Consider the following 430,933-nt stretch of genomic DNA (forward strand, 5'->3'; position numbering starts at 1 on the left):
TATTGAATATGATGGTGCTATATAAAACAAAAAATAGATTTTATATATATATTTACAGTATCTCACAAAAGTGAATACACCCCTCACATTTTTGTAAATATTTTATTATATCTTTTCATGTGACAACACTGAAGAAATGACACTCTGCTACAATGTAAAGTAGTGAGTGTACAGTGTAAATTTGCTGTCCCCTCAAAATAACACAACACACAGCCATTAATGTCTAAACCTTGGCAACAAAAGTGAGTACACTCCTAATTGAAAATGTCCGAATTTGGCCCAAAGTGTCTATTTTGTGCGGCCACCATTATTTTCCAGCATTGCCTTCTTCTTGGGCATGGAGTTCACAGAGTTTCACAGGTTGCGACTGAAGTCCTCTTCCACTCCTCCATGACGACATCACAAAGCTGGTGGATGTTAGAGACCTTGCACTCCCCCACCTTGCGTTTGAGGATGCCCCACAGATGCTCAATAGGGTTTAGGTCTGGAGACATGCTTGGCCAGTCCATTACCTTTACCCTCAGCTTCTTTAGCAAGGCAGTGGTTGTCTTGGAGGTGTGTTTGGGGTCGTTATCATGTTGGAATACGGTCCTGCGGCCCAGTCTCCGAAGGGAGGGGATCATTCTCTGCTTCAGTATGTCACAGTACATGTTGGCATTCATGGTTCCCTCAATGAACTATAGCTCCCCAGTGCCAGCAGCACTCATGCAGGCCCAGACCATGACACTCCCACCACCATGCTTTACTGTAGGCAAGACACACTTGTCTATGTACTCCTCACCTGGTTGCCGCCATACACGCTTGACACCACCTGAACCAAATAAATGTATCGGACCACAGGACATGGTTCCAGTAATCCATGTCCTTAGTCTGCTTGTCTTCAGGAAACTGTTTGCGGGCTTTCTTGTGCATCATCTTTAGAAGAGGCTTCCTTCTGGGATGACAGCCATGCAGATCAATTTGATGCAGTGTGCGGCGTATGGTCTGAGCGCTGACAGGCTGACCCCCCACCCCTTCAACCTCTGCAGCAATGCTGGCAGCACTCATACGTCTATTTCCAAAAGACAACCTCTGGATATGGCTCTGAGTACTTGCACTCAACTTCTTTGGTCGACCATGGAACCTGTCCTGTGAAACTGGTGTATGGTCTTGCCCACCGTGCTGCAGCTCAGTTTCAGGGTCATGGCAATCTTCTTATAGCCTAGACCATCTTTACGTAGAGCAACAATTCTTTTTTTCAGATCCTCAGACAGTTCTTTGCCATGAGGTGCCATGTTGAACTTCCAGTGACGAATGAGAGAGTGTAAGAGCGATAACATCAAATGTTATGTTTCACCTAGCATTGCTTATAGTGAACTTAGCCTTTAAGTTGAATCAGGTGAATAACACATTGCTCCTATTTAAACTGTATCCACCCAAGCCTCCATGCACTTTCAATGTGTTAAGTTAACCTGCGGTTAGCTGTTTTGTCTCCTCCAGGTGAGATTCCAAGGCCTTTCGAAGCTGCTTCCACTGTCAAGGAGACCAGCCTCTCTCCTCCGTCCTAAACCGGCTGGCTATCTGAGACTGACTCTCCGCTTCCTCCCGTTCCTGTCTGAGTTCCAACAAACCACCATTTTCGTCCTCCTGTGACCTACTTACCTTCTCTTGATCCACGGCTTCTCTGGCTCCCTCTAGGACGTTGTCGGTCTGACTGTTTCAAACAAAGTATGATTTCTGCTACTGCTGCAAAAACCAGGAACTATGTTGCATACAGTTAAACAGACTGTTTCTTGATTCTCAGTTGTCTGACTGCTTCAAATTCAGGATAGGATACCGTATTTTCCGGCGTATAAGACGACTGGGCGTATAAGACAACCCCCAACTTTTCCAGTTAAAATATAGAGTTTGGGCTATACCCCTCTACCCAGTATACAACAACCAGCCAATCACGGCAAGCGATGTACCTTACCGGTGATTGGCTGGTTGTTGTATACAAAGCCTGCTTGGATTGGGTGGGTCAGCTCTCCCTAACACACATGTATAGACATACACTGCCCTCACACACCCCTTCCTTTACACATACACACCAGCTTACAAACACACATATACACATACACTGCCCTTACACACACCTGTCCATACACATACACTGCCCATACACAGACATATACATAAATACACTGCCATTACACACACACATATATATATCTACACATACTAACATACGCCTGTCCATACATACACATTTATACACTGCCCTCACCACACACCCCTGCCTTTACTGCTTTACTGCTCCCTCATCACTATGCGCCGGCAATCCCCGCACTCGACATCAATAGCCGGCGCGTAGTGATTAGGGAGCACGGAAGCCGAGGTCTGAAGTTTCAAGCTCCCTAATGTTGGGCTAGTTAGAGGGAGGTCGTGATCTCCCCAACCCGCCCTGCTCATCGGGCGCCCGCTGATCAGGGCTAGTTGGGGAGATCACGATCTTGTACCTACCTCGGCCCGGCCCTGAAGACCGGCCCAGGGGAGGCGGCTTCTCCGCTCGCCCCTCCCCTAGAGATACGCTACGTTTTAGGGGCTTCGCGTGGAATCGTGATTCTCCAATCCGGCTCGGTAAGTAAGTATACCCGGCGTATAAGACGACCCTCGACTTTTGAGAAGATTTTCATGGGTTAAAAAGTCGTCTTATACAAAAATACGGTACTTTCTTTTTGTTATATTTACATTGTTGCAACAATCAAGTTACAAGGTATGATTTCTGCATATGCTGCTTATACCAGGGGATAATTGTAGCTTTGTATTTGGACATTCATAAATCAATCTAAAACTGACTTTGATATTGTTTGATTGTCCACAGTTAAGGTAACATACAAGAAACCATAACACCAAATTTAACACACCTGCTCCCCCTTCACACATGAGACCTAACACTAATGAGTCACATGACACTGGGGAGGAGAAATACCTAATTGGGCCCAATTTGGATATTTCCACTGGGGTGTACTCACTTTTATTGCCAAGGTTTAGAGATTAATGGCTGTGTGTTTAGTTAATTTGAGGGGACAGCAAATGTACACTGTTATACAGGCTGTACACTCACTACTTTACATTGTAGCACAGTGTACTTTCTTCAGTGTTGTCACATGAAAAGATATAATAAAATATTAACAAAAATGTGAGGGGTGTACTTACTTTTGTGAGATACTTTGTATAATATATATATATATATATATATATATATATATAAACACTAATATTCAAATGTTTGGGTCACATAGCTGTTTTCATAGAAACAAGCCCATTTATAGCTATGCTAACATAATAAAAAATCAGTCCTTTCCAACTACAATAGCTATTTACAACAATAATAACGTCTACACGCTATTTCTTATCCGCTTGATGTAATTTTAATAGAAGTAATTTGCTTTTCTTTCCAAAATAAGGACATTTCTAATTGATCAGTACTCATCTGGCAAGACATGACATCCAGGTTTTCGTGATGTTCCTTCCAGTTTTTTGAAATGTTGTAATTTCTAGTTTCATGACATTCATAAGAGATAGGATACAAATACATATTAAAAATCCTTCCCACAATTCATTTCACATAGCATTAAAGAGGAAGAATTGTAAGTTAAAAACCACAAATATGCATAATAAGTAGTAAACACAGAATTGTTTATATCAAGAATTAAAATGTACATAATAGAAATGTACAGATACCGTTTTATGATTTTTGTATTCTATAGTTATTTGATACAACAGAACTATAGAAAGTTATTATAAAAAGTTAAAAAGATCAAAATCTATACTAGATTTTGATCTTATTCAATTTAAAAGCCCATACCATTTCGTGACTTCCTATCTGTTTAATGTTGTCTCCTCCCCTCCAGTGTTTATTAACTCTACAGATGGCACTTAATTTTAGAGCTGCAGGAATTGTTTTTTTTTTTTAAAGCGAAAGAGAGAGAAAGGGGCCGCTCTCTCTCTCCTCTGCGGCGAGTCTCCCTGTTCGGTCTCGGTGCCAGCTTGTAATGCTGAGTGCCGGAAGATTACCTCATTTCCGGCACTCAGCATTACAAGCCGGCACCGAGACTGAACAGGGAGACTCGCCGCAGGACTGCTGAAAGGTAAGTACAAGGGGGGGTAAGGGAAGATAATAGGGAGGGAGGAGGGAGGGAGGAGAGGAAGGGTAGATAATGGCAGGGGGCGGCAGGGACGGAGGGAGAGGAAGGGTAGATAAGGGGGGGGGCGACATTTTAAAATTCGCCCCGGGTGGCATTTTGCCTTGGGCCCGCCCTGTCAACAGCTTCAACACATCATCAGAACCAGATCAACTCATCCCCACCCACGCAGTCCTCTCCTGTTGTCTCACTTCCCCCTTAACCACTGACTAGATTGTAAGCTCGCAAGAGCAGAGCCCTCTTCTCCTTTGTACCAGTTTGGTATTGTGTTATTCTAAATTGTTCTACTGATTGTTACAGTGCTGTGGAATCTGCTGTCGCTTTATAAATAAATGTAATGTAAAGTGCTTTGATACTGAGTGTTTTCAAATTTTTTAGAGATTTTCTAATATGTTTTTTTTTTTTTATATTTCTAATAGTCCTCTCTGCATATTGAAGTCTACAGGGGCATTTAAGTAAATTACTTTTGAGGAAACACAGTATAGGGGTAGTTTAATGGAGTATGATTTTTTAGTGATGTTAGACATGTAAGCTGGGTAACCTTTTGTTTATCACATTTAGCAACACCCAGAGTTAGTTTTAAGAGGTAAGTATTTACAGTTGGATTTGATTATATTGTTGACTATATTGTTGTTTTAATTTAGGGGCACCTTGGAATACTATCCCTGGAACATCATAAGAATGAGACTTCAGGATCTCATCATTTTGTAATATACCGTAATGCTGTTTTAATAATTTTATTAATAAAACTGTAGTTTTATTATTAAAATTGAAAATTATTGGAAGATAAAATTGTGTTTTTTGTTTATATTTTATGATATCTGTTTTATTAAGATCCCTCAGATTTGCGTGAATGGTATTTTTCTGTCAATTTGTGTTTGAGTATCCCAGCCTGTTCTTCTCAGACATCCTTATCTGGGCAGTTTCTTTATTTTGGGAATGCCATCCATCCAAGGGGCATAGTGACAACGTTTCTTCTATATAAAGCTATTGCAGTAGACTTTTTTGAAAAATGCTTTTGTTTTTACTAGGTTTCCATCTTGAAAAAAAATATCTAGATCTAAAAAGTTGACCCTTTCTTTGTCACAGTAAGTAGCGAGTATTATACCGTCTATTCAAATTCAGGTAAGCAAGGATTTGTAGCTTCTCTTTTCCAAATAAGCAATAGATTGTCTATGTATCTAATGTAGTGGACCGGGTTTGCCTCCCAGCTGTGCGAGATCCAGACATTTCAGTCACCCCACTCTGCCATAAACAGGTTCGCAAAGCTGGGGCAAAGCTGATCCCCCATAGCAGTACCTCTTTTTCTGAAGAAAAGATTTCTCACAAAACAAGAAAAAAATGTATTTTGATATGCTATTTATACCTTCTAAGATAAATTCAACTTGAAGAGGAATTAAAATTCCTTTAGCTTCTAGGAGATGAGCAATTATAGTGTAGAGAGAAGATACATCGCTAGTCATTAAAATGTAAATGCCTTCCCACTTTACTCTGGCTAATATTCTGAGAACATCAGAGTGTCTTTAAAATATGCCCTAGTTTCCTTCCCATGTGGTTGGAGCTGCAGATATTCTGATAAATTTTAAAATAAAGATTTAATACTGGACAATATTGGAAATCCTGGGGGATTTTTTTATGGATTATATTGAGGTAGTCAAATTCATATTTGGATAGAATCCCTGTCTGAAGGCCTTTGTCCAGATGTTTATTCAGGACTTTCTTATATTGTAATGTTGGATCAGATTCCAGAAATATTTTTGTATAGCTCCAGATTAAGAAAATTATTGTAAACTTTTTTTTAAATATTGTTCACCGGGTATCAGGCAGCCTCAATCCGGGACAATGCATTGTCCCGGAATGAGGAGTCTGAGTGAAGGAGGTCTCAGCCAATCAGGAGAGACTTCTCAACTCTCCTGATTGCCTGAGTGTTCAGAAGCCTCTCCCGATAGGAGTCCCTCCTTCACACCAACTCAGTGTAAGCTGCTGCCGGCACCATTACATTTCATTACATTTATTTATAAAGCGCCGGCCGATTCTGCAGCGCTGTTACATCAATAGAACAATTTATAAACACATACAATAACACAGAATTATCCATAAGCATTTGCCCCTTTCACCACATCCCAGCTATTTTCTGTGCAGAAGAGTTGTTCGGCTGAACACATCTCACTGCAACCGATACTGCGTATGTGAGGAAAACGCCAACTGATTGCCGCAGATAATAACCCAAACAATAAAAATTTGAAATTTTATACTGATTGGTTATGTAAAGAAATATAAAAACAAACATACAGCATCAAACAGATGATGTCCAGGGTATGTGTACTTTTACTTCACACAGTGATTACACTATGTCCTGCTGTTAACACTAGAAAATAGGATAAAATTGAGAATAAAGAGCACAGTTCTATGAAGTAAATAAAAAGACCTCTTTCTTAAATGTGTAAACACAGACAAATGATACAAAAGCTCAGCACTATAGCAAAGGCTTTAAAATACTCTGGAGATCCAATTAAGAAACCTGCAACAGAAAGGAAAGTTATTTATTGTCATAAACATTCGTTACACAGCTCTGCATCAAAAGCATTGGTAAAATGCTATCACAAAAGCCATTGATTATACTGCAGAACACTGCAATAAAACAACCATGCCACGTTCAAAGTCACTTAAATCTCCTTTCTTCCCCATTCTGATTCTTGTTTTTTGAACTTCAGCATGTTGTCTTGACCACGTCTACATTGAGTTGCTGCCATGTGATTGGCTGATTAGCTATTCGTGTTTACAAGCAATTGAACAGGTGTACCCAATAAACTGGCCAGTAAGTGTATGTGTGAGTGGTGTGAGAGGAAAGAGTAGGTGTGTTGGAACAAGTGTGTACATATGTGTTAGTGTGTGTGTTAGCATGTGTAAATTTGTGTAAGTATGTTTACATATGTGTGCCACAGTGTATGTTACAGGGGGCAAGGGACAATGATGGCACATACAAGCTGTTTGGGGAAAAGATGGCACAGATAAGCTGTTTGGGGCACTGAAAAGCTGGAGCAAAGATGGCACAGAAAGCTTGCTTGTGGCAAAAGTGGCACTCACAAGCTGTTTGGGGTAAAGAAGGTACTCACAAGCTGGTTGGGGGCAAAGGTGGCACTGTGGGGCATGTTGCTTGGTGAGGTTGGAGGCTCTGGGGCAAAGTTCTCACTGGGGCACTGGCGTTTCTAGTTATGCCCCTGGCGACAGCATACAAATACATTTCAGATAATGTATTGCATTCCAAAATCATGTGGAAAGCCTTCCCAGAAAGAGTGGAGGCTGTTATAGCGACAAAGGAGGTCCAACACCATATGAATGTCAGTGGTTTTGGAATGTGATGTCCAACAAGCTCATATAGGTGTGGTGGTCAGATATCTACATACTGGTCATGTAGTGTATTTCTATATCTATTACATATATTGGAACTATACTTGTCTATTCTTATATGTATATATATATATATATATATATATATATATATATATATATATATATATATATACATTAGACATGCATTTTTAACTATATAATATGTACATATGTCTTTGAAGTAAAGACTAAGATTGAAATATGACTTCAAAATAACAACCGAACTGTGCAGTTTCTTTAATATTAGCCCCTGCTGCCAATATATATATATATATATATATATATATATATATATATATATATATATATATATATATATATATATATATATATATATAAATATTAGCCCCTGCTGTCAATATGTATCAATATTAGATCCTGCTGCCCATATATATATATATATATATATATAAATAACTATTAGACCCTGCTGCCAATACATTTTATAGTGAAAAAATTGGACCCTACGCAAGCATTTCCTTGGGCCCCACTTCACGCTCCTTAGCATGCAATCACTCCCTTCGCTCCAGCACCACAAAATAGGTATAGATCAAATAAACACATAAAACAGCACATTCATGTATAGATCAACTGAATAAGACACAAACCTACATAACTACATACATAAATAATGTATGGAAACATTGCATAGCAGGGATAGATCAACACATTAACACACGAAACCCAGGTTTGCATGTACAGATCAATTGAAATTCGCATGTGAACTCAGCACTGATCCTGTATTTGCAGGTATACAATAATAATGTATGGAAACATAGCACTGCAGGTATAGATCAACCGGAAATCACATGTAAGCTCAGCACTGATGATATAGATCAAATAAACACACAAACTCAGCTTTGCAGGTATAGATCGGAATTGGAATTTGCATAAAAACTCAGGAATAAAGGTAAAACCCCCTTTTTACAGGCACAGATCACAGGTTGCACACCAAAAAGCCAGCCCTGGCGTCCACACAGAACCTGACAAGCACCCAGATAACACACATAGGACCTGCCATCTTTGTCCCCAAACAGCCCAGTGCCATCTTCCACAAATCCATCTACGATACACTTTTACAATCACTCACTAATTCACACTTTCATTCACATAATCATTTATTCTCTCACTCACACAAATCATTTACACATATTAATTAATGCATTCTAACAAATTAATTTATCTCCCTCATTCAGACAATTCATCCACACATTAATTCATACTCCCTCATTCAGACAATTCATCCACACACTAATTCATGTATTCTCTCACTCAATCTCACTCTTTATTCTAGGGCTGCAACTAACGATTATTTTAATAATCGATTAGTTGGCCGATTATTTTTTCGATTAATCGATTAATCGGATAAAAAATGCTATTTTTTTTAATTTAAAATAATGTAATAAAAAACGTACAATTTACACTTTCATCTCTTTATTGTAATGGCCTCTCTCTCTCTATTCACCTTCTTATTTTACTGACATAATAATAAAAGCTACAAGAACCCAAACACACTGTTTCTCAAACTAGGTTTTAATACAAAGTTATTAGTAAATATTAATTCATATGTTAACTATTTTTCATATAAAAACTGAGAAAAAAGCCTTGTTTATATTTTCTTTTATTTACCAAACTGCCCCCAGTTATGCACATCTTACCCCCAGCTTGCCACTCTGCCCCATATATGCCTTATACCTTGACAACGATTTTCATTATCGATTATTATCGATTTTATCGATTAGTTGTTTCAGCCCTACTTTATTCATTTCAATATATTTCAATATAATCTACCCCCCTCTCCCTCCCTTCTCATCTACCCCTCTCCCTTCCAAACTTCTCACAATCTACCCCCATCCCTATTATCTACCACCTCCCTCCCTATTATCTACCCCCCCTTTTACTTCACTTACCTTCCAGCAGTCCTGCGGCGAGAGTCTCCATGCTCTGCCGCGGTGCGCGCTGCTTCACTGCTGAGCGCCGGAAATTACATCATATTCGGGCGCACAGCATTACAAGCCGGCACCGAGATCAAGCTAGAGGGTTCGCAGAGGAGAGAGAGGGGCGCCGAAGGTGTAGGGAAAACTTGATAAGTGAAAACCACTCGACGCCCCTCTCTCTCCTCCGCTTAAAAAAAACAAAAAACGCTTGGGGCGGCAAAATACTGCCTCTTCAAAAGTGCCCCCTGGGGCAATTGCCCCACTCTGCTCCATGGTAGGGCCGGCCCTGACCATACCTGGGAACTTCTCGGCTCCGGCTACCTGGAGCCTTCCCTTGTGGGACGCGGCCAGGACTGCACACTGACGTCAGCGGGCAGTCCCGCTGACGCTGGTGGGCAGTCCCGCTGATGCAGGTGGGTGGTCCTGCTGATGTCGGTGGGCGGTCCCACTGACGTTGGTGGGTGGTCCCGCTGACGTTGGAGGGTGGTCCCGCTGACGTCGGCCTTAAACAGTATTGCTGTAATGTCTCAATGTTGCGTCACTGGTTCTTAAGTGGTTAAGCATATTGTGTTTGTCTATACTTGTGACTTAGCTGTAGATCAGATCACAGTTTATGAACAATTAATGCAGAAAACCAGGTATTTCCAAAAGGTTTGCTTAATTTTCGTTGCCACTGTATTTTACTTTAAAACCTGCAGTGTTATTGGACAAAAGGGAATGGTCGTGCTGATCCACAAATACTATTTTGAATAATGTTTAGCACCAAACCGAGGACAAGGACCCAAGGACTTTGATCATCATAATTAAATAAAGCTTAACCTTATTAAGCATTTCACAGAGAAATGCCATCATTTTTTATAGTATTTATTCTAATTATTATTTCACCATATGCCACCTTATTTCACTTTACCAAACCCTGCTCCTAGAAAAAGAAAAGGATAAGAATATTATACTATAGAGTTTAAACTCAGGCTGTTACCTATTTAAATAAGGAGAATTTTTTTCATTTTTTATTCAAACAAAGCTGCAAGGCAAATCCTGGCCCTTGGTGATTCTGGCATGTGCAAAACTGGTAAGTGTGGAGTTATTTGTAGACTTGTGCATTCGTCTTCAGGCGAACATGAAAACGAGCACGAAGAGTCCGTTTTTTTTGTTCGTTCCGAAGGAACGTAGAACAGAATACAGTGCCGGCAAAACGTAGGCGAAGACTCACAACCACGAAGAATCGAAGATTCGCCGCGCAACCGCCAAAATTTCGAACAGGAGTGAGCTGATCCTCGTCTGTCCAATCAGCTCGCTCTTGTGACGTCACGCTAAGGTTCTCGTGCTGCTGTTTTGTGAATTCTGAAACTGCCTTTATAAAACCAGAGCTTGCCTGAGAGATCCATTCATTTTTCGCTGTGACTGCTTTGGCAACACTGCTGTGCTGCATCCGAGCGTTACAGAGAGAGATAGTTCTGTTCTGTGTGAGACTGGTAAGCCTCAGCGTGCCATTTCTCACAGTGTACTCTTCCTCACTTCAGTTCTACTGAATTAATAATTTTATTAATTTAGTCATTTTTTTTATTTAATTTTTTTCAGTGCTTCTGTCTGTCATCAACTGTGTAGTGCTGTTGAGTTGACAGTGCACCCAGTGCCTCACTGGCACTGGGGTGCCCTTGCCCTGGGCTGCCTGTCCTGTCTTCACTTAGATAAATTAAATAATAGAATTTATAAATAATAATTTAATAGAATATATAATAATTTAATACATTATAAAATTATATATATATTTGTCAGTCATATATATATACTATAGTTACAGTTAGTATACTAGTGTAGAGTGTACTGTAGACATTCAAGACTACTAGTGTCTAATCTAAAATCAGTAATATTATAAAATTCATTTTAGCTAGCTTAATAATTAATTATCTATAAATAAAATTAATTACTACTAGCTTATAGTTCAGCTAATCTTATTAGTACTGGTGCTGCAGCTCTTTAGTTTGTGCTTTGTTTTTGACCAAGTCAATTTTTCTTAACTAACAATATTTAATTTTATTTCATTTGTTTTGCTCACCTCAGTCCATCAGTGAAGTGAACTTGTTGGGCTAATGAGTGCAGCCATATAAGTGCTGTGTTCTTTTTTGATCAGCAAGCAGTGACGTTAACTGTTTTGCAAAGATTTTCTCATTTTACATTTTATTTTAATTTTATTAAAAGTACCCTTATTGTTTTGCTCACCTCAGTCCATCAGTAAAGTGAAATTGTTGGGATAGTGAGTGCAGCCGCATAAGTGCTGTGTGTTTTTGTTCAGCAAGCAGTGAAGCTAACTGTTTTGCTGTGACATTTTATTTTCTAATTTATTTTCAAGAAAGATTGACTGTGTGACGACAACAACTGTACTAAGCAAAGCTTCAAGGTACTAGCTGTAGTACTAAAATAATTCTAATCTTTAATCTTAATCTATAATTTATTATATAACATAATATAATATAAATTCTAATTCATAATCCATAATATAAGTAATTCTTCTAATATATATTATATAACATAATATAATAAATTCTAATTCATAATCTATAATATTTATATAAGTAATTCTAATTCATAATCTATATTCTATCTATAATCCATAATATAAGTAATTCTAATCTATTAATAATATTATATAACTTAAAATGAATTAATAAATCATATACTGAATCTGATTTAACCTCACTTTAGCTTAGTGGGCTTGAGATCGTCTGCCTAGAGTTAGAATAGCAAGGAATATAGCTTTAGGTTTAGCATAGTAGTAGGCTAGGCTCTTAGGCCCGTGTAAATTCAAATTAAAAATAAAATACTGCTAGTTAATATAAATAGTTAATCTTGAGTTAATAATTTAAATAACTTGAGCACTTTGGCAGATTGCACACAACAGCACAGTGCAGTTGTGCATAGTTTTACTTTTTCAGCAGTAGCACTGAAGAGAACTTCCTCTACTTTTTTTGTCTTTAATTTTTTTTTCCTTTTTAATTTATTTATTTTTTTTATAGTTTTTTTAAACACTACACTACACACACAACACAACATTTGAAATGGATCCTCCTTTTGAGACTAAGGAGGGACAAGCTCCATCTACCACCCCTACCAGCACCACTACCAGTTCTAAGATGCAGCCTTTGCGTCAGTCTAGTCGGCCAAATAGGCCAAGCTCTCGCTTATCATTTGGGGAAGCATTGCTTGAAGGATCATTAAGTAAAGGAAAGGCACCAAAAGCAGGTAGTAGTAGTGCTGCTAGGCCCACAAGCTCTATGTTTTTTTACTGAAAGCCTAAAGCACCAGAAGCACGTTCAAAGTTAAAGGGTAGCACAACTAGTACTTCTACTAGCCCAGTGAGTAAAAAGAAGTGCCTTTTGCCCCAAGAAGCATCTTCCCCATCCACAAGCAGCATGCAAGGTACCAAGCAGAGCCAAATTAGCAGCAAGACTCAGAGGGGTTTTCCCAAACCAAAGCGATCTCATTCCTTCGTAGGGAAAACCACCACCACCACCTCTACCGCCTCTACCACCACTAGTGCTGCGCCTACTGTTCCCACCGGTACCGCCACGCCATGTCCTCCTAGTACCTCTAGCAAGCCACCAAGTCCTTACAATATTTTTGTAAAGACAGAAAGAAGGCTACACATAGTGGAACTCCACCTAGCGAGGTACCAGAGGAGCCTGAGACTGAGAGGCCAAGTGCAGAGTCTGTTCTTCCTGCTCGCACTACTACTAGTCACGATATCAGTCTTAGCTCCAGCCTAGCAGGAATTCCATTTGATCTGGCTTATGAAGAACTAGACTATGAGCCAGAGGAAGTAGAGGAGATGAGTGATCAGGAATCAGATTCCTCAGGGAGCAGTGTACAAATGACTAGTGCACAATTTTCCCCTGAGCCTCCACCTTCTCCACTACGATCATCACCACCACCAGCAGCAAAACCTACCAAATCTGGTAGAGTTAAAACAATTAGCAGTCCCACTATGGCCAGTACTGGTAGTACCACCAGTGCCACCACCACTAGTTCTGCCGCTGTTCATCCACCCCGAGCAGTAGAAGCAGCACCCAAGGCACACTCCAAGGCTATGTGCGCCCCAATTTGGGAGCACTTTGAAAATGTTGAAGAAGGGCGCTATGGAAAGTGCAAACATTGTGGGAAGCTAATAAGCAGAGGGAAAGTGTCTGGCTATTTTACCAGTGCTAGCATGAAGCATCACCTCCGCACTCAACACAACGCTGTGCTATTGGGGAAAGATGCAGAAGTAAAACGTAGTGCAGGCAGCATAGCTGGTGGCCGTGGTACTACAACAACTAGTACCATCTCCAACTGTGGCTCCACAATACACAGTTCCGTCACGTTCCACTTTCAGTAGGAACATTGTCCCCTCATTGTATCGGTCCTGTGTTTCAGCAGTGAAAGAGGAGCTTTCCAAGGCTGCTGGTCAGTCTGTTCATTTCACAACATATTTGTGGAGTGCACCTAGTGGGCAGCATGCCTTTCTTTCTTTGACAGCACACTGGTGGCAGCCCGGTGTGCCCAAGGAAGCTGCTGCAGCAGGATACCGATCATTCCTTCTCCATGCAGAAGTGATGGATGAAAAGCACACTTCCCAAAATATTCTGCATGCAATGAGGAAAATGTTAAGCCTTTGGGTGGGAGCAGAGGCGGGCACCAATGTTGAAGTTGGTTTTGTGGTAACTGAGGAAGGTGCCAATATGGTGAAAGCGCTGCGAGATGGTCATATTGTTGGTGTGCGCTGTGCAGCCCACATCATCCATCTTGTAGTGAAGGCAGCAATGTCAGAAGGAACTAATGTAGCAGCAGTAGTTCTGTCCCGCTGCAGAAAGATCGCTGGGCACTTTCACCATAGTGTTAAGGCTAGCCAACTTTAGGTCTTCCCCTACACTGCCTACGACAGGATGTCATTACGCGGTGGAACTCCACTTTAGAGATGCTGGAGAGGACTTTGGAGCAGCAGAGGGCAATCCATAATCTTGCCTCAGAGCATAATATTGGGATTACATCTCCATTGAATAGGGAGGATTGGACAGTGATCGCCCAGCTAGTGGCAGTCCTTAAACCATTCAGGGATGCCACTAAAAGTTTAAGCTCAAACACTGCCAGTCTGACCCAGGTAATCCCAGTGTTCTCCCATCTAGGCAGCAAGATGGATGTGTTCCTTGAAAACCGTGAAGCTGTTCAAGGTGGCACTCTACATCCTGACGTAGCAGCCATAGTCAGGAAGCTGAAGGATCTGCTAAAAGTACACCTTTGCAAACGCATGGAAGAGAGTCCCGAAATGATGCTAGTGTGCCTTTGCGATCCAAGAACTAAGGGAAAGCTAGCAATGAAATTCAATGTTCTCAGCAGCTACCGGGAGCAATTGGTTAACAAGGTGCATGACTGGAAGCGTAAAATGGGAGGAGGAGGATGAGATGATGTTGTCTGCTACTCCTAGCAGCAGCATCAGCAGCAGTGCCACAAGCAGCACAACACAGCTGAGTGGAGCAGCTGCATTTTGGGAAGAGGCACTTGGGAGTATAGTTGGACCATCTGACAGAGCTAGCAGCAGAAAGGAGAGTAGTGCTGCTGAAATGGTCAAATTTTACCTCTGTGATGTTCCTTCTGCGCCTAATGTTGATCCTCTAAGCTACTGGGATGAAAAGAAGAGTGTGTGGCCTGCACTCTCATGGGTTGCGCAGCAGCTACTATCATGTCCGCCAACCACTGTTCAAAGTGAGCACGTGTTTTCTATGACTGGAAACATAGTCCACAGCGCTCACGCTTGGCACCTCATCTGATGGAGCAGATTGCCTTTCATAAATTCAATCTGCCCAAGTTGGGTTACGCAGCTCTTGAAAAGTTAATTTTCTTTCTCTAATGTTCAACGTAGTTTCTCCCCCTGGTTGCACGTGTTTGCGGTGTGGCAACGTCTGCTACCTCCGCCGGGGTAGCCAATTTATGCTAGGGCCTAGTGTCTGAGCTCTGGAAGTCCGCTCCCAAACGCCTAGGACAGGGGCGTCCAACATGCGGCCCGCGAGGTCTCGAGGTGCGGCCCGCGTAAGATCGGCAGCCAGGGCAACCGATCTTACGTGAGCCGCACCTCAAGCCCTGCTACTTACTTGTGGGAGGGTCTTCTGGACTGCACAGAGGAAGCGGAGTTCACGTGACATCCTACTTCCTCTGTGCTTTAGCAGAGAAGGCAGAGGGAGGCTGCGCCCCCTGCTGAAGTCTGTGAGCGGCATCGAGGAGCTGCAGTGCAGGTAAGGGGGTGGGGAGGGTGTTTGAATGAGTGCGTGTGATTGAGGGAATGAATCTGTGAATTAATGATTATATGAATAAATGAGTGTGTGTGTGTGTGTGTGATAGCATGGATGTGTAAGTGCTGGAACCTAGGCATGATGGGACTGTGATTGCTGTTAGCAATCACACTCCTATCATGCCAAGTCAGCCAGTACATGCTGAAACCTGGCCAGCTGCCCCCCTTTGTGTAGTGATGCTGCCAGCAGTATGGGGTCTGCACTTACAGCCACCCTGTACCAGCATGTACTGGCTGACTTGGCATGATAGGAGTGTGATTGCTAACAGCAATCACAGTCCCATAATGCCTAGGTTCCAACATTTACTGGATGGATGTGTAAGTGCTGGAACCTAGGCATGATGGGACTGTGATTGCTGTTAGCAATCACACTCCTATCATGCCAAGTCAGCCAGTAGATGCTGAAACCTGGCTAGCTGCCCCCCTTGTGTATTGATGCTGCCAGCAGTATGGGGTCTGCACATCACTTACAGCCACCCTGTACCAGCGTGTATTGGCTGACTTGGCATGATAGGAGTGTGATTGCTAACAGCAATCACAGTCCCATCATGCCTAGGTTCCAGCATTTACTGGATGGATGTGTAAGTGCTGGAACCTAGGCATGATGGGACTGTGACTACTGTTAGCAATCACACTCCTATCATGCCAAGTCAGCCAGTACATGCTGAAACCTAGCTAGCTGCCCCCCTTGTGTAGTGATGCTGCCAGCAGTATGGGGTCTGCACATCACTTACAGCCACCCTGTACCAGCATGTACTGGCTGACTTGGCATGATAGGAGTGTGATTGCTAACAGCGAGCACAGTCCCATCATGCCTAGGTACCAGCATTTACTGGTTGCCTGGGTATGATAGGAGTGTGATTGCTGTTAGCAATCACACTCCTATCATACCAAGTCATATTGCTAATTTTGTCCAATTGTGTGTTACCTTCTTTTATTAAACATGTGAGTTTTTATTATTATTTTTAAAGGTGGGGGGGTCATTTTCGGTTTTGGCTAAGTGAACCCTGAATGTTTTGGTCCAGAATTTTCATTTTAGTTCATCCCTAGAATAAATCTAGGGAATCCTGAATTTGTAGTCGCAAAACTTTCAAGGCCCAGAAATCAGTGAGAGGAAGAGTAAAGGTTTTGTGTTATTTACTTTATTTTAATCTGCATATTTTATTAAAGGCCATATTTTTTGTCACAGTGAAAAATGAGTGCGGCCCGCGCACGTATACAATTCTGATGAAGTGGCCCACTGCAGAAAAAACTTGGACACCCCTGGCCTAGGACTAACAGTCTTTGGATGCTTTGCTCTGGGGTGAAACAGATGAGCGGGTCGTCAATTGCCCACTCATTCACCTTTCCCAATGCTGCTGCTGGTGGTGGTGGTGGTGCCAGCATCTTTTGCCAGTTCGCTTCCTGGCTAAAGTCATGCCTCAAATGTCCAAAATGTTCAAGGTAGTTTCTCCCCCTGGTTGCACTTGTTTGCGGTGTGGCAACGCCTGCTACCTCCGCCGGTGTAGCTAATTTACGCTAAGGCCTAGTGTCTGAGTTCTGGAAGTCCGCTCCCAAACGCCAAGGACTGACAGTTATTTGGATGCTTTGCTCTGGGGTGAAACAGGCGAGCGGGTCACCAATTGCCCACTCATTCGCCTTTCCCAATGCTGCTGCTGCTGCTGCTGGTGGTGGTGGTGCCAGCGTCTCTTCTCTGCCAGTTCGCTTCCTGGCTAGTGTCATGCCCAAAATGTCCCTAACGGTCAAGGTAGTTTCTCCCCCTTGGCTGCGTCTGCTTGCGGTGTGGCAACGCCTGCTACCTCCGCCAGTGTAGCCAGCTTGCGCTAGGGCCTTGATACACAACCTACCAAACATAACACATAACACATATAACACAGTGACATAACACATAACACACATAACGCACACACGTACAATTCACAAATCACAAGGACCTTTCCTCCTGTTATTTGCCCTGGCCTTCATTTCTACACTCACTAGCATTAATGCTATAACTCATACTTCACCCTATAACATTTTTTCATCCACATACCTGCCAACAGACCCAACTTTTTCAGGGACAGTCCTGCTTTTTTCCTGTCCCATCAAATTTAGCTAAGCTGGGTAGGGTAGCACTACAACATTAAATAAATATAATAAAGTAAATAATAAATATAATTTTAAAATAAACATTTTAAACATTTTTTCCATTCGCATACCTGCCAACACACCCAACATTTTCTTGGACAGTCCTGCTTTTTTCCAGTCCTGTCCAGTAAAAGTTGGGTTGTTGCAAAGTATGCCATTATAAATAGGTAGCAAATGTTAGGTATGTATTTAAAAGTGGTCCAAAATCGATTTAAAAATGTAAAATAATCACTATTCTTTTATTAAACATCTGTGGATGTGTGACTGTTTATGATAAAAAGGAGGCCAAGTTCCTTGGAGCATTTGTCTAGGTCTCAGACAAGACAACTGCTCGGAGGAACTTGGCCCTCAGTTTCGGGCAATGTGTATTGTGTACACCTCGGATAGCACCATGAAGGTACGTGTGTGCAACTCTATTGGTCGTTTCGGCAGGGGGCTCGCCTACCATCAACGAATGAAGTGCATTCTGCAGTTCTACAATTCATTTGTTGATGCCAGACCAGCCCCCTTCCGGCGACCAATAGAGTCGCACACACGTACCTTCATGGCGCGAACGCATCTGCTGCTGCTGCTGCTCCGATGTGTTCTTAACCCCGTATTAACCCCTGTTACGCAGCCGAAAACGAAGATGAAAGGAGCACGAAGAATGTCCACGAATATTCGCCCGAAAAGAAGACAGGAACGGGCGAATATTCGCGGAATACGAAGATTCCCCCCCCCCCCCCGAAGACGAGCATGAAGACGAACACGAAGAACCCCCTGGTGCCCAAGTCTAGTTATTTGCCAGGGAGGAGTTGAACGACATTAGGAGGGGAGAAGTATAAGTTACACACTTGAACTTTTATCTAAATTGTTTTGTAGCATAAGGGATACCATGTTGGGAAATGCCACTAAGTGCACATCTTTTCACATGTATGCACTCATGGACATACCGGGAAAGTCGCCGTGTTTGACCTGAAGAACTCCGGGTAACTCCGGGTGAAGCACCACTTCTCTGGTTCTCTGGTCAACACCCAAGTCCACCTTGCTCCCCGCCCATCTCCCCTTTAAATGTGGGCGTTTCCCGCAATGTCAGGGGGAACGTTCCGAGGTCATCGTGATTGCCCATCGATATCATCGTGACTGCCCACTGACGGCGTCAGGACTGCCCACTGACAGCATTGGGACCGCTTGCTGATGTCCAGGCCGTGTCCCGCAAGGGAAGACTCCTGGTAGCCGGAGCTAAGAAGTTCCCAGGTAAGCTCATGGAGTAAGTGTGTTGTTTGAAGAGTGAGCATGTAACCTATTTGGAATCCAAGATATTGAATCTAAGAGAGCAACTGGCAACACTGAGGGACATTGATAATATGGAGAGGAGCCTACTCCTTACTGAGCAAGCACTGGCTGGAGTCAATGCTGGTGACGGTAGAAATGGGACAGAGGAGGTGTCTAGAGCACACAGTAAGTTGCAAGAGGGCTAATCTGTTTAGGGAGGCTAGTTCTTGACTCTAGGAAGGCTAGTCACATTGTGGTGTTAGGGGACTCCATTATTAGGAAAGAATTTAGAGTAATCTGCTGCCAAGACCCTGAAAGCTGATCCAGTGGTCGTTATTCCGTGTTGGTACTAATGAAAGTCTTTAGGGCACTATGTGACAAACTTAGGGAAAGGGCAGGGCATTGGGGGACAGTTCTATCCTAGTATAAAGACAATGAGAGGAATGGTGTTTGCTTCATGTCACTGACACATTTACATTGTATTAGTCCAGAGTGCTATATTGAGAAGGTCATCTAACCTTTTCATATTAATTGCCAGAACAAACATCTGTAAAGTTTCCAAAGTGTTAAAGATCTACTTGGTTTTGTATTGTTTAGTCCTTTGTGGTACCAAAAAAACCCCTAGGTAGCTGGGAGAGTAGAGCAACAACCCTCAGGAGGAGAGGCAGAGACTAGTAGACTAAAGATGAAAGTAGGGTGAATATGGAAATAGGACCAGAATCAAAATGTAGGACCTAAGGCTCAGAAGTGAGTAGTTGGTCTTGGGTGTCCTGGGGCAGGAAGCAACAGCTCAGACCATGTGGAATCCAATGAAGGAACTTTCTGAATAAACCACATTCTGTTCTACTCTATTCCACTGGAAGGCCATATGGCATTGTCAGTATCTCTAAATATTAGATATTATCAGGTTTTTTTTTATGGTAATCAAAATTAGTAATATTTGGTTTTTCTGCCCCTCTTATTTTGCTTTAACGAGATTCCCTACATTTTTAGACTTTTCTTTTTTCTTGTGATATATTGCTGGAACACATTCCAGGCAAAACTCAACAAGGAAGAGTTATACCGCTTGTAATAAAATATATAGGGCCAAACACAAACTTCGTATCAGGAACAACACATAAATATGTGCGTCAAAAATAGGCAGAGTCACTTAGATGCAAACAAAGGTAAAACATTTAATACGAACAAAAATAGAAGAAGAATATTAAAAGTAGATAACAAAAATAATACAAAACGAGTCTTACAAAACCTTGGAGAGGAATTTTAGTTCATGACATCTGTCCTATGCATTCCTGAGGATGGAGGGAGGGAGTGTTGGGACGTGAAGAGTACATGGATGGCAAGTACATCTCCCCTCTACCTCTCCTCCTATGCTTCTCCAAGGCCTTAACTTATATACACAGTTTGAATAATGATGTCAGTCTTGTCAGTCTATTGGTCTTCACCTAATTGGGTAAACATGCTCACTAAGATCTTTACACGTCGAGACCCTATTTTAGGTGGTGGCTGTACGCATACTGTAATGCCCTTTTAGAGTTACAACTATACCCTGCATTAGCAAGTTACTATCCTATCTATAGAATGCCTGTTCAGCAAATCCTTCATTCCATATCTTAAGGTCAAGGAAACCTTGAAGCCTATCATTGAACTATTGCCTATACCAATAATTATATATGGTCCATTTCTTAATTGAGGTTTATTAGAATCTTTTACAATTCCCCCTGATGATAGGATAATATCCTTATCATATATTTTCAAATACACACATTTACTCACCATTCGTATCACATTCGTATCACATTTATACTACAATCACATCACACTTTACCTGGGACCATATGATAATCATTAGCATGAGACACCCTTTTCTCTACATTTGTTATGGAATGAGAGGATTGTGCTCTTTTTATCATTTCCCTTAATATTCCATCTCCCTTATCTACTTCATACTTAACATGTTTATATATCTTACTTATTCTACACATAAGAAAACTTTGATAAACAATACATAATAAAACAAGTATAGCTATAATAACAATTGGATTTAACAATATATTCCCAGCTGCGGATTTTACCGAAGATTGTGACCACATATTTACTGATTTTTTAAAATTTGACCACCAATTAACTCCAGACATATCATTCCATTGATGTTGAATTTGTTCTAATTCACCTTGTTTATGTTGGAAAACAATTTCTGCATCTTTCAATTGTTGCTTTAACATGGCCAATAATCCCTTATCTTTCTTTATTTCCTCTGTCCATGTTTTCCAAGGAAAATGGTCTATCTGTGTCAGATTAAATTGCTGAGGTAGTGTTCTTAAACGCTCTGTACCTATAGTGGAGACATTAAACTTTTTCCCATCTATCTCCAACTTTTTCAAATCACCTTCTATGCAATATAATCCTCTGTGAAGAGTTTCATTATGCATACAATTTGAAAAGAATGCTCTGACCAATGACTCCTCCTTCATTACTTGAAAACAAACTTTCCCTATCTTTACTTGAGTCATTAATTCATGCATAGATGTAACACTTTCAATCCTGGCCTCACATGATGAATGATTGTGAAAACAAGAATGATAGACAACCTTTTCTTGCCCTGGAAGACATATTACTTTAGAAACAAAATGAAGACAAGCTGAAACATCTAATTGTTCCAGATTTTCCCCATCAAATACAAAATCTGTATACCTTAAATTATAATGAATCAATTGTGTGTCACTGACTGGAATTCCTAAAACTGTTACTGGTACCACTACTTGTTCAACTCCTGCCACTGGGATTAAAGATGTTTTCCCTTTTGACCAAACGAGTGATGCTTCCTGGGGTAATAGTAACCTTGTCCCACATTGTAGTTCTATAGGTTCCAATTCCTCTTGGCTTTTCACACTATGGGGATTAACTCTAACTTCAGGTGCTATAGAATTAGTTACCGTAAATACAAAAGATACTTTGACTATAGCTATTTCTCTTTCCACCTGAAAGTTCCAAACCCTAGTCCAATCATCATCCCCTGCTGATATAGAAAGCAGTGAAGGATCCAAGATTTTACCATAAGACTGAGTCTTATACCAAATCTCTGTCTTTGATCTTCCCATTTTCCCTGATGTTAACATCTCATTGGTAACATCACCTGTCCATTGTGCATGTTCTTCTCCCTTAATTGTTATAAACCACCACATGGACTCAGTAGGATGACATTCCCAAACACCTGTCTGATTATTATGGGTATAATTCCCCTGTGACTGTGTGAATTTGGCTTTTGGTCCTACTTTTGCATGAACCGTGATCTCTGAGGTATGCTCAAAAAATATAGTCAAACAAGGTTGATCTCTGGAGCCATAACCGAATCTAATTTGTCCAACAATGTCTCTTGATGTATCAATGTCTGATGTCAGGAGTCGATCCACTTGAACTTCTCTTATCTTATGTGATAACAATGTCTCCTGTGGTAAATCCTTTGTCGGATCATCAATTCCAATTGGCTTCTGGTATAGATCAAACAACACAGCAATCAAAAAACTCAGCACCAACAACCATGGAAGTAATATGTAGCACGCTATCTTGATGTCACGCTTCTTGTATTGCTGTTTCTTTGGAGGTTCTTTGTCCAATAGTAAACAGTTTTGTTCCTCCATTTTCTTGCAGAACTGTGTTCCTGCAAGAACAGAATTTAGTTAGAAACATATAATTTACACTGGTCAACATGTACCCACAGCTTCTGCTGCCTACGGGTATTTTTCACAGTCTTTTCTGTCCTTTGAACAAGGATCATAACTTGACCCATAGTGTCGATTATTTCAAACGGTCCTTCCCAATTACTTTCCCACGGTCCCGCCTTCCTAAAAGTCTTGATCATTACTGATGCTCCTTTCACAAATTTAGAAGAGTGAGGCGGTACCATACGCTGCATTCTAGACGCTGCGTGTGGAAGGATTGCTTTTAAATTATCCTGAAGTACCTGTAACCACTTAGTTCTTGCAATGGCATCTTTCTGTGGAGTAGACAAAAACGGTTCATGAGGAAAGATCAATGGCATTTTCCTCCCTGTCATTAATTCAAAAGGTGTATACTGGGTAGTTGAGGAACTTGTTCCCCTAATACTCATCAATACCAGAGGTACTGCATCAACCCAAGTATTTCCTTTATCGAGTAACATTTTTGCAATTCTAGACTTAATCGTTCTGTTCATTCTTTCTACAATACCTGCGGACTGAGGATGGTATGGAACATGGAATTGTTGACGTACCCCCAGGATTGCGCAAACAGCCTGCATGACTTTGCCAGTAAAATGGCTCCCCCTGTCAGATGAAATCATCCTTGGGATTCCCCAAGTACAAAAAACATGATTCACCAATGCTTTTGCCGTAGACAAAGCATCATCTTTCCTGACAGGTAACAGTTCTACCCACTTAGAAAATACATCTACCACAACCAATGCGTACCTGAGACCTTGTTTACCTGAAGGTAGGGGACCTACGTAGTCAATCTGCAATGTAGACCATGGACCGTCTGCAGGTGCAATTCTTAGAAGTGGAGGCTTTTGTCCTTTAGGCCTGGGGTTTACTTGAGCACAAATGAGACATGACTGAACAACATTTTGTACAGAGTCCTCCATTTTGTCCCAATAAAACTTCTCTTTGAGAATTTCCAGCAACTTTTGCTGACCCACATGACCTAAACTTTCATGATTATAGCGGGTGAATTCCGTCTGCAAGTGTTTAGGCACAACTGGAAGTAAATTACCTTGCATTTCATAACAAATCACTCCATTTTCACAAACAAAAGGAGGTGTTATTTTATTCTTACATTCCACAATGAACGGATCTTTCATCTGTTCATCACTAAATGAAGGTAAATTTGCTTCCTTACTCTTTACTGGTAGTACTTCCAACGGTTCTAGTTCCATCACTATCTCTCCTATCAAAGCTGCTTCCTTGGCTAGAGAATCTGCTTTCTCATTTCCCAAAGCTAAATCACTAGTTCCTCTGCTATGGCCAGGTACTTTGACAATAGCATATCGGTTAGGATTTTTAGAAGCTAGCTCAAAGATAGTCTGCAATGTATCAACATGACTTAAGATTTTGTTAGATGAATCCACAAAACCTCGTTTTTTCCACACAGGTAAGTAGTCTGTTAGTGAACGTACAACATATGAACTATCACTATAGATTACCAAAGGATCATTATTTTCTTTCTCATTAATTTCCAATACTGTTTTAACAGCTTCAATTTCTGCTCTCTGTGCAGAAAAATGTCCTGGTAGTCTGTGCTGAATAGCTCGGCCTTTCTTTGGAAACCAAATGGCATATCCGGTATAATATTGTCCTTTCAAACAAAATCTAGAACCATCTACAAATACTGGTTCATCAGTTTCCTCTACTTCTTTTCTAAAAAGAGATGGAAAATCCCCCTGAAATGTCTCAACACACTCATGTGATTCACCCTCATATTGCATTAGTTGAGGGAGCACATATTTAGCTTTATGATCCACTTCAATCTGTTTTGGAGATAAAGACAACAACCAATGTGCAAATCTTTGATGTGACACTCCTGGGATACTTTTTTCAAGAAGCAATTTCAAGGTGGAGTGAGGGGTCTGCAGAATTAGTTTGTTAAACCCAACAATATGTTCAGTCGCCTTGACTGCAAAGTGTACACCCACCAGATGTCTTGCACACGTTTCAAACCCTTTTTCCACAGGTGAAAGGAGTTTGGAAAAATAGCCAACTATTCTCCATTCCTTTCCCTGTAGCTGCAGTAAAACTGCCGAGACAGCCGTCTCCGAGGTATGAACTTGTAAAGCAAAAGGCTTAGATGGATACACAGTTGTCAAAGCTGGTGCTCTCTGTAAATCAAGTTTTAGTTGTTCAAACGCTTTCTGCTGCTCATCTCCCCATGGACCAAACAAATTGTCATCATCAGTACTTTTTAGTAAGTCATATAAGGGTTTAGCTTTTTCAGCAAAGCCCTCTATGAAGTCTCTAGAAAAATTTACAAGTCCCAGGAATTGTCTTAAAGCTTTGAAAGTTGTAGGTACAGGCAAAGCTGCTACTGTTGCTACTCTTTCCTGCAAAGGACGTCTCTGGCCTGGACTTATCAAAACTCCCAAGTACTGAACCTCTTGTTTCAGTAATTGGACCTTCCTTGGATTTAATTTCAATCCTGACTCGTACAACAGATTAAACAATTCTGCTAGCAAGGTGAGGTGTTCCTCTCTACTCTCTGTTGCCAACAAGATATCATCCACATACTGTAGAATACAATCTTGCCTTGAGAATTTTGATAACACTTTTGCCAATGCCTGATGAAACAGACTAGGTGACATGTGCGCCCCTTGTGGTAATCTGCAAAATACATATTGCTCATTCAGAAAAGTAAAAGCAAATTTGTATTGACAACTCCTCTCTATCTGAATACTGAAAAAACCATTACTGATATCCAGTACCGAAAAAAACTTTGCCTTAGCATTCAATCGAGACATGATGTCGGGGGTATCTGCTACAATTGGCGCCACATTTGGGGTACATTTATTAAACATACGCAGATCTAGAAGCATTCTATAAGAATTATCTGGTTTCTTAACTGCCCATAACGGATAGTTTGTCACCGAATTCGATTTGCGTATGACGCCTTGTTGAAGTAGTTCTTCAATAATTTTGGACAAAGGCTCAATTGAATCTGGAGGCAATCGGTACTGTTTCTGAGCTATGGGATCTGTTCCTTCCACTTTGACAACAACATCTTTCATCGTCCCTACCTCATTCTTAGATTGAGCCCATAACGAGGGATGTTTCTGTACAATTTCTACAAGAGTCAAGTCATTACAATCCATTTGTGGCCATACATGATTTGGGGATACCGCCTCAATTAAATTGATGACGGCCACTACACTGTAGTCACTTGGATCAATTACTACAGGCCCTTTAAGGTTATTACTTCTCCAAATCACTTGATTCCCTAAGTCAATGACCCAGCCTCGTTCTCTCATTACATCAGCCCCTAAGATATTTTCTGAGCTAGGACAATGCCAGATATCAATTTCAGTACACAAATAGCCAGGAATCTCAAACAAAACACCAGTAACCAAAGTTGCTGAAGTATTACCTTTACCACTAAAACCTACAATCGTGCAAACAGGTGAGTTAGATGTTATAGGTAAAGCTTGATTAGTCACACTTAATTGAGCTCCTGTATCAATTAGGAATGTAATCTCTTTTCCCTGTAATTTTCCCTTGACATATGGTCTGCCACAGTTGTCAGTTGACACTGGAGCTACATAGGTCAACTTACAGAGTGATTGATTCTTATCTAGTCACTGAGAGGGCGTCAGACCCCCCCTGACATTCTTTCCTGTTACATTAGTAGCAGTACTATTTGTTGTGAGCTCTTGCACCTGTCTTATTAGTGGAGTGTATGGGGACGTTGACTTAAATTGTTCACCAGTAGGTGGGGCTGTTGGCACCAGCCCATTCTCTTTCCCAAAATTTTGTGTTCTAGGGACAAATTTTCTATTTTTAAGAAATTGTTTACACTGCCACTTCAAATGTCCTCTTTGACCACAATGATAACAACTAACATTTGGTCTGAATATCTTTTGGTTAGTATTATCAAATCGTTCAAAATTAGTAGGATTAGTTTGTGGCTTGTGACAGTCATTCTGAGTTAATTCTCGCCGTTTGTCAATTAGTTCCTGTACTGTAGATACTTTTACCTTTACAGTTGACATTTTCATTGCTCTTCTAATACGATCAATGAATATGGCTGCTTCTTGCAAACTAGGTTTTTCAGAGGCAAGCTGAACTGATACAGGATCTAGATATTTAAATTTCCTTACAAATGCTATAATCATTGCCTGTGGTTCATCTCCATCATCAACTCCCATTACCATTCTATAGGCTTTCTCAAATTTCAACAAAAATGCAAAGGGATCATCTTGCAGATTTACTTTTAGAGATTCAATTAAGTCAAGAGATGGAGATGAGTCACCAGTTGTAAACAGAATTAATTGCTTCAATCTATCCATATCATTTGCATGCACTAATTGACCTAATGCATCCTCTGTAGGTGTGTCCTGTAACCTTTTGGACATATGTGAAGGTATCCATAGCCTAAAAATGGTGTTTCTTTGATTGTTATTTAATTGGAATTTGTCTGTATTTGTTTCAAATACATCAATATTATGGAATGCATCCATCTTATCGTCATATTTAGGAATATCTTTGGCAATTTTTATTAATTGATCATTAATTTTTAAAGTCAATTTTGTTGCACTGTCTCTGAGCTTTTGTCTCTCAACTCCTCCTACGTCAAGTTCCTCATCAGAATCTATTGTTGAGGTACCAGATATTTCAGGGACAAAAGATACGCCCTTCTTACCTTCTTGTCTTGTGATAACTGACACCTTCTTATTTTCTAAACATAGTTTAGACAGTAACTGAGCTTGTCTGTCCCTAGCCCTCTCCAAGTTCTCTAATTGCTGAGCTAAAACAAAACAGTCGGGACAGCTGTTAAAGTCGTCAGTACTGTCATCAGGGTTAGATTCTGGTACAACTTTGTTAATCATGCAAATACTTTGTCTAGGTTGTAAATCCTCCACAATCAAGTCATTAAACGTTTTAAACATGCTTAGGACATTTTGCAGTTTCTTCTTAAGTTTATCAATACATAACAATTTCTTATCTATCTTCATATTTTCTAGCTCACATTGTTTGTACATACTAGCCCATAACTGTGCATTAGTAGGACAATTATCAAATTGAAAAGTTATTTTACTTTTGTTAGCATAAGTTTTTATAAAATCCATGACTTACCCTTCTTAATGAACTCTCCTTGAATGGCTGTTGTATCACGCTGTATGGCTTTCTTGCGTCTGCCGTCAATAGCGTCTCTTAGCACTTGTTGTTCCAATAAAATCTGGAAGTCTGTATCCTCAAAGGTTCTTTTCTTAATTATCTCCCGACAGTTTGCAAAAAGTGTACAGATATATCCGCCCTTCCCCCTGAGCAAGCTGGAGGGCAAAGGCCAGGAAAAAATACGCAGGGCTGGCACGCCAGATATGTAATAAAATATATAGGGCCAAACACAAACTTCGTATCAGGAACAACACATAAATATGTGCGTCAAAAATAGGCAGAGTCACTTAGATGCAAACAAAGGTAAAACATTTAATACGAACAAAAATAGAAGAAGAATATTAAAAGTAGATAACAAAAATAATACAAAACGAGTCTTACAAAACCTTGGAGAGGAATTTTAGTTCATGACATCTGTCCTATGCATTCCTGAGGATGGAGGGAGGGAGTGTTGGGACGTGAAGAGTACATGGATGGCAAGTACATCTCCCCTCTACCTCTCCTCCTATGCTTCTCCAAGGCCTTAACTTATATACACAGTTTGAATAATGATGTCAGTCTTGTCAGTCTATTGGTCTTCACCTAATTGGGTAAACATGCTCACTAAGATCTTTACACGTCGAGACCCTATTTTAGGTGGTGGCTGTACGCATACTGTAATGCCCTTTTAGAGTTACAACTATACCCTGCATTAGCAAGTTACTATCCTATCTATAGAATGCCTGTTCAGCAAATCCTTCATTCCATATCTTAAGGTCAAGGAAACCTTGAAGCCTATCATTGAACTATTGCCTATACCAATAATTATATATGGTCCATTTCTTAATTGAGGTTTATTAGAATCTTTTACACCGCTTAAGCTTTTATGTTGGTTAGTAAAATGGTTTCAATAATTAAGCATGTATAAAAATCAACTTGATTAATAAAAGATAAATTTGGGTTAAAGTCATAAAATATACTTTAAGAATCTTATTTAAAAGAGTTATGGTCAGGGTGGCATAATTCACCTTGAAGAGTTTTGAAGAGGAAAAAAACTCAATTTGAGAAAGTTACATATGTCTAAATGTAAACTTATGCAGGACGGTAGATGATAAAAGGAACATTCTGTTACAAGAATGGGGCTGTGTTTTAGACGTACGTCTATAAAACATTTAGTGGAGAGTTAATACAGGATCTACGATGTTAAGTGAATATAGGATTGTATCTATTAAAGCACAGAGTTATGAGTGTGCTCATTCCATGTTCCCATGCCAGCCCATATTAATAATTTATTTGGATTCATTTTGAAATTTTGTTAAAAGGATGTAAAGATATTTTCATTTAAATACTGATGCATCAATACATTATTATGATGAAGTATTGAAATAGCTTAAATTTCTCCTTTATGGGTATAAAATCATTGTTAGAATTTATGTGTTTGATTTGTGCACTTGCAAAAAAAAATCACAAAGTTTGCTGAAAATTGGTTTTAGCACTAAAAAGCTTTGCTTAAGATCTCTAAAAGTGACATTTATGACCCTCAGTTTACAGGGTTTATCACATCATCTGTTCCACATTTTTTGCCTCCTTCTTATATGTCACACTAATTGTCAGAAATTGGCATTTTAAAATATATCTGCCAGTTTAACTGCCTGTTTAATACTCAGGTGAATTGTATTTGCCTACATATTACATTTCCACCCTATCCAAAAGACATATGTAATCAAAGTTTGCTTTTAAACAAACAGCCATGATATGGCGGTGGCCATGATATAAGCAGGATTGTTCTAGGTATCGGAAGCAACTGAGCTGGAGCTATTTACAGTGAATACAAAAAACAAAAACTGTCGGCGCTTCTTACCCTAATAAAGTTGGCAACAAATATATAAACATAATATAAATAAGAGGTTTTGGTTATATGAATTGGCCAAAGCATAATTAAGCTCACCCGCCACGTCAAGGCACACTCTCAATAGGGTGAGAACCTACGCTCACCTCCTACATAGTGGGCACACAAAGCAGTTTATACTGCTACCAAAACCTTATTAATGTGTTGGGGGAGGTGCAATTAAACCTCCTCCCTATTAACCCCTGGACAGCAAGCTGCAACCAGACTAATGAGGAGCCAACAACCTGAGGAAGCCAGTATAGCACTGGCGAAACGCGTTGAGAGAGCTGATATTACCCTGAGAGACTATCCCATACAGTGGATCCGGGACTTTGGTTCACCTGCGCTTTTGCACACTATGATATAGTTGTGCCTGTAATAACTGTAAGTGTATCCAGACAAGATACTGCACCATTTGTGGTCTTTTTCTATTCTTATAGATTTTAGAAGATATTAAATTCTGCTACTACTGAACCTTGATGAGCCTGATTTATTCAGCAAGTTTGTGAGTGGATCTTACACCCCTTTTTTATATTTTATTTTTTATTTTTGTATACATATCACACTATTGGTGTTGTTTTTGCTTTCTCCCCATGTATATGCGCTCCTTGGTTGCCATATCATCTATAAAAGCTAATGAAAAAACATTTTAAATAGATTCTACTATTTGTCCTGAGTTTCAAAATCCCCTATGTTTTTTTGCTTTTTTCTGCACGTTCTGCAATAATTACAAGTAGCGTTTTGGTATTTCAAAACTATTTTTTCAAAATCTGGTCATCCTGCCCCCATCTGCTCTTTGAAGCCGGCCAATGCAATTTACCCCATCAAACCATATATTTTTGAAGACTAAACACCCCAGTGATACCACCCATTCATGGGTTTGCCTGGCTGTTTGGGGGCAAAAGGGTCACATTTGAGGTATGCACATTTTTCATCCTGCCCCCTGTGTTAATTGGGACATTGTTGAACATGGCCAATCCAATTTACCCCATCAAATCATACACTTTTTTCAACTAGACATCCCATGGGCATTTACCATACCAGTATTTTAACTCTTTTCATGTGAGAATTGTTTGAAGATATAGCACTAATTTTAAGACTTGTAATGGTAGGTTTAGTTGAACAGTGAGAGACAGAATAACAACAAAATAATCCAGAATAACGCATTTCAAATAAATTGTCAATTGATTTACATTTTACTCAGTGAAATAAGTATTTAATCCCCTATCAATTAGCAAAATGTCTGGCTGCCAGGTGTCTTTAAGGGAGTGCTCCTAATCTCAGCTTGTTACCTGTAAAAAAAGACACCTGTCCACAGAAGCAATCAATCAGATTCCAAACTCCCTACCATGGCCAAGACCAAAGAGCTGTCCAATGATGTCAGGGACAAGATTGTAGGGCTACACAAGGCTGGAATGGGCTCTCTTGGTGAACCTGTTACACTTACTAAAGAAGTAATTAACCTTCCAAATGTATGAGCTGCTCCCTCTGAAAATGTAAACATGAGTTAACTGGCATATGTAGTCAAATGCAAACTAATGGTCAACTTTCTCTGAGGAGCAGTAATAGAAATACAAAATATGTCTAGTGTTTACTTTCATGTGAAGTAGTGTTGCAATCTGGATATAATCCTTATCGCCATAGGGTAATGTGCTAGCAGTGATAACGAGAAGTCACCAAAGGTCACTGTATGCTTTATATAATTTATAATATATATTTATCAGCGATCATATCATGCTAAACAGGCACACAACTTAGCTGATTTGATAGACGTAGGGTTATTTGCTGAAAGAGTGATTTCATTATTTATTTTTCATTGAAGTGAAGAATACACACTACATGACATTTTATAATCCACCATCATGTTTTCTAATGTATTTGTACAGTTGATGCCCTCTCAGTTGTGGATAGGGAACACCTTACCCTGCATCCTAGGGGCAACCCTTCGAGCCCGTTGAGAGACATTATTTGCGACTTCACAGATTTTCACATTAAGGAAGCTATCATGGCCCGGGCACGAGAAGTTTGTACATGGTCGCTTAATGGTCACCTTGTCTCTTTTTATTACAACCTCTCTGACCTCACCCTTCAAGCATGATGGGCACTGAGACCTTTGACGTTAGAGCTGCAGAGGCTCCGAATTCCCTACCGCTGGGGTCATCCATTTGCATTGATGAATCATCACAATAACACATACCTGGCCCTACGACATCATCATGAACTTCCACACCTCGTACAGGAGTTGGGGCTCCCCTATATTTCCCTCGTGGATTGGACTTTGCTGGGCCTTGATTTGGATGATGTGCCCTTGCGGCCTCCCCTCCCACGGCGGGACCGTAGACGTGTCCCTGAGCGGCGGGATATGAGATCGCCTGTTGCCTGAAGCAATCACACAGACATTCTTTTAAACCTACATAATCTGAGCTCTATCATAAATTAATTAATCCATGCACTTTTACAGAAAGAAAGCAAGGCTTTTTAACTCCTATACTGACATCCTTGTTCAACAGTTGCTCTCAAAGTAGTTATCCGCATTGCTGTTTAACTTGACTTTAGGTCCCCTGCTTTGAGTACTCGAATCCCCTCCTATTTGTTGGGTATTCTGGTTGGCAAATGTAAGTTAAGAACAACAGCCTTAACAAGGCACCTCTAGGCATCAAATATTCATACCTGCTATACTGGAAATGGTGGAAGCTTTTGGTGGAATAACAGGATTTACCATAAACTTGAGAAACTTTGCATTATTGGTTAGGTGACATCACACCACCCTTATCACTTTTCCATACAAAACTTTCCTCTTTCACATGGATTGGCTACCTCCAATAGTAAAGAAAGAAACACCACGCCATTTGTTCCAAATCTTGAAAGGATACATAAATAACCTTTATGCCGACACCAAAAGCTTGATAAAGGAAATGTCTCAACATATATCTGTTCAGTAGGGTGACAAAGCCTGAGCACACCACTCAATAAGAGTAAAAAAAAGGTGACAAACCACTTCTAGGGAGGAAGAGAACTATTTTACCCTGGTTTATTGCATATTTCCAGAATGTTATATTATACAGTATGTTACTGGAAAATGTGAACACTGTTTCTATTTGTCTTGGTTTTGTCCTACGCTGGTATTTTAGTTATTCTGAAGACACTCAACATAGTTTTTCCACTATGTTTGTCACCCTGCCAAGAGAGAATCCCATCCAGAACATAAGAAAAGCTTTTACTACTTCTAATTAATATGACACTCAGATTTGTTTATGTTGAAAATCAATGAAAATGTTCCAGCATAAAATAATTATATACCAAACAATGCCAGATATTTCCTTTTTTCCCATAGGAAATGGTTCAATTAAAATCATGCAATGTATATGTCTGATGGGTTGCCCCCTTTGTAATTCAGATGCTTTATCAATATACTGGCCTTCTTTGGGCATTCTGTCATGGGACATCTATTTGTAGGTTTTTATGGAGCACTGGTAATTTTTGCTTTTGCACTTAGTATAATCAGTACTCAGATTAAAAATATTTCTGCTAATGAAGTTTCTGTATGAATTTTGGGCACCTCACCCATCTCCATATAACCATTACTTCCCACTTTTAGGTAACAGCTCAGCATTAAGATGCAAACCACTGCTTTTATTATTATTATTATTATTATTATTATTATTATTTTTACTCTTAAACAGGTGTTCACATGTTATTATGCCCAGCAGGGATAATAAGGATTATTTTAGCTTTTGTTAATTACAATGTTTTTACTATTTGGTTGTCTGGTCACCACAATCTTATTTAATTAATTCTAGGCATTTCTATTCCACAGGGCACCGCAGGGGAGGGGAAGTAAGTTCTGCTAAATGTCTTGGTCCAGCCAAGAAGCCCAATAATAAAGCAGTCAGATAAATACTTGGTAGGCAATGCCGAAACTGAAACAAAATGCAGAGAAAAATATATTAAAAAAATCTGCCGTCGAAATCCCTTTTTAATCAGAGAAACTCATGGGGTATTTGCCCCCATTGGTAGTCACCGCCAGGAATATCATATTTAGTGGATATATGAAATAAAATTATTAAAGCTGTGTGATGTCATTTGTTGCCAGACCAGTGAGTGCCTTGTGACCCTTTGTGTGTACAGCTAAACACTGTAACAGAAGAAACGTGATTCATATTAATCCTTTTCTTGTATTGTTGTTTGACACTGTGTGGCTTTATAACAACATATGATTAAAGAGGAAAAGGGCTATCTAGACATTTCTGTCTGTATAAGTAGTCATATGTTGCTTATAATCATTGTTTTAATCATTTCGATTCCTGCAATCTAATTCCACCATCTACTAACAGACATCGGTGGCTAAGCTCCAAAAATATTCTATGGCTTTTTGCAGATGTTTCAAATCATTTTAGAATTTGCTTCCAGGTGGCAGGGCCATAATTATATTTTCTGCTAAGTTTGTAATTTTATAAATATCCAGCACTTACTGAAATCCGCTAGAGTTTTAGAATACATGGTATAAACACAAAGTTCATAATAAAACGCACACATTTTTGGCATGACCAGTAATAGAAAAAAGTCAGTCCTTTCTTTTTCAAAATACATTTTATGCAAATTATTTAAGTAGAAATTCTTAGGCTTTTATAAGATGTTAATAGAAGAATAAATCATGCCTTTTGACACCTGTGACAAAAAAACTGTCATGTTAATTGGTATCACAAAGCTAACAAAAAATAAAAGCGGAAAACAAATTGAACTCCATTGACAGGGGTGTTTCCAATTGTCAGATGGATACATATTGTAAATGCTTTCTTTTCTTCTGCTGTAATAAAATATGCAATCACAAAACTCAATAGCTACTAGGGATTTCTTATTGCAAAGCTAAACAGGTTTAATTATACTTGCACTTTTATAACAAAGAAATGTTTATAAATGTCCCTTTTCTCATACTTTGACATAAATCACACATGTAGAGATTTTTTGTACATATGCAAATAAACCTTAGTAGTTCTGTCATGTTTGTCTTTCCATTGAAGGTTTAAAAAAACAAATCATGTTAAAGGGCATTCCATCTTCTACGGAAACTCATCAGTACTGGCTTTTGTGTCATATGACAATTAAGTTTTGAATAAGACAAAATTTTACATGATTTCAAAACAATGTCTGGAAAAAGTGTACTAAAAACAGGGATGTATTTACTTTGGGAACGCCCCTAGGCCTGACCCAGGGAAGCACCCCCAGCCTACCCCTTTGTGGCCTTAAAGGTGTGCAATATCTTTTTTCTTCTTACTATGAAGGTTGTGCCCAGGCTAACAGTATAAATAGGCTAGCCCACTGAACTGAGGCACACCAGGGGAACTGATCATCTTCTGGACCTGCCGGCCTAGGCCAAAATATGTTTCTAATTCAGATTGATGTTTCTAAAACTGCATTTAGTTACAGAAGTGCTAAATTCAATAGAGTATGTGGAACACTGCCTTTAAGACAGCATGTGTTTTAAGAACATTATATAAAAAATACAGAGTGCGTGAATTCACAGGAGAGGAAATCACAGCCTAGAATGTCAAGAGGAGCCAGCCATGGTTAAAACCAACAACAAAACAAGCACATGGTAAAAATGGAAAAAATGCTCCGGTGTTCGGAATAGGAAAAACTCATGTTCTTCAAAGTGTTAAAGGCGGTCACTTTTTTTTTCTTCCACAAGGTTTTAGTTGTCATGTGGAGGCATGTGTGCTTAATTTTACCTTTGTAGTAAATTGCTACTCTGACAGAGCACAGATTGAAAAATGACCTGGTGAGATAGAAAGTACAAATGACATAAAAATTGTATTCCCATCATCTGGAACTCCTTTTGGCTGTTCAGAGATCGTTTAAAAACGCTTAATTCCTAAGCTCTGGACTACTTTGTGTTATTTAATCACTATAGCAGGAGAGCAGTTTTAACCCGCCAATTTCATACTGCGCATTATAAAGGGCCAACATCAGTGAGGTTCACCCGCAAGAAGGACTGATGAGCTAACCTTTATAATGCCTAGGTAAACTGGTAAACAAAGACAGCTTTATGTTTTTAGGGACCCTAAACAAAGTGGTTTTGGTTTCCCTTTTAGATTGATGTAAACTATTGAAAAGAACTGTCACAACTTTGACTATAAATACAAACCCATAAAAAAGAGCCTGGTATGCTCTTGTCACGCAGAGCAGGCATTCTAGAGGTAAGTGTGGGATCAGTAAGTTAGGTCTGTTCAAAGATAGTATAAGTCTTGGCCTAAATAAACCTGTGTTGAACTGGACACTCAAGTGTAATGCTCTTTTTCATGTTTAGTGGCAATGGCTGACCTTTACATATTTAATATTATCCCAGCTGTTGCTTCATTAGACAAACTTACATCTTTAGAAACTAAGTAACACTTGGAGAAATATCTTGCCAGTCAAGAAAGAATTAGGGAGACTTTTAGCCTTGTTAATATTCTCTTGTCACCCTTGACATTTTACATTTCATATATTTTCAAATGGAGAACTAAGCTACCAGACAACTAGATCTATCGGTTGCCTTGTACTAGATCACCATACATAATTTGCATGGGTGCAGAATTGTAACATTTATTTTGATGCTACTGTGTTTAATTCATGTTTAATGTTATTAAAAATAATGTTGACTTTTGAAGTATTAACTATTTAATGACATTAGTATAACACAAGTATTTCCACTGGGAAAAAGGGTTATATCAATAAAATCATCTTATTAAAACAAAAGCCTTCAGACACAGATGCAATTAAGTTCTGCTTATTTAATCAAGAACATAGATGATACAATGAAAAGATATCTCATTTTTTCCCCAAGGTGTTTTCTAGACACTTTCTTGAGGGAGCAACTTTTCCAATTATAACACTTCTGATATAACACGCAGCAATTTAATTAACAGCAAAAAAATATGAATCAGTAGGCAGTAGTGATACTTATATTTTGACTGTATCTACAAGTTATATCAGCACAAATAAATGTAAGCCAATTCCACCAGAAATACTTTAGGGCAATAAGTCTATTAGATATGCTAGTTTTACCTACTTTAGACATAGAGTTCTGCATTTCAAAGGTTAAAATAAAAAAAACAATTACACTTATGGGAAAACACAAACTATAGACTATATAAAAGGTTTTTGTGGAAATGTATTTATATTCATTATTGTATTAAGTCATATTTACAATAATTTCATTTTTAGTATGTACACTTTGGTGTCATTCTAAATTATTCACCATTATTAATTGCAGTGGAATATCAGTTTCACAAATATGTACAACTTAGAGAATATCTCTGATTGTACAGAAAAAAAGAAATGTATTGAAAAGCTGTATGGCTCTCCATGAACATGTGTATGTTGCTTAATAGAACGCTCCCCTGTCCTTTGTTATTATAGAACACCTGACTTCTGTGCCATACTTTGTGAATAACGTTACTTAAGGTAAGTCTGAACACTGTGCATCTTCCCTTAGAATACATATAACAAATTATAAGATGAACCCCAGTGAGAAACAAAGCACAAGATGGCCGCTGGTCCCACACTCGGCCATACATAAGATGACACAAAAGCCAGCATGGAAGCAGGGTTCACCAAGAATGGCCAAGCTAGAAACAGGAATAGCAGGGCACTGGATGACCACAAACTGGGCTACGGGACAACCACCATATAGTATTGGTGGCAGGTGCTATGCAACAGGTACAAGCAATATTGGGACTAGTATAGGCTGATTCTGGTGATGTAGAGTTTGTGGGAGTAGATGGTTCTGGTAAAATGAATCTAGAATGTCTGGATAAGTCGAATCAGGAGACTGAAACCATCTCACTAGAACATGAACAAGGACAGTGGCAGGGTGAGCTCTCAGCATTTAAATACCAAAATCCCATCAGGAAACAAAGTCATATAAGCTCAAAAGGGGCTGACTGAAGCTTAAGAGTGAAGAGTTAATGGCACGTTTCTCACTAGCATGCATCCAGACCACACAGAGGTGAGGTCTGACAGCACCCCTCCTAGAGGAGGAGCATGTACATCAGAAACTGGAATCCAAGAAAGTTCTTCTGGACCATACTCTGTCTAATAAACTAAGTACTATGGGGAACCAGTATGGAATTTGACATCCATACATTCTCTGAATTTCATCTTCAGCATCAGTGCTTACAGGTCCAAGATTAGAAGAAATCTTTGTGAAACAATTACATAAAGGTTTTGAGTAGGGAAACATGAAACATTCTAGAAATTAACAATTATTGGGTGTATGCACCTCACAATACACTAGGGACCAATAAATCTAGGAGCTAGTTTCATGGGGGACTTGTAGACAGATATCTTGACTAGACAGTTATAATTATAACACTTCTGATATATCACACAGCAATTTAATTAACAGCAAAAAAATATGAATCAGTGTAAGAAGTAGGCAGTAGTGATACTTATATTTAGACTGTATCTACAAGTTATATCAGCCCAAATAAATGTAAGCCAATTCCACCAGAAATACTTTAGGGTCTATTAGATATGCTAGTTTTACCTACTTTAGACATAGATTTCTAAATTTCAAAGGTTAAAATGCAAAAAACTATTACACAGACAGTTAGTTAGTTAGTTAGTTAGTTGGTTAGTAAATCAGTACATTAGTACAGAGGTAAAATGGGGACCCTTATCAGAGACAATCTCAGTAGGTAGACCATGTCAGCACACCACCCCCTATTGAAAATGAGTGGGACTAGATGAATAATTTTGCAGAAAGGTGAGTATGGTAGTACTATGATCAGAGGGTGGCAGGTCTACCAAGAATCCCATGGCTATGTAAGACCATGGACGTTTAGGAATCCGGAGAGGTTGCAAAAGAGCATAATGTAGTGACAAGCCAAGGCAAAGTCAGAGATGCTTTTCCTCCATGTGGGCCACCAAAATTTCTGCGCGATTGAAGAATGAGTTTTAGTGATCCCAGGGTGACCTTTTGTTTGGAAGGAGGAACAAATAACCTCATGACAGGCAAGTTAGCTGAAGCAAAAGTGTTAGAATTCCTAATATGGTCTATGATTAGAGAAGTTAGAGTGGTAGGAACTATAGAAACTATATGGACACGAGGAACTTTCTTTAGGCCATCCGCCTTCATGACAGAAAATGTACGGGACAAAGCTTAAGCCTTGGTCTTCTTGGAATCAAGCTCATAGGAAATTATATGATTAAAACTTATGAGAAAAAGTGCCCATCGGAAGTTGTGAATTTGGGTTCAAAAAATTAAAGTTTACTCTCCAATAGTCACAACCCCAGGGACATATTTAAAATTACAGAGGTTCCTAGGTTTTGCAAACTAGTACCGCATGTGTACTCTGGACATTTCTAAAGCAGTGACATCTTTGGTGCTTGAGCAGTACTCTCTCAAGTTACGATGGACCCTTACATGTTTGCTGTTTCATTTCTAAGAACTTATCTCCTGTGGACAGGAATTATGACGTGGGTAATCAAGAATTACAAGCCGTTATTCTAGCCCTGGAAGAAGGGAGACACTTGCTGGAAGGATCCAAGTCCTTCTCTCAATTCTTACAAATCACAGCAATCTTCAGACTTGGCATATGTATGTTATCTCTCAAATACTACAACATCTTTTTTACTCATGTTCACGATGAGTAGGAATATGAGGAGAATGAATCAAAATATTGTCCAGATAGAAAACAAATTGTTGTAGGTAATTCCTGAAACAATCATTAACAAATTCTTGGAAGACAGCTGGTGTATTACAGAGCCCATACGCTGATGGGATTATTACATAGTGATGGGAGCGTTCATCCCCTTCCTTCTGTTACACTATAAGCAGTTGTGTGAATAAATATGTATATGGGCATGTGTATGCGGGTGTATGGATGTACATGTGTGTAGATATGCATATGTAGGTATGTGTATGTGTGTATATATATATATATATATCATGGTTTCTGTTAATACTAGTTAAATCAAGATGCATGGGAGGTGGCCGGGAATGATAAATATTTGGGAAACCTTTTATCTTAGTTTAGATAAAACTGATATGCGTGATGAAGGGTGTGTGGAAGAAAGACAGGTTTTCTCATGAAATAGATTGAATCAGGTCAGGAGATCTTTGGGTTTTACTGGCCCATGATTGTAAAGACCCCAGGGTGTGGTGTTGGCCAAAGGGAATAACTTCAAAGGGTAACTACGGCAACCACAGGGTCCAATCAGGGATCTCCCAGTAGACTTAATTGGGACCCTCTAGTATATCAAGGGACAGGTAGTGAAAGAAGGGAAGAGGAGAGAAAGTAAAGAGACAAAGGAACATCACTAACCTGGAGCTCTCAGGGAAGGTAACTATGAACATGCATGTTTGAATATTGTAAATAGGAACTTATATATATGTATTTGTTGTGAGTGTGTCAATTAATGTAGGGATTATTGTTATTGTACTGTTATTTGTATTGTTTTATATTTGGAACGTTCTAGTAAAAGTTTGTATTGTTGTATCATAGCCGCATTGTGGATTCTTGGATATCCTGTTGTTGTTTCCAAAATATTCTGTTGCATTCTGGAAGAAGCGAAAGTTTTCAGTTCAAACCTTAAAAGTTAGAAGAGATAGAACAGGGATTGTTTAACTTAATAAGCCAGTGGGTGGGTTTATCGGTGCATATTTCATAAGTGTATCCATACACCCATTCCCCTGGATAAGTGTAGTTATTGTAGCTAGAAAACACATTAGCCTTCAGGAGATATATCCGAATACATATTGTGATTTCATTGATATGTGTTTGGATGTATCTGTTATTGGATCAGTTGTAATCTGTCAGGGTCCACTCTCTGCTCCCTGAACCATGGCTGAATCATACATCCAGCTAATACATCTGCTACCACTAGTGGCCACCCTCCTCCCTCTGGAGTGAGCTGAACCTGATTATCAGGTACAGCTGCGCCTCATGAACTGAGTGAAGCTTGCCTTTATAAGACCTGCCCTGCCCATCAGTCAGGGCCTTGGCATTGATGTTAAAGGACTGCCTTTGCTCTGAGCCGCTACCTGTACCTGAGCTTGCTCCTGTGCCTGAACCCGTGCCTGTGCCTGAACCCGTGCCTGTGCCTGAACCCGTGCCTGTGCCTGAACCCGTGCCTGTGCCTGAACCCGTGCCTGAGCCTGAACCCGTGCCTGAGCCTGAACCCGTGCCTGAGCCTGAACCCGTGCCTGAGCCCGTTCCTGTACCCGTGCCTGAGCCGGTACTCGTGCATGATCCAGTACCCGAGCGTAAGTCCGTACCCGTGCATGAACCTGTACACGTGCCTGGCCCGGTAGTACTCCGTTCCCGTCCGCCCTGCTAGTGGGCCTCCGTTCCCGTCCGCCCTGCCAGTGGGCCTCCGTTCCTGGCCGCCCTGCAAGTGGGCCTCCGTTCCCGTCCGCCTTGCCAGTGGGCCTCACCTGTACCTGTACCTGTGCCTGAAACTGCCTGTGGGCTTACCTGCCAGTGGGCCCGCACCCGAGCCTGTACCTGTGCCTGAACCTGCCTGTGGGCTTACCTGCCAGTGGGCCCGCACCTGAGCCTGTACTTGTGCCTGAACCTGCCTGTGGGCTTACCTGCCAGTGGGCCCGCACCCGAGCCTGTACCTGCACCTGCACCTGCACCTGCACCTGCACCTGCACCCGAACCTGTGCCTGCACCTGCGCCTGCACCTGTGCCTGCACCTGCACCTGCACCTGCACCCGAACCTGTGCCTGCACCTGCACCCGAGCCTGTGCCTGCACCTGCACCCGAGCCTGTGCCTGCACCTGCACCCGAGCCTGTGCCTGCACCTGCACCCGAGCCTGTGCCTGCACCTGCACCCGAGCCTGTGCCTGCACCTGCACCCGAGCCGGTACCTGCACCTGCACCCGAGCCTGTACCTGCCTCAGCTCCCGTCTCTCTGCCTCAGCTCCCGAGCCTGCACCTTCCTCTGCTCCCGTCTCTGTGCCTCAGCTCCCGTCCTTTCCAGTTCTGCTACTCTGTCTGTACCTATCTCTCTGTCACCATGCATAAAGGAGTACAGACAGAGTCCCCCGTATCCCCTGCACATGGACTCCTACCAGACCTGCTCGCCCGGGTCCTGACAGAATGCCAAGGCCATACCAAGGAGTCCGCGGGGATGACTGCAGTTCTGGAATTACTGGCGGAATGTCTTTTGCAGCTGTGTAAATCCGTACGGTCTGTGTTGGAATGTGAAAGCACCAAACAAAAGCCTATGACTGTGACCAAAGGCAAGAAAGCACCACAGAAGAGTGTTAAGCGTGAGCCTCTCACCAAAGAAGAGAAACAAAAACGGCGAGAGGACAACTTGTGTTATTATTGTGGTGAGACCGGTCATAGGATCACGTATTGTCCGTGGAAACCTGCTAAGTCACCTGCAACCCACACTGACCAACCCTGTGCCCAGGAACCTGCATATGACACCAGCAACCTGTCACAGCGGGAGCACACCCCGTCTCTTCCTCAGCCTGGTGAACCAGAGGCTTCTCATGTCACGGCACCAGGAGAACCTACGCCATCTGAAGCCATGTCAGAGGATCTCCAGACCATGTCGGACGACCCTGACTGGTCTGACATGGATTATGCTTCGTCTGAGGCTGATATGGCATACTCACCCGAGAACAAAGACACCAAGGCTGTTTGTGCGGTTGGGATCACCACTCCCATCACTCACAAAAGGGTACATAGGAAACCCCAGACCGCTAGACACTCCCTTGGGGCTCCCGGTAACGTCCTGGCGTCCGATGGGACAATCGTGCACAGGAAAGACCTAAACCGCTACGAGCAACTGCTGCGCGATCAGAGGTCTGGTACACCCTCCTACGTTCTAGCCTCCACCCAGTCCAGTCCTGGTGTTATCCAACGCCAGGTAGAGGGACTCTGTGTACAGGGGGAATTCCTAACCCCTGACGAATGCAGAAGTCGGACAAGACAATTGCTTCCCGGAACCATCGCCTCTGCGCATCCAGCGGCTAAGGCCCATACCACCCAGGCCAGCGCACCTAAGGCCATGTCATCAGAATGTGTGGTGGCATCTAATGGGACTGTCGTACGTCGAGGTGACCTGCAGGTTTTCGAAAACGCTCTACGTGTGAGAAAAGCTTTCAGCACCATTGGCTACTGCCACACCACTGCCGTCCTAGGAACGCCCGGAGGACGCTCCTTGAGGGGGGGGTACTGTCAGGGTCCACTCTCTGCTCCCTGAACCATGGCTGAATCATACATCAAGCTAATACATCTGCTACCACTAGTGGCCACCCTCCTCCCTCTGGAGTGAGCTGAACCTGATTATCAGGTACAGCTGCGCCTCATGAACTGAGTGAAGCCTGCCTTTATAAGACCTGCCCTGCCCATCAGTCAGGGCCTTGGCATTGATGTTAAAGGACTGCCTTTGCTCTGAGCCGCTACCTGTACCTGAGCTTGCTCCTGTACCTGAGCTTGCTCCTGTGCCTGAGCCTGAACCCGTGCCTGAGCCTGAACCCGTGCCTGAGCCGGTACTCGTGCATGATCCAGTACCCGAGCGTAAGTCCGTACCCGTGCATGAACCTGTACACGTGCCTGGCCCGGTAGTACTCCGTTCCCGTCCGCCCTGCCAGTGGGCCTCCGTTCCCGTCCGCCCTGCCAGTGGGCCTCCGTTCCCGGCCGCCCTGCCAGTGGGCCTCCGTTCCCATCCGCCTTGCCAGTGGGCCTCACCTGTACCTGTACCTGTGCCTGAACCTGCCTGTGGGCTTACCTGCCAGTGGGCCCGCACCCGAGCCTGTACCTGTGCCTGAACCTGCCTGTGGGCTTACCTGCCAGTGGGCCCGCACCCGAGCCTGTACTTGTGCCTGAACCTGCCTGTGGGCTTACCTGCCAGTGGGCCCGCACCCGAGCCTGCACCTGCACCCGAGCCTGTGCCTGCACCTGCACCCGAGCCTGTGCCTGCACCTGCACCCGAGCCTGTGCCTGCACCTGCACCCGAGCCTGTGCCTGCACCTGCACCCGAGCCGGTACCTGCACCTGCACCCGAGCCTGTACCTGCCTCAGCTCCCGTCTCTCTGCCTCAGCTCCCGAGCCTGCACCTTCCTCTGCTCCCGTCTCTGTGCCTCAGCTCCCGTCCTTTCCAGTTCTGCTACTCTGTCTGTACCTATCTCTCTGTCACCATGCATAAAGGAGTACAGACAGAGTCCCCCGTATCCCCTGCACATGGACTCCTACCAGACCTGCTCGCCCGGGTCCTGACATAATCTTAAACACATAACACATTCATAAGTCTTTTAGATGGTATGCTGTAGATAAAGCATTAATCCATCTGATTGATATTTTAATAACACAATTCCCTAGTTCCCTCAAAAGAAAACTTAACACTTCCTTACCAGACTGTATGCACCTCTAAGGTCTAAATTAATGAATATTAATACTTTGGAAATATACGGAAAATGGTGTTCTTAAAAGTAATGAGGTTTAAACCCAATAATTTAAACATGTTCATAGGGTATTATTCTTCTTAGTCACAAAACAAATTTGAAACCCTTTTCCTATTTTTTATTGATGTAATGGTGCATGGCGGCAATTTTTTTTATCAAGTAGATGGTATACTCTTACATTGGCTCTGCCCCTTAAACATTTTCAAATATACCTGCATTTAAAATCATGTTCAAAATTTAGATGCTATTATTTTTGTACAGTTTAAATCTTATATATTGACATCGACTAGCCTATGGGGGAATCAGTATCTTTTGCAGCTGTTTCTGACATCTGGTTCATTAAAATGCAAATAAAAAATTACACACTGGCATTGTATTATATTGTGATGTACAATGGTTACTGGCATCTTGAAAATATTTATAAAACTGTAATGCAATAAATTTGACACTAGCTATGTCAAAATAAAGAAATAATGAAGACAAGACTATCCTTTAAATTGAAAAAGCAAAATATAAGTCAATTGAAGTGTGATGAGTGTAAAAGCCTCTTATGATGCAAATGGGTTCATTTGTTGTATTATTCCATAGATTCCTTCATTTCCCCACTGTTTTTATGCTTACTTATCCTTATTCATACTTATTTATTTTGTTTATATACTATGTTTTTTAATAATACATGGATGTTCTCCCTCAAAACTCAACCTTTAAAATTTTTATGGCCACTATGGGTATACAAATGAACATAATGCATGGAACATTAGTATTTTGGCCAGTAGAACCTGCTACAATTTCTATGTAACATCACAACTTCATCCAGCAAATACTATATAGAATAGTGGCTATTTTAGTCAAACTGATCATTGATTAACTTTTATGTATTTACAAAACTAAATATTTCATATCTTTCTCGAAATCTCATGTGAGCCAATGCTTGGAGACGGCTGGTGGTTAGTATGTCACACATATGCACTTGGAAGCAGGAAATGTATTTGGCTAAAGACATGTCCTGCAAGCAAAGGAGCAGGAGGGCAGGGGATCTGTACTAAAGCATGGGCGTAATTCTGAGTAATCCCCCAATGGGCTTGCAAGTAAAAAAATTATAAATTTAAAAAGGACACTCAGTTCTCATACGTATTACAGTACATATGATGGCTGGAGAGTCCCTCTAACCATGTGTGCTTTTGCTTCAGTAGTTATTTTTACAAAATTATTTTTAGCATGTAAACATCTGTCCTTGTACACTATGACATTTTATGATATATTTTATGAATGGCAGTTACATAATTGCAAATATTAATCATCCTGCAACCACATTTATCATTGCCATGTTCTTGTTCAAGATCAAGTCACTTTTCATGGCTTTACTTTACTTTTCAGAATTAAACAGCTCCAGTCATTTTTGTGATGCAATGGCTATTTGTGGGAAAATAATAATAAAACAAGTAATGTGCATTTCATAATGAATACACATTTATAATTTTTTCAGCATGTACCCTGCACTTAAAATAATGGTGTAGCATGTAGGTTTAAATGTGGTTTATAGGTATACACAGATTCTCTCTGTAAATACTTATTCAGAGGAATATATATAATCCTGAACATAGGGTAATAGGACAAGATCTCAATTGTAACTGTCAATTGATCAACAGCACACTGCTTCACCCTCTTTTTTGGCGTAGGGGACGCCGCTCCTCCTGGGCGGGCTAAAGTCAGTTCTAACAGCAATAGGTACTATATAATGGTTTATATAGTGTACTATCATTTGAAATAGTTCCTTGAGTGTTTATTTTCCCACAGCATTTTAAGCCAAATGTATTTTTACCTTAATGATTTTTGTCTAGTTAACATATTTAAGTGAAAAAAAAAATTGGCATTATTTCTGAAGTTTGCCCTTTTGACATTTTATTTCTACAAGAACAAAATATATTATGAGAACACAATATATTCTCATAAATTGATCGTTTAAAAGTGTCAGTGACCTTTACATTCAGAGCATAGCAGAAAGTGACTCTACCAATAAATAATTCCCGTATTTCTTTTTGAAACATAGATGTAAATGCTAAAGTGCACAGAGATAAGTTCATGCAGGCAATAGGAATATTGAGTTAATACATTAAAAGTCAATATAATTATTTAACTTCCCATACTGCATGTGATCTGTAATATCTATTGTCAAAATAATTAAGTAGCGTTAATATAACAAAGTCATACATTTAATGTGTTTAGTCTCTGTTTTGATATGATAATGCTTTCATACAGTTTATAGACATTTTATTAAAAGGCTATCGACTATACCAGTTACTCTAATTCATTTGTGCATGTGTTCATGTGTTTGACTTTGGAATAATATATTTAAACCTGTAAATCACCCACATCCAATTATACAAGCAGTGCTCTCAAAAGCCTTCTGAAAACTGAGCTTAAAATTGCTAGATTGCAACCTCTTAGTTTTTTCTTACTATATCTCATATAGAAATTATGCAGCATGACAAAAAATGCGTTTTTATGATTATTAATGTTACTAATAATTTTGAGAAACAGTGAGTTAATTACCAGGAAGCCGTGTTTTAAAGATTAAGACAACCCATTAAAGAATGTCTGAATGTTAGTTATAAAATCGGTAAAGTAGCAGATGTTTTGTGTAAGGGTAAAATTAATTTGCATGTATCTTTTTATGTTAAGCCAATAAAAAAAACATTACAAAATATATATTTGAATTCATTTATTGAAACAAATTTAATTGTATTCATTACATAATATAGCCCTGCAAGTAACTTCCTATCAACCATGCTTGCTATTCAAATAATTTATAAATGTGACGAATCACATAGTTTACAAAGATCATTTGTCTGTGTTGCCGAGTAATTAATGTCAAAGTGACGGCATGTGATAATTAATGCTATTATATATGCAGAAAGTAGCTAAGCACGTAAATCAGCTTTCAGTAGCCTGCAGAGTATTAAAAGCTAACATCTTTTAATGAAAAAGGTTTTTTTCTACAAGCACAAAAAGAAACAGAATTCTATTTTTTGCGACAGCACTACGAAGCAGCTAAGAAATGTTCTAGACTGAAATATAAAATTAACTATTGTCTGCACATTTACCATTCATATGTTGTTGTGAGGCCAAAAGTGTTCCAATTTATTTAGACAAATCCCCTGGCTGTTGGAGAGGTCTTCAAATCTCATTAGTTGCAGCACATGTACTGTGACATTTTGACTTATCAAATGGTGCTGATGTCCTTACCTCCCATTTATATGCAAATGAGAGTTCAAGTGCATTAATAGGAACCCTGTGATTACTCGGGCTGTACTCATCACGCTTCCTTGTGATTGGCTGTATTGACACATAATCATGGTGAAATAGTCTTGGTGACCCTTGCCAATTTTCAAAGTGTAATCTTAGGAATGACCCAGAATTTCTGTTGTCTGTATTATTTTTTTATCATGATTGCATTCTCTAGCCAATTAATCTATCCACACTGTGACATACTGTGATTAGAATCATATTTAACATAATCTTTGTTACCTAATCTTCACTTTAGTGTTCAAGATACTAGTCAGGATCCATGCTTGATCTATCATGGTTAGTGTAGGCTTTTAATATCTGATGCCTTGGTACTTCTTAGAGGCAAAATCTTATAAATTTGAATGGGAAAACAAAAGAAATTAAAAAAAAATTGTTTTTGCAAGAATTTATAGATGAATTTCATTTTACTTGTGCGAATGGATTCCTATGGACTTTATAACAAAATGTGATAATTTTGTGCGTTTGTACAAATCTGCAAATAATGAGATAAATGAACGGCAAAATTTCTTTAAGATCCGTTCATTAGTTTGTGCCATTGCAACACGCTTTTGATGAGGTAAAGTTGGAAGACACCGTGTGTAGGATGCTACATTTAAATGATTAGTAGGTTGGTAGAAGTAGGCAAAAAGGAGGAATGGTCTTATTGATGGTTATAATTTTAGATTTTCCTAGCTTTGCCTATGAAAATGTAGATTTTATTAAAGACAGGAGGCGAATATTATGCATTAAATCCTTCTTTACTACTCCCAGCAGCAAATAGTTAACAGAGAAAGAAAAAACGGTTGAACAAGAAATCTATAACACAGGTGTGCAATCAAGGTGAACACAGGTAACCAATCAATAAACAGCAGGTAGTATAAGAGCAAGGTCCCCCCATATATCATCCTCTTTCACGCTGCGAACTGGAAAAAATCTTGTAACCGGAACCGAAAGGCGATGAACAGGAGATCACTAGCTGTGCTGTAGTCTTTATGCTAAAACGGTATAAAAAACAGGGTTGGGTTAATAGGGTGGGATAATATTCGCCTCCTGTCTTTAATAAAATCTACATTTTCATATGCATCAAAAGTTGCAGTACAATATTAACATCCCATGTGCAGGTGTATTTAGGTTGAGGGGGGCGTTTGAACCGAATACCTCGCATAAGTTTACAAATCAGGGGAAGTTGACCAGTAGGTAGAGAGTCAATCGAGGTGTGTTTGGCAGAAATGGCTGATCGATATACATTTAGCGTGCGATATGCCTTACCCATATCAAATTGAAAGGAAAGGAAATTAAGTATGTGGGCTATAGTGGCATGTATGGGATCCACGTGTCTCTCCAAGCACCAAAGAACCCAACGTTTCTAGGCTGATCCGTAATTGATACGGGTACCCGGAGCCCAGGCGTCTGATAGGATGTTCTTAGTCGAGTCCGAAAGGTCTCGATTAGATGAGATTGACCCCAAATCAAGCATGCCATCAGATGTAGATGCTTGGATAGAATCAGTGGATGGGGTCTCCCGCAAGGGTCGTGGAGGATGTGGTCGTGTGACGGGAGCAATCTGGGTACGTCTATCATCATGCTGAGCAATTGGGGAAACCATGGTTGCATTGGCCAGAGAGGTACTATGATGGCTATGGTCGCTCTCTGGGATTTCGTGTGAAGGAGAACTCGGGGAATCATAGCGAATGGAGGGAAAGCATAATTGGTTCCCTCCGACCACGAGTGGAGGAAGGCATCTTGGCCCCTTGCCTCGGGATCTGGCCGCCAGCTGAAAAAGATTTCGAGTTGGCGATTCAGTCTCGACGCAAAGAGATCTATGCTGAATGGGCCCCACAGGGAAGATATGCGATGGAAAATGTTTGGGTCCAACATCCAATCGCTGAGGTCCAAGAGGAAACGAGAGTTCCAGTCGGCTATGGTGTTTGATAAACCGGGTAGGTACTCGGCCCGAAGGACGATGTGTCTGTCTAAACAGAAATGCCAGAATTCTTTGGCAATATCCGCTAATGCTTTGGACTTGGTACCTCCCAATCGGTTTATGTACTGCACCGCGGAGATGTTGTCTAGTTTGAGAAGGACACAACAATGGGTCCTGTCCTTCACAAAGCTTTTGACGGAGAAAAATCCGGCTAACAATTCCAAACAATTTATGTGAAGAAGAAGTTCGTGTGGTGACCATTTCCCTCCGGTAGACATGGCGCCACAACGGGCTCCCCATCCCAGTCGACTGGCGTCTGATTCTATGACCAAATCTGGAAAAGAACTGAAAATTGATTTCCCGTTCCATTTGCAGATGTGGTGAAGCCACCACAAGAGTTCTTCTCGTGTTTCTGTCGTCAGAGGGATCTCGTCTGAATATCCCAGGCCCTCTCCTAGATGTTGGGCCTTCAGGCGTTGAAGGGCCCGGTAATGTAGCGGGGCCGGGAAAACAGCCTGAATGGATGCTGAGAGGAGACCACAATGCAAGCTAGATTGTGTAGAGAAATTAAATGTTTGTTGAGTACTGAACGTATCTCTTTGTGAATAGTTTTTAGTTTCCGAGGAGGAAGACTGAGTGTGGCAGAATGAGAGTCGACCAGGAAACCTAAGAATTCCATTTCCCGAGAAGGAATCAAAACTGATTTCTTCTCGTTGATGAAACCCAGGTCCGTAAGTAGAGAAATGGTCCACCCCATATGAGTGCGTAGTGTATGACAGTCTTGGGACATGATGAGGATATCGTCTAGATAAATTATAAGTCGTATGCCCTGCTCCTCAATAGAGCAACTACTGGTTTGAGTAGTTTCGTGAAGCATCATGATGCTAAAGATAAACCAAATGGTAAACATGTAAATTGCCATTTCTGGCATTTCCAAATGAATTGGAGGAAGTGTTGGTGTGAGGGATGGATGGGGACCGTCAGGTAAGCATCCTTTAGTTCTATCTTGATAAACCAATCTTTGAAAATTAACAAATCGCAGAGAAAATGTATTCCCTCCATTTTGAAATGTTGGTATTTGACATAATTGTTTAGATGTTTTAAATTTATGACAGGTCTGTAGCCTGCATCCTTCTTTTTTACTAAGAAGATATTGCTCACAAAGCCTGGAGTGGCAAGAGGGACTTGAATAATGGCCTGTTTGGATGCCAGATCGGTAATCTCGTTGTCGACTAATAATTGGTCGTGTGTGGAGAAATGAATGGGACCAGTGGGTGGGTTCGGTTACGAATTCTATCAGGTAACTTTTGATGGTGTTTAAAACCCATGGATCGTATGTGATCTGTTCCCATATATGGAAAAAATGACCCAGTCTGCCTCCCAAGTTTACTAGGGAAGAAAGGGGACGTGTTATTCGACGTTTTGGATCGTGATGCCCCTCGGTATCCTCGGGACTGCCAAGGTTGGCTTCTTTGAGGAAAGAAGGGTGAGATTTCGGAGGTCTCCTTGTACTGTTGGTACGATGAGGATCGAGAGCCTCTGGAGCCGTATCTCTGAGATGAACGGCTGGGGAAGTGGCCCCTGCCTTTCCCAGCCTTCCCAAAAACCTTTAGGTTGAATACTTTTTTAATAGAACTTTGGGCTTTATCGAGGGATGTAAAAATATTCACATATTTCCCGATATCTTTTATGAAAGAGTCCCCGAATAGGAGACCTTCCGCAGAGGGGCCCGGTTCATTTTCAGCCACATGTGTGAGTTGTTGGTCAATCTTCATGAGGATTGAGCGCCTACGCTCGACTGATAGTGAGGAGTTTGCGTTGCCTAGGAAACAAATAGCCCTTTGGAGCCATCCTTTGATAACGCTGTTGTCAACAGATGTATCTGTCCTCTCTGCTTCCTCAACTAATTCAAACATTTTTGCCAGCGGGCCTGTTATGTCCAACACCTTGTCCTGGCATGATTTAAAAGACCTGTCCAGGTTCTTTCCTGATTTGGACAGGAAACAGATCATAGTAGGATCCAATTCAGGGGTCTGCACGACTTTATTAGGTAAGGTAGGGCTGGGGCATTCAGCCCTTAACTTGTTACGTGTTGCCTTATCTAGAGGCTTTCTTAGCCAGGTCGTGAAATATTTGGAAATATGAGTGTTCGGAATCCACTCTGCTGAGCGAGGGTGAGCAATTAACTCTGGGTCAAACAATGGTTGCCCTTTTGAATCCAGTAAAACTGGTGCATTTTTATCTTCCCCATTACAAGGGGTCAGTCGCTTGAGCCTCCGAGTCTGATGAAGTGGGAGGCTTGTATTCCGAATCGTCTGAATCTGAGTTAGAATCAGAGGAATCGGTAGATGAAGAGGTGAAATAGGAGTCAGGTTTGCTCCTTAAAGCAGCCTTGCGTGCCCGTTTATATTCCTAACGGGTAGAGGGTCGTGTGAAGGGTTGTTTGACACCTTCGGTAGTTTTACGCTCGGAGCATAAGGTCTGTTCATCATCTTTAGATTGTCCCCTACGCTTTTTAGGCGATTCTTGGGGTACGTCAATAAAACAATGACGTCTTTTCTGGATGGCCTTCCCAGACCTCTTCATGCCAGTGGCTAGCTGGCGTACAGACTCCTCAGCTGACCAGAAATGTCAGAGGGGGTCCTGTGGTGTGAAGTATGTGAGGTACTAGGTGTACCTGCAGTAGAATGGGCAATGGCCAATGCCACAGATTGGGCAATGGAATCCTGCATAGAGGCCATGGCAGAGGCAATTGCTGAAGAAACAGTTTTATTAACTGTTGAGTCTAAAATCCTCTGGAAGTGTTCCTCATTTACAAAATGGAGAGGGGTTAATGTCCTCAGAAGGCATATTAGAGCAATCTTTGGACATGAGGGAAACAGAATGGCTGAGTAGGGAGAAAGAATGACTAAATCCTGAGGTAATCCCAAAACTCTGACTGTGTACTGTGAGGGAAAACAAAACGAGCGGGAGAACAGCTGACAACCAGCTGGGGAAGGGGGGGCGGGTCCGCAACGCTCGTGAGTACGAGGGGGCGGAACCAGGTGTGTTGCAGTCATGTATTGCAGGGAAACCAAAATACAGACCGCAAAGAGGTATAACAGTCTGGGGGGTCAGCCCGGTCAGTATGTGGAAGAGAAGGAAATGTGAATATGTATTTCACAAACTAGTAGATGTAGGTGAAAAATTATATAATTAGGAAATGCCAAAATAGTAATCTAGTAAATGTGCTGGATACTTATCTGTTCCAGGGAGCAGCAAAGAAAGAGGATGATATATAGGGGGACCTTGCTCTTATACTACCTGCTGTTTATTGATTGGTTACCTGTGTTCACCTTGATTGCACACCTGTGTTATAGATTTCTTGTTCAACCGTTTTTTCTTTCTCTGTTAACTATTTGCTGCTGGGAGTAGTAAAGAAGGATTTAATGCATAATATGAAGCCTCCTGTCTGTTTTAAAATGTGATTAATGTGCCCAACAGCCTGTAGTTTTTTTGTACCTTACTTTGTTCTTTTATGATTTTGTACCTGCTCCGTGTCTGCTGCTGTCGCTCAATGTTCTTGCTTACTCTGTGGGATCCATTCTTGTGCATTGTGTACCATATGGTTTGATGTGTCTGCCTGCCCATGTCTGCCTTGGCCTTGTCCTTCCTCTGCTGCTGCAGCTCAGCCGCCTTCCTTACTCTGAGGGTTTATTTCTTTCTTTTAATATTTAATATTTTTGGGAAAAATTAGTTCAGTGCAATCGGAATGTGTCTGTTTTGCAGAGCTTGTTCTGTGCCTTACTCTGCTGCAGTGGATTAGTCTCCTTCATAATGCTGTAGGATCGATTCTTTATCTTTTTTCTAATATTGGGGAAAATGTAGTCCTGTACAATGTTGATGTGACTGTCTGCAGGTGTCTGCCCTGTAACCTGCCTCTACTGTTCAATGTCCTTGGTGGATCAATTCTTGTTCTTTTTTCTAATATTGGGGAGAATCTTGCACAATATGTCTAGATGTGTCTGTCCATGCCTGCACTTTGCCCTGTCCTACTGTGCTGTGGCTCAATTTCTTCCCTTACTATGATGGATCTTTTAAAATATGTTTCTAATTTTCAGGGAAATGTTGCTGTAAGTAAAAACCCCAAGAGTCCAGAAGCTGGCAGGGACCGAATCGTCTGAACTCAACAGTGGGAAAACTAAAATTGTTGATTCAAAAACTCTCTAGTTCTTAGTGAGAAAATTGAGGTCTGTCATTCTGTTTTTTCTTATTAAGGGTTTATCATATACAAACGACACAGTAACCTTTAAGAAGCTTTTGCAGTTTATATGGCAACAAGATATTAGTGCATGCTTTCTGTCAATAAGTGGCCCATGCAAGTTTGTTCCTGCAAACTCACCTTGCTTGACTGACTAGACATACCTGCAACTTTAAATGTTGTGAATTACAGGTGAGGACATGCAAGGGCATGGTTCACTTTCTCTCTCTCATGATCTCTAAACATTTTCTTACCTCATTCTATACCCCAATCCTCCAATCAAGGTAGAGGATGTCAGTGAAAGTGCAATCATTTTGGGGGAAGTTTCCACCAGTTTATGTCAGCAGAGATGTAGACAAAGAGAAAAGACAAATGAGATAAGATGAAAGAAAGAACAAGAAAGTGCGGAAGCAGAAGTGGTCAGCAGAAGCGGAAGTGGTAGGCAAAGACGGTAGCGTGTCACGGACCGGGTGATCAGGTCTTATAGGAGCCCAGGTGCAGGGGATACGAGGGGCTGTGTCTGTACCCCACGATGCATGATGGCTTGGGGTTGTTACAGACAGGTGCAGGAAATAAATCACAGACAGAAGATGCTGATAATAGTTGTATTGCAGATGATGGTACAACATATAACTAAGGAAAGTCTCTTGGCTGGAAGCCCTCTGGATGGGGCACACATGGCGGGAAGCCCTCTGGATGGGGCACACACGACAGGAAGCCCTCTGGATGGGGCACACACGGCAGGAAGCCCTCTGGATGGGGCACACACGGCAGGAAGCCCTCTGGATGGGGCACACACGACTGGAAGCCCTCTGGATGGGGCACACACGACTGGAAGCCCTCTGGATGGGGCACACACGACTGGAAGCCCTCTGGATGGGGCACGCACGATCAGGAACCAAAGCAGGAACAGATCAGGAACCAAAGCAGGAACAGATCAGGAACCAAACAGGCAGTCCTAAAACATCAATGTCAAGGCCCAGACTGAAGGGCTGGGCAGGTTTATATAGGTTGTGATAACATGGACATGGCAATCAGGTCTAAGTGCAGCTGGACATGATAATTACTGATTATTAATGATAAGTGCTTCAGAGTGACAAGGGTGGCCACTAGTGGTTGGAAACGGGAAATGAGCAGCACAAAGTTTAAACAAGTCCAGACAGCGAAGGGTGAAACGTTACATAGGGAAACATTTAAAGGGATTGAGAGAGAAAGTGAACCAGAGAGTCAACGAGTGAGGACCTATGGATTTTGGATGAGATTTTTTGCTTCATTTTCATCCTCTTTTGGCTTCATACTAAATCACCAAATGTGCAAAAATTTTGTAAATTTGCAGTTTGTACTAATCTGAATGCACAAATCTGGTGGGTGTATGATTTTATTCAAGGGTTTCAGAATCAACTTCAAGTACTTTTTTGGAATGTGCTTACTTTGTAATGTGCTTGTTGTTAGACTAGCAATTGCTGCAGACTTCAAATGTAATAATAATAAAAATATTAGAACAAGTTTCATATTGAGTGTTTTAATTTTAGGAAATCTGTGAATGTAGAAAGCAGAATGGGATTAAACAAATATTTATTCCATGGAAAATGTATGTGGCACATTAGAACTGCAAATTAATCTGCGTTAATTGTTTTGATATGTATGTTCCTTAATGTTGCAAACAGCTGTGTTTTGTCCTACATATCTGTTTATTCTCTCCCTCTTAAGAATTTTTTTAAAATTGTAATGCAAACATAGAGGTTGAAAATGGTTCTTGGTCATTGAATGAAACTTTAAAATGCTTTCAAATTATTTTTTCTCTTGTTCTCTGAAGACTTCAAAACACATCAAAAGGTGTCAAGCCTGGGAATTCAAGGGTCCTTTGGGTGAGCTTCTCACTTTTAAATTGCATTCCCTCTTGATAAAAGTAGGTGATGGTTGACTAGGTTTTTAGGAACGTGTGCTCATTTTTATGACAATGTGTCTTTTCAGAACATCTGTGGCTACACAAGTATGAAAAGATATCCTCATTATGATATGTGCACTTATCGCGATGTTTTACTATTTTAATAATCTGTAATGAGTATTCCAGAATTTTCGCTGTCAAAATATCTTACATTTGTATTTGACATGTTTTGTTCCGTGATAGGGTTCCTAAATTACATGTATATAAGAGAATAACAAAATACACCAATAGGTACTGGGACAAGATACTGATGCTCAAGAAGCAACTGCTGATGTGAGCCATGCCTCACAAAAACAAAATCTTACAACACAAACGATCTAAAATTGTTGACTTGCATAATTGGCACAATGCAAAATGTTCAATGGAGGTAAAAAAATAACCATAACGTAAGATCTAAGGGCTTAAAGGAATCATTGGAACTGGTTATGCAAAATAATGAACAGGCATGGAGTCATGGCTGCTCTTCAAAAAAACAAATTGCTGCACACCTGAAGTTTGCCAAAGAGCACCTTGACACTTTATGACACTACTGTGAAAATGTTCTGTGGACTGATGCAAGTAAGGTTGAATGGTTTCGGAAGAACATGCAGCACTACATATGGTGTATATGGTGTACACATTATCCTAAATGATACCTTAATTTACTGACCCCTTGATGCATCTTAATGCAGAATGATACATCCTCCCTGCAGTGAATGTTTTGGAATTTTGGATTAACAACAAAACAAAAGAAAGAAAATCAACATGTTTATGGTACACATAGTACTTAGAATTATTAGAAGTACTTAGCAAATAATAAGCATTTGAATTTTTTACGCGTCAAGGCTATACTGTTTAGAGAGGTCACCAAAGTAAATGTGTTTCACAGAGATTAATACAATTTGTCAACAGAAAATATTTTAAAAACATTTTATATTTTATAAAACAGATTAGCATGCTATTATTAATATTATTATTTGACTTTCATATTAACCAGTTAAGAAGACAGTTTTCAATAATAGAAAATAGTCATAATCTTGGATTTGCTTTCCATTTTGTATTAATTTAACCAAACAGAAAGAGATACAGCTTGGATGTTGTTTTATATTACCTTCCATTATAATACAGTGTAAATAGGTTGATTTTTGTTTCATCAATAAAATTGATTCTTTTTTTTGTGAAAGGTAAATTTATTTTACTCTAGAGTACTGAATAACTTCTGCTAGTCTGCTGTTAATAAAATTATGATGACAATGTTTACCTATTAAGTAAAATAATCGATTTCAAGGTTAAGGACATCTGGTGTTAATGTGTTCTCATTCCTACACCTTCTGCTTATAACAATTACTTTAAAGCATGGGTTTGTTCACAGAGCTGAAAAGGGAGCAAATAAATAATAAAGTTTCTTGGACAAATAGGCACTGGCTGAGTAAAGAATCATCAGGTCTCAGGTGTACATCAGAATATCATCAGGTCCCAGGTGTACAACAGGATATCACAATATCACAACATAGGTCCCCTATCATTTTCTGCCAGTATGTGTGTTCGTGTTATTGTTAATTGTGCATTGTCAAATATAATAATGCTACAGAATCTGCTGGCACTCTACAAATTAGGCGTCATGTGAAAACAAATTGTCAGACATGCAGCCAGGAATGGAAATGTTTAAAATAATAAAGTGCCTTGCATAATTGGCACAATGCAAAATGTTCAATGGAGGTAAAAAAATAACCATAACGTAAGATCTAAGGGCTTAAAGGAATCATTGGAACTGGTTATGCAAAATAATGAACAGGCATGGAGTCATGGCTGCTCTTCAAAAAAACAAATTGCTGCACACCTGAAGTTTGCCAAAGAGCACCTTGACACTTTATGACACTACTGTGAAAATGTTCTGTGGACTGATGCAAGTAAGGTTGAATGGTTTCGGAAGAACATGCAGCACTACATATGGTGTATATGGTGTACACATTATCCTAAATGATACCTTAATTTACTGACCCCTTGATGATGGCATGCTGTCCAGGCCACATTGCAGCAAAGCACCCCTAGATCATGATGCTCCGTTAACCATTGGAATGATATTTCCATGTGGCTATTCAGGGCACTTCAGGATGTTCAACAGGTGAAGCTCAGTAGAAGTTGGGTGTAGCAGGATAATAACCCTAAATATTGAAGTCAATCTATTACAGAATTGGTTATAAAAAGAAAATGTTCCTTTTGGAGTGGCCCAGACCTTAACCCATTAGAGATGCTGTGGTAGACCACTCAAGAGATCTGTTCACACTAGACATCCTAAGAATAAAGCTGAGCTTAAGCAGTTCATGTATTGTCTAACAGAAATGTTGAGGTGTATGTTAGAACATCATAACAGGACACAACATTCAAGTATTACACAATGTGACTGGGCACACAGGGACATGCACTGATGCAAATATGCTACTCGCCAAATTAACTAGTGTGCAAATATTCCCATTAGAGTTCTTTACTAAAGACCAAAACATTAGGTCCCTGCGTGTGTGTTTGCCTTCTCCTTTTTTAACAAACTAAAACAAAAAAGTGCTAAAAGTTCTGTAATAAGTACAAAAATAGAGGAATCAGCATCGACAAGTAAAAATGTCAAAGTCTTCCTTGGGTTTGTAAATTGCCAATTATCCAACCAACCTTCACAGGAGAAATTCATATTCAACTACTAATTTCTTAAATTTACTTAGAGTGGGATCTTAATGCAGAATGATACATCCTCCCTGCAGTGAATGTTTTGGAATTTTGGATTAACAACAAAACAAAAGAAAGAAAATCAACATGTTTATGGTACACATAGTACTTAGAATTATTAGAAGTACTTAGCAAATAATAAGCATTTGAATTTTTTACACGTCAAGGCTATACTGTTTAGAGAGGTCACCAAAGTAAATGTGTTTCACAGAGATTAATACAATTTGTCAACAGAAAATATTTTAAAAACATTTTATATTTTATAAAACAGATTAGCATGCTATTATTAATATTATTATTTGACTTTCATATTAACCAGTTAAGAAGACAGTTTTCAATAATAGAAAATAGTCATAATCTTGGATTTGCTTTCCATTTTGTATTAATTTAACCAAACAGAAAGAGATACAGCTTGGATGTTGTTTTATATTACCTTCCATTATAATACAGTGTAAATAGGTTGATTTTTGTTTCATCAATAAAATTGATTCTTTTTTTTGTGAAAGGTAACTTTATTTTACTCTAGAGTACTGAATAACTTCTGCTAGTCTGCTGTTAATAAAATTATGATGACAATGTTTACCTATTAACCCCTTAAGGACCAGGCTGTGTTTTACCTATTGTACCATTGGGACCGAGGCTGTTTTAATACTTTTGCGGTGTTCGTGTTTAGATGTAATTTTCTCTTCACTCATTTAGTGAACCCACACAAATTATATGTTGTTTTTTTCAGGACAAGAAGGGCTTTCTTCAGATACCATTGTTTTAATCATATTATCTAATTTCCCATAAAAAAAATAATAAAATATGATGAAAAATGTAAAAAAACCCACATTTTCTGACTTTTACCCCAAAAATCTTTTACTCATCCAAAAAAGCTAATGAAAAAACCTACTAAATATATTCTACTATTTGTCCTGAGTTTAGAAATACCCAATGTTTTTATGTTTTTTTGCTTTTTTCTGCACGTTATGGAGCATTAAGTACAGGTAGCGTTTTGCTATTTCAAAACCATTTTTTCCAAATCTGGTAATTCTTCCCCCCATGTGCCATTTCGGGTATCTTTGAAGCCGGCCAATGCAATTTACCCCATCAAATCATATATTTTTGAAAACTAGACACCCCAAGGTATTTCAAATGCTAGTACTTTAACCCTTTCCATGCATAAGATTCTACCACCAGCCTTTGCCACACTTTGTGTTAGTATTTTTTTGGTATTTTTTTTACACAAATTGTACTTTGGGTATACATTTATAGCTCCAGGTATACGTCACTATCAAACAACACCCTAATATGTGTTCAATAACATCTCTCGAGTACAGTGATACCACCCATGCATGGGTTTGACTGCTGTTTGGGGTTAAAAGGCCACATTTGGGAAGTGCGCTTTTTTTCCCCTATTTTGGTCAGTCTGTGCCTATGCCCTATCTTTGAGCCTGGCCACTACAATTTACCTCATAAAACCATATATTTTTGAAAACTAGACACCCCAAGGTACTTAAAATGGTAGTATTTAACCCTTTCCATGCATCAGATTCTACCACCAGCCTTTGCCACACTTTGTGGTAGTATTTTTTTTTATTTTTTTTTTCACACAAATTGTACTTTGGGTATAAATTTATAGCTCCAGGTATACGTCACTATCAAACAACACCCTAATATGTGTTCAGGAACATCTCCCGAGTTCATTCATACCCCACATGTATGGGTTTGTCTGGTGTTTGAGGTTAAAATGCCACATTTTGGAAGTGCGCTTTTTTTTCCCCCATTTCGGTCAGTCTGTGCCTATGCCCTATCTTTGAGCCCGGCCACTCCAATTTACCCCATCAAACCATTCATTTTTTTAAATTAGACACCCCTTGGGTATTTGAAATGCTTTTATTAAAATTTTTCCACGTCAGGATTTTTGGGAAGATACAGCGCTAATTTTAGCACTTGCTCATAATAATAAACTTTATTTTTCTATTTTATTTATTTTACTCTTTTTGGACTTTTTTTTTACATTTTGCTGGAACTGGATAGTTCCTCTAAAGCATAATAATTTTTAAATGTTACCATGTTTTTTTTAAGCTTTTTCTTTTTTTCTTTTTTTTTTTTTTCTTTTTTTTCTTTTTTTTTTAAATATTTTACTAATCACATAGTGATTAGAAAGCTGGCCTCCATTGACTTGTATGGTTGAATGCAGTACCTGTATTCAACCAGCAAGTGGAGCCAGAGTTCTCTAGAAGGTCAGGAGACTGTCTAGCGAACTTTTTCAACTTTATTATTTTTTTCCCGGACCGCCGCCATCTTGCGGATGGTGAAGACTGCGTGCAGCTGCGGCTGTGATCACTTTCTAAGCTTGTTTAAGTCTCATGACGTGTCAGGCACGTCATAGGTCGTTAAGTGACCGTTTTGCATGATGTGCCTGACCCGGCAATGGACGTTAAGGGGTTAAGTAAAAGAATCGATTTCAAGGTTAAGGACATCTGGTGTTAATGTGTTCTCATTCCTACACCTTCTGCTTATAACAATTACTTTAAAGCATGGGTTTGTTCACAGAGCTGAAAAGGGAGCAAATAAATAATAAAGTTTCTTGGACAAATAGGCACTGGCTGAGTAAAGGATCATCAGGTCTCAGGTGTACATCAGAATATCATCAGGTCCCAGGTGTACAACAGGATATCACAATATCACAACATAGGTCCCCTATCATTTTCTGCCAGTATGTGTGTGTTCGTGTTATTGTTAATTGTGCATTGTCAAATATAATAATGATACAGAATCTGCTGGCACTCTACAAATTAGGCGTCATGGGAAAAAAAATTGTCAGACATGCAGCCAGGAATGGAAATGTTTAAAATAATAAAGTGCCTGCTAGCAGAGCTCAACCTAGAGAAGATGTTTCACTAAAGGTTCAAATGACATAAAAATAGCCCCAAGATGAAGCCTGAATATAAGACTACCCTATAGGAAAAAAGTTTTACTAGTAAATATTACCGTATTTGCTCGATTATAAGACGAGGTTTTTTTCAGAGCAAATGCTCTGAAAAATACCCCTCGTCTTCTAATCGGGGTCGTCTTCTAATCAGACCTCAAATAGAGTCTGATTAGGAGACTAAGATCCAGATCCCCCGCACCGCTGCAGGGGACCTGGATCCTCCTGTCTCACCCCCCCCCCCATCATACACACACTTACCGGTGCTTCCTGCTGTATTGCCGGGGCAGCGGGTTGACGTCTACGCGATCCGCGTAGACAACGTCCGCTGCAGCCGGAAGGAGGTGTGGCTAGCAGCGGGGGTTGTCTGCGTCCGTCGCGCAAACCTTCCCCGACTGTCAGAGATCAGAGTTCCCCGCACCGGTGCGGGGAACTCTGATCTCTGACAGCCGGGGAAAGTATACGCGACGGACGGATACAAACCCCCGCTGCCAGCTCCACCTCCTTCCGGCTGCAGCAGAAGGCGACGTCAACCCGCTGCCCCGGCTGGAAGCACCGGTAAGAGAGGGCTGAGAGGGGGGGGAGGGGAGAGTGTGTGTGTGTGTGTGTGTTAGTTAAATGGGGGTATAGGGTGTGTGTGTGTGTGTGTGTTAAATGGGGGCATAGGGCATTTCTGGAGTGGCGTTAAGGGGGCATTTAATAGAGCACTCTGCCTCCTGAAATGCCTTATACACCTATATGCCACTCTGCCCCATAATATGCATTTTAACCCCCTAAATGCCAGAGTGGCATATAGGGGTATAAGGCATTTCTGGAGGCAGAGTGCTCTATACAATGCCTTTTAACTCCCTTAATGCCACTCTGCCTCCTGAAATGCCTTATACCTCCCTATATGCCACTCTGCCCCATAATATGCATTTTAACCCCCTAAATGCCAGAATGGGATATAGGGGTATAAGGCATTTCTGGAGGCAGAGTGGCATATAGGGGTATAAGGCATTTCTGGAGGCAGAGTGGCACATAGGGGGTCAAAAGGCATACCATGGGGCACAGTGGCATATAGAGGGTTAAAAGGCATATCATGGGCCACAGTGCCATATTGGAGTGGCAAGCCTGGGGGCAGATGTGCGTAACTGGGGGACAGGTTGGAAAATACAAGAAATAAAAACAAAAAAAATATTTTTCTCAATCATAGCTTTTATTAAAAAAAATAGTTTACATGAATTAACATTTACTGGTAAAACTTTTTTCCTTTAGGGTCGTCTTATATTCAGGCTTTTTCTTTTTTTCCTAAGTTAATATTCAGATTTTGGGGGGTCGTCTTATAATCAGGGTCGTCTTATAATCGAGCAAATACGGTAATTCACATGTAAATATTTTTTCATATTCAATAAAAACTATGAGAAAAAAGCATTTATTTTTTTTATTTCCTTTTCTTTGCCACTCTGCCCCCAGATATGCCACTCTGCCCCCCAGGTATGCCTTATGCCCCCTATATGCCACTCCGCCCCACCAGACTTACCAATGTTTTCCCAGATTTGCCCTGCGTGCTCCAGAATCCCTGGTGTCTAGTGGGGCAGCTGGTGGACACCTGGGCGATGCGGGTAGACAACCTCTGCTGCTGGAGCTTCTATGACTGAGTGCCGGCAGGTCATGTCATGCCATCATAGAAGCTCTGGTGGAAATGCTGGGCAGCAGGAGAGGTTGTCGGCACGCATCACGCAGATGTCCACTGGCTGCCAGAGAGGAGGGTCCAGGTCCCCTGCAGCACTGCGGGGGTTCTGAATCTTAGTCTTATAGTCAGACCTCTATTTGAGGTTGGATTATAAAATAACCTTGAATATAAGACGAGGGGTAATTTTTTTAGAGCATTTGCTCTAAAAAAAACCTTGTCTTGTATTCGAGCAAATATGGTACTTTAGCATATGGCCTTAGGCTATAAAAGTGTACCATGCGGATGCATGCCTGCTATTTATGTCTTGCAGGTTGGTGTTGCATGTGTCTGTGATGACATTCAAGAGTTCCCCTTTTTCCCTATCCTTTTTGCTTTTGCTTTGCATTTATTTGTAATAAGAGTCTAGTAATTAAAATTGACATTGCATGCATCCCAGACTTTGGAATTATATATTTAGAAAACTGATGGATGGATTATATCTATTTTATATCTTTATAGAAAGAAGATATTAATGAATTTCAAATTCTTATGAGCATTGTAAGAAATGTATTGAGAATTGTACTGTGATGATAATTATATGTATCTGTCAGGGACTGGGTCCATACAGACGACTGTAATGACCCAGAGCGCCCAAAGATGGAGTTCAGGAGTAATTGTACAGTAGCCTGGTGCAGGGCGACTGCACTCTCCTGGGTGGACATCTAGGGTTGTGCAGCCACATACCAGCGCCCTGACATAGCAGCGGATGTTGTCCAGAACAAAGCAGAACTTGGAGATATCCTGCAGACACCCTGGAGCAGGCATGAGACATAGCTCTCCAGACAAATGTGCAGGATGCTGCAGGCTGGGAGTAGGGGAGCTAAGCAGAGTACAGGAGAAACATAAAGAGCAAGGGGGACAGAGCGAGCAAGGGGGAGAGAGTGAGCAAGGGACAGGGAGAGCGAGCAAGAAACATAGCCAGACAAGACATACATGATACAGGACACAACAAAAGACAGGGAACAAGGAACACAAGGGATGGAGTGCGGAGCCGGAATCCTCGGATGCTTCTCCTTTAAGCAAGGATAGGACATCATAACTGGGACATGGGGAGAGGAGAGAGGAACTGAAATCCTCAGATGATTCAGGGAAAGAAGGGCAAAGGTTCATAAGAGACACACAAACATGAATGCAGGAACTAGCCTAGGACCATGTGATATCAATTGGAGATTCCGTAACATCATATGGCCATAGTGTGCTTGGCCCACCACTACGCCAAAGTACTCCAATATTTGGTGGGTCTTAGCACTAAACCCTGCCTACAGAATTACTTAACACAAAACAGAGATCAAACCATACCTGAGACTGCAGACTGAGACAAACATAATGGGTGGGGCACACCTTATAAAGGAAACAGAGCTGAAGCAAAGTGCAGAACTGGAATCAAGGAATTTAGAAGCACAGAACAGAGCATATAGAAATTCAGGAATGGATTACAGCAAAAGATGGGAACTAAGGCAAGACAAGGAAACCAGAGATGAGCAGCTCCTCAGCCTGAATGGGGCCTGACTTAGAGCAGCCCTTACAGTATCTTATTAATTTGCCAGTGGACTGTGAGGATGAGATATTACTCGGAAATTGCATTTTCACAAATTATTGTATCTAGTTAGAGGTTAGTATCTGGTATAGTATTAAAGTAAGCACCATAAACTGCTAAATAAACAAAAAGTTTAGAGTTTAGGTTTGAACAAAAGCATGTCAAACGTAAGGTTGTTTTTTTTTTGTATTTGCAAAATGCAGAGTTTAGACTCTTAGTTGATGATGTAAGATGTATCAACTCTGTATGTACATAATTGCCAAAAAAAATTAACACACACTATTGACAATCCAAGAGTTAATACAAAATTGAAATACTTAATTTAAAAAACATTTTTAAACAACGTGTGTTATCCTCTATTCAGATTCTATAAGAAATAAAGGCTAAGCCACTTGACAATCAATTGCTATAATCCTTACCCACTATAAAAGTGTGAAAGGTAATTATTGAATATCTGTGCCGGGCTTCTTGCAAAGCTCCAGCTAAACTAACCTTACCTAGAATAACCAGGCTTACAAGTTGAAAAAATAATACTATAAATAGTTACAGTAAAAAAAAAGACATTTTAAAATATTTAATGTTTAGGCCTCAGTAGCATTATTGCAAATTATATTTTTGTAGTTGAACTTTTTGGCACCCACAGAAGACAAAAAATGTATGAAACAGAACAATCTTCTCAATCTGTTGAATAAATGCATGAATTTTCGAAGCACCTGACCCAAGTTTAAAATATTCTTAAGATGAACAAGCTTTTGAAAGATGCCATAAATGTATCAGCTGATAAATCAGCTATGTCGTTCTAATGCAGGCAACAGTTGAAAGAGATACGTTATCAGGTATTGAGCCATGAATTAAAGTACAACACTTTTTTTCAAAGGACAGATAAAAAGAGGAACAGAACTTAATTCCTTACTTTAAAAAGTATATCATTATTGACCATTTCATTTTTATTAAATTACATTTCTTTATATAGCGCCATTAGATTCCATAAAACTGTTACAATCAGAGTCAGTGAAATAATTTAACCCCTTAAAAGGGGAGAGAGGGTAGAAATTGAGGAGGGGTAGGGAGTGAGAAGAGGTAGATAGGGTAGATAGGGAGTGATAAGAGATAGATAGGGCAGAAGGGAGTGAGAAGGGGTAGATAGGGTAGATGGGGAGGGATAGGGGGGAGATAGGGTAGATAGGGAGGGAGAGGGAGAAGATAGGGTAGATAGGGAGGGAGAGGGGGTAGATAGGGAAGGAGAGGGGGAAGATAGGGTAGATAGGGAGGGAGAGGGGGTAGATAGGGTAGATAGGGAGGGAGAGGGGGTAGATAGGGCAGATACGGAGGGAGAGGGGTACATAGAGCAGATAGGGAGGGTGGCAAGAATATTGAAATAAAGAGTCAGAATGAGAGAGAGAATTAATGGATTAATGTGTGGATGCATTAATAAATATGTGTAAATAATTTGTGTGAAAGAATAAATGATTGTGTGAATGAAAGTGAATTAGTGAGTGACTGAAAAAGTGTTTGTGAATCATAGGTGTATTATTGATTTGTCAAAAAGCAAAAATTGTATAAACAGGGTGTTTAAGCACTGGAGACAAAGATGGCACAAGTAGCGTGTTTATGGGACAAAGATGGCGTACACTCAGCTGTTTGGGGACAAAGATGGCACGTCTTATGTATGTGTAATTTGGGTGCTGGTCAGGTTCTATGTGGGCAATGTGGATGCCAGGGTTGGCTTTGGGGTGTGTGACCTGTGAGCTATGCCTGTAATTTAGGGGGTTTTATCTATATCTTTAATGCAGAGTTTATATGTAATTTCCAATTTTGATATATCTGCAAAGCTGGGTTTTGTGTTATTCTGTTGATCCATATCTGCTATTTTTCCACACATTATTTATGTTTACCTGCAAAAATAGGATTTGTATGTCTTATTCAGTTGATCAATACCTGGAGTGCTGTTTCCATGTGTTGTATATTTGATCTATACCTTCGGTGCTGTGTTTACATGTGATTTCCAGTTGATCTATACCTGCAATGCTGGGTTTGTGTGTTCTGTTGGTTTATACCTGCAATGCTATGTTTCCATACATTATTTATGTATACCTGCAAATACAAGGTTGTTTTGTCTTATTCAGTTGCATGTACAGTTTCCATGTGTTGTTTATTTGATTTATACCTGAACTACAGGGTGTAAGTAAAAGAGCGGTATGGTTTAGTGAATGAGGGGACAAAGGGACTCTGGGGATGATTACATAGGAGAGGACCTCTCAATGTCACGGTGCAGTCAGAAGGACTGACTCTCACTGTCTTCCCCTGATCTGCAGTCAGTGTGGCAAATATATATTTTTGGTGTGGTAGCGGAGGGAGTGATTGCATGCAAGGGAGCGTTGAGTGAGGCCCAAGGAAATGCTTGGGTAGGGTCCAATTTTTTCACTATAAAATATATTTGCAACAGGGTCTAATATTTATAAATATATTGGTAGCAGGGGCAAATATTTATATATATATATATATATTGGCAGCAGGGGCAGGTATTTATATATGTTTTGGCAGCAGAGGCTAATATTTATATATTGGCAGCAGGGTTTAATATTTATATATATTGGTAGCAGGGTCTAATATTAATATATATCGGCTGCAGGGGCTAATATTAATATATATTGGCAGCAGGGGCTAATATTTATATATATATATTTGCAGCAGGGGCTAATATTAATATTTATTGGCAGCAGGCTCTAGTATTTATATTCATATTGGCAGCAGGGTCTAATATTTATATATATATATTGGCAGCAGGGTCTAATATTTATTTTTATACTGGCAGCAGGGTTTAATATTTATATATATATATTGGCAGCAGGGTCTAATATTAATATATTTCGGCAGCAGGGTCTAATATTAATATATATCGGCAGCAGGGGCTAATATTTATATATATATTTGCAGCAGGGGCTAATATTAATATTTATTGGCAGCAGGGTCTAGTATTTATATTCATATTGACAGCAGGGGCTAATATTTATATATATCGGCAGCAGGGGCTAATATATATATATTTGCAGCAGGGGCTAATATTAATATATATATTTGCAGCAGGGGCTAATATTAATATTGGCAGAAGGGGATAATATTTATATATATATATATATCGGCAGCAGGGGCTAATATTAATATATATTGGCTGCAGGGGCTATTATCAATAAATATTGGCTGCAGGGGCTAATATTTATATATTAGTGTGATGCTGCCACCACCATGCTTTACTGTGGGTATGGTGTTCTTTGGGTGATGTGTAGTGTTGTTTTTGCGCCAAACATACATTTTGGAATTATGACCAAAAAGTTCAACCTTGGTTTCATCAGACCATAACACATTTTCCCTCATGCTTTTGGGGGACTTGATGTTTGTTTTTGCAAACTTCAGCCGGACTTGGGTGTTTTTCTTTGTAAGAAAAGGCTTCCATCTTGTCACCCTACCCCATAGCCCATTCATATAAAGAATACGGGGATTTTCTGGCAAGTACTGGTTGAGTGCTACATGTGACAACAATCTCCCGTATAGCAGGTGTGAAATCCTGAATGCGGGAGTCAGAGTTGGTAATGACAATGGTAATGATTGGGGGCGCAGAGTTGTTAAGTGCTCTGTTTTTGTGCCAAACGTACATTTTGGAATTATGGCCAAAAAGTTCAACCTTGGTTTTGTCACCCTACCCCATAGCCCATTCATATGAAGAATATGGGAGATTGTTGTCACCTGTAGCACACAACCAGTACTTGCCAGAAAATCCTGCAGTTCCTTTAATGTTGCAATAGGCCTCTTGTAAGCCTCCCCGACCAGTTTTCTTCTCGTCTTTTCATCAATTTATGAGGGACGTCTAGTTCTTGGTAATGTCTCTGTTGTGCCATATTGTCTCCACTTGATGATGACTGTCTTCACTGTGTTCCATGGTATATCTAATGCTTTGGAAATTCTTTTGTACCCTTCTCCTGACTGATATCTTTCAACAATGAGATCCCTCTGATGCTTTGGAAGCTCTCTGCGGACCATGGCTTTTGCTCTGAGATGCAGGTAAATGGTAATGACAACAGAAGAGAGAGATAAATGATTAGAGGAATGAAGAAGGTGGTTAGGGGTGTATTTGGATAAAAAGGTAGAGATGTATGGGGGTGCAGAGTTGTTAGGTGCTCTGTAGGTCAGGGTCATAAGTTTGAATGTTTATTCTGGAGGGTTAGGGAATCAAATGGAACGACTGGCATAGCGGAGCAGCAGATGAGAAACAGTGGAAAAGTAAAGTTAGTCTACTAGCAGTGTTGTGTATGGATTGGGGCAGTTAAAGGTGGGAGAAGGGGAGACCAGTTAGTAGGGAGTTGCAATAATCCAGTCAGGATATCACAAGGGAGAGGATTATTATTTTGGGTGTCTCTTGTGTGAGGAATGGACAAATTCAGGAGATGTTTTTCAGGCTTAACACAGTATTCTGCAGTTTTTGTTAATAAAAATGTAACATTAACATTTATAGACAAAATATATTATTTTTCTAAAATGCCAGAGAAAAACAGAGCAATAACAGTTTAACATTGATATAAATTACCGTATTTGCTCGATTATAAGACAAGGTTTTTTCCAGAGCAAATGCTCTGAAAAATACCCCTCGTCTTATAATCGGGGTTGTCTTATAATCAGACCTCAAATAGGTCTGACTATGAGACTAAGATCCAGATCCTCCGCAGCGATGCAAGGGACCTGGATCCTCCTGTGTTATGCCCCCCCAACTTACCGGTGCTTCTGAGTCCCCGGTGCTTAGTCCGGGCAGCGTGTAGAGCTCTACGCGATTCGCGTAGACAACTTCCGCTGCAGCCGGGAGGAGGTGCGGTTAGCAGCGGGGGTTGTCAGAGATCAGAGTTCCCCGCACTGGGGCGGCCGGGGGAACTCTGACAGCCGGGGAAGGTCTGCGCGAGGGATGCAGACAACCCCCGCTGCTAACCGCACCTCCTCCCGGCTGCAGCGGAAGTTGTCTACGCTAATCGCGTAGAGCTCTACACGCTGCCCGGACTACGCACCGGGGACTCAGAAACACCGGTAAGTTTGGGGGAGGGAGGGGAGGGAGTGTTAAATGGGGGGCATAAGGCATTTCTGGAGGCAGAGTGCTCTATGAAATGCCTTTTAACCCCCTTAATGCCACTCTGCCTCCAGAAATGCCTTTTAACCCTCTATACGCCACTCTGCCTCCTGAAATGCCTTACACCTCCCTATATGCCACTCTGCCCCATAATATGCCTTTTAACCCCCTAAATGCCAGAGTGGCATATAGGGATATAAAGCAATTCTGGAGGCAGAGTGGCACATAGGGGGTCAAAAGGCATATCATGGGGCACAGTGGTATATAGAGGGTTAAAATGCATATCATGGGGCACAGTGGCATATAGGGGGTATAAGGCATTTCAGGGGCAGAGTGGCAAGCCTGGGGGCAGATGTGCATAAATTGGGAGGGCAGGTTGAAAAAATCTCAATCATAGCTTTTATTAAAAAAAATTGTTCACATAGTTTACATGAATTAACATTTACTGGTAAAACTTTTTTCCTATAGGGTCAACTTATATTCAGGCTTTTTCTTTTTTTCATAAATTAATATTCAGATTTTGGGGGGTCGTCTTCTAATCAGTTGTTATATATTAACAAAAACAAGGCATCCTGATATAGAAGGCAAATAGCACCCTGCAATTGGGATCTTACATTCTCTTAGGAGTTCAAGGGGAACTAGGAAAGCAGGTTGGGTACCAATTTGGAAAATAATTTGATTGTAGCAATAGTCACAAAAGTGAGTGGACATTTTGAAGGTGGGGGCGATGATTTGTGATTGCAGTGGGAATGTTGCAAGAGAAGAGAGAATACAGGAAAATGTGAAAGAAAGAGAATAAAGAAAACGAATCAAGAAACCTTTATAGAACGTTAGATAATGCAGAAGTACTAAGCAATACCAAACAGAGATGTTGCTGGTCATGAATGTTGCCTGCAGCTTCTCTATACTTGTTCTCTACTAGAATGCCATCAGTACACTAGTGATGAGTGAACTCTGTAGTAATGTGTATCCCTGCTGCCAGCAGAAGTCCCACATTTAAGCAAGTTCCAAAAAAATATTCATGACTTTAAAATGATAATATACCACACATGAGCAGACAGAGGAGAACTACACTGGTTATTTGCAGCATGCATCTGCACTTATCAATTGCCATTCTATCTTTTTATAGATGAGAAAGGGTGGGGCCATACCATTGAATAGTAAAGAGGCAAAATGATATTTTCTCCTACAAATACACCTTTTAATACATCATCTAATAAAAGCCCTTAAGGGCTCTGGCAGCTGATATCTTATATTGCATACTTTTGCTAGGTTTGTCACTCTGGCATTTGGCATTATGCCAAACAAGAGAGAATCCTTAAAGATAAAAAAAATATTTTTTGTCAAAGTATCCATGGATATATACCACATGATTCTGGGGATTTATCCCTTTCAGGTTTATTTAATAACTTAATGAGTCTTCTAATCAAAAATGTAAGGTTTTTATAACATTAGTATGAAAACCAGAAAACCCTGGATCTTTATTGGTATATACAGTACTGTATATAGAGGAAAACAAATGAAAAATCCTCATCCTCGCCGGCCAGTTTACAAACTTCAGATTGTATGTTATAATGATATTTGTTTTATTTTTTGTAATAAATGTATTTACAAATGTTTTGGGGGTGTGTTCTTATCATTTTTTTTTACATTTTTCTGTTACCCCCATATTGATTTAAATTTTCTACTTATATATTATTATTAACATTAGTTTGAATATGCTCCTCCCATCTTCTGTGTTTTTTAACAGTTAATTACAGTCAATGAGCTCCAAATGATGCCTGTAGCCTGCTGAAGATGGCCTTGCAAAAATGCATAAATAATAAATTAATCTCAACGGTCACCATGTTAGTTATTTTTTACAAATGCTCCCTTATTTGTATATTTAACAAAGCTCTACATTGGTATTACCAGACAGGTGTCTCTTCTAGTTGGTGACTCATTTCAATGATATCTCTATATTTAAATATTGCGTAGCTTTTTTTCAGTGTTATAAATGAACATGTTCTTATCTTTCTTCAAGAGAATGTAGCTCCTTATATATGTGAGATGGCTAACCAGAGATTATCAAGTATATATGAGCTGCTGCCTTGAGATATGAAATGTTTCTGGACACTAATCATGGAAGCTGTCACTTGAAGATAGTATGATTAATTGTCTGTGTAGTACAGTGCATTTACTGAAACTCTGTGAAACACACAGCAAGGGATACAACACATTATTTTATTTCCTTGATCTCCCCTTGGCATATTAAAATCAGTTTTTATCTGCAATGTAAACATTTGCTAAGTCTTTAAGAGTTGTAAGAACCACGTAACAAGTTTTTAAAAGCTGTCACCACCAATCAGCATTTAAAAAAATATTTCTACTCATTGCTGCCCATTGGAGATGCAATATTTGTCATTATACTTCAATTGACAAGAGTTCCAATTATGAAAGTTGTTTAAAACGCACTAAAAAATAAGATAAAAAATATATATGTATAATGTATATGGGTTAAGCCGTATTAGTCCAGTAGACACGATGGGGTGATACCTTTTTTATTGGACTAACATATTATTTATATTTATATGGTATTAGAGAAGGGTAGGGTGGGGGTTGAGTGGGGTATCATAAATAATAGGCCTGGAGGTGAAAAATGCAGAGAGGTGGAGAGATAACCAAAGCACAGAACAAATAAACCTAGGGAAACCAATAAACACATTAACACATCAGAGACAATAACAGCAATTAGACACACATTGGAGATTAAAAGGACATTCTTGCATTCCAGATGAAGAATTGGCTTTTTTTAGGCAGTAATTTTGTACAACCCAAAGGCCACCCCTATGGCTACTAGCATGCTTGTCAATCCCTATCTCTGTTAACAGAGAGAACCAGGTATAGCAGCCCTCGCTATCTTAGTGCCCTGGTTACCCATTTACATCAGTTAATGGTGAGAACAATTTAGTCTTGCCACAATAATTACAAAACTGCAGCACCACAACCTCTAGTGTGTCAATATTAGAAAAGAGTCAAAATATAAAAGAGAGGAGGTGCACTGTAAATGCACAAAATAAAATACAGTCACTTTTCTCATAATTCCAAGATGATACAAGGACTCTGTGCATTCAGCAAGAAAATAGAAACATAATATGTAATTTGTGTAAAAAAACAGGGTTAAAATAATGAACTCCAAAGCAGCCAACTGTTTATCAATTCTCCGGAAGGTATGCAGAAAAGCAGCAACATAAGTAAATTATTTATATTTTATTTGTTGAAATAAATTTACAGGTACCTACATCAACAAAAGCGACAATGATCACCACATAGTCCAGTCCATAGTCCATAACTGTCTCCACCGAAGAGCTACTGGTATACAGCCTGCCCAGTGGTCACTAGTCTGGTGTTCTCTCACACAACACATTTTGCTTTTATGTTTCCTCATGGTTTGTACTTCCTTCTGTAGTCATTGGGTTAGATAGCAGTATCTTCCAAGTCACCTCCACGTTTAAATCACATTTACATCATTTACAGTCTTAATGTTGAATATTCATTGGCTAGTTGTTTATATAGATTTCTATCTCCGATTGTATTTATTGTGGTTTATATAATTGCTTTGAGATTTTAAGTAGAATCTTAATTAAGGGATAATACATTTTGACTGATAATATAGCACATTACATCTTAATCCTAAATACCTTAATTCCCAATAAGAGTTAGTGATTAATAGACTTGTGCATTCGTCTTCGGGCGAACATGAAAACGAGCACGAAGAGGCCGTTTTTTTGTTCGTTCCGAAGGAACGTAGAACAGAATACAGTGCCGGCAAACCGTAGGCGAAGACGAAGACTCACAATCACGAAGAATCGAAGATTCTTCGTGATCGTCTTCGTTTTTGCCGCGCAACCGCCAACATTTCAAACAGGAGTGAGCTGATCCTCGTCTGTCCAATCAGCTCACTCTTGTGACGTAAAGCTAAGGGTCTCGTCCAATGCCTGTGCTGCTGTTTTTTGAATTCTGAAGGCGCCTTTATAAGACCAGAGCTTGCCTGAGAGATCCATTCATTTTTCGCTGTGACTGCTTTGGCAACACTGCTGTGCTGCATCCGAGCGTTACAGAGAGAGATTGTTCTGTTCTGTGTGAGACTGGTAAGCCTTAGCCTGCCATTTCTCACTGTGTACTTCATCCTCACTTCAGTGCTACTTAATTAATATATTTAATAATAATAATTTGATTAATTTAATTTTTTTTAAATTAATTTGTCATCAACTTTAGTGTAAGTGCTGTTGAGTTGACAGTGCACCCAGTGCCTCAGTGGCACTGGGGTGCCCTTGCCCTGGGCTGGCACTAGTGCCTATTGCCTGTCCTGCTTAAATAAATTAAATAGAATTTATAAATTACAATTTAATAGAATCTATAATTTAATAGTTCATTATAATATTATATATATATATATATTTGTCAGTCATATATATATATATACTATAGTATACTAGTGTAGAGTGTACTGTAGACATTCATCTACTAGTGTCTAATTTAAAATCAGTAATATTAATTAATATAATTAATAATTGAATTCATTATAAAATTATATATATATTTGTCAGTTATAGTTAGTAATAGTATACTAGTGTAGAGTGTACTGTAGACATTCAGAACATCTACTAGTGTCTAATCTAAAATCAGTAATATCAATAATTCTCTAATTCTTTCTTATCTTAATAGTTAATTAAATTAGCTATAAATAAAAGTAATAATATTAATTAATTACTACTAGCGTATAGTTCAGCTAATCTTATTAGTACTGGTGCTGCAGCTCTATAGTTTGTGCTTTGTTTTAGCAACAGTAAGAGACCAAGTCAATTTTTCTTAATTAATCTTTCATTTTATTTCATTTGTTTTGCTCACCTCAGTCCATCAGTGAAGTGAACTTGTTGGGCTAGTGAGTGCAGCCGCATAAGTGCTGTGTTTTTTTTTGATCAGCAAGCAGTGACGTTAACTGTTTTGCAAAGATTTTCTCATTTATTTTACATTTTATTTCAATTTTATTAAAAGTACCCTTAGTGTTTTGCTCACCTCAGTCCATCAGTGAAGTGAACTTGTTGGGCTAGTGAGTGCAGCAAGCAGTGAAGATAACCGTTTTGCTGTGACATTTTATTTTATTTCTAATTCTTTTCAAGAAAAATTGACTGTGACGAGCTGTACTAAGCAAAGCTTCAAGCTACTAGCTGTAGTACTAAAATAATTCTAATCTTCTTTAATCTTAATCTATAATATATTATAAATAATAATATTCTAATTCATAATCTATAATATAAGTAATTCTAATTCTAAATTCTAATTCATAATCTATATTCTTCTATCTATAATACATAATATATAAGTAAATTAGTTCTAATCTATTAATATTATATAACTTAATATTAATTAATAAATCATATACTGAATCTGATTTAACCTCACTTTAGCTTAGTGGGTTTGAGAGCGTCTGCCTAGAGGTAGACTTATAGTAAGGAAATATAGCTTTAGGCTAGCATAGTGGTAGGCTAAGCTCTTAGGCCCGTGTAAATTCAAATTAAAAATAAAATACTGCTAGTTATTAAATAGTTAATCTTGAGTTAATAATTTCAATAACTTTAGGATTTTGGCAGATTGCACACAGCACAGTGCAGTAGTGCATAGTTTTACTTTTTAAGCAGTAGCACTGAAGAGAACTTCCTTTTTTGTCTTTAATTCGTTTTTCCTTTTTTTTATTTTTATTTTTTTATTTTTTTTTTATAGTTTTTTAAACACTACACTACACTACACTACACTACACACACAACACAAAATTTGAAATGGATCCTCCTTTTGGGACTAAGGAGGGACAAGCTCCATCTACCACCACCACCACCACCACCAGCACCACCACCAGCACCACCACCAGCTCTAAGATGCAGCCTTTGCGTCAGTCTAGTCGGCCAAGTAGGCCAAGCTCTCGCTTATCATTTGGGGAAGCATTGCTTGAAGGATCATCAAGTAAAGGAAAGGCACCAAAAGCAGGCAGTAGTAGTGCGGCTAGGCCCACAAGCTCTATGGTTTTTTACGGAAAGCCTAAAGCACCAGAAGCACGTTCAAAGTTAAAGGGTAGCACAAGTAGTACCAGCCCAGTGACTAAAAAGAAGTGCCTTTTGCCCCAAGCAGCATCTTCCCCATCCACCAGCAGCATGCAAGGTACCAAGCAGAGCCAAATTAGCAGCAAGACTCAGAGGGGTCCCAAACCAAAGCGATCTCATTCCTTTGTAGGGAAAACCACCACCACCACCACCCCCGCCTCTACCACCACTAGTGCTGCGCCTACTGTTCCCACTGGTACCGCCACGCCATGTCCTCCTAGTACCTCTAGCAAGCCACCAAGTCCTTACAAAATTTTTGTAAAGACAGTTAGAGAGAGGGCTACACATAGTGGAACTCCACCTAGCGAGGTAGCAGAGGAGCCTGAGACTGAGAGGCCAAGTGCAGAGTCTATTCTTCCTGCTCGCACTACTACTAGTCACGAGTCTCACGACGATATCAGTCTTAGCTCCAGCCTAGCAGGAATTCCATTCGATCTGGCTAATGAAGAGCTAGACTATGAGCCAGAGGAAGTAGAGGAGATGAGTGGTCAGGAATCAGATTCCTCAGGGAGCAGTGTCCAAATGACTAGTGCACAATTTTCCCCTGAGCCTCCACCTTCTCCGCTACGATCATCACCATCACCACCACCAGCAGCAGCAGCAAAACCTAGCAAATCTAAAGCAATTAGCAGTCCCACTATGGCCAGTACTGTTACCACCAGTCCCACCACCACTAGTTCTGCCTCTGTTCATCCACCCCGAGCAGTAAGAGCAGCACCCAAGGCACACTCCAAGGCTATGCGCGCCCCAATTTGGGAGCACTTTGAAAATGTTGAAGAAGGGCGCTATGGAAAGTGCAAACATTGTGGGAAGCTAATAAGCAGAGGGAAAGTGTCTGGCCATTTTACCAGTGCTAGCATGAAGCATCACCTCAGCACTCAACACAACGCTGTGCTATTGGGGAAAGATGCAGAGGTAAAACTTAGTGCAGGCAGCATAGCTGGTGGCCGTGGAAAAACCCCAACAGCTTCTTCTTCTGAGCCAATAGCAGCAGCAGCAGCAGCAGCAGCAACTAGTGCTGGCAGCCAGAGACCAAGGCAGGTTGGAGCACTGCATGCCCAGCCCACCCTGGAAGAATTTGGGGCATTCCACTCCAAGAGAACGATGCCCAAACAGCAGGCCAATAAAGTAACGCGACTTATTGGTCAGTTCATTGCTGTTGGAGGGGCATCCTTCTCCATGATTGAAGGGGAGCCTTTCAAACAATTGATGGCGGCTGTGGCTCCACAATACACAGTTCCGTCACGTTCCACTTTCAGCAGGAACATTGTCCCCTCGCTGTATCGGTCCTGTGTTGCAGCAGTGAAAGAGGAGCTTTCCAAGGCTGCTGGTCAGTGTGTTCATTTCACTACAGATTTGTGGAGTGCACCTAGCGCCCAGCATGCCTTTCTTTCTTTGACAGCACACTGGTGGCAGCCCGGTGTGTCTAAGGAAGTTGCTGCAGCAGGCTACCGATCATTCCTTCTCCATGCAGAAGTGATGGATGAAAAGCACACTTCCCAAAATATTCTGCATGCGATTAGGAAAATGTTTAGCCTTTGGGTGGGAGCAGAGGCGGGCACCAATGTTGAAGTTGGTTTTGTGGTAACTGACGGAGGTGCCAATATGGTGAAAGCGCTGCGAGATGGTCATATTGTTGGTGTGCGCTGTGCAGCCCACATCATCCATCTTGTAGTGAAGGCAGCAATGTCAGAAGGAACTAATGTGGCAGCAGTAGTTCTGTCCCGCTGCAGAAAGATCGCTGGGCACTTTCACCATAGTGTTAAGGCTAGCCAACTTTTGAGGGAAGAGCAAGAGAGGTCAGGTCTTCCCGTACACTGCCTACGTCAGGATGTCAGTACACGGTGGAACTCCACGTTAGACATGCTAGAGAGGATTTTGGAGCAGCAGAGGGCAATCCATAATCTTGCCTCAGAGCACAATATTGGGATTACCTCTCCATTGAATAGGGAGGATTGGACAGTGATCGCCCAGCTAGTGGCAGTCCTTAAACCATTCAGGGATGCCACAGAAAATTTAAGCTCAAACACTGCCAGTCTGGCCCAGGTAATCCCAGTGTTCTCCCATCTAGGCAGCAAGATGGATGTGTTCCTTGGAAACCGTGAGGCTGTTCAAGGTGGCACTCTACATCCTGACGTAGCAGCCATAGTCAGGAAGCTGAAGGATCTGCTAAAAGTACACCTTCGCAAGCGAATGGAAGAGAGTCCCGAAATGATGCTAGCGTGCCTTTGTGATCCAAGAATTAAGGGAAAGCTAGCTTTGAAATTCAATGTTCTCAGTAGCTACCGGGAGCAATTGGTCAACAAGGTGCGTGACTGGCAGCGTAAAATGGGAATGCTGTCCGAGGAGGGTGAGGTGCAGGAGGAGGAAGAGATGATGTGGTCTGCTACCCCTAGCAGCAGCATCAGCAGCAGTGCCACAAGCAGCACAACACAGCTGAGTGGAGCAGCTGCGTTTTGGGAAGAGGCACTTGGCAGTATAGTTGGACCATCTGACAGAGCTAGCAGCAGAAAGGAGAGTAGTGCTGCTGAAATGGTCAAACTTTACCTCTGTGAAGTTCCTTCTGCTCCTAATGTTGATCCTCTTAGCTACTGGGATGAAAAGAAGAGTGTGTGGCCTGCACTCTCATGGGTTGCGCAGCAGCTTCTATCATGTCCGCCAACCACTGTTCAAAGTGAGCGCGTGTTTTCTATGACTGGAAACATACTGAGTCCACAGCGCTCACGCATGGCACCTCATCTGATGGAGCAGATTGCCTTTCTTAAATTCAATCTGCCCAAATCGGGTTACCCAGCTCTTAGCTTGGAAAGTTAAATTTTTTCTCTCTAATGTTTAAGGTAGTTTCTCCCCCTGGTTGCACTTGCTGCGGTGTTGCAATGCCTGCTACCTCCGCTGGTGTAGCCAATTTACGCTAGGGCCTAGTGTCTGAGCTCTGTAAGTCCGCTCCCAAACGCCTAGGACTGACAGTCTTTGGATGCTTTGCCCTGGGGTGAAACAGGTGAGTGGGTCGTCAATTGCCCACTCATTCACCTTTTTCCGTTTCCAACGCTGCTGCTGGTGGTGGTGCCAGTATCTTTTGCCAGTTCGCTTCCTGGCTGAAATCATGCCTCAGATGTCCCTAATGGAAAGGGTAGTTTCTCCCCCCTGGTTGCACTTGCTGCGGTGTGGCAACGCCTGCTACCTCCGCCGGTGTAGCTAGCTTATGCTAGGGCCTTGTGTCTGAGTTCTGTAGGTCTGCTCCCAAACGCCAAGGACTGACAGTGCTTGGATGCTTTGCCCTGGGGTGAAACAGGTGAGCGGGTCGTCAATTGCCCACTCATTCGCCTTTCCCAATTCTGCTGCTGCTGGTGGTGGTGCCAGTGTCTCTCTTCAATGCCAGTTCGCTTCCTGGCTAGTGTCATGCCTCGAATGTCCCTGATGGTAAGGGTAGTTTCTCCCCCCTGGTTGCACTTGCTGCGGTGTGGCAACGCCTGCTACCTCCGCCGGTGTAGCCAGCTTACGCTAGGGCCTTGTGTCTGAGTTCTGTAGGTCTGCTCCCAAACGCCAAGGACTGACAGTGCTTGGATGCTTTGCCCTGGGGTGAAACAGGTGAGCGGGTCGTCAATTGCCCACTCATTCACCTTTTTCCGTTTCCAACGCTGCTGCTGGTGGTGGTGCCAGTGTCTCTCTTCAATGCCAGTTCGCTTCCTGGCTAGTGTCATGCCTCGAATGTCCCTGATGGTAAGGGTAGTTTCTCCCCCCTGGTTGCACTTGTTGCGGTGTGGCAACGCCTGCTACCTCCGCCGGTGTAGCCAGCTTACGCTAGGGCCTTGTGTCTGAGTTCTGGAAGTCCGCTCCCAAACGCCAAGGACTGACAGTTTTTGGATGCTTTGCCCTGGGGTGAAACAGGTGAGCGGGTCGTCAATTGCCCACTCATTCGCCTTTTCCAATGCTGCTGCTGCTGCTGCTGGTGGTGGTGCCAGTGTCTCTTCTCTGCCAGTTCGCTTCCTGGCTAGTGTCATGCCTCAAATGTCCCTTATGGTAAGGGCAGTTTCTCCCCCCTGGTTGCACTTGCTGCGGTGTGGCAACGCCTGCTACCTCCGCCAATGTAGCCAGCTTACGCTAGGGCCTTGTGTCTGAGCTCTGGAAGTCCGCTCCCAAACGCCAAGGACTGACAGTGTTTGGATGCTTTGCTCTGGGGTGAAACAGGTGAGTGGGTCGCCAATTGCCCACTCATTCGCCTTTCCCAATTCTGCTGCTGCTGCTGCTGGTGGTGGTGCCAGTGTCTCTTCGATGCCAGTTCGCTTCCTGGCTAGTGTCATGAATCAAATGTCCCTAATGGTAAGGGCAGTTTCTCCCCCCTGGCTGCCTCTGTCTGCGGTGTGGCAACGCCTGCTACCTCCGCCGGAGTGGCCAGCTTACGCTAGGGCCTAGTGTCTGAGCTCTGGAAGTCTGCTGCCAAACGTCTAAGACTGACAGTGTTTGGGTGCTTTGCCCTGGGGTGAAACAGGTGAGTGGGTCGCCAATTGCCCACTCATTCGCCTTTCCCATTTTTCAATGCTGCTGCTGGTGGTGGTGGTGGTGCCAGCATCTCTTCTCTGCCAGTTCGCTTCCTGGCTAGAGTCATGCCCAAAATGTCCCTAGTGGTAAGGGCAGTTTCTCCCCTCTGGCTGCGTCTGTTTGCGGTGTGGCAACGCCTGCTACCTCCGCCGGAGTGGCCAGCTTACGCTAGGGCCTTGTGTCTGAGCTCTGGAAGTCTGCTGCCAAACGTCTAAGACTGACAGTGTTTGGGTGCTTTGCCCTGGGGTGAAACAGGTGAGTGGGTCGCCAATTGCCCACTCATTCGCCTTTCCCAATTCTGCTGCTGCTGCTGGTGGTGGTGCCAGTGTCTCTTCGATGCCAGTTCGCTTCCTGGCTAGTGTCATGAATCAAATGTCCCTAATGGTAAGGGCAGTTTCTCCCCCCTGGCTGCCTCTGTCTGCGGTGTGGCAACGCCTGCTACCTCCGCCGGAGTGGCCAGCTTACGCTAGGGCCTTGTGTCTGAGCTCTGGAAGTCTGCTGCCAAACGTCTAAGACTGACAGTGTTTGGGTGCTTTGCCCTGGGGTGAAACAGGTGAGTGGGTCGCCAATTGCCCACTCATTCGCCTTTCCCAATTCTGCTGCTGCTGCTGCTGGTGGTGGTGCCAGTGTCTCTTCGATGCCAGTTCGCTTCCTGGCTAGTGTCATGAATCAAATGTCCCTAATGGTAAGGGCAGTTTCTCCCCCCTGGCTGCCTCTGTCTGCGGTGTGGCAACGCCTGCTACCTCCGCCGGAGTGGCCAGCTTACGCTAGGGCCTTGTGTCTGAGCTCTGGAAGTCTGCTGCCAAACGTTTAAGACTGACAGTGTTTGGGTGCTTTGCCCTGGGGTGAAACAGGTGAGTGGGTCGCCAATTGCCCACTCATTCGCCTTTCCCATTTTTCAATGCTGCTGCTGGTGGTGGTGGTGGTGCCAGCATCTCTTCTCTGCCAGTTCGCTTCCTGGCTAGAGTCATGCCCAAAATGTCCCTAGTGGTAAGGGCAGTTTCTCCCCTCTGGCTGCGTCTGTTTGCGGTGTGGAAACGCCTGCTACCTCCGCCGGAGTGGCCAGCTTACGCTAGGGCCTTGTGTCTGAGCTCTGGAAGTCTGCTGCCAAACGTCTAAGACTGACAGTGTTTGGGTGCTTTGCCCTGGGGTGAAACAGGTGAGCGGGTCGCCAATTGCCCTCTCATTCGCCTTTCCAATTTTTCAATGCTGCTGGTGGTGGTGGTGGTGGTGGTGGTGGTGCCAGCATCTCTTCTCTGCCAGTTCGCTTCCTGGCTAGAGTCATGCCCAAAATGTCCCTAATTGTAAGGGCAGTTTCTCCTCCCTGGCTGCCTCTGTCTGCGGTGTGGCAACGCCTGCTACCTCCGCCGGAGTGGCCAGCTTACGCTAGGGCCTTGTGTCTGAGCTCTGGAAGTCTGCTGCCAAACGTCTAAGACTGACAGTGTTTGGGTGCTTTGCCCTGGGGTGAAACAGGTGAGCGGGTCGCCAATTGCCCTCTCATTCGCCTTTCCAATTTTTCAATGCTGCTGGTGGTGGTGGTGGTGGTGGTGGTGGTGCCAGCATCTCTTCTCTGCCAGTTCGCTTCCTGGCTAGAGTCATGCCCAAAATGTCCCTAATTGTAAGGGCAGTTTCTCCCCCCTGGCTGCCTCTGTCTGCGGTGTGGCAACGCCTGCTACCTCCGCCGGAGTGGCCAGCTTACGCTAGGGCCTTGTGTCTGAGCTCTGGAAGTCTGCTGCCAAACGTCTAAGACTGACAGTGTTTGGGTGCTTTGCCCTGGGGTGAAACAGGTGAGTGGGTCGCCAATTGCCCACTCATTCGCCTTTTCAATGCTGCTGCTGGTGGTGGTGCCAGCATCTCTTCTCTGCCAGTTCGCTTCCTGGCTAGAGTCATGCCCAAAATGTCCCTAATGGTAAGGGCAGTTTCTCCCCCCTGGCTGCCTCTGTTTGCGGTGTGGCAACGCCTGCTACCTCCGCCGGAGTGGCCAGCTTACGCTAGGGCCTTGTGTCTGAGCTCTGGAAGTCTGCTGCCAAACGTCTAAGACTGACAGTGTTTGGGTGCTTTGCCCTGGGGTGAAACAGGTGAGTGGGTCGCCAATTGCCCACTCATTCGCCTTTTCAATGCTGCTGCTGGTGGTGGTGCCAGCATCTCTTCTCTGCCAGTTCGCTTCCTGGCTAGTGTCATGCCTCAAATGTCCCTAATTGTAAGGGCAGTTTCTCCCCCCTGGCTGCCTCTGTCTGCGGTGTGGCAACGCCTGCTACCTCCGCCGGAGTGGCCAGCTTACGCTAGGGCCTTGTGTCTGAGCTCTGGAAGTCTGCTGCCAAACGTCTAAGACTGACAGTGTTTGGGTGCTTTGCCCTGGGGTGAAACAGGTGAGCGGGTCGCCAATTGCCCTCTCATTCGCCTTTCCAATTTTTCAATGCTGCTGGTGGTGGTGGTGGTGGTGGTGGTGCCAGCATCTCTTCTCTGCCAGTTCGCTTCCTGGCTAGAGTCATGCCCAAAATGTCCCTAATTGTAAGGGCAGTTTCTCCCCCCTGGCTGCCTCTGTCTGCGGTGTGGCAACGCCTGCTACCTCCGCCGGAGTGGCCAGCTTACGCTAGGGCCTTGTGTCTGAGCTCTGGAAGTCTGCTGCCAAACGTCTAAGACTGACAGTGTTTGGGTGCTTTGCCCTGGGGTGAAACAGGTGAGTGGGTCGCCAATTGCCCACTCATTCGCCTTTTCAATGCTGCTGCTGGTGGTGGTGCCAGCATCTCTTCTCTGCCAGTTCGCTTCCTGGCTAGAGTCATGCCCAAAATGTCCCTAATGGTAAGGGCAGTTTCTCCCCCCTGGCTGCCTCTGTTTGCGGTGTGGCAACGCCTGCTACCTCCGCCGGAGTGGCCAGCTTACGCTAGGGCCTTGTGTCTGAGCTCTGGAAGTCTGCTGCCAAACGTCTAAGACTGACAGTGTTTGGGTGCTTTGCCCTGGGGTGAAACAGGTGAGCGGGTCGCCAATTGCCCACTCATTTGCCTTTCCCATTTCCTTTTCCATTTCATTATTTTCCTTCTGATACACAACCAACCAAACATAACACACACAATAACACATATAACACATATAACACACAGTGACATCACACATAACACACATACACACACACTTACAATGCACAAAACACAAGGACCTTTTCCTTGTTATTTGCCCTGGCCTTCACTCACTAATAGCATTACATTAACACTATAACTCACACTTCACCCTATAACATTTTTCCATCCACATACCTGCCAACAGACCCAACTTTTTCAGGGACAGTCCTGCTTTTTTCCAGTCCTGTCCCATCTAATTTAGCTAAACTAGGTATGCAAAATGCAAATACACATAGGTAGTTATAGCTCGGTAGGTAACGCTACTATAAACATTTAATAAATATAATCAAGTACTAAATAATAAATCTAACTTTAAAATACATTTAAATAAACCCCTATTTTTTTTAAAAAAAAAAACATTAAAATTAAATTATTATTATTTAGACATAATCCATCTTTAACCAAACCAGTGCACTGCTACTAATCTTAAACATAACCGTACATTAACCCTAAGCTATTTTTTAGTTCTTGTCCAACATTTTTCCATCAGCATACCTGCCAACACACCCAAGATTTTGGTGGACAGTCCTGCTATTTTCCAGTCCTGTCCAATAAGTAAGTTGGGTTGTTGCAAAGTATGCCATTGTAAATAGGTAGCAAATGTTAGGCATGTAAAGTGGTCCAAAATCAATTTAAAAATGTAAAATATTCCCTATTCTTTTATTAAACATCTATGGACAGTACACCTCGGTATGTGTGTGCAACTCTATTGGTCGTTTCGGCAGGGGGCTCGCCTGCCATCAACGAATGAAGTGCATTCTGCAGTTCTGCAATTCACTCGTTGATGCCAGACCAGCCCCCTGCCGAAACGACCAATAGAGCTGCACACACGTACCTTCACGGCAGCTGCTGCTGCTGTGATGTGTTATTAACCCCGTATTAACCCCTGCTAGGCAACCAGGAGGAAAACGAAGATTAAACGAGCACGAAGAATGTCCGCGAATATTCGCCCGAAGAGAAGACAGGAACGGGCGAATATTCGCGGAATACGAAGATTTTTTTTTCCCCGAAGACGAGCACGAAGACGAACACGAAGAGCCCCCTGGTGCCCAAGTCTAGTGATTAATGCTAATAATACTAACCATAGTTTTCATGCTGTGCTTGCCATTTAATGACTACTTTTTCTATTATTGAACTATTTATAAAAATCTATAAAACATATTTAATGTAATTATAATGAAGTTCAAATTATTTTTTTATCTAATAGCTACTGTTAAACTGTATGTTTCCCTCCTAGATCCACAGCGGGAAAGTGGTGGTTTACAGTCAGATTTATCATGAAAATAAATTGTAGAATCTGAGAGGTAGGGCTGTATGGGGAATCAGTTGTTAGTTGTACCCCACCGGAGTCCTGTTCTATGAGCATGCCTTCTGGTGGGGCAACATCTTTTATAGATTGTAACAGAGGTTAATTGAGCATTTCTACTAACAATTCCTAGATTTACTTGTCATCTCTAGATTGGGGCAGGGTCCTTTTATTAGAAGTTTGTTTTATCCTATTTAGAAAAAAAGTTATGTTTTATGAATTATTTGTTTTTTGAGACACACATCCTTTGTTGGATTTAACATGACAGATCTACTTTAAGGTAAGTTTAAATCTCTATTTTATACTAATTCATGGGTCAGTGTTTTATTTTTACGTCAAAGGTAATTATGGTCACTTTCTTATTTAAAGTTATAGGTGGATATTTTCATCTCTGAAAACATTCTGCAGTGATGTTATACATACTTCATTGAAAAACACAGCAAGAAGGGAGCTAACGACCTCACAAGGCTGAGTGACAGCCCAGATTGAAGTGACCTGGTACATTTTCTTTTTTTTAAACTAACCATTGAAGCAAATGGCTAATCAAACTATGTCGGTCCAGTTAAGGGTATAATTTGACTGCAAAGAATGCAAAGAGCAGAGCAAAAAAATTGAAACACTCACAAAAACTGATGGTACTGTAGAATAATAATACTCTTCTTTATGTATGTAGTGGTATGTGGGTCATTCTCAAAGTGACATTTGTCTAATTTCTGTGACAATTTTGCTTTCATTTATTAAACAAAGTATTGCATTTATAGGGAAGTGTAAGGAAAGTTACTAGGAGGCAATGGATTAATATAATGGTGCCAACATGTCAGGGAGAGGAAATGCTTTATTACTGATAACACCATGTACAGGCACTGGCAGGAATTCCATTTGTCCACTTTTAACTTATCTGCAGTTCTCTCCTCCTTTTCATGGAGTGAGGTTGTTTTAAATGGAGGCTGTGACAACATTCTCAGGTAGGAGCCCAATTGAAGGGGATATCTGAGGTTCTGTCTGTACTCCGAAATGCATATCGATAGGCAGGTAAGTACAGACAAGAGATAACAGGATTCAGTTAATCGTAACAGTAGAAAGTCTTGCCGGACAGGCCTGGAACTGGCAGGGCAGACGGAAGGAAGCCCACGGGCAGGGCAGACGGCAGGAAGCCCACTGGCAGAGCAGACGGACAGAAGCCCACTGGCAGGGGAACTGCAGCAAGCACAGGGAACTTTAGCAAGGATAGGGGAACTGTAGCAAGCACAGGGGAACTGTAGCAAAGGCAGAGCACACGATTTGGAAGCCCTCAGGCAAGGCACATGACTTGGAAGCCCTCAGACAGGGCCCACTCTCAGGATTGAGAATGTAGCCAAGGTCAAACACAGGAAATCTGAACAGAAACACAGCTCTTCAGCTGCAAGCAGACTAACAGGGACCCAAGCCAAACAAATGCAAAGGCCCAGTCTGAAGGGCAGAGCAGGTATATAAAGGCAGGGCCAAACTCAGGTAACAAGGCTCAGCTGTCTCAAGTAATTGGATATGGATGCTCCAGACAGGGAAGCCGCTGATATTTTCCTTACTTACATACCCTTCCTCCTAATTTTTTGCCAACTGCACCAAATCTTTTTAGGATAGTACCCCACAAACCACTCATAAGTGCAATCTCCAGACATTGTAGTTTATCCAATTATCCTTAATTGATGTTAATTCTTGGAATACTTGAGTAATGCAGTTCTGATTAAAGCTTTGACAGGCATCTCCCCTGGCTGAGCACCATGTGAAAGTGTCTTTAACGCTAGAGTGTTGGGCACAGATGATAAGTGTGTTTGTAAAATCTCCCATCTGTGAGTGAAACCAGTTAAAAAAAGATTGCCACTTTTAGCAGCATGCTTCCATACTAGATTTAGGGAGTGTGCAGAACATGAAATGTAGACAGGAACTGGGGTTCTTTCCAGAATAATAACCTAACATATTGCTTGCGTTATCATATGATTACACGTGACAGTTGGCAATATCAAGGTCATATGACTTGAGTGGTGAGGACCACTTCAGCCAATTGTTCAGATTTATGTCCAGGATTTGGAATGAAACATACAAAGCACTCATCTTCCTTGAGATACCTGAAGATGAAGGTAAGCTGATCATTGTGTGAGCTATCAGGTATTAAATCAACTATCTGGTTTGTAACAATATCGGCCATAAGCAGAAGCCACAAGTTTTGTGAAAAATAGATCTATCAACATATCCATTTTTATACTACTTTGTATATTAACCCTTCGCACCCAATCACACACCATTCTTACTTACTGATTAATAATTTGTGTCCTTTTAAATAGTGTAGAGAATCTAGACTATTAGCAATGACACCATATAAATCTGCTATCACAGGGACAAGTCAGACCAATAGACCTAAAGCAGGCAAAACACTCAAGCAAAATTCAGGCTGGCAGGCTGTGTCAAAAATCAGAAAGCAAGATATCGTTTTTTGTTGCTTTTTGTTTTTTCTATTTATAATACATCTTATGATGTATTCTTTATCAAGCATAGATCACATATACACTGTCACACTGTAGTGCCAGCTCCAGGTTGTTTTTTTTTCACTATTGACATTCCTATAGAATGATATTATTATGACTCATTCTACATTCATACAATAGAAATAATTTATGCAAACCCTGCATGGTTGATGTTGCTCAACTTACACAGCCACTATGGTGATAGTTAGCCAGACATAAATGATGAACACTATAGGTATACTAGGTACATAGCTAGCCAGCAACATGCATACGACAGTATAGCTTCTATCAGTATATAATTAACAAGGCACTTAAGTGGTACATAGCATAACACAGACACAGTATAGTTCTCATTAGTATATAGTTAGCTAGGTGAAGGCATTGGTAGACAAGTACTTTCACTGTTATAGAGTAGCACAAATCAGTATAAAAATATGCTCTCCTTTTATCTCTTTCGCAAAAGCACACAAGCCGTGTATCTATCCCAGCCTCTGTGTGGCACAGTTTGCCCCACACTTTAAAGAGCTGCTTAAATCAGGGCTTTACAAACATATGTAGCGTTTAGGAGCCAGGTCAACTTTTTTTTCAGTAGTGCCGGAAAGAGGCTCAAATCCCTTTCCATAGTGCCACAGAGAGCTCCAAATTCCTTTCTGCAGGGCCACAGAGAGCCCCAAGTCCCTCTTTTACACACCATGCGTCTCAGTCTCAGTTGTTGCTGTTCCTAAATTCTTCCACAGTTGACAGTGGAACATCTAGCAGGGATGACATTTTAAGAACTGACTTATTGCAAAGGTTATTACTAGACCAATTGGTTGATGCCAGAGGAGGATCCTGCAGGTGACCAATAGGCTCACCTGTGTCAACCCCTGCGATGCTGCTTAGATAGGCTAGATGTGGAAGGGACCAGGGAGATTAGTAGATGAAGAAGAAGATTCTTCATGTTGTGTGTCTTCGTATACGTTTTACCGCCACTATCTTCGCTTCTTCGGGACGAACATAAAAACGCACACTTCGTGCTCGTTTTCATGTTCGCCCGAAGACAAATGTACAAGTCTAGTGTCTACATCCTTTTGGTCATATAGTGTACATACTAATATGTGTGTGTTTGTCTTAACATACAAACAATAATTACAGATTTTTAACATTGTGCATGTAAAATCATACAATCATATATTATATTTTTTATTGTTTTAGTAATAACATAACGGCAGATTTTATATGAATTGATTATATTATACAATTGTATGACAAATGTATCTGACATTATCAAGGACATGAAAAAAAATTTCAATATGTTGTCTAATATGTGTCAACACAGTTAATAATAAAACTATAACAGCTGGTGGGTGTGAATTCTAGAAATTTGGAAAAACCCATTGTAGATTTTAGGAGTTATTTTTTCCCCCTTAGCTGTTAACATATGTACAGTTTTTAGGAAAGACAGTCCTAGAATTTTCAAAGTCATGAAACTTCTGTTCTACCTGCTGTTGCCTAGACTGAAATAATAATTTATTGGAGAAAAGATGTATAATGTATTGGAAGAAAAGAAGCTGTGTTTTTAGATGTCAAATGATGGCTGATAAATTCTCAGCAGGATATCTTAAGGTGTTAATAGCACTATGAGCAGCTGTTATTTTTGTTTGGACTATTCAAACAACATTTAGTGCTTCACTAAACTTTGAACCATTGGAAACAGCAATTAACAGCAATTAACTGATTGCTAAATATAGTAATTGGAAAATATAGTATGATATTTAACTAAAATATATTAAAATAATACAATATTGCACTGGAGTCATAAAAAAATTACTTGACTACTGTATATCTCTGTGGTGCCAGTTTTACTGTTAGAATATGAAAAACCCATTAGTTGATCGCATTACACTATCTGATTTTGAAATAAATTGTCATAAATTTTAATAGGACAAAGATATCCTGAACAATTAGGTGGCTCTAGTATGCATAATAAAAATATGAAAAAGGGAGCACAGAAAGAAAACAAAATAGGTAACGGACTATTGGTATTTTTGAACAGAAAGAAGATGGCAACTTGTGGCTAGCGACCCAGCAACGAAAACATTGTTGATTGATCTCTTTCAATCAAAGGTTGTGGTTGAACTTGTGGGGGTATGGTATGCATGTGCAGGGGTCGATGAATTTGGTTATGATGTAGGAGCCAGCCAATAAATGTAGGAGCCATTTTTTTCTCATCATCATTAATTGTTAATTATCTAATCAGCAAGATTAATTGATAACATAATTATTACTATATAAATTGTAACTAACATATGCTTTAACACTCTAAAATCATACAGTAACACACATGTTAACACCAAACGCTAATGCACACACATGCTAACCCCATACTAATATTTATACATACTTACATACATACTACAACAGTATATGCCGACTTCTTTTTTTCTTTAATGAATTCATAGCCCAAAGTCAGAAGCTTATATCCAAATTTGAAGACAAAAATTACCCACAGGACTTACTACAAGAGAGTTTTAAATCCATTAAAGAAAAAAAGAGAGAAGAATTTCTTAAGAACCCACAATATCCTAAGAAGAAGTTTGAGTTCGCCTTTTGTGCAAGATATAATGATAAGGCATTTGAAATTAAAAGAGCCGTTAAAAAATGTTGGCCTATTTTAAAACAAGATCATGTTTTAAAAGAATTTTTACCAGAAAATCCTAATATTATTTATAAAAAAAGAGATAACCTAAAGGCAATCTTGGCACCTAGCGCATTACCTGAGATTGAAAAGAAAAATCCAAATTTTCTTTCAGTAAAAACTCCTGGATATCACAAATGTGGAAGATGCAAACTATGCAAGACGTGCAGTGTACAAGAGAAAAAGAATACAGAGTTTAGATGCACTAACACGGGGAAGGAATATAAAATTAAACATTTCATCAACTGTAACACCACCAATGTAGTATATATGCTGGAATGTAACTGTGGTGCCCAGTATATAGGGCGAACCTTCGAGGAAATTAAAAATTAGAGCCCTTGAACATATAGGAGGTATTAGAAATAATAACCCCAAACATAGTGTACCTAGACACGCAAATACCTGTAAGTCTTTTTCCCTTGAAAGTTTTAAAATTATAGGGATAGATATTGTCACTCCTCATTGGCGTGGAGGTAACATTAAAGAGACGCTCGCTAAACGAGAAACTGAGTGGATATACAAGTTCCAGACACATAAAAAAGGGGGACTAAACATGGAACTTGACATTTTAGCCTTCATGGATTAGTTTCTCTTTCTACACTTAATTTTATTCACTATAATAAATAAAAAAAATAAATAAATTTATCTTTATCTCTATAATTTATTATAACTTTATCTCTATAATTTACTATAATTTACTATAGATTTTTTTAATATAATATATTATATACTTTTAATAATATAATATAATATATACTTTTATTATTTTTATCTGGTAAATTCATTTTATATATATAATAAGTAATAAACAGTTTTTAAGTGTGTTCTGACCTGGTATCCTCTTAAAAATAGTTTTATATTTTTTATACACATGAACTAATATTTAATTTACTAATAATACAGATGAACATGAATTCAATATGAATATTTAAATCTAAAATATTTTACACATATTTAAAAATTCATTTTTATATTAACAAAATTATTATAATCTATTTGAATATATATATCTTTATGTCTCTGGTGGAGATATTCCTTTTATAGATTTAAAAACCTAATCCCTCGATTTTTATATAATCATCTCTATGGATCTCTGGATTCTAATATTAATATGTCGAGACACATGTATAGTTGTCCACTTAAAAGGTAAAGTTAATCTATATTCTTAGAATCCTTATCCCTCACAATATTTACTAACACCCAGTGGGTTTATTCACCACTTTTTACATCAACACTATACTTATTAATATTAAATAAGTTATCATAAGTCACTACTATAGACACCCAATGTTTTTTTTCCTAGATTCAATCTTTATTAGAATAGATAGAGATCTTACACACATTACACTTCATCACATGTATTAAAATGAGTATTATACACACAGATATCTATATAGACACTCAGTAAAAAGACACATAATAAATATTAAAAAAGATACATATCGAATAAATAGACACTTTTAATATTGTCATTTATTCATTCACACTGTTTTTATATTCTTTTCACTTTATATAATTTTTTGGTGGATGGGTTTCTTCTCTCACGTTTTTTCTCCGTTGTCCCGTCGTCTAATTCCGTTGATATGGACGCCATAAGCGCCCTTACTTACCTGCTGAATTGACTCTAACCGTATACATTTTCTAACTCTACCCTTGAGAGGATCGTGTGACTTTAAATCCAGCCGCTTGCTCGGAACTTTGAACCACCCATCTTTATTTATACGGAAGACGGACAGACACACGGCAGTAAAAGGGAAAACGGAGGACAAAGAACATTCAAAACAGTGCAAGATGACGCACAAAAAACAATAATAAATGAACATACACGAAGGATGAGAGATACACAGCAACAAAAGGGAAAACGGAGGATGTAGAATACCCGCGACAATGCGTAATGACGCACAAAAGATCGAAAAACAACAAAAGTAAATAGACGACGTGATGACGAAAACGGACAACGTGAGATGACGTATATGCGGAAGTAACTGTATATAAAAAACACACCAACGGGATAAGATCATTTATTTCATAGATTATACTTCTACTGAAGAAGCCAAGTCGGCGAAACGCGTTTAGAAGTACATTTTTTGGACTACTCTACATTCATTAACCGGTGGACTCTTCACTGACACTCTTCAAGCACTTTATGTGCCCGAATTAAATGTGAGTGTATTTCCTGCTGGCTATTTTTATATCCTCTCGGATACTACACTATTTTAAGTTTATTTTTTAGAATCTACAAAGAATATTAAAGAAGTTTACGTTCTACATAGATGGGTCTGAATCATCCATTTCTTTTGTGAGTGCAATACCAACTTCATACACCTCATTAGCTTTACACTCTACACTATTGGTTTTATTGTTTTTTTCCTTATATGTATCTGCGCCCCATTATTGTTTGGTTCGTTTGAATTCTTACACCCTGAGGAGGAGTGCTCGTTTTTTTGGGTTGCTGCAGTCTTATCAGGGAAGTATTATATTACCTATTTATTATATATACACCTCACGTGATTTTAGGTTTATTCACGTCTTTTATAATTATCTAATCAGCAAGATTAATTGATAACATAATTATTACTATATAAATTGTAACTAACATATGCTTTAACACTCTAAAATCATACAGTAACACACATGTTAACACCAAACGCTAATGCACACACATGCTAACCCCATACTAATATTTATACATACTTACATACATACTACAACAGTATATGCCGACTTCGACTCACACATGAAGTAACACATGCAACACCATAGGTTCATACACACTAACCACACCCTTATACACATGTACACACTATCCAACAAACACTAACACACACTAACTCTGGCACTATACATATACACACATATACACACTGACCAATATTATACACATACTCACACATTGACTCTACCACCATACATATACACAAATACACACTGACCCCAGCACTACACATATACACACACACTGTCACACTAGACAAACACTCACACTCTGACTCCGGCACTATACATACACACACTGACAATACACATACACACCGACTCTAACACAATACACACACTCACACATACGCACTCACACACACTAACTCTAGCACTATACATATATACATACACACTGACTCCTCCACTATACATAAACACACACAAGCACACACTAACACTATCCCCACACTCAAACACACACATACTGACTCAAGCACTATACATAAACACACATACATCCTGGCTCTGACACTATACACAAACTATCCTGCACACTAACTCTAGAACTATACATATACACACATACACACGAACTAACTAACTAACACTACAGTACACACATATACACTACTCCCTACCTTTACTTCCTCAGACCTGACCACACTGCATGTCAGCTACCTGCCACTGCCTCTGGGGGTCACACAGGTCATGTATTACGGGGGCCTGGGTGCCCTGTGTCTGTAGTTCTCGCCTCGACTTCTCCCAGTGGCCAATCAGGGGGACCTGGTCAGGAATTGATTTCTAGTCACCATAGCCACCTGGCATCCGAGGTTTGTCAAGCCTCATGAATGCACACATTTTTCTTATTACTGTAACAGGTTCTCCAAGAGAGCTGTAGTTGCTCCCAGAGATCACCCAGATCCTTTTGTCCCCGGAATCACTTCCAGCACCAGTCAGCATGCACCCTTTGAAACCCTGCTATGTGTACACAATAAGTAGACATAACTACCTTGAATTGAGTACAGCAAGAATTAACATTTTTTAAACAGAATATAGCATATTTATCCACAGAAACATCAATACAACAGCCAGGTTGCCCCTGGGGCGTCAGCTCGTCAATTATGATATACCACATACACAAATTTCTCATACAGTTAGGTCGGAAATATCTGGACACTGATACTTAATAAATGAAGGTTACAGTTAAATAATGAATATGGGCTTAAAGTACTGTTATGTCATGGACAGGTGTGGGCTATTCTTTTGTTATTTTTTCAACAATTAAGCAGGTAAAAGGTCTGGAGTTGACCGAGGTGTGGCATTCACATTTGGAAGCTGTTGCTGTGATCCCACAACAGGCAGACAAAAGAGCTTTCAATACAAGTGAAACAGGCCATCTTTAAGCTGCAAATAAAGAAAAAAAAACATCAGAGAGATACGAGGAACATTAAGAGTGGCCAAATCAACAGTTTGGTGCATTCTGAGAAAAAAAATACACTGGTGAGCTGTGCAACAGACATCCATAGAACAACAGTAGATGATTGTAGGATCCTTTCCATAGTAAAGAAAAACTCCATTACAACATCTAGCCAAGTGAAGAACACTCTCCAGGAGGTAGACAAATCATTATCCAGTAAAAAGAAGACTTCACAAAAGCAAATACAGAGGGGTCACCACAAGGTCCAGGCTATTCTGGGCAACGTATTGCTTGCTATTCCTTCAAATCATTGTTGCCTTGTAAGGTTTTTCAATAAGTAATTCAGGTATATTTTACAACACACCTGTAGGTAGGAAATAAAACCGTGGGTACACAAAAAGAAAGACCCTTTCCATAGCATCTGAGCTAACTGTATTAGCAGTGAGATATCTGTGACATATATGAACAAGAGCATAAACTGGCTATAATGCAAACTATTTGTGACATAACAATGAAATATGAACCCACGCAGAAGTAATATTTGTTCATAAATATTTGGGAAGTTTAAAGCTAGCTATGATTTATCATGTTCAAACAGATCAGTCATGGTCTAGAATATATCTCTTGAAAATATGAAGACACTAGTGAAAATAAAATACAGCAAGGATGACATTTTATTAAATCATAAACTCATTTTAATAAATGATGGCCCCATTAAAGTTGAAATAGCCTAAGCATTCAGATTAAGTTAAGCAGCTAATTGGTGAAAAGTATATTCTCCTGTCTATAGCCTCGTGTAAGTATAATCTAGTCATACTGGCATGTACATCTGAAAAAATGCTATGCTAAAGTAATTAAACCCTTAATTCTCAATGCTATCAAACATTTTTTGTCTGTCATATCATGTATCTACAGTATTGGCAGATAAAGTGGGTAACTATAAATACTTTATATTTAACAAAGTGAATTATTAGGGGTTTGTTGAATAATACATAAGCAAAATATGATAAAAATGGCTTGTATGCTATTTTACTATATCTATTACTTATGCTCTGTTAAAGTTCATTAAATGGTTATTGTTTCCGGCCCCCTTGCCCGTCCTCTGTTGGACTAAACCCTTTAGGGGCGTTACCCCTTAATTACCCCTTCCAATTGGCCGACGGTTTAGTTGGGCTCTTTCTCTCTCTATCACCCTTTTTTTTCCGCCTACCCTCTCCCCTACTTCCCGGTATTCCTCCCTCCTCATCATACACTCGCTCATACTGGCCCGTTCCCTCAATATTGTAAGCTTGCAAGCAGGGCTCTCTCCACCTAATGTATCGGTTTGTCTTAGTCTGTCAATTCTTGTCTTGTCATACCCCTTGAATATATGTATTGTATTAAGCGCTGCGTAAACTGTTGGCACTATATAAATAAAAGATAATAATAATAATACACGTCTGGGTTTTTCTGATATGTGCTGTTTGCGGTGTCTCGCCTAGCTTGACATGTCGCTCCTCTATGTTCCTGTGTGTTCACTCATGCAAACATTGTATCAGTTATCCTATCTCTTGACTATTTTGATGTATGGAGCTTCCTCCTTGATTTATTGTACTATCCCCCTTTCCCTCCCCTCCCCCACCTTTTTTCTTACCTGAAATATCAAAAAATAAAGACATTTTCATTGACCTTAAAATGGTTATTGCTGTGTTATTGGAACAGTAGAACTCCTGATAGACTAAGATTACCCAGGGCAATCCAAGGCATATTGCAATATAGTGAATTTAATAATAAACAAAACAAGTAAATAGTAATTTATTAAACCATGGGATGAATACAAATATTGATTGCATATAATAATATGTGCAGTGGTAATGTATAGGATGACTTATCATTATTTAATTCATACCTGAAGTACCATAAACTTTTACAAAGACTGGTGGTAGAATCTCATGCATGGAAAGAGTTTGAATACCAGCATAGTATATGTATATATATGGTCTAATGGGGTAAATTGCAATATCTGGGTGCTGGTCAGGTTCTATGTGGGCAGTGTGGACACCAGGGATGGCTTTGGGTGTGCATCCTGTGATCTATGCCTGTAATTTAGGGGGTTTTATCTATACCTTTAATGTTGAGTTGTTATGTGATTTCCAGTTGATCTGTACCTGCAAAGCTGGGTTTGTGTGTTATTCTGTTGATCTGTATCTGCTATGCTTTGTTTCCATACATTATTTATGTATACCTGCAAATACAGGGTTTTTATGTCTTATTTAGTTCTACGTGCTGTTTCCATGTGTTGTTTATTTGATCTATAACTGAACTTCAGGGAGTAAGTAAAAGAGAGGTATGGTTTAGTGAATGGGGGTACAAAGGGACTCTGGGGATGATTACGGGGGAGAGGACCTCTTAATGTCACGGTGCAGTCAGAAGGAGGGAAGACTGTACTGACTCACAGTCTTCTCCTAATCAATGGTCAGTGTGGCAAATATTTTGCATGTTAATTTTAGGGGCAGTTATGGTTGATGCGGTGTTTAGGGTTACTTTAGGGGCAGTTATGGTTAATGGAGTCTTTAGGATTAATTTCAGGGGCCGTTATGGTTAATGGGGTGTTTAGGGTTAATTTAGGGACAGTTATGGTTGATGGGGTGTTTAGGGTTAATTTAGGGGCAGTTATGGTTAATGGGGTGTTTAGGGTTAATTTTAGGGGCAGTTATGGTTGATGGGGTATTTAGGGTTAATTTAGGGGCAGTTATGGTTAATGGGGTCTTTAGGGTTAATTTTAGGGGCCGTTATGGTTAATGGGGTGTTTAGGGTTAATTTAGGGGCAGTTATGGTTGATGGGGTCTTTAGGGTTAATTTTAGGGGCAGTTATGGTTGATGGGGTGTTAAGGGTTAATTTATTGCTGTTGATTGAGGGTTAATTTAATTAATTTAATAAAGTTAACTGAAGGTGCAGTTAGAGGTAAAGGGGGGCAAACTGAGGGAAATCTAAATCCTGGGGGCAGTGTAGATTATTAATGTATTTATTTATAAAAGTATGGTAGGAGTGATATTCTCTGAATGATTTGAATCTCTGTAAGATTCGAACCTCTGTAAGATCCGGATCCCTGTAAGATTCTAATCATTTGAATCATAGAATCGTTTGAATCATTTGAATCATTCTAATCATTCTAATCATTCGAATCTTTGAATCATTCGAATCTTTGGATCATTTGAATCTTTGAACGACTCTCTGACTCTATAAGTCATCGTTCCTCTGTGAATTAATGAGCTGTAACCTGATCCCAGTGTCTGTGTCTGAGTGCTCTGCAGATGACTCACTCTAGGATCAGGTGACAACTAGACTTGTGCATTCGTCTTCGGGCGAACATGGAAACGAACACGAAGAGTGCGTTTTCGTGTTCGTTCCGAAGACACGCCGAAGAGAAGACGGCGGCGGTAAAACGTAGGCGAAGACGAAGACACACACCACGAAGATCTTCGTGATTGTCTTCGTCTTCGTCTACCATTCCCCCCCTTCATCTTACCTTGTCTTGTCTTCGCGGCTTCGCGGCAGTTCCCGGAAGTGGAAATCCGCAGGTTCGCCGTCACGGGTTACAGGGCAGTGCGAATGAGCCTATTGGTCGCCTACAGGGACCTCCTCTGGCATCAACCAATTGGTTGATGCCAGAGAAAGACCCTGCAGGTGACCAATAGGCTCACTCGCACGGTCTTTGTAGCCCCTGACAGCGAACCTATGGATTTCCGCTCCCGTTAACCCCTTCGATGCTGCGTTAACACAGCATCGAAGGGGTTAACGGGAGCAGAAATCCATAGGTTAAAGGGTAGTGCAAGCGACCAATAGGCTCACTTGCACGGCCCCTTAACCCTTTAAAAAAAAGTTAACCCCTAACTAATTGAACAGGGATGGAGACCAGTGGCATCGGCAGTGCCGATGCCACTGGTCTCCCTCCCTGTTCAATTAGTTAAATGTCCGTACGAGCGACTTTATTGGTCGCTCGTACGGACATTTAACCCGGCACAGACTAACTAATTGAACAGGGAGGGAGACCAGTGGCATCGGTCTCCCTCCCTGTTCAATTAGTTAAAGACCAGTGGCATCGGCAGGGCAAGTTGCAGCATTGGGGTTTTAAAACCCCAATGCTGCAACTTACCCTGCCGATGCCACTGGTCTCCCTCCCTGTACAGAGTTAAATGTCCGTACGAGCGACTTTATTGGTCGCTCGTACGGACATTTAACCCGGCACGGACTAACTAATTGAACAGGGAGGGAGACCAGTGGCATCGGTCTCCCTCCCTGTTCAATTAGTTAAAGACCAGTGGCATCGGCAGGGCAAGTTGCAGCATTGGGGTTTTAAAACCCCAATGCTGCAACTTACCCTGCCGATGCCACTGGTCTCCCTCCCTGTACAGAGTTAAATGTCCGTACGAGCGACTTTATTGGTCGCTCGTACGGACATTTAACCCGGCACGGACTAACTAATTGAACAGGGAGGGAGACCAGTGGCATCGGTCTCCCTCCCTGTTCAATTAGTTAAAGACCAGTGGCATCGGCAGGGCAAGTTGCAGCATTGGGGTTTTAAAACCCCAATGCTGCAACTTACCCTGCCGATGCCACTGGTCTCCCTCCCTGTACAGAGTTAAATGTCCGTACGAGCGACTTTATTGTTCGCTCGTACGGACATTTAATTAATTGAACAGGGAGGGAGACCAGTGGGATGTGCCGGGTAAGTTGTAGCATTGGGGTTCTAAAAGTCTGCACGAGCGACCAACAGAGTCGCTCGTGCAGACTTTTAAAACCCCAATGCTGTAACTTACCCGGCAGATCCCACTGGTCTCCCTGTTCTATCAGTTAATAAATTATAGAACAGGGAGACCAGCGGGATCTGCCGGACAATTACGGCACCAGGAGTATAACAGTCTGTAAGAGCGACCCTATTGGTCGCCAGCAGGGGGCTCGTCTGCCATCAACCAATGGCAGACGAGCCCCCTGCTGACGACCAATAGAGTTGCTCATACGGACATTTAAACTCCTGGCGCCAGAGCGGCTTTAACCCCGTTTTAACCCCTTAACCGGGGAAAACGAAGAAAACCCGAGCACGAAGAATGTCCACGAATATTCGCCCGAAGAGAAGACAGGACCAGGCGAATATTCGCGGAATACGAAGTTTTTTTTTGTGCCGAAGACGAGCACGAAGACGAACACGAAGAGCCCCCTGGTGCCCAAGTCTAGTGACAACTGCATGATTCACAGACTGAACTGCTACAAATGAATTGTTCAGTCTACTTAACCGATTCATCCGGATCACTAAAAAGAATCTGATCAAATGAACGATTCGTTCATGATCCGGACATCCCTATTGCCAGTGTGTGAAGAATTTGGAGGGTTAGGGGGACTGAGGGTGATAATGTAAATGTTTAACCCCTTCGTGACAAAGGCTGATTTTACTTTTTGTACCCTTCGTGACAATGGCCGTTTTAACATTTCTGCGCTGCTCGTGTTTAGCTGTAATTTTCTTCTTCCCCGTTTACTGAACCCACACACACATTAGATATTGTTTTTTTCAGGACAAGAAGGGCTTTCTTTAGATGACATCGTTTTGATTGTATCATATTATTTACTATTAAAAAAAGTATAAACTATGGTGAAAAATTGAAAAAAAAATTACTTTCTAACTTTTAGTTGAAAAATCTTTTCCTCATCTATAAAAGGTAATGAAAAAACCTGCTAAATAGATTCTACTATTTGTCCTGAGTTTAAAAATACCCATTGTTTTTATGTTTTTTTGCTTTTTTCTACACATTATGGGGCCATTTTTTCCAAATCTGGTAATTCTTCCCCCCATGTGCCATTTCGGGTATATTTGAAACCGGCCCACGCAATTTACGCCATCAAATCATATATTTTTGAAAACTAGACAGCCCAGGGTATTTCAAATGCTAGTATTTTAACCCTTTCCAAGCACTAATTCTACCATCAGCCTTTGTCAAACTTTATGGTAGTAATTTTTTTTGCATTTGTTTTTTCACACACATTTTATTCAGGTATGAATAAACAGGTTCTGGTATATGTCACGATCATAAAACACCCCAATATGTGTTAAGAAACATCTCCTGAGTACAGCGATACCTCACATGAATGATTTTGCCAGGCTGTTTGGGGGCAAAAGGTCCACATTTGGGGCATGCGCATTTTCAATGTTGAACTTTGGCGTTTGGCGATCAACTGTCCATGTCCTATTTGGTACATCTTTGAGCCGGGCCATTTCAGTATGCCCAATAAAGCCATATATTTTTGAAAACTAGACACCCCAGGGTCTTTCAAATGCTAGTATTTTAACTCTTTCCATACACCATATCTACCACCAGTCTTTGCTTTGTCACACACATTTTACTTCAGGTATGAATTAAAAGGTTCTCGTATATGTCACTATCACAAAACACCCCAATATGTTTTAAGCAACATCTCCTGAGTACAGCGATACCTCACATGAATGATTTTGCCTGGCTGTTTGGGGGCAAAAGGGCCACATTTGGGGCATCCGCATTTTTCAATGTTGAACTTTGGCATTTGGGGATCCACTGCCCATGCCCTGTTTGGTACATCTTTGAGCCGGGCCATTTCAGTGTGCCCAACAAAACCATATATTTTTGAAAACTAGACACCCCAGGGTATTTTAAATGCTGGTATTTTAACTCTTTGCATGCACACATTTTACCAGTTTGCAGTAGTATTTTTTTGTGTGTATTTTCCCCCCACACACCTACTTTATGTATGAATTTACAGCTCCTGGTTTATGCCGCTGTCACACGACACCCCAATATGTGTTCAGCAACATCTCCTGAGTACAGTGATACCCGACATGCCATTTTTGGGGGGAACTAAAAGGCCACATTTGGTACGTGTGCATTTTTCTAATCGGAAATTAGATGTGTGGCCATCCTTCCCCCCGTGTTATTTGGGACATTGTTGAACCCGGCCAATTCATTTTACCCCATCAAATCATAAATTGTTTTAAAGTAGACACCCCATGGGCATTTAATATGCCAGTATTTTAACTCTTTCCATGCGAGAATTGTTTTAAGCTAAAATGCTAATTTTAGGACTTGCTCACAAAAATATATTTTTTATATATATATATATTTTTTTGCCTTTTTTTAAAAAAAAATTTAACATTTTTTTCAGCTTGAAGGTTCCCCTGATAGTGACATCAGTGGGAAATTATTTTTACATTTTACTGTTTTTTTACTATTTTTTTCTAATTATTAATTTTATTTTATTTTTACTAATCACACTGTGATTAGAAAGCTGGGCTCCATTGACTTGCATGGTTGAATGCAGTACTTCAACCTGCAAGTGGAGCCAGAGTTCTCTAGAGGGTCTGGAGACCATCTAGCGAACTTTTTCGTCCTTATTGGTTTTTTTCCCGGGCCGCCGCCTTCTTGGAGCGGTCACAGTCCATCCAGAGGTAAGTGTTTGGTGTCACTGGATGCCTCCTGATCGAGGCATTCCAGCGACACCAGTTAAGTTTAGGAGGTGATCGTTGATCGCCTCCTAAACGCTTTTAAAACGGACGTCCGCCGCCATACATTGTATGGCGGATGTTGACGCCCCGGGGAGGGGCCAGAGATGGCCCCGAGTGCCGATCGTAGCGTTGCTGAATGCCTCGAGGTCAAGGCATTACAGCAATGCCGTTTGGGTGCAGAAAGCGAAAGTAGATCGCTTTCTGCACCCGTTTAAAGACGTGCCGGTCCTGGCACGTCAATTGTCGTTAACGACTTGATTTTCCGTGACGTGCCCGGACCGGCAATTGTCATCAAAACATTTATACCCATATCTTTAGAGAAACAAAGTGAGGTCTGTTAATTGAGAAGAATGCATAAATTAGCATAAAATCACAGAAATGTTTGTTTTTTCTGGCTTGTGTGTTTTTAGGGTTCTTCTTCAGTTGGGACCAGCCAGCATACCTGGGAATTTCTGGAATCCGGCTAGCCTGCACTTGCGGGACACAGCCAAGCGTCAGCTGGCAGTCCCGCTGATATCAGGAAGCATTTAAAGGGGAAAATGAGTCTGTGAAGACCCTGTGACCCAGAGGAATCGGGGGTTTATCTGGAGAACCGGTGCTTCTCCCGGTCGGAGTTTTCCAGGTCAAACACGGAGAGTTCCCAGGTATTCTGACCAGGGTGCAGTTATTATTTTCATTGTGTCTGTTAATAGAGTGTCTATGTAGGTTCCTCTTTAGGTTCAGTTTCTGGCTGATTTCTCCCATATGACATCCTGTTTCACATTTATTGCACTGAATCATATACACAACATTTGCAGATATACATGTGTATGATCCCTTGATTTTGTATGATTTAAAGTTGTGATGGGCAGCGTTACTTCCACTTTAATGTTTCTATGAAATTGGTTTTTAACACGTGTACCTTAATTTAGACAATAAGCTACGCGCACAACACTAATAATAAATTTTATGATTCACATCTGCTCTTTTGGATTACTAACACATATTAAGTAATATTAATGCATATGGCTTGTGGGCGAAGTTCTTTATATCTGAAACAAGAAGTATCTCATTCATATTCATAACATTTTGAAGAAGCAAATATTGTATATTAAAATATGCCAGTTAAGTATGTGAATGTTAGAGCCCAATTGTTAGATACATTAAAAAGTTGAATATAATGTTACTGAAATATAAGTAAATATATATATATTGTATATTGAAATGCATATTACTAGTATATATATATATATATATATATATATATATATATTTCCATATCTGATCTAAATCTTTTCAAAAATATGACTTTTCTAACTGACTTATGAAATGTATAGTCAACAAAATAATTTTAGTAAATGTTGTTGTCTACTTTACTGTGAAAGGCTGGAAAAAAAATATATCCAAAAAAGATACACTTCATCTGCAGTGTTAGGAAAGGTGTTAGAAAGGTAGTTGGATTACATACAGATCCTGGCGGCTTAAGACAAGCCTAGAGTTATATAATATGTTTGCTTGTTGATGCATTTCAGAAAAAAAATTGTTTTTCTGACTAATATATGAGAACTTGAGAAGGCACGTTGGATTTGGATTTAGTTGACAATTTACACGTGGGTTTTGTTTTGCATTTTTTCATTTGAGTGCCATACTAGGAATTTAGGTTCCCCCAAACTCCATAGAAATAATATTAAATTATATGTAAAATAATGTTTCCTGTCGACCGGATAATTGTTGCTTTAACTTTTTAACTGCATCAGAATTCAGACGTCAGTAACAGCATTTCCCCTGAATGAAAAACAATATGGTCATTAGACTTGTGGATTTGAATTGAGACCCCAATGAAACCAATAAAAATGAAGCAAAAAGCTTAGAATTTTTTGTTTGCATTTCCTTTTGTATTTCACTTTCACTCACACTTACTCATGCTCTCTTATGCTCTGGCTCACTCTGTTTAATTTAATTTTTATTGGGTTTTTCTCATTCACTTTTCATCATATTATCAGTTACAATAATACATAATAATCAGTAACAAATCGTACATGTTCAAAATCTCCCTTATGTAGGTGGTTATAGTAATAATGAGTATACAAACAAACAACAAAGAGAAAATATATGCATATAGTTTCCTTTGTAAAGTGAATAACATTCACTGGTATTACATGGTATATCTAGATTTGTTGTTTACTGGTACAATCATCCATGGTTACAGAAAAATAAGAGTTAAGCATAGCCAGTCAGGTGAGATTGCATTTGAGTATTGTGCGAAGCGTAGAGTTCATTTAAAGTATGTAGGGATTTAGAAAGCTTGATACCTTTTTAGGGATTCCAAATTATCTCAAGACAAGTCCAAAGGCATGGCTTGGGTTTGGGAAATATTAGTCTTGTGGTAAGATATCTGGGCATATAGAATACATTGTTGGAGTAAGGCTGGGAGGGATGCCATTGGCTCATACGGGATGTCCATGTTCATAAGGGAGGCCTAAGGTAATATCTGGGTGTGATCTAGAAGAAAATCCTTTTATCTTAGGATCTGATCGTATCCTAGAAGCTAAGGGTTCTAACGCAGGTGTGTAAAGCAAAGGTGACAGTGGGCATCCCTGTCTGGTACCATTTGTAATTTGAACAGGGCATGAAATAAATCCCATCATATTGATCGAGGCAGGGGGAGCTGAATACAAAGCAGTATGGCTCGGATAGTAATGGGCGGAAATTTGAATTTGGCTAATAGGGCCGAAAGGAAGTTTTTGGGAAGTCGCTTCCCATATTGTGTTTAGAAATGTTTGGGTATTATCACTAGGCTGCCTATTTCTTACAAATCCCACTTGATCTAAGCCCAGAAGGGGCGGAAGTTAATGGCTAAGCCTGTTAGCTAATAACTTAGCATAAATCTTAAGATTGTTATTAAGCAGAGAAATCGGTCTATAATTGCCGCATTGTTCTAATGATTTTCTAGGTTTTGGGATCGTGGTAAAGTGGGCTGTTTGATTTTCTGCTGGAATTTACCCTTGTGTAATAAAAGATTGGAATAAGGTGTGAAGATGTGGACCTAATATATCATAGAAGGTTTTATAGTATGCACTGGTTAAGCCATCTGGTCCTGGAGCAGATTGTTTCTTTAATTGACTGACTACTACCTTAATTTCTTCAATTTCTATACCCTTCAGTTAGTGTAGAAAGGGACACGGTTTCAAAGTATTTATCAATCAGAAGTTTTGTCGGTTGTGGTATGCTGGGCTGCAGTAAAAGGCAGCAAATTCCTCAGACATTTGAGCCGGGTTCCTAATTAATTGACCTGTGGAGGATTTTAATATTTGTGGTCTATGTAAAGCCGTGGACTGACGTAATTTGGTTGCAAGCATAGTATCTGCTTTGTTTCCTTTCAAGTAATAATTCTGTTTTAATTTCTAAAGCATTCTGCTAGTGTAAAGTGCTTGCATTTCTGCTAATTTTAACTTTACCATTTTTATGTCTTGAAGATTTCATTCTGAGGGATTTTGTTTATTTGTAAATTCAAGATTATAAAATTGTAAGATACATTTTTCTTTGTTACCTTCCTGGAGTTATTTTTTCTGTAGATAAGAAGCTATGCTTATAAGCTTGCCCCGGACCGAAGCCTTGTGAACATTCCACAAAGTTTCTTCTCCGGAGAAGCATTTTCTTTAAAATAATTGGTAAGGTGTGTTTGTATTTGCGATTTAAAAGCTTCATCTGCTAATATAGAGTTTATCTCCAGCTCCCTCTACCTTTGGTAGGGTTATCCGATTTAAGAGAAAGGAATAATAAAGAATGATCTGCCCAGTCTGGCGATTCTAAGGAGCATGTATTAGTCAGTTGTAATGTAAGTTTATCTGTCAAGATGTAGTCAATTCTTGTATATGAATTATGTGTTGATGAGTAAAAAAAATAGTCACGTTCCAATGTGTGTAATAGACGCCATATATCATAAAGTTGATGGGAGTGTATCAGATTCCTTAGCGTAATACCTACTTGTTTTATCATTTTCCCATAATGACTAGATAAGGTACCTGAACTATCCAGTGTGTGGTCTAAGATTGCATTCAAATCATCGCACAGTATAAAATGACCCTGTTTTTGTTTGGGGTGTAAAAAGTGGTGAGTGTGTATTCCTTTGAATTGATAATACATCAGTAGCGTACCTAGCAGGGGGCGGCGGTCCGCACCGGGTGCCGCTGATCAGGGGGGGGCCAACTTGCCGGCACCCCTCCAGAGACAGACAGTAATGTCCGCCGCTGGAGGAGAAGGCTCGCAAGGGAACCGGCTTAAAATGACTCAAGGGAGCCGGAGGTCTGTTAAAGACCTCTGATACCGCTCCCTTGCGATCCACGCGGCAACTGCTGCTGTGCGCCGGGGTTTGTTGTCAGATCCCGGCGCACAACACTGAAGCCGCACCCACCGCCGTCCGTGCCCTCTGAACCGGAAGAAGACAGAAGAAGAGGAGCGAAGAAGACAGAAGAAGAGGAGCGAAGAGGAAGAAAATGAGCTTACTGCTGTAAGAAGAAAAGAGGAAAGGTAGGAAATCATTCAGTGAGAGTGGATTGGTATGTGTGGAATCTGTGGATTGGTATGTGTGGATTGGTAAATGTGGATTGGTATGTGTGGATTGGTATGTGTGGATTGGTATGTGTGGATTGGTATGTGTGGAATCTGTGGATTGGTATGTGTGGATTGGTATGCGTGGAATCTGTGGATTGGTATGTGTGGATTGGTATGCGTGGAATCTGTGGATTGGTAAATGTGGATTGGTATGTGTGGAATCTGTGTATTGGTATGCGTGGAATCTGTGGATTGGTATGTGTGGATTGGTATGTGTGGAATCTGTGGATTGGTATGTGTGGAATCTGTGGATTGGTATGTGTGGATTGGTATGCATGGAATCTGTGGATTGGTATGTGTGGATTGGTATGCGTGGAATCTGTGGATTGGTATGTGTGGAATCTGTGGATTGGTATGTGTGGATTGGTATGTGTGGAATCTGTGGATTGGTAAATGTGGATTGGTAAATGTGTGAGAGTGATGGGTGTTATGCTGTACCATTTCCAATGTCTTTTTCATTATATAATTATGCTCTAAAGTACATCATAACTCCCATCACTCTATACTGTTCCATACAGTGGCAGAGCTGGGAGACAGAGGCCTTGCACCCCCACCGCAGGACTCCTGAAAGGTAAGTGAACTTCAAAGGGGGGAGAGGGTAGATAGGGAGAAGGGAGTGAGATGGGGGATAGGGGGTAGATAGGGAGAAGGGAGTGAGAAGGGGTAGATAGGGCAGAAGGGGGTGAGAATGGGTAGATAGGGAGAAAGGAGGGTAGCAAGAATATTGAAATAAAGAGTCAGAATGAGAGAGCGAAAATGAATGGATTAATGTGTGGATGAATTGTTTGAATGAGTGAGAGAATTAAAGAATTTGTTAGAATGCATCAATGAATATGTGTAAATAATTTGTGTGAAAGAATAAATGATTGTGTGAATGAATTGTGTGAATGAAAGTGAATTAGTGAGTGACTGTAAAAGTGTTTGTGTTAATCATAGGTGTATAGTAGATTTGTCAAAAAGGCAAAGATGGTATAAGCAGGGTGTTTATGGGACAAAAATGGCACAGGCAGGGTGTTTATGGTACAAAGATGGCACAGGTAGCGTGTTCATGGGACAAAGATGGCGTACACTCGGCTGTTTGGGAACAATGCTGACTCATGCTGGGCTGTTTGGGGGCAAAGATGGCACGTCCTATGTGTGTGTAATTTGGGTGCTGGTCAGGTTCTATGTGGGCAATGTGGACGCTGTTTTTTTTGGAGGGTTATTAAAGAAAGCACTATTATGTTCAGTAAATGTTATTTAAACGTATTTATTTTACTTATAAGTTATTAATTCATTTTTTCAGATTTCTTGTTGTTTACAGTTGAAATACAGTTTACAAATTGGTGCAATAAATATTCTTAACATAATTTTGTAGATGTCTTTACATTTGGTGGGGGGGTGCCACTTACAGGATCCACCCCGGGTGCCAAATACTCTAGGTACGCCCCTGTAATACATGTCAATATGCTATAACGTCCCTGGGGGTCAATCACTTTGTGTAATAAAGAAAATGATAGGCGTTTTGAACTTAGTAAAGAGATTCCAGCTGTTGCATGTCATAGAGTGGAATTGCCATGAGAAGTCCTTTAAGTAAAAAGCAGGAGGTTTAGTTTTCTTGAAATGTGTTTCTTGAATAGAGAATATGGGCTTTATATTTTTTTAGCTGTGGAATGTAACAATCGTCTTTTGTCTGGTGAGTTAAGGCAATTGACATTTATACACAAAATAGTGTGGAACTCACAACAGAATCTTGTTTGACGATGGAAGATGACTCCCAGGCATACATCATGAGGAGCAAAAGGAAAAACAAAATGTAGCCATGCCTGACCCTGCAGTGCCGACCAGTCCGTCTGTAACAGAGGAATTGTAAATAACAATGAAAACATTATATATTACTCAAGCGGCAATATATGGAACAAGTTAAGTAATAAAAGAATCATAAAAGAACCAAAAAGAATTGGTACAGAATATATTCTGTAAGGAATAATCAGTCATGCTAGAGTATTATTAATAGCACGTAATGATGGGTGGGGAAATAGTAGGAATGTAAATTTGTTTTATATAGTTGAAAGTCGAAAGAGAGCACCCTCCCACCCCCCCGGGAGAAACCAACAATGTTATGTGTACTTAGCTTGTTAAAGCATATGATTGAAGTAAATCTTAGAATATGTGGTGTGAGTAAATATTTGTAGCATATTACTTAGGGCAGGAAAAAATAATTATAAATGTATAATAGCTAATATGTCTCAATAATTATGACCATTATTAAAATTATGAAAAAAGAGGGGTTCACATAAAGTGGTTATTGTCACGAACCGGGTACACAGGTCTGATAGGAGCCCAGGTGCAGGGGATACGAGGGGCTCTGTCTGTACCCCACGATGCATGATGGCTTGGAGTTGGTACAGACAGGTGCAGGAAATAAACCACAGACAGAAGATGCGGATTAAGAGTTGTATTATAGATGATGGTACAACAATATATCAACAAGGAAAGTCTCTTGGCTGAAAGCCCTCTGTATGGGGCACACACGGCAGGAAGCCCTCTGTATGGGGCACACACGGCAGGGAGCCCTCGGGATGGGGCACACACGGCAGGGAGCCCTCGGGATGGGGCACACACGGCAGGGAGCCCTCGGGATGGGGCACACACGGCAGGGAGCCCTCGGGATGGGGCACACACGGCAGGGAGCCCTCTTGCAGGGCACACGGCTAGAAGCCCTCTTGCAGGGCACACGGCACGGCTAGAAGCCCTCTTGCAGGGCACACGGCACGGCTAGAAGCCCTCTTGCAGGGCACACGGCACGGCTAGAAGCCCTCTTGCAGGGCACACGGCACGGCTAGAAGCCCTCTTGCAGGGCACACGGCACGGCTAGAAGCCCTCTTGCAGGGCACACGGCACGGCTAGAAGCCCTCTTGCAGGGCACACGGCACGGCTAGAAGCCCTCTTGCAGGGCACACGGCACGGCTAGAAGCCCTCTTGCAAGGCACACGGCACGGCTAGAAGCCCTCTTCCAGGGCACACGGCACGGCTAGAAGCCCTCTTGCAGGGCACACGACTAGAAGCCCACTTGCAGGGCACACGACTAGAAGCCCACTTGCAGGGAACACGACTAGAAGCCCACTTGCAGGGCACACGACTAGAAGCCCACTTGCAGGGCACTCTACTTGGGAGTCCACTTAGTGGGGCGCTGGCCGCAACTCAGGAACACGGTAGGTTGCCCACTTGCAGGGCACTCGACTTGGGAGTCCACTTAGTGGGGCGCTCGACTTGGGAGTCCACTTAGTGGGGCGCTGGCCGCAACTCAAGAACATGGTAGGTTGCCCACTTGCAGGGCACTCGACTTGGGAGTCCACTTAGTGGGGCGCTGGCCGCAACGCAGGCACCAAAGCAGGCACCAAAGCAGGCACCAAAGCAGGCACCAAAGCAGGCACCAAAGCAGGCACCAAAGCAGGCACCAAAGCAGGCAGTCCTATAACATCAATGTCAAGGCCCAGACTGCAGGGCTGGGCAGGTTTATAAAGGCTGTCTTGATCAGGTAATCAACTGCAGCTGGACCTGATAATCAGTCTGAGTGGCAAGGGCGGCCACTAGTGGCTGGAAACCTAAAATGAGTAGCACCAAGTTTAAACAAGTCCATACAGCGAAGGGTGAACGTTACAGTTATGTAACTCTATGACTTTAAGGTTAATAAACTCAATATTAAATTTGAAGGGACTATTTAGCAATAATCTTACATATATATAAAAAGGGGAGAAAAAATAATAATAATAAAAAACACACAACAAAAAAAAAAAAACACTTAGAAATAAAGTAGAAAGAAAAGTATAAGTTTCCGTTGATGTATATAGTTGTTTCATGTGTTGTAGAGTATAGAGTCCAGAATGTTGAATGATCCATCAATGTTGTAGTAGCTGTAAGAAATGTGGTCGTAGGGACGACGTCTTCTATGTCTGAGCTCTGAAATGTTATTGTGTAGAAGGGTCCAGAAATATGCACAAGCTCTGTCTCAAATATCCAATATCAGATTTGATCCCTAGATGGTTGCTTTTATGTGGAATTGTTAGAGCATAATCTCTTAAAATATATGTGGAGTTGTTCCAGGGACGTGATGTAGAATACTTGTGGGCAGAACGCAATATTGATAATTGGAGATTTCAATCCGTAATGATATCATTCTAAATCTGGTATCCAATTGAGGAATATATCACCGCCTGTACATCAAATTTAGTAGTGAGAAAGATTTCAGTCTATCATAAAGGTTGTGAACCGGCATCCGATGGGTGAAAGCAAAACAAATATGCAGCAGACCGTTATATACCGTATTTGCTCGATTATAAGATGACTCTGATTATAAGACAACCCCCCAAAATTTGAATATTAATTTAGGAAAAAAAGAAAAAGCCTGAATATAAGACTACCCTATAAGAAAAAAGTTTTACTGGTAAATATTAATTCACATGTAAACAATTTTTTATTATATAATAAAAACTATGATTGAGAAAAATGTTTTTTTTGTTTTTATTTCCTTTTATTTGCCAACCTGCCCTCAGTTATGCACATCTGTCCCCCAGATATGCCTTATACCCCCTATATGCCACTCTGCCTCCCAGATATGCCTTTTAACCCCCATATATGCCACTCTGCCCCCCTGATATGCTTTATACACCCCTATATGCCACGCTGCCTCCCTGATATTCCTTTTAACCCCCTATATGCCACTCTGCCTCCCTGATATTCCTTTTAACCCCCTATATGCCACTCTGTCTCCCTGATATTCCTTTTAACCCCTTTATGTCACTCTGCCTCCCTGATATTCTTTTTAACCCCCTATATGCCACTCTGCCTCTAGAAAGCCCTTATACTCCCTTCTATATGCCACTGTTATCCTCCCCCTGCTTACCAGTGCTTCCATAGACTTCTCTACCAGAAGTTCATATGATGTCATAGACAGCAGAGGAGGTTGCAGATGCCCACCAGCTGCTGGAGAGAACGATCCAGGTCCCCTGCAGCGCTGCGGGGGATCTGGATCTTAGTCTTGTAATCAGATCTCTATTTGAGTTCTGAATAGAAGACGACCTCGAATATAAAACCTTGTCTTATAATCGAGCAAATACTGTAATAAGATGCGTAGATATATATGGTCATTTAAAATAAAAAACAAACAAACAAAAAAGGGGGCAGAAGGTAAAAGAAAAGTCCAAATATATTGTTCTAATAATAAAGGGGAGACAAATAACTGTAGAATTGGAAGAGTACAGTGAGACTTTTCATAGTAGTTAGCATAAAGTTATATAAAAATAACTTGTCTGGCTACCACTGATCAGTGATAGATGCAGTACCAGTAGTAGGGTCTCCTGTATTTCATGTTTTAGAAAGCGGGAATCCAATCTCTGTTCAGTTTTTTCGGTGGAGAGACCTAATGAGGCTAAAAGAAGGAAATAAGACAATACAAAAGGTGATAACAAGATGGGAAAAGGAATTAGACATCTCAATTTTGTCTAATGACTGGTTAAAGGAGATCAGGAAGCTACCTCCTAGAGTTCATGACCTCTCTCTTTTGGAGACCCAATTTAAAGTTCTAAATAAATGGTATTTAGTACCCACTCGACTTACAAAAATGTCTCCAACTAACTCAAATGTATGTTGGCGTTGCCACCAGTCAACAGGGTCATACCTACATATCTGGTGGTCCTGTCCTATAGTTACAAAGTTGTGGAAGGAGATTTTGCATTTTTTGAAATCTATAGACAACATCATTATTCCAAACTCTCCTCTTTCTTTACTACTCCACCTAGGTTGGCCCTCCATGACTCAGACACAGTTAAATCTCACTATACATACTTGCTTAGCAGCCAAAAGATTAATAGCCAGACAATGGAAACAAGATAACCAATTCACTATGACCCAGTTAATAACCCAATTAAAATTTCAAGTCACAATGGAGAAAGAGGTTTCTCGGATCCTATACACATCATTTAAGAAAACCCAAATATGGGAAAAATGCCTTCAAAAAATAAATATTGTAAATATAGGCACTTAGATATCCACTTAAAGATCTACCTCTTACTTCTCCATGCCAGAACATCTCATTTTCGTCGTATGTTTATACAGTGTCTTGTGTTATTTTTTTTTTTATGTCTGTTGAATGTTGTGGACATGGATTGCGTTGTCCATTATTAGTGATTCACGTCACAGACGCAATATCTGTATCTCCCTTTGGATAAACCACTCCTTTAACTGTGGCATATATTACAATATCAATTAGTTCTATTGTTTATACTTCTATTGTTTAAGAAGTGCATTACCTCTACCACCAGGTAGCACTATAGAGTGAGTGATGTGTACATCTATTGTTTATCTAAGACCATAGATAATGGCTACCTACATGAAAAGCCATGTGGGCTATACCAAGAACAATGGGATATCAGGAACTCCAGGAAGAAGGGGGAGGAGCAGAGGAGACTGGAAGGACAGGAAGGAAGCAGCATGGCAGAAGCTAAGGGAGCTGTGAAAGTTTGTGAGAGAAAAGTATGAAATAGCTGCTCTTCCATCTTGGGCTAGTTAAGTGCCAAGAAGCTAGGACTAGTTTAGTGCCTAGTATTGTAACTAAGAATTAGAAAACAACTACTGAAAGAATCCTTTAAAGTCTTCTATATGATCCTGGTATCTAGAGCCATTTTGGAAACTGAACACCAAAGGAGTCATTTGATATGCTGATACTCTCTGAAGTTAAGTACATATGTTATTACAATGTTATTAGAATATAATTGTTGACTGTCTGTAACTTTGTTATGGTAACCTTTTTCGATATATTGTTTTTACCGCTAGAGGTATTAATAAAGTATATCATTATATATCATAACATCTGTTGGTATTCGTCTTTACATAATTTAACTGTATTCCTGAATCAAATTTATTGTTGTATTGTTAGATGTGTTTTGTCTAAAACAGGCCACGACCACAACAATGTCGTTAAGTATTAATATATGTTTATGTCTGACTTAAAAATTCAATTGATAAATCTAAAGACAAATTGTCTTATTGTATCCATGTATTTATGTATTTTGTTATTCTTGTCTCCTTAAAATTTTTTATATAAGAAAATAAAGATTATTAAAAAAAAAATATATATATGTTTGTTAATTGTAAAAAAAAATAAAAAATTAAACTATTGTAGATTAAGCAGATTCCTTAGACTTTAAAAGTTGGATTCCATTAATATTTTTAAGGCAATCAAGATAGCAGTTCATTTTAATATATGACCCACTTGAGAGATAAAAACTATAAATCATGTAAATGAAACATTTTTAAACACTTCCATAACAACATATTGTTGGTAACATAAAGTGGTAACATAAAGTGGTAATTAATGTTGCCAAAGTGCAACTCTGCAAATAGCAGCACTCATGGATTTAATTTTAGTTGCACCCATTTCTGCTTATTCAAGGATCCATAATATTTCGAAGTACAATAATTAAAAAATGCAATACATCATTCCCCTTACAATGATTTAAGAGCATAAAAAACTGACTCATCATTTGTGATTCTTTTTTTCAAAATAATTTATTGATTTTTAAATATATAAAACACATACCAATAACATACAAAGTATGAAGAATATGTACAACAATTCCGATCCATTGTGAATCCGAAAATCAAATTTGCAAGTTAAAATTTATACCAAAATTAAAGGATATCTAAATGGTAGAATCAAAGTTATTTAGCTGAATATTTAAACTGCATTGGATGGATAACAAATGCAAGCTGGTATAAGAGGACTCAAGGAAGTTAAAATTAGTACCAGGAAGAAAGGATATCTAAGTAGTAGAATCAAAGTTGTTTGAATGAGCATCCATAATATATTTAAACCACAGAGACCATATGTGATTATATTTGGAGAGATTTTTGAAATATATAATTGTATATTACTGCACTTCAGCAAATCTTTATAGTGTATTTCTGTCCAGTTTAAACCCCAATGTTCATTTTCTTAACATCTTAACCCTAAATTATATTCAGCTATTTCTCCACTTTTGGAGAAAAAAATGAATCATGGACTCATTATACATTCCATAATGGTAATTAGAGTCCCGGTTGTCTGAGGGTCAGGTTGAGTGGAGACAATTCTTTACAATGTGAAGGCAGAGATGTCCTGGAATAGGATGACTAAATTTCCTAACTGCAATTCAGGCCCACTTACTTTGAGGAATACATTGCATCGAAGTTAAGATTGTGACTGGCGAATTTAATGCAAACGTTCAAAGGCTACACAAAAAGGTCACACTTCTATACATGTTAGGCATCTCTTTTTCATTGCCTTCTCAATGAGCAGGAATAAATGATTAATTGTATAATTTCTTAATGTGTAAATAAAAGATATATTGGTGTACATATATTCTAGAATATAAAATACTAAACAGTAAATTATAAAAATAATCTCTCTTCCCATTGTCAACCTTGTCCAAAAAACACCTTCCCATTGCCAACCTTGTCCTCTAACAGCTTTCCAGTGCCCCCTTTGTAAAAAAAAAAAAAGTTTCCCATTGCCAATTTTGTCACAAAAAAACAGCTTCGCACTGCCAGTCTTGTGCCAAAAAATCAGCATCCCATTAGCAACCTTGTCCCAACAAAAGAACAGCTTTCCATTGCCAACCTTGTTTCTACTGAGCTTTGATTACAGAGACATTTAGATATTTAAGTAAAGCAAATATCTAACATGTGAGTAATAAGACTTGGAGGTATTCAGTCACAAAATCGTGAACTGAACCAATATTCACCTGTTCTGGGATGCCTTATATCCTTATGTTGTTCTTTATCTTTCATATATAAAGGTAGTGAAGTGACAAAGGGACTTATTATTCGCCAACATAGATACTATTTTTGTCATTAAGACATTCCCTGCCATACTCCATTAGTCATCAGATTCCATCGCTCTTGTTAGACCTTCCTCCTCAAGTGCTCCTGTTTTCCACGTTAAGCCGCAAAGAACTGGCTTAACTGCCCCGCTGGCTTCCTCCTCTTCGCCTGTGACATATTCTTCAGTAAGCTTGAGTCTTTCACTACTCTCTGTTGCTTTGTTTGCCGCTTTTCATGCCTTTTGCTATAAGAGCTTGGTTAGACTGCAACAATGTGGGTCTGGGTTTGGCTCCTTTCCTCCATAGTGTAATTAAATTGACCGTTAATAGCAAATTATAAGATAAAATATACATCAACCACATGAAGTGACAACTTAAAAGTGACAGCATTTACCATATGATTGGGGAAAAGAAAGAATTCATAAATTGTTGTTTTCATGTAATTGACAATTATCTATAGGTCTCTCCTATTTAATTAAACTGTAGCAGTTTACCTCTACTCTAAACTCAAAACTAAATCTACTGCATTAGCATTAGACATGTGCAAATGGCAAAAATGTCATTTAGTTTTTTGGTCCATTCATTTTTTAGGGGCATTTTTAATTCAGGAACAAAATTAATTGCCCGGTGCCCACAAACACTCTAATTCATTTTCACACTCTTTCATACTTTCATTCTTGTTCCCTCTCACACTTTCTAAGTGTTTTCTATCTTCAATCTGCATTTGTCCGCATCCCTGTGGACTTAAGCCGGCGGGAAATTTCCCCAAAATGGAGGCACTTAGGGTGATATAGAAGATAGAAGATGAAGATGCTGAAGCGGAAGTGGTCGGTAGAGAAGGTAAGAAAACATTTAAAGAGCATGAGAGAGAGTGAACAAGAATGAGAGTGTGACAGAATGTAAGTGAATGTGGGCCGACAAATTTTAGATAGAAATTCTGAGCTTTTTGCTTAATTTTCATCCATTTCGTGTGTGTGGGGGGTCTGGTCTCATTTCCGTGACTTTGTACAAATTGCCAAATGTGTTATTCGTACGAATCCGAATGTACAAGTCTACTGAGTATACATTGTAACCACTATTAGTTACAGTGAATTGTTATAATTAGACCAGTTAATGTCCAGCCCTTAGAGTCTGCAACTTTTTGGTCATGTAAAACTCATCCCTTAAATAACTTTCTCTGCAAAGTGGTGTGCGATTCTGGAGATAGTTCTTCTTTTTGGTAGCTTTACTTTATTTATGACCTTGGCTTTCATTCTATCAATTGATCGTTTAAAGAACACACATTATGTTGAACTATATTTCAGCATTGTGATATTGCTTAAAAAAATGATTATCTGCATACTTTCATACAAATAAAACTGTTGAGTAACATAATCCTATATGTTCCATTTTCAATTCCCATTTATGAGACATTCTGTTAAAATTACATCAATTGCTATAATCTCAAATTCAACAGTTTCTTCTAAAAAAAATTTTTTATCTTGTCAATATTAAACGAACACGATGGGTCAATGTCAGAATCCATGGCTGATTTACAGCAGCGTAATTCCAGGCTGCCAACATTTCCCCTTTTTAAATAAATTGACAAAGGCTGAAGCTAAAGAGCTTGTATTTTCCCCTGCACTCCAACTCAAGAGTTAATATACATTGGATGTGAGGGAACAAACAGGACCACTAAGTCTACAAAACGCTGAAGGATAGTCAAACATTTGATGACTTGGTTTATTTTGTTTTAAAAAATCACCCTTACTAGTATTGTTAAAACCATAATAGCAAACATTATAACCATGATTATACTGGCTTTCTATTTGCATTTAATGACATTGACCTGCATTGTCATTAATGACCTGCATTGAAATTTGCAGGTCAGCAACAAGCGGCAATTTGATCCAGATTTTAAATTCTTCTATTTTCTTCTACTATTGCAATCCAAATACAGGCATGAGGATGTCTGAAAAAATGACCTTACAGCATGGTTGGATCAATTTTAGACTTGTGCATTTGGATTCGTACGAATTACAAATTTACCAAATTTTTATAAATTTGGTGATTCAGATGAAGCCTCGTAAAAGAGGCCAGACCCCCCACAAATGAATGTAGACAAAAGCAAAAAGCTCAATTTTCGTTCAAAATTTGTGGGCCCACATTCACTGTCACTCACTCTCTCACACTCTTACTCTCTCATATTTGCATTCTTTTTCACTCTCTCCCTTCTCTTCTCCTTTCTCCATTCTATCGTCAATCTGTTATCTTCTTGCATCGTCCATGGACATAACCTGGTAGGAACTTCCACCAAAATGGCGGTGCTTGCTGTGACGTTCTCCTGATCCTCCAATCAAGGAAGGGGACTTCACTGAAAACAAAAACTGAGGGCAATATGGTGGCACTTGCAGTTACGTCCTCTCCCTATCGTTCAATATTGTCTTTGGTTCATGTGAGGGCAAAATGACAGTGCTTGCAGTGATGTTTGCGCCACTGATTGGAGGATCAGGCTGAGCACGTCAGGGCAAAAGCCTCCATATTGCCCCTAGTTGGCACTTTTGGTGACGTCCTCCTCCCCGATTGGAGGATCAGTGAGAGGTCGTCACTACAAGTGTTGCCATTTCGGTGAAAGTTCCCGCCAGGTTATGTCTGCAGATATGCGAACAAAGAAACAAGATCAAAGATCGAAGGGAAGAGAGGGGAGAAGATAGAAGAAGATGTGAAAGGGGTCAGCAGAAGCAGAAGTGGTCGACTGAGAAGGTAGGAAAACAAAGAGCATGAAATAGAGGATGAACAAGAATGAGAGCGTGAGAAAGTGGATGTGGGCACAGGCAACACATTTCGTTCCCAAATCAAATTCTGGCTGAACCAAATGGGCAGGGAACAAAATTTGTTTCCTAAAAACGAATCTGCCAAAAGCAAATAAAAAACCCATTCATTTTCATGATTGCTTTATGGTGTTTTCATTGCAATCCCTTTAAGTGAATTGGTACTGGAATACCTGGGAGCTCTCTGGGTTTTACCTGAAGTTTGTCCCTATGCACAGTTAGCCCTGCCTCATGCATGGCTAGTCCTTCCTCATTACAAATCTGCTTCCCTGTAAGGAGAGCAGTAAGTAGTGTGTCTTGGGACGTTTCTATAATTGTAATTGACAGTGTTGTTACTGTTTTCCACTGCTATATCACTGAGCTGTTTTTTTATTGATTTTGGAAGATATTTGTTAGATCCAGTAAGATCAACTGTTTTTTTCGTAAGATCTATCACGCAGGAGGCGGTATTCACAATCCTATTTTGTGCGCGGGGGATGGGAATACATACGGGTTGTCCCCCCCTCAACAGAAATTTGGAAATGTTTTTATTGATTTTGGTAGATATTCATTAGATCTGGTAAGATCAACTGTTTTTTTTGTTAGATCTATTACGCAGGAGGCGGTATTCACAATCCTATTTTGTGTGCGGGGGATGGTAATACATACGGAAGGGCCCTCCCTCAAATGAAATTTGTATTTTTTAAAATTGATTTTGGTAGATATTAGTTAGATCCGGTAAGATCAACTGTTTTTTTTAGTTAGATCTATCACGCTGGAGGTGATATTCACAATCCTATTTTGTATGCGGTGGATGGGAATACATACGGGTTGGCCCCCCTCAACTGAAATTTTGATTTTTTTTTATTGATTTTGGTAGATATAATCCTATTTTGTATGGGGTGGATGAGAATACATATGGGTTGGCCCCTCCTTAACTGAAATTTTGATTTTTTTTTTATTGATTTCAAAAAGATTGTTAATATTGCATATTTTAGAGTACATCTAATGAAAAAAACTGTTGATCTAACCTGATCTAACAAATGGAATGATCTTTTGTTAAGGCTGTGTGTGTGAACATGGTTGTGTATATGGATGTATGAGCATGGATGTGTATGTGCGTGTTAATGTATATACTATTCTTAGTTTCTCCAACTGATATAAATATGCAATACCTTACAAGTATTTATTCATTTATTCAACTGAAACTCCCTTTAGACTGTAAGGCTGTAAGGAGGCTACTCCTTACCAAATGTATAGGCGTGCCATGTAAATACTAACACCAATGCCAAACACTACCCATCTTTCCTTTTTTGTACAATTGTGTATTTGGTTAGTACGTGGTTATTTTGTCATGGTATCTGCTTTCATCTGCAGTGTCCCAAGAGAAAATGGAGCATTTATCACATGAAACAACAAAGGCTATACATATATTTCCTGATAAAATATATAGCCTAAAGTTTCATAAAATGGAAAAATTGAGAGAGGAAACAAACAAGTTTGGTGTGATGCTGATTGCTGAAAAGTGGCCACAGAGTGGATAATTAATGAGACATTCATTGACACATACAAAAGCAGTACAATCAAAGACTGATTAGTTTATAAACCACACAAGCAATGGTAATTACTAAACACTTCATTAATACTTAATTATTTAGATTCAGGAACTGTAAGGTTATACAATAAAAATAGAAAGACCTCAAAAACAATAATTAGAATAAAGTATTAAAAGAATACTTAAACTAAAATGATTGTAAAGAACATATTTTGCACCATAAATATATTTTATTTTAAAATAGAATGGAAATTAGACTGAGATTTTTCCTTCTTATAGTATGGTTACTGTCAGGGTCCATCCATGCTGCAGAGCTGTATATGTCTGATTTTCCCTGTCTCGCTATAGTTTCCCCTTTGTTGTAATCCATTCCTGGATTTCCATATGCTCTTTTCTGTGCTTCTGATTCCTTGATTCCAGTTCTGCTCTTTGCTTCAGCTCTGTTTCCTTTAGAAGGTGTCCCCCCACCCGTTTGTTCTGTTTGTCTCAGTCAGCAGTCTAAAGGTATGTCCTTCTCCGTGCATAATTTCAATGTTCAGTTTCAGTTTCTTTAGTTATTCAGTAGGCAGTGTTATATATGACTTTTCTAGTTATGCTTCTTGCTTGGTCTCCCTGTCCCTTGCTAGCCATGTTTCAGCTGTTACTCTGCTTAGCTTCCATGCTCCCAGCCTGCAGCATCATGCACCTGATTCTAGTGCTATGTCTCATGCCTGCTCCCGGGTGCCTGCAGGATATCACTTTGTTTTGTACTGGACATCATCCGCTGCTATGTCAGGGCGCTTGTATGTGGCTGCACAACCCTAGGTGCTCAACACCCGGGTGAGCGCAGTCGCCCTGCTCCTGAACTCCTGCAATTCCATCTTTGGGCAATCTGGGTCATTACATTCGTTTGTATGGACCCAGTTCCTGACAGTTACACGGCATAGTAGGGCAAGTGAGGCCTCTGGACGGTCTCGGCGGGGTCTGCGTTCCCGTTCTTCCTCTTGGCGGATTCCACGGCCCAGCAGTTCAGAGCAGCCGGGGGACCGATCGGTGAGTGTTTGTTGCTTAGTGCATTCCCCAGGGCACCCGTGGGGAGCGGGTCATTGGAGGGTTTATTGCAAGGGCTTAGGGTTTTGTTGGATGCATTGGGGGGGCATGAGGAATGGGGCCAGTTCGTCCTCGGGGTGGGAGGTGTGTGGGAACCGGGGGCTCAGGTTTCTGGTGGTGCGGGGGGCTGTTTGGCTGGTGGAGAAACCCCTTCGGCGGGGCCGGACAGGGGGGGCGTCTGGTGGCGTTGTGGACGGTGAGGCTGTGAGCGACAGGGGGTCATTGGTGGGTGCTGTGCCGGATGCGGGAGGCAGGCGGCTAATGTCTCTTTCGCAGGCCCTTTGCGGGTACATTTAAAGTCTGACGTAAGGAAAAGATATGGAAGCGGGAGTATGTGGAGTTGTTCTCTTTACTCTGGAGGAGTCAATTGACACGAAGGAGGATGAAAAGAAAGGGGATAGTAAAAAGAAGGCAGAGGAGAAGAAGCTCAAGTATAGGAAAATCTCGAAGACTTTTGGAAATTGGCTGCAGGCTTTTTGTATCTTGGCGAGCGATATCGGGGAGAAATCCCGGCTAAGTGCTCCTCCTTGTTTTGCTATGTGGACAGACAGGGTGGCGTTATGACGAGCAGTTTCGTTAGTGCCTGGCGGCAAACCCGGGTGTGAGGTGGGACCAGATGGACCTCCCGCTATGGTTGAAGCTAATGTTGGCGCAGAAGGCCTCGCCCTTTTCGGGGGGGCAGAGGTTATCAGGGAGCTTCGTCGGCCGCACATTAAAAGGGACCTGCTTGCTATTTAGCGACAGCCAGTGCAAGTGGGGGTCCTCGTGCAAGTTTACGCATTAATGCTTCAGGTGTGGGGGTAGTCACAGCCTGTCAAAGTGCTTTAAGCGTGCAAAGGCAGGTGCTGTCCCAGGTCAGTCTGGGACTAAGGGGAAGAACGCCGGTGAGGCGCGATGCTGCTGTGGCTAAGCCATTATGGTAGGTGGGCGGACGCAGCGTTTCTAGAAGCTGGATTCGCGCAGGGGTTTCGTATCCCGTTTGTGCCTAGGGATACTGATACTGCAGCATAATTTAAAGTCAGTGTATGTGTATCCTGAGGTGGTGTGTGAGAAGTTGGCCAAGGAGGTTCAGTTGGGCCGTATGGCGGGCCCTTTCATGGAGCCACCGTTGGTTGGGTTTCAGGCATCCCCTTTGGTCGTTGTGCCAAAGCAGGAGGTGGGTAAGTTCTGCCTTATCCATGATTTGTCATATCCAAAGGGTGCGGCTGTTAATGACGACATTGCTAAGGAGATGTGCTCGCTTTCTTACACTTCTTTCGGGTGCTTATGGTGAAGGCGGACATTGAGTCCTCTTTTAGGTTGCTGCCTATTCATTCAGAGTGCCATCACCTGTTGGGTTGCTGGTTTGACAGGGCGTTTTACGTCGATCTGTGCCTTCTGATGGATTGCTCAATTTCCTGCGCCAACTTTGAGCAATTTAGTTCCTTTGTGGAGTGGGTAGTACGGGAAGAGGCAGGTTGTTGCTCCTTAGTGCATTACTTGAACAACTTTCTGTGCGTGAGGTCCGGGGATTTGGATGGGTGTTTCCGGATAAGACTGAGGGGCCTACTACCTGTTTGAGCTTTTTAGGGCTGGAGATTGATTCAGTCCTCGGGGTGTGCCGGCTCCCGGATGATAAGGTGGCTACACTGGCGGTGGGTGTGGGGGCTGTGCGGTGTTCCAAAAAGGTTGCTTTACGAGTGCTGTGTACGTGGGCGGCATACGGCAAGGTTTTGCAGAAGTGGGACCAGTTGGTGAGTTGTGTTGGACGTGTGGAAGGGGATGGGGCACAGTTAGACATTTTACTTTGGTATTTAACTGAGTTGGCTTTAGAGGAGGCTTCCCCCTCTAAGGTGGATAAGGGTCTGGCGACTTTGACGTTTCTGTTTAAGTTGCAGGGGTGGGCTGATTTAACTAAGCATTTTGTGGTTTGGCAAGTTATAAAAGGGATTAAGAGGGGGCGGCGGGTTCTTAATGCTGGGCTTTGTTCCGCATCGGGTCGGCTACGGAGGCGGCACGATTGGGTGTGTGTGGAGGGGTCATCCGGAGAATTGGTTGGTGGGAGTCAGCTTGTTTTCGCAGGTATGTCAGGCCGTTGCGGTTGGTGTGTTGATTGTGGTGTTTTTTTCTGTTTTATGTTGCAGGGCCTCATTTCGTTGCTTGGATCATTGGCCACTCTTGTGTATTGGGCCTGACGAAGAGCCACAGTTAGGCGCAACGGCCTGCAGCTGGGCTTCCCTGTGGACTTGGTGCACGTGAGGTGGTTTGGGGTGTAGGGCATGGTGTGGGATGGTGTGTTGTCGGAGGTGGTGAGCTATTTGCAGTTGGGGGCTTGTCCATCGGTAGTGGTTATCCACGCTGGGGGCAATAATATGGGGGTTACGCCTCAGCGAGGCGTGATGTGGAGTGTTTGTTGGAAATGGTCCCAGGTTTGATGTTGGTTTGGTCGGAGATTCTGAGATGTTGTTTGTTGCCATGCGAGGGATAGGGCAGCTATGGAGATAACAAGTTGATGGCGAGTTTTGTATGACAGCGGCGGGGGTGGTGGTTGTTCGGCATTTTGCTTTGGAGGAGTTTTACCCTAGTTTGTTTATTAAGGTTGGGTTGCAGGATTTAGTAAGGATTGTATATATATATACATGTTTGTGTTTTGAGTCATTGTCCTTGTTAACGCACCTATGTTTATTGTTCCAGGATTTGGCGTGACAATGATAAAATTAGCTGTGGCCTTTTCTTATCCATATTCAATTGTGTGTGGTGTCATTATTGGGGGGACAAGCCTAGCCTGGAACAGTCAAGTGTTTTGTAGAATATTTTGAGACAGTTCTGGTGGTGTTCCCTATTCCGGAATATATTTCCCTTTGTGAAATTATTGTGGTTTCATTGGAATTTTTGGAGTTTACATATATTATTTATTTTTCTGCTGTAACAATTAACTCCTTAAGGACCAGACTGTTTTTTATTTTTTTGTACCTTTCATGACTAAGGCTCTTTTAACACTTTTGTGGTGCTTGTGTTAAGCTGTAATTTTCTCCTCTCCCAGTGTACTTTAGTGTACCCACACAAGTTATGTATAGTTTTTTTTCAGGACAAGAAGGGCTTTCTTCTTTTTTTTATCTAATTTCCTAGAAAAAATAATAAAATATGATGAAAAATTGAAAAAAAATCGCTTTTATTTGAAAAATCTTTTACTCATCTAAAAAAAGCTAATAAAAAAACCTGCTAACTACATTCTACTATTTTCCTGAGTTTAGAAATACCCAATGATCATTCTGTCCACATGTGCTATTTCAGACATCTTTGAAGCTAATGCAATTTACCCCATCAAACCATATATTTTTGAAAACAAGACACCCCAAGGTATTTCAAATGCTGGTAGTTTAACCCTTTCCATGCACTAATTCTACTACCACCCTTTGTCAAACTTTGTCGCAGTAATTTAATTTGTGTTTTTTATCACACAAATTGTACTCCTGATATTTGTCACTGTGACACAACATTCCAATATGTGTTTAGCAACATCTTCCGAGTACAGCTATACCACCCATGTATCGGTTTGTTGGATTGTTTGGGAAGTAACAGGCCACATTGGGGAAGTGCGCATTTTTTAACTCAGAACTTTGACATAGGGTCCTTCTGCTACCATCTCCTATTTGGGACATCTTTGAAGCCGGTCAGTTCAATCAAAATCACTGTCAAGCAACACTCCAATATGTGTTCAGCTGTCTGGCCTCCAGACCAGCACGCATGCAGCTCAGGCATCCCTTACCTCCATCCAGGCCCTCGGGATCCTCTGTGTACCTTAGGCCTACTACGGGACCCTGCTCTAGGCTTCATCCCCAGGATTCCGTAGTTTATCGTACTTGCGTAGTATATCAAGTGCGGTACTCGGGAAACCACAGCAGGGGGCGTGCGAAACATCTAGAACTATCATAGGGGGCATGCCAACCCCACTGGACTCAGAGAAGGGGGCTGGGTCACTGGCATTAGGAGATAGGCTTTTCCCATTTATCCACATAGTGTAAACCAGCCCAGGGGAGGTGCTTGCTCGCCAATCCAAGAACACTATAAAAGCACGCCTCTCACACTCAACAGTGCTTGATCTTTGTACAAGCTGTGGTGTACTTGCCTTATGTAGTCTCCATTGGTATTATCCCCAAACCTCCCTGCTGTTTTTTGATTCCCTTAGCTTTGACCTTTGGCTCGTTTACTGGATTTCCCTTACAGACTGCTGCCTGCCCTGAACTCAGATTGCTTCCCCACTTCTGCACAAACTCTGCTGGTCCTGACCTTCCGCTTGTTTACCATAATGCTCGGCCTGCCTCTGCACTTTTTTAAAAAATGTCTACGATATTGTGGAAATTCAGTCCTGCTCCACAGGCTTTTTATTTCTATAATAAAACGTGAATAGAGAAGGTGTCAGGGACCTCCTCTTTTGGGAATGCCCTCTGAATGCCAAATCAAAAAAGGCCCCCCCGAAAACAAGTGCTCCCCGTGCACAAGTCTAATGCATAATCCCTTGCATTAGACACATAATGATATATGTTACTTATGTTAATCCTTTTCCTGTCTATGTAAACTCCCCTGCAAAAACTGGTTATATAGATTATGACGAATCCAAATAAAGCATGTTCTCTGGTGTGTTGTGTCATGACTGGTGGTTCAGAAAAGAACTGAAGAGAACTGAAGTGGCTACCCATCTTGTAGCCGACTTTTACTACGAGGAAGGCAGCAACCACAGCTGGTTTCCATTACAGCTGGGTCCATCCTTTCTGGATTTAATAAGTATAGCTCCCTTTTAATAATATGTATTTGATCTTTCTGTAATGCACAGTCAAAAAGTACTGGAGTACTTAAATTGGGCGCGTGAAAAGTTCTTATTATTACGAAACAAAGTGTCCCATCATTGCCTTTTCCTTCTTACAAATGAACAAATATATTATTTTTGAGGTAATTTTTTTCAATGCCTTAGTATTGCTGTAAAGCAAGACTCTGCTATGCATGGTACTACTTCCTGTTCAATTTCGCCACAATGTTCAGCACTCCAATTTCTTATCCTGTCTGCCTCTCTCATTTTGTTAAGAAAGTAAAACTTTCTTCTGTTAACTTAAAGAAAACAGGATGAGCCTCAGCATCTTCAGGCTATTGTGTACCCTGGTGATACCTGGGAACGATCCTCATCATCTGAGGCAGAAGAGTGGTATTCTTATTGGGGCTAGCGCTAACATCTCCCACAGATAACCATGCCCCTCGAGCAGCTAATCCCACCTTCATGCGTGGCTAGGCCTGCCTGTTCATTAAACTCTATCAGAAGAGCTCTGGGTAGCCTGCTCTCTGAAGTTTCCATGTATGAACATGGCTTTAACAAAATTTTTTGCATTTCTGAATTGGAAGGAATGTAATTATTTTTATTTACCACTCGCCTTATTTTATTTTAGCTATTTCATATTGCCTAATGCGTGTTCATTTTAATATGAATGATAAGCTGTTTAGTGAAAGCAATATGCTATTCACTATGTTACATGTGTCAGCTATGTAGTAGTGTCCTATAAGATAAAAAGGCATCCTAAGCGGCACATGTGGCTTGCTGAAAAGTGAATTGGTAAAGTTATTTCAAATAGCTACACTATTATTTCCAAAAGGACTTACAAATATTAATAGGGGTTATAGAAAAGGTATAGAAAATTATAAAAAATTAAAAGATATGTAGGTTATAGCTCCTACTCAAAACATTATTGCAATGCAGTGAAAGAAAACACACACAATTTGTAAAAAAAAATAAAATTAATCACGAATATATTATTGTAATGACATCTTTATTGACTGTTTATTCTGATTGTCCTTAAAGCTATTATTTTCTCATTATAGTGTGTCTTCAATGCAATTCAAAGCAAATGTTGACAGTAACATTTGTTGGCAAACAGTGACATAAATTCAAATTTACCTATCAAATTAGATTAGGCTGTTCACTCTGTCTTATTATAGCCGAGTCTGATTGAGATCCATAGTTTGTTCAGCATTGAAATCAGCAGCTGAATTAAACTGTTTTATTTATTTAGAAGCCTAAAGTAAAGGTTATAATATCCTCAACACATTATAGTATCAGAGAAAAGCCAATTTAAACACCCTCTTTTTTTTAGTACAGGGGCACACAGTGAAAGGTAACTTATAGGCCATAGAATAGTTAGGTGGTGTTCCCCGAAGCTGAAATAATAGAATGTTAGTGACACCTCTGGGACCTTATTTTCATAGTTACATAGTTACATAGGTTGATTGCATCCATCAAGTTCAACCTTGATCCAGTTTGTGTCACCTACCTGAATCAGCAGCCGCCGATATGGAGGAGAGGAAGACCCTCCTCCGGCAGCCATCAGTCTGAGCTGCTGCCACACAGGAGAGGGAGACCCCTCTCCGTCAGCCAGCAGCCTCAACTGCCGGTTCTGAGGAGAGGGAGACCTCCCTCTGTCAATCAGGAACCGCAGCCGCCGCCATGGAGGAGAGGCTCCCCTCCGCCAGCCAGCAGCCACAGCAGATGGAGACCTCCCTTCTCCTGCCAACAGCTGCAGCAGCCGGCACGGAGAAGAGGAAGACCTCCTTCCACCTCCGCGCACTGTTGGTAAGACCAAGAACTGCAAGCCCATATACTTGTGGCTCGGCTTGACCTTTAACTTGTCTGCTCCTTGTGTCCTACCTGCATCAGTGTCACCAGCCTCGCTGTGCGTGACAGTTTGTAGCTCTTTCCAATTTTGCAACAAACCTTCTTGACCCTAGAATGACAGTCAGATCTCTCCTTGGATCAAGAAGTTATTTCCCCATAATTTAATAATGATATCCCTGAATATTATGTTTTTGCAAGTATTCATCCAGTTGCTGATTAAATGTCTGTATAGACTCTGATAAAGCTACCTCTGCAGGCAGAGAATTGCACATCCGTATTGTTCTTATTGTAAAAAAAACCCTTCCCTTTGCCTTAGACTAAATCTCCTTTCTTCCAGTCTAAATGCGTGACCACGTGTCCTATGCATTTGTTGTTATCCTTAATTCACTACAGTTTACGGTGTAAGTTGCTTGTCTATTCCTTACCCTGAAGCACATAACTTTTGCATTTATCCACATTTAATTTCATCTGCCAGTTGTGTACCCAGTTCCCCAGTCTATCTAAATCCCTCTGCAGCAAAGTAATATCCTGCTCACATTGTATTACTTTACAGAGTTTAGTGTCATCTGCAAACACAAAACATGACTTTCAATGCCTATTTTCATCTTTTACATATGTGTAATTTCATGTTAGCTGTTATTTTGGAGGGGTTGGGGGAAAACATAAGACTTTTGTGTAATGATGATGTTATATATCCATACACTGTGAAGATAACCTTCAGATCATCTTATGTTATAACTCCCATGCTCCATCATTTTATTTCATTTTGTAAATGTACTATTTGATCTGCATTTCATTATTTATTTTGGTGGCTTTGGATTTTTTTCCTTTCATGTAAGATTCCATTAATAAAGATATTTTTTTAATCCTTTGAACATAAATAACACATTTTCATAATGTGCAAATACATTATAGTAATCCTTGAAGCAGCTATGTCTAACACATAATGAAAGTTTGTCTTATGTATTGAGATTCAGTTTGCAAAAAAGCTCTGATGTATAAGTGTTTTACATTTATGATGGTATATACCAAACACATCTCACCCAGTGTTCTTCATACATCTCCTGTGCATTTGTTAATAATTTTGCTTTATGTAACTAGATTACAATTTAGTAAATAATTCAGAAACAAATCACATGAAAATGCCCTCTTGTAGACATTTGACAGAAAATGTACCCATCGGTGTAACAAATTCTTGCATTGTTCAGGACACTTAAACCTACGTAGGTAGAGATATTTAAATGTACATTTAAAAGAGAAGATGGTTTACTTACACTTTCCACAACATGAAATATACATTATTTTTTGTTTTTATACAAAATGACAACTAATTATTTCTTATGTTTTGTGCCAAATGCTTTCTAATCAAATGTCAATATATATTTTGAAACAGTCTAATTTCTATAGTCTTTACTAACATCTGTTGTAGAGAAGTAGACGGAAGGAAATATTGCCATCCACTATGAGCACCAAAATCAAGAATGGCTTGAACAGTAATACAGTGATACATCACCCTCTCTTCAGTGGTATAAATAACTGTATCAATATTTTGTGACATATAAGCTTGCTGGAGAATACAATGCAATGTATTTCTAGAGTTATTGTGCTGTGCACAAAACATGCTGAATTAGCCCCGAATCAGACTACCATATATTTTTCTGGGCATAGTTGTTTCATCATGGGCAGAAAGACCTTTTATCTTAATTTACTCCACAAACATGTCGTAGTTTATTACACTTTTTAATGTATAGATGACACATCTTGAATCAATATTTTATGCTCAGCATTTGTATACTGGTGAGATTAATAGGTCTCTCAATGTCCATTTTGATTTGAAACCCATTTCATCCTTAATTTTCCTTTTGTTTTCCTTACTTTTCATTTTGTAAAGTTGAGTTTAGTGTTGCCTTGAAATGCTAAAAAAAAATTTTTTATTAATCAGGAGCAGAATCCTAAAGTACAGAATTCACTTTAGATTAATGGTTTCTATATTGTAGAATTTTGTATAGCCTTACAAGTTTCACTGTTTACACCACACATTTTACTCCCATGTTTTAAATAAATTCATGAAATTGTAGTTATTTATTAAAATAATACGAGAATTATCAGAAAAATATCACTGCATGGTTTTCTATTATAGAAACATGTATGTTAGCCTTAATCATGATCCTTAATATACATATAATTAAATGCATATCATGAAGACCCCCTCCTGAAAAACAGGAACTCGCCATACTTAGGTCACAATACAGTTACCTGCCCTGTTTTCTTTCTTTTCTGTAGCCCATTTATTGGCCTCTTTTCCTCTGACATTTCTCTCATTTTATCATTCAGCTAAGCCACTTCTTATTTTGTCATCAGTACATGGAATGCCAAACCTTGGGAAAAATACACATTATCGTGACACGGTAGTGCAGGATGTAGAATGTTGTGATATGTTAAAATGATCAAACATTCTGAGCTCTTAGAAAAGAGGGACATCATTGGGAAGAAAGAAGGACCACCATATATGGTATGTGGTTGACCTCTTGGGCCCAAGTGGACAACCACATATATTTGGGTTTCTGTCTCTTACTACTCTAAGATGGGAGCCATATATAGCTGTGTATATGTTTGGTCATTTGTGTTCCCAGAATTTCAGTGAAAGGATGACATACAAATCTGTGATTTACAACATGATATTTTTTCTGTAAATGGTTACAAAAAAAGTAAAAACAATAAAGCTTCTAACTTTCAAAAAGGAAAGCATTTCTGTGTTTGAATATATAACTATGAACTGTTCATATATTATTATTAATTACTATTTTTATGGCTCTCAGTGACACCATTACAGTCCTTAAAGCTTAATAACACATGAACATACCATCATAAACCGATTAATAGTATCTGCATAAGAAAGCATCATTCAATGGAGAAACTCCATTTTACCTGGAAAAAAGATACTCGATAACAAATCAATAAAGCTGAAAAAATGTCTTTTGTAAGAATTTGATTCTTTATACATTAATAGGTGACATTTAATAATAACATTAAAATGAGTTATAAAATGTTTTGAGGTATAGTCTGCGTTAATATGTTACCTACTAGAAAAAGTATTTTTAGGATATATTCACTAAATGTATAGAGAAATGTTATTGAATATCTTAAGATGTACCGTATTTGCTCTATTATAAGACAACCCTGATTGTAAGACAACCCCCCAAAATTTGAATATTAACTATAAGACTACCCTATAAGAAAAAAAGTTTTATTAGTAAATATTAATTTACATGTAAACTATTTTTCATATTTATTAAAAACTATGATTGAGAAAAATGCATTTTTTGTTTCTATTTCCATTTATTTGCCTACCTGCCCTGCAGTTATGCAAATCATGCCCCACAGCTTGCTACTTTGCCCCCCAGATATGCCTTATACCCCCCTATATGTCACTCTGCCCCCCCAGATATGCTTTTTACCCCCATATGTCCTCCTACTTACCGATGCATCCCTAGACTTGTCTCCTGTGCTCCAGACTAGTTGCTGTTTAGTGGGGCCAGCTGGTGGACGTCTGTGTGATGCGCACAGACAACCTCCCCTGCTATCTGACACTTCCGCTCTGCAAGGTCACGTTACGCCGGTGCTCTTTCATAGAAGCCCCTGGCAGAAGTGTCAGGTAGCAGCGGAGGTTGTCTGCTCGCATTGCGCAGATGTTCACTGGCTGTCAGAGAGGAAGGTACAGGTCTCCTGAAGCTCTGCGGAGGATCCTCCTCTCTGGCAGCCGGTGAACGTCTGTGCGTAGACAACATCTGCTGCTGCTCACCGGTACTTCCTCCGGGGCTTCTATTGTGTAGTACCAGAAGTCAGACCTCTATTTGTTGACTGATTATAAGACGTCCTTGAATATAAGACGAGGCGTATCTTATAATCGAGCAAATACAGTATTTTCCTCTCAGGGCATTTATTAACGTGAGTTAAGTCTCTTTGCGTTTCTTTTTTATTCTGGAAATAGTTTTCAGGTTGGAGAGTACATGAAGTTCACAACGGTTCAAAAGCTCTTGTTTACTAGAGCTATTTTATCCTAGTTCATCTAGGATTTGGGCTGTGTTTTTGATTTGTGGTTACATATGTGAATAAACACTATGCATTAGACTTATGCATATTAAATTTATTCTCACTCACTCTGATTCACATTCTCCCAAACTCTCATTTACTCCCTCTCATGTGCTCTCTGAAGGTATCCCTAACTTCTCCTTGCATATTCTTGTTCTGTCTTCTTTTCTCATCTGCTGCTCCTTATGTCCTCTTTCGTTGTCTGCTTCTCGGTGGACATAGCCTCATGGGGAACTCTCTTGGGTGGCAGAAGGGAGGGGAGATGGTCCCCAGGGCCCCACCCTTTGCAGAGGTGAACAGAAAAGTTGCATTAATGCAGACAGATTAGTGGAGAAAGAAAGTCTTCTCCTTCTCTTAAACCTACAAACATGGGAGAGGGTGTGCTAGAATAATGAAGACAGATTCGCTGAGAACCTCTCTTTCTCTGTTGGGATAGAGGGACTAGTAGTTCTGCAAGGGGATTCAGGTTTTTGAACCTGTTAAATGACACATTCATGTCACAACTGGTACAAGCACCAACTAGAAAGGATACTTGTTTGGATCTGGTGATAACAAACAATGTTGATCTTGTGTCTAACATTCAAGTGGGGGAGCACTTGGGTAATAGTGATCACAATATGGTCTCTTTTGAAATAAACTCAAAAAACAGAGAGGGGAGTGTTGGTTAAGGAGGACCAGGAAAAAGCAGAAACTTTAAATGACTATTTTTCCTCAGTATATATTAAGAAGGAACCTATGGCAATGGATATACATAGGACCACTGAGAAAAATTTTCAGTCAAACTGTGAGTGGATGGCTCAGGACAAGGTGCTGCAGCAACTAAAGAAAATTAATGTTAACAAAGCTCCGGCGCCTGACGGTATTCACCCACGAGTACTTAAGGAGCTGAGTCAGGAAATAAGTGAACCTCTGTTTCTAATCTTTCGGGATTCTTTTCTTTCAGGAATTGTACCAGAGGATTGGAGGAAGGCAGATGTGGTTCCTATTTTCAAAAAGGGTTCAAACTCTGCCCGGAAATTATAGACCTGTGAGCTTAACTTCCGTGGCTGGGAAAGTATTTGAAGGGCTGTTTAGGGATAATATTCAAGAATTCCTTGGGAAGAACAATATTATTAGCAAAAATCATCATGGCTTTATGAAACATAGGTCCTGTCAAACTAATTTAATTGCATTCTATGAAGAAGTAAGTAGAAGTGTCGATCAGGGTGTTGCAGTGGATGTAATGAGATGAACTTAGGGTTCTGTTCTGGGACCAATTTTATTCAACATATTTATAAATGACCTGGCAGTAGGCGTTGAAAGTCAAGTTTCTGTGTTTGCAGATGACACTAAACTAGGTAAAGTTATCCAGGGCGAGCAGGATATTACTGTGCTGCAGAGGGATCTAGATAGACTGGGGGACTGGGCACACAAATGGCAGATGAAATTCAATGTAGACAAATGTAAAGTTATGCACTGCGGGGTAGCGAATGCACAAGCAACCTACACCCTAAACGGTAGTGAATTAGGGGTAACGACAAATGAGAAGGATTTTGGAATTGTTATAGACAACAAACTAGGCAACAATGTGCAATGTTAGTCTGCGGTTGCTAAGGCCAGTAAGGTATTGTCGTGTATAAAAAGGGGCATCAAGTCGCGGGATAAAGATATAATTTTGCCTCTGTATAAATCAATGGTAAGGCCTCACCTTGAATATGCTGTGCAATTTTGGGCACCTATTCTAAAGAAGGATATCATAGGATTAGAAAGGGTGCAGAGGCAGGCTACAAAATTAATAAAAGGAATGGAGCACTATAGTTATGAAGAAAGGTTAACTAATTTAAATCTGTTTAGTTTAGAAAAACATCGCTTCAGAGGGGATATGATAACATTATATAAATATATTCGGGGCCAATACAAACCATTGTGTGGAAATCTGTTCATAAACAGGACTATGCATAAGACACGTGGTCATGCGTTCAGATTGGAAGAAAGGAGATTTAGACTAAAGCAGAGGAAAGGGTTTTTCACAGTAAGGACAATAAGGATGTGGAATTCTCTGCCTGCAGAGGTAGTTTTATCGGAGTCTGTACAGATGTTTAAACTGTAACTGGATGGATACCTGGAAAAACATAATATTCAGGGATATAATCTTTAATTATGGGGAAACAGCTTATTGATCCAAACGAAATCTGACTGCCATTTTGGGGTCAAGAAGGAATTTTTTTCCCTGGTTAGTGCAAAATTGGAAAGAGCGAAACCGGGGGGGGGGGGTTGCCTTCTTTTGGATCAACAGCAACAAATTAACAGATATAGGAAAGGCTGAACTTGATGGACGCATGTCTTTTTTCAGCCTATGTAACTATGTAACTATGTAAATATCTGCAATATTCTGGCCTCTCTGTGCATTTATGCAAAAGTGCACAGCCACAGAGCATCTCCTCTGTTCCGCCAGTGAGTGTGAAGGTGTCTGAGGAACTGCGTTTTTGTGAAAATTCACAGAGAGGCCATGTCCACGGAGAAGCGGACCAATAAAGAAGATACACGGAACACTTGACAAAGAAAGATGACAGAACATCAAGAAGATGCAAGAGAAGAAACAAGGAAACAAGGACATAGCAGCGGTTGGAGGGAGAAGTTAGGGAGATATTAAGAGACCGTGTAATAGAGAGTGAATGAGAGTGTGAGAAAACACTGTTCTGAGATTCATACAAATTGACAAAATTGGCAAATTTAGTTAAAAATGGATCTACTGTGCATCCAGTTGTATTGTACTTTGAAATATATATTACTAGTTATTTGATTAATGAAGATTTGATTCATTAATCATTTGGACATTATAATTTGTAAAATAACTAAAACTCAAAAATAGCTTCATTATATTAAAACACAAGTAATTGCAAGTTTACCCCTACAAATTGTTCACTTGCCTTGTCTAAGAAAGTAGCTTCTGGCTTAAAAATGCTTGCATTTTAGGTCATCAAAGCAAAAGAAAAAAAAATAAAAGTACAACATTTTTCAAAATGCTCATATTCTACAATAAAATCATATTCACAAAAGTAATATACATTTCTGCAATCTTTGCACAAATCTACATGATACATCGGGGGGGGGGTATTTTTCCTGCAGGAGTCTATACAGATAAGGCCACATGATTTATATGAACAAATCAATTTTAATCCTCCACCCCCCCAATTTAGTGGTACAGCAACAACATAAAAGAAGACTAAAAGGTATTTCGACAAAACACAAACATAGTAAATCAGACCAAATTCAGAAAAATTAGTGATATAACATTAAAATTGAGTCATACAGTATATTACTTTATAAATAAATAAACCTAGACAAAAGGACAGAGTAACTAGAATACTCCAGAAGGCACATGGACTCTCAAAGTCAATCCACAAGCACAGGTTTTCAGGTCACCTATCATTATTCTTGAAAAATCAAGGGTTCAACTGTGATAACCTAAGAACTGTAAATTTTGTTTAATAATCTGAAAAGAAACTCTTTTGGCAGGACCAAATTTTACTTTATACTGGACAAAATGTTAATTTATTTATTGTACATAATATTAATTCTACCGTATTGTATAACAAAAAAATTACATTAAATGCCAAATATATGCACCTTAACTTATAATTTTTAGAACTTGTTTATTTAAACAAAATGTTTCCAGGTCATATTAACAAATATTCTTTTTATTTGTTTTCTATTGTTTGTGCTTGTTATATTTTTGTTTCATTACTTATATGTAGCAAGGTCTTGCTTTGATTTGAAGTGATTTAAAGTGGTTTAAACATAAAGCAAATCTCTTGTATATTAAATATATTGCACAAGAGTGTTCCCTAAGTTAATATTTTATAACTATGGACAGTTGTAAAATGTTCCATGTTGTAGGTAATTTAATAAAATGTGTACTGTTTTTTTTCACATTTGTCACATTTTATCATAATTTGTAGCTCCGATTTCCTTTGAGTGACTTATATAATTATTGCACATTGCTTGGATGTTCTCACAGCTTCACAGTAATATGATTTTTTATGTCTATATTGTTACATTGTTACATTTGATATCTTCGGTCTCACTGTGAAGTGAAATGATGACTTCTTTCAGTTAAAACACGTTGTCTGCCTCAATTTGCAACCTAAAAACCCATGAGTTGTGGTTGTTACTTGAAATTGCTCTACATATGCATATATGTATATGCACTATGTATTCCCTTTCTTGGTTTGTGTTATATGAATGGTCACATGGGTTATTTTGTTTTTAGGAGGACAGTGATATCTACACCTTATTTCTCAGGGATTATCAAAGCAAACTGTAATTGTCTTTTACCAAAATAAGCAGCGTTTTAAGAAAAGCTAACTTTCCCAATGGCTGCCGCCTTAACATAATTCTGAGAGCATTGCCAAGTATCTAAACACTTTCACTGGCTTGTTTGGAAAACACAGGTCTAGACTCAGCAGCATATCACTGCCACATTAACCAACTAGTCAGTATAATGTGTTTCTTCATAGAAACAGGAAGGACTTCTCAGTTTTAATTTCTGATAGAAGCATTATCCATGGTATGAGGGCTGAAGGCCAATGGAATTTCTAAATCACATCCATGTATAACAAAAAAAGCCACAATTTAGCCACAATTAACCATAAAAATATATATTTTTAACTGAAAAAAGTTCACCAGAGGGCTCTGCACAGTATTCCTAACACTGCAGAGTGTTCTGATGTTGTTCATGGAATCTGTTGGAACCACTTTCCTATTTTAGGAGTACCAGCATGAGTGCTCTTGGGACTCTTGGGACCCCTTTGGTCTTCATTCTCCACATCTTCTCTAGTTCATCTTTAAAGCCCTGGTACTTCTCCAGCTTCTCATACTCCTCATTTCTGATGTTGCTATCACCAGTGCTGTCTTCTGGTTCTTGTCTAATACCACAATGTCGGGTTGATTGGCCAGTACCTGCTTGTCCATCTGAATCTGGAAGTCCCACAGGATCTTAGTCCTGCTAGTCTCCACAACCTTCTGTGGAACTTCCCATTTTGGACATGTGCACAAAATGCTAGCTTGGTTGTGCCATTCAATGTATGCTGTTCCTGCACTTTACACCCCACCACTATGTGTCTGTCTCAGAATCCTCTCTATATAGTATGCACCTAGAGTCCTGTCTGGTGCAGGAGATGCCTGCCTCTATGGGCCTGGTATGTATTGCCTGCTCTTGTGCTGCCATTATCAGTGCCTCAATCCTGTCTTTGAGTCCAGCCACTGGTAAGATTTGTCGATGGCACATCTTATGCAGGGTCTTGACTTCCCATGGTAATTCCTTAATTTGATATTTGTTGCATGTCTGTTGCTGGTTCAGACATTTTTTCAGCAGCTCATCTTTGTGTGCCACCTTACTGATGTACTCCCAGATGCTCTTGGTTTCATTAAGGATGGTGGCTTTGACACTTACCAGACTCTGTCTGTCTTCTTTCTGAGTGGTGTACTGTCTCTGGGAGTTGGACTTGGGGTGGAAACCTCTGTACATTGTGAGGAGCTTCTGGGTCTTCACATTGGCACCCTCCATGTCCTCTTTTGGCCAGCTCACTATGTTGGCAGGGTATCTGATGACTGGCAGGGTGTATGTGTTGATGGCGCAGATCTTATTCTTCATATTGAGCTGGCGCTTCAGGATCTGCCTTATCCTCTTGTGGTACTTAGATGTTGCTGCCTTCCTTGCCTCCTCATCATGGTTCCCATGTTACTGTGGGATACCAAGGTACTTGTAAACTGGTCTGTATGTCTGCTATGTGCTGGTAGTTCCATCTCATCGCTCTGTATCTATCTATCTATCTATCTATCTATCTATTTTGTATAGAGCTTTGTTGGATGGCTTCATATATACCACAGGAGATGTCAATATCTCCAACATTTCTCTACTTTGCATCAGTTGCTATGGAGCAGCATATTTGCACTTGGAAGTGGTTTAGTATAAAAGGGAATCTCTTTAAAATGCTTGATACTTAACTGTAAAGAGTGATTTAAAAATTCCATTGTTTTTTTAAATCTGTCTGGATTGTATTAGAAAATAGAGAGTATGGCTACCATTATAAAATGCTATATATGGTAGATGTGGATTTAAATTTTTTTAAGAATCCATCTATTCTTTCTTTAATTTTGAAAAAAATATTCACTTTAATATCTAAATGAAATACATGTTTAATAAAATGCCTGCAATGCATTGAATTTTCCTTACTGTGTGATTGTGTTATTTTGTATGCCAAATATAGATTTCAGAATATAAGAATTTATAAGCAACATTTTGTAGTAAAAAGTATTTAGGCATTATTAATGGTTCACAGTCTCTTTAAAAACAGTCTTTCAAGATTTTTTATTTTTTCATCTTCCATAGTTCTCATGAAAATATTCAAAAGTGTTTCCTGGTCTTCTTGAGCTGATATCCTCTGTCCACAGGTTCTACTAGTTGTAAACAGTTCAGTCTTTACCAGAAAGTCTTTAAAGGTAAAGATATCCAACCCAGTAGACAAGATTAAATAACAGGAAGGATGTTGGAAAAAAAACTCTTGAATATGAGTCCAATTCTAATAGGTCTATATGAACCCGACCTTTCCTCCATGAGCCAGATTTACATTCATCATAACAACAAAAAAAACTCTGACAGTCTTTACCATCCAGGCACTCATAGACACATGTCTCTTCAAACTCCTGCCAGTACATGGAATTGTTCAAGGTTATGACGGTGGGAGGAGGCCTCATGTCCAGGACTAAATAATTCTATGAAGAACACAGACAGAATTTAATCATTGACAAATAAGTACATAAAAATTACATTCGATTTCATCATAATTGTATTAACATCCAAAGTCAAAAACGAGGGCCCCAACAAAAACAAACAAAAACATAACTGAAAGGTCCCAATATTTGTTTGATTTTATTTTTTTGGAGTCACTCTCTGTCATATTATATATATATATATATATATATATATATATATATATATATATATATATAATGCTCTCTCTCACTGTCTCACACTCTCTCTCAATTTCTCCCTACCTTTTCTGTCTCCTTTTCCATAGTGCGCTTTTCTGTCTGTGAGAATTATTCTTGCCTCCTGGAGCACTTCCACATCAGGTTGGAGCCTTGGCACACACCACGGGTATAACCTCCAATTCCCCACAATTCCCATTGTGCGTGCCTAGGCTCCCCAGTCAAGGAAGCATCCATGTCGTGGGCTCCTGAAGGCGCCTGAGGGCCAGCCTCCTCGCAACTGACTATGGGCCCTGGCCTTGGACAGGGTTTTGTTTTTGGGGAGGTGAGTACAAGGGTTCTATTGGGATCACCTCTTCCCCCTGGTACAATGTTTCCCAATCACCAGAGACTCTAAAGACTGTGGAGCTCAGACACCTGCATTTTGGGGTACCTGCATTTTGGGAGGGGGTTTCATGGGTGGTGTGTTACTCTCCATCAGGACTTACAGGACAGAGACCTCTATGGGCATTATTTGCACCAATCTAATATCCAGCTAGTTTTGGCCAGAAGTCAGGGAACCGCCTGTGCTTACCGTCTCCCCCACAGACTACAATATTACTGGGCTTAGGTGGGCCAAGTGCAAATACTGAGTCATGTGCAAAAGAAGGGCCTGAATGAGAACTGTGTGCATGTAAATTACCCCCTTGTACCATTTTAAATGCTGGTGTGTTTTCGATAAAACTCAGTCCCTGTTTTACCTTAACACTAGTTCTGTCTGGTGCTTAGGGTAATATGCAAAGAGCTCTATTCATGTAACCCTTCGCATGCTGGATCTCTGGTTCCTGTCCCAGAGCAGCTTCTGACACATCCGCCCTGATGCTGAAGTGCTCGACGAGGTCACCGGTAAAGAAAGAAGAGAAGAAGAAACACAGAACAAGAAGAAGAGCTGTGGAGACACTGGGAAGGTAGGGAGACATTGAGAGATTGTGAGAGAGAGTGAGAAAGAGCGTGATAGACGCCGACAGAGAGTGAGGGTAAGTGACAGCGAATTTAGTGTCCGAATGTAAAAAGCCCTCAGCTTTTCTAAATTAAAGGGCAGAAATGGAATTCGTTGTCTGAAAACAATTTGGGTCCATTTATATATGTCTAAGTCTAATATACACTGTGTGTAATGTATATATATATATTATACTGTCCTCTGGAAAAAATGTACACCCCCTTTTAATTCTATGGCTTTGCATATCAGGACATAATATAATCATCTGTTCCTTAGCAGGTATAAAAAGATCTTAGCAGGGTAAATACACCGTATGATAATTTATTCAACAAAACTAAAGCCAAAATGGAGAAGCCATGTGTGAAAACTAAGTACACCTTATAATTCAATAGCTTGTACAAACACCTTTAGCAACAATAACTTGAAGTAATCGTTTCCTGTATGGCTTTATCAGTCTTTCACATTTGGCCCACTCTTCTTTACAGCATTGCTTCAGTTCATTAAAGTTTGAGGGCATTTGTTTATGCACTGCTCTCTTAAGGTCCCGCCACAGCATTTTAATTGGGTTAAGGTCTGGACTGGGCCATTGTAACACATTGGTTCTTTTTCCAGCCATTCTGTTGTAGTTTTGCTGGTGTGTTTGGGATCATTGTCCTGTTGCATGACCCAATTTTAGGCCAAGCTTTAGCTGTTGGACAGATGGCTGATGTACTGTGTTTGTTTTTTGCCAAATGGTGCGCTGTGCATTACGGCCAAGCATCTTCAATTTAGCCTTGTCTGTCTAAAGGACTTTATTCCAGAAGTCTTGTAGTTTGTTCATATGCAACTTTGCAAACCTAAGCCATGCTGCCATGTTCTTTACAGAGAGAAAAGGCTTTCTTGCTGTAGAATGACAGACTTTAAATTGTTTGGAAATGGCCTTATAACCCCTCCCAGATTTATGGGCAGCAACAATTGCTTCTCTAAGATCATTGCTGATGTCTTGGCACACCTAAGTGCTCCAGACCAGCAAACAGCTAAAACGTCAGCTTTTATAGAGGTGGCCACACTTGCTGATGATCAATTAATCAAGGGCATTTGATACGCAGCACCTGTATGCTACTTAGCATCTTAGTTACAATGGAAGAAATAAGGGTGCACTTATGTTTTCAAACATGGCTTTTCTATCTTGTCTTTATTTTTCTTGAATATATCATGACACTGTGTAATACTGTATATCATGTATTGTTGTTTTTCTAAGGTTGTATTTACCTAATTTTTAGACCTGCTAAGCAATAGATGTTGATTGTTATGTCCTGATATGTAAAACCATAAAATTCAAAGAGGGTGTACTTTCATACACTATATGATCAAACGTATGTGGACATCCCTCCTAATATTCTAGAGTTTTAGCCACACATATTGCTAACAGGTGTATAAAATCAAGCATATAGGCTGCCATCTCATTAGACAAACTTTGGCAGTAGAAAGGGTCATACTGAAGAGCTCAGTGACTTTACCACATGTCAATTCATGAAATTTCGTGCTAGATCTGCTCCACTGTAAGAGCATGGCCGCTAAGTGCATAGCACATAAAAATAGTCTGTCCTCCATAACATCATTCACTACAGAGTTCCAAACTGCCTCTTGAAGCAACAGCAGCACAAGCATTGTGGGTCTAGATATTCACAAATTAGATTTCCATGGCAGAGCGGCTGCACACAAGCCGTAGATCACTATGGGCATTGCTAAGCGTCAGCTGAAGTGGTGTAAAGCACACCACCGCTGGACTGAGCAGAAACTTGTTCTCTGGGGTGGTGAATCATGCTTTAAAATCTGATAGACTAATCTGGGGCAGATTCCAGGAGAATGCTACCAATGGAATGTATAGTTGACTTGGGCGCGGGCCAACTCTTCATGTTCATCTTCGTGTTCATCTTCGTGGGGGGGGGGAATCTTCATATTCCATGAATATTTGCCCGTTCCTGTGTTCGATTTGTGTTTTTTTCTTAGTTTTTTTGAAGTTTTTTGTAGAAGGGTTTTATACAGGGTTAACACGGTACGTACTACGCAGCAGCTTTGGCGTCAGGATTTTAAATGTCCGTACAAGCAACTTTATTGGTCGCCTACAGGGTCCTCCTCAGCCATCAACCAATGAAGTGCACCTGTACTTCATTGGTCGATGGCAGACAAGCCCCCTGCTGGCGACAAATAGAGTCGCTCGTACAGACTTTTAAAATCCTGGTGCCGCAACTTGGCCAGGAGAGACCACTGGTCTCCCCGCTCCAAGAGTTAAAGGTCCGTACCAAAGACCAATGGAGTCGCCTGCAGGCGACCAATAGAGTCGCTTGCACGGCCCTTTAACTCCTGACGGGGAACCTACAGATTTCCGCTCTCGTTATCTACACAGCATCACAGGGGTTAACGGGTGCGGAAATCCGTAGGTTCGCCGTCAGAAGTGAAAGGGCCATGCGAGTAAGTCTATAGGTCGCCTGCAGGGGCCTCCAATTGGTTGATGCCAGAGGAGGCACCTGCAGGCGACCAATTGGTTGATGCCAGAGGAGGCCCCTGCAGGCGACCAATAGAGTCGTTCACACGGCCCTTTCACTCTTGACGGTGAACCTACGGATTTCCGCTCCTGTTAACCCCTAGATAAGGTAGGCTAGATGGGGAAGAGACCAGGGAGATTAGTAAACGTGGCCATGTTCGTATGTTCGGTATTTGGGCTAAACAACGAAAATGCACCCTTCGCGTTTAATAGAAAGATTTATGACACTAAATGGGTATTTCTGTGGTCTGGATTCCTATTTCTACAGGTTAGTGTTCTGGATTCCTATTTTTACAGGTCAGTGGTCCTAAACACAAAACAAAAGACCCAACAGAATTACTTAATGGGTTTAAATTACAAGAGACCATTTTTTTATTTTGCTTTTTTCCTATTTGCTTTGGAGGTTCTCAAACGCTATATAGATTATTGTGACATACATTACACCAACAGGGACATTTATGACATTGCATTCTTAATACAAAGACATTAATATTTAGTTGGTCAAATGGTCTTGGTATGTCAACATAAGCATACCAAGACATTTTGGATAATGCTATGCTTCCAATTTTGTGGGAACATTTAAGGAAAGGCCATTTTGTATTCCAGCAGGGCTGTGCCCCAGTGCACAAAGCAAGGCCCATAAAGACATGGTTGGATGAGTTTGGTGTAGAAGAACTTGACTGGCCCGCACAGAGCCCTGACCTAAACCCCACCAAACACCTTTGGGATAAACTGGAACGGAGATTGCGAGCCAGGCCTTCTCGCCCAACTTCAGCCCTTGACCTCCCAAATGTTCTACTTGGCAAAAATTCCCACAGAAACAGTAGAAACTGTTATACCTGTGAATGGGGGACCAACTACATATTAATGTCATGTCATGTACAGTATCTCACAAAAGTGAGTACACCACTCACATTTTTGTAAATATTTTATTATATCTTTTCATGTGACAACCATGAAGAAATGACACTCTGCTACAATGTAAAGTAGTGAGTGTACAGCCCATATAACAGTGTAAATTTGATGTTTCCTAAAAAATAACTCAACACACAGCCATGGCAACAAAAGTGAGTACACCCCTAAGAGGAAATGTCTAGAGTGGGCCCAAATCATCATTCTGTTAGTGTTACAAAGTCTCAGGAATGAATGGGAGCAGCTGTGTTAAATTTGGTGCTTTCGCTCTCACACTCTATCATACTGGTCACTGGAAGTTCAACATGGCACCTCATGGCAAAGAACTCTCTGTGGATCTGAAAAAAAGAATTGTTGCTCTACATAAAGATGGCCTAGAAGCTGAGGGTAAGGGTGATGGACTTGCCAAGCATGACTCCAGATCTAAACCCTATTCAGCATCTATGGGGCATCCTCAGTGCAAGGTCTCTAACATCTACCAGCTCCGTGATGTTGTGATGGAGAAGTTGAAGAGGACTCCAGTGGCAACCTGTGAGGCCCTGGTGAACTCCATGCCCAAGAGGGTTAAGGTAGTGCTGGAAAATAATGATGGCCACACAAAATATTGACACTTTGGGCCCAATTCGGACATTTCCACTTAGGGGTGTACTCACTTTTGCTCCCAAGCTTTAGACATTAATGGCTGTGTGTTGAGTGATTTTTAAGGGAACAGCAATACAGGCTGTACACTCACTACTTTACATTGTAGCAGAGTGTCATTTCTTCAGTGTTGTCACATAAAAAGATAGAATAAAATATTTACAAAAATGTTAGGGGTGTACTCACTTTTGTGAGATACTGTATTTAGACTGCAATGTCATAAACGTCTCTGTTGTAATGGTCAGCTGTCCCAATACTTTTGTCCATGTACTTTTTTAGCTGACCTGCTTATAGTTTGTTCTTTTTTTCAGTCAGTCAGGTGATTCTGAGATACATATAGTTTAAAAGCGTACCAGAGGGAAGCTGAAATCCATGATAAATAAACTACATGAGGTGAACAAGCTAACATTATCTAATCAAGCTAATTACCTGCCCTAAATGTAGCTTCCTTCTCTTCAACCATCCTCAAAAAGGCTAGCTGAACCAGTCAACATTTAAAAATGTTGCACTTGAAGAGAGATAAGCCAACTGGGAATAATAATAATAATAGGATTTTATGGATTTGTTTACTGTGTTAAAGTTTAAAATGTAGGAACTGTGATATGTAACAGACACATTTGAATTTTACTTAAAAAATAAGTGGTTAAAAGCCACAGAACTATACCTATGTGGTTTTTAATAAAGATTCAAGACGCTTGTCTTGAATCTTTTTTCTGTTGCAGTACTAAACTACTCTAGTCTAGTGGTGCAACATATTATTTACATGTACATGTACATGTACAGACAAAACATTTCTTTATGTTCAGGTACATTTAACATCTCTTAAAATCTATTTGAATTCCAAATCATCAGGTAGCATTTTCACTGAAAAAAAGGAAAAAAAAAAAATAAGCCTGAAAAAATAGTTTTGTATCTTACCGATTTTTTCTTCTTAGTACACCTAGGCTTTTTGCAACTTGAATAATAATTCAGTGCTGCATACTCCATAAGTGCCGCAAACACAAATAGAAAACAGACCGTCACGAACAGATCCATCGCTGTGACATATGAAACTCGGGGTAAAGATTTCCTTGCTATGGTACTTAGTGTTGTCATTGTCAATACAGTGGTGATTCCTAAATGTAAACAACAATTGTTTAATATGCAGTTTCTAGATAGAATACAAGTACATTACATTATTTGTAGGGTAATCCAAAATATTGTGAAACTCAGCGCCAAAAGATGCACAATAGCAGTTACAAAGATCAGTGCACAATTCCCCACAACACACTTATATAAGTAAATAAACAAAAAAAAAAAAAATCTATGTGCGCTTAGTGTGACAAAACGTCTCCTACCGCTATCTAATGGTGTTCCTCAAGGCTCAGTTCTTGGGCCTCTGCTATTCTCCATCTACACTTCTTCCCTCGGACAATTTATATCTTCCTTTGGTTTCCAGTACCACCTATATGCAGATGACAACCTACTCTATATTTCTGCTCCTGACCTTTCCCCCTCTCTTCTAACTCGCCTCACTGACTGTCTATCTGGAATTGCATCATGGATGGCGTCCCGTTACCTAGAGCTCAACATCTCTAAAACCGAACTCATGGTAATCCCGCCATCTGCTCTGTCCACCTTTCCTGACATCTCTATTACTGTTGACAACTCCACTATCCAACCAACAGACCAGGTTCGCTGCCTTGGTGTTACCCTCAACTCTGCTCTCTCCTTCATCCCTCACATCCAGTCCCTCACGAAATCCTGCCGCCTCCACCTAAAAAACATCTCCCTAATCCACCCTTTCCTCACGCAAGACACCACCAAATTACTAATCCACTCCCTTGTGATATCCTGCCTGGATTATTGAAACTCCCCCTCTCCCGCCTTTCACTGCTTCAATCCATCCTCAACACTACAGCTACAACACACAACATACAGCTAAATTTTTCTCTGCCGCCGTTCCTCATCCACTGCTCCACTATGCCAATCACTTAATTGGCTCCCCATACCCTTCGGAATCAAATTTAAACTTTAAATCTCTATCCTCCTATCCAAATACACCCCTACCGCCCTCTTCGCACCTCTCACCACCTGCGGCTTTCTTCTACTGTTGTTACCTCTTCCCACTCCCGTATTCAGGATTTCACCCGTGCCGCTCCCCTCCTGTGGAATTCCCCTCCCCATTCGGTCAGACTTTCTGCCTCGTACGCAACTTTCAAAATCTCTCTGAAAACCCACTTGTTCAGGGAAGCGTACAACATTCCTTTACAGTACTCCCAACCATCATCCTAATCAGCAAACAGCTTCAACACATCATCGCAACCAGATCAACTCATCCCCATCCAAACAGTCCTCTTCTATTGTCGACCACCGACTAGATTGTAAGCTCGCAAGAGCAGGGCCCTCTTCTCCTTTACACTAGTTTATTATTGTATACGTTTATAAATTGTTCTAATGAATGTAACAGCCCTGCGGAATCGGCCGGCGCTTTATAAATAAATGTAATGTAATTTAACCATCTTAAGCCTCATGGATAACATTCATACCTCAGGCCCATCCTTTCCAAGGATTCCCTGTTGTTGGGAATAGGGTTGCTGTTGACTTAACAATGGTCTTAATTAGGTTTTTTCTGTATTTAGAGATTAGCTTTCTATGATGACATATTATCCCATGCATTTTTAAAAACAAAACATGTAAACAAATAAACTGAATGTCCATCAAACATTGTTTAAGATATTTCAGTTTATTTTGTTGTCTCCATTAAGAACACATCTCACCAAGTATTTGAAATGCCTGTTAGGGACCGGGAACCAGACGGACAAAAACACGTAAAGTGCAAAACCCCTTTATTGTAATAACCACGTAAACAAAGCCAAATAGTGATTACAGAGCATATACCAAAAGCTGAGGTCAAGAATCAAGATGGCTACTCAGACAACCCGGGGTCAGGAATACAAAGATCAGTGATGTCAGGAACAAGCCAGGAATCAGGAGCCAGAAGGGAAAGTCAGGGAAAGTGAGTTCATGCATAGGTAATGAGGAACACAGGAGAATGCACTTGCAGCCAGAAACAACATAAGGGCAAGGATAAAGTGAATCTTTGCTGTTTATATAGCCAGGAGAAGCTGGCTGTGGGCTGGATAATGGACTGGTCCAAAGGACAGTAGCCATGATAACTAAAGAGGGGATAGTTACTAGACAGGTGAGTAATCCTGACAGGTTGTTAATTATCCTTCAGCTGTGTAACTCCTGCAGTGAGTAGAAAAGTAGCCAGACCATAACAATGCCACATTCACAATTACCATAATTATCCCCTAGAAAAAAATATAATTTTTGCCAGTAAACCCAATTACTATTAATATTTTGCTGTTCTCTCTCCTTGCTTTTTCTCTGTTTACTTCCGGAATCCTCCATCTTGAACCTTTTAAACATCAGTTATTATGTGTCATTCAATATTTTAGAATGTATTATTTGAGCTAACTAACCTTTCAATTCTCCAAGCCCTCTTTTTAAACATTGTTCATGTTATGTCAAGCTGTAAGCAGCAATGAAAGTTATTGATGGCCCAATTCAAAAATGTTACTGTAGTGCGGAATATTTGAGCCATACTAAAAATTACTAACAATTTAATATATTTGAATTAGTTCCTCATAGGCATCAGTGTAAGTATAACAACATTAACTTTATTCAAAGTTAAAACAGGGAAAAAAGTTGTCATCCTATTACATATTTCAATTTCTCTCTGACTTTCACATTGTCCCCTCATTGATGATGTCTGCTTATTGAATTATCTGCAATAGTTGCCCCAAGGATCAAAATGCACTCAATTTGTACATAGTATTTTGCAGCAGATGGGGCATCCAATCTGTTCCATGTTACTGTTACAGCTAATTAACCAACAATTTGAGCATGATTTAATAAATCATCAGATTTGGAAAATGTCTTGCATACTAGCAAAACAATTTGAATGGGTTTGGCTAACTCATTAACCGGCATATAAATGCGCCCATGGTGCCATACCGACAAGCTAGAATATTATACTGTATTCTAAAATGCTCCCAAGCCGTGAATACAGATAGCTATATATCAAGTATAACCAGTGCTCTGCAATAAAAAAACACAAGTATTCCTTTTATTTTTTGTGGTAAATTGTTCAGGGAAACATAAACCACCCAAAACATAGTTTGTTTTTAATTTAAAATATGCCTTTATTGGTAAAATTATTTATGTATTATATTTTATGACATTCAACACATTCCTATATCAGAGTTGTAAGCTTGTTTTACATCACTAACCTTTCGGTAATGCCAGCAGAACCTGCAAACCCTCTCAGTACCATATGTGAAATATAAGTAGCAGGGTAACAATCATGTGAAGTAACTAATAGTAAAGACAACCCAGCTTTTTTTAATGCATTATTCGCATAAGATCATTAATGCCCTTAAGGTTAATTTTTACCATCTGGACAAAATAACACTACGTGGCAATTTGGAGTTAAGAACATGGAGACAGCAAATACATTCTAAATTTGTTATAGAGAGGGAAGAGAAAATAGTTCAAGGCAGTTTTAAAGAGCCTGTACTATGGTCATTTAATCATAGCTTCCATATATTCTCAAAATTATCTTGTTTTCCACTCAAGACGTAGTATCTTCTAATCAATGGCAAATCAGAATCAGCTAAATTAAGCTACATGTATACTTTAGGTGGGTCCACACTAATCCAGTTATTGGTTATCACCTTCCTATCATAAAAAAGAATAATGATATTAAAATGTTATCTAATCTTGAAGATGAACTAAATGGGAAGCAACATAATAGTTATACAAATTTGGTAAACTCAAACCCCCTTCTCCCACAGATAATGCTATAGGGTAATTACTAATCTGTTTCCTATTTCCACCCTAAATGTAAAATACGATGGATTTACAAAAAAAGAATCAGATTTATTTACCCTGGAATATTAATAGGCAATTGTTTCCTTAGGTTTTCGTTTCATTTTATCAATTGCACTATATCGCACTTTATATACCGTATTTCCCCATATAGAAGACGCACCTTTTTTAGGAAAACTTGGGGTCTAAAAACTGGGTGCGTCTTATACAGTGGTGGTAGATATATATATATTTTTTTTACTAAAAAGGGGAGCGGAAAGGGGACCTGCTTACCTTTTTTGCTCAGCAGTGTCTCTTGATCTGCCGCGGCGACAAAGGAACCCAGTGGAGTCACGTGAATGCACATTGCATCAAATGACTCCTCTCAGTTCCTGCTCGAGCAAGGCAGAGGGGAGACAGCGTCCCCATGGAAGTCTGCGAGTGGCAGCAGAAGATCTGCAGTTCAGGTAAGGTGGGGGAGTAAATGAATAAATGTATGTATGTATGTGTATTAGCATGGATCCGTGTGGAGGGGGCACAGGGAGGCTGAAAGTGATGTGCATGTACTGGCTGCCTGAGCATGATAGGAGTGCGATTGCTAACAATTGCTAGCAGCTAACATCAATCACACTCATATCATGCTCAGGCAGCCAGTACAATAACTTTATGTAATATTTATTTTAAAAAATGTTGGCCCCCAAAATGAAGGTGCGTTTTATACTTGGGGAAATACGGTACTCGACTGGATTTCTAGTATTTGTTCGTAAAAATCCAGTTAAGTATATCAAGTGTAATTTATATATAATGAGGAGCATTCACCCTATGCACCATTATTAAACAAGACCTGATACAAGACCTTATTCCTCCCAAATTATTAAGAGATCTACTAGAGACAAGTTTGGCTCTCCAAAAAAACCAATAAACTATCGGCACTTAATGCCACCTTCTTGTTCTGATTCATTTTTAACAGTTTGATGATCTGAAAGTCTTATGTAATTTCCCAGAGGTTCGATTTCTATAGTAAACATTGCTGGGGAAAGGGGACACTCCTGTCTTGTTACTCTAACTTAATCCACCATTTTTTTACTTTTCTAATACTGCCCATAAGAAGTTCCATTCTACTGAATCAAAAGCCTTACTAGTGTCCAATGAAACAATCACACAAGTCGAGTTATCATACTGTTAAAACCGCATTAAAGAACAAAGTCTTCTTGCTTCAACTGTTGTACATTTACCTGCCATAAAACCAGTCTGAACTACATGAATCAATTTGTGTAGGAATTTATATAATTATTTAAGTATGTAGAAGCAAAACCTTCACATACTGCACAATAGAAATTAACATCTTTATTGCATGGGTCTAGATTTAGAGATTCATCAATATTGATTTTTATTGTTTTATGTCCTGTCAAAAATCTCAGTGGCCATACATTGTTAGTTTATAATAACAAAATATAACATTATTCTGGTAAAGTTAAAAGGCTAGTTGGGTTACAGTCAGGATGGAATGGATTATGATTGGATTAAGTGAATTATCAGACATAATGTAAATCTGTAATCCTCTGCTGCTCTGTGTGTAGATATAAAAATTTACTGAGCATTTGCTTTGCAATTATTTGCCAGTATATTATATTTCTTGTTTCCAGTTAAAACAATATCCAACTGTATCATAAAACTTTGCATGATGTTTTGTTTTCATGATATCTGCAGAGTGATTTTCTGTGACTAGTCTAGACACAAACTGACATCTTTCAAAATCCCTGTGGTATTTCTAGAACTGTCTGAAAAAGGATCTTGTATGGTTTTATGTGTGTTTATAGTAGTGTATATCTTATGATCATGCTGAAATACAATAACAATCCTACAATGGAACTTGCAATTGAGAGAGTCTATATGATTTTTTTTAATGTGAGCTCTAGTGTTAGTAACATTAATACGCCGGAGTGGCTGGTGTGTTCATTTTAAGAATTTTCTTTAGGAGACACAGCTTATACAGCCAAGATCACATTTTCGCAAAAATTATTCCATATGACCAAGAATTTTACCAATCAAAAAAGCAGCAGTTGCGGGTATACAGATGGTATTACCATATGCCAAATTATTCATGGTAAGAAGGACAGACAATTAAACTCTCGTATGCAATAGAAAATGTCTAATTTATGTTTTATTGCGCACTTGCGCAGTACAGTGTCATCTTCTGGACCTCTTGCGAAGCACAACATTTTAGCAATACTACATATCAGAAAGTTAAAATAAGATCTGGGAAAGTTGACTAGGCATTTAAAAATGCATAAGTAATTTGTTTACAGTCACTAAATATAAGTACTAAGTATTTAAGTTGAAGTCTTCATATTGTTGTGAGCTATACTTATCAAGGGATTGAACATCTGTAAGTAATAATAGTTCACTTCTGTGTAGTTTACTCAAACAATGCAGGTACAATCCAAGTAGAATCTTACAACTTCTTGCATTGGCTGACAGTTTGATTCCAATACAATGTTCACTAAAATATTGTGAGAAATTAAGAAAAACGTGCATGAAATATTTGCATTTGGAGAGTCGTTACATTTATAGCACACACACACACACACACACACATATATATATATCTTACCTAGTGCTGTTCTTGCTGGTGTAGCATCTTTCTTTATCCAAAAAGAGACCCAGGATAACACAACTGTTAATATGCAAGGGATGTAAGTTTGAATAGTGAAGTATCCCATTCTTCTGCTTAAATCGAAGTACACAGTCATGACAATATAATCACCTGTTGAAATAAAACAACATTTATTATGTATATTATCAATGGGGATGAAAAACATCATTGCGAAATTGAAGCAATTGATTATAAAAGAAGTACTAAATATGTGTGATTATGAAAGATGATTTTTCCCTTTAATAAATTTGCATAAAAAGTGTGGGTGTGGTTTTGCTACAGCCCAAGGTAAACTGGTTTCTTTCAGAAACATTAATCTCCTTTAAACAACAATGTCGACACATAAGCAGGACAAAAAACACAATCAAAGTTATCGGTTATTTCAAACCTCATTTATACAAAATAACTGAGCATTTGCTCAATAGAAGAAAGAGCAAGGGACACCATATTCTACACAGTGTGTGGGGGGTGGGGTGACAAAGCCACTGAAACACAATCAGAGACAGGCGCAGGTAAAACCAGGACAGGCAGCAAAAGTAGCAAAGGCACACTCAAGAGACACACACTAGTTGCTGCAGTATACCAGTGAAGGTATAGTGGTGCCAGTGTGGTAAGTCAGAGGCTATTTTTATGGTTCTCCAGCATGATGTTAGAAGCCTCACTTCCCTGCTCATCCCCTCTGTGAATATACAGGAGGGAGAACCCGCAATGTACCCGTTTTACATCGGTACATAATTAAAAAGGTGGCCAAGATAGTAATTTACTAGAGTTGACCTTGTGGAAACATAGATGGCTGAACATGCCAGTGCCTATATATGACATATAGTAATTACAAAAGTGACAGATGGCTTTCAGTGTTGGGTTTAGTTTTTCTTATTATTTGTGAGGATCCTCTTTAAGCAAGAGAATAGCATTTGTTGTGGAAATCAAACATTGTAATGTATAAAGGTTTTTTTCCAGATAAAAGCAGCTGCAGGAACTTCTGCACAAAAGCAGAAAAGGTCTGACAGCTTTATAATTTCACACAATATATATATTGATCACAAATGAAAATAAGTACATGCCTTCTATAGGTTAGCACAATTACAATAAATATGCTTTTTATTATAAAAGGCAACACGTTTAACCTACAATATATTAATATGTATGACATGGGTGGGTTTCAGTAATGATAAGCAGACATCCTTTACCCTGAAGTTGACCCCTAGTTTACACTTATGGCCCAGTTTCCCACCACCTGTTTCAGTTGTTTATTTTGACCTATACCCTCTACCATATATCTTTACAGGTTGTTCTACCAAAGCATACTTCCTTCCAGGCATCACCAAATTTTATCATGAAAATACAGAAAACATTTTAACTCACATACTCCTCACATACTAAGATTCCACACATTTTATAAATTCACTTATTTTTGTAAATCTTTGTGTACTGCTTCTATAACCATTATAAACGGATCATAGTAGTAGTTACTTGCCTCTGATAAGCATGCCCCTTTTATTGTAGAGTACTTATTTGTAATAGCTCATTTGAGTCGTTTTGTTGCATTTTTATTAAAACAGCTGATGAAAGCATCATTAAGATAAAGTCAGTAATTAGTAATTGGGCCATTTATTTTAGATTCCAATCAAAATATTTGACATGAACACAACTATTGAACATATGGATGACAGAAAATAAGGGCAAAACATTAAATACAAATATAATTAGCAATTAAGAAAGGTCAGTCTCTTAAAATAATTAAGCAGGAAGCTGAACAAATATGTTTATGGAAAATGAATGCTTCATTAGATACTAATTAATTCTAAGGCTCTATTTATAGAATGTTAATTTAAATGCTGTACTTAACATTGTTTGGCCAGCATAGAAACAATATATAAAAATGTAAATCAGATTTATGTAAGCTTTAAGATACACCATTTGAAACGTCTTTATGGGAAAAGCCTTTATGGGAAAAGTCTCCAAGATATTGTTTGTTAGATCTACAATTGATTTCCAAATGAAGTATGTTCCCATATCAAACTTGCATGTACACATGCATGCTTATCAAAATGACAGGGTACAAAAATCTGTTTATAAGAGCTTGTTCTCACACCCTACAGTAGGGGTCATAGTCAGTGACCTCAATTTCCCCACCCGGTAAGCAGTGAGATGGCATATTAATATAAATTATTGTCAAAATTATTAAGAGGGCTGATTTCTAGTGCTCCTTTTCCCAATGTACAAGGTCAGGGGCGTAACTAGAAACCACGGGGGCCACGGTGCAAAATTGCCCTAGTGCCCCTCAACTTCACCAAGCAATATGTCCCATAGTGCCCATTTTGCCACCAAATAATTTGTGAGTACCACCTTTGTCCCAAACAGCTTACACATACATGCTTACACCCACTTATACTTATGCTTATACTTACACACCCATGCTTACACACTTACAATACACATAGACATCCATGCTCACACACAATTAAACATATACCTCCATGCCTAAATACCCTTAAACATAGACATCCATGCCCACATACCCTTAAACACAGACATACACTTATACATAGACATCAATTATCACATACACTTATATTTAATTCATGCTTACATACTGTACATACATACAAACATACACTCACTGACCATTTTATTAGGTAGTCCTGTTCAATTGCTTGTTAACACAAATAGCTAATCACCCAATCGCATGGCAGCAACTCAATGCATTCAGGCATGTAGACGTAGTCAAGACAACTTTCTGAAGTTCAAACCGAGCATCAGAATGGGGAGGAAAGGGGATTTAAGTGACTTTGAACGTGGCATGGTTGTTGGTGCCAGATGGGCTGGTCTGAGTATTTCAGAAACTGCTGATCAACTGGGATTTTCATACACAAACATCCCTAGGGTTTACAGAGAATGGTCCGAAAAAGAGAAAATATTCAGTGAATGGCAGCTGTGTGGACGAAAATGCCTTGTTGTAGAAAGTATGGCACGAAGAATGAACGCAGTTCTGAAGGTAAAAAGGGTCCAACCTGGTACTATCAAAGTGTACCTAATAAAGTGGCCAGTGAGTGTGTGTATGTATAAGATAAGATAACCCGAGTAAACACAAAATGCAATTTTTAACAATTTCACGCATAGAAACCATACCTAGCCTTATGTAAAAAAGTCATAACCCCCTTAGTTACTAAATCATATGTACTTGGGTTCAATTTCACTAGACATGACCAGGCATGATTACTGCCCCACCTTAACTTTAATTAACTAGAGCCAAAGTAAAGTAGGCTATAATGTCTCAAAAAGCAGCACATGCTTCTTTTAGATGCTGCATTCTAAAGAAATGAAAATTGATTCAATTCAATAAATATAGTAAAGAAACAAAACACAGGTAGGAAATACACATTTCCACAAGTATAGCTGCCTTTTTGAATTCCTAGTATGCTCAGTTTTGAGGGTTGCGACTCACATCACCCTTTTTTTTAACCTGGTTTATTGTAGTACACAAAATCTCATACAATATTAACATTATTTACATAATATAATCATATACTTTTTGTGCTAGTTATTTTATGGAGGGATTTATTTCCCATGTGAAAAATTTAAAATGCAGAGATCAATTCTTCTTTCTGTATGCTGGTCCGTTAATCTCCTGATGCAGTCTAAGTTTAAATATAAGACACCTATCTTTAATGTCTTTAACATTTCACCTGGGGGAGGTGAGAACATCTTTTTAACAATCTGTCAGAATGTCACTGCATATGATATACACTGCATATGATGTAAATCAGCTTGGCATTTTAAATAATACACATATAAATAAGTTTAAAGCTTCAGATACAAAGAATACATTGCAAACACCCGATAAAAAAGGCTTCTGTGCATCTCCAGAGAAACCAGATATATTATTTCTTATGATTGCCTTGCCTGAAAATGCATCTAAAGGCAGATTGTAAATTACATTTTATTACCAAAAATATGATCATTGCACAAAATGGTTAATGTGTGTCATTTTGTTGACTGTAGTCCTCATTCATTTCTGCATCATTTATCTCTTATATGTTTCGTGTTACCATTTCTGTATACTTGTCATGGGTAAAGCATGGAAGAGTTGAAATATTTTAAGAACAAAACAAACCACTTATTTTGCTCTCTGATGTATAAAAAACTGCAGAAGTTCAGGGCAGACTTAGCTAATGCGTCTAGAATGCACTTTGCTTCTAATGAGCATTAAAACTGGCCAAGTGAGACACAGTTTAATGGCATTTGTTAAAGCCTCTGTACTCCAACAGCAGGGAAAAAAGAAGTGTTAAAACCAATAATTTAGGCATGCTGATTTTTTTTTAGGCGTTCGAAACCCGTTTCCGAGATGCTGGATGTCCCATTGTGAATAATACATTTTCTCTAGTTGTCAAGGTAAAGCAGTATGGAAATCTGTCTGAACTCCATTAAATCTTTCCCTTCTCATCTGCTGATAAAGGTGAAGGAATGACAGCGAAGGATCCAGATTTTCTGTTGAAAGCTAATAAAAGCTGTTCATGCCAAAAATAAAATATATTTTCTGCTTGTCGTGCTTGACAAAATTCATGGGAACTTCCTTTGCAGATTTATTTGTAATTGCTCCAGAGAAATACAAAAAAGTAGAAAATAAATAAATACATTTTAAAAAACTAACAAAAAGGTGTACACCATAATAATTCATTGCCAGGACAATAAACAGGCATTCACTACTTTCCCAAATGTTTTGAAACAATCAAATTTAGTTTTATGTGTTCAGTGCCAGCGACAAAGCCCTTCGGTCCTGCCATGAATAAAATATTTGCTGATACACGATTGTACGTTCATGTCAATGCAAGGAAATAAAAATCACCACCAGGGTGCCAATTACTGACAGTGATTGATAGCATTCATATAAAGTCATTCTCACGGTGGATTGCTAATTCAGAGAACCAGATCAGCATCTTTCATGTACATTCTTTTAAAGCTAAAATATATTTATATAGTTCTAGTTATTCTGGTTTTAGTTAGTTTTTGCTGACATTGAGAGTTTAACTTTAATATAAACTTTAAATATACTTTAAAGAGGGTAGAGTAAGAATATTATATATATATATATATATATATATATATATATATATATATATCATCACCCCTTATAATGTTTTCTTTCTATTCTATAAATTATATTTCTATTCTTTCTATTCTATAAATATATGTAAATAAGTACTTAAAGTACAACTGAACTAAATATTTTACTTAATGAATAACATAGAATAATATATTTACAGTATCTACACATGGAAAATGCACTGTTCACAGCTTCAGATGATACCTGGTTAACACTGCCAAGCCCTTTTAAACCTACAGAGATTATTTTAGTAGTGCTACTGACCACAGACCCAGAGAGTCTATCTACATGAAACCGAGCCTGAGGGGTGAGACAAGTATTTGACTGTTTATGTAAAGGTGGGGGTTTTTTTGGAAAGGTATTAGGTAGGAATTAACTTTGTAAGTGTTTTTACTTGCTTTAGGTTTGGTTTTTGTCTTAAGGGGAAAGTGTACCACTATACAGCAAGAGACCTACTGACAAGCAGCAGACTCCGTAGCCATACTATACAAATGCAACAGACTCCTGGGTGTAAAGACTGGCCTTCCAGTCAGTAGGCAGGAATTATCGCTCCATTCCTCCTTGGCAAAGGAGGCTGCAGCAAATTACCCCCGACTAAAAGCTGAAATCCTGGCCCAGATGGATGTGTCAACCATCGTAAGAGCTCAATGCTTCTATAAGTGGCAGTTTACAGAAGAAAATGCTCCCCGATACCAAATGTTCGATTTCATTCATCTGGCCTGGAAATTGATCCAATCTAGTCGGCAGAAAGTAAAAACTGTAGGTGTGCTGTGGGAATACTGAGCACTATCCCACTGCCATGGTTGAAGTTACTACAGGAAAAAGGGTAGAAACTCCAATTGGTTGATGCCAGAGGATGACCCTGCAGGTGACCAATAGGCTCACTCGCACAGCCTTTGTAACCCCTGACAGCGAACCTATGGATTTCCGCTCCCGTTAACCCCTTCGATGCTGCGTTAGATAACGGGAGCGGAAATCCATAGGTTAAAGGGCCGTGCAAGCGACCAATAGGCGACCCGTTAAGGTGCAACAAATGCACCAGGAGCCTAAAAGTCTGTACGAGCTGTACAGAGTCGCTCGTACAGACTTTTAAAACCCCAATGCTGCAACTTACCTGGCAGATCCCACTGGTCTCCCTGTTCTATCAGTTAAATGTCCGTACAAGCGACTTTATTGGTCATTCGTACGGACATTTAACTGATAGAACAGGGAGACCAGTGGGATCTGCAGGACAAGTTACAGCACCAGGAGCCTAAAAGTAACATAGTTCATAAGGTTGAAAAAAGACCAAAGTCCATCAAGTTCAACCTATATACATATTGTGTCCCTACTGTGTTGATCCAGAGGAAGGCAAAAAACCCTTATGAAGCAGATGCCAATTGCCCCATACCAGGGGGAAAATTCCTTCCCGACTCCAAATATGGCAATCAGAATAAATCCCTGGATCAACGTTCTGTCCCTATTAATCTAATATCCATAACTTGTAATATTATTGCTTTCAAGAAACACGTCCAGGCTCCTTTTGAACTCTTTTATTGAGTTTACCATCACCACTTCCTCTGGCAGAGAGTTCCATAATCTCACCACTCTTACTGTAAAGAACCCCCGTCTGTGCTGGTGTAGAAACCTTCTTTCCTCCAGCCGTAGAGGATGTCCCCTTGTTATAGATACAGTCCTGGGTATAAATAGGTCCTGGGAGTGATCTCTGTACTGTCCCCTTATATATTTATACATAGTTATTAAGTCCCCCCTAAGCCGTCTTTTTTCCAAACTAAATAACCCCAATTCTGATAATCTTTCTGGGTACTGTAGTCCTCCCATTCCCCTTATTACTCTGGTTGCCCGTCTTTGAACCCTCTCCAGCTCCACTATATCTTTCTTGTACACTGGTGCCCAGTACTGTACACAGTATTCCATGTGTGGTCTGACTAGTGACTTGTACAGGGGTAGAATTATTTCCTTGTCGTGGGCATCTATGCCCCTTTTGATGCACCCCATGATTTTATTTGCCTTAGCAGCAGCTGCCTGACACTGGTCGCTACAGGTAAATTTACTGTTAACTAAAACTCCTAAGTCCTTTTCCATGTCAGTCGTCCCCAGTGTTTTCCCATTTAATACATATTCCCAGCCTGGATTTTTCTTCCCCATGTGCATAACCTTACATTTATCTGTGTTGAACCTCATCTGCCACATCCCAGCCCAAGCCTCCAACCTATGCAGATCCATTTGTAATCGTGCGCTGTCCTCTATTGTGTTAACCACGTTACAGAGCTTAGTATCGTCTGCAAAGATTGATACTTTACTATGCAATCCCTCTACAAGGTCATTAATAAATATATTAAAAAGAATAGGACCCAAAACTGACCCCTGTGGTACCCCACTAGCAACAGTCACCCACTCAGAGTATGTACCATTAATAACCACCCTCTGTTTCCTATCACTGAGCCAGTTACTTACCCACATACACACATTCTCCCCCAGCCCAAGCATTCTCATTTTATGTACGAGCCTTTTATGTGGCACCGTATCAAATGCTTTGGAAAAATCAAGATATACGACATCCAGCGATTCACCCCGATCCAGTCTTGAGCTCACCTCCTCATAAAAGCTGATCAGGTTAGTTTGACAGGACCGATCCCTTGTAAACCCATGCTGATATGGAGTCATACACTTATTTTCATTGAGATACTCCAAAATAGCATCTCTTAGGAAACCCTCAAACAGTTTACACACAACAGAAGTTAAACTAACAGGCCTATAATTCCCCGGGTCACTTTTTGTCCCCTTTTTGAATATTGGCACAACATTTGCTATGCGCCAGTCCTGGGGAACAGACCCTGTCACTATAGAGTCCTTGAATATTAGAAATAGGGGTCTGTCTATTACATTACTTAACTCCCTTAGAACGCGGGGGTGAATGCCATCTGGACCTGGTGATTTGTCTATTTTGATTTTTTTTAGGCGGCACTGCACTTCTTCCTGCGTTAGACAGGCGACATGTACTGGGGCATTTATCTCATCCTGCTGTATATTACCTGGCATTTCATTTTCCTCTGTGAATACAGCAGAGAAGAATATATTTAATAGATTAGCTTTTTCCTGATCCCCGTCTATAACTTCTCCCTCATTACTTTTTAAGGGGCCAACGCTTTCATTGTTAACCTTTTAACTATTTATATAGTTAAAGAACATTTTGGGGTTTGTTTTACTCTCTTTGGCAATGAGTCTTTCTGTCTCCAATTTTGCTGCTTTTATCTGATTTTTACATATTTTATTTTTTCCCCGATAGCTTTTTAGTGCTTCCTCACTGCCTTCCTGTTTTAGTAGCTTAAATGCCTTTTTTTTGCCATTTATTGCCCCCTTTACATTTTTATTTATCCACATTGGTTTTCTCTTGTTCCTGACTCTTTTATTCCCATACGGTATGTACCTTTCACAGTGAGAATTTAAGATATTCTTAAAAATCTCCCATTGAGCGTCTGTACTCTTGTTTTTGAGGACATTTTCCCAATTTACAGTGTTAAGGGCTTCTCTTAGTTGATCAAACTTTGCCCTCCTAAAGTGCATAGTTCTTGTGGCTCCTCTAAGAGTTCCCTTATTGAAGGACAAGTTATAATGCATCATATTGTGATCACTATTTCCTAGATGTCCCCTGACCTGCACATTAGTTACTCTGTCAGGTCTGTTGGTTAATATTAAGTCCAGTAGGGCGCCCCCTCTGGTCGGGTCCTGTACCATTTGGGACAGATAATTATCCTTACTTATAGTCAGAAACCGGTTTCCTTTATGAGATTCACAGGTCTCAGTTTCCCAGTTTATGTCGGGATAGTTAAAGTCCCCCATAATAACCACCTCATTGTGATTAGCTGCCTTGTTTATTTGCTTTAATAATTGTAATTTAATAATAACAGAGTCGCTCGTACAGACTTTTAAAACCCCAATGCTGCAACTTACCCGGCAGATCCCACTGGTCTCCCTGTTCTATCTGTTAAATGTCCGTACAAGCGACTTTAATAAATGATAGAACAGGGAGACCAATGGTCTCTGCCGGACAAGTTACGGCACCAGGAGTTTAACAGTCTGTACGAGCGACCCTATTGGTCGCCAGCAGACGACCAATAGAGTTGCTCATACGGACATTTAAACTCCTGGCGCCAGAGCTGCTGCGGTACGCGTTAACCCCGTATTAACCCCTTAACCGGAAAAAACCCAAAGAAAAACCGAACACGAAGAATGTCCACGAATATTTGCCACAAGAGAAGACAGGAACAGGTGAATATTCGCGGAATACGAAGATTTTTTTTCCCCCAAAGACGAGCACGAAGACGAACACGAAGAGCCCTTTAAAGCAAGAGGTCCAGATATGGTGCAGTGGAATAGTGATGCAGAGAAGTCTTTAACAGACCTCTTCCTGCAGACAGATGGGTTTAGGGGCTGTCTTTTCGCAGTACATTGACGGAGAGGAACATCCAGTGTTATACTTAAGCCGGTCTGGTTTACTCTGTAGCAGCTTCAGGCTCTATTTAGCCTACTGAGATTCTCTCAGTAGTGGATTCTCTCAGTAGTGCTGCTGACCACAGACCCAGAGAGTTTATATGAAACTGAGCCTGAGGGGTGAGACAAGTATTTGGCTGTTTATACAGCTGTGTTTTTTAGCTGGCCAGTACTGTTAGTATTGTAGGAATTAACCTTGTTTAGTTAGTCTCCTAACACGGTGTATGTTTTTGTTTTGGTTTATGTCACACAGGGAAAGTGTAAATAAACATGCTACAAAGCAGTGGAGTAGCTGTTCTGCAGAGACCTTGCCGCAATATATATATATATATATATATATATATATATATATATATATATATACAGGGTCGGCCCGACAATGGAGCCAAGTGGGGCAACCGCTCCAGGCGGCACTTTTGAAGGGGCGGCACTTTTTTTTTTTTTAAAAAGCGAAAGAGAGAAAGGGGCGCGAGTGGTTTTCGCTTACCAAGCTGTCAGTACCCGCTCGGCGCCCCTCTCTCTCTTTGCTCTGCGGCGAGTCTCCCTGTTCGGTCTCGGTGCCGGCTTGTAATGCTGAGTGCCGGCACCGAGACCGAACAGGGAGACTCGCCGCAGGACTGCTGAAAGGTAAGTACAAGGGGGGGGGGACGGAGGGAGAGGAAGGGTAGATAATGGGGGGGGCGGCAGGGACGGAGGGAGAGGAAGGGTAGATAATGGGGGGGGTGGCAGGGACTGAGGGAGAGGAAGGGTAGAGGGGGGGGGCGGCATTTTAAAATTCGCCCCAGGCGGCATTTTGCCTTGGGCCGGCCCTGTATATATATATATATATATAGTAACATAGTTCATAAGGTTGAAAAAAGACCAAAGTCCATCAAGTTCAACCTATATACCTATTGTGTGCCTACTGTGTTGATCCAGAGGAAGGCAAAAAACCCTTATGAAGCAGATGCCAATTGCCCCATACCAGGATAAATCCCTGGATCAACGTTCTGTCCCTATTAATCTAATATCCATAACTTGTAATATTATATATATATATATATATATATATGCAGTATCTTTTTTCACAACTTTCAAATCACTTTTATAAAGTGTCTTTCTGGATGAAATCATCATATAAAGTTTGACTTCAGACAAGGTTAGAGACAGGTACTGGCACCCTTCCAGCAAAAAACAAAAAACACCTTTCAGGACACACTAGGGAAAAAAGCGGCAAAGGATTTGCTCTTTCCAATTTGTCACACTGCCCTGACAGTTAATTCAGTACGATCCAGGTGGTTAATAGAGGTCCTGTGGCAAGGGACTCAAGAAAAACATTAAAGCAGTTTTTGAATCAGTATAATTTTAATAACAAAGATGGATTTCATGGTCTCCACCCTATTCTCTGGAACTTTATTTGACTTTTGCACTGTATTTGGTCAATGTATATAAAACAAATGACTTTTTCATCTGTATTACTCATAATATCACTTTAACTTTCATTGTGTATAAACAGCTGTGTCATCTGAATCGAATATAATCTAAGTAGATCAACATCGACATTTCCTGATTTTGTAGAACTTAAAAATGATACGTAAACTATGTGATTAGATGCTAACGTATTCTTCAAAATACACATTATATTTTACTCCTTCGACAATGTGTACATTTTTTGGAAAATGAAACTGCATCGCCAGAACCCTAGGATGGGGGGGCTTGGGCAAAAATTTCCCTTTGGAGTTTTGCAGAGACCTTAGGTTTAATGGACATATGGGAATTTCTGGAAAACTACTGTTATAAGAACTTGCTTCTATGACAATTCTTGAATTTTGAAGATTGTTTATCAGCCTGAAGTGTTTGCTAGAGGAAATATAGGAGGAAATGAGTGGAGTATTTTCTGTCACCCATAGGTGACACCCTCATGGTTTCTGCACTGCTTAGTGAAGTGGAGCTCTAGGATATAAGACATTCCAAAACTGCTTCACTCTGACCTAAAAAGAACATGAGCAGGAGTGTGAAAGGTAAATAGCAGCGCTGCAAGGCCCTCCTGGGTGCAAAGCCTGGGACAAGGACCGTGCAAAGCCTGGGGCAAGGACCCTGCTTGACCCTGTCTAAGGACAACCTTGCCTATAGAGTGTGGGGTAAGGTTATTCAGGATTTCTGTCTAATTTTACTATAACAAAGCATTTAAAATTGAAGTAAGGGTCATTAGGAGAGTGAGTGTCATGATGAGGATACATTGTTTGTTTAGGATTGTGTGTTGTGAGTATGAGAAGGCCAGATTGCATGCTTCTCGGAACAGATGGGTTTTTAGTGAGCGTTTGGAATAGGTAGGGGAGTGTCTGACAGAATGAGGTAGGGAATTCTAAAGATTAACGGTATTGTAGGTACTTGTCTTCAATCACATGCCTCTCACAGAATAGAAATGATGATCTCCATTACATATTAGCATACATATAATCATTAGTTAATATACTGAAAATATATCTAGCTGTTTGCGCAGTCATTGTTAAACCTTCTGACCTGCTGATGTTTTCACAATTTCAGTGGTATTCCTCAGACCCATGAAGTCAAACTGATATAGTCGCCAAGATTTCTGATTTGCAGCCTCCACTGAGTTTTTTCTCCATCTGTATACCATTTCTTCCTGTGGGTAACCATCTGTTAAAAAAGTGCATATTTAGTTATTTTAAGTATTTTATTTTATTTAGATATTAATATGAAAATTTGCTTTGTTTTCTATTTTTTTTATATGGGAAAGTGGATATATTTATATGAGAGCAGCACAGTTTATAAACAATCGCTAGCACTCTAAATGGAGCTCTGCAATGCTTCCGGTAGTATATACTCATAACTGGGAACCCGTAGGGTATAATCCTGTGTCTCAGGGTTTTCATCCAATCTCAGGCACACACTGTCTGGAGCTGTCTCATTCTTACTCTGCATTGATCTGATGATATATCTGAAGACTCCTGATGCTCCTAATCCTAGTGAGTTTACCACCAATATGTCATGGTTGATCTAACTATTTGAATGGATTTTACTTAATTAAGTGTATCTTTAAAACATGACAAGTCAAGATTTCCACGAGGATAGGTATTTGTGTCATTTACTGAAACACTATGTAGAATCTGCATGATAGACCATTAAATGGCCTCTAATACTTAGAGACTCAGGGTCAGCTAATTTAGAAAATTCCCAAGTACCTCTTACTTGCTTTAACCTGTATGCCAGGCCTATTAACATAACAAAGGTTATGGTGGCATAAAGGCGATAGAAAGCATTATGCAGAAGCATTATTAAACACTAATATATACCCACCAGACAAACCAGAAGGCCTAAACCGGCATTATAGTTCCCAAGGTAGCCCAGTAACACAATTAATAACCCATATGAAATGATAATTGCTCCCCTTATAACTAGTTGTGCCACCCATGATAGCAACAACTCCAATCAAACATTTGTGATAGCTGGCAATGAGTCTTTTACATTCTTGTGGAGGAATTTTGTCCCACAGAATATTTTTAATTCACCCACATTGGAGGGTTTTTTGAGCATTTACTGCCTTTTTAAATTCATGCCACAGCATCTAAATGAGAATCAAGTCAGGGCTTTGACTAGGCCACTCCAAAACGTTCATTTTGTTTTCTTTCGGCCATTCAAACATGGAATTGCTTGTATGCTTAGGATCATTGTCCTGCTGCATAATCCAACTGCTCTTGACCTTTAGGTCACAAACTGATGGCTTAAGTTAATTTATTAGTCGTGTGAGTAGTTGTAGAGGTATAGGGTTCTATGTCCTCTAATAAGTTTTTATACAGTTTTTCTAAATTAGTCTTTATGAAGGGTTTACCTTTTTATGGCATTGTCATAGCTTATAGACTTATTCCAGTTATCTATAAAACCCCTTTATCAGTCCGCGTAGGTTAAAACACATGTTCCTGTCATTATGTTTCACTTATACCTAAAGTATATATATATATATATATATATATATATATATATATATATATACAGTTTATATATATATATATATATATATATATATATATATATATATACTGTATATATATATATATAATACAAGGCATTCGTACAGCTGGACATTCTCCTTCAGGATTTTGTGGTAGAGAGCAGAGTTCATGTTTCCATCAATAATGGCAAGTCACTCCGGTCCCAAAGCAGCAAAGCAACCCCAGGCCATCACATCACACTACCACCACTGTTTTAAACTGTTGATATGGAGTGGAATGCTGTTACCTTTATGCCAAACACACGTTTTCCAAAACGTTCCACTTTTGACGCATTAGTCCACAGAATATTATCCCAAAAGTCTTGGGGTCATCAAGATGTTTTTGACATATGTGAGATGAGCCCTTGTGTTCTTTTAGGTCAGCTGTGGTTTTTGCCTTGCAACTCCCCCATGGATGCCATTTTTCCACAGTCTTCTCCTCCTGGAAATTAGGGAGATAAAGAGGTAAATCTGTATGCTGCGACTTACCTCTTTATCCTTACTCCCGGAGCATGCGTTTGTCTATCTGGGGGGGGCAGTTGCCCCCCTGATCTGCCAATGGTTGAAGGTGCAGTTACCACTGCAGATCTCATGTGGTTCGTACCACGATGTTTCACTTATACCTAAAGTATATATATATATATATATATATATATATATATATATATATATATATATATATATACAGTTTATATATATATATATATATATATATATATATATATATATATATATACTGTATATATATATATATAATACAAGGCATTCGTACAGCTGGACATTCTCCTTCAGGATTTTGTGGTAGAGAGCAGAGTTCATGTTTCCATCAATAATGGCAAGTCACTCCGGTCCCAAAGCAGCAAAGCAACCCCAGGCCATCACATCACACTACCACCACTGTTTTAAACTGTTGATATGGAGTGGAATGCTGTTACCTTTATGCCAAACACACGTTTTCCAAAACGTTCCACTTTTGACGCATTAGTCCACAGAATATTATCCCAAAAGTCTTGGGGTCATCAAGATGTTTTTGACATATGTGAGATGAGCCCTTGTGTTCTTTTAGGTCAGCTGTGGTTTTTGCCTTGCAACTCCCCCATGGATGCCATTTTTCCACAGTCTTCTCCTCCTGGAAATTAGGGAGATAAAGAGGTAAATCTGTATGCTGCGACTTACCTCTTTATCCTTACTCCCGGAGCATGCGTTTGTCTATCTGGGGGGGGCAGTTGCCCCCCTGATCTGCCAATGGTTGAAGGTGCAGTTACCACTGCAGATCTCATGTGGTTCGTACCACGATGTCTAGACGCCCCTGTACTAAATTAGCACCTATTATTTATTTGTTCCCCATAAATTTAATAGGCATTTAGATCCAAACAAAAGCCACACATGGTAGAATGGCTTCTTAACACATCTTGAGAAGAATCCTAAACACTGGATTGACCTATAGTTTGATTGTGGAATGGCATTTGTAAAAAAAAAAAACACATTAGCCCAGAGTCACTGGCATAACCCCCTGCAACCCCTTCTTCCCGTCTCCTCGTACCCTTTAAAACTGTTTAGAAAGGGCCCTTCTGACCTGGACTGCACCGGCCCAGGTCGGAAGGGCCCTTTTTATATTTGTGGTGATCCTGCTGGGTATAAAGTTGTTAAACCACAAAGCTTATCATTTTCTAAATTTCTGTATTTTTTTTTTGTTAAAATAATTTGGCTACCCAGGGTGATGAGATTGAGCAAGCGTACACCAGGCAGTGATCGTTTCTAAAGGAGAGGTTTGCATTTTATGAGATTAATGATATTTTATTTTGTTTTCTTCAATAGTTGTTTAATGTATCCTGTTATAGTTTATTGATTTTGTCTTTATCGGAATGTTGTGCTTTAGTGAAGAAGCCTGGTGGGTAATAATGCATAGTTAACCTACAAAATGTTTTCTAAAATTTTGAAAATTGACCCAGGCCATTTGCACCATTACCATATCATGATGACATCAGCCATTTACATTTCAAGTGTTGAAACCAGCACAAGTAAAGTGCTGTCCTGCAGTATATGTGTATAAGCTCACAAAAGCAAATTAAATGCACAGTTATATACTGGAGTTTAGCACTTTATATATACTAGTTTTAGTCCCTGACAAAGTCAGATCTCTATTCAGAGAAACATGTATCAGGTGTACATTTTGTATTTGCTTCTAACTGTGGCCTCTGTAAGGATCTATATCTTTTGTTACCTACTTGGACTTACAGAGGATACGCCAGTTCCATAGATTTTACGGACACTTTGTAAAGGGTAAATTACTATCATTAATATTGATACTTATTAGACTTGTGCAAATGGACCAAAAATGATTCAGACAAATTTGTCATTTCGTTTTCACTCCATTTGTTTTCAGGCAACAAATTTTCTTTCCTTCCCTTAGGGTTCACATGAAAATCGGAGAGGGCTCTTCCTCCTTGCCCTTGTGTTGTTTCCAGCTGCAAGTGCTATCTCTGTGTTCCTGAATTCCTGTGTATGACCTGGCTTTCTCTGACGTCCCTCCGGGCTCCTGATTCCTGGCTTGTTCCTGACTTCGCTGATCTCTCTATTCCTGACCCCGGCTTGTCTGAGTACCCGTCTTGGTTCCTGACCTCGGCTTGTCTTTTGGTATATGCTTTTGGATCACGATTTGGCTTTGTTCACTATTGTCATTATAATAAAGGTGATTGCATTTTACGTTTTGTGTCCGTCTGGTTCCTGGTCCCTAACAAGTGGTTACTAAAAAAATTTAATCCCACCACTGACCGTAACTGAAATTAGGTCGGACAGACATCAATATCTCATGAGTAGATGGATGTCAACATGCACCTAAGAACATGCATACTAAGGTCCCTTTAAATTAAAGCATTAATATATTTTGGATTTAGCAATCTTGTTTCTTAAAAAAATGCAAGGGGCAAGGGTGTAGCTAAGCTTAATATAGCCATAAGTAACTACATTACAATAGCACATGGGATTCCTTGCTGTATGCCATCATTTTCATCAACAATTTCCATAATGATGTACTGTACAGATTAAAAACTTCACACATGAATTGCAATAGTCTAATTAACTTTTTCTAGGGGTATCTGGGTGCCTCTTATAAAAATAGTATAAAAAAAGTACTTTGTAATATTGTTTCATTATATTTTTTTTTAGCATCTTTGACATAAAAGAAATGAGCAGCATTTACAGTATATGTTAACCTTTATGAAGCATGTTGCCAGAGTTCATACATTGATTTCAAAGGGATGATTATAAAAGATAATTGGAACTAAACTCCTGAAAAGGTGTCACATTCAGCAGTTTACTGGTTTCTATGGTGATTTCTAACTTACGATAGTTCCGTTACCTTGATTAATATGACTCCTTGTCTCCAATTCAGATACATTAAAAAACATATTTCTTATTTTTTAAATATTGTTTTTAGAATAATGCATAGGAACCAATAAAGAACCAATAAGGTGCACAAAGTGCAGTAATTACCGTTAAAAAATTTACTGAAAAGATAAAGTGAAATTTTATCATACTAACTTTCCCCAGAACTTCCCATGTCTGGTACCTGGAGCTCACGCTCTCCTGGCAGGAATGTGGCGTGGCTACACATTGTGATGAGGCAGTCTCAAATAAAAGTGGGTTCTACTTAAAACCTGGATGGGAGCCGAGGAATAATGGGAGCTGCCCAAATTCTGCTCCTCTGCTTGTAATTAAACACACTGGCCTGGAAGCCCTCATGTATAGATATACTGATAACAAGGAAGTGTGAATAGTAGAATGATAGGATTTATCTGTTAAGAGAGTAAAACAACAAACATTGTTTATGCCATACAAATTTATTTTTTCAAAATCATTTTGTTGTTGGGATATAGACTTAAGTCAGAACCATATGGGGCACTACAAATCTGACCAAATATGGGATTTTGTATGAGAAATGTCTTAAAATAAATCTTTAGTGTCTACTGATATTAAATCTCTGGATGGTGATAAACTAGTTATTTGTTCGACAATCAGAATGTACCTGAAATTGTTTTTTCACCCTAAATTTGTAGATAATGTACATTCATAATATACTATCATTAATTTAGCAAAAATGGTTCTGAATACTAGTTGTAATAGTGCCAAATTATTTTATTATGTCTTTTGGGGGATTTGTATTTGTGCCAGCTCTTAAAGTATAAGTTTCATTTTATAATGATACTGCACTGTGTCGGACACATAGAATACATTTCTAGATTGTTACTTTTTTGTGTTTTTCCATACCCACTTTAAGCAAACAGAAGCAGGGCTACACCTTTGATAGGTGTGACGATTGTTTATCTAGGATCCTGAGATGGTAGCGGCCTCTCAACCAGGTTCAGCAAGCACAGGGGTGCTGAAGATTTGTTTGTTTTGTTTTTGACCCATTAGATTTTTTTCCTTGCCCATTCAGTTTGGCCGAAAAGTAATAAAATTTGTTGTCCAGTGCCCTCATTCACTCTCTCTCATTCTCATTCTTGTTCACTCTCGCTCTCTAAATGTTTCCCTACCTTCTCTGCCTTCCACTTCATCTTCTGTCTTCAATCTTCTATGTTCCTCCACATCCCCGCAGATATAACCCAGAGGGAACTTCCGCCAAAATTACATCTTTCTGATTCTACAATTTTCATCGGGTTATGTCTGCGGAAATGCGGATAGCAGATTGAAGATAGAGAGAGGATAGAAGATAAGGGAAGTGGTCGGCAGGGAAGCATTTAGAGCGTGAGAGAGAGAGTGAATGAGTGTGAGTGAATGTGGGCCCACGAGCTTCGGATGAAAATTCTGAGCTTTTTGCTTTGTTTTCGCCCAATTCGTACAAATCCAAATGCACAAATCTACTGAAGACATAGTCAGTATTGTACTGCTTCTGTAAATAAGAATCAGCTAGCTGGATCCTACTGTTTAAGACAAATTTTACCCAAGAATGCAACAGATACAAACGTTTGAATATTGATTCGAGTATATATAAAGATGATATAAAAGGATTGTCCCATCCAGTCACTCAAATTGTGAGTACTGCAGGAACATGAAATGGTCCCCATGTAGAATCATATTGATTATAATTACACATTAGTACTGAACAAGTGGGTTGAAGGACAGTTGTGTCTAAAAGATTGGAAAAGTATACAATACATGCTGTGACTGTATATACACTATATCAGCCAAGGAATCATGTGTTAACCTAATGTCTGCAATAGTATCTAAATTGTCTGACTGTAGAAAATCCTATAGGTTAAAGACAATAACACAAAGGAAATATACCTTATTGTCCACAGAATAATCCAGATAAAAAGTCTTGGCTTGTCCATCCAATACATAAATGAATATATGGACAAATATTCTGGTTAACAAGGAAACTATTTAGGTATGGATGAGAAACATATTAATCTTTTTGGGAAAACTATTACTGTTGCAGCATAAGTCAATTTCCAGAAACACAATTCTAGCAGACATACCTGGGAACCCACAGATTTCTTATTAATCCCAGTACTTTTAATCTAATGGACTCAGGGACATTTGGCAGATATTAAAGGCTAAAAATGTAATGGGCCTATTTCATATGTGATGGCACTAATGCCTTCTGTTTTGTGACTTAAGTAATAATATGTCAAGTGTGAAATACCTACTCTTCTACTGATGAGAACCCATCAGGGTTTCCATGGGAAACTGCTTACTATATAGTAAATACTTGGAATCATCTTATTAGTCAACTCATTTAGAAAGTTCTTAAAGAAGTGAAGGTCTTTGGGAATGATGTTGTGGATGAAGAATATATATGAGGTTGGCTTAATTGCTTTGAATGCCAAATGGGTGAGGAAAAAGTTTTTCAAACAGAGCTGTGTATTAATTACATATAGTATGAACCAACCTCAAACATTTGCCATGTACCACTTCTTGCAAAAGATTTTTTTCCCCAGTGTGACTATAAACTAATCTCCTGTATAAAAAAAAAAACTGATTTGGTAACTGTTACTGTTCTTTCATGTCAGAATGATTTATATGAGTCTGGAATCTGGCCCTGTGTCTGGCTAATGTTATGATAATGCAACTGATAGTAAGTACAAGTATGTAGCTTTTTTGTTTCCAGATTTTAATATGAATGACATTTTGAACATTTAATACTGTGTTAGCAGGATTGTTTTAAAATTATCAATTAAATCTCCTTGTTAATATTTTTCATAAAGCATTATGGATGTAGTTTTCCCTACATTCATGTTTTATGCTACTACCCATTACTCATGATCCTCTGGCACGCTTCAATACATAAGGCCCTCCATAACATCGCTCCTCCATACTTTTATGCCGTCATTAACAAATACTCCCCTACTCGATCTTTACTTTCTTCCCATGGGCTAAGGCTCTCCTCCTCACTTATCACCTCTACCTTTTCCCGCCTACAAGAGTTCACTCGTGCTGCCCCATACCTCTGGAACCTACTTCCACCGAACCATCAGCTTTCAGCCTCCATCCCAACATTCAAGAAAAGTCTTCTACAGAGAGGCATACCGTCTTAGTTGGTAGAACTTCCCTGTCACTGATACAACCACCACACTACCTCTAACAAAGAGTTAGAGTTTCTGTTATTTATGTTTGTCCTAACCTCTCCACCTAATGTATTGGTTTTCTTAGTCTGTCAATTCTAGTCTTGTCAAACTCCTTGCATATATGTATTGTAAGAAGTGTTGCGTAAATTGTTCATGCTATATAAATAAAACATAATAATAATAATTTTCCTTGTAACCTAGAAGCCTCCTGGAGTTCAGAACATTGCCCAGCAATGACATGACAGTACATGACAGGCAATGCAGCATGCAATGTAGTCATGTAAATATGGAGGCCATATATCCAATGTCCTAGAGGGAAGCTATGTGTTGCTGAAAAGGCCCCAGAATTAGTCACTTTTTTGGCAATACATACACTATATGGATAAAAGTATTGGTACACCTGACCATTACACCAACATAGACTTTTATGACACAGCATTCTAAATACATAGACATTAATATGAAGCTGGTACCTCCTTTGCAGCTATAAACATCTTCTGGGAAGGCTTTCTGCAATAAAAAAATCCCTGAAATAATACATTAAATTAAAAAAATAAACAATAAAGTGAGCTAAGTGATGTTATTGTGGCATTACTGGCCTCTAACCATACTGCACTAATAACTAGTATTTTAAAAAATACAAAAAATAAAATAAAAAATAAAATAAATCATAAAAAAGATAGTAATAATAAAAAAGAAAAAACCCTTACATCCCATTGCCCTAGCACAACATCTAAAAGGTATAACCCCCTGCCCCTGTTCATGACCCCAAACCCATTAAGCCATAAGTATAAAAAATACTACCCGATAGTGTACTATATGTAAGGGATGGATATGGCCCTCTAGAGAAAAAAACAAAACTAAGTATGTGGGGTATTTCCGTAATCAGGAGATGCAGCTAAACAATTTTGGCTGGGTTTCTCTGCCGTAACACATACCCTGTGCAAAAAAATCTAAGCAACACAGAAGTGTTGGTGAAAAAAACCTTTGACAGTGATTGGTGGAGAATGCCCAAATACCCCTGATAGGATAATCTGGGTTGTCTGCTTTACAGAAATATATACCTTTGTTGGTATTTTTGGTTTATTCGTTTAAAATTAGAGTTGCAAACCCATCATTCGTAATGTAAAAATTCTACGGCTTTGTAAAAAATAATGTACACCTTATAGTATGTTCCCTATAAGTGCTGGGAAAGTATGGAAATTCTATATAAATAACGGTTTTCTGAATTGATACATTTGGAGGGGATTTTTCATCCCTTTACCTTATTTTGTGAGCATTCAGAGGGAAAACTATATAAAAAATTGGGGTTTTTTCTAATTTTCGCTAGTTTTTACTAAATTACCCATCCTAAATTTTCAGCTAATTATCTAACTATGGTATCAAAAGAATGCCCTCTCTCCATGAAAAAAACAATATATAGTTTACATGGGTACACAATTAGAAGGAAAGGGGAATAATCGCTGAACCAACATTCCGCAAAAATGGCAAAATTGTTCCGGTACTTGAGGTACCAAAGACCATTGGTACTGAAGGGGTTAAACACTGGGTCTTCACTTTTTCCTTTGGCTTTGGTAAATGTAACTTCTAGTGGAGAACCTGCAGGATGCATGGTACCAGACCTGGCTTGTTTTAGTGACCTCACACCCCTGATCCATGGTACCAGACCTGGCTACTCTCAGTGACCAGCCTATCTCATTCTTCTTATCAGAACCAGCAAAATCCAGTACATGTTCCTGGCCCTTTTTGATTTCCCTAGTCCACGAGTTGTTTCCTTTTTTTTACCTCATATCATGCAGTCTCTTGCAGTCCCGTGTATGCAAGTGAGTTGATAAAAGTTAAAACAAATTTAAGGCTTAGCATTTATTAGCTTGGTTTCAAGTAAATCTTACTCAAATATTGAAATGTGTCTGTCAATCCCCTTACAAGAAAAAATAGAAGAGATCACTTGGAACACCCTAGGTGGGTGGCAGGAAGTGCTTCTTCCTCATGGGGTGAAGGTTAATTCATTTATTCCTATTAATTCCTAATTCATTCCTATATGCCTTAACCCACCGCTACGCATTGGGGGAAAAACAAAACTGCATCCAGATTATTAAGAACCACTTTTAACAAGGAAGTTACCGAGCATATAAAAGTAAAAAAAAGTCTATTCAATTATGTCTTTTGTAGGAATGCTTTGAGACACACAAGATCACATGAAATGTCATAAACATTGATGTATGAAGAGTTATAAAGAAGCTTAAGGATATTACAACTGATCAATTAATACATCTGTGTCAGTCAACACAAACAAAATTATCTTGTTGAAACCACAAATAGTGGCAGTGGGCATCTGAGAAGTTTTTCACACTTTTCCTCCCGTAAGGTAACCATTTGGGGTCCCAAATAGAAAGGATGACAAATAACTTCTCATATGAGAGAACTGTTTTAAGTGTGCCAGGAATTCAATGTGCATTGTACCATATGTTTCTATTTTTTGTGTATCTGTTCTTTTAATGTCAACTGGTAATGAATTAGTTAATCTATTTTAGCTAAAATGGCAGCTCTTCCCCAATAATTATACTTTAAGAAAAATCAATTATAAACACTTTTTTCCAAAGCAACTCATATGACATATATGAATAGAACATCAAATAGATGTGGTTGTGGATGTCAGTCTGAGTGTATGTTCCTAAAATAATTTGTCAAAAAGTTAAAGGTGTAATGTTGAGTAATGAGACTGTTCTAAAAGCTTTAAAAGTATCTGTCAAGTTTAATAAATGTGATGGCTGATGCTTACTCTAAAAATAAATACACATGCAATAAATTATAAAGTTTCATGAAGCTGTGTCAAAAATAATAATGCAACAAAACCTGTATAATACATAAACTCTACATAATGCAATACTATAGTAGGAAATAATAAATACAATCCAGTTTATTTTAGCTACCTTTTAGATTATAATTTAGTTTTTTGTTTAAATTAAACTAGCATTCCAAAGAAAAAAATGCTTTAACTGATTTGAACATCTTCTAGGTCCCTATGTACACATTAGGTTTGAGGGGCTGGCAAGATAGGAAGTTTGGAGAGAAAAAAAAGCAAGATAGAGGACACACTTAAAAAAAATGATGGATGTGGTTACATTATGATGTGGTTACTATTCTCTATCTCTAGGAAAATTATCATAGAGATAGAGAATAGATGTGCTTCTTAGCCATCCGACTAGGTGTTGTGGATGTTTGAAAGGGTTTTTTTTAATTTGGTCTACATATGAATACATTGGAATCTGCTCGATAAATAAAATGTAATGTTATACATGGTCATAGCTCTCCAATAAACTGTATCTTTCTCAAAGGGTGGCTACTTAATACTATGACTGCTGTCGACTCATATATTTATTAATATTTATGTTGACTAAGTAGTCTTGTGCTCCGAGTTCACTTATTTGATCAGGTTTATTATGTATGGTTTGAACCAAGATACATTTATGCACACTGACAAATACAGACAAATGTGTGGGTGCTACAGAAAACATATGGTTGCTTCTTTATATTACACTTTCTTATCTGTAGAAATCGTCAAGGTATGTAATATCTAGTCTTCTAGAAATTGACACAAATATGACAAACGTTACTTGACTGCAAGGTTTCTTGACCTTGTAATCTTCTGCAGTCATATTACAACAATGCATTTCATTATTTGGATCTGTGAACAAATGGTGAGAAGAAAGTGTATGTTTCAAAGCAAAAGCATAGTTCATATATGTTATGAAAGAGAATGACTACTACATGGTGTCTTTAGAAAGTTGATTTATGCATTAAGCCTCAGAGCTATGAACAATGGTTACTCAGTAGATATATTTTTGGTTCTAATCAGATGGTATACTTAATTAAATAGTTTGCATAAAGTATTATATTTTAATTGAAGACAAGCAATTCTCTGATCCCGAAGATTCCAGAGTTTGGGAGACTAGGAAGTTTTAGGAGCTGTAGTGTTCCAATACAGGTATCGACATTCACAGCTCTGTTTGAAAGACTACAACTCCCAGAACATTCCATTATTTCACATTCAGTTCTATAGGTCTCTTCTAATTGGTACCTGTGTGAAAGAAACGGATTAAAAGTCCTTCTTTTATTGATGTGCTTGATATGCATTAGCAAAGATGGTAATCAAGTATCATAGGCAGAAGAAATAAAAAAGAAACCTGCACTCATATAATACAAATGCAATACGTTTAAAAGTAACTAAACTAATGCTTTAAAGCAATGGAGATTTATTTTCTAATAAAGAAACCTACACGAATCAATAGAACCTTTTAGACATGTATAGTTTTTTGCAAAACATATCACTTATGGATATTGCACTTCCCATTCCCTGATGCTGGCCAGCATGTACCCTACCTTTTCATCCTACTCATTTCGGATTTTGAGTATTTTTCATTTCTTTAGTCACAGGTGCAACAGTAAAACCAATTTTAATAGGTTTTACTCCGGAGAGATGCATTTTAGATGGAGTATATTTTTCCAGGATTTAGATACTTATCTGTGAATCATTTATGCTATAAGTCTAAATTTTAAAGCATATACTCCATACAGTTAACAAAAAATGACTTTCACCCGTCTTCCCTTTACTTTGTTTATGAATGTATGTCAGTGGCGGATCTACCGGGGTCGCAGGGGTCGCGACTGCGACCGGGCCCCGGCGGCAGGGGGGCCCAAGCCAAGGGGCCGCCCGAAATCTTTTTTACGTTTTTTTTTTTTTTTTAAATAAGGCAGGGGCGTCCAACATGCGGCCCGCGGGCCAAATGCGGCCCGCGAGACCTCGAGGTGCGGCCCGCGTAAGATCGGCAGCCAGGGCAACCGATCTTACACGAGCCGCACCTCAAGCCCTGCTACTTACTTGTGGGAGGGTCTTCTGGACAGCACAGAGGAAGCGGAGTTCACGTGACTTCCTACTTCCTCTGTGCTTTAGCAGAGAAGGCAGAGGGAGGCCGCGCCCCCTGCTGAAGTCTGTGAGCGGCATCGAGGGAGCTGCAGTACAGGTAAGGGGGTGGGGAGGGTGTTTGAATGAGTGTGTGTGATTGAGGGAATGAATCTGTGAATGAATGATTATATGAATAAATGTGTGTGTGTGTGTGTTAGCATGGATGTGTAAGTGCTGGAACCTAGGCATGATGGGACTGTGATTGCTGTTAGCAATCACACTCCTATCATGCCAAGTCAGCCAGTACATGCTGAAACCTGGCCAGCTGCCCCCCTTGTGTAGTGATAATGCCAGCAGTATGGGGTCTGCACTTACAGCCACCCTGTACCAGCATGTACTGGCTGACTTGGCATGATAGGAGTGTGATTGCTAACAGCAATCACAGTCCCATAATGCCTAGGTTCCAGCATTTACTGGATGGATGTGTAAGTGCTGGAACCTAGGCATGATGGGACTGTGATTGCTGTTAGCAATCACACTCCTATCATGCCAAGTCAGCCAGTACATGCTGAAACCTGGCTAGCTGCCCCCCTTGTGTATTGATGCTGCCAGCAGTATGGGGTCTGCACATCACTTACAGCCATCCTGTACCAGCGTGTATTGACTGACTTGGCATGATAGGAGTGTGATTGCTAACAGCAATCAGTGTCCCATCATGCCTAGGTTCCAGCATTTACTGGATGGATGTGTAAGTGCTGGAACCTAGGCATGATGGGACTGTGACTACTGTTAGCAATCACACTCCTATCATGCCAAGTCAGCCAGTACATGCTGAAACCTAGCTAGCTGCCCCCCTTGTGTAGTGATGCTGCCAGCAGTATGGGGTCTGCACATCACTTACAGCCACCCTGTACCAGCATGTACTGGCTGACTTGGCATGATAGGAGTGTGATTGCTAACAGCAATCACAGCGAGCACAGTCCCATCATGCCTAGGTACCAGCATTTACTGGTTGCCTAGGCTAACAGCAATCACACTCCTATCATGCCAAGTCATATTGCTAATTTTGTCCAATTGCGTGTTACCTACTTTTATTAAACATGTGAGTTTTTATTATTATTTTTAAAGGTGGGGGTCATTTTCGGTTTTGGCTAAGTGAACCCTGAATGTTTTGGTCCAGAATTTTCATTTTAGTTCAATAAATCTAGGGAATCCTGAATTTGTAGTCGCAAAACTTTCAAGGCCCAGAAATCAGTGAGAGGAAGAGTAAAGGTTTTGTGTCATTTTACTTTATTTTAATCTGCATATTTTATTAAAGGCCATATTTTTTGTCACAGTGAAAAATGAGTGCGGCCCGCGCACGTATACAATTCTGATGAAGTGGCCCACTGCAGAAAAAACTTAGACACCCCTGGATTATGCCCTTTGTACATGCGCCCCTTTTTCTTTGATTATGATTAAATATGTAAATTGAATTTGTTGAATTAGTTGAAAAAAAATTGTTGGGTAAAAATCATGTTTTTTTGGGGGGGGTGAGGGGGTGGGGGGCCCTTAACAGATTCTCGCACCCGGGCCCTGAGGCATCTAGTTACGCCCCTGATGTATGTATAAATATTTCCCTCTCTCCCTCTAAATCTTTACACATTTTCCATCTTTTCGTAACTCATACAATAATTTATTCAATAATGTATTCCTTGTTTGTCCTATTGCAAAGCAGGACTTGATGTTTCATTAGGCATTATGTAAAATATTCAAATAGGTAAATACATTAAAAAACAGAATATTTGCAAGATAAAATCATGTATAGTGTAAGACTATATGTTAAGCAGGGGTGTACCTAGAGCATTTGGCACCTGGGGCAGATCCTGTATTTGGCACCCCCCCCCACACACACACACTTTAAAACTGCATAGCTTCTATCATTAGGCAAACATTGATGGGGGTACAGCATAACCGCTATCATTATATACTGAGGCAAACATTGACGGTGGTACAGCATAACTGTTATCATTATATACTGAGGCAGACATTGATGGGGGTACAGCATAACTGTTATCATTATATACTGAGGCAAACATTGACGGCGGTACAGGATAACTGTTATCATTATATACATTGACAGATATTGACAGTGGTACAGGATAACTGTTATCATTAAATAATGAGGCACGCACTGACGGTGGTACAGCATAACAGCTATCACTATATACTGAGGCAAACATTGACAGTGGTACAGCATAACTGTTATCATTATATACTGAGGCAAACACTGACCGTGGTACAGAATAACTGTTATCGTTATATACTGAGGCCCGTACTGACGGTGGTACAGCATAACACCTATTACTATATACTGAGGCAAACATTGACGAGGGTACAGAGTAACACCTATCACTATATACTGAGGCACACATTCACGGTGGTACAGTCTAATCCCTATCACTATACATTGAGCCAGACATTGACAATAATGCAGCATAACCCCTATCACTATATACTAAGCCAAACATTCATGTGGTGTAGGCCTACCACTTCAGTGTCTGGCTTAGTATATAGTAGGAATGCACTGAATTTCAAATTCTGGACCAAAACCAAAAATTCAGCATTCACTTAGCCGAAACCCCCCACTATTAAAAACCAAAAAAAACCCCCACACTTTTATTAACCCCTTAATGACAAGACAGTTTCTTACTCGTAGTACATTTTGGGACAAAGGCTCGTTTAACATTTTTTAGTGTTGCTGTTTAGCTGTAATTTTCTTCTTTCTCATTTTGTGCACCCACACACATTATATATTGTTTGGGGTTTTTTTTGGACAAACAGGGCTTTCTTTAGATACCATTATTTTTATCATATCTTCTAAGTTACTAGAAAGAAATTATAAAATATGATGATTGTTCCTCACTTTTCTTTGACAAATCTTTTACTCATCTGCAAAAACTAAAGAAAAAAACTGCTAAATAGATTCTACTATTTGTCCTGAGTTTAGAAATACCCAATATTTGTATGTTTTTTTGCCTTTTTCTGCACATTATGGGGCAAGTACCAGTAGTGTTTTGCTATTTCGGGTATCCTTGAAGCCGGCCAATGCAATTTACCCCCTCAAACCATATATTTTTGAAAACTAGACAACCCAAGGTTTTTCAAATGCTTGTATTTTAACCCTTTCCATGCACTCATTCTACACACGTTGTACTTCAGGTATGAATGTACCACTCCTGGTATATGTCACTGCCAAACAAACCCCAATATGTGTTCAGCAACATCTTCTGAGCGCAGTCATGCATGGGTTTATTGGGTTATTTGGGAGATAAAAAAGTTATATATATATATATATACATATGCACTTTTTTGGTGACAGTGGTGAATTATTTTTACATGTTTCCATATTTTTTTTAAAATGTCAACATTTAAAAAAAAATATATATATATTTTTTATTTTTTTTTACTGATCACACTAATTAGTTAGCTGGGCTCCATTGACCTTGCATGGTTGAATGCAGTACCTGCATTCATCCTGCAGGAGGAGCTCAAGAGTTCTGTGAATTAATTTTTCAGTTGTGAGAGGCGATAATCTTTGGAGCAATCACAAGGCTATCGGGGTAGGGGGGTTGTGTTGCTACATGCCTCGATATTGAGGCATGTCGGCAACACCGATTATGCTTAGGAAAAGATTGCCAATCGCTTCCTAAGCTGTTTTAGCCGTCCCATTTTTGGGGGGGAGGGCTTTCCTTCCCGGGTCCACGGTCAGCCTCACTTGTGAGGCTTCCATGGATGCTGCAAAGCCGCCGATAGTGGCGAAAACGCTGTGATCGTGGTGATGCAGCTGTTTAACAGCAGCCCGTACATGTACGGGCTTTGTTGTTATTGCATTGCATCGCAAGCCCGTACATGTACAATCACACCTTTCCTCTGTCACTTTTCCCACTACAGCTCCTTTTCTTCTTCGTTCTTCCTCTTGGCTCTTCTTCTTCTGTGTCCTGTCGGTGTAGTGAGTGCGGATGGTGGTGGACGCGGCTTCAGTGTTGTGCGCCGGGATATATCATCAAAAATCAGTTGCCGCATGCATGGCAAATCGGAGCAGCAATTAACAGACCTCCCGCTCCCTTGATTGTTTTTCAGCTGGTTGGAGGGAGATCCTCGATCTCCCCAACCGAGCCTGCTCCGCTAGCGGCGGACATTACTGTCCTTCTCTGGAGGGTTGCCAGCGTGGTGGCACCCCCCTGATGAGCGGCACCCCTCCCCCCACTAGGTACGCTACTGATGTTAAGTCTCTATGAGCTTTAGGTGAGGATTAACACAGGTGTCCGAGAGAAGAGTGTTAATCTGTGTGATAAGGATACTAAAACTGCATGTTTTCATTGATGCACCTTTGTCATTGTTATGTCTTTACTATCTGTTTTGTCAGTTACCCAGTGGAGTAGAGCACCGTCATTATTTCCATTTACGTTCTACTTGATGTGTTCCGTTGAATTGTTTCATTGTTATTATTCGTTATGTCATTAACCAGACATTTTGGTATCACATTTAAATAACAGTATTGTAATCCAATCAATCCTTGATTGATTCTATTCCCCCTGTTCTTCCTGTTGTGTATGCATAAAAACTCTTGAAAACCACAATAAAGTAGTTCACATATTCGTGTCTCCTTTCTTGGGTGTGATAAGTCTTCCAACATCTGTAGGTCTGCCCCACAAAGTTTGATCACTCATATTGACTGTTCCACAGAGCCTTGTTTTGTGACTGTGAGCAGTAGCCCCCTTCACCCTCTAGGACAGTGATGGCGAACCTATGACACGCCTATCAGCACTGTAGCCATTTGGGGTGACACGCGCAGGATTTCATGCGATTCATCCTCGGCTCCTGCATGGCCGCCGAGGATGAAAGAATCTGTGCACCCAGCAGCCGTGTGCGATGGCCGTCTAGTGATGGGAGCAGTGTGAGGGGTGAAAGCTCCGCCCCCTCGCACTGACCTTTCACCCCTCACGCTGCTCCCATCACTATGCGGCCATCAGATTGCTGGGAATGTAATCTGAACGGCCGATGCGTGCTGATGCTGCCGGCCGCCTCTGCTTCAATACTTTTTTTTTACTTTATATGGCAAGCCGATCCAGCTTACCATATAAATAAAAAAAAAAGTGTTAAAGTAGCTCCGGCCGGCGGCATCAGCACGTAAAATAACGTAAAATGAGTAAAATAATGTATTTTTTGTACTGTATAATGTTTTTTGTATTTGTTAAAAACAAAAAAAATCGGCATGTGTGTGTATGTAAGTGTGTCCCCCTATATGCCACTCTGCCTCCAGAAATGCCTTATACCCCCCTATATGCCACTCTGTCCCATGATATGCCTTTTAACCCCCTATATGGCAGAGTGGCATATAGGGGGTTAGAAGGCATATCATGGGACAGAGTGGCATATAGGGGGTATAAGGCATTTCTGGAGGCAGAGTGGCATATAGGGGGTTAGAAGGCATATCAGGGGGGCAGAGTGGCAAGCCTGGGGGCAGAGGTGCATGTTTTTTTGTCGAAGTGACACACCACGCGAGTTATGCTCGATTTTTGGCCGATTTTTGACACACCACGCCTAAAAGGTTGCCCATCACTGCTCTAGGAAGTCTCATACCCTGGCACTGTGCTTGGGGCATTGCCCTGGGTAGTGCAGTGCCCAGTCAAAATACACCACTGAATACATGTTATATGTATCACAATACTGTCTTCCATGTTTTAACACATATGTAAATAAAGTTAACATAAAAGTTATTCATGATTGTAGCTGTGCCTGTTATAAAAATGATGTGTAAAAGAGCAATATTTAGGTAAAAGTAACAGAACAGACTAAACATAATATGTTTGAAAAAAGAACAATCTTGGTTACATTTTTGCAACATCTCTTTTATCACACTGCACATAAATTTCTTTTCTTATCTGAACAAAGTTAGTGAAGCCCACCTGCTATGGCTACCTGACCTTCATCTGAAATTGCAGGTTTTTTTGCAGCTATCACAGAAAAGCCAAGTTAGGTGTTATTTTTTTAACTTCTATGGGCTAAAAAAAGATACAACACTCTATGGAATTTTGAATGATGCCATTTCTCTTCTGTTGCTCTCAAAAAATCAACTGCTAGATATTAAAGGCTGGGACTGCACAGTTGTTGGTGGGCACTTTGGAAAGGTGGTAAATACAGCAATTTAGCATCATTCAAGTTTAATCAAGCTTTTTATACTAAACAAAATTGTATTTATATTTACTGACAGCGTACTTTCTATTGAGTAGTATTTATCATGGATAGTATTTTTGGAAAAAAATACAAAGGAAAGTAAATATGTTGCATATTATAGTTATATCATATATAGATGTAGTATATATCATAAACATAGAACACATGGCATTATATGGCTAGATAAGGTCCATACCTTAAACAAAATGGATCCCAACCAAGCAAACGCTTACCAATGTATATCTGCCTTATTTATGTTTCCCCTTGCAAACTTTATCTTTCACAATTACTTTATTCTAACTACACTTCACTAAGACAGAAAATCTGTTCTAATAATGAGCTGAAAAGTCTGCAACAAAGACAAGTGAAATCTGCTAAAATACAATGCTAATTGCTAATAAGACATGACCGAGGTGAAAAGCATTAGTGGATGTATTTGATGTCCAGGGAGCATTTCATCCAAATACTTATATTCTAATTAGCTACTTTAAGGATTAAGAACATAGACACAAAACCGTTGGGTGAATGTAGAAACAGATTGTAGGAGCATAATATTTGTCTATTAGTAACATATAAAAATAACATTAACTGTGACAGCAAAGCCCTAGGGTGAAGGAAATGAGCTCAGGTGTTTCATGACTGAGGGGACAGCAGGACCAGGTGGCTGATTGGTGGCTAGGGACACCCCTGCTGGTGTGGGATTGAAGGGGCATATAAGAAAGCAACTCTCCACCCTGAGCCATATTCTAGGTTTCATTTGGGGACAGCTTTAACTCCTACCCACCCTCTTAATTTGCAGTTGTAGTTGGTTAATGAGCTGGCATGGAGCATTATGACTAAATAAGTGGTCAAAAAATGTTTAGGTGTATTTTTAAAAACAATTCAAGGTATTGCATTAAATTAGCCTTTTCTGGTTATAACGTGTTTTTCGCACATGGTTGTCACGTGCAGTATGTGTTTTTTGTGGAGGTGGGACACAAAGGGGCTGACGTTGATGCTACCTCTGTTATAAGCCACACATCTTGCAGGTTTGCTTTTCCATAGGGCACATAATGTGCTAATGCCCAGTTGACTGGTGCCGGACATCTCTTCCCACTTACAAATTTCTACACCAGCGCTTATCCAGGTGGCTTCCATAAGCATGTTATTTATCAGCCTCTGTTCTTGGAGTGCCATTGGCTAGTTTTACTGTTTCTGTCCTGTACTAATATCCTAGATTTACATTTTTAGAGACCATGACTCTGCTGGGTTCATCATTTCTGCATGCCCAGTTGGGCATCAGCCTTTTTTTTACCCAATCATTAATATACCTTATGCTATTGTTAAGCTTAGGTTTTATGTGGCATAACTTGTTTTTTTAATAACAGCACACAAGTGTACATACAAAGCTAGTTGAATAGGGTAAGAATAAGAAGCAAAGCATCATTTGAAGCAAACATTAACATTTGCTAAGAAAAACGACACATTACCAGAGATGACTGTTAGCCGCTAATGTAATGCATAGCCTTACATGCTGTGCAGAATATCCATGGTACTGGGAGTCCACAAAAAACAGTACAAGTGTCAATCCCAGCTTTACTGTTAAAACACATCCTAGAGTCTGCCAACAGACCATTTCTGCTCTTTTTCAACAAGCATTAGAATAAAGGATATATTGCATATGCATTTTTTTCAAAAATACACATGCAACTTGTTAACCTGGTGTGTCATACTAATGAGTTTTAACAGCAATATTATTTGACCATAGATTACCCACAAAAAGCAGCGTATTCATTGAAATAACAGATGTTCTATATGGCCTTAGAGAGTGGTTTCTATTAAAATTGTTATGAGCCAATAAATATATTTGCCAGTGTTTACTCTTGTGCTCTCCAATCGGTTTAATTTGTGATGCATAAAATGGAGAAGTATGAATATGGTGAATGGTCAGTTATATAATCTCTCAAATATGTCAAATTGTTAACAACACAATCCCATGTAAAGAATACACGGTAAAACGTTTAGAGGGAATCGGTTGAAGAAGATGTTCTACTCACTTTTGAATGCATTCAATCATTGTTGGAATGAGACATTCAGGAGTCTGCACTTGTAATGCATTGTCACAAAACATGACTCCACTGAGCACCCACCACATGTCTAGAGTAGCCTGCACAGTATAGCTACAGATACATGATTATCCATTAGCTCACTGCCATCCCCAAATCTGGAGCCCATTAGGTATATGCCTACAGTGCCTGATAGATTATTCTGTCATTGTATTCAAGAGTGAAAAGCACAAGGCTAGTACTTAATTCCTTTCCTATTTTTCCCATTCCCAGAAAAAGGTGCCTCTTTTTAGAAGCAATTCTCTTGTTATATTTTTCATATCACTTTATTGTTTTAGGTTTTTAATCCTGAATACTTAGTGCTGAAAATGTTACTTTTAGTTTAAATAAAAAAGCGATAAAGCAGATGCACATCTTTATATATTATGTCCTTCTGTAAAAATTGGTTGCAGACATTTTTCAATGTATCCACCATCCCCTGCCTGGCATCTTCTATGAAGATGGTTAAACAAAAAAAAAATGATTTTCACTTTTTTCCACTCCAAAGGCAATTTTTTCAGTCCCGTTTATCTTAAAATACACCTGCTCTTGTTCAAGTGCTGGCTGGCCTGGGTTGCGTCTCCATTGAAACTGGCCTATTTTTATTGGAGAAGTTTATGAAAACCAAAGATCACTAAGTTCCAATTTCAAGTGGTGTAAAGCAACTAAACTCTGGAGCTGTGAAAACATGTTCTCTGGAGTGATATATCACACTTCACTATCTGTCTGACACCTGGGTTTGGGAGATGTCTGGAGAATGCTATCTACAGGAACGCATAGTACCTACTATAAAGTTTAGTGGAAGAGGGATAATGGTCTGGGGCTGTTTTTCAGGGCTTGGACTAGGCCCCTTAGTTCCAATTAAGGGTAATATTAATGGTTTAAGTATACAAATACATTTTAGACTATTGTATGCTTCCAACTTTGGCACCAGTTTTTGGGGCAGGCCCTTTCCTGTTTCTGTATGACTGTGCCCCTGTGCACAAAACAACATCCACAAAGACTGTGTGGTCTGCACAGAACCCTAATCTTCACCCAACTACACACGTTTGGGATGAATTGGAATGCCAATTACAAGCCAAGCCTTCTTATCCAACATCACTGCCTGACCTCACAAATATTCTTTTGGCTCGATGGGCACAAATTCCAACAGACGCACCCCAAAATAATTTAACAGATAATGTAGCTGCTTGTATCCAGCAGGTGGCTGTGTACACGTAATTCTTTGTCTGCAGACATTAAAGTGCTAGGGCAGATTTTAATTCTCAGTTCATTCCTAAATACACTTATGCCAACATCATCTAGCACTAATTTTGCATCGCTATTTATTATGTTGGTCCATAAAGTATGAAATGAGATAGAGAGTAAATAAATAAAAAATACATTTCAACAGTGGTACACAGAAGCAAAATGCTGTTTTTTTTTTTAGCATCACATTAAAAGGGCTAATACAGATTTAGAGCTGAATATACCAAGAGATATATTGCATTTGTTTAAAAGAAGTTTAGGCTCTACACATTTCTGTTCTGAATTAACTAAGTTCGGTATTTTGGAATATTTTTAAAATGCCAGTTTTCTGAGGTTACTTTGAAGTTCATTCGCACTGTGAAAGAGGACCAGTGCAACTTGTCTTCTTTGAGAGTGCTGAGAAGTAATTGCTGTCAAATACAAAGCCAGTGACAGATTTACAATATGTGAGTTTAAAGCTGCTTCACATAACACTACTAGGAAGACTGCATTTACTTTTAATAAAGGTCTATATGCTTATTAAATAGCATTTGATTTTATATAGTAAACTCATGTGACTGACAACAATGGCAGCCTTCATGTCGGCGGCTAAAACAAAATGAGATAAAATTAGTTTTTTTTGTCAAGGCTCATATAGTAAGGGATTGATTAACAACAGGGCTACTTGCTGCGGTGTAATTTATATATTTGGAGGAATAATGTAATTGTTGTGCTGGGTGATGTGGGAGTCCAGATAAGGTCCCACTTGGTGTATGGGGTCATCTCCGGCTGCAGCGGTAATTGCAGAGACACAGGAAGGGCGTGTACATCCTGGCAAGTGCCTACAGGAGATCCTGGCCTCTGCATAGTTTGGCAGTGCTTCTGCCTAGTAGTACTAGTATAGTATATTAGGAAACATGTATCACAGAAACTATAATGTAATTTTTTTTTTTTAAATTAAACCTTTATATATTCAATACAACAGTAAGAACAGTAAGAACATGAACATTTCACAAACATCAGAGAGATACAGCAAATCAACAACTATATTCTAAATCAACCCATCCAAATCACCTTACTATACAATTTATTAGGAACCTATACCTGTTTTTTTCTTTTTCTTGGTGTAACAATTTGTAACAACATGGCAGGCTGACACAGGATCCAGTAGCACTAAATAGTATAGGCTCTTGGTAGCAGACACTTGTGGGATCCTCAGCAGTAGCAAAGATAAAGAAATCTCTTGCCGTGCCTTCTGGCAGAAACAAATCACCAGGGCCGGCACTACCTATAGGCAAGGTGGGCACCAGCCTGTTGCGCTTACTTTGCGATGCATTGGACGGGCAGTCTAGTCCACTGCCTTGTAGGTGCCCCCAAGCAGATCTGCTCGAGGAGCAGGGCCGATTTGGGAAATCGTGGATCTCTCCCCAACCCGTCCTCACTGCTCCTTTTCAACTCTACCAACACCAGTGTAATGGATCTCGGTACCCCAAATGGGTATCTCAGCTAAAGTCGCCTTCCACCGCTACTCCGACTGCTGAACCTCACGCTTATTATTGGCCATGCTGCAGCCTTCCCCTCAAGAAACATCAGCCAAGACTAGATGCTTCAGGGTAAAATCAAGAACTCAGTTTAATGGGAAACACACTGGTGCTTAAAACAATAAAATTGGATAATTCACATACAATAGTAACAGCAAAACACACATAGTTCTTAATCAGACTCTCCTTTGCACATGGATCAGTATTGCCACTTAGCCCAGTAGGGGGTTGCTATTGTAGCCTGTGGGGAAGATGGTAAACATTGGAGGTTCCCTGACTTCTGTCCGAAACCGGCTGGATATCAGATCTTGGTGCAAATACTGGCCATAGAGGTCTCTGTCCTGTAAGTCCCGACCCGATGGAGAATAACGCATCGAACATAAAACTCCTTCCCAAAATAAGCCACCTCAAATATGTGTCTGAGCACCGCAGTTTTTAGAGTCTCTGGGAAAGGTGGCACTCTCTACCAGGACAAAGAAGAATCTCAATCTCAACAGAACCCCTTCCAAGGCCAGGGCCCAAAGTCTTTAGGGAGGAGGCTGGCTCTCAGGCCCCTCCACTAGTCTAGGGCACAGAGGCTTCCATGACATTTATTTTACTCAAAACATAGACTAACCAGGTACCAGACTTCTACCTGGTCTGGACCTGAGTTAATCGGATGGAAAACTCCAAAACTCTCCTCCATCTTTGCTGTCTGCCACAGCCTCTGGGGAGTGATCCCACCTGCATCACCTCCCTGGTACTCACGCTGCCGCTAGGGGGATGGACCGGCTGCACCATCTTCCAGGCACTCAATTGTCTGCATCCCCTCCTGGAGACTCTTTCTGCTGCTGGGGAGAGATACCACCCTGTCCTTTCCCGGAAAAATACTGGGCCACTGGGGACGCCACATCCTATCACTGGTATTCAATCTGCCGTGGGGAAGAAAGACTGCCCCGCTCCTCTCCCTGGTACACACTCAGCCACTGTGGTCCAGGTGTGGAAACCACAGCCCCATCCACACCACCCAGGACACCATCCTTGGATGTTAAGTCTATTTGATCCACAGTCTCTGTGACATGCTGCTGGGAACATGGCAAGGAGGCTGAAGTCCCAATTCCAGGGGGTTGTGGATCTGGGCCCAATGCCCAGCATCCTTGTGCTCCAAGTGTGTAGACCACAGTCCCATCCACACCGCCCGGGCCAACATCCTTATGTATTAAATTCATTAGATCCACAGACTTGGAAACAAGTAAAGGACTGATTTCAAATAGTTCAAATCCATCTCGAGGTATCATTTCTGGTAGACCAGCCTTATTGTAAGCTGATTTGAGCAGGGCCCTCCTCACCTGTTGTCTCTGTAAGTCAATGTGTTATGTTACATACTACTTGGAATTCCTTGGCATGGAATAGACAATGTTTTATAGTAATATGTTTCAATGAACATATTAAAATCAAATTGCTTCATTTTAAGTTTTAAAAACAGAAGGTTTTTTGTGTAGCCTAAAGCACAATGTAGCATTTATGTTAATTTATTTTTTTAGGATAGAACAATTTCAACATAAAAACAATCTAGCTAAGCCCAATGTATAATATATAATAAAATTAAAGTATTTGTTGTGAAACATTCCTTATACCCATTTCATAATCCTGGACTATGCACAGTCTAACAATTGTCTTCATGTTGGATACACAATACTTGTTCTGTTTTGATCTTAAACAACTGGTAATAAAATTATGCAAACATAAAATGAAAAGAAGATTGTTTGATGTATATGATGCCTTTCCTATATTGTGGGTTTTATGCATCATATATATTGTATATTGTATGCTCGTTTAAAAGCTTAAAACCATTACCATATACTTTCTTTTTTATTTTAAGGCTAAATATGTCACGGATAGCGTACAACCATAGGAAAGTTCTAACTCATGTGGCTAATGGTACAATTTATCAGTGTAAATGAATAGCTTATATTTCCAAGATTCAAATAACCAAAATTCATACTGTAGGCTTGACTACAGGATTAATATAGGACAAAGTATATAACACACATCTTATAATAAGTGTTCAATATGTATCATATTAACAACATTAACATCTGCATTGTATATAAATCCCTATTGAATATTAGAATTTAATCCCCCATTAAACCTTCAGAAGTCTTGAAAAAAAGATGAAGAACAAGAAGATGTATAGGTGGTCGGCAGAAGCGAAAGTGGTCAGCAGAGAATAACGGGAAACATTTAGAGAGAGAGAGTGAATGAGAATGAGAGTGTGAGACAGCGAGTGAGAGTTTGAGAGAATGTGAGTGAAAGGGCCTGATTGGTTTTTTGGATGAAAATTCTGAGCTTCATGCTTCGTTTTGTCTGCTTGGTGGACAGGTTCGGCCTTGTTTTCGTGGCTTCATACAAATTGCCAAATTTGCCAAAATTCGCTAAATTTGCAATTCATAAGAATCTAAATAATAGTAATTATATGTTGAAAATACAAAGTGTGTCAAAATAACAGCATATTCAGAGGAAGTTCTATGAGCGAGAATCAAATTAGAGACTTTAGTCAGGCAATGTCAATAAGCAACAGCAGGTCCCTTTTAAAAACAGAACGTGACATATCCATTGTGAAGAAACACAGATGTATAGTGCACATATATGTTGCAACATATTCAGCAGTATGTTTAATGTCCCTAAAATATTACATTCTTGCAAACAGTCTATAGTATAGGATGAAAGAATATAGTGGATATATATATACGGATCTACAAATCAGGTTGTAGACATCACTAATTCATAAAAACTGACAATGTTAAGACAATTATTTTGAGGCAAAGTCATGGCCTCTATCTTCCCGGCTATATTAAGATTAGGTGAGAGCCTAAACTTTACCTATATACACTGTAGACCTTTTTTAGGACAAGTTGAACTATTCTAGTTTAAAGCAAACCAATCACACATCATCCAATATACCCCACTTTAGTAAATCTATCTATGTAGTGGTATATGTGGATGCACATGCAGCCCATGTGGATGACAGTACCAAACTTGTCGGGAGACAGAATGGATTGAAATGCATTATCATTCTTAAGAAACCAAAAATAGACATAAGAAACTAAATTATTTGTCAAAATAACAAACTTAGGGCACAAACATACTCAATATAAAATACACAGCTAATGACATTTGATTATGATTTTCAGTTAAATTACAGTCCTCAGATGCCAAAGGTTTTTTAATATGGGATTAGAATGGAATAAGAAAAAAATTAAATGGACCATACAGTCGCTTCTCAATGACATTTTGTAAATAAGACAAGACAGCATAACGTTATCAAATTTAATAGATTTAGAAGTAGTATATGGATTGGGAAAACCATATCCATATTTCACTGACCAGTGACAACAATGAGATGAAAGGCTTGACATTTGTGAAAGCTTTAATGAGTTGAGATGATATACTGAAATGATCATGGCTACATGCGGTGGATAGAGTTAAAAATTACAGCAGAAGGTGGTAAAAATATACTGTTCTGTATACATAAATGTGTTTCATAACCACTGTCCTCAGAATGATTGCAATAACTACATTAGCGTCATCACATGAAAACACATTTTGAGCAAAACTATTTTGTTTCCATCCAACACAATGTTCCAAAAACATTCCACATAATGATGAACTCATAATCCAATGTGTCGTAGGTAACAGGAAGACAGGTAATCCCTGTATGATGACGTATTTTGTAGTAACTGGTAAATAGATATGATTACATTTTCTACATTGTTACTGTAACTGATTCAAAGAAACCAAAACAATCTGTAAAAACAAAACACCATAACCATAACAATCTCTAAAGATTGAAGCACATGCAAGCACATTTTTTTATGTTGTGTGACATACACAGTATCTGGATTTAACGTAGTAGATGCGTACAGAGAAAGGCAACTGACATATAGCAAAATAATTGCAACTTAAGGGGTGGCAGCTCTCACCCACTAAATGCATGTTTGGAATTGCAGTGAGATAATTAAACATTCTTAAAAGGGATTATCTACTGTCTTAAAAAGCCTCACCAATGATGAATGCATATTATTTTTTCACCTATAAAAAACAGTTACCTGATGAAGATGCCACTTCATCTCTCTGGTTATTCATGCCGGTTTAGGATTTAAGAGGTAAGAGAGTGGGGGATTAATTTGACTAAATCCCATCCTGTGTCCTTGTGACCCCATTCCTCATGGGATGGGGGTTAAAGTGAATAAAAGATCTTTGTTGGCATCTATACCCCTACCTGTGTATACTCCATCCCATTCCTCTCCACCTCCCTCCATAACTGCCCTGTGGCATGCAGGGCCGGCCCTACAATGGAGCCGAGTGGGGCAATTGCCCCAGGCGGCCCTTTTGAAGGGGTGGCACTTTGCCGCCCCAAGCGCTTTTTTTTTTTTTAAAGCAGAGGCGAGGGGCGCCGAGTGGTTTTCGCTTACCCGCTCCGCGCCCCTCTCTCTCCTCTGCGAGCCCTCTAGCTCGGTCTCGGTGCCGGCTTGTAATGCTGAGCTCCGGAAGTGACGTCAATTTCCGGCGCTCAGCATTACAAGCCGTGGCAGAGCAGGGAGACTCGCCGTAGAACTGTGTAAAGGTAAGTACAAAGGGGGGTAGATAATGGCGTCGGCGAAGTTTAAAATGTCGCCCCCCTCCCGGCGTCGGCTAGGGGGGGGCATTTTAAACTTCGCCCCAAGCGGCATTAAGTTTTGGGCCGGCCCTGGTGGCATGTAATTGGTAATGCTTAACAACAAAACCTATCTACCCCACAGTTACTGTTCACCCCTTAGAGAAACATATCCTTGTTATTTATCCAAAATGAAGATTAATAACAATTCCTGACACAAAAAATTTTGAAAAAAACAAATTAAAAAATTCCCCACTCTGCGCGATTCCCATGGATGCTAAATTGCTGCTGGCTATGTTGGAGGGTGTAAATACATGTTGGAGGGTGTAAATACAAATGCAAATAGAGCCCAAACTCTATTCCAACTCACATTTGCAACTTTTGGTTTACCATGATAAAATAAAACAACTTTGCTAACTAGGTCCAATGTCACTAATGAACTGTCACAGGCTACATAAACATCAATAGATTTTAGATAGCTTTGACACCCATTGAATGGAAGCCCAGATTAAGCTGGTGCAGGGTATGTCCCTGCCCCACCTGTATCTGGGAATCAGTCCCACTCTGCCTCAAAATGTCTCCTGCTCAGGCTGCTGATGCTGGTGGCAACTGTTTTGGGTTTTCTGTTGGCACCAGTGCTGTCAGTTCCCTGAAGCAAAGCCACACTGTAGTGTGTATGCCAGAGGAGGTCCCTGTAGGCGACCAATAGGCTCATTCGCACAGTCTTTGTAAATTAACCCCTGACAGCGAACCTATGGATTTCCAGTGGCATCTGCAGGGTAAGTTGCAGCATTGGGGTTTTAAAACCCCAATGCTGCAACTTACCCGACACATCCCACTGGTCTCCCTCCCTGTTCAATTAGTTAGCCTGTGCCGGGTAACCCGTTTTTAAAACCCCAATGCTGCAACTTACCCGACACATCCCACTGGTCTCCCTCCCTGTTCAATTAGTTAGCCTGTGCCGGGTAACCCTGTAACCCGTGACGGCGAACCTGCGGATTTCCACTTCCGGGAACTGCCACGATGACAAGGTAAGTTAGAAGGGGGGAAGAATGGTAGACGAAGACAATCACGAAGATCTTCGTGGTGTGTGTCTTCGTCTTCGCCTACGTTTTACCGCCGCCGTCTTCTCTTCGGCGTGTCTTCGGAACGAACACGAAAACGCACTCTTGGTGTTCGTTTTCATGTTCGCCCGAAGACGAATGCACAAGTCTAATTTGCACCCATCTCCCATACTCTTAAAATGATTCCACACTTTACTACAGCATTTTCCACCAGGTGAGGTAGTGGTGGTGCCAATGATTTTTTGTTTTTGTTCCCTGACATTACTTATGATGGTTGTGGTGGTACTTCTACCAGCACATGTAGGGGAACCAGTAACATATATACTTTATTTGGTAGACAATATGGACAACCGTTTAGTGCTACTAGAGCAAGAATGGTCGTTACTGCTACTGCTACACGTGGCTTATGGTAGTTCATACTACGAGTATACAGTCAGCTACCTCCTGTTATAAAATAATTTAAAAAATAAAGATAATAAAAAATAATTTAAAAAATAAAAATAATTTAAAAAAATGTATACTACTACTCAGGAACAATATATAATCCCTGGTGAGCCTGTTTCCTGTTCTTAGCTGATAGGAGTGGCACCCGGTGTGGTCTTGGTGTGGTCTTCTGCTGCTTTAGCCCATCTGCTTCAAGGTTCGATGTGTTGTGCATTCAGAGATGGTATTCTGCATACCTTGGTTGTAATGAGTGGGGTTATTTAAGTTACTATTGCCTTTCTGTCATCTCGAACCAGTCTTCTCATTCTTCTCTGACCTCTGACATCAAGAAGGCATTTTTTCGTCCACACAACTGCCGCTCACTGGATATTTTGTCTTTTTCGGACCATTCTCTGTAAACCCTAGAGATAGTTGTGTGTAAAATTTCCAGTAGATCAGCAGTTCCTGAAATACTCAGACCAGCTGTCTGAGTTTTATTAGTATATATTAATATTTTTTTCAAATTTAATAAAAACTGTGATTGATAAAAATGCATTTTTGTTTTTATTTCCCTGTATTTGACGAACCTGCCCCCCAGTTATGCACGGCTTTGCTGCTAAGCCATATTCTGGAGCTCAACATAAAGCGCCGGCACCGAGACAGAGGCCTCACGGAGGAGACTGAGTGGAGCCGATTGGTTGGTGAAAACTTATTCATGAGCGACCACTTGGCACCCCTCTCTCTTCTTGCGGCTGCACAAAAAAAAATAAAAAAAATAAAATGAAAGTACAGTGTTTCAATTGGGGGGGCAAACGAGGGGCACAGCATGATGAAGGGGGGCATGGCCCCTTCCCCCCCCTGGTGACACCACTAAGAATTGATACATTTTGTTTAAAATGAAATGTGTACAAATCCGAATGCACAAGTCTAATCTCAACTGCAAACGTCTGTGAAATAAAAATAATCTGTTAAAAATGACTGCTTGCAAATAATACCATTATTTCTGGACTTTCCATAGTTTCTGTGAAAATGATAGTTTCATGGTGCCATGAGTTAGAAACCAATAAGATGACACATGAAATGTGCAGTTTCCCATAAAGTTTTTTTTTATATTTTTTCTGTAACCTTCACAGAAAAGATATAAAGAAAGCACAGAACAAGCTAAAAAATCACACCTCTAATTGGAAAGCAAGGCCAAGTAATTCAGCTATTCACAAAACTCAGTAACTGGGATGCAGAAAAATTTCAGCAGGTGCTCTGGACTGATGAGTCAAAAGTTGAAATATTTGGCTATTTTGTATTGGAGGAAAAGGGTGGTCACACCAAATTGATTTGATTTAGATTTTTTTCTGTTTGCTCACTGTCACATACCCGACGGTTAGAGCCGCCGGGCAGCAACCGCAGCCGCCGCGAGGTCGGGGGAGACCCCCCGCTTCGGTCCGGCAGCCGCAGCTGCCGAGAAGAAGAGGGAGACCCCCCGCTTCGGATTGGCAGCAGCAGCTGCCGCGAAGAAGGGGGAGACCCCCCGCCTCTGCACGGCAGCTCCAGCCGCAGCCGCCGCGAAGAAGGGGGAGACCCCCCGCCTCTACACTCCAGCCGCAGCCGCCGCGAAGAAGGGGGAGACCCCCCGCTTCTACACAGCAGCCGCCGCTGCGAGGAAGAGGGAGACCGCCTACCTGCACGGTGCGTCCTCAGCAGCTTCAGCCGGGAGACGGGTCCTCTTCTGGAATCCGGACTCGGTCTTCTTCGCGCCACCTAGTGGCGCCGGCTGGTACTACCTCGACTTATATGGGAAGACTACGTAATCGCCAACCACAAGATGGCCGCGCAGGAAGTGATGTATCGTCACTTTGAATTTTGGCGGGAGATCTCCAATTAGTGCCTAATTTCCTGTGCCTATTTAAGAGACTTCCTAACTCTGAGACTTTGCCTTCTGATGGTCGTGCCTATCACGGTAGTGCCTTCCCAGTACGCGTTCTTGTTGGTTCCTGTTGTTCCTGTTATTGACCTCGGCCTGTTCCACGACTACTCTGATCTCTGGTATCCTGACTTCGGCTTACTCCTCGACTATCCTGATATCTGGTATCCTGACCTCGGCTTGCTCCTCGACTATCCTGCTCTCCGGTATCCTGACCTCGGCTCTCTGGACCATCCTTTGCCAGTCCTACCTGACTACGGTGTCTCCTCCTGTACGCTGTGCCGTGACACTCACTTTGTATTTTGTTAAATGATAAAAATAAGCTATTAACATGTTTATACACTGATTAAAACTGGTGCACAGTACTGGGTATGTCTGTCCCATATAACTGACCAAAGAGATACAAGTAATATCCTTGAGAATTTGGAAAAGAAAAGTACGATATCCAATTTGATCTGATATTGGTATGGTTGTTCTGGTTTGGGATGTGATTGCACAACTAACTTCTAAAAGTACACACACACACTGAACACTGCAAATAATAAAATATGCAAAAACATAAAGCGCGTAACATTTTTCAAGAACAGCAGAATATCTAAGGTTTCTAAGGTATATAGCTAGAAACATGTTTGTGTGCAAATTTCAGCATTATGCATTTTACACATATTTTCCATGAAATATATACCCTACAAAATGCAATGAGATGTATACACATTTACTAACATGTTCCTAAAGTATTCTTTAGTGAAAACAAGTTCAATCCTTGAATACATAAGTGATTTTACATTAAAATCTCTTCTCTTTTACCCTTGTAAAACATAGCACACATACCTCATAAAAGGTACTATTTAGACATTTAAAAATCACACTACTTACCAGCACATAACTTTCCTAAGCTTGTCATTTTTTTCTAGACATAAATAAATATATTTTGCTCATGAAAACAGAGAGCATGACAGTTTTCGCTTTACATTATAGTCTATAAACCAATATCTGTACTCTCGATCTTCCTATTACAGGACTAAATGGTACTAGATATCTGTTATCAAGAAATAGAACGCTAGACTTTCATACTAACAACGTACGACTTGTTCATAAAACATGAATGTGACACCACTAAAAGCAAACTTTAAAGATAAATCATTGTTTGCTTTATAAAATGAAAAAAAAAAAAAACACGATCCACATAGCCCAGCTAAACTGTGAAAATATTAAACAAGAGTAGAAATGAACAATAGAAAGACTGGAAAACTAAGCAGCATTTAAGTTTTTAATTGAGTACAGTCTTGTAATCAACTAATATCCAACATTTGCTAATGGGAGACTTTTGGCAAACCCACTAATCTTTTTCTCATTGTCATGCAGCTACTGCTAAAGTCATAGGACCCAATGGAAAAAAAAACATTTTGCAAAGGAATGCTATTTGATTGACTATACAATAACGTGGAAGCCTGGGCTGAAACAAATTTCACATTGATTTACTGTATTTGTAATTAAAGGGGAATGTGAATATGAATAGAGTAAACATTAGGTTGTCCTGGGTATAAGACTAGACAGAAAACCAAATGCGGTTTAAGTTTTTTACAGCAGGAAACAGAGGCAGACTAGATGAATATAAAATTGTTTCTATTTTATGTTCAACATAGCTTTTATGCCTAATATACAGGAGTCTCTTGTTGCCAGGACCATTTCTCAATGATAATTTGCTAACTGCATAGCGAAGGACCTGTGTGCCAACATAGACCTCCATGTTCTTTATTATCTATGTTGCTTAAAGGCTCAAACTTAAGTGCTTAACAAATGCATTAAGTGCAAACCATGTTATAGTACCTTAGGCACTATAACATGGTTCTAAAGGGAAATGGGATTGGATACCACCTTTGCCACAAGTCTAACATTTCAGCCCTACCAGAACTGCCCCAGTCCACTGGAAGTGCTATTATTATAAAGTGGAATCATCTAGGAGTAACAACCGCTTAGACCACACTCACAGAGCAGAGTTGCTAAGTGCTAAAGCACTTAAAAATGACCTGTCCTCTGTAGCATCGCTCACTACAGAGTTTCAAAATGCATCTGGAAGTAACATCAGGACAAGCTTCATGAAATGAGTTCCCATGGCCATGCAGCTGCAAGCAATCTGAAGATCACTATTTACCAAGCCAAGCTCTCTGCTCAATAGATGTAAAGCATGCCCCCACTGAACTCTGGAGCAGTAGAAACATGTTCTCTGGAGTGATGAATCAAACTTCATGATCTGAAAGTTGTATTGTACAAATCTGGGTATTGTACAAAATTGGGCTAGGTCTCTTAGTTTCAGTGAAGGGTAATAGTAATACTACAGCATAAAAAATACATTTTGGGCAAGGCACATTTTTGTTCCAGCATGACTATGCTCCTGTATACAAAGCAAAGTCTATAATATACATAGTTTGATGAGTTTGGTGTGGAAAAGCTCTAGAGGTCTGGACGGAGCCCTGACCATAAGCTCTTTGAACACCTTTGGGGTGAACTGGAATGTGGATTGCAAACCAAGCCTTTTTATCCAACATCAGTGCTTAACCTCACAAATGCTCTTTGTGGCCACACAACAGACACCTCTTGTTAAAGTCTTCCCAGAAGAATGGAGGCTGTTATGGCCGTAAAGAACGGGACTTCTTGTTAATGCCCTAAGTTTTGGAATGTAATGTCTTGCAAGCTCATATAGTTGTGATCGTCTGGTGTCCACACGCTTTTTGTTGTATAGTGCAGTGCTCCTCAACCTTCTCCTCAAGGCAGTCCAGGATTTAGGTATTACTCATGTATGTTTAAGGTGTGCATAATTGACAAACAAAAACACCTTAGATACACCTGAGTAGTACCTTGTGCCTTGAGGAGAGGGTTGAGGAGCACTGGTATAGTGTAGGTTAGTGTTTCTGTGTGAGTGTCTGTGTTAGTTACAATAGAGGGTAGAGAGGCAGAGGGTGCTGTTAGGTTTGCATACCCCTAGGGCCACTGTGGCTGAGATACCGTAAATATTTGCACTTCCATTTCTTGTGCAATATATCACCTTCTAGACTGTAACCTTGTTTAAGTAGGATCCTTCACAGCTTTTGTTTTCTGTATGTTCAATTTTTTTTATGTGATGCACTAGAAGGTTGAGGAGCACTGCACTATACTACAAAAAGTGTGTGGACACCAGACCATCCCACCTATATGAGCTTGCAAGTCCAAAACCTTAGCATTAACAAGAAGTTCCCCTCTTTACGGCCATAACAGCCTCCATTTTTCAGGGGAGACTTTAACAAGATGTGTAACCATTTTACAGTGCTGCTATGATAGAGCTATCAAAATCAATGAATTGTAATGATAAAATAATAATAAAAATAACAATAATAATAATAATAAAATACATGCAACAGTCATTGAAACCTGGAGAAAACCAAGCAAATGTCCTTCAAAATATTCTAAAACATTAAAGACCAAGCATTGTGAATACATTAACATATTCATACTACTGTTTTACAGGTGGCTTTTTAGTGTACCATATAAACTAAGTACTTGAAACATATGGAAAACAGAATTCAGTGTAGCATAAATATGATAAACACATGTCAAGAGAATGCCCTTATTTTTCACTAAACCCCAAAAAAGTTTTATTTGTTTCTTCCATCTGCATCTGTTAAATATTTATAATGGTGCAGCTAAATTACATCATTATATATTCAACACTGGAAAATGGTTTGCATTAAGTTTAGGATAGAATTGAAGTAAACATGTTTAGTTTCATACATTTTACAAGAGTCAAGCAATATTGGTTATTTATATAGTGGTTGTGCTAGAAATGTCACTTTGTTTCCAAATTTAGATGTCATAAAACTAGATTAAACCTAGCATACTGACAACAGTCATCATACACTCATTAGCATGTATTGCAGTCAAGACCTATTGCAAGTAATGTAATGATAATGCACTACATAATTCAATATTCAGCTGTATAAATCAAAATATAATTAAAAATATAATTAAAAGTATTACTCCACTGAGACAAATGATTAACACAGCCCTCTCACGTGTAAAGCAAAATGTGTGAGACCTGCTACTATTTCCTCTGAAGGTCTAATCACACAAAAAACTTTTCACATTTCATAAAAGATTTTCAGTTTCATATAGCAACAACCTATACGTGCCTATCTTTGTGACATATGACAGTTAAGCATCAACCAAAAAAATAACGTACTATAAATATTAAATGATTACATACTTATTTTCAGGACGAAGCTGGACATTTAACGGTACTAAGAACAATGTTTCTGGTGTAACAGCACATTTAAGTTACATTAAATTTGAGGCAGATAAGAACCATTCAGCCCATCAAGTCTGGCCATTTTTCCTGATGTAGAGACTTTAACCAGTCCTTGATCTTGCCATACTTTTAGGATAGCTTTATGCCTATTTTATGCATGTTAAAATTCTCCCACTGTATTAGCATCTACCACTTCTGATGGTAGGATGGTGCATTTATCTACCACCATCTTAGTAAAGTAAAACTTCCTTTACATTACATTTAGCCCTCTGACCCTCCACTTTTAGGATATAGCATATTATTCTAACATCTCTCATCTAAAATAAACATCTCTCCTATAGCTTTTTCTGTCATATCTCCCTTCTCTCCTCTAAGCTATGCATGATACACAGTATCTCACAAAAGTGAGTACACCCCTCACATTTTTGTAAATATTTTATTATATATTTTCATGTGACAACACTGAAGAAATTACACTCTGCTACAATGTAAAGTAGTGAGTGTATAGCCTGTATAATAGTGTAAATTTGCTGTCCACTCAAAATAACGCAACACACCTGCTCCCCATTCACACCTGGGACCTTGTAATACTAACGAGTCACATGACACCGGGGAGGTGGAATTACTAATTGGGCCCAATTTGGACATTTCCACGTAGGAGTGTACTCACTTTTGTTGCCAAGGTTTTAGACATGGATGGCTGTGTGTTGAGTTATTTTCAGGGGACAGCAAATGTACACTGTTATACAAGCTGTACACTCACTTCTTTACATTGTAGCAGAGTGTCATTTCTTCAGTGTTGTCACATGAAAAGATATAATAAAATATTTACAAAAATGTGAGGGGTGTACTCACTTTTGTGATATACTGTATATAACACTTTCCTGATAATTTTCATCCTGCAAACCATTTACCACTTTAGTAGCCCTCCTCTAAAATCTTTCCAATGACAATACCTTTATTGAGATGAGGTCTTCGGAACTGTACACAATACTCTAGGTTAAGTCTGACCAGAGATTTCTAAAGTGACACGACAATTAGCCTCTTTCTGTTACTAATGCCTCTAGCCATACAACACAGCACCCTGCTTGCTGTTCCAGTGATTTACTGCACTGACTGCTTACCTTAAAGTCCTCAGAATAAATACTCCCAAGTCCCTGTCTTCTGTTGTCACTGACAGAAATGTCCCCATGCTGTATGCTTCCTTGGGATTTTCACATTCTACAAAGTTTGTAGACCACTTAAGATCTCTTGCCACTTTTGCTAGACTGCAATTTAAGTTGATTTGCAGCTGCCACTGTGCCAGATGTAACCATTTGTACCACTGTTTGACCTTTTGTCCCCATCAACAGCAGGCTTTTTACATTCCTATTGTTTGTTTATAGTCAACATCACATATGTATAAAACAGAAAATATAGAACAGTGTTCACATGTTGAACAAAATAAATATAATAATGTATATATGTATCTCAATTCAATATGACACAAAGAATGGTAATTGCATTATCCTTTGGCATTACTGTTTTGCTAGTAAAGAGCAAATGCAGACTAAATGGGGCTGGAGGGCCAGGAGTGAAATACTTTTTTTAAATTAGCTGCCCTTTTTTTGTGTGAGATCTCCATGGATCTCTCTTAAGCTAAAGGGAAGGCCCTAATGATACAATGGTGGAGTTCTCTTTAAGAGTTCTTTTAAAAAGGTATTTTTTTCAGTAAGCTGTTTGTACGCTAGAATGAAAAAACGTAGATTGGTGAATGATGGAGTCAAAGGGTGTTTCTTTAATGCCACGGTATTAGGTTTAAAGACAGAGAACATAATAATGTTCAAACTAGAAATCTAAAGAAAATAAAAAAGAAATGTTTTCTTGTACATTCTGGAGTCAGGATGTTGGATGTTTTATGTTTTTCATTAACTTGTGTCAGATCCTTATACTTCAGACACTATATACTTTAGAGAAATAGTGACAATTCTATTCTATATACAGATGTGAGACTTTGGCCTTTCCTTGACCATGTTGTTCCTGCTACTTCATTTTATGTATGTATGTGTGATATAAAGCTTGTTAGTGTTTGCAATATGTAGTGCATTTCTTACACAGACAACACCTTGGGGTTAGCAGTGAAAAATTAATTGTGTTTTCACCAAAATTATGAAGGACCAGTTATTTTACAACTTAGATCTCACTAAGTAGCAAATAAAACCTATCCTGCAACTACATCTAGGTAAGAACGTAAAAATTGCCAGTGACACTGACCTACTTAAAGACATTCTCTACAGTCTTGCTGCATAGAACAATATGACATGAACACAATTCATGATGGAAATCAGTTGAATTGAATACTGATTACTTTATTGTTAAGCATTATCTACAATTATGTAAAATCATTAGAAAAACAAGGATCTAATGTATGGGAAGAATATACCAATGGAAAAATCTAATTATAAAGTGCTATTTTCTATAGAAGTGTATCAGTCTCAAGAAGTGAATTGGTCTACTCAAGAATCAATGTGTAATATTTTCTTAAAGTGCCCTAAAAATTATGATTATACTTGATATTTTACAGAAATTATATGTGCAAAATAGTCATTTAATATTTGTTATGACCTATATTTATTATCATTTTTTGTCACGGCTGTATTGTTTAAAAAAAATACTTGGATAGATGTACATTGTACATGTGTAAGCTTCAGTTGGCCAACCCTCTACCTTCAACGATGATGACACATGTGGTATGGGGAAGGTGACAAGTGGCGAGGGGGATCCACAATTTTTTTAGGTCATGGGGCCCCTTGCAACTACAATATCCCCCATGGAACAAAACAAAACAAGAAAACCCCCAAGTATAAGACAACAAAATTATGTAACTTATTGATGGATAAAGATCATTGGGCAAATCAGTAAAAGTGATTTTTTTTGCAATGAAAAGGAAGGGGCATTATCTTTAATAAATATATTAATTTATTAAATCATCTTTAATAAGTATTCTTTGACAAAGAGAAGCGGAAACTATGCTATTTGACTTAAGGATACCTAAAAAACCTTTGGGTGTGACATTCCTGGACAAAATCAGGGTGACACACTAAATTGGCATTATTACGATGTGCAGTGCCAAATGCAGTGCTGAGATAGTACTGATAGAACATATGCCAGGACATTCTAAAGAAGGGCAGAAGTTCAGGCGTCAGGAATGTCCTTGAAAATTTGAGACTATTGGAAAATATATTATTTAAACTGGAGAAGTTGTCTAAAATATGGCAGATGAGATTCAATATTAATAAATTAATAAAAAGACACATGCTGATGCAAAATGTGGTCAAGGAAAACTGTCACTGGAAAATTATTTGGGTGCTAATTGAATCCAAATCCACTAATCACATGCACTGTGTAGCAATTTATATGAAATCAAGTAGCAGCTCCTAAGGCTAACTAGCATGTAATGAAAATGGTTCCAATACAAAATCTGAAAATGTGACTAATGTTTATGTGCAAAATTTTAGTTAGGCTTCATTTAGAACATGTAGTTCACATTAAGTCACAAAAAAATAGAAAGGGGAATGGATGATTTTAGCTTAAGTGGTGACCTCATTAATATGTACATTTTTGAGGTCTGTAGTAGGCCTTTGCACCCCATGGACATAGGTCGTTCATTATGATTAGAGGAGCAATGGTTCCTTGAAGCTGCCAATTAGCAGCTGCCAAACACTCCTATTTAAAACAATAGGAGTTCTTACTATGCACATGGGGTCTTGTTTGGCCCCCTGCAACACTCACAAAGTAGTGCTGGAGATGTCTGGAGGTATGTACAGTGCAGCTTTCCTACAGATTAAGTAAAAAAAAAAAGCAGAAATGATGAAAATAAATGCATGGTATGTCCTACACTTATGCCTAGCAGAGAGTACAGTAAATTACATTTATTTATAGAGCGCCAGCAGATTTCATAGCACTTTACAATAAAGAGTGAAATAAGTTAAAATCACACACATACTGGAACAAAAGTAAAAGAGGTCCCTGCTATTTGGAGTTTACCATCTAGTCAGTAGGAGATGATTGCTTGCATAGGGATGAGTTGATCAAGTGAGAATGATCCGTAGAGGTTGTTGGTCGTTCAGATGTCTTGATTAGGGGAGTTAACCCTTTCCGGACTGCGACGTACCTGGTACTTCCTGGTCACATGTCACCACCAGGCGGGCATATACCAGGTACATCATCCCCAAAAAATGCCCCATCGTGGTGATCGCAGGGGGCGCTGCTGCTGCTGTCTGCCCAGGTGTCTGGGCAGACCAGCACAGCCACTTCGAGCCTGTGATCACTCCCACGGAGTGATTCTGTAGGCTGAAAACGTGATTGCAGGAAAACCAGCAATCGCGTTTTTAGCTGCCACAGGTAGCTTCAGGAAAGGGGGTTGAGTGTTGATTGGGTCCCCACACAAGTGTGGGGACCTGACACAACATCCCCCTGCTGCCTGATCGCTCCATGAGAGTGACAGTGCAGTGTTAACCCCTTCAATGCCGCGATGGCGGCATTTTAGGGGTTAATTCCCATTTTGTATGGGGCTCTGCTGCTGGTGGTCTGCCAGGCAGACCAGCAACAGCAAAAACGAGCCCCCACAAGCCCTTTGATGACTCCTATAGGCATGGAAGGCTATAGGAGTCATCAAAGAGACTCCTCCCTGCAATGGCTGGTCTATAGATCAGCAATTGCGTCCCAGCTGCCAGAAGCAGCTTCAGGGACAGGGGAGAGGGTTCTTCGGTCTCCACATGAATGTGGAGACCATCCCCAACCCTCCTCTGCTACCTGATCGCTCCATGAGAGCGACAGTGCAGCGTTTGTGTGAGAAATGCGCGGATGTTTTTCAGATGAAGACAGCAGGATTTGGCGAGGGGCTAGATATGATAGATGGAGACAGCAGGTGTGACTCAACGTAGTGATAAGTGTTCTCCAGCAGAGACTTCCACAATTTACTTGCTAGTGGGCCTACACTGAGTTCCTACTACTGTTAATAGAAAACTATTAATAATCACCATTCAATCTTAACTAGCAAATGTTTTTCAATGCATTTTTTCTTTCACAATTAATTATTTGAAATTCAGTAGTCTTACATTACTAAAGGACTTCATCTGTGACATTATTGTGCCATGAGATATAATTTTGAAAACCATGGTATAAATGTAAACACAGCTTGATTTCAATCAATGTGCAACTCCTGGAGGGACCTGATATCACAATGAATGGAAGATTAAATAGAATTTTTCTTTTATATAATATTACTTTTCATATTGTAGTTGTGTGTATCATCTCTATTGTCCCAAAGCCATACAAAATGTATCTGGAGTGACAATTTTGTTAATCCGTTTAATTATATTATAATTATCTTAAAATGGTGTTCTCTGCTAGGTTTACTGTTTTCTATTTTTTTGTCTGTATTATTACAATGCTGATTCAATATAGCAGTCACCTCTGGACCAATAAGGTGGATTTTCATGCAGTGAACCCATGCAGTGTAATGCTTCAAGCTAAGGAAATCATAAAACCATGCAGAAAAACATCAAAAAGGCATTTACATAATAAATCAATATCAAAATAGAAACAGCATTTGATATTATGAAAAAGTGAAAGGTAAGTTCTAATAATTGGTTTATTAAATGAAATGGTTGAGTGTGGGGTACATTAATTTTGTAATAAGACAGACATTTGTTTGGATTCTTTGGTCTGGGATCAGCACTCACAGAATTAGGAATGCATTTGTACAGTATTCATGTAATAGAGATTGCTGAATATTTGATCCTTTGATAATAAAATCACAAATTAATAGTGATGCATCAGATTTTAAAATTTCTATATGGTAACCATGTTCTGCTAACTTCTTCTAATTCTAAAAAGTAATATTGTTTCAAAATATTTAATGTTATTGTTTTAATATATCTTTTTTTCTTTTTAAAGGATAGCAGATATTTTACTCATTCTGCACTGGTCATGTTTTCATTAATGTACACTAAATAAAAAATATTATGAGCAAGTGAAGTAGTGAAAAAAATAATAAATCTAAAAAAACAACTGAAAGACTCCTACATTTTCAGTCTGAAGCTTAATAAGCTTTTCGTTTCTATAAAATTATAATGATTTGTGGATGACAATACCTGACCCATAAAACCAGAGCTTCCATACTCTCGGCTTTGAGTTTTCCAACTTAATGTACTGTTTAATTTAATAACCAGGATCGCTAGTTTTATAATTTATTATGAATCTCTTGTAACAAGCATATCTATTTGAAAAATTTTAATTATAAATAAATAACGTGTCAACTCTCAATTATGTTCTATGTCTGAAGTATTTATGAAAAATTTAATTTTGCAGCATTACATGTGGCATCTAGTATTTCAATAAAACATAGCATAAAGACATATCATAAAATTATGATTATGATCCATTAGTGGAGAGTATACTCCGTATACAGAGCCTATAAATATTCAAATCGAATCATATCTAACTTAGACCCCAGACAACAATTAGGGGTTTGTTTGTTTTTTTAAAAACACATGAACGCAGCAGTATTTATTTATTATAACCAATGTATTATGATGAATTAAAGGAATACCCTTAATCTCAGCAAAACAAAATAAGTAATCAAACCAACCAAAGAAAAAACAAAAGCGGTAGAGTATTTACATTGGCAAGAGGAGCTGTTGCCCTATTACATATTACCCTATTAATTTATCTAAATTAGTAGTTAAGTTAATTTCTTCTATAAGAATAATAATAACACTGCATGTGCCATAGAAATCACCAATTAACACTCTTGTCCAAGTGTCTGTGGTTATGAAATTATGTGCATTTGTTTCTTCTGTACTGGGTTAAATAATGTATAAGTTTAGATTTCATATCAGAGACTGATGAGGAGCCTCAGAAAAGTAAAAAAAATAAAATAATAAATAAAAATATAAATACAGTTAAAAAATCATAAAAGGTTAAAACTACCAACTGGTTTCCAATCAATTGGGTCAGCTGGCTGGCACACTGAGAAATGCAAATTTGACTTCTGTCTAGGGGCGCTTGAAAACACACGATCGCGAATAGCTCGTACAAAAATGTGAAAAAAGAAAAAAGAAAAGAAAAAATTGTGTGATACAGTAAACAAATGGAAACTCTGGCACAAAGCTTCAATAAATGCACTCACAATGTGGATGGATCTTAAGCGCATATATCAAACCACTCCTCGGTATATGTGTTGATTCCTTGGCTCCACGTGTATGGAAGACAAGAAATATCTGATAGGGTAATACCTTTACAATCAGTATGTGTGCTATAAGGTAATGCACTCACATTTAGTTGAAAGATATCAAGCTCGTCTGGTTTGTTGTCCTGGAGCGGAGCCAATCCCTTGATGAAGTTCCTGAGGTGGCTTTGCTGGATTCCACAAGAAAGTTTCTTCAATGTTCCGCTCCAGGACAACAAACCAGACGAGCTTGATATCTTTCAACTAAATGTGAGTGCATTACCTTATAGCACACATACTGATTGTAAAGGTATTACCCTATCAGATATTTCTTGTCTTCCATACACGTGGAGCCAAGGAATCAACACATATACCGAGGAGTGGTTTGATATATGCGCTTAAGATCCATCCACATTGTGAGTGCATTTATTGAAGCTTTGTGCCAGAGTTTCAATTTGTTTACTGTATCACACACTTTTTTCTTTTCTTTCTTCTTTTTTCACATTTTTGTACGAGCTATTCGCGATCGTGTGTTTTCAAGCGCCCCTAGACAGAAGTCAAATTTGTATTCCCTTTTTCAACATTCCGTGGAGAGTGTTCATAGGGTTGCAGCTATAAACCCGATCTCAAGAAAGGAAAGTAATTCTTTTTCTCTCTTTATTCCCACTTTTTTGATACTTGGTTTCACATTCTTCACGTTCTACACTGAGAAATGCAGAAGATCAGATATTATGGCACAGTCAGCCCACAAATAAAATCAATAACATTTACACACAAAAATACACAAATAATAAAAATGTAAAAATACCCTACTACGCTAACATATTTTATGCACAAGAAAAGCAAAAGACTGGCATACCTGATAAAATGTATCTTTTACATTGTTTGTATAATGGATAGCTCTGGCTGAGCAGGGCGACATGTTATTGTGGGGATAAGGGGTCAATTATAGGTCAGGCAGGTTAGCTAGGTATAAGAGGTTGAGGTCAAAAGTTCAGTCTAGGTATATAGTGACAGAAAGGTTAGGGTCAGAAGTTCAAGTCATAAAAAAAAAAAAAAAGGTGGTAGAATGTTCTTTCTGCATTCGCGTCACTTAGTTTTCCCACCCTTTTTCGCTCGTGGGTGGCTCGTGATGCGCAAAAAAAGGCAGGAATTTGGGTTATAAATAGCACCGTTTTGAGGTGCTGCTCATTACCTGCGGCGAACTGCAAGCTGTCTGCACTGACCTCATAGCAGCGTCTGGTGAGCAGCAGCATAGCAGGAGAGCCAAAGGAGAAGATGGAGGAACTTCTTTGCCGGCTTCGTGAAAAGGCTGCTGGAAGAGGTGGTGAAGAGTGGCTGAGCCGCTGTCTGGATTCTGCCCCTTCTGACAGGGACCTTCAACGAAGTTGGATGGGCAGTGAGCCAAAGGTGGTGACCGGGGAGGAGCTCAAAAAAGGAGAATCCGCAGCTGCTCGGGAAGATTTCATGGATCCTGAAGAAGGAACTTCACGAGATTTCTGCCTGTCATTTGAAAATGCTGAAATTTCAGCACCAGGAAGTAATAGACGGAGCAGAAGGCTTGCTTCAAGAAGAAAAAGGTCCCTTTCACGATCCCCAGCACGAAGAGATGTCATCAGGAAGAAGCAGCAGCAGCAGCTGGCAGAAGAAAAGACCCACAGCAGTCATCCAGATAGGCGGCAGGCGCTGGCATCACAGGAGGCTGTGCAGCTACAGGACAAGTCTGAGGAGGTGGCAAGGAGTCAAGGCAGAGCTGGAGCTGGGGTTGGTGAGTGTAATGGAAATAATTTGACTAAGCTTGGTGAAATAGTGGGTTCATTAGTTGGCTTGTTAAAGGATTTGCAGTCTCCTAGTCCAGCTCAGGCTTGGGGGGAAGGTGTTAGATCTATAGTAAATGAATCCTGTATGAAGGAATCGTTGGCTTGTGAAATGTCTCCGCTTGGTTTCCATTTAAATAATGCCATTAAGGAAAAAATTTGGAATTGGGACTATGTAGATATTTTATCTTTATTGAGATAGGAGGAGACCGGTTGCCAGGTCATTTAATAACTGGCTACAAGCCTTTTGTATTTTTTCTAGCGTTTATTGTGAGAGACATAGCAGTAAAAGTTCGGGTTTATTTCAACACTTAGAAGCGGTGTTAGAAGCTTATAAAATTTTTGCGGTATGTCATGGTTTAATTATGATTAAATGTTTAGACAAAAGTTGTCTGTTCACAAGAATCTGCAGTGGGGAATGAAGGATATGGGAACTTGGGTTAGTGTTATGCTTCCCCAGAAGGGTGTTTCAGGTCACAAGGGGTTAATTCCCAGAATATGCGTCAGAAGGGTATTTGCTGGTCTTTTAATGATTCTCAGTGTAAGTGGCCTAATTCATGCAGATTTAAGCACGAGTGTACTATCAAATGTTTTCGTAGAGGACAGCAAGGGAAAGAGCAAGTTCATAAAAGCGGAGACCCCAGTGAAGTGGTTAAAGCTGCGCCCCTTTTTAGACAGCTATCCAAGCAGACGGATGGCTGAAATGCTTTACAATGGCTTTAGATTTGGGTTTAGTATACCGGTTTTTGAAGGGGATATGCAATGGGTTAATAACCTTAAATCAGCAGAATGTAACCAGAGTATAGTTGAGAAGAAGATTAATAAAGAAATTTTACTTGGTAGAGTTGGAGGCCCTTTTAAGGAACCCCCTTTTGCTAATTTGAGATTGTCCCCTTTAGGTTTAGTTCCCAAAAAGGAGAAAGGTTCATATAGGTTAATCCATCATTTATCTTTTCCAAAAGGCAGCTCTCTTAATGATGATATTAATATTTCTGATTTCTCGGTGCATTATGCAAGTTTTGAAGATGCTTTAAAGTTTGTTAGGAAGTTTGGTAAAAATGCTTTATTAGCTAAAGTGGACATTGAGGCAGCTTTTAGGCTCTTGCCAATTAACCCTGTTTGTTTCCCCTCTCTAGGTTTCCAGTTTAATGGCGAGTTGTACTTTGATAAATGTTTACCTATGGGATGTTCTATTTCTTGTTTTTATTTTGAAGCATTTGCATCTTTTTTGGAATGGGTAGTTAAGAAAGTTTCGGGTTTGGATTATACATTATTTAGATGATTTTTTGTTCATTGGTGAAGCTGATGGTAGGGAATGTTTGAATTTGTTAAATTCGTTCTTTGTTATAGCGGACTATTTTGGTATTCCGCTGGCTCAAGAAAAAACTGTGTTTCCTACCACATTACTTCAATTTTGGGGAATTGAGATAGACACTGTTAATATGTTATTTCGGTTGCCTAAGGATAAAATTGTTAAGCTTAGGTTTTTGTTTGAAGTAACTTTGGCTGCAAAAAAGGTAACTGTTAGAAGCTTTCAATCGTTACTAGGTTTGCTGAATTTTGCCACAAAAGTAATTCCTATGGGCAGGGTTTTTTCCAGACAAATGGCAAAAGCAATTGCTGGTTTTAAGGTAGGATCTCATAGGGTGAAGGTCACTCGCCCAATGAGGGAAGATTTGTTAGTGTGGAATTTGTTTCTCAAGAAATTCAATGGTGCTGCCATTTGGCAGGACGAGTTTATTAATAATGATGATTTGGAGTTTTTCATTGATGCTGCAGGGGCAGCAGGTTTTGGCATTTTCTGGCAAGGTAAATGGGCTGCAGCAGAGTGGCCGCAGGAGTGGTATAGAGCTGGTTGGTGTAAAAATATGGTTTTGTTGGAGTTATTCCCGGTGGTAGTGGCTTTGGAATTTTGGGGACATTCCTGGCGTAACAAAATAATTTTGTTAAATTGTGACAATATGGGTGTTGTTTGGGTGGTTAATACACTTAAAGCTAAGTCTGTGCCAGTGATCAACTTATTGAGGCGTTTAGTATACATTTGCCTTATTAAAAATATCTGGTTAAAAACAAAGCATATCCCAGGGAAAAAGAATGTTATAGCTGATGCTTTATCGCGCTTTGATTTCAAGCTCTTCAGGAAGCTGGCACCCCTAGCAGAGAAGGATGGGTTGGAAGTCCCAAAGAGCTTCTGGGAGTTGACTTCACCCAGATAAGTGTCTTAATTGCTAAATCATTATCTAGAAGTACATGGGCGAGTTACAGGAAGTCGTGGGAATTAGACTTGGGCACCAGGGGGCTCTTCGTGTTCGTCTTCGTGCTCGTCTTCGGGGAAAAAAAAATCTTCGTATTCCGCGAATATTCGCCCGTTCCTGTCTTCTCTTCGGGCGAATATTCGCGGACATTCTTCGTGCTCGTTTAATCTTCGTTTTCCTCCTGGTTGCCTAGCAGGGGTTAATACGGGGTTAATAACACATCACAGCAGCAGCAGCTGCCGTGAAGGTACGTGTGTGCAGCTCTATTGGTCGTTTCGGCAGGGGGCTGGTCTGGCATCAACGAGTGAATTGCAGAACTGCAGAATGCACTTCATTCGTTGATGGCAGGCGAGCCCCCTGCCGAAACGACCAATAGAGTTGCACACACATACCGAGGTGTACTGTCCATAGATGTTTAATAAAAGAATAGGGAATATTTTACATTTTTAAATTGATTTTGGACCACTTTACATGCCTAACATTTGCTACCTATTTACAATGGCATACTTTGCAACAACCCAACTTACTTATTGGACAGGACTGGAAAATAGCAGGACTGTCCACCAAAATCTTGGGTGTGTTGGCAGGTATGCTGATGGAAAAATGTTGGACAAGAACTAAAAAATAGCTTAGGGTTAATGTACGGTTATGTTTAAGATTAGTAGCAGTGCACTGGTTTGGTTAAAGATGGATTATGTCTAAATAATAATAATTAAATTTTAATGTTTTTTTTTAAAAAAAAATAGGGGTTTATTTAAATGTATTTTAAAGTTAGATTTATTATTTAGTACTTGATTATATTTATTAAATGTTTATAGTAGCGTTACCTACCGAGCTATAACTACCTATGTGTATTTGCATTTTGCATACCTAGTTTAGCTAAATTAGATGGGACAGGACTGGAAAAAAGCAGGACTGTCCCTGAAAAAGTTGGGTCTGTTGGCAGGTATGTGGATGGAAAAATGTTATAGGGTGAAGTGTGAGTTATAGTGTTAATGTAATGCTATTAGTGAGTGAAGGCCAGGGCAAATAACAAGGAAAAGGTCCTTGTGTTTTGTGCATTGTAAGTGTGTGTGTATGTGTGTTATGTGTGATGTCACTGTGTGTTATATGTGTTATATGTGTTATTGTGTGTGTTATGTTTGGTTGGTTGTGTATCAGAAGGAAAATAATGAAATGGAAAAGGAAATGGGAAAGGCAAATGAGTGGGCAATTGGCGACCCGCTCACCTGTTTCACCCCAGGGCAAAGCACCCAAACACTGTCAGTCTTAGACGTTTGGCAGCAGACTTCCAGAGCTCAGACACAAGGCCCTAGCGTAAGCTGGCCACTCCGGCGGAGGTAGCAGGCGTTGCCACACCGCAAACAGAGGCAGCCAGGGGGGAGAAACTGCCCTTACCATTAGGGACATTTTGGGCATGACTCTAGCCAGGAAGCGAACTGGCAGAGAAGAGATGCTGGCACCACCACCAGCAGCAGCATTGAAAAGGCGAATGAGTGGGCAATTGGCGACCCACTCACCTGTTTCACCCCAGGGCAAAGCACCCAAACACTGTCAGTCTTAGACGTTTGGCAGCAGACTTCCAGAGCTCAGACACAAGGCCCTAGCGTAAGCTGGCCACTCCGGCGGAGGTAGCAGGCGTTGCCACACCGCAGACAGAGGCAGCCAGGGGGGAGAAACTGCCCTTACAATTAGGGACATTTTGGGCATGACTCTAGCCAGGAAGCGAACTGGCAGAGAAGAGATGCTGGCACCACCACCACCACCACCACCACCAGCAGCATTGAAAAATTGGAAAGGCGAATGAGAGGGCAATTGGCGACCCGCTCACCTGTTTCACCCCAGGGCAAAGCACCCAAACACTGTCAGTCTTAGACGTTTGGCAGCAGACTTCCAGAGCTCAGACACAAGGCCCTAGCGTAAGCTGGCCACTCCGGCGGAGGTAGCAGGCGTTGCCACACCGCAGACAGAGGCAGCCAGGGGGGAGAAACTGCCCTTACAATTAGGGACATTTGAGGCATGACACTAGCCAGGAAGCGAACTGGCAGAGAAGAGATGCTGGCACCACCACCAGCAGCAGCATTGAAAAGGCGAATGAGTGGGCAATTGGCGACCCACTCACCTGTTTCACCCCAGGGCAAAGCACCCAAACACTGTCAGTCTTAGACGTTTGGCAGCAGACTTCCAGAGCTCAGACACAAGGCCCTAGCGTAAGCTGGCCACTCCGGCGGAGGTAGCAGGCGTTGCCACACCGCAGACAGAGGCAGCCAGGGGGGAGAAACTGCCCTTACAATTAGGGACATTTTGGGCATGACTCTAGCCAGGAAGCGAACTGGCAGAGAAGAGATGCTGGCACCACCACCACCACCACCACCACCAGCAGCATTGAAAAATTGGAAAGGCGAATGAGAGGGCAATTGGCGACCCGCTCACCTGTTTCACCCCAGGGCAAAGCACCCAAACACTGTCAGTCTTAGACGTTTGGCAGCAGACTTCCAGAGCTCAGACACAAGGCCCTAGCGTAAGCTGGCCACTCCGGCGGAGGTAGCAGGCGTTGCCACACCGCAGACAGAGGCAGCCAGGGGGGAGAAACTGCCCTTACAATTAGGGACATTTGAGGCATGACACTAGCCAGGAAGCGAACTGGCAGAGAAGAGATGCTGGCACCACCACCAGCAGCAGCATTGAAAAGGCGAATGAGTGGGCAATTGGCGACCCACTCACCTGTTTCACCCCAGGGCAAAGCACCCAAACACTGTCAGTCTTAGACGTTTGGCAGCAGACTTCCAGAGCTCAGACACAAGGCCCTAGCGTAAGCTGGCCACTCCGGCGGAGGTAGCAGGCGTTGCCACACCGCAGACAGAGGCAGCCAGGGGGGAGAAACTGCCCTTACAATTAGGGACATTTTGGGCATGACTCTAGCCAGGAAGCGAACTGGCAGAGAAGAGATGCTGGCACCACCACCACCACCACCACCACCAGCAGCATTGAAAAATTGGAAAGGCGAATGAGAGGGCAATTGGCGACCCGCTCACCTGTTTCACCCCAGGGCAAAGCACCCAAACACTGTCAGTCTTAGACGTTTGGCAGCAGACTTCCAGAGCTCAGACACAAGGCCCTAGCGTAAGCTGGCCACTCCGGCGGAGGTAGCAGGCGTTGCCACACCGCAGACAGAGGCAGCCAGGGGGGAGAAACTGCCCTTACAATTAGGGACATTTGAGGCATGACACTAGCCAGGAAGCGAACTGGCAGAGAAGAGATGCTGGCACCACCACCAGCAGCAGCATTGAAAAGGCGAATGAGTGGGCAATTGGCGACCCACTCACCTGTTTCACCCCAGGGCAAAGCACCCAAACACTGTCAGTCTTAGACGTTTGGCAGCAGACTTCCAGAGCTCAGACACAAGGCCCTAGCGTAAGCTGGCCACTCCGGCGGAGGTAGCAGGCGTTGCCACACCGCAAACAGAGGCAGCCAGGGGGGAGAAACTGCCCTTACCATTAGGGACATTTTGGGCATGACTCTAGCCAGGAAGCGAACTGGCAGAGAAGAGATGCTGGCACCACCACCAGCAGCAGCATTGAAAAGGCGAATGAGTGGGCAATTGGCGACCCACTCACCTGTTTCACCCCAGGGCAAAGCACCCAAACACTGTCAGTCTTAGACGTTTGGCAGCAGACTTCCAGAGCTCAGACACAAGGCCCTAGCGTAAGCTGGCCACTCCGGCGGAGGTAGCAGGCGTTGCCACACCGCAGACAGAGGCAGCCAGGGGGGAGAAACTGCCCTTACAATTAGGGACATTTTGGGCATGACTCTAGCCAGGAAGCGAACTGGCAGAGAAGAGATGCTGGCACCACCACCACCACCACCACCACCACCAGCAGCATTGAAAAATTGGAAAGGCGAATGAGAGGGCAATTGGCGACCCGCTCACCTGTTTCACCCCAGGGCAAAGCACCCAAACACTGTCAGTCTTAGACGTTTGGCAGCAGACTTCCAGAGCTCAGACACAAGGCCCTAGCGTAAGCTGGCCACTCCGGCGGAGGTAGCAGGCGTTGCCACACCGCAGACAGAGGCAGCCAGGGAGGAGAAACTGCCCTTACAATTAGGGACATTTTGGGCATGACTCTAGCCAGGAAGCGAACTGGCAGAGAAGAGATGCTGGCACCACCACCACCACCACCACCACCACCACCAGCAGCATTGAAAAATTGGAAAGGCGAATGAGAGGGCAATTGGCGACCCGCTCACCTGTTTCACCCCAGGGCAAAGCACCCAAACACTGTCAGTCTTAGACGTTTGGCAGCAGACTTCCAGAGCTCAGACACAAGGCCCTAGCGTAAGCTGGCCACTCCGGCGGAGGTAGCAGGCGTTGCCACACCGCAAACAGACGCAGCCAGAGGGGAGAAACTGCCCTTACCACTAGGGACATTTTGGGCATGACTCTAGCCAGGAAGCGAACTGGCAGAGAAGAGATGCTGGCACCACCACCACCACCAGCAGCAGCATTGAAAAATGGGAAAGGCGAATGAGTGGGCAATTGGCGACCCACTCACCTGTTTCACCCCAGGGCAAAGCACCCAAACACTGTCAGTCTTAAACGTTTGGCAGCAGACTTCCAGAGCTCAGACACAAGGCCCTAGCGTAAGCTGGCCACTCCGGCGGAGGTAGCAGGCGTTGCCACACCGCAGACAGAGGCAGCCAGGGGGGAGAAACTGCCCTTACCATTAGGGACATTTGATTCATGACACTAGCCAGGAAGCGAACTGGCATCGAAGAGACACTGGCACCACCACCAGCAGCAGCAGCAGCAGAATTGGGAAAGGCGAATGAGTGGGCAATTGGCGACCCACTCACCTGTTTCACCCCAGAGCAAAGCATCCAAACACTGTCAGTCCTTGGCGTTTGGGAGCGGACTTCCAGAGCTCAGACACAAGGCCCTAGCGTAAGCTGGCTACATTGGCGGAGGTAGCAGGCGTTGCCACACCGCAGCAAGTGCAACCAGGGGGGAGAAACTGCCCTTACCATAAGGGACATTTGAGGCATGACACTAGCCAGGAAGCGAACTGGCAGAGAAGAGACACTGGCACCACCACCACCAGCAGCAGCAGCAGCATTGGAAAAGGCGAATGAGTGGGCAATTGACGACCCGCTCACCTGTTTCACCCCAGGGCAAAGCATCCAAAAACTGTCAGTCCTTGGCGTTTGGGAGCGGACTTCCAGAACTCAGACACAAGGCCCTAGCGTAAGCTGGCTACACCGGCGGAGGTAGCAGGCGTTGCCACACCGCAACAAGTGCAACCAGGGGGGAGAAACTACCCTTACCATCAGGGACATTCGAGGCATGACACTAGCCAGGAAGCGAACTGGCATTGAAGAGAGACACTGGCACCACCACCAGCAGCAGCAGAATTGGGAAAGGCGAATGAGTGGGCAATTGACGACCCGCTCACCTGTTTCACCCCAGGGCAAAGCATCCAAGCACTGTCAGTCCTTGGCGTTTGGGAGCAGACCTACAGAACTCAGACACAAGGCCCTAGCATAAGCTAGCTACACCGGCGGAGGTAGCAGGCGTTGCCACACCGCAGCAAGTGCAACCAGGGGGGAGAAACTACCCTTTCCATTAGGGACATCTGAGGCATGATTTCAGCCAGGAAGCGAACTGGCAAAAGATACTGGCACCACCACCAGCAGCAGCGTTGGAAACGGAAAAAGGTGAATGAGTGGGCAATTGACGACCCACTCACCTGTTTCACCCCAGGGCAAAGCATCCAAAGACTGTCAGTCCTAGGCGTTTGGGAGCGGACTTACAGAGCTCAGACACTAGGCCCTAGCGTAAATTGGCTACACCAGCGGAGGTAGCAGGCATTGCCACACCGCAGCAAGTGCAACCAGGGGGAGAAACTACCTTAAACATTAGAGAGAAAAAATTTAACTTTCCAAGCTAAGAGCTGGGTAACCCAATTTGGGCAGATTGAATTTAAGAAAGGCAATCTGCTCCATCAGATGAGGTGCCATGCGTGAGCGCTGTGGACTCAGTATGTTTCCAGTCATAGAAAACACGCGCTCACTTTGAACAGTGGTTGGCGGACATGATAGAAGCTGCTGCGCAACCCATGAGAGTGCAGGCCACACACTCTTCTTTTCATCCCAGTAGCTAAGAGGATCAACATTAGGAGCAGAAGGAACTTCACAGAGGTAAAGTTTGACCATTTCAGCAGCACTACTCTCCTTTCTGCTGCTAGCTCTGTCAGATGGTCCAACTATACTGCCAAGTGCCTCTTCCCAAAACGCAGCTGCTCCACTCAGCTGTGTTGTGCTGCTTGTGGCACTGCTGCTGATGCTGCTGCTAGGGGTAGCAGACCACATCATCTCTTCCTCCTCCTGCACCTCACCCTCCTCGGACAGCATTCCCATTTTACGCTGCCAGTCACGCACCTTGTTGACCAATTGCTCCCGGTAGCTACTGAGAACATTGAATTTCAAAGCTAGCTTTCCCTTAATTCTTGGATCACAAAGGCACGCTAGCATCATTTCGGGACTCTCTTCCATTCGCTTGCGAAGGTGTACTTTTAGCAGATCCTTCAGCTTCCTGACTATGGCTGCTACGTCAGGATGTAGAGTGCCACCTTGAACAGCCTCACGGTTTCCAAGGAACACATCCATCTTGCTGCCTAGATGGGAGAACACTGGGATTACCTGGGCCAGACTGGCAGTGTTTGAGCTTAAATTTTCTGTGGCATCCCTGAATGGTTTAAGGACTGCCACTAGCTGGGCGATCACTGTCCAATCCTCCCTATTCAATGGAGAGGTAATCCCAATATTGTGCTCTGAGGCAAGATTATGGATTGCCCTCTGCTGCTCCAAAATCCTCTCTAGCATGTCTAACGTGGAGTTCCACCGTGTACTGACATCCTGACGTAGGCAGTGTACGGGAAGACCTGACCTCTCTTGCTCTTCCCTCAAAAGTTGGCTAGCCTTAACACTATGGTGAAAGTGCCCAGCGATCTTTCTGCAGCGGGACAGAACTACTGCTGCCACATTAGTTCCTTCTGACATTGCTGCCTTCACTACAAGATGGATGATGTGGGCTGCACAGCGCACACCAACAATATGACCATCTCGCAGCGCTTTCACCATATTGGCACCTCCGTCAGTTACCACAAAACCAACTTCAACATTGGTGCCCGCCTCTGCTCCCACCCAAAGGCTAAACATTTTCCTAATCGCATGCAGAATATTTTGGGAAGTGTGCTTTTCATCCATCACTTCTGCATGGAGAAGGAATGATCGGTAGCCTGCTGCAGCAACTTCCTTAGACACACCGGGCTGCCACCAGTGTGCTGTCAAAGAAAGAAAGGCATGCTGGGCGCTAGGTGCACTCCACAAATCTGTAGTGAAATGAACACACTGACCAGCAGCCTTGGAAAGCTCCTCTTTCACTGCTGCAACACAGGACCGATACAGCGAGGGGACAATGTTCCTGCTGAAAGTGGAACGTGACGGAACTGTGTATTGTGGAGCCACAGCCGCCATCAATTGTTTGAAAGGCTCCCCTTCAATCATGGAGAAGGATGCCCCTCCAACAGCAATGAACTGACCAATAAGTCGCGTTACTTTATTGGCCTGCTGTTTGGGCATCGTTCTCTTGGAGTGGAATGCCCCAAATTCTTCCAGGGTGGGCTGGGCATGCAGTGCTCCAACCTGCCTTGGTCTCTGGCTGCCAGCACTAGTTGCTGCTGCTGCTGCTGCTGCTATTGGCTCAGAAGAAGAAGCTGTTGGGGTTTTTCCACGGCCACCAGCTATGCTGCCTGCACTAAGTTTTACCTCTGCATCTTTCCCCAATAGCACAGCGTTGTGTTGAGTGCTGAGGTGATGCTTCATGCTAGCACTGGTAAAATGGCCAGACACTTTCCCTCTGCTTATTAGCTTCCCACAATGTTTGCACTTTCCATAGCGCCCTTCTTCAACATTTTCAAAGTGCTCCCAAATTGGGGCGCGCATAGCCTTGGAGTGTGCCTTGGGTGCTGCTCTTACTGCTCGGGGTGGATGAACAGAGGCAGAACTAGTGGTGGTGGGACTGGTGGTAACAGTACTGGCCATAGTGGGACTGCTAATTGCTTTAGATTTGCTAGGTTTTGCTGCTGCTGCTGGTGGTGGTGATGGTGATGATCGTAGCGGAGAAGGTGGAGGCTCAGGGGAAAATTGTGCACTAGTCATTTGGACACTGCTCCCTGAGGAATCTGATTCCTGACCACTCATCTCCTCTACTTCCTCTGGCTCATAGTCTAGCTCTTCATTAGCCAGATCGAATGGAATTCCTGCTAGGCTGGAGCTAAGACTGATATCGTCGTGAGACTCGTGACTAGTAGTAGTGCGAGCAGGAAGAATAGACTCTGCACTTGGCCTCTCAGTCTCAGGCTCCTCTGCTACCTCGCTAGGTGGAGTTCCACTATGTGTAGCCCTCTCTCTAACTGTCTTTACAAAAATTTTGTAAGGACTTGGTGGCTTGCTAGAGGTACTAGGAGGACATGGCGTGGCGGTACCAGTGGGAACAGTAGGCGCAGCACTAGTGGTGGTAGAGGCGGGGGTGGTGGTGGTGGTGGTTTTCCCTACAAAGGAATGAGATCGCTTTGGTTTGGGACCCCTCTGAGTCTTGCTGCTAATTTGGCTCTGCTTGGTACCTTGCATGCTGCTGGTGGATGGGGAAGATGCTGCTTGGGGCAAAAGGCACTTCTTTTTAGTCACTGGGCTGGTACTACTTGTGCTACCCTTTAACTTTGAACGTGCTTCTGGTGCTTTAGGCTTTCCGTAAAAAACCATAGAGCTTGTGGGCCTAGCCGCACTACTACTGCCTGCTTTTGGTGCCTTTCCTTTACTTGATGATCCTTCAAGCAATGCTTCCCCAAATGATAAGCGAGAGCTTGGCCTACTTGGCCGACTAGACTGACGCAAAGGCTGCATCTTAGAGCTGGTGGTGGTGCTGGTGGTGGTGCTGGTGGTGGTGGTGGTGGTGGTAGATGGAGCTTGTCCCTCCTTAGTCCCAAAAGGAGGATCCATTTCAAATTTTGTGTTGTGTGTGTAGTGTAGTGTAGTGTAGTGTAGTGTAGTGTTTAAAAAACTATAAAAAAAAAAATAAAAAAATAAAAATAAAAAAAAGGAAAAACGAATTAAAGACAAAAAAATTAGAGGAAGTTCTCTTCAGTGCTACTGCTTAAAAAGTAAAACTATGCACTACTGCACTGTGCTGTGTGCAATCTGCCAAAATCCTAAAGTTATTGAAATTATTAACTCAAGATTAACTATTTAATAACTAGCAGTATTTTATTTTTAATTTGAATTTACACGGGCCTAAGAGCTTAGCCTACCACTATGCTAGCCTAAAGCTATATTTCCTTACTATAAGTCTACCTCTAGGCAGACGCTCTCAAACCCACTAAGCTAAAGTGAGGTTAAATCAGATTCAGTATATGATTTATTAATTAATATTAAGTTATATAATATTAATAGATTAGAACTAATTTACTTATATATTATGTATTATAGATAGAAGAATATAGATTATGAATTAGAATTTAGAATTAGAATTACTTATATTATAGATTATGAATTAGAATATTATTATTTATAATATATTATAGATTAAGATTAAAGAAGATTAGAATTATTTTAGTACTACAGCTAGTAGCTTGAAGCTTTGCTTAGTACAGCTCGTCACAGTCAATTTTTCTTGAAAAGAATTAGAAATAAAATAAAATGTCACAGCAAAACAGTTATCTTCACTGCTTGCTGCACTCACTAGCCCAACAAGTTCACTTCACTGATGGACTGAGGTGAGCAAAACACTAAGGGTACTTTTAATAAAATTGAAATAAAATGTAAAATAAATGAGAAAATCTTTGCAAAACAGTTAACGTCACTGCTTGCTGATCAAAAAAAAACACAGCACTTATGCGGCTGCACTCACTAGCCCAACAAGTTCACTTCACTGATGGACTGAGGTGAGCAAAACAAATGAAATAAAATGAAAGATTAATTAAGAAAAATTGACTTGGTCTCTTACTGTTGCTAAAACAAAGCACAAACTATAGAGCTGCAGCACCAGTACTAATAAGATTAGCTGAACTATACGCTAGTAGTAATTAATTAATATTATTACTTTTATTTATAGCTAATTTAATTAACTATTAAGATAAGAAAGAATTAGAGAATTATTGATATTACTGATTTTAGATTAGACACTAGTAGATGTTCTGAATGTCTACAGTACACTCTACACTAGTATACTATTACTAACTATAACTGACAAATATATATATAATTTTATAATGAATTCAATTATTAATTATATTAATTAATATTACTGATTTTAAATTAGACACTAGTAGATGAATGTCTACAGTACACTCTACACTAGTATACTATAGTATATATATATATGACTGACAAATATATATATATATATAATATTATAATGAACTATTAAATTATAGATTCTATTAAATTGTAATTTATAAATTCTATTTAATTTATTTAAGCAGGACAGGCAATAGGCACTAGTGCCAGCCCAGGGCAAGGGCACCCCAGTGCCACTGAGGCACTGGGTGCACTGTCAACTCAACAGCACTTACACTAAAGTTGATGACAAATTAATTTTAAAAAAATTAAATTAATCAAATTATTATTATTAAATATATTAATTAAGTAGCACTGAAGTGAGGATGAAGTACACAGTGAGAAATGGCAGGCTAAGGCTTACCAGTCTCACACAGAACAGAACAATCTCTCTCTGTAACGCTCGGATGCAGCACAGCAGTGTTGCCAAAGCAGTCACAGCGAAAAATGAATGGATCTCTCAGGCAAGCTCTGGTCTTATAAAGGCGCCTTCAGAATTCAAAAAACAGCAGCACAGGCATTGGACGAGACCCTTAGCGTTACGTCACAAGAGTGAGCTGATTGGACAGACGAGGATCAGCTCACTCCTGTTTGAAATTTTGGCGGTTGCGCGGCAAAAACGAAGACGATCACGAAGAATCTTCGAATCTTCGTGATTGTGAGTCTTCGTCTTCGCCTACGGTTTGCCGGCACTGTATTCTGTTCTACGTTCCTTCGGAACGAACAAAAAAACGGCCTCTTCGTGCTCGTTTTCATGTTCGCCCGAAGACGAATGCACAAGTCTAGTGGGAATTATGGTCAGGCTTTGCTACTGTTAAGGGTGTAGATATGTTAGATGCTGGAGTCGAATCGGCTTTGCAGTTCGTTTTGGATTTAATTAACAAGAAGTTTTCACGTTCTTTTATAGATAAATGTTTGTTGGGTATTTCTTTCTTTTTTAAGTTATCAGGTCAAAAGAATATTTTCAAATAGTTCTTGATAAAACAGATTTTGAAAGGTTACAGTAGTTTGCGGCACACGCAGGATTCAAGAAAACCTATATCATATGATTTACTGCGTGAGTTAATTGGTATTTTGGACATTTGTTGGAACAAATTGGAAGCTTGCCTATTCAAGACTGCATTTGTTATCGCTTTTTTCGGAGCTTTTCGTATTGGTGAGCTAGTGGCTGCCAATAATCGGGGTGGCTCTGGATTACAGTATAATGATGTTATTTGTGGTAAAACGTTGAAAATATTTTTGAGATCGTCAAAAACGGACAAACAAGCAAAGGGTTTCTGGATTGTGTTGCAAAGGGTTCATGGGGGCGGTATTTGCCCAGTAAAGATGTCTGAGGCTTTTGGGGCTCAGCGTCCTAAGGTTTCTGGTAACTGGCTGGTACATGGGTCAGGCCAGCCTTTAACAATTTTTCAGTTCAGAAGTGTGCTTAAGAAGTGTTTCGTGGCACTGGGTCTGGGTAGTGAGAAGTATTCCACGCATTCTATCCGCATCGGGGCAGCAACTGAAGCGGCTAGGCTGGGTTTAGATGAATCAATTATTAAAAGAATTGGAAGATGGGAAACTGACCGCTTTAAAATTTATGTTAGACCTAACCTGTTGTAGGATGTTAACGTTTTTTTTTCTTTCAGGTCAACATCCAAAAATAGTATGGATTGTTGGACATTCTATTGTTTTCTGGGCTCAGAGAAGAGCGGAAACAAGGAGAGGTGGAGAAAACCTTGGTTTTGAAGATAAGGAAGTTAAAGTTTATTGGTTGGGCATTAGGGGTATGGGCATTTGTCAACTAGAAAGTATTTTGTTGGAATATGTTAACATGTTTCCGTGGCCAAATATCATTATTATTCATTGTGGTGGTAATGATTTAGGAAAAATTAAGTCTATAGAACTATTGCTGTTCTTTAAAGAAATGATACCTAATATCAATAATTATTTTAGTGAAGCCTTAATTATTTGGTTGGAGATGATACCCAGGCTTATATGGCTCAGCAGAGTAGACTTCAGAGCGTTAGAAAGGGTTAGGCGTAAGCTCAATAGGTCTATGGAGAAATTTATGGTTTTAGAAGGGGGTATTAGTTTTCGGCATAAGGATCTTGAAGGTGGTTGTAAGGGTTTTTATAGAGCTGATGGAATTAATTTATCTGATATCTGATATGTTTAATTTGAATTTACAAAGTATGGTGGAGCAGGCCGTGGTTTTTATGGGATGGGCCTCAAATGGTTAATTAACCATTTGTGGCGTTTGGGTGAACTGGTGGTTCAGTGGGCCTTCTGGCTTTAGGGCGGATGGCCTGGATTATTGGTAAAGTTTGTGGCACTCTGGGTTTGGGCCAAGAGTGTTTAATATGTTACAAATCAGTTGGATTTATGAATGAGTCATGTTTTATTGGTAATTGTATTTTAAGCTAAAGAAAAGACCACGGCCTGTTTTATCCAATTTCAGTTGTTTGTCTTTATTTATTATGCGACCATATATATATTTTTGTTCATGTTTGGTTCTTTGTCGTGTTGTTTAGGCATATCCCTTACAATCAGATGGATAGCTCTGGCTGAGCTTAGCAGCCAGGGCGACATGTTATTGTGGGGATAAGGGGTCAATTATAGGTCAGGCAGGTTAGCTAGGTATAAGAGGTTGAGGTCAAAAGTTCAGTCTAGGTATATAGTGACAGAAAGGTTAGGGTCAGAAGTTCAAGTGATAAAAAAAATAAATAAAACGTGGTAGAATGTTCTTTCTGCGCTCGCGTCACTTAGTTTTCCCGCCCTTTTTCGCTCGTGGGTGGCTCGCGATGCGCAAAAAAAGCTGGGAATTTGGGTTATAAATAGCACCGTTTTGAGGTGCTGCTCATTACCTGCGGCGAACTGCAAGCTGTCTGCACTGACCTCATAGCAGCATCTAGTGAGCAGCAGCATAGCAGGAGAGCCAAAGGAGAAGATGGAGGAACTTCTTTGCCGGCAACCGCCCTCCCACCCATACAGATCTTGATTCCTTTTAATTGTCGTGGCTTTTATTGGGGTTAAGGTTGCCCTTTTTTTATTATAAGGGTGAACTGGTGGTTCAGTGGGCCTTCTGGCTTTAGGGCGGATGGCCTGGATTATTGGTAACGTTTGTGGCACTCTGGGTTTGGGCCAAGAGTGTTTAATATGTTACAAATCAGTTGGATTTATGAATGAGTCATGTTTTATTGATAATTGTATTTTAAGCTAAGTAAAAGACCACGGACTGTTTTATCCAATTTCAGTTGTTTGTCTTTATTTATTATGCGACCATATGTATATTTTTGTTCATGTTTGGTTCTTTTTCGTGTTGTTTAGGTATATCCCTTACAATCACATGTATTATCTTCTAACCCTTTATTTTATGTGTGCTTACCTTGCCCTATTCTGTGTGTTGTGTAGTGCAATATAGTATGCATTTTTAGACATTGTGGGAGGTGTGTTTTGGGAACGTAGATATTTTTGATGAACTAAGTATGACTATACATCATAATAACTCACACAAACCTTTGTTGCTGCCCTTTAGCTAGTATTCTATATGTCTCTTAAAAAAAATGATGCTTGGACCACACAGGACGAGATACAGGTGACACAGGAACCAGTGCCAAGATGACAGGCCAAATCTGGGTCAAACAACAAGCCAGGTCAAAACCAGTTGGCCTGACCAGTTTGCCACAGCCGAATTAAAGAGACAAATTGTAAACAGAGGCCAAGCCAGGACAAACCAAACAGAATAAGAAGCCAAATATGAGGTCAAGGATAAGCTAGGTCAGAAAAGAATCAGATACACAAGAGCAATAACCAACCAAAGGTAAGATGTAGATTGAAGAATCAGCCTTATAGGGCACTTCCTGGTTCACCTAGGGTCAAATTCCCTAGAATTGGGCCCAAAGATGTCACTTGCGCGCGCTCGGTCCTCCGATTACACTGCGAGTAAGGTGTTGCCATGGCCTACTCGTGAGAGAAGCGTAGGATCAAACAGAGAGGCACGGGATCCTATGATTGCGAAGGTAAGTACTGACAGTTTTTGACTAATTTAGCCAGGCACGGCTCATGCAATACTTTGGGTGGCTTATCCATCTGTAACTAAAACTCAGTTTTACACTCTTCCATTCTCTTTGAATTGGAATTAAAGTAAACATTTTTTTTTTATTTTACAGAAAACCTGTTTTAATTGTCAATGTCAAAATGTCCCCAGCTTTAAATAACACAAAACTATTTCCAGACAACAGTATAGTTAATGTGATACTTTTAAATGCTTGGAATATTTACCACGGTTTCAATATAGTCAATACACACACGTATTAACTGATTTACAAGAGACCAATGTTCTCTTAAACTTTGTTTTAGAAATGCCTGCTTTCCACGCAGATGATTTTGAAACAGATGTTATACACATATATAATTACTTAAGGCTCAATCTGTGCTATATGCATTTACTTACAGCTGGAGAATATGAGTGGACATGAATGTTCGTCCATGGGAAAGTTGTGAAGTTGTAATTGGCATTCTGCATTGATTGTGAGTCTGAAATAAAGAATGTATTATTAACAAGTTAAGAAAGTTGGCGTAGGAAGCCTCAATGCACAAAGCAAGTATTGTGTAAATATCACAAACAATCACATATGCCATATTGAGTAACACATATTAATAAAAGTATTAATAAAAAATAAAGGTTTTAAATATAGTTGACATAGTAGCTAGGGCTAATCATATTTTGTAACACAAGATTGATTTGCAATTTTGTTGGACTTCGTTAGGTTTTTATTATTATTATTATTATTATTATTATTATCCTATACTTATAAAATACATTCAGAAAAATTTCATAATACAAATATAACAACCAGAAAATAATATGTAAAAGGAAACAGATAACAAAACAAACAAAAAAATACATATACATATACATATACTTACATAAATACATACTTCCAATCCAAAACAAAACACCCCTGAGATAGCAGTAGACATCGGATCTGGCAGAGTAATAGCATTTCAGAGGAGCTGAGTCTACATAGGCCTTCAAGCGATCATCAGCTCAATTTCTTTGGATCAATTTGTCAAAAAGCCCAAATTTTGCTAGTCCATACCCATTATATTTTGTTATACCCTGTTCCATTTTGAACTAATATATGGTTTTGGTTTTCATCTCAAACTAATCTGGGACTTTTTGTCTCTTCCAATTTCAAGCAATTAGAAGCTTTTCATTATTAATATCTTCTTTAGATATAAACGGCCAGTCAAGGTGCAGCAGAGAATATCCAACATAAAGGGAATGAGTAATTTAAGAGGTCAACATAGCCACCATATGTATAAAAAACCTTCAATAATTGTGACCAATAGTCTTTTCCACAAGTTTTCAGGGGTCCGTATGCCTTTAACAGCTTCTACAATTGTGATACAGCTGTTACAGAAAACAACTGCTATTGTATTAGCTATTCCAATGAAATTAAAATATAATCTCGGTAAAGGTTTATTTCACAGTCTTATGTGTTAGTCCCAAAACTAAAGTCCCTACTGACTTTGTCCTTAATATGCTTAATATCAGCTGCTAGAGGTTCAAGCGTTAAAAATATACAACAAAGGCAAGAGAAGGCACCCTTGTTGCGTTCCCTTAATGATACTAAACCATTCCGTATCTATTTCTGGGCCTACAGTTCTAGCAGAAGCCACTATATTTGTAGTGCCATTATATACAGTTAATACCAGTTAATCCACATGCTATTAATATCAGTTAATCTACATGATATTAATGTGTTACCCAGAAAATCCCATCTGGTCCATTCAAAGGCCTTCTCAATATCTACAGAGGGTCAGAAGAGTTACTGAAGAGTTATTCAACAGTTACACAACTGATGGGCTACATCTAAAACATTGATCACTCGCCTAATATTATTCATTGATGATCTACCCGGTTCAAAACTAACCTGGTTGTGATGCATCAGGTCTGGGATGATTTAAGGCTAAGATTTTAAGCTTCTGTGCTAGAATACTGGCGTAGACTTTAATGTCAAAATTTAAAACTGAAATGGGATGGTAATTTGCTTGTTTCTCATGGTTTTTATCCTGTTTAGGTATAGGTACAATGTTTGCGCTAAGCATGTCATTGGAAAATATGCCTTCTGTGGTAATATAATTGAAAGTTCTAGCTAGGTGTCCAGCTAGCTGTTATTTAAGTATTTATAAAATGTATTACTAAAACTGTCCATCCCTGGTACTATCAGTTTGTCTATAGCTTATTTAATTTCCTCCACCAGGAAAGGCTTCTATTGTCAAAATACTCCTGGGGTTGGCCTGGTCTTCATCTCTTGGGGGATTATAGAAGGACTCCATTAGGCATCTTAATTGGAGTACGGTGAATTTATGATGTTTCTTGAACAGATGTGCAAAGGGAAAATATTTACTGAAACAAGAAATGTCCCTGTAATCTGCAGAACATATCTTGATTCCTCCCCAGTGCCCTTGCCTACAAATACATTCAACAAAAGTTTATTTACACAGGAAGTACCTAAAAATTGAACATAAATAAATAAATCCTATTTCTTACTGGAGCCTTCTCTGGTTTATACTAAACTCTTCTGTATTGCATTGCAACGCCTGCACAGATTGACTTCTGTCTGGCAATGAAAGAGTTAATGTATCTATGTTAATTGTCTTTAAGTGTAGCCTGGTCGATTGTGTATGTGCTGCGTGTTTTATCTTCAACAGGAATTTAAATATTCAAATATATTTTACAAATTGGGTGTAGTTTGTAGAATTTTGATAACAAGGCAGAGAAAACAGGAGTATTTTCTTTTCCCAAGGAATATTGGTGTATTCTCTAAACAGAATATCTCCACAAACTGTGATCCTGTGTATATTTGTGAACAATGCCAATAATTACTGATAGGCCATGCCAACCTTAATATTTTAAAACTGGAATACATGCCAGTATGCCTGTGGGGTTTTTCAAACATTTTCTGGGATAAAAGAATGAACTATTTATCGCAATATAAACACCCAGGAAATATTTTAGCCAGCTAAAAAAAGACATTTTACAGAGTAAAAGCCACAGATTTAAGGTTTTTTTAATGTTCAGAATGAATTATCTATAACAGTATCAGGGCTCTGTGTGGGCTAGTCAAGTTCTCCCACACCAAACTCATCCAACCATGTCTTTATGGACCTCACTTTTTGCAAGAAACTTTGGACAATGCTATGCTTCCAAATCTGTGAAAAAAGTTTGGAGAAGACCATTTTCTATTCCAGCATGACTCTGCCCCAGTGCACAAAGCAAGGTCCATAAAGACGTTGGATGTGTTTAGTTTAGTCTTCTGGCTTGTCTGGTAGATGTAGATCCAAAACATATCCTGTGTTGCTACTGTTGGTGAAACTACAAGTCTATGCCTATGGTTAGCCTGCCATAAACCTAATTTCATGTTACCAGCCGTTAAAATATAGGCAAAGGTAGCTTGTTTTGTGAGAAGAACATTTGTGATTACTGACATACGCAAGGCTTTATTTGTGTAACCAGCAGGTAGACACAGATCATTATCAGCACTGAATAAACTGCTAAAACTTGGTCTGTTCTGATCTGTGATGTGAAATACCAAAAATTTTATTACTATCTTTTATTTATATAACGCCAACAATTTACACAATGCTTCTTACAATACATATACTCAAGGTGTAATGATGCTGATGTGATTTTTAAAAGATTTAAAAAAAGAAGTGAGATAGGCAGAGGCAGCGTGTTGGAAGAAAATTATTTAGGACCCAGCACGAAGCAAGTTTTAGAGCTGTACTCATTTGCCTCAGCTGAAGTCACTATATAAGTGCTGGAACTTTTATAAGGCTGGTTGCAACCAGCTTTATAAAAGAATGTATCTTGGCTATGAAGCTGCAACATTTTGGAATGGTGCTGCGAGGGAAAACTCACATTTAGGGCTTTAGTGATACTATTTGAAGAAGAGTGGTTTGATAAGTAATGTCATTATGTGTGGTTCCTGCATGTTAGCTGATTTGAAATAGTATGCAGGAGCTATACATTGTTTTTAACTGCTGTTGTGGTAGCTGGCAGTTTATCTAAACTGCCTATTGGTCTATTGGACATTTAACCAGTGGTCTCTCCCGGCCAAGTTGCGGTACCAGGATTTTAAAAGTCTGTACAAGCGACTCTATCGGTCGCCAGCAGGGGGCTCGTCTGCCATCAACCAATGAAGTACAGGTGCACTTCATTGATGGGAGAGGAGGCCCCTGCCGGCGACCGATAGCGTTGCTTGTATGGACATTTGAAATACTGGTGCCAAAGCTGCTGCGTAGCACGTACCGTGTTAACTCCATATTAACGCCTTCCACAAACACGAAGAATGTACACGAATATTCGCCCCAACCGAACACAGGAACGGGCGAATATTCGTGGAATCCGAAAAAAATTTCCCCCACGAAGACGAACACAAATAGTTTGTCGGCATCCAATAAAAACCCTGTTTTATATAATAACATGAATATAAAATATATAAAATAAGTTAAGTTACTTGCTTCTCAATTCAAATTATATATTTTTTATATATATTTCTAAAAATAAACTGCTACTCTTATTTTATATATATATATATATATATATATATATATATATACATTTCTTATTTTTGGAAGGTAACTGGGAAGCGTCGGAGGGGAAAGGGATTTTTAACATTAAAAATACAAGAGCTGATACATTTAAAGGAGTACCTTAATGTGTACAAAATTTTTCCATCGTTCCATATTCGAAGAAGTTGATTGGGAGTAGTAATCCAATGTGCTTCTGCTGTCTTTGAATTCCGGAAGATGGTGTCAGGGATCCAAATCAATCCAACCATATTGCTGTTAAGGGTTAAAATCTTCATAGTGCTATTGAACCTGAGGCGACTGTCGGTCCATGTCTGAGCAAAAAATATGTCTATTTGGTATTCCTACGGAATAAAAAAACAATAATTTTAATGACTACTGCCCCTTACCACTCAGAATGTGGCTTCACAATTTTTTGCTTGAAGATCATTACATTGCTACATTGCTACATATCTAGCATATAATACCTCAATTAATTTTCACTTTGAATCTGTTCTAGCACACACACTGTGTGATTTCTTAGTTCCTGGTAAGCTACGCAAAAATCTGCTCATTTTTTTACAGTGAAGTTCCTCTTATAGCAAAATTGTATAGCACTCTCATATTTGTTGAAGATGTGGATTATCAAATGGTGATTTTCTTCATATTTGGTGGTCATGCAATAAGATCAATGTGTTCTGGTTGGAGGCATTTAACCATGCAGAACACTTGATAGGACAAAAATAACTCTAAACACTGTGTTATATTTAAACTGGCCCATATTGAACAAACAGGCTAATGTTTTTTTTCTAAAACAAATTATGGTAAGAACTAAGATATCAATTGCTAAATACTGGAACACTTGAGACGTACCACTTTGGCTGACCATAAAAATTTAAGTTAAGAACCAATGCAAAATGCAGAGAGGTATATGGAAGCAAGAAATTTATAGTAATGGAGAATAGACCTCTGGAATAATTGGACTGATAAACTGGACACTGAAAGTTAATTCATATCTTGTTAGTTAATAACTAATTATATACTTTCTTTTTATATATATATTTCATTATTTGTGGTATCATATAAGCACCATTTGGCCCATCTAGCCTGCCCATTTTTTTCTGATGTAAAGACGCAGACCTTGATCAGTGCTTGGCCTTGTTTTAGATTCAGGGTAGCTTTATTCCAATTCCATGCAAGTTCCAGCACTGTATTAGAGTCCACCACTTTTGATGGGAGGCTATACTATTTAAAAACTTCAAAGTATTATTTATGAAACATATGCACAACTATACGGCTAATCAACCATAAGAATGTTGATATTTTAATCGCAAACAAGATATAACAGAGATATAGTTCCTAAAAAAAATAATTGTTGTGTCAATTAGTATACACATTAAGCATTTACATATAAACATATATTTATTATACTTGTTTTTATTTAATAGAAATGCATAAATAAAAACAGACCCACAGTTGCTATATTTTAGTCTTAAATCTAATTTAAAGTCCAGGTGCAAGTTAAAAAATTAAATATAGTTTGTCCACTGAACACGCAACCTCAAGTAACCACAAACTCCAAAAATTTAGATAAATTATTTCGCTACAAGATACCACCTAACATATAAAATTGGCATGGAGAGACATGTTTCCTTTAGGAGGTAAATCTGGAGGTGAAACTTAGGGGCAATGTAAGACAAAACAAGACTTTTCATATGATTGGATCTATTGCTACATACAATGCAAGAAAAGAAGAAAAAAGTGAACCTTTTAAAATTACCTGGTTTCCTGAATAAATTGATCATAAAATGTGATCTGATCTACATCTAAGTTACAAGTATAGACAGCTAATGACACACAATTGATAATATTAAATGTCTTCATGGAATACACCCATTAAACATTCATAGTGCTGGTGGGAAAAGTAAGTGAACCATTGGATTAAATAACTGGCCAACCCTCTTTTGGCAGGATTGACCACAAACAAGCAGTTCCAGTAGCCGCAGATCAGACCTGCACAGTGTTCAGGAACAACTTTAAAACATTCTTCCTAAGAGAACTGCTTAAGCACAGCTATATACTTAATGGCTTAAGGTCTTCCTTAACAGTCCACAAAACATTTTCAACACAAATGATAACTCTCCGCTAGATGACAAAACAAACATTGTGAAAACATCCAGTGATAAATAATAAACTTACAATATTATATCCACAAAAAAGTCCAAGAGGGAAAAGAACAAAATCATTTTATTGGTATGCATTACCGGAACAAATAAATAATTGAAAATCGTCTCTTTAGAAGCCACACCAATGGAGAAGCGGAGCTGTTGAATTGCAGAGAAAAAAAACTACGTATCAGATATTACCATAAACCCCTTTCATTAATTAATAGAATGGAGGGGATTTATGCTGATAGGTTGTTTTTTTGCGACTTAGATGCATGCTCTCATCTTAAAAAGGTTCTAAAATCAGTCTTGTTTATAAGATTTTTTAGGAATACAATATCTAGATAAATTATGAAATAACCAACAAGTAAACATTTTGACTTCATATTTGTGTGTTTGTTAGTTCATACAATTCATGGAGATTTTAGTAATAAGTAAATGTCCATGAATATTCATGTCAGGAGATATTGGATCAATTTTTCATGGCTTTAACTGGAATTATGTACATGGTTAGTGCAAATCAAACGTATAAACATAATTTATAAATAAGAACTACTAGATACATTTCTACCCTAGGGGTGAAATAATGTTGGCTTTTAAAGTCAATTACATAGTCTATCCAGGGTATTATGTGATGTAAATACTAAATAATCGTGTATAAATATCAATATTTTTTTTCTAGATTTGTAAATTATAGTGGTCTCTCATTTAGTCTCATAATTGACTAAGACAGAATTCAATAGGCAGCCTGCAAATACATAAACCCTCCAATGGTTTGTTTTCTGTATGAATGCAATGCTTCCTTTTTGACAATGTGGAAACACGTTTATTGCTTTTTAGAGCTGGAACACTGCCATTACCCAGCTAATTATCGCTTCCATAAAGGTGATAACGCAACACCAATTCTGCTGCGTTTAAGTTAGATCACAAGATCATTACATTTCAAAATATAGTTATTGCAAATTAATTATCCGCATAAAATAAAGCACGTTTACGCAGTGCAATAAGGTTGATAATGATTTTATTGTGATACGTATATTATTTAGATAGCAAATATTAATATTCAGCCTCAATTACAAAAACGTATTTCAAAGTTCAATTTAGACTGCCAAATTAGTCTCATTTCAAATATATGTATGTCAAAAGCATTTGAGAGTAGGGGAGATTTCTTTAGTGTGATGTCACAGATTTTAATTGCAAACAGGTTTTCTGATGATCAATTAGCCTTTTAAATACAGCTTGGATTAGCTAGTACAACTTGCCATTTGAACACAAAAGTGATGGTTGCTGAAGAAGATATTCCGTTAATCAGCCATTTTAAGGTACAATAGTCATTTACAACATTAACAACTACACTGTGTTTCTGACCCATCTCATGTTATTTTAAAGGACCAAAAATTGCTTTTCTTTCAAAAACAAGGACATTTTTCAGTGACCCCAAACCTTTGAACTCTAGAGTACATGTATATTCTGGCTCCTAATTCCTTACTACATTTTCAGCAGATATACACTATATGGACACAAGTATTGGGACACCTGACCATTACAACCAGGAAAACGTTGATGGCATTGTATTTTAAATACATAGACAGTAATATGTAGCAACTATAACAGCTTCCACTCTTCTGGGAAGGCTTTTCACAAGATTTTGGAGTGTTTCTGTGGGGTTTTTGGTACATTTATCGAGTAGAACATTTGTGAGTTCAAGCACTGATGTTGAACAAGAAGGCCTGGCTCAAATTCTCTGTCCGATGGGGTTGAGGCCAGGGTCCGTGCAGGCCAGTAATTTCTTCCACATCAAGCTCATCCAACCATTTCTTTATTGTCCATACAGTGCATTTTACATGCAAAATATACATCTTAAGAAGGCTATCAAAGCCTTTTGATGAAGTTTGGTATCAACAAATCTTTATCACACAGGGAACGTAGTCTTAAGAGTATGTTTTTGACTGCACGGAGTAATAGCACAATTTAAATGGCTACATATTGACATACATTCTAATGTTTCATTATGAGATATGAATGTGAATGTGCTTTTGAGTAGTCAGGGAATGTCTTTGGATTTGTACCTTGGGAGGTAAGTCCCTGCTTACATCTGATTATGAGCAATTTGGCATTGAGTGCATGAGATTTTAAACCTTTTGCAAGAGATTATCTGATGACACTTATCACGGTGAGTTTCATTATTAAAAAAAGCTTCGCTCCACTATTACAGAGGGAGAATTATAATTTCACAAAACAATTTACGCACAGTCATATCAATGAAGTATAGGCCATTTACAGCAATTTGTATGCATTTGAGTATTTCCATCCCACTAACATTATTCAAAAACTAGTCTTCATTGGACATGCAGTTCCAGGCGCCGGGCAGGTGTATCCTCCTCTCTGGCAGCCAGTTGGCGTCTGCGCAACTTTTAAGTTGATGTCAACTAGGTATTAAAACCTAGTTTGAGAAATAATGTGTTTGGGTCCTTGAAAATTTAGTTTTTATTATGTCATAGTAAAATAAGAAGGCAATTAGAGAAATGCCATTGTGATAAAGAAATAAAAGTGTTGTGTGCATAGAGTACAATGACACATGTTAATGATGTCATTTCAGATCCGGCACCAGTGGCGGATCTACCGGGGTCGCAGGGGTCGCGACTGCGACCGGGCCCCGGCGGCAGGGGGGCCCAAGCCAAGGGGCCGCCCGAAATCTTTTTTAAGTTTTTTTTTTTTTTTTTTAAATAAGGCAGGGGCGTCCAACATGCGGCCCGCGGGCCAAATGCGGCCCGCAAGACCTCGAGGTGCGGCCCGCGTAAGATCGGCAGCCAGGGCAACCGATCTTACACGAGCCGCACCTCAAGCCCTGCTACTTACTTGTGGGAGGGTCTTCTGGACAGCACAGAGGAAGCGGAGTTCACGTGACATCCTACTTCCTCTGTGCTTTAGCAGAGAAGGCAGAGGGAGGCCGCGCCCCCTGCTGAAGTCTGTGAGCGGCATCGAAGGGAGATGCAGTGCAGGTAAGGGGGTGGGGAGGGTGTTTGAATGAGTGTGTGTGATTGAGGGAATGAATCTGTGAATTAATGATTATATGAATAAATGAGTGTGTGTGTGTGTGTGTGATAGCATGGATGTGTAAGTGCTGGAACCTAGGCATGATGGGACTGTGATTGCTGTTAGCAATCACACTCCTATCATGCCAAGTCAGCCAGTACATGCTGAAACCTGGCCAGCTGCCCCCCTTGTGTAGTGATGCTGCCAGCAGTATGGGGTCTGCACTTACAGCCACCCTGTACCAGCATGTACTGGCTGACTTGGCATGATAGGAGTGTGATTGCTAACAGCAATCACAGTCCCATAATGCCTAGGTTCCAGCATTTACTGGATGGATGTGTAAGTGCTGGAACCTAGGCATGATGGGACTGTGATTGCTGTTAGCAATCACACTCCTATCATGCCAAGTCAGCCAGTACATGCTGAAACCTGGCTAGCTGCCCCCCTTGTGTATTGATGCTGCCAGCAGTATGGGGTCTGCACATCACTTACAGCCATCCTGTACCAGCGTGTATTGGCTGACTTGGCATGATAGGAGTGTGATTGCTAATAGCAATCAGAGTCCCATCATGCCTAGGTTCCAGCATTTACTGGATGGATGTGTAAGTGCTGGAACCTAGACATGATGGGACTGTGACTACTGTTAGCAATCACACTCCTATCATGCCAAGTCAGCCAGTACATGCTGAAACCTAGCTAGCTGCCCCCCTTGTGTAGTGATACTGCCAGCAGTATGGGGTCTGTACATCACTTACAGCCACCCTGTACCAGCATGTACTGGCTGACTTGGCATGATAGGAGTGTGATTGCTAACAGCAATCACAGCGAGCACAGTCCCATCATGCCTAGGTACCAGCATTTACTGGTTGCCTGGGTATGATAGGAGTGTGATTGCTGTTAGCAATCACACTCCTATCATGCCAAGTCATATTGCTAATTTTGTCCAATTGTGTGTTACCTACTTTTATTAAACATGTGAGTTTTTATTATTATTTTTAAAGGTGGGGGTCATTTTCAGTTTTGGCTAAGTGAACCCTGAATGTTTTGGTCCAGAATTTTCATTTTACTTCATCCCTAGAATAAATCTAGGGAATCCTGAATTTGTAGTCGCAAAACTTTCAAGGCCCAGAAATCAGTGAGAGGAAGAGTAAACGTTTTGTGTCATTTTACTTTATTTTAATCTGCATATTTTATTAAAGGCCATATTTTTTGTCACAGTGAAAAATGAGTGCGGCCCGCGCACGTATACAATTCTGATGAAGTGGCCCACTGCAGAAAAAACTTGGACACCCCTGGATTATGCCCTTTGTACATGCGCCCCTTTTTCTTTGATTTTTTTACAGATATGATTCAATATGTAAATTGAATTTGTTGAATTAGTTGAAAAAAAATTGTTGGGTAAAAATCATGTTTTTTTTGGGGGGGTGAGGGGGTGGGGGGGCCCTTAACAGATTCTCGCACCCGGGCCCTGAGGTGTCTAGTTACGCCCCTGTCCGGCACGATGTCCAAGCCCTCATGCGGCCCTGTTTGTTTTAGGCTGCGGGCACCACAGCTTGGAGGAAGTAGTCCGGGGAGCAGATCTTCCGCATTTTAGTGGATGTGAGGAGAAACTCATGAGGTGAAGTCTCCAGGATGATGGCCTCTGTATGAGGAGTGGTGTTATGCTGGTTGACATCTGCTAACATGGTGTTATTAATATAACTTTCATAGAACATTATTTAGCTGTTTATACATATGAATTATTTAATTAATTGAATTATTACATAGACCTTATTTAACAGGACAAATAGTAGATTGGGCAATCATTTTAGTCCCTTTCCACATCCCTGGATTTACAATCCACCATTAAAGAATGACCCTGGTAAACAAAACTGATTATCTCAAATTACATCAGCTGTGTAGAAATTTGATTTGTCATGGAATGCCTACTTGTTCTAGATGTTAAAGTAAGCAAACAACTTAAAGCATGAGCACACCACTGAAAGAACATACTAGTTTACCTTTTATTTTACTTGTTTTTACAGTATGCCTATTTTTGAAATAAGTATTACTATTAAATTATTTATCTATTAATTATTATTAAAAATATATAAAATTATAAAACTAGCCTTCATTGGTTTTGTTTTATGTTTAGTCAAAAGTAATTATGGCTTTCTTCAGGACAAGGAAGGATCTTTTTACAAGAAATTATAAAACTCAACTTTTTATTAATTGAACAGTTAAATAACTAGTTCCATTGTTATGGAACCAGAATGGTTTAACCCCTTGATGACAATTGCCGGTCCGGGCACGTCACGGAAATTCATGTCGATAACGACAAATGACGTGCCAGGACCGGCACGTCATTAAACGGGTGCAGAAAGCGATCTATTTTCGCTTTCTGCACCGAAACGGCGTTGCTGTAATGCCTCGACCTCGAGGCATTCAGCAACGCCATTATCGGCACAAAGGGGCCATCTCTGGCCCCTCCCCGGGGCGTCAACATCCGCCATACTTTGTATGGCGGCGGACGCTCGTTTTAAAAGCGTTTAGGAGGCGATCAACGATCGCCTCCTAAACTTAAATGGTGTCGCTGGAATGCCTCGATCAGGAGGCATCCAGCGACACCAAACACTTACCTTTGGATGGGCTGTGACCGCTCCGGAGAGCGGTCACAGCCGCAGCTGCCGGTGATCTTCGCCATCTGCAAGATGGCGGCGGTCCGGGAAAATTCAATAAAGAAACAATAAAGTCTAAAGAGTTCGCTAGACAGTCTCCAGACCCTCTAGAGAACTCTGGCTCCACTTGCAGGTTGAATATAGGTACTGCATTCAACCATGCAAGTCAATGGAGCTCAGCTTTCTAATCACAGTGTGATTAGAAAAAATAAATTAAAAATAAAATTAAATTAATAATAATTAGAAAAAAAATAGTAAAAAAACAGTAAAATGTAAAAATAATTTCCCACTGATGTCACTATCAGGGGAACCTTCAAGTTGAAAAAAAATGTTAAAAAAAAAAAAAAAAAAGGAAAAAAAAAATATATATATATAAAAAATATATTTTTGTGAGCAAGTCCTAAAATTAGCATATTAGCTTAAAACAATTCTCGCATGGAAAGAGTTAAAATACTGGCATATTAAATGCCCATGGGGTGTCTACTTTTAAAAAATGTATGATTTGATGGGGTAAATTGAATTGGCCGGGTTCAACAAGGTCCCAATTAACACGGGGGGAAGGATGGCCACACATCTAATTTCCAATTAGAAAAATGCACACGTACCAAATGTGGCCTTTTAGTTCCCCCCAAAAATGACAAACCCATGCATGTGGGGTATCACTGTACTCAGGAGATGTTGCTGAACACATATTGGGGTGTCGTGTGACAGCGGCATATACCAGGAGCTGTAAATTCATACATAAAGTAGGTGTGTGTGGGAAAAATACACACACAAAAATACTACTGCAAACTTTAAAAAAATGCTGGTGGTAAAATGTGTGCATGCAAAGAGTTAAAATACCAGCATTTAAAATACCCTGGGGTGTCTAGTTTTCAAAAATATATGGTTTTGTTGGGCATACTGAAATGGCCCGGCTCAAAGATGTACCAAATAGGGCACGGGCAGTGGATCCCCAAATGCCAAAGTTCAACATTGAAAAATGTGCATGCCCCAAATGTGGCTCTTTTGCCCCCGAACAGCCAGGCAAAATCATTCATGTGGGGTATCACTGCGCTCAGGAGATGTTGCTGAACACATATTGGGGTGTTTTGTGATAGTGACATATACGAGAACTTTTTAATTCATACCTGAAGTAAAATGTGTGTGACAAAACAAATGGAAAAAAATGACTATCACAAAGTTTGACAAAGACTGGTGGTAGATATGGTGCATGGAAAGAGTTAAAATACTAGCATTTGAAATACCCTGGGGTGTCTAGTTTTCAAAAATATATAGCTTTATTGGGCACACTGAAATGGCCCTGCTCAAAGATGTACCAAATAGGGCATGGGCAGTGGATCCCCAAATGCCAACATGCAACATTGAAAAATGTGCATGCCCCAAATGTGGCCCTTTTGCCCCCAAACAGCCAGGCAAAATCATTCATGTGAGGTATCGCTGTACTCAGGAGATGTTGCTAAACACATATTGGGGTGTTTTTTGATAGTGACATATACCAGAACCTGTTTATTTATACCTAAAGTAAAATGTGTGTGAAAAAACAAATGCAAAAAAATTACTACCATAAAGTTTGACAAAGGCTGATGGTAGAATAAGTGCTTGGAAAGGGTTAAAATACCAGCATTTGGAATACCCTGGGCTGTCTAGTTTTCAAAAATATATGACTTGATGGGGTAAATTGCATTGGCCGGCTTCAAAGATACCCGAAATGGCACATGGGGGAAGAATTACCAGATTTGGAAAAAATGGCTTTGAAATAGCAAAACGGTACCTGTACTTATTGCTCCATAACGTGCAGAAAAAAGCAAAAAAACATAAAAACATTGGGTATTTCTAAACTCAGGACAAATAGTAGAATCTATTTAGCAGGTTTTTTTATTACCTTTTATAGATGAGTAAAAGATTTTTCAACTAAAAGTTAGAAACAGTCATTTTTTTCTAAATTTTTCACCATATTTTATACTTTTTTTAATAGTAAATAATACGATACAATCAAAACAATGTCATCTAAAGAAAGCCCTTCTTGTCCTGAAAAAAACAATATCTAATGTGTGTGGGTTCAGTAAACGGGAAAGAAGAAAATTACAGCTAAACACGAGCAGCGCAGAAATGTTAAAACGGCCATTGTCACGAAGGGTACAAAAAGTAAAATCAGCCTTTGTCACGAAGGGGTTAATTGTACCTCCCCCAACACATTAATAAGGTTTTGGTAGCAGTATACACTGCTTTGTGTGCCCACTATGTAGGAGGTGAGAGTAGGATCTCACCCTATTGAGAGTGTGCCTTGACGTGGCGGGTGAGCTTAATTATGCTTTGGCCAATTCATATAACCAAAACCTCTCATTTATATTATGTTTATATATTTGTTGCCAACTTTATTAGGGTGAGAAGCGCAGACAGTATTTTGTTTTTTGTATACATTGTACAGCCAACACACTGTATTTGCAGCATGCTCACACTGTTTGGTAGGCCTCATATTATACATTTGTATTATTTGAGCCTGAGACTAGCTTAGCGCACCGACATTTTTTCTTTTCCCTGTTTGCACATATTTGAGGTTGTTGGCTCCTCATCAGTCTGGTTGCAGCTTGCTGTCCAGGGGTTAAATGGGAGGAGGTTTAATTGTACCTCCCCCAACACATTAATAAGGTTTTGGTAGCAGTATACACTGCTTTGTGTGCCCACTATGTAGGAGGTGAGAGTAGGATCTCACCCTATTGAGAGTGTGCCTTGACGTGGCGGGTGAGCTTAATTATGCTTTGGCCAATTCATATAACCAAAACCTCTCATTTATATTATGTTTATATATTTGTTGCCAACTTTATTAGGGTGAGAAGCGCAGACAGTATTTTGTTTTTTGTATACATTGTACAGCCAACACACTGTATTTGCAGCATGCTCACACTGTTTGGTAGGCCTCATATTATACATTTGTATTATTTGAGCCTGAGACTAGCTTAGCGCACCGACATTTTTTCTTTTCCTTGTTTGCACATGTTTGAGGTTGTTGGCTCCTCATCAGTCTGGTTGCAGCTTGCTGTCCAGGGGTTAAATGGGAGGAGGTTTAATTGTACCTCCCCCAACACATTAATAAGGTTTTGGTAGCAGTATACACTGCTTTGTGTGCCCACTATGTAGGAGGTGAGAGTAGGATCTCACCCTATTGAGAGTGTGCCTTGACGTGGCGGGTGAGCTTAATTATGCTTTGGCCAATTCATATAACCAAAACCTCTCATTTATATTATGTTTATATATTTGTTGCCAACTTTATTAGGGTGAGAAGCGCAGACAGTATTTTGTTTTTTTTATGGAACCAGAATAAATATATATATATCAGCAAGAAACGCTTATGGCTTAGAATGAATATAAGCTGGCTCTGACCAGTATAAAGGGTTAAACCTCACGCAAGTAGCAGGACGTAAGGAGATTTAGTGTCAGTTAAACAAATAAGTACTCTACGTTTTACTAACCACAAAGATATCCGGCTAGCCTTATGTTCTAGTGATAGGGAAGTTGTCTAATATTGAGTAATGTCTGTTTATAGCAGTTTTCTGCTTATGTCCGCATAGTTTTAAGGATTTAACCAATTGTTGTGATGTACGTGTTGAGACGACCTTCTTTTTGATCACTATATAACCTATGGTATTAACGTAATAAACCAGAGTGATTTTGGACCTGACCCAGAGCTGTGTCGTGTGTCTTATTTCTCTCTCCGTGCACGTACATCTATATTCATATAATTTGGAGCAGTTCAAAAATTGAAGAAAGGCTTTATTGGAAAGCATCCAAAACACCATCATTAACATTTTCCTTCAGAAAACCAATATTCCATAATCTTCATTACCACTAAAAATGAAAGATACTAATTTAAACCAATTAAAACTCATTCATTGGGTGATTCACATAACCAGTATTATTCTTTTGAACTTTACAGTATTAATTTTGGAATTGTAAAATGGAAGACTAATACTAAATGCAACATGTAATGTTTCATTTAAAGCTGTCATTATAGTATTATACTTAGCTGCCCTGTCCCTGCCAATAATATCACCATGCAAATAAAGGCATGGCTAGGGGTTGGCTAAAAGAGCTGAAGCACCAACACTATTGGAAGAAGCAGATCCTTGTGAATTAGGGAAGGGTGCTTCAGCTATAGAGGAAAGACTACTTTGTGGGTTGGCTCTGAAATAAAATAAATTGTATTTAGGATAAAAATTATTTTCTACATGGCTCAGATCCAGCACACAGTATACAACATATAAGTAAACATATTTTTGGGTTTTATCTGTTTTACATTTATATTATAATTTATTATAGTTACCTTGTATAGAATGTTATGCCCAAAACATAATAATATTCATAATAATAATAATAATAATTCAAGAAATTATAATATAATTGTAAAACAGATAAAACCCAAAATGTTTACTTTCATGTTGTATCTATTTAGCTCATGATTGTGTCCTTGCAATTGTGGTTATTGAACCACTGCAACCACATTTGTTTTTGAAATAATGATACTCTAAATCTTGCTTTGTAGTAAGTAACCAGTGGGAGTCGGTAATCTAGTTACCCATCACTCACTGCTCCAGCAGTGACGGTCTTATTCTTAACCTAAATTGATAGAGAGGGTATAACTTAGATTCCTTCTACTGTAACATTACATAATAAACCAGGACACAGCCGCTCATACTCACCCGACCTGCAGCTCCAGTGGCAGATCAGGTTCGGCAGTGTGCGGCCACCAGCTGGATATCCCAGTGAGCATGAAAACATAATAGGCAGCTTTGCATATACAGCCAGTGGCCGCACTAATATAATAGTTGATCATCCCCTGTCCGGCCTTGGTTAAGAGAATGCTGCTTGTTCAGGATCTAGTTTGTCCTAAATGCTGCTTCTAGGCTTGTCTTCCTTGCACGTCGCTCCTCTTCTGCTTCCCTACTCTGTGAAACCCTCCGCTGGCTCCCAATTACCTTTAGAATTAAATTTAAATCCTGGTACTAACATATAAGGCCCTCCATAATACTGTTCCTCCATACATTTCTGCCCTCATAAGCAAATACTCTCCTACTCGATCCCTACGTTCTTCCCATGGGCTAAGGCTCTCCTCCTCACTTATCACCTCTTCATTTTCCTGTCTACAAGATTTCACTCAAGCTGCCCCATATCTCTGGAATCTACTCCCAAGGAACAGCATTCACTCTCCCTCCCAACATTCAAGAAACATCTCAAAACCCACTTCTTCAGAGAAGCATATCTCCTTAGCTGCTAGAACTTCCTTTGACTGATACAACCACCACACTACCTCTCACCCTTTCTCTGTGCCTTATGTTTGTCACCCCTTTCCCTCAAGAGCGTAAACTTGCGAGCAGGGCTCTCTCCACCTAATGTATCGGTTTGTCTTAGTCTTTTTTACATATTTGTAACATGTAGCCCATGTGATCATCCCATTCTGTTATATAATTTTATAAAAGAACATGTGAATCATTTTATATTGTAGGAAAAAGTTGAATATTATTATTGAATTATTTATCTATACAGGATATAAATCACAATGATCACATGCCTAGCTCAATGTGTTGTTTGTAACATTCTTTATTTTATTCAAGGGATCCAGTTGTACATGACTGAAGGGTGTTAGTTACAACACTGGATAAGGACTGTGAAATTAGAATTTTTTTCTGTACATCTAAATGTTCTGACATATTAAGCAGCATGTAGTAAAACTGGGAACAATATCACACATTGTCATTTTGACGCTCTACACTTTCTATGATTTTCTTAAAAAACTAGCAGAACATTATGTAGCAGTTTTGCACTCATAAAGTAACAAAATACAAATTATAGATTATAGTCACAGAAAACATCTTTTTACCTCTAAAATATCTGAAAACGGCTGTTTTAATGGCAAATGGACCTTAGCAAAACTCACATGCACATATTAAACGTCTCCCCAAAATGTAATGAATTAAAAAGCAAATAACTGTTAGACTTTGCCTGTGATTGTACCTTTCATGAGTTACATCACAGGGCAGAGAAGAAAGAAAGACTTGGTAGACATGAAACAGCACTCATTGGCTCTAGGGTCTATTTGCGTCAAGTCATTACTGTCATGATAATTCTGTTTGTAATCCAAGCGTGTATATATATATATATATATATATATATATATATATATATATATATACATAATCTATTATGAGACTTCTCTAATGAGCAAGATCTGTTTAATCTCTAATGAGCAAGTTTGTTTTTGTATTTTCTGTTTGCCTAAATAAATAGAACAATGATTTTCTTACTAAACAATTAAAACATTAATATGTATAACTCCTACAACACAATAAAGGGATTTGTTATTTCCAGTGAACAGTTATTATTGTGTTATTTTTATCACTAGGGATGTCCTAGATGTCTGTTACTAAGTTGAGATACATGGGATACCATTGACTTTCCTTCTAAAAATGATAAATTGTTATCTCTTACTGTACAGAAACTTTCTTGAATGTCCACAGTAATGAGAACTAAAATAAATTACTTCTTCAGCTAGAAGTGTTAGGTTGGTATATTTCCAGTCTGTTAATAATTTGTACAGCCTCACTATACCATGTGCATTAAAAACTTGTTTTAATAAACTGTTTATGGTATCAAGGAAGCATTAGTTTTATTACAAACAATTATCACCTTTTATACTGTATCTTTCTTTGTTTAGCTCAGACAAACATGTAAATAAAGGTTTAAAATCAAGAGGTTGTGTTAGAAAAAAAAATGTATCATTGATTGATTATGATATTATACAAATACGAGGATAGTAGAAACAATTTTCTGATGACCTTTCATTAATAGGCCTGTACAAAGGACAAGGAGTCACCCATTCAGATTTAAAGACATTTTGACCTAAAGCCGCAAAAGGGTTCTTTACAGTTAGAATAATAAACAGGGATACATTTGGTTATAAGGACTGGATTAATAATAACGTGTTGAGCTTCATGGACTTGGTATCTTTTATTCAGGATGATTTTCTATGAATTATGTTTACCAGACATTATTATTATTATTTATTGTTTTATATAGCACCATCATATTATAGCATTGTACAATGGGTAGACAGGACATAACAAGTACTATATAACATAATAATTTGAGCCCTGCTCAAACGAGCTTATAAGCAATGATTATTCATTTATTTACCATCTTTAAATACATTCATTTGATTTTGACAGGGAGAACATTTACATTATTAATCCCTGATCTACCTCCTAGGGACACATTACATTGAGTTTCTTATCATGCCTCATTTTGTCAATATAACTTCTGATTAAGAAATAATTTCCCTTTAAATACATCCATATTAAATACTTTCAGTGACAGCATGCAATTATTTGGTACGACTTTGATCTACTGCTTTGTCACAGTCAACATATGGGTATTTAACCCTTTCTTTATTGAAAGTTTCCCATCCTAGTGACCAATGTTTTTGGTATGTGTTTGTGCACATGTTATAATGTCTTCTTGGACACATGAGCATTACAATGGAATAGTACATGTCATTAATAGGATAAAAGCGCAGTCCATTTCTATTCTTTTAGAATAATTTTACCAGTTTCCACAGGACTGCTTAGTGCTCCTATATTAAAAAATATGTAGAGCCACTCAGCTCTGCTACTTTAAATGTGATGCTTACATGCTAAAGTGGGATTTTTCTTAGACTGATCCTGGCATAGTTTAGCTTTGTGAATGCTCCAATATGCCTCACTGATGCCTCTAAATATACATTATTATTCTGCTAATTTAAAATATTATTGTTTTTGGGTTTTTTACTTTGTTATGTTTACGTTTCTTTCTCATGTATATTTATTTAAATCCAGACGGTAAGCACATGCCCAGACTATGGACATATACCACTCTGAGATGGTGTCTGAGATGCTACCTCATTTATAGTTAATCATTTTGAATCAGATTTGTCCTATTTCCATTTTTGAATTTGTATTCTATTGCTGGAGTATTTTTCTGGTAATAGTATTTACTGACTTGATTGCGGTACTAATTAGTCATTGATGACAGGGAGATTGATAACAAATTACTACCCTAGCATCAAGATACAAAGAAGGCAATTTGTAGCTTGGTAGTTTATATGTAAATGCATACAGTATATATTACCTACATCATAAATATATTGTGCAGTGTTAATTATGAATTAACTCAAACATTAAACTCTTGCTTTTGTCAGACATGTGGGCAGTTGTATATACAGTCAATAAAAATACATTACTGAACAGATTTGAATACTTTTAATACTTTTTAATGTCACATGACATACAGGTAGTGGTGACACCAGTTTTAGAAACCAAACTCTTACCACTAAGTCTAATATTTACTGGAACGTTAATTGAATTTGATTAAGCAATTTAAATATGGATTAGTTATAAATGCCACATGAACTACATTTGGTACATTTTAGGTTGCCATTGTGTGTTATTAATAACATACTTTAGTACATATCTTAAAAATTGCAGAAAATGTCACGTTCTGCCCGCAAACAAATTGTCTTTGCCTTGGGTTTCCAAAGACAATGTATACAACATTTGAGGATGTAAATAGAGTAGTATCATGTGCAGTAATGCAGATGTCCACACTATTTCCCCAGGTATCTTCATTTCATTGGAAAGTTTAGCAAAAAAAATTATTAACACATATTCCCATGAGAACTATACTTATGTTCAATGCAACATCCCTTTATATTCTATAAAATAGATGACAGTTAAAAAAAAAAAAGATATGTCAGAGGTTAGAATGCATTCAAGAGCTGAAAGTTGCCTTTTGTAAAGATCATATGAAATTATTATTAGACAATTGGTTAATATTAAAGTCTACCTGGGAAAGGATTTAATCTTTTTTTCTGCTGAAACAAATTAAATATTGTAGAGACATTCTATGAATTGTTTTTGATATACTCTAAAATCTAATAATTCACAGGTAAAGATAAAAGCCATGTTTCTAGGATTTAAGGAAGAAAAAATTGTTTGGCTTTACCAAGATCATAGTGTGCTTAAATGATCTGGAAAAAGACTGTATATCTTTATAAAAACATCCTTTTCAGTGTCAATGCCTTATATGTGAAACTACATCAATTACTAAACCATTGTTTTTTTGTGGGTTTTTTTTTGAACGGAATCACAAAATACCTGAAGCCCTGGTAAGTACTTAATATTGTATATTATATAATAACAATAATAATCATATATACATATTTTTGAATCAAGATATGTTTTTATGTATTAATTTAATAATTGCTAAAATAATCTTACTTATTCTACTTTTTACTGATCGTGCCTCTTTAATTTCTGTTTAGTTCATTGAATATTGCACCACTGCAGAATGTTTATTGTGCCATATAAAGCCACATTTTTTTAAATGTTAATGTCCAAATATTTATGGCCCTGACCGAATACACACATACTTTATATATAGGTTGTTCTAATAGCCGAAGTTATATGATCACAGAGTTAGTGGATTGATTATTTCTGAATGTCAAGTCCTGTGAATGTATAGACGGTTTGCAAACTATATTAAAGATTCTTAAACGGTGAGTGCAAGGCACGGATCTACTGTATATACATAGGTTCATACATACATTGGTGTGTGCATTGATAGCTCTATAAATCTTGTAGTTATTTAAGCCATTATCAGAGAAAAAGAGTAAGCTTGGAATAATAAAGTTGTTTTCAAGCCAAGCTTAAAGACACATTGTTATAGATTACAATGAAATGCAAATTGTTGGAAAAATCTACATCTTCAAAGCTTTGTGTGTAAAAATCCATGAAATATAATTTTTCTGGCGTACAAAATGAACACGGATTTGTTTCAATTTTTCAGATCATTGAGTTCACTGATAGCTTTTTGTTTGTTTCACTAAAGCATGAGGGGGATAATGCAGTTTTTGATAGTAAATAGCATGTAATTATTCAATAAAATTAGCAACTGCTGAGATATATAGAGAGAAATATTATGACTTTGGTATCACTAAATAATTTGTATTCATAACTTCTTCAGGAAACCTGTAACAAATCATTATTCATGGAAATCAGTTATATGGTTTAATAGTTTTGACCTAGCTACTATTATTTTCTACACAAATATCCTCAAATATGAGTTCATTCCACATGGTAACCTAAATAAAATTATAATGACATATTTCAAGTTTTTCTGCAATCTTTTTTTTTAAATATGCTCATGATGTACTGCAATTTTTTACAATGAATTTTACTTTAATAATGTTACTATTGAGTGTGATATCATAACTATAAATTACTAAAATTTGATATTGAAAAGCATATACAGTAATAGGTATGTTGTGTTTTTGTCGGCTAAAAAATGGCAGAAAATATCCCTTTCTGCCCTGCAAATTTGATGGGAAACAACAATTGCTTCTCTAAGATCATTGCTGATGTCTTAACACACAATTGAATGCTCTAGACCAGCAAACTGCAAAAACTTTGGCTTTTAAAGAGGTAGTCACACTTGCTGATGATCAAGGGCTTAGTTTAGTTGAGTAACTCATGACACAGCGTAAGGTTTTATTTACCTCATTTTTAGAAACAGGTGATTGTTATTAAAATATGATATGTAAAACCACAGAATTCAAACTTTCATTTTCCACATGACTGTATACACACACATACTCACACAAAACATGCAACTCTTCCTACTCCTCTCCACCTCTTACCTAGTGCTGAGCTCTGTCTTCCCTGAACAATCATACAAATCCAGGGAACAGGAAGTCAAGATGGCTTCTCCCATGAAATACATATGGTACATATAATCTTTAAAGAAAGAAATCTTTAAGAAAAACATTACACATGTTTACTACACTATAAAAATAATCAGTTTTCAGTATAATCCTGAAATGTCCAAACCCCCCCCCCCAAATGTAGTTATTTCTAAATGATGCGGGGAGTGGGTTTTTATATATTATCTATTATATTATATTATTATTATTATATATGTATCTATATCTAGATATAGATATATATAGACATATATATATATATATATATATATAGACATATATATATATATATATATATATAGACATATATATATATACTGTTATCTACTGTATATATACGGTTCGTACAGTCCTCTGTTTCAGTGCTCAATTGCGATGTGTGGTGCACACCACGAGGGAACATTGAAGCAGAAGTCTGTAGGAAAAGACCTTGCACTCCCACTGCAGGACTTGGGTGAGTTAGTGAGAAAAGGGAAAGGTAGTGTGAAAAAAGAGATAATGAGGAGGAGGGATTGTGAGAAAGGGGGAAAATTATAGTAAGAAAGGGGAGAGAGATAGAGTCGAGTTAATGAGAAAAAGGAGTGATGGAGAGAAAGGAGAGAGAAAGTATGTTTTGAAAGTATATGTTAGGACAAGTATGTATAAGGGCAAGTAGTCATGTCGCTTTATGGGCAAGTGTAAGCTAGAATGTTTGTGTGTAAGTGCAAGCCTAAATGTGCATGTATAGGTGTATGCAAAGACTTGTGTATGTCTGATTATGTTAGTTTGTGTCTGGATGTGTGTGTGATAGCATGAGTGTCTGGGTGTGTTAGCGTGAGTAACTGGGTGCATAAGTGTGAGTATCTGGGTGTGCTAGCATGAGTGTCAGAACCCTCCTCAGATCTGGCTCTGGATCAGCCACTGCACAACCTTTACTTTATCTTCTGCGCCCACTCTTAAATCTTTGCACATTCTTTGTCACAAGTTGCTCTGATGTCATCCTTGGAGTTATACAAACACTGTGCAGGAGAAAAGAAGACTATGCCAGTATCTTCCAATAGAAACTGCTCCAAGGTGGGAATAAAAGACTGTGGATGGTGGAAATCTGGAGGCTGTGGAGAGGGGCATTTAGTTGATAGCAAAAAAGGAGGCAAGAATTACCATGTGTTTGGGTATAGCCAGTGTATGTGTGTGTATGTGTGTGCATGTATATATACATTTACATATGTGTATATATATATATATATATATATATATATATATATATATATATATATATATATATATATATACATACAATAGTATGCAATGTTTGTTGCCATTGAAAGTACTTGCAACATTATCATATTCCCTTGGGGAGGTGATATTGTTGGAATAGGTTTTTCCACCTAATGTTGTCAATTTACTCATTAATTTTAATTACTATTCATGCCTGCTTAAACAATTTAATAAATACTATTTGTGAAGATGGTTCACTATACACAAGAAATCATAATGAACAATTTTTAGCATTTCACTTAATGTCAACATATCATTCATACACACAGTTTGATTGCATTTGATTAATAACCATAATACTGCCAAACTAATCCCAGGTTAATTAGTGTTAGTAAGAGAATATGGTAGGCAATCTGTGTTAAAGACAAGATTGCAATTCTAAATGATGGATGAACAGACTCAAAACATTTTATTAAAAGTGAAGGTTTTGATGCAATATCGCTGGATCAAGTGCAAACTAAAAATTTGCTAATTAATACCAGGGTGGAAGAAAACCCACATACAGGATTATCAAATGTGAAATATGCAGCAAGCATAAATGTTTGTATGGTATGTGCTTAAATCGGGATTGTGTAGCTGAATCTGTTGTATGTTTGATGTGATTCTTATTTCTTATAGTTTCTTGTTGTATTTTTCCAGACACTTGCTAATAGTATTGTGTAGTAAAATTATTATATTAATCTGTTTGATTTGTTATGACCCTAAGATTTCTGGAGCCCTATATTTATTTTATCCTTGAACAAACTCTTAAGTTTTTCACAGAGCCTGAGTTGGAGAAAAAAAATGCCCTGTAAATAATTGAACACAACCCAAAATGTCATAGTACCATTTATCTTGTGGCATCTACTTGTGCGGTCTTGAACTATAATTTTTTATGTAAAGCAGTCTTTATTAAATACCTCATGATCACTATAATGTCCCCACCATCCTACCCACATCCTATTAATAAGATGTTCATTCATACTAACCAAAATACTTCATATACATGTTCTGCAACCGTTATTCAGTTGATTTATATATTTTGTGACAGTATGTAACCTTAAAATAAATGATCATAATATTTAAACACTGTCGCCTTTTACCTTCATGCCAGCGTACCTTTACTATATTTTAACTAACGTGTATGCATCATTAAAATCATGTACACTTCCTTTGTTCTCCCTTTTTCACAAAACAGCCCATCCTACCACTCATACAACACAATCTGGCAGCTCCACTGCCTGCACACAATGTTTTATTGTGTTATATTACATACAAGGTACTGAATCTTTAAATCAGACATCCAACCAAAAAACAATAGAGAAATCAACAATTTGGAAACTAACTAAACATTTTCCGCTCTAGCACACTGGCCAGCTGCTCCAGGTCCCAGTTAAAAAATAAATACATATCCATAACAGATTTGAACACACTACCTTCTATAGGCTATCCCCACCAATCTATACATGACTAGCCCCACCCCTTCATAAAACCACTCCCCCAGAAGAAGGAATGCTCTGGATAACCTAGCTAGGAAAATTCCTTGATTTGGGTATGCCAATTTTAATACATTCAGGCAAAGATCCTCGTTACCCCAAGATAACCTTTAAAATTCCTGCCTCCAAATGAAAACTAGCAAATAAAAAAGCTCTATGTTGTTTTAATAAATTAATTTTGTTATGGTAAAAGCTGTGACAAGAACAGTTTGGCTTAACAGTTTTTTTTTTTTTAAATATAAATAATAGCATACACTTTTGGTTATAGAGAGCGATACATTCGAGTGAACCTACAAGATAATTCATTAATGCAATGTCATTCTTTTTCCACAGTTCATCACCCACTTTCCATTATACACAATGCTGATATTCTTTCACACTATTCAGTATGGTGTCTCTGTGTCTTTGTTTTATGTACCAAATTATTTTCAGCCGTTGAAGCGATGTGTACAAAATACAAGCACTGCCTTTTATTAGTGATTTGTCTTGTAAGCAATGCTGTGTCATTCATCATCATATATGCCTGCACATAGAGTTTTTGTATTTTGTGATTTTTCTATTTTAAAATCCACCTCAGTATGCACTTTTAATATTTTTTTTAAAAACTTTTTGAAAAATGTTTATTGAGGGATATTTTATGTTGTCAAAATACAGCATGAATTCAACTGGAGCTCCACATACAAGGTACATTCTAGATCATAAGAACATAAGGGGAGTTTCCCCAGTAACCTATTATACACGACTCTGGAGTGAAAGTGTTAACCAGAGTAGTTAACTTAATGTCTCAACTTCAAGATCCGGAGAAGAAACATTGTTTCAACCGTTCATGCACATTGCAAGATAGTACCTTAATACTAGCTTCCTTGCTAGGGGGCACCGCAGGGGGAGGTGAATAAGGAGGAGGAGAGAGACCCAGCCAATCAGAACCGTTTAACCAGAGCACCCCATTACAATTGACTATCGATGCAGAATCCAAGTAGGGTAAAGGGAGGAGGTGCCACAACATCCAGACCTTCATATGGACCTCCAAGTGGTTTGCCTTGTCATGCGTCATACTTTCCATGTTTTCTATAAAGATGAGATCTTCTCTGAGTTGGGCAACAGTAAGCGGATTAGTTGATTTCCAGTGCCTTGCTATCAGCTGCTTTGCTGAGGTAAGCATATGAAGAGTTAAAGCTTTGGAGTAAGATAAGATGCTCTGGGGCAGCATATCTAGCAGTGCTATAGACAGGGATGGTAATACGCAGGGGACCAAAAAAAACGATACTTTTCTAGAAGATGGTGGTTGCAGCATGTAGAGACCCCCCCACCACCACATAATACTGAAATAGCATGTTTTATAAAGAAAGGGGTTTGCAGGTAGGTAAGTAGTTATGATGTAAGTGTGATTTGTGTTGGAGTCCAGGTGCCCAACCATCGTCTTTAGAATGCTCCTAAGATGAACATTTGTATATAGCTCAGAGGAGAGGAGTCCAAACTGCGTCTGGAGATCTTCAAATGGGCTCACATCAGAATTTGTCATAATTTGCCCTACAGATCGTATGCTGTAATCTGTAAGAAATTGTAGAAGCGGTGATTGCGACTAGGTGGGTCTAGAGAGAGTCAGGATGATGTCACAGGGGAATCAGGGGACAGATTGATTTTGTGAACTGTATTATTGAGCTGGATTCCCTGAACCAAATAATGCTCTCTAATTTTAACTGCCGGGGGCTCCAAGGCCAATACAAAGATTAGAGGGGACAAAGGGCAACCCTGGTGAGTTCCATTGGTGACTGAAAAGTTGGCTGAGTGAAACCCGGGATAGAAAACTCTTAAGGCTTTATGGGTGAAAATCATATAGCCCCAATTTGGAGAATTGAACGCCTTTTCGGCATCAAGTGAAAGAAGTAACAGTTCTTGATTAGAGGTGTTTGCAGCAGAAATTATATTAATAATTAATTTGGTGTTGTCAGGCTTGCCTCTTTGGTACAAACCATGATCTCGATTCATAAATGCTAGAAAGTAAGTGTTCATGTGATTCCCTAATACTTTGGCATTTCATTTTAATGTAAAAAAAATTGTATTGAACAGAGAGAGAGGGTGAAAATCAGAACAATTGTCCTTGGCTTTGCCAGGTTTAGTTATGGTAATAATAATGGCCTCTAACATTTCCCATGGTGTTTTGTCCTCTTGAAACATTGATTGAAAAGAACGGTTAAGTGAGGGAGGAGTGTAAAAAGAGTTAGGTAATCCATCAGGACCTGGAGATTTATAGGGTTTGAGGCTTTGTAAGGCCATTACATAAGTTATGATAGGTAAAAGGGTATGGAAACCCTTCCACTTAAATTTAAGAGGTAGTACAGACCCCAGATGAGTGTTTAATAATACTTCTACTACCCCTTTAAATTTAAGTGGAAGGGTTTCCATCACCTTTTACCCACCAAAACTTATGTAATGGTATTTCTTAGCTACCCCAAGCCTCAACTATTAAGCCAGTATCAAAACCTCATGCTGATGAGTCCCATGAAGGACGAAACAGCTGTCCATGAGTAGTGATCTGGCTATTGTACCTCTTCCCGAGTTTTGTCTAAAGGCTGTCTTGTACAGCGGGCAATTACTTTCAAGGGATCCATGTATAAAGTGGATATAGAGGCAAAGGTGATAATTGTTAACCTTATTTGCATGCGCCTACCCAGAATCCCTTGTGGTTGTGGAAGCACCATGAGATTTCTGAGGGAAAAACAAGCCTTCTGGCTTGTCTGGTGTCTGTAGATGAGTGTTTAACGATACTTCTACTAGGCTTTGTGTGGCCAACTTATCCTGTGCTTTTGTGACAGGCTCTAAGATGAATAATTGTGAATCCTGGGAGAGCTTTGGCAACTGAATAGTTGACAGGAAGTTATTTATAGATGGGAAGGTGTCGAGGTGTTGGGCTCATCACATATACTGTATAGGAGTGAGTAATACTTAGCAAATGAATTTGCAATTAGCTTAGGGTTCTTAATACGCGTTCCATATACTGAAGTGAAATAAGGAATTTTGGATTCCACCCATTTCTTCCTCAATTTGAGGGCCAATAGCCTATGTGTCTTATTCCCCTTAGAGTTGTTTAAGACCCGTAGAGTAGTTATTGTTTTGAGATATAATAGCTGATTTAATTCTCATTTAACATGAAATTTGGGAAGCCAATTTCTTTGATGGATTTGTTTTATTAAGGTTGTTATTTTAATGTTAAATGTTACTTTTACGTTGTGAAGTTTCTTAAGAGGAGTGCTATGTTGGATAAATATGCCTCTTAGGTAGGCTTTATGGGCCAGCAAAGTTGCTGTAATAGGTATGTCACTTGATGTGTTGGTTACTCCTTAGAAACAAAGGTGTCTAAAAGGACAGGCTTTGTAAGCAAGTAAGCATTTTGAGGTACAGAATTAGGTAAGTCAATGCGTATGGTAGTGTGGTCTGACCATGTAATGACACCGCTCCTAGAGGACTTAATGTGTTGTAAAGCAATTTTATTAACTAAAAAAAATCAATTCTAGTATAACTGCTGTGAACAGCAACATGGATTGTAAAGTCTCTTTCTGTGGGGTGTTGAGACCACCAAACATCATTCAGATCAAATTCAAGTAACAGTTAGTTAGCGAGGCTAGGTTTAAAGGGGGTTAATACAGTATGAGTCTCAGTGTTTTTTTGTAGAAGTTGTATCTAGATCCTCATCTACAATGGTGTTGTCTCCACAAATCATAAGACATTTGTTCAGGCTTTTCTTAATAAATGTGTAACAATTGTGCTGTATTTATAGTGTATAAATTGGCTACTGTAATAAGTTCACCGTCCAGGGAGCCGGAAGCAATTAACATCCTACCATTTTGATTTTTATATTTTTGTAGCAATTCAAATGCACAATCCCTGCTAAATAAGATAAAAACTCCTTTGTCTTGGTGTCTGCCATTGCTGAATAGTGGATAGGAAATGCATCTAAAAGATCTAGAAAAATGGGTTTCTTGGAAGCAGGCGACCATGACATTTAATCTTACAGCTTCCTGTATAGTATTTTTTAAAGTATAACAAATGTCAGCATGGTTTCATAACTACGAAAACATTATATTAATAACACAAAACATGATAAATATAAAAATATAAGTGTATCTGTTCCACCGAGTTCCCCCGATTACATTGTCATGTATGGGTTTAGAGTAACAGACGGAGGGGAATCTGTGTACACCAGTCAAAAAATAAGATATTTTGTTCTTACTTGTACTTGGCACTTCAAGGACCTGAGCCAGAGAAGAAGATATAGGGTCCTGCCAACCCTTATCTATACAAAAATGTGCATAATTAATAGACTTGGGCGCCGGCCAACTCTTCGTCTTCGTGGGGGGAAAAATCTTCGGATTCCACGAATATTTGCCTGTTCCTGTTTTGGGTTTGGGCGAATATTTGTGTACATTTTTTTCGTTTTTTTGCCGTTTTTTCTTTTTTAGAAGGGGTTAATATGGAGTTAAAGGAGTGATCTCCTTGCTCGAGGAGTTAAAGATCCGTACAAGCGACCAATAGAGCCCATCTTTCTAATCACAAAAAGTAAAAAAAAATGAAACAAATAGTTAAAAAAAAAAAAAATGTGGTAACATTTAAAAACAATTATGCACCAATCTCACCATCGGGGGAACTATCCAGTTCCAACAAAATTTTAAAAAAAGTCCAAAAATATAAAAACAAATAAAAAATGTTTATTTTTATCAGCAAGGGCAAAAATTTGTGCTGTTTCTTCCCAAAAATCCTGACATGGAAAGAGTTAAAATACTAATATTTCAAATACCCAAGGAGTGTCTACTTTAAAAAAAATATATGGTTTGATGGGGTAAATCGAAGTGGCCGGGTTCAAAGATGGCCCAAGTAGGGTATAGGCGCAGACTGACAGATTTCAAAATGAAAACCAAAAATGCACTTCCCAAATGTGGCCTTTTAGCCCCAAACAACCAGACAAACTAATGCATGGGTGGTATCACTGTACTTGGGAGATGTTGCGGAAAACATATTAGGGTGTTGTTCGGCTGTTACATATACCAAGGGCTGTAAATACATACCTAATGTGTGTGAAAAAGAAGACACAAAAAAATACTACCACAAACTTTGACAAAGGCTGGTGGTAGAAGTAGTGCATGTAAAGAGTTACAATACCACCATTTAAAATAACCTGGGGTGGCTAGTTTTCAAAAAAATATGGTTTGATTGGGTTAACTGAACTAGCCAGCTTCAAAGATGTACCAAATAGAACACGGTGGCAGAAGGACCAGATGTCAAAGTTTCAAGTAAAAAAAATGTGCACTTCCCAAATGTGGCGTTTTATCCCCCAAACAACCTGGCAAACCCATGCATGGTTGGTATCACTGTACCTGGGAGATGTTGTTGAAGACATATTGGGATGTTGTTTGACAGTGACGTATACCAGGAGCTATAAATTCATACCTGAAGTACATTTTGTGTGAAAAAAATACAAAAAAAAATACTACCACAAACGCAAAGTCTGGTTGTTCATGGAAAAGGTTAAAATACCAACATTTGAAAACATATGGTTTGTTGGGGCAAATTGCATTGGCCAGCTTTAAAGATGGCCCAAATAGCACACGGGGGCACAATGACGAGATTTGGAAAAAATGGTTTTTGAAACAGCAAAATGCTACTTAAATATAAAGTGGGAAAAAGTACTTTTATATTTTTCATAATATTTTATTTTTTTAGAGGAAATTAGATTATATGATTAAAAATGGTATCTGAAGAAAGCTATTCTTGTTCTGGAAACAACAATATATAACTTGTGTGGGCACACTAAATGAGAGATAAGAAAATTACAGCTAAACAGGAGCAAAAAATTAAAAACAGCCTGGTCCTTAAGAGGTTAATTAGATGTCAATCCCAAATTATCCTTAAAACACAAAATATTCTGTCATTTAGTTATTTTTTAAAAAAGCTGATATGAAGTGTATAGAGACAAATTCTTATATAGTAAGTGTTCAACTGAGGCATCAAAATAAACTCGGCAGATAAAGTTTATGTAATACTAAAGCACTCCATGGCAAGGTCAATGCATGCCAAAGTCCTACTGAAGATGGCAGCCCTTCTAAATAAGACAACCTGATAAAAAATAGCTACTGGATCACAAATATTATAGGATCAAATATTAATAGGATTATCGATTGGCATGTGCACTTAATATGCACATAACTCTTGTTGAGATATAGATACCAAGCCTATTATGTTATACTCATGAATACATTATCAATAATTTTTAATTAATTGAATTAAGCTATGAACACTTTGAATGTTAAACTACACTTGGCATATTTTATTAAATTTCAGCTGAGATTGAAAAAAATTAAGGAGACAAATGACACATGACCGGTTATGGACACATTAAAGTCAATGTCACAAACTAATGTAATTTATTATGATCAATGTTCCACCAAATACTTCATGAATGTATTAATATAAATTTGGAATCATCTAGACAGGGAATATCTGCCAAATGGCAGGCATATGCATTCATAATGTCAACAGGGTATGGTAGCTGTCCCAGAGGTCTAATTCACTCTGACAAAGTGTATGGCCTCCATCCAGCAGGAACAAACTTCTATAAGTTTTCCATCAACTTTCTCAGCTGGTTTTATTAAGAAAGGACATTTTTATCACTCGATTAAGATCTGAATCAATACAGGTTGTAACTTTGTTTTCTCCTGTGACACATATGAAATGAACTAATCTTGTTGGCCTTTCAACCATTTCAGACTAATTTTTTTTAAATTTTACTTTATTTTTTACTTAGCTTTAATTTAACCAACAGAGATTTCAGCTAAGATGATGCTTTTAATGTGTTATTCTGTTCTAATGGCTATCTCACAAGAACCTAAATTAACTATAATTCACAGGGGTCATTCCACATTGTGTTCTCTGCTAAAATGTATTTTGATGATACTAATTGAAATAATCTTAACCATGGAGGAATAAGAATATATTAATCATTGCTCACTGCTTGGTAGTACTACAATGTTATATTTAGGATGCAACCACAAAATAAAAGTAATTACAAAATCACGTCCACAAAATTGTCCATGTGCGCCTAGTGTAAGAAAATGTTAAAAGGAAAAAGCACGTTTATAATAACCTGATTTTTGAATGGTAGTTCTCAAATATGTAAAAATGAAAAAAAGAAAATCATAGTGGATACTGTGTTTAAAGCTGTGCCCTAGGCTATGTTTTGTGGATGCACTCACATATATCTCCAAACATTTGGATGTGATCACAAGGAGCTACTTTTAACCCTTCATCTGTGTGTGCATTCAACCCACTCTGGGAACTTGTTCACAGGGACCAAAAACAATTTAGACTAATTTTTCATTTTGTTTTAGGTCCATTCGTTTTCAGACAAAGAATCTAATCTATCTTTTTTTTTAAATTTGGAGGGCTTTTTGTGTTTGGAAATGAAATTTATTGTCACTTACATTCAGTCACTATCAGGCTGTCTTACACTCTCTCTCCTACTTTCTCTAACTTTATTTCTGAGTGTCTCTGTACCTTCTCCAGGAACCACTTCTGTGTCTCTCTCGCCTCTCTCTTCCTACTATCTGCTCTGTTGACCTGGCCTCACTACATGCTAATACCCCCCGGTCGGAGGAATACAGAAGAACAAGAAGAATCAACATAAGAAGCTGAGCTCCTGAAAAGTAGGCAGGGACATGGTAGGGAGCCATTGAGAGAGAGTAAGAGATTGAAGCGATAGAGAGTTAAACAATTCATGAAATGCAAATGAAAATCTGCTTCATTTCCATCTGTTCCGTTAGGGGTCCCGCCTCATGTTTGGATATTCGTATGAATTAATGAAATTGGCGAATTCGTACAAATCCAAATTTACAAGTCTATCGGGAACTAAGTCTTCAGTCTTTCCTCAAGCTCAAGAGAAGTAGATGTAGTATAACATACTGGCTAATTTTTTTATTTAATTCACTTAATATGTAATAATGAAATTTTCTTATAACACAGAGACCTAATATTTTAATGCTGTGGTCCACAATTTTGAACTATGACTTTAGTCCCGCAAACCCAAATAATAATATAAAGATGTGCTTTGTATCTCTCAGTGTGACAGACTTATTAAAATTGATTTTGATATATAGGAGGAAACAAATGCTAGTCAGCTAGGAACAATTTACCTTTATAAAAAGCAATACAACTTAAAGTAACATTTAATTTCATAGATCTGTTCATCACAATTGCAATTATAAGGCTATAAAAGCAGACTGTAGACAATAATTAAATGTGCATATAAAATTAGTCTTGTCAATGGCTACCTATGTAATAAAGAAAACAGTGAAACTGTCTATCATCCCACATACCACTGTATAATGTTTTATGTAGCATACAAAAAAGTACTGAAAAAATAGCATTATGTAGAAACAATTATTAATTCTAAATGGTTGCGAATGTGATACAGTGCAGGTGTTACCTCTAGACCATTTGTACTGAAAATGTACCATCCATACAAGAAATGTGAAATAATATGAAGACATCCATAAATTGGTTTTACTTTTTCAGCTGAGGAACCCTGCTGTTTCTAGTTTGTGAATGTATCTGAAATTATTACTTCACAACATTAACTTTTAGTGTGTAATCATTGAGGTTTAGAGAGCACATGGCGGCATCTGGAAACAATAATGATATGATGATTTACCAGCACCTGCTTAAAACATCCATACGAATATATTGTTTGAGTCTTGTACAATACATCCCAGGATACAAACAGCCAGGTAACACTCTACATTTCTTGGCTTTCTCTTAGTGGTTTGCTCTTTAGGTTTTAAATGCTGACATACAATTGGCATTCTACTTTATCTGAACATGGCAAAGGTTAGTGTCACATGGTGGATGCTATATTTTCCAGAAATCTTATTAAGACAAATGGCAATTGTGCATTTTATATTGATTTTAGAAAATGTATTAAATATATGTGGTTATACATACTTGCGCAGAAAGCCCATGTAGGTACCCAACATATTGCAGACTTGGCAGGCATAAGAGACTGAATTCCATAATGCTAAAGAAACAAAAACCTTTTTTGTACCTCTGGCCCATCTGTTTTAGAGGGCTACAATTCAAATCACCCTTATTATTATTCAGATATGAGAGCTACAATAAAAGCTTTTTTGTATTTAAATACAGAAAATATACATATTAGTTAAAATGTATGTGTCTGTGTCTTTTGTATTGTTTTTACTGAAAGTCTTTGCTTTCTTTTGCAAAAAGATATACTACAGTGGTATTGAAGACAGATGACAATATTAATGTTGTATTGAAACAATAATAAAGAAAAAATAAAGAAAGCTTGCGCCCTCAAATTAAAACTGAGTAGAAAAGAGCAGAAAATTCATCGCCACTATCCCCTCCACCCAGCTACCAGCCACAATGTTAACCTGAAAGTATAAATTATACAGTTCAACTTGGAGAAATATTATCACATTGTTTAGAAAAGTTAGACGGACCAAAAGACATTTCTTCATCTGTCATCTCTCATCTATAGCTATACATGTAGTTTCTGACACCCCTTTGGCATTCCAGGTGGGAACATTTCAAGCAGCATAGTCTACAGGGCTTTTGGGAGAGGAATTTCTAAAACATTATTATTGATGAGAAAAATTTTAGCCTATAAATCTAAAAGTATGACACAACTCCACCAAACATTTAACACTATAGAAAGTGTAACATATCCTGAGTAGAGTATCCACCTCTATCAAAGTTCTAAGGTCCCATAATCCTTATTAATTTTAGTATCCATACAGATTGTTCTGAGGGACACCCTGCCATCCCTTGGAACCCCCATAATCATCAGTTACAGTGTTTTGTAAGTACTTTCATATATATTGTTAAAATTTGAAGAAGAAAAAAACTTGGACAAGAGCCACAGAAGCAGAGCTGCAGCTTCCCACTCTCTCCATTGTCCATGGCTGCTGAAATCCAATTCTCCTGCCTACATATGAAGTGTCTCTCTAATTTTGATCACCAGGGCTTCTAGGGCTCGGATATGTATCAAGGGCAAAAAGAGGATGGCCTTGTCTTGTCTGGGTCAGACATGTAACCCATGTTTTGTACTGCTCCTGTACTGCACTAAACCTGCCCCTAAGAAATAAAAAATTCAGTGGGAGTTGCTGGTACAGATGAGCATATATGTGCCATCAGGTGGACATAGATTACTTGAATTTATTTGTTGGTTGTGTTCTTTTATTATCACGCTTTGTTCTTTCTTTTTATGGCATGCCCCCTTGTGCATTCTTTTCCTACAAATGTAATTTTTTTAATGAAAATTGCCTATTTTGTGCGTTCGTACGGGTCAACGATAACGAGGGCCATCTCTGACAAAACTGACAAAAACAAACTGCAAAAGTGACGGAAAGATCATCATGATTTGTCCACATTCATCGCCAAATATAGTCGCGACCAGTACAAGGCATTTTGGCACTCAGCGACGAGGTAAAGTGGGAGGGACTGTTTTTAGGAGGGTATATATTAGATTTGTGTATTGGGATTCGGGAGAACACGAAAACAAATGTAGTGTTTTCATTCGTTAAACCTAATAACAAACAAACGAGTATGGCGGCGGGCAAACGTACATGAAGACGAAGACACACAACGCGAAGAATCTTTGTTTCTTCGTGTTTGTATATATATATATATATATATATATACTAGGCTAGCCTATTAGTTAAGACAAAATCCGTAAATATCTCCTAGCTAATCTGGTCCCTTCCCCTATACAAGTCACTGCCTCCGGCCTATAGCAGGGGTTAATATTGGAATCCACAATCCAATAGTGTGAGAAAAATAGATCCCTAACATTCTAACCCGAAAAAAAAATAGATGATCCCCTTACTTACCTACCTTGAACAACACATGCATGACATGCTTGTCCATAAGGTACATGAGATGCAACACAAAAGGAGCATGCTAAGCGGAGAGATGCAGCAGTTAGAAATGGAAATTCCCAGAAGCAGTGGCAGTAGTGCCAGCCACATGTCCTATTCCCAATTCCTTGCACCCATGCAGAGCTGCTGCACTAGACCTAGCAGACCATCACCCATTTTAAGCCTTTGTGGGCACTAGTGCCACTCAAGCTCCCCAAAGTCAGGGTAGCGCGTCTTAACCCCTTAATGACAAAGCCCATACATGTACTGGCTCAGAATGCATTGTTCTCAATGGGTTTAGGGACCACCCATTGTCCTTAAGGGGTTAATGGTAAAAAGCTATCTTGAGGAACTGCCACTACCTTCTGGTACTGACCCTCTACGTTATCAGGACCAGAAAGCTGTTGTCTGGCCAGGCATGCCCAGCAGTTGCTTTCATGCCCACCCACCAGTTTTCAAAGCGAGAGGTTTTCTCTGTGACAGGCTACATACTCAGGCTACCCCAGAGAACACACCTCTCCTCACACTGGGTAGAGCAGATGGCTTTCTTGAAAGTCAATCTTAACAAATTAGGCTACCCAGCACTCAATATTCAAACAAATGAGTGAGCTCTAGTGCTGCTGCTCTGCCTTGTTCCCTGATCTAATTGATGTCTGTTTTTTGCTTCAATGTGGCTCAGGTATGTAGTAAACTGTACTACAATTACAGTTCTTGACTGCAATCTCAAATCCTTAATTTGCCTTAGTTTTGTAGATGATCATTTATATAAACTAGCAAAAAGAAAGACATGAGTCCTTACAAAATACACTTTCCATTTTATGTTTTTAACTGCAGCTTAACTATTCCTGTTCTGTATAATGAAGGTGATGGGAGCATAAAAGCGGGGTACTTAGGAAGGGGGGCTTAACATAAAAAATAAAAGGCAAGGACAAGCACAAATTGTTATTCCTGCACAATATTAGCACTATGGCATTTTGGCCCAATTCCAGTGCTGTTTTTTATTTCCAGTTCAGCCCTGCCAATATGGCCATATGATATTACTGCTAACCAGTAGAAAATGTGTGGATTTCTTGTGGAAAAAGGAAGGCAATATATTTAAAACATTAACATGGAAAATTTCACATCAGCTGTACAGAGATGATTAACACACCTCCTGGGCCAAATTCACTATCAGCAATGTGTAATAGTTGAGTACAATAGTGATTTAAAGGTGGTTGAGGATACTAAAGGTTTCTTATCACAGATAAGTTCACCTGACCTTTCACCCTTTATACAGTGTAGATAATATAGGACACACAACATGCAGTTGTGGTGTAAAGGTGATGAAACCCCCTTACAAACTTTTAAAATTAAAGGGGTCATCAGATTTTAATCTCATCCACATCCACCAGACAAGCCAGAAGACCTGCTTTTCCCACATAAATCTTGTAGTGCTACCACCACTACAAGGGATGATGGGTAAGTATATGTAAATAAATATATACACTTTATACATGGACCCCTAGATGTACTAGACAGATTCTGGCTTGTCTGGTAAATGCGGATGAGTACCTCTCCTACTGCCTTCTTTTTGAGAGGAGTGGTTTTCTATCACCTTTACCCTACCACAACTTATTTTGTGAATGCTTACATTTTTGCTCCACACCTCAGGCAGCTAATGATTTCCATTAATGATGAAACAGATGTCCATGAGAGGTTATTTGGCTTCGGCACCTCTGTCCTGAGCTTTGTTAAAAGGCTGTCTAGTACAGTGTACATTTGCTCCAAGGGGTCCGTGTATAATGTGGATATAGAGGCAACAATGTGATCATTGTTGGCCTTATTTATATACACCTATCTATAATCCCTTGCAGTGGTGGGAAGAATACAACAATTATGTGGGGAAAGCAGGTTTCCTGGCTTGCCTGGTGGATGTGTGTGAAAAAATGGTCTGTTTTCAAATGTCCCTGACCCAGAACTCGACCACATTCCTGCAATTAGGAGGAGGCGAAAGTGGTTGAACTTCAGACTAGTGAATACCGAATGTTCTTAAATAGGTTATATAAAACTTGCAACATAGACCTGTGTTAAAATTTACATTTTTAACAGTTCTAAAGTTTTTTTCAGTTGTATCTTAACCTATTATCATATTTTTATCTGCAACTGAAATGGCAACATTTTATGTTTCTGTGACTTTTTCTCTTTTAAGAGTTGTTTGTAGAGCTATACATACTCTATCCATTAATATTCCAGTTTTCATCATCAGATGCTTTGTGATGTGTACTGTAGCATCTGTGATTTTAGAATGAAAAGGAGAAATGTCATCAATAATTTTAAAGAAAATAACAGATTGGAAATCATGAAAAATGAATGACTTTTTATCTCACAAGTATTTGCAATCAGAAATCCCAAATACCACTGATCTCCACTATTGTCCTTAACATCTGCTTGATTGTGGCATGAACTCTGCTTACTATTTTAATGAGATATAACCAGCATTCAGCATTTACATTCAATCCTTGATGTGCAATGTTGTATGATAGAGTATATATTTATGGATTTTCTTTTAGAAAAAAGTTCACAAATTCAACAAAAGTAGTTGGTTGTATATTGTTTAATCTTTTATGATTAAATTAAATTAAATTAATGACAGAATGTTCCAGCCACACTGTGGAATCTGCAGAGACAAACTCAACTCTAACTCTGCTTCGGCAACAAGTTGCGCTGCTGACCAACTATATGCGGATGCAACAGGGGAACTTCATACTATTGCTAAAAGGTGAAACACCTTTGATCCTTGTTGGCCCAAGTTACCCCACTGTGTGCTGTACACAGGGTGGCATCAGCTCCAGACCTCAGACATGAATCATAAGGAGCTACAAGGCCCACTGCCAAATCTGCTGCAACTAATTCCGCTACTTATGTTGACAGGAATCCAGACTCTCTGTTTCTATTGTGGCGGCAGAATCATTACAGTTTTTTCCCCATCAGACCTCAACGGGTTTCTCTGGGTCCTAAGAATGAGAGGCCTGAGTTCCAGACAATAACATGCAATGGAGCCAATGCTTTGCATGCTCCAAGATTCCAGAAAATCCTCAAGGTGGACAAGACCACCTAATTTACAGTAGAGACTAGAACTGATACATTTAAACAGCAACATTTTACAATCACCAAAACCAGGGCTCCTAATTTCTGCCTGTTAGAAGCCACAAGAAAAGTCCTGATCCTGGTATAATGTCCAGAGATTGTCCTTTTTGGGGGCTACTATCAGGAACCACAGTGCTTGAACCAGTGACCCTGAGATGACAGACCATGCACCTACCAGTTTCACTAGACGCTGGCTTTCTGCTGCCCGATCTCATGTAACAGCTTCTGGCACAAACGCCGGAAAACTGTTACATTTTTAAATGCCCGATCGTGCAATCGGGCATTCCCTTCTGGGTCACGTCACTGCTGATGTCACCCGGAAGGTCATTGGAGGACAGGATATCCCCTGCAGGGTCTGTCCAGACCTTGCTGGGATATCCAATCGCTCTGATGAGGCACAGACACTGTGATCTCTATGCAAGTCTGTTTCTCACTCTGAAACACGAAACAAAGAAAAAAATTGTTACTGATTTAAAAAAAAATCACTAAAATACTAAAATAACACTAAAATAATACAATAAATAATAATTTTAAAAAAACAATAAAGTGAACATTGTGACATCACTGGCATTAATAACATGTTCAAGAGGTACCTAAGAGGACCTCTAACCATACTGCACTGATAACAGTGCATTTTTAAAAAAATACAAAAAAAAATAAAAATAAAATAAATAAAAAACATAATAATAATAATAAAAAAAAGAAGAAAACCCTTATATACCATTGCCCTAACACAACATCTAAAATGTATAACCCTCCTTCAGCTAATCATCTAACTATGGTATCAACAGAAAGCTCTATCTCTCCTTGAAAAAACAATATATAGTTCACACGGGTACACTATTAACAGGAAAGGAGAATAATCGCTGAACTGACATACTGCAAAAATGGCAAAATTGCTCCGGGCTTTGAGGTACCAAAAACCCCTGGACTGAAGGGGTTAATAGTAACAAGATGAATCTGATTTGCAAGTGACATAGAAAGAATATGATAGAGTCATCATATTCCATAGCACTGTACAATTGGTGGACAGGGCATAAGACGTAGTAACACTTTGACGTACAGAAACAACAGGTGAGGAGGGCACTCCTCAAACAAGTTTACAATCTAGAGGGAGTTAGGGTGTATCACTCAATAGGTAAAAGTGCCACTTTTAAGGATTGACCAGCCACACTAGTATAAGTATTGCAGGAGAGGGACTAGGAAAGGTGAGCTAAAGGAATATGGGAGGCTTGAGGGATTTTTTGAAGGACTGAAGGCAGGGGGAAAGATGGATAGGCTGGGGAAGGGCATTCCAGAAGATATGGGCAGCCTTAGAGAGATCTTGGAAGCGTGCATGAGAACTAAAAAGAGGAGAGGACAGAATGAGATCATTGGAAGAGCGGAGAGACCGTTTAGGAGTATATTTAGAGATGGGTGAGAAGATATAGAAAGGGTAAACGGTATGAAGGGCTTTGAAACTAAGAGTCGGGATTTTTAAATTAATCCTGAAGCGCGAAGGCAGCCAGTGAAGAAATTAACAGAGGGGAGAAGTGTTGGTTAAGCAATGGGAGAAGAAGATACGTCTGGCATCAGCGTTCGTGGGAGACCAGCTAAGAGAGGGTTACAATGGTCACAGCGTCAGATAATGAGGTCATGGACAAGAACCTATCCTAATGTTTTTCAAATCACTGGCATACTCTAGAGTGGTATATATTTTTCTTTTTGATCATGGATGACAAAACTATATTCAAAGGAATCATGGAAATATAGTGATGTTCTTTAAAACTTAATAGCAACAATGCATCAATTGTATTCACCATTTAAACATTACTAATTAAAATATAGGTTAAAGTGAAATTACTCTTTAATGAATTAATCTTTTTTATGAGAAATGTAATCGTATTTTCTGACGTCAGAAATCAGCATGAATTATATTTACAGAGTGATTTCATTTACAGAAACTAACTAGAAATTCATATATAAATATGTAGTATACATGTATGCCCAGAGGTAGAAATTGGTTTTATCTAAAAGTTTTCCTGAAACAAGAGCCCCAAGTGTTCTAATAGTTTTTAGAAGATAAAACTTTAGGGAAATAAAATAACCTTAGATTTTCTTTGAATGTTTAATCTTCATTTCAACGTTGCATACATAACTAACTTTAAAAATACAAAATTTAATATCTGATATAATATATCTGCTAAATTCTTCATTTTAAACTATAATAATTAGTAGACTTGCGCATTCATCTTCGGGCGAACATGTAAACGAGCACGAAGGGGCCGTTTTTTTGTTCGTGCCGAAGACGCGCCGAAGAGAATACAGTGCCGGCAAAACGTAGGAGAAGACGAAGACTCACAACCACGAAGAATCGAAGAATGCCTGTGCTGCTGTTTTTTGAATTCTGAAAGCGCCTTTATAAGACCAGAGCTTGCCTGAGAGATCCATTCATTTTTCGCTGTGACTGCTTTGGCAACACTGCTGTGCTGCATCCGAGCGTTACAGAGAGATTGTTCTGTTCTGTGTAAGACTGGTAAGCCTTAGCCTGCCATTTCTCACAGTGTACTTCATCATCACTTCAGTTCTACTGAATTAATATTTAATAATAATAATTTGATTAATTTAATAATATTTTTATTTAATTTGTCATCAACTGTGTAGTGCTGTTGAGTTGACAATGCACTCAGTGCCTCACTGGCACTGGGGTGCCCTTGCCCTGGGCAGGCACTAGTGCCTACTGCCTGTCCTGCTTAAATAAATGAAATAATAGAATTTATCAATAATTTAATAGAATATATTATTAATAATTGAATACATATAAAATTATATATATATTTGTCAGTTATATATACTATAGTTAGTAATAGTATACTAGTGTAGAGTGTACTGTAGACATTCAAGACATCTACTAGTGTCTAATCTAAAATCATTAATATCAATAATTCTATAATTCTTATCTTAATAGTTAATTAAATTAGCTATAAAAAATATAACTAATAATTACTACTAGCTTATAGTTCAGCTAATCTATTAGTACTGGTGCTGCAGCTCTATAGTTTGTGCTTTGTTTAAGCAACAGCAAGAGACCAAGTCAATTTTTCTTAATTAATAATATTTCATTTTATTTCATTTGTTTTGCTCACCTCAGTCCATCAGTGAAGTGAACTTGTTGGGCTAGTGAGTGCAGCCGCATAAGTGCTGTGTTCTTTTTTGATCAGCAAGCAGTGACGTTAACTGTTTTACATTTTATTTTAATTTTATTAAAGTACCCTTAGTGTTTTGCTCACCTCAGTCCATCAGTGAAGTGAACTTGTTGGGCTAGTGAGTGCAGCCGCATAAGTGCTGTGTGTTTCATTAAGCAGTGAAGCTAACTGTTTTGCTGTGACATTTTATTTTATTTCTAATTTCTTTTCAAGAAAAATTGTCACTGTGACGACAACAACTGTACTAAGCAAAGCTTCAAGCTACTAGCTATAGTACTAAAATAATTCTAATCTTTAATCTTCTTAATCTATAATATATTATATAATATAATATAAATTCTAATTCATAATCTATAATATATATCAGTAATTATTTCTAATTCATAATCTATATTCTATCTATAATCCAAAATATAAGTAATTCTTATCTATTAATAATATAATATTATATATAACTCAACCTCATTTTAGCTTAGTGGGCTTGAGAGAGTCTGCCTAGAGTTAGACTAGAATACTAATATAGCTTTAGGTTTAGCATAGTAGTAGGGTAGGCTCTTAGGCCCGTGTAAATTCAAAGTCTTAAATTTTTTTTATCCCCCTTTTTTTTTAAAGTTTTTTTAAACACTACACTACACACACAACACAAAATTTGAAATGGATCCTCCTTTTTGGACTAAGGAGGGACAAGCTCCATCTACCACCACCACCACCAGCACCACCACCAGTTCTAAGATGCAGCCTTTGCGTCAGTCTAGTCGGCCAAGTAGGCCAAGCTCTCGCTTATCATTTGGGGAAGCATTGCTTGAAGGATCATCAAGTAAAGGAAAGGCACCAAAAGCAGGCAGTAGTAGTGCGGCTAGGCCCACAAGCAAGGTTTTTTACGGAAAGCCTAAAGCACCAGAAGCACGTTCAAAGTTAAAGGGTAGCACAACTAGTACTTCTACTAGCCCAGTAAGTAATAAGAAGTGCCTTTTGCCCCAAGCAGCATCTTCCCCATCCACGAGCAGCATGCAAGGTACCAAGCAGAGCCAAATTAGCAGCAAGACTCAGAGGGGTCCCAAACCAAAGCGATCTCAAACCAAGTCCTTACAATATTTTTGTGAAGACAGAGAGAGGGCTACACATAGTGGAACTCTACCTAGCGAGGTAGCAGAGGAGCCTGAGACTGAGAGGCCAAGTGCAGAGTCTGTTCTTCCTGCTCGCACTACTACTAGTCATGAGTCTCACAACGATATCAGTCTTAGCTGCAGCCTATCAGGAATTCCATTCGATCTGGCTAATGAAGAACTAGACTATGAGCCAGAGGAAGTAGAGGAGATGAGTGGTCAGGAATCAGATTCCTCAGGGAGCAGTGTCCAAATGACTAGTGCACAATTTTCCCCTGAGCCTCCACCTTCTCCGCTACGATCATCACCATCACCACCACCAGCAGCAGCAAAACATAGCAAAACTAAAGTTAAAGCAATTAGCAGTCCCACTATGGCCAGTACTGTTACCACCAGTCCCACCACCACTAGTTCTGCCTCTGTTCATCCACCCCGAGCAGTAGGAGCAGCACCCAAGGCACACTCCAAGGCTATGTGCGCCCCAATTTGGGAGCACTTTGAAAATGTTGAAGAAGGGCGCTATGGAAAGTGCAAACATTGTGGGAAGCTAATAAGCAGAGGGAAAGTGTCTGGACATTTTACCAGTGCTAGCATGAAGCATCACCTCAGCACTCAACACAACGCTGTGCTATTGGGGAAAGATGCAGAAGTAAAACTTAGTGCAGGCAGCATAGCTGGTGGCCGTGGAAAAACCCCAACAGCTGCTTCTGAGCCAATAGCAGCAGCAGCAGCAGCAGCTAGTGCTGGCAGCCAGACACCAAGGCAGGTTGGAGCACTGCATGTCCAGCCCACCCTTGAACAATTTGTGGCATTCCAATCTAAAAGGTCAATGCCCAAACAGCAGGCCAATAAAGTAACGCGACTGTTGGAGGGGCATCCTTCTCTATGATCGAAGGGGAGCCTTTCAAACAATTGATGGCGGCTGTGGCTCCACAATATACAGTTCCGTCACGTTCCACTTTCAGCAGGAACATTGTCCCCTCATTGTATCGGTCCTGTGTTGCAGCAGTGAAAGAGGAGCTTTCCAAGGCTGCTGGTCAGTCTGTTCATTTCACAACAGATTTGTGGAGTGCACCTAGTGGGCAGCATGCCTTTCTTTCTTTGACAGCACACTGGTGGCAGCCCGGTGTGCCCAAGGAAGCTGCTGCAGCAGGCTACCGATCATTCCTTCTCCATGCAGAAGTGATGGATGAAAAGCACACTTCCCAAAATATTCTGCATGCGATGAGGAAAATGTTTAGCCTTTGGGTGGGAGCAGAGGCAGGCACCAATGTTGAAGTTGGTTTTGTGGTAACTGACGGAGGTGCCAATATGGTGAAAGCGCTGCGAGATGGTCATATTGTTGGTGTGCGCTGTGCAGCCCACATCTCCATCTTGTAGTGAAGGCAGCAATGTCAGAAGGAACTAATGTGGCAGCAGTAGTTCTGTCCCGCTGCAGAAAGATCGCTGGGCACTTTCACCATAGTGTTAAGGCTAGCCAACTTTTGAGGGAAGAGCAAGAGAGGTCAGGTCTTCCCGTATACTGCCTACGTCAGGATGTCAGTACACGGTGGAACTCCACGTTAGACATGCTGGAGAGGATTTTGGAGCAGCAGAGGGTAATCCATAATCTTGCCTCAGAGCACAATATTGGGATTACATCTCCATTGAATAGGGAGGATTGGACAGTGATCGCCCAGCTAGTGGCAGTCCTTAAACCATTCAGGGATCCCACAGAAAATTTAAACTCAAACACTGCCAGTCTGGCCCAGGTAATCCCAGTGTTCTCCCATCTAGGCAGCAAGATGGATGTGTTCCTTGAAAACCGTGAGGCTGTTCAAGGTGGCACTCTACATCCTGACGTAGCAGCCATAGTCAGGAAGCTGAAGGATCTGCTAAAAGTACACCTTCGCAAACGCATGGAAGAGAGTCCCGAAATGATGCTAGCGTGCCTTTGCGATCCAAGAATTAAGGGAAAGCTAGCTTTGAAATTGTTCTCAGTAGCTACCGGGAGCAATTGGTCAACAAGGTGCGTGACTGGCAGCGTAAAATGGGAATGCTGTCCGAGGAGGGAGAGGTGCAGGAGGAGGAAGAGATTATGTGGTCTGCTACTCCTAGCAGCAGCATCAGCAGCAGTGCCACAAGCAGCACAACAACACAGCTGAGTGGAGCAGCTGCGTTTTGGGAAGAGGCACTTGGGAGTATAGTTGGACCATCTGACAGAGCTAGCAGCAGAAAGGAGAGTAGTGCTGCTGAAATGGTCAAACTTTACCTCTGTGAAGTTCCTTCTGCACCTAATGTTGATCCTCTTAGCTACTGGGATGAAAAGAAGAGTGTGTGGCCTGCACTCTCATGGGTTGCGCAGCAGCTTCTATCATGTCCGCCAACCACTGTTCAAAGTGAGCGCGTGTTTTCTATGACTGGAAACATACTGAGTCCACAGCGCTCACGCATGGCACCTCATTTGATGGAGCAGATTGCCTTTCTTAAATTCAATCTGCCCAAGTTGGGTTACCCAGCTCTTAGCTTGGAAAGTTAAATTTTTTTTTCTCTAATGTTTAAGGTAGTTTCTCCCCCTGGTTGCACGTGTTTGTGGTGTGGCAACGCCTGCTACCTCCGCTGGTGTAGCCAATTTACGCTAGGGCTTAGTGTCTGAGCTCTGGAAGTCCGCTGCCAAACGTCTAGGACTGACAGTTGTTTGGATGCTTTGCCCTGGGGTGAAACAGGTGAGTGGGTCGCCAATTGCCAACTCATTTGCCTTTTCCAATGCTGCTGGTGGTGGTAGTGGTGACAGCGTCTCTTCTTTGCCAGTTCGCTTCCTGGCTAGAGTCATGCCCAAAATGTCCCTAATGGTAAGGGTAGTTTCTCCCCCCTGGCTGCGTCTGTTTGCGGTGTGGCAACGCCTGCTACCTCCGCCAGAGTAGCCAGCTTACGCTAGGGCTTAGTGTCTGATGCTTTGCCCTGGGGTGAAACAGGTGAGTGGGTCGCCAATTGCCCACTCATTCGCCTTTTCCATTTCCTTTTCCATTTCCATTTCAATTTTTTCCTTCTGATACACAACCAACCAAACATAACACACACAATAACACAAATAACACAGTGACATAACACATAACACACATAACACATATAACACAGTGACATAACACATAACACACATAACACACACATGTACAATTCACAAATCACAAGGACCTTTCCTCCTGTTATTTGCCCTGGCCTTCACTTCTACACTCACTAGCATTAACGCTATAACTCATACTTCACCCTATAATATTTTTCCATCCACATAGCTGCTAACAGACCCAACTTTTTCAGGGACAGTCCTGCTTTTTCCCTGTCCCATCAAATTTAGCTAAACTAGGTATGCTAGTGCACATAGGTATAGCTGGGTAGGGTAGCACTACAACATAAAATAAATATAATAAAGTAAATAATAATAAATATAACTTTAAAATAAAATTCAATATACCCATTAAAATTAAAATTAAATTATTATTTAGACATAATACATCTTTAACCGAAACAGTGCACTGTTAATAATCTTAAAAATAACCGTACATTAACACTAAGCTATTTTTTAGTTCTTGTCCAACATTTTTCCATTCGCATACCTGCCAACACACCCAAAATTTTTGTGGACAGTCCTGCTTTTCCCCAGTCCTGTCCAGTAAAAGTTGGGTTGTTGCAAAGTATGCCATTATAAATAGGTAGTAAATGTTAGGCATGTATTACAAGTGGTCCAAAATCAATTTAAAAATGTAAAATAATCCCTATTCTTTTATTAAACATCTATGGATGTGTGACTGTGTATGATAAAAACAAAGGAGGCCAAGTTCCTTGGAGCATTTGTCTAGGTCATTTTGTGTACAGTACACCTTGGTACGTGTGTGCAACTCTATTGGTTGTTTTAGCAGGGGGCTCGCCTGCCATCAACGAATGAGGTGCATTCTGCAGTTCTGCAATTAATTTGTTGATGCCAGACCAGCCCCCTTCCGGCGACCAATAGAGTCGCACACATGTACCTTCACGGCGCGAACGCATCTGCTGCTGCTCCGATGTGTTCTTAACCCCGTATTAACCCCTGCTACGCAGCCAGGAGGAAACTAAGATGAAACGAGCACGAAGAATGGCCACGAATATTCGCCCGAAAAGAAGACAGGAACGGGCGAATATTCGCGGAATACGAAGGTTTTTTTTTCTCCGAAGACGAGTACGAAGACGAACACGAAGAGCCCCCTGGTGCCCAAGTCTAATAATTAGACCCACATCATTGTTGGTAAATCATTGATATATTTTTTATTTAATTATATAATTAATTTTATTAAATGCCTGATTTATCATTGAACACTTAATTTTCATGTGATGAATATGGAATTTAACCTTGCCATATATATATATATATATATATATATATATACATATATACATCCTCTTTATTGGAATATGGCCTACTAAAATGAAATAAATAGGTATTCAGTGAAACACATTGACGTTTTGTAAAAAACACCTTTACTGATTGCTCCACTTTTGCCAATTCTTTTGTAACATGTGGAGAAATAATCTGTTCACATAGACTTGCACTTACTGTGGTTAATGATTTATAGCAGGGGTCCTCAAACTTTTTAAACAGGGGGCCAGTTCACGGTCCCTCAGACCGTTGGAGGGCCGGACTATAGTTAAAAAAAAAACTATGAACAAATACCTATGCACACTGCATATATCTTATTTTGAAGTGAAGAAACAAAACGGGAATAAATACAATATTTAAAATGAAGAACAAGTAAAGTTAAATCAACAAATATACCCTCCCCCCCTACCCACTATATATCCCCCCACCCACTATATACCCTCTCCCCCCTAGCCACTATATATCCTCTCCCCCCTACCCACTATATATCCTCTCCCCCCTTACCCACTATATATACTCTCCCCCCTTACCCATTATATATCCTCTCCCCCCTTACCCACTATATATCCCCCCCCCCTCACCTTGAAGTCCAACGACGGGAGCACGATGCTTCTTTCTTCCTGCACCGCTCGCTGGTGCCCGCTGCTTCACTGCTGAGCGCCGTAATATGACGTCATATTTCGGCGCCCAGCAGTGAAGCAGCGGGCACCAGCGAGCGGCTTTTAAAGGCTGTCTTCTTTTTTTGGATGCGGGGGAGAACGAGGGGGGCAGAGCGGTTGCTAGGCGCCCCTCTCTCTCCTCCGCATCAGTGTTTAAAAGCCGCTTGCTGGTGCCGGCTGTTTCACTGCTGAGCGCCGCAATATGCCGGCATATTGCCGCGCTCGGTTGCCATGGGTGCACGCATGGGACGTCAGTGACGTCGCTGCGTGCGTCTGCTCCCGGCGGTCCCCGCGTTTTTAAAGTAAACGCGTGCTGCAGGGACTTCACAGAGGCATCCTTGTGTTTCGAAAGCATCTTTCGGAACACATGGATGTCCTGAGGCAAAAACACCCGGCGGGCCGGGTAAATGCGCTCCGCGGGCCGCATGTGGCCCGCGGGCCGTAGTTTGAGGACCCCTGATCTATAGAGAACGTCTCAAGAGCTGCAAGGTTTTGTTAATCCCATTAATTTTATATAAGAGTAAGAACAAAGACTGAACATTATCAGAAGGAACCACAAAAAGGGTAGAATGGACTTGCCAGGTTATATCCATATTATTTAGGGATAAATACATGTTACACATAATAATGGATTGTTAATTTCTAACAAAAGACAGGTGGCCAGGCTTATTATAGAGTGTGGTTTACTGCAAGTTAAGGACAAGCAAGTGCATCTGAAAATGAAATGGTATACATTTAACACAATCATGACATATGAATTAAACCAACCCGTGATTATCTATAGAAAAACACAGCAATTAGGAAAAAAAAGCTTGTACAAGTGTAATGTTCAGTTGAATCTTTTGTATCTGACTGAAGGAAAACAATTCTGTGTGTCACCCATTTGAATGGACTTTCACTACACATTAAATGATTTGGAATAATTACCTATAGTATACAATTTTAAACAGTGAAGAGATGGTGTGGATCACTGTGTTTTGATGTATCACTAACCAATGCTAGTGTATTTTTCAACTCTTGAAATTACTGAGATACATGCAAATAGGACATACATTTTAAAACCGTAAGGTTTTGACACCCAGTCTTAAGAAGACCACATGGAAGTCCTAATTCCCAATGAACTAATCACAAGAATTCAACAATAATGAATACACAACAATGATACACAATATCACTGTTTATCGCTCTTCAATTCATTTTGAAACATACCTGTGATCCTATACACAACTTATACTAGTAAATATATTTTTTTCCAACTTAATTTTATCCTGGTGTTTACCATTGTTTACCAATGCTGGTTCTCTGCCATTTGTCATGAGCCTTTCTCAACTGGAAATTATACCAATAGATTCCGCTTAAGTGCGCTCGTATAAATTGGTCCCAAAAATATATATAAGAAAACAAAAAACTTGATAGTGTAGAAATCAATGTAACACCTTGTATCTTAAAAAGCTCTAATTACACTCACAATGTGTCTGTGATGTTCTGAACTTTCAAGACCTGTATGTGGCTTTTTTGATCTTCTTTCTGTGCAATTACCACCCTATGGTCGTCTCTTGTTTGTGTTTCCTTACATGCAAGCCACTTGAAGGTCCAGAACATCACAGACACATTGTGAGTGTAATGAGAGCTTTTTTTTAAGGAAGTAGTCACAGAGAGCTAGGTAGCTAGAGTTAGTACTTCATGGTACACAGCTTAACTAAGAAGCACTGGGAGAGAGGTCTGTGGGGTTTATGTAGGGGCAGTGATTGTGTACTCCACCCCCTATCACCTGATTCCCTCCCCCCTGAACCACCTGATCCCCTCCCCCCTGAACCACCTGAGAGGACAGCGATTTTCATTATCGATTATTATCGATTTTATCGATTAGTTGTTGCAGCCCTACTACAATTACCTGCCAAGGCCCAGTGCGTTACCAGTTCTGCTCCTCCTCCTGAATCTTCTTACTCTCAGGGGAACAGTTCTTTTTATTTTTCAAATATTGTAGAAATTCAGTCCTACACAAAGTGGCTGGATGTGTCTGTCTGCCGGTGCTTGCCACAGCCTAGTACCATACTGCTGCTCCTCATTTGTTTTTTTTTTAAAAACAAACAAAAAAATATACATAATGCAAAAACGGCTTTTCAAGAGGGTGAATGAAAGCCAGCAAGTTAAGAAACTTTTATGCCTCCAAGATCTGAGTGGATAATACCATTATAATGCCTCATAGATTGCATTTCAGGCTATGCTAAAGGCAATGGGCACAGGGGACTATATAAACCTTGTGTTGAGTGTATTAATGGACCACCATTCTACATTGCTGAACAAATATACAATAAATAAATGATAAACTTGAGCTATGTAATTAAAAATGTATGAGAGATATAGATGGAACTAACTTGCAATATATAAGGAAGATACCATTGCCATAAACAAAAAAACAAATACAATATAAGCCTATGTATTAGTGTTGCAATGGAAATCTCAACTAGTTTAATAACAATGTTCCTACATGATTTAAGTGAACCATTTGTGTGGATTATTTTAGTTTAAAAAATCATATTTCTCCTATACATTCGAAAATTAATTTGCTGGCAACGTTTCCCAAAATCTCTAATAATGTGTGATAAATGTTACCATTAAAATTTATGAGCTTTCTGACACTTTCTAGTTAACATGTGGTCAGAAAAACAATGCCACTCAGATTTTAATTGGGTATAATAAATTATTTCAGTGGCATATCAGTAAATGAAAGATTCATATTTATGTATGTATTTACCGCAACAAGTGCCAGGGAGCCGAACAACACAGTGCTTTCCAGTGAATCACATGGCAAGCTTTTTTATATAGCATATGTTCTATTTTGGAACTGTGACTTTGTGAATCTACGCTGCCTGCCTTTGACCTTGGAACTGTTTACTGGACTGCGGTACTGTTTAACCATGTGTTGGGACTGTGTGTTTAAGTTACTTTGTTAAAAGTCTTTTTACCTGATCCTGCGCTACGCTCCGTCCCTAGTTCTGACATTTGCAGGTATAGATCAACTGGGGATCACATGCAAACTCAGCACTGAAGGTATAGATCAAATAAACAACACATGGAAACAGCACTGCAGGTATAGATCAACTAAATAAGATCTACAAACTCTGTATTTGCGGTATACATAAATAATGTATGGAAACACAGCATAGCAGATATAGATCAACAGAATAACACACAAATCCGGCTTTGCAGGTATAGATCAACTGGAAATCACATTTAAACTCAGCAATAAAGGTATAGATAAGAAAAACGAAATTACAGCCATAGATCACAGGTTGCACACCCCAAAGCCAGCCCTGGTGTCCACATAGAACTTGACCAGCACCCAGATTACACACACAAATTACAGCCCAGCCTGAGCCATCTTTGTCCCTAAACACCTTTCCTGTGCCATCTTTGTCCCATAAACACCCTACCTGTGCCATCTTTGTCCCCAAAGCTCGAACACCCTGCTTGTGCCATCTTTGTCCCATAAACACCCTGCCCATGACATCTTGGTCCCCAAAGCGCAAGCACCCTGCTTGTGCCATCTCTGCGTTCAAATCACTTATACATCTATCATACACACAAAACACTTATACAGTCACTCCTTCAATCTTTCATTTACACAATTTCTTCACACAATTAATTATCTTACTCATTCACACAAATCATTTACACATATTCATTAATGCATTCTCATCATTCAGCCACACATTAATTAATTATCTAATTCATTCACACAATTCATCCACACATTAATTTATACTCTCACTCATTCATGCAATTCATCCACACATTAATTCATTCATTATCATCCTCATTCACACAATTCATACAGACATTATTAATTTATTATCTCACACATTCACAAAATTCATCCACACACCTATCCATTCATCCTCATGCATTCACACAATTCATCCACTGTCAGGACCCGGGTGAGCAGGTTGGGTAGGAGTCCATGTGCAGGGGATACGGGGGAGTCTGTCTGTACCCCTTTATGCATATTGACGGAGAGGTAGGTACAGACAGAGTAGCAGAACTGGAAAACGGATAGAAGGGAGCTGAGGCAGAGACAGGGGAGCTGAGGCAGGGGAGATGAGGCAGAGGCAGGGGAGCTGAGGCAGAGGCAGGGCGGACGGCAGATACTGGCTCGGGTTCAGGTACAGGCACAGGCACAGGCCCACTGGCAGGTAAGCCCACTGGCAGGTAAGCCCACTGGCAGGGCGGATGGCACGTACAGGTTCAGGCTCAGGTAAGCCCACTGGAAGGGTGGACGGGAACGGAGGCCCACTGGAAGGGCGGACGGGAACGGAGCAATATGGGGTCAGGCACTGGTACAGGCTCATGCACGGGTACAGGCTCATGCACGGGTACAGGCTCTGGCAGGCTCGGGTTCAGGAACAGGCTCAGACACAGGTACAGGCTCATGCATGGGTACAGGCTCTGATAGGCTCGGGTTCAGGAACAGGCTCAGGCACGGGTACAGGCTCAGGCACGGGTACAGGCTCAGGCACGGGTACAGGCTCAGGCACGGGTACAGGCTCAGGCACGGGTACAGGCTCAGGCACAGGTACAGGCTCAGGCATGGGTACAGGCTCAGGCACGGGTACAGGCTCAGGCACGGCAACAGGCTCAGGCACGGCAACAGGCTCAGGCACGGGAACAGGCTCAGGCACGGGAACAGGCTCAGGCACGGGAACAGGCTCAGAAACAGGCTCAGAGCAAAGCAGTCCTTACACTTCAATGCCAAGGCCCCGACTGAAGGGCAGGGCAGGTCTTATAAAGACAGTGCTTCACTCAGGTAATTAGGTGCAGCTGTACCTCATAATGAGCTTCTGAGCACTCCAGAGGGAGGAGGGTGGCCACTAGTGGTAGCAGATGAAAATGCCAGAAGTATAATTCAGCCATGGTTCAGGCAGCAAAAAGTGGACCCTGACATCCACACATTAATTCATTAATTCTCTTACTCATTCTCACTCTTTCTTTCAAGATTCTTACAACCTCCCTTTTTCACAATCTCCTCCCCTTCTCACTATCTACCCCCTTCTTACTATCTACCCCTCTCCCCCTTTTTACTATCAACCCCCTCTCTCCTTCTTACTATATACCCCCCTCTCCCCTTCTTACTATCTACCCCCTCCTTACTATCTATCCCCCTCCCCTTGCAAGTCACTTACCCTGGGGAAGTTTTGTGGTGGGAACGCGAGGCCTGTCTCTCTGTCCTGTCGCAGCACGCACAGCTTCACTGCTCAGTGTCGGAATATGACATCATATTCCGGCGCTCATCATGAAGCGCCGCACCGTGACAGAGGCCTCAAGCTCCCACCACCGCAGTCAGGGCAGCTAGGTTAGTCAAAATGTGAAGACAACTATAAAATAAAATTGGTGTACTTATTATTTATAATTTACACGTTCCATGTTCTATAGCAACATTTGCTGAAATTAATACCTTGATGTAGTTGGCCTACTAGGTTTCTTCTCCACACTAGAAAGCTTAGCTTAGTTGCAATAGTGCTGAACTTTATTGAGTTGTTTTAAAGTCACTTGATATTAATGCTCAGTCTTATGTAGCTGTATAGTAAATCATATTGTTAAGAGCAATAAGAGACAGAAAAGAAAGTATTAAACTGCACCAATTGAGTACAGCACTGCTTAGGGTGTTCCCTACACTAAGCCTTCATTTGATTTGATTAATTATGTCTTCAGCCTTGGGCCCTTTCAGTAGTAATGCCAAAATAGGGGATCTGTGTGCCCATGCAATTATGGATAATGGAGGGTTTACACTTTTGCCTTTTTCTTAATCATTTTTCAAAAGAAGGTATGTTCTTCCTAACTTTTCGAACACAGATGTTTAAATAATAAATTACCATACCAAAATAAATATAATTAATTGTTTGCATTTAAGATATAACTATGTAAAAGAGGTTTTGAGCCTTAAAGGAGGGAAGAAGATTTATGTGGAACTTAAGATAGATTTGAGAGATTTGGAGAAGAGCCTTGGAAGACCTATTGCTGAGTTTGTTAGAATACAAGAGGTGACTATTATTATTATTATTATCTTTCATTTATATAATGTCAACAATCTACGCAGCACTTAATACAATACATATATTCAAAGGGTTTGACAAGATGAGAATTGACAGACAAACCAATATATTAGGTGGAGAGAGCCCTCCTCGCAAGCTTACAATCTTGATACTATGAAAGGTAGAGTACAAAAGGTTTACATGTGATTAAGAAGTAGGCAGTTATATACAGTACTTTCAAGGCAGAGAGAAGGTTTATGAGTTTGTCTGTTCCTGAGAGGAGGAAGCAACAGCTGTAAGATTGTAGCTTGTACAGTACATGTATTTTTGGCTCTGCCTAATAATTACTTTTTAGCTACTGCTCAAGTGGTGCAACAATTCTGTTTTACTTTGATGCTCCTGAACAGACTAGAGTTTGATTGGAACCACATAATTGTGAATTAAAGCAGTGTCTGGTAAGGTAGAACTGCAAGACAGTTAATCCCTAAGCATTTATAAAGAGTACTTACAAAGTACAAAGATGAGCTATAACAAACTGTATATTAATATCGGTATCTTTTATTTATATAGGAACACAATTTACACAGTGCTACTTACTGTACATACAATCAAAGGGTAAGACAACAGTAGAATTGACAGACTAAGACAAACTGATACATGTAAAAAAGACCCTGTCTGCAAGCTTACAATATAGATGGTATGTGCAAATGTTTAGACATTTAATCAATTATCTGTTTATTTTAAAGGTAGAGAAACATATTATACGACAATTGTACATTGCCATAACAGTAAAATCACACAAAGAGAATAGCGCTAGAATGTTACAGTGTAATGATGTTGGCAGGTGTCAAGGTACAACATGTTTCACGGTGAATATTATACAATGGTATTCAGATACCATAGATTAAAGGGAAAAAAACAATGAAATAAAAGAAAAGGGCGTGTTGCCATTATTGAATAGGTATAGTAATAGGCACTAGTAAGTAATTGTGCTAGTAGGCAGTACCAAATGCCCTAACACACAGAGTAAAAAAATAAAAAAAAAACACAAAACATTGAGAAAGTAAGTTGTCATATTGCAACCTCCTATTTTGTATTTAGTGAATGATAACGGAGTGTCGTGTAAGAGAACTACATCTGGTGTTGCCCTAAAATCAGGGACATCTACCTCTCTTATGACACGGACCACCAAGTACCAAAAGTGACAGATTTAGGTGCAAGTCCACCATAAGTGGAGATATGAACCAGCCTCTGTGCCACACCGCCAACATTTGTCAGGAACCAGATGGAGAAATTGGTTAGGTTCTAAGGGCACCTTGTACCACCAAATTAGGAGTTCGAACATTGTTTCTTGGATTTTATTTTAGACGGACTCCTTATGTACAGCCAAAGGACCTTTTCCCCAATCCTGAGTCCATAAGGTAATACCATACTGGGGTTCAGGAAAGAGGGAAGATGCAAAATTGGTGGAATAAAAAACAGACATAAAATGAAATGGGTATATTTTGAGCCAAATCTGGAAGTGCTTTAATCCTAGACTCCTGAACTACATGCTGCATACAAAGTATACAGGTTGATTGCGGGGTAAGGGCTGACATGTGCTCTAAGGAGGATCCTGGACCAAAGTCTGGATTAAAGGTTAGAGGGAAAGGCAGTTAGGAAAGGTAGAAATAGTGCCCAAAGTAAATTGTGCAATGGTGGGGGGCCCAGGAACAGTAGGATGCTGACCCAGCACCATCTAAAAGGGAACCGGATGCATATTTGCTGGGAGAGATTGACTGAAAAGTGAGAGCAAATTAATTTTGTAATTGGAGAGCCCAGTAAATTTCTCAACTTCTGTGACAATGTGGGACAGAGAACAGAAAGGATTAGTAATCATGAAAAGCATATCGTCAGCATACATTGCAAGTTTATGGATAAGTTGATGAACAGATTTAAAAGAAATCGAAGTGTTTGACCTAATCACATTAGCCAGAGGCTCAATGGCTAAAACAAAAAGGAGAGGGGAAAGTGGGCCTCCCTGGCGTGTGATTCTCAATAGGCCTCCAACTCCAAGTTTTAGGCGGGATTGGGATAACTTCCAAGTCATATGAACGAGGGCACGATGGCTCATCGTAGTCTGGACAATATTCGTATTATATAGTGGGGTAGAAAAAAAGGTGTCAATTCTCGTGTATTGGTGGGAAAAGAAGGAGTAATCCCGTGTGGTGGGAAGCTGGGAGTGCCAGGCATCTTCACATTGTCTAATGGGTAAATGTTGCACAATTTGATAAAAGATAGATTGTAGAGTGGTGGCAATATCCATGCATGGGATCCTGATTATCTAAGTCCACCAACTGTCTTGTTAGTTTTTTACGTACCTGTCTGATCCATAATTTTGGAGGTGAGAACATCAACCGTGGTGCAGATTTTAGTGTTGCCTCTTCAAAAGCCGCAACTCAATCACCTATCTGCTACATGTCCTGTTTGATCTCGGCCAGGTCTGCACAGATACTCTGTGTCGTTTATTCAATAATGGTTATCATATCTTATTTGGTCGGCAGGCATTTCAAAGTTTCCTGTCAAGAGCAATCCTGGTGGGTGGAAGTACTCGTGGTGGTGCCTGCATTAGTCACAGGAATCTTGATCCTGTGAGCCCTGAAAATAGCTTTTGACTGAGGTAAGAAGTTGGTTTTCTTGGGGCTCTTTAATAATCTTTAATTAGGCTTTTTGTTTCTAAACTGTTGATGCTTGGTTTTAGTCGAAGCTTGGTTAAAACAGGCTTTCTGTTAAAGCCTAAATATTTGCAATGTCCCGATTTTAATTATTCTATAATGGTTTCCTGCACAAATATTCCAGATTGTGGAGTGCTCTGATGTAGAGCTGGACATTCCATTATAAACACACTTCTTTTATGTTTACATATTCATTTGTTATTTATTATGGGTTTATAAATCTGCCAACTAATGAAATTAAATTATGGATAACTATTATAAAACATTCTATTTCTAGCGTTGTAACCATGGTGACTCTGGGCTGGCTTTCTTAAAACTGTTGCATAAGGCATGGAATGCAATAGTTGTTACCATAAGAGACAATGCTTAAATCACGATTTAGTTGTGAATTTCACAGGATATTTTATGTTCAAAAGGTTATAAGGAAAGAAATGCAAATCTCTTTAAGCGAACATGCTACATGTAGTTTATCCCTTAATAATCTTTAATTAGGCTATTGCTTGGTTTTAGTCGAAGCCCTGGTAAGACATCTGAAATTGCACAATGCTAAAACTGAATTTGCCGGCCCTCCAATTTAACCAGGGTTGGTGTGACGATTTTTAGTCAAAACCTAATTTTGCTGCTCCCTTGCATCTCACCCTTTAGGCCCAAAACAGTAACAGTAATGAATAGGGTGTAAGAATACTCAGATATACACAACCTTTACAAACTCCTGCCCATATACACAAATGCGTGCACACGCTTGCTCAAACATACAAACCCAGGGCCGGCCTGACAATGGAGCCGAGTGGGGCAACCGCTCCAGGCAGCACTTTTGAAGGGGCGGCACTTTCGAAGAGAGAGAGGGGCGCCCCAAGCCCTTTTTTTTTTTTTAAGCCGAGAAGAGAGAGAGGGGCGCCGAGTGGTTTTATCTTACCAAGTTGTCAGTACCCGCTCGGCGCCCCTCTCTCTCTCCTCTGCGAGCCCTCGGTCTCGGTGCCAGCTTGTAATGTTGAGCGCCGGAAGATTACTTCATTTCCGGTGCTCAGCATTACAAGCCGGCACCGAGACTGCTGAAAGGTAAGTACGGGGGGGGGAGGGTAGATAATGGGGGGGGCGGCAGGGAGAGGAAGGGTAGATAATGGGGGGGCGGCATTTTAAACTTCGCCCCAGGCGGCATTTTGTCTTGGGCCGGCCCTGTACAAACCCTTTCAAAAAACAAACACACTCTCTCTCCCTCTCATAATTTCTACCCTATTTCATTATGTCTCCCTTTTCTGTCCATCTCTCCCCTTTCTCATTACCCCCATTGATTCTCCCCTTCTTTCCATCTGTCGCATTTCTCTTATCTCTGTCTATTTATCTTACTGTTTTCTCCATTTATATCCCATTTTTAATTATTGCTCTTCTCTCTTTATCGCTCCTTTTTCGTTTTAGTTCTACCACATGTCCTACTGATCCACCATCTTATTATGTCTCCTCCTTGTTTTCTTTATCTCTCCTTGCTATCTCTCCCCTTTCTTTTTAGCTTCTTTGTCCTCTATATTTTATCTCACAGTTTATATTTATTTATCTTCCTCTTTACCTTTTCTTTCTTTTCATTTTACCTTGTCTCCTGTTTACCTCACACTTTGCCCATGTTTATCTCTCTTCCTCTGTCTCTTTATCTCTCTTTTATCCATACCTCTCCTCCTATTTTCGTCTCTATCCCATTTCTTTGACCCTCTTTTCCCATTATCTCTCCTCTTTTTCTGTATCTCATCTCTCCCATTTCATAAAAGCTCTCTTCCTATTTCACTGTACCTCTCCCTTTTCTAGTTACCTCTACCTTTTTCTACTCTCAACTTCCCCCTTTTCTTTTGAGCTCATATATCCTTTCTTTAGCCAACTTCACTGAAAAAGCTGTTAAACAAAATGCTGCCAGAGAATAATGCTGACCATCAGCAAGGTTGGGCGCACCACCAGTTAGAGGAAAATCTATGATCCCCCCAACCATCCATCCTCCACCAGTAGCAGACAGAAGAAAAAACCCACATTACAGATTTTCCTGTTAAAAATGTAGACAGCTAGCTCAAGTGAGAAAGAAAACCCCAAAATATATATGCCTGATGTGAGCTAGGATTTTTATTTATTTTGGCATTTATTTTTTTTAAATCGTATTCTAATTTCAATAGCACTTAGGTCACTGGTCTAGGGCTGAAACAACTAATCAATAAAATCGATAATAATCGATAAAGAAAATCGTTGTCAACGATTTTCATTATCGATTAGTCGAATCGATTTTTATCTGAAAAACTCCTCTCCTTATATAATCCGACCTCAAACAGAGATCGGATTATAACACTAGAATCCAGATCCCCCGCAACGCTGCAGGGGACCTGGATTCCCCTCACTGTCGGCCGGTAGGTGCAGAATACGCACAGACAACTTCCGCCTCTCCCCTCCACTTCCATACACCCCTCTGACTCCACCCCCCTCCCATACACCGCTCTGCCTCTCTCCCGACTCCCTGGTGTTTTGTGAACCTCCGTTGCTGACAGGCACTATCACTGCAGCTTCATAGAAGCCTCAGTGTAAGTGAATGGTAGTAACGGAGGCTGTCTGTGCACATCGCGCAGACCCCCACCGGCTGACAGAGAATCGAGGTCTCCTGCAGAGGATCATCCTCTCTGTCAGCTGGTGGGGGTCTGCATCGCACAGACAGCCTCCGTCACTGCCCTTCACTTACACTGAGGCTTCTATGTAGATGTTTATCTAAAAACTAATTAATAACAATTAAGAATTTGGGTGGGATTCAAGAAACACTCGGAAAAAACGGTTTGGAACTAATTCTAAAACCAAAAATGTTAAATGTTCCTCTTCATTACTAGACAAAAACTTGATTCAAAGATAACTGCCACAAGTAAGCAATTCAAATCCCCAAGTACAAGTTGTATTTTAAACTATACATATAACTTAAGAGAAAATGGCCAGCACATATAAATGGAAGAAAAAAACATTTTACGCAGTTCATTATTTCCCTTGCATCTCAAAGTGTTTCATTTAGAACCTTAAGGTAATGAAAATGTTGAAGTAGCTCTGATTGAATCCATATTTATCAATATTACTAAAATTTTACAAAAAAATGCAGGAACAAAGGAAACATCCTGTGACATGCCCCTAAGACAAAACTGATAACTTTTTTAAATATTATAATTTGCATAATTTTCTGTCTCCTACCAAACATTACCATTTTAATTGAATTATGTATTTGTGAATACATTTTAAAGATACATTCAACTGTATATATTATAGAAATTATTGGCAGTATCTGGCAGCTTGAAGCCGCCAATGTTTGACAGTAAAGAGCTCCTGATCTCGGAACCCTGTCTCTCTCCCTGTGCTGGAGCTGAGTATATCACATGTAGGGAGATTTGTTCAGCTGAACACATCTCCTGCAGGGAAACTATCTGGCAGGCGAGGGCAAGGGACAAATGTATATGGGAAAGCTGCAGACTCATCCCATGCATTTACAAAACACAAAAGTTTAAAGGGTTAATGCAGCTTTACAATATATATGATGGCTGGGGTGTTCCTTAGACATACGCAGGACACAAAGAGTACTTGACCCCCCTTCAAAATTCAAAGAGGCCCATTGGAGCAGCAGTCTGGGAGGTAGAAACAGTAGGCTGTTAACAGTAGGTTTATTACACATACATAGCACTCCCCTCCAGGGGAGTGCAGCAAAATCGTTTTATTTTAATATGTACATCCCTTGGTATCAGAGTCGTTTGGTCTGCTCTCTTCCTCTTCCTGTAGCTGATCTCCTCCCATTCAGTCTGGCAGCTGCTCTATCACAATGCATGGATTCCACATCTGACCAGACACACAGTTTGCATACTGCAGACATAAGGTTATGATTATTTCAAACATGTATTACAGCTAGGTTTAGTTAAAACTCAAGCTTTTGAGACTACATTCCCCATTTCTCTCAGCAAGTCTAGTAGTTGACTGCAGCTCCCATAATATAAAGTCATGAACACTATAGGAATTGTAGACTGGGGTGGTTGTGGCTAATCCTTACCACCCCAGCTTTGTAAGCTAAAGGTTTCATATTGTACATGTACATGCTGGTCTGTTAGCTACTTCTACCATGGTCATTTCATTTTTTGTATTAATGGGTAACTAATATTTGCATCCCACCAGGAAACCCCTCTCCTGACTGCGGTGGTGGGAGCTCGAGGCCTTTGTCACGGTACAACGCTTCATGATGAACGCCAGAATATGAATATGACTGAGGCTTCGCTCTCCCACCACAGGACTTCACGAGGGTAGGTGAACTGCAAGGGGGGGTGTAGATAGTAAGAAGGGGGGTAGATAGTAAGAAGGGGCAGATAGTAAGGAGGGGGTAGATAGTAAGGGGGGATAGAGCGTAAGAAGGGGGAGAGGGGGTATATAGTAAGAAGGGGGTTAGATAGTAAGAAGGGGAGAGGGGGTAGATATTAAGAAGGGGTTAGATAGTAAGAAGAGGGAGAGGGTTTAGATAGTAAGAAGGGGGAGAGGGGGTAGATAGTAAGAAGGGGGAGGGGTAGCTAGTAAGAAGGGGAGGAAGTAGATAGTAAGAAGGGGAGGGATAGATAGTAAGAAGGGAGAGGGGTAGATCGTAAGAAGGAAGAGGGGGTAGATAGTAAGAAGGAGGTAGATAGTAAGAAGGGAGAGAGGGGGAGATAGTAAGAAGGGGGGTCAATAGTGAGACATGGGATGATTTTGTGAGGGAGGTTGTAAGAATCTTAAAAGAGAGTGATGTGTGGATGAATTGTGTCAATGCATTAATGATTATGATTAATGATTATCTGTAAATGATTTGTGTGAATGAGGGAGAGAATGAATAATTGTGTGAAGGAATTGTGTAAATGACAGATTGAAGGAGTGACTGTATAAGTGCCTTGTGTGAATGATAGATGTATAAGTGATTTGGGGAAAGGCAAAGATGGAACAAGCAGGGTGTTTGAGCTTTGGGGACCAAGATGGCATGGGCAGGGTGTTTATGGGACAAAGATGGCACAGGCAGGGTGTTTATGTGTCCGGTCCCCACCGCGGGACTCACCTTCGTCCCACGCCGCATCATCCTTCTGACCCGCGCCGCCAATATGGCAACGCACGAAGAGGGGTCCGAAGTGGCAGAACAGCTCACTCCTCGGCGTTGTCGGTGCCGCGATCTTCCTATTGGCACCGTGGTCCTCCGGACGGCCGGAACACAAATGCAGGGCCATCCCAACAGAGACGGAGAACACGTTCCGTCTCTTGCACGCCCTCTAGTGGTGCGTGCATACAAATCCTCTTCTTAAAGGCACGGTCGGCAGCATTCTCAGATGTATGAAATTAGGTTCATCTTGACATCAGAGGGAGTACCCCTCCCTCCTTCCTATAAATCTGTGTCCTTTGGTTCAGTGCTCAGATATACTGTGCTCTCTGCGTATACACGTCAGTGCTGCCTTATCATTGCTTCATTGTTTCATTGGATATTGACCCTTCGCTTGCCTTATCGTGTATGAACCTTCGCTGCCTGAACCGACCTCTGCTAACCCTGACTTTGTCTACGTCTCATCCCTATGGGTACCTCTCTTTTGATTCACCCACGTCTCCAGCCTTGCATACTGGGCTCCAACTACCAAACCCGACATTATGGGACAAAGATGGCACAAGCAGGGTGTTTATAGGACAAATATGGCACAAGCAGGGTGTTTGAGCTTTGGGGACCAAGATGGCACAGGCAGGGTGTTTATGGAACAAAGAAGGCACAGGCAGGGTGTTTATGGGACAAAGATGGCACAGGTAGGGTGTTTATGGGAGAAAGATTGCACAGGCAGGGTTTTGTAGATCTTATTTAGTTGATCTATACCTTCATTGCTGAGTTTGCAAAGCTGGGTTTGTGTGTTAATCTGTTGGACTATACCTGCAATGCTATATACGCAAGTATTGTTTACATGTGTTGTTTATTTGATCTATACCTGAACTACAGGGAGGAAAGAAAAGAGAGGTGTGGCTTAGTGAATGAGGGGACAAAATGACTCTGGGGAAGAGTACGGGAGAGAGGACCTTTCCAAGACAGAGTCAGAAGGAGGGAAGACTGCACTAACTCTCACAGTCTTCCTCTAATCTGCAGTCAGTGTGGAAAATATAAATTTTTTTATGTTGGAGCCAAGGGAGTGATTGCATGCTAGGGTGCGTGGAGGGGATGCAAAGGAAATAATTGCCTAGGGTCCAATTTTTTCAATAATTAAAGGGAAAATGTTTTTGTTACAAAGATTGCACTGTTAGCTGTCTTTTTTCCTAAATTTAATGTATTAAAGGTACATTATTGTTACCAGTGTTTCCAGTTATATATTATTGTGCTTGTTTGCACTTGCACATAAATAATCTCTAATTAAAACTAGATTTTTTCCCTTTCTTTTTTGTCGAGGGGGTGCCAGAGAACTAGTCTGCACAGGGCACCTGAACACCTAAGGCCGGCCCTGTTTACACTGTTATGGCTGATCACTGTATATTCATAAACATACATTTACTAAAGGTAATCAGAATTAAGCTACCATATTGTTCAGCTACTACCTATTAATTAAGATCATCAGAGTCTTTATCTGAAGAGACTTTATGAAGGGCAGAAATAATTTTAATGCAAAACTGCAGTGCATGTTTTTTTATTGGACCATCCAATTACCTTTCTGTTAATGTATTTTGTACGAAGATGGTATTTTTTTATGCAATGCTACATTGCCATAGACCTGGGGAACCCTTTACATTAGCAGTCTTACAAGTTTTGCTGGTCTACTTATTTCTTTGTTGTTAATTAGATAATTGTGTAGATGAGGCACATCTCAAAATATTTAGTGAAAAATAGCATTAGTACTATATTAATCATTTAAAGTGGTTATTTGAGCATCCTTTGAAGCTTTGGTTGAGTAAGCCATGCTATTTATGATAATAAAAGCAGCAGATGTTAGCTATCAATGTAGGCTTAACAGACTAACAATTGAGCATTGGTAGCTATGCAAAATTGAAGATAGTTTTGAGAGAGAATTATGACTTTTTCGTCTGCAATGCTATTAGGAATACTGTATGCAAATGCATCAGCACTAATGAGTTCATTTGTTGCACATATATGCTTTATATTAGAACCTATTTAAATCCAATTACATTAGACAGTTAACTATTTATTGTGTTCATTGAATATTTGAATGACCTAATGATTGGCTTTTCTTGTCTCATTATTGAAACTACAACTTTAAGCTAAGTATATTTTGTCTTTCTAAATAACAGTATGACTTTGAACTTTTTCTCTACTGAAGCCTCCATTATAAACTGAAACTGATGGTATATTTCAAGAGTTTGTGCCACAAATTCATTGCAAAATATTATCCAACACACAAACCATTGTGCCATTTTAAAATGTGATAAAATAACATGCTTCTGTGAAGGAATTACTTTTGGAAAATGTCATTAGGGCAAAACAAATGATGAATGATCTTGCAAGCTTTTTGAAAGTAAAATAATAGACTACGATCTAAATTTTTATCTGGTTTCAAAATAAATAATGGATCTTTGAGTGATTAGATTTGCTCAGTCTGTTGCATTATGGTTTTAATAATTCTCCAGTCCAACTGCATAAACGTTATCTACAGGACCTTCTCTCACAGGGCAAACGCTTTGCAACAGGAAAAAATTGCATCCTGGTGGCACATCTCATACACAAACCACTCACCAACACATACTACAGAAAAAGTAAGAACTAATGGATCTTTCACCTACAAATCCAACAACATGGTATAACTGCAATAGTACATTCATCAATCTGAAATAGTTGGGTGCACATGGTTGCCAAAGGGTACTTTAACATTGAAGGAAGATACCAGAAGCTGAAATGCTGACAATCTGTAAACTATCTTGGGCAATATGTGTTCATAGCATTTCTTGTACATTTTTTGAACAGATGTTCTCACTTTTGACATTTTGCATTTACTCCTTAGTATAGCAGATGGGTCACTGTAAAAAAACTGCTTGTTTACATACCATTGCAGCCTTATCATATGTGTTGAGCAGATCATCCAAGAGAACCAAGCTAGTGCTTACATGCAGATGAATTGGGGGACAGGTTACACATTAAACTTCTCTGGGTAGGCTACCAGAAAGTCTTCTTCTGGGGCACTGGCTACATTTTACATAGTTGCATTGTTACATAGTACATAAGGTTGAAAAAAGACCTAAGTCCCCCAAGTTTAGCCCTTCTACCTAACCTTCCTATTCTAAGCTACTTCGAATTCTGCCATCAAGAGGCAATCGGATTTCTCCTTGGATCAAGAAGCTCTAAAATATTAATTCAATTTATAGCCCTGTATGTCATGCCTTTCTAAAAAAAATATCCAGACCCCTTTTGAAGGCATCTAATTGATAACACCACCTTTGTTTATTCCTTATTTCTTGTTTCACTTTCCAGGTAAGCCACATTGGTTTTAATTTGCTTCTTTTGTATTTGTTTCCCATAGGTATATATTGGGATGTGTAATTTTGTGTAGTTTTGCAATGTATTCCATTAGTCCCAGAGAACAATCCATCCCAGTCAATACATTCCATAGTTGTCCTTAACCTGTCAAAGTTTGCCCTTCTGCCCTTTGCCCCTTTGAGGCAGGGCTATCAATAGACAAACTTTAGTAGGCAAAGAGTGGGAGGAAAATAGGAGGGATGTGGAGATGGCCAAACACTACTCCTCTGCCCAAAGAAAGAAGAAACCTTCCCGAAGACTTCCCATGTATTCTTGTAATCTGTATGTAAACTCATATCTCAAACATCTCAACATCTCATCTCAAACAATTCCGACCTCACAGATACCTTTAATGTCAATAACCCGTCTTAGTACGTCCCGCAGAACAGGTTGGCAATGAACAACACTCGTGTAAATTCTACAATTTCAAGTACTTCTTATTATATTTGCTACCTTTTTAATTACTGCACTCATAGATGTTTTTAGCTAATGGTCAACGGATGCTGAACAAGTGCTTAGCTAGAAATGTGTAGTAATACACATTTTAATTCTGCGCAGATAAATACTTCAGCCTACATGCATTTCTTTACTTTAAGATCATATTTTCCTATTTCCCCTTTTCAGATGTCTTACATTTCCCTTTGTGCATTATAGCACTGCAGACATATATCTGAAATTAGAGGGGAAAAGGTTTAAAAGTAATATCAGCAAATATTACTTTACCGAGAGGGTACTGGATGCATGGAACAGTCTTCCAGCATAGATGGTAGAGGTTAGTACAGTGGAAGAGCTTAAGCATGCATAAGGGTATCCTAGATGTAAGAAAAGGCCAGGGGCTAAGGAAAGTATACAGAAATTGGGCAGACTGGATGGGCCAGATGGATTTTACGTGCCGACACATTCTATGCTTCTATGTAGTTGTACATACTCCCATGTTGCTGACAAAACAGAATTAGGATGCACTGAAAAAAATGCTGTTTTATATTTCCATTTTAACAGATTGGGGCTCTACTCATGGTCATCTTCACTTCCTTTTTAAAAAGCGACTCGCCACCTTGATCTTGCTGGCTACATGCAGATGACATCATGTCTGACATAAAGGGGGAGATGGCAGGTATGGAGGAATATAAGATATAAAGTGCAAAAGAGATGGCAGGCATGGAGGAATATAAGACATGAAGGGAGGGGGAAATGGGAGGCATGGAGAGATATAAGAAATAAAGGGTGAAAGATTGCACGGAGGGAGAAAAGGCATAAACTGGGGAAAAAGATGGCAGGGGTGGAGGAGGAAAAGAGATAAAAAAGGGAAAGATATGGCATGGATGTAGGAATTTTGGGTGCAATCTGTTGCTGTGGATTTATAACGTGTGCTATTGTGTTGTATCTGGTGCTGTCGGGTTACATTTGGGGCTGTGGAGTTGTTTCTGGATCTTTATCTGGTACCATGGGTTTATATCTGGTGTATTTTTTTTAAAATGCGATATCATTTATTATTTTATTATTTGCTTTTACCATTATTACTGTGAATGCAACTTTAAGACAGACTTAATTGCATGACTTCTTATTTAAAAGTGGACAAACAATAAAAAAAAATTGTGACTCAAGGATTCAATGCAAATGCAATCAGGAAAGGTTTTGGAATATAGCCTCCCAGACAAGCCATTTCCTCCATCAAGCTTGCCTGAACTTACCGTTAGGCATATTGAGTAAACATCTAGACAATGTAAACATATCTGTGGCTGATGCAGCCTGCACCTATGATTTATTGGTCCCTGATGTCATTGGTATTTTCCTGCCTTCAAGCTATATATCAAGAGCTGGTGTAGCCTTTGTTGAGCAGGGAAACGTGAAGCTTCCACACTCTGTGGCTGTAACTCAAGCCATTTATAAATTAACTTTGGAGCTGTCTGAGTATTGAGTATAGTATAGAGACAACCACTATTACTTGTGACCAAGTATATGTGTATGTCTTGTGACAAAAGGTGTGGTAAAGTGATAGATGGCAGGTATATTAGACCAGCCTTGGTCAATCGTAGCCTGCTTTAACCCCTTCAGGACCGGGATTTTTAAGCTAGGATGTCGCTAAAGGACCGGAGCCGTTTTTGTGTTTTTGCCATGTCTTTCTTCAACTGTAATTTCTCTCTTATCAATTGGTGCACCCACACAAATCATATATTGTTTTTTTCAGCACAAGTAGGGCTTTCATTTGAAACCATATTAAGCTGGGTAGTACATTGTTTTGTTTGAAATAAACTGGAAAAAGTGGTGAAAAAATGAAAAAAACGCGTTTTGTATACATACAAATTGTACACACATTGAACCAATGTACACACATTGAACCAATGGGAAAAAATTATCCCAAATATATTCATTAACTTGTCCTGATTTGGAAACCACCCAACATGGCCAGGATTTTTATTTATTTTGACCAGTATAGGGCAAATATTGCAAGGCGTGCATCACGTTTTTGAAATGTAATTTTTTTCAAATTTGGCATGCAATAGTTGTCACAGATACTGATTATCCCCCCAAAATTATATGTTTATGAACAGCAGATAAGTCAAGGTGTACAACTAGGGTCATTTTGACACTTTTCAAACAGGGATTTTATCAAAATTTTGAGGCATTTTTATATTTTTTTGCATATGTTGCAATGCTGCTTTAGATTTTATATTATATTTTGTATAGAATATCCCCCGGTTCCAACAAGGCCTCACATGCATGGTTCATGCATTTTTTGAGGAAGCTATGAGGGCAAAACTGGAACATGCGCATTTTCGTTTTCACATTTGGAATTTTCAGAAATTGGTTTCCTGGGCCCATATCCCATTTGGGACATTTTGGAAGCCCCCCCACTGTAAAGTACCCCATAAAAGTATATATTTATGAACAGTAGACAAGTCAAGGTGTTCAACTAGGGTAGTTTTGACAGTTTTCAGCTAGCCATTTCTTCACTGATGTCTGCCAAACTTCACAGGGAAATTATTTTATTGCGTTTTTAACGCATACATTTCAATGTTGCACTGAATTTCTTGCACACCATAAGTGCAACAGTGGAAGAAAACACCACATTGTGTTCACCAACATCCCATGATTCCAACAAGGCCTCACATGCATGGTTCATGCATTTTTTGAGGAAGCCAGGAGGCCATAACTGGAACATGCGCATTTTCGTTTTCACATTTGGAATTTTCAGAAATTGGTTTCCTGGGCCCTTATCCCATTTGGGACATTTTGGAAGCCCCCCACTGTAAATTACCCCATAAAAGCATATATTTATGAACAGTAGACAAGTCAAGGTGTTCAACTAGGGTAGTTTTGACAGTTTTCAGCTAGCCATTTCTTCACTGATGTCTGCCAAACTTCACAGGGAAATTATTTTATTGCGTTTTTAACGCATACATTTCAATGTTGCACTGAATTTCTTGCACACCATAAGTGCAACAGTGGAAGAAAACACCACATTGTGTTCACCAACATCCCATGATTCCAACAAGGCCTCACATGCATGGTTCATGCATTTTTTGAGGAAGCCATGAGGCCATAACTGGAACATGCACAAGTTTTCAGGAATTGGTTTACTGGGCCCATATCCCATTTGGGACCTTTTGGAAGCCCCCCCACTGTAAAGTACTCCATAAAAGTATATATTTATGAACAGTAGACAAGTCAAGGTGTTCAACTAGGGTAGTTTTGACAGTTTTCAGCTAGCCATTTCTTCACTGATGTCTGCCAAACTTCACAGGGAAATTATTTTATTGCGTTTTTAACGCATACATTTCAATGTTGCACTGAATTTCTTGCACACCATAAGTGCAACAGTGGAAGAAAACACCACATTGTGTTCACCAACATCCCATGATTCCAACAAGGCCTCACATGCATGGTTCATGCATTTTTTGAGGAAGCCATGAGGCCATAACTGGAACATGGTTTTCAGGAATTGGTTTACTGGGCCCATGTCCCATTTGGGACATTTTGGAAGCCCCCCCACTGTAAAGTACCCCATAAAAGTATATATTTATGAACAGTAGGCAAGTCAAGGTGTTCAACTAGGGTAGTTTTGACAGTTTTCCCATTTGGGGTAGTATATATTTATGAACAGTAGATTAAGAACAGTAGATTAAGAATGATTAAGAAAAATTTATTTTTTGTAACTGGCAACTGTATGAAATTCCTTAAAACAGTTGCCAATACACAGACCGGGCTTATCAGGGCAACCAGAACAGTAAAATACTGTGTCCTTCCTGTGCCCTTTGGCATAACACACCCTGCAGCGTTTCTGTGTTTTGGATTTGGGAAATGTTCTTCCTGAATTATGAGAGAGGCTGAGGGGCCTTGTTCAGCTGGAGCCAAGATTTCCTTGAGTAACAAAAACTGAAAAGATAAAAATGTGGGTTTTTTTTTAAAAAGTAAGAATGCATTGTGAGTTGCAATCTGCATTATATAAATGGCTACCTTTTTATACCACGTATTGGTTTTTCTCATTATGAGGTATGGCTGAAATAATTGATCGGCCAAATCCACTCCCCCCATATGCCTATTGTAGGCCTTGATGCAGGTAGGCTTTCTTTGGAACTGAGTTTTGCCCCGGACAGGAACAGGAACAGTGGCATCATTATGAATCGTGCTTAACATGCACACATCCTTCTTGTCCCTATATTTTACAGCCAAAAGTTCTTGGTGTCGTAAAGCTAAGGATGCCCCATATTTTAATTTGGTTTCCCTAATCCGTTTCGGGACCCCTATTCTGCTCTGCCTTATGGTGCCACAGGCCAAGGTGTCCATACAAAACAACAACTTGAACAAAGGGACACTTGTATAATAGTTGTCCATGTACAAGTGGTACCCCTTGTTCAGTAAGGGGCAAACAAGGTCCCAGACAATTTTTTCACTTATGCCCAGATGGTCTGGGCAACCTGGTGGGTCAAGCTTGGCATCTTTCCCCTCATAAACCCGGAAGGAATATATGTAGCCACTACTGCTCTCACATAATTTATAAAATTTTACCCCATACCGGGAGCGTTTAGAGGGAATGTATTGCTTGAACCCTAACCGGCCTTTAAATTTCATTAGGGACTCATCAATACTAATTTCTCGCTTGGGGGTATAAATGGCAGCAAATTTAGTTTGGAAGTGAGAAATAAGGGGGCGAATTTTAAAAAGCCTGTCATATGTGGGGTCATGTTTGGGAAGGCACTGGGTATTGTCATTGAAATGTAAAAAGCGGAGGAGGAGTGCATACCTTCCCCTGTTCATGGTGTTGGAGAAAATTGGGGTTGAAATAATGGGGTCTGTGCTCCAGTACGACTTTAAAGTGGGCTTTTTTATTATCCCCATTATCATGGTGAGTGCCCAGAATGTTTTTAACTCACACACATCAGTGGGAGTCCATGCCTTTTGCTTGATTGCTTTATTTCTAAATTCCTGGGCAGCGCACAAGTTAGTCTGGTAAACTAACGCCTCCCAAAACTCATTGCCCATGAACAGCTCCATAAACTGGCTTGGGGTATATTCTGCGACATCCGGATGAATACCGGAATTGGCAGTGAAGAGCTGCTGGTAAACTGGCCCACATCAACCACATGTGGCAGAGTCTGACGCAGTGTCAGTGTCTGAGGCCAACATTTTATATGCCTCTTCCACCGTATAAAACCTATCCATGTTTTTTTTTTATATATATATATATTTATTTATTTATTGCCCTACCTAACCCTAATCCCTACCTAATCAATTCCCCACTAACTGATAAATTCCCCACTAACTAATCAATTCCCCACTAACTAACCCACCCACAGCCACCCACCCACAATTTTAAGGGAAAAAAAAGAATTAACCCCTTAGGGTCAAATGCTGCTGATCAGAACACTGATGACCAGTGACCAGTGACCAGTTACCGGTGACCAGTAACCAGGAAGTACCAGGTACGTCCCGGACCTGAAGGGGTTAAAATATGTCCCAGGGAAATATGTTGTTTGTTTACAAACTGCACTACTGGCAGTTTGCAAAACATGGTAAGGGTCCCTGGGGCAGAGCATCTGGAAGAGCAGGGTGGGCCAGTGCTCCAACAGCACTAATTGCTGTTTTGATTCAGTCCAGAGCCTGCATTCTGGACAGGAGCTCCACAGGTGTGGACTAAGTAACAGCTCACCTGTGGCTTATTAATTAGCAGGCAGAAGGTTAAAGGGTTTGAGCCTGATTCAGAGGAGGAAGCCACTGTTATGCCAGCTAGGAGAGCTGATAAACTGAGGGGTTGGTTCTCGCTGCAAAGTCATATTGATGATAACTTGTGACCTGTTTTGTCCTAAGCAAGTGCTAAAGCAAAGACTGTTATTCTACTTATAACTACTGCTGTTTATTCCTTTAAAATAAACATTGAAGCTGAGCTGGATGTGTCCTGGACTTCATTTACCCTAGAAGACTGTGGTTACAGCCAAGATCCTTGACAAAAATCCCAAAGGAAAAGGGAGGCCTGTCATAGTCTTTTTAAAACATTAGAACTAACAGTCAATTGTCGGCCTGACAGCTAATTATTGGACCTTTTGGGGCATCCTTGGATCTCCCAATGCCACCCCTGGTTCCTCTTATTCCTTGCTTCAGGTCCTCCTAATCTCTGCTTTCTTTCCTAACATTAAGCTCATGGATTTCATCAGTGGTGAAGAAGCAATCATGTATTCATCTAATTTACAAGGCAAGTAAAAATATAGATTTATTTTTCATAAAAAAAAGTAAATGCAATAAAGTAAAAAAAAAACATCTGTCAAACATATTGGTTCTATATATGGATAATTGCATAGTATTGGCTCAGCTGTCACCACATCCAAACCATTCTTAATTTAATTGAAATAAATTGTTCTATAACACATCAATCAGTAACCTCATAAAGACTGCTTCCAGGGACAATGCTGCATGCATTATTTCTATTAGCTATAATAAAAACAGTGCCTGAGAATACAGTATAATCACAAGAAAATGGATATAAGTATTTTTATGCTGAATTCAGTTTAGAAATGCATTAATGTTAAAAAAAAAAAATTCAACAAAAATAAACTATATACAATGCATAAATGTAGCTGGTTTTACATACAGTAGCAAAAAGATGTGGGTATTTCTGCTGCTGAAATGGGACTGGATCAGAAAAGGGGCCCCCTGGAACTTTAGAAAAGGGGGAATATGACTGCTGGCCTAGGCCGCAGTATAGGTTAACAGCAGTCTCGCTATTGGCTAAGAGGCTGCAACAATGTTGCGGGCAAGGGTGTGTAAACTGAAAGCAAGGTCAGTCTTACTTTTTTCCCGCCTGGATCCTTAGGACAGGCACATGCATCACTCCCTCCATTTTTTTATGTCATGGTATTTCTGGTGTTGCTGTTTGTTCTCTCTTTTGTAGTCACAGCTGCAGAAGAATCTCCAACTCTGGCCAGCGTTTGGAATGGTGAGAAGTCAAGGGGTTTGGTCTTGGGGAGGTGAGTCCCGCTGGGCTAGAACGCTTGGTTTATGTGAGTGCTGAATCACCCGCTAGGCTTAATGCCTAGCAGCTGGCGGGTTGTTACAAGGTTATGGTTATGTATTATTAAGCTGGCATGAGTTAGTAAAGCTGTGGCCAACTCCCTTACCCACATTAATGGCTCTTGTTGTTATTGATTGGGGGGTGGGTAGAAGGGGTTGGAAGTGGTAGCGGTCTCTAGGTCATGCAGTATAGAAGGATAAACTGGGGCTGGAGGTTTATATAGGATACATTTAATAGATTTACCGTATTTGCTCGATTATAAGACGAGGTTTTTTTTCAGAGCAAATGCTCTGAAAAACACCCCTCGTCTTATAATCGGGGTCGTCTTATAATCAGACCTCAAATAGGTCTGACTATGAGACGACTAAGATCCAGATCCCCCGCACTTACTGGTACTTTTGCGTCCCCGGTGTGTAGCTGGGGCAGCGTGTAAATGTCTACGCAATTCACTTAGACAACTTCCGCTGCATCAGGAAGGACGTGTGGCTAGCAGCGGGGGTTATCTGCGTCCATCGCGCAGACCTTCCCCGGCTGTCAGAGATCAGAGTTCCCCGCACCGGTGCGGGGAACTCTGATCTCTGACAGCCGGGGAAGGTCTGCGCGATGGACTGAGACAACCCCCGCTGCTAGCCACACCTCCTTCCTGCTGCAGCGGAAGTTGTCTACGCGAATCGCGTAGACATCTACCACGCTGCCCCAGCTACACACCGGGGACTCAGAAGTACCGGTAAGTGGGGCGGGGGGGGGGCAGGAGGATCCAGGTCCCCTGCAGCTGCGGGGGATCTGGATCTTAGTTGTTTCATAGTCAGACCTATTTGAGGTCTGATTATAAGACGACCCCGATTATAAGACGAGGGGTATTTTACAGAGCATTTGCTCTGAAAAAAAACTCGTCTTATAATCGAGCAAATACGGTAGTTCACTGCAGAGATGGACAGAAAATTTAGGAGCTGTCTGATATGTTTAGAATCCAAATAATAGATGTTTGTACAGCGATATATATAGAGAAATTTAAGTGCAAGCTGCAAATGTTTATGATCATTGAATCTTCAGCTCCTGGGATTTTCTTTTTCAGTCCGAATATAGTTTATTGGCCAAGTATTATATTGTTAACAAAAATAACCGTGTCAAATATTGTAGCGTACTTTTCTTTCAAGAGGTTAAACTTCTAAGTTTGTTTAAAAACAAATTGCATCCAATATCACTCACTTAAAAAGCATAACCCAAGCTATGTATTTTTAAAGTGTGTGCTGCATTGTTTTTTCTAATTAAATATATGTATTTCTTATTGCCTTACATATACAGTATATCCAGTATACATGTGTGTGACATGTGCTGATAATATACTTATAAAGGTATATGCATAAGAAACCATGAAAACAAGAATATAAAGTGGTTTTAAGTGTTTTCCATTTAGTTACTTATATACATCACATAAACACATCCTAGTCTAAACACAAACCTAGTCTAAAATATTATTTCGAAAGTGATAACAAAGACACACACTGTATTTATTGAAACTGGATAACTACAAGCGCTTATAGGTTACCATAATGCTTCATAAATCCAGCTCTTCGGTACAGTCAATTATTTTTAGAATTAATCAGTTCTAGCACTTGGATTAAAGCTGAACAATGAATAAAATAAATCATTTTGCAAGTGTCCAGCTTCACTGATATTTTACAAACCATAAACGCATAAGGTTGCCGTTATTTTCTTATCTTTCTAAACTGGATGCTGTACAAGAACATAAAAGCCAGAAAAGCCTTAATATAGCATGATTCAACAATGGTTTTGGTGATCTTTCCCCCTCACTAATATGCATTTGCTGCCTGTACCACTCACTTTCCTTTATTGTACTCTATCATTGACTGGATACACCTGGCTGCATGCTGCAAAAGTATAAGAACACAGCGTGCAACCCCATGTGTCCAGGAAGTGCCCACATTTTTGTCATTGTATTGGCTGATGGTCTTACTAAAGTATCAGAGCTGATTTGCCTGCTTGTATTGAACCATCCAAAGACAATTTAGCATCATGGGGGGCCACAATAAATATCTAAAAAGTGTAAAAAAAAAATATCTAAAGAGTGTAATGAAGCCAATGTACTCCAAGAATTTTAGTCAGAGGCATACAGATTAGGTCTATTAAGTAAGATGTTCAGTGATCAGACTCTTCTTCAGTTGTTTGCAAATGGGACGTGAGTGTCTGCAACTTTAAAAGTTGCAAGTTTCAGACGAGCACATGTTAGGTATGCAATATAATTAAATAAACATAAATTAATAACTAACACGGAGGTCCCTGGGAGCCAACAAGGAAGATCCGTCTGCAGTATTTTGGCCTCTTGTATTTCCGCAAAAGGGCACGCCCCACAGGGAAAGCCTTTCCACATTCCTCTAGGTTGTGAGGTTGTCCTCGTGGCATGTGCCAAGGCACCTCCCTTAAGTGAAAACCCTTCAGGAGGCCAGGTTAATGTAATGGATAGCAGGGAGAAGCAGACCAAGAAAGAATACAGAAGAGCAAAAAGAGGCAAGACAAGAGGCAGAGATTCTGAAAATGAGTTGAAGACATGGAAGCGGTTGAAGGTAGGGAGAAGGTAGGGAGACATTGAGAGAGTGTGATAGAGAGCATGTGCAAAAGTGAGAGAGAGTGAGAGTGAAAAGTGTAAGAGAGTGTGAGTGAAAAAAACAATCTGAAAATAAAAATTTGGATTTATGGGGCCCCTTCTCCTTTTCTGACATTCATACAAATTAATGAAACTGGCAATTTTTGTTAAATGCACAAGCCTACTTCCGATTAAAATTGCATTGATGACTTTACATTACAATGTTCTAAAATAAAAAAATAATTGTAAAACCATTAATAATTAAATACATAAATATTCAAGGAAAAAATAAGCACTGCTTCAAAGTTAAGGGCTAGCCAATTCAGCTAACCAATTGAGTTTGACAGCAATTAAGAGGCTGTTCAAGTCACAAAAAGATGAAAATTGTCTTTTAATGGATAGTTTCTCAGGATATGTGATATTATAATCAAACATTTCAAATGACACTGAAATATGCGGAGATTTAATCTTCCCGTATACATTTAACATTTAGGGTTTTATTGTCCTGCACTTGCTGCATTGCATGCTATTTTTAGCTAGCAGAAGGAACCAATTTCACATTATACTTCTCATTTCATGTGTAGGTGGCTATAAGTAGAGGAAACTAGTGGTAGTGAGCATGACAAAGGAAAATTGCTTTCTGCCAGACAACTTCTCTACTCTACTTTAACCCTATACATTATGGCATACCTCAGCCTGAAGAATATCGCTACTTAAATCCTAAAATTGGGAAATGTATTTTCTGTCATGACCATATTTCATGGAGACATTTCATGTTTTGAGTAATTGCTCCTGGTTCTTATTTGGTCATCAAAATAATCTATCGACAAGTAATATTCTGAGATATAAAAAAAAACTTGTAGGGTGCTGCACATACAAAAATGAGGCTGAGCAAGACCCTTGTTGAGCTTTGCCAGGCTTGTCTGCAACATAAAGAATGTCCTCACATGCATAACAGGACCAGAATATAATGTAAGTAGGTATCTTAGTTACCTTGGCCTCTCTCATTTGTTTGGCAAAAGTGGACTAGAACTTAGATTAACGTTGGACTGCATTATACTAATATTTTTAAAGTTTCCTAAAAGAAATATAATATTCATTTCAATGCTGGCTTACTGGGTTATACTAAAATTCAAGGAAGGTTACATGCGATTCATCTAATTATCATGCCTTCCTTGTTTGGCTTGAAACTGCTTTGTAAAATACATTTTTCATTGTATATTTTTTTTTGGAGGAGAATTACCAAGAAGATTTCTTTGAAATACTGTACAATAAATGATAGTCCCTGCTGTGAGATCATTTCGTATACCTGCATTAATTACCATATACAGCAAATATTCATGGTAAGCCTAAAAATACATGTTTAAAAAGAACTGATATAGTTTAATAGGATCTACTAATAAACATGTCCAAAATGTGAATCATTCTTTCTTTTCTAGTAGAAAACTACATGTGGTTGTATGGTGTATTACAATGTAACCAGATAATAAATAAAACACAGATACAATTTCTTTGGATGAACAAAGGCCGTGGTCTTTTATTTAGCTTATAACAAATTTACCATATAAACACTCAACCAATAACTTAGTATCAACTTCATAAATAACCACAACTCTTGGCCCAAACCACAGAGTTAATAAATTAAAACAAGGCCGACTGCCCCAAAGCCGGTCGGCCTACCACTGAAACAACCCCTATGTTCACTCTCTTTACAGAAAGCAACTTAACCCCAATAAAAGCCACGACATGAAATATACTTTTTTTTTTTTTTATAAAATAGAAAAATACATATACGTAAAATAAAAAGGGAGGGGGGGCGGGCGACAATTCGGCAGCTCTTCCATGCTGCCCCCCGAAGCCTTGCTGAAAACCGCCGCTCACCAGACGCAATAAAGGTCAGTGCGGTCGGTTAACGCAGCCTGGGGTAGTGAAACGCACGCCTCAGGAACAGCCCTTATATAGGGCAAAATCCCGCCCAAACCATAGCGCGAGCTGTCCGCGAGCGCAACAAAAAGCAGCAGTGCGAGACAAACTAAGCGGCGCGAGGCAAACTAAGCGGCGCGAGCCGCCACCAGAACATTCTTTTCAAAAAAGGCGGGCAAAACTGAGCGGCGCGAGCGCATGCAAAACACAAACCAGGCTGTCCTTTGCCTGACCCCTGCAGACTTAACCCCTTCACATCCTTAGCTTCCCCAACAACCACATGTAACCCTGTGCTATTTACACAGGGTTTTTTCATTTGTGTCCTTATTAGTGCTTAGCTAAGCATGTAGTATTCTGATCGAATAGAGCACTGGATTATAGCAATATTTTTTTCACTTATGCCTGTATTGGCAGAACATTTTATTTGACAGGCTGTACCCAGTACAGTAGTCAATGTTGGGGGAATCACACAGGTGCTTTTGTTCTGAGTTACTCAGTGCCAATCAGGCCTGGACTGGGACAAAAAATAGGCCCGGGCATTTAAGACTGAGCAGCCCATTTTTATTTATTTATTTATTTATTTATTTTTTGTTAAACCAAATTCTGACAAATTTAATATACCAGTTCTTGCTGTCTATTAGTTATATTTCAGCATGCTTTTGTCACTGTAATCAATTAGTATTACATAAATATATATTAAATGAATCATAACATCATGCAATTTATAAAGCGCTATATCTTTAATGAAAGATTCAAAACAGTAACTAATCTTTGACCATTTAGTTGGTACTTAGAAAAAAACTAGTGACAGTGTGGCACTCCTTGGGCCTTGGCTGGTCAGATCACCCTCACATCGAGTGAGTCTGTCCTTTGTCCCTCATTCCCTAAGCCACAACTCTCCTTTCCTTCCTCCCTGTGAAATATCAAACACATATAAACAGCACTTGCATGTAGAGATCACATACAAACCCTATATTTGCAGGTATGCATAAATGATGTATGGAAACATAGCATAGCAGGTATAGATCAACAGAATCAACACAAAAACCAAGCTTTGCAGGTATAGATCAATTGGAATTCACTAATAAACTCAGCATTAAAGGTATAGATAACCCCCTAAATTACAGGCATAGATCACAGGTTGCACATCCCAAAGCCAGCCCTGGTGTCCACATATTACAGCCCAGCCTGAGCCAACTTTGTCCCCTAACAGCCCAGTGTAAGACATCTTTGTCGACAGCCCACCCTTCATGTACCATCTTTGCATTTCCCCAAATCATTCAAGCAATTCATCCACACATTAATTAATTCTTGTACACATTCACACAATTCATCCACACATTCATTCATTCTCGTACGCATTCACACTACCCCTCTCCTTCTTACTATGTTATCACTCTGTACCCCCTCCCGGAGTCACGGAGAGTGAGGGGCGCAGAGCGGTTGCTGAAAACTTCACGAGCGACCGCTCCTGACTGGGCCTATTTTAAGGTAGGGGCCTGGAGCTGCAGCTCCATCAGCGCCTACGTCAATCCGGCCCTGGGCCGCCCGGCCCACCGAGAAAATGTCCGGTGTGCCCGATGGCCAGTCCAGGCCTGGTGCCAATAATTTTGACTTACAATGCTGTGTCTACAGTTCTGCACACATCTATTTAACATTGTCGGCTTAATTGGACAGTTTTCACTAAAGCAACATAAATATCCTTTTAATATATTTTTGCAATGTTAAAGATGTAGATTAGTTCATGTAATTACTATATGCACCTCTTACTACATTACCTTGTATAGAAACTGCATTTTCTCTCATACTAGCCAGTGATTTATCAAAATGTATCAAGGTCAAGTGCTTTCTCTCATTAGTTTTTTTTATTACATAGAAATACAGATGTATCATTTCTACACACAAAAAAAAATTGTATTACCTTTTTTTGCACTTTACTCACCACTGTTGAACAATAGTGATGGGCTCCCTCTGGTGGGGAGATATTTGAAAACTTGCAACTAATCCTAGTGTACACTGGATTATCATTTATTGCATGCACTTATTGGTATATTCACAGCTATCTTCCAGAATGTATTATTAGCATTGTAGTCAAACGTTAAAACAGTGTGTCGTACTTGGCAGACAAATTTCATTTTGCAAAGGATATGGTAAAAGTTTACCATAACCTATAGACAAATTATTCCAGTTTTGTATAGACTATCAGTAACCAATTTATACCCAAATTTGGAGGGTGTACCACCCTAAATCTACTACCCCTTTTACTGCTATAGATTACGATTAAAATCAGATCATTTTACCAAAATGAAATTCCTCTGTGGAAAACATCTTATCTCAAATTGATAGCAAGGTAGATCTTGCAGAAATTATCTTTGTGTAAGATATGTCCTGTTGTGTCAGGGGAGCAACAAACCAAAACGGCACAGATAATATTATCTCTTTCGGATGCCAAATGCAGGTTGTGCTCATGTACTTGATTGACACTTTGTTCCTGATAAACGGCTACAGAATGTCTCTTTTGATGCTAAAGCCATCTGCAGCTTAACTCCAGATTTAGGTTGTACTTGTGATCTTCTCATACTGTATCTGAATTGTACAATTGAATGAAAGCTTAGCCTGACTATTGTTTTAAAATAAAGTACATGTCTCCTGGTGTGAAACTAATTTAAATAATTGGTCTGGTTGAATTGATGATTTGTATACAAAAAAGAACAATCTATACTGCATGTAATGGTATAAGACAAACGTGTATGAATATGCCTACCCAAAATGGGTTTTAGGCATTTTTAGAAAGTTAGTTCTGACTAAAGTACCCTAATAAAAGGTATCACTTTCAACTATTTTTTGACCATTACAGCCAATCCGTTTTCTTTGATTAACTCCAAAGAAAAGATCTGAACTCCTTGCCATGTTGGAATCTTTCTAGTTCTATTATTGATCTTCTCCTTAATAAAATCTGTGTAATGAAATTAGGGCATACTTGATGATATATTCTATATTTGAAGATATAATCCACACACAGGATGGTGGAATACGGGGGGAATCTGCCACAAACCTCCTTTTTTTTGTGAAAAAGGTATGAAAGAGCGTTTGTTTTCTTGGGCTTTGGTTAAGTGATACAACTCACTGGTAACTCTGGTGCTAAATGTATTTTATTAAACTGATTTGAACATGAATTTATTGATAAGCTCCTTTAGTAAATAACAAAGTTACTTGTTCTTGTTCAACATACTTAATGGCGTCTAAATCTACCAAATCTAAAGCCAAATAAAAATAGTCAATGTAGGTTTTAGTGGATAAATACAAAAATGTCACACATTCATTGTTATTGTATGTTGATTTCAAAACATACCTTTCTTGAAGATTATCTCCTGTAAATACACCACAGACTACGCAGTGCATAACAATAGCTTCTGAATTATAATTATGGAAGGAATCGACCTGTATACTGTGCTAGCATAATTGCTTGCATATTAATAGAATAAATTTTACTTTTTAATTAAAATGTTCATCTTAGATGTACACTCCGATAGAAACTGTGCCATCTGTTGTTGGTATAAGGTGCAAAGTACCGTATTTGCTCGATTATAAGACGACCCCCCAAAATCTGAATATTAACTTAGGAAAAAAAGAAAAAGCCTGAATATAAGACGACCCTAAAGGAAAAAAGTTTTACCAGTAAATGTTAATTCATGTAAACTATTTTTTTAAATAAAAGCTATGATTGAGAAAAATATTTTTTTTGTTTTTATTTCCTTGTATTTTCCAACCTGTCCCCCAGTTACACACATCTGCCCCCAGGCTTGCCACACCAATATGGCACCGTGGCCCATGATATGCCTTTTAACCCTCTATATGCCACTGTGCCCCATGGTATGCCTTTTGACCCCCTATGTGCCACTCTACCTCCAGAAATGCCTTATACCCCTATATCCCATTCTGGCATTTAGGGGGTTAAAATGCATATTATGGGGCAGAGTGGCATATAGGGAGGTATAAGGCATTCCAGGAGGCAGAGTGGCATTAAGGGAGTTAAAAGGCATTATATAGAGCACTCTGCCTCCAGAAATGCCTTATACCCCTATATGCCACTCTGGCATTTAGGGGGTTAAAAGGCATATTATGGGGCAGAGTGGCATATGGGGAGGTATAAGGCATTTCAGGAGGCAGAGTGCTCTATTAAATGCCCCCTTAACACCACTCTGCCTCTTGAAATGCCTTATACCTCCCTATATGCCACTCTGCCCCATAATATGCCTTTTAACCCCCTAAGTGCCAGAGTGGCATATAGGGGTATAAGGCATTCCAGAAATGCCCTATGCCCCCATTTAACACACACACACACTCTCTCTCTTACCGGTGCTTCCAATTTCCTGCTGTATTGCCGGGGCAGCGGGTTGACGTCTCCTTCCGCTGCAGCCCGAAAGAGGTGGAGTTGGCAGCGGGGGTTTGTCTGCGTCCGTCGCGCATACCTTCCCCAGCTGTCAGAGATCAGAGTTCCCCGCACCGGTGCCGCACCTGTGCGGGGAACTCTGATCTCTGACAGTCGCGACGGACGCAGACAACCCCCGCTGCTAGCCACACCTCCTTCCGGCTGCAGCGGACGTTGTCTACGCGGATCGCGTAGATGTCAACCCGCTGCCCCGGCAATACAGCAGGAAGCACCAGTAAGTGTGTGGGGGGAGGGTGTTAAATGGGGGGGGGCAGGAGGATCCAGGTCCCCTGCAGCGGTGCGGGGGATCTGGATCTTAGTCTCATAATCAGACCTCTATTTGAGGTCTGATTAGAAGACGACCCCGATTAGAAGACGAGGGGTATTTTTCAGAGCATTTGCTCTGAAAAAAACCTTGTCTTATAATCGAGCAAATACGGTATATATATAGTGGATGTGGCTCCTAGGAACTTAAGTTATGTAGGAAACACATGTAATTATGTAATTAATATTTTCTAGGACATTTTGAGAAAAACAGAAAATCATGTCTTAAAAGTCAGATAGAATACATCTTTACCTGACAAGCAAATCTGGATGAAAATGCAAAGAGCTAAACTGCACATTTGAAAGTAATTGGTTGTAGCAGCTCAGACATGTACTTATTACATCTTGGCAATCAATCAACAATAATTTCAGTGTTCAAACTAAAATGTAATTTTATTATTTATGACTATTTGCATAACTAGCAGTTATAAAACAAGAAGTCTGCATAGTGCATTGGAAAAAAAAGTTCCCTTAAGCTTCAGTGGGGTTAATTATTATAAATGTGAGTCAAGTGGAGACCACAAATCAACTCCCTCTAAGCAAAAAAGTCAAAGTGTATTATTTCAGCACTGGAAACATGAGACACTAGACTAGAATGTAGAGCCCTTTGATGCCTTCCATGCAAAATCACTATTTTATTAGACATGAGTCCCAGCTCTGATAACATTCCATGTTCATGCATGACACCCTGAGGCATATCTGCTTTTATCTTGCACCAATAATATATACAAAATAAACATGCATAAATTAAATTTTTTTGTATGTGTTCTTTATGAATAACAATTGATTTTATTGCTATCTACTTAGAAATTAAAAAATATGTGTATGCTCAGAAGAGTGTTTTTATATCAAGCACTCACTAAAGTGAAAGAATTCATTCTTGAACACTGACACTACAAAAGAATCAGTGATGTCTTCTGGCCAAGGCCGATTAGGCATAATGCAGCAGGTCCATGGGGGGCAGTCCTCTTGCTGCAAAATCAGGGGTACATTGCAAGAATGCATCACAGACACATAAGCAGCACACCATGTGGTACTGCCTACCATGCAGTGGGTAGCAACCATAGCACAGTGAACACACGGTCTTTCTAAGAGATGCAGAAAGGTATATTACTACCCATAAAACTATTCTGCTTACCATGGCACCATATACACTCACTGGTCACTTTATTAGGTACACCTTGCTAGTACCGGGTTGGACCCCCTTTTGCCTTCAGAACTGCCTTCATTCTTCGTGGCATACTTTCTAAAAGGTGCTGGACATGATGGCATCATGCAGTTGCTGCAGACTTTTCAGCTGCACATCCATGATGCAAATCTCCCGTCCCACCACATCCCAAAGGTGCTCTATTGGATTGAGATATGGTGACTGTGGAAGCCATTGGAGTACAGTGAACTCATTCTCATGTTCAAGAAACCAGTTTGAGATGATGTGAGCTTTTTGACATGGTGCATTACGCTGCTGGAAGTAGCCATCAGAAGATGGGTACACTTTGGTCATAAAGGGATGGACATGGTCAGCAACAATACTCAGGTAAGCTATCGGGTTTAAATGATGCTCAATTGGTACTAAGAGGCCCAAAGTGTGCCAAGAAAATGTCCCCACACCATTTCACCACACCACCAGCCTGACCCATTGATACAAGGCAGGATGGATCCATGCTTTCGTGTTGTTTATGTCAAAGTCTGACCCTGCCATCTGAATGTTGCAGCTGGAATCGAGACTCATCAGACCAGGCAACCTTCTTCCAGTCTTCCATTGTCCAATTTTGTTGAGCTTGTGCGAATTGTAGCCCCAGTTTCCTGTTCTTAGCTGACAGGAGTGGTACTCCTGCTGCTGGTCTTCTGCTGCTGTAGCCCATTTTCGTCCACGCAACCGCCGCTCACTGGATATTTTCTCTTTTTTTTCTGACCATTCTCTGTAAACCCTAGAGATGGATGTGCATGAAAATCCCAGTAGATCAGCAGTTTCTGAAATACTCAGACCAGCCTGCCTGGCACCAACAACCATGCCACGTTCAAAGTCACTTAAATCCCCTTTCTTCCCCATTCTGATGCTCGGTTTGAACTACAGGAAGTTGTCTTGACCACGTCTACATGCCTAAATGCATTGAGTTGCTGCCATGTGATTGGCTGATTAGCTATTTGTGTTAACACGCAATTTAACAGGTGTATCTAATAAAGTGTCCAGTAAGTGTATATTATACGACAATATGAATAATAAATTGGGTAAAATGCCTCAAATAAAATAGGATCCAATACAAAATCGAGTCTTTCATTTTACAATCAAGTGTTAGCAACCTGCTGTTAATAATATCACAATGGATACAAATTGAGTTGTTGAATTTTATTTACAGTTCTTCCTAACATGCAGCCATATCACAATAAAACCGGTAATCTTCTGTAGTGTATGGATTTCATCTAGATATATTGTAACGTGGTAAAAAAGCACTCACAATGAATATTTGAATTACGAACATTCTGAAACAGCACTGTAATATAGTGTTAGGTAACCATGCCAAGTGGATTCTGACAGCTCTACTAAATTGAACCAGCATCCTGGCAAATGTTATGAAGAGGACACTTTAACAAATCACTATACTATATGAAGTTATAGTTATGTGCCTGAGATATTTTACAGATGATTTATAATAGAAGATCCTGAGCTATGTATGTGATATACTATCAATTGTCATTGAAAAGGCCGAATGTTATAGTAATAAAAATAATAGTAAAAATATTGTATTGTTATTTTTATTAACATTTAGAGTTTTATCCACTGAAGGGAGAGTTCTGGTTTTAATTCTCTCACTTCACTACTCATTTTAAAGGGCCAAGTATAGTCATTGTGAAGGGCTCTGCAGACCCTTAATAGTGTAATTTCATTATTTATGACTATGTGCATAACTAGCAGTTATAAAACATATTATATAACATGATTGTATAATGAAGTCAATGAGTTTAAACTTTAACCTACCTACTAAAACTTCCAACTGGGTGAGTTACTAGGAAGAATTCCCCAATTAACCCACTGAGCAGCAGCTCACTAGGTCTGCTACCTTAAATAATTCAGCATACCATTGACTATGATGATTCGCTAGACAGCTGCAATAAAAAAAATGATGACATTTTTTGAAAGTACAGGTTGTGATCCAATACTGGTATTTTTACAATAATATAAATGTTTAGATAGTATAAATATCACTAAACGTGCTGAGAAAAAAAGCAGGGAAACAGGGGACTGAATAGAATAATCGGATAAAACACAAGCAGGTAAAATCAATATTTGCAAAAAGTATGTTGGAATCACACCTGCCTATAAGCACTTTTTAATATAGAAATCCAAACATTAGTAATTCCCAGTAACCATTCTTAACGTGGAGTAAAATAGTGCAACCTCTTCACTTCTCCCATTGATAATTAAACACTTAAATGGAAAAAAATATTCAGTGACATGTCCTAGTATGTACTGTTTATAACCTTGCTGAATACAGACTACAAACTGAACATCTAAGGCAAACTTTTAATTACTTTTTATATATATAATGTAACTCTATATAACCATATAAACTTTGTAGCGCCAATGCCATTTGCAATTAGAGTAGGAAAATATTGCAGTATTGTTGTAATTTCCTTTAAAACTCTTTGAGCTGAAAAGGCATTGAATTAATGACAGTAGCACTATTTATTTTTGCAAACCAATAAACATCTACAATTTACATTTTTAAATGACCAGTACACTTTAACACGACAAAACCATTTGCCTTTATGTATGTTTCTTTACAATAAGCCACCTGCACTGATTTTTTTTGTGCCATTTGACTATTTCTGCTATGGGAAACATAGATATAAAAAAAGAAAACCAGAACAAAAAAAGAATAAAAGAGACAGAAACACCAGCAGGAGGAACAGCTGCAGCAAAGAGAAAGAATAGAAGACAGGATAAGTAAACAAGATGTTTTTTTACACGTCGTATAATTTTAATTAGACCACAGATGCGGATGGCAACTACAAGGTAAATGATAAGAAATGGACAGTTAGACAGAGTGATGAAGGCAATAGGGAGGAAAACCGTATAACGTAAAGCAACATAAAAATTAATGAAAACAACTGCCTTCTTTCAAGGACTGACAATGAGAACACGAAAAGGAACCAGACAGAAATCACACCACAAGTGAACTAAGGAAATCAAAAATAAAATTCTTCTCAAAGAGTCATACACTCCTAGAGATTACAAAGAAGATTAAAGAAATATAATTTCACAACATACAGTATTTGATTAATCTAGTGTTAGTTTTCCTTTTTTCTATTAGCTTCTATTTTCAATTATGTTTTGTAATTCGGGAACATGGGTTTGTTTATTGTTAAGAATCACAAACAACAGTTTATTAAAATAGGTAACACCTAATAGTAAGACATTGTCTATCGCTTATCTTTCGCTAGGAAATCTCATAATGTGAACGGAAGTATTTGATATAACCCCTTCATACCCAGTGATGTTTCATGCCATCGCATTTTACAGAACAATCACCCCTAATAAAGACATGGTACATCAAGCTATGTCACTGCTGGCACTGGGGAGACAGCGTGAACTAAAAATTAGCACTGTTACATATATACAGATTGCAAAATGAAGTGGAAATATGTCTAAATTTGGCAAAGCCTGCAAGGGAGGGCTGGGAACTTTTGGCATGTGGGGGCAAATAATACTAAATGCACTCTGGCCCTCATTGTATATAAGCCCCCAATGCATTTTGGCCCCTAATTACTTCTATACATACATATTCTCTCACAAACTCCCATACAACTAGACTGGTGTTGCCCAATATTAAGCATCATGTTGGTCAGTCTTATTTAATGAACTTATTCCACCCCTGCTTGAAGAAACTGTACTGGCCCAGGAGGCAATTTCCACTCCTCCAGCTAGTCAAGGTGCAAAAAATAAGGAAAAGCAGGGTTTGGGGAAATTGAAATCCAAATACTGATCATGCACAATTTATCTTCCTCACCTAGGAAGAGCTGATATGAAGTATAATATATATTTTCAACAATATATATATATGTCAGTATCTCAGACAATTTATTTTTCTTTGTTACATTTCCAGATATGTTTTACATACATGAATATTTGTGACAACATATATCCATTTATGATTTATTGTATTTGATTTATGAGCAAAGCATACTACAGTTGTAGTATAACACATAACTATAGCTTATTTTATAAATTACTTACTTATCATACATTATCAGAGTTATATTCACAAAGTTTAAGTAATATAAATTTAAGAAATATCAATTAAGTAGAACTAATAAATCCTAGAATAATCACAACAGCACTTTACATAGCACAAAATGGGTTGCAGGATTCTCTTGGTCTTTATTCTCTCATCTTCTTTACTATCTTTTTGCTACTGCTACATCTATCTATCTATCTATCTATCTATCTATCTATCTATCTATCTATCTCTCCATCTATCCATCCATCCGTCTGACTACATATCTATCTATCTATTAGATTTGTGCATTCAGATTCGTATGAACTTGGTTTTTAACAAATCTCCGTGCAAATCTCCAATTATGAGGACCTAACGAAACAAATTAAAACAAATGTCAATTTTGTTTGACTGCTATAGATCATTTTATCTGTCTCATACATTTTCTGGCATGGCTACCAGTAATTATAAGATGTTACGTTTTCTGGGATCAGGCAGGCTTAAATGAGCTATGATTAGCATTTTGGCAGCATTCCCATAAAATCTGGTCAAGGTTCAAACTTGTGTTCAGCATTAAGAGTCCAATAAATCAAACAGGTGCTGCTTATTAAGTATTAGCAAATGCAAACTGTCCAGTAAACTACCTAGTATGAAATAATTTGTATTCTATATTCTATCTAAGATGTTTATATTGTGATAACGCGGGTTGCAGAGTCGTTGGCATCTTGGGTCTGTATTGTATAAATGCATTGCAACACATGAAAGCTCTAAATGGTACTCATCTGTACCATTCAATAAGTGCAGTCAAGCATCCATACATAGGAAGCTGGAAAATATATAGAAATATTTGCAACATCAACTAATTAGCACTTTTGGTGCAAAATCATGCGCTTACTAGTAGTGTCGGTAAAACACTCTGATAGGAAATATATATATATATATATATATATATATATATATATATATATATATATATATATATATATATATATATATGTAAATACATACTCAAAATACCACTCACATTTAAGACAGCATGCAAACATATTTATTGTAGACTAAACGGATGACACTTGGTGTTTCTATTTGCTTTAGGAATGTTGTTTCATGGTTGGACAGACACAGGTATAAAAAGATGAGACAAACACTGATAGCAGAGAGATGTCCTGTGGTTTCCATTGCAAAAGGCAAATAAAATGCACATTTTTGTCAGGGTTCCATGTAAGAGTTTAAAAAAGCAGTAAAAAAGGGATTGTAGAAATACTGAATTCAGATGTCAGATTTTTCTTTAAAAATTTATTTTTTATTAGGCAAAACTCTAGTGTATTCAATATTATTACACGTTAAATTAAAATGAAACCTTACAAATAATTACAATAAGTGATAAACATACCACTGAATACCAAGTAAAACAAGGTGTGAGAATACTATGTGCTGCTTTGATGTTTCACTTTTTCAACTCTAAATAAAAGGGTATATTATTCAATTAATTCAGCACTTTCTTCATTCTTACATTTCACAGTTATTTTCACTTTATTACTTCATTATCCAGTACTGTAAAAAGATATGTTCTGTTAATACATTATTGTTGCTGTTATATCCCTGTTATATTTTCTTTGTTTTGTTGTAATTATTGATGTTTTTATGCATATACTACCAAGTATTTACATAGTTCTTATGATTATGTCCTAAACCCAGTGACTGTTCTCCACACTCCTGTCAGCGCCATGTAGCCTACGTGCCCAACTGCATGTTGTTTCATTATAACAATAGACACCGATTTGTTCCCCTGTGTCAAATCTGTCCAGGTTTAAATCCATTGGCTACTTTCTCAGCTTTGACACCCTACTGGCTTCAGATAATGGTAACCGAATTGATTATATACTCACGATCATAAAACCTTGTGTTTCCCTCCAACAAGCGTCAGTTGGTTTTGCATCTTATTCTGTGTTGTGTCATCACTCTGGTGGTTTGTTTGGAGATTCCTCTCCGAAGTAACTCCTTACTGTAGCAGCTATCCTATTTTAGTGGCTCAGAGAGTGAGGAAGATTGCGATGACAGCTAGGGATATCCCAGCAGACCCTTTGTTCCTCTTACAAGTATATCACTTGTACTCTTTTACCAGTCTTATTTCCCTTTATTAACCAATATATTTTTCTGCTTTTCTAATTCGCTTAAGTCTCTTTTTCACATTTAATTCAGTCTGTCATTATCTAATACCAATGGCTCCATTTTTCTTCATGGGTATCTACCACCATTATGAATACCTTCCTACTACATAATTTGTTTTTGCCCACTTATGCATCTTTCTTAGTCTATTTCCATCAAGTCCCTTCTTTTGTATGTGTTTGTGTCCCACTCTTAGTTAATTCCCTTTTTTTATGGTAACATAAACAACTTCAGCAGGTGATGAACACAATATAGAAGGGTAATATAAATTTAAAAAAGGAGAAATGTTAAAACCAAAGGTGAGTATTAAATCAGAGGGCCAGAGGCTATAATGTAACCAAGTATTTTGGATAGATGTATTCATTTCATGGAAAAGTGGTTCAGGTTAATACAGTTAAATTAATTAAACAAGCATAATGTTCTGAACATAAGAAAAGACATAGGACAAAGTAAGATGCCGTAGAAACATGGACATATAGCTTTTATCTGCTTTGAAATTCATTAATTATTCTCCAAAATAAATACATTCTATTCTCAAATAGATAAAAAGATCATTGGAATAATTTTAATGTATGGTTTACTTTTTTTCTGTCACAGTGTACAGCAACATGATCTATACTTGCCTTGTAGATTTCTTCCTAGGGTCATGTTCTGTAATAAACATAACACAAGTTGACACCCCTTGCACTCACTGGACAATTTAATCATATTAAAGTCTTGCTATACTTAATGTAGTTACAGAAATGCATGCCTGTAAAGGGTTATTACTTTTATCATGAATCCCTATTATGGTCCTGTTCAATTACCATGGCAACTGTAATGATCCTTATTTGGGGTAATTTAATTATATTAACATGCCCCTCAGGTAGCTGAAACAATCCCTAACCGTTATAGACTATTTAAATGCTTTTCCTGATGGCTTATTCACCTACCCAAGAATTTGAGGTGTGTTAAAATTCAGTCATTTTCACAATCCCAACATCTTAATAATCATATTTTTCTACTGCAAGTAGTGCTGAATTGTCCATACGTAATACTGATTTCTACAGATTTATGTCACTAAGGTAGTGATTACAAAATGATAACTTTTTCTCAGAACACAATTTAGTGAATAACCCCCAAAGTTTTGCATCCATCATGCTGCTAACTTGAATAAGCACGTTTCCATTTTCTAAAAGGTAATAAAACTAAGCATAGCCTAGAACAGGGGCGTCCAACATGACCTCGAGGTGCGTCCCGCGTGAGATCGGCAGCCAGGATCACAAGCCCTGCCGATTACTTGTGGGAGGGTCTATTCTCTGCTCCAGTCCTGCCTCCTCTGTGTGGAGAACGAGGGAGGCCGCGCCCCCTGCTGAAGTCTGTGAGCGGCATCGAGAGCTGTAGTAGGTAAGGGGGTGGGGGAGGTTGTTTGAATGAGTATGCCTGTGAGGGAATGAATGTGTGAATGAATGAGTATATGAATGAATGAGTGTGTGTGATAGCATGGATGTGTAAGTGCTGGAACCTAGGCATTATGGGACTGTGATTGCTGTTAGCAATCACACTCCTATCATGCTAAGTCAGCCAGTACATGCTGAAACCTGGCTAGCTGCCCCCCTTGTGTATTGATGCTGACAGCAGTATGGGGTCTGCACTTACAGCCACCCTGTACCAGCATGTCCCATCATCAGGTTCCAGCATTTACTGGTTGCCTGGGTATAAAAGGAGTGTGTTTGCTGTTAGCAATCACACTCCTATCATGCCAAGTCATATTGTTGATTTTTTTTGTCCAATTGTGGTGTGTTACTTTTAATAAAAGTGTGGTTACACACTAAAATTGGACAAAAATTACTGGTACAATGCCCAGCCAACCAGTACATACTGGAATCTGGGTATGCCTGAGATTGCTGTTAACAATCATAATATATAATTTTTTGTACAATTTTGGTGTGCAACTTACTTTTATTAAAAGTATGTGGGGGGGCCATTTTCGGTTTTGAACCCTGAATTTTCGGTTTTGGTCCACAATTTTAATTTCGGTGTATCCCTAAAATAAATAGAACTATTTCATTTTAACTTATCCAGAATCCTGAATTTGTAGTCACAAAACTTTCTAGGCCCAGAAATCAGTGAGAGGAAAAGTAAAGGTTTTGTGTAATTTACTTTATTTTAATCTGCATATTTTATTAAAGGCCATATTTTCACACAGTGAAAAATGAGTGCGGCCCTCGCACGTATACAATTCTGGCCCACTGCAGAAAAAACTTGGACACCCCTGGCCTAGAAGGTAACTATACCTTTGTTAGCATGTACTCTTTTCTCATCTGTAGTCTGGACTCAAACAATACTTTAGTCGCATTTATATGTAAGCATATCTTCTAACATTTTAAATGGCTACTTTTCTTCCAAGTAAAGTGTTTAACAAAAAAAGCAAGAATGAAGGTTCAAAAGTAATAAAATGTTACATTTATTAAAATTGCATTTATGATTAAATCTGTACAATAAATAGGGGAGGCACATTGCTGGTAGACTCTGGCTTTAAATGTTTAGTATAGTATAGGATATGGGAAATTAAGTGCACAAATCTTCTGAGGATTCAGACACTAGCCCAAGAAATACTACAAATTAGAAACATTTACTGAAGAAAGTGGTTCCTTTTCTTATTAAAATGGAACCTGACCTCCTACTTGCTTACTAAACTTTCTCTCTAAGGGGAAATTTCTAATCATTCTAAGAAGAAAAGTACAGGCCTACATTATTATTATTATTGTTATTATATTTTATATAGCACCAACAATGTACAGAGCGCACATATATTCAGGGTATATGACAAGAGTAAAATTTTATCAGACTAAAGCCAACCAATACATTAGTTAGAGAAGGCCCTGCTTGCAAGCTTACAATGTAGAGGGAATGGGATGAGGGAAAAACATAAAGTATGGAGAAAGTATGGATTTCTATTAGTGGCAGGTTTTGAGATTTTTCTTGAATGTTGGGAGGGAGAGTGAAAGCTGGAGGTTAAGTGGAAGTAGGTTCTAGCACGAGTAGGTATGGGGCAACACTGGTGTTTGTAGATGGGAAAAGGAGAGGATTATAAATTAGCCCATGAGAAGAATATAAAGATCGAGTGGGGGGGTATTTTGTTATGAGGGCAGAAATGTATGGAGCAGCAGTATTATGGAGGGCTTTATATGTTACAAGGATGTTAACTTTAATTCTTCAGGTAATAGAGAGCCAGTGGAGGACATCAAAGAGTGGAGGAGAAGAATAGTGCTGTGCAAAGAAGAAAGCAGCAGCATTTTGCATAGATTGCAGAGGAGAGATGAGACAGAGGAATGCCAACCAAGTGACCCCAACTGAGTTCAGTTTTAGAAAGATTACGTTTCAGGTAGTGTTGTGACATCCATGAAGAAATAGCAGACAAGCAGTTGGTAATACGGGCCAAGGAGTACTCCTTGAGGACCCCAACAGAAAGTGGAAAAGGTGATAATGTCTTGCCAAAGAAACCGACAGAGAAGGAACAGTTAGATAGATATGAGGAGATCCATGAGGAGGGCTGTATCTAGTATGCCTATAGAAGAAAGTAGGTCAAGAAGAAGGTGGTGATTAACAGTTTCAAAAGTACCAGATAGATCCAGGAGTATTAGAAGGGAGAAGGGAGAAGGGACCTTTGCTCTGGCAGAGAGCAAGTTATTGGATACTTTTGTTAGTCATTTCAGTAGAATGAAGGGGTCTGAAACTAGACTGTAGTTAGTTAGTAAGGTGATTGTACATTCAATCAACTTAGATAAAAGGAAGGAAAGAGATAGGGCAGACTTATCTTATTGTAGGTACAGTTTCAGAGGATAGAGAAAGAATAAATAAGTGGGTAAGTGATGGACAAAGCTAGGGGGAGAGTGTCAGGGTCCATCCAGGCTGTTGAGCTGCATATCTCTGTTTTTCCCTGCCTTGCCTGTTACCATGTTTTCTCCTCTCCCCATGTCCCAGTTAAGATGTTCTATCCTTGCTTAAAGGAGAAGCGTCTGAGGATTCTGGCTCCTCACTCCATCCCCTGTGTTTCTGATGTGGCCGCAGGCAAAAGGCCAGGAGTTTGCAGTGCGGAGACTGCAACACTTTCAGCTCATCTGCTTCTATGCTATGCTGGTTCCGGTGTTCTGTCAGCTCTTCCTGCCAGTTATGATGCATACCTGTTTCTGGACCTGAGTCTGCAAGAGTCGGCTTCCTCATCCCTGTTCAGTGAACCTGATTCCTGTCCTGAGCCCCGGCCGAAGGGTGTCCTGTCCTGAGTCCCGGCTGAGGGGTGTCCTGTCTTGTCCCTGTAACCTTTGTTCTTGATTCCTGTCTTGGAGGAGGTCCGTCTGCTAAGCACTTTTCTGGTTTTCTCTTCTTCTGGTCTGCATGGGTTACCCTACTATGAGAGTACCTTCGCTTGAACCTGATAGTCCGCTAGAGACAGCTTCCTTATTTCCGTTCAGATATGCTGACTTCTGTTTCGGAGGAGACTTTGCAAGAAACGGCTTCCTCATTTCTGTCAGATATGCTGATTCCTGTTTTGGAGGAGGTTGGTCTGCTAAGCGGTAGTGCTGGTCGTCGAAGGACTCCTTCTGAAGAGATTCCAGAATCCTGAGTATGCTGGTTCCTGGGTTGACTTGTTCAAACAGTTCTCCCGTCAGAGAGCGGGCCTTCATTCTGTTGATGTTTCTGTTCGTGTCTAGAGGCTGCTCATTCGGAGGGGGGTACTATCAGGGTCCATCCAGGCTGCAGAGCTGCATATCTCTGTTTTTCCTTGCCTTGCCTCAGTTCCCATGTTTTGCTGTAATCCGTTCCAGGATTTCCATATGCTCTATTCTGTACTTCTGATTCCTTGATTCCAGTCTTGCTCTTTGCTTCAGCTCTGTTTCCTTTATAAGAAACCTTTAGTCTGCAGTCTAAAGTTATGTCCTTGGTTTTGTGTTTAGATTCAATGTTTGGTTTCAGCTTATTAGTGATTCAGTAAGCAGGGTTTAGCATTAGGACCCACCGAATATTGGAGTACTTTGGCATAGTGGTGGGCTAAGCATACTATGGCCATATGATGTGACGGAATCTCCAATTGTTATCACATAGTCCTAGGCTAGTTCCTGTATTCATGTTTGTCTGTCTCTTATGTACCTTTGCCCTCCTTTCCCTGAATCATCTGAGGATTTTGGTTCCTCTCTCCTCTCCTCATGTCCTAGTTAAGATGTCCTATCCTTGCTTAAAGGAGAAGCGTCCAAGGATTCCGGCTCCTCACTCCATCCCCTGTGTTCCTTGCCTTGTTCCCTGTCCTTTGTTGTGCCCTGTATCATGTATGTCTTTTCTGGTTATGTTTCTTGCTCAGGCTCCCTGTTCCTTGCTCTGTCCTCCTTGCTCTAAACATTTCTGTTGATATTCTGCTTAGCTTCCGTACTCCCAGCCTGCAGCATCCTGCACTTGATTCTAGTGCTATGTTTCATGCCTGCTCCAGGGTGCCTGCAGGATACCTCCAAGTTCTGCTTTTCTGGACTACATCAGCTGCTATGTCAGGGTGCTGGTATGTGGCTGCACAACCCTAGATGCCCACCTGGGTGAGTGCAGTTGCCCTGCACCAGGCCCTGCCCCACTCCGCACTGCACCGTAACTCCTAAACACAATCATCTTTGGGTGCTCTGGGTTATTACAGTCATCTGTATGGACCCAGTTCCTGACAGAGAGAGAGACTTTGCATGATGTTATGGGATGAGGTCAAAGTGATAGGTTGTTGGGTAAGAGAAAGAGTAGTAGCTAGCTTCTCTTTAGTTGTAGGGGAAAATACAGATAGTATAGGGTGAGCATGGGGAGTGATGGTGGGTGGTGTAAGAATGGTTTTGCAGAGAAAAGAGGTCTTCTCTAATTGTTTCAATATTATCTTTGAAGTGGGCAGGGTGTTTTACTAATCCTTAGCATCTTCAGGAGTTAGCAGAGCCGAGAGTAAGTAGTTTAAAAGACTCAAAAAAGGGGCAACGATATATATAGTATTCTGATTGGTGTTACCTGAATCTATTACTATTTAAACATGCCATATTTTCCATATATGTCTTAACAAGGACAACAGAGGGGGTCTCCAAAAGCAGACAATAAATATCTCTTCTAGCAGGGCATGGCTACAAGATGGGTTTTCCAAGGCTTTTTATGTCACTCTTGTAAAATATATCCCAATCTTTTCCTTAATGGCTTTGTTCATACCAGTTTGGTTTTTCCTTCCTTAAGTTGCATAACATACATACCTGACATGTATAAGCTTAAGCAAATTTTAGTCACACATTGACTAAACATCCCTCACCTCTGCTCTGAAATCATAGTCAAATTAGCTTAGAATAAATTCAAGCTAGAAAATGACCAATAAAAAAGGACTGATAAACATATTCCTGCAAAAATCCAAATAAACCGTTTTAACAAAAAATATGATTGCTGTTTAGAATAAATAAACCATTCAAACAAGAGCACCACTAGTATATAATATAATCTTATAGTTGAAATATACTGTAGTTATAGAGGGATTAAGTCCACTTTGTTGCTAGCCTCTAGAATCGAGGCACACACAGAGTGATTATTATATATAACAAATGGTGCAATGGTCTTTTGAAAGACAATAACACATCTAAAAGCATATACAGTATGTTCAAATGTACATACTGCGAGATGTCATGCGATGAGGTCAAGGAGACAGGTTGTTGGGTGAGAGGAAGAAAGAGTTGTAGGGGAAAATACAGATAGTATAGGATGAGCATGGGGAGTGATGGTGGGTGGTGTAGGAATGGTTTTGCAAAGAAAAGAGATCTTCTCTGATAGTTTCAATTAGACTTGCGCATTCGTCTTCGGGCGAACATGGAAACGAGCACGAAGAGGCCGTTTTTTTGTTCGTGCCGAAGACGTGCCGAAGACGCACCGAAGAGAATACAGTGCCGGCAAAACGTAGGAGAAGACGAAGACTCACAACCACGAAGAATCTTCGTCTTAGTTTTTGCCGCGCAGCCGCCAAAATTTCAAACAGGAGTGAGCTGATCCTCGTCTCTCCAATCAGCTCACTCTTGTGAAGTCACGCTAAGGGTCTCGTCCAATGCCTGTGCTGCTGTTTTTCTAATACTGAAGGCGCCTTTATAAGACCAGAGCTTGCCTGAGAGATGCATTCATTTTTCGCTGTGACTGCTTTGGCAACACTGCTGTGCTGCATCCGAGCGTTACAGAGAGAGATTGTTCTGTTCTGTGTGAGACTGGTAAGCCTCAGCCTGCCATTTCTTACAGTGTACTTCATCCTCACTTCAGTTCTACTGAATTAATATTTAATAATAATAATTTGATTAATATTTGTTTTATTTAATTTGTCATCAACTGTGTAGTGCTGTTGAGTTGACAATGCACTCAGTGCCTCACTGGCACTGGGGTGCCCTTGCCCTGGGCTGGCACTAGTGCCTACTGCATGTCCTGCTTAAAAAAATTAAATAATAGAATTTATAAATAATTTAATAGAATATATTATTAATAATTGAATACATATAAAATTATATATATATTTGTCAGTTATATATACTATAGTTAGTATAGTATTAGTAATAGTATACTAGTGTAGAGTGTACTGTAGACATTCAAGACAACGACTAGTGTCTAATCTAAAATCAGTAATATTAATAATTAATAATTGAATACATTATAAAATTATATATATATTTGTCAGTTATATATACTATAGTTACGTTAGTAATAGCATACTAGTGTAGAGTGTACTGTAGACATTCAAGACATCTACTAGTGTCTAATCTAAAATCATTAATATCAATGATTCTATAATTCTTATCTTAACAGTTAATTAAATTAGCTATAAAAAATATAATTAATAATTACTACTAGCTTATAGTTCAGCTAATCTATTAGTACTGGTGCTGCAGCTCTATAGTTTGTGCTTTGTTTTAGCAACAGCAAGAGACCAAGTCAATTTTTCTTAATTAATAATATTTCATTTGTTTTGCTCACCTCAGTCCATCAGTGAAGTGAACTTGTTGGGCTAGTGAGTGCAGCCGCATAAGTGCTGTGTTCTTTTTTGATCAGCAAGCAGTGACGTTAACTGTTTTGCAAAGATTTTCTCATTTATTTTACATTTTATTTTAATTTTAGTAAAAAGTACCCTTAGTGTTTCGCTCACCTCAGTCAATCAGTGAAGCGAACTTGTTGGGCTAGTGAGTGCAGCCGCATAAGTGCTGTGTGTTTCAGCATGCAGTGAAGCTAACTGTTTTGCTGTGACATTTTATTTTATTTCTAATTTATTTTCAAGAAAAATTGACTGTGTGACGACAACAACTATACTAAGCAAAGCTTCAAGCTACTAGCTGTAGTACTAAAATAATTCTAATCTTTAATCTTCTTAATCTATAATATATTATATAATATAATATAAATTCTAATTCATAATCTATATTCTATCTATAATCCAAAATATAAGTAATTCTAATCTATTAATAATATAATATTATATATAACTTAACCTCACTTTAGCTTAGTGGGCTTGAGAGCGTCTGCCTAGAGTTAGACTAGAATACTAATATAGTTTTAGGTTTAGCATAGTAGTTTTTTTTACGTTTTTTTAAACACTACACTACACACACAACACAAAATTTGAAATGGATCCTCCTTTTGGGACTAAGGAGAGACAAGCTCCATCTACCACCGCCAGCACCACCACCAGTTCTAAGATGCAGCCTTTGCGTCAGTCTACTCGGCCAAGTAGGCCAAGCTCTCGCTTATCATTTGGGGAAGCATTGCTTGAAGGATCATCAAGTAAAGGAAAGGCACCAAAAGCAGGCAGTAGTTGTGCGGCTAGGCCCACAAGCTCTATGGTTTTTTACGGAAAGCCTAAAGCACCAGAAGCACGTTCAAAGTTAAAGGGTAGCACAACTAGTACTTCTACTAGCCCAGTGAGTAAAAAGAAGTGCCTTTTGCCCCAAGCAGCATCTTCCCCATCCACGAGCAGCATGCAAGGTACCAAGCAGAGCCAAATTAGCAGCAAGACTCAGAGGGGTCCCAAACCAAAGCAATCTCATTCCTTTGTAGGGAAGCTAATAAGCAGAGGGAAAGTGTCTGGCCATTTTACCAGTGCTAGCATGAAGCATTACCTCAGCACTCAACACAACGCTGTGCTATTGGGGAAAGATGCAGAAGTAAAATTTAGTGCAGGCAGCATAGCTGGTGGCCGTGGAAAAACCCCAACAGCTGCTTCTGAGCCAATTGCAGCAGCAGCAGCAGCAGCAGCTAGTGCTGGCAGCCAGAGACCAAGGCAGGTTGGAGCACTGCATGTCCAGCCCACCCTGGAACAATTTGTGGCATTCCAATCCAAAAGGTCAATGCCCAAACAGCAGGCCAATAAAGTAACGCGACTTATTGGTCAGTTCATTGCTGCTGGAGAGGCATCCTTCTCTATGATCGAAGGGGAGCCTTTCAAACAATTGATGGTGGATGTGGCTCCACAATATACAGTTCCGTCACGTTCCAGTTTCAGCAGGAACATGGTCCCCTCATTGTATCGGTCCTGTGTTGCAGCAGTGAAAGAGGAGCTGCTGGTCAGTCTGTTCATTTCACAACAGATTTGTGGAGTGCACCTAGTGGGCAGCATGCCTTTCTTTCTTTGACAGCACACTGGTGGCAGCCCGGTGTGCCCAAGGAAGCTGCTGCAGCAGGCTACCGATCATTCCTTCTCCATGCAGAAGTGATGGATGAAAAGCACACTTCCCAAAATATTCTGCATGCGATGAGGAAAATGTTTAGCCTTTGGGTGGGAGCAGAAGCAGGCACCAATGTTGAAGTTGGTTTTATGGTAACTGACGGAGATGCCAATATGGTGAAAGCGCTGCAAGATCATCATATTGTTGGTGTGCGCTGTGCAGCCCACATCATCCATCTTGTAGTGAAGGCAGCAATGTCAGAAGGAACTAATGTGGCAGCAGTAGTTCTGTCCCGCTGCAGAAAGATCGCTGGGCACTTTCACCATAGTGTTAAGGCTAGCCAACTTTTGAGGGAAGAGCAAGAGAGGCTCCACGTTAGACATGCTGGAGAGGATTTTGGAGCAACAGAGGGCAATCCATAATCTTGCCTCAGAGCACAATATTGGGATTACATCTCCATTGAATAGGGAGGATTGGACAGTGATCGCCCAGCTAGTGGCAGTCCTTAAACCATTCAGGGATGCCACAGAAAATTTAAGCTCAAACACTGCTAGTCTGGCCCAGGTAATCCCAGTGTTCTCCCATCTAGGCAGCAAGATGGATGTGTTCCTTGAAAACCGTGAGGCTGTTCAAGGTGCCACTCTACATCCTGACGTAGCAGCCATAGTCAGAAAGCTGAAGGATCTGCTAAAAGTACACCTTCGCAAACGCATGGAAGAGAGTCCCGAAATGATGCTAGCGTGCCTTTGCGATCCAAGAATTAAGGGAAAGCTAGCTTTGAAATTCAATGTTCTCAGTAGCTACCGGGAGCAATTGGTCAACAAGGTGCGTGACTGGCAGCGTAAAATGGGAATGCTGTCCGAGGAGGGAGAGGTGCAGGAGGAGGAAGAGATTATGTGGTCTGCTACTCCTAGCAGCAGCATCAGCAGCAGTGCCACAAGCATCACTTTACCTCTGTGAAGTTCCTTCTGCACCTAATGTTGATCCTCTTAGCTACTGGGATGAAAAGAAGAGTGTGTGGCCTTCACTCTCATGGGTTGCGCAGCAGCTTCTATCATGTCCGCCAACCACTGTTCAAAGTGAGCGCGTGTTCTTAAATTCAATCTGCCCAAGTTGGGTTACCCAGCTCTTAGCTTGGAAAGTTAAATTTTTTTCTCTAATGTTTAAGGTAGTTTCTCCCCCTGGTTGCATGTGTTTGTGGTGTGGCAACGTCTGCTACCTCCGCCGGTGTAGCCAATTTACGTTAGGGCCTAGTGTCTGAGTTCTGGAAGTCCGCTCCCAAACGCCATGGACTGACAGACTTTGATGCTTTGCCCTGGGGTGAAACAGGTGAGCGGGTCGTCAATTGCCCACTCATTCGCCTTTCCCAATGCTGCTGCTGCTGCTGGTTGTGGTGCCAGCGTCTCTTCTATGCCAGTTCGCTTCCTGGCTAGTGTCATGCCTCAAATGTCCAAAATATTCAAGGTAGTTTCTCCCCCTGGTTGCACGTGTTTGCGGTGTGGCAACACCTGCTACCTCCGCCGGTGTAGCCAATTTATGATAGGGCCTAGTATCTGAGCTCTGGAAGTCAGCTCCCAAACGCCTAGGACTGACAGTCTTTGGATGCTTTGCTCTGGGGTGGAACAGGTGAGCGGGTCGTCAATTGCCCACTCATTCGCCTTTCCCAATGCTGCTGCTGCTGCTGGTAGTGGTGGTGCCAGCGTCTCTTCTCTGCCAGTTCGCTTCCTGGCTAGTGTCATGCCTCAAATGTCCAAAATGTTCAAGGTAGTTTCTCCCCCTGGTTGCACATGTGTGCGGTGTGGCAACGCCTGCTACCTCCGCCGGTATAGCCAATTTACGATAGGGCCTAGTATCTGAGCTCTGGAAGTCAGCTCCCAAACGCCTAGGACTGACAGTGTTTAGATGCTTTGCTCTGGGGTGGAACAGGTGAGCGGGTCGTCAATTGCCCACTCATTCGCCTTTCCCAATGCTGCTGCTGCTGCTGCTGCTGCTGGTGGTGGTGCCAGCATCTCTTCAATGCCAGTTCCCTTCCTGGCCGGTGTCATCCCTTAAATGTCCCTGATGGTAAGGGCAGTTTCTCCCCCCTGGCTGCGTCTGTTTGCGGTGTGGCAACGCCTACTACCTCCGCCGGTGTAGCCAGCTTACGTTAGGGCCTTGTGTCTGTGCTCTGGAAGTCCGCTGCCAAACGTCTAGGACTGACAGTTGTTTGGATGCTTTGCCCTGGGGTGAAACAGGTGAGTGGGTCGCCAATTGCCCACTCATTCGCCTTTCCCAATGCTGCTGCTGCTGCTGGTGGTGCCAGCGTCTCTTCAATGCCAGTTCGCTTCCTGGCTAGAGTCATGCCCAAAATGTCCCTAATGGTAAGGGCAGTTTCTCCCCCCTGGCTGCGTCTGTTTGCGGTGTGGCAACGCCTGCTACCTCCGCCGGTGTAGCCAGCTTATGCTAGGGCTTAGTGTCTGAGCTCTGGAAGTCCGCTGCCAAACGTCTACGACTGACAGTTGTTTGGATGCTTTGCCCTGGGGTGAAACAGGTGAGTGGGTCGCCAATTGCCCACTCATTCGCCTTTTCCATTTCCTTTTCCATTTCCTTTTCCATTTCCATTTCATTTTTTCTGATACACAACCTACCAAACATAATACACACAATAACACATATAACACAGTGACATAACACATAACACACATAACACATATAACACAGTGACATAACACATAACACACATAACACACACATGTACAATTCACAAATCACAAGGACCTTTCCTCCTGTTATTTGCCCTGGCCTTCACTTCTACACTCACTAGCATTAACGCTATAACTCACACTTCACCCTATAACATTTTTCCATCCACATAGCTGCTAACAGACCCAACTTTTTCAGGGACAGTCCTGCTTTTTTCCTGTCCCATCAAATTTAGCTAAACTAGGTATGCTAGTGCACATAGGTATAGCTGGGTAGGGTAACACTACAACATTAAATAAATATAATAAAGTAAATAATAATAAATATAACTTTAAAATAAAATTCAATAAACCCATTAACATTAAAATTAAATTATTATTTAGACATAATCCATCTTTAACCAAAACAGTGCACTGCTAATAATCTTAAAAATAACCGTACATTAACCCTAAGATTTTTTTTAGTTCTTGTCCAACATTTTTCCATTCGCTTTTTTCCAGTCCTGTCCAGTAAAAGTTGGGTGGTTGCAAAGTATGCCATTAAAAATAGGTAGCAATTGTTAGGCATGTATAACAAGTGGTCCAAAATCAATTTAAAAATGTAAAATAATCCCTATTCTTTTATTAAACATCTATGGATGATGATCTTGTGTATGATAAACGGAGGCCAAGTTCCTTGGAGCATTTGTCTCTAGGTCATTTTGTGTACAGTACACCTCGGTACGTGTGTGCAACTCTATTGGTCGTTTCGGCAGGGGGCTCGCCTGCCATCAACGAATGAGGTGCATTCTGCAGTTCTGCAATTCATTTGTTCATGCCAGACCAGCCCCCTTCCGGCGACCAATAGAGTCGCACACACGTACCTTCACGGCGCGAACACATCTGCTGCTGCTGCTGCTGCTGCTCCGATGTGTTCTTAACCCTGTATTAACCCCTGCTACGCAGCCGGGAGGAAACGAAGATGAAACGAGCACGAAGAATGGCCACGAATATTCGCCCGAAAAGAAGACAGGAACGGGCGAATATTCGCGGAATACGAAGGTTTTTTTTTCTCCGAAGATGAGTACGAAGACGAACACGAAGAGCCCCCTGGTGCCCAAGTCTAGTTTCAATTTTATCTTTGAAGTGGGCAGAGTGTTTTACTAATCCTTAGCATCTTCAGGAGTTAGCAGAGCAGAGAGTAAGCAGTTTAAAAGACTTAAAAAAGGGGCAATGATATATGTAGTATTCTGATTGGTGTTACATGAATCTATTACTATTTAAACATAACATATTTTCCATATATGTCTTAACAATGACAACAGAGGGGTCCTCAAAAGAAGACAATAAATATCTCTTCTAGCAGGGCAGGGCCAAAAGATAGGTTTTCCAAGACTTTTTATGTCACTCTTGTAAAATATTGACTATTAAGCTATTTATATAATTGAGTAAATAATGCAGAAGAAAAATATGTATCTTTACACAAATTAATCTATTTGCAGCATGCTTACACTGTTTGGTAGGCCTCATATTAAATATTTGTATTATTTGAGCCTGAGACTAGCTTAGCGCACCGACATTTTTTCTTTTCCCTGTTTGCACATATTTGAGGTTGTTGGCTCCTCATCAGTCTGGTTGCAGCTTGCTGTCCAGGGGTTAAATGGGAGGAGGTTTAATTGCACCTCCCCCAATACATTAATCTGGTTTTGGTAGCAGTATAAACTGCTTTGTGTGCCCACTATGTAGGAGGTGAGAGTAGGTTCTCACCCTATTAGGAGTGTGCCTTGACGTGGCGGGTGAGCTTAATTATGCTTTGGCCAATTCATATAACCAAAACCTCTCATTTATATTATGTTTATATATTTGTTGCCAACTTTATTAGGGTGAGAAGCGCAGACAGTATTTTGTTTTTTGTATACATTGTACAGCCAACACACTGTATTTGCAGCATGCTTACACTGTTTGGTAGGCCTCATATTATACATTTGTATTATTTGAGCCTGAGACTAGCTTAGCGCACCGACATTTTTTCTTTTCACAAATTAATCTATAAATACATTGTATGCTGTTTTTATACATATTATAACAACTTTTAGTGCTTTAAAGCCCTATAATACTCTTATATCATGTAAATGTTCTGAGCATTTAGAAAAGGATTTGCGTCCCAATCTTTTCCTTAATGTCTTTGTTCATACCAGTTTGGTTTCTTCTTCATTAAGTTGCATAACATACATACCTGAAATGTACAAGCTTAAGCAAATTTTACTCACACATATTGACAAAAAAACCCTCACTTCTGCTCTAAAATCATGGTCAAATTAGTTTAGAATGAGTTTAAACTAGAAAGTGACCAATAAAAATGGATTGATAAACATATTTCTGCAAAGATGCAAATAAACCGTTTTAACAAAAAAATATAATTGCTGCTTAGAATACATTAACCATTCAAAAAAGAGCACCACCAGTATATAATATAATCTTACAATTGAAATATACTGTTGTTATAGAGTGGTTGAGTCCACTGTGTTGCTAGCCTTTAGAATTGAGGCACACACAGAGTGATTATTATATATAACAAATGGTACAATGGTCTTTTGAAAGACAATAACACATCTAAAAGCATATACAGTATGTATAAATGTAACTTGGCTCCTAGTCCTCCTGGTTTTTTCCTGTGGGTATCTCCTACTTTGGAGATTAACGCTGCAGGGAGTTCTGAAAAGAATAGACTAACTGCAGTGAGATATGAATGACACTTCCCCTACAACAAACAACACATTATTTGTTGCCAAACCCTCACAAAATATATTTAGGTACAAATGTGAGTCTTTTATTTCCCATTATGTATAATTTAAGCATTTTGTACTTTTTTGCATTTCTAAATGCATAACACTTAAAGCGAAGGCATGGATTAAGTTATATCTGAATTATAAAAATGGTTTCTTTTTTACTTGCCCATAAAAATGCTATTTCTAAGGAACCCTAACCACCTATTCTAAGTAAATAACATAGTGTATCCTAACGAAGAAACAAGTATACTAAACCAAAATGGACCAGAAGTTCATGCACATGATCATAGCTCCAAGAAACCACATGCTCCCTTAAAGTGCTATGGACAAAGGTCAAAGATTACACTATTACTTAGGTTTGGTATTTGATTTCACCTTTAATTTGAAGTTTATTTCCTCTAATATTTTTCTCTATGTTTCTGTATGAATGTTCAACTGTACAGCTAAGTATTGACTCATACCCTCTTCCACTTTTTTTGTTTTTGGTACATCCGTTTTACTAACAAAATATATTTATGGAATATCATGATGCTAAAAATATTTTCTTTAGTTGCTTACGCAGTACAGAAAAGGTACATTCCTGTTATCTTACATTTTTCCTTTTAATACACCTCTGTCCCAAGGTGAAGTGGTAAATGTTTATACATACAATTAAAAGTTGATAAAATTCCAATATTTGCAGATGAACAAATTCATTTTCATTACTGTATGTTTATGGTTTCATATCTTGAAGTAGTAGAGATAATATTTTATAGATCCTGGATTATTTTTATCAATTTTCATTTAAGACTAGGACCTCATTAACAAATGTATCATTTAACAGATGAGCCTGCTGTATAAAGATCATCTGTACCATTCTTAAAAAGTCATTCAGAATAATTAATTAACTGTCTGAAATAATGAAGATTTTTTTTCTAATGTAATATTACATTTATTTTCAGTTAGTGGAATGTAAAATGATCTGCATAATCATGACATTTCTGTATAAAATATCAATGCGTGTTAAATACTAAAATGCAACTTAATTACATGTACGATTGTTTAGCCTTATTAAGTTAAGTACAAATAATTGTAAAATAATTTAAATCCTCTATTATGACAAGAACATTTATAGCAGAGGCGTATATAGGGTATGGCAGCCATGGCACGTGCCATGGGCGCCATCTCAAGGGGGCGCCGGTGAGCGGCTTTTAAATGCCGCTCACCAGCATTTTTTTATTTTTTTTTCTGCGGAGGAGAGAGAGGGGGACCTAGCAACCGCTCGGCGCCCCTCATTCTCCTCCAGGAGCCCTCTACGACCATCCCGGTGCCGGCATTTCATGCAGAGCGCCGCAATATGCCGGCATATTGCGGCGCTCTGCATGAAATGCCGGCACCAGCGAGCGGCTTTTAAACACTGATTTGGAGGAGATAGAGGGGCGCCTAGCAACCGCTCGGCGCCCCTCGGCGCCCCTCGTCATATTACGGCGCTCAGCAGTGAAGCAGCGGGCACCAGCGAGCGGTGCAGGAAGACAGCAACATCGTGCTCCCGTCGCTGGACTTCAAGGTGAGAGAGGGGGGTTTTAAAAAGTGATAAGGGAGGGGGTTTAAAAGGTGATAAGGGAGGGAGGGAGTTAAAAAGTGATAAGGAAGGAAGGGAGGGGGTGGGTTAAAAAGTGATGAGGGAGGGGGGTAGAAAGTGATAGGGGAGGGAGAGGGGGTAGATATAAGTAAAGAGTGTGCATTAATGTGTGGATGCATTGAGTGAATGAGAGAGAGCATGAGTTAATGTGTGGATGAGTTGTCTGAATGAGGGCGAGCATGAGTTAATATGTGAATGTATTGTCTGAATGAGGGAGAGCATGAGTTAATGTGTGGATGAATTGTCTGAATGAGGGAGAGCATGAGTTAATGTGTGGATGCATTGAGTGAATGAGGGAGTGCATGAGTTAATGTGTGGATGAGTTCTCTGAATTAAAGTGTGAATTAGTGAGTGACTGTAAAAGTGTTTGTGTATCATAGATGTATAATTGTGGAAGGACAAAGATGGCACTAGCAGGAGGTTTGAGCCTTGGGGACTGAGATGGCACAGGCAGGATGTATATGGGACAAAGATGGCACTGGCCGGACTGTTTGGGGACAAAGTTGACTTGTGGTGGGCTATTTGGGGACAAAGATGGCAAATCTTATGTGTGTAATCTGGGTGCTGGCCAGGTTCTATGTGGGCAGTGTGGACGCCAGGGCTGGCTTTGCGGTGTGCAACCTGTGATCTATGCCTGTAATTTAGGGGGTTTTAAATATACCTTTAATGCCGTGTTTTTATGTGAATTCCAATTGATCTTTACCTGCAAAGCTGGGTTTTTGTGTTATTCTGTAGATCCATATCTGCTATGCTATGTTTCCATACATTATTTATGTGTACCTGCAAATACAGGGTTAATATGTCTTATTCAGTTGATCTATACCTGCGATGCTACGTTTCATATATTATTATTGTATACCTGCAAATACAGGACTTGTATGTCTGATTCTGTTTATTTGATATATACCTTCAGTGCTGAGATCACAAGTGAATTTCAATTGATCTGGGTTTGCGTGTTGATCTATACCCGCTATCGGCAGCCGGGACTAATATATATATATATATATATATAGGCAGCAGGGGCTAGTAAATGGGTTTTTATTTGGACAGGGGCGCAATTTCAGTGCTTGCCATAGGCGCTATTTTCAGTAGATACGCCTCTGATTTATAGTAATGTATTTTATTCCCAAATAAACTTGTAAATAAATAGTCCAATCCAAGAAAATGTATTCTCCCTAGCGAAACATTTTCTAAATAAATACATTCTGCTCAGATGGAGTACTTAAATCCATTGCATTAACACAGACAGAATGGTATTTCTAGATTTGCCATTCAAAGCTATACATACTTCACATATTAAAAACTAGATTCCTCTATAAAGCTAAAATAAGCACATATTAATTATATGAAATTAGAAAGTGATTTTAAATAAAAAAATATTTATAAAATCCTATACCTGACAGACACCATTTGTTACATACTCACATAATTTAACAGTTGTACTCTAATGTTGTCCAACATGCCTTAAGAATAGAAAATAGCTTCACTTTCTTCTTCCATACATGAGGAAAGGAAATGGGTTTCAGAGAGCAGTATTAATCCATTGAGATTGAGTGCTTGGCAAACGTAATTATGAGTTTGGACCAAGCACAAATTGATTAAGATTAAAATATATTTTACCTTTAGAAGGCATTTAAAGTTATGGATCCTGTAAATGTCTTTGGCGAGGAGTTCCAAATGTTATGCAGTTCTACAAAAGTCTTGGAGATATGACAGCCTGCAATGAGAACTAGTGAGTCTGTATTTTACCAAGTTATTATAGTACTAATGAAACATACTAATACTAAAAACAGTGATGAATTTATACATTTAATCATTATTATGCCCTTTGCTAAGTTTATTATCTATCTGTTTGAAGCTACTTAGTACTTTGGGATTTATTTGCCTGTGAATATCAACTGCATAATTTAAGCCTTTCAGTACCAGAGAAATCATACCATATTTTATAGTTAGTATTTTTGTAGAAGTATATATTAAATACCTTGATAAAATAAATTCTTCGATAAAGATGATTAGGATTCAGAAAATTTGCTGTTGAAAATTCTACTGGTACAGGAAGCATACATATACACAATACGGCATTACATTACATTTATTCATAAAGCCCCGTCAGATTCCGCAGCGCTGTTTCAGTCAGTAGAACAATTTAGAAACACATACAATAACAAACTGGTGCAAAGGAGAAAATGGTTGAGGGGGAAGTGAGACAATAGGAGAGGACTGCTTGGATGGGGATGAATTGTTCTGGTTCCGATGATGTGTTAAAGCTGTTGATGATGTGGCTGAGAGTACTGGGAAGAAATGTTACGCTTACCTGAACAGGTGGGTTTTCATAGAGGTTTTGAAAGTTGCGTACGAGGCAGAAAGTCTGAGGGAACGGGGAAGGGAATTCCACAGGAGGGGTGCGGCGCAGGTGAAATCCTGAATACCGGAGTGGGAAGAGGTAACAACAGTAGAAGATAGCCGCAGGTCATGAGATGCTTGCAAGGTAATAATCTAAAAACAGGCATTACTATCCATAGACTGTATCTCAAAGAGGTAACAACAGTAGAAGATAGCAGCAGGTCATGAGAGGAGCGAAGTGGGTGGGTAGCGGTGTATTTGCATAGGAATATAGAGATGTAAGGGGTGCAGAGTTGTTGAAGGCTCTATAGGTCATGGTCAGAAGTCTAAATTTGATTCTGAAGGGTATGGGGAGCCAATGAAGTGATTGGCATAGTGGAGCAGCGGATGAGGAACGGCGGCAGAGAAAAAATAATCTAGCTGCAGTGTTGAGGATGGATTGAAGCGGTGAAAGGCGGGAGATGGGGAGACCGGTTAGTAGGGAGTTGCAATAATCCAGGCAGGATATCAAAAGAGAGTGGATTAGTAACTTGGTGGTTTCTTGTGTGAGGAAAGGGCGGATTCGGGAGATGTATTTCAGGTGGAGGCGGCAGGATTTGGTGAGGGACTGCATATGAGGGATGAAGGAGAGAGCAGAGTCAAGGGTGACACCAAGGCAGCGAACCTGGTCTGTTGCTTGGACAGTGGAGTTGTCAACGGTAACAGAGATGTCAGGAAAAGTGGACATGGATTACCATGAGTTCGGTCATAGAGATGTTGAGCTTTAGGTAACGGGACACCATCCATGATGCAATTCCTGATAGACAGTCAGTGAGGCGAGGGGGAAAGGTCAGGAGCAGAAATATAGATTAGGGTGTCATCTGCATATAGGTGGTACTGGAAACCAAAATAAATAAATAAGTTGTCCGAGGGGAAAAAGGGAAGAAACGTAGATGGAGAATAGCAGAGGCCCAAGAACTGAGCCTCGAGAAACACCAATAGATAGCGGTAAGGCATAGGAGTAAGTTCCAGTGAATGAGAGGTAGGATTTAAGCCATGAAAGAGCCGTGTCATGGATGCCATGAGCATGGAGGGTTTGTATGAGAAGGGGGTGGTCAACTGTGTCAAAGGCTGCTGAGAGGTCCAAGAGAATAACCAGTGAGAATTGGCCTTTTGTTTTAGCTGCGAGGAGGTCATTAGTAGACTTGGGCACCAGGAAGCTCTTCGTGTTCGTCTTCGTTCTCGTCTTCGGGGGAAAAAAAATCTTCATATTCCGCGAATATTCGCCCGTTCCTGTCTTCTCTTCGGGCGAATATTCGCGGACATTCTTCGTGCTCGTTTAATCTTCGTTTCCTTCCCGGTTGCCTAGCAGGGGTTAATACGGGGCTAACAACAGATCGGAGCAGCAGCAGCTGCCGTGAAAGTACGTGTGTGCAACTCTATTGGTCGTTTCGGCAGGGGGCTGGTCTGGCATCAACGAGTGAATTGCAGAACGCACTTAATTCCTTGATGGCAGGCGAGCCCCCTGCCGAAACGACCAATAGAGTTGCACACACGTACCGAGGTGTACTGTACACAAAATGACCTAGACAAATGCTCCAAGGAACTTGGCCTCCTTTTTATCATACACAGTCACACATCCATAGATGTTTAATAAAAGAATAGGGATTATTTTAAATTTTTAAATTGATTTTGGACCACTTGTAACACATGCCTAACATTTGCTACCTATTTACAATGGCATACTTTGCAACCACCCAACTTTTACTGGACAGGACTGGAAAAAAGCAGGACTGTCCACCAAAATCTTGGGTGTGTTGGCAGGTATGCGGATGGAAAAATGAACTAAAAAATAGCTTAGGGTTAATGTACGGTTATGTTTAAGATTAGTAGAAGTGCACTGGTTTGGTTAAAGATGTATTATGTCTAAATAATAATTTAATTTTAATTTTAATGGGTTTTTGAAAAAAAAATAGGGGTTTATTTAAATGTATTTTAAAGTTAGATTTATTATTTAGTACTTTATTATATTTATTTAATGTTTATACTAGTGCTACCTACCGAGCTATAACTACCTACGTGTATTTGCATACCTAGTTTAGCTAAATTAGATGGGACAGGACTGTCCCTGAAAAAGTTGGGTCTGTTGGCAGGTATGTGGATGGAAAAATGTTATAGGATGAAGTGTGAGTTATAGCATTAATGCTAGTGAGTGTAGAAGTGAAGGCCAGGACAAATAACAAGAGGAAAGGTCCTTGGGATTTGTGCATTGTACGTGTGTGTGTTATGTTTGTTATGTGTTATGTCACTGTGTTATATGTGTTATGTGTGTTATGTGTTATGTCACTGTGTTATTTGTGTTATTGTGTGTGTTATGTTTGGTTGGTTGTGTATCAGAAGGAAAAAATTGAAATGGAAATGGAAAAGGAAATGGAAAAGGCGAATGAGTGGGCAATTGGCGACCCACTCACCTGTTTCACCCCAGAGCAAAGCATCCAAACACTGTCAGTCTTAGACGTTTGGCAGCAGACTTCCAGAGCTCAGACACAAGGCCCTAGCGTAAGCTGGCTACTTCGGCGGAGGTAGCAGGCGTTGCCACACCGCAAACAGACGCAGCCAGAGGGGAGAAACTGCCCTTACCATTAGGGACATTTTGGGCATGAGTCTAGCCAGGAAGCGAACTGGCAGAGAAGAGATGCTGGCACCACCAGCAGCATTGAAAAATGGGAAAGGCGAATGAGTGGGCATTTGGCGACCCACTCACCTGTTTCACCCCAGGGCAAAGCACCCAAACACTGTCAGTCTTAGACGTTTGGCAGCAGACTTCCAGAGCTCAGACACTAGGCCCTAGCATAAGCTGGCCACTCCGGCGGAGGTAGCAGGCGTTGCCACACCGCAAGCAGAGGCAGCCAGGGGGGATAAACTGCCCTTACCATTAGAGACATTTGAGGCATGACACTAGCCAGGAAGCGAACTGGCAGAGAAGAGACGCTGGCACCACCAGCAGCATTGAAAAATGGGAAAGGCGAATGAGTGGGCATTTGGCGACCCACTCACCTGTTTCACCCCAGGGCAAAGCACCCAAACACTGTCAGTCTTAGATGTTTGGCAGCAGACTTCCAGAGCTCAGACACTAGGCCCTAGCGTAAGCTGGCCACTCCGGCGGAGGTAGCAGGCGTTGCCACACCGCAAACAGAGGCAGCCAGGGGGGAGAAACTGCCCTTACCATTAGAGACATTTGAGGCATGACACTAGCCAGGAAGCGAACTGGCAGAGAAGAGACGCTGGCACCACCACCAGCAGCAGCAGCATTGGAAAAGGTGAATGAGTGGGCAATTGGCGACCCGCTCACCTGTTTCACCCCAGGGCAAAGCACCCAAACACTGTCAGTCTTAGACATTTGGCAGCACCACAAACACGTGCAACCAGGGGGAGAAACTACCTTAAACATTAGAGAGAAAAAAAATTAACTTTCCAAGCTAAGAGCTGGGTAACCCAACTTGGGCAGATTGAATATAAGAAAGGCAATCTGCTCCATCAGATGAGGTGCCATGCGTGAGCTATGTTTCCAGTCATAGAAAACACGCGCTCACTTTGAACAGTGGTTGGCGGACATGATAGAAGCTGCTGCGCAACCCATGAGAGTGCAGGCCACACACTCTTCTTTTCATCCCAGTAGCTAAGAGGATCAACATTAGGCGCAGAAGGAACTTCACAAAGGTAAAGTTTGACCATTTCAGAAGCACTACTCTCCTTTCTGCTGCTAGCTCTGTCAGATGGTCCAACTATACTCCCAAGTGCCTCTTCCCAAAATGCAGCTGCTCCACTCAGCTGTGTTGTGCTGCTTGTGGCACTGCTGCTGATGCTGCTGCTAGGAGTAGCAGACCACATCATCTCTTCCTCCTCCTGCACCTCTCCCTCCTCGGACAGCATTCCCATTTTACGCTGCCAGTCATGCACCTTGTTGACCAATTGCTCCCGGTAGCTACTGAGAACATTAAATTTCAAAGCTAGCTTTCCCTTAATTCTTGGATCGCAAAGGCACGCTAGCATCATTTCGGGACTTTCTTCCATGCGTTTGCGAAGGTGTACTTTTAGCAGATCCTTCAGCTTCCTGACTATGGCTGCTACGTCAGGATGTAGAGTGCCACCTTGAACAGCCTCACGGTTTTCAAGGAACACATCCATCTTGCTGCCTAGGTGGGAGAACACTGGGATTACCTGGGCCAGACTGGCAGTGTTTGAGCTTAAATTTTCTGTGGCATCCCTGAATGGTTTAAGGACTGCCACTAGCTGGGCGATCACTGTCCAATCCTCCCTATTCAATGGAGATATAATCCCAATATTGTGCTCTGAGGCAAGATTATGGATTGCCCTCTGCTGCTCCAAAATCCTCTCCAGCATGTCTAACGTGGAGTTCCACCGTGTACTGACATCCTGACGTAGGCAGTGTACGGGAAGACCTGACCTCTCTTGCTCTTCCCTCAAAAGTTGGCTAGCCTTAACACTATGGTGAAAGTGCCCAGCGATCTTTCTGCAGCGGGACAGAACTACTGCTACCACATTAGTTCCTTCTGACATTGCTGCCTTCACTACAAGATGGATGATGTGGGCTGCACAGCGCACACCAACAATATGACCATCTCGCAGCGCTTTCACCATATTGGCACCTCCATCAGTTACCACAAAACCAACTTCAACATTGGTGCCCGCCTCTGCTCCCACCCAAAGGCTAAACATTTTCCTCATTGCATGCAGAATATTTTGGGAAGTGTGCTTTTCATCCATGACTCGGGCACTATATATTAACATACAGTTGAAACACATAAATAAAAACACAAGAGACATGAGGTCGTTGGAAAGTGTAAGGCCACAGCTCTTTATTACTGTGACAAAATTGTAGAAAATTAGTAAAACATAAACATTGTTAAAATAACATTTGTAGGGATGTCCCGCCAAATACCATACGGGAACCGTTGGGTCGGAACACCCTACCCTTCCAAAGTTCCCCCAGGGACTGAACCCGTGGAGAAATCAACATGAAACATACACGTCGGCATAACAGCCAATTGTAAACATATCACCTTAACGCTCAGAATTCAGCCATAGACTCCGTTAAGATAAATAGAAGTGAAAAAATTGGGGAGGGAGGGCGGGGATTCACTGCTTTAACGGATTCTCTGCTTAATAAGCTGGCCAATATTATCTGACCAAAGGCGGGAAAAGGGGGTCCCATAAATAGACAGCCAGAAACCCCACCCAAGCATGACAAGGAACCCTATAGGGTGTCCTACAGATGACCCCCATCTACATCCTGACAGCAGCTTACTGTTAATATAGGCCCAGTCATGCAGCCCTTTCTCTTATTATCCAGGGCTTGTCTTCACTTCTGCATGGAGAAGGAATGATCGGTAGCCTGCTGCAGCAGCCTCCTTAGACACACCGGGCTGCCACCAGTGTGCTGTCAAAGAAAGAAAGGCATGCTGGCCGCTAGGTGTACTCCACAAATCTGTAGTGAAATGAACACACTGACCAGCAGCCTTGGAAAGCTCCTCTTTCACTGCTGCAACACAGGACCGATACAATGAGGGGACAATGTTCCTGCTGAAAGTGGAACGTGACGGAACTGTATATTGTGGAGCCACAGCCGCCATCAATTGTTTGAAAGGCTCCCCTTCGATCATAGAGAAGGATGCCCCTCCAACAGTCGCGTTACTTTATTGGCCTGCTGTTTGGGCATTGACCTTTTAGATTGGAATGCCACAAATTGTTCAAGGGTGGGCTGGACATGCAGTGCTCCAACCTGCATTGGTCTCTGGCTGCCAGCACTAGCTGCTGCTGCTGCTGCTGCTGCTGCTATTGGCTCAGAAGAAGCAGCTGTTGGGGTTTTTCCACGGCCACCAGCTATGCTACCTGCACTTTTTACTTCTGAACCTTTCCCCAATAGCACAGCGTTGTGTTGAGTGCTGAGGTGATGCTTCATGCTAGCACTGGTAAAATGGCCAGACACTTTCCCTCTGTTTATTAGCTTCCCACAATGTTTGCACTTTCCATAGCGCCCTTCTTCAACATTTTCAAAGTGCTCCCAAATTGGGGCGCGCATAGCCTTGGAGTGTGCCTTGGGTGCTGCTCCTACTGCTCGGGGTGGATGAACAGAGGCAGAACTAGTGGTGGTGGGACTGGTGGTAACAGTACTGGCCATAGTGGGACTGCTAATTGCTTTAGCTTTAGATTTGCTAGATTTTGCTGCTGCTGGTGGTGGTGATGGTGATAATCATAGCGGAGAAGGTGGAGGCTCAGGGGAAAATCGTGCACTAGTCATTTGGACATTGCTCCCTGAGGAATCTGATTCCTGACCACTCATCTCCTCTACTTCCTCTGGCTCATAGTCTAGTTCTCCATTAGCCAGATCGAATGGAATTCCTGCTAGGCTGGAGATAAGACTGATATCGTCGTGAGACTCGTGACTAGTAGTAGTGCGAGCAGGAAGAACAGACTCTGCACTTGGCCTCTCAGTCTCAGGCTCCTCTGCTACCTCGCTAGGTGGAGTTCCACTATGTGTAGCCCTCTCTCTATATGTCTTTACAAAAATTTTGTAAGGACTTGGTGGCTTGCTAGAGGTACTAGGAGGACATGGCGTGGCGGCACCGGTGGGAACAGTAGGCGCAGCACTAGTGGTGGTAGAGGTGGTGGTGGTTTTCCCTACAAAGGAATGAGATCGCTTTGGTTTGGGACCCCTCTGAGTCTTGCTGCTAATTTGGCTCTGCTTGGTACCTTGCATGCTGCTCGTGGATGGGGAAGATGCTGCTTGGGGCAAAAGGCACTTCTTTTTACTCACTGGGCTAGTAGAAGTACTAGTTGTGCTACCCTTTAACTTTGAACGTGCTTCTGGTGCTTTAGGCTTTCCGTAAAAAACCATAGAGCTTGTGGGCCTAGCCGCACTACTACTGCCTGCTTTTGGTGCCTTTCCTTTACTTGATGATCCTTCAAGCAATGCTTCCCCAAATGATAAGCGAGAGCTTGGCCTACTTGGCCGACTAGACTGACGCAAAGGCTGCATCTTAGAACTGGTGGTGGTGCTGGTGGTGGTGGTGGTAGATGGTGAATTTACACGGGCCTAAGAGCCTATCCTACTACTATGCTAAACCTAAAGCTATATTAGTATTCTAGTCTAACTCTAGGCAGACGCTCTCAAGCCCACTAAGCTAAAGTGAGGTTAAGTTATATATAATATTCTATTATTAATAGATTAGAATTACTTATATTAGGGATTATAGATAGACTATAGTTTATGAATTAGAAAGAATTACTTATATATATTATAGATTATGAATTAGAATTTATATTATGTTATATAATATATTATAGATTAAGAAGATTAAAGATTAGAATTATTTTAGTACTACAGCTATTAGCTTGAAGCTTTGCTTAGTACAGTAGTTGTCGTCACACAGTCATTTTTTCTTGAAAAGAAATTAGAAATAAAATAAAATGTCACAACAAAACAGTTAGCTTCACTGCTTGCTGAAACACACAGCACTTATGCGGCTGCACTCACTAGCCCAACAAGTTCACTTCACTGATGGACTGAGGTGAGCAAAACACTAAGGGTACTTTAATAAAATTAAAATAAAATGTAAAACAGTTAACGTCACTGCTTGCTGATCAAAAAAGAACACAGCACTTATGCGGCTGCACTCACTAGCCCAACAAGTTCACTTCACTGATGGACTGAGGTGAGCAAAACAAATGAAATAAAATGAAAGATTATTAATTAAGAAAAATTGACTTGGTCTCTTGCTGTTGCTAAAACAAAGCACAAACTATAGAGCTGCAGCACCAGTACTAATAAGATTAGCTGAACTATACGCTAGTAGTAATTAATTAATATTATTACTTTTATTTATAGCTAATTTAATTAACTATTAAGATAAGAATTATAGAATTATTGATATTAATTAATGATTTTAGATTAGACACTAGTAGATGTCTTGAATGTCTAAAGTACACTATTACTAGTACTAGTACTATTACTAACTATAGTATATATAACTGACAAAAATATATATAATTTTATAATGTATTCAATTATTAATTATTAATATTACTGATTTTAGATTAGACACTAGTAGATGTCTTGAATGTCTACAGTACACTCTACACTAGTATACTATAGTATATAATATATATATGACTGACAAATATATATATATATATAATATTATAATGTACTATTAAATTATTATATATTCTATTAAATTATTATTTATAAATTATATTATTTAATTTATCTAAGCAGGACAGGCAGTAGGCACTAGTGCCAGCCCAGGGCAAGGGCACCCCAGTGCCACTGAGGCACTGGGTGCACTGTCAACTCAACAGCACTATACACTACAGTTGATGACAAATTAAATAAAAAAAATATTAAATTAATCAAATTATTATTATTAAATATATTAATTAAGTAGAACTGAAGTGAGGATGAAGTACACTGTGAGAAATGGCAGGCTAAGGCTTACCAGTCTCACACAGAACAGAACAATCTCTCTCTGTAACGCTCGGATGCAGCACAGCAGTGTTGCCAAAGCAGTCACAGCGAAAAATGAATGGATCTCTCAGGCAAGCTCTGGTCTTATAAAGGCGCCTTCAGAATTCAAAAAACAGCAGCACAGGCATTGGACGAGACCCTTAGCGTGACGTCACAAGAGTGAGCTGATTGGACAGACGAGGATCAGAATCTTCGATTCTTCGTGGTTGTGAGTCTTCGTCTTCTCCTACGTTTTGCCGGCACTGTATTCTCTTCGGCGTGTCTTCGGAACGAACAAAAAAACGGCCTCTTCGTGCTCGTTTTCATGTTCGCCCGAAGACGAATGCGCAAGTCTAGTCATTAGTATACAAACTATACAAATAGAAACCATGTTTATTTAATAAATAAATAATGTTACACTGAATTGACAATAAACCTTTCTCAGAAAAATATCCAATACATAGACCTCACCAACACACTTGTTTATACACTTTACTACACACACATTTTCTCACTATACAGTCCCATGTATTTATATCACTTCATTCTACTTCTCAATACTTGTGTCCCACAAGCTGTTTCCAGTTTACATCCAGTCTAAGTCCTTGTGTTCCTCTGTGTATGTTTTCTACTTTTGTTATTTATATATAACATCATTAAATTGTATCTGAACTAAACTTAAAAAAAAAACTGCAGTTATAAAAATTGTGTTCCATCCAAAGTAGGATAGTTAATCACAGATGAAGAACAGTCAATTTGAAGAATCTGAAAATATAGCATGGTTTAAGGGCAAATGAAACATGAAACAAGCCAAACCAAGCAAATCGTGGTTCTTTCAGAAATACACAGCCATGGTTTATTGCTTACATCTCTGGAATTGTCCATTATAAAAAGTAATGAAAGAGAATTTCCAAACATGAGTTTTTGGCATGCAGTCCTTTAGTTGTGGTCACATGATTAAGCTGTTATTGAAGATTAAAACACTCGCTATTTAACAGTTTACCTAACATTTATTTTTTTATTAAGACAATATGTATTCATAGGATGATTTCAAAATAAAGTTTCGCAAAGAGTTAAAAAATAGAGACTTGCATAGTAACAATGATCATACATTTAAAATTCTCTGGATTTGATGTGGAGGTTCTGTATATTACTGATTAGCAGGCCTTCAAGCATACTGTATCCATTGATAACATATCATCCCAACCCTTACTACTAATGGCATCACTGCCATATTTTGTTATAAAAGAGTAGAACAGAATATTGATCAATGGAGGCCTAATTGGAAATGCCAAATGATCACTATTCATAAATATAAGGTTTTGTACTTGGGCTGCAAAAACATATGTGCTAGTTCACTCTTAACTCTGTAACTGCCGTTTATGAGGGGATGCCTATTATATAGAACCATAGGCAGAGGTATGCAGATGGACTACCAGAGGATTACAGAAAACACAACACCAAAAGGTCAAGAGTATAAGCCAAATGGTAAGCAAGATACAAATACTAACAACCAGAACAGACTAGCAAACTGCTTGGAAGGTAATGATCTAAAAACAGGCTAAACAGGCATTACTATCCATAGACTATACCTCAAAGAAGATCGCTTGTAGTGCATCAGATTATGTGTTGAAGAAAGAAAGAATACTTGTTTGAGTTCCAATATGGGGTAAGTATTACACTACCCACATTCAATGTCAAATTGCAGTTGCGATGGCTGACAAATTATTAGAATGCATTACTAAGAGCATTGCAAGAGCAGAGAATGTTGTTATGCTGTGATACTTATGAATTGGATATCAATTCAAAAGAAAATGTAATTGACCTGAAAAGAAAACCAAAAAAGGATCAGAGCTATTGTTTTTGAACTCTAATAATAAGGTGCCAAAAATGTGACATCATTACAATGTACAAACACATATAAAGTTTGCATGAAGCACTGCAGGAGAAATATTCACCCCAGGTCAGATCAGAGAACAGGAGGTCAAAATAGAACCGCTGTTCTATCTTACATAAAGAACATTATTTGCAATTATTTCATGCAATACCTATGGTGATGGAAGCTTTAAAATATAAACTGGCATGGTGTATAAACTGGCTGGGGTTATTCGTCTTGGTACATAATTGTTGTGTATTCCCTACCCTGCGACTTACAACACATGCAAATATAGCTGAATCTATCTAGCAAGTTAACCCTTAGCTTATAAACAATTGACTTTTTAATAAACAGACCTAAATAATGGTAAACACTATTATAAGCAACAATTGAAAAAGCTCTTTTGAGGCGAACGGAAAACCTTTTCTAACAATCACTTTAGGCAGCATCCAGAAAGAGCAGCCAACCTTCATTAGCTGTGTAAATGAGATGGGGAGCTGGTGAGCCATCTATACAAATTCAATTGTATTCAAGCATTCTAACATGGAAATTACTGTCAAATGACCATTGCTAACTGCCTGACTCTTTGATTAATCCAGAGTATAATTCCTTTTTAATACAAAAGTGTTTAATTTAATAAGGGCAAACATGTTATTGTTTTTTTGGACAATTTGATGTTATAGAGGATATAGATCTTGTTAACTTTTGAGGTTAATTAATATTTTCATGTAGATTTTTGTGCTCTGTCCACCACATAACTTAAGGAATATGATGCAGACAATAATAACTATATTTTAGCTTATAAATATTTTAAGATGTGTTATACAAATCACACTGCAGAAACAGCGAAGAAATATCATTTAATGAGAATTCCTGGATTAAACAAATACTGTTAAAATGCTTTGCCTACCAGACATACATAACTGATTGTTCCTCCTGGTTTATTTTCACTAGGTAAAGACTGTTTAGATAATTTATAATAGTATAGTTGTTGGGTAAAAATCATACAAGAAACTAAATATAATAAGGCCTATAAGCCAAGTTTCCTATGGTCGCCCATTAATGGGTCAATTCAATCACCTGACTAAAGTGTAGTTTGCAACAAGTGTGGAAAGAAAATGCAGTTAGCTGTTAGACTCCTCTATTTGCTTCCATGTCCACTTTTTCTGTCCAGTGACACCCTTGCCCATTTCCCATTGGAATAAGAGAGAATCATGATGCAGGAACTGTACGATGATGAACTTTTTTCCGTAGGTAAATTGTGGTCCCCGACACAACCGACACAACCCTTCCATGGACTAGTTGGGGAGCTCAGTCATCTCCCTTTTAACTGGCCCATTGAACTTAAGTACCCTGTTATGGGGCAGAGGGTTACCACCAGTGTTCCCTCTAAGCTGTGCGCTTGTGCGCGCACATAGCTTTTTTAGAGAGCGCACACGTCCAAAAATTGTGCGCACAAAAGTTTTTCCCAAAAAAAGAAAAAAATTATATTTTTTTTAAAACTTTATGCGGCGTGGATATTGTGCGCACAAAATTTTTGCTCTGTGAAAATTTTTGCACAAGAGAAATTTTCTGCGTACGCCAACTAAGAAAAATTAGATGGAACATTGGTTACCACCCCCCATTAGACCTGACGCCCTAGGCCTAGTTGGTCTATTTCAGATATAGTTACTAAGCTGATTGCAAGTGATTGCAAGTTGGCAAAAAAGTATGTTGGCAGCAGCGAGTTCACACGCGCTTGCAAATTCTCTAAAGCCAACTCACATTCCATTCCATTTCAATAAACCTTGGACTTTGAATTCCAACATTTGTAAAAGATTCTAATAAACCTCAATTAAGAAATGGACCATATATAATTATTGGTATAGGCAATAGTTCAATGATAGGCTTCAAGGTTTCCTTGACCTTAAGATATGGAATGAAGGATTTGCTGAACAGGCATTCTATAGATAGGATAGTAACTTGCTAATGCAGGGTATAGTTGTAACTCTAAAAGGGCATTACAGTATGCATACAGCCACCACCTAAAATAGGGTCTCGACGTGTAAAGATCTTAGTGAGCATGTTTACCCAATTAGGTGAAGACCAATAGACTGACAAGACTGACATCATTATTCAAACTGTGTATATAAGTTAAGGCCTTGGAGAAGCATAGGAGGAGAGGTAGAGGGGAGATGTACTTGCCATCCACGGACTCTTCACGTCCCAACACTCCCTCCCTCCATCCTCAGGAATGCATAGGACAGATGTCATGAACTAAAATTCCTCTCCAAGGTTTTGTAAGACTCGTTTTGTATTATTTTTGTTATCTACTTTTAATATTCTTCTTCTATTTTTGTTCGTATTAAATGTTTTACCTTTGTTTGCATCTAAGTGACTCTGCCTATTTTTGACGCACATATTTATGTGTTGTTCCTGATACGAAGTTTGTGTTTGGCCCTATATATTTTATTACATATCTGGCGTGCCAGCCCTGCGTATTTTTTCCTGGCCTTTGCCCTCCAGCTTGCTCAGGGGGAAGGGCAGATATATCTGTACACTTTTTGCAAACTGTCGGGAGATAATTAAGAAAAGAACCTTTGAGGATACAGACTTCCAGATTTTATTGGAACAACAAGTGCTAAGAGACGCTATTGACGGCAGACGCAAGAAAGCCATACAGCGTGATACAACAGCCATTCAAGGAGAGTTCATTAAGAAGGGTAAGTCATGGATTTTATAAAAACATATGCTAACAAAAGTAAAATAACTTTTCAATTTGATAATTGTCCTACTAATGCACAGTTATGGGCTAGTATGTACAAACAATGTGAGCTAGAAAATATGAAGATAGATAAGAAATTGTTATGTATTGATAAACTTAAGAAGAAACTGCAAAATGTCCTAAGCATGTTTAAAACGTTTAATGACTTGATTGTGGAGGATTTACAACCTAGACAAAGTATTTGCATGATTAACAAAGTTGTACCAGAATCTAACCCTGATGACAGTACTGACGACTTTAACAGCTGTCCCGACTGTTTTGTTTTAGCTCAGCAATTAGAGAACTTGGAGAGGGCTAGGGACAGACAAGCTCAGTTACTGTCTAAACTATGTTTAGAAAATAAGAAGGTGTCAGTTATCACAAGACAAGAAGGTAAGAAGGGCGTATCTTTTGTCCCTGAAATATCTGGTACCTCAACAATAGATTCTGATGAGGAACTTGACGTAGGAGGAGTTGAGAGACAAAAGCTCAGAGACAGTGCAACAAAATTGACTTTAAAAATTAATGATCAATTAATAAAAATTGCCAAAGATATTCCTAAATATGACGATAAGATGGATGCATTCCATAATATTGATGTATTTGAAACAAATACAGACAAATTCCAATTAAATAACAATCAAAGAAACACCATTTTTAGGCTATGGATACCTTCACATATGTCCAAAAGGTTACAGGACACACCTACAGAGGATGCATTAGGTCAATTAGTGCATGCAAATGATATGGATAGATTGAAGCAATTAATTCTGTTTACAACTGGTGACTCATCTCCATCTCTTGACTTAATTGAATCTCTAAAAGTAAATCTGCAAGATGATCCCTTTGCATTTTTGTTGAAATTTGAGAAAGCCTATAGAATGGTAATGGGAGTTGATGATGGAGATGAACCACAGGCAATGATTATAGCATTTGTAAGGAAATTTAAATATCTAGATCCTGTATCAGTTCAGCTTGCCTCTGAAAAACCTAGTTTGCAAGAAGCAGCCATATTCATTGATCGTATTAGAAGAGCAATGAAAATGTCAACTGTAAAGGTAAAAGTATCTACAGTACAGGAACTAATTGACAAACGGCGAGAATTAACTCAGAATGACTGTCACAAGCCACAAACTAATCCTACTAATTTTGAACGATTTGATAATACTAACCAAAAGATATTCAGACCAAATGTTAGTTGTTATCATTGTGGTCAAAGAGGACATTTGAAGTGGCAGTGTAAACAATTTCTTAAAAATAGAAAATTTGTCCCTAGAACACAAAATTTTGGGAAAGAGAATGGGCTGGTGCCAACAGCCCCACCTACTGGTGAACAATTTAAGTCAACGTCCCCATACACTCCACTAATAAGACAGGTGCAAGAGCTCACAACAAATAGTACTGCTACTAATGTAACAGGAAAGAATGTCAGGGGGGGTCTGACGCCCTCTCAGTGACTAGATAAGAATCAATCACTCTGTAAGTTGACCTATGTAGCTCCAGTGTCAACTGACAACTGTGGCAGACCATATGTCAAGGGAAAATTACAGGGAAAAGAGATTACATTCCTAATTGATACAGGAGCTCAATTAAGTGTGACTAATCAAGCTTTACCTATAACATCTAACTCACCTGTTTGCACGATTGTAGGTTTTAGTGGTAAAGGTAATACTTCAGCAACTTTAGTTACTGGTGTTTTGTTTGAGATTCCTGGCTATTTGTGTACTGAAATTGATATCTGGCATTGTCCTAGCTCAGAAAATATCTTAGGGGCTGATGTAATGAGAGAACGAGGCTGGGTCATTGACTTAGGGAATCAAGTGATTTGGAGAAGTAATAACCTTAAAGGGCCTGTAGTAATTGATCCAAGTGACTACAGTGTAGTGGCCGTCATCAATTTAATTGAGGCGGTATCCCCAAATCATGTATGGCCACAAATGGATTGTAATGACTTGACTCTTGTAGAAATTGTACAGAAACATCCCTCGTTATGGGCTCAATCTAAGAATGAGGTAGGGACGATGAAAGATGTTGTTGTCAAAGTGGAAGGAACAGATCCCATAGCTCAGAAACAGTACCGATTGCCTCCAGATTCAATTGAGCCTTTGTCCAAAATTATTGAAGAACTACTTCAACAAGGCGTCATACGCAAATCGAATTCGGTGACAAACTATCCGTTATGGGCAGTTAAGAAACCAGATAATTCTTATAGAATGCTTCTAGATCTGCGTATGTTTAATAAATGTACCCCAAATGTGGCGCCAATTGTAGCAGATACCCCCGACATCATGTCTCGATTGAATGCTAAGGCAAAGTTTTTTTCGGTACTGGATATCAGTAATGGTTTTTTCAGTATTCAGATAGAGAGGAGTTGTCAATACAAATTTGCTTTTACTTTTCTGAATGAGCAATATGTATTTTGCAGATTACCACAAGGGGCGCACATGTCACCTAGTCTGTTTCATCAGGCATTGGCAAAAGTGTTATCAAAATTCTCAAGGCAAGATTGTATTCTACAGTATGTGGATGATATCTTGTTGGCAACAGAGAGTAGAGAGGAACACCTCACCTTGCTAGCAGAATTGTTTAATCTGTTGTACGAGTCAGGATTGAAATTAAATCCAAGGAAGGTCCAATTACTGAAACAAGAGGTTCAGTACTTGGGAGTTTTGATAAGTCCAGGCCAGAGACGTCCTTTGCAGGAAAGAGTAGCAACAGTAGCAGCTTTGCCTGTACCTACAACTTTCAAAGCTTTAAGACAATTCCTGGGACTTGTAAATTTTTCTAGAGACTTCATAGAGGGCTTTGCTGAAAAAGCTAAACCCTTATATGACTTACTAAAAAGTACTGATGATGACAATTTGTTTGGTCCATGGGGAGATGAGCAGCAGAAAGCGTTTGAACAACTAAAACTTGATTTACAGAGAGCACCAGCTTTGACAACTGTGTATCCATCTAAGCCTTTTGCTTTACAAGTTCATACCTCGGAGACGGCTGTCTCGGCAGTTTTACTGCAGCTACAGGGAAAGGAATGGAGAATAGTTGGCTATTTTTCCAAACTCCTTTCACCTGTGGAAAAAGGGTTTGAAACGTGTGCAAGACATCTGGTGGGTGTACACTTTGCAGTCAAGGCGACTGAACATATTGTTGGGTTTAACAAACTAATTCTGCAGACCCCTCACTCCACCTTGAAATTGCTTCTTGAAAAAAGTATCCCAGGAGTGTCACATCAAAGATTTGCACATTGGTTGTTGTCTTTATCTCCAAAACAGATTGAAGTGGATCATAAAGCTAAATATGTGCTCCCTCAACTAATGCAATATGAGGGTGAATCACATGAGTGTGTTGAGACATTTCAGGGGGATTTTCCATCTCTTTTTAGAAAAGAAGTAGAGGAAACTGATGAACCAGTATTTGTAGATGGTTCTAGATTTTGTTTGAAAGGACAATATTATACCGGATATGCCATTTGGTTTCCAAAGAAAGGCCGAGCTATTCAGCACAGACTACCAGGACATTTTTCTGCACAGAGAGCAGAAATTGAAGCTGTTAAAACAGTATTGGAAATTAATGAGAAAGAAAATAATGATCCTTTGGTAATCTATAGTGATAGTTCATATGTTGTACGTTCACTAACAGACTACTTACCTGTGTGGAAAAAACGAGGTTTTGTGGATTCATCTAACAAAATCTTAAGTCATGTTGATACATTGCAGACTATCTTTGAGCTAGCTTCTAAAAATCCTAACCGATATGCTATTGTCAAAGTACCTGGTCATAGCAGAGGAACTAGTGATTTAGCTTTGGGAAATGAGAAAGCAGATTCTCTAGCAAAGGAAGCAGCTTTGATAGGAGAGATAGTGATGGAACTAGAACCGTTGGAAGTACTACCAGTAAAGAGTAAGGAAGCAAATTTACCTTCATTTAGTGATGAACAGATGAAAGATCCGTTCATTGTGGAATGTAAGAATAAAATAACACCTCCTTTTGTTTGTGAAAATGGAGTGATTTGTTATGAAATGCAAGGTAATTTACTTCCAGTTGTGCCTAAACACTTGCAGACGGAATTCACCCGCTATAATCATGAAAGTTTAGGTCATGTGGGTCAGCAAAAGTTGCTGGAAATTCTCAAAGAGAAGTTTTATTGGGACAAAATGGAGGACTCTGTACAAAATGTTGTTCAGTCATGTCTCATTTGTGCTCAAGTAAACCCCAGGCCTAAAGGACAAAAGCCACCACTTCTAAGAATTGCACCTGCAGACGGTCCATGGTCTACATTGCAGATTGACTACGTAGGTCCCCTACCTTCAGGTAAACAAGGTCTCAGGTACGCATTGGTTGTGGTAGATGTATTTTCTAAGTGGGTAGAACTGTTACCTGTCAGGAAAGATGATGCTTTGTCTACGGCAAAAGCATTGGTGAATCATGTTTTTTGTACTTGGGGAATCCCAAGGATGATTTCATCTGACAGGGGGAGCCATTTTACTGGCAAAGTCATGCAGGCTGTTTGCGCAATCCTGGGGGTACGTCAACAATTCCATGTTCCATACCATCCTCAGTCCGCAGGTATTGTAGAAAGAATGAACAGAACGATTAAGTCTAGAATTGCAAAAATGTTACTCGATAAAGGAAATACTTGGGTTGATGCAGTACCTCTGGTATTGATGAGTATTAGGGGAACAAGTTCCTCAACTACCCAGTATACACCTTTTGAATTAATGACAGGGAGGAAAATGCCATTGATCTTTCCTCATGAACCGTTTTTGTCTACTCCACAGAAAGATGCCATTGCAAGAACTAAGTGGTTACAGGTACTTCAGGATAATTTAAAAGCAATCCTTCCACACGCAGCGTCTAGAATGCAGCGTATGGTACCGCCTCACTCTTCTAAATTTGTGAAAGGAGCATCAGTAATGATTAAGACTTTTAGGAAGGCGGGACCGTGGGAAAGTAATTGGGAAGGACCGTTTGAAATAATCGACACTATGGGTCAAGTTATGATCCTTGTTCAAAGGACAGAAAAGACTGTGAAAAATACCCGTAGGCAGCAGAAGCTGTGGGTACATGTTGACCAGTGTAAATTATATGTTTCTAACTAAATTCTGTTCTTGCAGGAACACAGTTCTGCAAGAAAATGGAGAAACAAAGCAGTTAACTATTGAAAGGAGAACCTCCAGAGAAACAGCAATACAAGAATCGTGACATCAAGATAGCATAGTTTTTTGATAGCTGTGTTGTTTGATCTATACCAGAAGCCAATTGGAATTGATGATCCGACAAAGGATTTACCACAGGAGACATTGTTATCACATAAGATAAGAGAAGTTCAAGTGGATCGACTCCTGACATCAGACATTGATACATCAAAAGACATTGTTGGACAAATTAGATTCGGTTATGGCTCCAGAGATCAACCTTGTTTGACTATATTTTTTGAGCATACCTCAGAGATCACGGTTCATGCAAAAGTAGGACCAAAAGCCAAATTCACACAGTCACAGGGGAATTATACCCATAATAATCAGACAGGTGTTTGGGAATGTCATCCTACTGAGTCCATGTGGTGGTTTATAACAATTAAGGGAGAAGAACATGCACAATGGACAGGTGATGTTACCAATGAGATGTTAACATCAGGGAAAATGGGAAGATCAAAGACAGAGATTTGGTATAAGACTCAGTCTTATGGTAAAATCTTGGATCCTTCACCGCTTTCTATATCAGCAGGGGATGATGATTGGACTAGGGTTTGGAACTTTCAGGTGGAAAGAGAAATAGCTATAGTCAAAGTATCTTTTGTATTTACGGTAACTAATTCTATAGCACCTGAAGTTAGAGTTAATCCCCATAGTGTGAAAAGCCAAGAGGAATTGGAACCTATAGAACTACAATGTGGGACAAGGTTACTATTACCCCAGGAAGCATCACTCGTTTGGTCAAAAGGGAAAACATCTTTAATCCCAGTGGCAGGAGTTGAACAAGTAGTGGTACCAGTAACAGTTTTAGGAATTCCAGTCAGTGACACACAATTGATTCATTATAATTTAAGGTATACAGATTTTGTATTTGATGGGGAAAATCTGGAACAATTAGATGTTTCAGCTTGTCTTCATTTTGTTTCTAAAGTAATATGTCTTCCAGGGCAAGAAAAGGTTGTCTATCATTCTTGTTTTCACAATCATTCATCATGTGAGGCCAGGATTGAAAGTGTTACATCTATGCATGAATTAATGACTCAAGTAAAGATAGGGAAAGTTTGTTTTCAAGTAATGAAGGAGGAGTCATTGGTCAGAGCATTCTTTTCAAATTGTATGCATAATGATACTCTTCACAGAGGATTATATTGCATAGAAGGTGATTTGAAAAAGTTGGAGATAGATGGGAAAAAGTTTAATGTCTCCACTATAGGTACAGAGCGTTTAAGAACACTACCTCAGCAATTTAATCTGACACAGATAGACCATTTTCCTTGGAAAACATGGACAGAGGAAATAAAGAAAGATAAGGGATTATTGGCCATGTTAAAGCAACAATTGAAAGATGCAGAAATTGTTTTCCAACATAAACAAGGTGAATTAGAACAAATTCAACATCAATGGAATGATATGTCTGGAGTTAATTGGTGGTCAAATTTTAAAAAAATCAGTAAATATGTGGTCACAATCTTCGGTAAAATCCGCAGCTGCGAATATATTGTTAAATCCAATTGTTATTATAGCTATACTTGTTTTATTATGTATTGTTTATCAAAGTTTTCTTATGTGTAGAATAAGTAAGATATATAAACATGTTAAGTATGAAGTAGATAAGGGAGATGGAATATTAAGGGAAATGATAAAAAGAGCACAATCCTCTCATTCCATAACAAATGTAGAGAAAAGGGTGTCTCATGCTAATGATTATCATATGGTCCCAGGTAAAGTGTGATGTGATTGTAGTATAAATGTGATACGAATGTGATACGAATGGTGAGTAAATGTGTGTATTTGAAAATATATGATAAGGATATTATCCTATCATCAGGGGGAATTGTAAAAGATTCTAATAAACCTCAATTAAGAAATGGACCATATATAATTATTGGTATAGGCAATAGTTCAATGATAGGCTTCAAGGTTTCCTTGACCTTAAGATATGGAATGAAGGATTTGCTGAACAGGCATTCTATAGATAGGATAGTAACTTGCTAATGCAGGGTATAGTTGTAACTCTAAAAGGGCATTACAGTATGCGTACAGCCACCACCTAAAATAGGGTCTCGACGTGTAAAGATCTTAGTGAGCATGTTTACCCAATTAGGTGAAGACCAATAGACTGACAAGACTGACATCATTATTCAAACTGTGTATATAAGTTAAGGCCTTGGAGAAGCATAGGAGGAGAGGTAGAGGGGAGATGTACTTGCCATCCACGGACTCTTCACGTCCCAACACTCCCTCCCTCCATCCTCAGGAATGCATAGGACAGATGTCATGAACTAAAATTCCTCTCCAAGGTTTTGTAAGACTCGTTTTGTATTATTTTTGTTATCTACTTTTAATATTCTTCTTCTATTTTTGTTCGTATTAAATGTTTTACCTTTGTTTGCATCTAAGTGACTCTGCCTATTTTTGACGCACATATTTATGTGTTGTTCCTGATACGAAGTTTGTGTTTGGCCCTATATATTTTATTACATATCACATACAATTTCAGTTATTAAAATAGCTTACTTAAAACAAGATAAAGAAATAATAATGGTTGGTGCATATATTTTATTCCATGCAATTTCACTAACTTTTTTGCTATGAATTTTACTTTTACCTATATGAATAGTATTTATGTAGGATAAGATAAAAAAACCTGTGCCTAATGTCACCACTTTGAGTTTGAAGTATGTGATTCTGCCCCACTATCTAGGAAAGGGCTGGCAACATTAAACTTGGGAACAATCCCAGCCAGGTGACTCAGTAATCGATCAATATATATACTACATAAACATATAAAAGTTTAATAAAAGGGAATACATACAAACAGAAAGAAAACATAAATAAAAAAATAATTTGGTCAATGAGCAAATTCTTCCTCGAGCCCTACTTACTCTAGATCCTCTTGTGGCTTTTATAGAATTACAAGTAAACAGAGAAGCTTCAGGTTCTGGACCCAAATCATCAAATCAGAGCAGCCTAGGAGCATAGCCCTATCTTTGCCTATATATTATTCCAAGTAAAAAAATAATAGCACAAGGGATAGTACAAGCATATATGTCACCGAATTGCATAGTAAGTATACTTTTAGTTGTTAAATAAAACATTGGATATTGCTAGAATGTTAATGTAAGGAATAACAAACCTTTACAGACGCACCTTTTATTCTAAAATGCCTGTTAGCATTTCCCTGCTGCTGACACAAATTTCTGAGCCTAAAAGTACAGCATATCTAGACTAGTATTTCTTCTGTGGTTTGGAGGAAATGACAATGTCATCAGCTATTTTTCACTTTTTTAGTGGTAAAAATAAAGGTAAACCTTCAAATGTCAGAAAAAGATGTGTTATATTAACACGGTTCTTAAACCCAATATGTAAAACATACTAACATGGCCAGTTCCTTTTATAGGAAATTACATATATAATCATAAAAGTTGTATCTAAGGAAAAACTAGTAAATGAGAGACAAGAAAATTTCAGTTAAACACAAGCACCGCAAAAATGTTAAAATAGGCTCGATCACAAAGGATAACTAAACAGCCTGGTCTTTAAGGGGTTAATCTACTATGCTTATATAAAAATGTACTGTGCTTATTCAAAATAAATGTATTTAAAAGAAAGCAATACTCTGGAAACCAGAGTCTGCATAGGACACTGTGGTATTTCATAATGATATCAGAGATATAGATCTTTCCATATATTCTATATTTGACTTCTACTAAACTGCTTTTTGTGCTCCCACATTGCACTACATGAAATAACTAAAAAGGAATAGAAGATACGATTGATATGTTGTGTTTACATGAAAACATTGGGAGTAATGTGTAAGTTGATACTACCCACTTAATCAAGTAGTTATGATGCAGGAGTGTTGATATCTATGTCTCAAATATTACATAATTTAGGCTATTCCAGTTTGAGCACAGGCATCTTGAGAAAAAAAACAAAAACTTAAGATTATTTAGTCATATGTGTTCCAACAAATATATTCTGAATTTGTGATGTGCTTGCATCTCCCAAAGATGTTAGGAGAAGATCCTTTAAGTCCTGTAAGTTGCAAGGTGGGTCTTCCATGGATGCATCCTGGTGCCATGTGTTCTACCGGCCATGCACGTGATGTAAAAGAAAATTTGATTTATCAGACCAGACCACCTATAAGAACCAGCATTAACTTTTTTAGCAATTTGAGCAACAGTAGTTTGTCTGTTGAATTTGACCACATGGGCCTTCTTTTGCCCACCACATGCATCAATGGCCATGAGCGGTTCACTACTTTTCCTTCCTTGGACCACTTTTGATAGGTACTGACCACTATAGACCAGGAACACCCCACAAGAGCTGCAGTTTTCAAGATGCTCTGACCCAGTCGTATAGCCATCACTATTTATCCTTTGTCAAAGTCGCTCAGATCCTCACACTTGCCCATTTTCCCTGCCTCTAACACATCAACTCCGAGGATCAAATGTTGTCTTTCTGCCTTTCACCCACTGACAGGTGCCATGATAACAAGATTATCAGTATAATTCACTTCACCTGTCAGTGGTCATAATGTTATAGCGAATCGATGTTTATAAAATATTCTCGTAATATAGATTAGCCATTTTAGCTATATAACTCATAATCAAATTCTGCTTCAAGAATATTGAAAGCCTAACTAAAAACAATGCATATGTATATGGTGCCTTTTTAGAAAAAAATAGATGTACTCCATATTCCAAACTACTCTGTCTTCATGAGGTAAACACCAGCTCAAGAGTTGGTTTAAATGATAATGTAAAGTGAAGTGCACACTCATGTAAAGTCCTGATTAATTGATGTTTTGTTCAATCATTTCATCTTTACATGATTTAATAAATTGTACAGTAATTGAGAAATTATGTTATACTCTTCACTGTTTGGTACAGATTAGAGATATATCAATTTTCAGCAAAATATACAACAACACTTCGGTTCTCTAATTTTCCCCATACATTACAATTGCTATGAATATCTAACAGTTTTCAGTATTCATAAATGTGTTGGCCTGACAATCTGCATTTGTGTAGCTATACATGGTTGACACAAATTTGTAAAATAAAATAGTATCTTCTATTCCTTTTTAGTTATTGCATGTAGTATTTATCAGAAAATTAATTATAAGACAATGTAAGAACTTGGATATAAAAAGGCCTGAGAAATTGTTGTTTTTTTAAACTAACAAAATAGGAGGTTAATTGGTGCTATCATAACCTTATATAAACATATTTTAAGCCTCTTAGTGTTATACATCTTATATATCAAATGTATTAACTAGGACATTGTATTCAAAAAAACAAGAAGACACCCATTAAACAAGAAAAACAGCAACAAATGAAACAGTATTACCTCACATTTAATAAAGTGATAATTACACGTTTTCAAAGTAAATTAAGACCCATAAAAAGAAGCAGTAGAATATTATATTATCATATTTTGGTTGGGCTACACATGAAACTAAAGTTGATAATCCTTCATATTTTGGAGTATCTACTTTTTAGTACAATGTCCCTACAATTGTTAACGCGAGTTACCAATTTTAGTAGATTACACAGTAACGTGATTCGCCAGGTGCTTAGTTACCATATCCACCACTTGGCTCTTGGAATCAAAGTAATGACACAATGTGAGTACTGACAAAAGTACTGTTCCAAGAAATTATACTTTCCTTATCCTTTAATATTTTTTAATGGCCATCTGCCCATGAATTAAGTCTCTATTTCTTCTCTAAATGTGGCATGTCACGTTGCTCTGCATTATTAGCAAATCCACTTCTCAACAAAAACTCAGTAACCCATTTACTACGTTATTACTATTAATTTTCTCTTATAACAGAGATCATAAAGTTGCACTTGGTACATTGGTCCTAAAATGGCCCATTAATTATTTTAAATGTTTTAGTTTTTTCAGAAAAAAAATATTATAAAAAGAAAAGAGACTGCAAAAATGATAAAACTTTAAATTAAATAAGAAATGTAGTTTAAGTTTGAAGAAAAAAAAAAACTTCACAAAAGCTTCACAAAGCAACAAAGACAATACCATATAACCAATAAAAAGGTACAGTAAATAATCAATCATCAGGAAATTGGTGTCTTATTATCTACTATATTAACCTACATTTAACTATACGTGCTATCAGTTATTTTGCCATGAATATTCTTGTTTTCCATATTATCTGAGTTTTTGCCTTTATTGGTAACTTCCAGGCCATGTATTTCTTTTTTTTTTATATATATATATTTTTCTCTGTGCTAACTCTCTGTTTCATTTCTATGCATTTTCTTACAATTTGCAGTATCATTTTTCTTAACTTTCTGTGGATCTTCAAAGTTGCCATTTGCCTACCATCTTGTTTTCCTCATGCCCATGTTTTATTACTCTTATGTAAAGTTCACAGAGGTCATGGCGAAGATATTGGATAACTTTAGAAAGATTTATTTAGTGTACAGAGTATCTATAATCAGTTAAGTTTGAAGTGGTCTATATATACATGAGGATACTGTAAAATAGGTCCTAATATCACCATGGCATATCCGTACTGGAGATCAATAAATAATTTCTCAATTGTTTAATCTTGAATTCCATCGCCAATTGTCACTACATTAAAAAAATGGCAGACCAGTAACTTCCAAGCTTTCTTACTAAAAAATAAAAACCTCACGCGCACACACACAGTATCAGGCAGTCTCACACACACAGATACTCAGGCAGTCTCTCTTACACACACACGCAGACTCAGGCAGTCTCTCACACACACAGAGACTCAGGTAGTTTCTCTCTCTCACACACGCACAGACTCAGGTAGTCTCTCTTACACACACACAGACTCAGACAGTCTCTCTTACACACACACACACAGACTCAGGCAGTCTCTCACACACACACAGACTCGGGCAGTCTCTCTCTCTCACACACACACACAGACTCAGGCAGTTTCTCTCACACAATCACATGCAGACTCAGGCAGTCTCTCACACATACACACACACACAGACTCAGGCAGTCTCACACACACACACAGACTCAGGCAGTCACACATAAATAAATAAAATTTACTGTGAAAAAGGCACATTGAACAATGTCAAGTTGTTTAGCTAATATATATATGAAAAGCTCGTTCAATATAAGTCTGGAAAAAGTATGCACTTGTGCTTTTTAGATAATTGATTGTGATTTGTTTATGTGACAAATGCTATTAATAAAATATTTAAAGAGATTTTTTACAAATCTATGATGCCTCTTTTGATGTTTTATCAATTGCATTTGTCACATAAAAAAATCTCAATCAATAATCTAAAATGCACCAGTGCATACTTTTAATTACCATTAATTAGTGCTAATTACCATTATATTAATAACAAATATTATATATTTATTATATACAATTTATACATTTAATATTAATAATAAATGTTTATTTTAGTAATAATAAAGAAAAAAAAAATAAGCAAATTATTACCAGAGTAATACCAGAGTCACATAATAAAAAAACACAATCGATCTAAAAAGCACCAGTGCATACTTTTATTTATCATTAATTAATGCTAACTACCATTATACGCCGCACTTAAAGTTTGGTGCTATTTTTAAAGAAAAATGTATTTAAAAAAAAAAAATACACATTAGAGGAATGGTAAAGCAGTATTTTATCTAATGAACAGGAATACATGTATTTTAACATTATTGGTATATATTATGCAGCATAGTCAGCATAGGTTATATACAGATGTTTGGAAAGCCAATAGCCATTTTAAGGTCCCCCCTTAATTCCTAATGCACCTTAATTTTAGATATGCCCCTCTGCCTCCCAGATATGCCACTCTGCCCCCCAGATATGCCACTCTGCCCTCCCAGATATGCTTTATGCTCCCCTGATATGCTTTATGCCCCCTAGATATGCCACTCTGCCTCCTGATATGCTTCATGCCCACCCCTAGATATGCCACTCTGCTCCCCTGATATACCACCCTGCTCCCCTGATATACCACCCTGCTCCCCTGATATGCTTTATGTCCCAATAGATATGCCACTCTGCTCCCACATGTTGATGGCATACCTGTGTGCTTGATTTTATACACCTGCTAGCAATTGGTATGGCTGAAACATGTAAACTCAATAATTGTGAGGGTCATCTGCATACTTTTGGTCATATAGTGTATATAAGATGTCATATTGGTGGGTAAGAGCTTTAAAGAGGTTTTCTGCCAAGTGAAAGCTTTAATGCCAACAATGTGTTATATTGACATAAAAAATCACTACATAATACAGTTTTAGTGTGGGCAAGGCCCCATGGATTTTAGTGTCCCATTCTATTTAAAATTCAGAATTTTAATTTGAAAGGATTTACTTGTCCATATAACAAGCTTAACACATACTTTAGTATAATAGCATAAGCCAACCATAAACACAGATAATGACCACGCATATAAACACATGTTTACATACATGCAAAATTACTGTAACATAAAATAACTCTATAGTAAAATCCCTCACAAAAACCTTTGAACTCTACCCATATCCTATATGCACAGAATCCTCTTGATCCCCTATAAAAAACTAGCCATCTGCATCATGTAAAAACTTAAAGGCTTTAACGAACACTACTTACCAGGAGAATCCAATATTAGAATCCCACCAAGGGGAGCCTGACCACTGATTACTGAGACCTTTTCTGACCAACAGTCACCTTGCTCCCTTTCCTGGCCTCTGGTATCTTGCCATATCTAACTAAACCTGATTTGACCCTTTTGCTCCTCAGCTATGCATGGTTTCTGTTCACCAGTACTGCCGATCTGCTGGTGAGTTTGGTTTCCAAGAGAATTTGTGTCTGGTCATATCTCCTACTGTATTGCCATTTCTCCTACTGTATTTACATTGCCTATTTGTAGTGTCTCTGGAATCCTTCTTATTGACCTGTTGTGTTCCTGGCAAGGTTCCTGTCATGTTACTGCTGTCTCCCTTGGCTGCTTTGGCTCACAGATTTTGGTATTCTCATCTAGTGGTGTGTGTGGCAAAGTCCTAAACATTGGCCTTTTTATCTATATGGTAGAGGCAGCCTTAGATCGCATAACCTTATTGGCACACAGTGGAATAGAGGTTATTTGAACTACCAAGGACTAATAAACTAGCAAGTTGCATAATGTTGCCATAGAAAACTATATTGTATTATATTTGACAGAGAACAAATTATTTTCCCTGAGATAGAGGAAATCCAGTATGAAATATTGACTTTAGTATATAACCTATAACATAAAAGAACAGTGGATTAATAATCCAGGGTAGATTGTCATTGTAAGAGGAGAAGCAGTGACTGCACCATGAAAACACATTTATTGTTTCTATTGATTGAGGAACCAAACAAAATTATTTCTGTTTGCAAGAGGAGAGTTTTTTCTCCTGGGCTATGATAAAGCTTTGCAGTTTCCTTTCCTTTAAAAAAAATATTTTATAAATGGTACTTTTGTAGGAGAGTACATTTTATTCTAATATATTATCTCAGTAATCCACAATATTGTAAGTTATTTATAAATCCCTAATATATTATTTAGCATTGCACACATTACTGACAAATTAAACTACACAGATATATAGTATATAAAGTCTCCTGGGTTAAATACTTTCTTCTTAAAAAAAACTATTGTTAATATTATTTTAAATCTGTTGTAATGATAGTAAAAAATAAAACAGTCCAATCTTGACATTCGATTCTATATGAACTGTTCGGTAGCGTACCTAAAGGGGGGTGGGGGGAGCGGTCTACCCCAGGTGCCACTCATCAAGAGGGTGTCCGGTGGCCAGATGGCCCCCTAACGCGGGCCCACTATTTACCGCTGTGGAGCTTGTGCACTGTGCAAAGAAACTCCTTTTCCGCCCAGGTTCTTGCCCCCAGTAACATACCTAAAGGGGGTGGGGGGGTGCATTCAACCCCGGGTGCCACTTATCATGGGGGTGACTAGTGGCCGACAGCTGCCTAACTCGCGCCTGCAGCTTACTGCTATGGAGCTTGCACACTGTGCGAGGAAACTCTTTTCCCGCCCAGGTTCCTGCCCTCCCTGCATGGGAAAATAATTTCCTCACACATTACGCGGGGGCCACAGCAGTAAGCTGCAGGCCTGCATTAGGCAGCCATCGGGCCGCATAGACATCTGCACAGCCCCAGTGATGCTTGGCCGACCAGTGAAGTCTGCAAGAAAGGTAAGGGGTGAGTGAGTGAGTGAGTGAATGAGTGAGTGTTTAGGGGCAAAAACTGGACAGGCAGGCAGACTGGGGGGGGGCAGGGTTGGCACAGGAAGGCTTTTTCAGGGGCAGAGTTGGTAGAGACAGGCTGCTTCAGAGGCAGAAGTGGCACAGGCAGGCTGCTTCGGGGCAGAGGTGGCACAGGCAGGCTGCTTCAGGGGCAGAGGTGGCACAGGTAGGCTGCTTCAGTGGCAGAGGTAGCACCGGCAGACTGCTAAACGGGCAGGGGTGGCACAGGCAGGCAGAGGCGTACAATGTCAGTGCATAGTGATAGGAGTTATGCTTTACCATATCTGTTCAGTAAATGTTATTTATTTAAATAATTTTTTATTGGAAATATTTTATTGGAACCCCCTCGAATGAGTTGTTAGATAGATTTAATGTAATGAAATATAATTGCTAAATAGTTATATGTCAAACAAGCTTAAATAAGCATAACATTAGTCCATCTAGATGGTAATCTATGTCAGTGTATTGTTTACTTGGAATATTTCTGTTTCTAAATCAAGAAATCAAGTTGTATGACTGACAAAAGGTCAGGGTAGCATTGGGACTTACAGTAGGTACCAGTTCTGATGTTCACAATTCCACAAACTAAAACCAGACAGACCATGACATCTTTAAAGTACTACAATGTCATTTTTTCAGATGCTATTTCTATTTCGTTTTTACATACAAAAAAACACATTTGACAATGTGACGATAACCATACTAATAAAACATGGCACAAGGCTGGCAGTATTTCCCCCTAAATAGACTATTCCACAATCCATTTATTTAATTTAAATTGTTTTTCCAAGGTTACCACACACATAGCACAGATTACCATTTGTGGCAGCAGATATATACTCTTTTATTCATTATCACCTTCACTGTAAATATTATTTAAAATGTTGTATGAATATTTCTGTAGTACTAAAGCAATAATCGGAATTGTCTTTGCTAGAACCATTATATAATATAGACAGTGGCTGCAATTACTTTTTTCCTTCAGTGCTGCACACTCTGAATTAACAACATTGTTGGAAGAGAAGGTAGCCTATGTACTGCATTTATTCTTGAATATGGAATGTTGTATTCATAATTCACCCAGAAAAGAATAGTACTTTCCTTAGATGACCTTAAAGGTGCTGTTTCACCTATTCTGCCGAATTTATCATTAAACATCATTTTTATTACTATTGAAAGCCAAAACCTTAAATTTAACCTCATTGAGATATTTTTGTAAATACTTGATGTCATGTGGCATAACAATAGTCCTTGATTACCAAAGAAACAGGAAAAGCTTCCTTAAACATTCTGTATTGTTTTTAATGCAATTAAACTTTCCGAGGGGAAAAAAAATTATGCCAATGCTAGATTGTAAGTGGAATGTACTGTAAAATAAAAACCCAGAGAATATCCAAAACATTGGCCCTTTTAAATGCCATACAGTTTACACTACTAAACTGACAACTTTTATATTTATATATATATACGGTAGTTTTAAAATCACTCATTAAGACCTTTATCAAATTCATCATTTTCTGTTATTAGAAGGAATTAATTAGTAAAAACATATAACTAAAAGGATGCAAAAAACGTCTTACCATATTTATTGAAGACACTGGCCCAATGCTGTTTACATAAATGTCCACATCAATGACTGTTGGTTTAACTATGAAAAAACAGTAAAAAGTAAAAAGTTATATTTTTATGAAATTTCACATTTAACAAAACATTTCATGAACATCCACCAGAAAACTGTTTCTGCCTACCTTCAGATATAGTCAGCTGTATTTTCTCTTGTTTTCAAGCTTTGTCGTTTTGATATTATTTGCATTTAAAATTTACAATGACCCCAATTGTTCCATTTTTATGAGGCTAGTTCTCACTAGAGCACTAAACAAACGCCACATCTGAATAATACAGGGTGGCTAGACTTACTCACCGGCAAAACAAACCAAATACAGCAATGAGCAAGCCAATCAACAATCACAAGATTGTTCAATGCAGCTTTTTCCTCTATCTCAGGTACCAGGAAATGTATGTAAGGCACTGGGCATCATCTCTGACCTCCTTAAACCAATCTTCTCAATGGGATGTGGGTGCGGTTTGTTAATATTGCCATACCTTATGTATTGCCTGCTGGAATATGTAAATTCTATACTGATACCTTGTGGAAAGTGCAATCTATGTAGCATTCTGGGTACTGTCACTGTTACGCTGGACTATTAAGGAAGGTCGTCCCCGCAGAAGTTCTTCTGCCCAAACTACTGCTACTGAGAGTGGACTTCCCGGCAGCAGCAGTCCAGGACTTAGATGATCCCAACAGTGGACAACCTCCCACCAGCTGGAGATAGGTACTGAGCGGCAGCAGCAGCGGCAAGGCGCAGCACGAGACAGGAGCACAATGCGGGTAGACAGCCGAGTCAGGGGTCTGATACACAGAGCGGATAGTCAGCCGAGCCAGGGGTCAGATACACAGAGCGGGTAGTCAGCCGAGCCAGGGGTCAAAACCAGAAGTCACAGGCGAAGGTACAAAATCATAGCGCAAAAGGGGTATCAGGCAAGCCAAAGCTCAAAACACGAAACTGGTAACACGAGCAGAAATCACAGAAGATCAAGTAGAAATGGGTATAATTTTAGCATAGAGACCCTGATGTTTCAGTATAGGCACTAAAGTCTGCTGACATGATTTTACTTTTAACTGACACATAAAATTCAATAACAACACATAAATGGCTAGACAGCATGGAGAAGGAACAGCTAATAACGGCATAATGAATAGTATAACACAGTCAATAAAAGACAGAGATATAAAAATAAAAGATAATTATAAAATGGCAGAAGTGGGGCAAGACCTAGAGGCAGTGCCTCAATGATCTGACACTGGAATGAGGAAACGTGTTTATGTAGTGAGTTAATGTGTTAGACAGGCTGCAAAAGAAGTGCTAATAGTCAAGTTAATGAGATGCCTAATGAGTTTTTGATGATGTTGCAGTCATTCCTGTGAGTCTGATTGTTGTCAAATGCATTCTCCACTACTCCACTGTGTGCTCCACTTTTCACCCCATTTTTTTCCATAGATATGTATATTATTAAGAAGGTGAACATTATAACTAAATATTGAACATCAACCTAACGGGCATTTGAAATTCAAAGTGTTGAACACCTGTCTAATCTAGACTTTTTAAGCAACTCTTTGAAGGCAGTGGTCCAGCTCATGTAAAGTGTTCTATTATAATAAGAAGAATGTGTAAACTCAAAATAAACTTGGACACAATTTTTGCTTTGTTTTTGCTGCATTCATTGAAAACAACATCTTTGACACCTTCTGGACTTACCTTTCACCATCTTAAGGTTAAGGATCATGACCACCCTCAATGTCCCCCCATGTGGCATAATTGTGAAAAATAGATTTCCACATGATATCAGACATGTACCAAAGATACTTTTAAAATAGCTACACCTTGGTATCAAAGTTGAATTCACTGACCATGGCCCAGCTTGGAGTGCTAAAGGCTCTTTTTAGGCTTTAATTAAAGGCTTGTAATGGTAGTACCTACATGTGACAACAAATTTACAAATCCTAAAAAAATCTCGGCACCGTTGCAATTAGTTTTCATCAGTTTCGTAGAAAATTGCCCTTGTTATTGGAGATTCGTATGAACACACAAAACAGGCAATTTTCGTTACAAAAACAAGTTAGGATGAATCCGAATGCACAAGCTATGACACAGTCATATACAGCTTTACTTTACACATTCTAGAAAAAAACAGACAATATAGAGATAATTTATCAGTATTTATCTATACTAATATGCATAACAAACTATTAGATAAATGTGAATATATAGTACTAATAGATCTATAAACTGAAGAACAATATAGTGTTTATTATATTGCATGTTTTTATTATTGGGCATTATACAGATATGTGTATGTACTGGCAATGTGTACTATAATATATATATATATGTAATGTACTATTTTATGCAGATGTGTATATGTACTGGCATTAATTGAATTGTATATTTATAAAGATTTGGAATGTGAAGATACCAGCAATGAGGATTTTTATTTAAATATAACACAAAGTCATGCTGGATTCATCTTTCATTTAAAAAAATGGCTAAGAGGAGTTACTCTTGAATGAGTCATAAGGAATTATGCCATTATACATAAAACTGTATAATACAAGTTATTCTTAAAAGTGAGTTATAGATGAATAATAAGAACTGAAGGTTTTATGTAGAGGAACATAAATTGGAAGAATTAACAGCTACAAGTGGAAGAATGATTAACTGTAGTGGCAATCTATTAAAACATACTATATTTCAGTCTAATCTTGTAAGGTAGCTGAATCTAAAGTGAACTACAAAACTATATGAAAAGGGTCAGGGTTCATAAATCATTAACATAATTACACAAAAACAGTTGTATTCCACTATCACTAAATAACATGTGGTATAATTGTGCAAAATATTATCCCCTAGATTTTTACATGATATCATCCATCCCGCAGAGATCCTTTTAAAATCTATCATAATGGCTACAACTTGGTATCAGAGTTGAATCCACAGACCATGACCCAGCTTAGAGTAAGGTAAGAACAGTGAACCTATATAGAATAGAGGGTAATGAAGCTTGCTGCATTACACCTAACATGAGCAAAATGTCTACAGGATAAAATGCCAATGATAAATCGGCTGTTTATTACTTTGATAACTAGTAACATTTAAATCCAGTGCAATGATGAAAACACAGCTTCCCTAGTCATCTCTCCCTCTGTGGTGAGGTTTTCCAGTACAATAAAAGGAGCCTTTTAATAAATGGAGCACCAGGGTATGATGTCGTATTGCGGCGTGGCGTTGCGTGACTCTGCGGCCAAACTGAGGCTGCCCGCACAGTGTGTGCGAGCAGCCAGAGTAAAAACTGCAGGATAGGTGAGAGATAAGCGGGAGCAGGCAGTGGGAAATATGTATATGTGTTTGCATATACTGTATATGTATATGTAAATATACTTGTGTGTGTTTGAGCATGCATGTGTACTTCTGTGTGTGTGTATGAGCATGCATGTGTACTTTTGTGTTTATATGAGCATGGATGTGTATTTTTGTATGGGTATGAGGATGGATATGTAATTGTGTACATTCTCCATGTTCGTTTTTTGTAGAAAGGGTTAATACAGGGTTAATGCGGTACACACCATGCAGCAGCTTTGGCGCCAGGATTTTAAAGGTCCGTACGAGCAACTCTGTTGGTCGCTGGCAGGGGCCTCCTCTGCCATCAACCAATGAAGTGCACCTCCACTTCATTGGTTGATGGCAGACGAGCCCCCTGACAGCAAACCTTCATGTTCGCCCAAATACGAATGCACGAGTCTAATACTTATACTGCAGGCGTGTGAAAAGAAATAAACACGGAATAGCACTATAGAAGGTTACTGCCATGATTACTTTATACCTGGGAACATCCCATTGCTTTTATTGGATTGTATGAATATATTGTGATACTCTTCATAGACCCAGGGATCTTGGCGCTGTATTCCAGTCACAAATGACAAAATCATCAAATGTTTTTATAGTTTTATTATGAGGTCAATTGTGCAATTAAACAAAACCCTAGCTCTCACTGGAGCACCAAAATTAAACTCACCCAAGGGCATAACAATCATGATTGCAACAATCGTGGTTGCATTGTGGCCCAGGTAACCGATGCAGCGATCCTTGTGACCACTTATCCTTATCCATTTTGTTGGATGATGTCTCACTCTCTCTCACTGCACGTTGTGTCTGGGTGATCCAGCATGCAGGAAGTGACATCATATCCACTTCCTGCATGCTAGATATGTCTGCACACAGCACAAAGTAAGAGAGACACAACACATCTGCAAGTAAGTGGTGTGGAAAGGGGTACAAGTAGGATGTTTGGGGCAAAGATCACACAGGCAGGCTGTTTGGGGCCTCTGTTTGGTGGCAAAGATGGCACATCCAAGCTGTTAGGGGGTACTGACAAGCTGTTTTGTAGCAAAGATGACCCCCACACAAGGTTCTTTAATAGGATGTTCATTTGAAAGGAGGAGATCATGGTCTAAAACTAGAGAGTCAGAGGCTTAGATGTAATGTAAGAAAGTTATACTTTACTCAGAGGGTAGTGGATATATATATATATATATATATATATATATATATATATATAGGATATATCAAATCAGTTATTTTGTCACTACTTTCTGTAGGATGTTTGACTATTGATTTTTAATGGAATTAAAAATGGACTATTGATTTTTAATGGAATATCTTCATAGGCAGACAGAGGCCCTTTATCAGTAACCATTACGCCTGTGTTCTCATGGCATATTTTGTTCACTAATCCATGCTTAAGTTTAAAAGGCTAATTGATCATTAGGAAAGGCTTTTGCAGTTATGTTTCAGCTAGAAATGTCCTTGTGTTCCATTAAGTGACCCCAAATGTTATTGTATAAACAGGCTAACTAGATGGACCACATGGCTCGATTCTGCCACCATACTCAATCACACACCCATATATACAATAAATATAATGATATTAACATCTTTTAAACTTTTCCACATTGGTGTCAGAGATTATTTAGCGAATGCTGGTGGATAAGCCAAAGCAGCCTAACAGCCCCTTTGTATTTGGGCGAACATGAAAACGAACACGAAGGGTGCTTTTCGTTGTCCAGCCCGAATACCGAAGAAATGAACATGGCGGCGGCAAGCCGTATATGAAAACACACAACACAAAGAATCTTCGTGTTCGTCTTCGTTTACTAATCTCCCTGGTTCCTTCTCCATCTAGCCTACCTTATCTACGCAGCATCACAGGGGTTAACGGGAGCGATAATCCGTAGGTTTGCTGTCAGGGGGCTCGTCTGCCATCAACCAATGAAGTGGAGGTGCACTTCATTGGTTGATGGCAGAGGAGGCCCCTGCCAGCGACCAACAGAGTTGCTCGTATGGACCTTTAAAATCATGGCGCCAAAGCTGCTGCGTGGTGTGTACCGCATTAACCCTGTATTAACCCTTTCTACAAAAAACGAACATGGAGAATGTACACAATTACATATCCATCCTCATACCCATACAAAATTACACATCCATGCTCATATAAACACAAAAGTACACATGCATGCTCATACACACACACAGAAGTACACATGCATGCTCAAACACACACAAGTATATTTACATATACATATACAGTATATGCAAACACAGCACAAAGTAAGAGAGACACAACACATCTGCAAGTAAGTGGTGTGGAAAGGGGTACAAGTAGGATGTTTGGGGCAAAGATCACACAGGCAGGCTGTTTGGGGCCTCTGTTTGGTGGCAAAGATGGCACATCCAAGCTGTTAGGTGGTACTGACAAGCTGTTTTGTAGCAAAGATGACCCCCACACAAGGTTCTTTAATAGGATGTTCATTTGAAAGGAGAAGATCATGGTCTAAAACTAGAGAGTCAGAGGCTTAGATGTAATGTAAGAAAGTTATACTTTACTCAGAGGGTAGTGGATATATATATATATATATATATATATATATATATATATATATAGGATATATCAAATCAGTTATTTTGTCACTACTTTCTGTATACTCAACTTAAACTTGGACCTTTGTGCGTGTTTTTATGCTAGAACAGTGTTTCCTTTCCATTAAATTTTACCTTTACTAACCCTGTTAATGCTTTGTATGGAATTCCTAGGCAAAGAATATAATTATGTTCAGATATGACACTTTGCAAGCAACTGTATTGTTTTATTATGTTTTGTGACAAAACAGCAACATAAAAATTGACATATGAATATGAATTTAGTGCTGATGAGCTTTTTAGAAAATTAAAGCAATTTTCACCTATACTGACACTGCAGGGTTTTCCAATGTCATCTCTGGAAAATCTTAGCATTTTTAAGCATTCACTCTAAAAAAATCAATATTCATTTTAATTTTAATACATGTATAGATTTACTTTATCAAATATGGCTTGCCAGTTACAATCCAGGCTTAAAGCTCAATCACTTAAAAACTGGATGTGATTTGTTTATTGATGATCCAATGTGGAGATGATGAAAAGTGGATAATACAGCTTACAATAGTTAGGTTTCTACCTGTAGTAGCAGGGGAAATTAAGGAGAAAAGTATATTTCAAGAGAAGAGAAATGCAAGGACTAGTGACTGTCATCTAAAAAGCACAGAGAGAGTGGTAGTATATGTAGGTGGAACAACCTTCTGATAGAATTAGTAGACCTTAACACAATGAGGGAAATTAAACAGCCATGGCATGTATCAAAGGCTATCTTTAACGTAAATCAAGGCCAAAGATTAAGTAAAGGGTGAATTTATACAGTAGATATGTACCAACATTTGGGATCACTTAGAAATGTCCTTGTTTTTGATGGAAAAGCCAATTTTGTCCATTAAAATGACATGAAATAAATCAGAAATACAGTATAGAAGTTGTTAATGTTGTAAATGACTATTGATTTTTAATGGAATATCTTCATAGGCAGACAGAGGCCCTTTATCAGTAACCATTACGCCTGTGTTCTCATGGCATATTTTGTTCCCTAATCCATGCTTGAGTTTAAAAGGCTAATTGATCATTAGGAAAGGCTTTTGCAGTTATGTTTCAGCTAGAAATGTCCTTGTGTTCCATTAAGTGACCCCAAATGTTATTGTATAAACAGGCTAACTAGATGGACCACATGGCTCGATTCTGCCACCAAACTCAATCACACACCCATATATACAATAAATATAATGATATTAACATCTTTTAAACCTTTCCACATTGGTGTCAGAGATTATTTAGCGAATGCTGGTGGATAAGCCAAAACAGCCTAACAGCCCCTTCAAAATGCATAATGAAGTTGGAGTTGGAATAGATTGTGGAGTTCGCTTTCTAAAGAGGTTGTCTAACAGATTCAATTGATGCCCTTAAAATGTGCTGGGTGGTTATTTGGCAAGGATGAATAGAGAGCGATATAAATGTAAATAAGAACATGGTTCATTTTATCTTGTTGATTCAGTGAGACATCTGATATAGGTTTAATTTGGTACTGCTACAATCTTGCATTCTTCTGGTCCAACACCAGGGTTAAACTTAATGGACTTTTTAATGGACAATCTTTTTTCCACCTCAATAGCAATGTTGTTTTTTCCCCACTTTAAGTCTTTAAAGTGGGGGTGCGGCCTATATTCGGGGTCTAGCGCCCGACGCCCGGGACATGCAGTTCCGGGCGCCGGGCAGGCAGCAGTGTCAGGATACAGATCCCCCGCAGCGGTGCAGGGGACCTGTATCCTATTCTCTGATACACTCAGACAGCCTCCCCTGCCGGCACTTTACACGAGGGGAGTCCCGGCAAGGGAGATTGTTAAAGCACATCGTGCAGACGTGCCGGCAGCAGAGGTTGTTTACATGCATCGCCGCAGCCAGTGAACGTCCGCACGATGCATTTTACCTCTGCCCCCAAAACGCGCATACAACTTCCGGTGCCGGAACTTCCGCTGAGTGCCGGCACCAGAAGTTGTATACGCATGTTACGTAGATGTCCCCTGCCGGCCCCGCAAGACACCCGGGAGTCTGCTCTGGTAAGTGGGGTGGGGGGGCAGAGTGGCGGCACGTCTCGGGGGGGAGGAAAGAGTGGCAGCATATCGGGGGGGACAGAGTGGCAGCATATCTCGGGGGGGACAGAGTGGCAGCATATCTCGAGGGTGGGGGGACAGAGTGGCAGCATATCTCGGGGTGGGGGGGGACAGAGTGGCAGCATATCTCCAGGGGGGGAGGGCAGAGTGGCAGCATTTTCTTTAAAAAAGCACCAAACCTTTAGGGTGCAGCCTATATTCGGGTGCGGCCTATATCCGAGCCAATACGGTATATATATATACACCGATCAGCCATACCATTTTGACCACTGACAGGTGAAGTGAATAACACTAATAATCTTGTTATCATGGCACCTGTATATTAGGCAGCAAGCGAACATTCAATCCTCAAAGCTGGTGTGTTAAAAGCAGAAAAAATGGGCAAGCGTAAGGATCTGAGCGACTTTGACAAGCAGGGCCGGCCCAAGACAAAATGCCGCCCACCCATCATTATCTACCCTTCCTCTTCCTGCTGCCCCCCCATTATCTACCCCCCCCCATACTTACCTTTCAGCAGTCCTGCGGTGAGTCTCCCTCCTCGGTCTCGGTGCCGGCTTGTAATGCTGAGCGCCGGAAATGACATCATCTTCCAGCGCTCAACATTACAAACCGGCACCGAGACCGAGGTAGAGGGCTCGCAGAGGAGAGAGAGAGGGGCGCCAAGCGGGTACTGACAACTTGGTAAGATAAAACCACTCGGCGCCCCTCTCTCTTCTCGACTTTAAAAAAAAATAAAGGGCTTGGGGCGGCAAAGTGCCGCCCCTTCAAAAGTGCCGCCTGGAGCGGTTGCCCCACTCGGCTCCATTGTCGGGCCGGCCCTGTTGACAAGGGCCAAATTGTGATGGCTAGACGACTGCAGCTCTTGATCCAAGGAAGGAAAAGTGGGGAACCAGTGACAGGGTCATGGGCGGCCAAGGCTCATTGATGCATGTGGGGTACAAAGGCTGCCCGTTTGGTCAAATCCAACAGACGAGCTACTGTAGCTCAAATTGTTGAAAAAGTTCATGCTGGTTCTGACAGAAAGCTGTCAGAACACACAGTGCATCCCAGTTTGTTGGGTATTGGGCCGCAGACCAGTCTGGGTGCCCATGCTGACCCCTGTCCACTGCCGAAAGCTCCTAGGATGCATCCATGGAGGCCCCACCTCAAAACTTACAGGACTTAAAGGATCTGCTGCTAACTTCTTGGTGCCAGAGACCACAGCCTTGATGGGTAACTGCTCTTTTGGCTGCAAAAGGGGGACCTACACAATATTAGACAGGTGGTTATTATGTTATGAATGTAATGCAATGTTATCATGTTATGCATGATCTATGTAAATTGGAAATACTAAAAATATATTACGGTTCAAATGAAAAAGGTATTTATATTTTTTATGTTGCATAAGTGTTGTTCGTTGAGCAAATAGAATTTTTAAAATCTATAAACTAGACAATATAACAGTAAAACACTGCTAAATCTCACATACTGTTTCCCTGGTAACTGAGAATCTTTTATGCGTTAAACAAAAAGCTTGATTCATTTTACTCCAGAAAATGATGTCTAAATAAGAGCCATCGGGACCTGTACCTGTAAATATAAATGATGGGGTTTACCAGTGTACAGCCTTAGCACAGATTGTGGGAGAGGTATCATCAACATTAATGATTTCAAGAAACCAATCCTACCTATAAATACAAATATTTGTGGTACTTGACTGCATTGACTGCAATTCATATTCAAACTCATTTGCGTATTAATTGCTTAATCTTTACAGTTTAATATAGGTTTTTTTGATGAGTCTGTTAACCGAAGAGGACGTTTGAGTGAGAGTGGAACTTTTCAACCTGGTATTACTACATCATGATCAGCGGCAAACTCAGTAAACTTCTCCCTCAGGAAGATCTCAATGGGCCCTGTGATATGGGCCCTGTGCATAGGTGATGTGAGAGATTTTCTTAAAAAAACTAATTCATCTTTCTAGGGTTTGCTCTTGATTATGCAGAGTGTTACCACACAGTTGACATATTCAGCTCTCCTGTAAACTCCTTCTTTGGTGAATAGACTGCAAAGAAATGTTATTTTAATCAGTTATAAAAAGAGAAAAAGAAAAAAAAAATCAAAACCCCAGGCAGTTGAAAATCTGAGATAAAAACACAGTGATATAATAGAATGTAGGAATTAATCAAGCACATTCTCAGTAACCCTGGTGTTTTCATCAGAGTAAAAAGCCGTTTGTTATGGCCTGATTATTATAGTAGACACATGTTGAAGACAGTAAGAGTGGTAATTGCATAGCTCTCTACTTGGAAGGAATAAACTAGGCTCAGGGTTACTGTGTCAGGATCCCCCAACCAGCAGGCTACAGCTACAGGAAACGAGATCCTGTGCAAGTAGGAGCTGTGATCTGTGTTTATGACAGTGTGTACGACTAAGTGGGAAAATCTCTATATAAATACTCTATATTACATGTTTGTGCCTAATAAGAATATATATATATATATATATATATATATATGTGTATTAGACTATGCAAATTGACCAAAAAGAATCACATTTTTTGTTTTGTTTTTGGTCCATTAGTTTACAGACAAAATTAGGGTTGCTGTTTACATTCGGGAAAAAAATTATAGTAATTGAAACTCATTTACTCGCTCATGTGTTTTCATGCTCTCCCTCACTCTCATTTCATGCTCTCTCGGAATGTCTCTATTCCTGACTACCTTCTTCCAATTGCAGGAATGGGGGAGATGGTGTGCCTGGAGGCCCTGCCCTTTTACCCAAAGTAACCTCACGGAAAACTTGGCAGAGCTTCTGTCAAATCATCTCCTCTGATTGGGAAACGTGAGAGAGGGCGTGCCCAGATGCTCCACCCTTTTGCCTGAAGTAACCTTGCGGTGAACTTTCGCAAAAGGGCAGGGCCTCCAGGCACACCCTCTCCCCTATTCCTCCAATCGGGCAGAGAGTGTGCCCTGAAGCTCTGCCAGTTTGCAGAAGTTCACCAAGTTCAGTCCTTTTGTCCACAGAGAAGCAAAGAAAAAAAAAGAAGACAGAAGAACAAGAAAATTCAAAATAAGAAGCAGAGCTGTGCAGACACAGGGACAAGGAAACAGTTGGCAGAGAAGGTGAGGGGAGACATTTCAAGAACGCATGAGAGAGGGTGAGAGAGCGTGAATGAGAAAGACGGTGAGTGTGTGAGTGAGAGCACCATCAAAATTCTAAACAAAATTCTAAGCTTTTTGCTTTGTTTTCTTTTGTTTTGTCAGGGTCCCTCCTCATTTTTTGTGGATTCATATGAGTTGTCAAAATTGAAATATTTTGTTAAAATTGCAAATTGAATGAATCCAAATGCACAAGTCTAGTATGTATGCATATACAGTGACCTCCTCAAATATTGGCACCCTTGTTAAATATTAGAAAAGAAGGCTGTGAAAATTTGTGTTTATTGTTTAACTCTTTGCTCTTTTCACAAGAAATACACAAGAATAATCAATTTTTGTATGTAGAAACAGAAGCAGCCTCCATTCTATATGGAAATACAAATTTTTTTTATATTTCCTTATCTAATGGGTAGCTGGTTATGTGTGGACATTCAGTTAGCTGACTTTCATGCAGTTGTGCTTTGTTTGATGATCCCACTGGCTTTGTTTGCAGATACCTTCCTGTTCCTCTAAATATGATTGCTGGGGATGCTATTGTTTGTAGTTTTTCAATCCGAAGATGAATTTTGCTCTGTCTATGGTTAAATAAAAATGTACCAGAACTGTAGGAAAATTTAGTATTTCTGCAGATTTGCATCTAATCAGTGTGCCACAGACTGACTGTGGTTTTAAAATTGCATACTAGTGATGTCACTTGTATTCACGTGTATGTAAGCTGGGTCCCTATAATGCAAAATTGTCCTGCCACCCAACACAATATGTGATGATGGCCAATGCGTTGATCTCTCATTGTCAATGCTATTCTGTGAATTATTTATCATAAAATGGGATGCTTCAAGACTAAAAAAAATCTGTATCTGTACCTTTTGCAAGAACAAATACATAAAATAAATAAACAAATAAAACCCTACAGCTGTCTTTACCTATCTCGGTGCTCTAATTTTTCCACTGTCAGTCTTATCTTTGCAAAACACCTTTGCAATAAGATTATTTATTTCTTCTCAGCATATACACCTTTAAAAAAAAATAACATTTTTTAGAACAAAATGTGATTTTATGATACCATATTCCCCTTTTGTTATGTTTAGTTACTTAGTATGGCCAGATGAGATCAGCGGTTTGGAATTAAAAATACATTATGTTTTATCTTAAATACTGGGACCAGTTGGACATATTTAGTAAACAGCCAAAAATCCGATTCTCAAGTGACTGACTTATAAACAATGAACTTGGCTCTGTTTATTACAAATAAGAACATGACTACCAATATGTATGGCTAAAACATAAATCGTATGCTTATAAAATCTCATGGTTTATACAGTCACCTGTTACTAAACCACTTGATAACAATGAACTAGAGGGGTAGAAACCAAGTCCAAAGAAGTTGTGTAAAACAGATTTCAATTTTAGCTGACTAAACACCCCCACTGCAACTCATTTAGTCTTGCCAGCAACTGCTTCTACTGGAGCCCAGCCACATCCACACTAAACTGAAACCATTTTCCCTGCAGCCCCCTAGAGACAGACATGCACAATTGTGCATAAATTCTTAGAAGCCTTTCATAATGGTCTTTAAGTTATAGTTTAAATACCATGTCATAAACATGTTATTTATCATTGTAAAAGAACATATGCCACACACCATTAATTTTTCTGCCCCCCCCCCAAAAGCTTTGGAATAAATTGATAAAAACCCTGTTTTTTCCCAATCTTTACATTTATTTCCGGGCCATACCACATCCTACCTCCATCATAGCTTCATAAATTTGTATGCTCAATCTCAGTCCGTAATACCTAAGCATGCATTTGGTGAGCCAGGCCAAAATATCATATTTTGATGAATGCCCCCCTTCACTATCTCATGTACAGTAAGGGGATAATTAATGAACCCTGTGAGAATTCTTAACCCACCTATACTCCCCTATGCATAATAATAATAATAATAATATAATAACAACTAGTAGTGCCTTTCTCCCAGTGGGGCTCACTGGATTTTTAGCACACTCTTGGAATTACCAAATTGGCAGCTGAGTAATAGCTGTTAATGTTACTGAGTTGATGGTAATCATTTTATCAACCTCGGAAAGATAAAGGGCTGACCGTGAGGTTTGAGCAAGCTTTGCAGTCAGGGCAGTTACTAACTGAGTTCACTATATAAAAATATTCTATGAAACAGAAGGCTTGATGCAAATTGAATAAAAATATGCCAAGAAATATTCCCTTCTGTGCCAGCTGGAACTAGGTAATAAATATGAAGTTTCTTTTTTCAAACATCAACAAGACGGTGCATGAAAGTCAGTGGAAATACTGCAGGAATGGATGCAAATCAGTAATTCATGTAAACTTTTAGTCTAACTTGTGTGTTTTTTGTGCCAGCTGACATGCACTTACCATTTAGTGACCATACCTGAACCTACTTCCTTATCATTTTAAATGAATTATGTTTAAATTTCTTAACAAATAATTCCAGTCCTTAACAAAAAGAGATCCTTGGATGCCAAAAAGCTTCATCCACATACTGCTCTAAATTACATATCTACACTAAAAATAGTATATTAAAGAGAATCCTATAGGGAAATAAAAAAAAAGAATCTTTGACACTTCATTCAGAACAAATAAAACTGTGAATCTCTACACAACGGTGTGCATTTCCAATAAACTACTGTTATCATGAGTTTTCTTCATGTCTCAAAAGAATGCACTACTGTTGCCAAACATTGCCACTAAAGGGTCCCATGTCCATTTAGAAATATTTTGGATGCAGTAGAATATCTAACATCACATATTTTGTTGCCTTACTACTTGCCTTTTAAACCCCTATTCCTATCACCAAACCATGGGTTGGTGGATGGGGTACTGCATAGACAAGCCTTCTTAAAGCTGAGCACCCACTAAGATTTAAGCTAAATCTTTCATTTTTAAAATGTTTTTCTTAACATTAGTTATACGTGTTTATATTAACATATGAACAAAAGTGTCAGTGATTGTTTGGACTTATCTAGCTATATATATACGTTTGATATTTGCATTATCAGTTTATGCACTCAAGGAGTATGGCATATACGTATACATTAGGACCATCAACAGATTACTAGTGGGGATACAATACAGTTCTTTCTGTATTTCCCTTTGGAAAGGAGGGCTGACAAAGGAGGGAAGTGTCCCCTCAGCTACCATGATTTGAATATTATGGGCTACTATTTTTTCTAACGTAATAAGGACATTAAATACCGTAACAGTTATACTTCAAGTGGTTTATTTGTTGGACTGTGCACTCTTGTGCCATTTTAATAGGCTTTCTATGAAGTCCAGGAGCCGACTAAACAGTTTAAATTTAATGCATGATCTGGTTTGGGTTGCAGTATTACTGCCTCAAGTTCCTGGGTTGCCCCAGGGTTGAAAAAACAGGCATACCTCACATTAGCGTACACAACGGGGTCCAGAGCAGGCATGTAAAATGAAAATGTATTTAAAGTGAAGCACTACCTTTTTAACAATACATGGACTGGACTGCAATAATTAAAATGAGAAATGCTCAAAAGACACTCGAAAGATGTACTGACATGCAGGGGTCATGCTGTTATGTGTCCATTCACTCAAAGGGTACATAAGCAGGGGAATGGTTGTGCTGTAAATATGTCCTTACTCGTGAATTTCCGCGGTATGCCTGTAGATTGTTTAAACGTATACATTTCACAATCTGTTGTTTCCATCATTACTAATTTCATCTATTTCAGCTATTCCTCTGTGGGAAGTAGCCCAGGTGCCTTATTTGTTATTTTGTCGACTCTCCCTTTAGCTCTCTTTCTATGTGACAATCATTTGCTTAATACAAGGATGCGGTTTTTATTTTCAGAAACTGCTGCCAATATTGCAGTGTTTTCTCAGTGCAAACTGTACACGAAAATTTCTCTACCGAGATTTGACACCTATGAGTTTCTCTCTTATCAAATAAATATCATATATACTTTCACCTTGTTTTTGTTTTAATAAACATGTTTAATATTTTTTTAAATATTAGAATCACCATTTAAGAACTATTTTATCTAAACAAGTACCTTTGTCTTATCTTTGTGCCTTATCTTTGTGCCTTGTGTCCAAATGCTTCATAATTACCCACCTTATCTGATCTCAGGGCTGGACTGTAGATTACTAAGTGTCAGTTGCACTTTAAGGCCAGCGGCCACATGTTTTTATAAGTTGATCATGTGCCACTGAGTATATCTAGCTGGTGGCGCACACTGCAGGACCCGATCTTGCACTGGACTGGCAGATCAGGTTAGTGGGGCACTATTGGCCAGCGGCCCACTAACCATTTGCCCAGTGTGCCAGATGGCCAGTCCGGGGCTGTCTGTTCTTATCTCTGCTCTACACCATTAAGTTACCAAGACATTTTTGAATTTTATGAAATGGAAGAATAATGTTTAGTGAAGGTTTTTATCTATTACAGACAATTTTCTTATTTTCATTTATGTTGTTTTCTTTTTTAATGTTCTCCTCAGTAATAGGATTCTATGTGTTCTAGCAGTGACTTCCATACAAAAGGGTTGAATCTCAACCACATGATATTAAAGCCACAAGGAAATGTACTAAAATACGTATTTCTCAAGAAATGCAGTTGATTTATTACCTACACAGATTTCAACATTACTGAACACGACTATTAAAATTAATAAAGTTTATGCTTATTAATTTCCAGTAAGTATAAAATTTTAATATTTAGTACAATTGTTAGGGACTAGATTACCTTGGTTCAGTGGCACGCAAAGCAAAACCTGCATTACTAATACGTTTCTGTGCCAAATTCATCCCCTCTATCTCATTCCTACTAAGGCTGCAAATCTTCTTAAAAAAGCAAGTAGTAATTTTTGAGAATTTATTATAGTTAAATAAATCTTAGCTACTAATTAACAAGTTTATGAAATTTAGACTGTAAGCTCGTTTGAGCAGGGCCCTCCTCACCTGTTGTCTCTGTTAGTCAATTTGTTATGTTACATACTACTTGTTATGACCTGTCTACCCATTGTACAGCACTACGGAATTTGATGGCGCTATATAAAACAATAAATAATAATAATAATAATGAGAGGGGGTATTTTGGAAAGTGGTAGTTCTTTTACAAACTGGAGTTAAATGAATCCTTTTAAAATATATTCCAGTTATAGTTTAAAACATATTAGGACAAGGTAAGGTTATTTTTCATACTTTAGCCCAAAGAAAATTGAACACATTTTTCTATGTACAATAGTAGAGATAATTCTAAATATGAAGCTTATTATAATATATTGTGTCTAATAGGTTATATTGATATGGCATGCTACTGGCTTCACATAGTAGAATATAACACACTCTTCTGGTGCTACACTTTCTACAAACTATATAAATGTGACGTACCATTCATATATTTTCTTTCATACTGCTACTGGCCTTTAATTATAACCTCTCTTCCATTTATGAACATTGATTTAAATTAATTTCAATTAACTCATTACATTACACAAACTGTACAAGCTGTACATAGCATCTTGTTATACCTATACCTATAATGACTCAAATCAAAACTTTCCAACTGTGCTACTCATCTAACATTTGGTTTATAAATGTAACATGTTCTTACTCATAACTAACAAATAGCCCATATCTCAAATTGAAAGAATTTTTTTATATATATCTATATCCCTGAAAAGGAATCACTCGCAACTGTAAAAACAAAATGACTCCACAGTTTTGTGGTTGCTTTAGAAAACTAAACAAATTACGTCTATGTTATGATCGGTAATACAATCAAACTAAAAACTATATGCGAAACATACTAAAGTTTGCAAGCCTTCATAATAAGGTCCTGCCCATATCATGCCACCCAATTATGATGCTGTGTTTCCATCCTCAAAAGAGTTGACTTAGCACAGGTGAGACCATTATTTCTCAAGTCATATTCTAAATGTCCAATAATAGCATGAGGGTCCTGAAATGGACTCTAGGGCTCCTGGTGGTTTAATGGAGAATCCAACTGCTTCCCCATTTCTGCTAGCAGTAGCACCATAATCTGGCTCTGTATCTGGAACCTAAAGCCAGCTGCTTGACAGTTACGTTTATTTTTATGTATGTGTGTAGGGGGCCCCAAACATCCATATGTCTAGGGCCCTAGGGGTCTTACTTTGGTACTGCTGAAAAGCTGGTGTTCTTAGCATCATAAGGAATGGGGAAAATATGTTTGTGATGTAACTTGGCTGGAAAGTAACAGGAGAAGAAGGTTAAAGAACCCCAGTTTTCAATCTTGGTCTACTGTCTTCACTTAATCAAGTAGTAAATCTAGAAAAACTTAATTTCAAAACATATTCCTTAAATTCAGTTCATTACTAGACAATCTATGTGTGGGAATGATTATGACAACTGATGAAGAATGTAAACTGAAGAATAAATTTACGTGGTAGCTGAGAGGCATTGTTGCTGTTGCATGGGTGCTGAAGGACATATACAAATGACAGGTATGTGTTAACAGTCTGAGTTAGAAGGAAACTAGAAGGATGAACACATGAGTTGAAGAAAATTATGAGTTGACACCTTCTGATCACTGCCTACTATTCCACACACAACCATTTTTCTATGCTACATCATGCTTATGCACCTTACAGAATTTTGCACATTCACTTCATACTATCCCACAGTAAATTTAAATCCTAGTAGTGATATTAACATTAATGGTTATACTGATTATCACAACTACCTAAACAACAGATATTACCACCATACAAACCTGGATTTATATTTCAGACGCTTAGGCTAATTTACAACAGGGGAACCACAGCAGTCTTAAAAAAAATGCTTTAGTTGTAACATAGACACTGGCATCAAGCGAATACAGAAATGCTACGATATTTGCTTAAATGTCAAAAACAAGTGGCAGCAAGAGCAGGTCTAGATGAGCTTAACATTTGGCTGTACCCCCTGTCCAAATTAGGTGAGTTCCAAACAAGTGCTTTGTAAAAAATAAACCTTAAACATATAGGCATCCATCAGTCTTGTTACAAATCATTGCATCACAGACTATCTGTCAATCTTTCAATCGCTACAAGGATATATGACCATATGTTTTGTAACAACCACAGACAGAACACAGTGGCATATGCAGGAAAATAATGTTAAGGTAGACGAGTTATATGTGAATTGCAATTAAATATAGAAAAATTAAAATCTGTATGTAAATATGAATAGTGTTCTAGGATATGGATGAAATAAATAAGCTTTCTAGGGGGAAATAAGATTTTATGTACCTATACAACAGATACTGCCACCAGTATTATATATATCAATAAGTTAGACACAGAGTCATGCAAAGTATATGTATAGGCGTAACAGAGATGTTAAAAATGTACACAATTTACGCAAAATGGATGCCATAAAACATATTAAGGTTCTATACAAATGCATCTACCTAAAGCATGCTAAATATACACCAAAATATTAGGTTAAATGGTAGTTTTATATCCAGAACAAAACTGGTATTTTAATGTAAGGACAGTAATAATGTGAAATTCACCTCCTATCAAAGGTTCATTGGTAGGTGTAGTAGATATGTTTGAAAGGGGTTTGGATGTGTGTGTAGTACCAAAAAGCATAAAAACCCACTAGAGCTATCAAAGTGATATTTTATATCCAAAAGCAGATTAATGCACTCCATACTGAGTTCACAGAGAGGTTCTTGGCAATGTGTATGTTAAGGGTAAAAGACTTTTCCATCTGAAGTTATTTCCCTTTGTTGTATGGCTACACATTGACTAAGAAGGTGAAGAGAAATGAATGTAAACGGTTTTCCACCACATATTTTGTAGACACACAACTAGAGGTCTATTTATACAGATGCTTTCAATTATTTTTGTAGCTGATGAGTTTGATTTATTAGTTTATCAATATTTTTATTATATTTATTATTAATTTTATAAATGTATGTTAAATGAATGTGAAAGTCAGGAGTGTTTGGAACATAAACGAAGGTCAATTTGCATGTAACATGTATCTGTTTCATATAAAAGATTTTTATGGTAGCAGTCATGCCCACGTATGCACAAAGCCCAATGCACTATAGCTAAAATATCCCCTAAAGAGTACTGCATTATTGGTCCTGAACCTCACATGTATTGTTTCAATTTTTTTATTGATTTTATATGTATACATAGTCATGTAAATAATGTGTGGAAGTGAAATGCAAATAGAAAACATGGCAACACTGCTGCCAGTTGTATTCCATATATGTAAAACACTATCCTTTGCTCAAACTGTGGTATGTGTACACCACTGATGGAAAATTTGAGACTTCAAATCCTGCTTAATTTGAGCACTTAATGATTTATTGTACGGGAAAACAAATGGTGCTTAATAATAAAAAATATTTTGGCTAGATAAATGAGTTACTAGGAGTACTTGCAAGTCAGAAACCATATTTGCATTTGTATTGATAACTCCAATATCATTGGCATGATTTGCTATGAATTATTCCTTAAACAACAGAGATGGATGAACAACATGAACTGAGATGAGCCCAACCCAGGCTTGTTGAATATATGAATCAACAACCCTTCCAGAGATATAGGTCTCCACGAATTCAGAATAGCGCCTACTGCAAAAGAGGGAGGTAGCATTTTAACACATTATGGCTTGGCTCTCATTCATGCACCTCCTCCTGACACTAGGCTAAAGAGAATCAGGCATCTGGTTTGAGACTACACAGAATCATATTGAACAAGGAGATGTGACTAGCATTTCTTTGATTTATTTTTTACTTTACTGTGAAAACTGCTAAACATATACTTTACTTATTTGGGTTACTTGCACTGATATTAACATGTTCTGTCCATTTTTGATCATTTACTTGAAAAACAATGAAAAAAGATGATGGGACAGTGGCTCTTATATTTTGTTCAACAACAATGACCAAGAGGCCTAATGTCCTGCCATAGCAACTGAAATAAATCGATGTTGCTGATTCCCTAAAACGTTACAACTCATAATGCAGTGCAGAATAATATAAAACAACATGTTTGTATCACTCTTAGGAATGTGGTTTTTCACTTTCTGTCCTAACACATTTGATAGCATACATATTATTTGAAGTTCTATTTATGCTCCTGAAAATAACAAAAAAAAGATGTATGTTCTTTAGAAAGTGAATGCATGTTATAATTAATTAAAATAATACATCAAAAAAGTGGTTATACCAATCATAGATTTGGTTTTTTTTTCAATGTTTCAGTAATAATTAATATAAGCTTACAAAACGTACATTGTTTTTATAACTCCACACACTGTAGGTAAAGTTGTGCTGATAACAGTATTTGTAATATATGTTATTTTGTTAATTGCTGTGAAAGTTAATTATGTCATCCCACTCTGTTTTGTGTCCTTAAGTTATTGTAAACTAAAGCTCTTTAACATTATTCACGAGCACTGTATGTTACTCTATGACTAATTAACAGCATTGTGGTCTTGTTTCCTGGACTTGAAACATTCTAGGTTTGTAAATGGAAAAATGACACACAAATACTCACTTCCAATGTCCGGTCTCAGTTTCTTGTCATACTCTTTCAGTAATTTATTCAGTATTAGTGTAGCATCAGTATCTTGTGTTTTTGGAGCCAGAACCCATTTTTGGTTAATTGTTAAATCTTCATATTCATCATCATCAATCTTTTTGGAGCTACGAACAAATACATACATACATTTTTGCAATAGTTTGATTATTATTGAAACAAACACATATTTTCATTTCACTGTAAAATAAACCATGGAGAGAATAACTTCCCCTGATTGAGACTTTTTTTTATTTAATAAAGCATACACATATATTTTAAGTAATTTTTTTTTTTGTATTCAGAAACTATATATATAAATATATGTGTGTGTGTGTAACTTTTTGAGAGCAATATTTTAAGAATATCAATGTTTTGATTATTATGTTGTATTCTTAAAACCTTGACATGTATTCCAGTATGGCTTCCCAGCCTTCCTTATGCCTGAAGCCCTGCTTTGGCTTATTTGAACCATATCACATCTCTTAAGGACAGTGACTGGACAATAGCATTAAAAATAGCAATATAAAAAAGTGAAATCATAGCTTTTCAACCCAAACTTTGATAATACGATAAATGCAATTGCACCAATCTTACATAAGATTGCTGACATAAGAAATGTATCCTAAAGTATATCAGCAGAACAGTGAACATTATGGCTGTATTTTTTTGTGTGCAGTTTGCCTGAGCTATTTTCTTTTAGCCCAGCTTCAGTTTGCTGACTTCTGTAACCTTCTTAAGAATATGCACTGTGTTGCATACTGTATGTTTGAATACTGACTGTATTTTCAATGTGTTCCTGACCCATCTGGCAATCAAGAGTAAATGAACCACATATTCCCTGGCTTAAAGCACACCTGGATTTCAGTGAATAATAAAAGACCAAGGTTTAGTGTTTACCATGTAGCTGCTGCAAGGCATCACTATAGACCATGCAAATGAAAAACTAGCTGGTCAATAGATGTGAATGAAACAATATTATTGCCAAGGGTCTCCCACAGCTTCATCTCTACATAATGAGATGTTGGTAAAAAGGAAATGTCTTAAATCATTTTAACTCATTTTGGTTCTGGTGCAATTTAGATACATGTAAGTTTGTTATTCAACTAAGAAATGGGGTTCAGCAATCAGAGCCTTTGCATGTCCAAGCAAGAACAGTGCATAGCCACATTGGTTTATGTTACCAGCAGATAAACATTTAGTTATTCATATTTTTGAGAAATAGCTTGGCTCATTGTGAAGTACATGAATTTACTATTCTTACAATTATAATGTAGTTTCACTATTCGATTCCAGTGATAATCTAATGGTGTGTCACCACAAAATTCATAGGGATGATAGCCTATTTGCCAAATTTCTGTGACACATTAATTTTCAGAAAAACTTGGTCTTGCATGCTTCATTTACCAAACAAGAAGAAAGAAAAGGCAAGCAACAAATAAAATATCATAGATTTTTTTTTCATATTTGTGATGTGTGATATGGCTAGGAAAGTGATAAATATATATATATAATGTTATTATACCTAATATTATTATATCTTAGATGTGTTCCTAAAACATAATATAAGGATGGCAATATGCCAAATAGTTTATTCACACAGCATATTAAAAAATAATACTAAACTTCACAACTTTTTCTCCTAAAGAGAGAAAACAAGCATATCTATAAGCTGCCCCAATCAATATGCTTGCTAATATGAGAACAATCAATCACTTGTGTGATGAGTGATTGAAATGATGGAATAGCGAGTTATAATCAGAGGGAAAAACACATTGCAATTACATTTATAATACTGTCAGATGCAAAGCAGAATGAGATACAATATTCTAAAAGACTTACCAGGCTTGAAATATTGACAATAAGGAAAAAGCCACTAAAAGCTTAGCAGACATGACTGCGAGAGGCTTAGCCAGGTGATCGGAAGAAAAAAAAATGAGAAGAGATGTTCTAGATCACAAATCACCATACAGAATCTACAGATATCGGTCTTTACTAGAACCCTTCTTTATATATATATAAAAAGTATGGCGAATGTTTGCGGTGCTCCAATATTCCTGAAAATGAAGCAGGGTCCCTAACGCAACGTTAGAGAAAAAAGCCTGCACTTTAATAAGTAAATAATAATAATAATAGCCAGCTGTGTGGAATAAAAGAGTCCCCCTTCTTCACTTACTGGCTATGCACCTTCAGCTGCATATTGTGTACAGTATTGCAGCTGATAATCCAAAGCGATAAAGCACAGAAGGCACAGAGAATGAAGAAACACCTATTTCCAAAGAGTAATAACACCTCCAGTTCCAACAGGCATCAAAGCACCCGAGTCTGCACGCCTTCTGTATAAGCAAAGATGGGACTGAACGGATTTAGATCCACAAGAACCATGTTCCTGAATCCTATGCATTTAAGCTGAACATGTGCAAATGTGCAGCCTGATCGACCCTCCAAAAAGAACATCCCAAGAGCAGATGTCCCTAAGTGTGATCTTCACTGAGGAGTGCGAATTGGTGGACTGCTCTCGAGGCTTCGGTATATTAACTGTCCGTGTGATCCAGTCATATAGTGATTGGTATCCTCCTAGCTATTAAAGCAGACTTAGAAACTGAGGAGGAGAGATACAGTCTGCAAGCCATCACCGGAGGATCTTAGCAGACTCTCATCACACAGAATGTCAAACAAGGCAAGTTAATATTGGGATTCCAAGAGACAGGCGTCTGGATACTAGGGGCTACCAGAGGCGATGGCTGCAGTCCAGAATCCTTCTCTGCTTGCCAAACTAACTGCATGCATCACACATCAGTGCTAAAAAACACAGTAGTCACTGTGATCTGGTTCATTGGGAAGTACAGTTAGCTTCTTTTGATCATATAGATAACACATACAGAGCTACTGATTTGGGACCTGGGTATTCTGCTTTATTAAGTACAGTTACCCTCTTTTTTCACGATGCCCCAAAAGCATTACAGTGGTTGCAAACAGCTTATTGCATAAAGTTCAGTGTGCTGTGACAGGTATATTGATGCTGGATGAGAGACTTATAACCACATACGGTGTCTCCAACGGTTTGATGACCCCTAAAATACACGTGGAAGAATCTGGAAGGGAAGAGTTTAACGTTACGCCGTTAGCGTAAAGATATGACATTTGCAGAACGTAGCCTGTTCCAGACATACAAAGAACAAGTTCAGGAAATGTTTTTACACGCTGGGAGTACGGATAGTTCACCTAGCATTAGCAACAGTACTGTACAGAAGGAAATGTCAAGCGATCCCCCGCAGTGTTCCTTCAAAATTACATCGATTACCGCTGAAATTAATACAGTGCACACTCATTTCAGACAAACGGGTAGCTGGTGTTCACACAGTGTTAAATGAGGCATTAAATGGTGGATTACGTCACCGAGAACCAGTAACAGAGTCTTGATGACAAAGGTAAAATTACAAAACAAGACATATTTATATATTGTACTTTCCAACGGGAATTAGCTAGTTAAGGTTCCCGATTATCCAGAATATTATATTATATTTTCAGCACATGTTTTGCTGTTCTAATAAATAGCAATATGGTGTAAATGATCCCATTGGCTAGATGTGTGTGTCATACACGATTCCCCTGTAAGACACCTGATCGTTTGAACCTTAGCGAACCCAATTCAGCACCACCGATGTGGACAGCTCTGCCACCCGGGGATTCAGGTTGTCTCAGAGGAGGGATCGAGGAAATTAACGCCAGAAATGTACATTATTTTTTCCAATTACTGTTCTGTTACATTAATTTACTATTCTTAAGAAAAAGGACCGGCGATCGTCTTTCCAGTTGCCTAAATGCAGCTATCTGAGCCAGCGTTGTATACTGAGGATTTTGTGGCGGAATCCCTTCCTTGCCTGCAGGATCCCCTTGCGGCCGATGCAGGGAATGTCTTGCTAAATGCAGATTACATGAAACCAAAGTAATCAAGAGAACCAAAAACTAGCCGACATCCCTCTGACATCATCCACTAGGGGTGTTTATCTGGCTCTTACTGCACATGGTGAGTCTCTACACTTAATCACAGTAAAAGCACGTTGAAAATAATTGATGCCATCTAAACATACATTCCATTATTAAAGGGTATTTATAAATCATAAATACAGTGTCTAAATTTAAAAAAAGTTTAACAAAAAGATTTCGAGCTTTGTCAGTTTTCTATGTTTCTTTCATACTCAGCTTTTTAACAACAGGGGGTCCCCATTCTTCCCAAATCTATTTTCATGGAGCCCAAAAGATATAGTCCATATAGTCCAATGCATCCCTAAAGAATCAAAATGTATGTGTCTGTCGGTCTATCTCTCTATCTATCTATCTATCTATCTATCTATCTATCTATCTATCTATCTTTATATCTATAATAGATCTGCCAATTATGACATCATAATGTCAACTGCTATAATTTTGCAAACTATCTCATCATTTTTATTCAAAATTCTTATTTAAGTTCATCAGCCTAACACATTTCTCCTTCCCTGTTATGCTGTGTAGTTCCTGCCACTTAGGCTATACTTAAAATGGTTTATAGTTGTTTATACACATGGTGATTTTGCCATTTGAAACCACTGGTTGGCTAGAATGTGGTACAAATAAACATTTGCCTTATATGTATTTGTTGCTTGCAAACAATCTAGTCCATTTGAACCTGTGTCCTATGGAAATAAAATGCCACTTGACATAAAGCTTTATGGGTTAGTTCCTATGCTGACATGCTTTTGGTTTGTTATATCTCTGGATCAGGTATGTTTCAGGCTTTGACCAGAGCCCATTATTTATTGTGACCTACGAAAATACACAGTGCAGTCCCTTATAGAGTAGGCAACACAAGAACAACAGTAATGATGATAAGGAGAAAAGGCAGGTAAGGGATGAGCAATTAAAGAAACAATTATAGGTGACAGCCTACCCTGTATTGAAATAGATTGTTTACTGCACTTTATTCAACCACCAATACCAAATTCATATCAATTGCAAACAAACTGGTATAAGATCATGCTGTTTCATTTTACTGGCATCAATGTCTGACATGTTTGTACTATCGCTTCTAATGACATCATTGTTCCTTGTGGTTCCATCCCTTATTTGGTTTTGTCCCCCCTTTCTTTTCTCTTAAAATAATAAATAATGATTTACCAACAAGAAATAGATAAAAGAGGCCAGAATGTAAAGAAAATATAAATTTTTCTAGAAATGTGTTGTTTATTATATGTGACAATTGTCCCTATTATGGCATATTATACATTTCCAGAGTTTATATGCTTAATACAAATGTATTTAAAAATTATCAATGCAGTATATATATATATATATATATATATATATATATATATATATATATATATATATATATTGTAGCCTTGAAAGAAAAAAGGGAAAGATAAAACCTATAAAACTGAATAATAGTCTCTGAAATTGACAATTTTCCTTATCTTAAAAGAAACACAAGGACCACATGAGTAATGATACTTACCTACTTGCAACAAAGCATGTGAACTGTCACTCTACTAATTTACCCCAGGAACAATTTAGATTCTGTCTGGTAATTTCGATTAACAACCTGGAATCTGACATCTTCTTTGAGTTGACACATTTTAGATTACATTTTTTGCAGCTACATTATAGTAACATTGTATAGCCAGTAAAAGTATATGTATTTTAATACTTGTTGAATGTTTCTTTATTATAGATGTATTATAGATTGTTTTGCACACTTCAATTTATCAGCAGAAATGTATACTTATGAAATGAGATATGTACTATATTCTACTGGCTCTCTTCTCTAAAATTTAAATTGTAACAGCTCTCCAGAGTCATTTTTGGATCAAAATCCAACAATTTTTGGCACTGCTATATTTAACTTCTTTGTGAATCTTCTGGACACATCCATTTAAGTATCCTTTTTATTACCAAGGCCATATTGAATTGTGGTTTTGGCCTGAAGTATGGTGAGGTACTATTAACAATGTCCTCTCCAAATATCTCTAGAGGCCGAACTTATCAGGCTTGGTTTTAATTATTAGATGACAGGGCAATATTTGTGCAGAATTTGGGAGATGCAAATAATATTTGATGACAGTATACATGTTTGAGGATATGTAAAATGAATAATTTATGGCAGCTTACAGATGTGCATCCGCATTTATTTAATGAATTTCATGTTGATAAAAATGTTTTAAATCAGATTAAATTTATAACAAGCAATTCCAGATTTGCAATGCAGACAAGTGCACAAATGCCAATAAACTTATCCTGCATAATAAAAATATACAAATATAAAAACATTAAAAGATTTATATGCAAAATGTTTGGGCACAGAGAAATATGAGTGGAGGATGGTCAACAATGGTCCATGTAATACCGATAAATTTAGGTTACCCACTTTGTCTTTCCATGCACCCTGAATATTTGCATAGTAGACAAGTATTGAATATGCTTCAGTGCTGGTCTTAGCAATAGGCATCCCAGGTAGCTATCAGGACCAACAAAATTTGCTGGTCAGTCGCCCTAGATTGGCCATTGATCCTGATGCAGAATAAAAGGCAAATTATGAGTAAAGGATTTAACTCTCTTTTCCCCCATGAAAACGAAATGGTCACGAGGCAATTTCTCAATAGGACCAATGTGGCAATCTATCCCCGTTGTACACCGAAGTTGGAGGCACCAGAGAGTATTCTTGTGTAAGGTGCCACTTGGTTAAGGACTGGCCCTTTTATGCTTCATGGTTTATCCAGTTTTTAAATGAAATATATCACACCCTTGTCTGTGGGCTGAGGGATCATTCTTACCACCCATTTGCAATCTTAATGATTGGTTTTCTCTTGTACTGTAGGTAAAAATAAAATTAATAGTATTTGCTTGTTTTTGTGTTTTTTCCATTATCTTTAAAAAGATTTTACAGGATGTACTTATGGCAAAGTTATTAGGGCAGCATAAAAACTGATTTATGTCATAAATGATGTGTGCAGAAACCATTCCATGTATGACTTTGAAGGAGCAGCAAAAATTACACTTAAACAAGTTAAATAATTTAAAATAAAGCACATTTTGTTGATGATAATCAGGTGTCTATGGGGAATTGATAAAAATAAGAATGCAGTCAATCTAAAGTATATGAACAGAAAATAAAACCTTAGAACAGCTTGCTTATTAAGCATATTACATTTTGTACTAACATGTAAAACATAATTTTATTACAAAGAATATTTACTTTCTTATGTAATTGTGGTTCATAATTAGGAAATGAATGATCTGCATAAAATGTGTAAATGTTCATTGTTACACAATAGTATTGTTAAGTCAGCAATTTTTTTATGTATAATTCTTATCATTCTTTCAAAGCTTCCTTTCTATTGTTGCGCCATATAATAATTTCCCAGAGCTCCATGAGAGGTAGTTTGGCTTCTGTTTCATGAAAATTTGAGTAACCTTGTACAAATTATGATGGCTTATGTAATATACTATATGCATTAGGAAAAAGCGGAAAGCATTTAGTGTGTGTATATATATATATATATATATATATTTTTTTTTTATTTTTTTTTTTCTTTCACTACAAACAAAAGTAGTGAATAAAGGGATTTAACAAATAAAAGGCATACACTTGTGAGTACAAAACTTAGCTGGTCTAGGTCAGCAGTATACCAGGTACCAGAATACCAGGTAAAGAATTCTGAAGAATCTGAGGGCAGGAAACCTCAAAGTCTGGAGTCAAGAGCAGATCGGGTCTGGAGGCAGACAGACCAGACAAGGATCAGGCAATAGTGGAGACAAATGAACAGGCCAAAGGTCATACACAGATCAATCCATAGTTAGACCAGAAAGCAAAGTCAGAAAGCAAATGTCAAAAGAGACGGCCCAGGCAACGTCAGACAGGAAAAAGTGGTCATCACAACAAAACAAGGTACAGGGGCATAGACAGCCAAGTTGCTTAAGGAGACTCTACAGATAAATGAGCACCATCCTCCAGATACCAGCAGTTTACATAGCAGGAAAAGAAGTCACGTGGGAGGACAAAGAGTTGAAAGGTGTCTTTAAGGATTCCCAAAAAAGAAAGTTATTTGCTGCAGAGCTACCTTCTCCCATTGTTGGACCACTGCTGATGGACCACAATCTGCCTTGGCAGTAAACAGTGATACCTGTTCCCTATCACTATATTTTTTTAGTGCTGAACTTCTAGTAAGTTGAAGAAAGCAGGTAGCTAAGCCCTGAACATATGTAGGCTAGAAGAAATGCTAAATAAATGTAATGAACCAGCCAGAGGAGTTGTAGTAAAGAAGTCTAGTGCAATCAGAAATATGTAACTCAGTCCTGAATGACAGGCAAAGTGTTAATTTGATAAACAAACCAAGATCAGTATGGCAGGCATCAGACGAAGGTTTAATCCAAAGGCAATCCAAGGTTCAGGAGCACAGGAAACAAAGGGACAGGAGCACAGAGCTAGGGACATAAAGTGGCACACTGTGAGCATCAGAATAACTGAGCACCATATGCAGTGAACTTGGAAGCTATATAGTGCTGCTGGGAGTGGCCTTGTGTATGATGCTGCAGACTGTAACCCCTTGAACTTCCTGCTGGATACCATTGTCTTTGTAAACCACACTCTCCTGCTATGGCAAGGGGAATTAAGAAATAGATGGCTGACGTGATGACCAAAGGTCGAAGTGGGAGAGGCGGCACTCACGCCCACATCCCCCTATTGGATTGACATATGGGGGAAGGGCTGTGAGGTATGTGCCTTGGTTGCAAAACACTAGAATCCTTTAATTTTTAATGAATAGCCCATGACCAGAAATACAGTACGGTATTTCTCAACAAGCTATATCGTTTCTCAAACTGCTTAACCTACCAATAATCCTATTCTGCATAATACAAGCATACAAATGTAAAAACACATCAGAGGATTTATATGCAAAATGTTTGGGCATAATTGGGTTACTAGATATTAAAGACTTCCCTTAAATTTGGAGGTCAAATGTCAAGGCAACCAATGGATCCTTTCTGGTGATTGCTAAAATTCTGATTACAGATTCACAGGTTATTCACTAATTAAATGTTCTCGTACATGTAGACATTCAACAAGTTCTGAATAATTTGTATTATAATGAACTTCCCACTATTGTAATGCACGTCCCATTACTATGGTTTTATGTGACTCAAATCCTGGCATTGACAGAAGCACACTGCAATCCGTTGGATCCTCTCATACATTATTTGAAAGCTATTAATTTACCATGTATCACTCTGATGCTAAGATGAAATCCTTCTGGACTAATTGCAAATGCAGATGTCAGAAAAAGTAATTTAAAAAATGAACTTGTACGTTTGAACAATAGGACTTCTGCTATACCATGTATTTCCAAAAACCGTGATGGCTTGACTTTCAAAAACAAAGTTAATATATTCATGATGTTTAACCAGTGTTTGTTGGTAATTATTTACATTTAGAAAGTGTTCATTTACAGCAAAAAAATGATCTATAGAAATTATAGTTGTTTTGTTTTTTTTACAGTAAAGGTATTATCCCTACAAAGTAGCATTATAATGGATGATGTGCTCTGTGTTACAGCCTATTAAGATAGGCTTTAGCCACAATGTCATTATAATTTATCTTAGTTACATGGTAGTAAAACCTTTCATCATAAATAAAGTATAAATATTATTTAGTATTTACTAATGCAGATAGATTAGCGGACAAAGAGGTACAGAAACGCTTATTTTTGTCTTCCTTATTCTGGCCTCTCCGTGCACTTCCTTTTTTTGCAAAAGTGCACTGGGAGGCCTGGTTCACGGTGAAGTGGCTGAAGTGAGAAGACATGGGGAGAAACGGATAAAGAAAGAAGACAGAAGATCAAGAAGAAAAAGTGGAGAAAGTAGGGAGACATTGAGAAAGAGCATGAGAGTGTGAGAGAGCTTGAGTAAGACAGAGTGAAAAAAAACATTGCAATACAAATTGGAGCTCTCTGCTTTATTTTGTTTGTTTCCCTCTTCATTTTAAGACATTTGTACAAATTGAAAAAATTGGTAAATTTTGTTAAAATTAAAATTCGTATGAATCCAAATGCACAAACTATATATATATGTATATATATATATATATATATATATATATCCTCAAATCCAATATTTTCAGATATGTAGCCCCAAACTTGCAAAAACGTCCACTTTGCTTCACTGTTGTTCATTCTTGTACCGCTCTACAGACCTTCGGCTACAGCTAAATATTTTAACTTTTGACTCATCGGTACAGAGCATCTGCTGCCATTTTTTGCACCCTACTTCCTGCGTTTTCATGAATATTTTTGGCCACAATAGTAGGTGAAGGGAGAGAGAGGGTCTTTTCTTGGGTAGGATTATGTAGCTGTTGGCTTAAAAACACCAAAGATGTGGCTTCTCTATGGACACAATTAAACAAATATAGAAACAGTAATTGGTGGGAGCACTTAAAGAGTTAAATATTTAAACTCAGACAGTAGAACAATCATAGATAGAAAAGTACAAAGCAGGATTTATAAAACTAAAATAATGTAATAATTAAAAAATCTTCTGTAAGTAAACAATGTATCTAAGAATAAACATATACCATAAAAAACAAATTCCAAACAATGTTCACATATATAGTTTAACTTTCATATTTGGAAACGCTGTATGGTAGGAAAGACATGATTTGTTTCACCCCTGCACCTGGCTTCCTCAGAGGTGTAGTTGAGACATATTGATTTCAATGGATCTGTAGAAAAAAATCTGATGGCTGAGTAATTTGTTGCCATTTTGAAATGTTGCTAATTGATCCTCGGGTAAAAAAAAAGGGAAAACGAAAGTGGTATGGTGAAGGGAGTGGGGTCCCTTAGATTATTTGTGATTTAAACTGCTGTAAAATGTAATTATCATTACTTCTGATTTAGAGCAATCAATGAAGTTAGTTCTGTTGGCACTCGTGAGTGAGAAAAACTTTTATGAAGTAAATGATTCTCCGCAATGTGCATTTAGTGCTTGAAGCTTTCACTTTGTTTAACTTGAAAGCTTCAAGCGCTAGAGGCGCATTGCCACCACTGACAATTCACTTCTGACCAGGCTTCTACGGACAGTAGATAGGTGTACCAGGGTCTCACTGTTTACTGCCAATGCTGAGGTGATGGCACTTCTGGACATCTTCTAATTGTGAAGGGAAGTAAGCATGATGAGAGAATGTCTACAAATCCATGTCTGCCTTGAAATGTCTGCCTGGGAGTGACCTTGCTAATGTAGTATAACTACCTGGTGTATTGTCGCTGTGCTCTGTCTTGCCATGGTATATGACTATTGACATTAATTGTCTCAAACAATCTCACTTTTTCAGTGAGTTTGGCTGTTCCTTATTCAGTTTTATACCACCTATACAGCTGTTTCTGTTTTAGTTAATGCTTGTTTCAACCTACATATTAAATTGTTAGCACCTGTTTGGTATACTTGTTTAATCAGACACATAGATGCCTACAAAATCCCTGAGTTTGTGCAAGTGTACCTAGAAAAATCAATGCTGTTTTGAAAGCAAAGGGTGGTTACATATTGATTTGATTTAGATTTTTCTTCTGTTCACTTACTTTGCATTTTGTTAAATGATACAAAATAAACTGTTAACATGTCATAGTACAAAGAAGTAATTTTTAGTATTGATTAGATATGCCTGTAGATTTGATACTTTTTATACCAAGTAACCTTCTGGATAAGGCTTGATTAAATAGAGATATTTTTTTTTAATATTAACCCTTTTTACCCAAATGCTGTTATCATGTAATAACAACTGAGAAATATTTTAGGTACCTTAAATAGGTAGTTGTCAGCTTGACTTTTTCTTGGAGGCCTGTAATCGTTTTCCAGTTGAAGTTATTACTTTCCATGTCATCTGTATAGATGGCCACATATCTGTTCAAAATATCCAAGAAGCATCCTGATTGTAATAACTGCCAGTGAGCAGAGCATCAGTAGTTGTATATTACACTGTAACTGATATGGCCATGTTGCTGGGTCCCTCATGAGATAAGCCTTAATTCACATTAGAACTTAAGATCAAGAGACCTCTGTATGATTCTATAGCTTATGGAAGAAAAAATTGACACTACTTTATTCACAGAATAGTGGTACTAGCAAATAAACCACTTTTTAAACTATTTTCTGTTAAATCTGATTTCATTATATGTAACATTACATTAATCTAACTAAAGTTTCTTGAAGCATAGCAAATTACTTTGGTCGTGGAAGAGTTAATGTGGATACATTTTAATTAATTGCATTCAAATTATAACACGCTCTTCTAACTTTAAATTATGACTTGGTAATTTATTAGAATTTAGAGGTTAATACAGAAATATTCTATTTATAGAAGCTCATTATTTAACATATTTAATTTCCTACCAAGTTTCCAAAAATTGGTAAATATGAAATAATACAGTCTAAATGAAACTGTACCATCATGCTCATAAATAATAAAAGAATAAAACAAATAGATGGGAACAGAAGTTCAATTTCTTTGTGTAGAAAGGTATTTTGGGGTAAACAATACATTCAATGATACCTTATATCAGATTTTAAAATAGCCTAATTTGGAAAAAGCATAGAGGCAACTAGAGAAGGCATGGTGAAGAGGCTACTCATCGTATTCCAAATTTTAATTCTAAATCTTCAACTCATTTGAATTTCTATTCATTATCCAACTCATCCAGCTCATGACCTTTAGTCAATTCAAGTATAGATTCTTCTTGTTATCAGTCCCTCACCTTGGGGTGCCATAAACTGACCACCCATGGTATTCTTAATTCAAAAACTGCTGGCGTATATATTGATCAATAATGAGCATTCCTGCTTGGAATTCCTTTGCTACGCAAAAGCATAACCATGGTTAGTACAACATTCTTGTGTTCAGCTTACAATATATTTTTTATTTTATAACTGTGGTCATACATTCTTACACAGCTGTAGCATACATGGGCTTGTAATTATAATGTCCTACTTACTGGTTGTTCTGTTCTCGTTATTTTTCCTTCTTATTTCTTGACACTGTGCAGTTTGCCCTTGACAATTTATGTCACTTGTTCTGATTTCCGATTGCTAGAGTGTTTTGTTCCCATTTTGATGAACATGGCTATTTTAACAGACTCTCTATTTTTTATTTATATGTAGAATAAACCAGAACCTTGGGTAAATGATGACAAACAAATAAAAAAATAGCAGAATGAAGGCAGAAGAGAAGCATAGCAAAAGAAACAAGTATTTATCTCATGTAACCAAAATTAGGGTAGAGACATAAATTGTTCTTGTTTGATTGGATGATCCTACACTGCATAGAAAGAAGATAATTTCAGAATACTCTAAAACCTATGTAACGTCATAATGTAAATATTTGTTTTAATTTCACTTTTCAATTAACCCTTTCAATGACAGCCAAGTAAGCGGTATGTGGTTGCAAAGTGGACAAAGAATGCCAACCAAGTATGTTATACATGGTGGAAAATCAGGGTTTCCTCTCTTTAAACAGCTTCAGAAAAGACTGGTAGCTATCTTACCACTCCCTGTGAAAGTTTTACACGCAGGCCTTTTTTGTGACAGTACGCCATGCAGTGGCGTCGCTACAGGGGGGCAAGGGGGGGCAATTGCCCCCCCTAGGATATTCCTTGCCCACCCTGTTGCCCCCCCGCCGAATTTGGAGCCACCCAGGACAGTCCCCTTGACTGCTAACGACGGCACCATGCCGTCGCTAGCACTATCTTACCTTGATGGAGGTCTGTGGACCCCCATCACCAACTACCCCGGCGATCTGCCCCTCACACTGAAGGGCATCACCGGGGCCACCCGATCCGGCCGGTGACGGCGCGCGCAATGACGCGATGACGTCACCGCGCAACTTTATTAATAACTGACAATTGTCAGTTAAAGCGGTATGGGGGCATTCTGCTTAGATGCCTGTATCTCAGGCATCTAAGCAGCTACAGACCCCCAACATATACCGTTGGAAAGGTAATTATCTCACCTTTCCAACTGTATATAACTTGTAAAAAAAGAATTAAAAAAAATTACGTTAAAAAAATGTAAAAGAAATGATTTAAACATAAAGTAGTTAAACTTTAAAAAAAATAAAGTTTAAGTATTCTAGCTAAATGATCACTGTGGTAGCCAATGTTACCACAGCGATCATATAGCTATAAAAAGTCACATTCCCCTTTTAAAAATGGCCGATACTAATTTTTAATCCCATGATCCCTTTGATCATGGGGTTAAATTAAGCCAACGGTAGAGGGAGGCAATTTTTGAAATCCTGATGAACTGCAAATATTATTAAAATCAGCCATTTAGCCTGTGTGGTACGTGAGTAACCATCTCATCCCTGGAGCTCCTTGCATTTTTACTTCAAAACGTATTTTTGCTGTAAAAGTGATTTTTTTTTTCTCCCTTTACCATCATTTCTTTGGGATTGTAAGGGAAAAGAATGGTGTGTGTGCTTCTGTGAGTGAATGTATGGAAAGTAGGGTGTGTGCTTCTGCGAGTGAATGGAGATATGAAAGGCGTGTGAATGATCAGTAATTAGGGTTGAAGCCTACTGCTCATGTAGGAAGTTAAATTATGGCACAAAAAGTACACATTTGCAAGACCTACACCCCTTGGCACATCAAATGAGGGGCTGTATGTGTTTCTAGTACAAACCTGGAGTGCGCTAGACACAAATGAACATGTCGCTATGGTTAGAAAAAACATATTTTCTAGCCAAAGTGACATATTCCATCATTATTTGTGCACTCAACTTTTGTCCTTGAAATACATGTAGCCCCTCATTTGAAGCTCCAAGGGGTGTAGTTTCTTAAAATGGATGAATTGTCTGAATGAGGGAGAGCATGAGTTAATGTGTGGATGAATTGTCTGAATGAGGGAGAGCATGAGTTAATGGGTGGATGAATTGTCTGAATGAGGGAGAGCATGAGTTAATGTGTTTGTGTGTATCATAGATGTATAATTGTGGAAGGGCAAAGATGGCACTAGCAGGATGTTTGAGCCTTGGGGACTGAGATGGCACAGGCCGGGTGTATATGGGACAAAGATGGCAAATCGTATGTGTGTTATCTGGGTGCTGGCCAGGTTCTATGTGGACAGTGTGGACGCCAGGGCTTGCTTTGGGGTGTGTAACCTGTGATCTATGCCTGTAATTTAGGGGGTTTTAAATATACCTTTAATGCTGTGTTTTTATGTGAATTCCAATTGATCTATACCTGCAAAGCTGGGTTTGTGTGTTCTTCTGTAGATCCATATCTGCTATGCTATGTTTCCATACATTATTTATGTATACCTGCAAATACAGGGTTTGTATGTCTTGTTCAGTTGATTAATACCTGCAATGCTGTGTCCATGTATTTATTTGATCTATACCTGCGATGCTACGTTTCATATATTATTATTGTATACCTGCAAATACAGGATTTGTATGTCTGATTCTATTTATTTGATATATACCTTCAGTTCTGAGATCACAAGTGAATTTCAATTGATCTATACATGCAAAGCTGGGTTTGTGTTAATGTGTTGATCTATACCTGCTACCGGCAGCAGGGTCTAATATTTATATATATATATTTATATATATATATATATATATATATATCGGCAGCAGGGACTAATATTAATATTTATGGGCAGCAGGGACTAATATATATATATCAGCAGCAGGATCTAATATTAGGCCCTGAAATCACAGGGCAGGGCTGGTTATCGGGATCATGGACCTCCCTCTAACCGGCCTAAAATGAAGGGTACACAAGGTCTGTTCCGTACAGACGTAGGTCTAAGGGAACAGACCTTGTGCTCCCACCACAAGACAGAAAAGAAAAGGGAGAAAGGGGAGCGATGATAGTGAGAAAGAGGAGTGAAAACAGTGAGAAGGGGAATATATAATATGTGACGGACTGACCTCAGGTTGTCCCTTTCCTCCTACAGCGACTTCTCCCTTCAGGACGATAATCTGTTGCAATCCGTAGGCAATATCCCCAAGAAAAGTAAAGGGAAATCACTATCCAGTAGCCAAATAACCAGGCGAGACTAGTCTTTAGGTACAACAAAAGGGATAACTGTTTATTTATGGGACAAGTGTGGCCTGTAATAGGAAGGGACAAAAGGGAGGGGGACAATGCAACAGGACACCGGCGTCACTAAGTCTGGGAGATAAAGAGCACACATTATCTTTATTAGATTATATATCAGACCTTACTGTGCCGTGTGCAAACTTTTATAAAATAAGGCAATAAAGAGTTTCATGTCACTGGATAACATTAACTGAGGGGCAGAGGCGTATCTACTGAAAATAGTGCCTATGGCAAGCACTGAAATTGTGCCCCTGTCCAAATATCTAAAACCCATTTATTAGCCCCTGCTGCCCAGATATATATGTAAATATTAATCCTTGCTGCCGATATATATATATATTTGCCCAGATAAGATTTGCCCAGATAACACACATAAGATTTCCCATCTTTGTCCCCAAATAGCCCAGCACAAGTCAACTTTGTCCCATATACACCCTGCCTGTGCCATCTTGGTCCCCAAGGCTTAAACCTCCTGCTAGCACCATCTTTGCCCTTCCACAATTATACATCTATGATACACACAAACACTTTTACAGTCACTCACTAATTCACACTTTCATTCAGACAACTCATCCACACATTAACTCATGCTCTCTCTCATTCAGACAACTCATCCACACATTAACTCATGATCTCCATCATTCAGACAACTCATCCACACATTAACTCATGCTCTCCCTCATTCAGACAATTCATCCACACATTAACTCATACTCTCCCTTATTCGGACAATTCATCCACACATTAACTCATGCTCTCCCTCATTCAGACAATTCATCTACATATTAACTCATGCTCTCCTTCATTCAGACAATTCATCTACATATTAACTCATGCTCTCCTTCATTCAGACAACTCATCCCCATATTAACTCATGCTCTCCCTCATTCCGACAACTCATGCTCTCCCTCATTCAGACAACTCATCCACATATTAACTCATGCTCTCCCTCATTCAGACAATACATTCACATATTAACTCATGCTCTCCCTCATTCACTCAATGCATCCACACATTAATTCACACTCTTTACTACCCCCTCTGCCTTTCTTGTCACTTTCTAACCCGTTTCCCTCCCCTTTCCCTACTACCCTCTTCCTCTCCCCCTTTGTAGTTCTCTCACCTTGAGGTCCAGCGACGGGAGCACGAGTCTTCTGTCTTCCTGCACAGCTGCGGTGCCGCTGCTTCACTGCTGAGCGCTGTAATATGACGTCATATTTCGGCGCTCAGCAGTGAAGCAGCGGGCACCAGGGAGCGGCTTTTAAACGCTGTCTTTTTTTTTTTTTGATGCGGGGGAGAACGAGAGTCGGTGAGCAGTTGGTAGGCACCCCTCACTCTCCTCCGCATCCATAAAAAAAAAGACAGTGTTTAAAAGCCGCTCGCTGGTCCCCGCTGGTTCACTGCTGAGCGCCGAAATATAACGTCATATTACGGCGCTCATCATGAAATGCTGGCACCGGGACGGAGGTAGAGAGGTTGCTAGGCGCCCCTCTCTCTCCTCCGCATAAAAAAAAAAAAAAAGACGGCGTTTAAAAGCCGGTCACTGGCGCCCCCCTTTTAAATGGCGCCTATGGCACGAGCCATAGTTGCCATACCCTAGATACGCCTCTGCTGAGGGGCACAATCCGTGAAAAAAGTCCCGGCACCCTACTAACCGTCACATAATAAGAAGGAGAAAAAAAAGAGAAAAGGGAGAGAGAAAGGCAGGAGCAAAAAGAGAAAGGGGATAGATGAGCAGAAAAGGGAGCGGTACTGAAAAAAGGGAGAGATGGGCAGAAAGACTATAGGTTCTGAGAAAGACTTGGAGGAATAGGCAGAAAGAGGAGCGGTAATGAGAAGGAGGAGTCATGGGGTGAAATAAATTAGATAATTAAAAAGAGGGGGAGAGAGAGTGTGTGTTTTGAAAGTGGTTGTATGTTTGGGCAAGTATGTCTAAGGGCAAGTGCAAATGGGAATGTGTGTGTATGTGTGTGTATCTATGTATGTATAGGCAGGCGCATGTGTGTTTGGGAAGCCATTTGCATGAATGTGTCTCTGATTATGTTAGTGTGTGGGTGGTGTTGGGGTATGTTAGTGTATATGTGTGTATACATAAGCCTGTGTGTCTGGGTATGTTAGTATGTTTCTGGGTATGTTAGTGTGAATTAGAGCCCTGCGCGGGACTGCTTTTTTAATCCCGCTCCCGCCCGCTCCTGCTGTTTTTAATCCCGCTCCCGCAATGTGGGTGTTCCGCTCCTGCCTGCTCCCGCCACATTTGTGGCCAATCCCGCCAGCTCCCGACACATTTGTGGCCAATCACGCCCGCCTCCTTACCTGATTTCCCGCGCAGTCCCGCAAGGCTGCCCTCGAGTTGTTCCCTCACAGCGTCTCTTCTCTTGCTCCGCCCAGAAACAAGGCGGGACTGCGCGGGATTACCGGGACCCGCAGGTACAGTGCCTGACCGCCCGCTCCCGCCCGCAGTCCCAACAAGACCGCCCTGGCCCGCAAGGACCCGCCTCCCAATGCAGTCCTTTAGTGTGAATGTCTCAGTATGTGTGTTAGCATGAGTTTCTGGGTACATTAGGATAGGTGTGTCTGGGTATGTTAGCGTGTGTCTCTCAGTGTGATTGGGTAAGTGTGAATGCCTGGATTTATGTTCTAGTGTGTTTCTGGGTGTGGTTGTTACTGTTTGTGTCTGGATGTGCATTAGTGTGTGTGTGTTAGTGTAAATGTCTGGGTGTGTTGGTGTAAGCATGTGAGTGTGTTAGGAGTGTCTTTGCATGTGTGTCTGGATGTATGCGTTAATGTCTGGATGTAACAGTGTGAGTGTATGTGTGTGTGTTAGTGTGAGAGTCTGTGTGTGTTAGTTTCTGTGTGTGCGTATGTGTCTGTGAGTGGATGTGTCTGGGTATGTGTCTGGATGTGTAAGTGTGAGTTTCTGTGTGTGTTAGTGTGAGTATCTATGCATGTTAGTGTGAGTGTCTGTGGGTTAGTGTGAGTGTCTGAGTGTGTTAATGTAAATTCCCCTCCTGAGATTAAGCTTTGGATCCACCACTGGCCAGGAATTACTTTAATTATGCGGCTATATTCAAATCTATCTGTCACAAGTTGCTCTGATAACATGATGTCATGTTGATTATGAGTACTACAAAGAACAATGGTTACATGTATGACTGAAAAAAAAAGAAAAAAGAAAACCCTTATGTTCACAGTTGAACATGGATGAGTCCTCTGAAGAGCAAAGAATGATACAGATCACAGACTGATTGCCAGCTACTCCAACCATGACAGAAAGCTAAAAGTAACATCTAATATTATCTTTAGGCAGTGTTCAGTCAATGATTACATTAACTAAGGGCTTTCATAAATATTAGTTACACTTCATAGTTGCAGACTTTTGTAAAACTGGGGGTTCACGTGGTGGGCAGATGATCAATAGGTTAGCAATAGGTGACTTTTAAGTTCAGGCTGTTCTGGCTAGGTTGATGTGGATGCACCACACGTGTACAGTGGTACCAGATGAGGAGATGTTGTTCAGAAGGTAGAAAGGCCAAGTAGTGGAGAGAGCAGGCTTCCCCCACCAAATTCACCCAGCAAATACTGGGGGCCAGGAGATATTTAAGTAGGTGTGCATGGGAAAAGGTTATAAATGAAGGAGGCAGGTTTCCAAACATTATTGCAAAACTCAAAACCCTTTTTAACATTCTTCATAGCCATTGACTCACACAGGAAGAGGATGGTAATGAGCATCTACTTGTAATCAGGTTTGGAGTTATATAAAACATTCAATGCAACACAAGCCCAACTTCTGAGGGCACCTCAAGGGGCAGGTGCTTAGTTGAAAGCCATTTGCAAAACTACAGGCATGGCCTCCCTGCGGGAAAAATATGACACCTGACACTCAAATAGTTGAGGCCATTAACACAAGGAACTTATATAACCCTCTCTATTTTATTAATACATAAACCCAATTCGCTCAATAAGCTGTTTCCGATAAAAACAAAAAAAGAAAAATATTAAAAATATTTAATGTGCTATCCCCGTACACCATCAAAATAGTTCAATGGTCTTTTCCATTAGCTATGAGTTGGATTTAGAGCACAAATGCAGATCTAATTACACTTTATGTTTATTCTGCGTAAAATTGTCACAGTACAAAAAATGGTTAAGTACTAAAACAGTTCGCAACATGAAAACTTGTAAAAGTAATGGTACCTCATATGTCAATTGTGTCTATTCACTATAACACTTGCCAAACAAAGTGAGTGCAAAGTAACTTTTTGACTGAATTTTACATGTTACAGGCTAGGGCATGCAAAGTTTAATGTAAACTTGGATGTTCTCGTCTGTAACATGCAAAATAATCCTCCAATGCTACATCCTATATTGCTGGCGAAGTGGACCTATGTGGCCAGCTACATATGTTGTATATACTAACACTTTCCCCCTCTCCAGCGGCTTTTAGCCATTGAAAAAGCTGCCCTATATGGAGTGATCATATCTCAGCTGCCATAGGCAGCCCCATCCCACCCTGCTCCTCCAGTAGGAGAACAGATGTCAGGTTCCCACTACAGAACCAAGGTAATATATTGGGAGAAAGGGGAGTGATAGATAGTATAGAATATATAGGCAGAAAAATAAATAGGGCAGAGACATGAAAGGGGAGAAATAAAGATAAAAGAAGATAAATGGGGAAAAGGGGAGAGTATAGAATAGATCTTAACAAAATTGGGAGATAAAGATATAGGAGAGAAATAATGAAGAGGAGAGAGAAAAGGGGAAGTAGATTTGGGGAAAATGGGGGAAATGAGAAGGGGAGAGATAATGAGAAAAGGGAGAGATCTAGAGAAAGAGGAGAGATAAAAGAAAAGGGGGAGTGTTACAGAGAAAGGTAGAGATAAGGACAAGGAAGAGAGATAAAGCAAAAAGGGAGAGATACAGAGTAAGCATGTGCTTGTACTATATATATATATATATATATATATATATATATATATATATATATATATATATATGTGTGTCAGTATTGGTTTTGGAGCGTAAGAGCAGAGGATAGTCCAAAACTATGTCAGAAACAGTCCAATAGGTCAGGGTCAGGTGGGTATCAGGAAAAACGGTAGTCCAAGCTAGGGTCAGGAAACAAATGCGGTAGTCCAATAGGAAAGCCAAATGTCAAGTAATGGATAATCCGATAGAGGGTCTGTAGCAAGGCGAGGAATCTGGAGTCCAAGAACACACAGGAACCAAAGTTCTGGAACACTGAAGTAAAGTGGCTACAGTCCGAGGGGTTTTTATAGTACTGCAAGTATCTACTTTTTCCCTGTGCTGGACAATCTCCTCACTGGGTTGGTTACCAAAGATGAGTGCTTCCACAGAACCTGGTTCACTATTTTTATGGGTGAACATCATTGGTGATTAGCTGATGGTGGAGGCAGGCTTTACCTCCCCTCTACAGGTGTACAACATTATGCTGAGGTTTGGGCAACACCTGGAAGTCTTCCCTGGGGTCTGTTTTAACTTTAGGCCGCGGTTTTGGCCTACCGCGATACCGCGATCATGATCGCGGGTAGACGCCACTACTACAGTCCGCAGCTGTGGCCTACTCCGCAATTGCAGAGCTTTTAGGAGCCCTGCAGCAACGGAGGACAGCTAGGGAGAGCAGGTAAGGCTAAGAGGGGCATGACAATATGTGGGTTTATGGGCATGCATTTGTATGGGTATATGTGTGTATTCTGACGGTATATCCATCACTGTTACTGTTTTGGGCATAAAGGGTTTGGAATGGATAAAGGGTGCACCTGACCTAAACTAAGAGGAGATCTGACAGTCTGAGGGGAGACCACTGTGGGTGCAATCTAGGTGCTAGGTAAATCTTGTGAATACAATATGGGGATTTCCATTGTGTTATCTGGGTATTGTGTATGCAAGCTAGGTGCTGGGGCAAGTCTTGCGGGTGCAATCTGGGTGCTGGGAAAAGTATTTTGTATGCAATCTAGGCCCTGGGGCAAGTCTTGTGGGTGTATTATGGGTGCTGATGCAAGTCCTGTGGGTGCAATCTGGCTGCTAATGCAAGTCATGTGGGTGCAATCTAGGTGCTGGGGCAACTCTTGGTGCAATCTGGGTCCTGGGACAAATACTGTGGGTGCAATCTGGGTGCCAAGCAAATCCTGTGAGTGCACTCTCAGTGATGGGCAAGATCTGTGGGTGCAAACTGAGTGCCAGGGCTGGCCTTTGCACAACATAAGATTTCTGTGCACACCAACTACTAAAAATTAAGAGGGTATATTGGTTATTACTTATGTTCATTAAATGTTTACAATAAATATACTTAAATCTATACATATTTAATAAAAATAAAGTAAAGATATGCTATAGTTTACAAAACATATTTATTTGAGCAAACCTCATATATTATAGTATTCTTCTAAGATAAAATAGTATTTTTTATGTACTTACGGCTCATATCTTGTCCCACCACGTAGAATTTGCGACGATTCAGCTACCTATGAAAAACTGAACTTCTGCCAAAAAACCCCCAAAAATCAATAGCTTTCCAATGGGTAAAGTGAAAACTTTTAACCAAAATCACAATTAAATGATCGCAATGAGAAGGAGAGAGACAGAAAAATTACAATATATGTATATATACTGTATATGTCATTACATCATGATACACATGTTACACCTTGTAATGATTTATTCAACAAAAATAAAACCTAAATGGAGAAGCCATGTGTGAAAAAGGATGTGCACCTTAGGATTCAATAGCTTGTAGAACCACCTTTAGCGGTAATAACTTGAAGTAATTGTTTCTGTATGACATCATTGTAGAGGTTTTTTTTTGTATTTTACAGGGTTGCTTTAGTTCATTGAGGATTGCAGCCATTTGTTTATGCACAGCTCTCTGTTGCCACACCATCTCAAACAGGTTGAGGTCTGAACTTTGACTGGGACATTGCAACACCTTGATTCTTTTGTTTTTCAGCCATTATATTGTATATTTGCTGATGTGCTTGGGATCATTGTCCTGTTGCATGACCCAATTTTGGTCAAGCTGTAGTTGTCAGACAAAGGGCCTCACATTTGATTCTATACTTTGGTATGCAGAGGAGTCTATGGTCAACTAAATGACTACAAGGATCCAAGGTCCTGTAGCTGCAAGAAAGCCCAACTCATCACTCCTCTACCACTGTGCTTGACAGTTGGTATGGTTGGCAACTGTCTTAAATGTTTTCCACTTTTCAATAATCTTTTTCACTGTAGAATGTTGAACTTTAAATTGTTTGGAAATGGCCTTATAACTGTTCCCAGAGTGATGGGCAGCATATCTGAATGCTACACACCAGCAAACTACTAAAACTTCGGCATTTATAAAGCCATTTGGTTAGCAGCACCTGACTGCAACATAGCATCTTAATTCCTATGGAAGCAGAAAGGATGTATTTAGTTTTTCACACATGGCTTTATTTTGAGTTGATTAAATCATATATTTAATGTATTGTTGTTCATCTGGGGCTGTATTCACCTAATTTTAGACCTGCTAAGAAACAGATGATTGTTATTATGTCCTCATGTGTTAAACCATTGAATTCAAAGAGGTTGTTTTATATATATATATATATATATATATATATACACATATACATATTATCATTACACGTGCCTAATACAGACATGAAAAATGAAAGAGGACTTTTCATGGTGGTCAAAAAGCATCTGATATTGTAGTAACTTAAGTGCAGGACACCTGCCTTAAGTGAGGATCCATTTTATTGCAAAAATTTAAACTGCAAGTCTTGGTTTGTTTGAGATGCATAGGGAGTGTGGTGACGGAGGATTCAGTTTGTTAAACTTATTTTTCCCTTACATGAGGTCAGGGCCAGCTTTAAATTTTGTACCTTGACAGCCAATGGGGCTGTTCCATTACTTCAAATGCTTTCAATTCAATTTCTTTCCAACAAACCAAGCTGGTCCTTATAATGTGTTATTTTGTTATGTGTTATTACTCTTCCACTTTTTCTACAGCGACAAGCCTGCCTAGTGCACACTGCCTATTGCCAGGTCCTTGGAGCCAAACAGATGAAAAAGCTGTGTGACAACATTCATTATTCAGTGATTATTTGTGTTTGTGGCCACACAAAGCATTTCCTGTCCATCCATCGGTGATAAAGAACATTCTCGATACTCAGGAACTGTTCAACTCACTCTGGACAGCTTACAGTACCTTAATTGGGTAGAACATGCTATCAGAGCATGGAATACATTCATTACAAATTTTTAATATTCTAAAATGCCTTGAGATGTTTCAGTTATCTTCTGTTAATCCCTTCTGTATCATGGGTTAGATAACCTTATGTGTGTAGGTTATCTGCCACTGGTGCACTCCCATTCTAAACACACTCCCTTTAATAAAAATATGTTTTAAAAATAAATTAGATGAAAATGCATTCACCATGAGGTTTTTTTACTACATGCATTTTTATTTTGTTGATAAAAAATGGACTGATGAGCTTCCGTGGACTAAACTCCAATCACATGTGTAAACATGTTTTAAATTGCTTTATGTTTTCTAACACTCTCACAATGGTTTTTTTTATTTTTTGTGTCTTTAGCATGGATATCTTGCCTAAACTGCATTATATTGTGTACTGCCACCTACATGATTGGATACATTTACTAGGGATTTGTTTTTTATTATTATGATTTGTAGGGAGAAAATAGGAAATAATTAAGCCCCCACAAGGAGTTGTGTTTTTTAGCATTATTTCGTGTGATCAGATGTATGGATTGCATTACCTTAACTAACTGATCTATGAATAGCTTATCTATACCGAAACCATGAAAATTTGTTCAGTTTTTCAAAAACAAAATGCCTCCAGTGTCCTGGCACTTTGTACTTTGCATGCATCTAGATATGTGACTGCATGCACTTATGGCCAGCAATTAAATGTTAAACGTGAACACATAACTCTGCAAAAACAGTTCAAAGAAATCTGCAATTACTGTCCTTAAAGCACTTATGTAAATTAGTTGAAAAAATCTTTGGAAACAATGTAATAAGCTGTGCTTGTTAATGTCAGTCTGTGATACTGAAGTGTTTTGAGAGGCAATTCATCAGATGTGCATCTTTTTAACTGTGTTCCAGGGAAAGGATTTTTAGGGATTTAGCCTGGGTCATGTTTGATGTTGGGTATTAATGTTGAGTAGGGTATACCTTTACACTAAGCCCACACAAGCAAAGGTGTTCCTATGGCAACAGTACCATTTTCTGTTATATTTGTATTTTATGCATGTAGTGACTGCAAATGGTGGTAGCCGCATGTGTAGCTGTTTCTTGATAAAACTGATGTTCTGTTGACATCCCATAAATGATGGTGCCAGGGATGTCCAAGATGCGGCCCGTGGGCCAAATGTGGCCCGTCTGACCTCGAGGTGTGGCCCGCATGAGATCTGCAGCCAGGGCAGCCGGAATCGCAAGCGCCCTGCTGCTTACCTGTGGGAGGGTCTTTTGTACTGCACAGATGAAGCGGAACCCAGCAGTCACGTGAATTTACATCACATCACATGACTCTGGTCCATTACTGCTTTCTCTGTGCAGTACAAGAGAAGTTGCTCGCACAGAATGTGAACAATGCAGAGGGAAGCCGCGGCCCCTGCGGAAGTCTGTGAGCAGCACCTAGAGAACTGCAGTGCAGGTAAGGTAAGTGAATGAGTGCATGAATCGGTGTGTGATAGCATGGATGCATAAGTGGGGAAGGCATGGCAAAGGGTGGCTGTAAGTGATGTGCAGACCCCATACTGCTGGCAGCATTAATACACAAGGGGGCAGCTAGCCAGGTTTCAGCATGTACTGGCTGACTGAGCATGACAGGAGTGTGATTGCTAACAGCAGTGGCACACCCAGAAAGAAATTAAAAACATAATGTTAATTATACTGGAGAGGCCAAGAGTAATCCCAGTTTGAGCTTCTAAAAGGCCCAGAGTGGCCATTTAATAAACTGGTAAAATGCCTAGTGTAAGATTAGCCAGGGAACAGACTTTTAGTGCAGTTCATCTGGCAGATCTGGTGATGTAATGCATAGCCACATGCTGAATACACGAGGTTGCGCACTGCACAAGTGTAAGAGAGCAGCCGCAAGTATCCAGCCAATGGCTGCATGTACATCATTTAGCCCCAACGAACCTAAAGGTGTCCGGAATGCTTTTCCTCCCCTGTCTGGCTCTGTCTTCTAAGGAATACGAAGATTCTGGGCAGTTTCCCAGCTTTACCACGAATGGGTCCCTAATTAATTTTTAACAAACTACTAAATAAAAAAGGGATACATGTGCAACATAAATTTCGCTTTCAACTGTTTTATAGAAAAAATTTAAAGATTTTGTGCAAAATGTACAGTTTAGGCCAGAGCCTGACATTAGATCTTCAAAGGAATCCAAATGAGTCCTTTGACTCCCTGTTGCTCCTTATCTAAAACAGCCTTTCGGCTCATTATACATATAATGAGTGCTGGACGTGATTAGGATTTCCTTTCAGCAATGTTGCTATTTCTTCTAGTGTCTGACTAGTAATTAATTGATGACAGGAAGATTTCAGTAATATTTTTCTCAATCTTTATGATGCACCCAATGCCAGCAGAGTAATTACTTTGCTCAACATAATAATGTATCAATCATGAGAAGAAAATCCATGAAACAATCAGCCTTCAGGATTGAAAGAGCCCAAGCTGTTAGCACGTTGATCGATTATCATTTTTTACTCAATCTAGCAATTAAGTGTGGTGCAGATGTAAGATTGTGTTTTACTATTTATAAATTCATCAAGAATGAGTTAAACGGTGCTACTCTTTAAACATATGCAAACATATTTAATATGCGTGCATAAAATGTGCAGCTACAGAAATTCTACATGTTATATACACTATATGAAAAAATATATTCACACATCACCAATTATTGAAGTTAGGTGTTTAAACAACACCTAACAGGTATATAGGCATTGACAAACATTGACAGTAGAATGGATCCTACTAAAGAGCTCTGTGACTTTAAATGTGGCTCTGTCATAGAATGCTACCTTTGCCACAAGTCAGTTTGTGACATTTCTGCCATGCTAGATCTACCCTGGTTCACTGTAAGTGCTATTATTGAAAAGTGGAAGAGTCTAGGAGTAACAACAGCTCAGTCACGACTACGCATACACATTGATACACATTGTGTAAAAATTGCCTGTCCTCTGTATCATCACTCACTATAGATTTCCAAACTGCCTCTGGAAGCAATATCAGCATAAGCACAGTGTGTCAGGAGCTCCATGAAATGGATTTCAATGGCCGAGCAGTGGCACACAAACCGAATATCACTATGCGCAATGCCAAGCGTCTGCTGGATTGGTGTAAAGTACCGCGTCTGTTATGAATCGTACTAACATTTAGTGAAGTGGAGCCTGGAGAGTAGAGATGAACATACTTGATTACTACAACACACTAGAAAGCACCGTATAGAAACAGAGCCCTCAGTGGGTAACCTTGAATATGAGTGAACAAAAGCGGAGAAGTATTCAAGCCAGAGAGCAGCAATAACAATATCCAATGCAAGGGGTCAGGAAGCCAGTGAGCAGCAGTAACGTAACTCTTTCCTCCAATCCCTTTAATTGGGAGATGCTGTCCATGTAGTGGGGTCCGTGGCCCTGCACTTTTGTGCACCACATGTACCATTTCTTTAATTGGGACAGAGACTTGCATAGGGGCTCCACTCTTTAGAGGATCTACCTTCTAAGCCCCCTCACACCTACGCCCGAGGTAAGTGTCTCATTCACCTGGCCCTTCTCATGGCTCTGCCATTGAATACCTTTGGGATGCCTTGGAATGCTGACTGTGAGCCAGGCCCACTCAACAGTGCCTGACATCACCATTGCTCTTTTGGCTGAATGGGCACACATTCTCACAGGCACAAAATGGTGTGGAAGAGTGGAGGCTGTTATAGCTGCAAAGGGGAGGGCAACTCCATGTTAATGCCCATGCTTTTGGAATAGGATGTCCAATAAGCTCATATAGGTGTGATGGTAATGTGTCAACATACATTTGGTCATTTACTGTATTTATATGGTTACATCACAAATGATTCAAATTATTGTATACATTTGTATTTGCTGTTGATTTATGAGGTTTTAACACTTGTTTGTGCCCCTACTACAGCAATCTATAGATCTTTAAATAGTGCTTTTATAAAATACATTTTGATGACAACACTAATAAAGCCTGATTTTTATCTGAACAGCCTAGCCATTTTGTATTGATCACATTTTTTTAAATGAATGTTATCAAAAGATGCTTTAAATATATATCTTTTGTTATATTGATAAGCCATCAGCCATGTACTGATCTTCCCTTGCGAGAATACATTGTTTTCTTTAGCTTTTTATGGTTGATTAGCATCTCCTAAGAGATTATTTTCTCACAAGAGCTGAAAAACAGGAATGACAAAGAGTCAGACAAAACATCACAGTCTAATGTATTCCTTGTTGCTTTTGGAACCCAATGGCTTCACCAAATACAGTAAAATAAGAAAAGATGGAATGCCAATATCAAACAATGATCAATGATGACATCAATTATATCAATTATTGTATCATTATTATGATTATTATATAAATTATTCTAAAACACTTGAGAACATATAAAAAATTGTCAATTCATGTTTTACAGAAAAAACATTAGTTTAAAATGAAAATGTAACGCTTAAAATAGGTTGGCGTTTTGTGTTGACAAAGAGGTCAAGATGCTCAGTCGAAAAAATGCAAAATTAATTATTTTTTTCTTTTGTTCAATCAGATGACATAGACATATTATTTACTATCTCATATTGCAATTCATTTATATTCTACATTTAATAAGAATGATGCTTGAATTGGTTCAAAAATGCCAGACCATGTGCTGTTAGTTCACTTCCTGATTAAGGACTAATTTCACAAAATAGCTTTTCTACATGAATCTTATCACAAGTTTAACTCTGTGACTTCATAGCGGAATGAAGATTGAAAAATGTACATCAACACTCTTTTAAAGTCCAGTATTTATAGACTCAAAACTTGGTTCACTTAGGAACAAGATCACCTTTAGGCTAGGTTTCCACTTGGGTTTTTGTCCTGCGTTTTTTTTCTGGAGTTTTTTCTGGCGTTTTAGCCTTTCTGTGGAAATTGCTTTTTTTGACCTTAGGCAGTTTTTCCAGCCTTTACAAGTTAGCAGTTTCACCCAGCTAAAAGGGATTAGGATAAATGGCAAGTATCTGCCCCCGATGTCATTTACTTGGTAGACCCCTTTGTCTCTTTTCTGTGGTTTGTAAGGCATGCTTTATTTCGAATGTCTGCTCCTCTGGGAAGATTGGCCCCAAATGATGGTGCAAATTGTTTGCTGTTGCTTTTGGCACGCAGGATCCAGTTGATGCGTCGGGTATGTTTGTTTGTAATGGCATGTTTGTTCCAAATGGTGTAAAATTCAATATGAACCAGTCCAGGACTTTGTTTTGTGTGAAACTGTTTGTTTTCAGCCTATTTCTCGTAGGACACACAGATACTGGGTCCATCCTCTGCATTGTAACTGTGGAAAAAACGCCATAAAAAACGCCAAGGCAATAAACCCACATGGCTTTTTCATGGCGTTTTTTCTCTCCCATAGACTTCTATTGGAGAAAAACGCCAAGATTTCCTTGAAAAAACGCCAGAGTGTGAACATGCTGCGATTTTGAAAAACTGCCACAGAGCCCAAAAAAGCAGAAAAACGCCAAAGAGGACTGAAAAAACGCCAGACAGAAAAACGCCAAGTGGAAATGGCATTCTGCGATTTCCTATTGAAAAACAGCTAACATCTGGCTGCTGCGTTTTTCCACTAAAAAAACGCCAGGTGGCGCTATTGGCGTTTTTATGGGCGTTTTTAGCATAAAAAAACCAAGTGGAAACCTAGCCTTATTAATGGTACATACTCTGAGTGGGTTACTGTTGCTAGTGGGGTACCACAGGGGTCAGTTTTGGGTCCTATTCTTTTTAATATATTTATTAATGACCTTGTAGAGGGATTGTATAGTAAAGTATCAATCTTTGCAGACGATACTAAGCTCTGTAACGTGGTTAACACAATAGAGGACAGTGCACGATTACAAATGGATCTGCATAGGTTGAAGGCTTGGGCTGGGATGTGGCAGATGAGGTTCAACACAGATAAATGTAAGGTTATGCACATGGGGAAGAAAAATCCAGGCTGGGAATATGTATTAAATGGGAAAACACTGGGGACGACTGACATGGAAAAGGACTTAGGAGTTTTAGTTAACAGTAAATTTACCTGTAGCGACCAGTGTCAGGCAGCTGCTGCTAAGGCAAATAAAATCATGGGGTGCATCAAAAGGGGCATAGATGCCCACGACAAGGAAATAATTCTACCACTGTACAAGTCACTAGTCAGACCACACATGGAATACTGTGTACAGTACTGGGCACCAGTGTACAAGAAAGATATAGTGGAGCTGGAGAGGGTTCAAAGACGGGCAACCAGAGTAATAAGGGGAATGGGAGGACTACAGTACCCAGAAAGATTATCAGAATTAGGGTTATTTAGTTGGGAAAAAAAGACGGTTTAGGGGGGATTTAATAACTATGTATAAATATATAAGGGGACAGTACAGAGATCACTCCCAGGACCTATTTATACCCAGGACTGTATCTATAACAAGGGGACTTCCTCTACGGTTGGAGGAAAGAAGGTTTCTACACCAGCACAGACGGGGGTTCTTTACAGTAAGAGCGGTGAGATTATGGAACTCTCTGCCAGAGGAAGTAGTAATGGTAAACTCAATAAAAGAGTTCAAAAGGAGCCTGGACGTGTTTCTTGAAAGCAATAATATTACAAGTTATGGATATTAGATTAATAGGGACAGAACGTTGATCCAGGGATTTATTATGATTGCCATATTTGGAGTCGGGAAGGAATTTTCCCCCTGGTATGGGGCAATTGGCATCTGCTTCATAAGGGTTTTTTTGCCTTCCTCTGGATCAACACAGTAGGGACACAATATGTATATAGGTTGAACTTGATGGACTTTGGTCTTTTTTCAACCTTATGAACTATGTTACTATGTTTAGTTGTTAATGGTGCTGTGCTATAAGATGAGTATGAGGAACTACCATTTGCAATACTAACAGAGATAATAACCAGGAAAAAAAAGTAAAACTTCACTTTACTATTGAAATGCAGTTTGTTTATATGAGTAAGTAACAATGTGGGATATAGGGGTTTTTTTTGTTTGTTTTTTTTGCATAAAATAGCATGATTTATCTATTACAAGATTTTTATTACTTTTGTTTCTATTGCACAGTTTAACTTGCTCAAAGTCATATTGTAATTTCCAGATGTGAAGAATCACAGGTTCTTCAAAACCTAATTTGTGCTCATCTATAACAGTAAAGGTGTCATTTATCAAAGCAATGGGTAATCTCACAAGTGCTACAGTGACTTATTAGTGGGATATTCATATTGTTTCTATTAGTCAATTGTGTTTGCAACATATTTAGACAGTTTGTTTCCATATACTAAATGCTCAACAAGATACATTGTTAATCAGTTGCCAAAGCAACAACTTGCTGTTTTGAGACAGGAAGGTCAATTAACCTCCATATACTGTTATCTCTGTATCACAGAGAGATACAGTTAATGACTATGTTTAATATTTAGGACGCTTGTGTAAAATTGAGAAAAATATAGAAGACACAATAAATACCATAATATAATTTTGATTGTTAATCTATTATGGTATTTATTGTGCCCTCTATATTTTCTCAATTTTACACAAGCGCCCTACAGTTTTGGTTTTGGGTTTGCAGTTAGATATTGTAGAGTCATTTGTGGGTTGCAGCTGTGATATTGTTGGGAAGTAATAATATTGGTCAGTATATTTAGAAATATACAATATTTTTTTTTTCCTTTTTCACTTATACACACTTTCTATATGTTTAATATATTACTTGGGAACATAACTGAAAATGCATGCCCTGCAGCAAATTATATTTCATTCTATAATTCTATTCATCATATACTCTTTACTTGAAACATATACTAATGTTCCAGATTAAAAATGTATTTTCGCAATTTTGAAAACAACAATGAAAAGGTCCTTACATTTTTTTTCCTTTGGCACATAGGTGCCTCATTAATGATGTCCAAAAATGATCTTAAATGGTATGGAGTCTCAGTGTGGTAAGCAATACAGTAGATGGGGTACAATAGTAGATGGGGAACATTGATGTAGTGGTAAGCAAAGCAATATATGGCCATATTGTGTCATGGAATTTCCAATATTTATCAGATAGGTGCTTCTAAATAATATTTGCTGAGCGTGTATTGATTCCTTGCTTCATTGTATCAGAATGTAAAGCATTCTACAAAAACTTTATATAGTCCACATAAAATTAATATTCATATCTATGACTCAATCTTATAAACAAATGATTGTGTTGTTGGGTTTTAACATTATTAAAGAGACAGTTACAATTTTGTTTTCATCTCTTCGGTTGCATGGAGAGATTTAATTATTTAATTTAAGTTTTTTGGGGTTTTTTTTTCTTGCAAATCATTCACCATTTTGGTACCCATCGTCTGAACTCTCTCTCTGAATAGGGTTTTGGAGAACTGTACAGACTGATACATATATACAATATATAGGGTTATATAAAGTGATAATCCAAAGGGGATGTCTCTTATTCTTTTTGGAACCATTTTACAAAATGTAATCTTCCAAGATTACAGTAAAAAGAATAATTTTTTCATGGTATACAATGCTGTTGGCTGCTGTGTAACTATACAAATTTTGGGAACATTCCGCTGAACGACATAATTTATGGGTCTAAGTTCTCTAGAAGGTCAGTTTAAGTAATGAAGATCCAGTGTGAATAAACTTTCTTATTATATACCATAAAGAAAGTGACAAATTATATATCAGAGCTGAGTGTGGCAACCAAGCATCGCATTATAGTCCAAAATGGGAAACTCCCAGTCAGCAGGAGCAACAATAATTTAACCCCTTTGCTGCTAAGCCGTTTCCCACCCTGTTGCTAAGGCACTTTTGAGCATTTTGCTGCAGCTCACGTTTAAACGCATTTTAGAAGATTATTTCTTGAGAATAAACTATACAAACCATATATTCTTTTTTCCAGCACACCCAGCAAATTCCAAATATACAATTTTTATATGTTTATATGTGCGTGTCTCATTAGGTTTGCAAAATAAAGCCAAAAATGAGAAAAAAGTGTATTTTTTCACTTCCGACTCAATAAAAACTAGTTTGTAATTTTATTTTTCTAAAGTCTAATATCAAAACCTGTGTTTCAAAAATTGCCTCCCTCTACCATTGGCTAAATTTGACTTTTAAGGCTATTATGATTAATAGCTATTTGAGGTTGATATAGCCAGTCATTTTAATGGAGACACTTAAGTGTCAAAAGGGGCCTTGATATTTTCTTAGAAAGGCATGATATACAGGGATATAAATAAAATAGAATTAATATTTTAGAGCTTCTTGATCCAAGGAGAAATCCGATTGCATCTTGGAGTCAAGAAGGAATTTTTTTCCCCTGATGGCAGAATTCGAAGAAGCTTAATTAGGGGTTTTTTTTTTTTGCCCTCTTTTGGATCAAGAATATTAAGGTTAGGTAGAAGGGTTGAACATGATGGACTTAGGTCTTTTTTCAACCTTATGAACTATGTAACTATAGTCTGGAGGAACAGGGGAGAGGATGGCCCTCTGACCTTTTTGCAAAGGTTCACAGAGAGGCAACAATAATGCAGAATAGTGCAATAGTACAGAATCACTTCTCTTTCTGAACAAATCTATACCAAGAGAACATGCACTGGGCCCGGTCAAAGTGCCGCCTGGGTTCCATGAACCATACAGTAGGTAGGGTTCTGTGGTAGTGTGATGCTTTGCTGCTTCAGGACCTGGGTGCCTTGCCATAATTGATGGAACATGAATTCTGCTCTCTACCAGAAAATCTTGAAGGAGAATTTCTGGGCAACAGTTCTTGACCAAAAGCTTAAGCACAATTGGGTTATGCTCCTGGAGATTGATCATAAGCACATAAGCAGGACCACCTCTGAATGGCTCAAAAGAGACAAACTAAAGGTTTTGGAGTGACCGTGACTTAAATCAGATTGAGGTGCTGTGGCATGACCTTAAAAAGCCAGTTCATTGCTCAAAAACTCTCCAATGTGGCTCAATAAAAACATTTCTGCCAAGAAGAGTGGGACAAAATTCCTCTAAAGTGACTCATTGCCATTTATTACAAATGTTTGCTGCCGGCCAAGGGTGTCACAACAAGTCATTAGGTTTAGGGGGGCAATTACTTTTTCACATGGGTGATTTTATTTAACTATTTACCTTCAATAAATGAAATGATCATTTAACCCCTTAATCTCAAGACTGTTTCTTACTCGAAGAACACTTTGGGACAAAGGCTTTTTTAACATTTTTCCAGTATTGCTGTTTAGCTGTAATTTTCTTCTTTCTCATTTTGTGCACCCACACACATTATATATTGTGGGTTTTTTCCAGAACAAGCAGGACTTTTTTTTTTTTTTTTTTTTAAAAGGACTGTTTCTCACTTTTATTTGAAAAATCTTTTACTCTGCAAAAACTAATGAAAAAACATGCTAAATAGATTCTATTTGTCCTGGGTTTTGAAATGTTTTTAATGGTTTTTTTTGCTTTTTTCTGTAAGTTATTGGGCAATAATTACAAGTAGCGCTTTGCTATTTGAAAACCATTGTTTTCCCCAAATCTGGTCATTTGCCTGATGTGGTATTTGGGACATCTTTGAAGCCGGTGAATGCAATTTACCCCATCAAACCACAGATTTTTGAAAACTAGACACCCCAGGGTATTTCAAATGCTGGAATTTTAACCCTTTCCATGCACTAATTCTACCACCAGCCTTTGTCAAACTTGATGGTAGTAACTTTTGGGGGGGTTTTTCACACACACATTGTACTTCAGGTATGAATTTACTGCTCCTGGTATATGTCACTATCAAACAACACCCCAATATGTGTTCAGCAACATTTCCTGAGCACAGTGACACGCCACATGCATGTGTTTGTTGGGTTGTTGACTAAAAGGCCACATTTGGGAGGTGTGCATTTTTCAAATTGGAATTTTGTCATGTTAACAATTCTGCCCACATATCCTATTTGGGATATCTTTGAACCCGGCCAATTGAATTTTTTTTTAAATATTTCAGATGCTGGTATTAACTTTTTTCATGCACACATTTTACCACCAGCCTTTCTTACAGTTTGCTGTTGTATTTTCTTGTGTGTTTTTTTCCACACGGATTTTACTTCAGCTAAGAATTTAAAGCTCCTGGTATATGTCCCTGTCAAACAACACCTCAATATGTGTTCCTGAGTACAGTGATACCCCCCCATGCATGGGTTTGTTGGGTTATTTGGGAGGCCATATTTGTGAGGTGTGCATTTTTTGGCATTTGGACATATGGTCACTCTGTGCCCATGTCCTATATTTGGGGCATCTTTGAAGCTGATCAATTCAATATACCCCTTCAAATCATACATTTTTTTAAAACTAGGCACTAGGAAATAACTCTTTCCATGCAACAATTTTTGTGAAGATATAGCGCTAATTTTAGGACTTACTCATAAAAAAACTTATAGACCCTCTGTGAACTCATCTTGTGAGTGGCAGCAATGCTCTTTGGAGCAATCCCAAGGCGATCAGGGTAGGGGGTTGTGTTGCGCAATGCATCGATATAGAGGCATGTCAGCAACACCGATTATGCCTAGGAAGCAATTCCTGATCGCTTCCTAAGCTCTGTTTTAGCCACCATCTTTGATAATCGGTTCAGCGGCAGCCATAACAGCAGCCCATACATGTCATGAATGCATTGCATCGTGAGCCCCTACATGTACGGGCTTTGTCGTGAAGGGGTTAAATACAGCATTTTGTTTTTACTCATATTGTTTGCCTCATATTAAAATTAGTTGGATGATCTAAAACATTTAAATGTGACAAATAAGCAAAAATATGATAAGAAATTGAGAAGTGGGCAAATACTTTTTTACAATATTGTAAATAAAAGGCCTCATGCTTATGATTCCATAATACATCAGTATTTAAATTTACTTTTCATCCTACAATTTTAAAATATATTTTTTTCTTATTTTTGTGTTACAAACAATAGATTTCCTGAAATCTGACAACAGGGAGACTTGTAGCACCCCATTAGTTTTGTACTTATGGCATTACATTTCCAGTGTGCTTCCTCCAGTGAAACTCTGTGGGCTTCATTTATCAATGTTATGAAGCACAAAAAACTGGTATGTATACTGCAATACATTTATCACTCAAAAAATCTCATTAGTATCACTGTTTCTTTCAGTCATTTAAGTCAACATATTTAAAAATTTGATAAAAAGAATGCAATGTTTGATTGCCTTTTTTCTATTGTTTTTTCTATTATTAGTTTACATTTTGGCATCTGAGGCATCACATAACTATCTGGCCAGGTCAAATGAAAAATGTAAAAGGAGTTAGTTCACAATATTGTAGGAATAAACCTCTCATTCTATACAGGTAGGGGAAGCTACACTTTATGACCAAAAGCATGTGGTACCTGACCATCGCACCTACACCAATCAGCCATACCATTATGATCACCTGCCTAATATTGTGTAGGTCCCCCTATTGCCACCAAAACAGTCCTGACCCTTTGAAGAATTAACTCCACTAGACCTCTGAATTTATGCTGTGGTATCAGGCACCAAGATGTTAGCAGCAGATCCTTTAAGTCCTGTAAGCATGAATGCATCCTGGTGCCATGTGTTCTCCAGGTGATGCACATGCACCTGGCTATTCATGGGATGTAAAAAAAACATGATTAATCAAACCAGGCCACCTCCTTCCATTGCTCCGTGGTCCAGTTCTTGTGCTCACATGCCCATTGTGGGCACCCTGATTGGTCTGTGACTACGCAGCCCCATACGCGACAAAGCGCGATGCTCTGCGTGTTCTGAATCCTTTTTATCAGAACCAGCATTAACTTTTTCAGCAATTTGAGCTCATCAGTTGAATTTGACCACACGGACCAGCTCTCATCCCCCACATGCATCAATGAGTCTTGGCCACCCAAGACCCTGTTGTTGGTTCACCGCTTTTCCTTCTTTGGACCACTTTTGATATGTACTGACCACTGCAGACCCAGTCGCCTAGCCATCAAAATGTTGCCCTTGTCAAAGTCGCTCAGACCCTAACACTTGCTCATTTTTCCTACTTCTAACATGTCAACTTTGAGGATGAAAGGTTCACTTGCTGCCAAATATGTCTCACCCACTGACAGGTGCCATGATAACAAGATTATCAGGGTTATTCACTTCACCTGTCAGTGGTCATAATGTTATGGCTGATCAGTGTATATGAGCTTGTCGAACATCCTGTTCCAAAACCATGGGCATTAATATTGAGTTCCAAACTTCCATTGGCATTAATATCATCACAAAAACTGTGCAGCGGGAGCTTCATGAATCGGTTTCCATGGTTAAGCAGCTGCACACATTACCAAATACAATGCCAGACATCGGATTGGTTGATGCAAAGCACGTTGCCCCCGGACTCTGTAGCAGAGGAAACGTGATCTATGGATCTGATGGGCAAGTCTGGGTTTGGCAGATGCCAGGTGAACGTTACCTGTCTGACTGCATTGTGCCAACTGTAAAGTTTGGTGGAAGAGGGACAATAGTATGGGGCTGTTTTCAGGGTTTGGGCTAGACCCCGTACTTCCAGTGAAAGGAAATCTTAATGCTACAGCATACCAAGACATTTTGGACAATGCAATGCTTCCAACTTTGTGGCAACAGTTTGGGGAAGGACCTTTTCTGTACCAGCATGACTGTGCCCAGTGCACAAAGCAAGATCCACATGGTTGGATGAGGTTGGTGTGGAAGAATTTGACTAGCCTGAGAGCCCTGACATCAAACACCTTTGGGATGAACTGGAACGGAGATTGCGAGCCAGGCCTTCTCGTCCAACATCAGTGCCTGACCTCACAAATGCTCTACTGGAAGAATGGGCAAAAATTCCCACAGATACACTCCAAAATCCAGTTGGTTGTCATAGGCTACCAGGCATGGGATGCCAGTGGTCACAAAGGGGATATAATTAATACACCTATGCCAGCCTGTGGGCGTTATGAAGGCTAAATGTGTTTACTTAAAAGTAATGTTTATGTTAAGTTGAAGATTGAGTGTCACGGTGCATAGTTATAGTAGGACTGCATAAAATTATCCATTAGCTGACCTTAATAAACATGTTAAACTTTATTTGCGTGTCTCGTTATTCTAAAGGTTGGGGGCAAGAGGGTGCCGGCACTGGCTCTGCCTCAGCAATGGAGTTATCTGAAAAGGTCTTGAGTCAGTCCAAAACAGACCATTACATTAGGTAGAAAGCCCTGCTCACTGTAAGTGTTAATGGAATATGTGCATAGTGCTTCTGAAATATTTGCACATAGGATGTTCAGTGTGTGTTCGTGTAATGTTTAAGGGCTACATGTATAGTGTATGTAAATCTAGTTAGTGGGATGTGTATATACTAGACTTATGCATTCGTATTCAGGCAAACATGAAAATGAACACGAAGGGTGTGTTTTCATTGCTCAGCCCGAATACCTAACATACGAACATTGACGAAGGCGAAGACACACAACACGAAGAATCTTTGTGTTCGTCTTCGTCTACTAATCTCCCTGGTCCCTTCCCTATCTAGCCTACCTTATCTATGCAGCATCTATGCATCGATGCTGCGTAGATAACGAGAGTGAAAATACGTAGGTTCGCTGTCAGAAGTTAAACTTGGAGCGGAGAGACAGGCCAAGTTCCCTGTCAGGAGTTAAAGAGCCATGCAAGTGAATCTATTGGTCGCCTGCAGGGGCCTCCTCTGGCATCAACCAATTGCTCGCACAGCCCTTTAACTCCAGACCGCGCAACTTGGCCTGGGTATGGTCTCCCTGCTCCAAGAGTTAAAGGTCCATATAAGCTACTTTATTGGTCGTTCGTACGGACTTTTAACTCTTGGAGCGGGGAGACCAGTGGTCTCTCCCAGCCAAGTTGCGGCACCAGGATTTTAAAAGTCTCTACAAGTGACTCTATTGATCGCCAGCAGGGGGCTCATCTGCCATCAACCAATGAAGTACAGGTCTACCTAATTGGTTGTGGCCAATAGAGTTGCTCGTACAGACATTTAAAATCCTGGCGCCAAAGCTGCTGCGTAGTCCGTACCGCGTTAACACTGTATTAACCCCTTCTAAAAAAAACGGCAAAAAAGAAGAAAAAAAAAAACCACGAAGAATGTAAACGAATATTCGCCCGAACCGAACACAGGAACGGGTGAATATTCACGGAATACGAAGATTCCCCTCTCCCCCAAAGACGAACACGAAGACGAAGACGAACACGAAGACGAACACAAAGAGTTGGCCGGCGCCCAAGTCTAGTATTTACTGCATGTGCTATGAGGCCGTTATTTCCAATCTTCATCCCAAGCCACACTAAGAAGGATTTAGCAATTGCCCTATTCTGTTCTATATTAACAGTCATAACATTTCTTGAAAACCTGCTTGGGAACCATAGTCTCATACCCAAGATCTAAAAACAATTACTATTTTTAAATATATTATACTTCTTATCATTCTATTGTTTCCAAAAACACAATTAATTTACTGTAGCTTGCATAAACTAACAGCTAAATCATTGTTGTCTGACATATTGATAGTGCCCTCTGAGATTAATCGAAATAGCAGGTATGTGCTCTCTACACACATAACAACAGAACATGTTCTTGCTAATGTAACCCCAAAAAACTACTCATGTAAAAACAAGTGGACTAGATACTTGGTTAAAACTGAATGTATGAGAAACAGTGTTTTTTTTTTAAAGAAATAACAGCAAGTAAACTTATTTAAGACATTGTTTCGTATGTCGTCTACAAGATGCAAGTATCAAAGGCATTCCCCTATAATCATGGCGGGGAATGGATTTTTAGATTCTTGACCAACAGGTTGAACTATTTTTTATGTTGCAGTACCAGATGTCAGCTGATAGGTGGCACCAATGAACTTCTTTTATACAACACAAAAAATATATTCCTTATCAACCCAAGAGAAACATCAGCTGGGAGCAGGAACAGAATCACAATTGGTTGAATGAGATTAAAGCAAGACAGATCTGATCATGTTGATGTGAAGTCTGTTTTAAGCATAACAGATGTATTGCAACATACTTGAATATGCATGTTTTTTTCATAGTAATTCTAACTTTAAAATATGCCACCAGATATTAAAATAAAGGATATCACCTTGACCGATTGATAACTTTGTAAGCTTTGCATTCAACTTCTGTCCCAATTTATGAAAAAATACTTTCTGCTCAAAACTTGGAAGAAATTAATAAAGTGTTTGCGCAAAATACATGATGCCCATGTAAACTAATTTTCAGCATTTATGTCACATCTGCCGTCACCGAGGAGCACATACCGCAGAAGTTCTTCGCCCTGAATCACTCAGGAAGAGATTGAGCCCCTAGTTTAGCAGACAAGGACTTGAATGATCCCAACAGTGTGGAGACTCAGGTATAGGCAGGTATAGTATGCAGAGTATAGGTGGCAATGGGTAGTAAGACACAGCCGGGTTTTATAGACTAAATATGTTGTCATACAAGTCAAGGTCGGGTCACAGAGCAAGACTTGAACACAGCAAGCACAATAAGCAGAACCACACTAGAGTATCTCTGTTTTAAAAGTTCCATATTGTTAAATCTAATGCCTGATCAGACATGCCCCAGATGTGCATCACAGACAGCCTTCCAGCAGAGTATACCCAACAGGACCACGTTCCAGTCAGTGAGACTCACAAAAAGATCTTGTTTGCTCATTTCTTAAACTGGTTCCATTTAGCACGTGCCCTGTGCCTGGGATTTTACTTTCTAGCAGGGCCGGCCTTAGGGGTGTGCGACCGCACAGGGCGCCTTGGTAGCAGGGGCGCCTGCCCGGGACTTAAATTAAAACATCGTTTTTTTTTAAACTTTATTTAACATCATTCATGTTAAATAAAGTTAACCCCCCCCCCCCCCCGATGCTTTAATCTAAGTCCCGGGCAGGGGCGCCGAGCGGTTGAGACTATTCCGGCGCTCAACATGAAATGCCGGCACCGCGGCAAAGCGAGAAGACGGATGCCTCCCGCTCTCACCGCAGGACTCCGGCAACAAGGTAAGTGAGGGGGTGTAGTTTGAAGGGGCAGAGGGGGGGTGTAGTTTGAAGGGGCAGAGGGGGGGTGTAGTTTGAAGGGGCAGGGGGGGTGTAGTTTGAAGGGGCAGAGGGGAGGTTTAGTTTGAGGGGGGTAGTTTGAAGGGGCAGAGGGGGGTAGTTTAAAGGGGCAGGGGAGGTAGTGAAGGGGGGGCGCCAGAGGAGTAGTCCGCACAGGGCGCCACAACGCCTAAGGCCGGCTCTGCTTTCTAGCTGTAGTATTTTTATATAATATTTGCATTTTCTTTTGTTTTGTTTTTACATTCTGTAGAGTGGTATGGTTAAGTAGTCCAGTTCTCAAGTCCACCACCACGCAGCTATCATCAGCAAACACATCAGTAGCATAACAACAAAGCCTAGTAACTATACAGAAGGCCATTGTCAACATCATCATGTTGGCGGTTTCCAAAGCAGACAAAACAGCAGGTCACTGTCCCATTGATGTTATCAAGGCCACTTTTTTCCATAGCAAAACGCCTGCCTAGTGCCTATATGAGACTTTATTACATATTCTCTGTATGACAAAAATAAGCCCTTGGGGACAAACGTACATAATAGCGTGGAAAAGCTGTGTGTCAACAGGCTATTAATCATGATGTGGCAAACCACAACACTGGGTGAGAAGCAGATCTGCCTTTGTATAAGAAAAGTGTGGGTTACGTTGAATAATTTGGCAGACCGTTTCACCAAATCTGTGTTTCCACACGTCATTCATGAAAAGCTGGAGCTTCTGCAGGAATTACCTTGAAAGGGGGTGAAATTGAATGTTATTCAATGGAAAAAATATCACTTTTAAAAAAGGCTCAGCCACAAATAAGAAACACATTAAAATAATCTTCAGGACACATTTATTATTATGTTGTAATCCCGTATTTCACACAAAATCAATCAGGAGCTAACTGTACATGGAAAATATATATAAAATGAATAAGTCAATCTTATTACATAATGAATGTAAATATTTAAATAAGAAGATATTTGCTTAAGAGCATGAGAAAACAATGACATATGACAGTGATCTTGTTAATATGCAGTTCATTTATACATAATTGTTATAAGAAAAATGTATTGGATTTTATATTAAAGCACACATTATTGGTTTTAGAATCTGGTTGGACATATTTGAGCTAAAAACATTCAGGTTTTTGTTTTATTAGTATCGCACATGACTGAAAGGTTGCCGATGCATATTGCTTTGAACATGAAACCACAGTCAAACCAGAAAAAAATCAAGAGGCTCATATTACTTTCTTTAATGTAAAGAAATGTATGTTTACAATCCTTATTATTATTTTTTTGTTAGTACCATATTGACCATAAAATTGGCTACCCCTAATTATAGGCTACACCAATTAAATTGTCTGCAATTGGATCTAAAAATATTCTAATTTACAATTTACATTTCTGGTAAAATTCTTATCACGTGGCTGCATATTTACTGACTGATAATTGTCTGGCGGATTTAGTTTTAGGTTCTGGTCAGTATGGTACTTTGTGGTGAAATAATGTAATTACATCACCAACAGTGAATGAAGTATTTGCAATACTTGTTTTCTTGTTTTACTTTTTATACATACGGTATTGATTATGCTATTTTGCATAATCAGTGGATTCATTTATGTATTTTTAACCTTTGCATTGAAAATAAATTATGCTTCTTTTACAAATGTATATGAAAAACAGTTCATTTAGATTTAAAATGTTTTAAATCATAGTATATCACAAAAGATGTCCACAGCTGTTGGCTGGTAAGGACATCAATATTGAGAAGTAGATAAGGATGAACTATATTGGGACGAAAGGGGTTCTGAGTCCACGTGCAACTAAGCATGGCACCTACCCATTTGGGGCTTTATGACCTCCAAGAAAATGATATCTGCTCATAACAGATTGCCCATGAAGGCAGCAGGTGTCATTTCACAATACAGAATCCCTGTAACAGCTAGCTGCTTTATAATATTAAAAAGAAAGAGAAAACAAAATTGAGGATGATTCTCTACTATAAAAAAACATCTCTTTATAGTAACAAATTATTTTCCTTGGATTAAGCATTATTTCCATTTAAAAACTTTTAGGCACTTTTTCCATGGCAGCTGTACCTCTTTCACTCGACATGTCATCTAACATAAATGGAAAAAACTGTCAAGGTCAACAACTGTAGGTATAAATTCACCAAGCGGCAATAAACCACGACATGCCATATAGCTGTGACATTATTGTGGCACTAGACTTGCAGAAAAATCTATTCTATACAAAAATGAGCTCTATGTGGGACACAGTACGGTTTCTCACTAAATGTCATTTTAAACACAAAGAAGGTTTTAACAATAAAACGTCAAACGTAAAGGTTAAAGATCAAAGTGCAATGAAAACATTTTTGCTGTATTCCTAGAAACAGAGAAACAAGATTTGACCCCAGATAGGAACCAGTGACACATCTAGTCTGTCTATTTTTCCTTCTGTAAGGAATCAAATACTTGGTCTTATCATACATTCGGGATAGCCATAGGCCTATCCCATGCAGGTTTAAATTTATTCACAGTATCAGCCTCTACCACTACTGCTGGGAGCATGTTCTATTTGTCTACTACAGCCCCAGTAAAGTAAAACCTCCTTACATTACATCTAATACAGGTACATTATATCGGCTTTGAGGCCTTCACCCACCTTTGATCACACCAGCCAAATGAAAATCATCAGAATCTACATCTCTGCCATAAGACTGTTACTAAAATGCCATACAATATGTCAGAGTTGTGTGAAATCTCAGTATGAATAGATGTAACTTTACAATACATGCACAGATTTTATCAAGCACAGTTCTAGGTAGGAAATCAGAAAATGAGCCATAATGTATGAACTAAACTCCTGACAGCATCCCCTGTGTGTTTTCCATGTCTTGGCAATGTCTTTTGATAGAATTCCCTGCAAATACATAAACTATATACACTCCTTTGAGAACCTTTCAAGTGCATATTTTCAGACATGTTTATTTTAAAAAGTATACCTTTTACAGCTATCCAAACTCATGTAGCATATGACTTGCTATCCAGTAATCATGTAAACATGTTCAGAATTAATTATTACAGGTGTCTAATTTAGAGTGCATATAGCCCACACTCATGAACTTTTGAATGGTAACATCTTAATGGTTCACATGTTCCATTGTTGTCCACCTAATTAGCCATTGCCCCATGACAGGTCATGGTCCTGGTCTAAATAGTGCAAACACTTATATCAAAAACCTTGAGGTTCATGTTACCATAATTAGCCGTCTGGAAAAAAAAGTAGTGAACACCAGCAGGGATGCAACTAGAAGCCACAGCATCAAGCAACATGTCCCACAGTGCCACCTTTGCCAAGCAGCTTATCCTAAAAGCCTGCCTATGTAATATTTGCGCCAAGCTTGCCATTGCCCCTAAATAGCTTATCTGTACCATTTTTGCCATCATACAGCTGGTCTGTGCCGTCATTACTCTCCAACAGCCTGCATGTGCCATCTTTGCCCAAAGCTTGCCAGTGCCCCTAAACAGCTTATCTGTACCATCTTTGCCCTCACACAGCTGGTCTGTACCATTGTTGCCCTCAAACAGCTAGTCTGTGTAATGATTGACCCTTGCACTCCTACGTACACTCTGGCACACATACGTAAACACACTTACACAAATGTACACATTAACACACACTCATACTTACTACATATACATAGACATTCATGCCCACACACTTATACATAGATATTCATGCCCACACGCACTTATACATAGACATCCATGTCCATACATGCTTATACATAGACATTCATTCTCGCATACACTTATACATAGACATCCATGCCCACATAAC

The 430,933-nt window shown here is 39.4% G+C and overlaps 1 protein-coding gene across 2 annotated transcripts; it reads right to left on the reverse strand.

The window, feature by feature from the left end:
* Window positions 1-137,685: 137,685 nt before the first annotated feature.
* Window positions 137,686-395,261, reverse strand: LOC149289182 (gamma-aminobutyric acid receptor subunit gamma-3). 2 transcript variants are annotated; one of them, XM_089490811.1, is made up of 10 exons: window positions 395,245-395,261; window positions 394,817-394,843; window positions 385,617-385,765; window positions 364,866-364,933; window positions 229,592-229,812; window positions 225,321-225,403; window positions 162,851-162,988; window positions 150,706-150,858; window positions 144,156-144,352; window positions 137,686-137,964 (listed from the first exon to the last, which is right to left on the reverse strand). In XM_089490811.1, exons 1-10 carry the CDS (start codon window positions 395,259-395,261, stop codon window positions 137,686-137,688), a joined length of 1,332 nt encoding a protein of 443 aa, XP_089346937.1. The 2 variants fall into 2 exon arrangements, with proteins under 2 accessions (XP_089346937.1, XP_089346936.1); XM_089490810.1 differs by lacking the exons at window positions 394,817-394,843; window positions 395,245-395,261 and adding an exon at window positions 387,480-387,532.
* Window positions 395,262-430,933: the final 35,672 nt, after the last annotated feature.

The sequence above is a fragment of the Sceloporus occidentalis genome, unplaced genomic scaffold (genome assembly GCF_023333645.1).
Source record: "Sceloporus occidentalis isolate IW3139 unplaced genomic scaffold, rSceOcc1.0.p SCAF_47, whole genome shotgun sequence".
Lineage (NCBI taxonomy): Eukaryota > Metazoa > Chordata > Lepidosauria > Squamata > Phrynosomatidae > Sceloporus > Sceloporus occidentalis.

Excerpts from the sequence above, each read along its gene's own strand:
- LOC149289182 (XM_089490810.1), bottom strand. The coding sequence starts at position 387,532 with ATGTCTGCTAAGCTTTTAGTGGCTTTTTCCTTATTGTCAATATTTCAA. Across the intron at positions 150,859-162,850 it reads AATTGTGAAAACATCAGCAG|GTGATTATATTGTCATGACT; the intron begins GTCAGAAGGTTT and ends TTATTTCAACAG. Across the intron at positions 144,353-150,705 it reads ACCAGCAAGAACAGCACTAG|GAATCACCACTGTATTGACA; the intron begins GTAAGATATATA and ends GTTTACATTTAG.